Source organism: Zonotrichia leucophrys, chromosome 3, assembly GCF_028769735.1.
Source record: "Zonotrichia leucophrys gambelii isolate GWCS_2022_RI chromosome 3, RI_Zleu_2.0, whole genome shotgun sequence".
NCBI lineage: Eukaryota > Metazoa > Chordata > Aves > Passeriformes > Passerellidae > Zonotrichia > Zonotrichia leucophrys.
In genome coordinates this window covers 6,459,640-7,036,355 of record NC_088172.1, presented here as the reverse complement: position 1 = coordinate 7,036,355, position 576,716 = coordinate 6,459,640, and the positions used below count along the sequence as shown (strand labels likewise).

The window sequence follows — 576,716 nt, the reverse complement described above, 5'->3', positions numbered from 1 at the left end:
TTGCAAAGGGCTCATGTTTCTTTTTTTCCCTCAGTAAACATAATTTTAAAACTCAATTTTCAAACATGTTATGCTAGTACAACATTTCAACAGTTATGTCTGTAAAGAATAATGCAGAAACACTTCTGCATTATATCTATAAAAACAACTGCAAAAGCAGTCTCTGTATTTCAGCACCTTTTAACTGAATTAATGTAGTTCACATAAATTTGCAATCCCAAATGCTACCCATCAAACAAAAGGGCTTTTTTCCCCTTCTATTTTCTCTCAATCCTGAGGCTGTAATTTAGAAATCTTGCAACTTTTTCAGGGGATGTAATCTTGCAATCCTCAAAACAGCTTTGTCTATTTTTTGTGCTTGTGTGAGTGCAGGTTGAGATGATTTAAAGTCATAGAGCACTGTATATTATTTTCTTAGTGAATTACACTATTGTATTGACAGAGGAATGACTTGAGATATAATGATTAAAAAATGCGTAAAAGTGAAATTGTGAATTCTGTGGACAATGGAGCGAGGAGAAAGCTATAATCTAAAAGTCATGATGTGTGTGTTGGTAACTATGCAGCTCCTATGGCTGAATGTGACTCATTCAGCTCTGAGGAATTCTGGGTGCTGCTTTCGATTCTGTGTTCTAAAGGGCACTTAAATATGGGGTATATTTTAACATTTCAGAGCCTCTCCAGAGTAAATATTTGAGATCATCACAAACTGCAATCTATCATTGAAAGAGTCATACTGCATAATTATCAACCAGAAAAGAGCTCTTTTTAGTCTGGTTATGTAAAAAATATAAAAGCATTACCAGGACAACATCAGTCTGGATTTCTGCCTCCAGTGCTATTATCTCAGGCAACATTTTACTTATCTTAGGTGAGTGAAGAATTGTATGTTACTTTAGGTCCTGATGGCATGGAAGCACAGTATTCCATTTATTATCTCCAGGTACCTAATATGCATTCCAATTTCACAACAAATCCTGATTAATCTATAATCTACACACAGTATTACTTATTAATACAACAGATTTCGCTTTCCAATTTTAAAACATAAACAAGATATTTACTAATGAACAGAATTCTATTAGAATCTCAAGAATCTAAGTGAAACACTGTTAGAAATTATAGACATCTTCTTAAAAAATTTAAAATCTTAGGAAAACATATTCAGGCAAATGATATTATGTTTTTCCAAACAACTAAACCACTGATCTATGTGTGTAGGCTGCAAAGGTGAAAGAACATAGATGGAAGAAACAAGACTGAAAGAAGGGAAACCTGAATCTCTCAGATTATGTCTGTTATCTTTCAGATGAGGAAAGGTAAACCATTTGTTTTAAGAGCCTGCAGAAGGCAAGTCATTAGATGAAGAAACTTTTTCAGTAAACAGACTAGTGCAATAATTTTCTTTGGTGAAATAAAACTGATTCAGTATTATGGAACTATCATTAATTGTTCCATACTGTAAGTCTCACTATTAGACACTACTGTGTCTATTTAGAAATACACAATTATTTTTTAAAAAGAGCCTACTTTGTATAGAATTCCAAAACCACTAATTGAAAATGCATTATGAAAAAGAATGCATGGCTGAGGTACTTTATCCAGTCCAGTAACAGATTCAATGACATTTGCAGCAATAGCTGTCTATTATCCACATTGTGTTACTTGGTAAATTTAGCAGAAAGAAGAGGATGGGAAAATATGAACACAAGAAATATGAAAATAATGAAACTTTAATGTAGCACAAAAAATGTGACAGATGTAATACCACAAAGAGTCATTAAATACTTCCCAGTTCATCTCTTTTTATCTCTCACATCCTGCCACTATCAATTATTACTGAAGTTTCTCCATATTCCAGCAAGCCTTAAGGAAGCAAATTTAATTTATGTTTTTTTCTTGTTATCTCTCCATCTAAACTAGCTACTGACACTTCAAGATGCTGAACCATGTGATGCAAAATCTCTTTGAGTGAAGGAAAACAAACATTTTATTACATATGCCATGAGCATATTTAGTATTTGTTTGTTTCTAGTGTTCACATGTTAAAAAAACATGTCTAAACAAAACAATGGTTACAGTTCTTATCTAATCTCCTTATCACATACTTGCTTCTTGTTTTTATGCCCACAACATATTTAAGTAGAACTCATAGTAGTCTTTTTAGCGTGGATCAATGAAGATGAAAGAGTGCCTTGAGCAGAACTCATTTGTCCTTGTCAGCTGTGGATAACCAACTAATACACTTAAAATAAAGTTCTACTGCAATAGCCTGATCTTATTAGGCTTATTTAAATTAATAAGCACTATGAAGTCTTTAAGACCTAATTTAAAGTTGGAATAGTCCAGAGAGGTGTACTGAGTTCACCAGTATTTCATACAGTAAACTAAAGTAATCTAGCATATGGAATGAAATTTTGGTTTTTTCCATAAAAATAAGTTGCTCACTCTGACGACAAAGTAATGCCAAAACCAAATTAAGCATCACTTAATTCTACTTTTTCTTCTCAGCTCAACACTTTTGCAATAAGTATAACCCATGAAAAAATAAACAATAAATAGTAAAATATTAAGAAACCCACTTTCATTTTAGAGGTCCAGGCTATTCCAGACCAATTTATTTAAATATTTAGAGGGATGTACTATTTTTGGGCGTTACATAAGTGCAAGATTAGTCTTAGTCCTATTTCTACTGTACAACAGAACTGTTACTTTCTCTTCTTGACAGGCTCAGTTATGGACATTTGTGCCTAGTTTCTATTTCCATTTAAAATATACTCTTAAAATAGCCATTCAAATGAGATTCAAAAGCACATTACAAAATAATAGGGAACATCTTATTATATAATCTGAAAATCTCATAATAAACAAATTAATATTTTACCATCTGCTTCACATTTTTAATGCACATAGTCTATTTTTAGAATTTTTAATGACTTATATTTGGAATAAATTGAACTGGTTCAATGTGAAATAAATATTAAAATTCTGGGAAATATATAGGGCAAATATAGCACTAATGAATTAAAATTCAAAGTCAGCAAAATACAAAAGCCCTTTGCACCTTATTCAAAGCACAAAGTGTTATACACTCTAAAAAATGTTGCTATGCAGAAGCTGCATGATTTTGAAGAATCAGAAAGATTCATGCAATCTGCTCCATTGGCAAATTTGAGAAATATAGGAAATCAATGTCTGTTGCCTCTTTCATCTAGAGTGATATCCCAGATATTTTCAGTTCACAGGCTGGGATTTCACTATGCAAATCACATTTCTGGTCATGAGAGAGGGAGCAGCGATTTTCAATAGCAATTACACAAGATATTTTAGACTTAGGCAGCAAAAATGGAAACTTCTCAGGTTTCTGCAGTGGAGAACAGGATCAGTTTCAGGAATTCTAGTACTGACTAGACTCCACTGAATAAAACATTTTTATACACAAATACGAGCTTCATTTTAAGCGTCATAACCTTGAATAGAATCAAATTCATTCTATACCACTCTACTGAGCCCCTTTTTGTACTCTGTTAAGTGCCCTGGTCTGACACCCTGTTTGAGGTTACATTTGTTAGCAGACAGGTCTCTTTAGTGGAACTGATGGGCCTCAAGTGTGGAAGCTTGCCCCTCTCTGTAACAACAACGACTTTTCCTTTTTTTTTTCTGATTACTCATTTTCAAATATGGTTTCAACAGGAGGTCATAAATGTTATTCCAAATGTTTAACTGACTTGCCAGCTTTCTGACAACCCAGATTTCCTCAGCATAAAGAATACTTTAAAACTTTCTGTTTTGAGTAATCTGAGAGATTAGATTCCTTACTCATCTGTACCAACTGGAAGTTGATTTCACTGCTGTTTTCATACCCATGAAAAACAAATTATTTCCAAGTGCAATAAAACCATTTACATTAAACATAATTTCTTCAATCTTCATAGAATAGCAGCATGACATGAAAACATGTAGTCCTGTAAGTCCTGCTCTCCACATTACTCCCCTTGCCTGCTTCACTGCCTTCATGACCTCTTCCTTTCTCTTAAGGAGATGATAAGTATTGACATTCTCATGCTGTGTAGGGCTCTGACCTGGGCTAGTTGCCAGGTGCCCACCAGTCCTCTCTATCACTCCTCCTCTAGTAACAATGCAAGGGGATAAAAAAAATACAAAAAGCTCATAGGTCAAGATAAGGACAGGGAAATAACATTTCAGGCAAAACAAACTCAACTTGGGCAAATTTATTTATTGTCAATAATGGAGCAAGAAAACAAGATATAAGAACAGGTTAAAAAATTCTAAAGACCCCCAACGTTCCCCCACCCTTGCTTTCTTGCCCTGTTCAGCTTTGCACTCAGTTTCTCTGCCTCCTCACCTTGAGTGACCCAGCAGCTTGGTGAGCAGGTGTTTCAGTCAGTTCATTCCACATCGTCTCTGCTGCTCTTTCCTCCTCCTGCCCTTTCCTCCTCCTGCGCTTTCCGTGCTCCAGCATGGATTGTCTCCTGAGGAAGACAGTCTTTCACAAACTTCTCCAATGTGAGATCTTCCCACAGGGTGCAGATCTTCCGGAAAGCTTCAGCAGAGGCTCTCTCTATGAGAGACAGTCCTTCAGGAGCACCCTGCTGCAGTGTGGGTCCTGCCTCCATGGGGCCACGGGTCCAGCTGGGGCTGAAACAGAATCTCTGCTCCAGGTGCTGGAGCACCTTCTCCCTTCATCCTCCACTGACCTTGCTGTTTCCAGACTTGTTCCTCTCACACATTCTCACTTCTTTCTAACAACTGCTGCTGTGAAGCTTTTTTTTCCACTTTCTTAAATGTGTTATCACAGAGTTTTCCCAACAGCACTGTCTGGCTCAGCTTTGGCCAGCAGCCGGTCCATCTTGGACTCGACTGGCGCTGGCTCTGTCCAACACAGTCAGCTCCTGTTATCTTCTAACAGAAGGCACACTTGCAGCTCTTTCCCCTCCACTATCAAAAACTTGCCACATAAGCCCAATACACACTGAAATGCAGATCACATACCTGTGGGTCCTCCTGAAGGAAGTGATTTGTATTTTGCCAAGCTGAGAGCAATATTCATCTCAGAGGTCCAGGATGGCCCTTTCTGAAAGGTTTGAGCTATCCCTATCTCTGATGGGGGCTAAAAACCCGTGAGAAAGACAACGCTGTATGGACTTTTTTCTTAGAGCAATATCCTGGAAAACCAGAATGGTTTTTGAATTCAAGACTGAGTTGTATTTTAGAATATGAATTAGCATAGTTCATTCTTAAGTGAAAAATACTCTAAGGAATTGTACCAGGTAAAATATGAACAGCTTCTTCTTTTGTGCCCTACTGCTCTTGGATATTTTAGGCTTGCCCCATGAACCTCTGTTTGGTGACTTTGCTTCAGCTGCCTAACTCACAGAGTGTCTGAGATGCAACAAAATCTGCCCAATCTTCTCTGCTCCATGGGATACTCTTCCCACCCTCCATGACTCCTGAAGCCTGTCTGCCCCCTCCTTCACTTTCCAGTAGCCTGTCAGTGTCTGTTCTAACTGCAAGCACCCATCTCATTGCTGTCCCTCCCAGACTGCCTCTCTTTCTTGTGCCAAGCCTTTCCTGTGACCTTCTCTCCTTGAGCAGCTGCTGTAAGAAAGAGCAAGCATCCCTTCTGAGAATGCCTCTGCCCTATCTAGTCCTGTTCCTTACAGAAATATTACATGAAACTTGAGAACAAGGTATATATGTTTTTGTCAGAGACTTCTAGGATGTTTTTATTCCTTTCTATCTTCTTTACTATTTTCATTTTTTCTGTCAGTGTGGATGTCTCACAGCTTCTAACCTGTGTAGTATGTTTTGAGTCAGTTCTCTCAATCCATCTTAGAAGCCAACAAAGAGTGATGTTTTATGTCCCCTAACAATGAACATTCATCACTGGATGGATGGCATTTTGGTTTTTTAAATAAACTAAGAAATATGAAATGAGATTTTTAGGACTAATTCCAGACAGGTAATTAAAGAACAGAGATGACATACAAATAACTATCTCAAAGTTAAAAATGATCCCTAGATAAAATCAGCAAAATTACATGCTACATTGAAGCAAAAAAAAACTGGTGAACAATTTCTTGAGTGCTATCTACCTGACAGACTACACAGTTAGGGGGTTTCTTCCAGAAATATGAATTTGCAGATAGAAAAATATTTCTAGCCCCTAATGCAAAAAGAGGCATTTAAAACTAAACTATTGATACCATTCATTAAAAAAAAAAAAGGTGTCAGAATATTTAAAATGTTATTATAAATGTGAATAAGTATGAAATCCATTTATGGATATACCAAACATATGGTATATGTCATCTATTTTTTTTGGTGTCATCGATTTTTCTCTTTGAATATGTTAAGAGCTAATGATTAGGTTTAAAATTCAGATTCTAAAAAAATGTGTAAACTTGTCTTCTGTAGGATCCTGAGACAGCATTTGGGATTTGGTTACGGCCTCAGAGAGGAACTATGTTTCTTGGCAGGAGGAGGAGCATTGTCCAAGGGGACAGCACGAGCTGCAGGCTCCCTTGGGTCCGGCGCCAGGGACCATTTCACTGCTGTTTTCACACCCATGAAAAACAAATGTTTTCCAAGTGCAATACATTCTTATGCACCAGAAGCTGAAAAAAAAAAACACCAAACCAAAAATCAACCAACCAAACAAAAAACCCACCAAAAAAACCCCTGAAGGTTTCTAAAAGGGAACGCTCTTAACCAGACTGCAGTTCTTTTCAAGCCAGGTCAATCAATGTTAGACATGCATGGTACCTGGTAATACATAAAGTCAAAGAATGCAAATTCTTGTCTGTAAAATTCCATATGAAAGCATGACTTTCCATTTCCCCACATTATTAAGGAACTCATAAAAGTTGTGTTGTTTCAGAAAGATTTATTTATTGTGGACATTTGCCTTGCTTGACCCCTGGAAATTTCACCTGAGTTGGAAACCTTGTTAAACAAAGTATTTACACAGAACTTTCTCAAGGCAGCAAGAAGAGAGCAGTAGGTTTATCCTTTTTCAAATTTGCCATTTAATAAGAAACATTGAAATTGAAACTTTCAATCAACTCCTAAACATTAAAACTGTCAAGAGATGGATATCAATACCAAAGGGTCATAAGACTTGACAGAGAAATATCTAAGTCCTTCTCTGCTTTGGAAGGGAGCTAAGCATGTGCTTAAATATACACAAAAGGTTTGGTGAAAACAATTCTGCATTTTTTCTTCTATGTGTTCATATTCTGGGCACACTCTAAGTTGATGGCTGTTACCAAAAAATAATGAGGTCTTTATCCTGGTTCCTGTTAATTCAGTGAGTTTGAATTAGTCAGCTGAGAAACTGTGTAGATATCTCCGTACTATCAGACAAACTCAAAGACAAATTATCTTTTCTGGTCTTTTTTTTCTTTTGCTCAATTTTTCACATCAAGTATTTAATCTAAAAGGTCCATTCTTATGAATAGCACTATTGTATAGCAGACTGACTAATGCATAATGCATTTTTATATGAATATTCTATATTCATATCTTTTAATATTCACATTTTTCCCATGGCAACTGCTGTATGGGTACAGTGTCCCATGCTACTAAATTGTGTATCAAACAGTTTAATATAAAAATATATTCTTTATGTGTATCCCAAATACTACTTCAGTGTTACTATTTATCTTGTATTAGTGAACATAATTTTTTAATTAAGGGGATGTGCTGAAAATGTCAGTTTAAGTGTGATCAAAGCCATGATGACCTATGGGTCTTCAAACAATGAACTTTTGGGGAGTGAAGGCATGAGTTGTTGTCCAAATATCTTCTGGCCTCACAAATCTATGACTTGATTGCTTGAGTTTTAAAATATATTTTAATCATTTTCCAGTGTAAGATGTAAGAAAAAAATTACCATTTTTTTTATTTTAAGATCTAGAACTTCAGCTGTGCACAAAACAACAGGAGATGGACTGCTATGTTAGCATAAGACTGAGACACAAAAGCCAAGATCTTAAAAATGCTTTGGCACTATGGGGTAAATATGTTTTCCCTAATTTATAGGTGTTTTGTGAGGCAGTCTCTATATTGTAAATTCCTGAATTATCTATGCTTTCAATGAAGAGGAGGATAACCTTTCTGATCATCAGAGCAAGATCTGACTGCTAGTCTCCATTTAAAATTGAGTAATATATTTACCAGCCCTGCAACCCATTGCTAATCCTTGCACAGTTATTTCAGTCCTAGTCTGAGTGATAGTAAAGAATGGGAAGGAAGGGAATACAGAATATTTTTTCATGTTTTAAATGCACCCAACATGAGTAATGCCAGCTAAATAAAAAACCATAAGCATTCTGAGATTTCACAGAGAATCAGTACAAGGAGATCTGCTTTGAAGCAGAGGAGAGCTTGCCTCATGTAATAATGGGACTTATTTGAGCTGAGCAAGAGGAATGAAGTGCAACCCCAGCTCAGATGACATCTGAGCTGTATGTTTCATTCCTACAAGCTCCATAAGCAGGAAAGAATTGGAATTTGGCAATCAGAAAATAGTATCAGAAGGCTTGTTAAAAAAATAGAGAGAAAACTACAGGGGGAACTAACCACACAAGGATTCAAACTGGTTTTGTCCTTAGTGTGTGTCTGTAGGAAGGCTTTGCATGTAGAGCAAATTATTTGACAACCATAAAAAATGAGCTAAGAATCCAGAAACCCGTGTGGTAAATACAAACTGACAGCATCCCTCAGATGATAGGTTTGAAATAACCTTTAGTCCCTTATAAAAATGCACAAGGTTTTTCATGCTGTTCTGAGGCAGAATGTTTACATATCTTAGTTCATCCATCACCAGAGTAAGAGGATAGAGAATAACTCACAGCTGTAATTCAGAAGTACACATCTTGGTCTCTGAACCAGTTTGGTCTTTGCAGCATGGGCTTTCACTGCACTGAACAGGTGGTTGTCAAGCACATTTGCAAGTAACAGGAAGAAACTAATGTGTAAGAAGCCAAGGTATGCACCAATTATTCCATTGCTAACAGTTCCATTTACTTTTGCATTCTCATTACTGCTAACAACTTTTATTACAATCTGTAGGCATAAAATTTTGCACTTTGTTTCTGCACTGACTTCTGCTGAAAAGGGTAGAGGTTTTTTGGCACTTCTACCTATATACTATAGTGGGGGGAAATTGATGACACAGCTGAAAATCTCAACCAGACAGCTGAAGATACTTTAAAACTTCAGAAACCATAAAACTCTTTTAGTCTTCTGCTATATGTAAGTCTATCATTCACTAGAGCTGTAGGATCTGCTCTGACTGAAAAACTCTCAGTTAAACAAATCCCCAACAAATCTAACAAAAGAGTCCAAGAGGATCTGGTCTGGATCCCATGCAAATGGCCTCAGGATTCCCTGCCCTAGTGCAGCTTATCAAATCCACACCTTGTGGTGACATGCTTGGTGTGGGGTGTGGTCTCCAGTGCTAATACAATGCTGTCTGTGACTGGGGCAAGTGCAACAGTGCAGGTGGCTCAAGACCAGAGAATGTGACAAATCCCTTTGGCCAGGACAAGTGCACAGGCTAAAGGAAGAAGAAAGAGTAAAGAGGTAATGTTGCTTGTATTCATTTATTCATGAGAGTATGTGAGCCTGAACTAGTCTATCCAGGAAACAGAAATAAGAACAGCTGAGGATCTTCTGCCTATCTTAGAACAAATGTTTGTTCTTTCTTTAGTCTACAGGAAGACACGGACATGTGGTAAGACTGCAAGATCTGTCTTGCAACAAACAGCCTCACTTAATTTCTCTACTTCTGGTTAGCCCAGACACCTTGATCAGAATTTACAGGAGAGTAATGCCAAGCAGCTGGAATTCTGAGGATACCTCACCTCAGTAGCTGCCTGTGGAAATACTTGGTGGGGAAGCTGACATCTATCAACACTGATAATTACCTGAGAAAGAATCTATTGGATCAATGGCATTTTTTAGAATTATTTGGGCCAGTAAAAAGCTTTTGAAAAGCAAGATTTTTGATAGGAAGGAAACTCCCTATTCTAGTCACTTCTGATGAGGTGTCCCTCTTCCAATGCAAACAGCAAGCACTGAGGAGAAAAAAGCCTGAACTCACGACTCACTAGTATGTATCTTTTCTCAGAATACAAGAATCAAATATATATTCAATATTCTTCGGCATCTAACTCTGATTTATAAAGAATATTTAATTTAGCTTATATTTTAAAATTAGTTTAATTTCTCTTAGTAGTTAAATAAATACATGAACAGGTATATTATGTTAAATTTTAAAAAAAGACATGTCCACAAAAAGTGCTGTGAAAAGCAACGTTAAATAGATGCTTTTTCTCCACTATATTTTGTAGTATTGTTTGCTGTCATACTTTATTCACTGGCAAGTTTTAGGTGTCTTATCCTCTGCAGCACTTCAGAAACAACTTTGTAGAATATAAATATGACAAATCTTCCATTCTGTCACATTTGAATAAATTCCAAACACCTTTGAAGTTTTCATGACCTCCTTTTGCAAACTCTTTGAGAGCCATAGATGAAAAGTAGTCATGATACTAGATAGATATTATAATCTCTTTTTTTTTAATGCACTTAGGGACAACTGCCATTTATTTTTCACCTATTTGTCACATCAAACAACATTTAAATTCCAGATTTGCTAAATGTTCAAAAATGGTTTCCACCTGCATCTTTGAAAGTCACTTTTTGTCTTGGGGCAACATGAAGGACAAATTCAGGAATCATGTGGTGAAAAGGACAGTTTCAACATCTAATTTTGTTTTATATTGTTTGTCTATAGTTTCTTTGTATACAAATATTTATAGAATGATAATTTTGGCAAACTAATTCATGCTTCAACAGCAATTTTTTTTTTTCAGTTACTTGCCTGTAATACTCTCCCAACAATATTCACTGTCCTGAAATAGCACAGACTGTCCAAAGACCAAGGACTTGATAGAGTAGGGTCCATAGAGTACCACAAGCATGTTCTGCCTACACAGCAAACAACAAATTGCAGGTAGACTCCAATATGCAACGCCAGGTGTGGGTGTATTGTCTTTGACTCAGTACAGCACTAATTTCTAACTAAAGCCATACTTCTCTTGGTTCAAACATGCTAATATTCTACTATTTTTGCAAATGAACAAAACAAATTTGTGATTATTGTGTTCAATAATTCTTGTAGATGTAACATAAGCATTATTTTTTTAATGAACATGAAAGAACAAGGAACTAATTTCCCTAACTGCAAGACAGAATATATGAAAGAGGGAAATTTATTGTCATCTCTTATTCTTTAACTATTATTTAGGAGTACCAGCTAACACCTAATTTGTTAGTAATTGGCTAACCAGAACATAATTTGCCACATGAACTATTAGTAGGCCACTCTTAGTTCTTTTACCCCAAAATAAAGAAATAACCTCTAAGCTCTGCGCAGGGACACACCAAACATGGGAGTAAGCTGCATCATTTTGCCTAACTAAAAAAAGAAAGGTCCCTTACTGTCATTAACTGTGTCTTCTGCTGTATTTGCAATTATACTTTTGCAGGGTTCAATCTCTGTTATTAAAGAGAAGTTGTTATCTTAAGCCTTCACTGACTGACATGGAAGTGTCATTGCTAAATAAGAAAATATGCTGCCTTTATTTTGCATATAGTATACTGCATTTCCAAAAGGGAGGCTCTGAGATCACTTATAATTTTCTTATAAAAATAATGTAACCTTTAATGAACCCTAAATGTAAGGTCCTCTGGTCTTTTTGCCCACGAAATCTTCAGATGTTGTGGCACTGTCCTAAAATCTGTTGGGAAACAAAAGCAAGTAACAAGTTCTTCTGGGTATTACTGAGTAGAGAGAGGAAATGAAATCCATTTGTAGGAAATTAGGCTACAATTCAGAAGATAAAATCAGATATGCCAATTCAACTGCCTATGGTCTAGAAAAGATACAATAAATTTATACAACTACTGACAAATTTGTTTAAGCACTATCAACACCATATTATACCTTGCAACCCAGGTATAATATCTGCTTTACTATCCCCATTCCATCCCAGAATTTCAACTTCGAGGTGATCTAAATTTTATTCATCTGGACACCAAATGACAAGAAATAATTTTTTGTAAACGGTATCATCTTTTGTGCCAAAAGATTTTTGAAATTTCTTTCATGACATGTTTTAAGATTTCAGGTGCTTCCATATCATGACTTATACCAAGGACACATGTCAGGAAGGAACAAAAGTAAGCTGAAAGGCAGACTATGTGCAACTCCAAAGAGAGGCAAGCTACTGGTAAATAAATCTTAAATAGAAAAACAAATTAAATCAGTAACTGAGGAAATTCTTCTCCTTTGTTCACACAAGTAACAGGTGAATGTACAGTTCAATCTGCTTAGAAAACAAAATATAAGACCCTGTGGAAATGGGCTTTAAAATTATAGCAGGCAGTAAATATCAGGAGAGGAACAGGGAACTATATGAGCTAACAAATACTGCAGGCCTGTGAGCAAATAACATGAAATTCTCTCTTCTTTCATCTAAATATCTTTCATCTAAATATTTTAGTCGGTCTGATAGGGAAGTTCTGAGGCAGTCTTCCTCTTGGAGCAGAAAGAACACAAACCAATTTTATATTAGTTATCAGATTGATAAATTTATGAAAGGAAATGCACACATACTTGTCTGTGATTGCTTTGAGATCTCCTTAGTGAATGAAAGACCCATCTACTATTCTCTGTCCTGTGTATGTTTCCAGCTTCTAAAATGACACCAAATTACATGAGATATTTTTCTTCAGTAGGAATTTCAGTCTAAAACTAACCTACATTAGAGAGCATAAATTAGGGTGGGAGAATGCAATGGCTGTGGTGCACAATGTGTGAGTAAGAAACTGAGGCAGGGAGTGAGACCTACTGCCTGACAAGAATTTAGAAATGTCATCCTGGGTCTACCAAGCACAGTGGGACTCCAGAGAGCAGTATCACAAGAAGCAAAACCAGAGTGCAGGAAGACACAACTTCTCTGCTAGGCAGCAGAAGCTGCACACCACCAGCAGGGACTCACCCCTCATGTCTCTAATGGAATGATACCTTATGGATTGCATCCACACAACTGGACTGACTTACCCTCCAGAACATGGGAGCCTTTCCAGACTGCCCACTGAGAATGCTCCCTTGCCCATGCCAGAGCATGGTTTGGGGTTTTGTCTGGAAGAGTGCTATTGAAGTGGAGGGAGACGACCCATCTTCCTTGATCAGCATCTGACTCTGTTTATTGACTCAATCAGTCACTTTTTATAACCATGTTAATTAAGTTCATGCATATTGCAAAATCCGAGCTCACAATAGGTCAGAGATAACACACCAACCCCTCCTTTTGTTTCTAATACCAAGATTTGTGTTCTCAAAACTTACTTTTACTTTCCTAAAACAGCCAAAGATAGAATATCTACTTGTTATGAGAAAGCTGCCTGAGAACTCTGGTATGCAAGGTTCTCAAGGCCTTCATGTTTGTCACTTTTACTTGTAATTAAAAACAACCTGAGAACTTCTACTGTTTACAGAAACAGGCTGTGAGAATTTGCTCCTCACAGCTGCCTTCTAAGCCATTTCTGAAAAAATCTCCAACAGAGTGCAAAGCTGGGTACATGCACCCTGTCATACTGCCTAACTCCTCACAATTTAATATTACAGATGCAGCCACTGGGACCAGATAAACTGCCCACTGTGCTGCATTGATAGATCTTCCCTATGAAGTTCCTATAAATTAAGTAAAACTTCATAAATCTTACCATTTTTACAGGATTTCTGAAAATATTAATTGTATTTAGAAACCATACTTTCAGAGCATAAAACACTTTTCCTACTCAGCAGTTGAGGGGTTTTCATAATGAAATAAGCCCAAAATTTTGATTTCTTTGATTATTACCTTAGAGTTTATTTTCAATATCTTTACATCTTAACATGTAAAGAAAATAAATATTAAGTAGAGGAAAGCAGTTGTAGTTTTAGTTGTTAGAATCTATTTGACAGAAGCATTCACTGCTTCGTTACTGGATCGCAGATATCCCAAAATTAAATCTGTAGAGTTATAGCATGAAAGCCTCTGGGAGACTGCAAGAGTCTTCATGGAATGTCTGCTCTGTTATGAAAGGGTCTGAAGGTTGATAGATTTCAGATACTCTCCATCTGAACCATATTTAAACACATGTTGTGGATACTTTTCTGACTTTGCCTCCTGGCCTACAGTGGATACAGAGGCCTCAATATTAATAAAAATGTTTCTCCTGTGTAGTGAGAGCTTGCTAGATAACCAAAGTAAACCCAGCTTGTGTAGAAGCAGCCTGTATTTGCTTTGAACCACTATAGCCATCCCAGTGGCTGCAACTCCTGTTATGTAAAGCCTGACTGCAAAGTAGAGTCAGTCTGTTGTTTTCCTGTGCTTTATTTCAGTGACTGAAGTTACTTTATAACATTGGTTTTTCTAAGACTCATGAAATTCTGGCACTTTTGTTTGCTTGCCACAGCCTCTCACCCGATTAAGATGTCTCTGTAAGGAATATGTTACTGTAGTCTTACTTTGGAAAAGCCAGAGATCAACAAAAGAGCCCCGACAATATTAAAAAAAATATATCATTTAGATGCAAATATTTGTGTTTAAATTAGATCCTTTAGTATTTGAGTACTGAGATAAGATTTTTCAGCTGATACAATCAGAAACCAAATAATGATGCATTTGTTGAATTTTGATTGACAAAGCAGAATAGAAACAGTTTATTGTTTCAGTAAGTTGCTCTATCTCTAAATTTCATAATAGCTAATCCTGTTCTAGAAATACAGATATTTAATTATTTCTATTTTATCTCCCTGAGATTATTGCAGAATTTTACTTTTCCTATACTGATAACCATGTTGAATGTATACATAAAAAGATATATAATACATTTTTATACTAATTGAAAATAGCCCATTTTGACTAAGAATGAGGCTGGAAGATTGTTGCTTCATGATTTTATCATTTTAATAAAAATGTGCTTATCTTTAACTTTCATTAAAATTAGGCAAGTTTTAAGAAGATGGATTTTAAATTATTTATGTTTTCTCTCTTCTAACTTAACAAAAGTATTTTTACCTCTGCTGATAAAGTGAAGAATGAATTTTCATCACTTCACAATTCATAGGCACCAGAAAATGTGCAGCACTGAATTACAATGACATACAGGCTCCTCTGAGACATTATATGGTAGATCATCAAATGTCACACAGTAACTCCTTTTTGCTTCGGGGGATCATTGTTCATCCTGATAATTAAGAGGACCAGTAAAGTTGGTGTTTCTGAACTGGAATGGGAAAAGTTAAACTTATTCATGATAAGCAACTCTTTTAGTGGAAACTGGGTTTCAGTATAACCATACAGCCCTTAGTCCATTTGCAAAAGAAATATGAAAGTATTACCTAGATGCTTAAATATACTTGTGTTTACTAGGGGCAAAATTTGGGGTAGAAAACAAAACAACTTTCTTATGAATTGGTGTATTTTGTGTAATAAACTTTAGCAAACTCAGCACAGCAGATCTGGTGCAATGGGCTTTTCAGTTCACATATAAAACAGGCAAATGCCTTGCTCCATGAAGTTCATGCTGGCCTTTGTTTCCCTTAAGGACTGGCAGCCTTGCATAATGCACAGATTCTATAGGAATTTAGGTTTAGGCAGTGTATGTTGACTGTGAGGACAAATACAAATAAGAAATTGTAGGTTCATAAGAGGTTCTGGTAACCTGGAGCCATTAATGAAAATGCCAATTAACACAGCACCACAAGTGGAAGAGCTGCAGATGACACAGTGTGCTAGCGAGCTGCCTTGTGTTCCACCAGAACCCCAGCACGCATATTGCCATCACCTATGAACTACTGGGGACCCCAGAGAGAACTGACACACCAAATGAGATGCTGCTGAGTGGCACCCACCTGAAAAAAGAACTGGAAATGAGTCTAATGAGATGATACTAGATGGATAAATTCAGTCTGAATCCACAGTAAATGTTTTGGCTGTCTGTCCATGGTCTGGACTGCTGGCAAAAATATTAATCTTTTAAGTCTTGCAAATGTCAACAAATCTATATTTCCTAGATTGCTTCTCTTCCTCTATTTCTCTTTGTGTCTGGCTCTTTTGTTACAGGAAGATAACAGCGGAAGTTAAAGGTGAGTTAAACATCCTCTATTAAGAGCTGTACAACAAATCAGAAAACTCCAGTGGAAATGTCTCAGACTAACACGTTTTCCTTTCCAATAAGCAGGGAACTGAAAGCAAGCATTTTACATTGGGATTTTCCATTCAAGCTTCAATTTCTTGAGAGTGATACACTAATACTGCTAAATTTAAAAGCAAGAAAGCACTTCAATTTCACTTGCAGGAAAGAGCAGGCAATATTACTGTTATGTGTTGGAAAGAGCTCAAGGTATTCTCAACCTTTCAGTCTTCCTCTTACTTCCCCCAGTTTTAAGCACAGTCTTGCTTGTGAAACTCTCCAGCTACCCCAGACATGGAATAACTTTTTCCTGGCTTGCCCTTCTTCTAAGTTAGGTCAAGTTTCTCCCTTTTACTCTAATTTGGTGTATTTCATTTCTTTGCTTCTGGGGATTTTTTAGAAACTGGAAAACAGTTTCTCCAGTTAGTAGAGCAACAGGATTGATTCAGTGTCTTTTTTCTATTTCCCTTCTGGACTGAAGAGAATTGAGGCACGGGAAATCTATTGCTTACCATTCTCATACCTTTGTTATGTCTCCTAAATGCTTTACTTGATTTCTAGATTATTACTGCAGTCTACCCACTGATATTTTTGTCATCTACTTAGCCTGGAATCTCCTCCTAGCAGAGCTATCTTTTAGACTATTTAAATAACTTTCTATTGGAGAAGCTTTGAAGAAACCCAGAGATATGATAACAGTAAATATCAGTATGCAGAATTACACCTTACACTACCACCATTTGCACATGGTGCTGATACTCATAGCTACAATTTCTATTAACAATTAGACTCTAGTATCACCCTTCTCTGAGCCTTCTTGAATTTACCAAATGTTACTTTCATCTAAAAATATGTGACTTTGAGATGGTTGACTAACTTTTTTTCCACTGCCTGTTTTATTTTAAAAATTCTTTATGCTGATTTGGGGTAGTTTCATCTGTAAACAGCCATCATATCAGGTAAATGAGTAAATAACTAACAACATAAAATCTTTACAGGACAAAATAGGAAAAATATAGTATCAAGATTGCTCAGCTAGGAGAGTGATAGTGACAGAGAGAGGGTGAAGGTGATTAGGAGCTAAGGAGAAAAGCCTGGTTATGAGACCCCATCTACTATGATATAGACTGGATAGAAATAACTTTTCAAGTGTGAAATCAAGACTGCGTTTCAGCCAAAATGACAGCTTTGCAGACCTGATTTAAAAATTACTTTCAAAAACCCTGATGAATAAATATCAATTATCTATTGTAGAAATAAAAAAAAATATATACAGGCTCTCTAGCACCACTTAATTTCAAAAAGAATTACTTTAAAATGAGAAAAACTTCCAGAGAGAAAAAAACTCCAAACGAACAAAACCAAAACTGCAAAACATCAGCAGATAACACATTAGAAATTTGAAACAAATGTACATCATTTGCCAAAATGCTTGTGGAAACATCACAAAAAAAAAAAAAAGTTAAAATGGTTTAGGTACAGCATATCAAAAAGCATAAAAACATTTACTAAAACCTTGTTAAAATGTGTTTATGGTTAGGGAATCCTGTCCAGGGATGCCTTTGAAGAGATGGCCAAGGTATAAAACCACAGAGAATATAGGACCACAACAAACACATTACATTATTCTTTCCATCCAAGTTTACCAGCAAGCAAGGTAAAGCTTAGAGAGATATCTGAGCAACAACACTTAAAAAAATAGAGGATTTATCTAAAACTTGACTGAGAGCAGAAGGTATGGGCAGTCTTAAAAATGTTTGGGGTTTTTTCTTCTTTTTTCTGAACACCCACATTCCACTGACATTACCTCAATTGAAGTTTCCCAAGTTTGGAGGTGCAAGATTAACTGCTTATTTCTGACAGATTTTTGAGAATTTAATATCTGAAAAAAGACAATTTTTGTATTTTTTAGAGATACTTTTCAAGCTATTTCTCCTTAAACGGTGTGGTGGTTATCTATATAACTGTTTGAGAATAAAATGAGATTGTCATGTCTATAAATGAAAAAATGTTCCACTTACAAACGTTAAAGATCTTTACAGACTTATTTATCAGAAATACTTAGATAAACCAATATTTCTTTAAAGCAAAGGACTGTCCCAAAATAAAAAATGCATTTAAAGCAAATGGTGGGGGTGGGGGAAATGGAACCAACAGCTTATTGAATATGTTTGTTTAGAATTTTTATGTAGGTGATTGAAATATTTTCACAGAAGTTTTAACGTAAGGAAGAAATTCAGGAAGAAAGTGTAATAGAGTGTAATGTTCTTTGCCTACTTATATAATGTGCATGTTGTGATAAAGAGATGCATCTTAATATCTTAGCAACAAGTAATATAAAAAGTAAAGAACTGCCTTCATCCTGTGGATATTATTCAAAAGTTATTCCCTGGACTATTAAAGACTGACTGTTTTGCTTCTGTGAAGGAGAGGACATATATCTGAAAAAGCTCTAGTAGTATTTGAGATTCATTTCAAAAATTGGTAAAACTGATTACACTTTTATTTTATGGTTCCATTAAAACAGTGGGCAGCTAGAACTATTCTTTCTGTGGAGGAGAAATAATGCTTTCCCCTTAATTAAATTTTCCTGTGTGTACCCATGCCTTTTTCTTGCAGTAAGATTGTCTTCAAATAAAAACTGATTTTCTCAGTGATATCAACAGGGCCAAGGCTTTCCCCCAGGCTAAGGTTAGCAATGTAGGAATCCTTGAGCCTGAGATCTTGAACGAGCTGGAAGAACAGGAACACTCTTGTTGTTCTCCCCTTTTGTCAGAGCCAACACCAGTAAACGGGTTATTTGAAAGACTTATCAGAAAGATGACTTAACCTTTTTTTAAATATGTCACAAAAGCCTATTAAAAAGCATGACAGAAGGGATAAAAAGGAATAAATAAACACATGTAAGTCATGTATTATGATTAAATTAATGTCACTGTGCTTGCATTCAGAAATAATGTGAATAAGAACCTTGCAAAGACAAGATTCAATTACAAGAATACCACTCCCACAAATGTGTAAATAACATTGCTATTTTCACACCTTTTAAGCAATCAGTTCTACTTTCACACAGCAGGCTCAAGTGGACCTCAATTCCTTAATGCCATAAATCAGTTTTTAAAAGTCTAAAAATAGAATACCCTAGGACTAGACAAGTGACATTACATTTGTGATTACATCAGTTCTACAATATAGCAATGAAGACTTTGCAACTCTCTTTTGCTGGAAGATGTGGCAATTAGGAGGTGAGAGCCCATAAATCAAATAAAATCCTCCTCTTAACTTTGCTTGCATTTAAAAGAACTGACTGAACAACTCTCCATCTTACAGTACAGAGTAAATATGTCCAGCCAAAACCTGTTACTGTTTGTAAACAAGATGCTTCTGAAGGAAATCTGATTTCACAGTAGCTGTGACTTGTCTGAAGGAGACAGATTTCCTGGAAAGGCAGACAAGGGGATGATGGCCAGTTTTCTCTCCAGAATTTCCAGGGATTCACCTTTAGGTACAACACAAGCTTGTAGTGGGCACAAATGAGAAACAAGCACAGTATAGCAGAGGGGAGAGTAACCTAACTGGTATGTTTAATAACTATTCAGGTGTTACTAGTACTTTATAAAAAGATCTGGCACTAAAAGATCCTTTCTCACTTTACCTAAACCAGTATTGACATCTTAAATCTTGGCAAAACTTTCTAAAAGTAAGACTAATCAAGAATTGATATAATTTGTCATTTTAGCAGGGACTTTTCAAAACAGGAATTTTAGGAGATAGTGGGTTGTCCAGTTCAGCATTTTCAAAAACAGATAAAATATAAGTCTGTCAGGAATTGCTTAAAAACAGTTGGTTCAGCTGTGGCCTATGAGAAGGATTTGCCATTTTCCTTTCAACCCTCTTTCCTACATGAAATTAATTCCAGAAATAGTTTTGCTTCATATTGAGCAGTTATATAAGGACAGGAATAGAGAAATGTGGTTCTTTGGCAAATTATAATTGTAAATATTTTTTCCATTGGTGACGAGATGTGAAATGGATCTCTGTTGCAAAGATGGTTTAAGTAATCTAATTATTAGACTCTACCACACATATTTGTATTCAAAGTCAGAAAATGGAGAGCTGTGGTGGCTTGTAGTCAAGAACACTTGTTTCACCTCCTTGCTATTATTATATATCTCTTTTCTATTTTGTTATTTGCATTTAATTTCCAGTTTGATTTAGCAAAAATGCAATGCTACAATATTGGCTGCAGGTTATTCAAGAGCCTTTTAAAAGTAGTACATGCTTTAAGGAAATGCCCTGAATTTAGATGCATGTGTTATTAAATAAGATTATGTAATACTTCGATTGCATTTGAAATTAATCTTCCTTTGTAAATAAAATCTAGTAGACATATATGCTGCTTAGTGAAAAAAGGGACATGTAGCCCCTTTAAAGCACAGATTTACAGATCTTCTGAACAGATAAGATATTGATCCAAACACTTTGTTATTAGTATTTTTTCTACTGAGTGGCAAAGATACCTCATTTCACCAAACAAAAACATGGCTGTAGATGCACAGCAACACAGAAAAGAAGGTGGGGATTTTGATTTATGAAAGAAAAAGAGTACAAAACACAAATAAATAGAAGATTACCAAAATAAAGAAATAAAAACCTAATGGGTAGCAGGTGGAGTTGACCACAGAACACAAGCCGAAAACAATTGGGTTTTGTTATACTTTGTTATGAATGGGGACAGGAGCTCAGACAAGCCCTGCTGTGGACTCAGATTTCTGGCAGTAGCTCTCTTTGAGGCAGCCAGCACCCAACTGTGTCTTGATTACAAGTTCTTAATAATGACTGATCAGGTCTGTTACAACATGAATTATTTCTTGAATAGACACAAGGAAAACAGACCTAAGGCTTTAATGGCTTCTTACCACACAAGATAAGCAAAAGAAACACTATTAGTAGGTCCATAAGACAGTGCAGGGTAATAAAGGTACCTATATCTCAGCTAGAAAAGAAACAGGATAGATTAGGAGCCAGTGTAATTTATCAGGGAATGACAGTGATGTACAGAAGTCTCCCTTTACTCAACTTCCAGAAGAGTAACCCAGGACCTACATCTCCAAGGACACCTCCCCACACACTCCGAGACTGAATTAGAGATTTCTGATTTTATGAAAATTATAGTGACTTTTTATATTTTATAGAAGTGCTGTGTCTATCAGTCATGAATTCTTGCTTATCCTTTCCCATGCATTCGGGGAAGGATGTTTATTGCTGGCTAAGGATGTTTTTCAGCTGAGAAAAATTCACCACAAGGCAAGCTATTCCAGCTTAACTAAGCCATGAAGGGAAAAAAAGAAGCTTTTTCAGTATGAGGGCTGAAAAGTCCTGTCACACACTTGAAAGAAAAGAAGCAGCCTCAGCCAATTCAACTGCCTCTCTTACTACAGAGTACTGGGCACATAGCTTTAAAACTAAATACCGTGGAAAATGTCCAAGGAGGACTGGGGAAAATTGCCCCAATCAACAGGGTTTTATTGTTTTCTTTAGCCCAGTTGCACTAAAAATGCTTATCAAGACAGACAAAAAAAAATTTGAGAGCCAACTAGATACTTAGGAAAGAATGTCAAGGGAGAACATTGAACAGCAGGGATCTTACTGCTTTTCTGGTCTTCTGTACTATTCTTAAACAACTTCCTCAATTCTTCCTTTTCTTTTCTTTCTTTCTCTTTTCTTTTCTTTTCTTTTCTTTTCTTTTCTTTTCTTTTCTTTTCTTTTCTTTTCTTTTCTTTTCTTTTCTTTTCTTTTCTTTTCTTTCCTTCCTTTCCTTCTTTCTCTCTTTCCTTCTTTCCTTCTTTCTCATGGTTAATTTTTCAATTTGAACAGCTATTGGTATAAAGCATGCCTCATTAGTTCGTGGGAGGTAGTAGTTTCCATTAATTCAGTTCTCACTTCATTTGCTTTGCATATAGTTATAATTAGCTTCAGCATAACTCTGGTAACTTCAGGAGATTTATAGCTTCAGTTTTATTCTGCATTTGGTTTTTCCCTCTTGTTTCAATGTGTTGTATGAGTTTTAAAAAATCAAAACCAACAGTGATTGTTTTAGGGAGTAATTTAATGTTGCACTTTTAGAGCAACAGTCTGTTTACACCCCTCTGTCTGTTGAGCTACATAAACAGTTAAAACACTAAGTTTTACATAATCTCCAATCAAGTTTTCTTACAAATAGGCAGAAATTCACACTGTCTGATGTGCATTCTCTGAAGAAACAATCCTATGCCATGTTTGCCAATCCCCACCAGAGTGGATGTGGCAGCACAGTAACACACCCCACTCCTCACACTATTCTGAGCTAAGGAAGAAATCATGTCAGTATTTTAGTGACATCCTATAGTCAAAAGAGGATTTGGTCTATTCCTTGGGGCCATACTCCTGTAGTAGGGATACACAAGCAGCACTACACAATTCAAACTTGTTTATGTAGGCTGCCAGGGCAGCAATGCTATTTTAAGAAGGGCAAAGTGCTAAAGACAATAGAGACACAGCATCTTCTGACACTTTTGTAAGGTTGATACCACAGAACTACAGAATTGTTAGGGTTGGAAAGGAACTTTGGAAATCATCTAGTCCAACCCCTCTTCATATTCACATAGAAACTGTGTCAGTGTACTTAGTACATCAGCTCACCCCTGGCCAAGTTGATGATTGATTTCTTCTTATGACAAAAGCAAAGTGTTTTATGCCACTATATTGGGCCATATGGAGTGAGAGCGGGGAAATTAAAGCCTTCAGAAAAGTTCCAGAGCTTTATATAAATTACCATTTTCTTGGCACATGCCAAGGTACCACCACCAAGATTGATGCAAACACTTCCAGAAAGAAGCGACAGCCTCTATTAGAGATACTCCTAAGGAATATCTGGTGGTGTAAAAAAGTTTAAGTGAAAAACACATATGGCAAAAATAAGGTGTCTAGTCCTCCACAGACACCATTTGAGAACTGAGTGGGTCAGCACAGGACAAGAGAGGGGGTTATAAGTACAATGTTAACAGCAATGATGCAAAGACTCTTTTCCTGGCTTAAATACAAGTCAGTCACAAAGCTCTGGAATCTGCATCCACAGTGTGCTTAGCCAGCCTAAACTGTCTGCAAAGCCCACTGAGAACTCCAGTACTTCCCAAAGGAAATCAGAAACCTATGGGTTAATACTCTGTAACTATTATACTTCTCCCTTATTTCAAAAGCCAACAAGCAGACACCATCTAAAGCAAAACCAGGCTGTGAGGAAGTTCTACCAAGAAGTTACCAGCTGTTCAGTTTATGGTAAGCAAGAAGTAAAGTGATGCTGTAAATGTTGGTAACCTGCCAAAATCCTGTTAACTTCTTTGCATGGACTACTAAGTTGTGCCTTCTTGTAGCAGTCCATATGCTGACTTAGATGTTGGAGAACTCTCCCCCATGGTTAGCCAGCAAGGGATCTTTCCAGTGAGCCAGAATGATGGTGTTCCTGACTCTCTCCACATGTTCCTAAGAAGAAATGTTTTATTTGCTCTTCAGTACCATCTTCATTACAGGTCAAAAGTCAGACTCTCGGGGATGTGATCAGTCACATCACTGCCACCAGATGAGCACCTGGCAAGCCCAACCCAACACTCAAGTAGTGTCCTTACATCTGCCATAAAACCCATAGGCAATTTCACCCTGCATGCTCACAGAAATGATTACATGACATGCCTTCAACAGCAGACCACCTTGCAGAACAAATTGTTGATGGAAATCCAAACATGCAGAAAATTGAGTTGACTTAGTACTTATAAGACTCCTGGCTGAGCCTCATGAGCAGAAAGTGTGTTTGAGCAACTTGTGCTGGTCAGACTTCAGACAGGTCCTGGCATCTGGAAGGATACAAGAACAGTCTATTTTCCATACACCCTGGGTCATCTGTCCCAGATAGTTGATTTTGTGATATCATTCCTCCCATACAAGAGTCCTCCCTGAGACAACCAGTTAAAGAATTTTGTATCATATTGGACTTGCTTCATTGTGAGAACAAAAGAGTGTCAAGGTATGTGATTAAGGAGATGGTTATGAAATCATTTGTGATCAGTTTTGACGCAGAAATCTCAAGAGTTGCTCAAATGTGTGCACAAATGCAAGAGATTTTCATCCTGCCAGCACTATTTTTCTTTTATCTCATTTGTCAGATAAAGTCTCCAGCCTGGAGACATTCCAGAGAAAGATGATCCAAGGACTGGATAGGCTGTCATATGAGAAAAGTATGAGAGAACTGGGTTTGGTCAACATTGAGAAGAGAAAGGGAGACCTTATCACCATGTTCCAGTATCTAAAGAATGGCTTAAAAGTCTTTTTAGGAGTCACATGGAAAAGAGATGGGGCAATGGATGAAATTTACTCATGGGATGATTACAGTTGCACACAGGAAGAATACTTTTCACAATAAAAACAACATCTATTGGAGTTATCTTCCCAGGGAAGTGTTGGATTCCCCAGTGTTGGATACTTTAAAGACATGGCTGGATAAGTACTTGGTCATGTCTAGACTGTGCTTCTGTCAGAGAAGGTTGGATCATATGATCCTAGAGGTTCCTTCCAATGTGGTATTCTATGATTGTATATTTAAAGAGATGCTCTAAAAAAGTAGAAAAATGCATAAGACTGTAGATGAGAGTAAATCTTACGTCCCTTCAAATGCTGGGTATCTCTCCATGGTTGTGTTCTGTGGTACACTATGGGAAAATCTATTTGGTGTTCATTTGATGCTTTATGAAATCAAGATGACATCCAGAGAGAGCCCTGTGTCATCTCTCCCCACAAGTCCTTTTCCACCCCCCAAGCAGGACACGTATCTAGACAACAGTTCCCACAGCACATCTGCAGCACGTGGAAGTTGTGCCCTCCTGTAATGATTTCCCTGTGCAGGAAGACCATTCTCAGTGACATGTTTGGCACACAGCCAGAGGCTGCTGTTTGCAGCAGAACAGAAAGGCCTGAAACCAATTTGGGACACTTTATTTCCTGGGCCTGCAGGAGCTGGAACAGCCCTGTGTCAGTTTTCAGAGTGGTGATCTTGTTTTTGTTATCCCAATTATCCATCACACAAATAGGGAGGTCTTAGGTGAAGTATCTAAGGTTACCCATGGCTCGGTCTGTTGCAGAACCTTTCTTCTATAAACAATAAAATAGATCATGGCAGACCTAAGAGGATATGGGGACTAATTGCTGAAGGAATCCGTATTTTTAGCTGGAGGAAGCTTCACAGGATTTTTATTAATATTTGAGAAATACTATTTCTCCCTTCTTAATGCATCAGTACTGGCTCTCTTCATGTTTTCTAGTTAGAGCAAAGTAGTGAGATGCACAAAGCCACAAGTAAATGTTTTTAGCTGAATTTTCTCCACCTGTCCTAATTACTTTTCATTTAAGAATTCAGTCAAACGACTTTAAAAGTTGGCTATAATAAGGTGAAGGCTGCAGCAGTAATAGACTGTCCCTGAGCTTTTTGAGAGATGCAACAAATTGCTTTCAAAAAAAAAATAAAATTGCAAGCAATGTTGTGAAAGAGCCAACATCTGTAAAAGGATTTGTGTTGCTAGCTACCATGAATAGTCTCTAATTAGACAGATAGTCTTAATCCCAAGAAACAGAGGTTTTCAGCACAGGACGGTGGGCTGCAATCAAAGGCACACAGTGAATTCCAGTTCCAAGAAGTTAAAGATGCATTGAAAAGTCATAATGAAGGTACAATTGGAAACATTTATCAGTGATTCTGTTCCAGCATGAGCCAAGAAATTGTCTGAAATCACTGGAAGCTGGTCTGTTGGCTATTCAAAATCTAGACTGAAGAGCTGATTGAGCTTGCATATAATTTTTTAACAACTTAAGCTTTCTGACTTCAAACCAATGGGAGTGCATGCTGCATGATTGAGAGGAACTTTGATTAAGTACATACAAATTCTGCCATTATATCCTCACATAGTCCAGATTTTGAACAGTTCAAGTTTAATTTCCCATGCTGAGCAGACAACAGCAACACAAGTGGAGGGCCTGGGGTCAATCTACTTGTGCTTTTTCGTGATTTAACATGAAGCAGAAAAATGAGGCACGAAATTTGGACCCAGGTCCCCATGGCCTCCCAAAGCTTTTGTAGTTGGGCTTTGTCAGCAGAAAGACTCCAGCCACATTGTCCCCCACGTGTTTTCCAAAAGTGCCATCAGGAGGCTGAAAAAATTACATTGCTTTTTGCTACCTGAACATACAATTCCTCTATCATCTTATTCACTTCATGTTTTCTTTTCTTGTTGTTACACGGTCTGTTACATGATGAATAAGTGCAATACTATTGCAATTCTTCTGTCAATTGAAGGCATCAATCTGAACACAGTTCCTTCATAAAAAAATCACCTTCTAAGATTAAAAAGTGGTCTCTTGTCATTAATAAAGAAACTTTCATGTAAGAGAAAGATGGAGATAATATTTGGGACGCCATCAACTGAGTGCATTTTTTAACTGAGAAAAATCCAGAAATTTTTTACCTGAATACCAAAAACAATGGATATCCTATCCCCCTGTCTAGATGCAGCTGAGCCCATCTTCTGGCAGTGCTGGGCTAAGGTCCTGACAGAGGGGCTCTCAGCATGTAGGGCCCAGTTCAGTACCAAAGTCACCAAGTGCTCCTTCTCCTAGAAGGGCAGGCACAACACAGCCTTTATAAAAGCACCATGAAAGCCAAATGATAAATCGAGGTGCTTTCAGTCTGAAATTAAAACCTATGTCAATTGTAATGGCAGAAATATATGTTTTAAATTGGACTCGAATTGCTTTCAGCAAAAAGACATTGGAAAGCATCATGAGCAGATTGAAGTTTCCAAAAACATAGCAGCTGCCAACATCAGAAATCCCTGGAGTGCAGTAGAGAACAAAAGAGCCTCCTCCATTGAATTTTGCCTGCAGAAAGCCACTGCAGCCTGGAGCGTCTGGATGTGTGGAAAGAATATATTTTTAAATGTGCATTAGTACCAGACTAGGTCAAAATACAAACATGAAAGAAGGTTTGATATTTCAAAGACTATGGAAGTGTACCATTCATTTTACAATTGAATGCAGCCTAAATTACAAAGCTGCAGATTTTTCCACTGCCAGGGTTCAGCTCTACAAGTGCTTAATCAGTCACCCTAACAATAGGACAAGGCTGAGAACTGCTTTCCTTTCTTGAGGGATTATGTTGTTGGCATTATCCTGTAATGACACAACAAATTCTATAGACAAATTTTGCTGCAAAAGCAATTTCTCTCATTTTCACCTTAAGAAAACCTGCACAGTAATTAACTTCACAGCAGTTTCATTCAACAAAGTAATACAGTACTTAAAATAAAATATTCATTAATAATAGATTATGAAAACTGTAGTTAAACTATGATCAGCTAATGTAATAGCTAACAGCTATAACAATATATAGGGCTATAAGAATATAGGGCATGGTTCTTCACAAAAACAAAATATTTCAGTATAACAGTGTTTGAGGGATTTTGGAAAGAATAACTCTAGTAAAATTGCAAAGGACCCTCTACAAAATGGATTACAAGGAGTGCAGTGAGCACTTTGTACAAAATTTTGACCCCTACTACTGAACACTTCCAAGAATTAAATCATTGATAATTTCTCCAAAAGGCAGCAATATATTTCTCCTAAAGATTTCAAGGACCAGTCAATGGTTTCTTCTCAGTGATGACTCAAACTGCAAGGAAACAGAACTGCATTACAAATAAAACCTGATGATGTATGGTGGAATAGAGAAGGAAATCACTGGTAAGTGTGCTGAATATAGCCTTTTGTTTTCATGTTAAAGCTTTACTCTTTTACAACCCCCTTAATTTCAATTGTTAATGATTAATGGGAAACAAACAGAAGTCTGTGACATGGTGCATTTTTTCCCTCTTGCTTCTTTCTTTACAGTATCAAAATTTGCTAACTAATTTCTGCCAAAAAGACAACTTGAAGCTTAATGGACCTCTGCTCTAATGCTTCAGCTTTCATATGTTAAGCACCTGCAAAACCTTTTAGTCAGGAAAGAAAACAAAGGCAATGGAAATATTTAGTCCCAAGCTGGTTTTTTTTAATACTGTGTAGCTCACCTTTCATAATTATTCTACCCATGCAGCCTGAATAGTGCTGGAAAATAAACCAGAGGCAGTGAATTGACATGTCCTTTCTGAAAAGAAATGTTAGAAACAAGCATATAGGAACTCCAGAAAGCAGAAATACATTTTTATAAGGATAAAAACCTACTTTAAAGAATATTATCTCTTTCTTCCCAAGGGATCAGATTTTCCAAGGCTGAATATGAAGTCATGCTTTCTTTGGACCAGGGATAAAACCAATACAATCTAAAATGCCAACAGGGATACTGAGCTTAGCAGCCACAAAGGCATCAATATAGATGCCCATGCCAACAGATCCTTCCACCCATGTCCAAAACCTGCACAGACTGGCAATATTATACAAGACAGGCATTTAAATGGTAATCTATATAATATAGATCTATTAGAGACCCATGAGTATAGGTGGTAGCACTTTTGGATGAGGTGAAAAACTCTCCAGCCTCCCTTGGCTGGGAGCAGGATCTAGCTACCACCACCACAGTGTGTCCAAGGTGCCACAGGACACCCCAGACACTTCCACAGGACATGATGTAGGGCTCAAAAGGGATCTTTTCTCTCTGGACAGGCTGCTCCAGCCCACGCAGCAAATCTCAGACAATTAGATAGCACAGTTGCTGTTACAAGGCAGCTGAATCCCTCACTAGAATCTTCATGCAGGAGTTTGGGCAAGTGGACTCAGGAGGTTTTGTTTTGAATTAAATCTCAACACAGAGGTCTGCATGGGAGCTCTACTTCCTCAAGTTTCAAACAAGCTCAAAGGGTTCTAATTCACACTATAAATTTGTCACCAGAGTCCCCAATAAGTAACCAAAATGTTCATAATGAATAAATTTAAGCCTCAGTTCCCAAACTTCTCTCTTGCATTCATGCCAACTGTGTATCCTATCAGAGAGAATCATCTCTGTCCCCATGTGTGCATCTAGTGTTTCTCAGCTAGTGATGTATGGAGCCTTCTCCTTTTATTTTTACCATGAAAAAGGCATTGATGTTAATTTCATTAGAACCAAACACATCCTTTTCTTTTTTGTTTCGAAACTTCTGGTTGCAAAATGAGAAAAAATAATCTCTACAATCATACAATAAAAATAGATTTTGCTTACTGACACCAGAAGTTTTGTAAGTGGTATTGAAAGGACAAAGTCTATTCAAATCCTTCTTCAGACAGCAATTCCAGCTGCAAGGGCAGAGGGTACTGTCTGCAGGCATTTAAAACAGTTGCATGTGATCACTGTAATTGTATCACTTTTTAGATCCTGTAAATTAAGGAAAACAAATTGAAAAAATTCACTGAAGGGAACATAAATATGCATTTATTCTTTGGGGTTTCTAGGAACACACATAATCACCTTTCATCCCATACATGCTTCAGTTACATTTTCAAACATAAAATAAAAAGCTTTAGAAGTGCCTGTTGTCTAGGTAAGAGACACTTCTAAAGCAGAAGAACAGATGAGCTTTAATAGTACATAAAATATACAACTGTTTTGGGTAGTGAGAGCTAAATTTCCCATTGGGAACATGGGATGGATGTGGATTACCTGTTTCATCCTTATATTGACTATTAACTAGAATCCTTATTATCAGAAACTACCTACAGTCTTTTTTAAGCCTAGAAGTACCTGAGACATCTATCATTTTCAAAAGAAAATTAAAGTTTAAAAAAAAGCAGACTAGAGGCATCATTTACAGATGTAATAGCCTATCACCTTTCCTTAATTATCATCAGAATACCACCCCATGAGGGAAAAAATCCCTTTTTTAAAAGCAAATAGTTAAAGTATATTAAAATCACCTGCAACTAGTCAGCCAGCTGTATCTTGATGCTTTTACAGCTCACTACCAAGAGGAAGTTGCTGCTACACCAGTAAAGGATTCCCAGAGATATTCAACTGAACCTTCTAACATCACCTAAACCCACTATAACAGTACAAATCAATAGCAAAGCAGAGGAGAGTCTAGACAATGGGAAGTATTAGGTTTCTAAGTCTTAACCAACACTTGAATTTCATCCAGTTAAAGGTAGAACTGCACAGAAGTGCAGTTCTACTCCACTCCAAGGGCAAGTAGCATCATTTTTCCCTAGAAAAGAAAAGCAGAATGTATTTACTCCAAAGAGAGATAATCTCAACAGTTCTGCCCATGATAGCTAACAGGAGAATTAGTGCAAGCCCTCTAGCCAGGAGGCACAGACAGTGTTGACTCTGGCAACTCTGCTAAAAATTAGCAACTGGACATCAAAGGGGAATTTCTATTTGCTGAGAGCAGATCATAATTCACACTTAGTTTTAACCAGGATACTCTGCAGTCTTTTCTAATGAAATAAACAAAAAAGCAAACAAACTAGACTGAGATTTATTCCTTTATCAATATATTGCCTGACCCTCTTCTTGGCTGGATTCTTCTTCTTCATCCCCAAAATCCTGCTAATTGCATTAAAAGCAAAAGATATAATAGATTATTAATGAAAAGAGAACACGAGGCCATTGCATAGGCTTAACATTGCGAGGCCATTGCAAGACAGGCAACATGTTGAGCAGCAAGAGGGAATTCTACTAAGTGCAAAGATAACATTTATTCAGTCTTACCTAAAGAGACCTTTCATTTATTTCAAACTCCCAAAATTTTTAAAGTCTCCTTTACATTAACAAGAGAGACTTCTATCCCTAAGTAAACTAAAGAAAGACTATCTTAAAAGTAATAAACTTACTAGAAATTTTAGGGTTTTTTTCTTTACATTATCAGTAAGAAAAAAAAAGTTATAAGTAAAAAAATATATTCTAAAGAGTTTATTTTAATTCCTACTTTTTGTTACTGTTAATAAAATTTTCTTTATACCCTTTTAAAGGTTTGAGCCTGCTTTACCTTTCTCCTAATCTTATCTCACAGCAGGAAGTGAGTACACTAGTCATTAACCAGCACTGAAACCCACCACACTCATCAACACATTAGTTAAAAAAATCTCAAAATTAGAAAAATCTTAAATTAGCAAACCAAAACCACTACATTAAATTGATGTTTCCGCCCGGTTTCAAACTGAAACCACCTCATCTTTATTAAGAGTTTTGCTTTCTTTCCTGTTGCCTGAAGAAGCTGGGTGTGCATCCAACAGATATCATATTTCATGTCCATGTGTCCTCAGAAGGACACATAAATTATCTGCTGATTAGGCACTTACAGACCTTGTCTGCCCATTCCAGGGATGAGACTGCCTGCACTAACAGTGTTAAAACTATAAAGACAACATTCTAAAACAGTTTGGGAGAAAACAAATGAGTAGAATGTCACCAAAAAATACCTCTCTGGCACTCTCAGTTTTTACTCTCCAGTAGTGACTCTAATGTAATTTTATTCTTCCATGTGTCTATATATCCTCTATGTGAATCTGGGGAGAATTTAGACTGAGTAAGTCAGTGATGCCATAGTGAGGTGCATCTGTTGATGAGAGACCACTGAACTTTTCACCTCTCTGTGGCTGCCTAAGAAGAGTTTCTTTTCTTAGCCATGCTTCAGGAGCCCTTATGGAACATGAGGTTGTATTCAGAAATCCTAGCACTAAAAATATTTTTTATTCCACCTCAGAAGCCAGCAAACATGAGAAGACCAATTGAAAGATGTTGAGATTTCAAACTCTCATACCATTCCATGTTGTCAGCAAAGTTAAGCTAAACATTAATTTTCTAAGACCCTTACCCCAGTTAAAACAGCACAGAAGACAGCACATGACCCAATACATCTGATAATAGAAGCACAATATACTGAAGTAAAATAACTGTTATGTAGGATGAATTTGTCCATCACTGTTCTTTTAATAAGTTTTGATTCGCTTTCCTGGCTGTAAATTGGACTTATTACTCCTCTGCTATGCAAAATTTTGTATTTTGGAGGATAATATATTGCGAACCTCAGTTTCTCTGTGTTCTTTGAAGACATCCCAAGCAAACTGAAGATTTTCATTTCAGACTCTCATTTCACTCTGCACTTTCATAGCTATGAGGTCTTTGTAATGATCACAAAATGCTTACCCAAGAAAAATAAAACTAAAAGTTATCTAAGGTACCCAGAAGTCTACTACACTATCATTGAAAATGTATGTTATTCTTTTCAATATTTTGTTGGCTTAATGAAATGTGACTGTGTAACCTTTTATTTTTCTTTCATACAAAGAAAATTCACATACATTAACAACACAAAAATTACATATTTTCAGGTGCAGAAGCAAGATATTTCTCTTTTTATAACTAAACAAAGTCAGCTTCATGTCCATTTTTAAGCCAAAATCTGTAGCAAAATTTGTCATGTGCTTCATTTTATACACGTGCCATTTGTATTTCATTGCAACATTGAAATTAGTTTACAAATTCTAATTTTTACTTTATTACCAAATGCTGATTCCTGATTTCCTAATATTTTTGAGCAAAAGTTGCCTTTTAAATGTTCACATTTTTACCAGGCTTTTTAAAATTCAAATCCTTCAATAAATTTGTTTTCTGCCTTCATATTTAAGTGTGGTTTGAGTTTTTTTTAATTTAAATATTTTAAAATATTGTCTCTTATGCATTCCAATTAAAGGGCACCATTATATATTTCTAAACTCTGAAGCAGTGTGTTTTCTTATGGTGACAATTTCATATCAGGAATAAATCACACAAAACTGCTTAAACCTTTGATATACAAATTAGGTCATAAAAATAATGACAGAGAAGCAATCTAATTCCCACATGGACAAAATTACTCCAAATATAACCTACCATCCTCTGAACCTTTAAACAGACCTGTTAACAGGGAGGTTAATGACTGTGAGTTATCCAGATATGCACTGTGTCCAGGTTTGTTATTATACAGCAATAGCCACAATTCATAGACAGGCAATACCTGAGATGTTATTACAGCTGTTAAACTTAATTGCTTCCAATCCTTGTCAAAGGCAGTTCAACACATGCTCAACACAAAAATAGTCATTGGACACTAATATTGTTTTAAAAATAGGTTCCTTGCCCAGATAAATGATTTGTGAGCATGCTACAAAATCTGGGTTTGTGAGTGTTACCTCAGTGTAGAAAAGCTATATTAAGCCTTTAAATATTTCACATTAAATGTTTATGAAAACAAAAGTGACAAAAGAAAAGGTCACAACTTCAGTGTCTAAGCTATTTTTTCACAAAGATGTCTAAACCCACATGAAGAATAACTTTCTTATATGATATCTGTGAATATTTCTTTCAAAAAGAAATTTATCTGTACTCTTTTTAGAGTTAATAACTATGGGGAAAAAAATTTAAAGTTGAAAAATAATATAAGAAGGGTAATAAAAGGGACTTACTAACATGTATATGGCAGAGAGGTGCTGAAGTGAAGAGTGAACAAGAAAGGAGACAGCAGCAAGTAAACATTCTGAGCAAACCAGCCATTAAAATCACTACTGAAAATGCTGTTATTTTGCTTTCCCTCCAGCAGAAAATTTCACTCCTGAAATATGCTGTCTTCTAGGTAGTACGATTTCTAAAACCTATAATAATTTGCTTGGCAGTCACAATTTAGTGATCCATTAAAGACTTATCTTTAGGCTCCAGTTCTCTGAACCCATCAGTCAGAGCTGAAGCAATAAAAGCTTGCTGAGGGCAGAATATTTGGGGCTCATTTTGAGAGCAGCTAAGCACCCTCAACTGTCAAAGTCATAGGTACAGGTCCCCAGCACAATAAAAAATACCCACGTCTCACATTCTGTTATGCTGGTTTCCTTTACCTACACTGTCACTGAGCAGAGAAAATCTGCTTTTGTGTAATTCAGCTCTCATATTTCCACAAGTTACATGCATGCCAGTGTGTGAGGATCAGAATCAGTCATTCAACAGTGGTATCATATTTTGCTTGGTCACAGTAAAGAACTGCCTGAAACTACAGTAGGCAAGGAAAGAGCAAGGAGGAGACAATAACTTGTACTATCATGACAAGGAGCATTAAGGAGAAGCTTGTCACTTTCTCTTGCCAATGAACCAACATCCTTCTATGGGGAGTAGCTGCCAATGATCCATGAAGAAACTCTCTCCAACAGAGTTGAAACTGTGTGGGTTTACTGCAGGGTCTGAATTTTCATTAGGGAGAGTTAGAATGACAGTATTTTCATTTGCATTTCAAATATGTCTTTCTCTTTCCCATGGATTTAGATCTGTTTATACCAAAGATATTGACTTAAACCTGTTTGGACATATGAACTGAAATTCAGATCCAAATTTCATACCTGAAATTCAGATCCAGAGCTAAGAACTGCTGTTCAGAGTTCGAAAATGTCCAAACTCAGCAATTTTACTCAGTACATGCATAGTTCTGCACCATCCCAGGCAGGAACTGACCAAGCTGAGTGTGTTTCACCAAGCCACCAGGTGCTGCACTGAGGCTGAAGATCTATTCTGGTCAACTAGCAAACTTCTCTGAACAAGCAGCTGGGATGTGATTGCCAAGGCTCCTAAGGTGCACACAGGATAATAGTGTTGCCAGCTCCCCCATGGTTGGTATTTATCTCCTGATAATAGTATTTTTCTTCAAGTCCCAGTTCCTGAAACGAATGCCTCAGTTTTCATTTACAAAAAACAAAACAAAACAAAACAAAACACAAAAAAACCCCAAAAAACAAAACAAAAAAAAAAAAAAAAAAAAAAAAAAAAGGAGAAAAAAACCCAAACACCAAACCCTACAGATTTCTAGGTCTTTCTGTTGCAAGGAAAAATTGGAAAATGAGAGTTCAAAAGACCTGAACATTTTAGAAAACCTCAAAACAAATACTATTACTTACAGGTGTTTCATTTGGATTAAATAAATTTACTAAAAATTAATCTGGGGAATCTGATTCCTTTGTTGTTAATGCACAAGAATGGTAATGATGAGAAATACATCGAGGATCCCTAATGCAGGTCATGAGACACCAAGAGAGATACAGGAGATATTTTGGTCTTTTCTCTGCAAGAATAGCTCTAAACTAGTCAATAAAAATTGCCAGTGGGAAGAGAGTTGCTGTGACTTGCCTTCTTTATGTTTTATTTTCCTTTCAGAGCAGAAAAAGAGCATGCATGGAAGGCCTGTGTGAACTGTAGGGCTTGCATCATGAGTAAGCAGTGTAGCCCTAGCTGGAGACCAACAGGAACACATCTGGAGAGGGCTGCAAAGAGACATAAAGTCACTATCAATTTATTGCCAACCAGCAGAACTATAAAGACACCAAACTCAAAGACAAGAAATTGTTTGGTCTCTTGGATACCAAATGACAGGGTAACAAGAAGAGCAAAATGGAAATTCCCATGGATAAGGGGAAATGTGATTTAATCAGCAATACTGAAATTAAAAAAGATTAATTCTTATTATTGGAATGGAAAAATCATTGGGATAGGATAAAAAAAGGTGTCAGTGAGTGATATGTGTCCTTCATGAAAGAGAAAGCATTTATTGTGGAGTAAAGGAGGACACTGAGCAGCAGATTTTGCATGTATTGATTTATCTAAGTGTTAAGGAAGGCCAAGACAGTCTAATAACAGGGTGTGCAACAGACCACTAAAACAGCCTGGTTAAGAGGATAAGTCAATCCTCCAAAATGAGAAAAAAACAAAGCTGTATACAGAGGAGTTTGGGTTGGACAGGAGACCACAAGCAGCCAGTGGCCAGCAGGATTAGAGCTGCTTACAGGTACAGAGGATAATGGCCCAGCACAAACTCCAACAGAGAACTTACACAACTTGTTTGAGCTGATTTGGTGAACTAAAGGCATGAACTTTGGTATGTGGTAGGAGCTGTTGCCTATTACTAGCTGTCAAACTACTTAGGGCACCACTGTCTCTTCATTAGAAGTTCCTCCAGATGAACCCTGAAATTTTTACAGATCACCAATTGGTTTCACCAGCAATCAAGAGTACAAGTCTAGCTTTTGGCGAAATGAAAGCATTTGTTTATTTTTATTTTTTTTATCTTAACTTACTGTGCCAAAATATGGCTGCCCTTCTGGAACAGTCCTTAAAGAAGAACAGCCTCTTTAAGCCTGTGCTATGTTCCCCACTGTCAGTTGTGCCTTTGTAAAACCTTTTCAGTATCACATGGAGCAGGCTGGCAGTGTGCATGACCCCACAGAAAACACTGGAAGACAGAAATAGAGCTATCTCCATTTTGAAAATGTGGCTGCTTAAAATCAAACCAGAGGGGACAAAAAAATGAGGCAGAGTGCAAAACTCTCAGCATCAGATAACGCCTAGGGATCTAGGGATGCTCCTGGGACAAATACCTTGATCTGACATGCCCCAAAATCTGTATATGACATCTGCTGATGTCAATGTGAGGTGAACAGGGCTTGATTCTCACTCCATCGACCCTATTTGCTCCTTTCTGATACCAGCAGGGGAGCCTGAGAGAGGCAGATGGGGCATGGTTCTGTGTCATGAGACAAGGAGAACCTTTTCCAGCCCTGTCAAAGGGTATCCTGAATCTGTGTTGCAGTAAAGAGGCTCTTTTACTAACCTGGAAAGCCCACAGCACTGCACATTCACATACTATCACTAGAGTAGTATTCTGTTGGGGTGGTCTCATGAATTTCCCAGCCTTGGTTTATGCAGAGTTAAAAGTTTCATTCTTAAGCAGCATTTTTAAGAGATAATTACATGAACTCAGTTTTTTCTGGGTATATATAGTTCTAAAATAGGTGGACATGGCATTCCTTTTTTCTTCTTCTTCTAGAAGATTCTTCTTTCAGATTCCAAAAGAAAATGGCTATGGAAACTGTGCAAGCCATAAACCCCCTTATCCTAAGCCATTTGGGATTTTATTTTGCCAATTCGTATTTTTAAGTACCACCTCCAGGCAGAAATTTGAGAAGGATGCTTTGTGTTTCGTTTATTTTGTAACAAGGTAGATATGGATTGAGTTTTTTAAACATACCTATCTTATTTCCATAATACCTTTCCCTTTAATGTGCCCAAACTGGAGTTGCCCCATAAAACCAAAAGTATGAAAGTTAAAATCCATCAGTAACAGGAAGAGACAGTGGAAAAAAAAATTATCTGCCAGTTACAGGGTTCTGGGGAATGCTGGAGAATTCACACAGCAATTCACAGTCATTAACTCCTTCCTCTGCCATAAATGCATTTGATGGAGCTCCAAGAAGTATGTCAAGGTCACGTTTACCCAATTCTAATGAAGCAAAGCAAAAGTCACAATTTGTTAGCTATCCACTGAGAATAAAAGTGCAATTTTTTTTTAACAGCTAAGTAATTAAAAAGGCAAATGTGTTCCATATTGCAAGAGTGTTGCTATATTAGATAAGGGAATGGTTCATGACCATATGACACTGTTAATATGACCAAAAATTATCTGGTCTCCTAAATTACTGTATTTCCCTTAGCAGAATGGTAATTTCAGGTTAGTAATTTTAATTGCCCTAGTATCTGACTGCTTAAAATTTCATTTCTTGTCTTTTTTAAGTTGCTCCTCTTTGAATTTTTTTCCTCCTACTCAGGGTTCTGTTTATTTAAATTGGAAGTTACTTATGCCAGATTGTGTACTGACTCCCCATGATTTTTTTAAACAAGCAATTTTTTTCAAACACATCATACTGTGGAAAGAATCACTATAAATAACAGAAATAATTTAAAATCCAGTCTCCCTTGAATGAAGGATCTCTCTCTTCAAGATGCAACATCACCTAATAGTTTCATGGCACTACGTGTTTTTGCTTGATTCTATCACCCTTCTTCATGCTGATTAAAAATGTCTTTTGTAAGCAGTGCCACTGAAATCAGTGTAAGAGGAAAATAATCATTTTACTCAGTCATCTGTTTTCCACAATGGTGGAACCATAACATGGCTACTTTATCCAGTGTGGAAATACAATAGGATACAGTAGTTGCATAGCTTCTCCTTTTCTATTAGTTTTGCTGTGAAAATTACAAAATAACTTTACTTCTTTCCCATTAAATACAATATTTGCACAATCATTTTTTCTTTACCAAAAGTTTGTTTCCTTGGTAACTAAAAACTTTGCCACAAACTCCAAAGAATGACCAGCCAAGCAACTAAATAGTTAACAAAGATGATTAAACCAGGAGCACTTACCATGAGCAGCCATACAATGGTACCTAAGAGTTTTGTTAATCAAGTGTAGGTTGTGTTCAAGTAGAAAATGGAGAGAAGGCAGGGGACAAAGAGAGAGAACTGACAGAGAATTGTAATTAGTGATGAAGGGGGAAAATATGGTACCAATTTTTCTAAGACAAAATGTTTCCGGAATTCCTAGGAAAGCTGAACTGAAAAATATGCAGGAGGTTTTGCTGAAGATTTTTACTGATGTCTTATTTATTATTGTTAGTGAGGCACTTATTTGGTACCCACTGGGTGCATACACACATGCAGGGCACAGCAGAGGTGACAGCAATGTGTCTTTCTAGCTGGTGATGTGACCTGCCATTTTGCACTCTTACCCTTTTGACATCTCAGTGAACTGAGTATATTCCTCAGTAAAACAGACACCTGAGGGGTTGGCACCCCCTGTCACCACCTCTGGCCTTGCTGTAGCACTCTTCAGTGCAACACTGAGCAAACTGCTCCAGGAATCACATGAAGGTGCTATGATGCCCCTCTTTAACCATGCCAGCATATTCTGGCAGAGATTTTCCTAAAATAAAATATCACACATGAGTAAAGATGAATTAAAATCACTAAAGAGAGAAGTATCTAGATAAATGGTCATAAATTAATCTTGTATGTTTTAACAGGATCAGTAATGACTGGAATGCTGTGTATGGTGTCTTTGTTACTCAATCTCCATTTCCATAAGCACAAAAAGGGAGAATTAGATTAAAATGTACAAAAAATTATTCTTTCCCAGAATGTAGATGACTCTTCATTGTGCCCGAATCCTCATGCAAGGAACAAAGAGGGTTTTTTTAACATTTTCTATAAAGTGTATTTGCATTTGGAGTTGTTTTCAAGACAAAATAAATAAGAACTATCTAAATAATATCAGTTAAACCCACAAAATGGCACTGATATTCTTTGGTATTTGATTCTAATTCATAAAGGAAACTGATGAATTCACAGATTTTGTTGAAACTTAGCATGTGTTTAAATACTATAAGCACTGAATTGCTTGTGTACTTCAAGATAATTATATGAGTCATTCTGATACCAGCAACAGAAATAACTAATGACAATCACAACATACCATCTACCAGACATTGCAGCAGACAGATGTTCCTTAAGAGTCAAGGAAAAGGTATAGGTGTTGCTTTTTCATCAGGGTATTAGATATACAGGTAGTGTTTCCAGTTAAATCATAGTCTCAGTGATTTGTCTTGCTGTAGCATTTCTAAAAAAAGGTATAAATGAAAGGTTTTTCTGGCACAGAAGAGAAGAGATAAAAATGCATACTGATTTTAAAACTTCAAAGGTACAGGTGAAATCAATTCACCTCATGAATGGGAGAATCTGCAAGAGCAGCTTTGGTTACTGTTTTGAGTGGTGGCAATAATTGCAAGATTTGGCTAACTGTAAAAGAGATAAAATAACTCCATAATTATTAATACCATTATTAAATACCCATTGAAGAAGTAAACACATTTTTCTCTTTAAGAACAAGTTGAAATTGGATACACTACAGATGTCACAGTATTTGGAATTCTTAATTGACAAATGGAGGATTAAACTTATCCATAAAACATTATTTTGATTAATTCAGATGCACTTAATGCATCTTGGTCCTCTGATTTTATTTGAAGAAACTGAATAGCAGAAACTTGTCACTAGATCATGTGAATGTCACATAGTCCAGGGAAACTAGAATAATGTACAGACCTGCAGAACAAACTACTCCACACAACTTCTACAAAGAATATGAGCAAGAATAAATTTGCTTTGCAACCCTATATCTGAGTAAGCTACAATACCTCATCTACTAGCTACCTACATTTTCCTATTTCAGTAGAAAGGAAAGATCTGATATTATTGCAAGGTCATGATTGTGAGAACTTTTTTGTTTGTTTTTAGTTTTAACTACTGTAAAAAAGCATAGCTGAACCAGTAGACAAAAAATGTCATTGAATGATGAGACCCGAAGCTTCTACAAAGTATATTCATTATTAAATTTGCTACTTATTGCAATGGATGGGGAACTGATGCTGAAACCCTTCACAGCCTTTGAACCTCAGAAAGTCTGAAACTTTTGAAGAGGCACAGCTCCATTTTCTATTTTCACCTTGCTTATTTGTTGCAAGGTAAATGTTAGAACCCTAAAGGAAGTATCTGTGGTATTTTGTGTACACAAAATGATATGCAGCTCTTGATTGTGTGCTTTCAGAGGCCCCTGAGAAGACAGTTAATCTTTATTAAAGTTCTTGATCATTAGTGGCTAATGGAGGCTTGTGAGTATTGTAGAGTAGTTATTAACCTCATTGGGGTCCAGTAACAAGGTTTTCACAGTATCTGGTTCTTATAGTGAATCCTTCTCCAAGAAAATACATTATTAATAGGCAAAACTCTACAAAGTGCCATAGCATTTGAAGGCAGGAGAGTGTGCAGGCATCATCCACTCCTCATGACAGACAGGGAGAATTCCAACACCATATGCTTTCAGCTGCAAAACGCCTACTTCTGAGTAAAAGTGTCCCATAAAATTAAAATTATCTTCCTGCAGAACTCAAAGTCATTTGCAAGTCTGCTACTTTTAAACAAGCTCAGAAGTAAGATTAATGGAGTAATGAAATTAACTCTGCTCCAAACCAGCTTTATATTCTGACTCTTCCAGCAGGTTCTGAATTTCTGTGACTTCTATGCAAACATATATTCACAGGACTCAAGTCAAAACTGTTTATCATCTTCCGCATAGCAAACACTAGTTCTCTCTTCCAGCATTGTTCTTTTTGTGACATCTGGAGATTAGACAAAATCAAGCATCATTTAAAAAACAACAATTCAATCCTTAACATCACTCTTTTTTCACTGTTTCTTCAATTACTTCATGTCACTTACCCTGAAAAATTAAAACATATCCTAAAAAATACCTCAGAAAAGTGATGCTTTCATGATGTATCACAAGATTTTGCTATTACCCTTATTCTTGTTCTAATTACCAAAAGTACACCTTGCAGAGAGACTGAGATCCTCCACAATGTCCAGAGGTGATTCTACAGAGAAGCAAAACTCCCTTGTACAGTGCACTTTATTGTGCAGTGATGCCTTCTACAGTGCTCTATTATAATTCCTTTGGTAATGAAGAATCAGTGGTAAATCAATTAAAAGTGATAAAGTTATTGGCAGACTTAAAAATAAATACTGACAAATGTGGCAAATGGAGAAACGCTTTTTTGGTATAAACAAGAGGGATGGTTTAAGGGAGGTCTAACCAAGGGTTGAAAACTACTGCAGAGATAGCCAAGGGCAAAGTCATTCCATGAGTGCAGCCCACAGGGATGTTAATTCTCACTCTTTTAAGAAACCAGTAAGAGATGTATACCAAAAATGTGCTGCAATGTTTAACAGAGAAATGAACAATACAAATGCAGACTTCTGAAATGTGACCTATTTACATTTTTATATATATGTTTCTTGCTGTATTTTTATTGCAGGGATGGTAGGATAACAAAAACATAGATATATATATATTTTTTTTAATACTGGGTTTGCATGAGAAACTCACAATACCTGAAAAAAGCTATGAAAACCTATCATTCAAGCTGTATTATCCAGGACATTTTGTAGCTTTCCAAAGTGGTCTAAACAGGGCAATACAGGCCCAGGGATGGATTATTTCTTTTCTCTGACTGACACAAAGGGTTTGCAGTGGGAAGGAAATTGTGTTGTGAATCACACACCATCAAATGACTGTGGCATACAATAGGCTCCATATATCACCAGCAATATTTAAAACAAACAGATTTCATAGCATTGTCAGCCCATCAGGAAGTGATTCACCTCCAGAAAGTCTTAATTTTCATTTTCAAAACCCTGCCAAAAGGGCTTTGTCTTTCCCTTCCATTGCAGCAAGCAGACTCAGCTGCCTACAATGGATTACACAACGGTTTCACTTGAACCCAGCAACTGAGCTTTGTTATCACAGCTATATTCAGAAACACTACTTCAGCCTAAAATTGAATGAAAATCTATTTTCACCTGTTATACTGAGTGCATTTGCTTCTTCACTGGGGTAAGACTATCAGAGGCACACACAGCTTAAACGTATTATTGATTTTTAGAAATTAAAGCCAGTTTCACATAGCTCAGGGCTTCAATGAGTCATAAAACTCCATCAACAGTTAGTTCAGACTTTTTTTGTTCCTGGAAGATATGGATGGGTTCATGTGAACTGACAGGTGGAAATGTATTCAGTGTGAAAACTTCTGAAGGAATTTTTGAAGTACGACTTAGCAGAGAGAGGTTGATTTTAACTAACCTACGACCAGCTGAGTACAGAGACCAATTTGTAGAGAAATGAGGTCATTGCATTAGGGAACTCTGAGATTCAACCTGCAGATGTTCACGCTGAATGCTTAACTGAACCTCTGGAGTCCTCAAAGCTGTGCTTTAAAAATGTATTTTTGGGGGTTTTTTATGACATATCCATCTCATAGTAATGCAGAAAATGCTCAGACCACAGTGTCCAGTTCAATAATTTTTTATCTTTCTTGTTTCAGGATAGTTAAAGATGCTAAGGTGAAAACCTGATTTTAAAATGAAAAAAAAACCAGCTTACAGAAATAAAATAAAACCATACATTTCTTAAGAAAAAGTATCTTGAATTTGTTAATGGTGTTTTTATCACGACCCAATGCTTTCCTTTAGCAGATATTCCATTACATACAGCTATCTAAAAAAAGCCATTCATTTTCTCACAAAAAAAATATGTATCAGATCATGCTCAAACTCAAACATGTTCAGATATGGAAAATATCTGTTCCCTAATATATCAGTAGAAGTAGAAGCTATAAATACTACCACAAAAATAGTTATTACCCAGACAGAGGCCACAGAGTCTCAGTGTCCCACTCTATATCAGGAAATTATCAGGTATTCTGAAAACAGTGAAATGCATAAAGCTATCTGTTGCGGTGTGTTTTAAACTTCCGGGTCCCTTCCCCAGGTGTGCCAATACTCCTCTTCCCCTCCCCCCCTCGCCCCCTGCTGGGCTGTCAATCAGTTTTAACATTCCAGCAAGGCGTCGCGTGGTTCGTCACTTTCAAAGGATGCCCCTCAGGCCCAGAGGTCATTGGTCTGTCTAGGTGTCATCCTCTCCTGAGACCCCGCCCCTCCCACGTGGTTGATGGCTCACCTGTCCCCTCCCCTCCCCCTGCCCCGGGAGGCCATGCAGTCGCCATTCTGTTGGAGCTGTTACTGACATTCAGACCTCTGTGACCATGGAATAAAACTCTGGATATTAAACCCTCCAGCAGAATCCATCTCCTTTGTCTTCACCTTCGCCTGAAGCCTTCCCTACTGAGGTAAACGGAGTTCCTACCAAGCCTGGACTTGTTTAGTGCCCAGCTGCAACCACCAGCAAGCTAAAGGTGTCTTTGGGGAGATACACCACAGCTGCCGCCTTTGGCCCAGCAGCAAGGGTCAGACTGGCCCAGGCACAATCTCCCTGGTAATATTGGGATTCATATTCCAATAGCTATCCAGCAAAGAGCAAAGAAGAACCCCTAAATTTACTTTTTTCTAGAATTCTTTGTAGATGCTTGCTTCCCATCACCAACAGTGCACCCACCCAAGTCGTGAGCAGCAATGAGTTCCTCTAGGAGAATGCTCTGGGAGATAGTGTTCAAGGCTTTACTAAAGTCCAGGTAAGCAACATCCATAGCCTTTCCCTCCTCCACTAAGCAGGTCATCTTGTCATAGAAGGAAATCAAATAAAGAAGGATCTGTCTCTCATGAATTCATGCTGGCTGTCCCTGATCCCCTGGTTGTCCTGTCCACGCCACATGATGGCACTCAGAATGGCCTGCTCATGATGGCACTCAGCACCAAGGTCAGGCTGACAGGTCTGTATTTCCTTGGTTCTTCCAGCTCACCTTATGGATGGGTGTCACACTGCCACAAATCACTTTGGACTCCCCAGTTACCCAGGATTGCTTTTGAAGGATGGAAAGTGGCTGAGAACTTCTATCAGCTTGCTCAGTACCTTTAGGTGGATGCCATCCAGTCCCACAGACTTCTGTGTGTTCTGCGTGTTTACGTGGTGTAGCAGGTCACTGGCCATTTCCACTTGGATCATGGGGGCTTCCTTCTGCTCCCCATCCCTGTCTTCCAGCTCAGAGGCCTGGTATCCAGCTCTTGCTATAAAGACTGAGGCAAAGAAGGCATTGAGTATCCCAGTCTTTTTCTCATCCTTCATCACTGTGTTTCCCCCCACATTCAATCAAAGACAGGAGCACTCCTTAGTGCTCCTTCTGTTGCTGATGTATTTATTATTGATTAATAAGACATTATTTATTGTCTTTTACAGCAGCGGCCAGATTAAGTTCTAGTTGGGCTTTGATCCTTCTGGTTTTCTTCCCGCATAACCTCATGAGAACCTTGTAGCCCTCCTGAGTTTTCTGCCTCTTCTTCCAAAGGTCACAAACTCTCTTTTTGTCCCTGAGTTCCATCCAAAGCTCTCTGTTCAGCATGTTTTCTACCCAACCCTAATGTTTAATCCTTCCACCCTTCAGATAGAGACCATCCACAAGACCTAAAAAATTGAGTTTTCCCTTTCCCTTATTATACTTTAACAATTGGTATAATGAAGGGATCTAAGATCATCTATAAAATGGCACTCATGGGACAGCAGGTCCAGGTTACACACACTGTTTTCAAAAACTCTCCACTCATATGAACAATTTGCACACCAGTGTAAATCATTGCTTTCTCAGCAAGCACATTCCTGTAAACTAATATTAATGTCAAGTTTATACTCATGAATGCATGCAGACTGAAAAGAGAAGTGACAGGCATTGATTTAATTTCTTGTCATGCATATATTTGCATAGTGTTTACAGATTAATAAATGAGACATACCTTGTGTAAATCAATAGCTACCCTGCCTCTTTAGTGTAAACTTCATTATTCAGGGTCTTATACTATGTTGAATGAAACATTAAAGATACAAGTAAAACTACTATGGATTGCTATGGAGGACATAAGGAAGGTCATTGACTTAGAAAGAACAAACAGGGATGTACATGATATCACAAATTTCACTCTCTGACCTTTCCTCGGTTCTTTCACAGTTTTTTATCTATTTCCCACTCCGTCAAACACAGATGAAAGCATCTCAAAGGGTCATCATGAGAGGTTACCAGTTAATGCTTGCAAATGTCTGAGAAAAAGAATAATATTTTGCAGGCATGGGTGCCTTCTTGTTTACAGCATCATTAGGCTATTCCCTAACCTTGTAAGTCCATATGAAGTGATTACTTCATTTCAAAGAAAGGAAGCTAAATGATAAATAGAGGACAACATTTGCAACCTATCTCCCCATAGCATTTTATCACCATACATTGATATAGTGATTAATTTGTGATTACTGTTATAGATTATGACAACATAATTTCAGCCTCTTTCTGTTCCCTTTACAGAAACAAGACTCTGTGGAAAGTGCTCCATGTATGTGGAAAGATCTAGAAGTCCCTAAATTCATTTCTGCAAAGCACATTGGGTACAAATAGAGTGAGGAGACAGGGAGAAGAAGACTTCTGATACACTCCATAAAACAGAACAACAGCTTTGTCCCAGGGGAGCACTGCCAACAACAAGAAGTTTGGGCAATCTGGTGGTCATGCTGGAACGACTGCTCCTGGAGAGCTGTGTAACATAATGGACATTGGACTAAGGTTTTCCCAGCTAACACTCAGGACAGAAATAGCAGCATTCACTGTGACAACACTTAGCTCCTAGCCTGCTTGACAAGGCAGAAAAAATAAGTGTTTGGGACTGGAATAAGTTCTATGACAAGAAAAACAGGAGATTTGTAGTCTAAGGCAAATCAATCCTCACAGCCACCAGAAGCCACTGGCTCCCATGGACGAGGAAGCAGAAATCCCTCAAATCATGAAGATGATTTGATCCAATAAACTCAAGGATCTCCCCCGTATAAAAAGGATGAATGAGCTCCTCCCTCACCAGCACATCAAATATTTCCAGAACCCAGATTCTAACTGAAAAATACCAAGTCATTCCAGTCTGTTCTTACCATACCATGAGCATCTGGTGCATTTTCTTCCTTTCTTCTTCCATAACTGATATCTTTGTGTTATCTTTATAACACAGATGGACTGAGCTGAGATTAGGAATTGTATTGGGTTTGTGTGGCCTGGTTTTGGTACCAGGAGGGTTACAGGGGTGTTTTCTGTGAGAAGCTGCCAGAAGTTTCCTTCATGTGCAGCAGAGTCAATCCCAGTCTGTTCCAAGATGGAAACACCACTGGCCAAGGCTGGGCCAATCAGAAATGGTGAACACACCTCTGCAATAAGATATTTAAGATGAAGGAAAAAAGTTTTTGCTAAGACATAATTGTGGCCTGAGAAGAACAGACTGAAAACATGTGAAAGGAAGAGTTCTGCAGACACCAAGGCCAAATGCAGAGGGAGGGGCAGGAGGTGCTACAGGTGCCAGAGCTGAGATTCCCCTGCAGCCCCTGGTGCAGCCCCTGGTGAGGCAGCTGTGCCCCTGCAGCCCATGCAGGACAGGGGGATGCAGAGATCCACCTGCAGCCCAGGGAGGAGATCCACACTGGAGCAGGTGGGTGCCTGAGAGGAGGCTGTGACCCCATGGGAGACCTGTGCTGGAGCAGGCTCCTGGCTGGGACCTGTGGACCCATGGAGAGAGGAGCCCATGCTGGAGCAGGTTTCCTGTTAGGGCTTGTGACCCCAAGGATACCCACATTGGAGCAGCCTGTCCTTGAAGGGCTGCACCCCATGGAAGAGTGACCCACTCTAGAGCAGTTTGTGGAGAACTGTCTCCTGTGGGACAGACTCACATTGCAGAAGTTCATGGAGAACTGTCTCCCACAGGAGGCACCCCACAATGGAGCACAGGAAAGATTCCTCTCCCTGAGCAGCAGCAGAAACAACCGGTGATGAACTGGGGTTGTAACCCCCTATTCCCTGTCTCCCTGCACCACTAGTGGAGGATATAGAGCCAGGAAGGAGGGAGAGGTGGGGGTAAATTTTTTTTAGATCTGTTTTTACTTCTCATTATCTGGCTCTGATTTTGTTAGTAACACATTCAATTAATATCTGTAGTCTGCTTTGCTCATGAAGGTATTTAGTGAGTGATATCTCTGTCCTTATCCCAGCACATGAATCCTCCATTATATTTTCACTCTCCAGTCCTGGCATACAGTGGGTTGACCCACTACAGGAATATCATCATGCCATAACACACACTGTACCACTGATCTACTGACACACTTTTTGTGCCCAGATTCTATACATGTTATGTTTGAACTTTTCTGGTCTTCAAATCTTCAGCAAAACCAGTAGAAGCCAGTCTACTGTATCAGGACAAGTTCCTTTAACATGGTATTGATCAAACTTGCATTATTTCCAAGCAGTGAAATGTTATCACATTGAACCTGGAATCAATTTTGATTTTCCATAACTGGAAAAAAAACCAAAGTAGATGAATCATTGGTGTTGAATTCCAGTAAGGAAAAGACAATCAGTAGAGATCACAGAGTTTTTCAGGAATTTGTCTTTGATCTGAAATTGTGAGCTGGGAAGCAGAGGAAGGGTACTGAAGGGGTAAACTGTTCTTCTGCTGGAGACAATGAAATGGAAACTGTGAGCCCTCATTGCTCAAACCAAGCACAGAAAGCTGATGCTATGAATTTACAAAGATCAAATGCAACCAGAAAAATCCTTACCATGGCCTGCCTGATCCTATAAAACTTGGCCCATTGCACCACAAGATCTAATCTTATATAGTTGACAGCACTATTGGTCTTTCATAACATTAAAGAAAATAAATCCTCAAAGAAAAAAAATAAAGCTCACATAAAAGCATGGTTTAAATTTTGGGTTACTTCTCAAACACCTTTTGCTCACCTTGACTGGTCTTAGCCTGATCAAATGGAAAACAAATCTCCACAGAAATAACACAGCTGTCTCACTGGGCTCTCAGATTCTTTGGAGGGGTGGAGAGGGCGCTCAATCTTTAAAGTGTTGTTTTCTGGTTCTCTTTTACCTCCTTCTCAATATTAAAAAAATTTTTTTAAAGAGCATAGAAAAGGGAGTGAAGCCCTTAAAACTTGGAAGAGAAAAAGTTCCAACTTTCTTAGCAAAATGAAGAAGTTAAAAGAAGGCTAAAGACTACTAGATGTAACAGATGCAGGAAAATTCAAACACAGTTGTTTCTAAAATGGCTTAAATAAAAACTTACAAGCATGTCCAGTCTTAACATTTAGACCTCAGACAGGATTCTGAGGACATGAGAGGGGGAGTAAATGCAATAAGAGGGATCAGAGGTTTTCTGCCTTCATTTATCCAGAAGATAAACAAGGATGAAATGGATGAAGGGATGAACAGAGCTAGATGCAGGCTGTCTGGTAGTCCTATCCATCTAAAGCTGTCAAATGTAGGAGGTTGAGGAAGGGATGGGGAAACAGAATGACAAGACTTCACCCATTGGATCCTACCACATTTTTCACATGGAGTGAATGAAAATAGTGAAAGAAAATGGAAAATATCTCCATTGGGAGTAATACTAGACTGTACATTGACTAAACCAAATAAAGAAACTTGAAAATTAATTGCTAAAAAATAAGGGGCTGAGAAGACAACAATCAGGATTTCAGGCGCCAAACTAAAAGTCAGAACCTAGACACCTGTAGGAATAAAAAACTTTTTTTGTTTTTCTAAAGCCTACACACATGCACTGACAACTTTACAGGAGCCCACCACTGCTAAAATAAAACACAGTTGCAGCAGAGAGACAACTTGTTGAGTACACAGCCAGGCTGATCCTTTCCCAGGTTTCATAAGTCAGAGGGGACAAAAAACAAGTTTTCTTTTTATTCCATGATCCTAATGGCTATTTTTGTTATTGTTCTTCAGCAACAACAACAAAACCACTGGAAAACTGTACTGAACAGCAAACTAAAACATGCCTACAGCAAGAAGCAGCTTTTTAAACTTCCATCTCACTAGTGCTTGTCTATAGTAATAATGTCACCATGTCACTGCTTTTCCTGCATTTTGTTACAGAATATTCTTCCCCCAGTTTTATTATGCTATTCTACTTCAATTTGATGAATTACCTGTATTATATTTTTTGAGAAGTATTCCCTCTAGGGATGCACATAGTTAGTTTAGAAAGTTTTCAGCAGAAAGAAAAGGGGAAGAAAAAGAGAAATTTCCACAACTCCACCTTTTTTAAGCTACTCCTGGGACTAGGACATAATTATCTACATTCTGCAATTGCCAGCCAACTCTTAGCTGAATGATGAAAGTCAGTGGTACTAAGAAGTGATGTTTGGGCAAGTCAAGGCAGAAGGAAAAAGGAGTCTGTTAGCAAAGAGCAAGAATGGGAAGCTGAAATCACGAGGTGGGGGCCCAGTCAAATAGTTTCTCTGGCACTGAGTTTGTTTTTCTACTCCTTTCTCCATGGTTCCAAAACCACTTAAGCATTCAGCCAAACATAATAGGCTCAACAAACTTCTCTTTGAAAGCAGCACAAAATAAGAAAATAGTTATTCCCACAACAACATTTAGCAGGAGAGTAGGTGGGTATGTTCTGACTTGTATATTAAAACAGATTTCATGTCTGATATAAACCGATTCAGGGTTAAAATGTGTGACTCTATGAATTTAGTTTTCACTTTTTCCTCATCTCCAACATGAGAATTAAAAGGAAATAAAATATGCGAAGTCACCTTCTCTTTTTAGGTATAGTTATGAATGGATGTTATTATAATACTTCATTTCAACAGATTTTAACAAGCATTGCTAATAAGATATCTTCTCCTTTCTGCAATGCTAAGGACCCCACGGGCCAAGCATGCATTGTTTGGCTTTTCTGCTGCACTTACAGTGTTCTATACTTCCACGTGAATATAACAACTCATTCCCATGGCATCAGCCTAGAATAGAAATTCAATGCTGACCGTGTAATCTGTTCAGTTGGGTTGATACAGATACGCTTTCATGCTCAGAGATCTGTTTTGTCACCAAAGTAATTTTGGACAAGGAGGCCCTAAAGACCCCTATATAACCCTTTTTTTAATTATTATTAAAACCAAAGCAACAACAAAAAAAAGTCATTTGCAAACATAAATTTCATCAGCTGAGTTAAGTTTCTAGTAAGCTTGTAACTAATAATATGTGTTCTGCTACTGTGAAAATCTTTATAGGACTAAACAGTCCATGAGGAACTGTAAGTCAGCATTGCCATGTAGGAAAACAGTAGTACAAAACCTCCTACTTACCCTTTCTTCATACTTGGCTGCTTTATTTCTGTTGACTACTAATTGTTTTTTAAGAATTGGAAATTCCTAAAATTCAAAAATGCTTATTTGTTTAGAATTAGGAAATATCTTCCTGTGCATTCAGTTAGAATGTAAAACGTTTTGCAAAAATCTTCACAATTAAGCATATACCACCAAAACTTTGCTTGCTTAGTGATGTGTTCTTTTTTTCCTTTTTGAAGATCTGGCTCATTGCTGTTTTGTTATGTAAAGGAAATAATCCACCTAGAGAGCCTGGTAAGCTTTCCATTGCTAAGCAAGCGTCCAAGGCTTAAATTGCACACTACAACAACAGTTCTTACTGAAGACACATGATGGCAAGTTCTAGACATACAGTCCAGCTATAATTTTGTCTCATCAGTTGTTTTAGGACATTTCCCTCGTGGAAGAATTTCATGGTTCTGGTTCACCATGGATTTGGGACTTATGGGTGTGTTTCTGAAGTGGCTATATGTTCTTGTTTCCCAGCTGGTACTCGGCTACGATAAAAAGAAGAAAGACACCAGTTCTCTAGTGATTTTTCCTTAAAAAAAAGGAGAGAGCAGGGAGGTTCACTACTGCCTCATTGAGAAAAGTTGCTTACATACCCAGGGCATGTATAGTGCTTCTTTCAGCTTGTAGGTCAGGTCAGTTGTATGACATTACAATGGATGCAAAGAGGTTGACAGTGGGGGAAAACGCTTCCTCTTCAGGAGGCATGTCTTCAATTTTCATTGCCCAGCACATGCAAAGGCAGTTAAACAAAAAGAGAAAGCAGTCAGACAAATTTTAAAAAGCATGTTTATGACAAGGATTACATCTGTTGCCTGAACATGTAATACTCACTAACTTCTTTGCATAGAGGGGAGGAGGTTATACATTTTGGAAAAGGTTCATACATCAAAATCAGAATCCATTATCACATTTCCATGAGTTTTCACATACATTCTCTTGGGATGAAAAATTATGACACCATTTAATGTGCTTAGCCTTTGTTGCATTAAAAGTATTATCCTATTTTTAGCTGAGAGTTTCATTACATATAATCTTGACACTTCTCATCTAAGTTTCACAGCGGGGAAAAAAGAAAGTCTGAAGGTGTCTTGCAAATAGTTTTGTTTCTTTTTTTTCCCAGTTGGATGTCTTGTTATGGATAAGAAATCAAATTTTGGTTTACCTATGATTGGAATGCATTTGTTCTCAGGCTATTCAGGCAACTCACTTCTGTACTGACAATCTTTATATTTACACTATTCCCCTCAAAAGGAAAGACGTTTAGTCTTGCAACTACTTGGAAAGAATCTGTAACATCACTACACACAAAGTCATTACTTTAACTGCAAGAAGCCAAAAAGAAAAACAGTGGTGGTGGAATAGCCTAGAGGTAGAGTATTTAGCTAGATTGTCAGGCACCCAAAAGAATTGGCAACTGTAGCTTCCTCAAGGAAACTGTCTGTTCTCTAAGACCACCTTTACTCACTTGGATGTAGTAGGGGAAATCAGACTGGAGCTTTAGAGATTGAAAGTAAAGGAGGAGGATCCAGCCCATTCTCAGGGGAGGCTCCACACTTTTAAAATTCATACTTTCCTTGTACCTTGAAATAGCCTGGTTCTGATGGCCTCCAGATTACATTGCATAACATTATTTTTTTCAGAACTTTGTACAAAGTAGAATGGGTAAGACTAAAAATGTTCAAAGGAATGATTTTTCAGCAGGAGTGACTTTCAGTTTTGCATTTATGAGAAGCAGTATATTATGTCAAAAGCAAAAGTTCTGTTTTCAAATAAATGTTTTCTGTTTCAAAAATCTAAATAAATACATAAATTCAGGCAATATAATGAACTGCTGTTTTCAAAATAAATATACAGTGTTAAAGTTATGTATATATTTCAAGTAAGGACCATCTCATTAAAATCTGAATAATGGTCAGGTAATGACTATTTTAAAATACTGCATTTAAAGAGCAGAAATTGAAAAACTCAAAAATTGTATTTACAGATTCTTAAAAGATATTTTTTTAAGTCTTATCATCTTAGCCACACATGTCACAAAAAAGAGGATGCAAAAATAAATAGCTTTATATACAGGGCACTTTTTGATAGTCTGATTTCTCAACAGTTTCTTAGCCAAAAGAAAACTACAGGCACCAACTTTATGAATTTCATGAGAACCATTAAAAGGTAGTTCCAATTAATAAAGGTGGTAGGCCAAGATAATTTAGACTCTTTCTATCTTGTAGAGGTCCCTGAATAACGTTCAAGAATGTGGCGCAATTTTAAAGTAGCCAAGGTATTACTGCCTTGCATAACCAAATCTGTCCCTCCCGACCATACATTCAGCAGCAACATCTGTTCTCTTCTGACCCATGATAAGGTAATAATCTCAGGGTGGCCTGTGCTGGGTGAAATGATGCCAGTTTTGTAAAAAACTAATTTTTCTCCAGAAACAATGCTGCACACTCAAAACACACAGAGCATATAAACCAAAGTTAATTGGGCACATAATGACTCTTGAGTCATAAGGTTAAGTGTTAAAAAACAAGGAGATAAACAAATCCCATACAGCAGACCATGGAGCAAGCCAAGTTGTAGCTGAGGTAATGCACTGCTCAGCTTTCCTTCAGAGAGAAATAAGTTTTAGAGAGTGAAGCAAAGCAAATCATGCAATACCTTAATTGAAACAATAGTCATTGTATTAATTTTAAAGAAATGCTGTATCAGAGAAGTCCTTCTAATCTTGTAAAAAATTATTTTAGGACTATTTCACAGCTAAAAAAAAAACACAGAGGTTATTTCTGTCTCTAGCTATATTTCCAGAACCAGATATTCTGATTATTGGGTCACAGCTTAGTGCTAGTAAGTCACAGCCTCACAGTTCTGTCTGCCAATAGATGTTTACCTGCAATATTTAAATCTTCATACACTACCCAAACAGTTAAACAAGTCCTATCTATTTTATTAGATTTACTTATTTTTCCAAGATGTTTCTATTTTCCCTTTCTTTTGCTGCAGCTATTATTTTGATTTGAAACTTAAAGCTGTTCTTTAAATACAGAAAACTTCTGCTGCTTCCTAATAATATAAATTTAGATTCCCGTTCATTTTATTTAGGAAGTATTGTTGGTGTGCATTTTTTAAACATTCAGAATTCTAAAATCTCCTCTCAGAGATTAAGACAAGTGATCAAAGATATCTCATTTTGCCTATCTTTCATCTAGGATTGAATTCTCTTGTTCAGTTTGAAACAGAAAACTATGCTACTAATGAATTTTCTTGTCAAATAAAGCAATACAGTAATTGTCATAAATTCAACTACTAGAATAATGAACATTCCTTCATAACAATCAAACCCAAGAATTTTGTAGTAGGGAGACAAAATAATAGCTTGAATCATTCTGGGATTAAAATAATTATTTTATTACACACATGCAAATGATGCTTATGAAAAGCTCATTAACCTTGAAAATTTCAGCAAGAATCCTTTCTAGACCCCTAAGATAAAATTTTGAGGGCTATAAACTGTTACATATTTCAATAATAAAAACTGCTTGTATCTGCCACTTTCCCTTCTCTGCAGAGTATATTTATGCAACTTGACACAGGGTGATATCAGTACTGTATTCTAGAAATGTGGGTATGTGTGCTACTACCTAAATGGGAAAAAGAGTCCAAACAGCCCTTGCCTTGCAGATGTAAGCAGGCATTTCACATGACATGGCAGGAGATGCTGTCTTTGCTGCAAAGTACAGAAAATAAATGAAAAATAAATCAGTAAAGTTGTCATCCAAAATAGCATTTATATGCCTGAAATGCCATAAATCCTCAAATTTTCTGACTAGAATCTTGCACAAAGATGCCCATGTCTTTTACTGCTTAGAAACTCTGTCAATGTGGTGGAACAGGCTATTAAATGAAACCTACCTTTTGCAGGGGTGGAATTTCTTCAAAAGTGAATATCCTTGAATCAAAGCCCAAAAGAGGCTTGATCTAACAAGTACCCAGGAATTTTATCCTCGATTTGGCTGCAGAAAGGCTTTTAAAACAGCCAAACAATGAAAGAAAAGGAGCGGTGCCTTCCCTTCCTCTTGCTGCAGCTCCATAACTGGAATATCCCCCAAAAGCAGAGAGAAAAGACATCCCCTGAGAGCTGCCAGTCTCAAGGGGTAATGATCATTGCTCCTCTCCTTTCCAGAGAAGCTGCATGTGCCTCTATAAGAGAAGAAAATACCTACACAAAACTAAAGGCATTTTTCATGTCTCATTTGCAGCAAAACACAAAGAACTGGGAAACAATATGGAGAGCAAAAAAGGGGAATTCTGATTCTGGAGGACACATGGGGAACATGATTCTGATTCCAACCCCTGCTCACAGAACTACTCTTCCTGGGATGAAAAAATAGGAATAATCCAGCTGGAGATGACTGAAGTTGTCTTTCTCAAAATGAACTTGGGCTCTACAGAGCTTATCCAATGCTAAATGGTCAGTCTTGCAATGATAGGTTTAATGAGACCCTTTGGCATATTATTAAGAATATCATATCCTCCTTTTAAACTTACAGACTGTAACTACATATAGTAGAGATAGTAAAAAATCATAAGAATGAAGGGCTGGAAAGTGACTGAGCCTGGTGAGATATTTTGAAGTATTCCTAGGCCATCCCTAGCATTTGTTTCAGCTCTTCTTCAAAATCTCTGATGTCACCAGATCCTTAAAGCAGCCTCTTCTGGATTTTCACAATTTTAACAATGAGAAAGACTTTTTATATAAACTTTCCAGCCATCTTTTCTTCAAATTAAATAACTTATTTTTTCTTTGGCCCACTGACTATGTGGAATAGTTGACCACATGAATCATTACAAAACCCTTTAGCATCTCAGAAAATTCTCGAGTCCCTCCTTTGTCTTTCAGACTTTCAAAATAGCAGGCACAGTTCTTTCAACCTTTTTTTTCTTTTTTTGGTTTTGCTTGGGCTTCAAAAATTTCTCATAGGTACCAATGGGATTTTTTTCTGGATGCTATCCAATTTGTTTGCATCTTTTCTGAGGTTCAGTATAAAACACTGGACATGGTTCTCCAGATAACCTCACTGGCATGGAGTGGGGTTCAGTAATTACCTTTCCTGTCTGACACAATCTCTTCCTTATAATAACAATTCTGGAATGACAGTAGTTCCTGGCAACAACAATTTCTAAGCCTGATTTATATGCCTCTTGCATTATAATCCCTGCCTTTATCAGAAGTGCTGTTGTCTACTTATTTCCACCTTTCCATGTTTGTTTTTGATACTTCCCTTTGGAGAACTGAGTGTTGTGCTCAGGCTCATTTCATATTGCAGATATCAGAGCACTTCCTCAAACCATAAACTCGAATGAAAGATTATGGAGCTACTGTTTTAATCTGTTTTCCTTGTAATAATTTGAGTGAAGATTACATGCGTTTCTGTGATTTCCTGTATCTTCTTGTCATTGTCAAGATTTAATCATAACTAATCTATTTTCTTACTCCCCTTGCACTTCTCACCCAGCCAGCCACATTTTCCTTCCCTCAATTTTCCCCTATTTTTTCTTAATTCTTATTCTCTTTTACTTGGAAAAAATTGAAGAAAGACTAATATTTTTTCTTTCCTTGTGGTATAAACATCATTCTTGATAACATTAAAGTATTACAAAATGTATACCTGCACTAAGAAAGAAAATAAACATGTGCACCAAAAATTGAAAGATAGTCAAATATGGGTTCAAGCCTGATCAAAAGATTGTTTAGATCTTTTAACTAAAATGAGAGACTTTGTGGGTTAATTCATGTCATAGGATTACTTAATATAATGTAGACATTACCTTGTCATCAGGGAAGATGTCAAGGAGCACATGTTACCTCTCTAGGTCACCAACAAAACTAACTGAGCTCTTGGAAAGTGTTTTTCATAGGCAAAAAGGCTACAGATATTGTAACAGTGGAGCTTTTCACACAGAACCAAACCAGCAGAAAATTTATTTTGAAAATAAACATTTTGGTTATTCTTTAGACAACTGTTTTGAAATTGAATAGCACAAAAAACCATCAGGAGTTTCTAATGAGCAGGGGGAAAGTTATTGCAATACCAAGAGGGAAAAAAGCAAGAGTGAAATGACATGTTTAGAAAAAAGTAGAATGGGGAAATTTAAAAAAAGACAGTATTTAGGAGACAAGATTCCAACACATTGAAAAAAAATTCAAGATTTAATCTCCTCTTCCAAAGAGGAAACCTCTTAAAGAGACTGAGTTCCTCAAAGAAACTCTTATTGGTTAATACACAAACTATTCTACCACAGACAAAAGAAAAGAAGTACAGCCAACAGACTGATATGATTAAACCATGGGAACTCTGTAGATTTCAAATGCAAGGAGGATGCATGCAGATATGAAGGTGAGAAGCACAGCTTAGACAAGACAAAAATCAAAATTTTAGCATGACAAGAAGAGAGAAAAAATAAGGGGCAAACTGGAAAGAAACTGGCAAAGAACATGGAGAATTTTCCACACCTGGAAGTTTTCCATACCTTTCTTACTCTCCCTTGCTGCATTTTTGTGTGCTTTTCCTGTATTCTCATCCCAACAAGAAGAACAGGGGTTTGCATCAGTCTGTCACACATCTAAAAACTTTCACCCTGGTCTCCTTTTATCTTCTCTTCTAATCTTAATTACATTCTCTTTTTGCATTTTCTCCATGGGATCACAACTTCATTCAGTACAGCAGTTGTGATTCAGTATTTTGTTTCAACCTTCTTGTTCAGCTTGCAATTCAGATTTTTTCTTCTCCTTTTTTTAGTAAACATATGTACAAAGGTTTTGCCCAGATCTTAAAATTGTTTGTTTCCTTCTAGTTTTTTCTTTGAGATGTACTGCATTTGAACACTTCAGAAGCATAATTTGTTTCTCTCCATAATGCAATTGTTGTGAGATGGATGCTAAGCTCTTTTAACTGAACAGCTGGGACCTGAGGCACAGAAAATGAAGTTAGAATTGCTAAAAGAATTCATTATTCACTGATCACCAAGTTTAGTCAAATAGGAGTGTGATCCTTCAGATTTTATACAAGTTCAATACCCAGCAAAGATGTTAAAAATCCACCTCAGCAGGTTGGTCCCTCAGTGTAACACACCAGAAACATGTGTACATGTATAATAAAATATGTTTTAAAATATGTGCATGTGTATTGAAAAAAATATTATAGCTCCAAAAAACAGATAACAGCTTGAATTTTTTTTTAACTTAAGACACTATACTTAAGTATTGATGGTAATGAGGAATCTGTTATTAACAACAGAATAAATCCTCAAACTCCCCACACAGTTATCTCTTATTGTGTCCAGACAAGGTAAGATTGTGTCAGATTTTTCTTGATGTAAAATTTCCATGCTGTTCATACACCTTAGTTCCAAGCAGAGTTGAACTAGGAATAGAAGCAGTGTCTCACTGGAAACAGATTCCTGGCTTTGGAGTGAGAAATGTAATTTGCTCGTAGCTATGGAAGGACACATTTCTTCCTACCAGTAAATTTTATCAGTCATTCAGATTCACAAAACCAGCTCATCCCACATGGTTCACAGCCCTGCCATCAGGGGAGCTGGGCAGTCCCTCTGCCTGCTTGTCTCTCCCACAGTGTCCTAAATGGGAAAAATCAAAACCTAATGGGTACAGCATACCCCTCCTGACCTGTTCAGCACAAGAGAGGAGGAGCCTGCAGGGGGCTGCATATGGCTGTGGGGGACACTCTGCTTTCCCCTCTCCTGGCTGTTCCCCCTGAGGGCAGCACAAGGATGTGGGGCACAGCCTGCGGTCCCCTCTCCCGGCTTGTTCCCCCTGAGGGCAGCACAAGGCTGTGGGGGACACTCTGCAGTCCCCTCTCCTGGCTGTTCCCCCTGAGGGCAGGTGCAGCCCAGGGCTCTCAGCAGCCCAGGAGTCAGCACAGGACAGGTCCAGGAAAGGGAACCATGGAAGACCTGGCCAAAGCTCAGGAAATCAGGGTTTTTCTCCTGTAGGCAAAGGTGCTGTGCAAAGGGAACAGGCAGGAGCAAGGGTCTCTAGGCAGGTCAGGACTCATAGCCAAAATAAAGTGAGCTTTGAAGCTAGAATGGAAGCAAGGCTTAGAAGGTCATTTCAAGCCAGTTGGTCTCTAGTGACAGAGGGCTCAATGTCTTGAAGACATTTAGTATTTAATTTAGTGTAGGCACAGCCTGGGTGTCTGTAAGCTGCTATGATGTAAAACTGCAGGAAGCTGTGCTTACATGGATTTGTTCAGTGGCCAGAATAGAGAAGCAATAAAACTAATATAACATCATTTTAAATGTAAGCTTTTCCTCACTATAAAGATTAAACCAAATTAAAGAGTGGCAAAATTGAATGTTTCTGTATTTTTGTGCTGTAGCTGCTGGTAAAGTAACTGGAAAAGAAACAAATACAGAAATTATCAGATTACCTTGGGTAAAGTAAATTAACTGCATCTTCCTTTCCAGCTTGATCATATCCACATAAAGATTTGAAAAATAACAATTTATTTTCCTTCTTAATTATTCAGTCCTTCCCATGATTCTAATTTAAGCCAGCAGTAACTGAAAATAGCAGAAATCCAAGATGTCTTATTTTTAAGTTATGTATGTAGACCATAAAAACAATGAATATAGAAAGCTTTGCAGGTTTTCCAGACTGTTTCTATTTCAATCCTTCTTGGCATACTACTGAAAAATAAAATCTCCTGTCATAACAAAATAAGTGTGCAGATCTACCATCCTCATTTAGATTCTTTTTACAAATGCCAGGGGAAAATTAGACACACTGTCTGTTTTCACCAGCATTGTTCTATGTCAAGTGTTTGCAATCTGAAAATCCTTAAAAAAAATTCAGAAAAATGTGGAGACCCTCATAGAGCAAATTTAAGCCTATTCTAACTTGGATTTTGAGACATTTTCAGATACTCTTAGACAAAAACAATTGACCATCACATTTTAAGTTTCGAGTCAGTGTTCAATTCAAAGCAAAAATATGTTACCTTTCTATTTCACCATTAAAAACAAATGTTCAGGAAAATTACAGCTGCCAGGACAGCAGTGAGTTTTGTCTCCATGTGATCCAATCTGTTCACTGCTTCACGATGCCTTTGCATGACCAAAGGCTTGAGATGTTCACACAGCATATTACAGATTCAGATCAATGAGGAGCCACAGGCAGGCACAGACATGCAGATGACTCCTGCCCACCACAGTAGAACCTTAGGGTTACCCAGCAGAGCTGAAAAGGAACCATTAGTATTGACCTTAAGTCCTGTGCTGTTTCAGCTTTATGAATCAGAAACTGATATTTCTACCATGCAATTTGTATAAGACATCACTGTTTCATATTACATCCAATCCTATAACCAGTTTCTACATTAAAATGTGAATTCCCCCTCCATTCATCCATCTTTTCTCTAGAGAAATTATGGTTCTCTCAATGGTCTATAATTTTCTGCATGTTTTTCTTCACAACAGAAAACTTACTATGCCTTTCTCTGTTTATATATGGGTTCTTATATACTCCTACCCAAAATCAAGGGAATTTATTTCAAAGAGACACAGAAAGGTTCCTGAAAAGCTGCTTGATCTTCTCCAGGTCCACGCCTTGGAATTTCATTCAGTTCAGACCATTTCTGTCACTTCTGGCATGTATCCTCCAGTCCCTCCTTGATTCAGTGAAACACGACCTCCCCTACAAGTATGGTGAATTCCTGCCATCCCTTCTCTGGGCCAGCAATTCTCTGCATGATCATGCTCCCCACCAACCCAACCCCACTCTGTGTCACCCCCTGGCAGCCAGACACTGTAGGGGGATAGAATATAAGAAAATATAGTGCAAAAAGTAATCTTACCCCTAAGGAGTTGCAGCTGGGCCAATTATCGAAGATTAGGAACAGGCCTGACTTTAACAGGCCACAGCTGTAACCAATGAGAAGAAGATGCTATAAAAGAGTGAGTGGCTGGTTGAAAAGGGAACTGGAGTCAGGTGGCTGCTTTGTGAAGAAGAACGAGGCAGTGCTCTGGGGAGCTGTCCCTGAGAAACACCAAGGTATGAAACTTCTGTGAGAAGGAGACAGCAGTATGGAACCCCTGCAATAAGATGACAACAAGACATGGTTGCACCTGGTCCTGCACCTTTTCCCTGCCTGTTTCTTTCTGCCCCTTGTATCTTTATACTGAGTAACCCTGACATCATCTTCCTCAACCAGACTGTTCACCTCCTCACATGTTATGAACTTCCAAAGTTCTTCATAAATACAACCCAAAATTTGAAAAAAAGTTCACAGCACATTTACTGCAATATACAATTTGCAAGGAGAGACACAATAAGTGCATTGTTTAAATATAAAACCTGATTTTCTTCTCATGGAAAATTCCTTAATCCTGCCAAACAACAGGCAGCACTGCAGGAAATAATGTAGCAATATTTTTGCAGCCACATGGGAAATCACAATGATGGACCATACAGGATGGTTTTATTTTTAAACAAAACCAGTTTTAGTTGTTGATACTCATCTTCTCCTATCTACACATTCACAACTCTAAAATGTGTGAGCCCTAGTCATTTGTCCAGCATCCAGACAATAATGTACATGCAGGTGCTGTATCTAGGAGTCCTTGCAATGGCATTGGGAAGAAGAACTCCAGCTGTCAAGTGGTTCTTTCATCTTCTGTGCTCTTATGTTGGTGACCATGTACTGGCTTTAGATAAACCTTTTTATATGTGTTAGGAGCTGTCAATTTCTCCATCCCCAGCTTCATTAGGGTTTGCTCACTGCCCTTTGTCTCCCAGTCCTGGTGGGAGCTGCAGGTAGATGTGTGCTGAGATCCTGCTGACCACCAGCACACACCATTCTCATAGCCCTTCTCCTGACTTCCCCTCAGTGCTTCCACACCCAGGCATCCCCAGGTTTAAGATTTCTATAATACTTACTCTGACACCATCTACATGAGAAAGTTCTCAGTGCTGCAGGTTGCAGGATGTATTTGGAAGAAGGCTGGGAGTTCAATAATAGTTACTTCTTCAGAAGACAGTGCCTAGAATGATTTTTGGGCATGTAAGACAGTTGGAGCTTGAACCCAAAGACTGCATTATTTGCAACTCTGTTCTGTGAGTTGGATGTGCACCAGTGGATGTTGCACCAGCGCAAACAGCCCACTGTGAGTAGTGGGGTATCACAGAAATACAGACTGAGTTTTTCACTTGCTGCTCTCAAGGTCCATTTCTATATCTCAGAGCCTGTGTAAAATCCCATTTAAGGAAATGCATTACTTTTAAGTAAATGGAGTGTTAGGAAATATCCAGGAATAATCATTTTTACTTTAGTACTAACTAAGACAGAAACATTCCTATAAAACATTCTCAAACAATCCTTTCCGCAGAAGATCACACACGTCAACAAAAACCAAACAACCCTGAAACTAAGATAAACAAACAAAATCTACTGATAGAAAACTGCTAGACATATAGGTTTTCTATGTTCTCACAACATTCAACCTAACATATAGAAATTGTGAAGAGAATAGGAAATAATATTATTTATTAACCATAAAAAAATCTAGAAACAAATGTTAACAAAAATAGATTACTCACCTGATGTATTTGCAGCTTGTTCCCGAGCCCATGTATTTCCCTGTTCTCACCACTCAATATCTGAACATTAGGCCCCCTGATACTGCCCAGGCACTACCATGGACTGCATTCCCCTCAGCAGCTCCTGCCTCAACCCCAAACTCTCACTTCCAAGTATCAGCAATAGTACTGCTATAAATTTGAACTTTACTGGGCATTACTCCACCCATATTGCTCATCTCACACCGTGCTTTTTAGAAGAAAAGGTCACAGACCACAACATGCCCCTTAAGAAGCTCACAGAACTGAAGATGTTGCATCTCCAGCACTTGAAAAACCAATGACTTTCCTCTGACAGAGTAGTTAAAGATCAGCCTTCTTATAAGTCCAAGCTGCATGTCCTTTCAGCTGGATATATATATATATATATATATATATATATATATATATATATATATATATATATATATTAGAACAGTATGTGGGTAATATTTACTTTATTCTATTCTGTTCTGTCCTATTCCTTTTGTTTTGTCTGTGTAATGTTTTTTCTTCCAGCTACCAAAAAACAATTCTTTTTCTCTTTTTCTTTGTTATTTCACTTGTCCAGCATTCAAGGCTGTTTGACTGCAGCTTGTTCACCACCAGGAGAACAATTATATTGACAGAAAAGTGTCTCTCACAAAAAAGTATCAATGCCTCCGAAAGAATAGCACTAAGTGCATTGGTATATACCTCAGGCTTCTTTGGGGCTAATAATAATAACAATAATGACAGAGAGATGTGTGATGCTCCCATGATGAGAGCTCTGGGCTCTAAGAGCAACTCATTTGTTCAGCTGCTTTTCTGACCTCCCTGCTTTGTCATCCCAAAACAGTAGCCCAGCAGTGAGCTGCCATGGCAATACACAACATTTTCTGGAAGTAAGTGAAAGACAGTGCTACATCCCTGAAAGAAAAAAAAAGGCTTAATCTAAACATGTCAGCAGCTCCATGCATGGCCAGAGGGTGGCCTGCATTTAACCTTCAACATGAATTTTGTCTTGAGAATTGGTAAAGGGAGTGGTTCTTAGCATCGTATTTCAGAAAGCCAAGGTCAGTTTCGGGCTTGAAAGTGGCCTGGTTTCATGTTTTTACAAACTAACAAACAAGAAAGAATTCTGAAGAACTTTTATTTTTAAAAAAAGCATAACCACACAGTGGGATCCCTAGAAATTCCTATTTGAAGCAGACATTCTGCTAATATAATGCTTCAAGTATAAACTGAATTGGCCTGCAAAAAATTTGTACAATTTCATTAAAATTTATCCTATATAATACAGAGATTATAATACATAACAGAAAAAGATATCTAATTGGTGTCAAATTTATAACATCAATACTTTCTTTACAATAAAATTCTAAATATGCATGGCTTTTAACATAACAGCATAATTACACTACTTCCAAACATGAAATTTCATAGCTGCATATGCATATTTTAAAATATTTTTTATTTTTAATCTGCATATAGTTGCACTTATGTATGATGCACTTGAGGTTAGTGCAGTGGAACACATTTTACCCAAAAGGATTTGTGTCAGCTAATCTCCTATATTTAATGACAGCAGATCTGCTGAAGAAGTTATGTCTCCAGATTACAGATAACCTGTTCCATTGAAGTGGTTGTGATTAAGGATTTGCTCAGTGTCACAGCAGTGGCAGCCAACAATATGTTCCAGTTCAGCTATGCAAAACCAAAAGCCTGTGCACACTGGAAGAAGCAGTCCTACAATCCTCTTATGAATAAATAACTTAAATTATTGTGCAGCTAATCATACATCACCTTGCAAGAGGAAAACATCTGTAATGTTCACTTTTTATACACTGTCCACATGGGGTTTTCATCTGCTTGGTTAGTTCATGCTCTATTTCAGACATTTCATAGTATTGCAGCCAACAGGAATTAAGACTTTTTTGTTTCTGCATAAATCAGGACTGCAGAGCAAGATTACCTCTGCCAGAAAGGGTGTGTGTCTGCCTCCATGCAATGCACTGACAAACAAAACCCACCCTGATGTGGTCTGTACAGGTGTGAGGGGTGCTGCTTTTATCACAGCACTCTGATTTATCTCACTGCTGTGAAAAAAAGCTGCAAACAAGAAGGCAATGTAAGGGTAACCTCTCTTCTGCAAGCACAGAGAAACACACACTATTCCAGCTGGGAACAGCAAGTGAAATTTCTGCACATGGCCATGCTGCTCCCATGCTTTTCTAGGGCGTGATCCCACCCTCCCTGCCCACATCCCACCCACTGAAACAGAGGTGAGGAAGAGCCTGAAGGAAAGATTTTACTCTTTGCAGACATAGATGAACATGTCATTTTTATATCCTGTATATAAAATTATCATGAAGCCTGAGTAGTTGTGTTACATGTGCACAAACAATAATAGATATTTGTATGGACCTGAGGATGAGTCCTTTTAAAGAAAAGTGTTACTATGAAGAGAATCCTACTTAAGGATTCTTAATATTAATAACATCATTCTTAGGGAGAAAAAGATTATAGAGTTGCCATTACTATGTGGGTGGGCCAGAAAAAGTGTTTCAGGGATGAAAAATTCTCTTGTATTATTTAGTGAGGCAATAAAAGTGACAGCATCGAACATCACCCTTTTTGCTGTGCATTTCTGGATGAGCTTTTTCAGAACACACGATCAGAAAGCTATAACAATTTAGCATTGCAAAGGAAAAAAAGCACAATGGATCTGCACACATTACATTGCTTGAAACGAAATGGCAGTAACTATAAGAATTAAAATTCAGGAACACTTAAGATATATCTTACATAGCAATAACTGCAGGATTTTCCCTTTTACCTCTGAACTGGGCATCAAAGGTGCTCAGCACCCTGAGGAGCAAATCCTTTCTTTCCTCTGCTTGCTGTGCATGTCTGCCTTGTAGATATTCTCTGCTGCCTCTATGGCTTCTCTCTGCCACCCGTTAATCCTCTATTTTGATACTCCAGTGTGTGTCACAGGCAGCCGTGCTCACACCTTAACTGCTGGTTTTCTTTGCAACCCATGTACACGTCACATTTTCTGTTGATTTTGTCTGCAAATGCTCCCGGTTCAAGCACTTACACGCACGTACCCTTTCCTGCAATCCCCCTCAGCTGCTGGAGCAAAACCACAGCTGCATTGGTGGGGACAGAGAGCTCCAAACACTCACTGCTGTTCACACCAAAGGCCAGGCAATAAGCACATCTCCAGGGGGAAGCATGTGCAGGATGATTGCCCTGCTCTGTGCCAATCTTTGTCAGCAATTTAGATGAGATGATTAACTATCTCACATTGCACAATGGACAGGCCTACTTTTACCCTAGATTTTGGGTTATATGTCAAGATACATATAATGTTTCTTTTAGGGTCTGAATAAAAACTATGGAAAGAAATCCAGATTTCCATGTCTTAACCTAGCACATTTTTGTCAACCTTCACATTACCAGAGAAATGTCATTAAAATGTGCAATGACATAAAGTTCGCAGTGCCAAGAATCACGCAAGCAGAAACCATTTACCCCAGATCTTCCACCTTGCATAATGGCAGCAAAGTCTCTTAAAGCAATTTGCAGCAGAATTATTTTATGTCCTGAGTAGGACCAACTATATGTCCTCTAAACTAGTAGGACAAAAACAATCCCTGTGGCACTGGAAACAGGGGAGTGAGTGGTGGAGTCAATGCAGGGCTGGCAGTGAGCAGCAGGGGAGTCCTGAGCTGTAACTAACCCACAGAAGCAATTGATTTATTATGTAGCCTTAGGCAAATCCCTTCATTCCTCTGCTTTCATTTAGGCACCTGTAAAGTCAGAAGAGCAGCATGCACTTTGCAGGGATGCTGTGGCCATGGGCTGCAGTTGTGTCAGTGACTCCCAGCCACTCTTTCCAAGGAAACTTTAGCCCACCCATGCAGAAAGCAAAGCCAGTTCATTCCCACGGCTCAGGCTCAGCAGAACAAAGCCAGAACAATGTGGAGGAAATTACCAAATTAGAAAGTAGAGAAAAAAAGCCTGAAAAACAGAGGCTAAAAAGGCATTGCATTTAAAAAGTCACCAGCTTCTCTGGGATTTACTTAGCTCCTGGTGGATCATAAATATTCCTACCTCTGTTTGAAAGTTTTGGGGTCCATGAGGTGAATATTTTACCCAAGGTAGAACACAAAAGCCATTTGATGTGGCTGTGATTCTGACAAAAGTCAAAAGGGAACTTTTTATGCCGACATTTGAGCCGACATTATCAATCCGTAAACAATATCCATTTTCTGTGTGTCATGATTCACTTCTGACTACTTCTCACTATAAGCAAAGAGCGTTCATTTTTTACTGAGTACTGCAAAATACAACAGGTATTATCAAGAAAAGGAAAAAAACAAGTGACACAGTCTATCAAATCTTGTCATGTTTTAACTGAGTCAACCACAGTAAACAACAAAATGTGCCAATGACAGCACTAAAGGAAGATGCACTTACAAGATAAAGTTCAGGTTTCATGATGAAGCACCCACTTGAGGAGTAAAGGGTGCACATGATCACTGCTTGGAGCATGTGTCTGGCAAGAAGGTGTTCTTAGAGCCATAGAATTGGGCAATAATTAGACATCTCTGTCCCATTCTCCATCCCTATGCAACAGAACACCCGTGATATGTCTTCTGACTGCCCTTCTCTGCCAAGCCAATTCTCTCATTAGTTTAGATAAACACCTTTCTTTGACAAAAAGTAATTGTGAAACACAGCAGCATCAGTGTGTTACAGTCCCCTCTTGTTACAAAGCCAGCTACAAGTACCACAGACCTAAGAGCAAGGTGCACAGCCTGAATGAACATTGCCATCTATTTCAGCCATTTCCTCGTGCTTGTAGCTTCATCTTATAATTAAAAAGGAACAGGCCTCCTATTCTTCTTCTGGTTGTTGGAGGGAATGCTAAAATCATTGGAGTAAATTATTCCAAACAGCTAATCCACTGTTTATACAGCCTCAGCATTTATTCAAAGAAGGAAGAAAGATTTTCAGAAAAATGTTTCACATACAATTATTTGCATGTAATTGTTCAGAAGCTGTTCTTTGATACAATTCATTTTTCTCCTTTTTGGAAGCTTCTTTACAGGCTACTTGAATCCTTTTCAATGGCTTATGAATGATCTTCTGTACTTAGCTGCCATGTAGTGTCATGACTCAAGTGATTCCCATACAATTATGATAATTACACCCATTAATCTGCCAATACCCCTACAGCTCATGTTCCCACCTTCAGTGTCATTCATCCTATCTGTTTACCTGTCACCACCTGGTTTTCCCCATCACTGAGTCACCAGTCCAGTGACACTCCAGGTCTCCTTGACTCTCCTTCTGATGCTGACTCTGTACCTGTTATATGAATTTCGAGAGGAGATCTGTTGAGACTGTCTTGGGGTATATTTATAGAAAACCCTCTCTTTCTTCTTTCAACTAGCATTGATTTACTGGGAAAGTAAGGTGGAGGACATGCTGCTCACATGCCTGGCTAGGGCATTTACACAGAATAAACCTTCTTGGGAATCTACCAAATCAAAATTACTTTATTGCGGTAGCAAGTGACAGAGCAAGTGTCCCAAATCACACAGCTATCAGACTGGAATTTCAGCTGCTTAACAACATTTGAAGACAATTACTATTCAAAGCAGGGAAATACAATCTGACAGCATGAAGGTTTAACCAAAGATAAAACTATCCACGTTACAAGCAATCACCCTGCATCACACACTGTGATGTTTGTGTACACAGACCCCTTTCTAAGTTAAATAGCCCTTCTGCTATAATTTTGTCTGCAGTGGGAACTCCATGCTAGATTGTGACAGGAATAAGAGAGACTGAGGGAAAGAGTAGCTATTTTCATTCTGTTTTACTCGATGCATTAAGTGTAGTTTCTATTGTACTTTGGTTCAATAATTTATAGTAATTGTATGCAGCGCCTTCAAGATCCATTTGCAGGATGTTAGGTCTGAGATCATTCCCTTTCAATTGCACAGCAAATCCTCCTCAGAGTCCTCAACCCTGCCTCTTTCCTCCCTACACAGAGGGCTAAGGATAAGCCAGCTGGTCACAGGACATCAGGAGGACCAGAGGGATTTGGGAGTACCACAGAGTAGAATGAGACTGAATCATCAGAGGCCTTTGTGCACAACCATTCGAAACCCAGCAGGCTCAAACACAGCAAGAGCTCCTTCACCTGCCACTGGGGTATGAGGCAAGTCACTGCAGCACATGAGGCTTTCCTAAAAGGGTAAACAATTTATTTTTCATGCTTACAAAGGTCCATGGGCCTTGAGAATATTTTCCATCTCCCTCATCAGTTATAGCCTGCTACACATTAAAGTACATAACACACAGTTAAAGCCATTGCCAGGCTGGCTCACAGCTCTCTGCCTGCGTTTCCAATTTCAAAACATTAACCATCTTTGAAAAATGTGCAAAAGATGTATTTGACATATATTCAAAAATAAACAGCTGAAGGGATAAAGGGGTGATTGTGCAGGGACTTCTCATTATAGTTCCTGATATAAAAAGCCTGGAAAACAAGATTAAGTCATTGAGCAATTGTTTCAAACCTAAGATGCAAAAGGAGGTGAAGACATTGGTGCTTTAATTAAAACTGCATGTAGTAGCAGCTATTGTGAGTGCATTAACCACAATCCCATGTACAGCAACAAGTGATGCCTTGGTTTTGTCACAGGACAAAGTGCTGCTGTACCATCATGGATACTGGGGGATGGATGCAGTGGTTCAGGAGGCTGTTGATCCTTCCTAGATGCCAGAAGAAAGAGGTCCACTGCTGTAGTGTATTTATGCTAAATTATGACACCCATGTTGACCTGTGGAAGAGCAGTGGGATTCTACCCATTCTTCCTCCCTTGTCCATTTGCTCCCAAATGATGGAAACAAGAAATATTTCCCCATTTATCCCAGCCTGACCAACAAATTTATTAACAAGAGGCAGGTAGGCCACAGTCACAAGACCCAGAGGTTTCTAGTGCCTGGGTTGTCTAATGCTGCTCTGAAAGAAAAGTCTTGCAACTCAGGCATGATGCTGATGAAATATTACCATCATTCCTCCTGGAAGTCAATTGGTTTATCACAACGTTGTTGGCTTTTATTGTTGGCTTTTATTCCATAAATTCCAGATACAAAGTGAAAAATATCATGGTGCAAAATACTTTGCCATAATACATTAATATACTTACTGGTTTAATACTATCTATAAACTTTTTTTAAGAGAAAACTGGAATTCTTCTAATATTGTGATATTCCTGTCAGTTGATTGAAATACAAAATTAAACAAAAGAACGTCCTTTAATTTCACAGACTGTGAGTCTTGCACAAAATTTCTAAAGATCAATTATGTCCCATCACTGCAGAAGCCAGGCTGAACTAAGTGATTTATGCATAAACAGCTTTATACAGTCAGCTACTATAGAATGAGCAACTCATCTGTTCAATATGCATGCAAAGTATTGTTATTTTTGTACATATTTTACCATTACATTAATCTTTCTGATGCTTCATATTTTTTGTCATGCAGGCATCTTGTACATGTAGCTCTGTGTGACTTTCATAAAATGTGTGTAGTTGAACAAAGCAGAAATTGGAATACAAGAGCAATTGTTTATGGATGGGCCTGTACAACATCCCAAACGCAAAATTAAAACAGCAAATTAATGCTCTTCAAAATCACCCTCAAAAATTTTCTTTCCATTGCTGTGGAATATAGAGGAGGAATTCTCCTTCCAGTAGAATGGCTGGGTGTGGCTTTTGAAGAAATGACATTGCAATAACTTGTTAGGCCTTTTTACATTAAGCTGATGGCTTCCCTAAAAACTGAAGGCACTCTTCCTCATCTGGAGCAGAGCTAGCGATACTCAGGCAAAACTTTGAAAACTCATTCTCCAGACCAGAGAGGCTGGAAATAATAAATAGCCAATATATTGTGATAGAGCTTGTGTGCTCTGGTGAGAACTGAAGAAATTTTTTCTGCTTTATTTTTAGTCCAACAGTCCTAGCAGTCAGTGATTTTATCACCAAGTCCATCTCCATGCTGGTGTGAGACAGCAGCAGTACTGTGGGCAGTACCCACAGCTAATGGGGAGTGGGGAGGAGCAGGGAGCCCTCCTGGATCTGTCATTCCCCTCCTGCCGCAGGGAAGCTGCCAAGCTCCCTGCAAAGATAAGGTCAGGAGAGGAGATGAGGGGCAGGCTGTGTCCCAGTGGGTGGCACAGCAGAGCTCTGTCACAGTAAAACAAGAGACTGTTTGTTGTTTACTCAGAGAAGCCAAAAACTATCATAGCAGGATGCTGGTATTCACTGGAGCCTTAGTGAATCTGAGAAATGGTCTACTAAGTCACAATCTGACATGAGAGCTACAGAAGTATTTTGGGCTCCCTGATGAAATATACCTGCACAGCAGTGAAAAATGCAGATTCATTAACAATTTCATTTCACTTTTTTAACTGAAGAATTAGAATCATATTCATGATGGATCAGTAATCAGGCAGAAATGCCATTTTATTTTGCTTTTGAAGAGTCCTGAAAATCTAAACTCAAAACAATACACAATGTAAATATTAAAGTAACAAAGAAATCCTATGACAGAAAAGAAAGGAGAAATATCTATTTGGGCAATGTCTAACAGAGCAAAGAATCAACATTCAGAAATCCTTTGTGTAGTCTTATGTCTTTGATCATCCAGTGGAGTAAATGAGTCGAGGTGCACCTTTAAAACCCACCTGCAAAGGCTGAAGCTGACTGACGCAATACAAAGCTTATCACACAGCTAAATCTATTATGTACAAGGAGCAGTTACAGCACTGTCATACCCAACAAAACCTCCCCTGAAAACCAGCAAAGAACAGGCTTTTCTGCCAGCTTTAAGATGGGCATCTGGAAAATACCTTTCTCTTTGGGCCTGAGGTATTGTTATTTATCCAACAACAGCGTGGCTGAGCCCCTGAGCCCTGTGGTCTCTCTAGACCCTACAGGGGTTTTGTGCCCCATCAGTGGATGTGGGACCATTCTGTGCTCAGTCTGACTCAGCTCCTCTCTCTTTCATAGCTATACTCTGGCTAGGGAGAGCAGAATGTCACTATCTCAGTGTGTTACAAGACATTATAACCAAAACTGGAGTAGAAATAACCATACAGGCTTAAGAGCCCTGTATCCAGCAGTCACCAGTCCCTAGAGGAATAATGAGGGACCAGGAAAAAAATTCATCAGAAAACTCTCATCTAAGAACACAGCCTTTTACCAGAAGTACTTCCTCTGCTATGTCCTTGCACTCTCTGGGCACAAGGTACTTAAGGATTTTCATGTTTTATTGATCATCCCATATTTAAATTCAGCTAATGGATGGTACCAATTAATCAACAAGTTGGTCAAGGAAAGATTTTAAGTCATGCTGAAACACAGATGACTTGCAAATCCATACTCTGCAGATTTTATGCAAGTGCTAGAGCATCACTGGTTACACTTCAAACTCAGAAAATATTTTGAAAAACAAAGAACTGTCTGATTCCTCAGCACTCTACAACATACAACCTTTTATGTATGTACAACACATAATGCAGCCAAACAACAGCAATATTTTTCATCCATTTCCCAGTGACATCAGTGAGGTACCTAACCAGGCAGACCGTTTAGGAGCACATGCAACTCTCAACACATAAGCAATGCAATGCTACTCTCACCTTCCCAGCAGGGTAGACAGAGTTTCTGCTTTGGTAGATTTGGCCATAAATGAGAGAAGACAAAGGAAAACACAGTATAATCTATTCTATAAGATCTATTAGACCAAGAAGTTTCCCACTCCTAATCAAATGCAAGAGAATTGAGTAGCCAGTGCTATCCCCTGACAAGACACACGCACACACAGATCTGAGGGCAGAGATGGCAGGAAAGAGTAGTAACCGCCTTATTTTCTGAAAGGGCTGAGGTAGAATCATGTGTGAGATGGTGTAACACCCCTAGGGTAAAGAAAGGTGAAGTCTTCATGATTTTTGTATTACTTGTGTTACTATATACTAATGAGATAGGCAGCTTCTTTTGCCCCTATTTCTCTGCTATGCTGATCTTCCTGGAACACTCCTTGCACAATGTTTTGGGTTTTGCTGAAGTTTTGCCTTTGTGAAGCAGAAGAGCACCAACATCTCCTGTGACTTAGAGAGAACTGTAAAACCCTGATTTGAAAGGACCTCTGGGTCTGCTGCCTGCATGCTTCAGGCAGCAAAGGATTCACATGCTATTCAGTTATGGTCTTCTGGGGCTGAAGGGAGCAGCAAGGGAATGCCACTCTTACTGGCTGGTAGCACAGCTGCTGAAGCATCTTTTTTACAGATTTTAAACATCAGGTCTCCCTTCTATAGTAGCAGTGTTGCATTAAACAGCACATGCTGTGCCTTGGCTTTCAACCTTCCAGCTGCTGAGAACAACTTAGCCTGATGTCTAGGGAGATTGCATGATTATCTGTGTGTATGACACCATTCTGTAATGCAGTGGTTATACTCTTTTAAAGTAATCACATGTTATATAAGGTAAACATATTTGCATGATAAATCCCAATACATATACCTCTAAAGTCCTGTGGAATCATCCATCAATACAAAGCAACATCAGATACTGTAGAACAGAGATAATTTTTGTATTATTTGTAGCTTTTTGTTTTAAAATTATATATACACAGTCTTTACAAAATGATTCACTTATGCACCGAATCCATAAACATACACCTAAAAGATCACAAATGCTGTACATATCAATTTACACATGTTTTTATAGACATAGATGATAGATACAGATATGCATTCTCTGTAACATGAAGGTATTAGTGTATGAAAAGGGAACATAACAGCTTGTTTCCAGTGAAATTACAGCTAAGGCCCTTAAGAACATCTCCACAGTGCCCACATGAAGAACATTGGTGGTGGGGAGATGGGGGAATAAGACTCTGGTATGATCTCACACTTGCATGCAAGACAAGTTTACAAGGTTATGAGGAAGGCAAGGTTACACTTTTTTCTCCAGCTACCAATGACTGCTGAGCTCACTGTGACCCAGGAGGGATCTCCTCTCATAGAGACAAGATATAACTGAGCTGTTAGTGGCTCCCATCTTGCTCCTCAGCAAAGCCTCCCATCAAACTGAAGATGTAGCAGTGTTTTAAAGGCAGCAATATTTCAAAAGCAGCAGTACCATGCAAGTAATTCTACTTTCCTCCTTCTTTGCAACCTTACATACCACACACTCATACACAAAGCAAATATCTACCCCTATGTGTGTGAATGCATTTCTCTAATGCATGTGTACATACACACCGACACAGAGTGGTTGTATAGGAGCTCAGAACAAATGGGTTTTAAAGCACTTAAGTACATACCCACTCCTACATGTGCAGACTATCTCGGACTGTTACCTATAAACAGAACAAATGCAGATGAATGGAGAAAACTGCATAAAGCTGTGTTTGTCACCTATTTTATTTCTTTATAACATTTATAGAGGATTTTGCCAAGCTAATTCTCAATCGTTACTTGCCATTTTGCAAACATGTTTAACATCTGCTGCATCAGGTAAATGTGTAGCTATTCACCCTTCTGTGGAGATGGTGCTGATTACATAAAGGAGCAGGTGTATTTCTTCAGTAATGCAGCTGAAACAGAAATATTTTGTCCCAGGGGAAACCAGCCATGATGTATGAAATGTGCTGAGGATACAGGATGCAGTGCTTACTAGGAAAGTCTCAACCAATTCCCTTGCAAGTTGTGTACATCATGAGCATTACCAAGTGGTACCTGAATGTGCTGTAATGAAACTATTGCACCAACAATTGCAGACTCTGTGCTTTCAACTGAGAGGCCAACAGTATTGTTTTATCAGCAAAAAAGATTAACTAAACCATTTTTTCTCTCTTTGTCTCACACAAACACAAAACCTTTGCACAGAACAGCCCTTTATATGCTGGTTTTTCCTTTGGCAAGCACAGATATCCTAACTCCATGAGTGAATGCAGCAGGTCAGGAACCATCTGTGCAATTTTGTTACTGCAAAGATCATGGACCATGTCAAAATCTACCACTATCTGCTTCTGCGCCAGTACCATCATCTGCTGTAGGTGCTCTTTAACCTCAGACCCAATGTTGTCTTATACATTAAGAGTTCTATCATCATTATAGTGCAAGGATTCCATATTGCCAGAGTTTCATACCTCCTCAATATTTCTTGTAGGTTGCTCCTCTAAGCACTGACTGTTCCTGGACCTTGCAGCAGTCATCTGATTTCAGTTTTTACCAATCTACTCTTTTATAACGCTCTTCTTATTGGCTACAGGTGTGGCCTGTTACCATCAGGCCTGCTCCTAATCTCTAGTAATTGGTTCTGCTACAACTCTTTAGGGGATAAGATTACATTCTATACTACCTTCATTTACCCATACTGTATCCCCCTATAACCCAATCCACACCCAGCACTCTCTGCCCTCATGTTCTTGGTTGATTGGCATTCAGGTCCCAGGTCACACTCACTGCTACCACTGCATCTTCTTCATTTCAGCTTAGCTTGGCTTTCCTTTCATCCAGAGAAAATATAGCACCTTCAAGCCATATCACACATAGGCAGCCTGGCTTTGGATGAAGTTACCTCGCAGTTTTTACTACATAATTTGCTAGCTAACTCCTTAATGGGCTCTACTCTGGCTGCAGGCAGATCTAGCCAAAGTATGTTAATTAGCAAGCAGTCAGACCTATGAAATATTGGCCTTGTAATTATCCATTGAAAATTTTCATCTTACTGAACTACTTTTGAGCCCATCTAAATTGTTTCCCATCAGCCCAGTGGGGTTGCTTGAGAGGTAGGGACTGCTACAGTACAAAGAGGGTGAACCTCACTAATGAAACTCTCCCTTAGAGTAGTATGCAAATGAGATTTGTTTCATCCTTTTTAGTCAGCAACTCTAAATGCTGTGTGGCTGCCCCACTCATTAGAGCAAAGGCATCTTGCTGGATAAATACATTGCCCTCCATCCCTGTTGCTTCATTTCTCAGTAAAATTCACACTCTGGAAGAACTGAGCAGTCAATATTATTCACTAGCAATGCAGCACAGAGGAACAAGGCTCTTGCAGAGAATATAGAGACATACTGCAGCCTTCTCACTTCTGAAAGTCAAAGTGGTTTCCAGATGTTGTGCTTGCAAACTCTGCTCACAATCTGGAAATTCTTAAAAAGGTTTAGAATTGCACAGAAAGGGCAATGGAATACTGCCCTGCTGGCAGTTCCAAGTTAGGTGCTGCTCTGACTTAATAAATTGTGAGAGACCACAGGCTCCTGCCGGATGGAGATCCCCCTTGGTGGGTTTTTAACAGCTCTTTGATCTGAGGCTTCACAGTGTGGTGCAAAGATTGACTGAAAGACACAGTGATGTTACTGAAGTTTGAATGTTGTTTGATTGCTGCTGAATTGTACTACCTCCCCTTGTCTCCTGTGTCACCTAATTTGATCTTTCTTGCTCTTCCTCTCTGACATTTCTAATCACATAGCACACTTTTGTAAAGGCCAGGGCTGTGGAGGGGAATGCAGGACATGGGATTGTTTTCAGCCTTTTGCAGATCCAGTGACCTACCAGGGTATTTCTTTTGCAGTGGTGCTTTCTTGGAGTTTTCCTCCATTCTTCCACTGCATTTGTACAAGTACATTCAGAGATGAGAATTCAGAAAAAAATATAAAAGCACAGACCTTGCAGGAGGTGAGTTTCTCATTATTCTCTTTAATGGCATTGATTTCCTTTTCATTTTCACTGCTGAAGAGAAAGGAAGAACTGTAAATAAGAGAATAATGCTACTGTCACTCTGACATACTGTAATGAACAGCACAATACACCTTGAATGAAAAACACAGGAAAGCAGTTCTGAAAAACTACCATTTCCAGGGTCATAGGTAATATATTTATGTAGGTTTCATTTTTTTCTGGCTTATCATGTAATGTAACTCTAGAAATGTAGAACAAGAAGGTGCCCAAGGGGTGCTGTAGGACAGCTCCCAGTGAGATATTTAATGTCCTTCTCTGAGGATAGGGGAGTTTGGCATCCCCTTCACCTCTCCTGGCATGTAAGGATCAAGGCTCAGGTGCAGACATCCCAGTTTATCAAAGCACAGGATGAGCTGCACCCACCCAGCTTGTTCCTTCTGTCTCTACAGCAGCCCTGGACCCATGTGGTGAGGGCAAGCTGAGAGGATTTGGCCCAGAACAGACCACTACTGCACCAAAATGGTACTTCCTAATTAATGAACTTTTGGGCAAGCCAGAGGCAGACACCAGGCTGAAAACTTCTGATCTGTCCTAGCCCTCCTTGTACCACACACAGCCCCCCATCTCTGGACCCCCACACATCCAATTATCTTGCATGAGCCCAACAAAAGACACTCCATGACTATGCATGCTGCATTTACTCTAGAGAGAAACCTTTTCCTGATACCAAAACTAAATATTCTCCTAATATAAATTAGACTAATTTATTCTGGTCTCTCAGCAGAAAGTAAACCATAGTATAAATTATTTGTTCCAGAAAGATCCTTCTCCATCTTCCTGTCATACTTCAAGATAAAGCCTGAACCTGAGAAATCTGAGGCATATTTTTGACATAGGACTGTCACAACATAATCCAGCAAGAGGTTAAGGATAGAAAAATTTGCCATTTCTTAGTGAGAAAGCTGCTTGGAAATACCTCTTCTTGGGGTGATGCTGAGCTACAGAACAGTAACTCACAGCAGTCTTACGTGGTAGGATTAGAGACAACCTGACGAGATGACTTGAAAAACTTGATCTGGTGATGAACTGTGCCAAGAAAAAGTAAGCCTGCTTTAATTGAAATATTTCCTGAAATAACTGTTTAGAGATATCCAAGTTCATCAGCGAGTCAGACACAAAAGGAATGAAGCTATTTGCACTTACTCAACCAAATACCATTAAAAAAACCCATCTCTGTTGCAATGGGAGAAATGGGGATTGGGGAAGGGCAGGGGAATAACCACCTGCTTAGGTTAAGCTAGCTAATAGTGTTTTAAAAAAATTTAACATTTTTTAAATGAAAAAAAATCCAAAAGACTCCAAATGCTCAAATGCATTTCTTTGCATTGAAGTAGAAGCCCAGAGGATATTGTAAATTCTTCTTGATTTCAGCAGACCATCAGTCATAGTGAATTTGTCCCTCTACTATTTAACAATCAAATGCTCACATTTTACTCAATCCTGGATGCAGTTCTTTAATCCTTCTTGTAAAGATCTTACTGAAACAGATTGTTGTACACCCAGGTTATTGGTATTTCCATTGCTGTATTTATCTCTCCATAGATTTCTGAATGAAAATAATCATAGCATCAGCTTCTTTCTGTCTGCACAGAAACAGGAAAGGTTATGAGTTTCACTGCTGAAGACTGCCTCAGAGTCCAGTATTTTAAATGAGGCCATTTGAAAGAGAACCAAACCTCTGAAAATGCCATAAACTTCCTTGAAGAGTATGAATTCTTCTACAAGTTAAACTTACTTGCAAGGCTGAATTTGCAGTTAACTTTACTATAGACTTGCAACAGAGGGAGGGAGTAAATGTCATGATGCCATGCTGAGAAAGGCTTTTATGTGAAAGAAAAAAATACATATGTGAAATTCTGAAGTACTTGAAAAGCAGTGAATCTGAGCATTAGTGTCCAGAGAGGGAATTTATGTGACACGCAGATTTATCTGCCCTTATGAGGTCAAGTCTTTTATACTGGTGGCTTAACAGTAGGAGTTCAGTTTTCGTGCTCACAGGAGTTTTATGACACTGGCTTTCTGAATATCTCTTTGCCTATCAAGCACTCACAGACAGGAAAAAAGATCAATGTATTTTTAACTTACTTACATGGTACATTTGTTACAGATTATGCCATTTTGAATACAGACAAGAAGCTTCAGAGTAGGACTATGAAACAGACCTTCAGCCAAAAGATCAGTTCTGCCTATAGGAAAAGATTCACAAGAAAGCTGAAATGAAGAATTGCTGTATGTCAGACAATAAAAACACAGAGGGAAAACCACAGGGAGAAACAAGTTAACTGTACACCAAGAAATGCAAGCTGGGTCTAGTCAAAGACTGTCTGAGGAGAACCTAAAGAGCTGATACACCAGACACTCACTAGCTCTTCCCCTCTGCTTGTGCCGCACAGTGTGACTGGGGCCACTGCCCAGGCCTCTGCAGAATAAGCTCTACAAGTAGATGGAAATTGTTACAAATTTGTTAGCCATCAAAGGGCAGAAAAGAGGAGAGCAACCACTGAGCAGGATGGATAGCCCAGGTCCAGGGTAGAAAGGCAAGCAGGAGGTGGTGGGAGCTACAGGGATAGGTGCTCTGGGCCACACTGAGTGTGCAGAACACAAACAAGAAGAGCTTCAAAACCTGATCCTCACACACAAGTCCAAGGTAAGGCAGATAATGTCTGAAGTCACAGCAGCAGCCTAAGAAGATGTGACAGACTATCTGTGCCTGAGGCAGCAGCCCAGCAAGGGCCAAGGAGGTGTGAGACTGACATAGAGGAGATGGGCTCTAACTCTGGGAGGTCAAGGCTGTCACAGGGATTTGTTTGGATGATTGTGGGTGAGGAAAAGATCATTCTGACCCTGGTTTTGACTTGAAACACTGTCTGCTTCAGCAGATGAAGTGAACTGCACAGAATTTCCAGGTCCAGAGGGAATACACCAACACAGGGAGGTACCAAGGAAACATCACCATCTTTCCCATGCACTGCAACTCCAACTTGGGTACATAACTCTGAACCAGTTGCACTCAGAACAGAAGTTACTCACCCTTGCAGTTCATATCTATTGGTTGCTTAATCTTTAGTGCTTCTCTTAGGGAGTTTCTAGCTATCAAGACTGGTGCCCTGCTCACGAGGAACCTGGTACCTGGAAGGTGGTGCAATGTTTTAGAAGCAGAAGACGAGCAGTCCAGCTCCTGCTCACAGCCGAGTCAATACAGCAGCACAATATTAGCAGGTAGCTTCAGTGACATGAAATTTAACTGATGTAAAAATGTACCCAAACACTGGAACCGAATAGCTTGAAGGTATCTGCCAAAATCAAACTTTGTGCTCAGAGACATCACAGGCTCCTAAACAAGAGGAGTGCGTCAGCACCACCTCCTGGCAGCTGGAAATGCCAGAGATTTAAGAAACAAAACAGAAAGTGAGAGAAAAAAAAAATTTCTTTGTGGGAAAAACAGCAAAACCATGCTGTCCAAGCAGTTATGATAATATTTCCAATTCCTTTAATGGTCTTTTGGTACCAAGAAATGTACCTGCTGTTTGGGAGCAGTGGTCTAGTCAATGCCTTGAATGAATACAGGGCACCATGGTAGGAAGAAGGGTAGGACATAAACACACCAAGACATATCTTTGACACATAACCACAAGGTTGAAGTAACCCCAAAAACTCTCCTCACATCACATGTTGTCATCTGAAAACCAAAGCACTCTGAAACCTTAGTGGAATGGCCTGAAAGAGGATTTGAAATGTGAATAATCAGTCTTTGCAGTGTCTGAGTACATTCATGCTTTACTTACTCCTCACAGCAGCTGAGACTGTGATCTCCTTAAAAAAAAGTTAGAAAGGCAATGTCAGCATTTGTCTTGAGCAGAGGAAAAGCAATTCAAAGTCAAGTGCTGGCAGCTTTCTTCAGAAGGTGTTGGATGCTGTACTTGAACATGATGGCCTCACAAAGGGCAGCATGTTGATTACCAGCACTATAAAAGGACCAAACAGCTCTCTAGCTCCTTCTTTGCACACTTGACAGTGCAAAATTATGATGTAGGAGGGTAACCAGTAAGCATAAAATGCTCCCTGACTCTGAAAAACCACGTGGAAGAAAAAAGGAAGAAACAATTGCAATTCTAAATGAAATTAGATTACTCTTATGCCAGTTCTTCAAGCTGTGAGATTACTCAAGCAGAACTGCTGGTAATCAGGAGGGCCAACTGGCAAATTGAAACCTGTTTATATCTGTGGGGAAGAAAAAGGTCCTAAAACAGATGGGAAATAGACCTTATCATTTTTAACTAAAACTGAAAAAGATGGTTCTGGGAGAAACCGTGACTTTAATGTCTCAGAAAGAAGCTGCAAACATCAGCATTTCATGAAAGGTAAACAGCAAACTCTGAGGATCTACACAGAGGGCTTCTAATTTGGAGGTTAGACAATTAATTTTCTCACTCCTGAGAAAGGCTCTCAGAAGCCCTCTTCTTTTCTTGGTTTATATAGCTCCCTTCATTTTCTTGTGGCCAAATGCAACTTCTACTTTACATCAATAGAAAAGCTATTTGCAGGCATTAGCAAGGTCTAGCACCCTTTTTTTTCCCTGACACAGAAACAAGACCTTTATTTTAATAGTGGATTAATCTATTTGTAATTTTTAAAGGTTTTTGAAGGATGAATTCTGCTCATTCACTAAAAAGAGTGTTACAGGTGAATTTGTTTTATTGGGGAGTACAGAATGGCATTCCAAGGATAGACTTGATCCCTCTGCACTTCAGCTTTTGAAGAGTCACCTGAGTAAATCCTACTGCACATCTGCTGTAGGCTATTGTGTTATGTTCTATTAAACCTGGCAAGAGGAATGTTCAAAGCTAAATCTCACAGATCCACTTCCAAAAGTTAGCCTGTTCAAAGAAAATTCAATATCTACATTCTCTTGGAATCAGGAGGAGAGAATATTAGTAAGTGAGATAAGTCACAAATTCTGTGTCTCACCTACCACTTCCCAAGCATACCAAATACAAGGTACACCATCTTTATCCAAAATTTAACTGAATGAGTCTGTTTTACTAGCTAGAAAGAACCAGAGGAGATGGATACACAGTACACATATCCCAAAAAAGCCAGGTCAGCTTTTGCTGAAGTACAGTACTTTTTGTATTAAGCCTTCTGTTAAGGCTTAATATCTCAAAACAATATCAAGTTGATTTCTTGACTGGACATCCAGCCCCTGTTCCAAGTTTCAGAACTTCCTCCGTTTTTGATACTGAACCTTAAAATTAAGGAGGAGGAGACTGATCATTCCCAGAGCTGTCCAAGTCTTCATCTCAGCTGGGCACTTGTTGGGAGTGAGAACCATAAGACAGAAAGCACTTACAGTGAAACTTCCTCTGAAATTGTTCAATGTTTCCAAAAGTTGGGAATGCAGTTTTTCTTGGTTCAGTGCAAGGTCTTGAGCAAACCAGAGTTTTTTCGGGACAGAGCTGAGACAACCTTTGCTCAAACCAAACAATCATCCAGAGAGGACTTCTCGTTGCAGCAGATTCTTCTTTGCTATGTGTGCTTTAAGGATGATAATGTATAGCATGTGTTTGAAGAAGGACAATAAGCATTCATGCTCCCAAGCTAAGGGAAAGTTATTCAAGTCTGTTATAAAAAGCAGTGTGCAAGAATTAGTATTATTCATCAGTCCTACAAAGAATAATAACTATCATTGTTAAAAGGCCTAGACAGATGGAATTTAATTAGAGGAAATTCTGGCGAACAGACCCCAAAAGCACAGACCCCAAATGTTTTGCTTGCACTAATAAAAATTAATAAAAAATTTCCTAATGACAAAGAGACAGCTATAAACATAATGGTTATTTTCTCTTAAATTGTGTATAAAGATCAACTGAGAAGTTTGGCTTAATAACACATGCTCAGCTTTTTGCAATCAAATTATATAATTCAAGTTGAAAACTTTTAATTAAAAATGGTTTATAAATTGCATTCATTATGTATATTTGCAGTGATATATTTCTTTGCCCTCTGGAGCAATCAGTTTTCCTAGTTTTATTTTTTTCCCCTTAATAAATTATCCTCATTTACACAAAATGTTAACACCAAACTCTTTATTAATAGGATAAATATGGACTTCAGTAACAACAAATTATGTGGTGTCACTATTAAAAGATCTTTCCCAGCCTAAGTTCACTGTTCAACACCAAACCTGAAAATGGTTTGACAGCTGCTTTTTTCAGCACAGCACAAGAAAAACTTAAAGCAAAGATTTCAGGAGTTACTCTTTTGGGATGGTCTAGCACAATTTCAGGTTTCCTGTGCCTTATTTTGAAATAGGACAGTGAATTTTTTCTGCACTGGCTTTCTTCCCACAGTGCTGCAGCAGATTAGGATGCACTGGAAAGCAAGTGGCAGGACAAACTGGCTCTGTTTCTTAGCTGACATGAGCAGTTTGACGTTTAAACAAATTTAGGTCATGAGCCCCCAAATACATTGTGTGTCTCACAGTTTTTGGCTGCTCTATCAGATATCCCATCCTTATGGAGACCACACAGACATGACATGACAGACACAGACAGGGCAAATACTGCTTCCATGGTAGGATTGCAAGTGGCAGGACAAATCCAGGGATAGCAGTGTCATGTTTTTCTTATAAAACCTTACTGAATTTTTTTCACAAGAGCAAAATTTCAGGACATGTTCTTGAACATTCCCAACTCTGGCACCCAGGCAGCAAGGAGCAGAGTGCAACCTAATGAGGAACCAGGGACAATAAGGACACAGCTGAAGGACTAGGTTAGGACAAGTAATGGCTAAAGATCCAGGAGAAGCCTGAGATTAGCTAAGAAAGAGGACTGACTTTGGAGGACTGATGAAAATATCATTATAGAGGTAGCAAAGAAGGATCTCTAACCACCAAAGGACCTTTCCCTTTAAGATGCAGAACATAGTTCTAATTTCCCAATTTTGGTAACAGCCATGGGCTATAAAGCAGCTTGGAAAGGGCAGTTTTCTTTCTCCATACTGCTGGTAAACACGTGATGACAATCTGGTACTGCTATCAGCTGTTCTGCTGCTGAAGTGACAAATCTCTGGGATAGAAGGCTCTGATTCTGTCAATAGATAATTTCTCATGAGAAAATTTCTGTTATTTTTGTCTGCCTTCTAAAAACTCAAGACTACACAGACATTTCTCCTGAAGAATCAGTCAGGTTGCAAAGTCAAAGATTTAAAAGTTAATGAATAGTAGGATTAAGGATTTATAGACAGCATCACTTCGTGCAAATTTGCTATGACACAGTAAATGACTACAGGGTCAGAAGAGCCAAGGTGCAAACGTCAACACTTGGAAAAATCCCTTATTTACAGACATGTATTTTCCAGAGTCTGGATGCTCATCTAAGCATGTTTTTTAATACTTTCAGTGGCAGTTTTTGGGTGTTCAGCAGCTTTGAGCATTTGACTTAAACATATTCAGTCAAATACAAAAACATGAGATTTTCCAGACAATGGCCATGTGAGAAAAGTGAGTGGACAAGCAGGAGTTTTGTGCCAGAGACCAGGAGACTCTGTCCCTCCAGGGCAGTAGCATTCCCTCACCCAAGTATTTTTCCTTATTTACAGTTCTCCCTACTTCCTTTACAACATTTTCTGTTTCTGGGTGATTTTGCAGTTCCGTGACCCTTATGATGGTGGCCATGCTTGGGGATAACAAAGGTATGAGAGGGAAGAGGAAGCTGCTTCACTGCTGTTGCATGTGAAGGCACTCCTGGTATGAAGGGCTTGAAGCCCTCTGCAGCCAGATTTTGGGGGTTGTCATCACACTGGTGTGCTTTATTTGCTCTACAGAGGCCATGGGTGGTTTAGAGCCATCTCACAGCTCTTTACTATCTTCACCCTTATGGAGGAAAAGCAGGTTGGAGAGTGATGAAATTGTAGCCTGAGAGACAGACAAGGTTGTAAAGACCTGCACAAAATCACATGCTTAGCTTCCTTAAGGAATAGGGCACTCCATCTCCTGGCAGGACTGTTTCTGTCTGTCCCTGGCCTGACCTCACAGAGAAAAACCCACAATTTTTCCCCTCTTTACAGACATTGATTTTAATAAGATATTGTGGTGGGTTGACCTGGCTGGGTGCTGGGTACCCTGCAAAGCCACTCTGTCACACCCCTCCCCAGCTGGACAGGGGAGACAAAACACAATGAAACACTCATGGGTGGAAAAAAGGACAGGGAGAAATCACCCTCCAGTTACCAATTAGTAAATATGGCAAATGGACTTCCTTGAGATAAAAACTGAATGTAACCACAAAGATAATGGGTATTGTCACTTTGTGTTTGTTCACACTTCCTCATGACATTTTTGACATGATGTTTAGCCTGGAATGGAAGATATATAAATATGTATTACATTTGGCAGCCTGACCTAGATAAGCAGTGTATCACTTTCATGGATACAGGATTTACAAATGTCTCTGGAGACTAGAAACTTGCTGGCCTTTTGTGTTCGTATCACTTTGGTCTCTCATATGTTAAATTATTCACCCATCTATTTTTTGATAGCAAAGAGCTAGGCTTGACTCACGTTTTCTTCAGCAACAGGGGCCTGCAGAGCAAAGAAATGGTAGCAGCAGGCTCCTGTGTGGTAAATCACTTTTGCGACAGCATTTTGTCCTTGCTGTGAGCATGTGCTACACTAGCAATTATTTATATTTTATTCTATAAGTAAAGTGCGAACTCCAAAAATAAAACCAAAAATATTTCCTTTATGGGGAAAAATAGTGATTCTCAAATACATATACTTATTTTTGAGGATTTGACTGAATCAACAGCATGTCTAAACTTTACTAGGGAATGGTATCTGTGTTATTCACAAATATTTTTTCTTCTCGTCTAATAAGTTAGAGGATGGATGGGCAGGTATCCCTTCCTTGCACAAGAGCTTGATGCAACACAAAAAGTATTGAACCACTAAACATGGATTCATTACTATTTTCCCAGCAGAAGCAGTATGCTGTATTCTTCCACTATGTTTTATATTTTGTGTGCATTAACCCCCATCAAACAAAGTGCTTCTCATAAACACATAGGAGGGTCATTTTAGTTCCACCTCAAGTAGAAGTTTGACTTGAAAGTATTTGGTGGTGACACTCTGTCAGTACTAACCACACTTTCAAGATTTATCTGGTTAGTCTTCCAAACCCATATGAGCTGCTCTAGAGCAGATCTGCAGAAAATGCAGCTGGAAGAAACCCTGAGAGATCCCTGAGCCTGTGCTACAAGGGAGGTTGTCTGGCCCTCCCAGGGCAGGCCTTGCTGTACTGAATTCCCTGAGCACAACCCTGTGCTCACCAAGGAGAGCAGAGGGGCCACCATGCTGGACGTGCTGGGAGCAGCCAGGGTGCTGTGTCCCCTTCCTGCTGCTTTGTGCCACCCTGAGCACTGTGCCACCGCTTCCTGACAGCTGCCCGTGTTTCCCAAGGACCCACTCATGTCTGCACACCCTGCTGGAATTTCACACTGCAAACCAGCACCAGGGTCTGTGTACACTGGAGTTCAGAACAAAGAAGCAATTAACATGTTTGGCCTAATAAATACTTCGTAGCACTACAAACTAAGAAAAATTCTTGATGCTGCTCCCACATTTCTAGGTAGCCTTGAATGCTGACATAAGTAAGTTACCCTTCATTTTTTCAAATGGTGGCTATTCTAAATATACAACATAAAAAAGCACAATAGAAAGGGGTATTTTTAATATTTTCATAAGGTGGTGGAATTTTTTTGCTAGGATGTGTATGCTTAAGATTTAGATGACAATACTTGTACATAATATATTATATTTGTATACAATATATATTACAGTGTTCAAGGGGCAGGTTCAGCTTGTGGTTTCACAAAAGCCCTGCTTGGAGTCATACTCAGGGTTATCTGCCTTTGACAGCTTTATGCCCATGTTATTAGCATGTTTATCTTCTTTTGGAGTTTTAGCATTCTGAATGTCTATGGTATGGTGTCCTCAAATCAAAATAATGAGACACAAGCATCTTATATAAGTCATTGTCAGTAATTGACAGGGACTGCTTACGTGCAGACCCTCATGGCCATAACCCCAGCAAAGAGCTTAAACTCTATATTGAACTATAACTCTAAATTTAGAACCATTATAGTCCTTCATTAATAATAGCAATACTCAGCAGTTGAGCATAACAGTGCCTTTTATAGGAGAACCTTGAATGTGCAATGAAAGCACTAAACAAGTCACAAAACACCCTTAGGTAGTTCAGAATTATATTACTCCCTCATTTTAAAAAGGAATTTCAAGAGGTCCTTTTATTTTTTTTTCCAATACCTTCATCTAAATGTTTGAAAGGAAAACCAGGTCTGCTTAGCTTAGTTGTTAGTAGGTTTTGTGAACCATTCTGCTTCTACTCATAAATTTTAAGGCCATGTGGAATAACTATGATCTGGCTTCATGGATAATAAAAGATTGCTTTCTGCCCAGAAGATGGACATTTCCTGGTTCTATAGAGCAATATTATATCCATGTCCTTAATACACCCATTATTCACTCTATACATATATGCCACGTGCAGTCTAAGTAAATCAGCCCTGGTAGAATGAAATCAGAGTTTCTGGGACCTTTCTCTTACAAATTCACTTTACAGTGGATCTTTCTCAGCTGAGTATGTTACTGCCATCACCCACACCAGAGCACGGTGCTTTATGGACTGGGCTCTATTCATGCACCTCCATGGCTGAGACACTGCAGAGGTTTGCTGCAATTAGTGTGGCATTCAGCTTGGTGTCTTATTGCCCAGAGTGAATTACATCCTTACTGTGAGCAGAATATTGAGTGTTCAACAATAAAAGATGATGGATGTCTGCAAGGAATATTTGTTAACAATTACCCCGTGCCACGTGTTCCCCATTAGCATAGCAATGAACTCCTCTCTTCTGAAATAATGGGAAGGAAAAGCCTGCCACAGAGGTTTTCTCTTTCCTTTTATGTTTAGCTCGTTTCAAACATACCTGATGTGAGAACAAAACAGACTAAGCCATTATGACAACATATGAGGATATGCATAAATTCGCTGGAAAACAATAGAATGAGGGGGGAAAGTCCAAAATAAACAGCAAAGGTACAACCATGCTAAAAGGATGCACACATAGAGCAAACTGAAACTGCTCTTTTTGCTGCTTTGCCTAATGCTATAGAGGAGTAATTATATCCCCTTCAAGGGAGACAAGTAATGTGTAAATCACTGGGCACTGTATTTTTAGTATTCAAAAGTGTTTTCTATCAGGACAGGATTTTTCCTATTAAAAAACCTTTTCCTGGGAGCCTTTCTGTCTATTGTTGAAACAGTGGCTGATGACATATCAATGAAAAGACCCTCTTTGGACTGCAGACTGTGCTTCTAAATATATCTCTTTTTCATCACAACCTGGTGGGATTTAAAAGTAGCAGCGTACCAATAATATTCCAGGTATGTGGAGAACATTCTTGTCAAACTGTTTGCAAATAAAATCCAGGAAATGAAAAGAGAAGATATGAAGGAATGAGGGGGGAAATGCTTTCTACTCAGAGCATCTTGCCAACATATAGAAATGCATGAGGAAGGTTATTTTATTCAGATATATAAGTAGAATATATCTTGGTAACATTCTTTTGTTCTGTTGAGCTAAACAGAGTGGCTGTTGTTTATGTGTCCTATCAGGGTCTCATATATGAAGAACAGAAAAAAATGTATGTATCAGCTACCAGTCTGCCTTCCAATAAACCCTGAACAAGAAAAGCAGCATGACAAGGCATGTGTTAAATCAATACTTTCAATGTCCAGCAGAAAGGAAAGACATTAAATATTTTGTTGTTGAACCAGACATAATTATGATAACAAAGAAAGGAATGGAACAGGGAAAACACAGCACCTAATTTAAGGCACATTGAAACTAGTGACTTAAAAATAATTTAGAAAAAAAGAAAGAAACTGTCAGGCTCATGAGGCATCTGCATTACAGCAGCAGCTTGAATACAAGGCATACATGCAAGGAGACTCACACAAACAGAGCTGCTTCCACAGCAGAATCTCCTGTGGTTACTGAATCCTTCCTGCCCACTGTGTGGAAAGGTTTGTTTTGCTGGGAATACTCCAGTATCCCCTCTCAGCCAATGCTGCTAGGTGCAGACCTCCCCTGCCCCAAGACTGCAAGCTTTTACAGGATCTCTGACAGTAGCTGGTGCTCAGCATGCTTTAACCACCCCAGCTGCCACCTGAGGAGTCATGGGTTAAAAAAATGTGTTTAACAGTTGTGGGCAGAAGGGCTCAGGTAATAGGTCTTGCCAAATGAAAAGCTAAAAGCACAAATTATTCACTCTGTGAAGCCTTGACAGTTATTTGTAAAGGCTGCTGAGTGTCTTTTCTGACAGGTCTCTTAGGAGAGACTGGTCTGGAGAGTAATGGAGGTTGCACTGACTTTTAAGGAAGGCAGGAGTACAAGAATAGTAGGGGCTTCTACACAGACAGCTCTGCACTGAAATTTACATAAGTGAGCAAAAGCAAGGGGGAATATCAATTACATGAAAAAATGTGGACTTCAATGCTTCAGTCTCTGCTTTTCCACATAGAAATATTTCCACATAGGGGAAGGCATGGGGGATTGGTTTCATTTGCATTTTAAATGCCACTGCTGCTCTTTTCAGGTAGAGAAGACATTGGTTTTCATACACTTTAGAATATATTTACCCAAAAAGCAAATAATCTGTAATACAAGACACGTGTTATTACCTCCAACACACATGCACACAGTTCTTACTCTTATACATCGAAGACCCTGTCATTGATTTTTTTTTACTGAGAGCTCCCATGAGGTCAATGAAGGCTGGGAAAATGGGCCCATATGTTTCAGTCTTGCCCTTGGTTGGGTAGTTACCGACACCTTCTTTATCCAACATTAAAGCTTCTTCATCACATTTTATGTTTCAAAGGTATAAGTTATTTTAAAGTAATTGACTGAGATAGTGATCTCTGGAATTAAGATAGGTGTAATTTGCATACACATCTGCTTTGCTATAAATTGCTGGCAAGGAAATGCAGTATCTAAACTTAAGCTGCTTCAATTATCCCCGTTGTATTTAATATGTTTGCAGCTAAAAATCTGTGGGAAAGGAAAAGGAAAAATTGTTCAACCTCTAAATAAAAGCAGAATGACACTACCAAAACTTATACAAAGACCCTTATTTAATTTTTATCTTTTGGATGATAACAACAGTGTGGTTACAGCTGAGTCTCCAGCCTTATAAGGATATTTTTAAGATATAATTTTTGGTTTTAGTTAGGTGTTGCTCAGATAGAAGATAAACCAAAGAAGAAAAAGAACCCTTCACATACAGAATCCTAGTACCATAAAATCACTTTGGTGGGAGAAGACCTTTAAGATTGAGTCCAGCCATTAACCCAGCACTGTCAAGCCCACCACTAAGCCATGTCCCCAAATGCCACATCTACACATCATTTAAATACCTCCAGGGATGGTGACTATTGTTTTGCACTTTTAGCTTAGCCAAAATACATGGTCTGATGTGCATGGTATGAATTCTTTAAGTGTTGCTTGTATAAGACTTACTCAAAGTGAATTAAATCCAGCACTGAAAAAATTTCAGGCAGGTTCTACTTGTATCAATGAAATTAAAGCTGGGATTACCCTGTACCCTGTCCATTTTTAGAGTTTTCTATTGTAAATGAAGTTAAACATAAAACACTAGTGTATTATACTGGGTAAAACACTCTAAATTGCTATCCTGCATCAAGCAAAATTAGAATACACCCTTTACTTCCCCGCCCCCCTAAAAACAACTCTATTCTTTTTCAGTAAGTTTTCAGATAGTTTGACTTTTTTGTATTCAAAAGCAAAAACCTCCTCATTATTCTATTTTTAGTATCATTAGAGAAAGGTCTGTAGCATGTCTGTTGGCATCTACGTGCCAACAAATTTAAATCCTTATTAGCAGGCACTGCAAAAAATCTGAGTGTCTGCTTTAAGAATCATAAACTTAGTGAAATAACAGGCAGCCACACAAAACAAGCATGTTGGAAACCAAAAAGAGAGGGGGCACAATGAGAGGTTAGGACACTCAAAATAGATATTTTGAATAATGACATAATAAGAAAGCCAGTATCTAACCTGAAAGGATCCTTGAGAGCCAATATAATCCATTTCTTCACCATAAACAGGGTCAACTGTGCCTACACTGCTCCTGGCAGACCTAACCTAGTCTTAACAATGCACCCTCAAAACTCTCTAAACAACCTATTTCTATTAATATGTACCCCTTTAACACTAGGAAGACTTGGGGATTTTTTTTTAATGTTTTACTGTCTCATCTAAACTTGCCTTCTACACTGAAACCCCATTTATTTTTGTCCTATCCAGAGAGAACAAAAATTAATATTGGAGATACTTGTTTTTCTCTTTTCCAGAATAAAGACTAAAAACCATCTATTCCTAATAAGATAAAAATAGTTACCCAGTTCTCATTCTTCCAGAATTTAATTTACCCTCCACAAACACCCAAAGATTAATAATGACTTGTGATTGATTCAGCCAGTTTTTACAATATCCTGGCGCAGGTGTTATGATCCAGATAATTTGTTAAACTGCTTTAAGTGTTCTCCCATCTGTCTTTCAACTGCTCTAACTTGAGCTTTCATCCAGTTATTGCCTGTCTAAATAGCAGTTTGTCAAGTGATAATCTGAGAAACGAAGCTAAGAAAGATTTAAATATTTCCATATTTTATTTTTCATCAGTCCACAAGTTTCCCTCTTCACTGAGTGGAATAGGTTTTTTCCCTATTGTTGTACTTATATGATATGTATTTTATACTGCATGGTCTTGCTTTGTTTATCTTCATACGCCTTAATTTTTCTGGACTTTTACTTTTCTTCCTATTTAATTGTTTACAATTCACTCTCAGTAACTTGACCAAATCCCCACATCTTCTCTTATTACACTTGGAATTTGTTTTTAGCTAACCTTTTTCTTATAGCACTTCATATTCTTTCTCTTCATTGAAAATTATTAATATCTGAAGATTTAATATAGCTTCTCAGAGAACTGCCAACAATTCTTAACTCCTTTTTCCATCTCAGAGTTGTCTCCTGTGATTAGCAATACCACTGAAGCCATAAATCTGAAACCACATGCAGAAACCTAACACAACCTTTGCACATCGCAGGGAATGAATTCCAGAAGTGAGAAATGACTCACAGAACAAATATGAACTCCTCCTATAAATATGAACTGGGCAAAGTCTCCTTTCAGATGGTACATGAATTTGACAGTTTTTGAAATGCATAATGATGGGTTAATGTTACTGCACTTAATCGCAGTAGTCAATGGTGAAGAAAGCATACTTTCATCAAATATATTTCTATGGTGCAGAAAGCTGCATGGAGAATTAGATGCCATTTAAAAGCTTAAGAGAGCTTTTCAGAAGGGCAAGAGTCAGCCACTCTGAATAGCCAGATCTAACTTTATTAAAGGTTCTGTTGTTGGGACATCATATTCACCAGATGTCAGAGCGACACACTTTAAATAATAAATTTTAACATTAAGTTACTTAATAAGATAACAGACAAAGGTATGGCTGACTTACATATTTCATATAAAGGTTTGGGTGTTCCCATAGAGACAGAAATGAGGCTCACTGAAGTCAGTGCAAAGCCTCAGATTTACCTCAGTGGTCTCTAAATCCACCTTTAATGTGTATGAAAAGATAATATGAAGAGAAAAGTTTGACAATAAATATAATCAAAACATGACTGAAGAGTTCTGCAGTCACACAGACTTGTTAACCAAGTAGAGTACATGGCATTGCTGCTCAGATATAGGGAAATAAATAAAGTCTATCCCATAAGTCAGGTCTGAGAAAAGAATAAATAGGTGGTGATGTAGGAAGATCTATGGACCTGTTTGTCCTGTTAGTGTTGAGCCAAGCTGTAACTTGGAGAACATATTGGAGAACATATAATTCAAGTGACTTTTATACTGCTGTATAACACACTGATTAAATAGGCTTATAAAACATTTAAGAATATAGGAAAACTATAACAGATTAACAAAAATGGGAAAGGGAAAAAAGATCTGAAAATATATAGAGGACTCTACAGCAGACATAGAGGAAGTTCCACTTAAGTCACTGACACCCTCAATACTTTTAAGTAAATAGACTTAGAGGTCTGTATATACTGGTGGCTTGAAAAGAAATTAAAATCCAGAAAGGCAAGCTAAAATTTGTCAAGAATATTCATTTAAAAATGGAGGTTTGCATGTTAGGATGTGAAATGCTTTTTTGAAAATTAAATGGTAATATCTTTTCTACTTGAACATTAAAAGCGTGATATTTAGATCACATCTTGTCTTCTGAACATCAACAGAGTTCCAGACAGCAACAGATTTCAAGTTCCATAGAATTTCAGAATTGTTAAGGTTGGAAAATAGCTCAAAAATCACCAAGCTCAATCTTTGACCAAAGGCCACCTTGTCTACTAAACCATAGCACTGAGTGCCATGTCCAATCATTTATTGAACACTTCCAGGGATGGTGACTCCACCACTTCCCTGGGCAGGCCATCCAGTTCTTGACAAATTTTTCCTTTAATAATTTCTGCCTTATATCGAACCCACCATGGCACAGCTGGAAGCCATTTCACAGCACAATATCTATTATCAGATAATGCAAATTAGTCAACTACCCATCCCAAATGAACAAGGAGTTTAGTGTCATTAGCAAATAACTTAATGCAAACCAAAAAGTAAATAACAACAAAAGACAACACTGCTCTGGGAGAATAGAAAACACATTGCTCTATCCAACAGTGGCTCAGCATTCCCCCATTTGTGTAACTGCCCAAATGAATTATTCTTCTCTTGAAAGACAACATATTGCAACGTGCTATACTGAACCAGACAACTGAGGCACAAACAGCTTTCCCTTCTGCAAAAAGTTACATAAACTGCTGTCCCTAGGGGAGCACTAGATTATTCTAAACTTGAAGAGAGCACAATGCTAGGAAATGGTAAGAAACAAATAAGTATTTCTTGCTATTATTTTGATCCACAAATTTTGTCCTAAGGTAGTCAGAAATATCTGACTCAACACTAAAGATATTGAAAAAGGACTTGAGTTTTAGAGAAGTTCAGGACATAAAGGTACTTCAGGGGGAAACACCAAAAGAGTAAAGATAGCTAAAAACATTTCCTTTTTTTTCTTTTAATGTCAGCTAAAAACATTTCCTTTTCTTTTTTAATGTCCAGAGCTTTTTATCTTCTTGGCAAAAACAAATAATTTTAAGGCCATTTCGGTGGCACCAGATGGTTGCAGTGTGAGGCTTGCACCCAGCAGCTACAGGGGTTTCCTTCCATCCTGTGGCAGGATGAAGGCCAAGCTCCTGTTACTCGCATAAAGTCTGAACTTAGCATCTAACAACATTAACAGCAGTTTCTAAACATATACAAAGCACCTACATTGGCTTTGCTTTAAGCTGTGCTAGAGATACTTCCTGAACAGAAAGATGATCTTTTAAGTTACTTGCTGTCCTTACAAGAGTCAGACAGATAAAAAATGTGGCCCAATAGTGTAAGAAAAATGGAAGGACTGAAATGTTTTTTTCCTTTTCAAGAGCATTATCTATTATCCAGTCTGTCCACTCAAGAGTCATGGTCTACTTTTTACACTTCTTTTAAATCTATTTCTTCCAAAATAAACACATTTGAATTTAGCTGTTCAAAATGCTTGTGTTCAGTAAGTAACAATGTAAGTTCCAATATTACCAGATTCATGACCCCAGAGCTTTGTCATATATTACTGGAAGTATTTACAGTACAAAGAGTTGTGGTGCAGATTTGGAAAGATGAGATAATCTAACAGTATGGTAGTATTTGCAGAGCCAGTTGTTTATGAAAAAATTAGAAAAAGGTCATGCCTCCCATGGGGATGACTAAAGAGGAGCTCAGGGTACTCTCAGAGCACAAAAAGCTGCAGGTTACCTCTTCCCAGCCGACATTTGGCAGCAGAGAACATGCACTTCCAGGCATTTGCATTGCAAAATGAACAACAGGCATATAAATCACCTAAAATCTCAGCTGTTCACCTGACAATGCAACAAAGAGTAGATGATTAACAGCACTTAGCTGTGACTAAGCAAGAAGTGACATGAGATTTACTTCATGTTTTACAGTCAATAGTTCACTTTGGTTTTCATCTCTGCTTTGCTTTGCATTATACTTTGTTAATTGCTTCAGGAAATGGTTAGAGCCTACAGGCTGCCTGGAAATTGGGATGTTTTAAGAGAATGTACTGAAGTGCATTGATCTGAGTGATATGGAATCTATTCTTCCCCAATGGTACAGAGCAACTGACCTTACCTGATTACACCAGTCAACCACTCTTGCATTAATAGTTTACAGCTGGTGGTTCCAGTTTTCATCTGGTTTATATATATCATAAATCTTTTAAGAAGCAGCTAGCCAAAATGCAGGAGTCTGTAATACACTGAAACACCTCTGTTATTTGAAACTGTGGTTAGCTCCTAGGCATGGGTTTTATTCTAGTCAGAAAAGTGCTTTCTGCTGGCATATGCTGTTAGAAAAAGCAGCGACATGTAGACTTCTTAATTATGGAAAAATACATCCAACAACACCTTTAGGCAAGTAATTATGAATATATGAACACAAGCACCTACTAGTAATCTCTATTGAGCACAGGTCATCCCTCTAAATACAGTGCTGGTACAGGACACTAGCGGCACCTATTTTAGCAATTATTAAATTACATTATATCACAATCTGTTGCTTCATAGATATATAAAAAGTTGGAACTAAGCTTGAAGATCATCTGTTGTGACGGTGTTCCCAGGGGTCGTAGGATGAGGGAAGAGACGTAGATCTGACTCCATGTTTCAGAAGGCCTGACTTATTATTTTATGATATATATTACATGAAAACTGTACTAAAAGAATAGAAGAAAAGGTTTCATCAGAAGGCTAGCTAAGCTAAGAATAGAATCAGAAAAAATGATAACAAAAGCTTGTGGCTCAGACAGAGAGACTGAGCCAGCTGGGCTGTGATTGGCCATTAATTCCAAACAATTGGTCTATGAGACCAATCACAGATGCACCTATTGCATTCCACAGCAGCAGATAACCATTGTTTACATTTTGCTCCTGAGGCCTCTCAGCTTCTCAGGAGGAAAAATCCTAAGGAAAGAATTTTCATAAAAAGATGTCTGCGACAATCTATTTCCAACTCAAGCCAAAGACAGGTGTGCCAGCCACTAGACCAGTTTTCCCAGAGCCCAGCCCAGCCCAACCCAACCCAGTCTTCAGCACTTCCAGGGATGGGGCATTCACAGCTTCCCTGGGCAACCTGTGCCAGTGTTCACCACCCTCACAGTAAAGAATTTTTTCCTGATAGCCAATCCAACTCTGCCCTGTTTCAGTCTGAAGCCATTCTCCTTCACCTTATCACCTCAAGCCCTTTTAAAAAGCCCCCTCTAGGTGCTGGAAAGCTGCTGTAAGGTCTCCCCAGAGCCTTCTCTTCTCCAGACAGAGCAACCCCAACTCGCTCACTTGTCTCCATAGGAGAGGTTCTCTAACCCTTTGTGGTTCTCCTCTGGACTCATTCCAGCAGCTCCACACCCTGTTTATGCTTGGAACCCCAGAGCTGGATGCAGCTCTGCAGTGGGGTCCCAGCAGAGCAGGGCAGAGGAGCAGAATCCCCCCTTCACCCTGCTGGTCATGCTGCTTTTGGTGCAGCCCAGGACACATTTGGCTTTCTGGGCTGCAAGTGCACAGTGCTGAGACATGTCCAGCTTCTTGTCAACCAAGTCTTTCTCCTCAGAGCTGCTCTTAATCCATTCAGCACCCAGCCTTGTTTGGTTTGGCCTTGCTAGTTTGCACAGACCCACGTCTCAAACCTGACAAGGCCCCTCTGGATGTCCCCCCTTCCCTCCAGCCTGTCAACCACACCACACAGGCTGGTGCAGTTGGCAAACTTGCTGAGGGTCCGCTTAATTCCATTGTTCACGTTGCCAGGGCAGTTACATTTTTTCCTCTGGTCTCACATCCCCCCACAACTCAGTGCCTGACAAAACACCCCCAGGCATTCTTTGCAATCAGACATGAAACAGAGACACAAACTAATTGTCCTTTAGCATTGCAGTTTTATCTGAGACACAGATATTTAATGATTTGGTGGGGTTTCATCTGTCATATCCATTATTTCTGTGCCATTATATCTACAAAGCACTTTCAGATGATCCAATAAACTAAGTAGCAGAAGTTCTGTTAATTACTTGATGCAACCACTGTCCACAGAAGAGGGCAATTTTTGTCCTTGCCATTTCAATCATTTGAAATAGATATGGAAAATTTGAGATTTTAGCTTCTCATTTTCTTTCTGAAGCAGCAAAGTATCAGCCACCATTAACTATGTGCAATGTACCTGAATACAAATGAGAAAGGAAATTTCAAGTGAATCTTATCTATATTGGTGCCACCAGAGACTGCAGTAATTCAGTACCCATGTGGACAAGAGCAGCCAGAACAGAGGCTACCACTGCTTTTCAACAAGGTAAACTCCATGTAGTTTAATCTTATCTTGAAAAAAAAAAAAAATCTACTCAAGTTGTAGTGGCAAGTTGTAACCACTTTGTAGCTAATAGAGATCAATATACATTTATCTACTTCAGTTCTCCATAGATGAAAATTGATGAGAGAACAGTCATTATTAAAAGAGAAATGGATTAGGATTGCAATTTTCAAAGGGCTTTCTGTTTACTTCAGAAAACTTGTGCCTGCAGATGTTTATGAGGCTGTGTGTTTTGCACACAAGTTTGAGAAGTTTAAAGTGGGATTGGCAGGGCAGGGAAAATTGAGCTGTGAACTGTTTTTCTCTTCGTAAGAAACAGTTATGATAATTTCAGCATGTCCTGCTAGGAATACAGGTATCAATACACAGACCAAACTGCGCCATGCCCCCTGGCAGGAGGATAAGTGGTGCCTGCAGTCCTGCTGGGGCAGCCCCAAATCCCAGCCTGACGGACAAGAGAGGCACAGAATCTTCTCCCGCCTTCCCTCATCTCTCATTTCCATTTTTAGTTATTAAAGCTTCAATTTGCTAGGAGATCAGCCTGCAGTTTCTCCATAGGTTGCTCTTCCCTCTCTCCAGCTTGTCCAGAATGGGTTGGAACAGAACCAGGGAGGAACAGCGTTCCTGGGCTGCAGCTGGCACCTGAGCAAAACCACAACTGCTCAGCTGGATTCATGAGCCCTGCATCCCTCAGGGGAAAATGTTCATTGCCAGAGCAATCCAAGGGTCTGAGAAATCAGAGTTTTCCCCAGGCACAGGAGTCTACTACAAGTAAATCAGTTTTCTAATAGCAACCTTTTTCATAACTTTCAAAAATAAATTTCTCAGTCAAAAACACAAGAGTTTTGCTCTTCTCATAAATATTTTGAAAATGTGCATGTAAGTCTGGAGAAGTTTAAAAACTCCCATTTTTGAGTTCCAATACCTGTGACTTGATATGATTTTGTGTATGAGTTTAAACAACTTTTTGTATTTTTTAAGGGAGCCTTAAAAATGCCTGAATATACACTCCCCTGGCTAACAAAACCCGTGATTGTTGCTATTTTGCATATCTGATTTCTGATGCTGTGCCACAAACCATTTGTATGCTTTGGGAAATAGACATAACAAAATTTTCTAGTAAGACTGTGCTGTTCAAAAACCAAAAATAAACCAGAACTCCAGAAGTTTACACAGATTTATTTTCCCTGCATATCACCAAATTTTGAAGATCAAAGTCCTACTTTACGGTGACAGTGCTGCTTGACAGTTTCATTGCTTTGTAAGAGACTGACTCTAGAGAAATAGAGGCTCTTCTTTACTCACTGGAATAATGGAATTATGCTGGCATGGATTATATTAAATTATATTAAACCTTATCAATAAAAATGTTTTAATGTATAGAGTGAAATAATCACTGTTCTTGCCTTCATGCCTCCTACCCTGAGACTATGGACACATGCCCATGAGAAAGGGGAAATGCACTGCTCCATATTGCTCTGTCTTATGCACATAATTCATAACACAGCCAGAAGACATCTAAAACTGACCATAACTTCTACAACAAAAGTGCACCTTGCAGAGGAACTGGTCTCACATTTAGAAGTGTCCTTCATTGTTGTATTCATATTTCTAAAGTCCCATACCTTCTCAGTGATATTTCTTGGGGGCAGTTCTGCACAGACTTCTTCTTCTGCTTGTTGCTGCTTCTTAGTCAGGGCTCCTTCCAGGCTCTCCCTGACTGGCCAAGCCCAGCCCCTTTTATCCCAGTTATCTTCATTAGCTACAGCTGCAGCCCGAATAAGGACATCGCAGCTGCAGCCCATCAAAAACAACCAGGGCTTATCAGGGCAAGGCCTATATACAGATATTCAAATACAATACAGATCTTTTACTAGGACTCCTACTATATTTCCCCCTTTTCTTTTTCTTACAGCAACAGGTTTTATATATTCTACTTACAATTATACAACACATATATTTTCCCAGCTCTTGACTGTACAATACAGTACAACTAGGACTCCTACTATACTTCATCTGCCTGAAAGTTTTATTCACTTCAGGATGGGGTTCCAGCATGTCTCTAACAAAATCTTGTTTCAAAAACAACTCAGCTTCACAGACCAGTTCTGCATGAGCAGCATCAAAGGGTTTGTTGTGTCTTTATAATTTACATGAGATTGCCATTTCACAAATGAGAAGATGGGTGTTTCTGACTCCAGCTAACCCAGAGCTCTCTCTGAGTTAATCCAGAGTCATACACACCTTCCATCACTGAAGTTTCCACAGGCTACATCACAGGCTACATCCTTTCTCTGTATCTTTAATGTTATTCCACAGATGTAAGGAGGGGCTCAACTTGGCACCACAATCCAGACCTTATTTAATGATTCTTTTGTGTTGGGAAAGTCAGAAAAAACATCCACTTCAGTCCTCTCCAGGTGCATCTCCAGGGCAAAAGAAGAAAATATGCAGCGAAAAAATAGGAAATTCATCTGCAATAGGCAAATCTAAATCCAAATCTGTATACACACAGGAAATGAAACTGCTCTATAAGAATTTACCACTTTTTTATATATTAGCTCTTCAGAGATAAACTGCCCTTTAAAACATGAATTCTGGGTATCACGGTTAACAATGAGAGAATGAAATTCCAATTATTCGCCTTGGGCACTAGAAGAAAAACTCAGAAAATAAACACACACCACTTCTACTGTTCCTAGCAGCCCTACTTATACACAAGGGGCAGAGGGAATTTGTGATAGAGGGGATTCCTCTCAAGGTCATGTCACCATAAGGTTTTGCATTTTTGTTTTCCTTTATCTTGAGGCTATTCCACTTCCAGTCACTGCAAAACAGGGCATGTTGCTACTTAAAAGCAACAAGTAACCTAATACAGCTTTATTACCATGCTCTGGGAACCTGGGAAACAGATAAACAATGACTCAAGGTAAAAAAAGCTTTTATCTACTTAATGTAGCAAGTGAGCATATGAGCAGAGGCCAGCAGGAGTCTCGGATGGAAAGCAACCAGCTCTGAACTTTGGTCCAATGCAATGGTCACAAGAGACTTTCATGGGGACTGCAGCATGTTGAAAAACAAATTTAAAAGAGGACATTACATGGAAGAGAAGCATACAGGAAGTATATTTTGCTGTTTGATAGAAATGCAATAATTGAGGGAAAAAAGGAGTTCAGTTTCTCAAGATGTAAAGAGAGGACATTATAAAAACTCCCAGAGAAATTGTTAAACTGTAAAAAATCTTACCAGAAAACAATGTTTATGCTTAACTAGGCTAGATGTTACTTTACATTTTTAGCCAACCTTTGTCTTATGTCACACATTAACACACTCACCTGGGAGGAGTGTGTGTTTGTCTGCTTACAGTCCTTCCATGGATCAGCCCCTGGACACTTCCCACTGCCAGAAAGGTCCCCTCTGGCTGGAGAGCCACTGGTGCCTGGGTCACTCCACCCAGCATCACCGGTGACACTGGGAGGAAAAGGCCATCCCCTCTTTCCATTACTCCTCCTCCATCCAGGCAGCACAGCCACCCACAGAACTGTCCTAGGAAATGGATTACAGGAATAATCTGGGCTGAATTAACCCTCTCAGATGAGGTAGGAGAAGCAATGTATCATGAACTTTGCTTCTGATTATCTGTTGAAAACTTTTTTTTCCCCATTTTTCCCCACAGCAGAGCTGTAACAAATGTGTGAGCAGACTACAGTTTGAAAACTAACTTTGCAGATATTATGTTTATTATGTGGCTTTGCACACACCTGCTGGGAATTCTGCTGTGGCTATTCTGAGCTGAGTCCATAGCAGAAAAGACTATAAAAGAGTGTCTGAAGGAACAAGCTAGAGAAATATGTGACATGGAGAAGTCTTCTTACCTTTCAATACAAAAGGTAAAACTGCATTGTGTTATCTTCCAGTTAGTAACACTTGCTGAATAATTATATTTTACTGTACCTCATTCTTTTAGTACAACTTTTCTAGAGAAATGAGGAGAATATGTGATTGTAGGCAGTTGACCTCATCTGCTCCAGTATATTCCATGAAGTAGCATAATTTATAATCACTGTTTATTATTAACCAGATTAGTTTCTGGACAGTAAGAGCAGAACTCATCTGTTTTTATTCTCCATGGCAGAGGATGAGGCAAAGAGGACTGGCAGGGGTTGGAGCATCATCTCTGAATGACCCATCCCCATCTGCATTGCACAAGGGAAGCTCCAGAGCTGCCTTGCAGAGTCTAAAGTCCAACATCAGAGCTCTTCCAAAATATGTTTGGCATTTTACCTGTAAACACACAATGTTTTTGAACAGTGGAGAGCAGGAAAGGGGCAAGGAGGAGATTTCTGCTTGGCATGAGAAGAAGCTTCCCCAGGGGCCACCATGCCAGGCCCAGTCAGAAGAGGAAAACTCCAGAGCTGACAGAAATAATTTACAGCTCTCATTCACTTCTTTCCTTCTCTCATAAATGAGATAACAGGCACATCAGTGCTGCTATCCTATTTATCCCATCCTACTTAAAACATCCTATCCTACTTAAAACTGCTGGCATCTCATAGCTAAAGACAGGAATCACATGATGAAATGGATCATTAAATAAAGCAGATGCTTTTATTGTAGCACATTAACTTCTCTGTTATTCTGGAAAAAACGCTTATGCTTAGGCTGAGTACATGCTCTATTCCTTCAAAGTCAGCCTGAGCTTAAACCATTTGTCAAGCATTAAAGGAGTCAGATACACAGTATCAGAGGTCACTGACTGCCTCACACCTTCATTCGCTATAATTTTCTTTTTTTTAAGCAACCAAGTCACTTTTTACAGCAACCTGCGCTTGTTACCTGACTCCTGTCTCTGTAAGGTCATCTAGCATTTATGGCATCTGTAGCTGCTCCCGGGATAATCAAGGAATAGTGGTCCTGGTCAAGGAACAACTTAGGTTTGGGGACTTTGGATTTTAGGTTTAAAGTAAACATACTGTACTTGTATCTGTCATCCCAGCTGATTTTTCAGCACACAGAGAAACATCCTGTGGGATTCCCAGAGCAGGAGGTGCAGAGGGGGGGTCTGGGTAATGGGACTGGTGCTCTTATTTTCCAGAAAAGACACAGAAAACATCTTAAGAAGGACAAGAGGTTGCAACACAGAAAATATAAAGGGAGATAAGGCATGCTCACATGTTTACACAGCATGCTCAGTGGTAAAATCAAATCCTTTTAGTTTCTAATCAGGTGGATGCTTGGAGCTTACCTCTTTGTTCTGCTTAAGGAGACTCTCTAATGCTCAGGTGAATGTTCTTTCACTTTATATGTGCTTTCAGTTTCTGGAAATACAACCTTTAGCAATTCAACTGCTCATATCAAAAGTCATTTTGATGTCAGATTGCCATTGCTCAGCACTGTTTCATTGGAAGGGTTGTTTTTCCCCAGCACTGAGATAAATTTTTCATACCAAAGGGAAAAAAATAATGCAGCAAAGGTAGAAAGAAAGTAACTCCACAGAATGGCTGTGCAGTGGATTCTTCAGACTGACCTTATTAAAAGAATGTTGCATTGGAATGTCCACCCTCTTATTTTTCAGGTTTTTTGGAATGTGCTTTTAGATTTTGGCATTGCAATGGGTCAGACATCCATTGCAGCCCAGGAGCAAGTCACAGATGTGCCACAGTCCAAGGAAGAGACTTAGAAATAAAGGTGCAGCAGCTTCATTCACTACAGCAATGCCCTGTAGCCTAGGGGACCCTCATCAGGTGTTGCCAGGGCCACGTGCACATCTCCCTCTCCCTTGGCATGGACACTACAGAGGAAGTTGGAGAAGCCACTGCCAGGTGAGAACACAACTCCCCCATCACCCTCTTTGCACCAGCGAGGTGTGGATAGCAAGGGAAAGATCTCCTTGTGAAAGGGAAGAAGATCAACACAGAAAAATAACTGCAGAAGCCAGAGGTCTGGCTTCTTTTAAGCATCAGTAAGGCAGGATCAGGTTTCCCTCCCCGTTACAGTAATTTGGGTTTCACTCTGCCTGCCAGACCCATCTCCTCAGTGCAGCATTGCCTCCCACAGCTGCCCAGGCAGGGGACAGGGTGGAATGCCCTGTGCCACCCGTGCTGCGAGCACATGGCAGAACTTTCCACCAAAAAGGTGGGGAATTTCCTGCTCTGTCTTCTCTTGCAACAACCTCAGAATAAAACACATTGTTTTAAGGTTGCCCAAGCCATCAAGTGTGGAGCTGCCTCTCAGTGACACAGGCAACCCAGTTCTATGGGAGACAGGAGTAGCTGGGGCCAGGGCAGGATGGGAAGCATCAGGAGCAGCCTGGGAGAGCTTCATGTGGTCTCAGCACAGACAGAGCACAAGGGAGCTGCAGGAAAAGAAAGGGGTGCCAGGGCTGCCCCTCTCACCCACAGCCCAGGGCTCAATGCAGCAGCTCTCCAGGCTCTGCCAGGGACAGAGTTTGGAAACAAGGTCATTCTCATAGCTCTGATGAGGCACACACCTCCTTTACCTGTGCATCAAACTACACTTCCTGACCCTTTCTGCCCCCTTTTATTTTGTCTCCAGTAAGTTAATAAGTCACACACAGTGGGGTACAGGAGGGGTGGATGAACTGCATGCTCCTCCTCAGCTCCCAGGCTGAGCAACATTAGGTTAGACAAGCCTGATTCCTCTGTGCACTGCTCAGCTGAGGTGCAAGTAACTAAAAACTGTGGGTTGGTACTTTTTAAGCCCTTCTAACAGAGGGACAGAGTTCCTGCACTCATACCCTCCCACAGCAAAAAGTAATTATACCTTAATCCTCCCAGTTAAATGCCTATTTCAACCCAACATCAAAAACTTTAGTGACTAACCAGAACCTTAAGCTTACTCCAACTAGGAGATTTAGTAACTGCTACTTTGGACTGTTGAAATGTAAATTAAAATCTCTTAGGGCACTTCTCTACCAGTTTAATTTCAGGCTGTGGAGGAATGCCAGGAAAAAATCTCCTTCTCCTTGCAGAAAAAAATATATTAAAATATGGAAGCTGGTTTGCAGTCTATTGTGCTGTCATTCACTACGTGCTACCTGTGCCAAGTAAAGGGCTGGGAATCAGGCAGTCAACAGCAAGTTGAGTTCTGCTCCCAAAGAGACAGGAGGAAAGAAGGGGCTCAGAAACATCAATGAACCTTACATGCAATCTTCATGCTTTGTACTGGCACCAGAAACACTTGACTGCATGAGTCCTCAGAGATGGGGCAGAGGAGAACCAGTGCTTTGCCCCTGTGGGACACCAGCCTGGAGTAAAATGGGTAAGGTTTGCTGCAGAAAGGTTATGTGGGTAGGAAGAGAAAATATTTTGTCTAGAGCTGCTGAGATTTTCTAATGCAGGGGCTTGGATTCACTTTATTTCAAGTCTGTCTTAATTTCCTTTTGGGTCCCAAAGGCCCAAAAAAGGCACTTGGGACGAAAGCTCCAGAGTCAGGCATGCAGCCTATTGCTTTACACAGTGCAAAGGATGCAGCCATGCAAGGCGAGCCTCAGTCCTTACCTGAAACACCAAGGGCCTGGCAGTCCTTGTCCAGCAGAGACTCTGTGGCTCCTGCAGACATCAGGGTTCAGCCCGTGCCCTGCAGCATGCTGGCCAAATGGCTTCTCCTGCAACAGCTGGGAGAAACTTCAGCGAATCTTGAAAGCAAGATCCTTAGATGTGCATTTCACCATGGCCACCTTCAGCAGCAAAAATAAGCCTATAATCACAATAAGTTTGTCTTACTGTGGCACAAATTGAATATGCTGGAAGTACAGGGCAAAACAAGTAATCTGATTTATCACAACAGACACCAGTCCCCATTTATAAAAACCTGAATTTGTGCTGTACAGTTGTTGTACAAAAAGCCTCAGTAAGTCATTCTCTATCCAATAGCTACATTGAGTTATCACAGGAGCCCCATTACTCACAGTGACAGTCCCAGCACAACAAGCCCCTGCTGAGAGCAGGAGTTTCTGCCCACATGAAGCAGATGAAGCAATGGAAATCCATCTGCCTGGCTGAGCCCAGCCCCAAGCCTGGCTGTGCACAGGGGGACAAATCCACCACAAGTGCATCTCTCCAAAGGCAGCTCCTCTCTGCAGGAGAAAACTGACATGCTGCTGCTTTTCTTTAGACAAGCCTGGATTTTGTTGATTTGGGGGTGGGGGGTGTTTCTTTGTTTGTTTTTGTTGGGTGAGTGAGAAGTAAAAATAACTCCCATTTAACAGTCACCAGGCACACCAGGCAACACATGAGGGACAGGAGGTAGGGAGTAACCTTTCAAAAGTGATAGGGGCAAGCTTGGCTTTGATGTTCTCCATCAGACCTGATCTGCCTGGAGCACTGAGGCCCAAAGATAACCAAAGGCCTGGCTGTGAAGCCTTCTTTTGGGAAGAAAGGGGCTGTGCAGATTAGATCAGTCTTGGGGGCTATTCTAATACAAATCTACACTCTTATTTAAATTAGTCCCTAGACCCTCCTATATTACCAAACATCTTGAAAGGTAAGTTTTCTAAAGCTGCTATCTGAGAGAGATCAGAATTTCTTCTATTGCTATGTCTCTTGATTAGATATTTCCTAGCTGCAGGCAGACATTGCTGGATTTGAGGATTTGAGCTGATTCCAAAGTATTTTTGTTAAAAACCTATCACCAAGCCTTACAATGAAAAGAGATTATTTATTCTCTAACCAAGAATAGTAAAGGAGAAGCAAAATGTACACCAGTTATTTTCCTACTCTCAGAGTTGCTTTGTTGTAATTTTATAACTATTTCTTCTTTCTCCTAAAAAAAGTAATGGAATTCAGTGTCTGAAAACAGAATATTCATCTTCTGATTTTTTTCACTCCAGTTTCAGGATTTTATATCTTCACTGCATATTAGGAGGAAGAAAACCCCAGTAAGTAGCTAGTGAGATTGATTCTAGAAATGTCATTTAATCTCAGGGGGTTTTGCAGCTCGTAATACAACACAGCCAGTGGGGAACAGCCACATTTTGTGTTCATTCATCTGAGTAAGGAGAAAAAGTCAGTTCCTCGTGCCATGCATTTAGGATTGGATGAATTCCTAGAGTCTGAGCCATCAGGGCCACACCTGTGCTCCATCAGCCCCTGCACACCTGCAGGCAGGGAGCTGCATGGCACAGTCCTGCACCCCTGCACCCTGCACCCCAGTGTCTGCAGTGCCACCACCCCAGAGCAGCCTCCAGCCATGGCCAGCTGCCTCCACGGGTGTGCTCCAATCCCATGGAGAGTTCTGCTCCCAGAGAGACAGGAGGAAAGAAGGGGCTCAGAAAGTCCTCCTTGCTACAAGCACCAATGCTTGACAAACATTGCTACTGACAACAAGGAGGAAAATTATGCCCACCTGGACTCTTTTGTTTGAAGCTTTGTTTAAAAGGAGCAGGAGGCAGATGGGGACAGAATAAATCTGCACTAAGAAATGGAGTGCAATAACAAATAAGATGACAACACTGAATTGTGCTCTTCAGGGAGCACAGCTACATTCTTTCCTAACAGCATGTCCCTTTAATGATAATATACTGGAAACAGTTCAAAATCCCATTAATATAAAAAATAAGTTCTTGCCTTCAGTTTAAATGACAAAGCTCTCTATTAATGTGAAATCCTTACTATCTCCTTCCCTGGATGAGGATGTCTAATTTGCAACTCCATTATCTTGGGGGTTTAAGCTATAAACGACCCCACCTGATGCTGCAGTACTTTTACCCCCAGAGGGGTGGGAGGGTGAGAAGCAGGTTCTCTTCTGAACCATTGCCAAACACCACAGCACAGCAACTTCAGTACCTGATCAGGCAAAACCTCTTTTAAAAGGCAATAGTTATTTACACAGACAGCAAAGTGCTGAAAACAGAGGTCTGTTGAGTGGCACAGCCACAAGAAATTACACTGTGTCTCTTTGCCCAAAGATGAAGAACAGCACTTACAGAAACCACAGCAAAACTGGTCAAGTCATCCTCTATCCATCACATCTGCAGCTACCTTTGCAAGGCAGCCAAGATGATGATAAATATGGTGCAAGGGCATTAAAGTGTGTCTTTTTCCTGAACCACAAATAAAGCTGCCTGCAGGTTCTGCCTTCCCAGAAATAAATGTCAAGGAGAAATCCAGGGAAAACAAAGGGAGCTGGTTAATTGAGTGATGCCCACATCACACACCAGACATGATCCTACAGAATGGAGCATGCAGTTCCAATCTGGCACTGTTTACAAACACGATGCAACTGGCATCATTTCAATGTTGTTGTAACAGGTGAGAACACATACAGCCTGGGGAGGAAATAGCATTTTTATTGACTGACAGATTGTGGGACTACATTACATTGAACATCCTTATGAAAAGAAGAGTGAGCCCTGCCTAAAATATGGCACTGCACTGTGCAGAGGTCAGCAGTGCAGTGGTCACTTTATCAAGTGGAACAGCTGTGAACAGCTGTGCTGGTTATGAATGTTAAATAAATAAGTAAATACAAACCATATCTCAAAGCTTAGTTCTGCTAACCCCTGGAGCAGGTACAGACATGCTTTTATCAGATCAGCTGGGCTGCTGGAGGAAGCAGTGTAACAAAAGCAGAATCTCCCTGTGTGTCTGTGCTGCAGGGCTCAGCAAACACCTGGTGCCAGCACAGCTGCTGCTCCCACCATCAGCAGCCCCAGGACAAGCTGCCTGCACCTGTGTACCCACACACACACAATGTGTCTGCAGGCACATTCCCTGACCCTCAAGTGTGGTTACAGCCCTGCCCCTCACGTGTTTCTGGAGCACACACAGCCCCCACTGCCCCTTCCCTTCAGGCTGCACCTCTGGCCTGCCTAAAACCAGATCAGGGAAGTTCAAAGCAAATAAAAAGTTCTGAGGCACAAATTTGACACTTCAGATTTTTCAGAGGTCTGAATAGCATCTCTGCTAATTACACATCTAGTTTTTCTTACTCTGACAGCTTCGTGACTGACATTTCTTCATCTCAGATTTCTGCACTGATCTTCCACCCCTATAGCAGCCAGTGCTCAAGTATTGATTGAGAATCATTACTCATCAAATACCATTGAGAGTAAATGTATAAATCCTGTAGACTGGCCAAATAAGTCTGGATGGAATGACTTTCTGGTCTTGCAAGATTTCAAAGGTCTCAGGTTTGGCTTTTTTTCATGCACCCGGATGAAAAGTGATTTGGAAAAAAACTAGAGATCACATATTTCTCAGAAATTACTACTGTACCAGTCAGATAGTGTATCCCAGATTAGAAAGATGCAAACTAAATCCTCATTTTGCTTCTTTCAGAATAGGAATTTCCTTCTAAAACCATTCCATCTGAGAAAGTTATTTCACAAATAATTTTATAAAAATAAATTTGGAAGTTTCTTGTATTTCTGACAAAAAATTTTGCTCTAGACTATCAAAAAAGAAGGAAAATGATAGCAACTCTCATTTGGCTTAGAAACTTCTATATTTAGACTAATCTTTCACTGAAAGAAGAGTCACGCTGAGGGCAGAGCTGACCATTTCATCACCTGCCTGTGCTCATGTATATGTGAAGGTGGATGGCTTAAAACTTGTCCATTCCTGTCCCTGAAACAGCAGCACAAGAGTGAAGCTCTTAAAATTCTCAACCTCCCCTCCCATGCCACTTGTGCCTTCCCTGAATCCAAAATCTCTCTGTGCCTCCCCTGAATGACAAAGCTGATCTCAGCTTCTACTGCTGAGCAGCTCAGAGCCAGCCCTGGCTCCTAACTGGCCAGGAATTTGGCTGAAACAATAATGAATGAAAAATTGGAGATATATCTTATGTCTGCAGCACGTATGTGGGCCTTGCATATGCTAAGGAGCAACAAGGAAACATCATCAGAGTATTCACAAATCTGTCACTCCACCTCTTCACACACTGCCAGCCACTGGTACAGCAGAAGCTTCTCAGTCTCTCCTGGGTTCATAAACCTGAGGGCCTTTATAACTCCCAGTATCCCTTAAACTCTGCCTCACATTTACACAGACCCAGCAGAGCATTTCTTTCATGAAATGCAGATTACACAGAGCCATAAGTAAGGCTCCTTGGATGAAGCACAGCTGGAATGTATTCTGGGCAATGATACCACTGCTCAGGAGCAAGGAACATCAATGTTTAGACAACTAAAAAAACAATATTTACTACACATGGACACCCTTGCTCAGTTATAGCTAGTAACTTCTCCTGAGCTTGGGGCTCTGATAGCAAATGGATGAGTGGAGAGTGGGATCTGAAAATAAATCACTGTCTGGGAAGCTGCTCTCTTAAGCAGTATACACTGATATTTCTTACAGGAGAGAGAAATGCTTTCTTGGCTTCCCCTTTGACACAGGTAAGCCTGGTGGGAGCAAACAGCAGAAGGAAAATCCTGCCCCAGGTGTCATGCTGTGCATGCAGCTCACACTCCATCCAGGGTCATCACTGCTCTTGGTTTTCAGAAGCCTGCACATTCTTGAAAAAACAGTCTGTTTCATTTATAAAATCCCTACAGTGTTGAAAAGATGGAAGGCATGAAAGTGTGCATGGAAAAGTAGGGGGGAGGACTACCAAAAGTGTTTTTCAGTCTTTAATTTCTTCCATAGTCTGAAGAAAAGCTAACCCATATTATCTCTGCAGTTGCTTCAGCCAGTTCTTGTTCTTAAAATTCATGGAAAAAATAATTTTCAAAACTGCATTTAAAGGCCAGACAGGATTCCAAGCCTTTTTTTAATCATGAGACAAAAAAAAAAAAAAAATCAGCAGATCACAGGAAATAAAGCTAGAAAGAGCCAAAACTCACTGAAGTTTTAAGGTATCTCCAGTAGATCCAGAAGGATTTGGTCCAGAGTTTGCCTTGTAGTCTAATCATCCTAAAGGCTGCTGGCAATAACAGAATACAATTTCTCTTTTTTTCATAGTGAGAGCCACATAAATTGATAAATGCTGCCTCATTTGAAAGCTGGGTGCTTAGTCCCTGGCTCTAACAACACTCTGCAGACTTAGGAGTGATTAATTGACAGGCATTTGGGATACCTAGGGATAAATATCAACAACAAAGAGAAATGTCAGCAAGTGAGTGAAATATATTGCAAGGCTTGTGTGGATTATGAGAAGCTGTATTATCAAACAAGAGAATGAAGTCAAGGGATAAGCAAGTGTAGAATCAGAGCATGCAGCAGGATAGTGATAATTAAGTCCAGGGAGATAATTTTGTAAATGTAGATTTAACAGCTTTAGTCAGATGCTCATCTCTTCTTGTATAACCAGCAGGTTTATTCAAAGATCATGTTGGTAATCAACTCAAGTACAAGTGGCAACGTGAGGAGAAAAGGGGTCTCACAGTGGAAGGGTTAGGTTGAAGAAAAGCAGAATTACAGTCTCCCTGCTGCCTGCTAATGACTTAACAACCTCAAATGTGATCCATAGTGGGCTGCAAAAGAAGCTGTTTTTTGAAATTCAGGAAATTTCACATCTGTTATGCTCATTTCCAGACATAATTGTCACCAAATTAATATATAAAAAAAAATATTTTGTCTGTCACTTTGGGTTCGAGATACAACCCTTTTCAGTAAATATATATATACATATATACTATATATATATATACATACACAAGCAAGTAAGCCATAATGTCCCTTAGGTTAGAATTGTGACCTCAGTGTCACCCAGAAAACCAGCTGTGTTAATTGCCCAGCTGCACTGCCATGAAAATAAACACATCTATTTGTGAGAACTGCCTGTTTGTACATACCTGTTACTGGGTGCCCCAGAGGCAGCATCTTACTTTGATAATGAGTCTGGCCAGAAAAGAAAGCAAAACAAAATGAAATGTTTTATATTTCATCACAGAGTTTTGCCTACTGTAAGCACGAGCTGGACCAACCATGCATGGCTTTGGGAGAGGACAGGAGAAAAGCAATAATAAGATAATAAGATGATTGCTGTGAATATCCAGTGTTAAACCACCATTCCTCAAGGTGCCTGATTTCCCAGCAGCTCCTCAGGCACAATACTATGTGATCATTGCTCCACACTGCATGCACAAATGAAAGGATGGGCTTCCAGTCTGCAGCCTCCAAACCCATAAGGAGTCCATGGAGTGATTTTAAGATGTTCAAGAAAGGGGATTACAAAAGCAACCTCCTATACTCTTCGTATAGGTTGGAAAGGGAGGTTTTTGGCCCACAATTGCTAGAAATTGAAATTCTCTGAGTAAACTCTTTAAACAGCCTATGGGAGTGATAACCACAAGCACAAGGCATGACCTGCACATAAGACCTGCACAATGCCTATGCCATCAGAGGACCCCTCATCCTTTCTGCTGCAAACACCAAGCCAGAACCTGAGAAGCCTTTGCAGCAGACATCTTGCTAAAAGGTGTGCCCAATACTTGCAATTCCAACAGATGATAGTTTCCCTACATCCATAACTTGTAAATAATAATAATAATAATAATAATAATAATAATAATAATAATAATAATAATAATAATAATAATAATAATAATAATACAGAGGCATAAACAGTTTGCACTAAGCGCTTCTGTCTTTGGCTTTCATAAACTTAGAATCAACTGGAAAACTGGAAACAAACTTCAGGGTAGTGAGAGATTACAACCAGAATTATCATAAATTACAATGAGAATAAATGGGTATGTATTTTAAAAATGGTAAAGTCTGATTTCACATTTAAGCTATTGTTTCATTATGATGAATTTTAAATACCTATAATTACATGTTAGTTACTATTGTTCAGACCATTTTCTAAGAACACATAGGGAAAATGCTCAGAAATAAATCCTGAGCACTGATTATTTTTAATAGTGTAATCCTTCTTCTATGGTAATTACTGGGGTACAATACTCATTAACCTACTCAGCATTCCTAGAGGAATTTAAGTCAAAAGCAATCTGATTAAGGTAAGGGCTTCCCATCTCTGCTTTCTCTCCCCCTTCTCTGCTCAAATAAATATAAATGTGTGTTAGCTATGCAGAGAATCAATGAAATTATATTCAATTTGCAATTCAGCCAAGTGTCTGCAAATTCAACTAATTATTTATATTTTGAGTCTTGTTGATGCTGCAGTTATTTTAAAGCTCAACAGTCCATCTCTTTATTGTAACCAGGACTTGAAGCTTTTACATGTCCATTTCATTAAATTTGAAACATTTTGTGACCTAGTTAAGTGCCACAGGCAGTTTTCTAATTGTTTACCAGAAATTGTGAAAAATGGTTTCATCTCCTGAAATGCATTTTACAAAGTAGCATATTTTCAATATGTGCCAATAGCTTAGTACACACGCTTTATAAAAATATTTGGATGTTTGGAAAATCATTACTGACTGAGTTTACTTCCCATAGGACTTCTGTGAAAAGCTTGGGTGGTGGCTGGAGAGCAGCAGGTGCTTTCAGACTCCACACAGCAGGCCTTGCTCCAGGAAACTGTGAAATACCCAAAAAAATGCCCCCATCATTCTCCCTGTTCCAACTGTAAGAAAGCAATTAGCTTGATGTTAGCAGATCCTGACAGGGACAAGGAAAGCCTGCCCAAAGACACTGGGCAGCCCTTTTCAATCTATAATATGACAAACATTGGTGCAAATAATTCAAACTTGATTTGAATCCACAAGGAATAGTTCACTGCAAAGACCTCCTGTCCATGGCTGCTGAACACCCTGCAACATTCATCAGAGGAGTAACAATCTCCCTTTTCCTTGGCAGACATCCTGCCTCCCTGAACTCAGCTTTAAAAATGTCAGTGGATTCCCATTTCCAGCTTAAAAGTGTGCATTATTAGTAAAAATGACATTTTGGTAGAGAGAGAAACTATTTCAGTGTAATCTACAAAATTATTTGCAGGGATTTTAGCAAAGCAATTAGGGGGATTTCTGGACTACAAACACTGCAGTGTGTAATGTGAGATTTCATCTTGACTGATAGACCTGTTAGGATTTCCATCCAAAAATACAGCTGTGTTCCCCTCCTTGCCACACCACCCTTTAATGAATTGTATGTGAAATTTGTTTCTTTCCTGTATTTTTTATTAGCACCTTACCCAACTTTAATCCGTTTCAATCCTCCTGTTGTCCCACTGAGCAGAACAGATGTCCAGCAGGAGTGCAGGAAGAGGGAGAAACTGATACCTACAGGGCCCAGGAGCCACCAAAGAGAAATGCAAATCAAATTAAACCTCTAAAACTAACCAAGTGCTCATTGGGCAGGGGGAAGCAAGGGGAGCAAATCTTAAATTCATAAACAATCATAGAATGGCCTGGGTTGGAAGGGTCCTTAAAGATCTGGTTCCAACACCTTTGGCTGCACTGGGACACTTTTCACTGGACCAGGTTGCTCAGAGTTTAATCCAGCCCAGCCTTGAACATTCCCAGGCATGGGCATCCACAAGTTCTCTGGGAAACCTGTTCCTCACCACCCTCACAGCAAAGAATTTCTCCCTAATGTCTAATCTAAACTATCCTCTTTCATTTAAACAGTTCCCCATTGTCCTGTTACTATGTGTCCTTTAAAAAGTCTCTCTCCATCTTTTCTGTAGGCCCCCTTCAGATACAAAGGCCACAACTGGGCGACCCCAAAGCCTTCTCTTTTCCAGGCTGAACAAATCTGATTTGCCTTTGCTCACAGGAGAGGTGCTCCAGCCCTCTGATCAGCTTGGTGGCCTCCTCTGGCCTCTCTCCAAGGAGCTCCATGTCCTGCCAGTTCTGGGGCCCCCAGAGTGGGATGCAGGGCTCCAGTTCCTCCTGCCTGCATGGATGAGGCTGCTCCTGGTGTGAGCTCAGCCTTCTGTTCTGCTGTAACAGCCAGCTCAGACACAGCCATGCCAGCTGCACTGGGAGGGAACACAAGCACAGATAAACAGAGCATTCAGAATAATTAGATACCCACAACACTGCAAATAATTTAAATAGGGGTTTTCACGCTCTGAAGAGTGGGATGGAGCTGTTCATGGAACATTTTTAGTGGCTGCATCTGAACCTACTATTAAAGCAAACAGCAGAACAGAAGAGTGAACTCAAAGCAGGAGCAGCCTGCACCATCCATGCAGTCAGAAGGAAGATTTCCTTTCCTGCCTTATTTATCCCATGCTGCAGCCCTTACACACAGACCATGCCCAGCCCTATGGCTGAAGAAGAGGTTATGTTGTGACAGAGGAGTAGGAACAGTTCCAGGTGCACTGCTGGAAGCACAAAGATTTGAAGGTAGTATCAAATGGCAGATTGGAAATCCAGAACATGACAGAATCAGGAACTAGGAGTGTCCCAAACACCCAGAACTTTTAGCATCAGGATGCTAGAGGAGACTACCTGAAATATTTGTTCCCATTAAAATCCAAAGTTATTGTTCAGGTAAAACACCCTTTTACACATCATATGCCTGAAAAGAGAATTTTCATCATTGCTCATTGTCGTTGCAGGCAGATGAGACACACTTCTCCAGATGTTACACAGGAGGAGAAACAATACCTGTGGTACACACTGATGCAAATGGGCCAGAACTGGGGTAAGGAGGAACGGTTCCCTCCCCCTTGCAGGTGAGACAGGTAGACAATCTGCCACACATCACCAGGGAAATTCAGGGCCACACCTCAAATTGAACTTAAGCATTCACTGTTGTCCCAACATATAAGGGTATCCCCATAAAAAAGTGTCTCTGCCCACTGCTGGCATGTGACAGAGAGATTAAGAGATTAATGAAGCAGAAAAAGATGGTGTCAACAGCAAAATCTGTTACTGCAGCTGTAACCCTCCAGAGCATTAAACTGCAATTTGGGTATTTGCCCCCTTCCCCACAATTTCCCTGGGAGACCACACTAAGAATACAATGAGCAAAGTCCAGATAGAGGCTCAGTCCTGCCAAAACTTCACTTAATGAAGAGACAAGAGAGGGATTTGTAATCAGCTTGTAAATCTGGAAATATTTGGCCTTAGGCTTATATCTGGCATTAAAATGTGGTAGTTTCTGATAAGCAGGCAGGACTATTTTTCTCATCATAACTTACTGGTCCTCCCATCATCTTCCAGTTCACTGAGTCAAAACCCTATTCTACCTACATCTGACAGCATTTTAACCTTCTCTTTCTGGCAGGATTGCCAACTAGTCCCTATTTACCATCCTTCTTAGTGCAAGCTGGATACTGCACCTGCTTGCACATCCTGAACATGTGACTCTGCAGTTTTTCATTACTGCCTCTGAAAACCATCCTACATCGTTTTGTGATGCAGCTAGATAAAACTGTTTTCTCCCTCAAGGCCCTATAATATTTTAAGTTTTCATATCTTTAGTAAAGCCACTTAAAAATCATATTAAGTGTCTCTTTTTACTGCTATTCATACCTAAGACATGCCATTTTGTGGTGCATTCAGAAGAACTATGTATGCCAGAACAAAGAATTACTAAGCTTCACCCACAGCGCATTGTGACAATGCATTTATTTCTGGCTGTATTCAGCCACCACCAGTGGCTCACAGAGCACCCTGACAGCTGCCACTGGTGTGTGACCTCCTGAGCAGTCCTCATTAGCACAGTTTCTCAGCCTATCATTTCACAAAAAAGAAATTACTATGGAACAGCTCCCAAATGAGCACCTCTCCCTGCAACTCAAATTCAAGGGATGAGACAAGAGACAGAACATCTGCCAGAGAAGAGGATATTTTGTATGTTGATCAGCAGTGGAGAGCAAATAAAGCATCTTCTGAAAATAGAAAATTGACTTCCTCCAAATCAGGAGAGCATCTATGCTTACTCTGAAAAGGAAAAGCAAGTGACTGACTCTGCATAAAGGAGCACCCATAATCAAAGGCAAGGTAGCTCTCCAGCCTTGGTACTGTTCAGCAGGCAGAGGAAATGCTCCCTTTCCCACAAAGGCTGAGGTTTCTGGGTGATGGAAACACTAGCCCTTCAGCACAGGCATTACTTTAGGAGAAAAATAAAAAAAATTAAAATAAAAAATTTGCCTTTCTGACTTTTTTTGGTTGGTACCTTTTAGACTCTTGGATGCTCTGTCCTTGGAACTAAAAGCTCAAATGCGACTGCAGAAAAAGAATTTTTTTTCTTCTTCAGCCTTTTATCAGGAACAAAAGCATTTGCTTACTGATCTACCTGCAGAGAAACAAAGCACTACTTCAAATACCCATTCCAAATCAGAAACAAAAGAGAAAAGCCAAATAAGTGGGCACCTGCTCAGGGTTCATAAATTTCTTTAATTGACATTATTTCTACAACAAGCTTCTTTTCCTGAAAATACTATTTAAACCTGGAAAAAAATTCTCTACTGTAAAGCAATTATGGAATGGCAGAAAATAATTAAGTGGCCAGAATACTGTTTTGAACATGTTTCAATGCTCATCATGAAGGTTTTTGAATGTATTTGACTGGAAGCTCTGGAAATAAAAACTAGGGCGAGAAAGAGCAGAGCAGGTAAGAGAACATGTTGGTTGTTTCACCCCAGACACATCTCTTAAATCAAACACATTAGGGGAACATATCTAGAGTGTGGAAGAGAGCTCTGTCATCATGTCAAAGAGGAATAAATAATCAAATAATAAATCAAATTAAATAAAAGAAATTAAATTAAATCAAATAATAAAATAATTATTAAATAAGAAAAGGGATGAATTATCATTACATTCTGGATATTCAAGTATTGAAAAACTGTTGCTAATTATTAGGCCACATGTAAAAAGATAAATTAACAGAAAAAAGAGTTCTCTTATTCCTTAGTCAACCAAATCTGTCAAGCAAAAGATATTTTCATTTATTTTTTTGGCTGGGTAGTATTTTTGTATATTATAAAATGTTAACAGTTAATTATTATTATAAAATAATTACTAAAATATGAGATCCATTTTCTGGCATCAGTCCAAAATCATTTGCTACAGCACATAAGCTAGTATGTGAAATTTGCTGAAGCCAGGGTTTCACTCCAGCTACAAAATCACAAGACTAGAATACAAAACAGACCATTCAAATCCAAAGACATTTATGAACATTAACTACCTGTATTTAGAGAATGAGACCAGCAACACTCAGAACAGGAGGAAATGTTTACAAAGTACACACAATCCTATTCTTTGGTCAATCTGTAATAACAAAAATAGTTTATTTTTGGGGCATTTCATCCAATCTTCAAGATCTCTTAGAGAGGAGTACAATGATAAAACATGGGGCTGACTTTGGCTTTCACAACACTGAAATCAATCAAGTACCTGTATGCAGTCCAGAGGAATGATAAATCGTGTTTGTCACACCTAAAACCAATTTTCTGGGAAGAAAAAAAAAATCTAACAATTTAGAGGAGCCTAGATGCCCTATATTTATTCTTTCCCTGAAAGCCAGAAGTGAAGACAGAACACATCTCTCATATACATATATATATAGATGTATATATATATATATATATATACATACACATATATAAACATCTTTTTAAATAGAGGCTTTCTTTTTAGAGCTAGACTTCTTACTACAGCTGAAGCTTGTGCTTAAGGCAGAAGCTATTTGAAATGTTTGAAACAGCACTCTGGGCTCCATGTAGTGGCCTAGGCTATACTTCATAAAATGAAGTTATATTAATCTCAGCACTCATCAGGAACCATGGAAGAGGTTAAAATGCCTTGGATTTTTTATTAAAAATAATATAATGAAAAATCCTTTCTATTATATCTGTTTAATTTACTACCTCCTTCTACATATATATTCTAGTTACAAGACATGTTTGTTTTCTTTATTGGTAAATATTAGGACAATATGAGATTTTAGATTAGAAAATATGTGCTGTTGTGAGCTCTTAGTTACAGAATTACTTGTTTCCAGTAGATCTCCTGGATACATCACTGATCTATATAACCCTAATAAATATTCGAGCAGGTCAGTCTCAAACACAGTTGCTGACCAGGCAGATGATGTTTCTGGAGCTAAGAAAACACAGGAGAGTAATTTTCTCTGCAGCCTGTCCAGCCTCCTTTGGCTATCCCCAGGCAGAACTACCAGGTACACAGGAGTGTTCCTGCACCTGGATATGAGAGGTGATCTTGGCCCTGAGCCCAAGGTGTGCAGGGAGGCTCATCAGCTGCACTGCAACCGTGACCAGACAAGTCCCTGGAGCACTGGGACTGGAAACACAGCCTGCAGCCCAGGATGGAAATAAACCACAGACAAAAAAGGCACAAGAAGAACAACTGTGAGAGACAGAAGAACATCAGTGTGCAGATATATCAAACACAGTAAGACTCTTCTGTTTACAAAAAGCAGGACAGCTAGAACCTGCTATTTTGAGAAGGTGAAAATTACATTTAATATAATACAAAATCATGCATCATGGTAATACAAGAATGCCAAGATTAAAAGTGTAAGTAACTTCATTAATCTGCTTTAAAATTCATGGACTACCCAGAGAAGGATCACTGCCTACTTGTTTCCTTCCTCTCCTAAGCTTCCAATGAGTTGCAGCTGCCAGGAATGAGGTATGGACTAGAAAGATCTAGGACTCACTCAGCTTCATCAGGTAGCAAAAATTCATTTCAATTCAAATGCTGAGGGAGTACAAAGCAGCAGCAATAGCAATGAAAATTTAAGATTTCCCTATCAGAATGAACAATATACAGAATAGGCAATAAGAATTTATCAAGCCTGTTATTGCCATTCTATGCTATGAGAATTAGAGCTGGGAATGAGACATGGCAAGTAGCTCCAGTAATCATCACCTGAGTTACAGAGCTACTTTCTAACCAAAGGTCTTTAAAAACAGAAGGTATCATGACTAGTTTGTGTGCACAATATTTACTTATTTTTATTTTGACTGAAACAAGCAAAGAAATCCAGCTTTTAGTTGCCCTTGTAAACACTCATAAATGCAACTGAGTGCACCAAACCCCAATATATTAAAATAATCTTTACAAATAATTATGAGCTGACACCTAAGAGCTAACATGGCTAAAATGACAAATTGTCATCTCATGATGTGGATTAGCCTAGTGTCACTCAAAGCCAATGTATTTTAACCCATATCAAATTAGAATTGCCAGCTACTGTGGATTTCTCTTTCCTTGAACAAGGTACAGGTGAAAGGCCTGCCAAGAGAAACCCACATTTCTTTTGGAGCAATCTACAAACCACCTGCATGTGCCACTAATGCTGGACATGGGAGCAGAGCTGCTGCATGTCAAAATGCTTCTGTGGAGGAAGCACTGCTTTGGAAAACAAACCAGGCTAACAAAAATGTGTTTTATAAGCTGAAAAAAATATTACAAAGCTAAAGGAAAGAGACTTGGACAACATCAGAAACAAGATGTGGACTGCTCTGTCTCCAGAAGTCCCAGGCAAATAAATAAAGCTTTCAGAACACTGAGAACAGCATGATTAAAGACCTTGTCAGACATAAAAGCATCATCTCATAGACATACATGAGAAACAGGCACATTGCTGTGCCCTTTGTTGTCATTGCAATGCCACATCAATAATCCAGAATTAGGAGTCAGAAAGTGAAAGCTCATGTTGATACAAGAACATCTGCATTATCAAAGATCCTGCAAAAGTTTGTGGACAGCAAGAGAACACAGAGTAAGAGAGGTACAAACTTCATCTCAGAGTTATTTTGTATATTCTTTGTATTCATTGATTTAAAATGCTTCCTCAGTACCCAATTGCTCATACTGGATGGGCAAGTGGCCAGCGAAGACTTTGGACGTAATTTACATCTATTTTAATAACCCAACTCAAACCTTCAACAATATATAAATGTGAAAATATCACTGGTCACAGCCCTTGCCATTTTATATTTTAATCATCTGCCCCTCATATTTGTTACATTCACTCATTACCTCATCTCATAATTTAAACTGTAAACTGGGGACAAAAAATATTCTGTCTTCAATATTCTTGTGCAATGATACCACAATGAGACCTTACCACAATAGCTCTGAAGCCCTAAAGCAGATAGCTTTCCAGAAGTAATGGGTTAAAACATGGAATGAGAGGCATGTAAAGAAGGGCCTAGCACTAGAACACACGGAGAAAGCACAGCACTAGGAAAACAGAGCAATAAATTAGATAAAAGGTAGAGCATCATGACAGGGGAAGAGATAGGTATAGGAGAAACTAATAAGCTAAGCAGGTTTAGAGCCAGCAATGTCAAAACGACCCTAAGGGTTTTGCCAAGCCACGGGATCTAAGCCAAATACACCGGGAATTGACCAAATTAGGAAAAGAGTTCAAAAGTTTAAAGAGGAAGACTCATCGGAAAGACCCCGTCTATGGTGAAGGCAACAAGAACGACCACCTGAAAATTCCCCAAAAGAGATGTCTCCACCTACGCTCCGCCCACGCTCCGCCTACACCACGCCCCATATGAATATGCATGATTATGTATCTGATCTGATGTAATCCTATACCCAAAATTGTATATAAGGCTTGCTTTTGCTATGTGAACTCAGAAATCCATTTTGTGATTTCTCCGACGCGTCGCTAATAAAAATACCTCCTGCTTAATTGACTTAAGCTGAGTCTGATTAGGCAGTCACTCTGCCTGTTTGGGGCAAAATTTGGCATCATTTTCTGGCGAGCCAGCCAGGAGATATGGCACCAGACAGGAGATCCAAGCCTTAAGGGTCCTCTCCCGAGCCGGGTCTGGGGTCGGGGTCTTCTGGGCGCCTCTGACGGCTTTTCGTCGGGAGAAGCTCCTTCCCTGGACCGGTGCTCTCGGATGGACGCTGGCTGCATCTCCTGCTCAATTAAGAAGTATTTTAATTGCCTATTGGCTTTAAGAGGTATTTGAATTGTTTGTTGGTTTTGGGATAAAGCGCTTTGTTTGGAAAACGAGGGTCAGACGTGACCGCTCGCAGGGTAAGCCGGAGGGACGCCTCGGTAAAAATCCCTGATTTTACGGGTTAAAGTCCCGTAAATACGGTACGGGTTAAAGTCCCGTAAATACGGGTTAAAGTCCCGTAAATACGGTACGGGTTAAAGTCCCGTAAATACGGGTTAAAGTCCCGTAAAAAGAGTACAAAAGGAAACGACTAGGTTATGGTAGAGAAGAGTTGAACTTGGTATCTTTGGTTTGTTTTGCTGTATGGGAGATTGCCTACTGTTCTTTGAGAACGAGAGAAAGATGTGTTAATTGGTAGTTTTATGTGTTTGTTTTATGTGTCCGTTGTAAAATCTTATAGGGGACGCTTTTATTACTTTCTATGTAAACAGATTGAAAATGTATGTGCATGAACTTGGGAACCCGGTATTTCACGGTCTATCGGCGACCAAGGCCATAAGGTAGGAACCTTTCACTGTACGAGTGTGTGTGGAGTAAGTGAGACGCAGCATCGCTGCGAAACGAGAGCGGAGTCCCGATCCACATTTCCTGGACGAAGCGAATGGAAATTGTGTGAATGAAGTGTTAAGGTATATTGGCATATAGTACTTGTGGAAAAGAGCACGAATACAGAGAATAGCCATGGGAAGCCAACAGAGTAAAGATATAAATATGAAAACCCCTTTAGGATGTATCCTAAAACACTGGAAGGACCTGAGAGGGATTCCAGGGAGAAACATAAGTAAAAAAACACTTCTTAAGTATTGCACACAATGGTGGCCCCTGTACCGTCTTGATGACGGAGAAAAATGGCCACCAGAGGGGACAACTAACTATAATACCATTTTACAACTTATGCTCTTCCTCCGGCGGCTCAATAAATAGGATGAGGTAATATACGCAGACATGTTTTTCACCCTAAGGAATAAACCTGAGTGGCAAAAGGAATGTAGAATTAATGTAGCCCCTCAGGACCCCCTAGTATTAGCTTTGGAAAGAGATAAGAAAGGTCCGAAGTCAAAGGACCGTTGCTGTGATGCATGCAGTATTGGACAGCAGTGTCTCAAGTTAACAAAGAGGGATAGTGGAAAAGAGAGCGAAATAAGCTTGTGAGAATACCATCCATTCGCTCCAGGGCGGGAAGGACCCCTTCCCAGACCAAAAGAGGAACAAGGGGATCCTAGCCCATTAAAAGAATTGGAGCAGTGGTGGAAATCTAAGTTTGGATGCAGTCCTCAGAAGCTAGACAACGGCTAGGAGGAGGGTAGCCCATCAAAATCAGGGATTAGCGAGAGAAAGGGCAGCCCTCAGGAACTAGGTAGCCCACAGGGGTCGGGGAGCTATGTTGACAGCCCACCCAGACTGGAACTCGAAAGGGAAGAAGGCAGTCCGTCGGGAGTAGAGAGCCGGGGGGAGACACGCAGCCCGCCCGAGCTTAGTCCATACGGGGATAGTAACACATCCAGAAATGGAGGTGACTGTAGAATGGAAACTAGCACACCAAGGACTGGTGTTTGCAGAATGGAAACCAGTTGGTACCTAAAAGTGATGAATTTGTACAAGTTGTGGGAGCAACAGGCCAACCAGAAAAAGCTTACTTTTTGAAACCCATTAAATACAAAATTGGGAAACAAATGGGAATACATCAGTTCCTGTATGTACCAAATTCGCCAAAGCCCTTATTAAGAAGAGACCTATTAGAAAACCTGGGAGCCATAATAAAGTTCAACAAGGACAAATTGGAATTTCAAGTAAACGATGAACAACTGATTACAGCCCTAAGCCTAACAATCAGTTGTGTAGAACCCAAACCTGAGAACCACAATTTCGAGCGAATCCTGAGCAAGACTTATCCATTGGTATGGGCTACGGATATACCTGGAAAATCAAAACGAGCGACACCGATTGTTGTCGAACTTAAGGTCGGGGCAAGACCAGTGGTAAGAAAACAATACCCTCTGAGGATAGAAGACAGAAAGGGAATTGAGCCCATAATCAAAAGGTTTTTAGAACTGAGGTTATTGGTAGAATGTGAATCGGATTTTAATACACCGATCTTGCCAGTAAAGAAACCTAATGGAACGTATAGGCTCGTTCAGGATCTGAGGGCAGTAAACGAAATAACCAAGACATTACACCCGGTGGTTGCTAATCCATATACGCTTTTAACTAGGCTAAAGGATAGCCTGGCCTGGTTCACCGTATTAAATTTGAAAGACGCATTCTTCTGCCTTCCCTTAGCCCCCGAGAGTCAAAGGATTTTTGCCTTTGAGTGGGAATCAGTAGATAGGGGGAGAAAGACCCAACTTACCTGGACACGGTTGCCCCAAGGCTGGTCTAACTCGCCCACGATCTTTGAGAATCAGTTAGCCAAAGAATTAGAACAATGGGAAGGGCCGCCGGGAGATGGCGCTCTCCTGCAGTACGTAGACGACCTCCTAATAGCGACAGTGACGGAGGAAGAATGCATTGAATGGACTATTTCCTTGTTAAATTTCCTGAGTTTAAGTGGATATCGAGTCTCTCAACAGAAAGCACAACTGGTGCAAAAAGAAGTGGTGTACCTGGGATACGAAATCTCCAGAGGACAGCGATCCCTGGGAGCAGCCAGGAAAGAGGCCATCTGCCAGATGCCCAAACCAGAGACGGTGAGAGACCTGCGCGCCTTTCTGGGGATGACAGGTTGGTGTCGGCTATGGATCTACCAGTATGAGATACTCGCTAAACCATTGTATGATTTGCTAAAAGAAACCAAGAATGTCCTAGTTTGGACTCCCGAGGCAGAAGGGGCCTTTAAGAGGCTGAAGCGGGAGCTGATGAGAGCACCAGCCTTAAGTCTCCCAGATGTGTCAAAACCATTCTGGCTATTTTCCCATGAGCGGCAAGGGATGGCCCTAGGAGTACTAGCACAGCAGTTGAGACCACACAAGAGAGCTGTGGCCTACTTCTCCAAGCGATTAGATGAAGTAAGTAAAAGATGGCCAGGCTGTCTGAGGGCAGTGGCCGCAGTGATAATTAACATAGAAGAGGCCAGGAAGTTTACGCTGGGCCAAAAGGTGACTGTGTTAGTATCCCACACTGTGTCAGCTGTGCTGGAACAGAAAGGCAACCATTGGTTGTCGCCTTCCAGATTTTTAAAGTACCAGGCCATCCTGGCTGAATCAGATGATGTAACCATTCAGGTAACTAATATTGTGAACCCAGCTTCATTCTTAGAAGGAAGAGCTCCAGCAGAACCCATCGAACATGACTGCCTGGAAACAATTGAAGCCGTCTACTCCAGTCGCCCAGATCTCAAAGAAGAGCCGTTCGAAGACGCGGACAACTAGTTTTCAGATAGCAGCAGCTTCGTGAGGCAAGGAGTAAGAATGGCTGGCTATGCAGTCACCACTACAGAGAGGGTAATTGAGTCAAACCCCCTGCCTGCAGGGACTTCATCTCAAAAAGCAGAGCTGATAGCCCTGACCCGAGCCCTGGAATTAGCAGAGAACATGCAAATTAATATATGGACAGACTCTAAATATGCCTTTTCTGTCGTACATGCTCATGGAGCCATCTGGAAAGAAAGAAGACTGTTGACTACACAAGGAAAAACAGTCAAACATGCAGAAGAGGTTCTGCGACTGCTGGAGGCGGTCCAACTCCCAACACAAGTGGCCATAATGCATTGCAAAGGGCACTTGAAAGGCAATACTATTCCAGAAATAGAGAACAAGAAGGCAAATACAGAAGCTAAATTGGCGGCCATAAGAAATAGGAAAGCGGAAATAGCGGCCCTAATACCAGGGGAGCTGGATATCAATATCCAGCCAGATTACCAAGAATCAGATCATAAGTGGATTCAAAGGAATAAGGGCAAAATACTAGAAAGTAGTTGGGGTCGATTAGAAACAGGACAGTTAGTGATACCAGGAAACGTGATGTGGCAGTTTGTGAAGGCAGAACATGAGAAGGCCCATTGGGGCCTAGGTTCGCTTTACCAATATTTGCAGACCAGAATAGCAGGACCAAAATTATTTACTACTATAAAACACGTTACGTCCCAGTGTGAACGGTGTCTGAAGAACAACCCAAACACAGGAACCAAAGTACACCTAGGAGCTATAAACCGAGGTAAATTCCCAGGTGAGATATGGCAAATTGATTTTTCTGAACTCCCAAGAAAAGGGGGGTTTCGGTACCTGTTGGTATTAACTGACACATTTTCTGGGTGGCCTGAAGCATTCCCCTGTAGGACAAATAAAGAAAGAGAGGTAACTAGAGTACTGTTGAATGAAATTATTCCACGGTTTGGAGTACCGAAGAGCATTTCTTCAGATAGAGGTACACATTTCTGTGCAAAAGTAGTGAAAGCAATAAGCAAAGCATTACAAATCAATTGGCAATTGCACACGCCCTACCGTCCACAGGCCAGTGGGCAAGTGGAAAAGATGAATCATCTTATCAAACAGCAAATTGCTAAAATATGCCAAGAGACTAATTTGCAGTAGTATCAAGCTTTGCCTATTGCTCTGCTGAGACTGAGAGTCAAGCCAAGATCGAAAGAAAAGTTAAGTCCTTTTGAAATTCTATATGGTAGACCTTATGCTATGCAAGCTGTAAATGGAGATGTCATAGACCAGATTGGTAATCAATACATTTACGATTATGTAATTGCGGTAGGGAAACAGTTTGATAAGAATGCTGCTGTGATGATGGAGCACCAACCTAAGCAACCGGACTGCAAATTGCATCCGTTTAACCCCGGTGATTGAGTGTATGTTAAGAATCTTTTAGGAAAACCCCTACAAGAAAAGTGGGAGGGACCTTTCCAAGTGCTGCTGACTACCTTCACCGCGGTTCGGATCAAGGAACGACCTACGTGGATCCACTATTCACGGGTCAAGAGAGCTCCGGAAAACAAACAAGAAGAGATTAAACCTGCCCTAGATGTACAGACTTCTGAGTCAGCTGTCTCCGCAGGATCACGTGAGAATCCAACATAAACTAACATTGACTTTGCCAAAACCTTTATCTCTCATAGCAGAATTTAATGCCGAAGCTAGAGCTGCATTGCGTAGCACGCCAATACAGTGGACAGGGTGGGTTGAAACATACAGTCAACAAAGACCTGACCCACAAGACCCTATTCACGATCAGCCGTGTTTTGGGTGTGGAGAAAGAAATTGTGTGAGACTAATTGGATTTCTTTGTGGAGGTTGCAATAGAAAATTTTGGAACGTACAAAGTTGTTTACTAGACCTCCAATGTTATGAGTGTAGCTGCAAAGAAGCAAGGGAAAATGACGACTATTTAGCCTTAGAGAAATTCGCCAACAGACCCATTTTAGAGGCTAGGGAATTGTTTGAAGCTCCCGAACAAATTGTATTAGGGTGGTGCCATTGGAAAGTACACCGCTGGCTACAATATTGTTTGAAACTTAGTCGTTCTAAGGTTTTATCGACCCGTTGCTATTCTTCTGTCCCACGACATCCACTAACAAGTGACCAAATTGGACCCTTTAAAAAACAAAGAGATTTAGACACTGAACTAGAAAAGGCTATTTTACGAGTAGAACAAATTCACATCAAGCAACGAGAACGCCAAAAGAAACAAAATTGACAACCAGACATTATGACCCCGACTCCACCCCAAACCTTTACAACTCTGATCATTGGACTCTCGATAAGTATAGCTCTTCCCCAAGACTCTTCCCCAATAGACCCATGGTCTCATGCACATCAGTGTATCCACCCGGAATTAGGAATGAGCGGACCCTATTTCGAGGTTTATGCCTTACGTAACAATCAGCCATCTTAGATGCTGAAAATAGTGTATGTACCTTAGAAATGCTTCCGCATGATAGAACACAATCACAAGTTTACTATATAGGAAATGGGTGTGCTTGCGTAAGGACAGCTTGTGACAACGTCACTATAGATAATTGCCTAGAAGAGACTAACAATACTAACTTTTGTGTATGCAACTTTACCAAGATCATGAACCTAACAGCTAATTAACGCAAATTTCAACCTATATCAAGAGATACCGAAATTACAAATAGGGATGGACGTCAAAATTCTCAAAGCAATGCTTGCACACCCTGAAGTAAAGAAATTGGTGCAAAAGGTGAATCAAACAACTAAACGAATGGTATGGCAGATAGAACACAATAAAGAATGTCCTGACCGAAGTAGAACAAGTAGGCCAGCATCACTGGTGAGACATCTTTACAGGATACTCCCCAACAGCTACACAAGTCTTCCATTACCTGGTGCACCCAATGCTAGTAGTAATTGTAGCTTTGTTATTACTAACTCTTACAAACATTTGTTTGTGGTGGAGACTAAGGGGCATAATGAAGAGGACCCAAATGATTTGGGCAATAGTACGAGCCTATCAGCGTCCTGTGGGACCAGAACTTGACGAAAGAATTCGTAAGTTACAAGAAAAAGGGGGGAAATGAAGCCCTAAAGCAGATAGCTTTCCAGAAGTAATGGGTTAAAACATGGAATGAGAGGCATGTAAAGAAGGGCCTAGCACTAGAACACACGGAGAAAGCACAGCACTAGGAAAACAGAGCAATAAATTAGATAAAAGGTAGAGCATCATGACAGGGGAAGAGATAGGTATAGGAGAAACTAATAAGCTAAGCAGGTTTAGAGCCAGCAATGTCAAAACGACCCTAAGGGTTTTGCCAAGCCACGGGATCTAAGCCAAATACACCGGGAATTGACCAAATTAGGAAAAGAGTTCAAAAGTTTAAAGAGGAAGACTCATCGGAAAGACCCCGTCTATGGTGAAGGCAACAAGAACGACCACCTGAAAATTCCCCAAAAGAGATGTCTCCACCTACGCTCCGCCCACGCTCCGCCTACACCACGCCCCATATGAATATGCATGATTATGTATCTGATCTGATGTAATCCTATACCCAAAATTGTATATAAGGCTTGCTTTTGCTATGTGAACTCAGAAATCCATTTTGTGATTTCTCCGACGCGTCGCTAATAAAAATACCTCCTGCTTAATTGACTTAAGCTGAGTCTGATTAGGCAGTCACTCTGCCTGTTTGGGGCAAAATTTGGCATCAGCTCCTTTGGAAATTAATACATGTAACAATATTGTTATATCCTTCCAACCTTTTCTTTATCATTTTGAAATTTTTTGCTTTATTTTTTAATGTTTTTTGCTTTATTTCTTTAGGAGCAGCAATGGAAGCTGCTGTCTGGTTTGCACCTTTTTGCATTTTGCACAATGTGCCTTTTACAGCACACATCTTCCATGGGAAAAGTGTGATGTAGGAGCAGCAGGGTAAATGAATTTAACAGGGTTTGTCCTTCAGGGGAGGATGCCTTGGTTTTGTCACACTCCATGTTTTTGTGGTGCTCCAAAGTCACAGGACAGCAACAGAAGCCTTCTTTACACTGGGAAGTTTTGCCAGTCACTTACAAACATCCAACTGAGACTAGTTCAGGAGTATATCTTTAATTATTAGAGTTCAGTCTTCCACCTGGCAGAACAAACATGCAAAGTAACCCATGGCTTTAATAATTTACCCTCTGCAACCACAACTTGGTCATACAGCTAATTCATGCTGTAGATTCTGCTCAGTGAAGCACCACAAATTATCCACACAGGCAAAAAAAACCCCAAAAAAACCCAAAAAACCACACTTTCAGGGAGTAGATTTAGGTTAAGCAACATTCAAGGATTTGCATGCAAGACTCACCACAGTGAAACATGAAGACATTAACACCATGACACATTAGATACACCAAATGCATTTATTTATTTAGGGCACAGAAAGAGCCAACTCTTGGTTCCCAAAACAGTCATTCAGCAACTGTTAAAAACTAAGACTCTTCTAAAGTACCCAGGAATAGCATGTGTTGGTGTTGTTTGTTTGGTTTTAATTGAAATATTTAGACATTTGGATTTTAAAGGAATGCCAGCAACCTTCAACTTACTGGTTGAAATAAGTCCAAACCAAGTTGCTTCTCTCCTTATGCAGCTACAAACTGAGCATTCAACTTGTGAATGAATTCTCACATGAATTCAGCATGTGAGATCTGAGTTTTCTAAGCAGTTGGTCAATGCACACAGTACAGCTCACCTGCCTGTCAGACCCAAATTCCAGTCCTCACATGAAAACAGTCATGAAGAACAGGTCATGACAGTAGGAATTTCAGCTCTGTTGAGACATGAGTTAATACCAATTGCAGAATAAACCTTGCTCAGTAAAAGGGGTCTATTCACTTCTTTATAATGCCAATTTAACAGCTGTTAAAAGTGGTCCTTATTAAAGCTTTAAGTGCCCTTATTTAGACAATTCTTCCAGATTCATGGACAGCATCAGCTCTTAGGAATTAAATGTTCGCTATAGTTATGATGATTAAGAAGAGGACAACTGGAAGAATAACACTGTAATTCAGTGTTATTCAGAAAGTAGAATAGCACTACTTTCTGTTCAAACTTTGTTGTTTCAAGCTACAGAAAGCTCCTCAGGTGATTTTTTAATTTTTTTTAAGAGAAAATTATTGCAGTCACTCTCATTGAAGAAGACTCAGGCAGGTTTAGGTCTACTAACATGAAGGGTAAAAAAAGTAACTTATTAGGAACAAACATCTGGCAATAAGCTCCACTGAATTAAAAACTTCTGTCACAGACTGTAATTAAGAAATGTAGCAATTTTTTTCAGTTTAAATGTATTAAAAACTTTTTTTAACAATTATTTCTTGTTAAGATTACCACAAAATACTGAATCACTACAGCTGAAGTGTGCAAGTGAAATTTTTGAAACAGCATTAAATTCTATTTAGGAAAAAAACATTTCTAGAGTTTGCTACTTGGTGAAAAATAAGATCAACACCCCTAGAGAAACTGAATCTAAACTGTGAACTGAGTGCTGGTGGCTGACATTACTGCAGAGAACTGGGTTTAGTGCTCTAAATCTGCACAGTAGACAATTTAATAAATACTGAACTTATAAAGTTGTGAAATAATCATGTGCTAAGAACACTTCTTGCAAAAATATGACAAGGCTGTTACAGTACAGCTGTTGTTATTCAGACATAAAACCCATTTAGAGAAAGCACTTTAGCAGAACCAGTTATACAGCTGGGTGGCATACACAGAGATAGGATTTTTCCCTCCCAGATAAGCATTTAAGCACCTTAAGTAAGTGTCACACAGGCAAACTGGCTTAAATAAGTTCCAGCTACCTACAGGAGACAAGTGGCTCTCCTCTGCCATCTAATTTGATACATGCTGGGAGCACACACTGCAGTTAAAAAGAGTGAATATCCCATCAAACTTGCTTGACAGCCAATTTAGATATTCCAGCTTGATGGCAGTGCTTCAGATAATTTTGGCCTTCAGGCTGGAAGCAGTTCAGCAGGCTGAATATTCTACTATTTTCATTTCTGATAAGGATAGCGAGGTTGGTTTGGTTTTCCCTCACAAATGAAGTCCCATTTACATATGCTCCAAAACAATTCAGAAACCAAAAGAAAAGCTTTGCCTCAAGAACAGGCATAAATATGTCATAAGGCCTCCTCCGTGTGATTACACCCCCCTGTTTAGAAGAAAATTTACTTAATTTCTTTACTTATAATTTCTTTTGATGGAAACTTTAGAAGACCAAAGGGAGTAGTTTATTTCATTTGGCCTATGAAGGTCTTCAAAATTTTCACTGTGTAGGGACTTTTTTCCTAGGTGATGCATAAAAAAAATTAAATTAAGTCAGATTCTTTAATCCAAAACTACAAAATCCTGATAATTCAAGGTAAGGCCTCACATAGCTCATAAGAGGGAACTTAAGGCAAAGCATAGAGGCAAGAGACAGGAAATCTGTAAATATCAGTGATGAATTCAAAAAGGACATTCCAATGTAGTTTTTCCACTGCATAACAAATTTGAAATTTTTACAAAACAAAATTATAATGATCTTTAAATGAATGGTAAAAAAGGGAGAAATATACTTTTTAAGGCTCATTTGCAAACACACCAAGTAGAAATAACCTGGGAAAGCACTTCTTTCACATATGCTTGCACTCACCAGATTACTGTGACTGCACTACCAACATATTTGACTATTGTAACTCTGATTACACACCCTACAACTGACATGACAAGTATATTTAAATGGTTGTTTTTATTTTTCTTATTATTTGTATGTTCATTCAGATATTTGTACTTGTTATTCTTGATGTACTAAAGTATTGATGAAACTGAGAAGAAGATCATAGGTAAATACCTAAATTCAAGTGAAAAGTTTCCCCAACTGTAAAAAATTGTATTTCTATTAATGCCAGGTTCTGGAAAAGGAAGTTTTCCAACCACTCCTTAGGATATCATAATAGAGAGAAAAACTGGATCACTGTAGATAAAACCACTCTTTAACAGTGCCTCCAGATTTAACCAAGAGACAATGTAACAAAACTTTCATCTCCTTCCTGAGCCACAGTTGACAAGGATTCTCCTTGTCTCCCATTCAAAGTCATACAGTAACTGCAATTATTACTGGTTTTCACCTACAGCATGTTAAGAACTTCACATATTTTTAATTATGCTCCAATACCAAAGATCAGCTCAGAATCAAAGTAATTTAGCAGGTTCCCTGGTATTTTTCTACAGCCAACAATTTCTCTCTGAAAACTGTAGCTGGCCAAACCACTGAGAGTTCCAAGACCCGAACATTGAGTGGGTGAATCTCACATCTCTGACTCTTCCATCTCTCTTAGATTGCCTCTACATCCCACCCAAAAGCACTACAGAAGCTGCCTGAAGCAGGGACACTTTCAGCTTGGAGATTAAATTTGTATTAAGCATAAAAATAAATCCACATGTCACAGACTTTAATGCCAAAAGGGCCAGCCAGGCCATCCACTTTGAACAGTGCAACAGAGACCATGACACTTCATCCAGTGCATCCACTTGACTGGTTCACTTTGAGCAAAGACACTTCTGATCTAAATTATTTTTACTGAAGTTCACTTTATGAGTCTGGCCATTGAGCATGGCAGAGATTTTCTGTTTGCATAACATCTCCCATGATACAGCTCTGATCTGAGTAGAATGCAATATTCTTCTGAAAAAATAAACATTGCACCATATCATCTTCCACTATACGGATTTCATTATCCCATTTTCACAAACCATCTTAATTAAAGCTTATGATTATATGACAAACATCCTCAACTTGGCTGAAAACTTTCAGCTAGAAACACAGCTTCTCATGATGCTTCCATTGTGGTTGTAATTTTTATTCTAAGAGAAATTGAGAGTTCATACATCTTCCTTGTTTTTGCAGCCTAAACACCAAGTCCTGCTCTCCCCCAACAGATACACACTGATACCACCTTCAAGTCTCCAGCCATTGATCTACTTTTCACCCACCCTAACCCTCTTCTAAAGTCTTGCAGGGCTTCCTCTGCTAACAAGTTAGCATTTAGGTATCTATTTCACAGCTATAATTCATTCTTGACATTATCCCAACCATTTTTATACTTGTTTTTCAACCAATTTACCTATATAAACATTTCAGGTTCCTTGTGGGATTGAATTATACCCATTGATCATAACCTTTGTCCAATTCAAATACCATAAATCCTTCAGCATTTGAGGGACTTAGACAAATAAGTCTAAGCACATAAGTATGTTAAGGGGTGAAAGTCTTTATTTTTCTTTCTGTCAACTAGATACCACAGGTAGAAGTTTCAATGTTGAGATAATGCCATTACCAAGAGTAGCTCATGAGTACAAGAAGAAAAAAAGTGATTCTTCTGTGGGCTTTTAAAGGACTCCAAATAGATATATATTTTAGAATATGCTATATATGCTTTAAAAAAATAACAACTGAAGTATCATGATGTGAAATACACCCAAAATAACCACTTAAATATGGAGACCTTGAATACACACTTCCATCTGTAATTCATTGGATTTTCCTGATGTGTACTTGGGGAAAACAAGGAAGGCATCTCTAATCAGTAAGCTTACCTGAAAGCTCACAAAGACCACAAACTCCTGGAAGGGGATGAGGGGAAGGGATGAGAATCAAAGTAAAAAAAAGCAAAACAAAACAAAACAAAACAAAACAAAAAAAAAAAAACAAAAAAAAAACAAAAAAAACCCCCAAAAACAAACAAACAAACAAAAAAAAACCCCTCATGGGTAGAGATAAGAACTGCTTAATAACTGAAACAAAAACTTAAAGTATTATTATAATAATAGTAATGGACATAGAGGAATAAAACCCAAGAGGAAGCAGTGATATACAATACAACTGCTCACCACACACTGACTGGGAATTGGTGACTCCCCTCAGTTTACACACTGACCATGACATTCTGCAGTATGGAATATCCCTTTGGCCAGTTTGGGTCAGCTGTCCTAACTGTGCTTCCTCCCAGCTCCTTGTGCAGCTGCTCCCTGGCAGAGCACAGAACACTGAAAAGTCCTTGATTTAGAGTACACCCTGCTCAGCAACATCTCAAACATCGGTGTGTCATCAACCTTATTCTGAGTCCAAAACACAGCACAGTAACAGCTACAGGAAGAAAATTGACTCTATTCCAGCCAAAACCAGGATAAATTACATGGATTTAGGACTGTCTGAAATGTTCACCATTTTCAAGGCAATCTCTCAAGTCACCTCCATTTGCTGTGCATTGGCTCACGCTGCCAATCAGGCTGCATGCATGCAAACTGGGTCCCTTCTGGAAGCAGTTCACACAAAAGGCACATTCTGCACATTCCTGCACCTGCTACTGACCACTCCAGCTACAGTGTAAAGACAAAAACTAGCACAAAGTAAACCTCCCAAAACATGCAGAGAAGGGATGCAGCGTGCTCAGCATCCAGTGCACGGCCACGTGGATCAGCTCCGACGCTGGGTGCTGTGACAGTGGTGGCAGCTGCTGTCATTGCCCTTGCCAGGGCAGCACTCCTCACCTCAGCACAGCACTTAAAGCCCCACTCAGTCTGGGAGCTCCTCAGCCTCCTTCTGCTGAACACCCAACAGTGACATCCTCTTCATCATTAGATCCTGAAACGCTTTGAGATGTTTTATTGTCTTGGATGCTTGCACTTCACAAGCTGGGGGCCAGCATTCCTTCTGAAATACTCAACTCCAAACTGAATTGGGGTACCTTTGAGATTACAGGCTGGATGGAAAGAAAACCACTTCCTACATCAGCATGACTGCTGCACAGAAATATGTGCTAATAAGCTTTTAGCTTCCTCATAATGAGTCAGTTGCTAGAGTATATTTTTTTTTATTACTTTCTTACATACAGGTGTCTAAACTCTGATTAGGTTCTCTTCCAACTATCAAAACCAGCTCTCTAAATTTAGAGCCAAGGTACAAATTAGGAAGCTGATTTCCCTCAGCTTCTCATACAGAAGAGCCAGACAGACTCCTCCAGAGGGCAATTTTGATCATAAGAACACCTACTTAATTACCATCCCAGTATAGTTAAAAAAATAACACAAAAAACTTTTGGCTTGCAATTTTTTTATTACGATGATACACAGAAAAGTGATCACAAAAGGGGATGAAAATAGTTGAAAATTTTGAAGAAAATAAAAAAAGGTAAATCCGGCAAAAATTACCTAATAATTGTGAAGAAAGTTTCATTTCCCATCCTTAAACACACCCTATAAAACAGCTTCCTAAAGCAGTAAGAATAAATACTGGATGCAATTACAGCTTCAATATATATCTTTCATTTTTTCAGCCTTCTCAAAGCACTAAATGCTTCTGTCTTCCAGGTGGTGAAGTGCATATTCCTCAGTACAGGGACAAATCCAGCTAGAGAAGGGAAATAATAAAACAAAGCAAAAATAACCCAAATAACACAGCTGCTTAGTCTTCAGTGAAGTATGCTTCCAGTCCTTCCAGTTCAGTATCAGCTTTTTCATTTGAAGAGGCAGGAGTGGAACCTGAATTTATGCTTTCCTGACTATTATTTTTTTGTTGAAAGTTTCCCGAGTTATTGAATTCCTTCTTCGGTTCTCTACCACCATTTAACAGCTTCTGACTCTCTGTGAAGTACTGATTAGGATGATTCAAAGAAAACCCAATGTCATCAATCTGCACATAAAAGGAAAGGAACACCAAGTTATTACACTTACTTCTAAAAGTTCTCATCTTCATATTCAAGAACAGATTAATTAACAATTTAATAAGTTCCAATTTTGTTGAAGAAAAAGGCATTGGTTTGTAAATAATGCTTCAGTAAATGTTAGCATAACACAAATCTAGTTTCATCAGAAATTTTCTTCCTTCATTGCAGAAATAAAATAACTTTGGCATATTCAAACATTATTTCACACTGTCTTTACTATAGTAAAAAAAATAACATCACAAAGCATCTAAAAACACACAAGTAAAATGGCATCTCTTTAGAGATGTAGGACCATTGAACCTACACCTTAAAATGGACTTTCACCATCCAAAAGAGGGAGTGGGAGAGGCTCAGAGTGCAAATGAAAGTGAAAAACACTGCTAGAAGTTGCAGCAATTGCACAGTATAAATCCAGATCTTAAGTATAAGAGTGAAACTGCAAATGGAAAAGAGGAGCTTCATGTCTTTCCCTGGTTTCCCAAGAAGGCACAAATGCAATATTTACAAGGGAGTGAGCTAACACAGAAGCCCCAGAGATCAAACTTGTCCTTGCTCCATCAGTGCCACCATCAGCACCTGACTCTAGATGCACAACCAGTACCACAGAACATTTAGTCTTCAGTGCTAAAAATACAGAAAACTAGCAGCAGAGATGTACTACTACTTTTTACTTCAGCAGATGCATTCTTTCAACTCTGGAATTATTTGAAAAATGAACATTCACTTGATGCTCTTCAAATAAAGAAAGCTTTCAGCTTTAATAGGAAGCTATTTTATGTAATGACCAAGAAGCAGAGTTATAACTTTTGTATTTCTTTTGGGAGGCTCAGAAGTTGGAAATGCTTACTTTAAAAGGTGCTTTCACCTCCTATTCAAGGCAACCTGCACCTTTCATCTGCCTGTGAGTTCATGTGAATTGTAGGAACATTTTAAAAAAAACACTGCTCTTAAAATACATTGGAAGACTTACCAAACATGGGGTACAACACACCATGGAACACTCAGAGTCGTATACCTGTTAATTTCTGCTCCCACTGCATTCCTTTTTTCCCAGAAGGGAGTGGCCAATTCAGGCATAATAAGCAACTCTGCACACACACTGAGTCTCCTGAGGACATACTGTGACTAATTTAATATGCCAAACCCCACCAATTTAAATTTCAGCTGCTTGTGAATAATCATAAAGCAGAGGATCAGTGTGTGCTCTAAATGGAACCCTGATTAAATGCATTACCACTGCCTAGCTAAGCTCCATTAGAAAATGGTGACATGGATAACAAAATCTTATTCAGACATGAATTAGCAACTGTAGTCAGTGACCTTGCTTGAAAAATCTTAAAAGTAACAGTCCTAGCACTCTAATTTGGTATTCCAAGGCATAATGAAAAAAAAAACCCAAAAAACCTAACCCAAAGTCATCACTGAATTTGATTTTAGTTTTATCTGGATGAGTTTCATCCAGCCAGCTTTCATCCAGGCTCCAATTTTCATTACATGGGAACTAAATTACTTCTTTACATGAAAATAGCTTAAAAAGAAGTGATATAGTGAAAAAGTGGCTTTCCCTTAGAAGTTGTTAATGAGCTCTGGTTGTTTTAACCTTAAAATCTCAGTTCTCATCAGACCAATTTAAGAGTTATTTTGTAACTCTTAATTTTATTCTAACTCTTCTCTCCCCAACAGTCTGGAACAAGCTGTAGAAGCAGCTCATTGTATGAATGGAGCCTACAACCATGTCTTCAGAGGTGATTGATGGTATTTGTGGGTTTTAATTTGTGTGTTTTTAAAAGTTGTCTATGGGTTGTTAGTTAAAATTGTTGATTTGATTATTCCATGAACCATTTTTTCCTTTTCAAACTTGAATGCTACTTAAATAAAACTCTATCAGATGAAGCGCAGACAACAATTAATTAAAAGAGTTTCAAATCATCAAGTTTTTCTGAGAGCTTTAAAAGAGAAGGGGGAAGATTTTTTCATTATCTTCATTTGTAATATAGTGATATAAAAAGAATTCTGTTCTCTGTAATTTTCAATAAGGTTCAGTAAGCATTTCTTTGAATAAAAATTTTCTGCTCTGCCTGGAAATTCACAAGAAATTTGAATACAGAAATGGAAGTATTTTTTTACATTAGACTGCCCATACAACTTTATGCAAGTTTTACAATGTTTTTAAGTAATATAGATCAAAGCATGTTAATTTTAAAAGCCTCATCATTAACTTAGTTTGTAAGATAGCTGAGACTTACTACAAGAAATAGAGAAAGCAGATTTCTCTAACAGCTTTGCCAATTCACACTGGTAAATCTATCTGGAATCCACCATAGCCAAAGTAAAATGTATGTTCTGTGCAGCCAAAACTTTAAGCTTTTAACATGCAAAAGTTTTAAAACTTTAAGCTTTTAACCAAGCAAAAAGACCTGGCACTTCAGACACAACTGTGTAATCCATCTAAGTAGGTGATACTAACACAAGACTTTGGATTTGGCACATTTTGCACATACTGGCTCTCACACAAACTCCACTTTAATATTGCTGCTATAGCAAATACTGTTTTGAAAATCCTGAAATAATCATTTTGAAACTGTAACATCTTTGGGTTTTAACCAAGAACTTTTAAAATGACAGCTGATAATGCTACAGCTAATATTAGAGAAAAACCACGTGGAGCAATCATGGTGCTAGAGCTTTCCTTTTGCACCCTTACTGAAGAGTTAACAAATTGCCTACATGTATTAAGATACATGGAGGCTCCTGCCAGTCCATGCACTGGGCCATACAAATGATGTTTGCTTTTGTTCTGTGGTTGTGAAAAAGTGCAACCAAAGCTCAGGAGAGGTGTAGCACTGAAGTTAACAAGCCCAGGTTACACAGAATACCCAGAGCAGCAGCTTTTGTTAGCCCATGCTGCTCGAACACAGCACTGAAGTGCAAGGACACAACCCCCATCACCACCCCCCAAAAATCTATCTCAGCATTCTCACTCTAGTCCAGCTGCCTGTGTTAGCACAGCCTTGGTGCCAAGCACTAGACTACTGAAGCTGACCCTGTGAACTTAGAGAAATAAAATCTTTAACAAGTGTCCATTACAAAGTCATTCGTAGTTAATCTTACCGACATACACCTTAACTTTCAAGAATTGCAGGCAACACCAACAGCTCTTCCCAACACATATCCAACACTTTCTTTGTAAAATTTTTGCATAATTTAAATTAAATTTCTCCATGTGAGCAAGTCCATTAACTTCCATGAAAATTTTACTTAAGATTGTTCCCTGCTCAAAGAAACAAAGTTATGCTACTTCATTCTTGTGAACTTTCCTTCAATGGAAAACTCTGCTAGTGATATACAGGAAAGGAAAGGCTTGATTGCAAGTAAAGGTCACCAGCTTCAGAGACACATCTTTTACCTCCCCATAGAAAAAAAAATTAAAAATTAATAAAGCATAGAGTTGTAGAACAGAAAAATCAGTCCAAGCAGGCTGGTAACAAGTTAACCAGCTAAATTCTGTAAAAAATTGCCATCATAAGCATGTGCCATTCAAACTACAGTGTGTGTGAGTGTGTGAGTGTGTGTGTGTGTGTGTGTATTTTGCTTTCTCTTACTGAAATGATATCAAGGGCAAAGCAGAAAGATGATTGTGAGTGCAAGCAGCAAAGACAGATATTTATATTACCACAAAATTGATAAAAATAATGCTTTTCTGGAATTTCCTATGGAAGAATGGAAAGACAGCTTTCCTAAAATGCATGGTACTGATTTATCTTTTGATGAATGTTGACCTTGGGGTCCACAGTCATCTTGAGAAATTATTATTTCTACTGACATGCGCTTACACAGAGCAAGTATTACCTAAATTTAAAACTGGATATTATTTTGAATTTCCTTCCAGATTAGTAGACTTTTTCTCACATTTTCCAAGACCATAAGACAAAGTGCTCCTCTCAAAATACAGCCAAAACAACAGTGGACACAGGCTCAGGCTACACCTTTGCTATACATTCATACATATGACATCTGGAAATATGTGAAGACAAACATTTCCACTTAAATCAATTGTGAAAATCAGTTAAGAACAAAAAAGTCAGTGGTAAATGCCTCTGGGTGGGTCATCTAATCCTCATCCATATTCTTAGTAAGGCTGTTCCATAGTCTGCTGTTTGAAAGGAATGCTTCCATTTTTGGTTTGTGAAGAGAACAAAGCTGTAAGAAGAGCTGTGCTTCACTGGGGTTTTCTGATGACAAGGAATCTTGAACCAGTGAAAACGCTGGTTCTTTGAATCAAGAAATCACACAGGAGATGGAGTGTGACCATTTATTATGTTAAAATTTTTTGGAGAAAATTTTAAGATAACTTTGCTTGCAATTAAACAAATGGGAAAGCTCTGAGAATGCCCATCTTGATTTAAAAAAATAATCACACACGACTACATATGTGAATAAACACCAAATAAAAATTAACAAAAGGTACATGAAAATGCTGGGAGATTTAATTAAGAGGTTTTAGATACTTTCCCTTCATTTTTCTAAGGTTTTTATGTGTTCTATCTAAACACATCAAACTTGCTCAATGTATGAAAGCCTACAAATTTGATTAAAAGCAGGATCTTGAAAAAGCTAAATGGCTCGAAATAGGTAAGATTCAATCATACTGACTTTTTCAGAAAGACAGCATAGTATTTTACAACACCTTGTAATATTGAGGGTATTAATAACATCAATATATAAATACAGAAAATTACAAAGGAATATTTGAAATTACTGAAAGGATAACTAACAAGGCAAAACAGCTAATGATGCATGGGCAAACTGAAAACAGCCTCTGGGCTTCATTCATGATTTCCAAGGCCTTCCTCAAGACTAGGTGGGTGAACAAAGAGGAGCAGCTACTCACATCATGGGTCAGCTCGAAGTACTTCTGGCAGGCCAGCTGGTAATGCATGCCCTTCACCAGCTCCAGCACCTGCACGGGAGAGACACGAGACACTCACAAACAGCACACGTAAAACTTACTGGTACCTGCAACAACAGGGTGCTCCAGGACAGCCCTGTGCAACAGCTCACGGACATCTGCAGCACACCACACCTGAGAATCCTACAAATAGCTGACAGCATTTTAAAAATGCCCTGGCTACGTTAAAAACAAGATAAAACCACAGGAAGGTACGCCCGACCCTTAAAATGCAATTTCAATACTCTTAACTTCAAGAATAAGTTGAATCTATATTTTGGTAATATCATTGTGACAGTTATTGTCAAACTATCATATTGCAACATCTCTTCTATAATTGCAGACATAAATCTAGCAATTCAAGTGGTTGAAGCATGAAGCAATCAAGGACATGATTTGTATTTTTATTTTCCCCATTACCAGTTCATGCAGATGCACAGCAAAATACTACTGTGCTCCCATCAAGAAAATTTAATGCAAATCCTTTAGACAAGTATCTCTGAGAGGGGAATGCTTTTACCTTCAATCAGATTTGTCCTTTTAGAAATGAAGCTATTTCTAGTCAAGCTCAGCAGAATATGTGAGTGAATAGGCTGTTTTGAACACGCATTAGGAAAATCATGCCATCTTTTGTAAATACAATTTGCTTTCCAATTCTACTTCAGGTAATCTCTTCTGTGCTGCATGAAGTCCCATTCTTATCACCAGAATGCAATGCTGGTTGAATATTTTAAAGTTTCATTACCTCCTCCCTCCTTTATATAATCAAAATGTATGCTCTCTCTGCTTATCAAACAGAGAAAATTGCTGGAATTAAGAGATAGCCTCAGTGGAAGGAAAAATAGTTTTCAAGAAATGTTAATTTCAAGCCATTTCCCAAGGTTGACCTTTGTGTCAAACACAGCAATATACAGCTTAAATCCCTGCTGTACTCATTATTGGATGGTGCCTTGTATTTATTGACAGCTATATAAATAAATTACATTTGCTGAATGGATAAAAACAGCAACACACTGCCAGGAAAGTACTTAGCCCCATTATTTCTCTGTAATAGCCCAGCTGATTACATTTCTATCTCTCTTGCCACCTCCTGCTAAACCTTCTGTAAAACACAAAGGCCAAGGCCAGCTAGGCAATGAAGTCTGAAATCTGCCACTATCTGTGTACATAAATATATCTCTATTTTTCTCCTCTCTCCTTGAAATTGACGGAAAAAATTAGTAAAGGATTGAAAAAACTCATCTATTCTTAACACCTCAATTTCATATTGCCCAACATTTGCTTGTTTGTTCTTTACAATATAATCCATGCCATACAAAAGAGCCATCTCTATTTTAAAGAAAATGCTAACCATGTTATATGTATATACTTTCTTAAAAAGTGGTTTTCACATAATATGAAGTGATTATCAGAAGACCTATTTGTCTGTTGGTTAGATAAAAGAAACATTCATGATATTCTGTAGCATTCAGACCTGTCTAACCTGAATTTCCCAGTTGAAATAAGTCAACTAATTCAATCTAGTTCATAAGTATTCACAATTTCCCCCAAATTCCTCTTATTTAATCAAGATTACATGTAATAAAATGATATAAATAAAAAGTTTTCTAAATTTAGGTGTAAACATTTTAAATCTCAGAACCTTAATTGAGCAAACAAACTCAGGTATGCACTGATTCTTAGTGTAAACCCTAAAAGAGATTAAAAAAGTTAGTATATATATCTAAGTTTCAACTGTACACATCATGGAGGACCAGGTTCCATTTTGCACATATGAAAGGGAGGGGGAATAAGGGGCACATTTAACATATTTGAAGAAGAATAGCTTTAGTAGATTAACTTGCTTTATCAGGGAAGAAGTTGCTAAGAGGAAACAAAAAAGATTAAACCCTGCAACAGAATGAAGCCCAGCTAGAAAGGAGTCTTCTGTATAGAAAAACTATTAAAATAAAACAGATTTACCATCCCTAATAAATATTATCTTTTCTGCTACATTTCTGTCCTTAATGAAAGCAAGCTTGCAGCTGTTTTTCCCTAGTATTTCCCAGAAACAGACCTGCACTCAAAGCTTCATTCACAGCAATCTTTTGCCTCTACATACATTAAGCCATTTACACTGCATTGCTTTATTTTGTAAGCAGAGGTACACACTCAAGGACTTTTCCTGTTATGTGCCTTTTTCTTCACTGCCATCTGCAACTTGCTTTTCTGATGTTGCTCTTCTGACTGCTAATGAGGCTGAGATGATGTTTGGCAGATGTATGCAGCCACCTGCTTTTACAGATCCTCAGCACTCAAAGTGAAGATGTTGCAGAGCAGGACAGTTGGGGCTCTATAATTATCCACTGTTATTTTCAACTTACTCAAAGTGAGTTTGGGTTGGGGTTTTTTTTACATTGCAGAATTAACTTATCATGAAAATCTTTCTACCATAGACTCAGTTGTGTGTGATTAATTTCTAACTTTTCCTGGAAACTTTCTTTAGCTGCAAGGGAAAATATTTTTACAGACAGCAATAACCTAAAACTTCTACAATATTAGATCAACAGGGAGAATGTTAAGTTTTTTTCCACTGTGGTGGTCTTGTGGTGGGTTTTTTTGCAGGTTTGGCAGTTCTTTTCTTTGGTGTTTTGATGGAATTTTTTTCATTCATAGAAACATACAGCTGTATCAGAGGCCTAGGCACAGACTGGTTTATTTATTTCCATCTCTGTGAAGAATCTCCAACCCACCAAAGCCTTAAATCTGTTGAAGAATATTACACAAAGTTCAGTGAGTAACTTAATCAAAACCTTTAATTTAACCCAATTATAGGGGGAAAAAAGATTTTTAAATTAAGAGAAAAATTCTACTAGAAAGAACAAGCCTTCTTCTGAAGTTATCTGCTGTTCACCGACATAAGTATTTTTCCATAAAATGCTTTTATTCCTTGTAGAAAAGCAAAAAGAACTAGTCTAGACTCTCTGTTTCTCCTGTTTGTAAACCAAGAAATTTTTACTACTTTTTGCTTTTGCTATTGGTATTGACATGATTTGGGAAGAAGGTAATTTCTGCAAGAAAACATTCTGAAACAAGTAATAGATATTTTGAAACAACTAATTCAAAGCCTATCATTTCTATCTCTCTATATGTAAGATGTGCAGGCAACAAATTACAGTGCATTTAGTACAGCATCAGAACAGATGCATTAATCACAGAATCAAAGAATGGTTTGAGTTGGAAGGGACCTTAAAGATCATCTAGTTCAGACCCACCTGCCATGGATGGAGACACCTTTCACTAGACCAGATTGCTCAGTGTCCCATCCAACCCGGCCTTAAACACTTCCTGGGATGGGACATCCACAAATTCTCTGGACAACCTGTCCCAGTGACTCATCATCCTCACAGTAAAGAATTTCTTCCTTTTATCTAATCTAAACCTCCCTTTCTTTCAGTCTGAAGTCCTTCCTCCTTGCCCTGTCACTACATGCACTTGTTCAATGTCTCATATGTAAAAACATATTTTAACATATTCTTTAATCTTTATATTCTTCAAATTGATTAGCTGTTATCAAACCTGATTTCATGAGGATTTTACCTAATTAGCAGTATACCAGAGACAGAAATGAAAAATTATACACTATAAATTCAAATGCCATGCACTTACACATCCACATATCAGATGCTCAGCCAATGCTTCTTGTCCAAGAAGCATTAAAAAAAAAAAAAAGCTACTATCACAAATATAGACTAATGTAAGGAAAATGTGAAAATACAAGTTAAATAATTCAGTTCTTGGAATAAACATCAGGATTAGCTCTCTGCTTCAAGCACTTAGATAACTAGACAAGACCTATAAGTCATCTGCTGCATTACTTTGAGATGATTTCTTCAGCAGATACAATCCTAGACAAGATATAGCCTCAGAAAATCTAGACTGGAACAACAGGTCAGATCCAAATACTTAATAGTGAGGAGAGTCACATATTCAAATGCTTTGATCCCTTTTTTCATTACTGACAACACTACAAAACGAATGTAATGAAAGCAGTCTAATGCTCAGACTGACTACTGAAGTCATGTGAGATCTGGCAGCATTTGCTCTTTACCATCATCACATCATCTTTCCCTTTTCAGACCCAGTCTTGTGAAAAAGCCCTTTAGGATGGGGTTTGTTCCTGCCATGCAGCAATCAAATGCTTCATCTGAATTGGAAAAACTCAGACACTCTTATGAACCCTAAAGGAAAGGGTGCATGTCAAGAGTATGGACAGCCCCAGAAACAGAAGGCTGAGACCAACCCTAGAAAACTGAGCACCCTGGGTAAAAGCATAACCATTAGGGCTAGACACTATCCCCACTGTGGCTCACATAACAGCCATGAGGAACAAGCTTCAAAGACAAGGAAGGGCCTTGTTTGTGGGTTTGGAGGGCAGACATGGAGCACTCTAACCAAAAGATGAAAATCACATCGGGAGACCAATTCCCCAGTGCATGGCTAAATCCAAAATAGATATTTTAAAAATTTTGCATCATTCCCAGAATTTTGGAACAGAACAAGGAATGAGCATAAGAGGTCCTGAGCCCCAGAAAAAAACATACTTTTTATTGAAATACAAAGCTGAAAGGTCAAGCTCCAAACCATTAATTAAAAATAAGTATCTACCAGTTTGTAAGGGAGCTCTCATTGGACCTGGAGTTAACAGGCAGCCTAAGAGTCAGAGGGTATGGTTTGAGTGAATGCCAGTCTAGTTACATGAGACCATTGAAAGACTGGTAAACCATCCACTCCTAATGTCTATTCACAGAGCTAAAGGAAAAAAACATTTCTGATACTCAGCAACCATCATCAACATCAGAGAAGACTCCTAAAAGCCCTGTCTGGACTGAAGGATCCTGACCTGTTCTTAGTCACACAAACATTACTGGACCATGAAAACAGAGCAAAAAGGAGAGGCAGCAATAATGACAACTTGGAGACTGATGGCAAATATTTTTCTTCTTCTTCTCCTACTGGATATCTCAAAGACTGTCTGATGTAAAAGATTAATTTCTCAGAAGCCAGGCACAGCCAACATTTTTTATTTTACATTATTTTATTTTATTTTTATTAGGTTTTGCATGGAGGGTGTATAATTTGCTGGGGGTTTTTTTGTTTAAAACTAGGAGTGGACACTGAAGAGCCCTTTACCCTAATTGCACTTAAACACCACAAAAGTCATGGAAAGGACAATATCCATTTCTGGGCAGAAAGATGTTGATGGAGACAGTTTTTCTTAGTCACTTTTGATAAAAAAATATAAGACTGCTAGTGAATTCAAATTCTACTTTACAAGAAAAAACCAAACAAAAAGCCCTAAACACATACACACACAAAAATAAAATCACAATTCACATTAAATAAGGAACTACATTAAATATGAAGATACTGTCTTACTGTGCAAATTCACTGAAGAAATAACCTCTACTAAATCTGACCCACACATACAGCAAGGGATCTAAGCCTGTAAATCCTCACCAATCTTTCCAATTATTAGCAGGATAAAAAGTCCTAGACCAGCATCAATTCTTTATAAATATATATATATATGTGGAAAAAAACCAAAGAAAATTATCTCTAGGGCCAGTCAGATATATAGATGCTTATTGATATGAACCAGAAGAAAACATGGAAAAAAGAGAAAAAGGTAAAAATACTCCTACAAAAAATGTGAGTATTTCAGGAATTTGTCATTAATTACTATAGTGAACAATAAACTCTTTAAAACTATTCTCTTTTAATTTGTATCTTAATTAGTCCTTCCAAGAGGGACTGCTTTAAGTGGAACTTTCACATTCTTTTCCATCTGGTACAACAGTCTGTTGATGCCTGACCAACAATGGTGACATTCCATATGAACTAAACACAACAACTTTAAGCAGGTTTCTCCTAAGGATCTAAAGCAGGTTCCAGCCAGTAAATACACAGAACTGTTTGGTCTCAGCTTAAATCTCACCAGTACCTCTTCTTTCAATGAAAATGATGACACCCTCTTACTGCCTTAAGATCTTGCTAGAGAATGCAGTGGGAGACACAGTTCTTCAGGACACATCTCAAAGTTCCAATTCCTACATTTTATTCTATCTACAAGATAGATTTTTCAATTTAAGTTCACGTTTTTTAAAAGCTGATAAAAACTTCTGCTTAATTTCATTAGGTGTTTTATATGCTTTTGTTGTTCAGAGGAAGTCAGCACAACTGATAATGAGAAATGTATGGATTTTAGAAGTTTATTATAGAAAAGAATTACATTTGTGTACTGGCTACATAGTAGTCATCCACAAGTCACTGCAAGAATAAAAATAAATTCTCTGAAACACTGCCATAATTATTTAAACTTCTTTTCTAATCACAGTGCAGTAAAACAAAGTATAAAAAAATTCTGGATTGTATCCACTATTGGAATAAACCTCCTCACAATATTAAACAATAAAAGGTAGTGACAATAATCATCACATCAGTGGGAGCATTGCAGCCAGAAAGTTAAAATTCGGGTATAAAACCTTTATAAGAAGAAATATTTCACAATACACAGTGACAAACTGCATATGGCATTCCTACACAAATTGAAAGTAAAATTGAAAAGCAGAGCCTTATTAATGAAAGTGTCAAGCAAAACATGTCTTACCTGAGCTATTCCACTGGGAGGGATCTTGTAAGACTGCAGCTTTTGCTTCAGCAGCTCGGGATCGCTGTGGCGGAATGGGCACCCTGACAGTAAAAAATAAGCAAGCTCACAAACAAGGCTGTTTACTCAGGAGTTAGTGCAGTAAGGCACTCAAGAGACCAGCTAAGCTGCTCCTAATTGTCTAACAGCTTATTAATAGGAAAGTTAATTACCCGTGTGTACAATTGCCTTTTTTTTTCTTTAAATAATTACTTTACTGCAGAGTTATCAGGGCACCACAGGCTCAAGAGTCACATAAAATATCCCACCATAAAGAGGCCACAATTCTTATTCACTGACAGGAAAAGAGTTTAAATTAGTTCCTTACTAACAGTGGCAGTGTTGGTACATTTAATAGCTGTGGAAAAAACCCAAGAAAATAACAGTAATGAGGGTCAACTGGTCTTTAAAAGCATAGTCCATTGTAAAAATATCACCTTATCAGTAACTTAGAAAGTTCCACCACCTGAGTGGAGGAAAAAACTCCTAGAGTGAGTTTCGAGACACGACTGAATGCCAACTCAGTTTTAGCATAACAACAGTGAAGCAAGTGTAGGTTTCCCAGGTCTAGTCACACAGTTGTATGAGTTCTTAAAATATTCTAGCAAACTTCAGACTTCCTGTATGACTGAATTCATGTCTCAGAACACCTCCAATTGGTAATTTCTTAAAGTATCTGCACATCTAAAGTCTCCTTGAGCTGCATGACACAATGTAGGTAAAAACAGCAGTTATCAAGTCTGATCTAAAGAGATTAGTTCAAGACCACTATGGTCTGGAAATTCAATATACAATTTAAAAGACTACAGGAGGGAGCAACTTCTCTAGCCAAGAGATTCTGTTGTTTGTAAATGCTTGGGGTTTTCCCCCTCAAGGAACTCACCATGATAATCCCCTTGGCTTGGTGGATTGGACATGATAATCTTCATGCAGCTGTATGGGGTATAATCAGTTCTCTTTCCTTCTTTCCCATAGCTGTGGCGAATGCTGTAAGCATATCCTTTGTCAAACTGAATAAAAACAGAAGAAAAAATTCTTATATATTGGGTCAGGAATTCTACCTTCTCTGCAAATAGAAATATTGAATAACAAAATCATTTTTCCAAACATACTCAAACTAAGGAAAATAAAAACCTAGTTGCTTGCTGCTAGCTTTGAGTTTTACATTACACGAACACACATTTGTACATAAATGTGCTTTACAAACACAGCTCAAAAGAAGTGTGTAACTTCATTGATTTAAGGTCTTTTCAGCTGATTCTGTAATGGCTTGAAAGATAAGATGACATAAGAATCAAAGTTTTGGACCCCACAGTATTAGTAAATGGAGACAACATGGTAATTTGAAATATTTCACAAATGTCCATCAATTGACTGCCTGATCAGGAAAAAAAAAAACAAACAGAATTCAGATTTCTTTACTCAGGTTTATGTTCTTGTTCTCCCAAAGTATAATGCTGCACCTAGACTTTGCTTCAGCACTGAAGTTCAATTTTTCAGATTCTAAAATGAAGTATACTTTGCTTGTATAAAAAAGATTTTCTCTTATGTCTACCAACAGACTACCAACTCCTCCAAAAAAATGAAATCTTCTAAAGTATACAGATGTAATCAAACATTTATCTTTACAGCTGAGCACAAAGTTATCAGTATATCATTTTAGATAAGTCCTGTGGAAGCCATTCAATTACATGAGCTCATGTCATTTTTTACGTGGTAATTGGTGACATAAAATCTGTAGAGGAATTAGATTACTTAATATACAGATTCCATTAAATTGCATTAGCTACTGTAAGGCATCAAGGAACATTTGTTCAAATAACATACTTCAAGTTCTAAAACCACAAATATGATAATGTCGTGGTTTGACCAGGAAGGAGTGGGAATTCTGGGAAGCTGTGGTCAAACCAATGAAGGTTTTGGGTTTGAGACTGGCGTCCGGTGTGGCCAGTGGGGTTTGGACACACCTCCGAGAATACACAGGGGTTAAAAGCAAGGCACTGCCCTTGGCACTCTCTCTTGGGACGTCGCTTCGAAGAGGTCAGATCTCTTCCCCCGTCCAGCCATGCGGTAGGCCCGGGGCCTGGACAGAGAGGGGGGTTGAGGGGGCTTTCAAGGATGGAAGGGTGGAGGAGCCCCAAGAGACATCGAGCCCTCGGGCAGCCAGCCCCCCCCCCCCCCCCCCCCCCCCCCCCCCCCCCCCCCCCCCACCCCCCACCCCCGGAGAGAGAGAGAGAGAGAGAGAGAGCCGGCGGCACCGAATGTGATGGCAGCCAGCCAGGAGGAGAAGGGGGAGGGAGAGTGCCCGGCCGGCCGCAGCAGCAGCACGTGTGGGAGTATCATCTCGTCCCAGGACAGACAGAGACTGAAAACTTTTAACCCTTTCTTGCATGATTGGGGCCTTGCAAAAATGCTAATCCTCCTCGAAGCTGAATAAGAAGGGAGATAAGAGATGAGATAAGATAAAGACCTGGCCCGAAGAATGTGGAGATGATTGGATGGGGAGAGATGATTTGGAGTGGCCTTTTGGCTGGACTTTTCTCGTGGCTATGGACTCAGTTGTTCCTGTGACACAGACTGCATTTAGGGGGAGGCAGTGCCTCAAAACCAGGAAGGTTCTTCGTGAGGACCCCCCGGCCCCAGGGGGTTGGAAAAATATGGGGGGGACAGATGTCCCAAAAGCAGAGACTGTGCCTTTTTGGAGTGAGACAAGGCATCCTTGAAAGACAACCCTAAAAGCAGCTCTGGCCATGTCTCGGTGGTGAGAGCACTGAGCATGGAAGGAAGATGTCACAAGCGGCAAAAGGACTTTCCGGGCGGTGCCGAAGTGACAAGGAAGCACACGAGGTTTCAGTGTGTTTCCACGAGAAGCCTATGGAACGAGAAAGACTCCTTTCCTCTTCATGAACTGAAGTTTGAGTATACTAAAGTGTCGTGCCAGGGCTGGGCAGTTGGTGTTTTTTGGGAGAATGTATCGGATTGGGAAAGTCAGGGAGTGGGGAGGAGGAAAGTTTTTTTTGTAAGGTTTTCAATTTCTTTTTTTTTCTTTCCCTATTTTCCTGTAGTTTAAGTAATAAAGTGTTCTTTATGTTTAAGTTAGAGCCTGTTTTGCTTATTCCTGGTCACATCTCACAGCAGACACCAGGGTGAGGCATTTTCATGGGGGCACTGGCTCTGTGCCAGGCTCAAACCATGACAGATAAATTAATGAAGCATCATATTTAGAATTACACCTTTTCAGTATCTCTTTGCCTTAAAAAAGAACCATGACAATACATAAAAGGAACAACTCTGCTTTTGCTCAAGTCAAAATTATAGCATTAAACTCAAATTCCCCATCTAAATATAGACAATACCTATAAGAATTTAAGTTTTCTTCTCAAAAAACATTTTAAATTAATTTTTTTACTCTAACTCTGGTATTTTATTGATAGAAGACAATGTAATATACTGAGAAAAATCATTCAAACATACCACTGCTAACACTACTACTGCAAGGATATTCTCATTTCTACTGATAAAAGTAGTTCCCTATTTGGCCTGTGGATGTCCAAAGAGTACTTCAGAATATTCATATACCTATGAAATCTCTTGACTGGTCTAAAGATGACAAAAACAAAATAGAAACATAAATGTATTTGTTTCATATAAAACACTTCAATGATTTTGAAAATATAGCTACTTAAAACTCTATAACATAATATGCAAATACACATGATAAATGTGTATAAAATATACACAAACTTTGAGAATAAAATCCTAAATTGCACCTGACTCAAAGAGTAAAAAAGAAACTTTTCCATCAAGATGCTGCTCATAATCAAGTCAATACAAACAGACTAAAATTCAGCACTCATCCCTAGTAAGGCTTAAGACATCCAAAGCTCTGAACAAATATTGACTAATTAATCTATACTGTGCATTTGACAAAGTGACTTTACTTCAAAAGACTTTTTAAAAAGCAGGAAGGGGAAGAAAAGAGAGAAAATAGCATTTTGTTTTCTAGCATAGCCACAGGCAGGATCAAGCAGGTGGGAATACTCCTTCCTATCTAGTGAACCTTTTTGCTCAGGAGATAAAAGAACTGGATGGTTTAATAGCAAACGAACATCACTTTTTCTAGCAACAGAGTCGGGCTCACCAACTCATCATTGGAAAGATTCCCTGGGTGTGTGCTCTCACTTGGAAGGGAACAGCTCCCCACCCCTTCACAGGACACAGCAGATGCTGGCCAAGCCCTGCTGCTGCTCCTCTTGGAGCTGCACATGCTCTGGTTACTCCTGAAAAGCAGCAAAGATCAGATACAAAGATGTCTGCATTTTAATTTCCAATCTCTGCATGAACCTGTTAAACTGAAGATGGAATCTGTGATCCTGCAGCCACCTGTTCTTCTACCCAGAAGCTCTGGAATATTTCCTCCTTTACAAAAGATGAATTAATGCACATTTCATCTTCTTAACAAAGGATATTTGAGCAAGCAATTAAGTTAGACTAATTTTTTTTTCCCCAAAGGTAAAGCAAATCATGAATGCTTCAGGATGTACTGCTTAGTTTCCTAGAAAATTAACACCCCTCTTTAACAGCTCTGTACACTAAAATCTTGAGCTGTACTTTTCACATCACTTGCCTTAATGCCCACTGAAATTACTTTTAGTACCTAACTCATTACTTTATGCTGAGAAGCAGCTCTTGCAGTAAATAGAAACAACAGCTACATAATAACACAACACAGCCTTGGGACAGGTTGGATATTTTCTTGCTGCTTTCTTGTAATCCTGTTTGTTTCTCTCTTTTTGCAGTGGCAGGTGGCAGAGAACAACACAGCTCCGTGGTGCAAGTTGGCACATGTGCAGTTACACACATCACTGAGAGCTCTCTCATCCCTGTGATTCAGCTCTTCTCGTCTTTGATCAAGGAAGCAGGATTTTAGCAGGGCCAGTATCTGACAGGCTGTGTAGTCATTCTCAGAGGGAAGAAGCCATGAATTGGGACATTTCATTACAGAAAACCATCCTGCAGAACAGCCTTCTTGTACACTGGGGAGTGAACTCCATGGTCAGCCTCATTCTTTCCTAATACCATTACTCTAGGATGTGCATAAAGAAAAAAAAAAAAAAACCAACATAAGGAGCAACCTGTTTTGCTAGAAAAAGTACCAAGGTAAAATTAGACATGTTTCAAATCTGCAGAAACAAGAAGGCAGAGGGATCTGTTCCTTCCTGTTTATTCTAATGATCCAAATTGAAGTGGTTCAATTAGAGTTCATTGAACAAAATAAGTTATAGACAGTACATATCATGCAGGTAGATGCTTGCAGGATCATTCTAATAGTTTTAAACTATTTTAGAGAAAGAGCTTAAAAACCCGCAAAAATACTATTACCATCCATTCCAACTGCAATCTATTAAAAGGGCATTATGACAACAACCTGTAAAAGGTCAGACTCAAATTAAGTGATTTGAAAAATCACCAAAAATTTTTGGTGATTTTTGTAAGAACTTTTGAGGGTCTTATGAATCCGGATATGAACTTGCTCAAGAGTAATGATGCTGCAGGAGCAAGTACATTTTCCTTTTACTGTGCTTGACGGTTCCCACAAAACAAAAAAATTATTCACAGAAAAGCTGGGTATCATCTATACATTCCACCAAAGTTGTTCTAAATATCAACAGAAATTGCAAAGTTATTATGAAACAGTAATACTGAAGCAGCATCATGACACTACTGAGATGACCTACCACTGGTCACACTTGACAGTAAGGATTCTCTCCAATTTTTTAACTGTATGGCACACATCAGGACTATCTCACTTTGCCTCTATTCAGCTCTCTGAGCTTTCTAAAATCTGCAACATTTATAATTTATGTGTGGGGTGAACGGGCCATGGCTTTGGCAAGGGAGAAAGAGATCCAGAAATGTATCTTGTTTAAGCAATGAACTGATTCACACTAAGGCAAAAAAGTTGAGACAAAGGCAGCCCTACCAAAAATTGTGACTTGGATCTTGGAACGTGCAAGTCTAGGCATTAGTAGCAGTGTGAATTTTTGTTTTAAAAAAAAACCTGCAAGTCAACTCTCCAAGCTTTAACTTGATCACTAAAGACAGAGTTTTTTAGGGACCTCTCTTTCCTTCAGGCATGGCTGCAGGATGCAGGTGATGTCACTTCAGACCAGACAAGTGGGTATTTCTGAGGTTTCATGCACCAGTGTCTGCTGTAATGAACTGGCACGTCCATTGCATGATACTGAATGTGCTAATGGTGATACTGGGCATCCTGGTGACACTGAGGCTTTCTTAGACAACTCCTCCCTATGAGAAACAGAACTCTGGGTAATGAGAAGTGGGACAAAAACAACGGTCCAAAGCCAGAACCAAGGAGGCTTAGGAGACAGATCACTTGGTATAGATGAGTGTACTGTAGCAAGGAACTTATCTTCTGCTTTTATGTGGTGCATTCACATGAGTATCTGGGTAATACAGATTAATTTGTCTAATAAATGTTAGTTAAGACACACGTACTGTACTAGATAGCCTTCACTAGAAGATATAAAAAGTTATAAATTATAGTAGAAATAAAAAGGGACAGATATAAATACAGACATCTAAAAGCTATAAATTTGCAACTGGTACAGCCTAATACTAGATTCCCATATTCCAGACAGGAAAAGATCCAGATAGGCAAAGCTTTTTTCTACAAGTTCTGATCACATAAATGCACACAGAATCTTTAGCTATGGAATGAGGATGGACCTCAAAAGGACCATTTGGCAGGTGTATGCTCGCCCTTGAAGGAAAGCTTTCAACAGACAGAGCAGGAAAGCATGGATCATGTGTGCCCCATAATTATCAGTTTGCTGTAAGAGAATATACACTTTCAAAGCTACAAGAAATGACATTCCCCAGCCACTCCAGTCACTGAACAATGGGCATCATGTCAGCACTGACAGCGACCTTCCTTATACCCCTTGCCATATCTGCAGATTAGTATCTGTACATATAACTAGGAGCCCCATTAAATTTGTTATCAAATCTGATATTCAGCATGCATATTAGGATGGAAAATAATTTGCTAAAAGGTCTTGCAAGCCCTGTATGCTCAGGTTCACACTTCCACAAAACTTTCATATTTGAGTTAAAACTATTTTTATATATTCTTGTAAGATTTTATGCATCTATTCTTTTCAGGGAAAGGAATAGATGCATAATTTATTTATTTAAAGTCTATTATGTAAGCTAAATGGTGCACTAACTTTGTCTAGCTTCTTGACTGACCACCTGATTAGTTCCAAGTCTGCAAAATTCAAAGAAGTAATGGCTTAACACCTTTTTTTTGAAACAGTCATTGGGTAATTTCCTGTCTAAAATTGTTGAGCCTGTGTAGATAACAGCTTCAGATTCATAAATTTATCACACACAGTCACGTATCTGCTGAAATAATTGGTTCTCTCTTCTTCATTCATTTCCTAGGCAGTCACTCAAATCATTACTGTTGACACTGCTTAGTTGGCATATCTTTATCCAAGCAACTTTTTTTAAGCTCATTCTTAAAATAACCTCAACTTGAGATTATCTTTTTGCAAGCATAGTTGTATTTAGGAGCACAAATAAATACTTCTCTATCTGCCAACAACAAAAATTTGTCCTAAATTACCACCCTGTAGCCCAATTTCTACCTCAAAGGTACAGATCAGAGACATCACCTAAAACGGAGCTGGAAAACGATTACATTGTGCAGCAGTCAGCACAGACCAATCCACAGCAGTATAAAAAACCTTTTCCTCTCCAGTTCCAGGATTACCAAACTACATGAGGCAACAATCACTTAGTGCTGGAGAAGGTTTTATCTACTCTAAGAAAATCAGAAATTTTTTTTATCAGTCAAACACCTTGTATGCTAACTACCCATATGAGCATAAAGTGTGGGGCTGAGGAACTAAAATCTGACACTGTAGGATTTTAATTTCAGCAGTCAAAGCTTGCCTTCATATAATTTAGCTAAATACACAATTTATGTACACAGTTTTTCACACATTTACATGCACCAAGACTTGGAAAAGGAAAACATAAACCACAGCAGGCCGTCTTCTGCCTCAAGACAGTGCATCAAATTATCAGCACAGCACATCTTAAAGCCTTCTCTATAACAACTTAATTTTTCTTAGGCACATGCTTGGTCACCTACAAAAGATTTTATTAGCTACTTCAAAACACTGCAATATTTCTTTCTGTATCTAAATTATTCTGATGGTTTCGGTTGGGATAAAGTTAATTTTCTTTCCAGTAGCTGGTACAGTGTTGTGTTTTGAATTTAGTATGAGAATGATGCTGTTAACACATTGATTAGGGCTTACTCTGAGTCAAGGACTTCTCAGTTTCCCATGCTGTGCCAGTGAGGAGGTGCACCAGAACTAAAGTTAGCCAAGGGATATTCCAGACCACAGAAATCATGCTCGGTACACAAACTGCTCTAAGCTGTGTGGGTGCTGCTGGTCACTGCTTAGGGACTGGGGGGCATTGCTCAGCACATTTACTATGGATCACCTGTGGCTTGTTGGGGGGTGGGGATAGAGGGAGGGGGTCCTCTCTCTATTTTTATTAACTAAGAAAGTTCAACAGAAGTAGAATAGTAACTAACTGCATCTGCAGAAATAAGATTCCAGTCCGAACATCTAAATCCAGACATCTCTCATTATCATCAATGGTGGTCAATGCAACCAGAGGAGTCTGGGGAGCAATTCCATTTGCTCTGGAGGCTCATAAAATAAATCATTCTCTGGGCACTATTGACTGTACAGGCTAGATTTCTATTGGTCATAATGGCAGTTTATAATCCAAGTGTAAAGAGAATGTATACCAAGGAGAAGTTTAGTTTGTCTGTATCAAAACTGAGAGAAATCCATACTTACATGTACACCACAGCACCGTGTGTTACAGATTTACAGAGAACAGGGATGAAGACTGGCCAGGGACCCAAAGTCCAAAGCTAATTTCCTGCTGCTAGTGCAAGCCCTATCAATTCCCTAAACAAGAATGCTCTCATATGATGTTCAACAATTTTATTTGAATTTTACCCTAAGCCTCAGACTTTCAAACATGGCAGCATCACTCAAAGCGACTCAGTGACTGAAAAATGAAAAACATCCCTTCAACCAAAGTGACACAGTTATCAAAATTTGATACAACTGTGACAAAAACCCCTGGCTTTTACCGAGACATGGTTTAACCTTTTGGATCAGGGACAGAACAAAAGGATATTAAGCCCCAATCACATGTTTCAAGATGTCAGCAAATCCTCAGTATAAGTGCAAATTAAAAAAAAAATTACTTATTTTCTAGATTAATTGATCATTGGGGAAACAAATCAAGTAATTCTTAAAATAAAATTACAAAGAGACTGAGTAATGAATAAATTTCCTCAGGCTGATAAGTATGTTCCTTATGTCTACTCTAGAAACATACACTCAGCTTTTTTGAGGCAGTCATAAAAGAATGACAAAAGCAAGGCAATGAAAGACAAAACAGTACATGGATAGTTGATGTTTATTAACCCTCTTGAACACAGTAAACCAGATATTGGTGCTCTCCTAACAGCATAGTTTGGCTCAAGATCACTAGCATTCTCTCTCTAAAAACTCTGCTGTAAAACCAGATTTTTTTATTCATTAACAAGACAATAAAAGACAAAAATCACATTTTAAGATAATGATCAAACAGAAGTACAGAAAACCAGGTATCAGCCCTTGCTGTCATAATGAAGAGAACTGCTTACATACAAAGAGCATTTTATATTTTATCTATGCAAAGTGCACTATAATCAAGACATATTTCAACTCTAGACTGCAATTACAACAAGAGCCTTTCTGCTCCCAACAAAAGAATGCTTGTTTCAAAAAACCACAAGACTATTTTCCTATCCTTTTAGGTTTTTTCTGACTAAAAGATTACCTGACTGGAGAGAAAATGGGAACAGAAGAATAAAGAAGCTCCACTACCAGACTGCTCTGAACTGTTTCAGAAGAAGTAACACACATCTCACTTTCAGTGCCTGCTGTAAACTTCTAAAAACAGGGAAATAACTGTGGTAACAAAGTACAAAAAGAAGCCCAACTATTGTAATTGATTTTTTTTTAAGTTTGTTAGAAATCATGATCCAAATTCAAATCCATTAAGTACATGAAAAAAAACCAAAATAAATTGGAATTTAAACAGCAAAACTTGCCATAAAGACCATGTTTCCACTCCTACGTGTATAGCAGGTGACCAAAAGAAAAACAGGGAAACAGAAAACAAACGAACAAACAAAAAACCCAAAACCACAAAAACTCCACAAAAAACCCTATATTTAAGGACATTTTGTTTTTCTTCTTTGTAAGCAGACTTAAGAGGGAATGCAAGATGTAAAAGCCTAGCCTATAGAATTCAGTTTCACAACTAAATAGCATTATACATTTCATACAAAATTAGAATCCAACCTTTTCTCAAGAAGTAGTAACACCTCTAACGTTGAAATACTTGAGCCCTATCATCATTTCCCTTTCCTAAATCTTAATATATTAAATTTCCAAAACATAAATTGCACACAGAACAAATAATGTATGAAGAGCTGTTCTGTCTTTATTCATGAGATCCAACAGATTTCAAAAGACATGAGGCAGAATTTTAAATCAATTCTGAAAGCAAAAGTACCTTTTTATTTACATCGTGCCTATTGTGATATATCAGCAGTGTGCACATTTGATACAATATGCTGCTTGTCTGGATGACTGAATATGAAACAGTCATGATTTATTGGCTGAGTATAGACTGAACATGACAGCTTTATGATGTTACAGCAATTACATGGACATGATCAAAAAAAGTATTCAGAATCCTGGGTTTTGTTTTTGTAAACAGTTTATACAATTCCAGGATACCTGAATTTTTGATAAAATTATTTTAAAGCATTGTTTCAACGAAGAGCACAGGAACAAAACTGGAAGACATCTGCTGTGTCATTCAGCTTGTCCTGGTAGGTAGCAAAAAGATGTGGATGAAAAGATTTGCATCTCAAAAACCACTAACCCCTGTGTCAGAACTTGGGGTAAATAGCCAAAGAGCTTAAATACATTACCAGTGGTGTGTGCAGCAACGTGCAGCAGGCATTTTTCAGCAGATGGTTAGAGCTGTATGGTTAAGAACATATTCAAAAGAGGCTGTTGAAAGCTCTACATTTAGTGACACTCAGATACTTCTAAACTTAGAAATTTTTCAGCCACATAGCCATATCCATCTATTACTTTTCTTAAAATGTCACGGAATGACTTTCTTGCTGCTGCTGCAAGGGCCAATAAAACAGAAAGCTATTCTGACAAGTACAGTCCATCTACACTGAAGATGAAGTGCAAGGACTGACAAGTGATTCAAAACTACAAAAGGAATCTTAGAAAATTAAAGGTCGGGCTCCACCATTCATTTTTATACATGCAGTTCTAACAAGACACTACATCAAGCAATATCTACAGCAATGTGTGTTGCTGAGAATAAAACCAGTCATAAGAGAGCAGATTCTGATCTAAATTAGTTTTAGTACAGGAAAGATAATTATTGCTTTCACTCTCTTCACTGCAAGAACCTTATCACCAACTAGTTCATACAGTAGATGATTATATGCAGATTTCTGTGTCTAATATGTAACAACAAAAAGTGATCCTCTTTCTTTTTATGGTAGCTAGCACATCACTAAAACTATGCCAGTACTGTTAATGTCCTGGAAGACAGATTATAGTCAGAGCTCTCCTCTACCCCTAAGACAAGCCACAATCTGAAAGATTGCCCAAAATCTTCCCTTTTAACATAATTCAGAAGATGAAACCTGAAAATCATACATTTTTAACAGGTTAAAAAAATACTGAACAAATTAAAGCACATTAAAGTGCATCATCATTGCCAAATGTCAGCACAACTTCAGTGTTGCAACAAAGACTGCAGAGCTCCAGTTTCGACTAGAATAATTGGGAAAATTGAAAAGGGAATTGAGTTTGAAGTGAAAGAGTACACATTTTTAGTATCATTTACTACTGTGTTTCCCCAAATATTTATGTGCACACTATAGCCTTCATGTATATTACAGTCTAATACTCTTCAATGAGGCACTTTTCTAGTGCCTCATCTTCAGTTGGGATTCATTGGAATACCACCAATGAAACAAAAATATGGTGAAAAATAATGGGTCTATATCAGATCCAGTTCATTTAAGAAATACTGCTTTAAGACTTTTAATCTATTATGCAAAATGTAGTGGTTTTTTAATTAGAAGTTTCTGTAACAAAAATACTTTCTTATGAAAAACAGTTACAAAATATTCTTAAACCTCGATAGCTGTAAGACACTGATATGCTGGTTTTTGGCTTAAAAAAGGAAAGTTTCAGAGGAAAATACACAGAGATATTATTGAGTCTAATCTGCATCTACATTAGCTACAGGGCATAATTAAAACATAATTATGTCCCAAAGACATTTCCTCCTTAGCATCCTTAACTTCATTGATAGACCTGTAAGCACCCTGGGTTTAAGAGGTCAGGCAATGCCGTTTAAAATAAATTCTTACAAGGAAAAGGTAAAAGAGGTTTTGCTTTGTTTTTATTCCTTCTAGTGCTCAGAACTTCCAGTGTGTCAGTCAAAACACAAATTATATGCAAACTGAAAGAAAATAGTATCAAGTGAAGTTACAGATTATTCCCCTGACAAAAGGAACTGGTGCAGCATCTACCCTTGGAAGGGGTGTGCATGTGTATTTATGTATACATAAAGTTGTAAGTTAACAGTACCTTTACAGTGTTGATTAAGCATACAGCATATGGGCAGAAATAGTGAAAAAAAAATTACTTCCATTTTTCCTGAAATAGGTGGAACACGTACTCTTATATTCACATCTAATTTTTCATCATCTGACTTCTTATGTGTCAACTGAAATTATGATGTGCTCTAATTTGGAATCAAAATTAAAACAAACTATAAGAGAAAGCCACATAACAAGTCTGTATTATTTTGTTTAGTAAAGAAGTTAAAGCAGCAATACCTACAAACATATTTGTGTGAGAACTGTGAACAATGTAGATGATACTGGTAAATCTCTTTGCAGCAAAGTCACATTTTTTTATCCATCAGGAAAGCAGAAATGATTATCAACTTCTTTGAAAAACTTGTATTATTAATCACATCAGGCAGCAACATCCACAAATGCAACATGGCATGTTATTTTAATGACAGCAATTCCATACTATTATTTATATCTAAGTCCTAATAAAAATCATTATCTGATGCAAACAACTTTAAACAATTTTGATTTGATCTCACGATGCTTAATTAAACAGGAAAAAAGCAGCTATCTCTAGCTCTGATTAGATGAGCTAATTTTCTGCAGTCTTTCCAGAATCACTGTGTGCACAAGACTAAACACAAGTAACACTGACAACCCTATCAGGGACTTCCTCTAGGCACAGTTATATCTTTACAGGCATTGCTAATCATCTCTTCTTCTGATACTGCAAGGCAGGAATCTTGTCCCAGTTCCTTCCTATGATCTGGCAGAATTTAACAGGACTCTGCAAGAAATTGTTGACGTATGCTCACAAAAACATAGAATCATTTATGTTAGAAAAGACCATCAAGATTGAGTCCAACCATAAATTATACACTGCCAAATCCAACACTAAGCCATGTCCCTAGGCACTCTCCTCCTTGGAATGCAATCAAATGCAACCCCTGTGAGCCTGCTTTCTCAGTCCTCTCACTTCCAGAATCCATTACAGATCTCCTTCCTGCTGCTGTAGTCAATAGGCACACACAACAAACTGACAAAATCAAACCCTGCAGACCAGTGTGGCAGTAATCCACCAACAGGACTGCAACGAGCTTTCAAAATTCTGAAGCACTCCACAAGAAAGGGAAACAGAATGCTAGCAAGCATAAGCAAATGTGCCTAGGATACACAGGACATGAAGGAAACACAGGACAAACTCCCACCTATAAAACACAGCTTCAGATAATAATATATGACAGCAAGAATCTTGCACAGACTTAACATACATACTGTAATAGTTACAATGCCAAAAATAACACCATTTTAATGGCAATTGAAGCTTATTTTCATTCAGCTAAGGAAGGATATTATGATTTTATGATCCTATGATTCTAAACTCGGTGGCCAGATGACAGAGGTTTTTCAAGAAAATCCTACTTGTCAGGCTCAGCTCCAACTATTCATGTGGAGCCAAATGGTGAAGAACAATAGCTGCCCACAACATAAGTCCTCAGGATTTTCAGTTATTTTAGTCTTACTCCTCACTCCTAATTAGCAAATTAACATAGCCAAATGAAAATAAAACAAAATCTTTTTCCAAATACAACCAACAATAATACTACTAATTCAGCTTGACTTAAATGTAACACCAGTAATCCATGTATTTATAGCTTGAAGTCATGCTTTTAATTCTCATGCCTGGTTGTATGAATTTTTACTATAAAACAAATTCACTCAAAACACCTCTTCTGCACATTGCTTATTAAAATACAAAAGGGACTCCAGCCTATTCTCTTCAGCCAGGATCAAGGCAGCTCATCAAACTCAGCAGCCATCTGTCTTCATGTGAATTTCACCTACAAAAACAGTTACGTCCCATTTGAACAACACACCTCTTCTCCTCCAGGCTGCAATTTGTATGCAAAAAAACACCACTCAGGAATTATATGAAAGGAGTAGATCTCCTGGTGTTTTACTCACTGATATTAAGCTGATTTCTGGTAATCAACATGAATAATTTTTTAACATACTAAGCTGATTTCTGGAAACCAACATGAATCATTTTTTAACTTGGTGTTCAGTGTTTCACTGTCTCAGAGGCTGTTCAATTCCTAACAAACATCTCAAAATGTAACTCAATATCTTGGTCGAATCACTTTGCAGTTATGCATAAATATTCTGATTTCATAGACTCGGCTTTCTTTTCTTTTCTTTATCTAGCTCTTTTCTTTACCCTTTGGGGTTAAAATTCAAACTAAATATTAATTTTTAGTCAAGCCTACATGCCTAGTATGCAAGCTTTGGATGATCTACTTATTGTCTTGAGACCCCTGACAACTGCACATTACTGTATTTTTCTATGAACTTGCATTGAAAGAAAAGATTTAATGTAAACTAAACAGTATGTTTGCGAAAAAAAATGAGTCATGCAAATGAAAAATGCATTTTCATGTTTCTTCTGACAATTAAATCACTTAAAGCCTGTTATTAAAGAAATTTCAAGAGCTAACTTTGTAGAATACAAAACGCATTTTGAAACATACTGTTTGAAACATAGAGTTATACTACATAAGCATTGCCATTCAACATATAATAATGTTATGAATGGAATGCAATTTTGCCAAAACATAATAAAAATTATTTCACTCAAAATCTATAAAATTAACTTGTTCTATTTCACTTCAACTAGAGTATGAAATCGTAAATTCCAAATTTACAAAGACAAATACATAAGTGGTTCTACTGAAGCTAATTTTACAGTCATTGGTGAAGGAAAAATACTTTGTGATTTTATGGTAAGTTTAACACAAATCCACAATTTAAAAAATAATGTGAATATCTAGGCCCCTGATAACCAATGAAAGCAACAACAACACTCTTTACTAATACTTGTTACCATGACATAGTCCTTCACTGCAGAATTCAGGAAATAAGATCTTACTGCCAATACATGCTGCACTTTTATTACAATTTTGTTTTATATGTCATAGAAGAGAAAACAAAACCTTCTTCAAGTTCTATTTCAGTCTTTATACATCTCAGGAGTATTCAAGCCTGGCCACCTATTTACATTACAGTACTATCGATGTACAATTTTTTTTAAATGAGATTTTAATCCATATAGAGGCATTTCAATTTTACCTTTATCTCTTAAATGTTAAATATTGTGGCTTGCTGTCCAAAATGTCATTCTAGCCTGCAGATTTGTACAGTTTAAACAATTAAAGAATAAAAATAGCAGATAACATTCAATTAGAGAATTATAATTAAAAATATGAGATAATAAAGATCCTTTTCTGATTTACGAATCAAAACTTTCCAAAAATAGTAGCCAGCAATACCCAATATAAAGGGGGCAAGTAAGAAAAAAAAACCTAAGAGCAAAACAACCCAGAAATCTCTAAGAAATGAGAGAGTAAAATATCAAACTCAAACATAACCAACTGACTGATAGAAAAAACATTCCTGAGGATTTGAGCTGGTGCAGGTTGTTTTAAAGAACCCCCATACCATCCAAGCATTATAAATTGCACTGGGGATAGTTGTATGTGCTGAAAAGCACTGACCCAAAGATTGCCAAGTGCCTACTTCTACTTGCATTTAAATACAAAGGGCTTTTTAAATAATTGTATAGACTTACACACATTAGAGCAAGAACACTTCTAATTTACATCTATACATTATATTTGTTTATTCCATGCTATCTTGTCTCCCTCTAGTGGCTGACTCTCACAAACACGGGCTTCTACCCAGCTTCAGCCCTGCTGCAGAATCTCAGGGCAATTCAGGCAGGACAGGACCTCATGAGGCCCCTAGTCCAGGCTCCCCTCAAGGAATTTCTGGTTGGCCTTGGCAGAAACCATAATCACCCAAAGTAAAAACTCACTCTTGAATTCAGACTCAAGAACCTCCGAAGATCATTTGGAAAAGAAATCATAGAGCCAGGAAAATAAAGTCACTGGAACTATCACTTGGGACGTATCATCATCCCAAAGTTTCACTGTTTTTTAACAGAGCAGGAGACATAGGTCTTTGCATATTGATGCAGTATATGGCTGTCACATTATCTGCCCTCAGCTTCATACATGACCACCAAGTGTGGAAGAATCATGTAGAACATATCAATGACCAACTCAAGTTCAAAAGCTTCACTGTGAAGGGTTTGCTTTTTTACCAATAACAGACCCTGAGCAAGGTTGAATTTGAGTGAACTCCCCTCTCTCTTCTTCCAGCAAAACATCTGTCATGAGGACCTTCACTGGCAAGAAGGGATGAGGAGGCTTACCTCAGACAACTAGAAAACAACCTGCTCCTTGCCATTTGCAATCAACTGCAATGGAAAACAACATAATAGAAACAACATAATAACTTACTGTAATAGAAACTACAGTAAGTTAATCTGGAAGGCTGAGTCAGGATGAATAAGAGGCTTTGCCAGCCTGAGTGCCACCACATCTCTAAAGAGTCCTAAAACACAGAAGCTAAAGAGCCATAAGAAGTCACAACAGACTAGAAAGCTGTTCTATCACAAGGATAATTTTGTAAATATAGTAATACTTCAGTTTTGCAGATTTATTGAATAAATAAACCCCCATGCTCTTGCACAATTTTAAGATGTCCTTCAGTAGCTTATGCAACAAGAATTAAAACTAGTGCAATGTCAAACTGCAGCACCAAAGGAATTACTTTTCAACATGGAGTGTACAACCAGCAACTGTTACTTCTGCACAAAGAGGTAAAAAATCAGAGTACTAGAAGAGGGCATTTTGTACCACCATACACCAATAACTGCTGAGAAAAAAGAACATGTATCACAAGTATATGTAGCAGTGGGAAGCAAAAAGTGAGGAGCTGCCTTAAAGCCTTCCACCTATATAAAAATCTCAGATCCAGGCTGTTAACTAAAGAAGTAACTGAATAACACCTTAAAGAAACTGATTCTGCATTCCTTCTTTCCTTTGTTTGAAATACTGCATTAACTTTCATCTCCTCCTTTTCACATTCACAGGTTAATCATACAAAAATATCTGAAAACAGAAACAAATTCCACTACAATGATATCTGTTAGAGGACTTATTTTCAACTATGAAAGCATTTTTACATCTGCACTCTAATTATTTAATTTGTCTTGTCATCTTACTACCTTTGTGTATTTTTAAATCACACTGGAGTTACATCCCCCCACCATTTTTTGGGGGTCTTTTTTTGGATGAGGTTGGGAGTTGCTTTTTAAGCAAGAATAATGAAAGAATCTATGAGAACCAATATTTTTAGAGTAAGATTTCAATTTATAGAAAAAAAACCCAGTCTTAAAATAACACTGAAGTTATGGAGCCAACTGGCCCAACCATTCATTCAGAAGTAACACATCTACTCCTATCTGGCAGTTAATCCTTTCATCTGAAAAACAACAATTTACCATTCAGGCACTCTTAACCTAGCAATTTGCAGAGTAATTTTAATTGCAGTGCCTAAATTAGAAAATGTTTTATTTTGCATTCTGCTTTTATCCCTGTTGTGAACATGCCAATACATGACCATTCCCTCCCCCGCTCCACCAACAGAGCATCTCCACCTTCCTTCTTTGCAGGTGTTACTTGATTTTTTTTCCCCACTGACTACATGATTTCACACTTCATTCATACTTCATGTATTCCTCTCTAAAGGTAAAATATAATTTCTTAAAAGCTTTTCTACAGTGTTTTGATCAATGAGGCCTCAGGTATGCCTGAATCAGTTATTCAGAGCACAGGAAGAGTTCTTTTTGGTGCAAATTGTCCATATGCCTATGCTCAGCCTGCAGACCATGCTTAGCCAGTTGGTTGCTAATGTGCTCATGGTAACTTCCTTCCTGCTGAAGACTGAAGGTGTGTGCCAAGAATTCATAGGATTGAAAATTGCCATAGATGTTGCAGCTATTAAAGACAAAAAATAACAAACAATTTTGAAATCATAACCATTTCCAGCAAATTGAACACTCCCTCTCTGCAATATAAGAGTCAATAGGTAATACAACATTAACCTTAATCTTTATAAAGTATCATGCATATGTCTTCACAATGCTCCAGTAAAATGAAACAGTGTAATTAATTATCTCCACTCTACAAGAAAGGAACAATGGCACGAATGCCAGAAAATAAAAATGTCAAAAGAAGAAAATAGCAATAAGAATTGCATTAATCTTCCTTTTTACAGGACATTAAACACTGTATGACACTACTGTGAAAAATCACAGGCCACCAACCTCCGTTAGAGACATGAAAAATTAGTTTTCTCTTTTATTCAAGATTGAAGCTGGTTATCTAGAACTTGAAAAGGACCAAAATTACATGGATGTAGCAGCTTGCTTGTGAAAAATGTAGTAAGCAAACTACTTGTTTGATTCACAATGTGCTTTCTAACTCTTGAAGCTAAACACAGGATCATAAAACTTCATTTATTTCTAGGGCCTATCAACAGAGATGCTATAATAGAAAGTCATAACTCTGTGATTGAAAACAGGATCCAAGGTACATACAGGTCTTCATACATGTGCATGTATATATTTGGCCAAAGCACAAGTAGGTGGAATCAGATGTGTTCTCCCAATATTTTTTGAAAATAGAAATAACTAATGTGATGCTGTTTTATCGTTTCTAATAATTTGTTTTAATTCTTTCAGTTCTTTTAGACACAGGATATGTCAATTGAAAATTCTGGATTTTCCTGAATTCAGGTAGTGCTGTGGGTTGATCCTGGCTGGATGTCAGGTGCCCACTCCCCTCCTCAGGCGGACAGGGGAGACAAAATACAACGAAGGACTCAAGCACACATTGGGATCACTCATCGGTTACTGTTACAGCAAAACAGACTTCATGTGGGAAAAGTAATTTATTACCAATCAAATCAGAAGAGGGAAATGAGAAATAAAAACAAATCTTACAACACCTTCCCCTCATCCAGGTTTGACTTTACTCCTGATTTTTCTCCCTCCTCCCACAGGTGGTGCAGGCTGACAGGAAATGGGAGGTCACCACACATTTCTGCCACTCCTTCCTTCTCAGGGGAGGACTCTTTTCACTCTTCCCCTGCTCCAGAGTGGGGTCCCTTGTTGGGAATTTAGCTGCTAAGGACTGGAAAAGTACAAAATCGTGGCTAATTCCAAGTCCTGCACCTGCACAGATAGCAGTGTCCTTGGGCCTAGCTGTGGTAGGATAACAAACAGTGAAAGAGACATGAGAAAAGAGAGATGTAACCCCTAAGGAATCAGGAAGAGTTGATGGTATAGTTTAACCAATAGATTGCTTGGCTTACAGAATATTCATAAGCTTATTATTTGCTGTATAAGTGTTTGATACTTTCTTCAATAAACTGGACCAGAAGGACCTGAGGGACCGGACCGGAGGGGCCTGTGATGAACCAACTGGTGTCCTGGTCCCCTTCCTTTGACAGTCCCTCCCACAGGAAACAATGAACTTCCCCAACGTTGAATCTTCCCACATGCTGCAGTACTTACAAACTGCTCCAGCACATCCTTTCCATGGTGTGCAGTCCTTCAGGAGCAGCCTGCTCCAGTGTGAGTCCCTGTGGGGTCCCAAACCCTGCAGCAAACCTGCTCCAGAGTGGGCTCCTCTCTCCAAGGGGCCACAGGTCCTGCCAGGAGCCTGCTCCAGCATGGGCTTCCTACTGGGCCACAGCCTGCTCCAGACATCCCTCTGCTCATGCATGAGGCCCTCCCTGGGCTGCAGGTGGATCTCTGTATCCCCATGGCCCTCCATGGGCTGCAGGGCACAGCTACCCCACCAGGGGCTGCACCAGGGGCTGCAGGGGAACCTCAGCTCTGGCACCTGGAGCACCTCCTCCTCCTTCTTCTGTTGCGCTGACCTTGGTGTCTGCAGAGCTGTTCCTCTCTCATATTCCCACTCTCCTCTCACTGGCTGAAGCTGTTATTGTGAAGGGGATTTTTACCCCCTTTTCTCAAATAAGTTATCCCAGAGGTACTACCCACCACTGCTGATGGGCTCAGCCCTGGCCACAGGGCTCCCTCCCTCTTGGAGCCAGTTGGCTTCAGCTCTGTTGGACAATAGGGGAAGCTTCTGGCAACTTCTTACATAACCTAACCCTGCAGCCACATACACTACCAAAACCTGCACATAAACCCAACACAACTAGTAATTAATTGGCATTCCACTGCCACTCTTCTGAGGTGTTCTTGAGACTTTTGTAAAAAATGCTTTCTGAAATCTTTTTCAACAAACTACCTATCTCCTTTTGAATTGAGTTATATTTGAGGAACTGGATAAACAGAGGTTCAGATACTCATTCAAATCATACCTTTAAATCCCTTTCTCCTTTCCAAAAAATTTACAGAAAAGTTGATCTATCTTCTGGGTCTTGAAAGAGGCATATGCACCATAATTCATTTTAGCCAATCTTATTTTTTTTCCCTGTATCTTCTATAAATAGCAATGGCCCAGACAACATAAGGTAAGGAAAGATTGTCTACCAAGCACTCCAAAAATACTTCAAGGTACTCTGGAAAGCTGAGATCTCACAATATTAAATACTAAGTACACTCCACACAAAACAGATAAAGTCTGAAACTCTGCTCTAACACATACCACAGGCCAGGCAGAGAAGGATGAGGGAGGAAGCCTGCTTCATAGTGCCTAATATGTTCAAGATAAGGAGCAGTCCACAATCCTCCAAAAATTAGACACTACATCTTCCTCACCCACAATACTCCCAAAAATGTTGGCAAGAGTGAGGCCAATGACTAATATGTCAGTAATACCTCCCATTGCACTGAATAGTATATTCTCACTATTTCCTTGAACACATTCTTCTGTCTTCTGACCCCAGTTTCTTCTTTCATTCTTCAATTGTAAATTTGCTAAGGCAAATTTACTTCACACAGAGCTGTCCAACTAATATATTTTTTTAATAAACAACAAAAAAGTTTAACCTTGTCTTTCAGACAGTACTGAGTTTGGTCACTGATCTGCTTGGTGAATTAATTTAGTCACACAGAACCTGTATTTCATAAGGGACACTGGTTTCCTAGAAATTTACTGGTAAGGTTTTTCTAGTCCACACTTATAAAAGCCTCTTTATGGTTTGCCTTTTTTCCCCATGGTTCAGGTCAATACCCAACAAAATGACTAAAACTATAAGCAAGAGACCAAAAAAAACCCCTCCTATCTTTAAAAAGGTGTACATTTTGCCCAATTTTCTACTTCAAAAAGCATCTATTCAAATCACCAGCACAACATACACATGAACTACAATCCCACGTTTACATTTTGTTCAATTACCTTATCAGCATCCACTTTTCCTCTGATAAATTCTTTCTTCCAGAACTCCAGGGCCTGCTCCAGCGTGAGGCCGATGCCCTTGAGGAAGAGCCCGTACTGCATGCGGCCGCCATGGCGCAGGTGGTGGCTCTCCCGGAGGGCTCTGTGCAGCTGCCGCATGCACAGGGGGAACGACTTCACTGAGAGCTGACAGGAAAAGAATTTCTGTTTAAGGCACACTGATCATTTCATTCGCAGCTTATGTGTGTACTGCGATTAATTAGCTCCATTTGAAAATGCCAATGGCTGGAAGAAAAGATAGGCCTGTACAGAGAGCCTTGGGACTGAATTCATAACACAACTATCCAATTCAACAACCATCTCAAGAACAAAATCCAGAGGACAGAGTAATATAGCTGGTACTATCAGACTGTCTCCAGCTACAAAGTTACACAGGTTTAATTGCTGTCAGGAAAAATATACCCACATTTGCATTACAGTATTTCTTGACTCTGTTTTTTTTCTTTTTGCATCTGGAATGGCCAAATGACCTTTTATAGAGCTTTGGGGGTGGGGAAGGGGAGGGGATTTTAATTCACTGCCAGAGAAACACTATCATGGTTAAGATGGATGCTGAAAACACACATTTCCTAAAATTCAGACGAAGGAGCTGTAATATGTTTTGAATGGACTCTGTACAATTTATCCATGGTGTTTTACATCCCATGCTTTACTTCCATTTTATTTACTTCCTTGTTTTCAAAACCCTGCCTGTAAGTCAAAAATCAAAAACCAGCATTGGAAAGACTAATACTACAACACAGTAATCATAAACTTCATGGTTTACAAGATTGTTAAATAAGAAAATTTTGTTGTATTCTGCTTATAATTAAGTATTTGTAAAAGTACACAAAATCAAACAGCAAATTAAGCATTTCACTGCAACTGCACTCTGAGTTTGAATCCTGATTAGATGCACTTTCAGCTAATTCTGCTCCATCTTGAACTTCAACGCAATTTCCTTCAACAGTTACAAAGCAAACACAAATAAAAAGATAAAGGCTTTATATTTAGTTTGTACATAGAGTACTTGAATTTAAACAGTTATACTTCAACATCGTATATGACTCCAGAAACACAACTTACAGCATCAATTTGATCTAGAGAAATTTTTCCAGTGTTCTTTTGGATGCTGTAATCTGGGCCAACATAGGAATGGCTGAAAAAGAAAGCAAACGGTATGGCATCACTTAAAGCAGTTCCAAAATATTTTAAAGTTTAAAAATTCTGAAAGAAAAAATTTATCAATTATAGGCTGCAAATATTTCATATCAGGCAAAAACTAGAAACCACGTAATTAGGACTCATAAAGCATGAGTCATAAAATAATGTCATAAAGCATTAGAGCAAACATAGCAAAGAAACCGTCTTTGCCTTCATCTGAAAGGAGAGGTGAGGGATCATACAGGGTTTAGATCAGAGACCCCTGAAGATCATCTACTCCGACCCCTGCTCAAAATGATGTTTGCTCAGGACCTCATAAAGCTTGCAGGTTGCTTAGGATCTCATAAAGCTGGGTTTTGACCATATCCAAGGACAGAGAATCATAACTTTCTGAGCAATCTTTTCCAAGGTTCAACCACTCTGTCAAAAAAAAAGTGCTTTCTTATGTGTAGGCAGAATTTCCTGTGTATCAGTCTCTGCCCATTGCTTCCTGGCCTATCACTGGATACCACTGAGAAAACTCTCACTCTTTTTTTACACCTCCTTATCAGACACCTATTTACATGCACTGATGAAATGCACACACACACTTCCTGACATTTATCTCCTCCAGGCTGAACAACCTCAGTTTTCTCAGTCTCTTCTCGTACGCACTGGGGAGCCCAGGATTGGTCACAGCCCTGCAGATGTGGTCTCACCAGGGCTGAGCAGAGTGGAAGGATCATCTCCCCTGAGCTGCTGCAAGTGCCCTTGCTAGTGCCATGCAAGAGGACTGTCAGCTGCCTTTGCTTCACAGGCGCTCTGGTGGCTCACAGCTTGCTGTCCAGCAGGAGCCAAGAGCCTCTTCTGCACTCACAGCCATTCAGCTTACACTGCCACGTGGGGTGATCCTCCCCAGCTGCCAGCCTTGCTCTTTCCCTTTGCTGAACTTCACAGGGTTCCTGGCAGCTCATTTCTCCCTCCTGCCCACGTCCATCTCAAAGGCAGAGCACTCATCTGGTGCAAACCATTCTCCCCACTTTTATATCATGTGAGTCTTGCTGAGTACACACTCATTTCCATCACCCAAGGCAGTAAAGTAGAGGCTAAAGAAGACAGGACCCTAGGTACTCTACTAGGAATTACTGTACTTAATAGATTTCTTTTTCATCACACAAAAAGGATAAATAATTTCAAGTATTTAAACCATGTGTGCCTATTATTACTAATTTTACTATAGAAGCATCTAAATTCTCTTTGGTCACCTGTCTGTTCACTGCCAGAAGTTGCTTTTCAAGTTGCAAGATCTATTTTGTTAAGGAACTTTCCAAGGGGCAACTTGGAAGCATTTGTATCATTTTTTTGGCTGGTGACAAAATAAACTGAAAACAGTCCCTCCATTTTCAAAAAAGCAAAATGGAAGTGATTTACCAGCTGTACAACATACATACTCAAGGTAACATAAGAATGTACAAAAATACCAGTTGGCATAAATGTGGGGCATAGCATCCCTGTTGAAGTACCTTCTTTTGGAAGCTTTCCTTTTTCCATATTAAAAAAGAAAAGAAGCACAGACAGGACTGAGGGTGATACTGAAGGACTGTTCCACTTACATAGAACAGAGCATACATCAAAAGAAATTTTCAATTTCTCAGTAATTACTCCTAGAGAGCACAGTTTATAAAAACCTAACTTAATTGCTCTTGATCTTCAAATTAAGAAAGGAATACCACTGAGGCATATTTTTACAACCCCAGTAAGATATAGGGTACTAAAATCATGGAAGGTTATTGGCATTCAGAAGTACCCCCAGCTATGTAACAGTAACAATAACATTGCAACCCTTGTTTTCTTTCATTGCTCTTGAACAAAGTTCAAGCATATGTAAATAAGCAGAGATATGAAAGCTATTTTTCCTGCTCTGATTTACACTAAAAACAACAAAACATAAAACTCTTCTGATATAATAAAAATTATGAGACTTTTAAAAATCAAAATAAAATGTCAGGGTTTGGGAACAGATAGCTCAAGCAGTAGAGCACTGTAGAAAATACGGAGCAGGATCCAGCAAACTAGATCTGCATCCCAATTCCCCATGCAATGGTGCCATGATGGAGCCTCAACACTTCCATTTCTAATACATCCAACATAATTTCAATAATCTTAATGCTAAGGTATATGTGTTCAGAAACTGCTTTCATTGCTGACATCCCATATTTAAGTAAATTTCTATTCTTAGACACATAAAAATTCTACAAAAAGAAACGCCTGATCTAACCAGATCTGCATTGAACACGGGCTTGATAAAATCATCTCCAGAAGTTCACTTCAAGCTAAATTATTCCATGATTCTAAACCAGCTCCCTCTAATTGTATGGACCTTGTCCTCCTGCATATGACCACAGTAAGAAAAGTCTCCCATATAAAGTTGTGAAAAGCAATCATATATATACATATATATATATATATATATATAAGAAAGAGACCAGAGTTCTTTACCTACCAATAAAGCAGAAAGCTTATATACATATACATATATATATATATATGCACAACTAAGAGGGAGGCAAACTATTTACTCTAATGGCTCGCACTTTCAGCAATCTACATAAATCCATTAAAATAACAAATTAGTACTCCATTCATCAGTGACAGCAAAATCTTCCAAAAAGAGCAGGAAGCATAGAATATTAGCAACAAGGAAGGCTCATGCTCTGAGCACTGTAATTTGGAATCTGTTTTTGTTCAAAAAGGAGCTTAACAACATTGCATTTGCTATTAAAAAAAAAAAAACACCAACCATTATAAAATCAACAACTATTTTTTGTTACTTAGAAGCAACACTAGTTCTATAAACTATGTTCCATGTAATTTATAAAGCTTTTGTTAAGTTGAAGAATTACTTTTGGGTTTTTTTTCAAAGCCAATCACACAGATGAGGTCTGTAAAAAACTTGTACCTAAGGCATTCTACCAAAACAATTACTTTAATCTGTACGAAGGAATACAATCATGCTTTCACTTTATACTACCTGAGATGATTAAGCAGAGGTTGAAGTCTCTCATCGGACTGTATGGAAGGTAGTGATCGTGCTGTCAGCTGGAACAAAAAATGAGCACAACTTAAAATATTAGCTTAAAAAATCTGATAGCACCAGGCAGGAATTATGTTGGAAGTCACACTGCATTGTTACAACTTTATAACCCATTGGGTAAGATGTAATTTCTCCTATTAAAAATAACTAAGCATAGCCTTCCAGAATCTGAAGCTAGCAGAACAAGTTAACAAACAGTGAAAAATCATTTGTCAAAAATTAAAATGCTATTAGAATTAAATAGCAAGACATCATTGAAAGTGGTATATGTTTTTCCAAACATATTTGAACTAAAAGTGATGTTGTGCCTAGACAGACTTCTACCAATGCAAATATAAATCATGAAGTGATATTATATATAATTTACATTTGTATAAAAGCAATTTTACATAGTATTTAGTCACTGTGTGACTTTTATATAAACATGCCTCTGTGTACACTGTTTTCTTTTAAATGGGCATAACATGTTATACAATTTGATTGTTCTAAAACATTTATTTTTCTTCTAACTCATATGACTAATTATAAAATTCAGCTTTTTATGCAAAAATAAACCCAGTAATCTGTATGTCCCACTAGTGTAGAATATTAGTTGACTGGTGCATTAACTAAAATAACTGGAAAAATGCATGCATTAAATTTGCTAAGTATCTGTATATAAGGTGGCTACCTTCACCTATAAAAGCTACAAGCATAGCTCTTCGGATAATTCTGACATACATCTAACTCAAAATACTGAACATGAACATGCATTTCAGGGTTCTGTGGCTGCCATGATTCTTAGGCTGTATTTTGAAAACTACCTCTGAACAAAGCAGAAATTTCAAGATATTTCATATTGTATAAATAAACATCAAGGTCTTAAGTATTTTACAGGTAACTCAAAAATAGCATGCAGTATTAATTACCTGAATTATTATGCATACTAATTAGAAATATCTAACTCCTGAAATACCACCCATTTGTTACACCCATTTCACAACTTTTGCTGCTGGCTGAAGTCAGACTGGGATCAAATTTGAAACATGCACCCAAGCTCACAGCACCATCCACCAAGTGAATGAGAGGGGGTTGGAAGCAGCCAAGGGGAGGCTGAAGCCACTGAACCCAGGGACAGCAGGGAGGGAGGAAGGGGCCATTCCTGCTGCTGAGGGAGCCCTGGACTGCAGCAGTCACGGTCACATCACGGCTCTTCTCAGCCCCAGGTGTGCCAGATGCACTCATCCGACCTGACTGCTGCAGGAAACATTAGCCTGTCACTCTCAGCAGCCCATTCACCCTCCTCTTAAAGAGGGCAGCTGTCTTGGCCAATACAGCATGATCCACATTCCCTTATTTTATGGAACTAGACTGAGATGCATATGATACACTAAAGCTTTGGTAAACTCTGCATTTATTCAGAAGTTTCTTTTAATTAAAAAAAAAAAACAAAAACAAAAAAACCAACTCATTTTCCTACTATGGAATATTAAAGGTCAATATAAGTATTCTATATTCACATCTCTTGTAAAGTAACTCTCTAACTTTGTTTAAAACACAATCAGAAATTATTTCTGAAAAGAACTTGGAAACCTTCTAAACACCAACCAAAGTTATCAGAACAAAGGCAAAACTGCCTGAAATACAATACGTTTCTTTCTCCATTATTAACTTAAGAGATACAGAAAACAGTATTTGTTTGCACACTCACAGAACCACTAGGTTGGAAGAGACCTTCAAGATCACAGAGTCCAAACCATGCCCTAACACCTCAACTAAACCATGGCACCAAGGGCCACATCCAGTCTTTTTTAAACACATCCAGGGATGGTGACTCCATCACCTCGCCGGGAGGACAATTCCAGCACTTGATCACTCTTTGCATGAAAAACTTTCTCCTAATATCCAACCTACATTTCTCGTGAAAATTTTCCACACAAACACATAGGTATAATTTTACATAAGACAAGCATACTGTATTTTCTTCTATGCAGTACTTGAAATATTGCATTTCATCAGAAAAAAAGCATGTATTTATGACAGGATGTTTATGCAAGTCTGACTGGACAATGATGTAAGCAGCAAAAAAAAGTAACATTCAAAACCTGAAAAAGTATCAACATCACTTATTGTTTATTGTATATCCAAGTTGTATATACAATAAACTACATTTCTGTGTAAGCACCATCAATTAACAAAAACACTGGTTTAAAACTAATTTAGGAAACTTGCAGTAATTGAAGCAGAACCAAGACCAAGTGATCTTTAACCAAGATTTTTCTTGAGATTTCAATGAAAGAATATGGAAGAGGTGGCCTATGCTTGGCAGTTTCAGAATCTGCCTTTAAAGGGCAAAAACAATCCTTTGAAGTCAAAGGAGAATCCACATGGTCAATATTTTTCTGAATCTGCAAATCTTAGATGCAAAATGACTCCCCATTTTCTTCTATTATGGTGCCTGGACAAGGTAATGTTTTCTACAGACCATCCTATTTTCACATTATCAGTGAAAATAAGATCTAACACTTTTCAAATCTTAGAACAAACACTTAGTCCGGTTCAAATGTTTAATTTCAGGCAGATGTGGGATTCTCATGACATTGCTTTTTTCTATCTACCACTAAGGACAGCTTTCCTTAAACATACCTGAGGAGACCTCATCAAAATATTTGAACAACTTTAATTGAGAGAGCACATTTTCCTTCAACTTGCCTGGATTATATAAAAAAATATATATTTTCAAGTATAAAGTTTCTTCTTATAACCATATATTTTTATTAGCAGAGCCACATTGTAAATAAAAGCAGCTTTGACAAAAGTCATGGAAAATAACTGCTGGTGTTTTAAACCGCTAAGAATTTTATGAGCTTTTTCAATAGCAGTTTTCTAGAAGATGATCCCTATTACACATTCCAAACTGAGATTTTGAAGACTTTTTCCAATGACTCTGAAATGAAATTTAGACAAATTCCTGCAAGCATGGCCTTGCTTCTACCTCTATATGATACTCAACATAAAGATAGTCATACCAGAGGAAGAAAAGCAAAAACATGACATTTGACATTTTAAATACATGAAAGACATGAAAATGTTGTCAAGTAAAGAGCATAGCTCCATGATCCAACTGTGATCATGTTGAAGCAGTTTAATTTATAGAGAATATAAAACACTGCTGCCTTAACACAATTCAAGTCCCAAGGCCTGGATGATCAGACAAGGGGGCAGAGTGAGCTGCAGACAGACACCTCAGAGCTAAGCTGAGCTGGTGACCTCATAACCTCACATTCAGCAATAAGATTGAGGGGTAGTTTTTCCAAAGTTGCCATTGCTCAAGACCTGGCTGGGCATCAGTCTGTGGCTGGCAAGCATTGCTTGTGGGGTGTTTTGGTTTCCTTTTTCATTTAATGAACTGTTTTTACCTCAATCCAGTCATGTCACTGGTCACAAGACTGAAGAGATCAGCGTCTGCGCCTCCACTTACCCTTATGAGGATGCTGAAGACTGCAGTGAGGTCTTGCTCAGTCTCCTCCAGGCTGAACAGACCAAGAGACCTCAGCTGCTCCTCACGCAGCTTCCCCTCAAGGCCCTTCACCATCCTTGTGGCCTCCTTTGGACTCTAACAGCTTAATGTGTTTCTAGAGGTGTTTCTTACATTGTGGCACCCAAAACTGCCCCCAGCACTGGAGGTGAGGCCGCCCCAGCCCAGAGCAGAGAGGGACAACGCCCTCCCTTGCCTGGCTGACAATGCTGGGTCTGATGTCCCCAGGACAGTGTTGGCCCTTGTGGCTGCCAGGGCACTGCTGGCTCAGATCTGACCTTCCATCACCCAGGACTCCAAGTCCCATTCCACAGAGCTGCTCTCCAGCCTCTCATCCCCAGCCTACGCAACAACCAGGGCTGCCACATCCCAGGTGCAGAACCTGGCCCTTTCCCTTGTTAAATTTCATGGTTGGTGACCACCCAACCCTCTAATTTGTCAAGGTCTGTCTGCAGGGCCTGTGCCCAACTTACTGCCTGACCTATGTGTGCCCAACAAAGGCACTATGGGCTATTTGTTCCCATTAAATGTATCACCCAGCTGAGTATGGGCCTGCACAGTAGCAAAGTGAAACAGAAAAAGAAAGTAGAAGCTTCTTTCCATAAAAATGGAAACTAAGACATGAGTAAAATATGACATCACAGTAGTACCTGCAGCAGTAACTCATCTAAAGGAATGGTATACAATTAGAAGTTATCTTTAGTGGAATGAAATAAAATTACTTTTGCTCTACTAATGCAGCACTACTTTACCTATTCAGGTCCTCCTCTTGAACTTTTTGAAACAGAGACTGCCTTTAGCCACAGCTATTTAACATTAACAGGCACTAACTACACTTGTTCCAACTAACTCATCAGTACTAGATAAACTTTATTCAAAGATCTGTTTGGCCAGCATTTAAAGATGTTTTCTAAAGGTAATCAATCTAACACAATATCTAATTTTATGTAAGCAAACAACTTATGGGGTTTTTTAATGAGTATACTGTAGCCATGCCATATCTGAAAGTCAGAATTACAGATCCCAGCTTTCCCCCTTCACTGGGAGTAACTGAGAAACAAAAGAAGGCAGTGAGATGCTTTCTGTGAAAGTTTTTACCTTAATTACAGATTTTTGTCCTTAACCCTAGTTTATCTAGATTAGCTATCCTTCTGAAGTATACATTTGATGAAAAGAAAAAACAATCTTCAGGAGATGCTACAAATGCCTAGGGAAGCTTTCCTCTCCTCATTCCCATTTTAAGATACGGAACAGGTTAAAAATAATGCTGTAAAAGCATTTTAGTTCTACTCACTTAAAGACTGTGTCATAATATTCACTACATTGTTTTAGATACACTACACACATCTCAGAGTACTCTTTACATATTTATGGGATCAACACAGAATCACAGGAATTTTGGGCTGGAAGGGGTCTTAAAGCTCATCTAGCTCCAAACTCCCTGTCATGGGCAGTGACAGCTTTCACTAGACAGAGCCCCATCCAACCTGGTCTTGAACATGAATTCTGCAAATATCCAGCAAGATTATAATAAATAACTGGCCTTTAAGTATCAGTTCCACTTACACAGAGTCCATGAGTCCATATATAAGGCCATGCCTTTTACAAAAATGGAAATTCTACCATACAATGACATTTGAAACATAAATCATTCATGTAAAATCTCCTTCCCACTGCAATCTGCCTTCAGCAGCAATATAGTTTTCATGTACATTTTATTCTAGAATTCAGCCTAAATAATCCGGAAGTAATAGTCGCAAAAGACTTAATCATTTCTCTCTCATAGAAGCACTGTTGATGAATAGAAACTCTAAAATTTTAAAACAAAATCTGAATTTTAGCTGGCTATTCTCTAAAATGCAGTATTAAAGGATATGAATTCTCCAGTAAGGCATTTTAATGCACCAGGCACCAAAATACTTGCTTTAGATTAAATTTCAGACTCAATGTCTAGAAAGGTTTTGTACTTCTGAGAAAACCTTAATATTACTTTGGTTTGCCTTTATTTATTTTTTTAAAAGACATTTCAGAATTATATTACCTGGTTTGTATGATTTTGCAGTAAAAGTCATGAGATGCAGATATTGCCAGAACCCAAGAATTCAAGTTAATTATGCTCCAGAGAAACACCTTCAACATCCAACTAAGGGGCAGGCTGTCTCATACCAACAGAAACTGATTGATTTTGAAACATCAGCTATGGTGCTAATGTTGTTAGAAAATGTCACAATGCAAATGCTATGCAGCTGGGGAACCTGGAATGAGAGAGCAGTGTTTGCATGCCAGTAAGCTGCTGTACCTAGACAGTTGACATTTTAACACTGATCAATTTTCTTTTGAAAAAAGTTGAGGTTTAACCTTTCACAGCATCTTACAAATCTCAAGCACTGTACAAAATTAATAAGTAATTTTTGGCAAGGCTTCTTCAGCTATTAAAAGTTATTTCAGCAGCACTTACACTGAAATATGCTCAATAAAAACTACACCAAACAATTCATGTTATATCTATTCCACAACACACAACCTATTTAACAGCAAATAACATTCTTCAAAACTAACAAAACTATGCAAAAATGCTTTCAATATTATGAAACTTTTCTTTTTAATTGGCCAATATAATTTAATACATAAAGCATTTAGATTATTTCCATCTAGTACCACCCAATTTATGAAAGGAAGGAAATAATATAAACTAGCATTACTTGGCTTCTAGTACAAATGTAACAATTCTGACATTTCTAAAGAACAGGAAAAAATTTCCCTCTTGAATCCCTAGTGGATGATATGAGTGTCAGTATAAAGCTGAAATTGGTTTGGTGGGTTTGCTTTTGTTTTGTTATTTGATTACATAAAACTCCCCACCAACTCCTCACACACACACCCCTGCTCACAGTAACACAAGCTAGCCAAAAGAAAACAACACACAATGCTAAGTGGCCTTCTATGCTTCAGGAAAGCAAAACAAAGACAATAACTAACTTTTTTAAAAAACAAACAAACAAAAGAATTAAAGTTATATTCTTAGCACTCTCATTTTCTTTTTGGACTCTAAAAGGCAGGGCACAGTTGTTATCAATGTTGCTTAGATGCTGTATCTAAACATTTAAAACCTATATACAAGTATATAAAATATAAATTATGTTGTAAAATATACATTCTAAATTATAAATATTATATATGTCTTCTTTTCATTTTGCCAGTTAATTCAAGCTGTCAAATGAAAAATTTTCCATAAGAGAAGAAACGAATTAAGAGTTCTGAAAAATGTCCTTGCTAGCATGTCCTAGATATTCACCTAATGCTTTAAGAACTCTGAAGAGACTGAAGTCCACTAATTTCAGCTCAGCATTTGTCAAATGCACTCAGAATAATAATTAATGTTTTCCTGAGGCACTTGCTTCTGAAAGTAATTGATTTCTTTTTCCCATTTGCAAATGTCTAGGCTTTCATATTTACACTGAGGTATAAATAACACCTGGATTAGAGTCTCATATTTAGTCTTTAAAGCAAAATTTTTCAATCATTAAACCTTAATTGCCAAATGAGCTGTTGCTGGGTTTTGCAGCATTATTACTTCTGCATATAACCATTTCACTTGCATTTGAGGGTGACAGCATGTAAATGAACTCATCTCTTATACTTTTTTGCATACTAAAATAAAGCTGAAGTTGACAGTTATGAAGATGCTCATTAGATATTTTCCCCCCAAAATAAGTTATTGATTCCACCTTTCTTACAATAGTGCGTAGTGTGTTTCAGGCTTTAATTATATGTAGATTGAAGAAGACATTTAAGAATCTACCTTGTCAGCAAACTCCAAATCTTCTGTTAAATAATGCTGCTTTCCACAGTTGTGAACGTTCTTCAGTGATTTTATCAACTGTTTCACCACTGACTCAGCCTTTACAGAGAGCTTTCTCAACTTTTAATTTAGTCCTGAGTCCTTTTTTAGCATCAACTTCCAGATACCTAGTTATTTTCAAACCAAATAAAGAGTGTCCTGGAACACTCGCCTTCACAGCAAGCATGGAAAATGAGATTGTTTCTTTTATTATTTCATTTTATTTCACCATGAACTTCTGATTCATGCAAACAGTTCTTCATCTCTTCATTACTGCTTACTATTCTTTGGCTGCATGCAGATTTTTTGTTTCTTCTTCTGGCATAATTTATGAACAGTTTGTTGCTTTGCCAGTCCTTCTCCCAGATTCACAGACTAAATGGTGATATCAATACTCTAAAGTAACCTGGAATGTATTCCTCAGCTGAACTATACAATGATGCTTTAATTAACTTGCATCCATGGAGCATTACTGATGTGGGAGAAGGTAACTCAGACAGCAGTGATTTCCCCAGGGTCTTAATGTTATGATTTTCAAGTTTCACACATACACCCTGCCCCTTGCACTTCATTTATGAGAAGGAAATAAGGAAAGCCAAAATCATCATAAAATCTCTTCTTGGTAGAAGCTACTAGCCAATATCACATAAGAAGCAATTGGTTAGAACATATGAAAGATTGTCAAAGTCACTGTCACAAACCATGGTAGGTGTTTCCCATCACAGACCTCATCAGTCCAGCACTGTGCTCCAAAACTGCCATAAGAACAACCATACTAGCAAAAGCTCTCTGGTGCTGAAGACTCTATTGTCAAAAAGAGAAGAAAGAACTCTCTACATACCCACCCAAAATACTTGATTAAAAGCTCATTTTCCATAGTCATCATTACTACTACAGGGCTTCATCAATGTAGGCCTTCATAAAAACCTTCAGTTAAAAACTCTTAAATGTTTTATCTTTACAAACCCCATCACTAAAGCCCCGTGCACTACAGGAAATAAATGTCTGCTACTACATAAAAATCAGATACTATAAATCAGTTTTATTACAGAGCTTCAGAAGAGATATTTAGATTTTATTAGCAATAGGATTTTACTACTGGGAATCAATTATGTGTCCAAGTTCTAGGCTCCCCTCTAACAGAGACGGACATAGCAGAGAAAGACCAGCACAGGGCCACACAGATGGAGGGACTGGAGCATCTGCTGTGAGCAAAGGCTGGGAGAGTTGGAACTGTTCAGCATGGAGGAAAGAAGGCTCTGGAGGAGTCCACCAATGCATATAAATACCTGAATGGAGGGTGCAAAAGAGCCAGGCTTTTCCCATGGGTTACCAGTGACAGGACCAGTTGAAATGTGGACAACAAACTGAAACACAGGAGATCCCATGTGAAGACCAAAAAAGACTGTCTGTATTATGTATTGTGCATTTGGTTTTCACCAGCTGGGATTCACAACGTGGCTGAGGTTTGAATGCACCTCTGAAAGCATCTGGTCCCAGCCCTCAGACTGAGCAGGGCATCTAGAGCTGTTTGACCACGACTGTCCAGGCAGGGTTTGGTTATCTCCAAGGATGCGGACTCTGGGTAATCTGCTGAAACTCAAATCTCCCTGGGTAACCTGCTGAAACTCAAATACATAACACAGCCATAATACAGTACCAAGTATTTCTGAACTCCTAAGCCTTCCTGTTTTGCATGTAAGGGCTTCCATTCTCTAAGCAGCCTCCAAAGTCCACATTTTCATCTACATTGTAGGGAAATTGTAAAAATTACTCATGATTTTCCTAACAAATTCTAACAAGATTGTCAAGTCTTTTTTCAGGAGGATGAAATAAAGGGATTTTTTTTGGAAACAAGATCATTTTACTCTTGGATTTCCTTAAAGGAAAAATTATTAACAAAAAGATCTTAAAAATCACTTGTTCTTTAAGACCAGGAGTACTTCCTGAAGTTGACTCTTAAGGCTGTGCTCTTAATTCAGTCCTTAAACAATAAGATAGAGACACTAAAATCTAGGGAAAAAGGATACTATTGTAAAACATTTTTCTGTGTTTAATGAGCTTCTCAAATCTCCATAAATATTTACTTTTTTCCCTTGACAAATTTACAATACAATTTCAAATAAGTTTAAATAATCGTTAGGAATTCCATACCTGATCTTTAGAAACAAACAACATAGGAAAGATTTTATTACAACAGCCTGCATAACACCAATCTCTTACTTTCAAAACTCAGAGGGAAGCATTTGAATTTCAACTGTTTCATTCTCTCAATATGTGGTACTGCTTGAAAATTAATTGTTGCTAAAACTTGGGAAAATATCCATCCTTTAAAAGTAAAAAGGTATTTGGAACGCTTTTGCTCATTTGTGCATATTTTAAAATATTGATTATCTGTTATTAAGAAGCAAAATCAAATCTTGCCAGCCTTTGACAGAGTTTTAAGCCCCAGTTTCCCATATGTTCAAGTACCAGTGATTACATTCTTATCTTCAGTGAGTAGAGCTAAAAACATGACAGGCACTCAAATTTCAAATGGCTAAAACCCAGCATTAATCTGAGCCTACTTATCATCATTTTCCAACATTTTACTTCATCTCAACTCTCAATTGCCAGTAACAACTCCTCAGACATGAGTAAGAGCTAATATTTAAGTCTTTTCTTTCAAAAACAGAAAAAGACACTTGTATCAAGGAAAACTACTAGCAACTCCAATGATATGCAATCTCTAATTTATTTAACGGTTATTTGCATTTGCAATTATTACAATATTCTGAATAAACAAATACACTCTGACACAAGAACACTTCCCCCAGAACTAAATTTCACGAAGCAGAAAACCAAGCCTTCAAAACAGCTACTTATTTATAAAACAGAAATATTGCTGCCTTAGAACTTAACTATGGAAGTGGGACCTGCGTTTGACCCTCACGAAGGCCTGTGGCTCGGTGCCTTTCAGAGCAGAAGGGCACACAGAAAGCTGCTGAAGTGAAGCTGAAGCTGATGGCTTCAAGCCCCAGGGATGTTCTCCTTCCCAGCCCCTGACCCCAGCTGTCCGGTTTTCTCGGCTGTTTGGAGGGCCTGGAAAGGCCCGAGGTGGCCTTGGGGCAGCCCGCGTATCAAAGGACGAGAAGAGGCTTCAGTTCTTCTTTCGGTCTCTATGTTTATTAATTGTTTATCTAAAAGATTTTCTTTCGGCCCGACAGAGGTCTGCTCAGCAGCCAGCCATGAGCACACTGTCCTGTCCTCCGGACAGTCACCTATCTTTATACCCATAGTTACGTGTACAATATTTATCATTTTTCCCCAATCCTTTTTATTCTTATTGTCCAGTGCACTTTCAGTAATGACCAATCCCAAAGTGCCACCATCACCACAGAAGATGGAGGAGAAGAAGAAGAAGAAGAAGGACAGGACACGCCCAAATTCCTCCATCTTACTTCTCTAAACCCCCCTGTACAGCAATCTTAAACCCTGTGTCTCACCCTCTAATTAACTAATCCCTTCACCATTCACCCCGGTGAAGTCCTCCTATCCTCATACAGGTGTCGTCTCCTGTGTAGGATCAAAGTCCAGCCACCAGACACTTCTGGCAACATTCCAGGACTCCCGAGCCCCCCAAGGGTGGTCTCGGTGGCTCGGCACCTCAGGACTGAGGTGCTGAGATCCCACATCCAGCCAGGCTGGCCATGTACTCCTCATACACACACACTGTGCAGGCACTGCTGGCCACCTCAACAACTCCACACACACAAAAACAGGCACCAAAGACTGTGGAATCCAGCAATCAAAAGTACAGGATTGAAAGACATAAATTGTTTGAAAGCAGATGAATGTGCAAAGGAAAACCAACCCAAACAAATACTACATCAGGTACTGTAAGTGCATGCCAGAAGGTAAGGTAAGCTACTTTACAGTAATGCCTTCAAATACAGGAAGTACTAAAAAAAGCTTTCATGAAGAATGTACTCTCCAAACATTACTCTTTGAACATATCTGGTATCCATTTTCTGAAGCAAGAACATATTGTTAAGCAAAGCCTGTTACCAAATATCCTTTGTATTCTTGTATCACTCTAACATTGTTCAAACCACAGTTTATGATCCATTGGGAGCCATGAAAATATACAATGGTATTGGCCAAGTGTCTGGCAACAGACTGCAGAAGTTTGGCTTCTCCTGAGTCACACCAGTTCAGCACCCTCAGGGTGGAGAAATAGAGGATGTAATTACTACTGGCAGAGGATCAGAGGCTGTAATCAGTAGTTCAAGTATTTATATTAGCCAAGGAACTCTTGCTGCTAGCATCAAATCTGTTTCACCATGGCTGCTGAGTAATTATAAAGCCCTAAAGGATCTCTAAGCTGCTCACAATTATTTGCAGCACGCTCCTGTAACAGAAAATAACCCATGTAGAGAGAGCACACATAAAATAGATAAAAAGCTACTTTCTTAGTAGCAAAGCCACATAGTTCAGCAAAGCCATTGTTAAATATAGTATAAAACAAGTAAGGTCTATACACAATTAAAAGTTAGAAGTTACTAGATCCAAATACATATCATACCAGTCATGTTCTGGGTAATTTACCAACATAGCTACAGCAAATAAAAATTAAAACATCACTTACCAATGAGAGTCAGCTTACTAATTTTTTTCCAGATTGGTTTGGCATAACCCTTGGACACCAAAATGGCTCCAAAGCTCTCACTAAACTGGGATCAGGTGAAGTGAGTGACACTTTTTTATATATACCCATTAGCTATTTTCTTATTTCTAGAAACAGTGTTCACAAGTCCTGAGCATACTTCCTACAGCACTCACCATATTGCATCATGACCATAAAAACACAGATTCCAAACCTGTGCACTTCTTTAATTTTGCTTTTTACAACACTTTCTCTAATGGCTACTGAAAATGATGTGAAAGCCCACTGTCCATTTTGCATAAGAAAATTAGCTTCTTTTCATACAACTTGTGACTTTACCATGACTAAGCCTGTACAGAATACTCAAGCAAGAGCAAAATTATCTGGGACAATAAGGTTATGAAGGTTGGGAAAGTCACACTGTTTTCATTTATGTGCAAGAGATAATGGAAGAGGTTAGGAAAAACCAGAAAACAATTCTCACAAAATGCCAGAGCAATCACACTCACTCCTCAGCCTATATAAAATATTGTTTTAGAAAGCAAAGTTAAATGAGAAATTATCTAAAATATTATCTCTTTTCTTTAGGTCAATTCACTAAGTGAAAATAGAAGAACACATGCAACAAAACACCCTTAATTTCCTTTATTCAAACCTTCTGTTCCTAATGCCTTCAAGAAGTGACAGAAACAACTGTGTACTGTCCAAGTGTGTTTGGAGGCATCACTCAGAAGACAGGAATTTGGCTACATTTGTCCAGCTCTACTTCTTTAGATGATACCAGACAGATGTGGCTGGTGTAAGCTTGCCCAAAGAACAACATCTACCTCATTCTAATAGTTTAGGTCAGGGTGGGACAAGAAGAAGAAGAATGGATGAACTCAAAAGAGCTTTGCATTCTTACACTTGGACCACAATGCAAACCAGTGACAGCACTACAGGTAACATCAGCAGATGGGATTTAGACATAGACAAGCCCAAAGAGACAACATCACCAAGGAGGCCACTGACAGCTCATGCCAAGTGCCTAAAATAGAATGCAACAAATAAATAAAAAATAATAACCCTGAATAGCAAGCAGGAGGTGACTCACCCATGAACAGTGAGCACTGCAAAAGGCTAAGCCCCAGAAGGAATCACTATGCACAGAAGCCAAGGCACCAGCCAAGACCTGACCTTGCTGGGAGTGCCCTGCTCAGAGTCCATGGTACCAGCCACAGCTTGACAAGAGGAGGTTTGTTTGATGTAACTCTCTTTTCTTCAAAGAATGTGAGAGCTGGTCATAGAATCATTTGGTGGGTAGACCTTGGCTAAGCACCAAACTCCCACCCAGCCATTCACACACTTCCCCTGCTCAACAGGAAGGTGGAAGAAAACACATCTGTAAGTCCATGGATTACTTATCCATTGCCATTATAGGCAAAACAGATTCAACCTGGGGAAATACTCATGCATTGATATCTATAAAAATAGATTTGGCTGGTGGAAACAATGACCAAAATCCAAAACGCAACCTTGGTGTCAACCTCCTCTTCTTCCCAAGCTCAGTTTCACTCCTGCATTCCCAATTTCATTACCCAGCCCTACCAAGTGGTATAGGGTGAAAAGAAAATGAAGAGAGTAAATCAAAACCAGAGTGCAGTGTTTTAAGAGATTGCAATGTTCTTAACTGTCATGCAGATTTTCCAATTCTATTTTTTTGGTTTTAATTAGCCAATAATTTATCTTTTGCTATATTTTTCAATGACATAATCTATACATGAGCAAAAAGTACAGAAAATTTACTACCAGTGAAGCAGTATTAAAGATGACTCTTGGCTCTTCTGTAATACCTGGCAAGAAGCTGTTTTCTGCCAAGTAAGGCCAAATACCTCTTATTTTCAGAAAGAGCCACTTCAGCTCTGTCTCTGACATCTCCTGCCACTTCAGTTGTTCTTCACTGAATGTTATATCTATAAAGTACTCCAGATGAAGAAGGCAATGAGTATATGAACTATGTAATTTTGTATGCCTGAGACAGTCTGAAACTTAGATAAAGATCACAATTTTCACCAAACTAGGCCCCTTTATCTACAGCACAAAGTGATATTGTGTGGGAGCATTTGCCTTGCTCTTGAGCTGACCATTGCTAAAGCACTTTTCAACAGTGTGAAGCCACCATGGGCCAGATCAATATTTTTCAAGAATATTACCACTATGGAAATACAACTGGATAGCAAGATGTGCCAGCCTTGCACCAAACAAGCATCAAAGAGACCAAAAGAGATCAGAGATCAAAAGCAACAGACAAGGAAATTCCATCAAGGCTTCTGGGTAGAAACGGGTGATAGAACACAAGTTATACCAGGTTGAACAGTCAAGTCTAGATGCCGCAAAATTTAAAATAAAAACCAAGAAAATCTCCATAAAACATCATTGCTTAATTCAAATACTACATTTCAAATCCTATAAACATCAAGTATTTTTTGAATCAAAACACAGCAAAGATGTTTAAAATCGCATGCTTAATTTTTTGCATATCACCAAACAATCAGAAACAAGATTCTGTCAAGATTATGTGTTTTTAATAAAAATGCAACTATATTTTTCATACAGTCCTAATGGTTAACCAAGTACACTTAAACACACCCACCAGAAAACCAACCAAACAAAAACCCCTCCACTCAAAAAAAAGAAAAAAAGAGCTTTACATAACAGTCTATTATGCACAAAAAAACCACCCAGGAATCCCTATCAAAATCCCATAAACTTCAAGTTCACAGAATGAACTAGGTTGGAATGGTTGCTTGAAATAGTCTGTTTGGATTTCATCTTCCTTATGTGTTAAGAATTTTTAATGACTTAGTTGATATAACAAAGAATGAGTAAATCCTCACCTTTTCTGAGAAAAATACTCAGGACCAATGGGTAACATGAAAAGGTAAAACAAGCCAACAAAAACATAAACCCTTCTCACAATTCACCTTGGTTCATTAATGAGGCAAATCTTGCTTAAGGAATGACACTTCCAGAACTTCAATACTGAAACACTAAGTGAATATGTCTTCTCCATAATGACTGTCTGACCACAGCAGTTACACATATCTTCTATTTTAATTAACAGTGTACTAAATTCAGTGACAAAACTGATAGGTCTGTTTTATTTTCCTAAAATTACATTATTACATATTGTTTTGATTCAAGTTTTAAATAATAAAACACAAGAATAAAAATATTATATTTGTATATATATATATATATGCATATATATTAAAAACTCTGTTTGTTAGTCATTACAAGCATTTAAGTGCACTGCAAGATACACCAACAAATAGCAATTTTTTTTTTTTGTAAGAAAAATATAATTTACTAGGACTAGGTTGAGAAACTTAGAATACCTGTTTTAACTCATAGTGTAGTTTTAAGGTTGGTTTAGAATCACTTCATATACCAAAGACCTTTTACTTCATCTTGCAGATAAATAAAATCTTTTTAAAAAGAAAAGCAAGTAAGTAAGTATACCTGACACTGTTCTTCATTACAGGCCTGCAGTTTCATGGGTCCCTGGTCAGCAAGAGGCATGAAAAAATCTTTACAAGTGCTCAAAGTATCTTCAGCTGTCTGTGTTTTTTAAACAGATGCCTGTTTCTAAAGACTTGTGGGGCCTATTAATTTAATGCTGCACAACCAGATCAGAAGAGTTGATTAAACTCGTCTTAAAAATTTAAATTCAACACAGTACACAAGTGTATACAGCACTGCTACTCTGACTGAAACTTCACAAACACGGCTTAAAATGGCAAGTCCAGGAAAACACAGAAAACACTTTTTTATTGTGAAGGTATCACTAACAGGGTTAGGATTTATAAAGTCAGATCTCTACTACTCAGGAAGTACTATGCCTCTTATTAGTTTTATCTTTCTCTATTTTGAGAAAGACATTGCCAACTGCAGGAGGAAATGTTGTTACAGGAGGAAAACAGCAAAACTGAGCTATATAGGAATCATTGCTTACAGACAAATTATGTCAGAAAATGTGTCAAATATTTCTCAAAGCTATTTTATTGCTTTATCTTGCTGCAAGAGCAGACAACTGCAGAAGCATTCCAAACTGATATATTTTTTACTCAAGCCTCTATTTCTTCATTGGTTTACCAGCTAGAACATAGACAGTAACAGGGTTTCAGCTTGTTCCTGATGTGTGAGACAACCTAAATTTATATTGCCATTTAAATCAGGTAGACATGAGCTGAAGTAGAAGCAAATCTGAACCATATTTGTGCTATATTAAAGTTCACATGCAGAAAAGTTGTATTATGTAGAATGATTTTCAGAAAGTACATGCCTCCACATGTGCTGAACACACAGAGCTTTTACTAGAAATACCACCACAAGTGCTAAGGATAAAATCATCATGTTAGCATGGTACTATGTTGTTACTTTCATCTACTTCTCAGTCATAGCTTGGCATAACACAGATATGCTGTGCAAGGTAATAGAGCCACATGTCACTAATTCTGTTACCTCTGCAGTAAGCTGCACAGTTGCCACCTAGCATTACCATTTTTTAAGGCTGTGGCTCTACAAAGAATAAGTAACATGGCTTGTTTATTTACTTTTATTGCAGCCTATAGTAGAATTGTGGGTTGGTTTTTTTAAGCTTTCTGAAGAATTAAATTTGTTGCCAGGCAGGGAACACACAACTCAACATCAGCTAGATTTGACAATGAAGAGAATTCAATGAGAATACAAGTCTGGGAGAAATAAGATTGTAAGATGCTACATCCTCTCCTTGAAAAGTTTTAGACATAAGCTTAAGATATTAGCTAAAACCTGGGATATGTCTTTTCTACAAGGAACCTGACACACAATTTCATAGCTGACAAGAACAAAAATCTGTGACTGAACCCCTGTGCCACTGTGGCTCAGAGCGCCAGAATCAGACTGTGCCCTTCTTACAATACTGAATGCAGGACAATGCTCTAAATATCCAGCTGGTAAAATGACATCTGTGGAGATCCAATACACAATATTTGCAAGAAAAGATCAAACACAGATCTTAAACTAGAATACTAGTCATATTAAGGTTAGGTGTGCTGAATATAACCACACTGAGGTGAAAAACAATGCTCTGAACAGAGGATGACTCTTACAGCCAGCTGTCCTCTGATGATTATACATCTACAGTATTTCAGGTTATAGAGGACTTGAGGGAAAATGCTCAAGCAATGACCTCAGAAAGCTGAAAAGACAGGCAAACAGAAGCAGTTTTTGAAACAAATGAGTAGCCAGTTCAGTAGTAAGAGTTTTCTGCTTTTTTGGTAATTCCATTGGTAAATGGTAAATCCAAAATAGCATTATTTTTCAGGATCAACACTAGTTGGTAAAAAAATATTCAGAGAGAAAGAACCACTCATTGTTTAAAGATGACAAAAAGCTTTTAACATAGATTATTAATAAAGGAACATATGTCCATTTAGTAAAAAAACTATGACATCAGGAAGAAAATTAACTAAAACAAAAGAAAATAAGAACAAGGGAAAGAAAATAAGAACAACGAATTGACCATAGAAATCAATGGCAAGCAGTCTCAACAATAACCAACAAGAAAAATATAATTGCTCATTTATGGCTAGATATTTGGTTTAGCTGATGCTACGTCTTACGAAATGAAGTCCAGTGACTGCAAGATTAACCTGTATAGTCCTAACATCACGGACAAAACGAAACATTACCTAGGACACTGCAAACTTTGAACGCCCCAGATGTAAGAGATGGAGCTACCGGTGACGAATGCTCCGAGGCCAGGGGAGCGCCGCCCCCAGCGCGCCCTCTGCCGGCCGCGCCCGGCACCTGCAGCCGCGGCCGAGCCCCGCGGCGCTTCCCTGTCCTGCGGGGAAAACGCGGGGAAAACGCCCGGGCAGGCTCTGCCGCAGCCACAGCAGGCTCACAGGCAGAGGCTCCCAGACCGCAGCGCATCCATCACCCGTGTGTTGACCAGAACTAAAGCTGCCGCCGAGGCTTATAAAGAGTCAGCTCACAAAACATGCAACTGAGGAAGCCACTCCAAACTCCACACTCGGTGGGTAAAAATGTCCAATTGGAAAACATGATCTAAGTTGTGGAACTAAAGCAGTCTGGAGACAAAATTCATACAAAGAATTTGATTTTTAGTATTTTGCCTGAGCTTGCTTTTCTGAAAGTTTCCGTAAATTCCAGCCCAACACAGAAAACAGTACATTCACAGAGCTCACTTTAACAAGCTGAATAAAGACTTCAGAAGGCAAAACAATCTAACTTGAAAACAGACAGAATCATCCAAAAAGTCTTTTGAAATTCCCATGCTCTGGCTTTTGAATCCTGCAAATACAGGAGACTTTTGAGTCGAATTATGCAGTCACTGAAATTTAATTGCTATAGCATTTCCATGTAATATTTAAAGTGCATAGTTTAATTATGTTTGCTAAGTGACAGGACATAGTAAACAATAAAAAGGAGTATTGCATATTGACTTTCCAAATTTCCAAAAGTGAACAGAAATCAATTAGATCTTAAGTATTTTAGCATCTAAGAGTAATGCCACAAATTAGAGACAAATGCAAGTTGAAAGCAATTCTAACCTTCACATTTTTCACTTATCTTTACTGATAAATTTCCAGACATTTACACCTTATAAAGATTATTTAAGGAAGCAAAGAACTACCAAGCAGTCAAAAAGGATTCAGTAAGTGATCTACCAAGAAATGTCCTCTAATGGCAAGTCTGTGAAACCTGACAGGATGTACCTGGGGGTACTGAGAGCTGAAGTTATGAACTCTCCACCTTTGCTGGAAGGCTTCTCTCATTAGGAGAGGCTCCCAATGACTTAAGGGCAAGTCCTCTGTCCCTCTTCTGATGGAGCAGTAAGGATGAGTGGGGAACAACAGGCCAGGCAAACTCACTCTAGACCCTGGGAAAGTCACAGAGCTTAGAATTCTTGAAATGCACTTATAAGGAATTTGTTTATAACCAACATGGTTGCCTTCTGTCACAAAAACAAGTACACCTGTGAGTAAGGAACAGCGGATCTCGTTTCCCTTGGCTTTGACAAGACTTTTGATAATGGATCCCTGTATTTAAGCTGCAACTTTATAGTCCAGGTTAAATTAGATGGCTGAAAAGCAGTTGGAAGGCTGGAGTGATGCTAACCAGCTCACTGTAAAATGCAAGCAGCTAGGGATTCTACTTACAGTAAACCTGAGTAAGCCAAGCCTGGACTGTTCTGCACTGCATGTGTTGCGTGGGCTTGTGTTGTGCCAACCATATTCCTTGGCTGCAGGAGAAATTCAGGTGAATAATTGTGATTGAAATTCACCAAGCACAACTGAGAAGTCCCCTACACAGGATGATGGCCAACTCACTGGAGAACAGCTCTTCCAGAAAAGAGCTGAAAATCTGGTAAGCAGGAGGTTCAACTTTGGCAGTAAAGACAGGTGGAAAACACAGAGGGTAGAATTTTACAAAACTTGCCCCAGTTTATCAACATCTTGTACTGCAAGCCCCCAATCTACACATAATATTCTAGCTGTGGTCTATTAAGTGTAAGGGAAAGGGGGAATCAGCTTTCTCTACCTACCTGCCACACTTCTGTCGATACAGCCCAAGGCACTGCTGACCTTCTCTGCTGCCTTCTGCTGGCATACACTGAAACTGTCTGCTTAATGTGAGCTACACTCAATCCAAACTGCAACACTTGTACTAAAAGTTTAAGCCACAGCATAACATAATCCCACTGTGGTTGCTTTTGCTATGCTATTTAAGAGGCTGAAGGAACACACATCAGTGACCAGTGAAAATCTTGGTGACACTGACTTAGATTTCAATAGTGCTACCCAACTTCAGAAAATAAAAAACATAAGGAAAAGAGTTGAAGAACTAATCCTGAGCTCAGAGTAATCACTTGTCAGATGAGAGTATGTTACCATTTGCTATACAAAGTATTATGTTTCTGAGGTGAGCCACATCTTAGAAATAAAAAAAAAACCAACACACAAAACCAAGAGCTGCTTATTTCCCTGAGACATTCTCTATGGCTTCTAGACACTGTCACAAAGGCAAAGGATGTTATGAAAGAAAATAGAATGTATTTCTTTTTTCAAATATCTCATATCCTTCTCCTGCTTGTAACAGCATTCATGCCTGGGGAAAGGTTGCCCACCTGAAGAAGGGCTCACAATGACCCTCACAGGCACAGATCTGCCAGCAGTGCTGGCCAAGCACCCTGCACCGAGCAGGACAGGAGCTTTCATCCTCCACTACTCCCCATCTACTGCTGAACCCCTCAGCAGCAGAGCACAGGTTTATGCCCACACCCTGTATGATGTATTCTCCCTTGCACCAACTGAATTCAAGTATCCCATATCTGTGCCTGAAAAAATCCAACTCTCTTAAGAGCCGAGCACCAAGTTGTGGACTTCATTTCATAAGAATTACCCATTGTCTTGGAGCCATTATAAATTCCCAAAGCCACAGACCTAAACATGGTGCTGGTTTGAAAAACATGTAGCTGGAAGAATTGTTTATTATTGCCTCTCTAATTATTAGTTCAATCATCTCTGTTCTTACTGCAGGCTCTAACAGCAATTATCCTATAACATAAAAAAATACATAGATTAATGGAAGTGTCTAATAGTTTTCCACTAGAAAGGGCACTAATGACAAAAACCAGGGATTATTCCCCAGCCCAAATTTTGGCAAAAGCATATCATCAGATGAACCACTACACTCTCCTCTTCATTCCTCCTGAAATAACTTAAGATCAAAAGTCCAACTGGATTTGCTATTTAAAACTAGTTAGTCTAAAACTGGCTAGTTGTACTACGGGTGAGGAAAGCACTGACAGGGAAGAAAGAAAAGGTAACTATGGGCATCAGGATGCCTGCTCTCCAAATCCTTTTGCTTCTTATCATACCAAATTTAAAAGCAGATTCACCCCAAGATATTTGTTCAGTAGCAACCTCTAGAGAAAGAATTTCAGTGAAGTTTAGAATCGTGTTTCAAAAGAAATAGTGTAATTTGCATTTGAAATCACACATTAAAGTGTCTAACACAGCAAAATGTATTGTTTGTGACAAATAAGAGACTGATTTTATATTTAAATATATGCTAAATTAATTCATAGCTTTTATTTTTTCCTATTACATTTCTTTTATTTACTTGCTCATGCAATATGAGCTATCATCAACTTTTATTTAAAAACAAGTATTTGCTTTCTGTCAACAAGGGGTGTCACATGCCTAGCATTCTACAATACTGCCTGGGAGACTCAACTCCTCCAAAAATTACTTTAAAAGCCTGTCATCTTGAGTAAAAAGTGATTAATAGCTTTATTCATTTACTCTGACAACTGGTGGCATTCTTCTCACTTTGAAAAAAAGTAATTCTACATTTCCACCATCCCCAAAGAAGATTCTACTGATTCACACTTCAGTTTTAAAGAGAGAAGGTGGGGGGCAGTGTGTTGGGATTTCCACATTTTGAAATTTTATTTTTACTGTCAATAAATCAAAAGGATGGAGTAAAAAGAAACATAAATAATGTTTGGGATTAAGAAATATGGTAACAGAACAACCTTCACCTCACTTTGCCATCATAGCTACAAAAAAACAGGGAAAATGCATTGGTTTTTCTGTTACTTAAAGCTCTAAGCAGTACATCCAAATTTAATCGGTTTTTTTAATGTGTACATACATAACAAAGGCTGCAATCATTAATAAACCAAGTCATTTTGCTTAACTTGCAACAGATGGTAATAAAAAGACCTTTGCTTTCTGATATTTGTTCATGAATACAGATTATTTAAATTAAACATCAATCCTTACAAACAGAGAAATACTAGTATTTACATGAAAAGGAATTTGTTTACATAAATACAGAAAAAAATTACAGCCAAAATGATCTTTCACAAGCTACATGTAAATTGGAACTGAGTATCTTCATTGGACTGGTTTTCCCTGATACTTCACCTTATTTTCTACATTCCTACAATCAGACACTGGACAGCTAATTCAGTGTCCCTCAAAAACCTACAGACCACATGCAAGATTTTACAAATTTTCACAAATAGAACTGGAGACTTTTAAATACATCATCACCTTCCAAAATCCATTTTTACAACAAAATAGCTATATTATAGTACTTTGCTGTCTCCTCCCTCAGACAGATATCATCAGACCATTTAGATGACAGAAAACATTTATGTTTGTTGACACTACCAAATGTACATAACTCATGTAGGATCTATGGAATAATCCAAAGGGAAATCCACTCAAAAGAAGCCCCAAATCAATGATTACCCTACTCTAAAACATCCCTGCAGTCCAAACACACAGGGATACAGCAGGACACCCCTGAGGCAGGTGAGGAAATGATGATCCAAGAGGAGCCTGGCAGCAGAGCACAGGCAGTGCAGAGGCACTGTAGTAGTGTGTTTGTTAAGTTTATTGTATAGCTCCCCCATTTTGTGTTGTTCCCCCCTATGTTTGCAAATGGTTCTGCCCTCCCCAGTTTTCCCGCCATTGGCATAAATTCTAAGTTAAGTTATATAATTCTTCCTCCCCCTTTATTTCCTTAAATGTAGACTTTCTCCCCTCCCTGGGCCCAGTCAATCACCCCCCACTGCTCCCAACTTTCCAGAGTCGTCTTCTCTCTGGGGGTTGTGGTTGGCTGTGGTCCCAGGGCCCCTCCTCTACTTGGTATTCATTGGATTCCCCTTTATGTCAGTTATGTTAGGTTCATCCCTCCGCCCTTCCTGATTGGCTTGTTGTAAACCCCTCCTTTGTACACCCACCCCCTTTATAACCTTGTTTCACCCCCATTTCTTGGTCTCTCCTTGGGGTTTTTCCTTGGGATCCTTCCTTGGATGTCATCTTGGATCGTTCATTAAACCGGACTTAACCCCATCGCGAGTCCAGCTCCTTATTTCCAGTCACGTTGGCGGCGAGATCGGTTTGCAGGCGAGCACAGCCCGAGGCCCTCAGACGCCGAGGGGTGCTCGCACAGGATTGCAGCGGGGTGTCGGCCTGCCCTCTGCTAGCCAGACACTGACCATGCAGGCCAGATACACCCTCGCCGCAGGTTGGCGCCCAACGTGGGGCTCGAACCCACGACCCTGAGATTAAGAGTCTCATGCTCTACCGACTGAGCTAGCCAGGCACTGACCATCAAGGCATTATCCAGGCAGGGACCTGCTGCTTTTCAGGCCAGAGTGCAAAATGAAGCCACAGCTGGGAAGGGAGGGGGGCAGGATTCCAATGCCACTAGAGCCAAGTTTAACTACTCTAACTCATATTTGCAGCCTAATTTAATCATGTTTCAGGAATATTTTCTGTTGTAAAAATTCTATTCAAATATACAGCCTCTGAAACATTCCCTACTTTCCCACTATTAGGAAAAAGTTACTCTGAAAAATAATCTTCATTTATAAAAAGTATAAAAAAGTCCACTTCCTCTATAGCACAGGTATGTAAATTAGCAATTAACTGAAGAAGCAATTCATTAACAGATAAAATATCCTTTGGGAAACTGCAGTAAAATGGACAGTCATACAATGAGGCCACCTAGAAATCAGCTGCAATAACAATGACAATGACAAGCATTTCTAAAAATACTCACTTCATCTATATTTAATGTCTGAAAATAAATATTCAGTAAGTTCAAAAATCATATTGCTACTTTTTTCTTAAAAGAGTTCAAAACACTTGAGTTGTGTAATCAGTAAAATTAGTGGGGCTTTTTAAAATTAGTTTACAGTAGAATTTCTTTTAAACACATCTTGGTAAAGGCATTGCTGAGATAAAACTTGTGCATACTTTACTCTGACACTCTGCTTTAAGGAGTGCTCCAACCTCTAAAAAGACTCTCTAATCTTAATCTGCCAAGACCTGAGATGACTACCAGGTGCTCAATTTATTTCAAGTCTGATTTTGATCTACTGACAGTCATTTCCAATTTTTCCTTCAGACTGAAAAAATTATTTAAAATTTAGCCCTTCCCCAAAGGTCAGCCAACCTTTATCATTAGTAGGAATGGCAATGAACATGTAAATGTCACATGTGCAATGTACATGGACATCATGTGTATTAGTACAGCCTAACACTTTACTAAGGAGAACAGCCATTCTCCATATTTTATTGCAAAATATGTGAAAAAAAATCATGTAATTGGAGAGGTAGTCATCACAATTTTTAGTGATTCAACCCATTTCTTTTTGCCTGCTCCATAAACTTGCTAAGCCAGAGCACAGTGGATGAAATTAACTCCAGATAAATACTGCTACAGTTATCACATAGCCAATGGCTGTGGGTCACAGGCCACCACAAGAAAATAATCAGGAAAAATGCAAATTTGTAGTACAGTGTCAACCTGAGATACAGACTTTTCTTTACTCACCAACTGCATGTGCCATTGCAGTTCCTTCTCACTGACTAAAGTGCATCATTCACAAATTACTGTTACCAGCATACTAATAAATGACATTTAATAGTGCCACATTCACTGATGGGTTTTCAGGCTATCATACTACCACACAACATAGAAATAAAATTGCACTTGCAACTAATATATTCAATTCCAAATTTTTTCTGAAATTTGGGAAACAACTTACTTAGTTAGGCAAGCCTTCCACATGCTTCAAATACTGCAAATCTTGTTTTGTTAGCTTGACTATCATGAAATATCGATGTGGATTTGAAGATTGAAGCATTTTCATACACATCAAACCAGACAGGACTATGTAGAGACCACAGAAATTGTTTATGCTGCAAATTTTGTACTTAACAAACTCTTATATTCTGTATGAAAGATGCAAGAAGAAAAAAGAAGAAATAGAAAAAATACTGAATACAGTCAAATTTAATTTAGCCTCCTAACATTATTTATAATTACTTTATGATAGCAATCTATGTGGTCTCTAGAAGCAACACATGTACTTCAATAAGTAGAGGAGATAAAACATTGAAGGATGCATTTCAAAAAATAGCAATGGGACAACAGCCAAAAAGAAAGCCACAAAGGGAAGTCCACTAACAAGTCCTCATACAAGCTTCAGTCTTCTCTTGACACACACTCACTCTCTAAATAATATCCCTGAAGATCACTTCTCCCACTCCAAATATCACCATTTTATTCAGCTGACCTGTGCCTTAGACAATGACCTTGTAATACTCAGAAACCAAGGGCAGCTGCTTCTCTGCAAAATTCTCACTGCAAACTTTGCCTGAAAGATTCAGAGGACAAAGTCACTGTAATCACGTTTTACCTTACACTGCCTAAGTTATTACTTTACTAACCTTGTATGTGCATATTATAAAAATCATCCATTTATGTTACAGTGAATTACTTTAAGTTAACACTGGGAACACAACACCTGAAATGAATTTCAAGTGACAAGACCATCATCAATCATACTTTCTCAACATTAATGCCACTACATAAAGCCTTCTGCTCCACTGCTTAAAAATATAGGTGTTTCAGGAAGAAAAGGTTTCACAGATGGTTCTACGTACACTAATACTTCTCTGAATTGGGAGGTTTTTTGTAACTATAGCATAAGTCAACCAAAATAGAATATTAAAATTACTAATATTGCATTTTAAAAGACAAATCATTGCAAATATTAGTAATGCAACTTATTTGATTCCCATCTCTAACGGTTTAAAAGATTACATGCCAAATCAGGAACAGAATCAAGAAAAAATGTACAAAATTAGAAAACACTAGTGAGGTTTTCCTTTTGCAGCAAGTCCTCAAAACCCAGCAATTTTATTTGTAGACATTTTTTCAGATTACAAAAGACAGTAATTCAAAGTAAAAAAGTGCTGGTATTAAATTAATAAGAAAAACGCTCTATCAGGATTGTGTGTATTAATATTGGAATCAATTTCTTATGGCACCAATTAGTGCTATTTCTAGGTTCTATTTTAATTTGCAAACAGTAAGATGTTATATGATGTTCTGACAAAGAGTATTCACAAAAGCAACTTTTCTGCAGTAATTTAGAGACCAGCCAAGTTATTACTGCAATTGCTAGGCAAAAAAGGGGCAGTATTTAAAAACAAGTATGATAAATCTATGGCTCAGATGTGCACAGATAATTACAAGTCTTTGTAAAATAAACTCTTCAACACAGCATAAAAGCACTCACACAGCAGGAAGATTTACACATTCTCAAGCATCAACTTACAGCTTTAAAATATGTTGTTCAAAAACCACTAAAACTTTAGGACAAATCATTTTCTGAATTAAGGTAAAACGACAAAGATTCCATCAATTTGATTCAAACACTACTGGGAGGCATCCCAGTCAGAGTCGGGTTTTTCAGTACCTAGGATCCTCACATTTTGAATTTATCAGGGAGCTGTTCCAGAGAAGGGGCCCAGGAAACACAGAAGCTAACATGGCTGTGTGAGCTGGAACCAGAGTGCTGAGCCTCCTTTCCTCCAGTATCCAACCCCAGCAGAACTACAAACATCACCACAAAATACCTGAACAGCCACAGATAACCCAACCCAACCTAAGGGCCAAATTCCCACACAGATAAAGACAGGGAGATTGATAAACAATTCTTACTGCAAGTGAAACACTCAAAGTGAGGGAAATAAATGTAATTTACTGTCAATTAGACTCAGGTGGTGAGGAGCAGAGACAACCAAGGCCGTTGCTTCCCTCTCTCCTCAGCTGCACTGTGCCCCTTCACCCCACACCTCCCCCAGGGCAGCAGGGGCAGCTGTGACAGGTCCAGAACAGCTCCTCTCCACAGCTCCTGCCTGCTCAGGATCCCCCTGCCCTGGCATGGCTTTCTCCCATGGGATGCAGCCCTTCAGGAAAACAAAAATGGTTAAAAGCATGGGTTGTCCACAGGCTGTGGTTCCTTCAGGACTCTCCACCTGCTTCTGTGAGGGTTCCTCCTCCCATCCTGTGTCTGTGTGTCGGCTGCTTCTTCCATCCTCTCCCCCTTTTGTCTCACTTCTGATTTCTCTGGAGCAATCCTCGTTTATGCAGTACTGAGTCCAATACAGCTCTGATATAGGTCTGTGATTAGTGTCTGAGCCATGACACTAAGCTGAACCTTCTGATTTTTTTTAAATCAAAATGTAAAACTACTTTCCTCAAATATGAGATGCATAATTCTGTATGTTAGTGTAAACGCAGTGAAACCCTCATGAATAAAACATTAAGCAAACTTCTATGAATTTAAATTGTGTTACATTATAAAACAATCGTTGAGCTAACATTACAGCTCACATGTTACAGAAAATGTTTCTACAGTTTAATCATCATTAATGGCACAAGGAAATTACTTACTATCAAATGGGTCAGAGAATACATAAAGAAGGCCTTTGCAGTATTGATTTCACACATAAAATTAACATCTTCAGTTGTACTTGGAACTGCCAAGAAGGCTTGACTAATATCAACTCCTCTTATTATAAAGCCTCAAGAAATAGCCACAGTTGGGATGTCAAACTTGTTTTTAAATGATGAAAGAGAACATCTGAATGCTTCATGGGCTTGACTAGTAAGTGATTAAAGTGTAACTGACTGAACTGAATTTCTGCCAGTGTCAACATAAAACTTTTTTAAAAAGTCAGTGCTATGAATTATTTACTGTTCTTTCAAAGCTCAGTGTCAACACATCAATTCACTCTCATTCTATTCCTCCCTTACAACCCCAAGTAGAATCACTCTAGTATGCAGGATGGTGACACATCTGCAATGTAGTGAGCAATGTAACAAGGCTAGGCAAGCACCCAAATTATTCAATCCTTTGGAGACCTAAGAAGAGCATCTTTAGCACCAGCACATTCCCATAAGGTGTTCAATTGCAGAACACCTTGGAAAAGACACAGCAGGGCATCATAATATGATTTCTGCATAGGCATAACTCCTTCCCAAAAACCTGTGCATGTGACTACTTAGAGTACCACCAAATCAGCTCCACAAAGTAAAACATGGATCAAGTACCAATAATCAATAATAGTGCACAAACAACCCATACTGGAAAACTATGGTGCTTTAACATTGAAAAATTGTGCCACTAATGAGAGCTGTAAGAAACCACATGCTTGAAAAACCATCTCCCCAATACCTGTAACCAGGATATTCTGTCCATTAGAAGTATACAGCAGACTGTCAAAACCAGGAGTATTGCCCAAAGTCACAGAATCACAGAATCAATTACACTACAAAAGACCTGTGAGATGATCAAGTCTAACCCATGACCAAACACCACCCCACCAAACAGACCATGGCATCAAGTGCCATGTTCAGTCTTTCCTCAAACACCTCCAGGGACAGACTCCACAACCTCCCTGGGTAGCCCACTCCAGAATCTAATCACCCCCTCAGTAAAGAAATTCCTCCTGCCATCCAACCTGAACCTCCCCTGGTGCAGCTTGAGGCTAGGTCTTTTTGTCCTGTCACAATCACCTGGAAGCAGAGGTCAACCTTGCTACAACCTCCTTTCAGGCAGTTCAAGAGAACAATAAGGTTTCCCCTGAGCTTCCATTTCTTCAGGTTAAACAATCCCAGCTCCTTCAGCCATTCCTCATGGGACTTGTGCTGCAGACTCTTCACCAGCTCTGTTGCCCTTCTCTGGACACACCTCAATGTCTTTCCTTGAATTGAGGGGCCAGAACTGGGCACAGGACTCGAGGAGTGACCCAACAGTGCTGAGTACAGGCAGTATTCTAATTTTCTGATTTGATAAAGGAATGCATTTTTGCTTCCCACTGTTTGTTTACTACATGTTTGTGGTCAACCTTGGCATTAATGTAACATAACAATACAAGGTTTTGAAAACATGTTTGAAAAGCAATCCAATCTGTCATGTTATTCAATGCTGCATTTTCTATGACTAAAATTTTGTGTATTAGATATGATCACCCCTTTTTAAACTCTTTGAAGAGTCTCAGAAATATTGTAGAACAAGCAATTCCTGAACTGATCACCAAATTACTAACAGAAGAAAATTCACATACAGTGTTTACCACAGACATTCTAAGTAGATATGGTAACTCAAATGTTCATGCAACAAAAACTCTACCTCTGCCTGACATATTCTGGCTTATCCTCATTTGAGTTCATAGAAAATTCAGTGTTAAAAGGGACCCAACAAGGACCTCAAAGCCCAACTCTTAGGTGTGTGACCTGTAAAGGGACTGAATGCATGACCATGGCATTACTAGCACCATGCTCCAACCAAGTGAGCTAACAGAACACAGAGTAAAAATCCACAACTATTTCACTTGTTCCAACAAAAAGCTGTTGGAAAATGTTTTGGGGGAAAAGATAGATACTAGCAGAAAAAAAACAGTTGTGTGCATAAAGCTAACATGAATGAAAGGGCATGTTACTATCTCTGTGCAAAACAATTGATAAAATCCTCTAGCACAAATTTCTTTAGAATGCACATTATATGCTAAATATCATTTGAAATTAATGACACAGCTCACAACAAATGTTTTTTAGTGCTACCAGTACTTGTAGTAAGGTTTCTGGTATTCTCCAGATGAAAGCATATACATTTTAAACCCAAAAAGGCTATTGTCCAGGAGTGTCACCAAATAATACCACAAGAGTTGTGAAAATCAGACTTCATCTGACTTACCGCCAGTGCTTTAGACAACTTTGTTCTATAGTTATTCAAAACAATCACATCAATCTCCTTAAATGGCACAAAGGCAAAGCCATCTTTAATATATACTCTTCTGGCTCTAAATAAATCCACAGCATCTGCAAGTCCAACCTGAGAAGGAAGAAAAAGCCACATTGTGGAATAGCAAAATAACACAGTAACAATGTTTACAGCCCTAGGATTCAAGATGGGCCAGTAAAGCTTTAAGTCATTTTCTGTCTTTTAACATTGTCTCCAGGCAAAATTCAAAAGTCTGTGAAATTAAATCTTAAACTAGGAATAGCTAATCATTATTTTGGTGGGAAAATGTTGCTTGCTTACAGAAAGTCATGCAACTAGGCAAAATAAGGTACTTCAAAGTTTGTGTCTACAAGTATTGATCAAATTATGTAGCTTTGCATCACTTACTGATTTGATATTTGAAAATGGATTTCTGTTTCTAACATCTGGAAATATTTGATTCATGTAAGCTACGTACAAAAGGTTTTGCAAGCCCATCTGAAACCCAACCAGCTTCACTCCAAAGAATCAGTGGGCCTCATTACAAACTTTTTCCTCTCCCATTGCTCTCTTGCAAAACCAATTTCTGACTAATACAATCAGACCAAACCTAACTTCAGCAATGGATATTTGACAATGTCTTCATCCTGAACAATCTGACAGCCAGGTAAATTAAGTCATTTGTCTGGGAACATTAAAACTTAAGATCATTTTTGTGGCAAAAGTAAGAGATGGCAGAAGAGGACAGCAGACATTATTAGTAGTTTGAAGATTCCTTCATTTTCCTAGTCCCTCCCTCCACCCTTATACTCACATGAAGTAGAGGAACTCTCATTAGTCTTTTAGATACTTGGATTTACTGTGGCTATTAGGTAAACTTAAAATTAGTATCTTTGCATTTAATTGAGAGAAAATGAATGCAGATCTGTGGGACTCAGCAATTTTTTACTTACCTTATAGAACATCTGTTCTTTTACTTTAAGCGGAGTGAAGCCAGGAGTTGACGCAATCAGCTCATTAGCCAATTGATTTTTCAGGTCTTCACCAATCTAAAATTAAGAATTTGTTTTAAAACTGTTAAAATACTTTAGGAAAAAGGCTTCTTTATGTTATTAGCATTATCTAAAATATTACTTAACTTGCAATATTATCAGTTTAGTTGAAAAAAGAGCTACATATTCAGTAAGTGATCACTAATAACTAATTAAGCAGAAACCAGCAAAACATTAGCGGTCAATAATGTTAAGCAACCTTACCTCCAAAGTAGAAGGGCCGATTTTAAACTATAATAATTTTAGGCATTAACAAGAACTGTAAAATACACTTTTTAGAAGTCAACTTCTCTAAAATAAAACTTGTGACAATCTTTGCTTGTCTCAGGATATGCATTAAAACAAAGCACAATGAATAAATGGGACTTAGTAAGGGCTTCATGAGATTTTAACAGAAAGAACAGTTTCAGCTTATTTTTAAATACAGATTTAACAAAACTATATCTAATCCTATATTCAGGAATTTAACTTTCCTTTTTCTAAGGAGTGAGAACAATGGTATCTTTATTGTCCTTTAAGTGTTAGTGCTTTTGCAGTTCTTGAAATGAGTAAAGCAGCAATGCTTTAATTTAACAACTTGAAGTACTTGAAAAACACCATGTTACATTTCCTAAAAAAAATACTTAAATAGTGCATATACATATATACACATCATAGAATCACAGAATATGCTGAGTTGGAAGGGATCCATCACAATCATGAAGTTCACTTCCTGGCCCTGCACAGGACACCCCAAGAGTCACCCCATGTACCCAAGAGCATTCTCCAAACACTTCCTGAACCCTGTCAGGCTGTGCTGTGACCACTGCCCTGGGGAGCTGTCCCAGTGCCCAGCCACCCTCTGGGTGAAGAATCTTTGCGTGATATCAAACCTAAACCTCCTAAACAGCTTCAGGCCATTCCCTTGGGTCCTGTCACTGTCACCACAGAGAAGAGATCAGTGCCTGCCCCTCCTCTTCCCCTCAGGAGGAAGCTGCAGACCCCAATGAGGTCTCCCCTCAGCCTCCTTCAGGCTGTGGAGGAACAGACCAAGTGACCTCAGCCACTCCTCATACAGCTTCACCTCCAGACCTTTCACCATCCTTGTGGCCCTCCTTCAGACACTCCCTAATAACTTTATATCTTATATTGTAGCACCCAAATCCACACACATTTGCATAACATGCTTTTGATGAAGTATAATGGGAGTAGTCCCTGAGTGCAAGCATTTGAAATGTTAAGGAAGGCAGAATACCTTCTCAAAACACAGACAGACAGAAGTGTCACCAAAGCATCACACACTGTGTGACACTGCTCTGCACAAGCTGGATGTGTGCTCCAGCACCTACAGAGAGCTGATACAAGGCTGCAGTCAGGGCAGTTTTTAGAGACTGGTCAGGAACCAAGCCCAGGTCACCACATGCAATAGATGTGCAGACTCCAAATATAAGATAAAGTCAACAACGTCTTTCCTCTCCACGGGAGGGGATGTGCTTAAGCAGTTTTATTCTCTGAATGGAGCAGAAAAATTTGTTGGCCAACACTGATAACATGGTTAAATGGGCATTTCAACAAAACTTTTTTCCTTCTCAGTTGAAAAACCCAACCAAAAAAAAAAAAAAAAACCCCAAAAAAAAACCCACTTCTCTTGGAAGTCACAGGAAGGACCATTTCATTTCAAACTTGGACAAGTAGCTTAGTGAAAAACAGTGATTTGATATATGCATATGAAATAGCCAAGGCAGCAATGTTGAAAAGGCTTATGGTTACCCTGTCTGCATCTTGATGCAATCTGCAGTACTCTCCCAGGAAAACCAGCTTTAAAAAATAACAAAGATGCCAGCAAGGCAGAAGAATGTAGCTGAAGAGAAAGGAAATACACAACAGCATTATATTCCTGCATGTAAAAATGTAAAGCTCAGCAGCCTGTAAAGAAAGTATTATTCTTTAATGAAGTAGCTGTATCAAAACAATTAAATGTGCTTCTGTAAATGAAACAAGAAAATACTTTCTACAAAATACTCTCATTAACAACCTTATTCTTGTTAGACTTTGAAAAATTCCTGCTTTTCATGACACATTGAAACTATATACAAATTTCACACAGTGGTACCAAAACTCCATTATTCCTTCCAGATGATCTATTTCTTGTCTAAGTAAGTATAAATCTAAGTCACTGCATCAGCCTGCAGCCTGTCTTTCACCTACCAGAAACGTAAGTTTTCATTTTAATTCCAAAATAATGGTTTACATTTTCAAATATAAGAGTTTCATGCATTCTTATTAGAAATCCCTTAGGAGAGCCTGTCCACCATGTCATTCCAAACCCTCACTGACCATGTACATACACTGACCAAATAAAAACAGTATAACACGTTGTATAGCAATGGTGGTTACAATTCCACTATTTCTTCTAGGATATCTTACTAAAAATAACTCCATCAAACAAACTACGCCAAGGACAAAGCAGAGTTTTTTTCCAGAGAGCATTAAAGGAGTCCAGAAACTGTTTTACAGATAGGCCAGCAATATTGAAGGGAGAACAAGAAGAGGGAAAGGCAAGGATTCCTTCTTTATTTGTTCTTCCAAAAAAAATCAGCTTAATTTCATCAACAAAACCGCTATTTTCTAGTATTACATTTTATTTCAAAGGGGATTTATTGCAAACTTCACAAGCTGTCTACATCCTTCTTTATCAGTAATTTGACCATATAAGTTTTGTATAGATGTAGTGACAATCTACAGTGACAATCATTTTAGATTTTCTTGCACGTCACTAGCAAATAATTTAACATTGTTGGGGTAAAAGTAATCCTGGTGAACCCTCACAGAAAACAGGTTAATTGGCCATGACTAAATATTTAGATAAGACTGTGGACAGTGTAACCAAAAATACAGAGTTTTTGGAGCTTTACGAGCTTTATCCGAAATTTTGTTTTTTAAACTAATGCAAATATTGTTGCAAAGTTCTATTTATTATATACATAAATGATACACATAAAGCTGTTAAATAATTTACTTCTTAAAGGCTCAAGTATCTTATAGGTTAGGCAAACATTCAGCAGCCCCACAACCACCCTGCTCCTTGCCTTTTCACCAAATTCACACTGCCTTGGTGTTTTCAGCTAATAATGAGAAAGAGGAAGAAGAAACAAGGATAGACCTAGCCCCTACCTAAAGCTGGAAAATTACTCCAGAATGCATTCAAAAATAAGACTGACTTCCCTAAAGACTGAAGCATGAAAAATAACCTTCCATTTGCATTAATGATTTCACCATTTTCACATCAGATTGACTGAGGTGCAGTGCAAAGCAATACACTACCTATAGTCTAAAATCAGACTCAAGCTTTCAGTGCAGCCTGTATTGCTGCATCCAGAGCACCATGAAACATGTATTCCAATTTTTCTTGGTTCAGAGAAGCCAGAAAAGCTTCTTTTTTACTGTTGCTTTTGGGGTTTTTAATCATTTAAATAAGAGTACTACAGTTTGCATATTTAATAATTTTATCCTAAAATGGCACCTGCAAATGCACATTCCAGTAATCACTAAAAAATTATATATAATTAAATACAGCTTTTAGGATTCTAATCAAGATTAGAAAGATAAACAAGCTGCTTAACTTCTGACAGAACTTGGTGATCTTCACCAGATAAAACACTGTTGCTCAAAATATTAAAAAATAAAATAGAGTCCTTCTGAGGGTCTCACCAGGTCATCATCTGACCTTCCACAAGGAACTGATTAAACTCACCTCACAGAAAAGGATTCACTAGTTTTGCCTTGTTCATCTGTAGCCAGTTTAGTAAGCTGCTTATCACTGTGTCAGGCTCTGCTTTCACAAGCAAAGAGCACCAGGAAAAGGATCTTCCCTTTTCAGTGACATGGGTCAGGTATCATAGCTTGAAACAATTCAACAATTCATTGCAAATTCCTGAGACTTAGGAAAAATAAAGACAGAAAAGAGAGGAAGAAAAAGAAGCAAGCACCCAGGACAAGTTCCATTATTTCTAGTTTTCTTGCTTTCTACATGCAGTTTATTCATTGACTTTTAATCACAGAACTGTCCTGGAAACACAAAGACACATAAATTTAGATTAAAATATGAATAATTTAATATGCAGGGCTTGGTTAAACAAACACAGTGAGGTAGTCCAAAAACTTCAAAATAAATTTGATATCACTACTCTGTTTTAATGAACAGATAAAGATACATGCACACATTATACTGCTATATATGTGCAACACTTACTTTTACTAAGTCTCCCAGTAAGGAACAAGAACTCCATGCACAAAGTCCTTTCCTTTTCCAAGACTCAGCTTCAGGTATTTATGTGCACATGGCACCAGTGTCCTTAGAAAGTGAAGTTCCTAAAATTTGCTTTTAGTTACAAAGTACCTGATACTCAAGTGGCACAACACCATTCCCAAAAACAAGTGTTGTCAATCTGTACTTTGCTGAATTGCAACTCTAGGCATGAAGCAGAAAAAAAAAAAAAATTTCCTAATCAATCTTCTCCATTGCCACACATTACACTACAAACTAAGTTAGCACTAGAATACCAAATTATGAACCTAGATACCATTAAATTTGAGAATATAAAGTGTAATCAGCCAGTTAATGAATTGCATGATTAGCAAAGGACAGTATTCCCACCTCTCCTACCAATTAAAAGAATGAAGAGCCTTAAAGAAAACATTCCAGAGGCTTGTAAATCTGTCATTCACAAACCTGATGATTTTCAATTTCATTTTGGCCAATCACAAATTAAGAAGAAAATTTTATCTTCCAAAATACTAAAACTTTATATCTTAGCTAAAGTTCAGCTTGCTGGCATACCTAAAAATATAAAGGGCAGTGCTTGGAATTATCTATTCTTACCCATCAACTGAAACGTTGTTTGGGCTTTTTTTTAGTCAAGAGTGGGCACAGAAAGAACATTTTATGATCTGCCTCACTATGCAGCTCATTCATGGTTACCACAATGACAGAGAAACTCAGTGATACAGGTTCAGTCTCCTACATTCCTGACAAACATTTCCCATTTAAAGGAAAGCTGAACAAAACAATTACTACAGAATTACCTTGAAACACTGTCACATACAAGCTGGAGTCACACATGGCTGTAGAGCTAACAGAAGACTCTTCTAATAAAAACAGCAACAAGTCTTCTTTCATTTAAAAATCCGGATAGTAACATCAGATGCAATTTTAAAGAAACTTGTTAACAAATGTTTCTCTAGATTCAATCACAGGATTAGCCAGGAAGAGTGTTTCCAAGTTGGCAGACCATTTTCTGAAGCCTATCCCAAGCAGCAGCTAGTAAATTCTACTTCCAGAGTAATTACATCCTGCACAAACCATCCTATCAGCTTTTATGCTGCTGTATTAAGGAACAATATAAACATCTCCAGAGCTACTGCATTCACTGCTATGTAAAAACTAAATTCATTTTTCAAACATTATGAACTTCAACCACTACGAAAGAACTTAACACTTTGATTATTCAAAAAAAATTTTCTTCTTGTACAACAGATGGGTATAATTTTTAAAAAATACAGTACTGATTTCCCAATTTTGTCTTTTCTCATTCCCCAAAACAATCTCTAAAATATTTATAAAAAAAAAGAGAAGACACTTGATGACACCTTTCTGCTAGTCTATACTAAGTTTCTTCCAAGAATCCAAAATTACCAACTGCTAAGAACTAAAAATCTGCAAGGATGAGGTTAGGATTTACTTTTTTTTCACCATTTCCAAGCCTTTAGATAAATGGCAGTCAAGTGTGATCTGCTCAACTACTGAGTGCTAGAGCACATAATCCCACAAGTAGCGTGGTTCCACTTCTCCTACCTTTAAACTCAAGAGCCTGGTGTACAAGATCCTATTTTCCACTACATTTTTGGCACAGCTGCCATTTCAATTTTACTTTAGAAATCCAGAGTTACAGCAGAACTTCTGCCTCAGGATTCAGACTGTATTCCAAATGTTGTCTAGCTGCTTTCAGCTAGATTAAGAGGAAGAATGTTTTTTTCATCCTATCTTTACTGCAGCCTTTTCTGCAACTTTGAATTAAAAGCACATAACTTTGTCAAAGCAGTTAAGAGATGCACTTCATCCAGAAAGAACATATATACTATCTAGGGCAGAAGGATTCAGCCTTACAGTGGACTGTAAAGTTCCTATTTAACTCAAATGATGAATTACACAAAGCTATTTAGTGAGAATCATAATGCCCCAGTGCTCTAAGGGGGCCCAAGTAACTGCACATTTTGTGGTGCAGTTTGACTTTACTTCCACAAGTCAATTTTAAGCAATAAGGAAGACCTTCTAAGGGTCCATTTAGATTTCTGCAGATAATCAGCATCTGCTTCTAATCAAACTGAGATGATTAACAAATTAAAATTTTAATTAGCATTCTGCATCATTTACAAACTGTTGTTCATTAAGTTTATGAAGGTGAAAAAGGACATCCCCAGTAGCTATATATTCTTTAATCACATCTATTACTCAATTCTTCAATTTCATAGAGTATCACCAACATCATATGTGCAAATAAACTCATGCAACTAGAATTACTGCAGCAAAATGCACCAGTTTTCTCCATAACTAATAATAAAGTAATGCTTACAGCTCAAGGATCCATTAGAGAAGAGCAAAGCCCCCATACATCCTGCCTGTGCATCAAAAAAAAAATTATTTTTTAAATCAAGCTTTATTTTAAAAGTCTGTGAGAGAGTATTACCACTTATTTTAAGCTTAAATATTTTAATAAAAACTCATCCCATCTACCCATCACTCAAAATGTTAGGTCGCTATAATACCCAGGCTGCTTGGCAATCAACCCAATTACTTTTAGATGAGAATAACTCCCTATGTTTGTTAAAGCACTAATAGTATATGTTTCACAGTCTTATTTAACAAACTCTAGCACTTAAAATCCACTCTACTCCTAAGCCTTTCCACATACAATTTTGTTTCTGTTATGACTCTGAGCATGAAGTTAAATGACAGAATACATACTTTTGGCAGTAAGGCACATTTCCCACTTAGGCATGCATCTCTTATGACTTTTGCTGTCAACTGTAAGATAAGCATCACTGGTTTTCAAGCAAAGGGACAAACACAAGATTTAAGTAGTGGAAAAGCAAGATACAATTCAGAACTATTTCCTAAGCAAATGTAAACCATAGCCTGCTTGCATAGTTATTGTCTTATCTTGGCATAAGTTTCCCCACAGCAGTACAGACTCCAGACAGTTTCTACTTTTCCCCTTCCTGTTTGGGAAAGGAAGAAATATTATTTGATGCCCCTGAAATGAAAAGCCATAAACCCTATCAGAAGAACATCCTGGATTAAACACCTGTTCCAAAATGGATATAGTCACCTTTAATGGTTAGACATAATACTGAGTGAATTCTCTCAAATGTATCTGTCCTTAATAGGGACACAAAGTAGTCCCCATTCTCATTAATCCACATCTGACTTTAGGATATTCTGTACCAAATAAAGGCAGTCAGAAAACGTTTTCTCAAGAAGCTGAACTACGAATATTTATACAACTGCCCTACTACCAAGATAAATATTTTTGAAGAAAGCATAACAGTGATATAAGAAAGTCTCTCACAGGACTACTCTGATCATAAAAATGGAAATTAAAGAAGTTTAATTTCTACTGCTTAAAGCAGCTAAAAAAGCACTTCAACTGCATCAAAGAGCTACTGTAGAAAAAAAAATCCATCGCTAATGCATTTTGCTCTTTCCATTTCATTTTGCAGTTCTTATTCCTTCCTCTCAAATGCCTGCAGATGCACTGAAGACCTTTAGCTCCCCCAGCTGACTATTCCCATCTGCCATTCCTTCCCCATTACTATAATCCAAAGCATTTCTTAAATTTAAAGCATCTAAAAATTAGGACATCTGATTCTGCAATAACTGGCTGTTACTCAAAATATAAATAACTTCTAGTTTAGATGCCTTAAAAGGTCATAATATTTTTTAAATTTCAAGAGGCTATTCAGAAGTAGGAAAGTTCAATTTAAACATGATTTTTTTTCTGTTCTGTTGAGTGAAAACAGCAACGCAGATGTATCCAAGATGAAATATACTACACTTAGAAGTTTTTTTATTTTGCACAATGCAGAAAGATAACAGTGAACAGAGGCATTGCAGGAAATATAAATCTAATTATACAACATCCTTACACCACAGATTAAGACATGATAATGCCTATTAATTTTCATTTCTTCTGGAAGCAACAAAGAGGTACTAACAGTCTGAAGATAAAGAAACCTGAACACTCAATAACACCAAAAAATAAATTCAAAATTAAATTTTGCATTCTACTTCACTCCATATTCCAGTATGTAAGTTAAATTCCTGGAAAGGTGTAGCAACAAATCAAAGCATCCGATAATACTTAGGAAAAAACATGAGACAAGCAGCAACGCATCTGTGTCAAAAAATTCCAACTGTGTTAAGCTGATTTATCACAGCCTTTATCACAGCACACAGACCTCAGGGGCATTAAAGAAAGCAGGTGTCATATTGTGTCAACACCCTTGAAGTCACCAGAACACACTTTCACATGCACATGACCAAACAGTTTCAAACAGTTCCAGTGCACCTTCTGTACCTGGGTTCAAAACCCATTGGAAAAGACATGTGTAGAATTTAACTCAAAAGAGAAAAAGAATGTCTTAAGCCAAGTTCCACAACCTAAGTAAAATTTAATACTTCAATTTCCTAACCTGTATATTAAAACAGGAGATCACATACCAAAATGCCATGAGGCTGGGGGCACTGCAAGAGCTATAGAGAACAGGAGCAGAGAAGAAAACTCTGCTCTAAAATTGAAGGCTGTAAAAATGGCAAAGGACACTCACAGAAATGACAAAACATCACACAAAGAAAGGCTTAAAGAAGAAACAAGAAAGAACAATGATAGATAGAAGGCAAATGAGAAGGAAAAAACCAAACAAACTAGCAGGAAAAAAAAGCCCTACCCTTCTCAACTAGTGGAGAGAACAAGAAGAAATATGTTAGGTTTGACATTATTTTTAAAAAGTTAAAAGGAAACTAAAGCAGCAGAATGATGACCACCACTGTGAGACCTGAATTTACAGACACAGGGAACTTTGCAAGAAAAGCTGTGACATTTTCATGGACACGGCAAACGGAACTACTGTCATTTTCAAAATGCTGTTGAAAGTGTTGAAGGAAAAAAAAAACCAAACCAAACAAACCCCCCACCCCAACACAGCACTTTGAAAGTAACCACTGAAGATTTTGTACACCTGAACAGAAGAGACGCTAAGACCCCGAGAGAGAAAGTGTGACTGCTGAACCTGAACAGGTTTTGTGGCAAGTTTTCACAAGAACCAAGTGGAATGGACCCAGAAGTTCATTAGATGCTCCAAATCAGCACAAGATGTATCACAAACCTACACCTGCAGATGCTAAAAGGACAAATCTTCCATTTGATGTCTAAGAAGTAGTGGCAGGTCTTGGAAACTTAAAATTATGTGAGGCAAAGCAGACAAAAGGCTGAAACTCTGAGGGCTTCAAAGGAGATATTTATTACCATGTCAAAATCAGCTTTGTAGCTAAAGTCCAAGTATCAGTTACCTGTAAAACTATTTATTTTATATAATTCCTTCATATCCTGAACAACTTACTTGGAGATTAAAATATTTTCTTCAATGACTATATTATTTTAAATATTCACAAATTTCCCTTTAAATATCTTTAAATCTGTTAGTGCCTTTTACTGCCAGAAACTGTCAGGCATCATTGATGTAATTACTCATTTTTAGTAAGATTTTAATACTTTAATCTCCTAAATTGATGTAAATCTCAACTGCACACCTGTGTTTGCATATTCTCTTTGATGTGTTCTGTCACCTGAAATGTCAGCATTTACTCCTCTTGAGTCCTGCTTAAGGATTTCTGATGCTCCCTGCGTGACTGACTTTGCACACAGAGTATTTAATATGCCTTGAGTGCTGAAAATTACATTCCATACATAAAAAGCTTCCGTATTTATCTGGACGATGAGAGTACTGTCCCTTAAACACCTTTTTCTTTCCTTTTGTTTTTATTATTTAAAGCATAGAACAGACTGAAACACCTTCAGAACCATTCCATTATTCTCCTTTTACTGTGATAGAAAACCAATCAGCGTATCAGGGGAAAATACTCAAAGCACAGATTTGTTCTTGCTTTCCTTTTACCCTTATCCTTTCTCGACATTTTATTCAATACCGTGCACTCTACCTCTTGCTCATGCTGGCATACATTGGTAGGTACAAACAATAATATTTCAGAGTACAGTAAAATTCTGAGCACCCAAGCAATGTTCCACTAGGCTGGGCAGCACCAGTCCAGGCATCTTCCACACTTGCCAGAGAACAGGCTGGCCAAAGCTGTTCCTACAAGTGATTAAAATGCAATCTACATGTTACTAGCTCAAAAAAGTATCTCAACTACAAACTCAAATCAAGCTTCATTTTTTTCCCCAAGAAATCCAGGTCCCAGAAGCTTCTTACAGAATACTAAAGATGGACTAAATCCAGTGCCAGCTTTGTAAAAACTTTCCAAGGAAGAACTTACATAACCTTCAAATTTCCATGATTTATATTAAATGCAGAGAGGCTTATTTTCACAAATATTGTAAAAATTTTGAAATGTAATAATCCTATGCATGTTCACACATATTCATCATACTGAAGTCATCATGTTTAGCTTGTTTATCACAAAGCTTACAGCCTTCCTTTTTCAAGTGAAGGGCATCTTTATAATCAGGTAAAACTTCCCAGAGCAGGCATTTACTAACTGTAATAAACACTGTGGCATATATTTTGCTCCATCAGCAATACAAATGTCAGCCACTAGACAAAAGAAATCCTATTAAAAAATTAAAACATTCGTTTTCCTTACATTCCATTTCTATTTTTAATCACAGAAAGCTCTTGCTCTTTGATTAAAAACTTCTTTAACAATGAGATGAGAACTATTATCATACCAAACTCTCTACAGCTAACTATCATATAAAAAAGCTTTGGAAATCTGGTATTTTTTTTCCTAGTTGTTAACAATTTCAGTCTTCCAAAATTTGCTGAATAAGACCTTTTTGTTAAGTATTCAAAGACCCTAAATACGGAAAGATCTTAACAACTTAAGTTGTTGCTCTTAAGTATTATCCATAAGTGGGATTGGAGATTACTTGATTCTATAAAGCAATAATTCTCAATCCACAGTTCAAAAAATCTCAAATTAGTCTGCAAAACATATATGCAAGCATCACTTTCACATGCATGTAAGCAAATAAGAAAAGGTGACAGATGACAGTTATTGAATTCTCAATTTTAGGTTCATTTTGTTCGTACTGTAAAAGATGACAATGGTGACAAAACTGTACAAGACAATCAATTTATTCCTTCTCCCCATAAAAGAGTTGATTCTTTTAATAAATAGTGAGAATCACTTCTTAGAATTGGTAACATTGCTATCTATGCCAGACTACACCAAGGGCAAGCTTTAGCAGCTGTGACCTTTCTCAGATTACAGTTCTGAAACCAGAACCAGTATCTAGAAAATGCAAGGCACCTCTCTTCTGGTTAAAGAAATTTAACTACAAGTTTCTTAGTGCATCATAAGCAATTGAAAAATAGAAATATAATTTCTATCCATTTACCCATATAGAAAAGAGATTGTAACATCAAAACTTACTTCCTTTTTTCCTAACAGGTAGAGCACAAAGTTTGATTTCCGTCTTGTTTTATGCATCATAAGGCATGAAAACCTTCTAACTTCTAACAGGGAAGCATGAGGAGAATAGTTCATCCTAATTCCCTTTTCAAAGGAAGTGTGTCCTTTTACAAATAGAACATTGAGAAAAATAATACTGCTTTTAGAGTGGCCTTACTTTTGTAGTGGTCTCTACATAGCTCCATAGCATTTAGACCTGTTTCAAATACATATGGAACTCATTCGTAATATCCAAATGTTTATACATGATAGTGCAAGGAAGGATTAGCTTTGCCTAAATTTCCATGAGAATTGGTAGCAGAGGGTGAAAGCAGAAGCAGGGAAGTAGATTTTCAATGAAATGATGCTTTTTTTGCCTCAACAGGAGTAAGGAAATAACACCTTCCTAATCATTTTGACATATTGAAGGCACATTCAGTAGCATGGAATCAAGCCATACTCCCAGCTATTTCCAGCAACCTGCAAACATTTATTTATTCTTACAAGCCCAAATGCCAAAACTGTGACAGGAGAATATGAGGCTGGAGAATAAGCAACAAAAATACAGCTCCACAAAGACACCTTTCACTGAAGGGCCTGTTGAAGCAGAGAATGGCATTGCTAATAGTCTCTCAAAGACACAGGAAAGTCTGTGTTACTCTTAACACTCCACAAATCCCATTTTACCAACATGCACTGACACCAGATATTTCAGTCCAGAAACACATCAGCCACATATCTCAGAATATTTAAGTCATTCTAATAAGCAGTATTTTAAGAGAAAGGCTTTCTCAGTGGAGTGATGATTGCACGATAATTTTTATTCACTCAAGTTTACAAGGAGAGCTACAGACAAGGCTGGAGTTTCCCAACAAAACAGTTCATAGTTGAAGTGCAAAATACTATTAAAATCATTAACGAAGACACTGCAATAGACATTTTCCTTTAATCAACTCAGACAAACAAAACAGCATATAACAGCAGGAACTCTTTTGTAATATCCCTAAAATACCAACAACAGTTGTTTGTCTAAACAGATTTTGCATTTTCAAAGTTTTTTATCAAAAGAAATAGAATGAGTTTAAGTCAAAAGGGAAGAAGTTTTGAATCTAAGTTATAATGATAAAACAACAGTGGAATGAGAGCATTCACAGAATTTTGGACAACTTATATTCTGCATTCTCCATAGCACATACTTAATGAGCAAAAATCAAATTGTCTATTAAAAGAAAATAGGATAATTCACATGTATATGCATGCATAAAGTCTAAGTTACAATGAAACTTATATAATTGTACATAATTTCTTTTAAAATTATAATTAATAAATAATCCTTATATAAATATAAATAATCCTTAACCACAATTTGTAACAACTGTATTTAACACCAGCCTCTAATTTTGTGTAATTTAAGCTAACTCATGGTCTTGGTTATACATCCACAGCTCCAGAAACTCCATAATATGCACAAACAAGAAGAGTCAAAATGGTTTTTTAGCATGCACAAACATTGCGCGTCCCCATGGTGCCAGTAACACAGAAAGCTCCATTTCTGAGCAATCCATACAAGATTTTCATACTTGGATTATTAAAATTTAACTATATCCTCAACAGCTATCATAAGTATTCACTGAATGCACTTATTTTTCTCTTCCACATAGTTTTCCAGAAGTCAGTGTTCAGAAAAGGAACAATGCACAAAGTCCCCAGGTCACTGTAGTGTGCTGTGGTTTCTACAGCAAGAAGCCACATCTTAACAGTCAGAAGATTGTAAAGGTTGTAGAGCAAAGTTCATGAAAAAAAACATGTTTTGACCACAATTGTTTTTCAACCGAAGTCAATAATGTAATGAGAACAGACTGCACATTCAATTCAAGTAAGAATCAAATGCAGTCACTGCTTTTCTTATTACTGAAACATTTAGGGTGAATTATCACACAATTCACCAAGAAAACAAGGTATTATTAACATCAGTGTTATTTGGTCCAGATAAGGCAAATAAGACCTTATCTGAAGAACACAAACTAGGGACCTGATAAGATGCATCCCAGAGTCCTGAGAGACTTGGATGATGTAGCTGTCAAGCCACTCCCTGTGATATTTGAAAAGTCATGGCAGACAGAAGTCCCAGGTGAAAGGCAAAAGGCCAACATTGTACCCATCTATAAAAACCTTAGAGAAAACCCTGTCAACTACCACCCAGTCTGCCTCACCTCTGTGCCTGGAAAGATCATGGAACAGATCCTCCTAGAAGCTGTGCTAAGGCACATGGATAACAGGAGTGATTTGGGACAGCCAGCATGGCTTCACCAAGGGCAAGTCCTGCCTGACCAAACGAGCGTCCTTCTATGATGGAGTGACTACATCAGCAGACAAGAAAGGGGCTACAGATTATATTTACCTGCATTTCTGTAAAGCTTTGACACACGCCCCCACAACACTCACCTCTCCACACTGGAGAGAAATGGATGCAATGGGAGAACCACTCGATGGATAAGGAATTGGCTGGACATCTACATTCAAAGGGTAGCAGTCAGTGGTCAACTAAAATGTAGGAAGTTTCTACATGAGGAAGAACTTAATGCTGAGGGCTGCAGACCACTGGAACAGGCTGCCCAGAATGGTTGTGGACTCTCCCTCTCTGGAGACATTCAAAACTCCCCTGGTTCCTGTGTAACCTGCTCTAGGTGACTCTGCCTTGGCAGGGTGATTGGACTGGACCACCTGCAGAGGTCCCTTCCAACCCCAGCAGTCCTGTGATCCTGCCCCTCTGCTCCACTCTGCTGAGACCCCACCTGCAGGGCTGCATCCAGCTCTGGGGTCCTGAGCACAGGAAGGACATGGATTTGTTGGAATGAGTCCAGAGGAGGGCCACAAAGATGACAGAGAGATAGGACACCTCTTATGTTAGGAAAGGCTGGGAGAATTGGAATTGTTCAGCCTGGAAAACAGAAGGCTTTGGGGTGACCTAATTGTGGCCTCCAGTACTTAAGGAAGCCTAAAGGAATGAGAGGGGCTTTTCACAAGGGCCATGTGGTCACAGGACAAGGGGGAATGGATTCAAACTGAAGGAGAGTAGGTTTAGATTAGAAGTAAGTTTAGGGGAGGAAAAAATTCTTGACTGTGAGGGCAGTGATGTCCTAGAATAGGCTGCCCAGAGGAGCCACGGATGTCCCATTGCTGGAAGTGTTCAGAGCAAGGTTGGATGGGACTCTGAGCAAACTGGTCTACTGGAAAGTGTCCCTGCCCACAGATGGGAGTTGGAACTAGATGATATTTAAGGTCCCTTCCAACCCAAACCATTCTACGATATACGATCTAATCCACCCAAAATTTTGATTCAAAAATACTTAACAGCTTTAGTAAACCTTGTTAACTTACCTGTGTAATCACACATTTTTTCAGCTGTGTTTGCAGACTGAAGCAGACTGAGCTTCTGTTGTTGTAGCACAAAATTACGTCACTTAATCCTCACACACACTATTCCCCAAGTTTGGAAGTTCTGTGTGGTTAGGATTTTTAAAACTATAACTGCACTTTCTATTTTTAAAATGTGATTGCTAAAACTATCTTAATGAGAATTTTAAAAGACAACAGACATGTGCAACATAAATACAGAAAGTAAAACACTTACAGCTTCAAATGATAAGTTCACATGTTCCAGAAATTTCTGCATTAAATTTTCAGTTAGTTCATTGAAGCGATATCGGAAGAGATCCATTTCTTGTTGAAGAAACCAACGCCTGAGATCCTCACTGCAAAAAAATAATTTAAAAAAATTCTGAATATACTTTTTTTTTCTTGAAAACTAGACTACAAACCTAGTGAACACAACAGTAATGCTGACTTTGGCATGTGACCCATACACACCGAGAAGCTTGGAAGTAAAGGCAGGAAACCTTCAGTAATGCACACTCAATCAGAAGAGACTTGAGGAGAGACAACACTTTTTACTTGTTTTGGATAAAAATAATTGTAGGTAACATTCTCCCTTGGTAAAGGACAGGTTTTTTCTACAACATGGCACAACACTTCATTGTACAACTAACATCACAATTAATGTGATGAGGAAAATATATTTTGAAGGCTGCTTCTTTTAATTCTCATTTTTGCTGTATTTCCAGCTGAAGAAATATGCATACATCTCAGTAAATGACAAGAGTGCATTCTATTCTAGGCAACAAATAGCCTGGAAACAGGCAAAAGGAAAATACACGGCAATGGAGTTGGGTGAGGAACACAAATATAACATCTAACTCCTGACAGAAGAGAAAAAGGGGTTTAGCAAGTGCAGGTGAACAAGTAGAAGAACAAACAGGAACACAGGGACAGGAGTCAGAAGACAAAACAACACTGAAGCCATTCCAAGTATTTTAAGTACTCATGGAACTCTTCACATCCTAGTGCTCAGATTCCCAGGCATCAGCACGTTACTCAAGGCTACAGCAAGTAGGTACCAGTAAAAAAAGCAACCTGATATGTGCAAGCACAGAATGCAGATGGTGCTGTATCTCACCACCACAGGGCACTCTCTAACACTGTCCTCTGAGAGCTACCCTGTGGGCCACTGCCCGTGGAAGTCACAGAGCACAGAAATACTACAGTCTTATATATGGTCTCTTTACAATATTTAAGCATCTTTTCCCATGGGGAATATGCAAATCACAACAGAGATTTTTGTGGTTTTGGGGACAAAACCTCTGCTTGAAATATGGCTTGAAGAAAAGTAATTATTACATAGAACAGCCAAACAGAAAGGCTGTTAACGTGCTTTGTAAAATGCAATCCTGTGGACAGTCTCAGTGCTTGGGATGTAATAATAATCAGTGCAACCTGAAATGGAAGTTAATGCTTTAATGACTGATCTGTTGCAGTTCTTCTGTGGCCATCTTGGACTGCAGTTAAATCCTGGCATATGACATTTTTTTCCATTTTCCTTGATTTACAGCACATTTGTTTTCCTGTTGGGGGAACCAAACAAAACAACACCACCACACATACACACACATTAAAAACAAACAAACCACAAACATGATCATATGCAAATTCTTTGGAGACCAGCCAGTCTGTTGTTCCTTTCCTTCAGGAAAGCAGATCAAACGCTGTAATCCCACCTATCCACTTAAGTCACCATAACAAGAAAATACTATTTTATCTTTTATACACACACCTACGTGGATTCTTCCTACAGCTGACAAAAGAGCTGACAAGCTGACCTCACACTTCTGTATATGTCCAGCAAATACTTTTAGACTGACTTTCCTAGGATCATCATCATTAGGGCATTATGCACCACTTCTAAAGCCAAACCATATTTTATACTCATTATTTACATGAAAAAAATTTTACACTCTCATCTCAAATTCATACTAAGGAATAATACTTATTATCAAAATCCCACACTTAACTGAAAAGCAATGTCACTGTCATTAGCTTCAGCAGCAGCTTGGTTAGTTAAGGGAGTAGCAGGTCACTAAAGTATAGACATAAGGAATATCTCCTCATTTTTTCCACTTAAATTTCTGGTGTGCAGATTACTTAGCAGTTTAAACCAGTTCATAGTTTCCCAACTTTAAAAATAATAAAAGAAAACAGTCTCTCTCATACAGGGAAAAGCACTTGAGGGGCTGGGGTTGGAATAGAAATACTCTTCTCCCCAAGGAGGGGTAGGAAAAATCAGCATAATTGGTAGGAAGCATGAACATAGAAGTACTTTAGGGAAGGTATGCAAATGCTGGTAAATCTGGAATTTAAGACTAGTAGCTCCCATTCCACAATTAATACAAGAGCTCCAACAACTTAACAGTGATTTATGAAAACTCTGGGCATGGGCCAGATCACTGCTTTACTAGGCAATCAACACCAATACATTACTCAGAATTTAAGTTTTAAAGACTAGACAGCAAGGAGAACATGGACACAGATAACACACAAAAGGAAATGCTATTCAGCATAAAGAGGGAGCTATTTTAGCAGAGAAGTCTAATTTATCATTTAGAAAAAAAATGTCAGGGAGCAGTGAACAGGCCTTGCTAAGTCTAAAATAGAATTTATGTCCTTGTTATGAGACACAGACACAAATCAAACAAAAAAAGATACTTTAAAAAGGTACAAAAGCATGTTTGAAAGTTTCCTGGATAAAAAAGTTTTGCTGTCAGAGCCGAGGTAAAATTTATTTCTTCCATCTTAAGAAAGTAAAGTGAAAATTATGCTCCTGTGACTTTCAAGGTTCTTCATAGCTGATCTGCTGAAGTGATGAGAGCTGCAGTAGAGAAAAGCAAAAACGCACATTCCCATCCACATGCAAATAAAATTATCTTTACATCTGCATCTGCCATGAAAGCAAATTAAACAAGACTATTCTATTTCCTGGTCTTGACAGATGTAAGTGACATTAGAAGAGTTGTGAAAGAAGGGTCTGATGAGACTGTAAATACCCTGTCACATTGAAATGAGCTTTAAAGTCTTGGATTTCAGAAAGCAGAAGAAAAGTCAAGAGATGATGACTACCTTACAAATTTTACTGACCAGAACGGTGGAGCTGGTTACTTCAGATCATGTGAAAACCAAAATCAAAATAATCCAATTTACAAGTGAGGACTAATAGAGACTAGAAAAGCAAAATCAATATAAACTTTTACCCCTGGATGGCACTGTTGGCCAACTGAAAAAGCACTATCACAGGAAAATGTAAGCACATGTACACACAGCTGCCTCAGGAACTGAATTCAACCTAGTTTGCAGTTATGTCTATTTAAGTGCACTTTTTCAATCACTCCTACTTTCTTCTTCAACAACTTTCTTCTTCAACTTTCTTCCATTAACCTAATGATTTGTGCCAAGCTTATTTTTCTGACCTAGTATGATAAAAACTTGAAGGACAGCATATTCTATCTGCCTCCCAATTTTATCTTCTGGGAACTTGCCAGTTGTAGACAATAGAAATACTCCCACAGTAGCTGCTTTTCAAGAGAGAATAGAGAACCCTGGGCTACAGGCTCACCTCACAGTTCTTAGAATGCTATTTTCCATGTTATGAGTAAGCACTAAATCCAGCTTTTCAAAGTACAAGTAAAAAGCCAAAAAGTTGACCAAAAGCTGCTTTATCAAAATGCAGCAAGTACATATACATGGGAACACAAAATGGCAACTGCAAGTTGTCTAAACTGTGTCCTAGAGCTCTGTTCAAAACCCCTCCTCTAAAGATGTCCTTCCCCCCAGATTACAAAGCCAGGCTCTCTCCTGTGGCCCAGAATAGCTTGTACTCATTTCTGCACAGCAGCTCACCTTCATCACCTTCAGTTCACCTTCAGCTGCCCATTTCTGCCCTGCCTACAGTCTAATCTTTAAGATTCTTCCCTGAAACACAGGGTTTGAACAGAATCTGCAATTTATTTACTAAGGAAGATCTTCAATCAAATTCTCACCTTCCACAAGAGCAGAATTTTCATCAACTACCAAGACCCTTAAAGCATCTCACCTCCCACAAAAATAAAGCAATGGTCTAAATAATAAAATATTCAAAGTAAAGTTTTGGCTTCGTAATTAAGTCAAATTGATTCTTCAAAATGCCACTAATACAAACCACTATGTTTTCAGGGGCCTTTTAGACCCCAGACTACTTGAGGATACTACCTTTCAGGGGGCTTGGTAAACTTACAATACATGTAAAGAAAGATATTCTTAAAATCAGCAGGATTAGTATGATTAAGGGAGTTTATAAAAATATAACAAACAGGGGCATTAGAAAGAAGGCAATATTACACTTATCCACAATCACAAATTATACATGTAGAATACAAAAGTATTTCAGTTGCAATTCTGTTATTCAGTCTGCTCCCTTCTTTCAGGATTTTGAGTTACACTATCAGAGACACTGGAGTGAAGGCTGGTATTGATCTCCCCACCCACAACATGTTCCTCATGGTACATGCATCGTGGATCTAGCAGGCTCATGGATCACACGTATTGACAAACTGCCTTCAGCACAGCCCGGATGCCTTTTGAAAGGACAACACGATGGGACGTGAATGATCTGGAAGATTTCAGGGTGTTCAAAAGTCACCCAGGGCCTGTCATGATGAGGTTTCATCCATCTGGAGGGAAGTTTTTGAGACCTTTGCTACTTCCCACTCTGATCAGATGTTCTGCAGCAGGCAGCCAAAGCCATTTCAAAGAAAAGCCCTGTCCATTCCAGCTCCATATCCCTGCTTGGACAGTATTCCAAGCTATCTCTCCTACTCAGCTTTCCTGCCTGTTTTTACTTACAAATCTGTATCCACAGCAGCACTTCAGTCATGTCAGCTATCACAGCATCATAACATGCACTCTATCACAGTCACTTAACTTAAATGAACTGTACTGCAGCCTTAAGTGCAATTGAATCAACAATTCAACACACTTCATATCTGCCAGTTTTAATTCTTAAAAGACCACAGCAATAAGAAGTAAAGAGTTCACACAAATATATAACAAAACTACTTGCAGACATGAAGCACTGGCAACCTCTAATTTCATCCAAAAACTACAGGGGAAACAAAAGAACGTCCTTTACAAAATTGATATTTTGCGTGAAATTTCACATAATGTGAAACCAGCCACAGCAATGGCTATGGACAAGAAACAGAGGCAGTAGATGAAACCTCAAACTCAGATGATATTTTTAGTCAGTCAGAAACAGTGCTCTCTATACAGTAATAGTAGTAGTAATACAATAAAGCCTATTTAAACAATCAGGTCTTTAGTCAGTTATCAACAGTTAGTATATAGAGAAGTTAAACCATGCTATCAATCACTGCAAATGCAAGACAAACAGTTAATAATGTGCATTCATTTAGAAAAAAAACTATCAAGAGACTCAAACCAATTGCATGTGTTTAAAAGCCAAAAGTTTGTAAATTTATTAGTTAGCACAAAATCCAGATCTTAATTGATTACACATATCCTTTTTCATCACAGTTGACAAAAGATTCACAGCAAAAAATCCTCTTTGAGCCTCTCTCTTTAGCAGCCATGTAACTCTACAGCATCTGCAATGTCTATAATAAAGCACTGCAGTACACATTGTACTGCATACATTTAAAATTAATAACAAGAGTACAGCATAATCCACAAAGTACTTACGACTGGCAGTAGGCAAGGCGGAGTATGAAATGAGAGATGTGATCTTTTCTTCTTGCCTCATAATCATCCTCAGCCAAAGCCTGTAGAACATATGCTTATTATTTCTGAGAAATAATCTCTCCCAGATTAAAAAATTCACAATCACTTTACTGCTGTTTTCAACAGTGTATTAACAGTCATCTTGTAGACAATAAATGCCAACTCATTGAGGAAGGTGGTTACCCTAAAGGAAGAAAAACTTCAAAGAAAACCCTTCAAAGAAAACCTACACCTCTGACAAAATGACAGAACAGCATTTCATCACCTCTACTTTTATTTGTTGTTCTTGAATGATATAAAGAAAATAAAGCGCAAGAGAATTCTGTGTCTTGATTTTTACTTACTCTGTAGGGAAACTTCAGTTTCCGGAGCTCAGCCTCCAACTTACTTTTGTATGCATCAGAATTTCTTACATAGCTCACACCAAGATTTTCAACTACTTTAAGCACTGGGCAAAAAAAGAAAATGTCCATATTAGAGACAACATGCTGAAATCAAACTAAATGTATGACAGCTTGGGAAAGGCACAAACTGGGCTAAGGCCACAGGAATCACTTTTAGTGCCATGAGGAGCACAAGGGTGAGAAATAGGGAGGATAAAGTGTGACCCATGAGTCCTGAACAGCTGGCCCAATTCTGGGATCCATACTGCCAACAAGGAAAGGGAGACAGCTAACTCTGACAGACCAGTCTCAGAACATCGGTTTCAACCCTAATGGAAATCTGGATAACCACTTTTCAGGACTTCGGAGGAACCCTTGGCTGCCAGCGACAATGACCTGAAATGCAACACTGAGACATCAAATATGTCACAACATCTACAGAATGTGAAACGCGCTCATAAACCTCCCCGTGTAAACCAGAACTACACAGTCCCGAGAGCTACACTAAACGCTCATTGTGAAAGCGGTCTCAGCTCTCCGAAACGCCCAAAGCAGCGCGTGTGCCTTTAACAGGGGGGAGCTGGCGGCAGCAGGGGCAGCCAGCCCAGCTCCCGTTCCTGTCAGGCGAACAGAGCTCCCAGGCCTGCCAGGAATACACACAGCCTTCCCGGGAAGGATTCACAGCATCGAGGGAGGGAAGGGACGCGAGGAAGGAGAGGGGAAAGGGGAGAAGGAAGGAGGGAGAGACACGCTACTCACGCCTCAGGCGGTCGACCGCAAAGCTCTCAAACTCCACCAGGGAGATGCTTTCCGTGGGGGGCTCCAGGTAAAACTGCAGGCTGTGAGGGTACTGCTCCCTCCGGTCTCCGGCCAGCCGCGCATGCCTCTGCCTCCCTCGACTGGAGAACTCCATCTCCCTCGCTCCAGGGCTGCCTCCGCCCCCGTCCCCACGGCCCGAGCCCCGCTATCCCCGCTCCGCCCGACGCGATCTGCCAGGACCCGGACCTGAGCGCGCCCGGTCCCGCGCCCCGGCTTCCCGCGCTCCGCAGGCCCCGCCCACTTCCGCACAGGGCCGCGCCTCCTGGGCGCCTATTGGCTGCTGCAGCGATGCCGGGGCGGTGCTGGCAGTGCCCACACCCGGCATGGCGGCTCGGGCACGGGAAGTGCCCACACCCAGCATGGCGGCTCGGGCACGGGAAGTGCCCACACCCGGCATGGCGGCCCCGGCACGAGCTGGGAGATCCTGGCAGGTGTCCACACCTGGCACGGCCGCTTCCAGAACTGGCACATTGTCCACTGTTCTACAGTTTTATCATTTTGTCACTTTTCCAAGAGAACTGCAGGATTTTCTGGTTTTGCCGCTTTGTTGGCAGTTTTGCCGCAGCTGAGGGTATGTTGCTTTATGCCCCTGCCACAAAATGCAATTTACCAATTTTTCCGTACAAGTTGTTTAATGATCTTGCAGGAAGTTCGGAGCGTAAGAGCGGGAAATCAGAACTGGCATAGATTTTGTGCCAACAAAGTGAGGAAAATCAGTAGTTTAGGTGCCAAGTTCTTAAGAACAGCGAAACGATGATGGATCGGGACACGGACTAGTCCCGTGTTCGGGGGCCACTCCCGGGCGATCTGACAGAGCGCGGCTTTAGCAAACCCTGCCCTGGGAGATCTGACAGAGCGCGGCTTTAGCAAACCCTGCCCTGGGAGATCTCACAGAGCGCGGCTTTAGCAAACCCTGCCCTGGGAGATCTCACAGAGCGCGGCTTTAACAAATCCTGTCTCTGCACCAACAGATCAAACGTGGTGCTGAGCTCGGCTGAGAGGGATAATCCACTCCACCTTCAAAGCAGGTGGCCACATCCACACTGCCCACAGTGCGTACTGCTGTGCTCCTGCTGATTCTCTGGCGTCTCCTCTTTGGTCTGGGCCAAACCACTGCCACGGCAGTATCGGAACGTTTTAGCGGGACAGAAAGTCAAGTTTCATTGTCCAAGATTGCTCTGTAATTTCCCAGAACAAAATATACTATTGATATATTTTTATGTATTATGTATTTTTTGTAATATTTAGTATTTAACCGGAAGCAAATTCTTATCTTTATATATATGTATTTATAGATGAACTTCAACCTGAAGCAACGTTTTCTCAAATAGCCACTGCTCATCCCACACAGTTTCTTCCCTTCACCACCTGGCTGCAGCCTGAGTTGCTTAGGAGTAAAGAGTACATCTGCCAAAATCCTCCTAATTTTTGCAAGAAGATGGAGCTTTTGCCTTTGACCAGTGTGTTAATACCCAAGAGATCTTACAGAGACTGGCAAGGCACCGTCCAGAGCAGGTCAAGGAGTTCCGTCAGTTCCCACAGTGGCCCAGAGGGGGAGAAGTACGACAATGCTGAGGAGCACAGCAGAAACCAGAAATGCTTTTCATTTTAATTTAATTTAATTTCTACTCATGGTTTAGGGTTTGACACATAAGCAGCGCCACACCTTTGCAAACCATGGTTTGCAGTTTGCTGTCCATCGCTAATTCTACTGAGCCACGTGCTGCTGATTTTTGACAGGTCAGCAGCTATGTCTACATATGTTGTTTTCTTCTGTTTATTTCACTTCTAGGGATTTTTTTTCCTTTCTTGCTGAATACTAATCCCCAAATTGCCTGCAAGTAGGTGAAGATCTACCTTATTTATTTAGTTTTTTTAAATTTTAGTTAACTGCTGGCACTAACAGCATTGCAAAAAGATTACTCCAGCGTAAATTAAGAATCAAAATTAACATCTATATTACTAGACTTAATTACTATTTTACTACACTTAAATAAAACTTACAACTCAAGACCTTAACCCTTTCACACAAAAATAGTTTTCTTGGGAAAAGAAAATAGACAAGGGAAAATTTTTCACCGTGGGGCAAACTCCCCCCCCGCCTCCCATTTCAAACTTTCTTACTGATGCATCTATTGAAACCTACAGATGGTAATATTTTGCACTATGTTTTGGTTACATTTTTCTAAATGTATTTTCATGACTCCCACAGTAACACTACTGCTGGGGGCTGAATTTGAAGTAGTTTTTAAGGGAATTATTGATCTTGTAATGACCCACCTCACAAATGTTCTACAACAACATCCATATGCTCAGCTGTCAAGCTGCCCCCATCATCCCATGCAAACATAGTCCAAATCAGCATACCCCAAACTGTTCTGCTGCTAAATTAATGCACTGTTGGGAGTTAAAAGTGGAAGAATGGCAATGAGGAGGAGGATGAGGATGGTAGATTCACTCAAGTGACCTTGCAGCTGGGAATGTCAAAGCCTGGAGAATAAGTGAGGGGAGGCCTGTATATTATGTCTACTGTTTATACTCTTTTTTGAGAAGCTTTTCTGTGCAGAGATAATATGAGTGTTTTGAGAGACTTGGAGGCACTCTCACAGACATGCTTAGGCTCCCTGGTTTTGGGAGAGAGAAGGTCAAAGCTCAGAGATCATAAAAAAAGCCCAGAGGAGATCACAGCATGTTGGTAAACTACTCATGCAGGACCCTTGATAAATTGGTGCAAACAGCTGACCTGCCTTTCACTCAGATGGACTGAGCCTAACAGTGCCTGCCTTCCTGCTTGTGTGTCTCTGCCAGGGTGCTGCCTTGGGTTCTTCCAGTTAGCATGGTAATGCAATAAATTTACTCTTTGCATTTTAACTCTCTTTTTGTGCTTGTTCCAGCTGCCTGCCTGTGTCAACGCAGACACACAAACAAGCAAACACACTCACACAATCCTTATTTGCATTAAATATGTGTCATTGCACAGTTGGTACTCCCACTTTTGTTATATTAGCTAGCAGAGTGCCTAATGCTAATCTGCCAGAGCCCAGTTGTTCTCTATTTGTTTAACTACATCTGCTAATAAAAGGGTAAATATGGTGATGCTGATATGTGGTCTGTATTTCAAACCCCATTCATCCCTCATGTCTGGGATGTTTGGATCTCTGTGGATGGCAGTGATCAGCACAAAAGGTCCCTTTCCTCCTTCCAGCTCTCATTCAGCTCATATTTTTAATTGACAATCTTACTGCATGCATCTTCAGCCTGACTGAATTCTCATGTAATTCTGTCTTCAAATATATTGTATTAATATCTTGGACTTTTGGTCTTTTCACCTCTTAAAATGTTCTTCTCAAAAGGTTTTTTAACTTTTGTTTGTTCAAAATACTTACTTACATATTTTCGCCTTGTCTAACTCTATTCCTTCACTGAGCTGACCTTTTCAGAAATCTTTTCTTGTAGTCTCTTGGTGTAATTCCTAGCCCAATTCCTATTTCTTCTATTCTATTTTGCAGTTCTCCTTGTTTTTTATTACTTTTTTAAAAGTTTGATATCCAGGTTATACCAGGATTTTACTTCTGACTAAAATATACAGATACCTCTATATTTACTATAAATACCAGGGTAAATGTTCTGAGCTGGCCTTTAAATTTCTGCAGGCTCTGAAGTGAATAAATGATAAATCATGCAGGCAAGAGAGGTTCAAAGGGCTGCTTTAGCTGGAATATGGTCTCAATGTTAATTTATTCAAGTGGGGAGTAACAATGGTCACATTCCCATGTGACATTCTAAATCTCTTTGGCTCCACTTACAGGGCTTACAAATCCTAGATTTATTCCCCAAATCTCCTCTCCAAGACTCTAGTGCAGAGGCAGAGAAAATCTAGATATAACCCTAGGCAGTAAAAGCAGCCTTGGGCTAAGGCTGGTTCCAAGGAAAAATTATGGAACTTCAAATGGCCTTCCATTCCAGTCATTTTGGGAAGGAAAACGACATCTTGCAAAAGAGAAGAAAAGGGCTTACAAACACTCTGGAAAGGAGATATGATCAAGTGAAATGCAATTTAAAAAACCAAAAAAAAACCCCAGAAAATTGGGAGATTTCGTGACTACAAGAAGGTGAGAGAAAATGAGGTGCAGTGCAGAGGACCAAAAGATGCCAAAATTACCCTGACAGATGTTGTACAGTCAGGGAAAAAATCAAGGAGGAAGACACAACTTTGAAGGGAAGATAGAAGGGACATTGCATGGATAGTTAAAAAAAAAAAAAAGAAAAAAAATCAAAAATCAATCTTTCCCAAACTTAAATCCATCAAAATGCATGGCATACCTTCAAGTGCAGGGACACGGACAAAAGCCTGCAAAAATGATCAATTAATTTCCCAGAAAGAGAGAAGAAGGTCTTACAAACACTCTGGAAAGAAGATAGGATCAAATGAAGTACAATCCAAGGAAAATTAAAAAGGAATATGGGGAGATGTAGTGACTACAAGAAATTGGTCTGCAAGAAAATGAGGTGTAGTGCAAAGGACAAAAACATGAAAAAAATAACCTGACAGATGTTGCCAAAGCAGGGGAAAAAATAAAGCAGGAAGACAAAACTTTACAGAGAAGGTATGAGGGACATGGCATGGATACTTGCAAGAAAAAAAAAAAAGAAAAGGATCTTGGACAAACTGAAAGCCATCAAAAGACATGGCTTGTCATCCACTGCAGGGACACAGACCAAAGTCTGCCCAATTAATCCCCTTGAACACACAAGATTTACCTTCCCTCGCAGAAAGAAAATAAAATTTACTTTCAAGAAGGGAAACGAAGTCTAGCGAAATACAGAAGGAAGACACACACCTAAGGTTGTGGTTAGACTCACAAAAAACACAGAGCCCAGAGCTCCAGGCATGCAGCAGCTGTGAAAGGCATCCCAAGGGGATTGCAAAAGTGCCACAACATGGCTGCATCCTCAGGTTTTTCCTGGGGAAAACGCTAACCCTAGGCTGATTTACCTGCCTAGGGTTCAGATTAAGTTTATGATTAGTTTAGGGTTATGGTTATGCCTAGGGTTACTGTCTCAGAAACCACAAAGCCCTGAGCTGGAAGCAAACTGGAGCTGCAAAAAGCATCCCAAGGGAAGCGCAAAAGTGCCACAATAAAGCTGCCTCCACAGCTTTTTCCTAGGGACCATCCCTAACCCTAGCCTGATGTACCAGCCTAGAGTTAGGGTAAGAACTAGGGTTAGGGTTTTTCGAATAAGGAAGCTCTGAGCTCCCGGCACACTGGAGCAGCAAAAGGCATCCCAAGGGGAGGGCAGAAGTGCCACAACATGACTGCCTCCACGGCTTTTTCCTTGAGACCAGTCTTAGCCCAAGGCTGCTGTTACTGCATAGGGTTAGGGTTACAGTCAGGGTTACACCTAGGTTTAGGGTCTCAGAAACCACAGACCTCAGAGTGTGACAGTGTTCACTGGGGTTTTCAAATCAGGGAAGAGACAAGAATGTTGACTCCATATTTCAGAAGGCTCAATTTATTATTTTATGATATTTGTTGCATTAAAACTATACTAAAAGAATAGAAGAAAAAGTTCTCATCAGAAGGCTCGTCTAACAATAGAAATGAATTAATACAAAGGTAGCTGTCCCAGACTCTCTGTCCAAGCCACCCATGCTGTGATTGGCCATTAATTACAAACAAGCACGAGACCAATCACAGATGCACCTATAGCATTCCACAGCAGCAGATAATCATTGTTTACATTTGTTCCTGAGGCCTCTCAGCTTCTCAGGAAGAAGAAATCCTAAGGAAAAGATTTTCATAAAAAGATGTCTGCGACACATTATCAATTGGGTGTATATGTACAAATCACAAAGAGGACGGGACTGCTAGGGACATGCTTTGAACTCTTTTAGTTTTCAGCATCCATCTCATTACATTGTTATGACAATGGGAAGATGCCATTTTACTTTTTTTTCTTAGAGACTACAAGAAAGTGGTCTGGGAGGAAATGAGGTGCATTGCAAAGGACCAAAGCATGCAAAAACTAACCTCACCAATGTTGCCAAAGCAGGGGAAAATATCAAGGCAGAAGACACATCTTTGAGGGGAAGATATGAGGGACATGGCATGGATACTTACAAAAAACAAACAAACAAACAAACAAACCAAAAAAAACCACTACTTCCCCTAAGGGAAAGCCATAAAAAGGCATGGCATGCCATCAAGTGCAGGGACATGGACCAAAGCTTGCCAAAGTTGATCCATTAAAATCCTGGGAAAAGAAAAGAAGGAGTTACAAAGACTCTGGAATGGAGATCCCAGCAAAGGAAATGCAATTGAAAAAAAACCAAAACAGGAGGAAGACACAGCTTTGAGGGAAGGATGTGAAGGACATGGCATGGATACTTCAAAAAAAAGAAAATGACAACTCAAAAATCAATCTTTTACAAAGTGAAAGCCATCAAAAGGCATGGCATGCCATCATATGCAGGGTGCCAGACATGCCAACAGAGTGCCAGATACTGAAAATGAAGGTGTGCAGTATCAGGCTTGTAACATGTTAGGTGAGCTGTGCTACAGAAGAAGTCAACTGTTTTATTTTTTAACGTTTTCGACATGATTTCACCACGGTTTCTTCTTTCCCCCTTCCTAACCAGGTCAATGCCAATTATATGAATCCCTGCGTGTACCACTAATGCCATCATGTGTGGTGGCCATTGAAAAGAGTTCACTGAAGTATATGAGCAAGCACAAGGCACATCACCAGGAGGACTGAGGCACAAAAAAATCTATCAGAAAAGTTTCAGCAGCTCACTGAGGTGGAATAGATGGAAGAGGCAGTACTTACATGGTTTTATTTTCAGATAAAATAGAAAAAAATGGATGCACACTTTGTTGCAAGCACATTATCAGATGGCAGACTTTAAAAAGTATTAGATAGACTATAGAAGAGGAAAGCCTTGTCAAAAACACAAACATAATTAATACAGTGCTTGCTACGACCATTTTGGTTTCTCACATCTCTGATTTCTGCACATATTTCTTCTTCCACACATTTATCCTCTTTAGCCTCTCACAGCCAGCGCATTCCCTAGTTCAACCTCTTGCTCTCATTCTGTGGCACCTCCAAGCTAGAGTAAGCAAAAGTGAACAAGCAGCAGCAGCAGGACAGCATGGCCCTGAGCAGCTGCCTGTCCCCAGGACTTGTGTCCCCATCAGAACTGCCCCACTTCTGCCACCAGTGCCATTTGCTTGTGTCCCACCTGGGGACTGACCTCAGGGATGAGGCAGGATGGGGGTAGGCCTTACACCCAACACTGCACAGACAGATTAAATCCTGGAATGGCAGTCAGGGGAACAGAATCACCTGCAATTTTTCTTTCCATTAGAGCACAGAGACATGGAGGTTAAGGAAAAGAAAGAAGAAAATCTTGGTGTCATTCACTCTATTTTTTCATGTGTTTTTCCATCTGGAATACCAACTTGGCATTCTTTCTTTGCCACAGCCTCAAACACTGCAATAGGAAGCTACACCTCTCACCAAGAGTAGGTCTCTGCCTCTTGGAGCACAACACAGGCAGTGGGACGGGCAGGGACACAGGAAGTGGTGAGGACAGGGTGACAGTCAGGCAGTGGTGCTGAGTTCTGGAGGCAGCAGCACAACACCAGGCAGTGGCAGGGCAGGCAGGCTCCCATCTGCTGGCCACGAGCAGTTCCACAGCCGCTTGTCCGAGCTGCCCGGTGCTACCCTGTTACCATATATAGTGCAAGAGTTCTAGTGTCATTACATTGCAAGGGTTCCATATTGCTAGAGTTTCATACCTCCCTGGTGTTTCTTGTAGGCAGCACCTCTAGGCACTGACACATCCTTGTCCTCACAGCAGCCAATTGACTCCAGTTCCCACCAATCCACTCTTTTATAACACTCTTCTTATGGGCTGCAGGTGTGGCCTGTTAACAGCAGGCCTGCTCCTAATCTTTAGTAATTGGTTCAGCTGCAACTCTTTAGGGGATAAGATTACATTCTATACCACCTTCATTTACCCATACTGTATCCCCCTACACCACCCCAGCAGATGAGGACCTCACACAAGTGACCACACTGTGAAGCCCTGGGGCCAGGGTGGGTCAGTAGGGAGGTCTGTGTCTTGCAGTTTAGTGTATCAGGGGAGTTTATCCCAGCATGAAAGAGACTATAAACAGATGTGTATTTGTATCTGGAAGGAAATGATATCTTCCTGACAGCCTCTGAGGCTAGGGAAAAGGATGCTCACTGCCCAGGGTGGGGGAAGTGTGAAATAAGATCCAGATTTCCACAGCCCACACTCGCTCCAATGTGTGGGTAACTGGAGGCTTCAGGAGAGTAGCTAGGGGATTCCCATGGGTGGTAAAACTCACCCAAAAATGCATAAAAACCCCAAAATAAAATACATCTATCCCTCCTTCCTCACTCCCTTTTCAAAAGGCATCATTCTCTAGCTGTGGAAAGCTGCCTAGCATTAATGGCTTTGGTTTAAATGGCAGTTTTTCTTTCCTCCATTGAACTCTCAGGCACCAGAAAATGGGCTCTGATTTCTTAGGCTAAATCCTTCCTACTCCCTCTCTGGCAACTGTGAATTTGTTATCAGAGGTTTGATACTAGTAGTATTTTAATGGTTTATGTTTAAAGGAAAATAATGTCATTATTTCAGAGAGAAATCCAGAGCTAATAGAAGGGGGGATAGTGGTTTGAGATGCTCTGGGCAAGGACCCAAAAAGCAGACTATTAGCATGGGTAGTAGCAAGTTTATGGCTTTGCAGCACAGCATGCTGATGTCAGTCCAGAAACAGTCCAGGAAGATCAGGAATCTTCTCCAGAAATTCAGTCTGTGGTATGTAGGAGAACAATGGATGATGTTTGTGCTGAACATATAAAGCATAACATGTATGGGAACATATCGTGCCCTTTCCATGACAAACATCATAGGCCAGCAGGGTGTCCTATGCTACCACCCAGAGCTGAGCTCTGAGAATGCTATTTCTCCAACATAAAAAAAATAAAAAAGAGAAACAATCTTCCCCTCTACAATAAAATATTTCTTTTCATTGAAAGCTTTTCAAACCTTTTCCTTCTGTTGACTTTCTTCATTTCTCCAGCTTCTGAGCAAAGGCTGGGCAAAGAAACTAAATAAAAGCAAAAAAATATAGAGCAGACATATCTAAAGCAGCATGTTTCAAGACAGAATATGTTGGTGAACTTTTCTTTAAGACTTCTTTCTTTTAAAATTGCAAAACTCAAGAGTATGTTGAGATTTCTAAAAAAGGTTGTCTGGAGTTTTCTTGTGTTTTTCTAGTGCTGGATGTTGTTATTAATCTGTACATGCTTTTTGTACATGTTTTCTGTAGCTCCTTATGAGAGCTTATCTCTCCATTTGACATTAAAGACATTGTCCAGTGTGCCAGAGCCAAAAGAGCAATTAACTATCTTCAGACTGGCATCCCTTTAACAGTAACCTCTTTCATAGCCCAGACAAAGTACTAGAAAACATTCAGCATTTTTGAGGGATGATTAAGATGATCTAATGGGGCTGTTTCATCTCTGATGTCAATAATTTGATGTTTTCATCTCGTTGCTCACTTTGTATTGGTGTCACAAATTTTCTCTTGGTTATAAATGTGGCCTGTAATTTCCATTATAGCGTATGCAGAGTTGTCCATGAGTAAAACACAGTCGGATTTTGCTTTGTGCTGAGAAGCATAAAGTTGCTCAGGGACTTAACTGGTAAAAAAGGCTCAGAGAGGGGCAGTTGACCATTTTATCTGCTCACATTAGTACCCAACCCACATTGCTCGCATGGCAGCCTGCTGGGAAGCTTCCTTTGCGCACCCAGGTACTGTCAGCTGACAGACCTTTGGTTGTTAGGGGCTTCTGGCCATGTATTCCCTGGGCAGCAGCCCCGTGGGGCCTTTTTCCACCCCTCTCATGGGCCACAGTGTGTAGTTTAGGCTGCAGAGCAGTTTGGGGGTGCTGCTGTCTGGGCTGTTGTGTTGGAAGTACAGCTGGTGGTGCCCTGTCCTCCCATTCTCAGGAGCTGGGGAGATGGCCTCAGGGCACCATCATCCTCCCAGACATGAGAACAGGGCTCTTCCTTAACACCAGTGTACATAAATGGCAAAATCTTTAAGGAGCCTTTTAAATAGAAATCTGCAGCGTTCAGCCTCACTCTGTACCTCGCTCTGGCCACGCTGCTCAGCTGCAAATTCCATCACCTGCTGTGCCTCTTTTGAAGTCTCTGCCTATGACAGTATCTCTGCCACCAGCCTTTCTCCCTGTTTGAAGTCCTTTGCCTGCACAGAGCTTACTTTGTTCTCGCACTTCTTACAGATTTAATCTGCTTTCTGCAGCTTGGCATCACTGCAGAAACACAAAGTGAAACAGAAAAGAGATGAAAGAAAGCTCCAGAATCTGAGATCCCATTTTACCTGCTGAGCATCCCTGCTGCTCAGGAGATATGAGTCTCCTTTGCCTTCTCCTGTTCATGTGTCACAAGCTGTGGAGCTTCTCCTGTTTTATGCACGTTTATTTTGTGTAAGTCAGTGTTCCATAAAAGATAAGATGCTGAAGTAAAATGGAATAATTCTTGCTTTAAGACATTATTTTAAAATACCTCAGATCATCAGTAAATTAGTAGGAAGATTCTAATCAGATAATTAATAAAACTAGATGTAGTAGAAAAACAGACCTCACAATTACTGCATGTGAAACAGCTTTATTGTATCTATGCCCTTAGGTCACAGGGTAAACAACAGTGATTTTGCTTTTTAACTGGTAATTACTGACACTATTTATTGGTTTTCCAGGGGATTTAGCTTTTCAGTGAGTTTAGCTTTTGGTCCCACGACTTTGGCAGAATATCTCAGACCCTCTGCTGGGGTGGATGTAAGCACCTCTGCAAGCTCCCTCTGCGAGGGTGACACTGGCACAGCCTGGAGAGAAGGTGACGCCTGTGGCGTAGCCCAGGAGCCAGCAGCTAAGGCATCATCTCAGGGAATGCCTCAAGGGAGGGAGAGGAAAATCCATGAGTCAGTGGAATGCCTTGCAAGTGGAATAAAGGTCCCGGGAGCCTCCTGACGGCTGCGAGGGTGAAAGTCTCTGTGTGTGCATCCACCGCAGCTGCTCTGTCCCCTGCCAAAACCCCTGCTGCTTAAGCTGCCTTTGACCTCCTGCTTATCACAGCCCATCTCGCAGCCCAGTTTAGCTGCACTCCTGCTCCTTGCACCTTTCTCCTTTGACACAAACACCCCAAACCCCCGTGGCTGAGGTCAGGGGGTCGGCACCATCCCTCCAGCTGTGAGAGCCTTGGTGTGTCCCTACACATCTTCTGCATCCCTGGGGCACAAGGTCCACACAGAGCCCTGCTCCTGCCTCACACCGCCTCCTCTGCCACATCTGCACCACCAGGCCATGGTGTAACATATTGTACTCTTTAGGAAACAAGCTCAGCGCTCCTGGAATTAGAATCTGAGTGATGCTGGCTGAATCATAACTTTTAAAAAAAGCAGGGTTTGGGTTTTTTTGTCTATTTTTCCCACAGAGAAACAAAGCCGGATTTAAAGGTCTGCTGTGGGTGGATGATTGCAACCCTTGATCCCCAGCCAGAAGCATTACATTACATAAAGAGTTTTTTAGTTCATTAAGAATTAATCTGTGCTAACCAACTGTCAGCTGCTGGTAAAGACCCTTTATTAACATGCTGCCCTTTCTGGACTAGGGGCATTTAACTGACTTATTACATTAGATGTAATATGAAAATGCACTTATCCGTATCCCAGGCATTCACGTGGCCCAGCTTTCCTCCTGTCTGCCCACGCCTGTGCTGGTGCAGGGGAGCCAGGGCAGCCAGGCAGGGCAGGGCAGAGCCTCACCATCCTCCTGCCTCCTGCTGCATGGCTGCAGGGTGAAACCTCAGCCCACCAGCAGTCCAGCTGATGAAAGAGACCTGTCTGTAAAAGGTCCTGCTTTGGATTATACTTGGGAGCGTTAGTTGCCTCCATGTCAGGAATCAAAGTTTGTAGCAATGCTGTAGGCATGGAAAAGCCCTTCTATGCATTTATGGAATGCATGAGTTCATTGATGGTCAGGTCATTGGTTTATTCTGCCTGGTGGGAGTTTTTTAGATGTGCAAAATGAGTCCCTTCTGGGCTAACAGATAATCTTAACAGGTGTTACGGAAAAGCTGGGACTGCTGTTCATGAAAGAGTTACCACCTCTCCGCAGTATAATTAAACGTTTCATGAAATAGATGAAAAACATATATGCAAAAAAAACCCCAAGCAAACCAAAAGAAAACCAACCAAGAAAAAAAAATGAAATTCCTATCTTAAATCATACCACTTCTGGAGAAGGAAATGGTGGATGCAAGCAGGGCTTGTGTAACTTGATAGCATTAGGACAAGGGGAAACAGTTTAAACAGAGAGATGGTAGGTTTAGATTAGACATTAGGAAGAAATTCTTTACTGTGAGGGTGGTGAGGCACAGGAGCAGGTTGCCCAGAGAAATTGTGGATGCCCCAACCCTGTAGATGTTCAAGGCCAGGTTGGATGGGGCTTTGAGTGACCTGATCTAGTGGAAGGTGTCCCTGCTCATGGCAAGGGAGTTGGAACAAGATGGTCTTTAAGGTCCCTTCCAACACAAACCATTCTGTGATTGAAGTAAGGCTGTTGTGAGATTCTCCTGTGAAAAAAACTGAGGAACTCTGAGGAGGATCTCAGACAAAGTGGAGGCCACTTAGTCCAGGGAAGTGAAGAGCAGGAGAAACATGAGATGTATCTGCACAAATTTAGGTACATAAAATGTGCATAAACTTTAATTCATACCCACAGGGCTTAACAGACCCAGCAAGGGGGATTCAAGCTGGGTTGTTGGTGAAAACTTCCTAATTTTACGGCTGGTTAACCCCTGGTAGAAGCTCCCTGGGGAGGCTGTGGCATTGCAGGTTTTTAAGAGCTGTCTGCATGTGCCCCTGCCAGAAATGGTTTAAATGGTCAATGATGCCTTCAGGCACAGGAGCCTCAGCTGCCTGGTTCCTCCCAGCCCTGTTTGGCCTGAGTGTTGTGGCAGCACGTGGCAAGGCAGCCTTGTCCTGGTGGTGGGGACATGCCCCAGGACCATCAGTCCTTGGCCAAAAAGGTGGAGCTGTGCTGAGCCTCTCTGTGCCGTGCCTGAGACCTGGCTGAGCCCTAGTGCCAAGTGTGTGTGCTCCACCCAAGCACTGGGAACCCAGCTCAGCAGCCTCACTCCCTTTATTCTTCCTGATCATTGACAAGCATTTCTCAGCCTCTTTCTCTCTTCAGCTTGTTTCTGGGTGACTCCTGATCTCCTGTCACAGCCTCATGGGGAGCAGAAACAAGGATCAGGGTAGACACCAGGAGACAGTTGTAGGGGTGTCTGCTTGGCAGCAAGTGCACGTGAAGCCTTTGACTCCATGAGCTGCTCTACTGACAGCAGAAGGTGGGGAGGCTGCAGTGGGAGATGGATGAGCTGCTTGAGGTGTTGAGAGACGTCCAGGTTCAAGGAGGCAGCTGGGAAGTGACGCTGGGGCAGTTTAACACCACAGTGTCTGGATAGGCAGCTGAGCCCAGAGGCTCATGAGATACTAACGTTGAGGCATTCTGCTCCATACGGGCTGAACCAGGGCCCAGAGACTGGAGTCCAAGTCCAAGTCCATGCCTTGGACCGGCCATGAAGTTTTGGGGCAGCCTCCATCCTGGAAATGGATGTGCCTGGAAGCAACAGTGAGCATTTTATAGTTTAGGTGGCAGCTTAGCAGCATGGGATAGAGTGACTGAGGAATGAAACTCTGGGTCTAAGGTTCATCCTGGGTGGCTGCTCCCATGCTGGGTGCACTGATGGATGGTCCTCCTGTGGGCTGCCTCCTGAACCTACACCAACCATCTGGCCAGGCCATGACTCCTCTCACCGTTGTGTGTTGTGCATCCACACAGCCTTGATTGAGACCTGAAGTGAAAGTAAAAGTAGGACTTCTTTCTGAGTCTGCCTCCTCCTCTGTGAAATCAGAAATTTTTAATTAAAATTTAAAATTTTAATTTTTTTTTATTTTTACAAGGCTGTTTTATCTCTTCCCAATTAAATTGCTTCAACTAATTGGATTCACATAGTAAGAAAACCTTACAGAGTTTGTATTTGTGAATCAGCCTCAATGGTCCCATCCCTTGGCAGAGCACCAGCCCAAAGGTTTTGCACTGGAGCTGTTAGTCACTTTTTTTGTCTTTTGTCACCAGCTGAGACGTGGGAAGAGTACTGACGTTCTGTAATATTTACGTCAGCTGCCACAGAACTGAGGAGGAGAAAGCATTAACGTTACAGCTGTGATTAAAGAAAAGCTGGAGAACCAAGGAGCAGCTAATGGCTTGGCAAAATACTGCCTTTGACACAGCCACAAAAATACTTTCATTTGTGAGGGAGGACTTTTTTCCTCTTCTTGCCTCTTTCCCTACTTTTTCTTCTTTTTGAAAGGAAGCCATGTTCTGCTAAGCACAGCTGCATCTGCAGGAGGGCAGGTAAGAGGAGGGGAGAGCCCTTCCATGGCAGACTGAACATGGGGAAGGGGAAGCTGATGGACAGCATTGTTCCTGGGCAGCATCACTGCTGGGTCACCACCAGCTCCAGGCATTCCAGTACAGGTTAATGAGGTACAGAACCACACACAGAGCTCCTGCCCAACCTTTCTCTGTGTGAGCAGCAGTGAAGGTTCATGGCAGCTCAGGAAGTGCCATTTCCATTTAGCAGCTCAGCTCAAAATTGAATTGCATCTTCTCTGTCATTTAGGGCACACAGTGCCCAAGAGCCTGGGACAGATCATTGGACACCAAGTAATCAGCAGGGCCTCCCATTTTAGTCCTTTAATTTGATTTCTGCTCATACACCAGCCCTTCTCCAAAACAAAGGAACTCTTCAAAGCAAGAGCTCCTCCTCATCTTCCTCTCCTAGGTCACCACTGATGAAAGGAAGGTCTGATGCAGCAGGAATCTGACAGGAAGAAACAGACACCACCTTTTCAGACTGAGCACCAGCCTCCCTCATGGATGGAACACACAGAGAGAGCCCCTCCTCAGCCTCAGCATAAGAGAAACTTCTATCAGTGCACCACCCTGGGAGCACCTCAGAGACCTTTGGGGCAAGGGGACACTGACCCCATAAAGAAAGTATCTCACTGAGGCACAGAACTTGGACCAAGCCCTGAGGAAACGTCCTTTCTCACCTTCCCCAGGGTGGCAGTTGGCATCCATGGTGCCATCATGGATGGGGGCTGTGGTTAGGGTGATGACCCCCGCGGTGTTTAGTGCCTCCAGGTCTGGCCAAGCAGGAGTTTCCTTTTCTTTGCTCTTCAGAGAGTCTTACAATATCTTACAGCACCAGTCTTACAGCACCACCCCTGCCATACGTGTTAAATGTCAAGGCCTCTCTCTGGTGCAAATGATAGGGTCTTTCTCCTGTGCAGCTCCTTGGAGGGCATCTTGTGCCCCTGCCCAACAGGTGAATAACTCTGCCTTTCCTCTTTTGTGAAACAGCAGCTCTCCTGAAACTCTAGATGCAAAATGAGCAGTATTTTTACTTGGAAGAGCAGTATTTTTACTTGGAGGCTGCTGAAATTACAATCTGTGCAGAGCACTGAAAGTCTCCTCCCATCTGTATCAATAAAAATGTGGTCATTATGCACCTTAATAAGAAAGGTTTAAAATTTCATGGTTGAAATTAATTTGGACCCTATTAAAAATCCAGATAAAATAGAAAGAGCCAGGAGGCTAGAGAGTTTTACAGCTCTAATGTTCTGTCCCGTTTCTCAAAATATATTTGTTCAAGTAATTCAAACTGTCATTACAATTAACTTGTCCTTTCATTTCCTGCTCTGAATTCCCTCTAAGCTAAACACACAATTTTCTTCTATAAATCTGCATGACAAGTAGAGCAGTAAAATCTTTCCTTCTTTTTTTCCACATCATTTATATGCATTTTGCACGGGTTGAGTTGCCAGGCATTTCTTCTAAGCTGATTTCTATGGTTGCAAGTGCACATATACACAGTCAGGGACCCCTAAAACACTTGTGGAAGAAGTCCAGTTTGGACAACTGGCCAAAAGGACTGTTCAGTGTTTTCTCAAAGGCAGGAAATATTAAAAATCAGGTGTCAAATTATCTTTTAAGGGCTTTGCTGCTTGCTGTGGGGGAGTGGGCAGTGCAGGACTGTCCTGATCCTTGGCTGCCTTACAAAGGGAGGGCTGGGGCACACATTCCATGCCATGCAGTCCCCATCTCTTCAGTGCTGCAGGGGCACACCTGGGAGTTGGGCATGTCTCTCTGTCTGGTATGGAGGGGACTTTGCCTGGGGCTCCTGTGTGAAACCCTGGCCAAGGACCAGCTGCTGACACACCTGGCCAGAACTGAGCCCAAACCTCTGGCCAGAATGGCTGCACCGCCTGCACTGCCCCACCTCTCACGGCTGCCTTGAGGCTGCTGGGGATCCCACCCCTTCTGGCAGAGGATAACCTATTTGTGCCCAAATCAAGGAGTGCCACATGTGATGTGTGATTCCCAGGCACTTGGGAAAGTTGGTTGCCCTCACCCTTGCCTCCACAGCAGGCCCTGCTCCCCTGGTGGTTGCTCCTGCCCTTCCACAAGAGCGGCACCTTTTCCGTGCTTGTGCGCAATTTCCCTTCTCTCTCATCTGAAATGATAATTCCTCTGACCAGGAAAGTAATGACCCTGATACATTATTTCAAATGTCATTTGTGCAAAGTAATTAATCAGCTTAATGTGAGACTGGATTACATTTTAATTTTAATAGTGCTAAATTCTTGCTGTTTTTAAAATGAATTTTCCTGCTCTTTTACATTTCAGCAGGGCAGTATCTCGCTTAGTTAGGCTGTACCTTGCTGTAATCTCTCCACTGTGGAAATATGACAGACAATAACCATTATTCAGTGGTTCAGGCATCAGCCTCACCCATGCACATCTATTTTAGTTCCCTAAGTCTGTATTAGGGATAATAGCTGAGATGTGGCAACTGGGACCTCGGAGCAGTTTTATCTTCCACTGGGAAGTGTGGAGACAATGTTTTCAAAGGCACAAAGTTCTCATTTGTAGTCAGATGGAGATTGAGATACATACCTGCCACTTGCTCTTTTGAAAATGTGCCATTAACTGTAAAGCAATTATTAAACTTTCTTCAGTTGTGGTTTGCGGTTTTCACAAAAGGTCTTCATAGTTTATAACTGTGATTAACAGCTCCATTTCTCAAAGAGCTTTGCATACTTCAAAGTACTCACATGCTTCCACTACAGTTCTTCCACCTTTTAAAATGGCTTTTTACTTGAAATCAATTACAAATGAGGTGTTTATTCAAATCCTTTGCCCCTGGGTATCAGCTTATAGGTAACAGATTTCCAGACAGAATTAAAATCACATTTTAAAGTTCACACCATGAAACTGACTCTTTTCCACTCTTTCCATCTGTTATTTTATTACCAGGTTTGATTACAGCAATCAGCACAGTGGATTGTACCCACTGCACAAGTTTAGCATCCACATTGCTTGTATCCTTCTCAATACCTCCTTTTTCAGAAAAATAATGTAAGAGAACCCATATTTTTGCCAATAGCTCATCTCTTGGCCGCTGACTGACAATAAGAGCCTTTTTTCCATTCAACATAGTAAGTTTTCTGGGCATAATAAATGATAATTTATATACAATATGTTACAATTTCACATATGGACACTATTGAACATAGGTGCACATCCCAGTGTCTTCCTTGGCTATACATTATGCTTGCACACACATTATACATATGTGCACATATCTATACAGTTGCTTTTTCTCAAAGACATTATTTGTTTAGAAGTAAAATTACAATGGAGCCAACCTAGAATGAGCAGGGCTGACATTTTCTCTCTTTGCAATTGGACCAAGTCGTCCAGAGAAGGCATTTTCATCAGTAACCTCAATTTGCCCAAATCTCCTGTGCACTTGTGAAAATCCTCTCCTTCAGTGGGTTCATTGTCCATCTGCTCAGTGCTTCAGAGAACTGGGTTGTATCCATCAAAGAGCATTCAAGCCCAGCTTCAGGCACTCTCTCAAAACACTGGTTTTGGGATCTGGCAACTGGAAGTTAGACAATGCTCATGGAGTCCCTTGTAATCCAGGGGAAATCAAAGATGAAATACATTGTCAATACCACACTTCAAATATCTGCTCTAACTTCATGCCTAGCCACTCTCCTCTGAATAAACAGAAAAATACAATTCATAATGCTGACTGAGGGAGAAGACTTGGCTTTATTTGCATCTATACTTTTAATTTGCTGCTTCAATTAACAATGAGCTTAAGTAATGCCTAAGATAGAGGAGGGATTTTTTTTTTTTTTGCTTTAGTGGAAAAACACCCTCTTGATGGTTTTACAGGCTGACAAAAGCAGACATCAATTTCTATCAGTTATGTACACATGCAAATAAAATAACAGTAAGGGATCCTCTCCAAAAGATGCCTATTGGACATTAAAACTACTGGGAATGCTAGTACAAAGATGATAGGACCTAAAGGACATCTTTGCCATCACATAACTTCTAAGGGAACAGGAGGTGTAAGAAAAAGAAATGGCAAAGTAAAGCACTAGGGCTTCCTGGGTTTTGCATGTCAAGAGTCATTATTCAATGACAGCACTCACTTTTGGGCTGTTTGTCTACACTTATCCCTGGTTTAATATCATTGGAATGCAGGGGAGCTGTAACAGCATCATAAGGCAGGAGAGATACCTGCTTTCTTCCAGCTGGGCTGGTTCAGAGCATGCATTTGAAGAACTCACTGGTAACTAACACAAAACTGGATTCCCACTGGGGGGCCTGCTCAGAAATCATAGGCATGCCCCACACACGTGCTATCTAAGCCTGCTGAGCCCATTATGAGGTAGGCAAATCCTAGTGCTCCTCACTTCCCAGATGGAGGAGCCGAGGCACTGCGAGGTTAAATGGCATGTGCTGTGGGTAATGCCCAAAGACTGGCAAAACAGGGGCACAGGAACCAAGCTTCTCACTCCCTCAACTCTCTGGTGGCTTCATGCTGTAGTTGGGCTGCCTTTCCCTTTGCTGCAGCTGTCCTGCTGCCAGCTGGGACATCAGCTCCTGTTTTACACTCAAAACTGCTAATGCTGAAGAATGCACTAATGCTTTAACCTAATGCTGAAGTTATGCCCAGGGTTTAACCGTTTAACCTCTCAAAAGATGAGTGGTCTATTTCTTTAATATTTTTTGTGTCTTTCTGGTAGTGACCTCCACCTGTCAACGTGAGGAGTATCCAGGTTTCAGCTCCATGAGCAATGAGTGGTGAATGCACTCTCCTGGTGGCTCAGGAGACAAGAGGCAGGCTCGGCCATCCTGCCCCTCAGACACTGTCCTTCCTCTTCTTGCCAGCAACTTCAGGGCTGTGGTTTCTTACTTTTATGACCAGACAGAACTCCATTCATGTCAGTTATTAACATGGCTGATTAAAGAGGAGCATAGTTGTTAATTTTAACTTCTCTCATCAAATTTTGTTTCCTCTAAATCAGCTTGACTTAGGCAGTAATATTTGAGGCACAAGGGAAAACCTGGGTATGGCTGACAGCCAAGAGTTGACAATTCTCTGCTACTTTCTGCATCCCCTGAGATTTAGGATGTAAGAATTCCTGCTATGTAAGCAGAAAATTTCATGTGTTGACAAATAATTATGGTTACAGCAGTATTTTTGTTTGCTTTTTCTTTATTCTAACCTCAGTCCTGGCTCTTCACATGTCAAGCTCTGCCCCCACTGCGCAGCTTCAGCTTGGTAAACAAGTGTTTTGATATACATAATCTCCACGACAGCCAAAAAGTCATGGTGTTTTCTTAAAATAAGGAGCACACAGACCTGAGCATTGCTGTTGTGTTGCTATCATGTTTCTGCATTTGGGTTTTGCTGTCAGTGTTGTTAGCAAAGGAAAAGGAAATATCACAGGATAGGAAAAGAACTGCCAAGCACATAAGCGTGTTACAATGCTGTGCAGCAGCTTCAAAGGACTTACATCAACCTTAGACCCACAGTGTTATCCCTGGCCATTTAATCTCTGACATGCCTCTGTTTCTGCAGAGAGGTTCTGGCAAACATGCATCCCTTTTGATCCCAAATACTTGAACAGAAGGGCATTGTGTTGACTGGGAGAGGCACATTGGGATTTACAGTTTGTCTGTGGGCTGCACTTTGTAATCTAGAAAAAAACCCTGACTCAAACATCCCACCTGTGCTCTGTAACCAGCCCAGCTGATCCTGGCTGGCAAGCTGTCCTAGTGGTACTGATGAAGGTTCTGTCCAGACAGAAAGCAAAATCTGTACCCTAAAAGGAGGTGTTCTTCACAAAACAATGGGAAAAAGTTATGTTTATATGCCAAAGAAAAAACAAAGTAATTTTCTCAAAAGTAAAGGAAAGTACTCAGTCTCCTTACTGGAGAAGCACTGTCCAGACCTCCCCACACAAGTTGCATTTATTTAATTCTTTAGAGCTCACATGAGCCTTGTCTTTGGTTGTCCATTGCACAGCAGGCACCACCAGTGTGGCCAGCCCCAAATGAGCATCCAGCACTTTTGGCTGTATGGTGGACACGTATTTTCAAGTATGAGAAATGTCATGTGTCATAAAGCACACAGGATCAGGGGGTGGGCTGGAAACCAACCAGCACAGAGAGTTCCTCCATGAGGCCTGCACATGCAATTGCCTCCTGGGGGATGTGTCCTCCCATTTACACTTCAAAGAAGCAATACAATAATCAGGTTTCTAGTTTTGTGTCCAGATTAGACCAAAAAAAAAAGTACCAACAAAACAGTGTTTTCTAGACATCTTCTGATTCAGAAGTGCCAGCATGCTTAGCTAAAGACAGACCAATATATCAAATTAAAAAATATATAGGTGCCTGGGAATATTAACCTTGAATATTTATCAATTGCATGAGTGTTCTGGATGATGCGCAAGCCCACTTGGCCCTTCAGGCCTCTCTTCCTTGATGAATTAGATTCATTGCTCATGGCTAGATGCACAACCATCTTTTCTGGTTTTTCCTCTTCTGCTGCCATCTGGTTTCTTGTGTACCCTGCCAGGCTGTTGGCATCAGATTCACTGTAGTTTCCATCCAGCATCATAGTTTTCGAGTGAGGTATTCCACACGAACACGAAAACTGGAGACATAAACAAGAAATATAGCTGAATATTGGAAAAACATGTAAGCAAACAAAATGATGCCTTTCTATTAACAGACAGCTTGTAAACAGTTGAGTTCAAAATTTTGATTGAGATATTTTCTCTTTGAACAAAAAAGTCTTTTTTTTTTTTTTGCTTGTTTTCAAAAGGAAGAAACAGGGTTTATCTCCACTGTTTGGACAAAACAGCTTCAGAAAAGATTAGAAAAATGCTTTAGCAGACATATAGTCTAAGCAAAAGGTCTTAGGTAGCTGTTGTTTAGCCTTACTGTCTTAAAACTACTTATTATTCATTCTTTGTGTTTATAAATATTCATGGATAAGATGCAGTTTAATCTGTGGAAATGGCTTATCCAGTACATGTTACAGGAAGAAAAGGGCCAAGTTCTGGTTTTACAGATACACATGCTTTTTTCATAAATCTGATTTTAAACCAAGCAGAGGACCAGCTAAAAGCATAATGTCAAATCCCAGTTGGAGCTAATAGCAAAACTTGTATTGACTTCAGAAGCACCCACAAGACTAAAAAATTCCAATGCATACAGATAGAATTTTGAATAGGAAATGCAGTCTTCAACAATTCAAAACCTTCAGTTTTCCTGTCCCAGAATATGGATTATGTATTTGCATGCAAGGAAAATGGACTCCAAAATATCCTTGCTGTTAGGAGTTCCTGTCTCTGATTTCCCACAGACCAATTTCTTTATCCAATACTCCACCAACTTTGATGTGTGGGTTTTCCAAGAACTTGTTTTCAAGGATATGTTCAGCTAAAACAAATGTACATATCTGAATACATCTATATATATAAATGTATATAAAATCAGTATGTAATATTCAGGATGCCATTGGAAACCCTGCAGTCAAGGTTTTCCTTCAAATTATTTAAACAACAGATCACATTGCTTATTGAAAACCTTAATATCAACTTAAGGATTTGGCATAACCAAAAGATTTGGTATCAGCAGGTCATGTTCAGAAAAGCACGTCAAGTTAGTAACCGTCTTACTTTAATTTTTTTGATCACTCCATGAGTACAGCTGAAGATCAGCTGGGTTTTAAGACACATTTTATTCTAAGCAGGCACACTTTGAAAACTCCACCCCCAAAACTAACAAAACCAAACCAAAACAGAACAAAACCAGAGTGCAGCTCCCCAAAAAAGGACTGCTGTGATTTAACCCCAGCTGACAAATAAGCATCATGCAGTCGCTCACTCAACCCACCTTCCGCCCTGAACTTCAGAAGGTTGTGGAGAAGAATCAAATGTAAAACTTGTAGATCAAGATAAGAATAGTTTAATAATTGAAATGTGTTCTATGGTGTGGGATATCCCTTTGGCTCATTTGGGTCACCTGTCCTGGTCATGTTCCCTCCCAGCTTTTTTAGTTTACCTTCTTACTGGCAGAACATGAGACACAAAAACGTCCTTGACTCAGGATAAACACAATTTAGCAACAACATTAGTGTGTTACAACATTATTCTCACACTGAATTCAAAACACAGCACTGTACCAGCTACTGAAAAGAAACTAACTCTATGCCAGCCCAAACCAGAATAACAGCAAACAACACAAAAACCACAGGGGAGAATTACACATCAGGCTCTCTATCAGGAACTGACAGGTCCAGGAGATGGTGGCTGCCTGTGAGGGACAGCAGCTACAATAACAATCCAATTGCTGCAGGACTCAGCAGACAAAGCAACTCTGCAGATTTACTGTCAGCCCCCAGGTCAAATTAGAGTTCCCATGGCTTCATGCACGTGTGATGACAGCCACCTCTATGGACAAGGGAGCCTGGCATGCTAGAAACCCACCTCCACAGAACCTAAAATTGCACTGATCCTCACATAGGCACATACACACAGAGGTGCACTACGTAATTCCATCCTGCTGGACTTTTATCCTATGTCTACAATAATAATTCAAGGACTGCCAAAGAGCCTCCTTGGACATGGGAATGCAGCTGACAGCACTATTAAAGTGCCAGAAAGGTCTCTGGCCTCTCTCAGCCCAGCAAGCATCGAAAAGTTCCCAGGGATGGGCTGGGAATAAGCATGGGGCCACAGACCCTTTGCCACAGGCATTTCACAGCTGCTCCTGTGATCTTCAGGGAGAGAAGGTTTAGTTTTGGATACTGCCTGTCTTTGTCCCTGGCAATTTCTTAATGTAGACATAACATAGAGCTCTCTTCTGGGAGGCCTTACATGTTCATACCAGAACTTTTGGGGTCTTTCATAGGGGAGCAGCTCTGGCTGACAAGATCTACATCTACTGTGAGAAATGTCTCTTCTGCTTCTTCAAGAGCTTCTTCCTCAAATAATGCTATTTATTATCTCGGTTCCTGTTTCCCTACTGAAGAATAATATTGTCACACGTTGAAGACTGAGTACAATATTTTCTCTTGTGCAGTAAAAAGGTGTTTGCTGAATATAGAATTCAAGGGCAGATTTATTATATAAATAACAAGCTGTACCATCACTGGATGTGGCAAAACATTCCAGAAAACTTAGCAGAAAATTAACAAACCCTCTGAAGTTCATTTCATCCCTCTAGTACAGTTCAAAATAAAGGAGAAGAGCTTTCATCTTAAAAAAATAGGTTTGTTCTAGGCTAGTCAAACTTAGCAAGGATATTTCTTGTTACTTCCCATGACCTGCTAAGACATCATATTCTTTGGACATGGGATGCCTGAGCAGGGCTGGCTAAAATGTCATAGACCACTGCTCACATGCAGCAAGTCAGACACCTCCTTGCGCAGAGCATCTCTGCCTTGGGTTGTAGAGAACTGCTGGGCCCCAGGTGGGGGCTTGCAGGGACATGGACAAATTAAGATACTCAGAAGCTGTTCAAGCAGCTTTCCAGAATCATAATGCTGCTGAGATGGCCTTGAAGAGAGGTAAAATTTCACCACAGGAGTCTGGTAAATTTATCTAACTGTTTTTTAAATGTATCTAATTACATTTTTTATGGTATGCCAACTAGGAAAGGTGCTGGGCTGTTATGGGGCTTGTGCTGTTCTTCAAGAAAGTCATGGGGAGAAAAGGAAGGGAAAGAGAAGGACATGCAAATCTAAAAGGGTAGTTCATAGAGGGAGATAGCATGCTTAAATTGTATGAAAGATGATGTCTGCATTGGCATTTCCAACAAGGTTATACAAATTTCTCCAGGAGTCATAGACAGTAGGTTACCAGTAGACTAACATGGTGAGTTCCTACCAGGAAGAAAGCAATCATAAAACATGGTGATGTCCTGGGTGTATGGAAAAAACTGAGCACAAAAAAATGAAAAAAACTGAAAAATTTGACTGAAAAAAACAGTGACTGAAAAAAGTTTGGCTCCAAGCCTTAGTGTTCAAAAGGCAATGGTGCTTTGTTTAACCACAAAGAAGAGCCTAGAGCTCTGTAAGATACCTCAAGCTGGAAAGGACTTGAGGGCATCTCTAGTACTATGTCCTGCTCATAGCAGGGCCAAGATGGTCAGGATGTATCAAGTCTTGAAACACTCCAGGGATGCAGGATAAGACCTTTTATAGCACATTAAGTACAAGCATAAACTTGGCTGACTGTTGTTTGTGCTTGGTGATGGGAAACACCTCCACTATTACATCCATTAAATCCAGTTTCCAGAATAATGTTACCTGTAGAGGAAGGAAACTAATTTGCACCAAATAAGACCTTTAGCTTACTAAACAAGAATTGTGGCAGCTGCAGCAAAGCATCAGATTTTATACTTTCCCCTCTTGCCGATCAAATCCTGTTTTTCTGTGTCAGCAATTCAGCCTGAGGTGGAGTGGTCTAAACAGACCCAATTACACACATGGTTGTCAATTATTTCCCATTAACAGACAGTCAATATAAAGACCAGATCAGCTGTAAGGGGGAAAAAAAAAATAAGTGGATGACAAAAGTGTTCCTCACCCTCTCCCGCAGTTTCCTCTCCTTCCGCTCTTGCACTGTTGTCAGGTAATTCACAGCTGCGTATTCCAGCACCGAGAGGAAAACAAACACAAAACTGACCCACAGGTAAATGTCCACTGCTTTGATGTAGGAAACACGAGGCATGGAGGCATTCACCCCAGTGATGATTGTGGACATGGTCAGCACAGTGGTTATCCCTGGAGAGAATCAAGAGAAAGAAATGTTATTGACTGATACAATCCATGAGGGGTTTTGTCTCTAGAGAAACAGAAATTATGGCCTACATGATGCTCTGAAAGATGTTCAGTATAAGACGAATATGTGTAAAGTAGCTCTTCAGCTAATGCAGAATTGTTGTCCTGCCTACATTTTTGTGCTTATGATGGGCTGAGTTTTGAGGAGCAATGGAGCAGTCAACATTTTGCATTTAACAAACAGCATTTAACTCCCTCCTTAAACTCCAGGGTTTAAACACAATGCTGTTAAAACGTATTTTTACACACCTAATCCTAAGATCAGGTCTGCTCAGACCAGTGGTGACAAGGATGCCTGTTTCCTAGCTGTACCATTCTGTGTTACAGCTTCATTTTTAAGACCACACCACTTTCTGTCCTGAGCTACATATAGGTGAGGAAGACTGCTAAATGATGAAGGACTCAAGACAAGGTGCAAGTTATCCATTGTATTAATCATCAGTTAAAACTAGAATTGCTTGCACAATATCTTCAACCATCAAAAGGAACAGTTCCCTTTCCTGCCACAAAGCTTTTCACACAGCCACGGCTTGTTGCAGTTGTTCTCACCCAAAGAGACTCTGGCAGGAACTGCTCGTCGGTCGATCCAGAAGGACACCCAGGACAGCATGACCATGAGAGTGGCAGGGAAGTAGGTTTGGAGCAGGAAGAAGAAGATGTGTCGGCGTAAGGTGAAGTTTATATAGAGGCGATTGTACCAACCTTGGAGAGAGGAGGAGAGCCAGAATCAGTGAGACCAGCCTGGACAGCAGGTACAGAGAGACAAGACCTTTCTTTGGTTCTTTTCTTTCTAAAACTTGTAAAACAAGAAACTGAGTTTTCAAACAGACTGTGGAGCCTACACTTCAGTGACATAATCCCAAGAGCCCCCTCAAAAGAAGTTAATACAGTAGTAGGTTAAGCAATAGTATCTCATCAGAAAAGGCCAATACCTGTGCTACTGTAGAAAGCCAGTCTTGATGTGGTGTGGAACTTTTGTATCAAAAACTGAGACAAAGAAATTTTTTCATCAGTTTTCAGAGATTCATTCCCATTTTTCCAATACAGCATCAGATCTTCATCAGTGTAAGCATCTAAGGGAAAGAAGAAATCCAATGTGATGTGACTTTAGCTTAGAGGTCCAACAAAAGTTAATACATCCAGTCTTTGCCATGAACTAATGCCACAGGTAAATTTGCCAACAACTAAGGGTTCAAAAGATCTTGTCATATAATATACTGTGACAACAACAAAAATCTGAATTCAAGATTCAAGAAAACAAATCCTTTTTTTACTTCACATTGAAATGACATTTAGAATGGTACTCTTCTGAACATCACAGACTAAAAACAGATAATAGCTCAGGAAATAATAATGGGTAAAACACCTTAATTTAGAGGAAGGAGGAAGCGTGGACACTTCAAACAGTCTTAGAATGATAAAAGCGAAAGGGACAGGTGAGAAGCAAAATAAATATGTTAAAACTATAAATGAAGAACATAGAGGATTTGTTCACTAAGTAACAGGATTGGGAAATGAGAAGAGGGTTATTAAGGTCATCACAGACAGGAGGACATGACTTAGGGACAAGAGGCTGGGGGAACTTGTTCAGCTGGGAGAAGAGCAGTCTGTGGAGGGAGAAGAGCAGTCTGTGGTGGGAGAAGAGCAGTCTGTGGTGGGGTCCAGCTGCTGCCCTGCTGACCCTCATGGAGCGGGTGGCAGCAGCCTTTTCCCAATGCTTTGACAAAATGGAGAACGAAAGGACAAGAGGCAAAGGCTGCAAGCCTCAGCAAAGGATTGTTCCCAAGAAGATAAAAGGAAATATTTTCAGGATCAGGGCTATCAAATATTTGAGCATGTTGCAGAGAAAAGTTGTGGAGCCTGAATTACCTTGCTCAAAACCCAGCTGGACACAGCTCCAAGCAACCCATAATGAAAAACTCCCTGCTCTCAGCAGGGTATTGGAGCAGCTGACCTCAAGGTCAGTGAAAATTATCCTCTGATTCTGATTCTGATTTTTGCAGAGAAGCATTCAGTTAAATAGCTGGGGGGATCTCAAAACAACCAGATATTAGTCTTGCCATACACTGGAGAAAGTCTACAAAAAAATCCTAGTGTTCACATTGCTTTCTCCACCAAAGAAGCTGAGCCCAGACCACAGTGTTTGCAGGATCAGGATTATGTCATAGGATGTTTTCCTTGCAAATTCTGGTCTTGCAGCACAAGGACTAGATCATAATACTGCTGAGCCAACAGGACTCCTAGTAACTGTGATGAGCTATTATTTCAAGCTCTAAAATAGACAGCATTCTGAAACATGTCCAGTGAAATGTTTGTGCAGCCAGTCATGGAGAACATCTATCTAGAAACACGGATACAACTTACAGCTTTCCAGCTCCAGAGAACATGTCTGAGAGTCCAAGGGGAAATGGCTGAAGTCCATGTTGCACATTGCTGTCACTGTGACCCTAGAAATCAAAAACGAGAAAAGCTGGTCTCTATGATAAGCAATCAAGAGAGAATGTTATCACAGATAATTATTCTGCAGCTTTTAAGCCAGAAACATTGCATGATGTTTGCAAAAAATCCACAGGAAAATGCCTACCAATTCTCCATGTTCAAGCTAGATGGATTATACATAGAAGCTCAAAAAATGTAATTTCAATATCAAGGAATTAAAGCACTATCTTGGATGTTACTGTTATACTAATGTCAGTATAGATATTTCTACTGTGTTTTACATCCAACTATTTGCCTACAAGACTACAATGTAAAGTAACTTCACCATTTACTTTTGAATATTCCCTTGTGTGCAGTTTAATTAAGGTTTCCACATTTTCCTCTCGGCTCAGTTCCCTCCATAGTCACCCCAGAATGACCCAAGCCTGAGGAATATGACCATCCTTACTGCAAGCCCCAAAATTCCTTCAGTACATATATTATTAAGGTAAAGGCAGTTTCTTACAGCTCTCAATAAACCCTTTTAATCTGAGGGGTGTTTTTCTGGGGCAGGGGTTGTAAAATGGGTGCAGCTGGTTTTCAGTGAGTGAGATTTGCTTCTGTTAAGTTTTTGTCTTAGCTAAAAAGCTGCAGCAATCACAGCTCCAGTTTTTAAAGTAGTCCAGTTGTGCACAACGTTACATAAGAAGTTTTCCAGTGGGTCAGTGAACTTTCCCTGCAGACGGATTTGCAGTGGAGCTCCCGATTTACGAGGGGCAAATCAGCTGTGACTCATCGTTTCAGAGGCCAACTTACGTTGGTTGTGACCATTTTCTAGATGCATTCCAGATGTTGATAAAGGACTTTTCCTCTGTTCCAGGGATTGTGATCCAAATCCTACCCTGACCTACACACTCATCACCCCTGAAAGGCACATGCTGTTCATTTTGACTATAAACTACAGCAAAATTTTGCCATTTGAGAAAAATTTAAAGAATGTTTTTGGGGATATGGTCCAGAAGGTGTCCTGCAGTGATGGCCTCCCCTAACTGTATGCAGCATTTAAGCATTGCATAACTCAGTCTCATTAAAGTGTGTTATTTTCTTTCTCTGGCATCACCTGGACTGTGGCACAACCTGTGGTCAATAACAATTTGTTAGTCAGGGGCAGAACAGAAACTCGGCTCATCAGTATGATATTCCTCAATTAGAGTGCAGTGTCTAGGTGGCTTTGAAGGCCCAAGGCCCAAAACAGGAATGAAATGTTCCCCAGCCCACTGCCAATCCCATGCAGACATCTCAAGATACCTGAGGGCATTCCCAGCACTGCTGGACACCCATCACCCATCCACCTTTTTCAGCTGGATACTGTTCTGAGTGTTCTAAACACCAGCAGCCCCAAATGCCATGGAGATTTTCTTTCTCCTTGGATTTTACGTATCAAATTATCATTTTAACAATTGTGCAATCGGCTGTGATGAACTCACAGACTTTTCTCTCGTGGGTAACATTAAAAAGTCACATCACCTCCCCAACAGACCACAGAAGCAAACTTAATAGAAAACTTTTCCAAGTTTTTGAAAATCATTTTACCATGGATGAAATGAATAAGTTCCAGAAAGATCCTAGAACAGAAATCCTTGGCTACAAAATATTAAAAGGTCACTGAACACTCAGAGCATATTTTCTGTCCTGGGGAAATATCCATTTATTTGGGCTCTTGAGCTTTTCTCCTCTGGCAGTGTATTTTTCTCTGCTTCTCTTTTTTCATTCTTCTGAAGGAAATTAAATCTGCAGGGATGCTGATGTGAGCAGTCATAAAGGTGGGCTGGTTAGAGGGGGAAACTACTGAGCAAAAAATGTCTGATGAAAAATATGGACAGAGAAAGGGAACAAGACGAATCCCTGAGAAGATCAGCTGGCCTCTTTGACATGCAGATAGGGTACCTAGAAACTGGAGACATCCTGAAATACCATCAATAACTGCCAAAAAAGAGTGCTTTAACAGGCACTTTATTGTAAGAAAAGGTAGGAGATTATCTTGAAATAAAAGAGTCTGGGAGAACAGAAAACATCATTAACTATTGGCTGTTACAGGTGAAAAATAAAAATTACCAGCATCTATTGTCTATTCAAATTGGTGGCATCCTACACCCTCTTATCTCTCTGGATATAAGGAGGCCTTAATTTTTATCCAAAATGTAGCCTTTCTCTGAGACCTTTCCATGCTCCACACACTTTTCTGCTCCTTAGAGGGTTGAATTTGGTGCATGAACTTTCTACCAGCTCAAGACTCCTGGCTGACTCCATGCCCTGTGACTCAGAGCATCTCTGAAATGAGACACTGCTGTCTCACTGTCCCCTCTGAGCCCACTTTCATCCCTTCCTTCCATCCCTTGGATGATTTTCATCACTTCATGGTGGTATCACTGATACCAGTGCTGTGCACCTGCACAAGCAACCTGTCCTAAGGGTACCTGAGGGTATATTGTGGATGAAATGTAAATTCATGTAATGTAACAGGAAATACCCTGATTAGTAATTGGCTATTGCCACATGACTGACAGATTCCAAATTATTGATTGCTGACAGCAATTTGCAATAGAGTGATATGGATATGCAGTCACTTTATTAATCATGGGTGTAGTTGCCAGTGGTGATTTTGTGGTAGTTTGCTTGCTAGTGGTGATTTTTGTGGTATTTTTGATAATCTGTATAAAGGTAGAGAAGTTCAGAGGATTAAGCCTCCATGTCCTTGTGTGTTACAGAATCCTGCAAACCCACAGTCAGGATCCGTGTACACCCGCAGGATGGATAACCCTCCAGGTCATGACAGGCATCCCTCGGGATTCCTCCAGCCAATAAATCTACTAGAAAACCAGGATGTCTTGAATATTGCCATTTCAGCTTCAATAAACCTAAACATTTACATCAACAGGAAAGCAGAACAACTGAAAAAAAAATCTAGACAAACAAGAAGGAAAATAGGATAATTATAGCGGTCACCATCTGGTATATCAGCAGCTTCCAGTTTAATCACACACTGACCCTGGGATGAACATTCCTGCTTGACTAAGCCCTCCACTGACTGCAAAGAGTTGGGGGCATGCTTCCCCCAGGAGGAGATTACCCTGTTACTGCCCACAGCATGGGCTCAGAGTTTCATGCACAGCATTTTGTGCTGGACATCCTGGCAACAGGGCTCTGCATCAGCAGCAGGAGCAGCAGGATTGGCAGTAGCAGTCCTGGTGATCACCAAAGTCAAGCCTGGAGCCAAACTGGCAGCAAAGCCCCAGGGGATGCCCAGGGGAGGCAGGGATGCTCTGTACCTCATGCTGTAGAGGACGTGCCCATCGGGGAACACTCGCAGCATGATGTTGTCCGTGGTGGTGTCATGGATGAAGGACCTCTTGGAATGCACAAAGAAGACATCAGGGACCCAGATCTTCTTCACCAACCTGCCATCAAAGGTCATGCTCTTGTTGTTGGTGCTGGGAAACGAGAGACGCTCGTCCTTCCAGTAGTGCCTTAAGTACAAGGTCATGGTGAAATCCTTCAAAAAAGCAAAGAGAACCAATAAAGGAAGAGAGCTCTGTCAGTGCTGCACTCTAAACTAGGGCACACCAGAAAGAAAACTCACTCCCACCAGAGAGATGAGATCTTCTTCACTCTCAACTCCTGATTCTTTCCTCTGTCAATGCTCTCTGTCAGTAGATTTTCCTGACAAAATAATTTAAGCCAAAACAATGCATAGCCAACTATGGAATTTATTACAGTACCCAGTAATGTTCAGATCCAAACAGGATATAAATATGCCCCAAGAGAAGCAATGCCCTGAATAAATGATTCTTCAGTTCTGGCAAAATGATCTTAGAGGACTATGGTAGCAATAGGATGATCAAGAGGAAAAACTGAAAGTTAGCTTAACGGTCATGCTAAACACTAAGCAATTTATCCCCAAAAGGACTAAATTGTTGCAAACAGCAACCAGGTGAGGGAACTGTGTTTCCTAACATATAAGTGTGTAAATACAATTCCCTTTTAGGCTTGTTGATGGGGCAGGAGCTTCAGTGACATAAAGGAAAACATCTATTTGTTGATCCCAACCTGGCAGTTGCTGCTTTTAGAGCTGAATCTACTCTCATGCTGAGAGATCAAATACACTTATTTCCTTTATATTCCCAATTAAGCAAGTGGTTATGGGAGCTGCAGCTGCTTAGTCTGAGCAGGCAGCAACACAGGCCAGGGTTTCTCCCTAACCCACTTTCTCAAACCACAGCCAATCAGTTTGGTGACAGTGACAATCAGTTCCCCTGACTCTCTGCTTCAAAGGGCTGTCTCACAATGGCCATGCATTGCCAGTAGGTTTTTCATTAATTTGTCAGAGCAGGCTCTGGTGCCAGTCCTCCCCTTGATGCCTGGCACAGCACAGAGCTGGCCAGACCTCTCTGACCATGGCAGAGAATGGCCAGGGGGACACTTCTGCTCCCCCACCTGCAGGTCCCCACCTTATCACACAGGCTCCTTCACTGCTCATCCCAGGGATGCTGCCAGCTCCTGCTCCCTACTGGACACTGGCCACCTTCCCCTTACATCCGCAGTCCCAAAGAAACACTTCCAGCAGCTCCTGCCAATGCAGAGCTTAGGTTACAACCCAGCTAGAAGAGTCAGCCTCAGGGACCAGACATCAAACTCATCAGTTTGAGTAGAGCTGGGGAAAAGGGAACCAAGGAAGAGGCACAATTGCTGCTTTCTTAGGGCAGCAGCAATTAGGGGTCAGAGCAGGTTATATTAAAACTCAAAAAAGGAGTACAGAACAGGCTGGCAATTCAGGGTTGCCAGTTGCCTGGCCATGACATGAGGCAGAGGGACATGGGGCTGCAGGAGAGGAGCACCATTCTCATGGTTTAACTCCAGCCAGCAGCTCAGTACAGCACAGAAACTTGCTCACTCCTCTCTCCCATCACCTCCAGCCAATCTAATGGGGAGTAGACTTAGAAGAAGTTGGGTTGAGATAAAAAACAATTTAATAATTGAAATAAATAATAATAAGAAGAGTAACAAAAAGGAAGATGAAAAGAGAGGGGCAAAACTCCAGAAAAACAGGTGATGCACAATACAGTTGCTGACAGATGCAAATCGCCCAGCAGTGATCAGCCCCTCTCAGCCACCTCGCCCCAGTTTATACACTGGGCATGATGTTCTGTAGTGTGGAATATCTGGAATATCCCTTTGGCCACCTCAGGTCAGCTGTCCTGGCCATGCTCCCCTCCTCACTGGCAGAGCACAGGACACTGAAAAGTCCTTGACTCAGGGTAAGCACTGCTGAGCCACAAATAAAACACTGTGTTATCAGTATCGTTCTCATACTAAATCCAAAACCAGCACTGTACCAGCTGCTAAGAAGAAAATTAGCTCTATCCCAGCCAGAATCAGGACAGCCAGGCAGCCTGAGGCTGTGGCTGCAAAATGCCTCTGGGCAGCTCCATCATCAGAGCCTGGGGGAGTGGGGACCATCAGCCAGGCAGCCTCAGCACTGCTTACAGCCACTCCAGAGGAGGGGGCAGAGGCTGTCACAAGGCACAGGAGGGAACTCACTTTCCTGCTTTCCAGGCCACCCCTCTCCCTGTCCTACCCAACTGGAGCTTCTCATCTCTCACCTTCAGCCCTTCCTCTCTCCAAACAGGCAGCACAGTGGCCTCTGCAGTGGCCAACTCTCCTCTGCCTCCAATGGCCAGCCTGGTGCACCCAATGCTGCCAACACAGAGACAAAGTGACAGCTGACAACAGCTTCTAAGTATAAAATCCAACTTAAGAGGCTTTTTCATGGCATGGTTCAAAAGAGGCAGTGTGCTGACCGCTCGTTCCTTTCTGACCAGCACACACACTATTTACAAGCAAGAAAAGGGGTTTATTTCAGCACCCACAAACAGGAAAGTCCCTTGGAAAAAAGGTTTTACAACAAATTGGGAGAATGATAGTACCTGCCAGAGGCACTGCCAATGAGTCTACACAAGTACCTGAATTTTGGCAGCCTATTTCATGTTTGTTCCAAGCTCCAGGCAGAGTGTGTCCTGCCACTGCACAGAGCATCAGCCCATCCACATCAACCAGCCAGACACTGGTTTTACACCCACCTGCTTTAAACAGCCCCTGGCTGCTCTCCCTGCCATGCACAGTCCTGCAGACACAGTGGGTTGGGGCTGGTGATGCCTCAGCCTGGTCCTTCTTTGGGGCACCAGGAGCCTGCTCAAGCAGTGACAGCTGAGGCCTGCCCAGCCCAGGGTAGCTGATTTTCAGGGCCACTTCAGAGCAGTTTGAAACAAGCCCTGCCTGCAGTGAGAGACAAGGAGGGCTCCCTGCTGCAGGCACAGCCAGCCCTGTCCCCTGGCCAGGCAGGGAGCTTGCTGCCCACTCTCCTCCTGCAAACACCCGTGCTGGACAGTCTGTTGGAACACAACTCAGACTGATCTGGGAGAGCATTTTTCCACCCCAATATATGTCAGCAACTGCTATAGAAAGTACTTGTCATGAGCTGGGAAAATAGGAACTGTCGACAGCCAAGGGAGAGAACTGACCTCCAAGGCTTCTGACAGGCAAGGTTTTCATTGAATCCTGACAGAAAGCACTGGGAGTTTTTTACTTGCACTAATTAGGCCTCTTTGCTGCTCTGACAGTATCTTGATGCATTAGAGCCCCAGTTCTCCTCCTGGCAGCCATTCCCTGTGCTCCCCTCCCACACACCTCACTGCATACATACCCCCAAACCCTCTCTTTCAATATCCAGGCAGGCAAGCTGCCTGATTTTAATCACAGAACATAGAATATTTTGGGTTGGAAAGGACCTTTAAAGGTCATCTAAACCAACCCCTCCAAAATGGCATGAAGATGTAATTGCACCATATTAAAAAAAAAATCAACCTAAAGCTCTTCCTTTGTCTTTATGTTTTGTCTAGACCACAAAAGGTGCACAAGAACAGGGAGGAAAAGGCAGAAAGAGGAAGGAGCCCAGAAGCTTCCTCTATTCCTCTATGTTCCTTTTTCCACTTCTCTTTCAAGTGTTTTTATTCCATTTCCTACAATTAAAAATAAAAAAATCCCCATGAAACAACCCCAAACCGCACAGTAAAATGTATGTGACACTCATGTGAATTCAATGGTTCCCTAAGGAAGAAAACTCCTGCAGCAAACACAGCTTATGTGAATTTCACCATATAGCTTCAAACCTTCATATGCAGCTGCTTATATTTCAGCTGTGATAGATCTTTCACAGCACTGATTACTCTCCCATTCAAGGTCCCTTTTCTCTTCATGCTTTTAATCTTTTTCCTCTGGAGGTGGAGAGGTAAGACTTTGATCATCTGGTTTTATCAAGTCTTTGGTTCTGATTATCAGCCTCTTTGGATTTTGGAGATGCTGCTATTTCTTTCATCTGACCAATGATTACAAGCCCATGGGTTTCAAGTCAGGAGGTCTTTTTATGATGAGAATTAACTGAGGCTTAGAAGAGCATTACGTACCATGTCAACCTCAGAAATACTGTCCAAGCTTTCAACTTGCACATCCACCCCAACAGGAATGGCAGGGCCTGAAAGAGAATGAGATTTAGATATGTAAATAAATGTTCTTTCACATCATCTGCATTTAATTAGCACTTCTAAGGTGACATGCAAACATTTCTGAGCTTATGTTGTGCATTTCTGTCAATGGTTCTTCAGGAAGGGGCTGGGAATGAGTTAGTGAATAACCATGTAAGGGCCCTTCTGAAACATTGAATTATCTTCCCCTTGGCATATGCTGCAATGTTGACACTTTGCCAGTTAGTCCAGAGCTTGGATGAAACATTTACCTATGTTTTTAAAACTGGGCCATCCCATCTTAAATTTTAGGTCTTTATAAATAAATTTAGCCCCAAGGATGGGGACTGAGATGAAGACAAGGCAAGCAACAAGCTCTTCCTTGGAGGTTTCTCATTTTTTATCAAGGCAAGCCACATTAATCTCTCAAGAGCTCGTCACCATCTTGATTCATATTATTCACTGATGATATTGCTAGTTTTCCACAGTAATTTTCAAATTAGCAATCAGAGAGCTCACAAAGAGCAAATAAGCAGAAAACATCCCATAATAAATGGACACTCCTCTATTACTAGCAACCCTGTATGAAACCTCACTGCAGACTGCTGCTCACTAATGACCAGGACCTGCTCAAGATCCCCACAGTGTTCCCTCACGCAGATTTTCCCAAATTCTGGTGATCAGGGCCTACTGAGAGAGACCAGCACAGCAAGCAGGGCCCAGCAGGAGGAGCAGCCCAGGGGGATCCAGGGCTGCCGGTGCTCCCAGGGGTGCTGTGGCAGTGGGACCCACAGGGCTCACACTGGTGATGTCCTGGGCGTGCCTCAGCCTGGGCACTGCCAGTGAGACACACCATGCCAAAGGAAGCAGGAGCTCTCCAGACATGTCTGAGACTTGTCCAGCAGAAATTAATCTTCCAAGGACCACAGTGGCCACCATGAAGATTTCCAAAGACTTTTATCTCCTAGATTTTGAACCTGATTAGCAGTCAGATAACACATAAGGTGCACCACAATCCCTTTGTGGACTCAGACCCATATTTGCAGTGCCACAAACAGCAGGGCCTGCTGCATGCATACATTTAGCAGGAATAGCATCTTTCTGGAAACCACATCAAAGCTCTGAACACACTACAAGTCCAACCAGAGAGCAGAAATGTGGCTGAGAGAGCAGCACATTTTTCAAGCTGCTATCCATCATGCTCCTGTACCTGCAGCAGCATGTACACACTCCCACACATCTGCAGGGCTTTTGAGCACAGCCTTGTGTTTGCCTCTGCTGGAGGAGAAAGAGGCACCAGCTCAGCCTCAGGAGGGAAAGGCCGATCCCCAAGCCCATGAGCCAGGCTGTGACCAGCCCCAGTGCAGGTTTGCAGGGCTTTGGCAAGCCAGCCCCACTCATTACAGCAGAGCACACTGCTGGTGGCACTGTCCCCTTCCCACATGCACAGCTCCAGCTCGTTTTGCCCAGGGTGTCTGTCAGCAGCAGTGCTGGGAGCACCTTGAACAGGCCCTGTGGAGCAGGACCAGGCTCCCCAGAACCACCAATTCCAGTTTGAGTGGCTGAAGCCCCAGCAGGGAAGCTCAAACATGGCTAACCCAGCACTTTGAGGTGACTCCCAGATGCTCACAAACACCTTCATGTCACATTCAGACACACAGCTGTGCACTGCACACTTTAAAAAAATGGCCAGCAATCATTTGCAACCGAGAGAAAGAATTTTTCTGTGACATTTCTCTTGCTCAGTAGAACATTTTTTGGTTTGTTGGGTACCTAACAAGGTAGCAGAAAGCACTGTGTCTGTGGTGACAAGAGGCACTTTGATGTGCAGTACAATCAACAGAGAAACAGCACAAGCTGAGGGCTGTGTGCCCAACACATGCTGGGCAGCCCCCCACGACTTCCAGACTGCAAGAGAGACTCTCTGTGTGTGAATCCTTAATTTAGCCTTGATTCAGGAAATCAACACCCACACAAAGTCTATTTACTGTGATTTCTATGCTTCTCTGAACACTAATCACAGATTTAAAAAACCCCAAAAAAACAACAAACAACTAAAACCCAAACCCATAAACATAAGAACTGCCAAGTTGATATCTGTCCTGGTCTCCTATTCCTTCCCCATCTGCCCTTGACAATAAAACACCATGTTCTTTTCTTTGTTCATGTTCCTGCATCAAACACTCACTAATCAGCAGTTATCTCACTGTAAAGACAAAGCCTAAGGTTCAGTCTGGAACTGACACAAAGCTTTATTAAATCCAAAATAAAGGGTGTTCCACATTAAGCTGGATGGTCTGGGAAGTTCTTGAGAGAAGTCCAAGGCTGGATTGTTATTCACAAATTTGGGGAATGATAAAACAGTAATTGTAATAGAAAGAGGAAGAAATTATTTGAACATTGGACTCAAATGTTTAGTGTTTAATACAGAAACGTAAAGATGAATCTGTAAAACCAATTAATCAGCAGAAATATCTACTCTGCCTTTTTTGGGGCAAAATGCTACTACAATCAGCAGGAGTAATCACTGCTTTTTCCTTCTCCCTGCTCCTCACTCAGCACCTGGGGCTGAGGCAATGAGAGAGCACACAAATGTGAATGAGGATATGATGAGACACAAAGACACTCTGGAGGAGGTTTAGACAAGAAGCTGGACTGAGCAGGGCAGGGTGAGTGAAGGGCCAGTGCCAATGCTGCTGCTTGTGAGGCAGCATCAGGAATCAAAGGATCACCATGTGCTGCTCTTGGCAATGAGCATAAGTGATAAAGGTAATTGTGTATTCACTCTGCCCATCATTCTACAAAACATCAAGATGCACTTTTGTAGAGGTACTTGATGCAAACAACATTGAAAGTGCATGCAGCTTCTGAAGCAAAGCAGAAGCCCTGTCTAGAAATTACCTCTTTAAACCTCTTTAAACCACAGAAACAAACCCTGGGTTTCCTTAAAGGTCATGTTTGCTACAGCACATACCATTGAATTAAATGGCTGTTGATCACCCAGAGAGAAATGTCAGGAGATCTTTGATCTCTCTAACCCATGGAGTCAATTAGGAGCTGCTAGCTTTTTAATCCTGTCCCTCTGGCAACTGAACAGTTGAACCATGGAGGTTCAGGGTGTTTTGCCAAATTCCTCATCAAATGCCACTAGGGATGAGCAAAAGGAAAAAATCCCTCTGTATTGAGAGGGAGCAGAGTATGAGGAGGGTGTGAATGTGAAGGAACAAGAACAGCTCAGATGGTATATGACAAACTGAACTGGTAGACAGAACAATTAAATTTGATTACAGCATTAGATGCAAAAAAGCCCTCATCAACCAGGCTTTCTTTGTCATAAACAACATTTTATTAATATTCACATTTTCTTCAGAAAGAGAAAATATAGAATCATCAATATAGAAAATCTAGAATCATCCTAGAGAATTGTAAGCAACAAAAGACTTGACCACATTAGGACTGGAGAGACCTCAAAGCTTGGGCTCCTCTCCAGGATGTTCACTGCTGGACAGGAAGGTAAATGGATCCATGTGAAAGCTAAATGGATACACAGGAAGCTGAATGGATCCATGTGAAAGGTGTGGATATGGCTGGTAAAAGGAAGCAGTGCTGCTGTGCTCAAAGCCTGCAATCCAGCAGAGGTTTTTCAGATCACACTTTAGAGTCTCTGAAAAGTATCAGCCAAATTAATGGAATTTTGGGTTGGTTCTGACAAAAAGAAGACTTTGTGGCTTGTTTCATATTGCAAAAACTCCACCTTGAGTATCAAACTCTGCCCCAGATTGAATGGGATGTGTGGCCTTGGACTAACCTCTCCAGGGAACCCAGGAGGTTTCCACAAGTCCTGTGCAGGAATGACTTGAGAAGGAGTCCAACATTGAAGCCTATTACATCCCACTGTGTCTCCACACCAAAACCATCAACCAGTGAGCAGCATGAAAGCCTCTGAGTGTGAGTCAGTTCCCAAGCAGAATTGGGACAAACGTGGTTTTTATTTCTGAGCACTGGGGCAGACTTTGGAAGAGAGGGAAGAGCGTGCTGCCATGGAGATGCCTGAAGTCAGTTTTCCACTCCACCTCTGAGACTAAAGCTTTGTGACACCTCTTTAATTTTTCTCTTTGGCAGTGCTCTCAAAGGCTGCTGTTTCTCTCTGAGACAGTGTCCACTCATCTATCTTTGAAGGAGGGAGGCAGATGAAGGCCCCGAGATAAAAACATGTCCATGAGAAACGAGTGGGTTTGAGGTTTCCTTACTGACAGGTATCTCATGCACACACACAGAGACTGCCAACCACTGTGGGACCTCTTAGGAGTGGGCAGCTCCCAGGAGGAGCACCAGGACATGCTCATCACCCTCCTCATGGCTGCAGGGCTCTGTCCCTCCACGCCTCACAGACGGCTGCTCATCAGCAGGGGAGCATGTCCTATTCCAGCCCTTGTCACTAAAACCACTCAGTGAACTGCTCATGCTTTATTCATCCCACTGTTCATCCATCCTGGCAAAAGCACTGCCCAGAAAGGGCAGCAAGGACCAGCTGACGTTAGGCTACTCGGCTATGAGCAAATATAATAAAAGTGAAGCATTAGGCTGGTCCTCAATAAAGAAGATACAGCTATTTTAAGTATCAACTAAAGCTGCTTACTCACAGGCTCCCTGTAAAATACGAGATGTCATAAATGAAATGCTTAAAATGGGTGTTTAAGGAAGGCAGCACAACAAACATTTACATAATCTTTAAATATTAATAATAGTAAATAATACCTGAACATCTGCTACCTAGAACAAGGTCACTGACATGGAGATAACTCCCTAAGGGTCAAAAACCCTGCAGTCTCTTTTAGCTTATGAATGCTCTTTGACCATCATCAAAGCAAAAAACTTTGTCATTGCCTCTGTACCCAATTGCCTGTCTCTAATGGGCTGCGGGCAGGCAAGACAGCCATGCTTATTGGGCTGTTAATAACACAACTTACACAACATTTGTTTGCTCACTTGCTCTTTACAAAGATACTTTTTCTTGAAAACCCCTTCACCTTTCTCTAACACTGAGGTTTTTTCATTCCACCTTGCATAACCCCAGCCTGCTCTGCCCAGTGGGCACAGCTGTGTTGGGCTGGCAGCTTGCTGGCTGCCCTCTGCAGACCAGCAAGTGTCACCTGGCCACCATAAAACAGCTCATACCCCGTCCCCTTTTTAGCTAAAGGTGGAACTGCAGGCCCACCAAACTTGGGAACCATCAACAGTATTGACTTTCTTTTAGTCTTAATGCCACTCACCATTTGCTTATGGTATTATTTTAATTTTCCAGAACTGAGGTGCCTTTCCCTCCTGCAAGGCAACACCACAGGCCCAGTGCAATGCCATAGAGCTGGAATCTCAGTTAGACCAGAGGGGGTCTTAGGGCAGTGACCAGTTACAGTCATGTGTACCCCACAGGCTGCTCTTCTCCACTTTGGCAGTACAAAAGCCTTTTCATCCTCCCCAGGTCGGACCACATCAGTCTGACCGACAGTGCCACAGCCTGGCTGGAAGGACTCATGGTGCACAGCAAATCACTGTGACTGCCTGAGGAATAACATTGGAGACAAAACTATGAGCATCACCTCTTGCCAGACTTTTGTTCCCTTTCCTTTATGGTTTTTTCCACTAGGCTTATCATCTGCCACTAAAAACACACCATGCAATTCTGCAGCTGAGCAAGAACCTGCAGCACCTGCTATCTCTGTGTGTCTGTGTCAGGATTTCCAAGGCTGGAGCCTCAACAAAGCTGTTTCCATGCTTTGCTCTTCATCCCATGCAATTTCAGTACAACTTTGCTAATGCCATACCTTTGTCCCAAAAATCTTTTCAAGTTAAGGAGGTTTTAAACAAAAATTTTTTAAACCCATCATGTTTTTCCTTTATAAAAAAAAAGGAACCTTCTCAGCAAAGGCTCTTAGGGTATTTCTCAGTTTTATAAATGTTATTCCAAACTTTGGCTCTAGAAGAATCATGATGGGAGGTAGCATGGGAAAACAAGGCAAAAGAGAGATTAAAATGCAGTTTCATTAACACTAGAAGAGTGTCTATGTAATTATGTGTGTCTGTTTGGTGAGACCTGTGCTGAAATGTGTTCTTCAAGGACCCTGTGACACTGATGAAAACAGTAAAATTCAGATGTTTCCAGAAATACAGTGCAGTGGTGCCACTGGGTGCCAAACCATCAGCACAACAGAACAAAACCCTGCAGCTTCCCCCAAAACAGGCAGGATGCCCTGACATACACCCTGTTAGGGGGGCAAAGTTCAAAAACCACCATGGCTCCCCAGCTGCCTCCAGCTGAGGCAAGGCAGGGAGTCCAAATTTCCTCCCAGAGAAGCCTTATCATCCCACCCATCAGACCAGCAGGTCTTTTGTCCTGGACAGATCAGCTGCAGAGAGGACAGATCAGCACCTTCAGTTTGTCCATATCAGGCACTCAGAAATCAATAGCCAAGCTACAAAAATTGAGGTTGGCTAAAAAAAAAAAAAAATTAAAAAAAAGTCAGAAAACCAAAGATAGCATCCTCTGACCTCATAGCACAGGAGGGCATACCTGGGATTTAGGGAGCAATGTGCACTTTGGTGAATTCGCACTTTTACAGCCAATTCAAAAAGAAACCCAGTGCCTCCAGAGCCAGCTCCCAGACCTCATCCTTGAGCCTCAGCTGCACCCAGGGTTCTGTGTGGTCCCACCAGCCCCAGGGAGATCTGCCCATGCTCCACCCAGAGGGCAATTTAGGGCAAACTCTTCAACCACAGAAGCAGCAGACCAAGGTAACACTGATTAAAAAAAGTTGACTACAGTGTTTAGGCTGGACTGCAACTTGCTGATAAATAACAGCTGCAGGGGCAGGAAACCCTGGTTATGAAAGGTTTTGAATTCTGGAGTTTAAAAATATATATAAAAATTGTGAGCAGGGGTCAGCATTGTGCTCTCAGAATGGCACATCTGCACTGAGGGCAAGAAATGTTTTTTCAGCCACACCAGGAATGGGCAGTTCTGAAGCTCTGTTCTATGGACCAGGTGCAAAGGGCACAACACTCTGTGTCCCACTGGGCAGGGAGAGGTAGCCCTTCATCCTGGATGGCAACTGACAGAGGATGCAGCATTAGTCCTTCAGTGAAAACTACAGAAAACTTTGCCCTTAGCTCTGGAGGGATTTGTTATTGATGAAATCAGAAGAGGGATTGCCATACTGGTGTTCCAGCAGGTTTTTTTTCAGGTACCCTCTTCTCTCTGCAGTAGTGAGTCTAGAAAGGCCAGGCAAGCACATCCTGTAACTGGGTGTGACCAGAGGCAGAAGTGAAGTGGGCAGAGGTCTCCCCTCCCACTCTTTGATTTGCTTATGAGAGTTTGAGACAAGATTTTTAGAATATTTTTCGGGATTTTTGGATTTGTTTTCTCCTGGTAATGGCAGGCTGTGATCCACCTAATGAGTTCCTTTACTTTGCAATTTAATCACATCAGCTGAAAGGCTCGTTGCAACTTCTCAGTCATAGGTGAATATTAAAACCTGCAGCTTCTCCCTCTTCTCAACAGACTGAAACACTTACTGGGAGGGTCCATCCTGAACTCTGGGAAATGCCAGCCAAAATCAGAGCCAACTGCAGCAACAGGAGGGAATGTAGGAAATGTACAGAGCACAGAGGGCAAGGAGGATGAGCATGAGGCCTCTCTGAATTGGCACCAAGCCTTTTCCCTTCACACATGCATCTGGACAGAGGTTTGTTTGCTTGGTTTTTAATTAGATTGTTAATTGGGTAATTAGATTAATCTTAATTAGATTAGCACAGAATCAAGAGAACCATTTGATGCTCACCTCCAAAGGCCGGCCGCATGGTGAAGTCGTGTTCGTCCACTCTGAGAAGCTGCTCCGTCTTTCCTCTCCAGGCCTTGGTCAAGTCCCGATTCCTCTTAAAGATGTGGCTGCAAAACACAGCAACAGCATTGCTCTGATGTCCCTGTGCCACAACTGCAAAACACAGCAACAGCATTGCTCCGATGTCTCTGTGCCCAAGTGCCACAACTGCCAGCCGAATTTCGGAGCCACAGGAGCAGCAGCTTTGCAGGCACAATCCCAGGGATTGTGGGGAGACTGCCAGCACCAAACACAGACACAGAGCTGCCTTTCCACAGCATCAGCTCAGGCCTTTGTGCCCACAGGCAGCCCTGCTCCCTCTGCCCCAGACGCCCCAGCTGCAGGGAGGCACAAGGCACAGAGCACAGCATCTCACAGGGGAGCTGCGTGCAGGGAATGCCTTTGCAGCTGAGAGCAGGCACCAGGGGAAGCAGCTGGGTGCCCCACGTTACCTGGCCAGGATTTGGCCAGGTACCAAGGCAGCATTGTCATGAAAAAGCTCTTTGCAATGCTGGTCACGCAATGCCATACACCACTTGGAAACTGCCCCACCAACTTCACCAGTTCAGTGCCGTCAGTTTGTGTGGACAGAGGGTATTCTGGCTTTCAGCAGCAGCAAAACCACCCATTCCTCCCCACAACAGCAGGAAGAGAGGAGTTTTATCTAACGAAGGCTTCAGTCCCTCACTTTTCTGAACATTAAGGTAGGAAAAATTCTAACTTTTTATTTGAGATATTGTATGATATCAGTGGAACAAGGATGACAACAAACCCCCAAGAAAAGTGCAAGATAGTCACTAAAATCCCACAAGGGGATAACTAACCAGCAGATAAACAAATTACATGCACTTCTGGAAGAAAATCCAGTTCAGCATCCCTGACTGTTCTGCAGTGCTGTGAGGGGAAGACTTGGAACACGAAGGTTCCTCAATCCCTTTGCTCTGGACATAAGAGCTGACAACGTTGTAAGTACTGGTGCAATTAGCTGTTTCCAGTAACTTACTGAAAATAATTATGATAAATAGAAAGAACTTTGTACAAAAGGTTCAGGTTCCTTTTCCCATGTGGAAAAGATATGACTGAAAATAAAGAACAAAAAAATCTTGCAGGAAAAATAAAGAGACTACTTAGACTTAAAGTCTTGATCAAGAATTCAGAATACAAGAACTCAATACAAAACAATCACCCCACTCATAAATGTGGGTATAGTAAGGGATGTTCTTAGCTTCATTAAAATATTAAGCACTATAATTATGAGCCAAAGGGAGCATAAATCACAAATCAGAAGAAAAGTTTCCCCTCAGAGCACTAAGTCCAAGAAAGAAATTATGAAACCTAAAGGGTGTTGATAGCTGCAGCTAACATCAAAAACCCATTTCCTTACAATAAGGAGATGGAAAGGAAGCAACAGAATTTAAAAATACTTGTATCAAATAGATGTTTTGAAGGACTATAACCCCTTGTAGCCTAGGGCACATGCTACATAGGAAGGGTTGGATCTTCCTCAGGTTATTTTGGGCTCCTATTTCACTTGGGATGCCAGAGCTTCTCTCCCTGCTGGCTGTGAGAAAGAGCCAGCCAGAACAAGCACCCTCCGACAGGGCTGCATTATGGTCACCTAAAAGCAGGGGTGTAAAACCAAGCACAGCCATTAATGGGAATGCTTGGAGGCAAAAGCTTGGCTTTTAACTGCTTGCTGCAGGGGGAAGCTTTGTTTTGCTGCAGAGTGAGGGCAGCTGCCAAAGCGCTCACTTCACCCTGTGCTGCTCGGCCTCTGTGCCCGAAAGGCTGCAAGTCAGGAAAGGGATCTTGCTGTGTCCGCTCGACTTTAATTATCAGGGAAAAGCCAAAGTAACAGAGAATGTTCAATCAAGTCTCTCTCCTCAAAGAAGGGGGTGAAAAAGTCAAATTAAAAATCCAATAAAAATTGGAATGCATTGTACAAGGAATTAGTATGGAAAACCCTGGCAGTGTTGTCTTGCAAATCAATGGCTCAGCCTCACTGAAATGTTACATTTTGATCAATTATTTAAAAATCATCTAACAGCAAAGAGCACACAGGAGAGCTGCTGAAAGCAGTCTGTGGCTGCAGAGGTTTAGAGGGCTGGCTGGGGACGTGGATACTGTCTTAGGAAGAAGAGAGGTTTTCAGGCACGTCCTGAGCCAGGGGTTGCATTTAATAACCATCATTTAATCATCAGTTTGTGCCCAATCCTTCAGGTATTATGACGGCCAATTCAGATTTTACAGAAAGAGCTCTGACAGTCCCTTTTTAATCAATTTAATCCATTTACAATGTTTTTGTATTGAAATATTTTTAATGACAGGAAGTCTACATAGCCTTTAAAATTTATTACTACTTTTGTCTATTTAATCCAATTCAAGGCCAAGTTTGCTTGAAAAAAAATTTCTTCATAACAGCATTTGATATCAGCTGTGCTGTGTCTTCTGCCCCTCCCTGGCAGTACCCCATGCCAGCCCCTCTGCTGTTTGGCATAGGGAGCATCTCATCACCTGCAGCAGGGGTGACACCAGCTGCCAGTGCTCTTGTGGAGCTGAAGGGTGCTCTGAACACTGCTGCCCACGGGGTGTCTTTACTGACAATCTGATCACCAGTATCTCATAAATCCTCCCTGATGTACTTATGGTCTTTAGCATTTCTGATTATAGATTTGTCAGGGTTTCTTTCGGCTTTATGCATTCTCCGCAGTTCGCTACAATTCGTTTAAATCCACCCATCCCCTTTTGTCTTTTTTCCCAATTTTTACTATATCATTTTATTGCTCTTTATATTTCATTCAATGGGCATAAATTTGATAAATCTGACTTCTGTGAAGAATTGTTTCTGTTCAAAGAGGAGAGAAGGTGACTGATAACTCATTGAGCTTCTGTAAAGACTTCTGTATTATTGCCTTAATTTTTTAAAATATATTTTTCTTTCCACTTTTACTCAGAATTGTCTCAATTGCATAAAATAGATACTTTTTCTATCAAAGATAATTAATTCTTGATGGCATGAGAAATTACAGATAATAGTTCAGCAAAAAATAGCAGGTGTCTATGCAGACATTCAGACCTTTCCAGAGCAAGGTGAAGAATTTTCAGACTGGAAACAGTCCTTGTGCTGTAGGGCACGAGGCAATGGCTCGTGTGGTGAGCCTGAAAGGAAACGTGGTCTCCATCCTGAACATGGCACAGCTGTTGGCAGCCAGAGTCTGGCAGGTTTCTGCACCTTCCCCTGGAGAATTCAGGATGGATTTTGGTCACAAGATGGTAATGATGGTAATCATGGCCATGGGACCTTGGCTCTAGTTACATATTGGGATGCAGGGAAGTAATTCTACAGTTTCAATGAAAATCTTAAAGCTCTTCAGCATATTCTCGGGGAGAAAAAAAAATCCCAAAATGCATTAGGTGAAGGCATCATTTACTTTGTGTAGCAGCCACAGCAAGCTGGAGGAGATGTGTAAACCCAGCACCAAGGAAGGTACAAGGCCTCCTGTTTATCTAACCACCAAAGGATGTGACTGCTGCAACACAAAGCCCTAGAAGCTGAACTAAAAAGAGAAGGTACAGGAACAGTTTATGACTGTCATAATGATTAGCTCACTCCTAGCTGAGAATTCCAAATTTATTTTCACTGCTGTGTTATGAGTCCATCTTTAATCTTAATATGCATGGATCATATGGGATCAGATATGGTTGACAATTTTCTGACAAACTGGGAACATCAAGATCCTCAATTTTGGTGAAGTCTCTTTCCAGTGCCTGTCAGGGCCACCAGTTCAAGTGCTTTAGGAGCCCCAGCTGCCCAGGAAGGCCTGGCATCTCCACAAGATAGGTCTGTCTTGAGCTGGGTGGCCACACCAGTCTCTATTGCTTCCAGAATCTCAGGAAAGGGGGACTCTGCTGCCCTACCTCTGGATGTAACATGCTTCACACTTACTCATCTGTGGGTCTATGCTGGGAGCAGGAAGGGAAGGAAAATTACTTCCTTGCCAGATTTGTGGAAAAACTAAATCTGACTCTGGAAAAAGGATGGACACAAACTCAAAGGGTGTGCACTGCTATCATACACATTCTCTCCCTGCTTTTGTTTCACATTGTTCTTTGGCCCTGGCTGATGCTGCAGTGTTGGGAAAAAAGCTTCAGAAGACATCAAACCCTGCACCAGAGGTTCAGCAGTGCCCTGGATTGAGTCCCAGGCTAGCCACACACCTGTAAAAAATGGCTATCCCATTTCAATCACTGCAGCGCTAACAAACTCCAAATTTTTCAGAAACCGCCAATAGAGCAAAGAGGATCTGTGAGGGCTGGGAGGTAGCACAGGCTGGAGGATATGTCTGCAGTATCCATTGAAAAACGGGGAAAAATGCAGCTCCATAAGGCAGCAGAGGGAAGTTGCTGCTGGCAGCAGCAGTTTCAGCAGGGATCAGCAGACTGCTTGCTCCAGTGGAATGATGTTTGGAAAAGGTTTGTGTGCTGAGCCTTGTGCTGCCGTGTCCTGGTGATTGCCTTCTGCTTCTGGGCCCCAGCCTAAGGCTGGCATGTAGCATGCCCTGAAAATGGCATCTCTAATGAGATTCTCCAAAGGACTGACCACTTCCAAAAACCTTGGCAGGAAGTCTTTAGCTAAGAACAGGCCAAAGCCACTTCTGTATCAAAGGCAGTTTTGCTGCTGTTGAAGCACGAGGCTTCACACGGCTGGTAGGAGAGGAACAGGCAGACTCAGAGTAGGGTGGGCACAGGTCACTGGAAACATGGCATTCACTGGCACAACAGAGATGGTAAATGTCTCCTGAGTTCTCAATTTATGCAGAGCAAAACATTACCAGAAGCATTACCAGCAATTTTATAGAGCAGTAAATATTAACAAAACCACTAATTTTCAGAGTTTCTTTTTGTCTTTTGGAAATTCTGTCCAGCTGGATAATCTAGCAGGATTGCCAGCATTTGTTTACCATTTCTTAGAGGCAGCCACTGCTGAGCTACTGTAGAGTACCCAAAACCATTTAAAAAACTCAGTGCTGGACATTCCAGCAGCACTTGCTTGTCACCTGGGGTAAGGTCGATGCTCTGAGGAAGATGCAGGCACAGCTACATACACTGTACAGCCAGTTCTACCCTCAGCAAGTCTGACCTGCCCTGGCAGCATGAGCTCAGACTGTGTACACAGCTCTCTGGAAAATCCCACATTTCAACCTGGCAACACAGACCGTCTGACACACACACCTGCAGCTTTCCATATTTACACTGTTTCCTTCAGCACCAGCCTGTTCTTCCTCTGTGTAAATTTATTCTTTGGTGTGCAAGTAAGGCTGGGGCAAACAACAATGCCCTGCCCAGCAGTCACCCAGATGACTCCAACAAAATGTTTTACTTCATAATTCATTTATCACTTGAATTCTCCAAACAAAAGGAAATGCAAAATTTTTTAACCAACAATGCTGTTACAGTTCTAGAGCCCTTGGTTTCATGCACCATTCGTACATCTTGCACATCAGCAAGAACACACTCAGCTTCAAAGTATCACTGATGTCCTTCAGTTTCTCAACCTAAGTGGCAGGGACTGTACACCATGGAAAATGTGAAAAACTACCATCAAAGTAGGAAGGCAGGAGCTGCTACTCGATGAGCACACCTCAATTTGCTACGCAAAGCCTGGGCTCTCCAAAGCATAAAGTGAGGCAGTCTCGGGCAACAGTCAGGGCGGTGATGCACACAGGCAGTTGTTTCTTTATGTTATATCTCAATCTGTAGGAGCAGGGATGTGTTATCAGTGAGGGGGGGATGCAGGAGTAAGAGAAAATTAAAGGCAGGGCAGTTTCTAATCAAGCAAGGATTATCCATTCAGTGTGCTGAGGCTCTGCACATGGAAAAAAATAATGTGTTACAAGCTATTAACACAAACAACCAGGAGTAATTAAGGATCCACAGGCAACTTAACCTGGCAATTCTTAATTTGGCTTCCTAACCTGACTTTCTGTTCCTTCCTCACTTAGGCATAGGCTCAACAACTTTTCCACAGCATGGTGGCAGAGAGCAGTCCCAGAACTCTCAGGACCAGCCAACCCCAGCGCCCAGAGCGCCGAGGGAAGGAGCTCTGCACCCCGGGAACCCCTGGGCAGTGTCTGAGCAAGAAACTGCAGCGCTGAAGGAGCTCTGCACCTGCACACCCCCAGCGATATTCTTGAAGTCCATATAAAGATCTTTAGGTCAGGCTGATTTATCACCTTAGTGGACACAAAATATCAAACTTACCAGCTGGAGACCCCCAAATATAGGAATAAATTTTCTTTAATAAGGAAAGTTTACTGTAAAATTTACTCTATTTCTTATGGTATATCAGCATGAGAAATACAAAGCAGAAAATGTGATGGAATTATTTAAAAGATAATTCTTTCAATTTCTCTTATATGATTAGGAAACCAGCCTAGGAACTAGTTTTAGTTTCCTTTTATAGAATAGTGCACTATTCATCGTTGTTTTAGGGACAACTAAATTTTTTTTCTACATAATGAATATGAAATTTAAATTAGGGACAACTAAATTATTTTTCTACATAATGAATATGAAATTTAAAATAAATACAATTGAATACTGAAATATAAAGACTGAAATATAATTGAATAGGAAAATTAAAATATTAACAACACTGGTCCATACACTTCTTTTTGTTGCAACACTGCATAATTCTCCATATTTAAAATTCCATTCTCATTTGACAATCTCTAAAACCTGATTTTATAAAATTTTTAATAACTACATTGCATAGGAATCGTATGTATGTGTGTATATATATATGGCATATAGTTCCTCAGATCCTACCAAGATGGAAAATTGTTAATTTAAATTATAACACCATAGAATACTAAATAGTATTGTTATTCTTTGTAGTATATTTACAGAAATAATTTTAGCAGTGCATTGACTCTCAGTCCGTTACAACTCATGAAAAAATCGGCACTGTAGAACTTTTCTCCAAGTTCAAATAAAGCACAAAACTTTTAAAGCAGGGAAACTTTTACTTCAGGGCAAATTGATATTTAAAGAAGGATTTACACTATTTTATTACTTTAAAATACGTGATCTTTACTACACAGAAAGGTTTGCAAGGAAGTGCTACTGTTCAATCCCCCACATTCCTCAGAATACAGGCACTGGAGCATTTTCAGAGTTCGATGAAAGATCTAATTCAATAATTAAGATTCTGTAAACTTCAGTGGTAAAACTTCAGCTGACTATAGGATTTCAGGATCAGGCCCTGGCTGTTTCAGCTTTTTAACATTTACGTCACTAAAAGCATATGTCACTGTATTTTTTCAATAAGTAGTGTAAATCTGATAGCATATTATGGTTTTTTTGCTTCTAATTTATCATGTTTCTTTTCAAAACATTCAAGTAACAACACTCTGTATAAAAGTGTTGAGTGATAAACCAAAAAATCCACAAAAATAAATGAAAATTTGGAAGTTTACTGCCATAGTGAAACCATTTAATAAGATGGATTAACCCAATTTTATTTGTGAGCCCTTCAAACAATGAATAGTCTTGTAAGATGTAACTGCCACTGGATGACATAACCACAAAAAAGGATAACATACTTTGGACTGTCTGGCAGGTTTGGAAGATTATCTTTTCTAATGTAAACCTCTAGACAAATCTCAGCAGCGGTAAATCTAATAAACTTTACTAAGACCTTTAACTCCTTCTTGTGCTTTCACTTAACTTTAAAATACATTTTTTTATGCTTCCATGTGTTTATTACAAAAAAAATATAAATTAATTTTACAATCCCTGGTTAACTTCCAAGGTTTAATTTGTTATTAATTACCACTATGTGTGCTAACCAACATCCCCATCTCAAATTGTCAGAGCATAATGGGCAAGTGAATATAAGTAACATGGACATTGCAGCAAGCAGGCAAATAACCTGCCCAGAAACAGTGCTGAAACATTAAACAGTATGCACATTTAGCCATCTCTGTTAACTGCAACTCCTCTGAATTCCCTCAGAAGTTTGTAAATATGGCTAAGAATAATTTTACTACAATCCATGCCGGAGCAGTGAACTTCTCTGCAAAACCTGCCTCACTCAGTTAATCAAGGTTAGCCATAGAATTGTCCACTTACCCACAAAACTGATTATACTACCAGAGACTGTTACAAAAACATTATCTGTAAAGCTGTTTGCACACACAGTATACATGAAGACATTGACAGAGTAGGTTTTTATATGCCTGTAGTAATGTATTTGTAACACTGCAGGAAAAGATACAGACCTGGTTTAGCAACCCTTACCTTGCCCTCTGCACATCCGGATGGGTTGTCCACCTCCTCCTCCTGTGCCTTCTGCTTTCCACGAGAAGAACTAAGCAGAAAATTAATAAAAGGAGTTTTGTGAAATAAGGCATCTTGTTGGAAACGAGAGCCGAGCACTCTGCACTCCAGTGACCTGCTGCAGTACAAGTCCCCCCGGGCTTAAACATTGAATCAACTGCAATTCTGGCGCGCTGCCCCGGTGGGCGAGCGGTGGCAGACACGCTGCGTTCCCGGCGTGATGCATCCCACGGGCTCCCGGCGGCTTCGCACCCGGCGCTTTTCCCTCATCACCGCCCAGTGATTGGCCATTACTCGCCAGGTTTGCCTCGCTGCACATTGCCACCGGGTCCTAAAGGATACTTGCTAAAGCCATTATATAAAAACCCGCAATTCTGCACGCCGGCTTTTTGCTCAATCCCCTAATCTCAGTGCTATCCTCCTGCCAGACTGTAAAGCCATGCTGTCCCTTTTCATTAGGCTTTCTACATTTTTTGATCCTCTATACGGCATCTTTTTCAACTGGTAACTGCCTGTGCCACGTTTCAGACGTGTATCTTATTCTAAAATTATGTATTTTAATGGATTTAAGGCAGTTGAGGCTCTCTCTGAATCCTCATGTTGTTGAAGAGAGAATATGAGCTACTTCCTCTAAAAAAGTTGACTTTATTTACTGTTAACTTAAAAGCAAAATTAAAACAGTAACCCCCAATCTCTGCATGCCATCGCCTTCACATAAACCAAATCACCATTAATGTATTTTTTTTCCAAAAGGCATTTGCATGATCAGCCATTTTAACTTTTATCAAAGGAGATTGAAACTCAAATTAAAATCAGCTATTTCTTTAATCACAGTGACAAGGCTGTTTCCAAAATCCATTCAAGGTTTATTTCCTCCCAGCCCGGACACAGGGCAATGCTGGTTTGGCCTCTGTGTGCAGCAGCGGGCTGTGCTAACAGCAGCCAGTGTGTGGCACAGGGACAGAACTGTGCCTGGCACAGCAGGGACTCTGCAGGACAAGAAAAGCACACTCAGAGCAGAGACTCCAGAGGGACTGAAAACCCAGCAGGACGGTCCTGAGGGTCACACCTCTTCCAGAACTCCCTCTGTCAGCCCACGTTTGCAGTACTTGAACGGGGATTCAAGCACACCAACCAGGAGACACAGGGCTTCTATCTTAGAGGCTACACGAGCTGAACACAGGTTTTTGGTGTGGTTTTTTTTTTTTTTTTTGGGGGGGGGGACATTGGTATTGGTTTTTTGCTTGTTTTTATTGAATTTCTAATAAGACAAATGACATAAAAATATGTTAATATATTGGCATCAAATTGGTCTGCAGCAGAAAGTCTAACTGCTGCACAAATACACACTTTTTTTTGTCTTCTTACAAAAGTTATTTTTTCACCTTTTTTCCCTTATACCAGCAAACAAGATTATCAATACAGAGAAATGCTAAAGAACTCAAATTTTGGGGGTTTTCTAAATTTACACATCTCCCTTAGACACAACGGGTTTTCCTTCTTTTAGAAGTTATTATAGCTACTTTAATGTTGCAGTACAGTAATATATACTACAGTTGGTAAAATTTAGGAAAGCTCTAGCTAGCTTGATAAATACTTGCTGAAAAACAGGATGAGAATCTCACTTAAGTCAGTGCTATTATGTTTGACAGAAACAAAATGAAAGCTTGCTAAACTTCCTTGTCTTTGAAATAAACATGCTGAACAGTTATATGAGCAATAATACAAGAGGAAAATTATCCCACTTTCTTCTACTTCAGTATTTAAGTAGTAAAAGACAAAACTTCTCAAAACTCTAACAACTGTAAGTCTACTGCTTGTACATGCCTTTTCACAGTATTCATGAATATTGCCAGGGACTTATTATAATAAGTAGATCTCTGGATACAAAATATTGATTTTAGACTTAAAAAAAACCAAAACACATTGAACTCCCCCCCCCAAAAAAGAACCCCCCCCAAAAAAAACCAAAACAAAACAATAAAGAAAAAAACCAACCAACCAACGAAAAGAAACCCCCTTACAAAAGCCCAACCAACCAAAAAAACCCTCAGACAAACAAGAAACAAACTGCCATGTGATACCTGAAATATCCAAAGACTGGCTTGAAACTTTATTACCAGCAGGATTGTAATAAATACTTCTGTTAAGCATGTCCATATATATCAGAATTTAAGTAATAAGGCTTAAATTTTCTTTAGCAAATAAAACCACATACGAAACATTCAGTTCAACACATTATGTATATTTCTGATATAATTAAAAGACAACAGCTCTGGGTAAATAATTATATTACATATTTATAACTATTGCAAGAATAGACATGTTTTGCATAATCTTCAAATTTTAAAAACAAGATATACAGTTGAAAGTACTAGAAGAGGACATTCAAATCTTTCAAAAGACTACCCAATCTTTCTTCCAAAAAATAAAAACCAAAATAATGCAAGTTGTTTTCTGGCACCTACTTTGCTCCCACAATCCCATCCCCATTCAACACACACAAACCAGCATCACAACCAAATTGTATGTGTTTCTCCTCTGGAAATGTGTCATGGCAAATAAAAGTGGTTACAAAACTGTATTCCCTCTAAATTAGGAGTTCACCAGACACAAACACATAGCAGTGTTTCATTTAATCATCCCCTCTTCAATGTCAGATCTCATACTAATTTAGACTTATATGAGCATTTATGCCCCATAAAAAATTGAATCAACCGTTTTTTAAAAATTGTCTTTTACTAAATAAATTATTCAAATTTAGTCCCATCCCACATGCCTTAATGTTACTATTCCACTGCACTGTTTCTCCAAGTATCTAGTGGGCACTCAAAACTCATAGCTTACAGGTCCAACTTTGCTTTTCCTACAAGCAACGTATCTGTAGGTACATTAACATTCATAAGGATTTAAGCGTAAATACAAAAAGGAACCTTTGTAAACAGTTCTCATGTCATAGCCAGCACAGAATGTTCAGTGAAGCACTCAAGTCGCTGCTGTTAGGACAAACAACCTTATAACTCAAACACGTACTCGTTGGCCAAACATATTCTGCGGAATATGAGGGCGGCCAGGGCGAAGGTGAGCAGGACGATGAGCACGGTGGAGCCCGCGTGGTTGGCGTTGCCGCGGGGCTGCTGAGCGCGGGTGAGCTCGGCCGAGGCCGGGGCGCGTCTCTGGCTCTGCTGCTGCGCGCGGCGCTGCCGGGGGCTCAGCGAGCTGCTGCTGCTGCTGCTGCTGCCGGGCACGGCTGGGGGGGGCTCCTGCCCGGCTGCTGCGCTGCTGCTCTGGCCTTCGGACTGAAACACAACGGGTGAGAGCTGTCACACAGAACATTTCATCTCTTGTCAGCAACAGATAAAATCATAACGACTAAAACATGCTCTTCAGATAAGTGTTAATACATGTCACTAATAGTTACAGGATTGTTATAGCTGGTTGTTTCTGCCCATACGCTATCCTGAGTAGAAGTATATTTCAAGCTGAAAATCAGCAGTCCTATAGACAAGAGAAGGCTGAAGGAAGTCTGCCAAAGTGTATTTGTGTTAGATATTTCAAATATCTTTGTCAAGGATTTGTTTTAACTCTTTGCTGCTCAAGAAATCCTTTAAGTAGTTATATCTCTGAGGATATGCAATGTCACCTATACTGAAGGGGAAACAAGACAGGGAAGCCAAAAGAAGGATGGAGAGAAGTCCAAGAACTGTAGTTATGCAGTGCTGCAGTGCTTCCTGTGGACATCTGAGTCCAGAAGTCTGCTCTCATCACCACCACCACCACTGAAAAACCAAAATGAAAATCCTGACCACAAATCACCCGATCCCAGCAGGAGTTCTGGAGCACAGCACACGTGCTGACACTTACCTATTGCCCTCTGCTGGGTGAACTCGGTCTGGCATTACAAGTACTAAAAAATACACTTAAGCAAATCATGTTCTGCTCATGAGAATTTTATGCTGAAGAAAACAAGTTTCAATCTTATGGACTAGAAAATATGACATCTGATCTCCCACCAGACTAATCCTGCTTGCAATACTAAAAAGCTCAAACTTCCAAGTTTAATATTAAAAATAATAATACAGTGCAGTCATTAGAAATAAGCATTTTCACAAGGTTCTGTTTTAAAGTGTTTAAAAAAAAAGCTCTGAGAAAAAACTGCAGGTTTTTAAAATTTTTAAGTTTCATTTTCAGTCCTCAGAAAATAAGGTTTTCTGGTATTCCTACTTAAACCAATTTGCAGCTATTTTCCAGAATTAGCTTTCTCCCCCTTTCCTTCTACAAGATTATTGTAACAGCAGGTTAAACTAGAATTCTGGACATTTTAGATTTTTGTCAAAGCCTTTTAATGGACCCAATATCCATAACCTTAAGCACTACTTCAGCCATCTACTATACCTATAAAAGATAACCTTTCCACATGACTTAATGGGAAATGCCCTCAACTGCATATCAGATTTGACAATCCACAAGACGGAGAACAGCACTTGGGCTTGTGACTCTTCTGTGTGCGGATAAAGAATTCAGAATTTCCACCTAGTTAGTGATTTGTCTCACCAAGGGAAGAGGCCTTCCGTTCCTACCTCATCATTCTATTTCCCACTGTTTATCATTTGCAAGGAAGCACTGATGCAATTACTCTCCACATTTGGTAACTTGCTGTTTACACAGGCGTCTAGCCTAAATAAGCAAAGCAGCTTGGGTACCTTCAAAGAAAAATGTTTTTAAAAGATAAATTTTATCAGCAGAGACAGCCAAGAACACCACAAGCAGCCTGTTGTGATTTCCAGTACACTGCAGAAGAAAGTAATTCTGCTTCTCACTTGAAAGCTCCTCATGCCAAGGAAAAGAAAGACTTGGGGAGGCCAAGTCTTTGAGAAATGAAGTTCCTAGAATCATCTACATTCCCATCTTCCAGAAGGTGAGAGGGAGAGAAGTGAATTCAGGACACAAGAACTACCACTACCAATTCAGTAAGCAATGTTTTTCTTCCTCAGACAGTTTTTAAAGATATAAAAAAGTCTAGATATCTTCCTAATCCTTCATCTTACTAACAAAAGTAACTAGCACTGGCTGTCATACACATCTTCTCAATACTGCAAAACTTAAATTTAAAAATAAAACAGAAAGGCCCTGTTCTGAATATAACAAGCTGACATGAACAGATCTGTGATTCAAGAGAAATCTCACTGACAATTTCAAGGCTTTAAGTTATTTTTCTGAGGAAATTATAGATGGATTGGGCCAACAGCAGACCAAAGGCTTCACTCAAAGCTCAGCTAATGCACCACCTTGGGATTCCCAACATAATCAATGGCCAACTATTACCAGATGTGCAGAACAAAGCTAAGAAAGGAGTGATCATCATGACCCGATATAAATTTGGGTCCAGGTGCTACAGTATCTTAAGTAATAGAGATGACAGATAGATAGATAGATAGATAGATAGATAGATAGATAGATAGATAGATAGACAGATAGATAGACAGATAGATTTTTTTGTTTGTTTGAAGACTTAATTGTTAAGAATGCCAAAAAATGGCAGATGGGCTTCACTATTAAAAAAGAAAAATCACAATCATCTTGTCTTCAACTTAATGGCAAGTCTTTAAACTCTTCATAAGCAAGCATTACAAGATTTTTAGACTAACACAACACCTCACATGACACAATTTCCATTGTTTCTGCCAAATAATGGTTTCTGCCAAACCATACTGGAAATGTAGATGAGGGCTTAACAGACTAAAGATAGAAATATTCAATAATACTTACATTATAGCTACCCTTAGCATCTGATCTTTACAGACATTTAAAACACACGTCACATTATTAAATACTATTTATATTGCTACATGTCACATTATTTCTGAAGCTTCCAAAACTGTTAGGACTGATAGAAAACTTTGCTCCAAGGACATCTAAACAATTATTTGATGAATAAGCTATTTCAGTAAAATATACTTCTATGAGAACTAACAAAAACTTGTACCATCTAAAAAAATGCAAGTAATGAAAATTATATCATGTTCAGTCTACTGAAAAATGATAGAATTCATTGCATCCTTTATATCTCCAGTTCATTATTTTAAAAATTTTTATCAGAATACTAGAAGGATATTTAATAATCTTAGAAGGGATGTTTTAAAAATACAGCAAACTCAGGAACTCAGGACCATATAAATCCTGTGGGTTACTGAAGCCTCTTTCACTTATACCAATGGTCTGGGGAGAGATGCAGAAATCAGGATAGGTGCAACATTTGTTTGCCTGTACAACTTCTAACTGAAGAAACACTGAAGTTTGACACAGCATGGCTTAATGTCTAATACGAAAAATGACAGGTTTTTAATCAATCAAAGTTGGGCCAAGTATTCTCAACTGTCAAGACATTTAAAATGGTTGCTGTAGCATTACAGAACTAAGACATCACTTAACAGAGATAAAGGGTAACACTTTTTTGCCAATATATCATTCAGAACTTATAATTATAAGTTAAGGGCTTTATAAATCTCATGCATCAGAACATAGCCTCATTTTCTGACAGAAACTTCCTTCATCAGCTAAAGAGTAGCTGGCTTCAGTTACACTGTTTATCACCTTCATAATGCTTCATCCAGTCACTATCATCAGTGCAAGTCACTACTGTAAGATACTGCTTAATAACAGGTGTACTGAGGCTTAAGGCATTCCCAGGTTATCAGAAAAGCCTACCTACAGTTTTTACCTTGTTACTTAATAAAGCTCCCAAAGCATCGACTTTATTCATTAGCTACAAGCCCCAAGGTGGGACATCATTCCATATCAATGCACCAAATGTATTGCTACAGATTTGGTGGAAGTTTAGACACCCATAATCCACACAGATTTAGTCTGTGCAATCAGGGGTGAGACAGAAATGCAGCCCACCAGCCTCTGCTGCTGAGCAATCTGCACTGCTCTCCAGCCTCCACTAATGAGTCCCACTGTGATCAGTTTTGGTACCAAAATTTAGGTGACCACTGCACCCGAGTCCCACCTGAGTATCTACAATATATTCCTTCTAAAACATTGTTTTGCTCAGATGTGGAAGGATTTCACCTTAATACTACCTCAGTTATTTTTATTAAGCCAGCTTTCAGCAGCAGTACCTTGCTAGCACTTTGAATACTCAAACAAGAATAACACATCATCACTTTGCCCTGAGTAGACATCAACAGCTACTACAAATAAAATAAAGTACTGTCAGAAGTAGTCTAGTCAGAGGTATTTTCTGCATTCAGTTCAGACTCCTCACAAATACTGCATAATACCTTAGGTAGCCTATTGTTTTAGTTTTATTAATGCTAAAGACTGTTCTCTGCAGCTCTGTATCCTTTCAGATGAGTCTCTGTGGCAGCATTTTCCAGAGCAGGGTTGTTCCTTTCCTTGTTCTCATGCTGTTGTACTCGTTGCCTTGCACCTGGCAAACCTCAATGATGTTGTGACAGGTTCTCCTGGGAAGCAGGTCTCACTGGCATGAGAATCAACCCCCTCCCCTCCCTCTTCTTCCTTCAAAAGTCAGCTGTTTAAAGGCTGGATGAATGTTCTCTAATAATCCAGGCACATAAAACTTAACAGCCAATGTGCAACATCTGCACCAGTGCTGCACACTCCAGTCATTACTAACAGGACAGTGACTGGGAACAACCACTGCTGGTCTGGCAAAAAGACAAGAGAAGGTGGGAGGAAGGGAAGTGACCTGGAAGATGTGGTCAGGCAGGGAAAGCCCAAAGTCAAGAGCTCTGAGTGCACCTTCCCCACAGCACAGACAAACACATCCACGCAGCAATTACACAGTAAGTATTTTCAAAGGGCAACAATCTGTGAGGCTGAAGTACTGAGTAACAAAATGACTCAGCCAAAACATAAACAACAGTTTCAAACTGAGTTTTGAAATCTGAAAAACATACAGTTAATGGACATACTGTAAGACTTGGTCCTTCTTTAGTCAGTGAGGCAATAATCCTTTCCCTAGGTGAAAGACGACAGAAGGGAGAGCTAATTAAAAATACTTCTCTTTCTGATGGAATGAAAAATTCTCTCTTCAGGAATAAGGCCCCACGTGGAACAAAGAAATGGACACAAAGTGATGCCATTGCAGAGACCCATTTCAGAGTGCTCCTCACACAAAAATTAAGTTAGCCCTCTCCCAGGAAGGACATTACTGTGATCACAAATATCTTGCCATTAACACACTTTAAAAATCTGGCCTTTCAATCAACTTAAAGGTAAAAAAATCGTGGAACTGATGCTGGAAAGAACAAACTCGACCATGAAGCAGTCCCATAGTAAAACGCAGACTACAGATTCCTTCACCTTCACCTAGAAGTGACCCTTCCCTTAGCACCTATTTACCATTGTGACTTTAATGAAGACTGGTTACAACTGTTCTAGGAGCAGAAGAAAGGTAACACTCTATTTTTTTTGCATGATTACTTTGAGTATTCACCTCTGTATTGCCTAGAAAGACAAAAGGTCCCATGACTTCAGAGTGAGACACATTAATCCACTATATCAACAAGTTAATACAAGGATTCAGCATTGGCCCCATCTCTCCCCTTTTTACTCTCTAAGAGAGAGTAAACCCAGCAAATTCTCCACAACAGCTTTAAATTAGGTACACATTTGTAGAGCAAGTGGCAAACATTTTATCCACAAAGAGAGAATAGTATGTTTTGGTGTTGCCCAAATCTAACACAACTTAATAAGACAGAATTAGGTCTTTACCCAACAAGGACTCAATAAACAGATTTTACACATGCAGGAAACCCAGCTGAGTAGAAAAGATCTGAGGTTTGCATGGGAACTCTCACACTCTAAGCAGATCAAGGCCCAGAGTGCCCTACTTTGAAAATATTTCTATTACCTTTCACATGAATAAGAACACAAAAATAGGAAGCTACACATTTCTTTCTTCCACTGTGTGGCTATTTTCCACTACTGAATGGCTCCAGATAATTCCTACCACTCAAAATGTGACAGTTCAGAAACACAGGTTGATTCAAACTAACACTAACAATCCTGAATATTAGTTCAACTCCCTAAAACATGAACCCTCTTATCATTTACAGCTGATCACATATATTAATATTTTACATACACTTACGTTTATATGTTTAAAGGTCTCAATTCCCATAGGACTGATCTTCTGAAGATTAAATTAATCATTAATTATTAAATCAGTATAACTAGATAAAACTAGTTTTCTTAAAAATGTGATTAATTTTAAAAAGTCTCTCTCCTCAAGAAAATGCCAGCAATGCCTTGGTGCATCAGATCTTTCTACTATATTAGCCAGGATGTGTAATAAGAAGAATATAATAAAATGGTTTATTAAATCCTGAACAATCTGGAATAATTTCTTCCCCCTTACTGTGGGGGGAAGAAAGTTTGCTATTAGCATATTTATATTTCTACATAGCTTTAAAACATGTTGCAAACACACAACAGATGTTATTGGACGTGTTGTAGGTTTTTTAACCAATCTGCAGCCCCATCCTCTCTAAAAAAGGCAGCTTAGCTGGGATTTGCCTGCAGTTTATCAGTGAATTTAGATTGCATTTGCAACAGTCGTTACAGCAGCTGCCTTGGCCCACCACCAGACCTCAGTCACTTCTGAAACCTTTATGTAAGCCCTACACCTAGCAGTATTAAAATATAAATGTCATATTTCAAATGGTAAGAACATTTTAGACTAACTTAAGAGGTTATAAAATCCAAGAAGATAGTATTGATTAATATTTAAAAGCTACAGGTTATCACTGAAACATTTTTTGCCTCTGGCTAAGAATTCTGTAGAGAAAACCTGTGCTACATTACACAGATGGTAAATTGTAGTGCTTCAGACACCATAAAGTTTTAATGAAGACAATGTAATTAAAGGAAACACTGGAAAGAAGAACCGCTAAAAGAACATTATTTCTTGTTTTAAGAGAAGAAAGTGAAAGCAAAGGTTGCTATTTCTAAAAATGATTCAGCATACTATTTGTTAGCAGATTTTATATAAAGGTATGCAGGAGCTCCAGCATAAATATATGAACTACATACTTTAATCAAGACTCCAATCAGCTTAAGAGGACAATTTAATAATCAGACTCTGCCCAATAAAGCTCCAAGATGGACCATACCGTTGCACTTGCTGGATCTGGGAATGCTCTGGCTGCACCATCCTGCTGGGGCTCACGTGAAGCAGCAGAGTGGTTCAGCCCTGATGTGTTTGAGGGTCCAGCATCAGATCTCCTGGATGAATTGACCTCTGCCTACAAGAAGCACACATCACAGACAGGATCAAAATTGCTCCAAAACAATTTGGCTTATTTTGGAACGTGTATTTCTTTGCAGAGAATATGAGGCTTACCAAAATGTAATAATCAGGTGTGCCAGCTGCATTCTGATGACACAGTAATAAGTTTAAGAAATTTTCATTCTTTAAAAATAAGACTGCAAATGTGCAAATAACAGTTTAAAACCCAATTTTGTTTGCGCATATCAAATGTAACATTCAAAAAAAAGCACAGATGTAGAGAGCAAAAAATAAAAGTCTTTAGAAGATCCAGGACATTATGCCAGAATAACACAATTTTTAAAACTTTTGTTTTGCATGTCCTTAAGACAATGTTGGCTTACTGTTGATACAAGTGAAGTAGCACAGCCTGTTCCCCCACAGGACTAAAGAGCCTCTGGTGAGTGCCAGTGTAATCTGGCTGTACTGCTTTCAGTCCAAAGCTGCCTCACAGACAGAGGGGGCATACATGTATGACACTACACTGGGTAGTATTTGCATACCAGTGTCCACTATTTAAATTTCAGCACAGAGTAAAAGAAAAAATTCAAGTCTTTCAATACTGCTTTCATACACATTTACAAAATGTCTACTGCACATTATTTCCCAGAATTTAGGTTTCATTTAGGAAATCTGAGACAAGAGACCAGTAGGGACATATAGAAGAATGCAAACTCCAGAATATTTGCCAGCAATAATCTCTTGGGAATGGAAAAGGATATACCATCATAGTGCTGAACTGGAATACTTCTAAAATTTACACATGTCAAAAAAAAAAGGGAAGTCTTGACCAGATCAATTTTTATCAGTAACCAAGTCACCTCTCAAGTCATGTGTCTAGATCCCAATTTATTACCAAATGACAACTTCAAATCTAGTCTTCAAATGCAGACATGGTGGTAGTGGTGGTAGTAGTAGCAAGAAATACAAACAGTGTATTAGAAAACAACCAGTTACAGTGATAACAAACTGGTAAGATCACAGTATAATAGTCTTTCATGATATTATTTAGTGTGAGGAAATTAGGTTCTCTGTTTCTTTATATGTATTACCTTAAGAGAATCCAAAAAATGCACCAAAACAATCTGGAGATGGATTTAACATTTGAAAACTTAGAATCTGCTAAGAAGACTGCTTTGTCTTTGCACTTAACTATTATGAACTGTAATATTAGACAGGAAAAGTTATGATTCAAATATGGATCATCAACAAAGCAACACAGAATTATGAAACATTTAGACTGGAATGGAACTCCAGATGTTCCTGGTCCAATTCTCTCTAGAGTCATGTGAGACAAGTTTTGAGCATCTCCAAAGCTGGGGGTTCCAGAGTCTCTCTGGGTAGTTCTGCTCCAGCATCTGACAACCCTCAGGGTGAATCTTTCTTTCCTATCCCATCTTAAGTTCCCCAGAACCAGAGGACCAATTTTCTTACTCTTGCTTCTTTCAAGATGAGCTTATTTCATCTTTACTGTTGATCTCTATAAAGCAGCACCAAATGTGCATTTGATTTACTATAGTTTATGAAAGTACTAAGTCTAATATCTAGACTGAAGTGAGACTAACATTCAAAAGATGACCAACATCTTTAAACATATGAGGGTGAGCAGAGAATTTTACTGCAAAATATGCCTTGTGATGGCAACATGAAGGGAAACCATACTGTTTTACAGTGACACATATCCTATTAGTGATTTCTTTTTCTTTTTCCCTGTTTTAAGCAAAGCGGAATTTCTGCTATATAACACCTAAAACACAGGAAACTATTTAGAAGTCAATATAAAACTGATACAAAATACAATTCACTATTAAAACAGACAGGAACAAAGGTGGATGCTCACAGAATCAGGAAAACTGTAATGAGAAGACGTGTTGGGGTCTTTTCCCCCTCCTGAATTTCATATTCCTATCTCAATATGACTTTTTAAAACGTTACCATCTTGTTTAAAGCTGGTAAGAAACACAATAACCCTGGGATCATCTACACATAGTTAGGAAACCTCTTATTAAAGGATGAATGCGGAGGTTGCTAGTATGTTTGCTAGTAGAGAGACTCTCTCAAATTATACACTCAATCAGCAATCTGATGTTAAATACTACCCCATAAATTGATATGAAATGTATCCAAATGATTAAAAACTTCTTTATTTTCTGCTAGTAATTCATACTATTAGTTTATTACAAACGCATCAATTGAACACCTCTGCCTAACAACAAAAGATAAGAAAGTCAAGCAAAGCAGAGAAGCAGGAAGCTTAAAAAATGCCAACCACTAAAATTTGATTTGAGAAGGGAAGAAAAGTGCAACCAGAGGACAGAACTGATTTACCTTATTTAAAAAAAAAAACACAAAATCACAATGGATGGTGAAAGGCTGTAGAAACCTCAGGCTTTCATTCATTTTTTCTCCTGACAAGTGCTTGTTCTTAGGAGGTGGTGTCAAGCACACAGATACATGGAAAGCACCTGTATTCTTTAAAAACTGATATCTCTAAGCCTTTAATTTTAAAACTGAAAAATGTATGAAAACATTGTTTTCATGTAAGTTATGAGTTCTTTCTCACAAAAGAAAAAGCCAAACAAAACCAAACTCTGATATTTCTAGAATTTCTTTGAAGATTAGCAGTTCTGAAGTAAAAAACAAACCTACAACTTTAAACCCTTATATACGGTAAAAAAGCCAGGAAAAGGCAACCCATTGTTTCTCCAAGCAGTTCAGCTTTAAAATTCTGTCCCTTTTTTTTGTATCTTTGTAAAATATTTGGAGATGTTTTTATTCTAAGTGTTATGGCATAGGAATATGCACATCCTGCAAAACTGTCAGGAATGCTCAGAAGACAATCTTTACTTTCCTGGCACACACAAAAGAAGTAAAAAGTAGCCTTTAGGACACTATTAGAAGAACATGGGTGATAAAAGGGGACATATTGGCAGCCCTGACCTTAGTGAGGATGTGTTCTACACCAATGCCACATTCTCATATTGTAACTGTAGCTCCCTGCCCTCATGCACAGTAATCTTCCTTAGTGGCTGATTTAAGAGTTTAGTGGAAAACCCAGTGAAAAACAACACTGTGCATGCAAGACATGCAATTCTCTAAGGAATGTATTTGTCTAAACAAACCTTGCTTTCACTGAAACACAAGCTAGAGAACACATTTCTCGGTCACAGCAACTTCCATACCAGAGTTCAACTTTCAGTATCTTCAGATAGTAGCAGAGTAGTTCAAAAGAATTTGCAACCATTTTTCAGTAGTAATATGTTTTATTCCTTCCATAAGCCAAAAGGAAAAAAAAAATCACAAAGGTAAAAAATTTAGGTTAGCTTTGCCCAAACTTTTGTCACACTTTTATGATAAAACTAATTCTGGAGAATTTAATCAAGTTATTAGTGTTGGAAAATGTGGAAGTAAAAGCAACATAGGCAGTTTTTACCACAGTGGTTACCACTAAAATTAAAACTAATCAATCAGTGCTTGAGATGCACAACTTATTAAGCAGCAAATTTCAAGAAATCCATTCTTATTTTCTCTTTCAGACTATACTGAAATAAACAGGCTTCCACATAGCAATTGATGAAGGTCTTCTGAAATGATGAATGTTTCTGTGATTTCCAAGTTTTTCCCTCAGTATTTTCTTTTCTAATTCTATACAAGAGAGATAAAAGTTTAAACAGTGACTTTACCTTGAAGCTAATTTGCCTGGCAAGCTCTTTAGCCTCCTTGTCTGCCTGGCTTGACACACTTCCAGATGTCAGTGGTAAGAGGGCTGTCTTCATAGATGTGCCACACATTTCACAACAGAAGTCTTGTGACCTGCCCACAAATGACATAGCTCAGAATAGCATGTTCTCAGTGTTCCTGTGTGCTTGTTTAATAAACTATTTGCAGAACAATCCACAGAAAGACAAGTGGTAGCAAGGCCAGTAACTTAGAAATACTTCCCTCTGCCTCAAATCACACTATCTTGAAAAAATATGTTGAGAATTATCTATATTATATTATCTATATATAACACAAATTCTCTTACGTCATTTGGGAAAGTACTGACAACCGACTTAAATATCACTTTTATTTATACTTTATTAATAATTTCTTACAATTAAAATACTTATGTCTGCAGCAAATAAAAACTATAAATTATGAAGATTTAACTGTTATTACAAATGTTATACTGGACCCAGGAGCTTGCACCTCCAATCCAGGAATTTCAGCTTCCTGGAGAACATAACCTTCCCACACCATCTCCCTATAGGGCACACTGCAAGTGGCTCTCCAGGCCAGCGAGGAACCACAGAGACTTGACAGCACAGTACCAAGACCAACCTACCCCACTGACTCACTCCTGTTACTGAATGCCACTGAAAAGAGCCTGGCTCTACCTTTTTTACAACTTCCTTTCAGATAACTGTACATATGGATATGATCCCCTGAACCTTCTCTTCTCCAGGCTGAACACTCCCAGCTCTTTTACTATCTCCATGGCAGAAACATGTTCCAGCCCCTCAATCACCTCTGTGGCACTGCACTGAATTTGCTCCAGGATGTGTTGTCTTTCTTGTACTCTGACCTGGTCACAGCCCCACCTGAGCCCAGCACTCCTGGTGTCTCACCAGTGCTGAGTACTGAGGTAGGATCACTCCCCTTGACCTGCTGGCAATGCTGCTCCTTGTGCAACCCAGGACACCATCAGCCTTCTTGGCTGCAAGGGCACCCTGCTGCCTCCTGATCAGCATGGTGACCACCAGAATCTTCCCTTCCAACTCCCTTCTAGTCAGCTAGTCAGCTGGTGCTATTCCTCTACAGGGGCAGGACTTTTCTCTGATATTCCTCCAGCCAGCTGAGGCTCCTCTGGATGGCAGTACAACCTTCTGGTGTATCAGCCACTCCTCCCATCTTTGTATCACCAGCAAACTTGCTGAGGGTGCACCCTGTCCCATTATCCTGTCCGGTTTTCGGCTGTTTGAAGGGCCTGGAAAGGCCCGGGGTGGCCTTGGGCAGCCCGCGTATCAAAGGACGAGAAGCGGCTTCAGTTCTTTTCTCGGTCTCTGTGTTTATTAATTGTTTATCTAGAAGATTTTCTCTCGGCCCAACAGAGGTCTGCTCAGCAGCCAGCCATGAGCACACTCCCTCGCCCTCCGGGCGGTCACCTATCTTTATACCCAAAGTTACGTATACAATATTTATCATTTTTCCCCAATACCTTTCACCCTTATTGACCAGTGCACTTTTAGTAATGACCAATCCCAAAGTGCCACCATCACCACAGAAGATGGAGGAGAAGAAGAAGAAGGACAGGACACGCCCCAATTCCTCCATCTTACTTCTCTAAACCCCCCTGTACAGAAATCCTAAACCCTGTGTCTCACCCTCTAATTAACTAATCCCTTCACCATTCACCCCGGTGAAACCCTCCTATCCTCATACAAGTGTCGTCTCCTGTGTAGGATCAAAGTCCAGCCACCAGACACTTCTGGAACATTCCAGGACTCCCGAGCCCCCCAAGGGTGGTCTCGGTGACTCGGCACCTCAGTCCTGAGGTGCTGAGATCCCACATTATCCAGGTCATGAATGACACTGAATAGCACTGGCCCCAGCACTGACACCAGGAATACACCGATAGTGACCAGCCTGAAGCTGGATTTTGTGCTGCTTATCACAATCCTTTGAGCCAGGCAGCTCAGCCAGTTCTTAATCTACCTTACTGTCCCCAACCACCTAGGCTGTACTCCATAACTGAGGATAACAGAAAGGACACCAAAAGCCTTGCTGAAGTCCAAAAAACAACACTCACTGCCTTCCCTTTGTCCACTAAGCCAATAATTTCATCATAGTCACAAACCTAATCGTAACTTCCTAAAGATCATTTAGAAAAAGTTGCTTCAGAATTTTGAAGTAATTTTATTATTACTTAAAGACAATTATACATCATTATTTTGGTTGTTTTCTCCCCCCCTTACTATTAATTCCATCATACCCATTTTCTCTCCATGCTGCAATTAGTACTGTATCACAATGTTAATTACAGCTCCAAGACTGAACTTCAGACAAACCTCAAATATGACCACACAATACTGGAAGGAACGAAGTGCTCTCAAAATATTTTGTTTGACTGCAAGTTCCAGGTTTGCACAATACTCTGAGAAAAAAGTGACCGCACATACAAGGCATCAAACTTGTTTTATTTGGAACAGATAAGATAAAGACTGAAGATAAGAGACTAAAATAGCTTATTTTCTACTCAATGCATTACCCTAAAAGTGACTGAATGTAAATGTACCTACAATAACAAACTTAACACTTACTTCTTTGCAAGAGCTCTTCTTTCTTCTGGTGTGTAATCTAGAGATCCTATTGCTCCTTCACCTTTGGTTGGCATAAATCCAATGATGGCTAGTAAAGCTGTTCTTACTAAAATGGGAAAACAGAGATATAAACAAAGTGGCAGAAACAACAGTTATGTAATCGCATTCCAAACTTGGCAAAGTTGAATTTCTGACTGCAAAACTTCATTCTGCCAAGTCTGAATTTCCTACAAGCAGCACTGGTTTGGGGTTTTTTTGGTACACTGCAAGGCTTCCTCAATTCTGTTTTAAGACAAGGTGGTAAACAAAGAAAATGCCAACAGTCAACAGAGAAGAAAAAAATTAATTGTCACAAAAATGTTGCATTAAGGTGAGTGTTCCAGACTTTAAAAACTGTGAAAAAAAGTAAAGCAGAACTAACATATAAAAAGTGGTTCAGGGGAGAAGGGGAGCAGGGGCAGAGGAAAAAGATAAGACGGTTCACAGGGAATTTTTTTTTCTGTTTTCTATTAGACATGAATTCTGCAATTTAGTGCACACATGCTAAGTTTTTCTTTTTTGTAAAGTATTGCAGAATTTGTTCCTTTATGTCATCATAAATAGGGGAAGGAGCTCACTTAAAATATTAATAACTGTTTGTAACAGAACTCATCTGTTCTTCATCTGAAGCATCTCTGATGACAACATCTGTACTTGGACTTTGTTTTACAGATGTAATGAAATTTAAGAATTCAAGACACTTGCCAATACAGTTGGTAAATAAATATCCCATCAAAATAAGTACCACAGAAAAGAGACAGAATATATACAACTACTTAGAAACACAGTATTTTCTACTCTTTAAAAAAACATTGGAGACGTTACAAAAGTTGAAGAGTGGTCTGCTAGAAAACTCCTAAAATCTTACTAACATATTTTAAAAGTGAAACTGATATAGAAATAATTGATATACTGTACTCAGCCAAACTAAAATTACTTGAACATAAGCATATTGCCTTGGATGAACTGTGCCAGCTGTAATAACAGTATTTTTAAAAATAAAGATAAGAGAAAATTCAGTTATTCTGAACTCAGACCACATTATCTTCCTCTTGAGTGCTCAGAACCACATCATTAGAACTGAAAACTCACTTCTATTATTATTCAAGCTGGCTTAGGGATCATGCAAAAACAGGGTAAAGTAACAGGATTTATTTTTGTAAGAAAAATTTTAACCAAAACACACAAAGAATGTTCTAAGTAGTCTGAGAATTCTTAAGGCTTATGTATCCAAGTAAAGAAGAGCTTACCATCACCCCTCAGCTTCTCAGCCCTGGCATTTACTTAAAAAAGAGAAGCCCAAATCATTCAATTTCACTCTTTTATGACATTACATTTGACAAATTCTCCCATAATTTTACACCCTCAAAATCTGTCTCCTCTTGCACTATAAACATTCTTCAGGAGATTTTTTTTTAGTTTAAAGAACAAGTTGTTTAATGGGGGTAACATTTATCAAGGAACTGCTACTTACTACTCCACGAAGGCTGCCATGTTTCAGGATGATGCCCTGAGATGCTTAAACAAATTTTCTTCCCCACTTCAAACCTGCCATTTGCCTTGAAAGGAAGAAGGAGGATACAATAAAGCAGGCCAGCAGTTAACTCTTGAGTTTTTGTAAAAGTTGTAAAAATCATGATTAAAAGAATTCCATACACAAACAATATGTGACAATTATACTACTGCCAACACCATAAAATTTCAACTTGCTTCTTGAAAACAGAACTCTGTCATCTGAGTCTATTAATGCATGAAGAAAACCTTCTACAAAACTATGCACAAAGGAAGGCCTTTGCCTCAAATTACAGGTCTGCCTTCCTACATCTGAGCAATGTGTTCAACAGAAACCAAGCAGGCCCATGGGGAGAACAGAAGGCTAGAGAATCACATCAGCAATGTGACTGCTCCCAGAGGAAAGAACTTCCATTTATTAGGCATAAGGCTTCATGCAATTAAGAGATTACAAAAAAATCTTGGAAGACTTTGGATCTTCAATTATAGTGTATGTGCCACCTTTCTTACAAAAATAACATTATGTTAAATGCCAAGAATCTCCCTATGATAAAACTGATAACAATAAAAATGAAAAATGAGAAAGCATGCTTACTTACCGTGAGCAAAATAATGCTGGGTGGTTTCATGGGATATTCAGGTGGTAGCACTATTCGCCCATGATAAATCCCTCCATCAAAATCTGAATCTGGAGGGCCTCTAACAGTGAAGTGCCATTCAAAAAGATTGTCCTAAAATGCCCCCATCAATGGAAGAAGGCGGAGGGGGAAAAAAAAGAAAAAGTGTTCATCACAGAAATAGGCAAGTTGATGTCATTTTCTTGAACAAGGACAGGCTGAAGAACCAGTACACAGGCAGAAGTTTTAAGAAGCCAACATCAAGTAGAGAGTTAAGAGAACACAGCACTAAGGATAAAGCAATGTAGGGTTCTGGTAATTTTCTTGTGCAAAAATTTGCCAAAACCCTCAAATTCATTATCCAAATTCTTTATGCTAGCTGTATAAATTATTAGAAGAGCTTTACTACCCAACAGATAGAAAACTGAGTCAATTGAGAGTAAGATCCAAAATCTTTAGATCTTTGCCTCAGTGAACAATAATTTCTGGAGAACCAAGGGGAGACCTACACCAAGACAGAACACTAATGACAGCCTTCCCAAAGCTCCTTCCATGCCCTGGTCAACACAGGGATTTGACTCACACCCCACAGAACTATTCTTCCTCCTCCACTAACAATTTTGAAACAGGTACTGTGCCTTACTGCACAACTTTGAAAGATACACATTGAAATCTAGAGTTTTATCATCATTGGACATATAAATAACTTCTCTTTAAACATTATTTTTTGTAGTTTTGAGCTGGGATTTGTGTATTAGAACTTGTGCTGCCAACAACTTCCTAAGTATTTACAAACAGAACAACTCCTGCTGTTAGGACAGGAGCCTAAATGAGGCTTGCTGTCAGTGAATGAGATCCCCCAGCTAATGCTAAACACTGGTATTACAGCACTGGGACTGCCCACATGGTTGCAGTTTTTCAAGTCTAGGAGATAACTGTCAAGGTTTCCAGCATTTCCTTTCATCTGCCAGTGTTCTCTTCCCAGTGAACTACCATTATAATCCAGAAATGAGATCTTCATGTAGGTTACAAATAATAGCAAGAATTAAACCTCTCATTTTACCACAGGAAGGAGAAGCAAGCTACAGATAAAAACCAGTAAACAATAGGGAATAATTTTATAGCACCTAGGAACATGCATTATTATGTGAGCAAGACAAGTGTGTTATGCATTTCTGCAAACAGCTGAAAATCAAACCTCCCAACTGAATACCACAGAACACTGCTTTTTAGATTAACCCAGTGAAGTCAGAAGGGATTTCTGTTTAAGCTTCTAACCACCAGAATTTCATTGTTCTCTCCATCCAAAAACTTAACTAGGTGTTTAGACAAGAAGCTACCCCTTAAGTGAAATCCCACTCTCTTACAATGCATCCAGAATTGTACACATTTGTGTTTTTCACAGGTTTTCTTAAAAGCAAAACAACAATCCTCAGAGATTACCTTAAGTGTTTCAGTGACCAACTCAGCAACTGAGCCAGATGTCAGGTTTGGGTACAAAAAGCTTGATTTACATATCAAGTATTTCCACAGTCTTGGGAAGGCAATGGGGGGAATACATACACCCATGCTACAAAACTACACAGGTGCCATGTAAAACTGTTACTAAGTACTTTCACCAATACCCTGAACTAGAAGACCATTGAAGCTGAATTCTGCTGCTGATTTCCATCATAGGGGAAAAAAAATCGGTTTGCTATCATTTAAATATGTACATTTTAAATATATATGCATTTTAGAGAAGTATATATTAATTAAGAGCATATATTAATAAAGTAGCCTAATTACAAGCTCTTACAACCATATAGAGAAACAAACCTCCAAAGGCTGTGCATGATAATGATCTGTAGGATCCTTCAGTTCTGCAGCCTCTTTCATCAAACGTTTGACAGCTGAAAAAAAAGAAATCATAAGACATGAAAATGAAGAAAATAACTTAATATGCATCACATAGAAAAATACATAAAACATTTCCTGAAGAACTCTTTTCAGCTAACTAATCTTCTCCAGCAGATTCCAGTTTCTTCACAGGAGTTCATAATTCAAGATACTATATAACTACTTATGATGAATAAACCCTAACTGGGTTATACAAGCATAAAGTTATGAAAAATCCGTGCATGGTCACAGAGTTTCTCAACACTGAACACCAGGACTAAAGTAGTTCTATATTGGTAATTGCACCAAGCAGGAGGAAACACATATGTATCATTAACAGAGTTTCAGACTACAAGATTTACAAGGCTAACAACCTCAATATTTTACAATATACGTGCATCTTTAACAACTGCTGAAAAGCTTTATCCTGACACCTCCCATGACAATTACATGAATACTCCTTTAGTTGATCAAAGGGGGGTCACAGTAATACTTGAGAGAAATCAACACATCACCAGGAAGAGGAGATGAAGTTTTATACAAGATTTGAAAACACATATGCCCAGCCTGAAAAATTTACCCAGGGCCTCTGCAGTTGGAACCTGCCACCAAGTGTGAACACCCAGGTATTCTATCATGACTTCAGGATACTCATTAGCAACCTTCTCCAACCTTCCACTTCAGAAATACCAGCATCACCTGTATTTTCTGTATTTCCTTCTTTGCCCTCTTTTGCAAGCTCTGTTACATCACTTATACTTCAAGTGCCCTCATGTGCACCATACATTAATAAAAAACTCGGACCTCCCCACACAGGAATTCTCCTTCCAATCTACTGTGAAAAGTTCTTTACCTCCTTCACACTTTTGGACAGCTGTAAACAACGGCTCAAAGTTAGAGAATTTCACTTCTTACAACCCAAACAGAAAACCAATTACGTGAAAATCTGCTGCTGCCAGTTACCTCAGTCATGCTGCTGCCACAGGGAGGGGTCAATTAAAAACCCTACCGATCCCACAAGGTCATGGCACAGCCAGCAGCATTCAGGCTCTGCTGAGTAACAGTTTGTCTCTTTCATCTTCATTAAGGTTTACCAGTTCATTAGAGAGGAATATAAGAAAACCAGTCTGGACCAGAAAAGGCTTTGGACCCAGCATTGCTTCACAGCCAACAAGGCTGGACACCTGCCTTTAGGAGAAGAATGAGCTAAAAATGAACACCCCATGAAGCAAAACGGTGACTGTGAGAAAACTGAGAATGTATGTAACAATACCTGAAGAGAGCCTACAAGAAAGATGGGAGAGGGATTTTTGTAAGAGCATGTAGCAACAAGATGGGGAATAGCTTCAAACTGAAAGAGAGTAGACTTAGATTGTATATTAGGAAGAATTTCTTCCCTGTGAGGATGGTAAGGTGCCGGAACAAGTTATCCAGTGAAGTTGTGGATGCCCCATCCCTGGAAGTGTTCCAGGCCAGGCTGGACAGAGCTCAGAACAACCTGGTCTAGTGAAAGGTGTCCCTGCTCATGGGGTTGGAAGTAGGAGATCCTTAAGGTGCCTTCCAACCCAAGCCTTTCTGTTATTCCACGATTCTAAGCAGCACATGTGCATGCAGAAAGGCTGAGAGCTGGGCTTGTTCAGCCTGAAGAAAAGGCTCTAGGGAGACTTTACTGTGACCTTTCAATACTTAGAAGATGCTTATAAGGGAATGATTTTGAACTCAAAGAGAGTGTGTTTGGATTGGACATATGGAAGGAATTCTCTACAGTGAGGGCAATGAGACACTGGAGCAAGCTGCCCAGAGAAGCTGGGGAGGCCTCATCCCTGGAAGCCTTGAAGGTCAAGTTGGACAAAGCTTTGAGCTGTGATCTAGCAGAAGGTGTCCCAGCCTGAGGCAGGGAGGCTGAACTACATTACCTTTAAAGATCCCTGCCAACCCAAACCATTTTGTGTTTCTCCTCCCACCTTGCTGAAAAATACCAATTGAGAGGCTGCAAAGAGAAGCCCAGAGAGGTAAAGGCTCATTCTGAGAACGTGTGATCCAGTGAAGAAAGCACAAAATTTGTTTCTTCTTTAAGCACTGCTGCAGTATTCATGAAACAGTTCTTCCTTTGGCTACCAAATACTGCAGTGAAGAAACAAGCATAATTCGCAAAGTCTGCCTGCAAGAAGTCGTGGTATTTCAACCCACTTAAGTCATACTGAGTCACTGAGTAAACACTGGGCAATGGCAATTCTGAAAAATCAGAACGGTTTGGACCCATTTGAAATAAAGAATCACAGACTGTCAATAAAGTCAAAGAGTATCACTAATTCAGCCAAAAAAAAAAGAAAAGTCGAGACACAGAATTTGTCTAAGACAGGTTTTAGAGACAAAAATAAGTTATTTTTTTAATGTGACATGACCATCAGCATGAAAAATAACCACATTTTCAAAGATACACCCAGTAACACTTAATGGTCATCAAAATTAAATCCTGAGGAAATTAAGTTTCTGGACAGGAGATTATAGGAGAGCTCCCACCAAGCAGGAGGTGTGGGAGCTCTCTACTGCTCTGTGGAGGAAAGACAGAACACTACAGGTCAGAGGCTCTGCCTGACAATCAGCCTCTTGTGTTACACTGAACAAAATTTTCTGAAAAGCAAAATATGGATATTAAAAATCTAAGAATCAAGTTGCAAGCCACCAGCTTGCTTTAGGATTGAGTGGTGGTGGAATAACAACTAATGAGCAAAATTTGTACAATAAATGCATATGTGATTCAAAGATTCATTTCTGCCAAAAACCACGTCCATTCAAATTCCACTTTTGTCATCCTTTACTTCAAGCTACCCTCAAACTCCAGTTCACACAACTGCTTCTTTTGAATATATCTGCAGGCCATGTTCAAGTACTCCTGCTGTGTGCCCAACCAGACAAGTCTGTAGCTAGTGGCTGGGGAAACCTTGTGGACACGGAAAATGCAAGTGATCAGTCTTTGTAAACGTCAGTGTGACTGCTTAAAGGGATGACAGGATTTGAACATCGGTGGTGTTTTCTTAGTAAGTCATTATGTCTTTTCTTAAAAAAAAAAAAAGTGGTTGTGCATGACAGTATCTTCCTCAAATGTACAGCAACCTTTTCATTCTGAAATGAATTCTCAAACTTCAGTTTGAAATTTCAGTTCCACTGTTTGAAAAAGAAAGGATATAATGAACAGATAAATAATGGAATCCAGAACAGTTGGCATAAAGCTAGAGATCTCTCAATCTTTCAAGATGACTTATCTAAGCTGGGAAAAGAAGAATAAAACAACCTGACAGCTTTTACTGCTTTGGCAAATGTTTCCTACCTTTTTATTTATGGCTGCTATTATTATTTTTTTTCACTTTAAGCAAGATTTAGAGGTCTATTCAGAAAAAAATACAGAAGAAGTAGTAACTTTTTCCCTATGGCTCTGCTAACCAAAACAGCACAAGTAAAGATGCAATTTATTTACTGAATACAGGTTTTTCAGAAAGTAAAACTACTACAAAACCCTTCATCTCAGAGAAACTTTTATAACTACTCAATCCACTTAAGTGATTAGTAAAACACAAGTCATCTTTGTTATGTGTTTTTCTATTAATGAGGCTACTATCGACAATTAGGAAAAATATTACACAACAATAATAGAAAAAAATTTTAAAAATGAAATCACATAAACAGTTTGAGACAAGCATCAAGTCCTTTCAATTACATGGACGTGTCATGGATGACATTTTGGGAGGGTCTCTTTAAATCCAGCTGGCTTTGTTTTCTTCCGCCCTCCACTCTGTAGCTGACCATGGAGCCAAGAGCGCCTGACCCACAGCTGGTGTAACCACCAAGTGACTTCAGAGGTCACAGTGCAGAGTCACCTGCTGAACCACCAGTCCCCACAGCAGCCCAAAGTACCTGGGAACCCAAACTGCAATGGCATTTAAAAGAAAATCTCATTTAATAAAGGTAATATTTAAATTTCTTGTAAGAGGAAAATAACAGTGAATCACTCTGTCAGTAGCTCCACTCCACATCATTAAAAAAACCCATTAGGATTAAGTTTATGTGTAAAGTACCCAGGATTGCTCATAAAATGACAGCACTTGATGAGCTTTGACATTTTAAGTTTAAAAAAAAATTTCCCATTTTAAGTGATCTGGTCACTGACACACGCAAGAAAACATATTTAAAAGAAAGAGTCACAGTAGCTCTTTGATGTGGAAAATGGTATTTTTTCAATGATATTTTTTGCTGTACTCTCTAGAGAATGGTTTGTTAAATCTAAACATACAGAAACTCTAACAGGTTCACAGCAACTTGCACAGTGTCACTAAGACCTGTATGACATGTTGTGGATGTGATTCTCCCGAACAGCTTAGAACCTATGAATGATGTGTGATCATTTGTGAACTAAAAATAATAGAAATAAATCCAAAACACAGCACTGAACCAGCTACTAGGAAAAAAATTAACTCCACCCAGCCAAGACCAGGACATTCCTCTGGCAGTTCCTTTGACTTCTGCTACAAAACAAATGTAAACACCATTTGCCAAGAAACAGGCCAGCTGTTTTCCATCCTCAGGGTCTCAGATACTTCCCTTCTCAAGACCCATAAGCCTCCTGAATAGCTCTTTTATATCTTCACAGCCTCACGTACATTCTTTCACAGGATCAACAAAGTATTAACAACTATTAAAAAAACACAAAAACTTTTAATTAGTCTTGTCTTGCTTTCCTCTCACCCTCAGAAACAGCCAATCTTTAGTCCTCGTTTCCCTCAGGGCAGCAGGAAGTACAGCACTCTTCTTGTAGTTGCAATCGAAAACAACTGTTCAGTCCAACACAAAGGGAGGTAAAACTTACAAAATCCAAGGTGCTTGTTGAACACACTAACATCAAACAATAAATAAATTTTTAACATCTGTTCAACGTTTTATTTTTAAACAATCTATCCTTATTTCATACACGGAACAGCTACTGGCTATTTCCTATTAGCTCTGTTTAGTTAACAAAGAACTGACGCATGCTTGTTGGCACGGATCACTTACTTGTACAAAATATGCAGTGGAGAAAGAAGTAGAGTTTGTAGGAAAAGCAGCAATCATATTGAAGATGACAGCTAAGAGGATCACAATCTCAGCATTATTATGTTCCCTATGCCTTCAGGCTCCCAAAGCAGTGCCCTGGGCAATAGATGCAGGACAGCATGCCATGCCTCCCTCCACGGGCTCTCCCTACCCCTCCAGTGCCCTCACTAATCAAATTCTCAATGGGTTGATCTGCTGAAAGCAAAACAAACTCTGCTCCCCCAAAAACTAAAAAGCATGGTTGTTAGTGGGCTCTGTGAGGCACTGCCAGTAGGTGTTCATAATTCTTCAAGTGTCTGTGCAAATACCCACTCAGACACCTGGTCACAGCCTAGACAAAAGCGAGACACTGTCACTACAAGAGCAGTGACTACAAGATTTGGTGTCTGATCTTACAGCAGGCCAAGGGTCACAGCTCTTGGGGAAAAAACAGTAAAGAGATTATTCCAAGTAGCTGTCTTATAAATTTCAGAAAATGGGGATGTTCTTGAGGCATGAAGAGGATGAGTCTGTACTTTAGTCAGCTGAGCTTTAATATTGATGGGAGAGGTTTATCAGCCATGTGGTAGCAGGCTGATATAAATCGACTAATCCATTTTGAAATCCTAAGACAGAAAATAGCTTACCCTTTTACAATTGCCAAAAATACACACAAAAATATGAAGCAACAGCTTACAAGGCTTTGCCTTATTGAAGCAATACAAAGAAACCTGAAGTGTGGAGTGTGAAATTTCATCCCTTCCAAAATTAATGGTCTTTTTGGGAAGAAATAAAAAAGAAACTCAAGTTCATAGGCAGTGTGAGAAGACAGCATGAGGAGAATGCCCCCATGGCACCCTGCTCTCACAGAGGGTAAGTGACAGGAGCTGCTGGGCCATCCCAGACCAGCACTGGCCATGGCCTGTACCTGAGGCAAACAGAGACGGGCCAGAGCTGCGCTGCCTCTCAGCGACAGAGACCTGGCGTGCAGGGCAACAACTTGCTCTGTGCTGTGGAGAGTCTTTCTGATATGTTGGGATGAACTAACTGGCTGTAGAAACAGGGATAAGGAAGAAGATGAACACATTGCCTAGGAGCAATCAGGAGCAGGACAAAGATGTGCAGTAATACTGCTCTTTTGTGGTCTGCTTGAGAGCACACAAAGTACAGCAATGGAGAACCTAACTGATCCCCACTCACCAACCTGGTCTAGCACATTCACAGAAGAGGGATCCAGGTATTAACCACAGATGACCATCAGCTCCTTCACAACTCTACAGCAGAATTTGGCTTAAAATAAAAATCAATAAAGGCATGTGCTTTTTTTACCAATATTTTCCTATTTAAAATGTATTTTCATCTACAACATTATATTAAAGCAACTTATACTAAAAGGGTTAGTAGGATTTGTCCTTTAAAAGTCTACTGAGCAGACGAAGTCACCATTTGCAGTTTGCTCAAGTCTAACAGCAGACAGATTTCAACAGTAGAAGCCTCTTGTACAGGTACAAAACGATTACTTTTTCCACTCTGTCTCAAGATAGCGCATTCCAAATCCCTAAAGCTGACCTAAAGGTTAGCTTGGTTCTTCCTCTACTAAAGGCAAAGCAACAACAACAGGCACAAGGTCAGCCACTTGTTCTAAAGCCTTAGAGGGCTCAGTTACCAAGTAATCCCTTCATCCACAGATGACACAACTTGAAATAGAAAATATGGTGCACCTTTTATGTATTTTAGTGCCTTTACATTAACTGAAACTACCTTAATATTGTAATATTGTAGAGTTCATTGTAAGCCTTCAGTCAACTTGCAAGAGTAAGATACCAGCACTAAAGTGCACAGGTAACTGGAGCAAGATAGGAATTTGTAAAACATACACAGAAATATTAAGTAATTGCATATACTCATCTACCTGGTTAGCAAGTAAAGTGCCAGACTAGAAGCAGTGGCTATACACAATTACTGTCAACTCATTTTAATGGACAACTGTGAAAGAAACAATATTTATTTAAAATATTTGTTTATATTTATTCAACACCTTTTTGCATATCTGTTCAGTGAATGATTTCACACATACTGACTTATTGACACCAATGTTCCAAATCATTATAGAAATTTTAAAAGTTATATAAATAATTTACAAACTTTCACCATCTACATGGAAAGAAATAGTTTAATAAATTAATATGTAACCAAACATGCTTAATTTGGAGAAACAATATTAAGCCATTGTATGAATTATTTGTCTTTGCCACATAAAGTTCATTTTGCTATGGAACAGCTGGTTCCACCCGGTTTTCAGCACCAACAGGTGCTGAAAATCAATTCCAGTAAAGGTAATTTTCTCTTGAATACAGGGGAGACAAGTAGCAACAAAGGGGAAGAACATTTCTAAATTAAGCCACAAATATTTGTCCTCTCCACCCAGATCCCAGGTGCTTGTCATACAGCACACCACTACTGTTTCCCATGACGTGGCGAACCACAACCAGGGAGCATGTTTGTGTGGCCTTGGAAATTCACATATGCCACACATCCTGCATATCTCCCTAAAAATAAAGTATTCCTTCCTGATATTTTAAATGACAACAAGTTCATCATTTGCTGAGTGATCCTTCTTATCTTTCAGTTATGCAACTTGGGTGTGAGGCTAAGGGGCATAATTTAACAACAGACACATTATCCGCCTGAGGTGTGTTTGTAAACAAGCGTGTCATGACATTTGTAAGGTACAAGTCATCGTAACATTCAGTTTCTCCTCACCTCTCATGCTGGTAAGAGGACGGTACCATTAAAAAATAAAGCCACTATTCATCACAATAACATGAGGCTGATAATGCCTATTTCTGAACACCCGCTTAGGGGAAAGCAGGGACAGCAACCCACACCGAAACCCTCCCAGCCCTTCCAAGCTGCAGAAGAGGTTTTGTTCCGGCAGTGCCAGCCAGGCCTCCGGCTGTGCAAGCGGCTCCCAGGGGTGAAGCCCTGGCACAGCCGGTCAGAGGCCGCTGCTCCGACACAGGCACGGCCTGTCTGTCCACTGTTTGCCTCCCAGGAATCCAAACCTGCCCTTCTAGCGCTGTTTTCTCCACATCTCTTCATGTATCTCTCTCACTTCAAGGATTCAAAAGAAAGCCCAGGAGTTATAGGCCTGAATTTTAACATGCAAACATGCCAAACCAAACATGGGAGCAAACACAGACACTCAAGTAAATGGAGCCTGTACAGCAACACTTCTGCTAAACGAACTGACGCCACGCAGGCCAAGTCACCCTTGGCAAGCCGTCCCTCACACGCACCTATTCACAGAGAGCAGGCGATGCCCGGGGGAGCAGGGCACGGCCACCCGACTAAACGTTCAAAGGTACGTTTCCACGATCCATTAAAACGCGTGGGCACACAGACCAGGCGGTCAGGGTGTTTTGAACCGAATTACAGCTCGGAGGAAGGTTTCAACGCCATCGCACTGCGAAGGCGAACCGAACCCGGCCGGCCTGCGCCTGAACGCCGCCACCGCCCCGGCGCAGGGAACTCACCGCCACCGCCGCGGCCCCCGGCCCCCCTCCCCGCCGCGGCCCTAGCCCAAGCCCCGGCCCCCGAGCCCTCCGCGACCAGCTCGCCCGCAGCAGCCCTGGCAGCTCGTAGAGGCGCCGCCGCCACCTACCCGGGCTCTTGAGGTTGTACCGGGCCTCCATGGCAGCGGGCACCCCTCGCTTCCTCCGCGGCGGCTCCGGCGGCGAGGGCAGGGGGCGGAGGAGGAAGGCCGGCCCCGGCCCGGCCCAGCCCGCCTCGCCGCGGGACACTCCCCTGACGTGGCAGTGGCGGCGACAGCCCCGCCGTGACCGCGGGGGAGGCACCTGCCGCGCCGGCACCGCCCCGGGCCCGGCCCCGGAACGGCAGCCGGGCGGGGACGGGGTGCTGCGGCCTCCGGGTGCGGGGGCTGCGCGGGCGAGAATGGGCCCTGTCCGCCCGGACCGCAGAGGTGATGGGGCGAGGTGCCCCCGGGCCTCTGCGGGTTTGAAAACTGGGGGCTTGGAAAAGGGGCTTCCAGGAACCCACAGACCCAACACACTCCCCACCCAACAGACTTCACTGTAAGACTGAGTAGCATCTTGTTTGTTGGTTTTCAGGATCATGAAAGACTGAAATGTTGTCATATGTCAATGATTATTATTTTAGGCAAGTATTAACAGCAAGAGCTTGACTTGATTGTCACCTTTTCCATGCCACAGTGACAGAGAGATATTTAGATCTCAACTGCTTCTCTTCCATCTGGTTATTGGTGTAATACACTTGGGATATGACTGGTCTGGCTTTTGTCTCTGCTTGGTCACACGTAGGATGGCTTTGGGACAGCCCGCACTCCTAAGGACGAGTCCGCCCTCTCTAGATTTTCAGTCTTAAGTATTGTTTATTATTTCTTATCTACAAAATTTTTTTCTAGCCTGACAGAAGTCTGAACAGCAAGGCAGCCAAAGGCACTTTGACTTCTTACTAGGCGGTCGTCTATTTTTATACTAAAAACTACGTATATCATATTTACCTTTATTTCTCAATACCTTTCACCTATATTAGAAAGTGCACTTTTACTATGAACTAATCTCAAAGTGCCAACATCACCACAGAAAATGGATGACAAGAAGAAGAAAGGACAAGACATGCCCTGATTTTTCCATCTTGTCTCCATAACCCCCCTGTACCAAAATCTTAAAACCTGTATTTTCACCCTGTGAATACTTAATTCTTACACTATTTATCTTCAAGTGATTCGCTTGTCCTCAAACAGGTGGCACATCCTGTGCAGAGTCAAAATCTAACTACTAAGCACTTCTAGCAACATTCTAAGATTTCTGAGCCCCCCAAAAGTTATCTCAGTAATTCTAGACATCAAGATGATGTGCTGAGTTCCTACAGGGATAGAACTTTTAAGAACATACAGACAATATCTAAATTAAAGGGGTCAGAATCTCAGCAGTCTGTTTCCTTTTGTTTCAGTATAAGCTGTAAATAAGAATCAACCTCTTACGTACTTGTCTTCAGCAAGTTTGAAGCTCATATCTAGCTCATATTGTCCTTAATCTGTGAAATGAATTGTTCTTCATTTCATTTTACTTTTATATTCTTCATAATCCCGGTTTACAAATTTTTTTTTCTTGGTCTCAGTTCTCCTTTTCCCACTTTGATTGAACAGCAATGGCAAACAGTTGTAAATAAAACATTTGAGTGGGTGCATATTTTTCACCCCATCATGTTCTCTCTCAATATTACAAAAAAATCATGTTAGTGTTTCCTTTCCTGTTCTGTTGCACAGTGATGTGGTAACAGCAATAGGTAAAGAAAGCAACTTTACTCCTCCTGAACAACTAGCAAAATTTTCAAAGGGGCAAAGCATTTGTCCTTTTTACAGGACAAAGCACTATGGATACTATAAAGGGTCATTAATGTATAGAGATGGGAAAAGATGGCATCAGACCTTGGGGTTCCCTCTTAAAACAAAGCACCATAGATACATTAAATGGCCAACAACTCCTGATGAAATTTCAGCATTTCTAGCTAAAAATGGTTGATCTGACCACTTGAGATGGTGAGCTGCAGGCACTGACTGTTGGATTCACAAACTATTTTGGTCATAACTATCTTTCCTTGTCTTCCAGAGCCACCTTGCTGTGCAGATGGAGAAGGGCATTGGGACAATCTGTCACTAAATTGTGCCCTTCCCCAAAGTAGGAGAGAGGTATTCTCCATTCAGAAATCTGGATTTTCATGTAAAAATTCTGGAATCTATTTTGGTTGAAGATAATTTTTGAAGTTGTATTATAACATGAATAGTATAAAGTGGTAGTTATTATGAACTACTTAAGCACAATGTGGAGTTCAGCTCTGCCTTCTGGGCTCTGGCCTTTGACCCTTGGATGTGCTTACAATGTCATTTTATATAGTTCAAGGAGGAAACACCTGCAGTTAATGTGAAACTTGGGCTTTCAGCTAAAAAAAGATATATAGTCACTCTAACTGCATGAGAGCTAAGGACTGTTGAAAATGAGCTGAATAAACTGAAAGCAAGAGAAATACCCTGAAAGAAGGTGCATGTTTTCTCCATTTAAGTAAGCTACAAAGCAGCCTGGCTGGGAGCTGGGGAATTGCCATGAGGTATTGTGCAGAGCTGGCAGTACAAGACTGCTTTAATTTTGAGATGTACTGTTAGTCAAAAGGAGGTGAATGCTGCCAGATGAAAATGCTGATTCCTGTAAGGTAGCCAGCATACAGTTAGAGATCTGGGGATTCATTCCCAACCCCACATCTCGGCAGCTGCCTGGGGCACATGAGGAGCTGGCACTGCAGAGCTCTCGCACAGTCAGTGTTGCCAGTCCAGAAGCAGCAGCCTCCCTCCTCTTCCTGCCTCTGGTTAAAAATACCCTTTGGATTTTTCATCTGCCTTTTGTTTAGACTTTTGCAGGAAGAAGCCATTTTGTACTAGAACTTGTGGGGTTTTAAAGCCAAACGCCAAATATAGTAGCAAAATTGCAGTCAAATTCTACATGCTGGCAGCACTTCATGTAGCTTGTGTATCCTGTCATATGATCTAACTTGGTGAAAAAATAAACAAGCTGAAGCACATAGAAACTGAAAGTTTGCCTGAACATTGCTGCAACAAAGATTTTGTTGTTTAATGCCACACTGAATCTGTGCTGAAAGTATTTACTCATGTTTATGTGTACTTTAGTTATCTTTGGATGAAAGCTCTAAAAGATCCACCTAGCTTCAGAGCAAAGTAGCATATAGGCCCTTTTGGTGCAAAAAATATTACAAAATTAATGACAATCATAAGGTTTGAAAAAATGAATAATTTTTCAATTGAAAGTGTTGCCACTGTGAAAGAAAGGCCAGGTCAGAGTAAACATATGGGCAAAATTCTGCTGAACACTTGCAAACTATGGATAGAGATTTCTGAGCTGATTCCTGAGGCTCACTTTATAGCTGATGGAGGGAACTAGGAGCTCTTCTTACCCGGAATAGATGTTAGCTGTACACCAAACAAATCATGCTTTAAAAGTTCCTGCATTTTTTAGTTACCTGCAAAGGAAGATTAAGCTAAGTCCTCTGTGTTCTGGACTACCCTGGTTAGGTATTTTTATATTTATGTATACATAGGTATTTTTATATGTATGTATGTATGTATGAATGTATGTATGTATAGCTGCATCTGATGTACATAGCTCTCTATACCTGAGAGAAATGTATCCAGCATTTCCCCTCAGTTTAGAAGAATTACAAGCATTTCAGTCAATATAGCCTCTTATTTTTAACAGTAAGATCCTTGATGAACTGACTTCAAAGGTCCAAGAAGGGAGCTCTGCCACTAGGAATGGGAATCACAAAGGTCAGCATGCAGAGTTGGGGGGATGCACACTAAGCAGCATCCAGCAGGAGCCCACTAAGAGGGAGTTACTCCCAAAACCTCTTCTTTCTCTGGGAGGCAGAACACCTGTGTGAGACAGGGGTTCAGTTTTTGCACAAAGGTTGGATGCATCAGTGCATGTTCTTACAAATCTCTGGGAATTATGCTAGGTTATGTGACACTGAACTACTATTTATTTATCTGTGCAGGTCATATAATGGTATGAGATGAGTGTATAAATATGTTACGTGATAATCTAAAGTCAGTTCAGAGTGGGGTTTGTATGCTTTGTGGGCTGTCTCATAAATTCAGCTACGAATTATTTATTCTAGAGAAGGTTTGACATCACAGAAGCTTATGATAACGCAATAGTTTTTTGTACAGAGCAATCATGCCCTGCTTTTATGAATTCACAAAATGTAGAAGGGTTTGCCTCATTTATAATGCTAGCCTTTCAATACAGACAGTTGGCTGCAGAATTAAACTCTTAATGGAATTAAGGAATCTAATATTCATATGCCTATATTGTCAGTGGGAACAGATATTACTTGCAAGAAAAATCATCATGGTGTTCATTGTGACTAATACAGTCTCAGCTTTTAAAATCCTCTGTGTTAATTCAGACCTTTTAAATCTGGATTCAACAAGTGCACCTCCTCCTCATCAATAAAAACAAGGGTGGCATTGTGTAACCAGTGCCCTGCAGCAATTGCACAGATGGATGGTGCCTCTCAGGAAAGCAATTACTGTCTGTTCTTCAAGCTTAGTTCTAAGGCAACCATCTCACAAAACAGGGGGCTTTGCCAGCTGACTTTTAATTAGCATTATTTCAGAAATGAAGAAAGATTATAGGGAAAGAAGTTACCAGGTTGCTTTAACTGATGAAGCAAGCAAGTGCCTGGTCTGGACCATTGGTGCAGAGTTAGTGTGAACTAACAAAATGTTTCACAATGTGAAGTCAAAATAAAGGTACAAATGTTTCACCCTTCCTTTACTCCCTGAAGAATGAGCAGAATCATACCAACCAGTTGACTCACAGTCTTGCTGTAATAGCTCAGATGATTTCCTGGTTCAGAAGACATGTGCAAAGACCCAAGTCAAAGCTGAATCTGTGTCCAAGTGACAGCTGTTCACAACTCTGAACATCCCTGATTTAGTTACTCTGTCCTTAGCAGCTACAGATAATGGCAGAAATTTCCTCTGGTGCATATTCCTCACCATGCAAATTGCAGAGCACACTAGATAGCTGGAGGCAGTTGCCAAATACCAAAATTTTAAAACATTTTGCTCCAGTGCCACTGTTTCAGGAGAAAAGCTTGGGCATACCCTTTGACCATGCAGCCTGTTTTCCATGATCTCTTTAGGGCTTCAGGCACCTGATTTTCTTGTCACTTTTTCCATATGTGAGTTCCTCTGCATGCCCCTTCATTTTAACTTACTCCTATAGGCTTTCTTCTGGGAAGGGAGCACCTGTCCTCACAATTACACATCAGGCAGAGGCAAAGCACTCAGGGTTATGTCTGTTGGACTGCCATCAAGTAGTCCTTCCACCCCATCCATTCCAAAACTGTTACTCACCACTTTAATGTGCACTTGCATGTTCCTGCTTGCATACAGCTGCTTACATACAGCTCTGACTGACTCAGCAATAGAAATAAAGGATTGGTGAGCAGGCTGTTTATTTAAAGTTCCTCAAAAAGCATTTACCAAATGGTGTTAGCTTACTGTGTCATTAACCAAGATATATTGAGTTACCAGCTGTCTTCACCAGCCCCTTGTAGATATCTGGGACACACAGGAGTTTCTCAGTAGTGGAAATCTGGAGCTTGGTTCAGTTGCACACAGAAGCATCTGACGCTGTCTGAGGTATCCTAAGGTATGCCAGATATCCATACATAGCAGAAAGGTACGGGATACTGTTGCCATTCTGAACAAAGCAGCAGCACCAGGACAGGTGAAGTGCATAGAGTGCCCTCAATGACATAAGGAATCCATGTGGACACTTGGATTAAAGCCCTAACACAGCAGTTGGGAGAGTCCAGAGAGTGGCTCTGCTGACCAAATATGCCTACCCTCTGGCAAATTGCATTGCTCTCTGGGCTCCAGCTGACTGTACTGACCTCATACCAGGTCACTCTCCTCTCTCCTCTCTCCACTGCCTGATACCAGGTCACTCTCCTCTGCATTTTCAGCTGCTTGGGCTCCACAGCCCAGCCCTGGTCAGGCTCAATTGCAGAACCTTGGTTTGGCACTCTTAGAGAAAACTGCACAGCAGAGCTACATAAGGCAAGACAGACCCCGAGATGGAGGTAGAGCTATTGACAAATGGTCCAGAGAAAAAGCAGCACTGTTAAAAAGGTGTAAAATGCTGGAAGGAAAAGGCAGAGAGTCAAAAGATGGCAGGGTGGTGACACTTGAGCCAGAGAATACTCATTTGTTGTCTTGCATGGGGACATGAGCATGTTAATGCTAAGTCTAGTAGCTTGCTAGTCACAGCTACCTATACTAACCAATAAATTATTACTATCCTCTGGTAAATTGTCTGTATCTGCTTGCAGGCTTTTTTTTTTGCCTTTGCTGAAAGGTGTCTAGCAAGGTGACTCATGAGGATACAGACTCACAGGAGATGCAGGCTGCAGAGGCTACTGTTACTCTGAAAGAGAAATTACAAAAGCTAAAACAATTGTGCAGTCTGGTGTTGTCATAACTATTCAAATTACAGATTTATAGCTTTTAATTAGGACTATTAATTGTAGCAATATAAAAAGGGGAGGGAAGAAGGAAAGAGCTTCTTCCATGCTAAGGAACTTTTATGAATGCATCTATTTCATGGGAGCTGGAAGATTTCATGGAGAGGGTGCACAGAGTAAAGCAGAAAGGCATTTATAATCTGTCAAGACAATACTAAATTTAAAGCCAATAATTAAGTTTCTGCATAACGGACTTCATGAAGAATACAAAATTTGAATGACACCTGCTGCTTTATAGACAGAAAATGTGGAATTGAAATATGAAATTACTGAAGGAACAGAGCTGGAAACACTGCTGAGCAAGGGGAACAGGAACGGTGGTAGTGAATTAATTTGTATGCCTCTGCTGCAAAACTTGCATTCAGCACTTAGGGTAGGAGACCAAGGCAGCATGATGGCACACTGACAGTCCAAAGAAGTTGAATCAGCTGCAAAGGGAGCATTGAAAGAGAAGCAATTTGTGGATCAGACCATTTGGCTCACCAGAAGACAATTCAGTCATTGAAAAGGGCATTGCAGAGAAACAGAGTATGGTTCCACTTCTCAGCACAGGTTTTGGAGACAGAGGTGGTCCCAGGACCTTTAGATCTGGCACTACTGGATTCCCAGAAGGCACATCTGTTCTCTCTGCATACTACCTTGCAAAAGGAGTTGAAACAGGTTACATTTCCCACAGCCCAGAAGCCTCTCATTATCAAAGTAGCCCCAAACCCAGATGTGGATGTGCATAAGCAAAGGGAGAATTCAATCCACAGCTGACTTAACCTCAGAACAAGTTGGAGCTGAATGATGGCCATGGATAGTGGGGCTTTTAGAAACCCCAGAAGTGTTGCTGAAAGGTTTGATTTCTGGGGCATCCACCACCCCATCCCATTATGCAGTTTTATCAGCAGCATTAAGAGGAGCTCCAGCTGCAGAAGAGAGCTTGCAGCACTAGTTGTGAAGGAGTCTGAAAGCACTACTGGCTCCCAATCTGTTGGATGATTGTTTTATCTGGATAACAGAAAGCTGAGGAAGGACTAGGGCAGTGTTTATCTAGGAAGCATGCACTAGGTTTGAGACTTGGGGCTTGTGAGGGAAGGAGTAAGGAGGCAGGCCAGTATTTTGAGGACCAAGGATTTGCAGTGATGCATGGATTGAACTGGCTGAGGGGGCACCTACCTGACACAGAAACACCTAAATGCAAACAAAGGTTCATCTGGGTCAGAAACTTGCAGTGCTGATGAGAAAGTGAGTTAAGACTATAGCATTCCCTGATGCTAGCACGCTCAAGGAATTGACACGTCGTGACTTACACACATTGTCCCTAACAAGGAGCGGTTCCTCTTGGATGTAGTCAGGCTCTTTGCTCTGCCTGTGCTGCTCTCCTGCTTACAGAATTCTTTTTGATTTCCAGCGTGAATGCATTCATAGGGCTTATACTTACATTTGTACTGACACTACACTTCAGTTTAGACAGCTCGGAATGGCTTTTAGTTTGCACTGAATGGAGATAAAAACACAAAAGGGTAAATACTGCTAAAATAGGAAAGGCAGCTTTGATACTGTCCTGTTCTTCCCTGTCAACTACTTGGACCCTTGAGGACCATGTGGTGTAACCGACCTCACCCACACTACCTCCCCGGGGCTGACCCTGTTGTGATATGCCCATTATCTTTCCTTGGTCTACATTTTCATGGAATCACAGAATCAAATCAGTTGGAAAAGACCTCTGGGATCATCAAGTCCAACTTTTGACTACACACCATCAGGTCAATTAGACTATGGCACTAAGTGCTATGTCCAGCCTTTCCTTAAATACCTCCAGGGATGCCAATTCCAATGTTTAATCACCCCATTACCTCCCTGGGCAGCCAATTTCAATGTTTCATCACCCTTTTTGTGAAGAAACTCCTCCAAGTATCCAACCTGAACATTTTGTGTAAGGCAGCTTGAATACACTGAAATGTTCTGGCCTACATGCTGTAACTTTGGCCACTCTGCTTTTTTTTCTTGCCTCTCATGTTTGCACTCATCCATATGTCTATCCAACACTTATCAGTTTAGGCTAGCACATGTTAGTTGTTGGCTTTTTCTTATTTTTGGTTTGGTTCTTTTTAAAGAACGGGCATCAATGGGTTTTTTCTCTTTTTCTTCTGCTGTTCAGCAGTCCTGAAATAAATAATCCCTCTTACTTGTAGCAGGTCCAGGTATTCAGGGGAATATTCAGTAGAGTATCTTCTCTGACTAGTCTCATGAAAATCTTTTACCTTATCAAAAATGTGTTAGCTTAGTTCAAGAAACATTGTGATAAACTGCTGCACTAGGGCATTTTGTCTTGGATATATTTATATATGTTTTTTACATTTTAAAATATGTTCTGGACATGATTAAGAAATGTTTAAAATTTGACTGCGAACAAAACTGTAACTTCAATATCAATACATATTTTATGGCATGCATACAAACCAGGATTACATAAATCTGTCCAGTCTTTTTAGGGATGTTATAGCATGTAATGGATTTCTACAATTTTTTTTGCACTCAGTATTTTTTCAGTAGGTTTTAGCTCAAGACCTAGCTCGTGGCTCATAATGCCTACAAGCCAAAGGGAATAGGCTGGCAGAAACCAAGGAGAGTGAGTATCAGACCTGGTTACAGCAAAATATGAAATTCAGACAGCAAACTGAGAAAGGTAACACAGATACCAGGGAGAAAACAAATTAAAAGCAGCAATCTGCTAGTGTAATTTTTAAATGTAGCTATTTGAAGATATGTGCATGAGCTAATATGCAAATATTAATACAGTGAGAAATCAAGTGGGATGTCAACCATATGCCACCATATAAGAGGAGCCCAAAAGAACTTCCCAATCAAGCTTATTTCTGATTTTCCACACAGCTGAAGTGGGAGAATTTGATGTGTTTATCTGTAATTGAGTAAATTCAGATGCAGTTATTGATAAACATTTAGAATCTGAGGAAATTTTGGTATTAATGTATCTATGCATCTAACAGGACAAAGCTGCAGCACAAAAATCATGTCATGATGTCATGTACATCATCAGTACAAATACAGGAAAACCTCAGTGTTCAATTTAAGAAAAAAATATTCTACAATAATTGTTGCAAATGACAGCACAATAAATATGTCATTAAAGCAAACAGTTGCTACTGTATACAATTATGGGTTATTTTCTTTAATTCCTCCATTTACCCTGATGATGCATATAAAGATGGAGGGAGTTCATAGGTCAACATTTCTTTTAAAAATTGCTACAGTACTTACACAGAATGAGCTCCCTTAGTATCAAATCATCAGGAGTGCAATTTCACATGCAAGAAACCACAGAATTTTTGTTTTAGTGGGAAAAGCAACCCTGTTCTATCATGAAACATGAGAGCTCAAATGATCCATGTGAATTACACTTTATCAGAGTAGTTTGCTCCTGTCAATTACACTTCTATACTAATGCACAGCATGTTGGTAATCACCAGATTTTAGAAACACATTCCAGCTCTGTAACATTTTAAATAGCCATTCCAGTGCATGCTCAAAGATGCATTTGAACTCTTCAGAGAACCCATCACACACTTTGCTGCCTGAGCTGCTGCCTGTTGAATTACTTACAGGCATTTCCTCAACTATAACACGTTCTTGGAAACAATATTTTATAGTTATCTAGCTCCTGACTTTAAAATGTCCACAGGATACTAAATTGGTTTGGGTTTATTGTAAACCAGTGTTTTTAAAAGACATGGCTTGTTCATTAATGGTCCCTACCATCTCTAGTCAACTTCAATGTTAAATAAGAAATGGAGACTTATGGATCAGGTACTTTAAAAATACTGGACTATTTGGGAAGTAATTACTTCTTCCACAATTTCTAATTTTAGAAAAAGTGTATCAACACTGCCTTAAGTGGCTCTTGTAGCACATGGGGTATTTAATTTCTTTTAAATAAAAACCAGAATCTCAATAAAATTTAAAAGAATTTTTTAAAGAAAAAGCAAGTTTTAGAATATATTTGTAAAAAGGACCTTGCATGCCTCACTCAGTGTTTAATCACTTCACCTAGAACATTAGAAAATTATTACTCAAAAGTGAAATATCACCTAACCTGAAAATACAAAAGTTAAACACTAAAACTAATGAATTTTTAACATTCTTTAAATTTTATATTTGAAACATAAGTAACCTGATGAAAATTACATTTACTCTGATGATATTGATTTGGAAGTTTTATGTTGGCTAAAATCACCCTCACTAAATTATGCTAGATAGTCTGTTCCAAATTCTAAATGGGACTACAAGAGGCAACTTCACTGTCTTAAACAAGTTGATAGTCTCTAATAGAAGGTCTACATAGAACTCAGGCCAAATATATGGAAGCTACATTTAGTTATGACTCATATCATAGCCACTATGAAGAGATAATTTACACATAAAAACAACAACAAAAAAATCTGGCCCAGCCTGGTAGGTGTTCTTAGTCCCACATAGCCACCTACACCTGGTGGGGCAAAGGGAGGACAGAGATTGTGACCCAGTGGGGGGATCTCAACAAAATGAAAGACAAACACATGGCCAGAAATTACAGCAGCCCTTCAATGAATGTCCTGTGGACTGGAAAGCTGTCAAAAGGTGTCTCTTACCCATCACTGCATGGTGAGCTCTGAAAACAGCTTTGCATTACTTTAACTGAGGGGCTAGTCAGAAGAATGCCCTCAACTAAGATGATGGGTGGTGACAGTACTAAAAGGAATTTGAACTCTGTTTTTTGAACACTCTGATTTGACTACAGCTACTGTCACTGTTTTTCACACCAGCAGCACCAGGATCAGTGATTTTCACTATTATCAGTATTTCTTACCTTCCTGAGCCCCTAGAACTGCATTACTTATCACACAATTCTTGACAGAGCTATTGTTTCCATCTTCCTGCCTGCCTCCAGAGCTATTCTGGCTGGGGGCAGATTAGCTGTGAATATGGTACATTTCCCCTTACCTGTTTCTGGTGTACAGCAAGCTGCCTCCCATTCTGGTCAAGTTCTTCTCACTCCCAAAAGCTGCCAACAAAACCATTAGACTGCGCATGCAATTGGTAAAAATTAAGAGTTTCCCTTCCATCAAGGAATTATAATTTTGTATCACTAATTAAACAAAACCACTCAATACAGAACATGGAAAGCGTTACTTCTTTTTAGGTTTGAAGAGTCCTCTGCTGTCCTGGCTGATCCTGGGGTAAATCTGCTCATATTCAATATTAAAATAAAAAGTAGTGATGTACGCTGATTATTACAGCAGGTAGATTGTCCAGTCCTCATTTTAATGGTCTCGTCTTGATTTCAATCACAGATGTACCCCTGACAGAGGGAATCAGAACCCAGTGCTCACACCTTTATGACTTATCAGTACATCAGAATGCCAGGGTGGAAATACATACAGATTCTTCATTGCACCAACTGTACACGTGCAGGCTCTCAACACAAACTTAGCAATGTAAATCCAGCTGTACAGATACAACATACTCTTCTGAAGCCTTATAAAAATACCAGTGCAACATAGAGCCATTTTACAAAACAATCATCTTTATAGAAAGGTATTTTAGTGGTATATGCTGAGGTAAATAATAAAACCAGACCCAAGAGAGGGCATGACCAGTGTTAAGGAGAACTCCGGATGAAATTTGGCCAAAAGCCTGTTTTATAAAAGCTAATATTTACCTACCAGTTACGATTCCTGGTAAGGTGCTTATTGCTGTAATACTTCAATATTATTCTTCAGTTTACAAATTGAAAAATATATGAAATTAGATCTGTATGAATGTTAGGTATTAGCTGTCACAAATTTAAAAAGGCATTGTACCAAGTTTTTCTTAATTGTTTACTAACCAATTTGATTGTAGCAGGTATATAAACTACAGCATACATTTTACCTGACACCATGCATCAAAATCACCATAAAAACTAAGTTTATCAAAGTCCAAGTCCACAAGGAAAACATGAAAAAGTGCAAATTATGTACCCAGTATTTCTGTCACAGCTGTTTTTTCTTAATATGGCATGAAAAAGGTTTACAGCATATATTAAGAAAATTCTTACAAGTGCTCACCTCAATGTTTATATATACAACATTTTGCTCAAAGTGCTCACTATATGAAAAAAACTGATTGGATAAAAATATTTCAACAGTGCTTTCTGAACGTTCAGGGAAAATTCATATAATACATCAGTCCCATTTTTTTTCCTCTTCCCTCAGTGCAATGAGATGCAGAAGTCATATCAACTTCATGAAAACTTTGCTTGCCACATTGCCAGAAAACCTCAGTTACAGTGGCATTCTTGGTGTCCCATTGGGAGTGGGTCTTTTATTTTTTTGTAGGTGGCTTTGATGTTTTCGAGATCTTACTACTTTCATTCTTACTTCAAATACTTCTTGTATGGCTTTTCGAAAACAATGGAAATTGTAGTCTATTAATCCTACAGAGACAGAAATGTTTTACATATTAATAAAGACATTCATATAAATAAAGTAATGAAAACATTGCTTATATTCTGTGTTTAGTGAAATACCATACTCTCTGTCTGGAGCTCATTTTCAGTGTCCAGGAATTTTTTCTGTGCTAAGCAAAAGCACATTTGAGACATACAAATAATTCAGGAAGCATTACAGCTTGATACAATGTCTGCTACTATATATAGTGGTATGTTTTAAGAGAAATCAAATAGAAGTTCATTGGCAGATAACAGATCCCTAATTTAATAAAGGGCATTGAAGAAGTGCTCAGTATTCTAGAAGAAAAACTGAAATATTTCATAAAATATGGTGTCACTTTGGAAATCTATTTCACAGAATAACTGTGATAAAAATAAGTACCTTCTATTAATCAAGAAATATTTGGTTTTTGACAATACATAAACTTTGAAATGGATACTTGATAGAACTATTACCAAATCTCACCCAGCTGTATTTCATCTTACACTGTAATTAAAAAGTAACACAATAGACATGCTGTTAGGTTAGAGACTTACATAACAGGCAGATAACATTACTGTGTTAGTGGGCTGAATATAATCCCACAGGAAAGCTGTAAAGCCATATTGGTAGTCAATTGGAAGATTTACTGAGTACTACAATTCTGTAACACCACAATACAATTTTAGAATTTTGGTACTGAGCTCATGACCTCATTTAATATTAATGCCATAAGCTTTCTTAACTGAAATACTGCAGCATTTTCCATTTCAGTTTCCCTAAGAGGAGATGAATATTTTTAAGTGGTTTAAATCGACCATGTTACACTTTGTTTTTTTTTCCAGAAACCGTTTTCTATCTTCCTATAGTTCAGGCAAAATATTCCTTGGAATTCATGAGGCACAAAAAGCTCACCTCCATTATAATACCAGAGCCGTACTGCAGAAGAGTGAAGGCTACCAAGTGTCCCAGCTATGCAGACACAAGTTATGGACAAACCCTAAGGGATGTTTATTCAGCATGGTGTCTTTCTGAAACAGTGCTCTTAGTAAGTATGCAGAAATAACACTTCATATGCTTTCTACAGAAAGCAACTGCATCCAACACTCATATGCAATAAAGGTGGTAGAGGTATGGAAGAGACATTTGACTAGTTTAAATTCTATCAAAAGCTCACCAGGCTGTCAAACAGCCCAGCAGACATGGCACAAGTGCTGTGTTCACAGCACACCAACACTGACAGGTGAAATTACTATCACAAGATGGGGCACACGAGCCCAGATGGCAGCTTGCTCTTCCACTGCTGAGTTTTGTCACAAAGACCAGCAACTCAGTGAACATCATACTGGTGGGCAGAGAGGTCATGAACTAAGGGCTCAGTATTGACTTTGACCAGAAAGATGACAAAGAAATGTTGTGCACTTTAACTGCAAAATTAAAGCACTCCTAAATAAGACTAGGTCCTAAATATGCAATTTTTCAAAAGCCTGCTTTCAGATATAAGAAAAGCAAGAACATTCTATCTGTCAGTTTCAAAATTTTTCCCTTGGTTATGGCAGGCAAGCTGTTCCAAATGTGTATGCTGGTGTCAACAGGTACAAATCAGTGTCAGACAATATAAACTAACACAGTCTACAGTTGCAGGTGGAAGCTTTACTGCATTGGATGTAAACTTTCAAATACTTTCATATCAGAAATTTGTCAAATACGTTTAGGATTTCATCCCATCTTAATGCCTGCACAAGTACTTTCATCCCTTTAAAAATGTTATATAAGCTTTATCAAGCTGTACTTACCTCAATTTATGATGCAGTTAGAAATTTATCAGCTAATGACAACCTCAGTTATTCATTAACTCACTAATATAAGGGAAAAATAATGCAATACTAGAAAAGGGAAAAATACCTTTTCTCTCAAAGCTTTCTTCTCTGACAAAACAAACAAGAGCGAGGAATTTTGTCACCTCTTTTAAATAAAGGACAGTTGTATTATTCAGTTTTATGATTGCCATTGATTCTTTGTCATAAGGGGTTCCAGTGCCATCATCTTTAAGCCTAAAGAGCAGTATTCAAACAAACAAACAAGAAAAGACACCAGATTAGTTAACAAAAGTACTGCTACATTGGTTCTCTCACCAAAGAATCTCAAACTTTATGAAATCTTCCTTTTCATCTTTCAGGCAGACTCTTCTTCAAACTACACACTAGTAAACTAAGAAGACAAAGAGATTAAATTGTTTAACACATCACACACCAAACCTTAGATCTGGGACTAGAAATCAGGTGGTTTGATTGTCAAGTGCCTGAACTGGAACCTTATTTTTTCCTCAGTAAGTTACCACCCATTTACCACAAGGCTGCTTTTTTTTTTAAATCAGTGCTTTATATTATGACTTATCATAAACATATGAAACAGTAGGTCTGTACTGATAACTCCAAACCCAGTAACCTTGCTTGAGTGGTAGCAGCTGACTGGTAGTTTAAGACATCATGAGACTTTCCTCATGAGATGTTTGCTTTTGCAACATCATATTATGAAAAGAGATTTCTCCTTCACAGATGCTGTGTCATGATGATCACTGCATTATGTTTTTGTACATCATTGTAACATTGTAATTTTATCCTCATTCCTGAATGCACACACAGATATTGTTAAATTGATTCTTATCACCAACCTCCCAGAACAATTAGTCTCAGTAACATATTAAAGTGGCAACTTCCACAGATGCTCCAGGAACAGAGGACAAAAAATTAATTGTAATATCATCTTTAGTCTGTAGCTAAAAAATGGCAAGCAGATCTCTGGTGATAAAGGCTAAATGGCTACACAAGCACAGTGGCAGAATGATATTTTGTAAATAAAGAGCCCCACAAATGGTGTTGTACACATAATTATTAAATGCACACTCTTTTGAACTACACAGCAGATTCTTTCTGTTTACAAAAATCAGCATTCTTTATTTTATACCTCTGTAAAACAAGTTCTAACACAGCTACTGAAGTGATGACTCCAAAATCTGAAACATATGGTAGAATATACAAACTTTAGAGATTTTAGGTTAAGTATTCAAGTTTATTGTTCCAGTGCTTATTGCACGTGTGCACCAGGACTCTCCCTTGTACCCCCTTCCAGAAAGCAAGAAGCCTACCAGTGGTACAAATGCAAAGCTAGCCCATTGGCCTCCAAATGTCAGCATCTTAGTGCACTAATTCTTAATGTGCCCCTGCCTTTCCCAGGAGTGGCTGGCACTACACTTGGCCAAGGGCCCAGCCACTGAACACATAACTTGCAAGCAGATGTACATGTTAGCCCAGGAGATTTCCACTTGCTAGTGTACAAAAAGGGGAAATTGAAAAAACCCAGAAAGGTCATAAAGGGAATAGAGGACAAACAGAGAACTGAAGTGAGAGCGAAACAACTCTCTGAGGCTATTAGAGGCCACTGGCTATTAAATAAAACTCAATATGGCCCCACTTCTTTTTAAAACAGGAGGCGTCCCTCTGTTGATTTCATCCCTAGGGAAAAAAATGATGAGGTTTCCTTTTATTTTAGGTTGGTTTCTTCTGACTTCTTCCTCCAAATAAAATTATTAGCATAGAAATAGAAGAGACTGAACAGGGAACAATGCTTGTTTCTGAGAAGGATCAGTCTCTCAGAAGCCAGCCATCTCCTCCCCTGCCAGCAAATTACCCATTCTAATTATTGTTTCATCCACATCACTGGAATTTTGAGGCTATTCAGATTCTCAGTACACAGCTTTATGGAAAACATTCACAATTTACTTACCCATATATACAAGAAATGTCAATCACAACATCTATCATATCACAGCAGAGCTCGTAAGTTTGCATATCCACTGGAGTGCTGTCTGTTGCAATATAGATCTTACTGACTACATCAAATAAAAATGCTTTTTCAATCCCAGAATTCTATTCAAGAGAAGAAAAAAAGAAAAATAAAGTGGAATCCATGTTTTCAAATTAACCCCAAGCTTTTCTGTTCCCTTACTTGCCTGTTATACAAAAAGCCTAGGCTAAAGAAATTAAATTGCAATCAAGCTCATTTTGAAAGAACTGTACATACAGCACTGTTGTATTTGTAGCAAACAATAATGCTCACAAACCTTCCAATACTTTCTGCCTCTGAGCAGACATAATGACATAGTGACACTCCCAAACTGCTCAACCTGGAGAAATTTCTTTTAAGTGGAAAATGAAGGAGGGCAAGGGGGGAGCAGAAAAATCTTCCAAGTTCAAGATTTTGGTGTTTTAATTGTAGCAACAGCCATAAAAGAAAGCTGCAATCTAAAGTTATTCTAAGTGGGCATATGAGAAGATAGAAACAAGAGAAAGAAAACACTGATGGACAAAGAAGACAGTATTGCTCAGGAACTGATTTCCAAGGAAATTAAGAAGTTTTTCCATTGCAGTCTGTAGCTGTTTTAGTGTCTGGTTCTGTAGAACATCTTTTAGGATCACAGGAGAGAGAACAGTGTTGTGATGGTGCCTTCAGGTTTCACACAGCACTGGTAGTTAAAGCCATGTTTAAAATGCTAAGGCTTGCTACAATGATGACAGCTGTGTTCCTGTGATCCTGCCAAGCTGATTAAGACACTCTCCACACTGGAGATGTATCGTATTCACAGCTCTGAGAAGCTAGCCAGGAATGCTAGCTCTTACTCTTTGTGTAGATAAGGTAAACTGCCATAAGCCTCTGCTTCCTGGAAGAAAAAAGTGTACTTCTTAACTGAAAACAGTAGCCTTGCTGGCTGATGTCAAAGGATTACACCTGCACACCTGTCCCAGCATGAAAAAAGGGCAATTTCCCAGAATTGCTAAAGCACAAGCTATGAAATACTCTTCCATCTATATGGGAAGACAAGCAATTTTCTCCATCCAACTGAACTGTCTCCAGAAATTCCCATTTTAACAGGGTTTGGGACTGCTGCCACAGTAGTTCTGTAACCACCAAAAACCACTTTTGTACAGTTACAGAACTTTTCCATTTTTTCTTCCTTCTTTCCTAAGTCAACTGTTTAACACATAGTTAAGTAACTAAAGTGACTCTCCTGCTCTCCATATTTCCTGAAATAGGAAGAAAAATTTCCAACACTAGATATGCTATTGAACAATGGCCAGCAGTATTTTGGGCATTTTCTCCTTAAAGAGGCATCATTCCTCCACCACTGCACACAGAGCTAAGGCTGCAAACATCCATTAGTAATAAAAGAGTATAGGGGTGAATTTCTTGTATTTCATAATAGAAAAACTCTCTGAGTGGCCTATTTCAGTAAGTCAGTAATAAAAAAATATTAAAAACAAAGCACACACTGTGGATACCTTAGGTAAATGGGCTGAAGCACAGAATGTACAAGGAGAGTCTCAAAGAAATGGCTATGTTCAACCTGAAGAAGAGAAGACTTACTGCTATCTACAAATAACTAATGTAAGGGTTCAGAGAAGCCAGAACCAAGCTCTTCTCAGAGCTACAATGCTGAAGGACAGAAGACAAAAGGCACAGGCTGGAATTCTGACTTGATACAAGAAAAAAAAAATTAACAGAAGAGTGGTGAAGGATTGGGAACACGCTGACCTGAGAGTTTGTAGTGTTTCCATCTTTCCAAATGCACAAAGCTGAACTGGACCCAGCAATAACCAACTTGCTGTAACTGGCCTGACTCTGAGCAGCAGCTGATCTCTAAAGGTCTCTTTCAGCCTTCAGGGTTCTATGAGTCTATGTTCTTTGAGCACAAAGAACAAAAATGTATGCATATTTAAGCTGCTTGTTCTGGCCACATATGGGAGTTCTGTAATTTTATTTTTTAAATAGTAATTCTGACAGCACCTCACACAGTTCAACAGATGCTGTCAAATAAGATTAATTACAAGAGTTCTTTTGAAAAATCATGTAAGTACATAGCTATAAGTCATGGCCAAAATTGTATTTGAAAATACAAGTCATTTCAGACAGAAGAAGCTGAAACTTGAGCCCTGCAGTGTCATTCATGAGAAGTCAATTGCCAAGTTTTGTATTACAAAAAGAGAGACATAGCAATGATTTCAGCTGTACAGATAAGATGCACTTTAAATTATTAAGATGCGAGTGACAATATAATAACATTTAACAATGAGAAGTGATTTTTTAATCTCAGAGCTCTAGGTGCTGCAGCCTGCCTGTACTTGCAGTGACAGTTCAGAAAGTTTTCTGAACGTTTGCCAAGAACGTCTTCAGACATTCTGCCATGCCAGCAGTTACACCTGCTGGTTAAGGGCAGAAATTGGTCTCTTAAACTATGCTTGTTTTCAATTGCAACTGATCCATTGTGGTAGGACCTGCTGAGAAACTGCATGTATTTGCTTCTTTAGAACTTGTATGGTAACAGAAACCTCTGTGAAATGCATGGACTGCCAGGAGCAGTAACCACTAAATTCACCCACATGCCTTCCAATATTTCATCTGCCAGGGTTTTTAGTACAACTGTAACCAAAAAGTCAAAGGATTTCCCAGAATTTTTGTGTGGAAACTACTCAACACTCCACCCTCCACCTGCTACCCCTAGCCCACAAAAGAACCCAAACAGAAATTATAGAAACAGTAATAAAAAGTCATTAAAACCAGGAAAAGGTGGATTAAAAGTAATGTTCAAAGAGACATTACATCATTACTGCTTAGGGAAAATTACAATAAGAAATCAACTGTTTCTGTTACTGGAACTGGTGGGTTCCTTAGTGAATGAAAGGCTGGCATTGATTAAATGAGAGCAGAGCCTGAAAAAACACCAGTTCTCCCTGCCACAACCCTACAGTCTGCAGAGAAGATGCAACATGTGCTAAAGTCATTCTGAATTGATGTAAGAATATTCCATGGTTAATCTGAACCAAGAGAGCCATTGTGAAAAATCTGCAATGAATATATGAGATTTTATTTTGGATAGGTAAAAACCATGAGGTACTTGAAATTCAAACCATGTCTCTCAACTATACGGGGTGTGATGATGTAGAAGACATCTAATCCTTAAATAGAATAGGTTCCGTAAAAGTGGTAGTATTCCTCCAATCCTAGGACAGGTAAGCAGGCCTATCTTTTTCTGTCTTTAATGTATGAAAGTAAGCCAGAATTTGGCCCTAAAAAGCAACTCTCAAAAGAACTTAAGAGGATATTGCCAGTCACATCCAGTTAGCAATGAATTTTGGACAATTATTTAAACAGGCATTACATCACACAGCAGATTTCGCGAATTAATTTTTATCACTACATTTGAATTTACAGATTACAAAATTTAAATCATTAAATGATCAAAACTGTATATAATTTTATTTTTACTATAATAATTGTTTGGTTTAATACGTACTTTTTAATATCCCTCAAAACAGACCAAACAACCTCAAATTACAATACACTTTCCTATGTCACACATCTTGATTGGTTAATAAGGTCACAGTAATTAAGAAACAGGCATCCTTCTATATGAAGCTGATGTGTTATCAGATAAGATTAACGTGGATTTTTAGTGCCAGTTATTTAATGACTTACAAGCCCTTACATTAAAGAATGCAGAAGCAGTATTATCACACTGATGGATCCTCAAACATGCTCACACACTGTGGCGTTATAAACTGGGGAAAAAACCTGCTGTGAACTTAAGAGTGATCACAGATCTATTTTTGTAATTGTCAGCTTTTTGTGTTGGAAGTCTCTGTGGCATAAATGAAAGCACTTCCTCGTGAATGCGCTGAAACTGAAAAGTAGAACACGAACACACCCCCGCCCTGATATCCAACACATGGGCTTCCTGAGATAAGGCGTGACAAAAACCATGCCAAAATTTGTTCCTACTAAGTTGCCAAGGTAAAGAGGCACCCCCTAACTAATTGTATGCAGGAGAACGATGCTTACTTAATCTTCCTGTGGTTGCAAATAATCATTCTGAGTCTCTCTCTCTGCAGACAGAAGATACTTGTAAAAACAGCAAGCATACTGAGGACAAAGTGATGCAGCTACACATGGCCCTAGGTCATTTAGAAACTGGAGCAAAGAAAGAGTCTGAGACTTTTCCCATACTGAAGAGGGGAAATAGCACACTTCCCTCACTTTTCTGGACATCCCATTTGTTTGAAATACTTTTTCTTCCTTACAAACTATACCTGATATTGTAGGTGTGATTGGAGCTGGGTGTTCCAGACACATGAGCAATTGTTATCAGTCATTCAGGAAGCTGCCTGTGCTCAGCTCATGTGGAGATTCTGCACAAACCCTTCACCAACTCCAAACAGTGAGGAGACTCCATACAGAGATCTGACTCACAAAGAGTGACTGGAGTGACTCTGGCACAGGGAAGACTATTATTCAGCTAGCTTTCTCTGAAAGACTGTGAGCCAAAACCACTATCTAATTGCTCTAGAATTGTTGTCATCATTTCTTCATTAACTTTCTGCCATGGAGTTTTGAGACTACATGATAATAACTGGTATACAGTCTAGCTGTTTTGGAAGAAACAGGTCTTTGTAGCAAACTATTAATTATGACACTATATAAATGTGCTGTTTAATTAAGGGAATAATTTTGGAATGACCTTCCTCTATTCCTAGCTTTCCCTATCACATCCAACTTTTATCTCTCTCCATTTCCACACTGAGAATCCATGAAGTCTAATTTTATCTTACAAGCTGTTGAATGATATTAAATAATTTCTTATGTCAAAATCACAAGAAGACACAATAAAGTATCTTGCTCGGAAATTGAAGCTTCAGAAATGAGTGCTGGATGCTAAGCACAAAATTAGAATATTATGAGAAAGGGTGCAGTTTTCAGAGCAACTATGACCTGATACAACAACCACTAAAACAGGGAGTTTCCCCTTTTCACAAATTACTCCCTGTGCTCCTCTTCACTCACTGCCCCATGTTTCCATCTCTTACCTTGTGTCAGAACAAGAGCATGTTGGATTCCTCCATCACCTGCTTTTAACTAAATGAAGCAGTGCATAAGTGCATGGTATAGTAACTCCATGAGGGAACAAGTGAGTGTCAGAGCCAGTACGAAGGAAAGGAAGAGATCAGACATACCAGGAAGAGTGGAGCAAACAATTTCTTCCCCAGTGGTAACAAACCACTAGATACACAAAACTCCCTAACTGGCCTTCAAAGTAACTATGGAAGTGGTGAAAGTTGTGGAGGAATCCATGTCTAAAAATTTCATGACATAAGATGATTTTCTTAAGCTCAGTAAACTTTCCAATACAAAATAAAATTAATTCTGGGAACCACTACAGACAGCTCCCCATATGAGGTCAGACTAGATAATGTTCCTTTAAATATTTAGTCATAGAAGGTTTAAGTGCAACTTCAACATATACATGCAGCACAGACTTTTGCAACATTCAGACTGATGCTACAAGCAGAAAAGTGATGGCAGCTAACCCACTTCATGTGACTCAGGAAATACTCTGAGTATCTCAGCAGCTCATCAATGCTGTCTAATAGACATGGAAGTGAGGCCAAGCTGCATGGGGGTGCATTTCAACTAAGTTCTGATCATTTCTCTGAGAGTTCACATTGCTCATGATCTCTTAAGAAGGCAGTGAATAGAGTATCTAAACATGCATGTTGGACACAGCCAGATCTACAGACAAAGGACATAGGAAGTACTTACTGAAATAAAGATGTTAAGCAGGTTTTCCAGTGTTGGGAGCTGTGGAATCAGTTTCTGTACCACTTTGCTAAATGCTTCAAATATAGAATGATCATATATGCTTGTCAGATAAAAGCTGGAAAAAAATGTCACCACATTTTCCTTTTAGCCACATACTGTGAACATGATGTACTTTTCACAATATGAGTGAAATAAAATATTGTCAGACAGTAAGTGCCTACACTAATGCAATTACCCCCTGTGATCAAAAGTCATGATATGATTGAAACACAGGACTTTATCTCTATACTAAAAAAACCCCCAGCCTGAACAGTGAAATCTAGAACTCAATGTAGAACTTTTTAATGCAACTCCCACACTGGTATTCTTACAAAAATATTTATCAAATTTCAGGAGAGGAGTATTCTTACAAAAATATTTATCAAATTTCAGAGGAGTGTTACTGAGTATGCCTATTGTGATCTACTTTTTGAAAGCTGTGGACCCATTTATCAGTGCGGTGATGCAGTCGAGTAGTAGTGATGCAGTAGTGCAGTGATGGAGTAGAGCTCTAAAGAGCTGGCATGTTCATGGATCAGGCCTCTCATTTTAATATATTTGGCTTTAAAGTGCTCAGAAAGCCATGACAACTTGATGTCCTCTGGTTCCCAGCCTGCAAAGTCCTCTACTTGTCACCATTTACTACATTAACCCATTTTACCAGAGGACACAAGGCAAAGCTACAGCACAGGTCTTCCCAAGCGGCTCTGAGCAGGCTGCAGCAGCGAGGATGAGTGAGTGGCACAGGGCTTTCAAAGGAGGCAAAGTGATGTGGTGCCATACACACTCCATGGCCTGGAACTCTACTGGTTGTTGTCACTGTCCAAGTCAACTTATTTCAAGACAGCAACTGCAGCAAAACCTGATAGTATTCTGGCATGTTTGTCATGTGTTATTAAGCAGCTCTCCATCTTTCCCTTCTAAACAGCAATCAGAAATAGGATACTTTGGCTCAGGTCAAATACAGGGTCTCTGATTATCCTTCATATATCAAAAGCATGTTGCCTGCTAGTTCAAGAGGACAGAAAATAGTAACTTGTCAAATAAGCTGCTCTCCTCTTTAGCATTCACTGCACAGCAACTTTTCTCACCTGAGGTGAATCTTCTCCAATCCAGCATCTGCAAGGTCGTCATTTGCCCTCTGGTGAATATCCCTCTGTGTTTCAATCTTATGGTCATCAGATAAACCATCCACTTTATGGATAAAGATTTCAAAGTTGATATCTGGATTCACTTTATAAGCTCTGGTCACAGTAAGATGCAGCCGAGCTAATGCTTCCATATAATCATCCTAATAAAGGAAAAAGAAGAGCTACAACTTGGGAAAGTACTTAAAAATATATATTATACTTAATGATACTTATTTTTAAATAGTACTACAGCTCAACAGCAGCTTGATTTTTTAATGTTTTAAAAGTAGAAGCCTGAGCCTACATCCAGCATGTGCACCAATCTCATGCTGTCAGCACTTACGAATCTGAGCAAGAACCTTGAGATGTTAAAACAAATTAGTTAACTTCCAAACACACTGCAGGGAGAGATTAAAAATAGCCAAGCTGCTCTTCAAGTTTTAATGATTTCTTTTAATGTGTGTTTGTGATGTAGATTATTTATTTGCTTTGAAAAACCCTCCCATTTGTCTATTGCTGAAGGAAGAAAAAAATAGCTTAAAGCCCCTTTTTTTACCTGAGAATCAATAACAAATATCAGTGCTCCAGTGCCTCTGAAAATCATCTCATAATCAAACGTAGGGTCAAAGAAGTCAATTTGCCCAGGAAAATCCCATATCTGAAAGTTGACAAAGGAGCTGTTGGAAACATCCTCTCTGCAGATCTTGTTTGTGCTCTCCAAGAAGAGAGTCTCATTCGGCGACATTTTGTGAAAGACAACTTTCTGAATGGAAGACTTTCCACTTCTTCTCAATCCCATGAGTAGGATTCTTGGCTTAACTTCAGTACTGAAGGGATCATTGAAATCCAAAACTGAATAAAATCACACAAGAAGAAAAGGAATATACTATGGCAATATAATTAGTAACTGCCAGATAACATGCATTTGATATTTATTTTCATGAAATTTTTATATTAATTTATGCAAATGTATCCAATGTTTAGGCTTAGAGAGCAGTGCTACAGGCATTTTGACTTTAATTATTTGCCCCTTAGGGTATACTATCAGAAAATCTACTTCTCACCTCCAAGACAAACTGCAGAAGGTTTGACTGCTCTGTTTGTATGTGAAAAATCTGTTATCACACATAGACATCTTTAAATACCTAATTTTACTCTAATTAACACTATGCCACATATATTCTCCTTTAAAAGAGTATCATCTGATAACAAATACCCTTTCCAGCAGATAGCTACATCACAATGCTGGAAGAACAAGGTAAGACTCTGTTAAGTACCTCTGCATGATCTTTCTACCTGAGGGCTGCCTTTCTCTAAAATCAATCAACCAATAAATAAACTAATAATGAAATCACACATGCAAGGAGCTACAGGAAGAGTTCAACTCAGCAGGCACACAGGGCTTCTATGTTGCTTACTGAGTAAGCAACTGCTTACTGAGCTCATGAGGAGTCCTTTCCTAAGGTGCTTAGGATTTCACTTGCTGCTCAGCAATTCGTGTTACAATCTGTAAAGGTTTGTTATCCAATAAATAAGATTACAGCATATCATCTGCCTATTTGCAAAACAAAGGCCTGGGAACACAGGGGTTTCATTGTGTTACCTACTCCAGTTTGAAACTGGCACTATTTTTTCTGGTGCTGATGCAGTTATATCAGCATCAAGTGGTTCCAACAGTAAACTATGCTGTTATATCTGTAAGGACATGAATGTATAGCTATCCATTCCTGGACACACTTTAGCTTCAGGTTATCTCTAATCAAAACACCCAAAGATGTCTAAATTGCTGCATCTAGCTGGCCTATAACTTTGAAATGTCCTTTGGTGCTGAGGTGAAATGGCACTGCCTTATATGTAAAAAGCTTTGAAACACCTCTGTGACTCTGCAGTGTCAAATACAAGCAGCACAAAAAAAGGAGTTTTCAGTGCTAAACCCACAGAGTACAACTCAGAGTACAGAGAGGTCAGGTTTAAAATACTGATCACACAACAGGCTAAACATACTATCCAGTGGGGTTTGGTAGACCTTCTATCCACTGCACCACAGACTATTCAGATCATACTTTGTAGCACAACATAATTGCATTTCTTTTTTCTGCTGGGATAAGTTTTGAATTGCAAAACTTATCTGGCACACATTTATTCACACGCATCATTCCTGAATATGCCCTGCATATGTGGTCAGCTTTACTCCCAAAATATTAAAATGCAAAACAAGAAATCTCAGTAACAGTTTGAACCTGAAAATTTATTACATTATCAGCCAAAAGAAGATGGAAAGCTTAAAGGAATCCTTTGCCTAGGAGCACGTTTTGCACCTAGGTGGTGACCACATCTTGCATCTTCTTGTGTGCCTGAAGCCTCATTCACAGCTTTCAGAACCAAAGGAGCAGGGTATGTCTGCCAGGAGGGTACAGAACTGTGTCCAGGTCTGTTTGTGCCTCCCAAATTTGAGTGACCGAGAAGCAGGGCTTCTCAAACTGAAGATATTGCAGTGTTAGCATAAAACATCTCCTGGCACCATCTACTGGCTTGTGAGAGGTTGTGCCACTCAGTGCAGGTCCGTGTCACCAGTGACTGAAGAAGTTTTCAACTCATTATCCAAGGGATCCTGTCCATTTCAAATGCAATTGAAAAACCATGGCAGGTATTACCCCTTACTGTGTTCTTGTCATTTATCACACACGAACACTGCAAGGCAGGAACATGTGCACAGGGGAAACACTTTCAGACAGAACAGGGATAGGTAACTCTGTAAGAATCTCATCCAATAAACACAGCAATGGCCGCTTCTGCTGATCTACACACAACAAATTTACGAACTAAGAAACTGAGGTTAACGTGCTCCTCTACTCTTCCCATCATCTTGAACAGAGGTAGCACTCCTGTGGCTGGGAGAAATGTGCCTACAATACTTCACAACTCCAGAAGAATAATAAACATCTGCTCTAAGATGATGTAAAGATATTTTATGTTTTGGGAGTACAGCCTTGTTAATAAACCAAACCAAATATGCAAGAGTCAATGGTGTACACTCCATCTCACTCTGCTTTTTTGCCATGAGAAGAGAAAATAATTTATTCAAAGCTTTGTCAAGACTTTATAAAAACATGTAAAGAACAGGCTTCAAGTTGAGGCTTTATTGCATGCTTCAAAAAAATAAAAAGCCTCCCATTTGCTCTGTATGCAACTGAACTTACAAAGTCTCATCTACCATGGATTTGTACTTTGTGTCCCCTTCCTCTTCCCACCACAAAAACACCAACTTCCTCCTGTATGTCTTATGACATCTCCTCCAAATAATAGATATGACATGCTGTGGCTGATCTGGAGCTCAGCACATTTCAGTTGGCTACACTGTGTGCACCCGTCTGCCAGCTGCTGCCACAGTGAACGCACAAAACTGCTCACTTGTCCTTCTGAGGACACTTCATTTAGCTTTCTCCTCTCTTTGGAATACCAGTTTTCCTCAAACTTGTGGGAACTTAATAACCTTTGAGATGTCTTTTGCTCAGACTTGGTTGAAGGTGGACAGCAGTTTCCAAGATTCTGACCACTGATGAGACAACCAGAGGACAAGCTACATACCTAACTCCCTTTTCTTGAGAAACAACCTAAAACCCCACACATATCTGAAGAAATATTTTAAATCATTTGGGAGTTTTTACGTTGTGGTATTAAATTATTCCAGGCTGTTAGATTTTTACTGATTGTAATGCTTAATAGCAGGAAATTGCTTTCTATTAAAGCCATACTAAAAAAAATACAGTTGCAACTGCAAACAGAATTAGCGATAAGAATGAAGCTCTTCTGCTAGTAGGACTGTTACTTAGCTTTTGAAATCCTGCCAGTTCAAAGACAGGGAAATGTAAGAGTATCATCCAAACCTGACGAGACAGCAAGGCTTCTACAGCACTTCCCTCCCAGAGAGAGTTAAGAGATTACCTTATATGTAAAGGAATTGGACGATGCTTTGCCTGCCCACATTCCTCTGCAGGAGTACATGACAACTCCTTTTTTAATTTGCCACAGAAATGCCAGTAGATGTATCACTGCAACTTCCCAGACTAGGTTACTGAGTGAGATCATAATATGCCCAAGAGAAACACTAAACTCTTCTCTGTTCTATAACGGGAAAGATAATTTTCCCTATTGTGAGATGCCACACATTTCCTGCTTCATTCACTTTTGCAAACAGTAAATGTTTTAAAATGCCAGTCTCTAATGCATATCAACAGTCCTTCATGTTTCAACTAAGCAGCCATAAAGAACAGAAGCCATGCTGGTTAGAGGCCATTCCTTTGAAGTATTCACAAATTTAACTCAACAAACCTAAAAGCACTTTCCCCCAGAAAAGCACTCCATTCCTTACAGAACCTCTGTTAACCACAGCTGTGTCCTTGCCTACGGAGTGTTTTGCATGCATTGCAACATGCAGAAGAGCACAGCTCCCAGGAGTTGAGAACAGCATGCAGCACTCCCAGCCTGTCTCACCAGTCCACAATGAATACTTTAGTATCTCCTTTATGCCATTAGATATACAGAGATAACTAAAGCAGTTTTTGAAGCCTATCCTGAGTAACAGATCAACTGCAATTAATTGTCAAAGCAGGTGACAACCCATGCTTTGTGGGCATATGGGATGGGGATGCCTCGTTCTGTACATCCCACCAGCTTTCAAACATACAAATGAAACATCACAGCTCATCTGCTCAAGTAACATAAAGCCAAAAGGAATTATTTTGCTCATGTTACCAACTGCAAGGTAACAAGCCTCTTAGTCTAGGTTTGAACTAATACAGCTAATGATGATTTTTTTTCCCCACTAATTCAGTTATATTAAGTTTTAACCATTTCTGCGTAAAGGAGAGGTAGCAGTTCAATCCAAACTTTCTGCTCTTACCTTCAAAGCCATTATTCCTGTAGCATTTCCAGTACTGCTGTGACTGTGGTATTTGCAGCACTTTGGACTGCTGTCAAGACAATGCCCTTACAAAACACTGAACATCCTCAACGCTAACAGATGGCCTGAAACTAAAGAGTTAACAGAAAAAGCCTGTATGCTATGAAGAAGGGTGTTCAGCTACTGGGAGCTCATAGACATCGCAGAAACACCTGGTGGAAAGAAATTCTTGTGGCTACAGAAAAAACTCAGAAGTGTCTCTTCCAGAAGATCAGGTCCCACGCTGCCGCAAGTGCAGCACTCTGCAGGGGTACGTCTTAAAGCCACTTCCTTGGGACACTCTGCAGAGAGCTTTCCTGCTTCTAAACACTTTTAAATTGCATCTATAAAAAATATGACTAGGCTTTATGTAAATTCAAGCGTTTTAAGGTCCCTGAATATGACCCTAAGTGTAAACAAAAGACAAGAGCCATGGTTTCAGCCCTGAAGCTGGAGACACTAACCCAGTATAGGGTGAGGGATGACCAATGTGAAGTTTTGAAATCTTCTGCATACTTACAAGAAGAAATTATGCTTTTACTTTTAAGCCTGCCTTCTCTCTTTACTGCCAACAGCCATGCATTGAAACTGTTCTTCTTATATTGCCCTTTTCATTTTTTCTTTGTGGAAAAGTGGAGGCAGTGACACTGAATTTTGGACTACTTGCCATACAGAGCCAGGAAGAAAGGACAAAAAAAAGGGGAAAGCCCCCTGCCCTGTAGCCCAGTGTTATACAAAACACAGACCCAAATCCCAACCCCCTCCAGTTCAGATGCTGTCTGCCTCTTTCTCTGGAGAATTCAAAATGAAACAGAAAACCAGGGAATCTGGACAGTCAAAATGTCCAGATTGTTTTAATCCTGTGTAGAATAGTCTCTGCATGGACTGACTTCTGCTATTCAGATGTAAAGGTTTTTTTCTGTTAAGCACAATATTCTGGTATTACTGTAAAGAAGCAATTGCAATTTTTAGCAGTCTAACAAGTTTCTATTCAAAAATATCCAAATGAATTTGTCTGAAGACAGTATATGGGTTAGTCCTCTACAGAAAACACCAAGTTAGTGTAGCACTAAAGAATCACATTAAAATTTATCCTCTTTGCATCAAAATAAAGGCAATTCTTTAGCAGGTTCAAGTAAGACTTTATTTAATCTCAGTTACAGCCTTTACAGTCCAACATTCCTATAGCTTTAACCATGAAGGCTTATACTCAAAGCACTGACCCTCCTCCACTCCCCAAAATTACATTAGTCAGTGCAGCACCTTCCATGGCAGCCTGGAGGACTGGGCCTTTAAGGAGAAGAGTTCTGCACGCTAATATCGAAATAGACTTAAAGCATGTGGCCTTTTTATTATGCTCTTATAAAAAAGCACTTCTTTTTTTATCCTGTGATACTGAGAGTTCTCCAAGCTCCTTTGTGAAATATGTCTCAGAAGAATGAATTCAGGCTCTGAATGAACGCAACAGGCTCTGAGCTGGCATTTCCTTTTTCTACTGAATGAGACTGCTTTTCCTGGTAAGCCCGTCCTTCTCAGCATCACCATCCCTACTGACACGGACATGCAGTGAGTAAGGCGGCTCCCCACAGGCACAGACAGACGGACATTTAGCAGAGCCTGCCACTGTGGGACTGACACTCGCAGCTGCGGAGCAGCCCCGGACACAGAGCTGCGTGTGGCCGCTGCCTTTTATAGCGTGACACCCAACCCCCCACCCTGGCACACTCGGGGCACATCATCAAGCTGTGGCCTCCAATAACTAATAACTCTCACCCCAGACTGGAAGAATACTGATGAGAAATCACACACACACACACACACACACACTTTGCCTGCACTCCCTTTGCCTCCTCCCTCTTTTCCCAACGTTTCCTGCTACCTGTCAGCCTTGCCCTGCTCCTTCCTCAGAGCTCCCTGCACCCTCTGACCCACCGAGCACCCCGTCCCCGTCCCGGCCCTTCCCACGGCACCTCCGCAGCATCCTCGCTCCGCCTGGCCTCCCAGCGCCCAGCCCCGTCCCCACTTGGGCCTGCCCTCCCTCTGGACGCCTCGTCTTTCCCCGCACCGCTGGCCCCGGCTCCCCTCGTGTCCCAAAACCCGCGGGGCGCCTCGCCTCCTCCCTGACCCACATCCGCGGGCCGCCAAACCTCACCTCCTGGCGGCGGCCCTGCGTCCCCCGCCACCGTCCCGGCCTCACCCCGGCCCCTGCCCCGCCTCACTCCACACCCGCGCTCGCTGCCGGCCGCTCCTCCGCAGCCCCCTCCGAGCCCGGCGCTTTCCCCTCGGCGCTCCGGGAGCAGCCCCAGCCCAAGCCCCATCCGCGGCCCCCGCAGCCCCGCGGCCACCGCCCCGCCGCTCCCGCCGCCCCCGGTGCCGCTGCGGCCGCCGCGAGCGGTACTCACACGCCTCATCGCCGCCGCTCTCCGCGTCGCCGTCCGAGAAGGACTCGGCCCCGTCGGCGTAACCCGCCAAGCCCACGATCTCCTCCTCCTCTTCCTCCTCCTCGTCCCCCTCTTCCTCCTCCGGCAGCTTCCTCGGCACCTGGCTCATGCCGGCCGCGCTCCTGGCGGGGCTCCCGGCCCCTCTGCCTGCGGCAGGCTCGGGGCGCGGGGGGCGCAGGTCCCGCGCTGGCGCCGCGCCCGCCGCCGCTCCCCTCCTTCCCCCCGCACGGCGCTGGCGGAGCGCGGCGCAGCTGCCGGCGGGGCGGGCGGGGAGGCGGCGTGACCCGCGTCACCTGACGCGCCCGGTCACGGGCCGCCGGGGCCGCCGGGGCCTCCGCGCTCGCCCGGGCCCGCTCCCGAGCCCGGCCGTGCCGCTGGCACCCCCGCGCCGGCGGGCATAGCCGGGCGCTGCGGGCTCACCGGCGGGTCTGAGCAGCGTCGCCACCGCTCGCCCCGGCCCTGCTGTCCCGAGAGACGCCCGTGGGAGCCGTGCACCCGCGAGGCGCTGCCCCTGGCTTGCGGGGCGCCGCGGTGGGCGAGTGGAGTGGCCGGGTGTGCCCGGCAGCGGCACCGAGAGGGCACCATTACAAGCATCCCTGCTCAGAATCCTTACAGTCACAGAATCAAATAGGTTGGAAAAGACCTATGGTATCATTGAGCCCAACCTATGACCAAACACCCCCGTGTCAGCTGCACCGTGGCTACTAAGTGCCATGTCCAGTCTTTCCTTAAATACGTCCGGTGACTCCACCACCTCCCTGGACAGTCCATTCTGAATCTAATCACCCTCTCTGTGAAGAATTTCTGCCCAATGTAGAACCTAAATTTCCCCTGAGGCAGCTTAAGTCTATGTGCTCTCCTCCTGTCACTGGTTGCCAGGGAGAAGAGTCCGATCCCTATCTGGCTACAGCCTCCTTTCAGTCAGTTTGAAGAGAGTGGTAAGGTTTCTCCTGAGCCTCTTCTTCTTGGTCAAGTCCTGCAACCTCATCCTGCACAAACTCCAGAGATAGGCGTGGGAGACGTTCCTGCATCATCTGTATACACTTCCAGCAAGTGGGAGGCTCTGGGACATGGGCAGAGCCATGTGTGCTTGGTGCTGCTCAGCTCACCCATCTGCCAAGCACTGCCTGCTGCCCTGCCCCATGCTCCTTCCATGTCATCACACGGGCAAGCCCAAAATGTTAATCTAGGCACTGATGGTGGGAGGTAATGTATTTGCAGTATGGGTTAGAGAGATTATTTTAGAGATAATTCACTTGATTAATAAGGAACACTAGGAGACATAGTAGTGAATTCCCTGAAGAAGTTGAGATTTTGATGTCCCTGACTGATCAAGGTGTCCTCATCTCCCTGCCATTGCTTCCTCCAGGCTTGCTCTGCAAGGACAGACCTCCTGCCTCACACCCAGGCTCCTTCTCAGGAGTTTCAGTGCTGCTCTTCTTATCTTGTACCAGTCTAAGCTCCAGTGTGTGTGTTAGTCCCTGGCTGTCATCCCATGCTGCCCACTGTAGTGACTGGCAGCTGAATTCCTCATTCTCCAACACCAAATTTTCCTCTGTTTCTGTTTCTTCCTTTCTACTTCCTCCTCTCCTGTTCTCCCTCCTTGCATTCAGTTTATTGATTGGACTTCTGTTTGGAGTCTCCACTTTTTTCCTGCAGCTGATTATTTTTCTGACCTCTGTGCTGCATGACAATCTTATCGCTAGGCCTTCCAGTTTGTACTAAACCACTGGAGATAATGGAGGTACACATCTGTTCAGAGGTGGGAGAAATTCCCCTTGCCCATTAATATACAAATTTATTGAAAGGTCTGCCTTTATTCTCAACTTACCAACCTTCTTGAAGTTTTGCTTGAACAGATTAACAATGTACTAAAAGATTATGGAAACCTTTCAAGATTAAATCCTCTAAAAGGAATTAGGACTTTGTTTTTATGCAGGATTTTTTTACCACTTGAGTTTTCAGCATTGTGTCTTGGGACAGCCCTGGCAGGCATTAGCCTGCTGAAAACTGATGGAAAGAGGAAGAGTTTCCAGGTGTGTAATGGAGGAGCATCTGTCTCACACACCAGCTGATCCCTTATGTGCACAAAGGGCTGTTAGCCTTCAAGGCCAGCTTTGGATAGGGAGTCTTGCTCAGAAATGTCTGTATTAGGTTTCTTCTATACAGAGAGCTATGAAACATGACCAATGAGAGAGTGAATAATTTGGATATATTAAAATACAAAATCAGGGTGTAGAAACTCAAAAAAGAGGACTGGTTGCAATGCAGCTCTTCCCACAACTGACATCAGTGACCTGACCACAGCTTCAGGTTCAAAGCCACATAGACTCCAGGCCCATTGCCAGGAAGGTTTTTAGAGTAGGGCTGAAGCATTTCTGCCAATCCCTTGGCAATATAATCTGTTGTGGACTCAGGACTTGCCTCAGGACTTGCTCCTCCTCTGTCCCTTTGCCACCAGATTGTTTTCAGTTCCCTCTGCCTTTCCCTTTTGTCAGGTCATTTGACTTTGAAGCTGGGTGCATACAATGAAACAGTGCCCAGCCCTCAGTCACAGGACTTGCAGCAAGGGCAGAGGTAAATAAGAGGTTGCATCTTTGCATGTATGACATGTACAGTGATAGACGTGACTGGACTTTGTCCATGGAGAGCTGCAGTTCACAGACATGATATTCTTTCTGTGTGATTCACTTCTCTTCCCACTAGGGAAAAAAAATCGAGAAGAATACAAAACCAACTGTCTGCATTAGAAAAAGTTAATTTTACTTAAGCACAGGGAATTGTCCCACTGACATCCACACAATCAGGGAGCCTGTCTGCACCTAGGTTTGCAGAATCACAACAGGGTCTCATCCTGTTCCTGTTAAAGAGAGAAAATTTCCATTACATTTCGCAATGCCACATTGGTGACAGACCTGTGCCAAGAAAGCTTTTTTCCTATAATGTCATAGCATCTTGTTTCTCAGTTGTAATGATCAAACATAAAATAGTTCTGCCAACTTGTACATATATGGAACTTATTTAACGTACAGGTTAATTGCTACACAAATACTTCTATTCCTACATTAGAATTTTGAACAGTATCAAATTAAATAAAATTCACATGAAGTAAGCCTATCCTGAATATGGAAATGAGCAAACAAAATCGTAGTGTGAAGAATCACAGTGTGTTTTTATGTGTTTTAGCAACTACACTTTAACTTAAGTAGTGACACCAAACTTCAGATAAATGCTGTCGTTCTGGCAAAGCCTTGCTGCAATCAGAGAGGCATCAGAACAATAAATCCAGTCAGTCAGTCAGTCAGTCAGTCAGTCAGTCTTTCCTGGGGAGCACCAAGGGTTTTGATGCAAACCTCTGGTACTACTACTGCCACAGAACAACGACTACCATAGTAATTGTTTAGTGAAAAAGGCATAAGTAGAATAATCTAAAAAAACATTCAAAAGAATATATTCATGACATAACTAGGAAGTGCCTGTGATACTTCAATGTTTAGTTTGTTTAGGGCATCAGTTAATTTAGGGCATTTTGAGAATGCCTTCAAGCCAGAGAAACATCCTCTGAAAGTGATGTGCATGTGAGATCAAGCATTGTATGGGGAACAGCTGCTTGTTTTCTGTTTTCTCCTTCTCCCAGTCCCGCTTTTATCATTTTCCTCAGCCTACTCATACAAACTCCTTTCTGCTCTACCGGTGTCTACAGATGGTCCTGTCCAACTTGCTTTCCTACCAGTTTGTGAATTACTGACATTCACCCATAATTGCCCACATGAACCCATGACTCGGGTGAGCAGAAGGTCCCAGTGATATTGTGATAGCTGGAGGGGTGGGTGAGGCACTAAGCAGGCACAGTCACCTTTCAAGGTGTTCCTCTCTGTCCCTCAGTTCAGACTTCAAAGCCCGCTGACTGGCTCCCTGCTGGAGGGAAGGGCATCTGGCCTCCCTAAAGTTTGGGAAATTTTATTGTGTCCAATTCTGAGCTCCTCCATACAAGAGGGACATGTAGCTGCTGTGGGTCCAGTGGAAGGCAGCAAGGGTGACTGGGAGACTGAAGCATCTCTCTTATGAGGAAAGGCGGAGAGAGCTGAGCCTGGTTGCTGAAGATGTGACTGAGGGGAGACCTCATTATTGTGTGTAAATACCAAAAGGGAGGTTTCCAAGACGATGGAGCCAGGCTCTTCTGGGTCTCAACCACTCGGATATGAGGCAACAGGCAGAAACTGATGCATGGGAAGTTCCATCTGAGCATAAGGAAGAACTTATTAACTGTGCAGATGACCATGCACGGGAACAGATTTCCCAGAGAGACTGTGGAAGTTCCCTCACTGGAGGGACAAGAGCTGTCTGGACGCAGTCTTGTTCCACGTGCTTTAGGACGACCCTGGTTAACCAGGGAGGTTGGACCAGGTGACCACTGCGGTCCCACTCTGATTTTGTGGTTTTGTAGGGCTTCTGCTCCCACACAAATTATTGTGAGCTTCCATCATTAAGCTGCAAAGTAGCTTCGCTCCAGGAGAGCGTCCAGCCCTCGCGGAGCCTTGCTGCGGGCCGAGCCCTGTGTTCCTGGCCGGGGCCGGGGCCGGGCTGTGTCCCGCTGGCCGGCCGGAGGGGCGGGAGGCGGTGCGGGTCTCTGGGCGCTGCCCGCCCGCGCTCCGCGGCCGCTCGGTGTCGCCCTCGCAGCGGCCACGGCGGCGGCGGCGCCTCCCCCGGGGCAGCCCCGAGCCCGGCCCGGCGGCGGAGGCGCCGCTGGAGGGGCAGAGCGGAGCGCGGCCCGGCAGGAGCGGCGCCCGGGAGCGGCAGCGCAGGTGAGCCCCGCCGGGCTCCGTGTGCGGCTGCGGGGCCGGGGGGCGCGGGGGGCCCGGCGGGGCGGGGGCGCTGCCGGCCCGGCCGCGCAGGTGATGGCGGAGGTGGTGGCGGGGCCGCAGCTGGGCACGACCGCGGCGAGGGCAGTGCCCCGGAGCGGAGTCGGGAAAGTGTTCCCGTATTCCAGCCCGGAGAGGGACCTCCCCCACGTCGGGCGGGTCGGACCCTCCGGGATGCCGCGCAGGTACAGGAGCCTGTGTCGACGTAGGGGCTCGCTTGCGGGTTTGGGGGTGAAAATCAGGAGAAGTAACGCTCTTGTTCCAACTTTTAAGGCCGCGTCTGATGAGAAATGGAAATCTGGCTCCAAGTCATCCTTCCTGTTGTTGACATCACCTGAAAACTCCGCTGGAAATATTTCCACTAGTTTGCTGCAAACATCGCTTCCCCCCGAGGTCTCAGCACCTTGTGAGTACACACTGGCTGCTTGTTGAGCTCTGATTGTGGAAATCCATGGCTACGGCGTGTCATTGTTCTGCAGTGTTCTTTTATTGCAAGCATTAATAAAGAGCTTATCGTGCCCTGGGGTGTTGTGTGTATTACAGCATAGGCTGTAGGGAGCGCTCTGTTTTTTTAAAAAGGCATAACCAATATCTTCATGTTTTTATAATTATATGTGAAGCGATTATTTGGACTTCTGCTTGGTATTTCTGCAATGCACATGACCAAAAGGACATGTCTGCTACTGATATATTTTGTTCACAGGGAAAACACTGAGAGAGTTAGAAAGTAGCTTGCTGGTAGGTGGATCTTTGCCCCATAAGTTGTTTAAATGAACTTAGAATGTCCTACCAATGTTAAAGGAGTAATTGGGAAGATCAGTAAGTCCACCTCTGTCCAAAGACAGAAAAATGTAACCATGTCTTAACTCTTATGCAGCATTGGTTAGGCATGGATCAGATCCCCTGGTAGGACTGTTTGAGTCTATGGGTTATTCTGAGGAGAATGTTATTTACTTTCTTTCAAGGTGATGTGTCAGGCTGTGCAGCTAGTTTTATAACAACTTATTTTGGCAGGCTCAAGTTTCAAGTATTGTGTAATCTTCATTCTCCAGATAGTTGGAAAACAAAGTGTTTCTGGAGATGTGTGAATACATGTAAGATCTGCAGTTGCATTGCGGACCGCAAGACAAGGTATAATGACTCTCCTTCAGAACTTCATAACAATTTCTGAGCAGAAAATACTCAAAAATAGTTAAATACACTGCGTGTAGCAAAACCTGCAGTCAGATGGCTACATAAAGTACTTACTTGCCTGCTATGTAGATGATGTATGCCTGTTTATCTGCGAGGACCTATCTGCAAGGGTAAATGGGAATTGTGCAGCAGCAGTAGTAATGTCACTGCTTTTCTCCCTGCTTGTTTTTTTTGTTTTGTTTTGGTTTGTTTGTTTTGTTTTGGTTGGGTTTTTTGTTTGAAAATAAAGAAAAAAATTTAAAAAGGAGTTTTATGGTAGTATTCAGCTGGGAAGTTTTCACTCTCCCTTGCTACTTAATATTTACCCAGACAGTGCTACCAACCTCATATGGGAGACTGGCTTTGAACACAAGAAATGAAATAACCAGTAAATGATTGGCAAAAATAAAGTGGAAACCTCCTGATCATGCAGGTGTTTTCCTTCAAGATTTTTTCACAGAGGTCCTTTCTTTTTTGAGGAGCAGGAATTGTGAGAAGTTGTCTGCACTAGTGGGGCCTCCCGTGTTGGCTGATGTGATGTAGTTGCAGCACCAGGCTCAGTATCTTGCCCTGTCACAGGTGGCACGTTCTGGAGTTCAGATTATCAAACATACCATGTTCTTGGACTAGATGAGATGATGAGATGAATGATACCTGAGTAAATCAGGTGCTTGTAGGGTGTGGTGGTTAGCAATTGAGCCTCAAGCTGCATTTCCCCATGTGTCTTTAGCTTCACCTCTGTTTGACTTTGCCTGTGAGTCATGTGATGTAAAAGAAAAAGACCTCACTGTCCTTTACTCACTAAATCTGTGTAACAGGATGAACAATGCTTATTGGTTTGGATAGGTGGTGTACCAGTGAACATTTTTAAAGCACTTTCAGGTTCTTAAATTAATTATACTGACAACTGTATTTATTCTCATTAGTTTCAGATGTGCACTTTCTCTTTTTCCCTCAACAGTTAGGACTTTGGATGAACTGGCAGAGAACTCACAGTTGTATCTTTTTTTAGAGCTGTATCAGTACAACAGGTCCCTGGTGGAAGTATTTTATTTAAAACCACAAATGAGGTGCCATATTTTATTGGCAAGATGGATATAGGGATATATTTGTCAAAGACATAAATTGATTGGAATTGCTTTGGGCAAATAAAAATTTGAAATGAGTATTTTTAGTTCCTTTTGTTTATTCAGGAACTAAATATGTGACTTAAATGATCCAGCCAAAAATACAAGGTGCAGAACTGCACTTCAGAAAGACCTTAATTCATAACAGCAAGGGGCTAATTCTCTTCCCTGCCTCATATCCAGCTATTTTGATCCCAAAAATCTCCAGAATAGCTTCTGAAGTACAATACTAGAAATATTCTTGCATACCATTGCTAACTTGTGAACCCTTTAGGAATAGCTTAGTTATTTCTCACTTGGCTACTCCACTCCCTGTTAGCAGGTGCTGATGGAGAATAGTTTGTTGCAGTTCATTGACAGCAGTTGTGAGAATAGTGAAATCCTAAAATACCCCATGTCTTGCTGTGACCTGTCACTGAATTAATTATGTGTACTGGTCTCTTTCCTTTTGTTTGTATTTGGTTTATCTCATGCTGCCATTCAGAAGACTGTTGGATTTGTGAAGGCAGGTGTTCCAAATTTTGGAAGAGTCAGAATAAATGTGTGGAGTCCTTGCTTATTTTTTGCATAGCTTTCAAACACATGAGTGTTGGGATGTTCCCTGTGCCTGGGATGTTCTCTGTGTGTTGCTTCCTTTGGCAGGTTGTGCATGACACAATGATGCTTTGTATTCAAAGCTGCTGGTTTGGCCAGACATGTATTTTTCTTGTTTTCTAGAAAATACTGAGGTCGAGTTGGAAACGTGAAGGTGTTGAGAGTGAAGCAGGAAGGATACTGTTGGTGTGCAGTAGTTTGATACCAAGGTCAAGAATGCTATCAAAAAAACCAATGATGAAATGAGTGTCAATTTAGGACACATTTTTAGAGGTGTGTGATAAATGAAGCATTAAGGCTGCACAGGATTTTGAGGCTAAAAGCAATCTAGTTTATTACCACTAATAGTTAGTTGGGTGTATCCTGTTGCCGTAAATCAATCCCCATTGGATGGCCTAATGGATACAGTACAACAGCTTGAATTCCTGCATAATCCAGATGTGGAGAGGTTGTCTTGGTAGCCTCAGTGATGTACTTCTGATGGAATACCAAATGCACGGGTAACTAATGGTACAATGCAGGACTGTAGATTGCTGGCTTGCTCTTGCACTGTTTTACTTTTGATCTTTTGGCAGAGATCCTGCTATGTGTGAAATGTAATTAAAGGTTCTTGGAATGAACAGGAAGACGCTTCCTTCCAGCCAGCACTCGTGTCTTCCTGGTGTCTCCTCTGTGGCTCTCTCCTTCCCACTCTCCACACCCACTGCTGCTCCTCCAAGCCATAGGTGCATCTCAGCCAAGCCACAGCCATGGGGGGGAATCTGGCTGTGATTAGGGACAGGATTTGGGCACATCTGTGGCAAGTGGTGGATGGGAGTATCTGGTGTGGCTGCCAGCCAGATGGAGCATACTGGGGCTACGGGGTATCTGGGGTGTGGTGTGCTGAGCACAGGTACCCTAGTGGGATTGCCATAATCCTGAAGAAAAATTGATATACTCCTATGCCAGAAAAGCCTAGGCTTTTTAATCTTATATCATGATCAAAAGCATTTTTGGAGTACTCTTCAAATCATTAAATCATGCCTCCTCCAAATCCTGGATTTAAACAAGCTTCTTCTAACAGCCTGTGCCTTCCTCTCTCTCTCATGATTTGCTACCTTCCCCACCTAAACACCACCCACTTTGAGAAGTGACCACTGAAGATACAGGTTTTGTGTGCATGTCTTGGCATGCTGTTGGACAAAAGCATTTTCATTTGCATTATGGAAAATGCATTTGGAATCGATGGAAGTGAGTTCGTTAAGGGTGTGCATCTTCATTGTGTCTGCATTGCAGTGGGATAATTCCTTTTCCACTTTGACATGCCACTTGCTTTAAGCCAGTCAGGAATATTTTCTGTTGATTTTAACAGCATCTGCAATGTGACATCTTAGGAAGATCTGTTGCTAGGTCTATTTATATTGTGCCAATACATTTCTGAGTTAAAGTTCCCTAAATTGTCTCAGTTGGGTCAGTCACTGAGGAAGAGTGCCAGCCTTATAAAACGAGAAAGTGCCATGAATGTATGGTAATTATATATGAGCTTAATATTTGAGTAACATTTTAATAGTGGTCACAGTGAAACATTTTAGGTATGATTTACTTCTGCTCAGAGTTTGATGTCTGTCTGTGCAACAGATGCAGAAATTGCAGCTGGTTCAGAGTCTTGGGCAGGATGTGATCTTTTCACTGTTATCATTACTGTTGCAAATAATTGCACTAATAACTGCCAGGCAGATCTGTTGCTTAAGTCGGTATTTAGCATTTTGTAAAGCTTACATATGAGTAATTTTCCTTCATTTTCTGTCTGAGCACTTTTGGGATTTGACTTTGTCTGGCTGAAGTGTTTCAAGAGGATTATGGGATGGAGGGAAGGGGGGTGTCTTTCTTCTGGCTGCAAAATTATCTGCCTGACATCTACAGTTTTTCATTGATGTTATTGTTTTGGTTTGAATCCAGATTTTAAAAGTGCAGCATTTTCTTATCAGTTGGTTTTTTCCAGACTTTGCAACAGCTCCTGAATTCTTGCAAATATGTGGTGGTGTTTTTTCACAGCTTCTGGGTAAAATCCAACTATACTCTTTCAATGTGCTCTTTTTTATTATTATTTCTAAGTTTATGGTGATTTTTAATGGTTATTTTTAATGGTGTAAGTATTGCTATGAATGGCAGACTCAGGTGTGGAGAAAGCTTAAACATGAGTTTGAAGTATAGTATTTTCTTAATGAACAGTCTGCTACCAAGTTGGATTCTCTTCTTTCCTTGTAAGACTACACTTAATCAGTTTGGAGAAGACAGGTTTCAAGAAATCCTGACCTGGCATGCACTGGGTGAGGCTGTCATCCATTTCACTTATTCCCTGGTGTCTTGACAGACAAGTGGAGGTGCCCCTGCAGGTGAGCAGCTTCACTGCCAGCATGCCTGATAAAGCAGAACTGGATTTGGGGATGAGTGAGGACAGCTCAGTAAAGAGAGGGTGTTGATCTTGGCTGCCTTAGTTGCTGCTAGCCTCAAAATAAGGAGGATCAAATTTAATTTATTTAAATTCTAGTAATGTAAAGAGTTTTCAAAAACTTACCAAGTGACATAGATGCTTCTGACATAGGTGGAATAACAGAGTGCCTTGCATCAGTAGCTTCTCTGTGTGACCTTTTTTAACAAATCATACTTTGATTGAAGGCAGTGAGAGGTGGATATCTCTTGCTGGCTAGGACAGGACTGTCTGTCTGGGGAGAATTCCTTCAGCTCTTCCATCTCTGTGGCCAGGAGCTGAGCAAGTCCCATGGCTGCAGGAATGATGAGCCTGGTTTGGAGGTGTGGGTGAATGGTGTCATGGTCAGCCTCACCAATTCTCATCTCTAGGTTGGCTGTGTTTCATTTACAGGGAGAGATGACACATATTCTCTTTAATGCCTTTCACTCCTGTAGGGCATCCATATCAGTGACTCTGTCAAACTGAGGAGGGAACATGAGTGAATGGGAAACAGCCTGAGAAAATCATAGAAGGAAGACTACAAATGACAAACATAGCTTGAAAGTTGCTATTTGATAAGAAGAGTTATTTCTTCTCACTTGTTTTTGAGCTTGAAATATGCTGGTTTGACCTGATGTCTTCTAGTATTTCTCCAACCTGATTTTCTTCTACTTAATTATCCTACCTTTGGTTGTCTTATGTTCTCCTTCCTGGAAACTTTTCTAGTTTTGCTAAACCTTTTTAAAGATGAGAAGGCCAGACTGACAACTTCTAAGATGCAATTGAATTTCTTAGATGATTGAATAAAGGTGAGATTGGTTGTACTCTCTGCAGTAATTTTTAGCACCCTTCCTGCTTTTTAACTGTGCTGATGCTTTCAGAAGACCAGTCCACTGTCAATCCAGGATTTCATTCCTGAATCATCCCAAGTTCATCATTATGCATATGAAGTTGAGGGTTTTTTTCCCCAGCCCAAATACCAGACTGTGTTTAAATGCTATTGAAATCTACCAGCCATTTTTACAGTTGTAATCTTTCCCTGTCCCCTTGTGATTCATTAGTGGGTGTAATGAACACAATATATGCTCAATGCAGACGGCTCTGGGGCTGCAGGCTTGGTGTCCTTCTCTTGGGAAGACTGACCTTGTACTGTTTATTTCCTGTCTCACTGGTTCTCTATGTGGACTTTTCCTGTTATCCCATGACTGCCTAGCTTTTATAATACTGGGACTTTTTTGTGTTTGTTTTATTTTTTTTTTCCCCTTTTAAGCAGCCTTCTTTCCTTTGGAGGGAATCTTTGGGGATTGGACATGAGTTATTGGGGAATAACTTCACATCAGTGCAAGTGTGGTAACAGGCTATGTGTATGCTCACCACAAATGTGAAGCAGCTTAATTTAAACATCTGTCTTGTGTCCAAATAATCAACATTCAGCTCCATCTAATCTACAGTGCAGCCACATCCCAGCTTGCTTCATAAAATTTTAAGTTTCAGTATTCTGCTTGGGATTTAGTTTTGGTTAAGGAGAACCCTGTGCGTATTACAGTAACTGACTTCTGCTTCTCATTCTTCCTACTTGTCAGAACAGGTTGACAGTTTCTATATTTAGCTCTGCTTTGTTTATTCATCCTTTCTCAATAAGAATTTTACACTTTGTTTACCTGGAAGCAAGATGGGTGCCAAGGGGAAAGTGAATGGCAGAATTAAAATAGAGGTATGAATACTTGCACTAAGTAGCATGCCATGTCAATAAATCAAAGCAGAATTTGCAGGCATAAGCTCTGGTCCTTGAGGCAGAGTCTCTTAACTGAAAAAAACCTAATATTATAAGAAATTGTTCCCAGATTCATAATCTCCATACAAGAGTATTTTAGTCCAAAAAAAACAAACTCAATTTTTTTTCTGCCTCCTTTCTGTTCCCCTTATCTCTACCCATCAACACGTGGTTGAGAAGTTTAAAAGCAAACTTCTGGGTTCCATGTTCTTTCAGAGAATTTAGCCTTTCATGTCTATAATTGCAGACATACAAATGAGGAGGATGCTGCTGCTTCATTTACTAGAACTGTGCCAGTTTTTCTTCTTTTTGTTTGTAATCCTGAAAGTAGGATACATGTTATGGAAGACAGAAACATATTCAAAGCTTGCAGAACTTGGATACATGCATTTACAGCTTTTAAGAATGTCTTTTTTGAAAAGTTGTAATAATATGAATTAGCTTACATATCATATGTGGGTTTATACATGCAGCAAACGTCTGCATATACTTACATGAGGTGAGCTGGTTCTGGTGAGCAGACACACCAAGAAAACAGGTAAGGGTGTATTCAGGAGAACTGAGCACAGCACTTGAAAGGAAAAAACAAACCAACATTTTAAAGGTTTATTTGTTCTCCTCACAATTTGAAATTAAGACTCTCTCCTTGACTAGGCTGAAATAAGTGTTGAACTACTCAGGAACTGTGGTTTAAAGCTAGTTTTGTCTGGGACCCATTCTCAGCCTTTCCCAGACATGGAATAAAGAGTGTCAGTGAAATTGAGAACTTGCTCTGTGTTTCAGTCCTGTGTAACTCTCGTGAAACACAGGATACTCTGCCTTGGTAGCAAAAGCACTAAATGTGCTTTTCAAGTAAGCTAAGGCAGGGAAGGTTATCAGAGGAGAGTGACACTATGATGGAATTTCTCAGAACATTGGTAAATATGTGCTACAGTGTTTCACACTAAGATGAAGGATTTTTCTGTCTTTCTAGGGAGCTGTATACTTGTCATGTTCCCCAAAGTACTGAGATTTTGGAAAGCATTAACTATATAGGCAGTGTCTTAGTTTGATGGTCATTAATAAAGTCACATTGTAAGTTTTAATACGGCAGCAAGCATGTGTTGTATGTCTGTCCTTTTTGCCTGTAAAAAGCAAACTGACCTTCAGTTGATCTGTTGTCATTATTCAAATTTTGAGAATGAGTATCCACTCTTCTGCTAACAGAAGTTTTTCATGGTTTGTCTATGTTAAGCTTAGCTCAAAATACTTTTGGTATTTCAGGGAAAACAGAGTCAGGCAAAAGTGTAATGCAAAAGTTAGCAGATTTTACCAAGTACCATTTGAAAATCACTTCTCTTATGCTCTGCAAGTGGGATTTTCAGGCCTTGCTTAATTAACGATCAAGAATAAAGTGATACTGAAATAATGACTATTTTAAAAATTCCCATTAATTGTACCAAATAACAGTATGGTTCACAGAGAGGTAATTATCAACAAATTGTGTGTAGCAAAATTATAATTAATTTAGTGTATTACATCTTGGAAGGATAGAACTGAAAAACAAAACCTTCAAGTAGTTTTTGCATTATTAGATAGTTTAAAGATGGATGCTTATTATCCTGTTCTTTTAAAATTTTATGTTGCATTTTGTATCAGTAATGCTGGATAAAAACCTGATTTCCCTGCTTCTGTGGCTGATCTCATTCAGTTCCATGACTGTTTATGTGAATAAGACTCAAAGAATGTGGCTTTGTATGAAAAATATCCTCCCAGAGGGAGTTGTAGTAGGCTCACACTTAATATAAAGGGAAAAAAGACAGAAGTGAATGTTTATGTTTCATTGTCTTGTTGTACAATGATTTTCAGTGAAGTTTCATATTCCGTGAAATTAAATCTGTAGCCAAGATAATATGATATTGGACAATTTTTATAATTCAGCATGCAGGTCTGTGCTGTTGAAACAAAAGGCTGAGTGTTTTTAGGTGCAGATAGCCTGACTAAAAGAACATGTTGCCAAAGAAGTTGCAGTGCATTTTTGATAATGTTGAGCAGAGAGATAATTGTGAACTCTGCATGGTGTGTTACAGTCATGGGAGTAGTTAACAAGATAAAGAAAATCTCAGCTTTCTCTCTGTTTACAAAACTGGCCTTTCTGGAAGGACTGGAAAACAAGAATACAAATATATAATCTGCTTGCATTCTCTTTCTACCCCTCCTTTTTGCCTCCCTGTGTTGAGCCAAAAATGGAAGACAAACTGTAAGAAAACAGCACGAGAGTCACTTGTCCTTTTCCTTAGTTTTCTATCCCTGTTTTATACCTCACTGGGAGCTGGTGGTTGTGTGGCAACTGCAGCTCCCCTGGTTAGGTGTGATTCAGTCCTGTAGTGCCAGGAGAGAGCAGAATTCCTCTGTTAACTCCTCCTTACTCACACTGCAGAACCAGCAAATCCAGAGATGGAGCAGCACAGCTCAGGAGTGAAGTTTGGTCCTGTCTGCCCTGAGACACCAATGTGTGCTTCTAGGTAATGAAGATGTCCTTGACCTTTTTACCATTTAATTTTCCCATTTTCTCTTCCTTCTGTGCCACTTCTAAAAGCTCTGCATTGTTCCCCAATTTCATCTTCCCCCCTCTTTTGTCCTAGTACTTTCGTACCATTGATAACGGAATCATCTGATTTTCTTTGATGTTTCTCATCTCCTGCAAATCTCCTGTTGTTTTGCTAGTTGTGCTCCTAACAGTGGTTAATAAGTGCTGAGTCAACACTTGGAACCCAAAAGAGATGAGAATAGAGCAAAAGGTTTTTTGACAATCTTTTAAGAAAGAATTTGTGAATGGAAAAGGATATGTGTCCCTCTTCCATACCTTTCCAGGCCATCTTTATAGATCAGTTTGATGGTCATGACACATCTTCCAAGGCTATTTAAAGGCTTTATGTTGAGTATTTTCTTCCTCATCCTATCCTCTGGCCTTTATCTGTCTCGATTTGCAATCTTATTTTTTCTGCTTTCACTTCAACTCTAGTATTGTTTTGGGTCTTGGGGCATGTTTTTCCATCTCTGACTGCTTTCAACTCTCTCAGTTCCAATATCAGTAGCTTATGGGCTTTTCTGGTTGTGCTCCTAGCTTTGCTAGGCTTCCAGTCCTTATCAATGTGCTGGTTTTTTGATAACAACTGACCACTGTGTTCCTTGGTAGGAGTGATGGTTAAGGAATGTCTATTTCTATCTTACTGGACAGGAACTGCCACCTTCTTGAGACTTTTATTGTGTTTTTCCTGTATGTTGTACAAGTGAAAATGGAATCTCTTTCAAAAGGGTGTCCTCAAATGTAAGAGGTGCAGGGGTGCTGAGCTTCATAAGGGTAGGGAAGGAGATGGCCATGAGGAAAATCCTGTATGTTTCTGGGAAGATAGTCCAGGAATATGATGTCCCTCTAGCATGATCCTGCTCTTCTCTGTTTCTCTGTCACCAGGTGTGGGATTTTTTTGCTTCTTATTTTCTTTGCTCTTTAGGACCTGGACAGCCTTTGTGGGCAGATAATGTAAAATGTTCTCCATGTCTTAACAATCTTGAACGAGCTGGGCTCTTGTAAAGTATGAAGGAGACTCTCAGATATGCTGAAATTTCAGAATATTCATTAACTGTAAAGCAGATACAGTGACCTGCGTGATCCTTTGCAGTACTCAGAATAGACCAAAGCATCTATTTTGACTGAAGACTTAAGGAGAATGAAATGAGTGCAACAAATAGCATCATCCTCCATGGTTCCTGATAGTGGCTGACCAAGGAGGTGCTTGTAGTAAGGGATCCTGACTTTACCAAGGTGCTGTAGGTAAGCTCATGTAGTAACACATTTCCAGGTTTTCCTTTCTTTCAGGCTGTGGGAAATATCCACAAGCATTAAGAGGCTGAGTGTCTTCAAAGCCAGTTTCAGTTCCCAGAGAGATGGCTTCTATTGCAGGACTGCTCCCTTGGGTTCCTGCAGTGCCTGTGAGCACCCAGGGGAAAGGAGGGGGATCAGGGGGCAGTGTGGGGGAGTGGGGGTCATTTGTGTTCATTTTGCACTCTCTGCTCTCCATACCTGACACAAGTACAAATATTGCTGGATTATGAGCCTGTGACTTCTTGTGTGCAGCCACAAGGGCAGAGTCTTCTCTGGGAGCTGAGGTTCTGTCCTACAGGAGGAGAAGCTTTCAAGAAATGCAGTCTCTGTAGCATAGTTTCTTGAAACACCTAAAATTATATTAGTGGTGATCCTTTGAATCTGTACACAGAGCCTGCTGGTGTGGGAGATTTTTATTTTACCTGGTTGGGTGTTGCATTTCAGTGCAGCAGATGGCATGTGTGTGACAAGTGCCCTTTGGTAAGAGAGTAAACACAGCAAGAAATATGCCCCAAACCCCTGGCATTTTCTTAGGCCTTTTATAACATCAAAGCACCCTTGTGCAATGCTCATTTCAGTCACCTGATGCAAGAGCCAAGGTTTTGTGATAGCTGCTTTCTTCTGTTGTTCCTGTGTTAGTACAGCTGGCAAGATTCTCAAGATACAGGGAAGAGCAATGTGATATTCAAGGTGAGATGTGTTAATTGAGCCATAGCCTGAGCTGAGAGAGATTAACTTCAGTTTCTTGTCCTGGAAGTATTTTGTGTTGATGCATAGGTTTTTAAAATTAGCTGAGATCCTAGTTTGCAATGTAAATAGGATAGGATGGAAGCGTGGTTTTGTTTATTTTGGGCTTGGTGGGGAGGCATTCCTCATGAATCAAATGCTGAGTTGAGACTATTGCTCTGCATGGCCTGCACAGAACAAATGAAGGAGGACATTTGGGAACTGGGCTGTTCAGTTGGGTTGTAACAAGAGCCCTGAGGTAGGGAATCACTTTTGTTATCTGAGATTCCCACCAGTGGGCTTCTGCATGGAGTGGGGAAGAGTCTTCTGCAGAACTTCCAAAGAATTTAGCAATAATGAAGATAACACAGAGGGTGCCCACAACCCACTGAGAAATCCTTCAGCTCCATGTCTGCCAATGGTCCAGGCAAGAGGATCAGAATTTCCATAATTTTGTTTGCATTACTCACAAACATCACCTATACAGATACAACTGTGAAGGGCAACTTGACCTTGTTGTATTACAACTTTATAGGGGAATTTAGATTACTTTTTCAGTTACTGTTTCTTATGGTAGCTTTCCTTCTAGAAGAACTCAATGTGTCTGTGTGGCATCAAACTCTGTCCCTGACTAATGATAATGGTGAGTGCATTAAACATCAAAGTCTTACTTCTGTTGGGAATCAAGTCCCTAGTCTGGTCCCCCAAGTCCAGAACCTGCTTTATTGGTTTGGCATATCCCTTTGGCCAGTTCAGGTCAGCTGTCCTGGCCATGCTCCCTCCTGGCTTCCTGTGCCCCTCCTCACTGGCAGAGCAGGAGACCCTGAAAGGGGCTGGACCCAGGGCAAGCACTGCTGAGCCACAACTGAAACATCCGTGTGTGACCAATGTTGTTCTCACACTAAATCCAAAACACAGCACTGAACCAGCTACTGAGAAAAATAGCTCTATCCCAGCTAAGACCAGGACAAGGAGAAGGTGTAACAAGAGCGGGCAGGGTGTGAAAGGGACTGGTGCAGCTGAAGGCTTTGTGCAGATACTTCTTCAGATCAATATTATTCAAACCAATGCCAAGACTGTCTTCAGACTGCATTTGCATAAACTAAACTTACTCTTGGATTCTCATTTTGTAGTGTCTGAGGCAGCAAATGTGTCCTACTACTGTATTCAGCCCAGTATGTTTTAATGAAACAAAGTCTTGTACCAAAACTGCTGCTGTCATTATTGTGCAGTCTGTCCCAGCTTTTCTCAAGTGTAACTCTCATTCTTCCCCCAAAATCTACAATTGTGAAAGTCTTACTGGCCTGCCACCACATGTCTTCAAAGAACCCAAAGGCATTTTGAATGAGAATTGCTTTAGAATTCCTGGCTTGATTTATGAGGTCAAGAAAAAAATAATCACAGAAACATTATCCTCTAACCTGTTAAAATTTTTTTCTTCAGCTTTATGGTGATAACAGCTTAACTTTTTGCAAATGGAATAACCAAATGTTTACCTGTTTTCCACTTAGAAATATAGACTGTCTTTGCTTAAATGCATGACAGCTTGAGAGAAAGGGAAATGGAATTGTAAAGGACGAGAGGTCTTTGCTCTAAATTGTGGAATAAATAGACATTCAGGGCCTCAGAACTGGATGTTGGCTGAATATTTTTCCCATAACTTGTCTTTGCGAAATAAAACTGAATAATTTTTTTAGCAGTTTACTGTAGTTTTCTAAGGAAGTTTTTGTAACTTGCACAAAGTGAGACAAACATGGCAGCAGGTCTTCACTTTTGATTTCCTCTCATCAGCCCACCAGTGTTAATGTATGCACTTCCTTCTTTCTTTTGATCAAGACTACATGACAGCCACAGAAATAAAGCAAGTACAATCATTCTGCACTATTTATGCATTCATAATCATAATTCATAAGCATGTTCACTGGTATAGAAATCCACTCCAGCCTCTGAAAGGCTGCACTCATTTATGCTGCACTCATTTATGCTGCACTCAGCCACTAGATGTAATTTCTCACTATTCAGTAACACCTCCCTCTCCTTTCCCCCCCTCTAAAAAATAAAAAGCTTGACTCCCAACATTCCTCTCATGTCTTACAAATATATGTGAAAGTCTGTGGCAAGGAGCTGACTCTGTTCCTCCCCACTAGCCAGTCCTCTTCTGCTGCCCTGTATGCTTGTGTCTTCCAGAGCTTATTCCTGTAGCTCAGGTGCTGGAGCAGGCGTGTACTGTGGTTTTAAACACCTTGAGTGCAAGTCCTGTGGAGCATTGGCATGGCAAGTGGTAGGAGAGAGCACAGAGGCAAGGGTACTGCTGGATATTTGGTTTTGGTTTTCCATGGCTTTTATTTAAAAAGGAAATTAAACATGAAAAACCTTAAGAAGAGAATGCTGTGGTGTAAGCCTTAAAGATGTCACTGAGTATTTGCTGCTGTGTGGGAGATGTGGCCTGTGTGGTGCCCAGGACAGGCCGTGGCTGGGCAGGGCTCTGGGGAGGTAAGAGTGCATTTTTGTATGGGAGCCATGACCTGGAACCCCAGAGCAGGCTTGCACCATGGGCAGAAACGCTTGACTAATTCTGGCAGTTCCTGCTCTCTCTGTGATTTGCTTTGCAGCTTTACTGTTCATTAACTCCTCCTTGGTGTTACATTAATCCAGGGCAAGCAAGTTCCTTGGGTTTCTTGTTGTACTCCCAAACAAACACATTCATCAAAACTAGGATAACTTTCTGCACATACCTCACTTTTACTGTGTTCTTTTGCATGCCCTGACACTGCACACAAGTCTGAAAAATATATTTCCGGATTTTTGTTTCCTTGTTTTAATACCTATCTCTGTAAGTACTATACTGAGGGGTTAGATCTCCAGGGAAGTTTATTTACACTGCACTAGCAATGATCAGTTCAAATGAGTTTAAATCCAAGGAATGAAAAATTATTATTATTATTATTATTATTATTATTATTATTATTATTATTATTATTATTATTATTATGTCCCTTGTGTGGTCCAGAGCAGAGCTGTGTCTGAAAATGCAGAGAAGGCATTCTTTGAGAGGAGACTGGCACTCTGTTGCAAAGGTTGCCCAGATGCCAGGTCCAGTACTCGAAAAAGATATTTCTTGCCCATATTGGTTCTGCTGACTTTGTTTAAATCTCTTAATTGGTTTTTATAAGCTTTGAATCAGAGCAAAAAAGAGCAATATTCTTCTCATAAAAATGGTAGTAAAACCTCCTGCCACTTCTGAAGTGAATTTCTGTATATCCTCATCCCAGCAGGTCTGTCAGCAAACTAACATGGAGTCTAGCAAGGGAACTTGTCAAATAGAACTTTTCCTAACCAGATGAAAATACAAATCAGTTGTTCTCAATCTCCAAACCTAGTTTTTATAAAAACTCAGATGCCTTGTATGAGATCAGCTACAAGACTGTTGATGCAAAATTACAAGTATTATACTTGTGTGTAAACAGTTTGTCAACATTACTGGAGGTACCAAAACAGAAAAAGTAAAAATAAAACTGTACTCACCAAGGGGATAGCCCTACTCTGCTGATGCTTCTGACAGAAGTTGTGCTGTGTAGGACAGGAGCAGGATCGATTTCAGGTTCTTCATTTCTTTACCCTCTGCTGCTTCCTGCTGAACTACCCTTTTTTTCCCCCAGTAGCCTGAAACACATTCCAGGAATGTGTGAGGTAGAAGAGTAAGAGTGCCAAGGCTGCTGATGAATAAGAGACTTTGTGATGAATCTTGTAAAATTGGACCTTTTCATTCAGAGAACAGTTCTCAATTACTGAGACTTTTGTTGCCTTCTTTTGAATTGCCCGGAGAGGAGGAGATGGTAAGTGTTGTCCTGCAACACTTCCCTCTAGCATACCTGAATTACCAGAGGGGTGAATTGCTTTGACAGGGAGGGGGGGTGGGTGGTGGAAAATACAGAGGAAGTTGACTCAGTTTGTTAAATCTGGAGATGCAGCAATCATATTACCTCACTTCTGAAACTACACAGTTTTGGGATATTTATATTTACATCAGAAGTTTGATTTTGAACTCGCTGATCCAAGCTGAGAGATGATAATGGAAACTTTCAGCTTTGAAATCACCACTTTTTAAACAAATGATGTTCAGGTCTTACTGACACCCAGTTCCTTGGAATAAATCTGTAAGATTAAATTTTTTTCCTATTCTAAACTGTTTTGCAACAGTGTTATTATACTAAGATTTGGTTTATTTGTTTACTTGTTGATACTTTGTTGGAGCTTCCTCCAAGGAGAATTTGGATTGCATGTATATTTTATCCAGGCTGTGTCAGAATCCCAAGCATACATTTTTTTGTCCTGCACAGGATTTTCCTGCAGTAACAGCTGGAGCACTGTGGTGGTTTCTGTCTTAACAAGGTGGTGTGCAGTGTGTGGTCAGGGCTGCAGCAGCTGTGTCCTGGAGTGCACCTTGGTGAAGTTAACCTTCATGCCTCAAATGGTGGGATCTGATTGCTAACAGGCAATAGTAATATGTAAACTTAGATCTGTGAGCTGTCACTTCAAGAAGGGGCACTTGATGCAATGGAGGAGCTACCTTCTAGTTCTAGAGGAGTCCGTGCTTGTGAAAGCTTGCAGTTGGCAGAATTGAGTCTCACAGACTTGTCTCCAAACCCTTGGTTCTTCATTAGGTCTCTCAGGGTGTCTTACACATCTTTGAAATGAATCCATTATTTGAAATTCCTGTGATGCTTTTTAACTTAAACAGTTTGAGAGAGAGAGAGAGAGTGAGAGAGAGGTGTCTTTAAATAATTCCCTATTTTCCCATATAATTATTGTAGGAGCTCCTGTTGTTTCCATTTGCAATGTTTCCTTCTCTCCCAAGCTGTGGTGGGCAGCTCTGCTGCAGCAAACACTGTAGCATCCTTTCAGCATTGCTGCCAGAGCCATCAGTTCCCACCTTCAAGGGGGCTGCCCTGTCTCCACAGATCCTTCCAGCTTTTTGTGTTGGCTGTGGTGCATTGGCTTGGCAGCCACTCTTGTCTGGGAGAGCTTTTTAGAGACTCCCATGCTTATTTTTGTATGGAAATCTTCTGGACAAAATGTCTAACTCAGGAGGTAGGCAGCTGCTTTCCACACTCCACCACGTTCTGTGTTTCATTTCTTTATTGTGTACAAGGGCTTTGGCTGGGAAGGCTGTGCTCCCTCTCTGTGCTGCTTGTTCTTCTGAGCAGTGGCAGCAGCCAGCATCCCTTCAGATCTCAGGGGAGACCTCGGAATGCAGTGGCAAACACCCAAATCTTCTCAGTGCTGGGGCAATGCCCTGGCAGGGGGCTTGCTGAGGAGCACTGCAAGATAGCTGGATAGGGCTACTTATCTCCATCACCAGGCAGGAAGGGAGAGAAACCAGAAGTGGTTATAGGTTTCCAGAGCAACGAGCCTCTTCTCCCTGTGCCTGTGAAGGAAGCACCCTGATAGCCCATGCCACCTGCTGCACCTGATGCAGGGCTGCACTGGTGGCTCTTCCCTTCTCCCTGCAGTCTGAGATGTCAGATGGCCTCTTTGCTCTCTCCCTGATGGTTTTGTTGTGGCAGGGCACCCCAAGAACACAGCTCTTCAGTCCTTCTGAAGAGCTTCCCACATTTACAGGGATAGAGCAGGCCTGCCAAACTCACACAGCACAGAGGAGTGAGTGGTATATGATGCACTTGCTCCTGATTTCTAATGTGAAACCTTGCTCACGGATGTAGGGGGAAAAGACAAGCACATGCCTCTTTTAAAAATGCTTTCTGTGACCAGTTTTGTCCTCCACCCTGCAAAAAATGGTTTAAGGGCATAAATAATTTTTAAGGGAATGAGTCCTGTCATAAACCAACATTGCTGCTTTTGCCCACCTAAGAAAATTCGCTGTGGAGTCTGTTCTTCTAGCTGGCCTCTTGGGAAGCAGATAGATAGACCCCTGCAGAAAATAGAGCTGTAGACATCTGGTTCCTTGCAAGTGTGCTGAGATACCCTTTTCTCTTGTGCCAGCAGGTGACAGTCTCCCCTCCCAGCAAAGGGACTTTGTCAGTCTTAACTCTTTAACATTACTGTAAAAGTGAGGCTCTATTCTTAAGGCAAGATGGAAAATCTCGTATCCTCAGTTTTCCTTAGGCATTTCCTAGGTTTTTTTATGGACTCATAGAAACTACTGATTTAAGTCAGAAAATACTGAATATTGTGAAAATTGCAATGTGCATTTGCCCAAGAAGATTTTTGGCTGTATGTTGCACTTTCTCCAGAAGGGTGGGGAATTTTCTGTCCATTCTGAAGATTTGGGTGTTTTGTTTTGTAAACCAAAAAAACTGGGTTGTTGCCTAGTGTTGTTGCTACAGATCTCCAGGACCGAACATGTTTTGCAGGATGTTTGCTCTCTCATCGCTGCCCTACTCTCTCTAACCCCAGCTTGCCACTTCCTCCTTCATTTAATGAAGACAGAGGGTTCTTTATTGTATGATAGTCAAAATGTAATATGATAGTGCTGCAGGAGAGCTGGTGGAATGGTACCAGGTGTTTGGTATTTTCTGTTTCAGGGAGATCTGCAGCTGCAAGAATGGCTTCTGTCTTGCTCGGTCCTTATGCAGGAAGGGAAGGCAGGTTGGGAATTCTTTGTGGTGTGGCACCATCTGTGCAGCCACAAGCCTTTCCAGGGGCTGCAAGTTGGTGTGGATGGTATTTCTCAACACATGAGAAAACCTCTGAGTTGGCAAATGAAATAGATGTGAAAATCCATACAGAATCTCTGAAAGATCCAATTTTAGATCACGTTTTTTCCTGAGGGAAGTTAGGGGAGATCTGTTTTTGTATAAAGGCACTGGGATTGTTCTGTCCCTGGCCTCTTCTGGAAGAAGCAGCTGAAGTTTCCTTATAGAATGTGCTTTTAGTTAGCTGGTTCTGATCATCTGCTGTAGATATTCCTGCTGTTTCTGTTTTACCTTCTGTTGTGCTTCAAGTGAGCCAGCACATCCTACAGTATTGTCTTTCCTGATGGGCATACAAATAAAGCAGGACTGATAAATTGTTGTTTCAGAACTGCTTCTTGAAAGACACATCCATCACTTTGTGGACAAATTCAATATCCAGAACATGCTTTCTTCATTTTTGAACATATGTCTCAGGAAACATGTTATCGCATGTGTTATCCCACGAACACATTGTTCTTTGGAAGTACTGTTGACTGTGCTTATTAATGCATAGTGAAAAATCTCTTATAAAGACAACTTGCATAGCCTGTATGGAAAAGTACCTTAATTCTCCTGTCTTTAAAGATTACTTTCATTTTGGAGCTTCTCTCCCAGCAACAGGTTTAAAATAAGACACTTATTTTTAAGTTGTCTTGAACAATTAAGCCATTAAGGCAGTCTCAAAATGAGTTAATAGCAGTAGCAGCCTCCTGTTCTCTCAGAGAAGGATGTGTAACTTTTTCTTCTAGCTAAATTGTATATCAGAATTTAAAAAAGGTTTCTTGTAAATATTCCCTTGCTGAAGGAATGTTCAACCTGCCACTGCATCCAATTATATTCCCATATGAAACCATCCTTTGACCCACTAGTATCTTGCATTTTTTCTGGCAAGTAGAATACATGCAACATAAGCCCTGAAACTGAATTCATACTACAGTCATTGTGCAAATTAATTTATTTTAGAAGAGGCAAAGTCTTTCCATATTCTCCCAGTATATATGCTGATTAATATTTTCTAGTCTCATTCATACCACATAATATTTGGGTTTGGAAGGGATGCCTGGGGAAGCTGCAGACTTTGCATGCTGCAACAGTGCATTCCAACCTGAAGGAAACAAAATCAGGTCCTCATACACCCTGCTTTCTTGATTGAAGATGAAACCACTTTTGGCTCAGTAGCTTTCAATTGTACTGCTGATCTCCCAACAGTAGTACACTGCTATCGATTTCATCCTGAGTAATCATTTCACAGCTGCCCTTACATCATTGCCATGTTTTTGTCCTTCGCCCTTGACTGAGCTTTTGAGCAATGAGCATCTGGTGAAGGTGATGACAATGATGAAAATGTAACCATTCAGAAAAAAAAAAAGCAGCCAAGGACGTTTGCACCAAAAGGTTTGTGTTGGGTATTCGGCTTCATAGGTGAAGCAGTAAAATCTCGTCAGGAGGTCATTCATTTTGAGAGTAATTGGGCTAGTTTTCATCTCGTGTTATGAAGAGTGGTCATGCTGGTGAAAATTTCAAGCTAGTAAAAAGTCATTTCTTTATTTTTCTTTTAAAAAGAGCCAGGTCTGCAGCCTGTCCTGTGTGGTTTTTTTACCTGCTGTATGCTGACATCATTTGGATCTAGCTGCTGCTGAAATAAAAGGCCATTTTACCACCTGTGTTCACCTGCTACCTTAAGCAGAAAGAGAGAAATATTTTGAATCCATCTCTTAGGATGAACTAACTGCCAGATTAGAAGGGCTGTTTGGACCTCTGTGGGCACATGAGACCTGAATAATTGTAATAGTCTAGTTTCCTTTACAGCCCCTCAAGGCAAGTGTTTGTGGTTTGTGATTATTTGCTGTAAGATACAAATCAGAAACAATATGTACATTAAGATTTGGGAACCATTGCATTACTCTAGCGTAAGAGGAGAAAAAAGAGCCTGGGTAAATTTCCTCATGCTAAGGGAATTTCTTGCAATGCCTGTTATCTGCAGCATAGATGTCATGAACTATTTTAAAAGATACCTCTTGAAAGTGAATTGCTGAATTTCTCTATTTAGTTGGTGGATCAGAAAGCCATTACCCTCTTGTACAGCTTTTGCTCCAATATCCTGCATAGTCATTTTGCTGAGCAGCAGAAGGCACAGGAGGAAGGAAGGTCACTGCATGCTATGAAACCTCTTCTGTAACCCTGCATTAATAGATTCCATTTTTCTGGCCTGTGTAATACCTGTCAGCTGGCCCTTGTGCCATGTTTGTACAAGGATCACTCCTGCAGTGTATTTGGCTCCAGTTTGTGCTGTGGCTGAATTAGATCAAGCCAAACCAATATATAACACTTTTTTTCTCCTGCTTAGATTGACCCTGGGAGTAAACCTGTTCTGTGGGGCTATGTCTGGTTTTATATATGTGCTGGGTCAAGGTATTAACTGTTAGTCAAAGTTGCTGTCTTGTTCATGGTTCATTACAAATAAAGCAGACAAGCTAACACTGAATTGACTGCTCCAAAGCTGTGTTAATGTTTTCCTTCCTGACAAAGGTGGGGACCTCAGCTCTTTCCTCTTACTGGTGGGTGTGTATGCAAGAAGCTTAACTTGTCTTTAAAATCTCACTTCTCAGTAAAAACTGTGTTATGAAATATAAAAGCTCATCTCATCAGTGAAGGAAAATACTCTTCTGCCATGTAACACAGTACATAACAGGGCAGTGTGAAAGTGCAATCCCTCTGTCTAACAGAAATATGTAAGTCAACTCTGAAATGCTAACTGATGTAATTTACTGACCTGTAGTGCCCTTCTCGCCTTCTGAGCATGTCCCCTAGGCAGTCTGAGACCTGCCCAGTGCGTTAAGGGACACCTGAGATGCTTTGTGTTTCCAAGCAGTGCAGCTGCTTTTGTGGAAGCAGTGAGAGCTGTACTCCAGTTTTGGAGCTCCTTTTACCCTGTAGATGGGTAAAAGGAGCTCCAAAACTGGTTTTGGTTTGGTGCTGTTTGGTGCTGTTCCTGAGCACCTACAGCTGTGAGATACTTGCAGCCTTGCCCCTTCACTTCTGTTCAGAAGTGGAAGAACCACTGTATCACTCAGGTGGTGGGTTGGGAGGATGCCTTGTGGAGGTTGCAACTGCTCTGTAACTCCTCTACCCAGAGCAGCACAACTCCTTGTGACTGCTGTGCTCTGCTTTTGTCACAGTGGTCCTTGCTGTGCCAGAAAGCATCCAAACGAGACCTTCCACCCTTCTTTGGCTTCCTCAGGGTAGATTAATTGCATCCTTGAGAGTAGTAATAAATGTGAGTTTGAATATTGCTATTTAAATTTAATCTTCCATTCTCAGTGTTTTGATTAAGGCAAATTAAAAATGAATCACATAGCAGCCTATATTCTAAGGTCATGCAAGTTAGCAATTTGAATTCATTGAGTATGATGGGGGCATAAAGATAAAATGAGAGGTTTCAGGGGGTCTTACAATACTAATTCTTTAGGGGTGAGCAAAATAGCAGACTCAGAGGGATCCTGGGATAATCAAACCATCCACAGGTCTGGAATCCTGTACAGTGAGATCCTAGATAAACATCCAGATATGTAGGCTATTAGATAATCCATATTACATTGTCATTTCTTTGTCAGTGCAAAAAATACCCTACTGCCCAAATGGGGACAAAATGTCAGGTACACTTTAATGAGTATGACCGCATCTGCTCCAAGTATCCTGTGCTTATTTTAATTCTGGCTGGAGATTTGTCTCTGGTTTCACCCTCTGCAAGGTGGGATATTGGCATCACCAAATACCTTTTTGAACAGCAAAACTAAATGTTACCTTTTTTGGAAAAAAAAAATAGGCACTCAGTCATCTTAATAATAATGATGATTTATTTTTATAAAATATCTTACGTAATTTTCTAAAATCAAAGCACTGGGGCATAAATAGCTGAGCTTCATTAAGAAGATGAAATGAAAGAAGAGAAGCATCTGGCAGAAGAATGGAGGGCAGTGTAAAAATAGAGGCATATGGTGGTTTGAGTAGTATTAGTAATTTCTGAAATTACATTGCCTATGAACCTCTGCTCCATTCAAAGTAGAAGACTGAGCCAACAGAGCCAATTTTCAGGACTCTCACACAGTGTTCCTTTCTTCCTGAAAATAAGTTTGGGGAAATCAGAGGTGCCTTTTGGCCAGTAGAAATTTTTGCCACATGGACAATTCCATAATGTACCCTAAAAAAGTCTTCAGAAAGCAAATCAGGGTTTTTTTGTTTTTTTTTTTTTTTAATGCTGTTTTCCTAAAACATGTGCCCTGATTCATTGTGATTGGTCAGTATAAGTATTATGGAGAATTTTCCTTGTATAAACACACCCCTTGTTTGTACATATTTATCTGCATAGCCTGTATGAAGAGGCTGACTTGCTTGGTGCTGGGTTGTGGAGGTTTTGCCATAACATGGCCTAACATGCATTTCAGAAACACTGATGATTTTTCAAACTTTTAATCTTGAGTTAAAGAGTCAGTTTCAAACTTCTATTGTAAACTCCTTGTTTCACGGTTTTTGTTTGTTTATTTTGTTGGTTTGTTTGTTTATTTTTGCATTCCTTTGTTTTTTTCTTCTCCTCCCTTACATAATTTTCCCCTACTCTCTACTGTCATAGTTTATGTTCCTGCTAAGAAATTTAGCTGGGTGTAGATGGTAGTGCATTTCTGCAGTACCACTGTAAATCTCAGTAAATCTGGAATCAGTATCTCTAAAGGTTGTAAACCACAAGTGTAGGAAAATGAAATTAATCTTAACAGCACAGAGAAAGCCTCTGTCAGACCTAGGACTGGAATACAGGATTTACATATTCTGGTCACATCACTGGACTGTGCTGCCTCTGTGTCTACTTGCTGTTTTGTCTGTCTGACCTTTTAATCTTTCTCATCTCATTGCTCTCCTAATTTGAGTCTTCTCAAACAGTCCAGGTTGCTTCAGGCCTGGCTGCTCTGGAGCTGCTTTGGTGAAGGTGTGAATCTGGCTCTCCTTAGTGCTTTCCATCATGGTTGTAACGTAGGCAGGACACTGACTGCTCCTTCTGGGATCATAAATATGCTCAGTAATGGTACCATGGGATATGGACATGCTACTTATTAAGAAAGACTTCAGAATGTATAACTGCTGATGTCTATGGAGAATAGGGTCTTCAGGATTATTTCTGATTTATGTAATTGTAGACATCATTATACTTAGAGACTGAATGTTTCCTAAAGTAGAGAAAGATTTTTTGACAGTTTGTGGAAAGCCCTGGTGTCTCTGACTGTACTGTACAAGTGATGTGGTGTAGTCAGTAGGGGATTATGTTAAATGGGAAATGCACATTTTGCTTTAATAGTCAAAGTGCAAGAGCACCTTATTCCACTGTAAGAAGACTGGCAATTGGCAGCTTGCTAAAGGAGGTTTTCATATTTTTGAGATTTTAATAGTGATAAATACAATGATCCTGTATGCAGAATCCTTCTAGTTGTGAAACAGTTTGCCCACATAAAGGTGGTTAAAATTTATTTGTAAAATGGAAAAGCTGTTTAGCTCTGTAGAAAGTGGTGAGACCTGTGCTGGTTTGGAGTTAACACTGGAGAGGTTCAGCACTGGGACTGTTTCATTTCACTCAGTTTCCCATTAATAGCTGCTAGTGCTCAGCTTTTCATGTATATCTTTAAAGCATTTTGGTTAGCAAAAATGGGATGATATACAAGTTACTTCTCTCAGAAAACTCACTGGTGAATTTTACTGTAATTTAGTATTGTCTAATGGCCGCATTCAAAGTGAATTAAGTGAAAAATATACATTCTCAGTGCCTCAGGAGAGAGCTTCTGGCGATGGTAGAGAGAAAGGGAATGGATTCTGCTAGAAGGTAGCCAGATGTTTATTCCAAGAGTACAGAGGTCTGCACTGGGCCACTGCTGCTAACAGAATACCGGCCGCATGGTCTCATTAACTTTATAAGCTCGGGGACAGGGGAAGGGGAGGGGACAGGTGAGTTACCAACCAGGTGAAGGGGGCAGGGTCTCAAGGGAGGATGACACTTAGACAGGCCAATGACCCCCAGGCCTGAGAAGCATCCTTTGAAATCGACGAATCACACGACGCCTTGCTGGTATGTTAGCCTGATTGACAGGGCACACTCAGCAAGGGGGCGAGGGGGCAGGGAGAGAGGCATAGGCACACCTGGGAAGGGACTCGGAAGTTTAAAACAGGACATTGCAACACACCACAACATCTCCCCCTAGTTTTGTTTAAAAAGAAGAGGACTGTGTTTATGGTGCAGAATGATTCTACTGAGGCTTCCAGGTCATCCACTGGAGCACTGAGGGCTTCCAAATGGTAGACCTCAGGAGGGGGAGATGAGCTTGAGATTAACTTGAGAACCATGCGTCTGATTACTCCAAAAACAATGCTAAAAACTACAATAACTACAACTAAAATAAACAGCACTAAAATTACAGTTTTCAGAATAGATCCCAACCAGCCCGAGAGTCCCCAGCCATTGAAAAGTCCATTCAGCTCGTTGTCAGTTTCTCTGTTGATGTCTGAGAACCTTTATCGAGGTAGTCCATATGTGGTTTGGGCTGCAGTACTATGTAGGAGATTGCAGGTGGGATGATCACGAGTAGGACGAGAAGCAGGCTCAGTCTCATGACGTCTCGAGGCTACACACGAACAGTGGGATCTAAACTGGTACAAAAACTTGAGACAAACATATATTACAAACTATTCCAGATAGGAGGCTTAAATGGAATTTCCTCCAGAGAACGCGTGCGGCGTTTTCTTCTCCAGGCAGCATGAGCAACCTGGGGTGCTTCTGCAGATTTCTCTGAGACTTTGGGAACATAGGGCTTTATCCATTTGGAAGGAACCCACCTTAAACCAGAGGGGGTGGACACACAGGCATATCCACGTCCCCAAGTAACCAATTTGTAAGGTCCCACCATTTTCCAAGTCTCAGGATCCTTTACTAAAACTGGAGGTTTTTCTTTCATCAACCTGTAACTGTTCCCCCAAAGTGGCGTAGGATGGGTGGTTCAGGCTGTCAAAAGAACAATTCAGAAAATTGATTGTGAATAGTGCCCTGGATAACCGGATGTGGGGAGGTTCTACCTTCAGAACCTGTTGTTGCTGGTCCAGGACCCTTTTAATATCACGGTGAGTTCTTTCTACAATGGCTTGACCTGTAGGGGAGTAGGGGATGCCAGTTTTGTGCTCTACTCCCCATTGCTGCAGGAAGCTCCCGAATTCCTTGGATTTATAAGCAGGCCCATTATCAGTTTTCAGCTCCTTGGGGATGCCCATGAAAGAAAAAGCCTGTAAGAGGTGCTTAATAGCATCAATAGATGATTCTCCTGTGTGGGCAGAAGCATAGACCGCTCCAGAAAAGGTATCTACACTAACATGAACATATTTCTGCCGTCCAAAAGCTTGTATGTGTGTTACATCTGTTTGCCACAGTTCACAACTGTTCAGTCCCCTTGGGTTTGCTCCCGTACTCACTGTAGGGAGTGCATGTTGTTGGCAATTTGGGCATGTGGTCACAATCGCTTTGGCCTGTTCTCGAGTGATGTTAAACTGGCAAACCAGGCCAGGTGCATTTTGGTGGAAAAGCTGGTGGCTGATTTTTGCCTGTTCAAAAACATTTGGGAGAGTGGCCATCACTGCAGGTGCAGCAAGAGCATCTGCCCTTCTGTTGCCTTCAGCAATAAACCCTGGCAAGTCAGTGTGTGACCTGACATGCATCACATAAAAGGGTTGCTCTCGGTGAGTGACTAACTTTACCAGTTTTGAGAGCAATTCAAAAAGTGCAATGTTAGATACATCTTGCAGTATTGCTTGATCTGCTCTGGATACTACTCCTGCCACGTATGCAGAGTCTGTAATCAGATTAAATGGTTCTGAGAACCTTTCAAAAGCCCTAACAACCGCAGCCAATTCAGCAACCTGAGGTGAACCTTCCACCTCAGCAATGTCCATCTCCCACTGCTGGGTTTGAGGATCTTTCCAAGTCATAACAGACTTGTGTGACCTCCCGGACGCATCTGTAAAGACAGTTAGAGCCCTTTTTAAAGGTCTCCTACTTAGAGCAGTTCTTAATTTTAAAGTAAATTGAACATCTTGTTCAAACAATTTGCGAGCGGGCCGTGCTACCGAAAATTGTCCTGAGTAGGAATCCAGAGCAAACTGCAATACTTCATTTTCTTGAAACAATTGTTCCAGTATTTTCATAGTATTTTGACCTGATTTTAACTCAACTGGGATGTGAATGCACTTAAAATCACATCCTGCTAACTCCCTGATCCGGGTCCTTGCTTTCCGGATCAGTTCTGCTATCAGCTCCTGAGGCTTTGTCAGTCTCTTGGACCTTTTGTGACTGAGGAAAACCCATTCTATGATCAAGAGAGAGTCCCTCTGGTCCCGGTCCTTTTTTGGTGTGTCCTTTGCCTTAGGTGTTTGTTTTTCCTCCCACTGGAAAATAATTCCATGGAGGTGTGGCAACTTACCTAGGATGATAAATTTGAATGGCAGATCAGGCCGGCATCGGTGGGCCTGTCTTGTGGACATTGCAATCTGAACCTTTTCTAGAGCTTTCCGTGCCTCTGGGGTAATAGACCTAGGAGCACCTGGGTCCTCTCCCCCTTTCAATAAATTGAAAAGAGGGGCAAGGTCTTCATTAGTCAGACCAAGCCATGGTCTTACCCAATTCAAAGACCCACACAACTTGTGGACATCCGCAAGGGTCTTGATCCTTGGATTGATTTCTAGTTTTTGAGGAACAATGGTCCTATTTCCAATTTCTAAGCCCAAATACTTCCAAGGTGGCATCTTTTGAATTTTCTGTTCCTGGAGCTCGAACCCTGCAACAATCAATGCATCGATCGTTAGGTCAAGCGCATGTGTTAGTAAATCATCATTGGGGGCACACACAAGGATATCATCCATATAATGATAAATGATGGCCTTCTCTGCGGCTGCACGCACTGGGGAAAGCAGGGAGGAGACATACCACTGGCAGATAGCTGGAGATACCTTCAGGCCCTGAGGAAGAACAGTCCAATGGTACCTTTTCATAGGAGCTTCTGAATTGATAGAAGGGACAGAGAATGCCAAACGCGGTGCATCGTCAGGGTGCAATGGGATTTGAAAAAAACAATCTTTAATATCAATAACAGCTAATTTCCAATCTTGAGGAAGCATTGTTGGGGATGGCATACCAGGCTGGGGAGAACCCATATCTTCAATTACATTATTAATTTGTCTGAGGTCACAGAGAAGTCGCCACCTCTTTTTGTCAGCTTTTTGGATGACAAACACTGGAGAGTTCCATGGGGACATGGTCTCTACAATGTGGCCCTTTCTTAGTTGCTCTTGTACTAGTTCCTCAAGCACCTTTATTTTTTGTTTACTGAGTGGCCACTGTTTCACATCAACTGGTTCGTCTGTTTTCCACTTAAGTTTTTGGGTGGGGCGCTGTTGTTTAATGACTGCTGCACAAAAATGCTGTGGAGAGTCTGGAATATTAATTGTGACACCCCACTGGGCCATTAAATCTCTCCCTAACAAAGGTTCTGAATAATCTAACACAAATGGACGGATATTTGCCAATTGTCCGTTTGGACCCTCGAATTGAATAATGCTTTTGGATTGTCTTGCCAATTGCAGACCTCCTACACCTCGAAGGTGGCCAGCAACATTTTGTAATGGCCAGTGAGCTGGCCAGTCTTGTACTGGAATCACTGTGCAGTCTGCACCTGTGTCTACAAGCATTTCAATGCGTTTAGACTCCCCACCCCCACTGACATTGCACCACAATTTGGGTTTATCTGTCCCAATAACTTGGACCCGGGCGACTGTGGGCCCTTGTTTATCGGCATTTTCAGGTAAAGATGGCACAGGGATAGCTTGAGCAACAATTTGTCCCTTGGGAAGAAACAGGGGTGGGTGGAAACAGTGCAGGCTGAGAACAAATTGCTTGGGATCTGATGTTGTTATTCCCGGAGCAATTTCGATCTCTTGTGGTGTGTTTTTGTCCCCAGTGATGATGTACTTACAACGAATTTGGTTCCAAGTACCTTTCTGTTCAGGATTTACAGAGACAATATGCCAGTCAGTGTCCTTCAGGTGGAGTGACTCTGTCAGCTGCAACCTGTAAGGCTCATTGACAGAAGATGCGGTTAATACAGAATCACTTAAATCATAACAAAGGTTATTTTGTTTCACTTTCAACAGTGGACTAGCAGACTTGGTCTTTGAAGCACCTGCTTCACTTACACAAATGTTAATATTATTGCGCGCTTGATTTATTTTGCTACCCTTATTCTCTTGGCCTGCTCCTTTTATGTCTGCACGCCTGGCAGGCTGGCGCTTTATTCTTCGTTTTTTTGTTGTTGACCCCCAGGGAGGGCTTGCAGTTCTCCTCCTCTGCTATTTTTAAATTCATCAAATTCCTTTTTCAGGGGGCACTGGTTACTCCAGTGTCCTAGCTTATTACAAAGCAGGCATGGTTTAGTGGGCTCAACCATTGCTGGTCTCCGCTGCTGCCCAGGGTGCTGCTGTGCTGAGGGAAAGGATGAAGGGCTGGCAACAGCGACACGCTGAGGTGGTCTTGGCAGCAGCCTTGGTCTGGTGTCTTCAGCTACAGTCATCAGAGGCACTTTCCTGTTACAGACTAAAAGCATATCTTTTAATGTAGGGAAAGGTTCCATAGGAAGGCTCAGGATTGCCGCTCGACACTGTTCATTTGCATTTGTAAATGCTATTTCTTCTAAAATTGCTTCCCTAGCATTTTCCCTTTTAACTTGCATTTCAATAGCTCTAGTTAGCCTTTCTACAAATTTCAAAAAGGGCTCTGATGGTAGCTGTTTAATTTTACTATAGGGCTCAAAAGGCCCCTCAGGTTGGAGGGAAAAGAATGCTTTTTCAGCTGCTTCTTTTACTTTCTCAAGTGTTTCTGCAGGAATTGCAGCAGCTTGGACTGAGGGAGAAGACCATTGACCCTCACCACAGAGGTGATCAATAGTGATAGGGTTACCATTGTTGTCTTTTGCTGTGTTTGGATCAGCCTGTAAGCCTGGGAGAGCATCTTTTAGCAGTTGTTTCAATGCTGATTCCCATAATTTGAATTCCGTGGATGTCATGAGACATGAAAAAATTTGTTTTAAATCATGTGGAACCACAATAGTCCTACTTAATTCAGAATTTAAAAGGCCACGGAAATATGGACTGTGTGGACCATATTCTTTATGAGATTTACAGATCTCTTTAATCAATTGTCGTCCAAAAGAACTCCAATTAGCAGTTGGGGCTGCTCCTGCTTGAGCTGCAGGCTGAAACGTAACAGGAGCTAGTGACAACATGGCACCATGCATTGGGTCTGCTGTCCCCTGCTCTGTATCCCTTGAATCAGAAGCATTGGGATCACAGCTACAGGTTTGGGGACAGGCAGTGGGTGTGTCCCCACCGTGGGAACCCGGGGAGGGGGCGGGGAAAGGGAGCCGGCAAGGGGCGGGGAAACCGTGGGAACAAGGGGCGGGGTCAAGGGGCTGGCAGGGGGCGGGGATACCGTGGGATCAGGGGGTGGGGACACCTGGTGACATCACGTCAGCAGACGCCCCCTGGGAGGAGTAGAGGGGTGGAGCTGAGGGTACTACATGAAAGGCGGGGGGAGGGGGGAAGGTGTCACGAGGAACGGGGGATGGGGCAGGAATTTTGGGATGTTTAAGAGGATTTTGGGAAGAAGAAGACCAGGTTTGGGAAGATGCCACGTGGCACCCACCATCTTGTGCACCCCCTAGGGACTGGGGGCCATTTTGGACATCACTGCTCTCCGAAAAGCTAACACGTGCTCGGGATTTTAGAGGAGGGGATTGGGAAAGACACGCAGCCTGGCCAGGGCTTTGTGAACAAAACAACTCAGGTATTCTTGCACTCTCTGGGAGCTGACTTCCCAATGAGTTTGCTCTCTTTAAAATACCAAGTTTTGGGAAAGAGGTTTAGGGGTTTTAGAGGGAGAGGGAGGAACAGGGAGAGCAGAGGCACATGGCTTTACATTTGGCTTTTTCTCCATTTCCTTTTGTTTGAGCAATGCTGTTCGAATTTGTAAACTCCAGAACACAAATTTAGCTGAGGGTGATTTCCCAGATTGTCCTAAGGTTATCAATTCATTCCCAACTTTATCCCAGAATTGAATATTGTGGATTTCTTCAGGGGAAATGTTTGGGAACTGCAGAAAAAGCCATCTTATAAACTGTTTCAATTTTCCTTTAGAGAATTTCACATTACTCTTGATTAAAATGCTAACAATATCATAATACACTCCCCTTTGTACAATGCTAAGTTTGGAACCCATGATAGATGTAAAATGCAAAGTACTTAATCCCGCCTGACCAAAAGCAAAGCTAAAATCAGCTACCAATTTCTAAAAAAAACCACAGATAGAAAGCGATAACGAGCAGACAAAAGCTTCACAATGCAGCTGTATATACTGCTTTTAAAATTCCCGGGCAGCAGCAGCAGGGCACGCCCTGCCGAGCCGAGGCAGAAACAAAGCTTCCCCCGCGGTGGAATGCAGCACCCCCGCGGAGCAGAGACAGCAGCCACTCCACGTGGCAGCCGAAACCGGGACGCCCCCCCCCCCCCCGCCGCCGCGTGTGCAGAGCACTCCCGACCCCGCAGGTCCCCCGGCCACGTGGAAAGAGAGCCCCCCCCCCTCCCCCGCAAAGAGAAAGAGAAAGAAATCTCCTAACACGTGTCTGAGCACGCTGCTGAGCCGGGGCTGCTCCGGCGCGAATTTTAAAAGACAGTGAAACACACGCAGAAAATAAAGCTAGAACGCTATGAATTCTTGTCTGTGGGGCTGCGCAGCCAAAATGCAAAGGCAAAAAGGAACAGAACTCGCGGCAGAGTCTGTTTTTGAGCTTCTGCTCTACCGAAAGCAGAGATACTCACGTGAAATGGAAGCTGTAGGCTGGGTACAGGCAGGCAGGTCTCCACCGGAAAAGGACCTCTCTCTGGGTGTAAGAGAAGCTACCCTTTTCTTCCTCTGGAAAATCTGCTCACCACAATGAAGCTGGGCTTTCCAGAAGGCACCGAACAGTCCACGAAACTTTTTCTGGGAATATTCCCAAAGTCTCTAGCTGGGAGTCTTGAAGCCAGGCTCCTTTCAGCTGGATGCACGGCTGGCAGAAGCTTCTCTGAGGAACTGCGAGTCCGTTTTCGGGCTGCAGAGTCGAGCCACCCACAGGGACGCCAATATATTGGAATATGTATCCCAATATAACCAGTTAGATGGTGCCCAGGCCAGTTCTGACCTTCGCTGCTGGGCCACAGGCAGCACTGCGGTGTTTTACCCCAGAGATACCTTGGCTGGCGGCAGAGTGCAGCGGGGCACAAGACAGGACTCCGTTCTCCTCAGGAGAGAGCTTCTGGCGATGGTGGAGAGAAAGGGAATGGATTCTGCTAGAAGGTAGCCAGATGTTTATTCCAAGAGTACAGAGGTCTGCACTGGGCCACTGCTGGTAACAGAATACCGGCCGCATGGTCTCATTAACTTTATAAGCTCGGGGACAGGGGAAGGGGAGGGGACAGGTGAGTTACCAACCAGGTGAAGGGGGCAGGGTCTCAAGGGAGGATGACACTTAGACAGGCCAATGACCCCCAGGCCTGAGAAGCATCCTTTGAAATCGACGAATCACACGACGCCTTGCTGGTATGTTAGCCTGATTGACAGGGCACACTCAGCAAGGGGGCGAGGGGGCAGGGAGAGAGGCATAGGCACACCTGGGAAGGGACTCGGAAGTTTAAAACAGGACATTGCAACACACCACAACACTCAGTGTTCATACTCCACTTAGTCCCATTTTTGAGGTGAAGAGATCTGGAGGAACATGAGTAACTGATAAGTAGCCTAAGATTTCTTTATGAAGCTATGCTAAATTAATTAATCACTGGCTGCTTTACAACAACATCACATTATATTTTTGTGTCAGTTTAGTAAAGTCAGTTTTAAATCACAATCTAAGTCACACTGGCATATCTTATTTGCACGAAAGAGCCTGTGCATTTTCCTTCCTTTGCCTACTAGAACCAAGAGTTCTCTAGCCACTACTAACATGTCAAGCCTGAGAGGTGTTTTGTCCTTCAGCACTGTATTCTTTATTTCCATTTAGGTTTTGCTTCACCGTGTCTAACAAGGGTTTCCTCTGGTATTCCTGCTGAGTCAGTTCATTCCTATTTTTGCATTTTTAGAGTTGATTGTGCCTATGTAAATGTGGAACTTTGCCCTTTATTGATTGCATCCTCTCTATTCCAGACCCTTTGTGCAATTTGAAATTACTTTGAAAAGTGACCTCTCTCTAAAGAACTTGAAACTTTACCCACTCTGATGTTAGAAAGAGATTTCACAAGGGTCATGTCAGTTTACTTGATCCCAAGTGGGGCTGTTGAACAAAACTAGAGCCAGCATATACATATATGGGAGCCTATCAGAAATTTCAGGATAGTTTGATAAAGAAACTTTCAGAGATAACTACTGAGCTATCGATTTTCTAAACCACTTGGGCACCCAGCTCACACCCATAGGCTGTAATTTCTTAGCTCATGTGTCAGTGTCAAAAGCCTTACTGAATTCCAGATGCATACACTGCTCTTCTTTTTGCCTACTGAGAGGTTTCCCTGTCAAAGAGGAATATTACATCAGACATAATTTTTGATTTTTTAATCTTACTTTCATTCATGTATTCTACTTTTGGCTGCTTAACCATTTATTTGTGGGTGGTAAGGGCAGGGTGGCAGTTTGGAATTCTTTTAGTTTTTCTTCTTTTCACCTTTTCAATGACAACCTTGACCTTCCTTTGCAGAATTTGTCAATTTTCTCTCTTCTCAGCAAGTTTATAAATACAAACCTAAACAGATGTAGGGACATTGGTGAGCATTTTAATTGATAATATTTTCCAGAATGTCCTGACCTCCCCCTTATTTTCTGTGATGGGCTTTCTTTGGTATAACAAGACAAGGCAGGAAAATGAGCAGCTATATTGTCTTAGCTGGACCAAAAATCTCCTCCTCCTGGCCTCACACAGTGGCCAGAAGTGTAGGGCTAGGGAAGAGAAGGAAGGAAAACTGTCTCTCCTTGACTCCATATGATCCTTCAATATCTACATCATCCTTTTTCTGGATAAGATGGGGTTGGATAACAATGACCTAAGCTTGATTTCCTAAGTTCCATATTGAATGTTTGTGCTAGTTTCTGAAGGTAAAACAGTTATTTTGCTACAATGTAATTGTTGCTGGATATTTAAATAATAAATGCTTATATCTTCATCAGAACTTTCTGGTAATTTTTCCTTAATGTTACCCTGTGGCTGCTGTAGCTGAAGTGTTCTTTTATTCTCAACTGTGGCATGGCTTTGGAAAGGGTTCCTGGCCTTGGGAGTTAAGCCAACTACTTATATATTGTGTGAGAATTGAATGACTGTAACATTATTTTGGGGATATGAACATGACTGATAAAAGATTTATCTAAAATGGTTAGGCAGCATTGTTTATATTTTAAATTAAAACAGTAAGCTGCTTTTAGGGAAGGGAGATGAAAGAAGGATGGCAGACTTTGATGAAAACAATAGGAGAGAAATATAAGGTGCAGGATACATTTGGTGCAGCTGGGTGAACATACTGAAGTCATGGTGCTTGGAGCTGAAGAGCTGTAAATTTGTGTAAGTTTTAGTCCATGAGATGTGAGTGTCAGTGTTACTTGTGTGTTTTATGAGGCTGATGACTGGGCAGATTAGGCTCTGCAAACACCTCACCAGGTCTAGGAATCCAACCCAATGCTTTATTTGCTTGTAGTTCATCTGTGAATGAAAGAAGAAAACAATATGATTCTATTTCAGCGTTGCTCACAGCAAGTCTGAGAGGTTCTGTTGTTACCCTTGGTTGCTTTAGTTTTCGTTAAGAAGTGTTTCAAACACCACTGTCTTCTCTGGATGTGCTGGAAGTCTCCATGGAGAGCCAGCATGGGCAGGATGGGCAATATCCAGCTCTAGGCTGCAGGCTGGTATGATGCAGGAAATGCTTTGCACTTGTACTGAAGTGATGCATCTTCCTGAACATAATCCAAAGCAAAACAAAGTGACAGAAAGGATTTTTTCTTCCTTTGGCACTTTTGCTGTGATGCTTACTCTGACATTACCTTTCCAGTCATTCATGTGGCATCCCAGGAGAGGCAAGACATGAATTTCTAATACAAGCAATAAACAGGAGCTTTCGTTCTCCTCAACTAAATATGTAATTTAGTATTGCAGGGACAGAGGATATTTTTAAGAGGTAATTTTTGAGAGTCTTCTACACAATTTTTATGCCAAAACACTTCACTTAAGTAATTCTGTTACAGAGGGACATTAAGAAGCTCAGGCAAGACAGGCAAGACATCTCCTTGGGTTTGAAACAGCTTGGAAAGTAGGTGAGGGAGGGAGGTTTACAAAGGCTCTTCCAGATTCCATGAGCAGGGAAATGTTTTGCACTAGCAGTGCATTTGGATGGGCACAGCAGAGGCCTGTGCTGCTTCAGCCAAGAGCAGGAACATCCTCTAGGGAAGAGATGAAAGCAAGGGATGTGAAGGGATGTGTGCCATGGAGCTGTGCAGGCTCACAATGCTTTCTGATGCTCTGGCTCTGTCCTGCATGGGCACCACCCGTCATGTGGGCACCAGTGCCAGAACAAAATGTGGCCTCGTCTGAGTTGTGTGCAGATGAGGAATGTGTGTATTGCCCCATCATGTTGTTTATTCTGTTTAAATTTGTTAATGTGTAATAATGTGAGAATTTAGTGAGTTACCCCATTCCTCCCCACTTCCCTCTGCACTGAGGCTGCTGCTTGTATTGTTTCTTTTCTTCTTTTCCTTCTTTCTCTTTTAATGTTCACCAGAAATGTGGAATAAAGAAGTTTTACACTGCTGCAGCAAGTGTAGCACCTGCCATGTGAAATCTCTCCTTTTCCCTTTGAGTGAAAGCCTTAAGCAATACTTCTCCCAGACGGAGATTAAGGCCTTGGAATTCCTGTGTGGGGTGGACATTTGATTAACACAGGGTCCTTTTATTGTCACCCTGCCTTTCTGCTCTTCCTCATTAGAAATCAGTGACTCTTCCCCAATTCATTCATGGCACAGAGAAAAGAATGTCTAATTATACATATAAATAAAGAAAAAATATAGCATGCATTCAGCTAGTAAAATGAGCTATTTTCCCTCATGGGGAGGGGATTAGTCAGGGGGGCATTTGTCTCCTGCAGCTGCTGGTAGAAGCCTCTGACAGATGGCAGTGCAATATATATATATGTATATATATATATATATATATGTATGCACATGCATGTACGTAGACACACAAGTAGGAGAACTAAACACAGTTGCTGTTCATAGGTAATTTTGTGTTATGTTTCTGTTTCAGTGAAGGGATGTGGTGGCCTGGAGTTGTGGAAGGTTTTGCCTTTGAAGGTTGGAAATAGTTTTGCTCCTGCAAGCTGCTGTTTCCGTTAGCACTTGACAGCACCATTGGATGGAGAGGATTTATTTGCTGGGGATTATCCAGGGAGGGGTGTGGGGGTGTGTTTTGGCCACAGCATGGTGCTCTGGGGACATAATCCTTCCCCTAAGCAGTTGCACAATTTACAGAATAGAAATGGATATGGTGATAGTTTGCTGTAACCCTTTTAGCCCTTATCTCCAAGGTTTTCTCCCTTTTTAGTGATGCAGTCCTTCCAGACACAGCCAGGGTGAACATGTGCATCAGTTCACCTGGGGTTAGAGTTCCCCAAGTGCTTTTCAGCTGTCCTCTCCCTGCTGCCTCCCAGCTGAGCAGCTGCAGCTCATGCCAGGGCTGGTATTTGGGGCTGCAGTTCCCTTCAGGCTGGCTGGGAGCATGAGCACAAGGTCTGTGGTGCAAAACCAAAGCAAAACCAAGCTCTCTTGGACTCATGCTTACCCTGTGCCAGGGCAGTGTGGAGGGACTGCTGATGCAGAGAGAGGTGGGAGCTGCCTGGGGGAGACATTTCAGGTCCAGCTGCTCCTGGAGGCGGTTTGATGGGGAGCAGAAGCTTTCTTCTGAAGTGGCAGGATGGTTGTGTGCTGAGTTGGTGGTGAGAGCAGTGTGGCCAGGGCTTGCCTTACCCCTGGAGCTTGGGGGTGCAGGGCTTGGAGCTGGCTGGAGCCTAGCTATAGGGATACATGCCAAAGGTGCCCAGAGCAGGGTTACCAGGCTCAGTGTGATAGGTGGTGGTACAGAACAGAAGGAGGAAGGAAAAATCACCTTAGGTATCTATAAACCATAATGCAGAATATAGAAAGTAATGTGAAAAAAACCATACATATATAAATATATTTCATGTGTATGTAAATGTGTCAAATATATATATGTATCAAATTGGTAAGGAAAGTTTTGCTTTGCTCACCTTCTTGGTCTCCATGCTCAGCCCTGGTGGTCTTTGTAGTTTTGTCATTCAGGTTTCTGACAGAAGTAAGGATCAAAACAAAAGCCCCTCAGCAACTGTGGTTCAAGATGAGTTCAGGTGAAATGAACATGACTGAGGCAGATGTACTTGCACAGGTGCTTTGTGAGTGCTTTCTCAGTGGGAGATGCTTGTCTGTCTACTGCTGTGGAGGTTCTGCCTTCAAAATGTACTGGATCCACTCCAAACCATAAGGTGGCCATGGCCAGACTCTGCCTTCCTTTATATTTCAGTTGGTTTTACTTCTGTTTTTAATGTTTCAGCATAGTAAAGTTTTTATTATCCCCGCACCTCCCTGAAAAGCTTATTCTACTGCTATGTAAATTGACCTGGTTAATAACTCAGTTTCAGTATTAACTTTTTTAATGCATTGTCACATGGCTACCTAAAACTGTCAACTTTCTTTGGTAATGGTGATCAAGAACCCAAAACTAAGACCTCATAGAGAGGGTGTTTCCACAAACACCTGTTCACTTTGTTTGTGGAGGCACAGAACGAGCTTCATTCTTGCAGCTCTGGCAAATGAGCTGTGACACACTCTTACTGCTGCTGCTGCAGGTAATCAGCTAGAGGTTACTTTCCTGAATGAAATACATTTAAATGGCAGGGAAGGAGAAGACTCTGGTTTATTTTGATTGCCTTTCCCCATGATATTTGAATACTGCAGTATGTAATATGAACAGTTATATACTAAGATTTTTTTTCTCCATACAATACCATAAATCAAGAGAGAGTTTTAAAAAACCCAAATTGCTTTTCTTGACTTTGCCTTTTCCCCTGAAGAGCCCAGGAGCTTAGATCTGAATGCTTCAAATGAACATATTGTTCTATTTATGCTGAATAAAACTATAGATTTTTATGTTGGATAATGCATTTCTGAGGCAAATATCATCACCTGAATGTACAAAACATTTAGTCAGCCCTCTTTGTTTATGTTTTCATTCCCAGATCAGTGGTAAAGGAATAGTTATAAAACTGCTCATCAGAGGTTTTGATAAACATTTTTGTATAGCTGCAGAGTGATTAAGATGTAATAACATGTTTGAGATATGTTTGAGGAATTAAGCATTTAGTAACTTAGTACTATACTAGCTGTTACAGAACAGTGTGGGTTTCTTCTCCTTACCAAAGAGGTGATAAATTAGGGTGTTTTACTGTGCCAGTCCATCCTTTTTCTTAGGTTCAGCTTCTTTTAAATTGACAAGAATGGGAAAATAAATATGACAATATAATTGCTTGTATTGGTAATTGGTATAATTGCTCAAAATTTCTTCATTCAGAGTGTATGAATATAAATTGGGGGCACAGGGGTGAATTTGGAAAAACAGAACACAAATTTACACTGTAATCTGTTTGTAACAGGCTCAAATGATACCAGTTTAAAAAGGGGGAGAGCCTTTGAAGGAGCTGAGGCAGCAATGGAAGCACTTGCTCGCTGGCTGGCCTGTGCATGCAGGCGTGTGTGGCTGCTTGTTTTTCAGACAATTGTGCCAGCGCTGTAAGAGCTCTTGTTTGGCACAGCACCACTTGAGTGCCCTGAGACTGGGCTGCTTGTTTCATCCCAGCATCTGGTGAGATTAAGTATTAGTGCTGCTGTTTAATGAACAGTGTGCGGATGTGCATGAGTATTTGGGGTTGTTTTTGTTTCCTCCGGTTCGTAGCCGACAAAGCTGTAGGGATGAACAAAGCCTTCCAGGCTGCCTACTACATAGATTAATTTACAGCTGCCAGTTTATATTAGTTGTTCTATTTATTCTGCTTCGGTGCTTTTTTGAGGAAAGGAGTATTTCTTAGTCAATTGTCTGGCAAAGAGAAAGGAATTCAAGAAATGTGAAGCAAACAAATTCGCAGTAATTAGACAAGCTTTTGGCAGATGAACTGTTTGCTCGCTTTTCTTATGATATTATGTTGTTGCACAGAAGGAGTGAAGTTTGAAAACAGAATTTAAGTTGACGTCTGAACTTTGTCTTTACTCTCCTGTTCTCTGCGTTGGTGATGCTGAGCCTTGATGAATGGCAGCTTTAACCACGTCTCTTGTCTGCCTGTTTAGTGTAGCCCTGCGGGAGGTTTTGACAGGCACAGCAGCTTATGTCTCTTGTCTCTGCAGCTTTTATGATGCTGTAGATTTATCAGGAATGCTTTTTATTTGTGTTTCCCTGTAACTCTCCTTCTCTCTGTCTCTACACCGAGTCCTGCTGCTGTGTGCTGCCCACCTGATGCAGCCAGGACTGCTGACTCTTTCTGCTGCAGATATCCAAAGCTGTGCACAACCCTGCACACCCTGAGAGGCAGCTCTGTGCATTAGGTGGTTATCAGTGAGGGCACAAAGTAAATAGCTGAGAGTTTATCCAAGAGCCTTATGGAAATTTCTGAATATTGATAAGGCAGACTGACTTATCTTGTCGGTCTTCTAAAACAATTGCTTTGAAAAACTCAAGTAGTTCAGAGGGGGATTAGTTGGTTTACTCAGAGCAGGATCAGGCACACTGGGGCATGTGCTCTTCTTCCCCAGCCTCAGTGGAGCCAGTAATTTGTTGCCCAAATTACGGAGCATAAGATCAGACTGGGCTAAATATAATCTGGAATGATCCTGCACAGGTCATTCTCCCTCTTCCCTCTGCTGGGTGGCAGGGTGGGGAAGAATGCATTGGGGGCCTCTTTGGAAATCAAGTGGCAGCTGGGAAGACATGAGACACCCCAGGTGCTGAGAAGAGACCTTCAGGAACAGGAGCTGCTGTCTCAGGACCCCACAGCGTCAGGGGAGCCCGTTCTCCACCGAGGTGTCCCTGATGGACTGTCAGCTCTGAGGGAAGGCAAGGAAGTGAAGTCTCTGTAATTCACTCATAAACCTTGGCAGGTAGCAATTAGAGTATCTTGTGTACTTGGATGAAAGTGTCTAATGAGAGATCTGTCATGCAGAGATAGATACAGAGGCATATGTACATATTTATTTTTTTCTCCTGTTTTTTTTTCTCCTCCTCAGAAGGTGGTTTTGCCTGACTGTTTTGCTCTGTAGTCGGTGATTAGCAGCAGGCATGACACTGGTACTGTGATCTTTGCTTTCTTCTGTCTTGACTGGGCTTTGGAGCTTGCAGGTGCCTCTGACGATGGTGCAGGTGTTTGCTGTGCAATGTGCAGCTTCATTTGAGACATGCTTTCTACTACTCTTTTGATCTTTATCCTTTTGAAGGTCTTTGAACTGATTTGGAAATACCCTTTAATGAATGGGGTTTTTTTAACTGTTTCGTGTCAGATGTTTCAAGTATATGTGTGCTCCATTAACATGAATTTTATTTGTTGACTGTATCAAAAGTTATTTGATATGTCCTATGTGAAAGATTTCAAAACCTTATTAGCTAATCATGTTGGTTTTAAGGTTGTGTAGCAAAGTGGAGCTGGTACCGAATTTCTTCAAAGTATACTTTGACATGCAGTGGGTACTTAGAGTTAAAAATAAAAAAACCCCAAAATCTTCTAAATGCACCAAACCCCAAAACAACCAGTGAATTATCAGAAAGAAAAATATTATATGTGAGGGGTTTTTTTTGTTGTAACCAATCTTTAAAGTTTAATAATTAATAAAACTATTCTAAACCCACTATTTTTCATAATTTTAATGGAAGAATCATTCCCTCTAAAAACAGCTCTGCACAATATTGAGAAGTAGCAGTTGTATTGTATAAAAAATACACCAAACAATTCACTGTTTTCTAATACTTTTCTTTGTTCTGAATACACATATGTGAAAATATAGTACTTTTTGGTTACAAAGTAGAAATGTCAATTTTTAGTTTTATATTTTGTTGCAAGTGATTGTGTCTTTATTACCAGACATGCTAAGCTTTCACATTCTTAATATTACATGTAAAATTAGTTCTTAAAATTAAATCAATTCCTCCCAATGCCTCACTTGCCAGTTAAGTCTGCTGCTCAAAAAAAGCTATTAAGGAATCTTTTTGGACATAAAATCTCAGGGCATGTTGGGTCATTTTCAGAAAGGGTGAAGCTGAGTGAAATGTTTTTTTCTTTTTTCTGTTGCAGTTGTGGGAGATTTTATTCCTGAGTTGAAATGGCAAAACATCAGCCTAGCCACGTGCCCATTTAGCTGCTGGTAGGGATTAGATGTTCAGAGTTATTTGCTCTGTAGATGTTCTCTGATTGGATGTTCAGAGTTATTGCTGGGGTGGGTTTACAAGTGTGCTGCTTGGCTTTGGTCACATCCAGCTCCTCTGCCATGGGCTGCAGCTGGTGGCAGCCTGGGTAGCTGTTGGCTGCTGCTCTTCTCCCTCTTAGTGAGATAAGAGCCCAAACATGGGATACTCTTATGTAATACTTTCAGGCAGTATTTTCCTTCTTGGTTTTGATACAAACAAGATGACCAATCAAATGGTTTTTACCTTAATTTGTGAAAAATATATGGCAAATTAAATTGCTTTGCTGTAGAATCACTGGCTTTTGTTTATGGAGTCACTTTCAGAAATTCTGTACAGTTCTCTTTTGTCAAAGAAATTTTATTTCTTGTTTTTTATCATATGCATTGTTTTATGTTACAGCTGAATAAAGAATCAAATTTCTTCATTACTACATGCCGTACAGCAATCCTGAGTAGATGAGAGAACTAGAGTATATCTCAGTACCTGGCTTCTTCATTCCCTGTAGTTTGTGCTGCTTTGGTGGGCTTCTAAAATCATTGTACTTGTTTTGATTGCTATCAGAAGTCAAAAAGTCTGACAAAACTGCAGAGATACTTGTTTGTTTTACTTTCTCTTTCATTATGCAAAAACATTTATCTGTTTTTTTCTATTACACCACCTAAGTCAACAGAAGCTTCATCCTTGTCTGTGTGTGAAAGGGAAATTGCCTCCTGTGCAGATGAGCAGGGAGCAGGAATCAGACAGTATCTCTGTTAAGCTTCTTTAAACATTTACTAAGAGTTTTAGAGTAAAACCTTTGACAAATGTTGTGGTTAAAGACTTTCACATCAAATGATGATACGGGTTTCCTGGTTTTCTTTCATGTGCACAAATGACTTAACAAAAATAATGGCTGTTGACTGTATTATAGAAATATATTTTCAGAGTGTGCATCATTAATAAGACCTTGAAAATAATTGCTATGTATAAAACTCACAAAATCCCACAGAAAGACTTTAAATTACATATGTTATTTTCTTTTGAACGTTTTCTTTTCAACTCTTGATTTGCCTTCTTTTTTTCTTTTCTTTCCTTCTGCTGTTTTGATTGGAGCTTACTCTTAAGAGCACAAATAAAGCAGAAAGTACTTGGGATATTTTTAGGGTTGTTTTTTTCAGATATCCAGGTTGTAGCTATCCAGTTGTGTTAGCTGATTTTGAACCTTTTGCCCTTTTTATTTGTGCCACAGATGGGAAACAGGCAGTGTGCTGAGCAGGTAGGCAGTCACCAGCACAGCGGGTGTGCCTTCTGACAGACCTGCCTTGCCTGCCCAGATGTGTCTGTGCATCTGTTGGATTCTTATGGAAAGGCTGGAAATGGTCAGGGGAGGCAGTGCAGTGAATCCCATATTTGGGATGTCAGTATCCAAAACTGAAATGGGACTAATCCCTCACAAACATACACGAAAAGTATGATTTTTAGTTTAAATTAGGTGAGGAAAAGTAGTTCCTGTATTTACTGATATATTTTAAACATGATGATTTGGAATGAATGTGAGAAAGTGAACAGGTCACTTTGCCAAGTCTTTCAGGTGTTAGTTGAAACATCAGACTATTCAAATTTGGACATTTGACTCTTAAACCAGCCTGTCTGCCTGAGACTCTCTTTTAGGGAATGGCAAGAGACGTTTTTGTCCAAAGGGATGTTATGAATCTCCAAATAACGCGCCTAGTGTGGACTGCCTTCTGTTTCTTTCTCCATAAGATGCTCTGCAGTCATTGAAGAGAATTGGTCTGGGCTACCTGTGGATGTGTATCCCTAGCTCCTTGTGCTTTCTGAAGGGTGGTGGTGACAGTGTGGCCAGCAGATTCTTCTACAGGAAAAATCTAACAGCCTGTTCATTTGTTTGAATTAATTCCTACATATGGTGATCCTAAAACTCCCCATCTTTAGAGAAAGCTGACATTTCATAGGCTGTCCATTCTGTTATCTAAAGAGCTCTTCTGTTTTCATGTGGAGGCCATCTCATTCCCATTGTCACAGTGCTCCAGAGCCTTGTTCATCTTTGCCTCTCTTTTTACCCCCTTTGGATGGAGGGTCATAAATCTCTTTGAAACACCCAGCTAAAATGTCAGGGTACTTAATGAATCAGTGACACAGCTACTTGTGCTCATCATGAAACTTCTAAACAGAAAACAGATAAACAGCCAGTAAGTTCATAAATATAAAGGTTTGTTTTCCTGCATGAACCATAACAATTCCGTGGTGCCTGTGCCTTGCAGCCTGTCACAGTATCTGGTTTTAATGTGTGTGCCCTGCAGTGTCTTTGCAGGTAGCTGAATTGTCCTTCCTTTGGCATCCCTAACTTTTAATGGAGTAAGTTCTATCTGCCTAATCTTCCCCTCTACTCTTTGTTCCCTTTCTCATTTGATTTTCTTCTGAAAAGCAGTAAAGAAACTAACAAAAGAGAGGGAAGTAAGGTATAATGGAGAAATGCCATAGTTCAGTTGAACCTATGCTTGAATTAAGAACTGCTCCTTTTACAATTCATATTTTGGAGTTGTATTGCAGGGTGAAAATCTCTGTTTGCCTCAAAGAGTCTACATGGATTTTATTAACAAGCATTACACCTAGCAGAAAGAATTCTTCAACATGGTGTGTTATAGATTGAGATCCATGGACTAAATATTCCAAGATCCAAAAAATAGCCTAAAGATTTAAAACTGTTTGTAAATATGAACAATAACAAGCCTTGTAGCTCTCTGGGTATCAGGAGTTGGAGTGAAATAATCAAAGTTAACAGCAAATTCCCTGTGATATAATAGGGTCAAGGATCATACTTATATTCTACTTAAGGTTTTGCATATCTGAGGTTAGAAATAGTGAAGGTGGTACCAGAAATAGCTTTGCTGCTTTAATGACAGCAAAATGAATGGTGATTAAAAGGTGCTGGGAGTCCTGTAACCTCAGATGGGAGCTAAGGGCTATAATAACAGTTCAGAAGACAGTCTAGAAACAATTTTTAGCTCTTTCTTTAAGAAGATGGAGGCCTTGACATAGCAAAATATTTTCTCTAAAGGATGGCCAGGCTGTTGTTGGACATGGGGTTTGTGCAATCTAAGCAGAGGTGTGTGAAAATTAGAGGTGATGTTCCTTTGTGGTCAGAGGAAGAGGCCAGAAAGCAGCTGGGGCACTCCTGTGCCTGCATTACAGTTGTTTGCCTTTCTCCATCCATGGTAGAAGGGAACGTAACCAATGTAAATCAAAACTTTTTCAATATTTAAGTTATCCAGCACAGTGTATCCAGCATGGTGACTACTGCAAAGCTTTGTGAGGGACTTGTGGGCTCCTGTTAAGAGAAAGAAATTGAAAGAATGAGTAATGTATTGCCTGTAAATAGTGTAAAATAATGAGTGGGAGGAGCAGGGAATTGCAGAGAATTGGCTCCAGGGTTTTGTCTTTCCCTTCCCCCTTGCTCCTGCGTGGATCAATAGAAAGGGAGAGCAGTTGTGTAATGGCTTTTTTGCCCATCGCTGTGTGCTGTTGGTTTGACACATGCAATTTACTTGGAAAAGCTTAAGTAGCCTTAATAACAGAAAGTCCCAGCAGAGCTGACACTAATGGTCTCCCCCGTTGTCAGTCTCAACAGAGAGATTAAGAGCTGAATGAACAAAGAGGCCCAATTACTATCTCCCGCTCTGGACGTGGCCCATGAAAGCAGGTGTGAGCTGTGGCCGTGGCTTTGCACAGACTCTGCCATGGCCTGGTGTGAGGGGGCTGTTTCTGTGCTCTCGGGTTACTGCCATCGCTGAGGGCTGCTGCAGCATCACCCGGCCCAGCTTGTTTGCACTAACAGTGAAGCCCAGTCATGCCCTGATAATGCCCATTACAGAGCACTCTTCAGACACTCACCATCCAATACGCTGGGCTAAACCCAGCCCAGCTGAATCTACCATTTTTTCTACTTGGACAAATCATCAAATCATTTCGCAGACAAATCATCTTTTCTTGGCCCAAGCTCTCAGGGAGGTGGCACAGTGCAGCTCTGCAGGGTGTGCAGCCACAGACAGACGTGTCCCCACTGGACTGGACTTGCAGAAAGGTCCCAAAGAATACAGAATATTGTTTCTGCTTTCATCCAGAGCTCGGAGCAACTTGGTTAATAACAAAATATGAGCACCGTCTGTGAATGGCTGCACACTACCCTTTATGAGTGCTGTTCCTCAAATATATTATAAAGCACAGTGCCAGCTCTCTTTTGCCTCCCTTCACTAGGACAGGTTTGTACAATCAATCCAATATTCAGTTTTAAAAAATTGCTGCTGCATGTGCTATAATTTTGTGTCTGTTTTTTATGGCTGATGTGTGGAAGGCTTTAATTGCAGCTCATTTCTCACTAAGACTGGTCTTTTTTCAGGAATTTTTATCTTCTTCTGTTTCTCTAGCTTGGCAGACCAAAGATTTCTCACCATTAGGAAATAAAACAAATGTGTTTCAAGAGGATGGTGATGGTTTAATTTTGAAAAATATGTACCCCACCTTATCCAGTCTCAGTATTGAGGAAAAACATCATCTTTCAGTGAACAGCTGATATTTAAAGATGCTATCCTGTTGACAAACTGTTAAACCAAATCTGTCTCCCTGGGATTTAAAAGATTAAGACCTAAATAATACTTACAGCATCAGTATCAACATTGTCTAGCCTTGCCAGTCTTTGCTTTATAGCTCATTGTATTTTCCAACATCACTTAAAATACCAGGTACACCAGGTGAATGGTGGAGCAAAACATATTTGTATTTCAAAAGTAGTGAAATAGGTGCTTTGCATTTAATTAATTGAATATAAGTATATGAACATTTAATTGATGTATATGAACATATTGATGGTTCTAGAGAGGAACAACTGCTCTTGTTCAATATAATAACTAATATTTATGCTGCTAAAATATACTTAATATGCATGAAAAATAATGGGTTTGGCTAAAACCAGGTTAGTACAGCTTTGTGTGTTTTTCATACAGCATAAAAAGGAGCACTGCACATCAAATGAATGCAATATTTAATCTAAAGTGAAATGCTTAACACTCATAGCAGCAGTTCAAAGATGAGGACAGCTTTATTAGTGTTTTAGAGTCACGCTTTCTTAAAATTGAATTCTTGTCTTACTGTGATAATTAAAGTTTTGCTGTTGATCTCCAGTGATTAAATTGGCTCCCTTATATATCACAGTTACAGTGTTGGTTTTTTAAGTGATTTGCATACATTAGAAATTGCAGGGAGGAGAAAAAAAGTATTAACAATCTTTATTAACAAAGACTTGCATGACTGATGAAAATAGAGGCGTATATAAATTTTCTATTCCCACCAAAACACAATTTGAAATACCTCCTCCTTAATGGACTGGAGTGCATTTTGGGAAATACCTGTGTATTTCTTAAATCATATGCACTAAGCAAATACGACAGTTTATAAAGTAGTAATTTATTATAAATATTTACTCTACAGCCCCAGTGAGGTTTTTGACAGCATGGGCTTGTCCCTGGGAGATTCCCTTTTTTCTTCCTCCAGTTCTCTCTCAGCAATTGTTTTGAAGAGAATACTGGCAAAAGAAGCTTTTTCATTGTTTGTACTCTCTTCTCCTTTCTTAGAAGCCTTTCATTCTTCAGCAAAGGCAGAAGTTCTTTGCCTGCCCTCCTTTGCTAACCCTTCCACTTGCCCTGATGATCATGTACAATCTCAGACCATTTCTTTGCTTTTTCAGCTCTTCTCTTAGTGTCCACCCTCACGTCTCATTCCTCTGGTTTTGCAAGCAGCATCTGAACCTCTTCCACCGTGAAAAAAGACCAGACCATCACCAGTTACATTTGCTCTTCTAGATACCTTCTGCAATTCTCTTCTCCCCTTTATTGCTCAATGTGCTGTCAGTGGTTGTTGGTGGTACAGTGGCTTTTCCAGTCCAGCTTTGCACATTTCATTCTGGGCACAGCCTTTCCTGACCTCTCCCTCCTCAAAGGAGACAGTGTGTGCTTCCTCCTCAGCCTCACATCAGCGGCCATCTCTCTGCAGTCCCTGATGTTCTTGAAATCCTGCCCGTGCTTTTGTTCTCTGATCTCATACAAGATGTTGGGTAGCATGCCTCGGCTCTTAAACTGCTCGTGGCATTGCTGCTGGGTCCCTCCTACTCTGTCTGCCACTCTATCCAATTGCTGCTGCTTGATTTCCTCACAAATACAGAACAGGGATCTATTTCACCTTTTGGACCCTTTTCTTTGAACTGAGTTTCAGATTGTTAGTAGTCTTTAACAAGTAATATGTAAATTAGCAGCATGTTATGTTAATTTCATACTGTAGATGCTATTTGCCAGATAGAATATTTGTATTGCTGTGGAGTTACTTCTGCTAGCCTGCAGTTTTCAAAGAGTATAGATAAGAGATAAGATAACCAAGTGGAATCACACTAGCTGTGTTCCCAATGAACCTGCTGAGGTGAACAGAATGACACACTAATCAAATTATCTTGAATTAGGCTTAATTATGTTTTTGCATGAATGTTTCTGGTTTGTTTATGTTTTTTTGGTTTTGTTTTTTTTTTTTTAAAAAAAGGAACCTTCTGTTTTTCCAGTTTGTACATGAAATTTTAAGAGCACATAACCTAAGGAACTTGTACCACCTCTGAGACATTTTAGGAACCTGTCTTCAGAGTACACCATTTATTCCTAAACTGCAGTAGCATATAAGTTCATCCAAGTTGTAAGAAGGGATGAGCCTGTCCAAGTTCCGTTTCTTGATTTTTACTTTAGGCTATGTCTTTTTGCACATCATCTTGAATGTGACTGTTGATAGTCTACCTGTAGTTTAAATGCAGTTTATTTATTTGGTTCTTTATATTTCAATTGGTATTTCCAATTAAAATGAAACAGCAAGGTGTGTTCACAAGACAGTGACATTGTCATTGACAACTTAGTCAGCAAAACAGTACCAGAAGGTCAAGTCACAGACATAACTAGTGCTTAGTTTTCCAATGCCTTTATGCTTTTGTACTTAAACATATCTGCTGATCTGAATGTATTAGGAAAAAGGATAGCAAAAGCAGCTAAATTATGTGGTAATTTTAATTAGTAGGAAAGAGGGATGGTAAGGTCTTCCAACAGCATTTTCTAATTGAAGTCACTGAACTGGCATTTCAGCAATGATTTCTGCTTCAGAGATCAAGAGAGATTATTTATCCTTAGCAGTTTTCAGCTCTCAAAAGTTCATGCAGGCCAAGTGACTTCCATCATTCATGAACACTGTTGTGAACTTGTCCCTTTCCTGATTTTATTGATTTGTCACGTGATTTCTGGGGAGAAATTAAATTCTCTGTTACATTTTCCTCATCCTTACAAAACAGTGAGGGTTGCACAGTTTTATTTTCAGAGGTCAGATAGTGGGAACCAAACTGGAGAGCTGTGGCTGGAACTTGTTTATAATGGGAAGTGGGTGTATAAACCTCAGGAGGAAAAGCCTGGGTTTGCCCAGGTGTGCAGGCAGCTGAGTGCTGCAGAAAACACTGGTATTAAATTTCTGTGTTCTCACTCTGCTGTGAGTCTCCGTTTATGATGTGTTTCTCCTCACCCAGGAGCAGCGTACAGAGACTTGCTGTTGTTGCCAACACTGGAAAGACTGAAGCTGGCATCCCCATAGTCCTTCTCCAGAGGTTGCCTTGCAAGACACAGCTATAAAATGTTCATCAGAAAAAATTGAACCGTAGATCCTTAAGAGTGAGTAAAAAACAAATGTGACCTTTCCGAATTTTTGTCTAAAATGTATAAAAATAATGCCATGGATTTTGCATTTTAGAAATGCATTCCAGTTCCTGGGTAACTAGGAACTGTGAAGAGCTTGGACTGAACCTATGGCACTGGGTTATGGTATTTACATTGCACTGCTGTGTTCTTTGGGGTGTGTAGTTCCTTGCTTCCTCTGCTGTCCTTGTACGCCTCTGTTGAGCTCCATTTTTGAGGACCAGAGGCTTGAGGAGTGTCAAAGGTTGAAATGGGATTTCCCTGAGCAGAAGGCTAGCTTAGCTAGCTTGAGTTCTTCAAGATAAAGACTGTCCCCCTAGGAAGCCCCATCCTCTGCACAAGGAGGGGTTTCCATGCACTAAAGTGTTCCATTGTTTCTGGAAAACAAGGCACTCTCAGTGCTGGAGGACTAGCTGCTCTTGTGGGATCACTGACTAGGGCTTAGAAAATTAGACCTGAGAGTGTGATGCAATTTCTGAAGTCCATGCAGAAGATAAGTCATTACTCAGATTTGCTGGTACTTTCTGCACTGGTTCAGTTTTGCATTTATTTTCCAATCTGAGTGTTTTCCCATGGTAAGTTAGAGTGCTTGCTCCACATGGTTACTCCTGCTCTTTGGTCCCACTGTCCTCAGCTTCCAGAAAGGACACCTCTGATTGAAGAGGTGAGTTATTTGAGAACTGTTACCTGTCAGTGTCCAAGGTGAGTCTTTTCCCTCAAAAGCATCCCTCATTATCATGCTATCACCAGTGCACCTTCTGGTCTCACCAGAGATTTTTCCATTGAGATAATCCCTGCACAGCTGTCTACTGTCACCTTTGCAAGCTAACATGAAAGCACGATCAGCCATGCCATCAGCATGAAGATGCCTTCAAGTTAATAGCACAATACAGTCAACCAACAAAAAATGTAATCTGATGTGATGCATACAGCCCATAGAATGTGTGCAAAACACCTTATTTTTTTTAGTTTTATTTTTAAAGTTATTTTTATCCCCTAGACTTGTTTTTCTCAAAGATTTGGCTTATTTAGGTACTTTGTATTGTGGGATGCTGCTAATGAAAGTAATTGTTTTATTCCTGAGGGGACTGAGGCATGTTGTAAAATGGGATGTAACAATCCTTTAATACAATATAAAAAGGGTTTCCAGGTAGGTACATTCTCTGTTGCTGCCTGAAATGTTTGTGGGTTTTGGTTCTGCAAGTTATTACTGCTTCTGCCCCTCCTGCTTGTGTAACTGCAGAGAAATGAGTGTTAAAACAGGACCATTGGGCTTGTCACACTCAATTGTGTTCTTGGTGACCCCAGCTTATGAAAAATAGAAACAGCATTTAACCCTCAAATCACTAATGGGGTGGTGGGACAGAAAGAACCTCTAAGCAGTGTGGGAGGGTGGAATAGGGAGGAAATGCAGGAACTTCAAAAGGAGAGGAAATCCATGGGGATTTAGCTCCTCTTGGTCCAAAATCAAGAGGATTAAACTCTGCTCAGAGTTGAGTGCCAAGCACTACATTGTAAGAATGGATCTCTGATTCCTACAAGTCAGAGAATTACTGTTTAAGCTGCAGAAATAAGTCTGAGAATTTGGAGTGTGCTGAGAAGTGAATTTGATCTGTCTGATGCAGTTGCAAGGAAAGGCCAAGCCCAGTTCCAGGGCTCTGGGATGCAGAAGTTGATCTGTAGAGAAGATCATAGTGAATTATTAACTGTGTGGTCATCATGACCTGAAGGGTTAACTGGCCTACAGGAACAAGAAGATTTTGACCATGGGAGTTTCAGGGATCCTGTAGCACAGAAGTGGTCCCAGGGGAAGAGCAGTAAAGCAACAGGCAGAGTCTGGCATCAATGATGAGCCTTATCACAAAGCTGGGGGTCAGCCAGACATCCCTGAGGAGGGTCAAAGAGTTTGTCTAGAAGATCTTGTGGAAAGTTTGTGTGGGGAGCTCAGCCTGTGTAGGAAAACCACAAGCAGTGCAGGAAATAACCAGAGGATTTGGGTAAGAAGTACTTTCTATGGCACAGAGACATTAGAGGGTGTACAACACACTCACCTGAGCATCCAAGAGGTGCTGTTAATTTGTTTTTCAGCTGAGAGAAACAAGTAATGATGATGATGATTTCTCACATCTCAGATCACTGTTTCCTGTTCTTGCAGTTAGAACAGCCAATGGCAGTTGTTGAACCTTCCTTTCTCAGGATGTTTGCCCCTTTTTCCACTTTTCCCACTTCTTTCACCTTTTCAGATGATAAGTTCCTTGGTTTTCTGCTTCTTGATGGTATCTCAGGATGGCTGTGGTTGCTGGACACCCCCAGCTGCCCTTCAGAGATGCTGACTGCTTTTCTCAAGGATGCTGCTGGCTCCAGGCTCACACTGCAGCAGGCATCTCCTCTTTCAGCACACGTACTCTGCTCAGTGTTTCTCTCCTTGCAACCAGGTTACCTTTAGGGCTGCTCACATCAAGAGCCCTCTGCAAATATTCTGTGTAGTTTTGAGTACCAAGCCTCAAAAGAGCTGTGCCAGGGGATGAATAAGCAGAGAGCTGGAGTAAGTTAGCTAGAGGAGAGTGGCAAAAACCTCCAGTGTTTTATCTAGACAAGAAAGCAATGAAGGAAATGAAAGGAGGGAAGGGGACAGGGATCCTCTAGAGTGATCTTCCATACTTCATTATGTTTGTCAATATAGGAGATATATATTAGGTGTCATTTTGATAAACCAGCTTATTTTGTGGGGAATAGAGTATTTTAATTGTCTGGAGTACAGTGCTGACAATATTGAAATCTCTGTTCATTGCCCCAGTTTCTGTGCCTTCACATGGCAGTCCAGTCAATTCGCTGAGACTGCTGACAAATGTATCCTTTGATATGTGTTGGAATCATTTTGTCATTTATGAACAGCTTTGCACTAGAATAGGAGTAGAGACCTTCAGTGGGTGTCATGTAGGACCCTGCACAGCAAGGAAACAGCAGTTTTGGTGGCTGACTTGACCTGGCAACCAAAGCAGAATTGAGCCCACGGTCTCAAGAGGAAAAGCTTTGTCACCTTCAGCTGCTGCTGTGTGACCCAAAACACTGAGCACCACAGGAGGTGCGCAGCATGGAGGCTTTGTGCACTGCATCAGAGAGTCTTTGCTGTCTTTGCCCTAAACTCTGGATAGGATAGGGTAAAGTCCCTGAACTTTTCTCTCCTTGTTAGGATCTCCTCAGAGATGATTTAAAGTTGCTCCCCAGTTCTTCAGGTCTCTTGCAAAGCCTGCTGAGGTCAGAGAGAGCCCTCTGGCAGACTCGGCAAGTTTGGAATCTTTCCTAAAGAGGTTCCCTGTGTGAATCAGATGCAGCTAATTTAGCTCATCAATAATGTTTCTTTCTTGGGAGCTACAGCCAGTTTCTCTACAGCAGCACTGGGAGATCAGTGCATGGGTTTAGGAAATGAGAATTACTGTCCTAGCTGTGCTGACTGGTGGGGTGATTCTATGCAAAAAAATGCGACCTCCATGTCTGCTTCCCTGCTGTGTTCAGTTTCTCTCACTTGCCCATTTTCCAGGGTGTGCCAAATCCCTGGATATTTGTGCTTCCTCTTGCTGTTGCAGTACCCTGTGGTGGGAAGCAAATGGAAAAATCGTGATCTCTTGATGATAATGGTGTGCACCATAACAGGGGCACACACCTCTCTGGGGGTTGCATTGGACATACTCAGCACTTCCACCCATGCTTGTCTGAATACACCTTTCTCCCACCCTGGCCTCTTCATCCCTAAGATTTCATCTACTGACTTTGAGCTTGAGCCTTGTTAAGCTTTTAATTGACACGCTGCCTGCCAGACTCTTGCTGTCATGCCAGAAGCCCAGCAAAACTGAGGAATGTTGTGCCAATATTCGTGTAGTCACGTTGTCTCCATGATTCAGTGCTGAGCTGGGTGGCACTGGTTACCCCACCTGCCAGTGCTCTCCCAAGACATCAGCTGTGAAGGTGCAGGAGGGGCTGCGTCATTGCTGCTGGCAGCTCCTAAGTCGTGTTTTTCTTGAAGAGGAAGAGCATCTCCAGTGCTCTTTTGCCAGCTGAAAAATATTTTGAAGCTGGTAAATGTGTTCTTTTCTTCTCTGCTGTGTCAGCCAGAGCATTTCCTGATCACTGCCTGGGTGCACATCTTTAATAGTGTGTATAAAAGATAGGATCTAGCTCAAATAGGAGTTTGTGCCTTGGTGCTGGTTGGCATTAGATTATTGTAGTGGTGTTTTCTGGCCTTGAAAAAAAAAATCTGTAAGTGTAGCAATTAGTTTTTCTTGAAATTTTCTGTAGTGTCTTTTGCAGTATTAACCTGAGTTACTGTTATGCGCTGTCTGGGAGGGTGTGGGGCTGCTTGTGCTAGCAGGGAAGGGGGTTCAGGTCATACATGGGCAGGAGGAGATCTCTGCACCAGCCCTGTGACATGGCAGCAGCAGGGTCCCCAAACTCAATGACAGATGCTGTCCATGCTAAATATCATGTGAACCCTTGCAGCACAGGACATGCTTTGGAATCAGAAAAGGGAGAACAGCAGAGAAGGACAGGAAGTTGGTTGTGGAAAGGGTTATGGCACTTTCTGCTCACAGTGAGGTCCTGCAGTCATTTTAATAGGCTCCTGCACAGAGGGTGACAATGAGGGACAGTTCTCCCATCCAGAAGCCCCACTGTGTGTGATGGTAACATAAAACCCCACTCTCCCATGAGCACAGCCGTGTGTCTGCTTGGTTCCCAAGGTTAGGCTCTGGCACTTCTGTTAAACAGCAGTCAGCTGGAAAGATCTCCTAACTGGTTTTATGCAAATGGGAGCAGATATGTCGTGCATGTGTGTTTGCACACTGGCACTGTCCCCTATCAAACAATAGATATTGTTTTGTCATGTAAATAGTGCCCAACTGTCACAGAGAAATGATGACCTTTGTCAGGGTCGAGCCATTTGTTGGTGAGGGGAGACTCAGACACTCAATATGAGTGATAAGCAAATTCCGTTTATTGAAGAGAGCATCAGACACTTATACAGCGAGTAATAAGCTTATGAATATTCTGTAAGCTAAGCAATCTATTGCTTAAACTATACTATCAACTCTTCCTCATTCCTTAGGGGTTACTCTCTCTTTTCTCATGTCTCTTTCACTGTTTGTTATCCTACCACAGCTAGGCCCAAGGACACTGCTATCTGTGCAGGTGCAAGACTTGGAATTAGCCATGGTTTTGTACTTTTCCATTTTCTAGCAGCTAAATTCCCAACATCTCCCCTGTTTTTATTTTTAAAAAAAGTTCTATGGGCTAAAGGTGTTATACTCTTTGCAACACAAAACTAGACAATTCTAACAACTAAACAGTATTTTCAGCTAGTAAGGTTTCTCTCTTATAAGGGATCTAAGCTAGGAAAACAAACCAAAAAGCTATCACTAATTACAAGACATGCTATACAACAAATACAAAAAAGAATTCTATGTGTTACAAAGCTCAAACAAAACTTAGGTGTGTTAATGTAACTCACAAAAATAAGCTAAAGAAAGTTTGCTTTCTATTTTTAAACAGCAGATTCTGATTGTCTTTAACTAAAGTTTTTCTAATGTTTATAACAACACTCTACACACAAGTCATAAAACAAATGCCTATCGTAAAAGCATAAATCTATATAACATTACTTAAACTTAACAGCGCCTAGACTTAAAATATTTTAAACCTAAAACATTAAACTTAACAAAATTAAAACCTTAACAGCATTCAACATTTAACAGCACTTAATAGATAATTTAACTCAAGCTACCCAGCAACAAATAAAACTTACTACAGAAAGAAAACATAACATTTAATATAACTTACAGGCCTGATTCTAAAACACTAAGCTAAAACAACCTTTTTTTTTTTTTTTACGTGTTTGCTGCAGCATTTTTATACTTAATGCACTTAATGTACTTAAACATAAAAAGTTTGTTTAAGGTATAGCTGTAAAAAAAATTCTTTTGAATTCAGTGTTTGCTTTTACCTCCACCACATTCAAACAAGGCTTAAAAAACACAAAGAGCATACTTATTACATCTTACTTATACAATCACTTTAACACATTTTTAACTTTTTTTTTTTTTAATTTTTCAGCATCAACTCCGGTTTATTCATCAATCAGGCACCTTTTATAACAGTGTTAATTCACTTAATGCATATTGCAAAATCTGAGCTCACAATAGGTCAGAGATAATATACCAACTCCTCCTTATGTTTCCAATACCAAGATTTGGGTTCTCAAAATTATTTTTGCTTTCCCAAAACAGCCAAAGATAGAATATCTACTTGTTATGAGAAAGCTGCCTGAGAACTCTGATATGCAAGGTTCTCAAGGCCTTCATGTTTGTCACTTTTACTTGTAATTAAAAACAACCTGAGAACCTCTGCTGTTTACAGAAACAGGCTGTGAGAACCTGTCCCCCACAGCTGCCTTCCAAGCCATTTCTGAAAAAATCTCCAACACCCAACTGACAGGGCTTTCTGGGAGTTGAGCTTGCTTGTACTGAGTGGTTTTGACATGTGTGTATGCAGGTGTTGAAGGAGTGGGGAGTAACAAAGCTGTGGAACTTCAATGAAGAAAGTCAAATAAATCCCCCAGATCATGTTATATGGAAAGTGGTAAGTATATAACTTGTGTGTTGCATAAAGGAGATCAGGGCTACATGGCAGAGAAGTAAGTAAGAGGGGAAGAAAAGCAATTGTTTTCATACAAGATTGGTTATGTTCAAGCAATGACTTGAAACTGCCTCTGATCATCATTGCTGGTCTCCCTGTGTCCGTGCCTTTCTCCAGGGGCATCTGCCTGGCAGGTGCAGTTCTGGAAGTTGGTTTTGGTGGCACCAAGGCATTGCCTGAGAGCTGCTAGACAGCTGAGGGTTTCCACTGAGTGCAGCCAGCAGTGGAGGCCAGGCAATGGAGATGGACTGGACAAAGCCGCTGGGGAATTGGCGGTCGCTGTCTCTGTGTCCGTCGCCGAGCGGGACTGGCTGTCTGTCCGGCCACCTGCAGCGGAGCAGTGGCATCAATCAGTCTGCTCTGCTTGTGCTGGGAAGCCTGATGAGCAACTGTCATGCAGATGCTCCCTGGGAGGCTGCTAAATAGTAATTGTTGAAGTAATTACTAGCAACAAGTGGGGGGGAAAAAAAAGCAGCTCAGAAATTGTTTTCAGATGTCTCAGACAGTGGTGATACTTAGGGTGATGAATATGCAACTATCCATATAAAAACTAAATGATTGTACTTGCCACAATAAAATATGTCATGAAAACAGTAAAATCCATCCCCCCAGACTCAAAGTCTATGTAGATGTCCAGTTCAAAATGTTCCTTTGAACCCATAAAACCTAACTCCAAAAATAGTGTTGATGATGTTGTAAAGGAAAGAAGAAAAGTGTGAATCAAAAGCACATTGTTCTCAACCTGGTGGGGGGCTTTACTGTTTTCCAGATGAAGCTTCTGCTGGCTTTCACAATTACACCTTTGACTGATTTTTAACTGTCTTTTGGGGCAGGAAGGGGTGAGAGGCAGTATCCTCCCTTTAGCAAAATATATATTTTTCCTGACTTGTTTCTGCTGGATCCATGATGAAACTAAAGAAAAATCACTGAAAGGGAAGCAGTGCTGCATGTCTCAGACAAACCCTTTTAAAGTCAGCTGAAAGAAATGGCAGATATATCAGCATCCTGCAGTAAATGATAAATGAGTTCCAGGAAACCCACTCTTTCTAATGCAATAATCCACTCTGCTGAATAATGCTGTTATTCTAAAGTGAATACAATCTTAGTGTTTACGTCATATTTTATGTATGACAAACTGCTTTGCAAAGAGGCTGGACAAGAAAAAGAGCATTTTATGGATTTTATACTGTTATGTACTAATAAAAAAAGAAACCCATTTTACTGTGAGAGTCAAGCAAAGAAAAGCAGTATTTAGATGCAGGGAATTTTCTTAGAAAGACTATTATTATGAATTAGTAGCTTTTATCTACTCTCCCATAAAAAAATTGTCTAGTTCCATATTTTAATATTGGAGTGTTCCAAAATAATCTAGACTAATTTTATTCCATTGTATATGTTGAATAAAGTAAAGCTGCAAGATGTTGAGATTTTTTCTTGTACTAGATGCTCCCCAGGGCAGTGGTCACAGCCCCAAGCTTGCCAGAGTTCAAGAAGCATTTGGGCAATGCTCTCAGGCACATGGTGGGATTTCTGGAGCCATCTTGTGCGGAGTCAGGAGTTGGACTCAGTGATCGTTGTGGATCCCTTCCAACTCAGGAAGTTCTGTTATTTTATGATTCTGTGATTCTGTTCAGCATAATTTCTGGTGGTAAACTGAAAAAGAGAATTTGGGATCCCTTGCAGAAAACTGGGGGTCCCTTCTTCTTTTTTTCCCCCTATCATCTTGTACCTCCGCACATATGGAAACTTTGTCTTAGCTATGTAAGCATTCTTTTATTCAAATACTAATTTAACTTAGTGATTGCAGAGAATGATCTGTGCTCTGGCATTTCATCTTTTCCATTTAGCACAGAGAACTTCTTAAAATTGATTAGCTCACAGCTCCTAAATCTTTCATAGTTTTGGCTTTTTTCTCTTCCCTCAGTGAAAAAGCTGCTGGTTTTAACCCTTTGCATGAACTGAGGGGAATCTGTTGCCTAGCCCTTCAGTATTTGTGATGTTTGATGTTTCCTAGACCGTCCTTTGGCTTTTGAAAATCATCATTCCTGTGCTTTTTTTGTCACTGACGTGCAGGCGCTAGGGCCACTGAAGCAGCCTGGCAGCAGTTTGGAGGGGAGGGAGCTGGGGAGGGGAAAGGTGCAGAGAGTGTTTTTGCCAGCTCTGCCAGTTGCATGGGAGAGAGGACAGAGCTGGGAGCTGTACAGCCCTGCCACCGAGCAGCCAGCTGCCCACCCACCCACAGGCTGCTGTGCCACCCCAGACATACAGACAGACAGACATGTCCTGAGTGTCCGTGGGCAATGTGGCTCAGTGAGCTGAGAGCATAATCCGTGGGGATGCAGCCGGACCTCAGCGCCGGGGGACGGTGCCTCGCAGCTGCCGATCGGGAGCACTGATCCACAGTCAGCCTGTCCTTTTCCACACTCCACTGATGGGGTGAGCTCCTTATCCTCGGCAGGGATTGACCCACAGCAAAGCAGCTCAACCTGTGGGCATCACATCTGGCCAGTTTCCTTGGAGAGGCTCGGGAAGTAGGTGTTGCTTTCCCAGCCCGCTCCAGGTAAGTAATCTGATCTTAAACAAAGAAGCACAGAGATGGCTGTTTTTCATTTAAAAATATGCTAAAGCAAAATGATTTTTTTTGTTGTTATTTTGAAGGCGTAAGGTTTGAATATTCTCATGCTCTGTGCCTCCCTTGAGCTTCTGGATCTTGGGAGTGATAATGAGGGATTTAATTCTGGGCAGCAGGTGCTGGCAGCAGGGATGCGATGCAGCGCCCGTAATCGTGTTGTCGGGTTCATTTTGCACCATCTGGGTGTGAAAGGAGCAGTCAAGCTTTTAATTGCAGTCCTTGGGCATCTGGTACCTTCCTCCTGCTGCTGGGGGTGCAGACATGGTCAAGGAAAGACACTCTGTGTGTCTGAGGCACGCAGAGAGTTAAAGCTGGGGGCAGCGACGCCACTGCCAGTGTAGCCACTGTGCTGGGGATGGGTCCCTGGGGAGGGGAATGAGAAGGCTGTTCCCACTTCCACTGTTCACCCATCACCTTTTTTACCAGCTCAGGAGAAAAGGAAAGTTGGTCTTTCAGTTGTCTGGGCTTCCTGTTCTAAATGGACTTGCTTTTCTGAGTTGCAGATAATCCCAGTTGAGGAGATGTAAAGCAGATGTGGTCACAGGGAATGTGACCTGTTGTTTGAGCAGGAGCCAGGCTCGTGCTGTGACTGCCCTCTGGGAACAGGACCAACACCTGCTGGAGACCTGGGCAATGTGGGAGATACCCCTAAAAGACCAACTGCTGAATCAGCTTCTTGCTGTGTTTTTATGTATGATCCAAGTGGTGGAAAAGACAAGAAGGCAAAATCCATGATAGCAGTGACAGGGTCACAGTCCATCACTCCAGTGTGGCAGGGCATGGCAGGAGGAGGCTCATGATCTCAGTGTGCTGCAGGGATGGCAAAACTGTGGGAGAGAGGGAGAACTATTCAACTAGGGAGTATCATTTCCATAATTTACCTTGCATAGGTTATCCAGACTTTTCCAGCCCTACATTGTTGAGGTATTAGAGTCTTTCTAGCAGTGTGGCTAAGATGTGATGAGCATCTGTGGTTTCTGCAGACTTGCTCAGAAATATCAGTGTATCAGAAAAATGTCTCCATTGAGACTGAGATTTTTGTAGCGAATATGCAAATCTGTTAGTGACAATGATATCACTGCATTGTTTTGCTTTTGTTGTTGTTGGTTTTTTTTAATTTAAGAGGTAAGAAAACCAAGCAGGTTCTGACCAGAGATGTGTTAAGATGTCAGTGTACATGCCTCCAGCCAAAGTGTTGGCAGGCATCTTAGGGATAAGGCTGGGGACAAGCAAGTGATGGCACAGTTCACCTGGAAACTATCACTGCCCAGGCAGGGGCTGGCACAGACACGCCCCATCCTCTGCCTGAGGAGCTCCCTGTTGAGAGGTGTGCCCTGCACTGTGTTCTGGTCACGGAGGGGAGCTGTGGGTTGTGCTCCTGGGTTATGGAAGCTCCATTTGGGATGTGATGGGAGACTCAGGGATGTTGGGAGCAGGGGGCTGGGAGCATGGGTGGGAGGTGGGAGGTATGGAGGGAGGGTGGGTGTTCCACTTGCTTTGGAAGCAGAGTCACTGGAAATCAAATACTTGAGGAGGTAAGATTGAAACTGGTGTTGTTTGTTACCGTTCAGATTACTAAGTGTAGGCCATCTGTGTCACTTTTAAAATGGTTTGTACTATAATGTGTACAGCACTCTGCCAGAGGAGCAGGGTATGATGTGCTAGTGAAGGACAGGAGGGTTTTTTCTTCCATCTTCTCTGTTTTCCATTTTACCAGGGTACAAACTGTGTCCATTACACTGAGGGTGTAGGTGAAACAGTCCAGTGGCACAGGGTACAGCACCACCCCTCTGTTGTCCTATGTTATGCTGACTTTGAGGCCCAGAAACTCTTTGTCTGGTTTCTCTAAATAAATGTATAGCTATTTCCACCTTGCTCCAAACATGTTTGCATTTAGAAAGGAAGAGAAAGGTGAGGAAAAGCTAACTTGAATCTTTTAAACGGAAATGGCCTTGCCTAATGCTTATACTTCAAAATCAAGAATCAGCTACCTGGAGCTTTTACTGGCTTTGGCATAACTTTCTATTGACCTCAGAGAAAGCAGTAACTTTTCTGTGCTTTCTAGGGCCTTTTTCTAATATGCATGTCATATTCTCCTGCATATTCCTCACCTCGAAGGGTGTTATAAGAATTAAAGCTCATAAAGCATTCTAAGATTTGCTAATATAAATCACCTTAGGAGTGCAAATTGAATTATGTTGCCTTCTACTACTACAAATTAACCTACACTTTTAGTTATAGCTGTTCTGAGATGGATTTAAAGGATAACATAAGGGTGAAATACATTGTATTCCAGTATTGATCTCCAGGATCATCCAGGACCCTGTACCTATTACTCTTTGACTATGCAGAGTGTTTTGTACTGGTGGCTGTTAAGGGGCAGTGCAGTGATATTTCAAGAGGGGAGGGCAGATAATTTGTAAATACACTGGATATCTTGAAGATGTTTTTCCTGTGCTGAAACAATTACATGCTAAAGTGAGAAAAGCACAAATAAAGCTGAAATCTTCCCAAACTGGGCAGATTCTGGATCCCACAGCTCAAAGTGACCAGTGGAGACATTTTCTGTAATTATATCAGAAAACTCTTTTCAGCACTGATGGCTCATTGGATGGGTCAGTGAAGCTTGGGGAGACAAACATACTCACAGTTTGTATGATGAGTGCTAAATCTGAATTGTTTCTGGAATCAGTGGGGAATGATGTCAGCTTGATGGGGAGAAGATAATTTCTCAGTGACAGCAAAGATGAGTGTTTCCCAATAGCAGGCTGTGATCTTTCCCAGAGGTGTCCTTGGGATGGTTCAGGGGAGGCTGTGAAGCATTTTATACTCGTTAGGGAACAGTCAGCTGCCTTTAATTGCTGACTGCACTCAATCCTTCCAGGGCAGAGGTTTGTATATCTATATCAGCAGCCAGTAACTATGACCTGTTCTTGTTCCTTTGGCCAACAGGAGTTAACCCACCCTTGGCTAATTAAAGACCAGGAAACCTGGTGGGGGGAGAGAGGATGAAAAGGGACCACACAAATAGAAGTTAGGCTGAAAGAGAGTTAAGCTCTCAGAAAGTTTAAGGATTTTTGTCCCAACCAAGGGGAATGAGAGCACATTGAAAATGTGCCTCTGTCTGCATCCCTCCACCTTGCAACAGAAGTGCAATGTCTTCAGGAGGTTCTGAGGAGTTTTTGTGCTCCCCTCCCAAGCCAATGCCAAGATGAACGCTCAGGGAGGAGCTGCTGTAGTGCTCTGTTTCTGAAAGCTGCCTGACAGCAGTGTTGTTTTCTGATCCATAGGTCCAATGGATGGCATAGCAATAGCATCACTGTCCAGGGAGCTGGAATCCTTCCTCGCCTGCCTGCATGCTGCTTGAACTGATCCCAAGCCTTTGTTTTTGGACTGAAGAAACGTGAAAACCTTTCTCTCCTAATTCATGAGCCAGCAGGATGTGGTCGCCGTGCTTTCAGAACGCCTGCTTGTAGCCGCCTACAAAGGCCAAGTGGAGAATGTGGTGCAGCTTATCAACAGGGGTGCCAAGGTAGCAGTTACCAAGGTAACCAGAGAAAAACGCTTTGCAAAACCCTGGGAACTAATGTAACTCTTCTAGACCATTGTCTGTGAAAATGCCCTCCTAGCTTTACCAATCTGAATGTGACTGAAGTTAGCATTCAGATTTCCTTCAAGTTTGCACTTATAGCTCACACAGATTTGCAATATAGTGCACATCTTGTGTTTGTGCCCTTTGCAGTGGGTGCAGCTGTGATCAACACTGAGTCCTTGCAAACACAGTGACACAGACAGAGGGGAGCAACATTTTTCAAAGCGTGCATTGACTTTTGAACAGTATATGACCTGATGAATGGAACGATTCATCACTGTCAAGGGAAGGCGGGTCAGGGCACCCGTCTCCCTGGGTGAGGGGATGGGGAAAAGCCACCTCTTGTGGCAGGGTAAAGGGATGCAGAAACTGCTTCTTGCTGCTGAAGTCTCTTGATGCAGCAGCCTCACTTACACTCAGCCTCTTCAATGGTTTGTTTTGTGTAGTCCCTTAGTCAGTTCCAAACTTGGGGTTTGCAAATTGTGTTCCCTGTACCTTTGACAAAAGTCAGAGTCAAAGGATTTCTGCTTAGATATAAGTGAATTCAAACTGATATTCACCTGTTCCTAATTCTCAACATGTTATATATAATACTCTTAGAAAAGATGAGATGTAATTGCCTGTTGCAGAGAAGGTTTGATCAGCAAAAAACCTTAAAATAGCTAGGTAAGTAAAATCTTTTAACCTGTAACATAAAATTTGGGGCATACTGTTTTGATGAACTGTTGTTTGCCATCCTACCTACTTATATTTGTGTTTCCATATTGGTTTTGAACATTACATATGTATGGAAGCTACTATTTACAGATAGAAAGCACATTTGATAAAAAGAGGAAAAGACAGAATGCTTATCTGTCAGTGACAGTTGTTTTCAGTCCCCTCACAGTGTTTGAGTTGTAGATAATGCTTATTTTGAAAGTTGGAGTGATCCAAGGACAACCTGTGCTTTTAAGTTTTGTTTGCCAAAATAAAACTTGCCGGTGGATATAAAGCCCAGATGTTTTAAGCATGAATACTCCCATGTAGGCAGCTGTTTGCTTCTGTTCTCCAAGCAGCTCTGTAGCTGAAAAACTATTAAAGGTAGTCAGCAATAGACTGGGAAATACTGACTTACACATACCTGAATGGTAGCTCAGGGTTTTGTGGCTGTGTTTTCTTTTGTTTGTTTGTTTTGGGTTTTTTTTTTTAAGATGATGAGCTTTGAGGCTGCTCAGGGACCTCTGCTAATTAGAATAAGAAACAAATAGTGTAGATTTGACTTTGAAACACAAAATCAGGTTAATTTGATATAATGCAGATTTCCTAGATTTGACAAGGTTTTCTTTCCTATATGACATAGGTGGCTCCCTTGCTTTGTTGTTCTGCCCTGTGTGGAAAATTAAAACAAAGCTCATTTGGCAGCAAAATTGTGGCCAGGTGCAAAGATCTGGTGTTTCTGTGGAGACATGTGCTTGCCAACCATGCTGGAGAGCTGTGAGCTCTGATGCTGTGCCTGTAGCTCACCAGCTACTGCAGCACTGCTGCAATTCTTTCCTAGAAGTTGTGGGTCATCCCTGTGGAGCCAGAGAGGGAAGATGACAAAAGCTGTCCCTGTTGTCCTTGTGATGCATCCCAGCACACCAACAGACAGGACAGGTGAGCTGCTTGGGTGGCCTGGTGAGAAGCCCTGCTCAGAAGAGATGAAGGCAGATCTGCAGGAGTGTGGAGGGGTGCACACAGAGCAGCAGCCAGGGCTGTGTCAATGGGGCCTTTTGGAGGCTCACAGACTCTGACTGCTCCCACACCATCAGCCACAGAGAGCTGAGCTCAGTGCCAACCAAGAGGCCTGAGACCAACCTGGTGCCCTCACCAGAGCCCATCCATCCAGGCTCTGATGTCCTGTCCAGATGTGCACAGCTGGAGTTTGCATCTGGCTCCCACCCAGCCTGCCAGGTGCACAGGGAGAGCATGTGCAGATTTGCCTATGAAACATTCCCTGGAATAGCTTGGTTTGCTAATCTGATGACACACACAAAGGCTGGAAGGAGAAAGATCTGTTTAAAGTTAAGGTTGTCACAAGAGTGAGGATGTATAAATTAGACTCAAATATATTGAAACTGGAAATCTGGAGGGGCTTTTTAGCAACAGGTTCTTGTGCAGTTTTCTTACAAGCAGAACAATTAGTAGAATTGTTAGAATAGCAGAACAAGCACAAAATAAGAACAACTTTCAGGATAGAGGTTCTTAATTCTAGAATGGAAATTAGATGGCAGAATTTTTGTAGTGCAGATAAATTGAAACCCAGAACCCAGAACCCTCTTCTCCCCCAAGATAAAACTCATTGCACAATGAAGCATAAAAATAAATTTATCCATGTGCCTGCCTTAGATCTGGTTTACCTGTATGTCTTCTGCTTTCATTAGTAGTTTACAGTTTGTTCTGCCTAATTACAAATTACAGGGGTTTGCTTCCAAAAAAGAAAAAAAATGGATTTGGTCATTGTCAGCCAAACTTCCTGCTGAATTCTCTGGGTTTTATTGGAGGAAGATACATGGAGACAAAGCTTTTTGGAGGGAAAAAGTTCCCCCATCACAGCAGGCTTTAAATGTATTTCTGATCCACATCTGTAAGCACAGACCAATTGTTGTGAATCACACCACAGAGGCACAGATTAAAGTGTTCAGGATCTAGAGATAAATTCCAGAGTTCTTTATTCAAAAAGAATTAATCAAGCATATCTTAAGAAAATTGAAGGATATTTTCTGTAACAAACCATGTAGTAGTAAATCCCTTATAGCTGACTTGTCCAGTTCTGGTTTTGTTCTGTATGTAAGGTCATATGATGTGGTTAATTGTTGCTTCAGTAAGCAACAATTCATCTGCAAAATAGTTTTTCATTTTTGTCACTTCTGGGTAGATGATTTCAGAAGAAAAGAGGAAGAATAGGAGAGAAACAAAATCCAGTGGAGAATGCACACACACATGTCCAGGTGCTGACTTCAGCATTATGGTGAGGATGCACTTATTTCATTTTTACAGCATTACCAGCAAGGCATCTCTGCAGGTGGAATCAGTATGGAAATGTGCACCTCCTCTGACTCCAGTGAGGGAGACTCAGGCTCATTCCAGATTTGGGGCCTTTTAAAATACGCAAAGACACAGGTGACGGCAGTCTGCCATCAGGCAGCCCACAGTGGGAGGGGGCTGGTGGCACTGCGTGGCACAGGCACTGGGCACTCGTGGTGCTGCTGGACCTCTGCCTCCAGCCATGCGGGGCTGAGGCCCAGGGCAGGTGCTCAGCAGAGGCCTTGTGGCTCTGCCTTTCCCAAAGGGCACCTGCTTGCCCAGGGTGCTCTGTCGCTGCTCTGCCTGATGTGACAGAGATAGTTTCCATTTTTACACCTTTTTGTCTTCAAAGGTGTGAAGAAGAAAGCAAGAAAGTTGGTCCCTTCTTTCAGTCTTTTTTTAGAGCTCTCTTTTAGTGAAATTACTGACAGCTGCATCTTTGGCACAACAGCCCTGGGACTTCAGCTGAGCTGATGTGCCTTGTTGTCCTCCCAGGATGCTGTTGTCCTTTTTCTGAGGGTATTGGGTTGGCATGGCCAGGTTTTGGTAGCAGGAAGGGCTACGGGTGTGGTTTCTGTGAGAAGCTGCCAAAAGCTTCCCCAGGTCTGGTAGAGCCCCTGGCAGGTGGCTCCAGGATGGATGTGCTGCTGGTCAAGGCCTGGCCAGTCAGCAATTGTGGTAACTCCTCTGGGATAACGTATTTAAGAAGGAAGAAAAAAATGTTACAGAGAAGATGTAATCATAGCCAGGGAGCAGCAGTGAGAACATGTGAGAGGAACAATGCAGACTCCAAGGTCAGTGGTGGAGGGGGAGGAGGATGCTTCAGATGGTGGAGCTGAGTTTCCCTGCAGCCCATGGAGGCAGACCCATCCCAGAGTAGGTGGATGCCTGAAAGATTCCAGTAAATTCCATGAGAAACTTATGCTGGAGCAGGCTCCTGCATTGATCATAGCTATAAAATTGAATTCTGCAGAGAGCGGATGATTATTCAGAAAAAAAAAATGGAAAAGGTAGTGCTTCTGTTTTGATTCAGTAATTGTTTGATTTAACTTCTGAAATTGTCATGTTATGAACACAACATATGGCAACACTTCTGTAATGCTGGGCTACTTTAAGTCAGCTTCAGAGCATGTTGAGTTCTTTAAAGCATTCTCTCTTTTTCTTCTTTTTTAAGCTAAGACAGAAGCAAAAAAATAAATGTTTTGGTGCTTTCACATTTTTGCACTCCTTCAGTTTGAAAAGCTATTTGTGTCTGTTTTAAACAATAAATAAAGATAAATTAAAAGGAACTAACAAACACTTAGGAACTTGCTGAATGCCTGTTGAGGTCAATGAGAAGCTTTCTGCTGCCTTGAGTGAGCAGGTTATTCATGGAGAACAGTCCAACAAATTATCAGTGTGAACAATGCGACAGGACTTGGATTTTGCTTTCAGGCTTTTCCAATAAAATGTGGACAGGCATGTTTTTCATGAGTGCAGAATGGATGAATAAATAACAGTCCTTGTGCACCACAAGAGTAGGGTGAGATGGAGAACTGGATGTACCTCCAGAAAAGCACCTACACATAGCTAAACACAAGGAAGGATCATGGAGCTTACAGTGCGAAGGCCCCCTGTATGGGTTTGCTTGTGGAGTGCATGCACATTGGCAGCAATGCTGGGAGGATTCTGCCTTTAAGTGCTGTGTATTGACAGCTGCCTGTCTATATCTGGAAGCTGGAGAGCAGATTTAATGCAAACAGAACCCTACCCTTGCATTTTATGCTGAATTTCCCGTGGCTGTTTGCAGTGCTTGGCTGTGACCCATGCACCCCACAGCTACAGCAGCGTGTCACAGTGCCCGGGAGCTGCAGCCTCAGCCCCAGTGGGTCCCATTTATTTTGTCAATAAGTCCGTGACACAGGGCCATTTGTATGATTTGTTGCCTGATGGAGCAATTGTTTACATTTGAATAGAAGTCCAAATTGCTGCTTTTTTTTAACATATGAATGACTGGTTTATTGGTTCATTAATCCCAAGTTGCAGCAGTGTCTCATTTGTATTTGTAATAACCCCCAAAACATTACAGTTTATATTTGGCACAGCTCACAAGCTTCTAAGTCAGTAATCTGCATGTAGAAAGTCCCTGGGTTTGGTGTTATGTCCTTGAAGTGAGCATCTAGGAGACACTCTCGTTTGTATGTTTGCTTTCCCTTATATATATTCAGATAAACTCCCTCTTTGCTGCTGCCTTCAGTGCAAAATGTCTTTATGGAGGAGACACACCGAGGGAGTTTTGTCTGTCTGCCTTCATCTCTCTGCCCCCTATGTATTTTGGGTAGGATAAATTGCTGTGAGAGAAAAACTTGGTGGGCTGGTGGTTTGACTTAAAGATGTGAAGGCAAGAGCAGCCCTGACTTGCTGCTGTGGCATGGACTTGTTCAGTGTTTGTCTCCAAGGATTGCTCTGCTCCGAATTTGTCATCACAGCACAAGTGGCACCCAAATTGCCTTGTATCTTCCTCACATTTTGTTCTGGATTGGTGTGTGCATGTGTATGTACATCCATACCTGTGTCTATGTGTATTTGTGGGGGGGATTTGATGTTTTTCCAAGTGTTTGCATTGCCCACACTGGAACAGTGTTCAGCTGTACCACCCATCTCTGCTCTCAGTTTGGTGTTGCTGGGAAGAATATCTGGCACAGCTGGTTCTTGCAGGGTTGTGATTAATCTTGAGATGATCAGTGCTCTTCCAAAAGCCTGAGCCTCTAATCAGTGTATTATGCTGGAATTGATCTTCCTTCCCAGTCTCCTTTCCTGGTTAGTGTCACAGTTTTTGTTCACAGTGTGCCTGTAAAGCAGCAAGGACTGCATGTGTGCAGAAACTATGGTTACTGAAGGCCTTTCTATAAGGTTTTCCAGTAGGTGAGATGCCTCTCAACTTATAGATAGATTCTAGATAGAGAATCTAAATAAAAATGGATTTAAAATGATCCTGTAGTCTTCCAGCTCAACCATGCCAGCAGGCATCGTTCATGTGGCAATTGCCCAGGAAGGTGTGTTGGGGAGGAAAATATGTCCCTTGTATTCAAATAAACTCCTATTCTGCTTTCATAGCTTGTTTTTAACACAGTACTTTTAACTGCATGTCAGCATTTTTGTGGTGGTTAGAGCTGGTTATCTTATCAGAACGTTGCCCTGCTGGAATATGCATTCATGTTGTTAATGGTTTCCTTTTAAAGCACATGAGCTGGCTTCAAGGTGGGTTTGTTTGGGATTTTTCCTTCTCCATGCACAGATTGCTATAAATTGTTTTCATGGTGTATTAATAACCTTCCAGGAAGTGAGATAGATGCCTGGATTAGGTGATTTACTTATTGTCATTAAGGAATGTAGAAAGTCAGTTCCCGTAAATCTGAATGTGCTGATTCACAGCACATATTCATAATCCAAACATACTATTCATCGTTGGGAATGATTTGTCAATTTGGTATTTTACAAACATTTTATTTTATTCCTTTTTACCCCCTTTCTTTATATCTTTTTATCCCTCTATTGCCTGGGCATTTTATGCCTCCTGCTGTTGAGTTAGCTGGAACAACAACATACCCCTGGCTCTCCTCCAGGGTGATGGAGAAGGAAGTGTGGTCAGTGCAGCTCAGTGCCCTTCAGTAAAGGGACAGGATTTTGGGGACCTGTGGCCAGATAGAGCCAGAGGCACCCAGGCTGGATGGTGCCCAGGGGCAGTGGTGACAACAAAAACGAGCCCTTCCTGCACCTTTAGCAGGGCTAGAATGGAAGTCTGTCACGGGAATGAACTGCTGCTGCCAGCAGGGGACAAAATTCAGCTTTTGAGAGATCCATGTGCCATAGTGTGAGTGAGGATTTTGTCCTCAGATCTGCCCCTTTAAGTCAGTAAGATAGGACAATTGATCAACACTTAGTGTTTCTGAAGCACAGCACAACTAATCAGGAATGGCACAAACCATTGTGTTGATTCCAACAATGTTTTTCTCTGAAAAGGCCAAGTTAACAAGGCTTTACCAGGCATGTGGGTATGGGGTTTGCTGTATGAATATAATCTCTTCTTGAGCTTGGTTTATGACATACTTGAAGTAGTTTTCTTTGTGAAGAAGTTGCTTAAAACCTTGGAGAGCCAATGGATGCTTTCTGTGTACTTCAAGCCAATAGTCAGACAGCTCTTGAAGTGTTTGCCCCTTCTGTGGTTGATGTGTCAGGGCTGTTTATGCTCCTTTGTAGGATAAATCATTGGGTGGAAAAATAGACAACAGCACCAGTAGTGAAGATTTATAATAAATACAGGTGAAGAATCATGTGACTTTTAATGTGACCCTCACAAAATGCCTAGTGGAGAAACCAGCATTCTTTGGGAAGATACTTTGTGAATTTAGCAATTGCTGGAATCCTGTTTCCTTTACGGCCATTAAATAGTCTGCAGTGAACAGTTTTAGTGTTGGTGTTTCACTGATCTTCAGGTGTTTCACTCACTTTGAGATTTTACTGAGAGAGAGATAAAAATAAGTATTGTCTCAAAAAAAACTGGCAGATCTTTTGTGAATTGAAGGTGATTGTCATACACACAAAGTCACTTGGAGTGACTACCTGCCTTCCATTCCTTTTCAGGGGTGCATCTGTCATGTGCAACTGCCAGTGCATCTGTCAGTAATTCTTATCTCTGTTGCAAAGACAGTGCCCTTTACAATACAAGAATTAGCCAGTTATTGCAACTTGGCTGTACAGAGGGAAGGTGAAAGCAGTTGATGGTTCCATGCTCCAGAGGGACAGAAAGGAAAGGGTCATGAATTCTGCTTAGGCATAGACACAGAGCTGGGTCTGAATTTGTAAGGAAGGACCCTTGTGTGAATATAATATCCCTTTTGTAGAGTGTCAACATTTCAGTGTAAATTGAAATGTTGCAGAAGGTGGAGGAGAAGTTTTCAGCTTTCACAAAACCAAGGTAAAGCCTTTGTCATACTAATACATGTCAGTTGCTACAACTGCAGGTTTCAGACAGTGAGGTACAAAGAGAAGAATGATGAAAAGGAGATAAAACTATTCTAAACTACCATGCCAAAAGATTAATCTTAAGGTATTATTATTTTCTTCTCATTCATAGCATGGCCGGACCCCCCTGCATCTTGCTGCCTACAAGGGTCATCTCCACGTTGTCCAGGTTTTGTTGAAGGCAGGTTGTGATCTGGATATTCAGGATGATGTAAGTAGACACAACCTTCTAACCTTGGGGTGGAGGGGAAAAGGTGATTTACAAATAACAGTAGACACTCACTTCTTTGAAGTGGGATTAAATGGAAACAAAATCTGTCTCTATTTTCCAATTCGGAGACGTAACCTCTATTAGAGATGCAAAAGAGCGTGGGAAACAATGTAAAATGTGGTGGTTTTCAGTGAATAGCTCAGTGCTCCTGTTCAAGCTGCAGAGCTTTATAAGAGCTCTGCTTGTGCCAGGCTGTGTGAGAGTCATCATCTGCTGCTTCTGGTAAAAATGCTCTAGGAGTTCATTGTGGGAACCCACTGGAGGACATCAGGTAGGGGACACAACCAGTTTTTGGGTTTGCCTGGAGTGGGAGGTGCTTTTTGAGTGGACACATCCCTCAGCATCCAGAGCAGCTGCTCATGGCACCGTGCTCCATGTGGGAGTGCTCACATCTCTGAGGTGGTGTGTGCTGAGGCATCAGCACAACAGCCAGCTTTGAATTTAGCACATGGTAGTTTGTGTTCATTTGGTAAAACACGTAAGTTGCTGGAATTTCTTGGGTTTCTGTAAGTGTAGTTCTAATCTAGGACTGGGCTTTAAGGCACTTTGGAGTGACATGTAACATGGTTTTAGTTCCCTCACTGCTGAAAAAAGGTATATGCTGAAATGTGCAGTAGCAGTTGAATAACCATGATTTCTTAAAATTAATTGCTGACTTCTGATGGCATGCTGGAAGAAGTTGGTGGTAGGGTTGCTTTTTTCTCCCTGTAATACATAAGGTGGAGAGCCTTCAAAGGCCATAGAGGTCCAAAGGTGTTAGTAGAGCCACCTGTATGACTGGTAGAAGGACACAGGAAATGTCTAGGTGCCTTTTAAAAATGCCTTTGGGCATTTGTTTGCATCTAGAGAGTTAAAAGTCTGTAGCATCTGGAAAACTGGTTTCTTTTTCTGCTGCTGAGTAGCAGATTGCCTGGGAGATGTGAGCAGTCTGCCTGACGAACTTGGGACTGGGGTACTGATGTGGCCAGCTTTCTGCAGGGAAACTTGTTTTTCTAGGAAGAAAATTTGCTCCCTGTGTTCTTTATTCTTTCCCTGTGCCCATCTGTGAAATGGAGCAGATTTGCAAGTGCAATGGGACAATCAGTTTATTCAGATGTATCCTGGGTATGCTTTTTCACTTCTCCCAGCAGAAAGGGTTCATTAGGTATTTAAGACAAAATTGCAGACACTTTAAAAATACAGCCAGTTTTCCTGAGAAAAGAAAACTGTTGCTTTAAGAAAGCAAGAGCTTCCACTGATTTGCTCAAATTGAGTGTCTGTGGAAACTGTTTTTTGAATAAGTCTGGTTCATTTGTTTTAATCATCTAGGAATAAAGTCTGTGCTGTTTATATGTAAATGTGATAGCCATGTTAGAAAAACAGTAAATCAGTGTTTAGCATAATTTCAGTTCAGTGAAGAGTCCTGCACTTGTAGAATTACTCAGCTCATAGAAGACTTACTGTCTTATGAGCTTAGGGGCTTTGTTCCCAATTGGATACTACTTCTACATGTGGTGATTAATATGGGCAGAGTAGATGCATATTGGATTCATAGATACTATTTCTTTAAAATATATTTTGATGTGTACCTCTGTATTCAGGTGTAGTAGTAATTTGGTTGGGATTGAGGAGAGCCTCAGGAGTTTCTGAATTTCAAAGGATGTGTTTGGCTTTGTCTTGTCGAAGGAGGAAGTCTAAAACTCCAAATGAAGATTTTTGCTTGCAATAGGTATTAACTAAAATATTTCTGCTTTCCTTTTAAATAGGTCTTCAAAGAAGGTTCTCTGCTTATGGCTTCTCCTTGTATAACTAATTTTTACAATTTATGCCCCACAGAATGTTTGTAGTGTCTTTTAGTTGCAATCTCTTGATTATGCCTTCAGTCACTTTTACTGTCTGCTTATGTGGCAGTGAAGGCATCTTAGTCTCAAGTTTTGATTAACATCTGTATGTTTCCTTGCTGTTTTCCAGGAATGTGGATTTAGGTTCAGATATGAAAACACCTGTAAGAGTGGGGAGTATTGTATTCAATTGAAATGCGGATTATTTTTTTAATTTTGGTCTATGGCATTGTTGTGATAGCACAAAAAAATCCAAAATTATCACCTAAATTTTATTTTTCAAAGTAACAAGAGAAACATAAATGCTTCATTTTTGAGTTTTGATCAAATTCAAGAACAAGTTTTAATTTGCCAGATGATAAGCAGAAACTTAAAAACTGCTAATTGTTTCAGAGAGATTAAAATGCTCCCTTTCATGTTCTACAGATATATTCCCTAAACACAGTAAGAGCCTTAAGAATTAGTTGAAGAATGACCTCCAGTGGCCTGGAGTGGGATTATTATGAATTTCAGCCGGTGGAGTCCAGCTCTGTAGAATATGCCACTCCAGGAGCTGACTCCTTCCTTCTCCCTGCCAATACTGCCAGCTCCTACTGGGATCCCAGTGCCATCTCTGAGTGGTCAATGAGTGTCCACACAGCACACGCCTCAGGAATAGTACAGGAGAAAATTGTCCCGGTGAAGGAAATCAAGGATGAAAAAAATAAGAGAAACCAGAAGAGAAGGGCTAGGAAGGAACCTAGAAGATCAGAAAGAGAGAAGGAGGTTAGAGCTCTTGTGCATCCCCCCTGCGCTGCGCCTGCCCGGTCGCGGTGCATGCTGCAAGCCCCGGTGCAGGCCGAGCTCCCTCTGCGCTGCATGGCTGCATGGCTGCTTGGTGCTCTGTGCTCTGCATCCTCTCCTGCCCTGCCTGCACCCCTGAGAATAGCTGGGAAAGCAAGATCAGTTAAAACAAAGGGCAAAGGTCCCGAAACTTCCCTTCTGGAAGCTCCAGTTTAAGAAGCAGAAAATTAGTTTCAAATGGAACAATAGCCCAGGGTTCATAATAATTTCTAGCTGAATGGAAATGTGCAAAGTGGCTTATTCCTGTGGTCCCATTTCATTTAGGCTGTAATTTGTTTTGTTCATGATTATTTTTCATGCCTTGATCACTTCTGCTGGTCATGCATCATCATTTATTGTGCAAGAATGAAATTGTTCTTAACTGCGTATCACGACTGCCTCTCTGTAGCAAAAGAGGAGACCAGCACAGAGACACTGAGAAACCTGAGAGCATATTCAGTTCCCTTTGTGTACAGCTGCTTCAGGATATCCACATATGCTTGTAGGCTCCTGCGAGTATTTAACACTTGGTTGTATTTTAACTTTAGAATATTTTGATTCTTCTACTGTGAATGTAGTGACTTGATTTTATATTATATGACCTTACAAGTGCTGTTCAGCACTTTGTATCAGGGATTGAAGCCATGAGTTTTTTCTGGTTGTTTTGGTTGTTTATTTTTTGGTTGGCCAAAGTTGTGGATGCTCTATCCCTGGAAGTGTGCAAGGCCAGGCTGGATGGGGCAACCTGGTCTAGAGGAAGGTGTATCTGCTTATGGGAAGGGAGTTGGATATTTAGGGTCCCTTCCAACCCAAACCATTCTATGTTTCTGTGATTTTGGTGCAATTCTCCAGCAGCAAGATAGTCTGTTGATTTCTGCAAACATAGAAGTGAGGAGGCAAAGTGTCACATGGGAGAAGGGCTTTAAAGGAGATTGTACAACTGTTGGATGCTCTGGAGAACAGGAATGGGCAGGAAAAAATGTGGTTATAGTTCGGGTTTTTTTAAATCAGAGAAAGGAAAAATTAACATTTACTCAAACTAATGTAAACCAAATCTCACTCATTTGGGTCTGTAGAGTCTGTAAGAGAGACTCCAGTAATTCAGGAGAGCTGTCAGAAGTCTACCTGAGACTGTATTGGAAGTCACTTTGTTGTTTCGTTCCCTTGGGGTAAACTTCAGATGTAAATAGATACCTGCCCTATTTCCAAGTGCCTGGTCCCAGTGGTTACATCCACTGTTTTAGGATAGCACATGAGGAAGCTCAGGGAAATAGTTGCAAACATCAGGACACTGAGCAAATGCCAACAGCCATGCCAACAGAACAGTGCTAAAGAAAGGTAATGCCAGAGTCCATGAGGAAAAATCAAGATTTAGGTGTCTGCCTTTCTTCAGGACTCGCAGCCTGTAAGCCTCTCCTGAAAGCAGGTGTTTAAGCCCTCTGTAAAGAGCCTGGTTCCCCTCTCTTGAAATGTACCTGCTGCTGTGCAGGAGCCCTGTTGCAGGTAGAGCTCTCAGATGTGCAGTTCTGCATCCTCTGCATCAGTGCATGCAGATTTCTATCCCAGTCTCCAAGTGTCAGCCTCTTACTATCCCAATGAATACCAAGATTTTTTCCTAAAACTGGAGAACTTTCAACACTGCAGTGCTGCCAGGGCAAGACAAAGTGAGTGAGCACTGCTATCTCTGGGCTACTGTGGAAAAACCAGTGGCCACTTCCTTCTCTGGCTTTATTTTGGAGAGTGGTGTCTGTACCTGCAACATGCCTGGATCTGCTTCCATCAGGTGTGTGGCAAGAGCACTCACAGGGCCAGAGAGAGCAGGGGAGCTGCCTGCACTGGGGCTGTGCAGGGCCAGGGTGTGCTGTGCCACCCTGATGCAGTGCCCTGTACCTGCCTTGCAAGCTGACATGTCCAGGGCATGGACATCTTGGAGTGGAATTCCCTGAGTTTGGGCTGCCTTCAGGGCTAGGCAGAGTCTGAGGAAGGGGGTTTAAGATTCACCAGTGTAGACCTTAGTGCCTTACTTCTGACGAGCCTCACTTAAGGCTTTTTGGCTTTGGGCCCACATCTGCATTTGAGCAGACTGTTGTTTCTGTCAAGGTCATGTTTCTGTGACACGGCTCTGGAATTGTCTCTCTTCATTGCTACTGATCTGCAGTCTGTTCCTAAGGCATAAATCTCTTGGAAACAGAATCATAAATTGTGCCCAACATAATAGTCTGGACGGTTAATACGCATTTACCGATGTAATTGCTCTCTGAGCCTCTGGAACAGACCCCTAATGCTTTGCTAAAGACAGAATTGTAGTGAGTGCTTCCAGAGACATTTATTTCAGTAATTAATAAAAGGTACACAAGTCTGTGATTACACTGCCTGAAAATTCATGCTGTGAAAAAACCACAACTCATCCGTTTCCTTGGACTCTGTGAAAGGCAAGGCAGGGATTTGCTCCACTGCTGATGGGAAGGGAAGGCAGGTTAGAGTGCAGTGGTGCAGGCACTGTTATTTATAGGATGGCTGTGCTCTCCATGGCTGGGTTGCTCAGTGGCTGTCACACAGAAGCCATCACAACCTGGTGGTTCAGCTTCCACAGCACTTTAAGGTGACTGTTTGTGCTGAGGTGTAAGGGAACAGTGGACCAGGTGCTGCCCAGTCCTGCTGGCTGAGGGGTCTGGTGCTGGCAGGGACAGACCCTCACCAGGACAATGATGCGTGCTCTCTCTTCACTGGGAGGTGCCTCAGTTGGTGAAACAAGATTTGAGCTATCCTTTGACACTCCCTGTTACATGGATGAGGTGCTCATTTTGTCCAGTCAGGGTGTGGGTTGGACCTTACTCTTGGCTGGTCGTGTAGGGAAGGTGTCATAACCAAAGCTCATACCTTGGGCAGGAGGCACTTGAGCCTGCCATTTGCAGAACTTGTGTCCCTTCACCTACGTCTATTTTAGGGACCAGAATGTATTTTGGGACAAAGCTTAGGCATGGCTGGAGCTGTCCCAGTGCTGCTCTGCATCCCCAGTGTATGGCCCCAGTATACAGGTTGGAGTTACCAAGACCTGGTCTTGCAGCAGTGAGGTGTAAAGCCCACTTTCCAAACAGAGAAATGTTTGTATAAAATTTAAATGAATTAATTTAAATGAGATGCTGTTAGAAATAGCTGTCATATCAACAAAGCCCCAAAAGCTGAATATTCTTTGACCTCACTGCACTTACTGTGATGTGGGGACAGGAACAGCCTTGATTTAAACTGTCCCAGTAGGAAGATCCTTAATTACAAACCAAATCCTGTACAATCCATTTCTGCCCCCAATTTGCCTTCTCCACAGTAATTTTCCCAAATGGAAAGCAGCAGGAACCAATCATTTACTGTTCAGATTCCATCCACTGCAATGGCAGTTGCCATTTTGTTTTAGTCTGTTTTATAATATCTTCTGTGGATTTGCTGGTACATCAATACCACTTGGCAGGGGTGGGTTGGCAGATTACTTTCCACCTCATGATAGTCAGATAAAATGATTTTTGCACTGTCCCACATGACTCACTACTGCAGTAACAGTAGCTGTGCCATTATCAAAAATCAGATATAAAATTCTTCCTTAGTTTGCTGGTGAGCAAATTTCCATGTAGTCATAGTAACCAGTAACTATTTGACATTTGTTCTTGTGAGATGGTATAATTTGGACATTTTCCATAACATTTTGGTTGTCTTTGAATTTGGAACAAATACATAAGTTCAGAGCACTTGCCATGCTGTCAATTTTCCAATTCTTTTTGTTTCCACTTCCTGGAAGCTTTACTGCCTTTGCTGAAATCTGAAATATATTTCCAGTCACAAGAACAAAAGTAAAAATACCTAACCTCTAGAAACAACAACAAAAAATAGATAGGAGGCTTTTAAAAAGCACCTTCAACACTATTTTTTAAAATCAACTTCATTATTATAAGCCAATTTAATGATTTATTGGTAGGGATTACTGAAAGGTTGTGGTTGGCAATGCTCATTTTTTTATAGATTAATAACTATTTTGGTGTCTTTAGCACAAAAGAACCCCACCAAGACCAATTTTTAAGTCAGCTGCTAATTGCCTTTGAGAACAAATTGTTCAAATAAGCCAGTTATCTAAAGACTTGGACACTCTAGAATAAAAAATAAAGAAATTCCTCTGATTTCAGTATTTAATATAATATGCTATTATCTGATGAAGAATTTTACCAGAGAAATTTTGTGTCTATTTAGGACTTGATTTCCTGCAAGCTTTTTTAGGACACATGGCATATCTCTGCGCTGCGTGTGTTTGTGGTGACCATCACCTAGATAAGCAGAAATGGATTGGATTCCAAATCTGTTTATTAATCCCAAACAAGTCTGTGTGCAGCTTTGAAGCCTGTCTCTGTTCCTGGATTAAGGCTGTGCTTTGGCATTCCTGGTTCAAAGCAACTTCAAAGGAAAGCCAAGACCAGTTGTTGTGGCAGCAGTGGAGCTACCTCATTTTCCCACTGATCCCTGTTTTACATCCCTACACATCGCTTCACAAATCCTTCTCTTGCCTCTCTTTTATCAGGTTCTACCAACATGCACATAAAAACATAGATAATCCCTGATGGGCAGGGACAATGGTTTAAGTTTCCTGAGTCTTCAGTTTCTGGAAGGATTCTGGAAACTGACCTTGGGCTCTCTAGCTCAGCAAATGGGTTCAGCAGTTGTTAGAGAGGAGATAGATGGGCAGTCAGACCAGATGACCACATCAGGACAGTTTATTTTGGAAACCTTAAAGGAAATAAACTGATGTAGGAGACTTCCTTGCTGCTGTTACATGGCAAGTCAAAGAGAAAGGAAAGTCATTTGGACCTCAAGATGGCTCAGTTGCTCGAGTGGAACAAGTGGATGGTCCTGCAGTTGTGGCTCTCATGGTAAAGTTGCCTCCACTCTTAGCAGTAATTGGTAAATTCATCAGAGGTGCTGAAGAGACCAATCTCATCTCGTGCTCCTTATCCTAAGCAGGGCTGATGGAGCAATCAGAGCCAGAGCAGGAGAGCCTTATCCAGTTAGTGTAAGTCCTGGAGGATCATGATGATGAATTACGACAGCCTGTAATTCCCTTTAGTTCCCTACAGACACTGATGACTGTTAGACACGTAGAGCCAAATGTATCCAATTCACTGCCTTCTGACACTGCCATGTTTTTGGAATGCTTCAGCACTGTATATGGGATTGTGATGACTTGCAAACTTCTGTAAATGGTTTGTAGCTCTGATACTTGCAATAACTTTATTAATCTTGGAAACTTCTATGGTAGTTGTTTAGGGGACTGTTTTCAAAGCAGCTTGGATTTAATCAGTATGTGTGTCAAAGATGCAGCCCCTGTGTGTGTTGTCTGCATTTGCATTAAGTCAAAATGAGGTGGGAATTGTACCAATTACAAATGTGCTTCTTTTTGCAGGGTGACCAGACAGCACTGCACCGGGCTGCTGTTGTAGGGAACACTGATATAATAGCAACTCTCATTCAAGAGGGCTGTGCTTTGGACAGACAAGACAAGGTAACAAACAAAACAAAAGCCCTGTGGAATGGCAGCTTGGGCAGTCAGTAATGTTAAGGTCTCAGAGAGAAAGTTTATACTTCTTAGTAAGTGTCTGATGCTTCAGGAGTAATTGGAACAATTACATTGGAAAAAAAAACTGTACCATCTCTTTAATACAAATTACTGGTTTAGTTATGCTTCTATATTAGGCTGATAGTTTTTGGTCTAAGAGTCTGTTCTCAGCTCATTAAGGGATGAATTAAAGGAATGTACAGCCATATTACACCCTACGCAAAAGGCTGCACAGTTCCCATGATTATCCCAGAAACTTGAGAATCCCAGACTGTAAGTTTAATTTAGGAGTAAATAGAACTAATTTCAAGTTCCAGACAAATAGCAATGTTTTTACCCTCTTATAAGAATAAGATAGAAAATAAGCTAGTAGGAAATGAAAATACTTTTAAGAGAGTACGTTGGTTATACAGCCCCTAACATTCTGCTCTTGTGTGTGTGCTCCTCAGGATGGGAACACTGCTCTTCATGAGGCTTGTTGGCATGGATTCAGTCAGTCTGCCAAAGTGCTTGTTAAAGCAGGAGCCAACGTTCTTGCCAAGAACAAGGTGAGACCCATGCAGGAGGAGCTTTCAGTTCTGGTCTAAGGTGGCTGATTCTCAGAACTGGGGATTTCTGGCCATGCCATTTCTCAGCAGGTGGGGGGCCAGCTCTTAGTGGGACTTTTTTCTTCTTTTTCTTTTCATTTATCATGCCTGGATGGTTCATCCACAGGCATTAGGAAATTCATATTTTGACAGCTGACGCAGGAGAAACTCAATAACGCGTTGAATGATACATTAATTACAGCTGAGGAACAGTGCCATTCCTGTGGAAATCTCCATGGTGCTCTAATTTATACTGAGGAGATTCATTGTGATTGGTGTGATTTAAAATGGAAATAAATTGTTCTAATAAGAAAAAGGTACTGAAAATCTGGTTTTTTTCCAGAAATTAAACAGCCAAAGGAATGTAAGCCACAGGGGGAAACAAAAAAAAAAAGTGTCTTTTGTTACTAAGTTTTTCCTAATATATTAGCATAGTCTCTTTCCAGAATTTTGTAATGAACCTGGATTATCTTCCTTTTGATATTTATAATACCTTGAGAGCCATTTAGAGGAAAGAATAACAAAGTAAAGGGTTTTAGTTCCACTCTAATTGTTATAACTGAGGGGCACTTCAATTCAGTAATTCAGAAGTTAATGGAATAGTCCAGGAAATGGTGGTAGCAGCCCATGGTGTGAGCAGAGTCAGGGCTTGGACAGCTGTGCTGCTGGGTTGGTGAGATCACAGTGCCCTGCATGACAGGGAGAGGGCTTTGGGAGTGCTTTAGGGGATCTCTGAGCATTTTTGGTACATGTGTCTCTAAAACAACAACTGAAACAGGGCTGGGAAAGAAAGGAGACAGCTGGTCAAAGCCTAAGGTTTAGAGTAAAAAGGCATGATGCTTGGGCACAGTGTTTCTGTATGTGCATGAGTGTATAGGCACTATAGAAGCATATATTTGCACAGTTGGGGTGACTGTGGTCTGCAATTCCATCGTCTTCATCGATATTGTTTTATGTGTATTCCTTCTTTTGTATTACTTCAACTACCAATTTTTATTTACTGTAATTACTTTTGCTGTAATGTCCACCTAGATTTGTATCAAGGATATTTTAGAAAACTTCTCTCATGCTTGACTGTAAGCTTGTGAACCATTTTGCTGCTGTCCCTGGATACGCCTGTCTGTGTATACCCATACACTTCTGTACAAAGGTGTGGGCTTGAGATGCAAGTCTGATTATCCTGCATGCTTGGGTGCCTCAGAGAATTAGAAGATTTAACTTACAATCCAGTTTATGTCAGCTGGAGGCAGCCTCTCTGGGAAAGTATGTGCACAAAACAGCTCAGCAGGGTTGATGGCTGAAATATGACTGGCAAACTTAAATACTGCCTGAGCAGCTCCTGTGCTAGTCTTTGATGTCTTGCCCTTTGCATTTTACTCTTTGGGTGGTTTTTAATGGACAAGATATATTGTCTGGAGCTGCTGAAAAATGTGGGAATCATGCATGCTTGCACCTGCTTTTACCTTTGTTTTCAGGAAAAATTAAGAGCTTAAGTCCACTTAATCCCAAAATGGTTTCTGTTCTGTCAGCTTTTTGTGTTACTGATGACAAGGCATTATCATTCTGTCAGCTTTTCTGGCAGCCAGGGTTGAGTGCCATGGGCAGGAGCATCCCACAGGCTGTTCACTTACACCTGGGTATTGTGTGGTTTTGGATGGATGGGACAGATATGGGCTGCTAGATTTGCCAAACCTGTGAAGCACCAGAAGATGGGAAGAATTTGACACTGTGTTTTGGGTAGCTGTATTTCTCCTGCACCGTAGTCACCCTGGAGAAGCAGTTTATTTTCATTTACGTTGGCTTAATAAAACCTTTTCTGCTTTGACAGATCATCCAGTGAGATCAGTCGTAGATCCTTATTTTTAGATTCTTCATCAGTCTGTACATTTCAGTGAAGATTCCCAGACTGGTACAGCTTGGAGCTTCTCTCCCTCTCAGAAGTTGGTGAGAGATTTGTCACCCCACGGGAGATGAGGCAGATGAGCCACTCTGAGCTCTGACCTTGGCAATGCCATTCTCCCAGAACTGAAGTCCTCACCTGCTGCACAGGATCTCTGCCTTCCCACCAGGGCCAACCTGCCAAACACCAAATGATAAAGGCATTGCAGAGGCTTTTCAGAGATAAACCTGTGAGGGGAAAAATTGACACTTAAACACAATTTAGCTGAGAAGAGAAATGTTCGTGTCTGCCACAGCTTAGAGGCTGACACACATATTCAGGTCTATAATATGGAAGTGAAGACCTAAGACCACATCTAAGAGTTGGCTTTTGTAATTCAAACCCTGCAGCTTTGATCTGTGTCTTGAAAGTAAGGCGGGCAAATCAAAGGACAAAATCGAGGTGAACAGACAGCGTAGTAAGCCTGGTAAACCTTTTTACGTGAGCTGATTTAATTTCTAGCTCCCAAGAGCCAAAAACCCTGAATGTTTTCAGACCAACAAAAACCAAATGATGCCAGAAAAACTTGTCAGACCAATAAAATAATTCACTGTGTTCGAAAGATAATACAGAAGCCAGCACTTCTTTGATTTCTGTCCACTTCTGCACATTTTCTTCTTTGAGGAACCATAGCATGTGATTCTCTGCAGCTTGGGTGGCTTTTTGCCCTCGCTTCCCATCTTGGCTGGAGACTGGTGTGCCTTCTGAACAAAGCTTCTTGGTAGCCTAAAATCTGTATCCTGCCCAGTGAGAGCACCTGCAGACCCAGCCAGAGTTCAAGCTGGTTTGCATTACAATTGTAAGGAGACAGGAGTTGTGACAGGAGTCTGCTCAATACCCTGCAACATTTGTGGCTGGGATCAAAGATCCCATACCATGGCAATTTGGTTTTTTGTGTCTGTGCATGGGGGAAACCCAAACCACAAGAATTACAGTTCTTTAAATTAAGTATTGAATACTGCTGTTTGAGACTAATAAACGAGACAGTTTCTAGAGTTCTTTCTTCTTGTAAACAGATTTGACCAATGCAGATATCATTATACTGTCCTATTTGTGCCTTTATTATATCCCAGGTAAGCCATTGAAGCAGAGATTTCAGTCTCTGGGTTCCTTCATCTCATATCTTTGGGAAAACAACAGCTTCCCACCCTTGGTTGGATCTTCTTTAGCAAAGATCTGTGAGGGTTTATATTTTAATGCTTATGTCCAATATCTAAATATGGCTTTTATATTTTCCTGTATTTCTCTAAGGCAGGTAACACACCTCTTCACCTGGCTTGCCAGAATAGCCATTCCCAGAGTACTCGTGTTTTGTTACTTGGAGGATCTCGAGCAGACCTCAAAAATAATGTGAGTTTTGGAAATAACATTTTTGTGTGACTTTGTTTTAGGTATATTGCTTTAACTTGTAGAAATACTCAGAAAGGCTTTAAGCAATGATTTTTATTATAAATTATATTGAAAAAGCCCCACTACTCAACCATTGTATACACCATGCACAGGAATGCTTTTGGTAGGATTGAGCGTTGCACTACTTGTACCCATCTCTTGAGCAAGGAGAGAAGGAACCAAATGGGGTTTTGCTGTTGCACAGACAATGGTGAAAGGCTTCAGATCTGCAGATCTTATATACCATGTGTCTATCTCTCAAATTACTAGATTCAAGGTGGCTTCAGTTTCAGACAGCTTTCCTCCTATTTTATAATGATTCTGCCATGATGAAGAAAAAAAACAATCTACAAAAGGAAGCCAGATATTTTTGCCCAGCTTGATAACTTGGTAACAAAGCAGGCAGAGAAATGGAAACCTGTGGGATTTTGTCAGCTCCTGGGCTCAGCTGCACAAGTGCCACCCTTCATGGGAATGCTGCTCTGGCTGCCACTCATGTTTTCTACATTATGTGGAATCCTAAGTTGAGATTCCAAATTGCACTGGGTTGTGGTTCAGAAGAACAGATTTAATGGGAAAATACAACTAACTCTGGGTTTGTAGTACCAGTAAAATAGCATTTTATTTTTTCAGTATTTCCCATCAGTGGTTAAAGAATTCATGCTCTCATCTCTCCTGACCCCAGCTCTTGCTAAACTTTCCCACCCATGATAGCAGATTTTGTACTGCAGAGAAGACAGCATTGCTGTTCTGTGGAGGTGTGTGGTGTTTACTGCTCTTTCTGATTTAATAGGATTATTTCATCCCTGAACATCATGATGAGTACAGGCTTTCTCACAGTGATTACATGCTCAGAGCTTTGTTTCTGTTTGCAGGCAGGAGATACCTGTCTGCATGTGGCTGCTCGTTATAATCACTTGCCCATCATTAGGGTGCTGCTCAGTGCTTTCTGTTCTGTCCATGAAAAGAACCAGGTCAGTGCATGAACCTCATTGTGACTCTGTGCCCTTTGCATATGGCCAGTTGTTGGGAAGAGGAATTCCTGCCCAAGCAATCCTGCTTCACTCTGTGTGTTCCACTGTACCACCAAATGCCTAAGCTTTTAAGAATAGCCTTAAAGTAATGGCATATCAGTGGTTTATTATTTTGCCATCACATTTGCATTATTTCTTTAAAGCATTGCTTATTTATGAGGTGATTTAATGATCTTATAGCCATTACAGAGACATTGTGAAGCACAACTCACTGACATTTAGATGCTACTAAAGTGCAAATTCTTCTGGAATACTTTGCTGCATTTTGCAGTAGGGGGAATTAAGGGGACATAAAAGTGAAGACAAAGCATGCTCTAAATTCAAAGTAATGATCAGTCCAGCCTAGGATTAATCATCCATAGTTGTTTTATAGGGAAGTAACTGATTGCTGTACCTACAGCATAGCATAATTGGGTAGTAGAAGGGAATGAAATTGGTACATTAAAACGTTTTAAATCTGCTACATAAACATATTATGTGGTGCTTAACCATGTTTTCTCATGTTCCTGGGAAATCTTACATGTGTAATTGAGGATCATAAAGATGTTTTCTGAACCGTACATTTAATGTTCTTTTTTCATTATGAGATATTACAGCAAACAAAATAGGTTTCAGCATGTGAAATTTACTATGTAATTTTATTTGGAAATGAGTTTTTTAACTTGCAAAATGAGCTACTGAATATTAAGATGGACTGGTGTGAACCTAGCCTAGAGAGACATCCCTTTCCCTCATTCCCCAGCACTACCTGAAGTTATTCCATATTTGCCCATAGAATGATTTGATTTAGGAGTACACCTCATCTAAGTCAGCAACAGGCACTAGTCCTGAGGAAGTCTAATTTTATGAAGGCCACATGCAAGACCAGGGGTACAGGAAGGCATTGTACACACGTGTCCAGTCCCACTTGAACAGTTGCTGGCTCTGTTACCAGTGCCCAAATCTGATCCCGGCTGTCTTCACCTCACTGCACCAGGACAAGGGCAGGGCAGTGTGTTAGTGCTGGACCCAGACTGCCTCCTGGCTCTGATCCAAAGCCTGTTCTTCCTGAGGAAACCTGTGAGGAGCATGCCAACCACCTCACTGCCAGTACTTACCTGAGTATTCCTGAGTAATGTGATACATCACCACCTGCACACCAAATAATCAAACCTGAGGGGAAAAAAAGGAAGAGAAGGTTGTTGTAGGAAAACTTGTTCTACCCTCAGATGTCGTATCCATTTACTGGAGGTAGAGCTGGGCTGTCTCCAAGCTGCGTCATGTGTCACTTGGTTTAGATAAATCAGATCACCAGCGCCCCAGCTGCATTTCTCAAACCCAGGCTGAGGTAGCTCTTTGCCCCCTCCTGTCATCCTCCTCCCCAGTCAGTCATTTTTTATTGACCAGGCCTTATTTAAGCTTAGTTGTTGCATCAGCAAGTGTAGGTTATTTTCCATCTCTGAGCATCTTTTAGGAAGGTGTGAATTCTGTAGGATGAGACCCAAGGACTAGTGTCACAAGTTTGTTTTCTGCTTTCTGACTTGCAGGCAGGGGATACTGCACTCCATGTAGCTGCTGCTCTAAATCACAAGAAGGTGGTGAAGCTCTTGCTGGAGGCAGGGGCTGATGCATCCGTTGTCAACAATGTAAGCAGGACACAGAGTTTCTCTGGTATTTTATGTTGATGTAGAGTCTCTTCAACATTCCTCATTGGTTGTGAAGTGTTGAATTATATCTGGGTAAATTAATGCAATTAGTCACTTTACTCTTGTGCACAGAGTATATACTGAACTTGGTTGGAGAAATTTCATGTTTCCAGTAGCTTGTTTTGAATGAAATGCTGTTTTCTTTTTTCTCTCAGGCAGGCCAGACCCCTCTAGAGGTTGCCAGACAGCACAATAACCCCGAGGTAGCACTCCTGCTCACTAAAGCGTCGCAGGTACATTACACATCTCTCCCCAACACACACATACACGTGGAGCTGAGGCCACTTAATCTTGGGAGGCTGCATCCCCTGCTCCTTGCCTTCTGCTGTGAAATGTTCCTACATTTCTGCTGGCATTGTGGGCTGGGCTCAGGTCTATTGACATAGAGCCTTTCACTCCCCAAAGTGAGCAAGGTGTGCAGATGAAGCTAGCATGAAGTGCTGTCAGATGTCGCTGTGTCCTGACTGGCAAGGGGTGGCACTTTTTCAGAGGCACTTGTTCCCTGCAGTGGCCCAGGGGTTAGAAAGTTGCCCTGTACCCTGAAGCCCCTGAGTTGTGTCTCTGCTGCCTGCCTCTGACATATCCCATCCCCAGAAGGGTGGTTGGCACTGGAGGATGCTTTGCAACAGGGACAAAATGTTTATGGCTTGTTTATACTTTGCAGCTGTGTGTGAAATGCTGCAATGCTCTTCAGGCCAGAAGGCAGGAGGGCATGAGACCAGGCACAATCCTTGCCCTCCTCCTTGCCACCTCTGCACGAAAAGGGCTGGGCTTGGCTTGGGAACGAGCCCAAGGACATCAGAGGAGGTGCTTAACCTTCTAGGGGACAGCAGAGTGCCCCAAGAGACTGAGCTCAGTGCTGGTGTGTTTTCACAGCCATGAACACCCACCCACGTTGCTTGGCTCATCAGTGTCCATCTGGCAGTGCACTCTCCTTTATCTGTTGCCTTTCAGAAAAGGAAAAGGTCTGCTCTGTTACTTGTCTTCTGTAGTAGGAAAGAGCATGACATCACTGAGTAACAGTGTGGTCTGTCTTCAGGTCTCGCGTTTTAACCGTGGGAGAAGCCTGAGGAAGAAGAGAGAGAGACTGAAGGAGGAAAGGAGGGCTCAGTCGGTGCCACGGGATGAAGTGGTGCAGAGCAAGGTACAGCCTGGCATTACCAGCTGGATCTGCTGTAAGGGGGGACTGTCACCAACACCCATTAAGGACACAGTCTGTGGAGCCATCGCTGTGCATGGCTCCAGCAGCTGCCCCAGGCAGTTTGTTATGCTCTGCTGCTAAAGCATTTCCCACTCACATGTGCAGAGCAGCTTAAAGCTGGGCAGTCGAAGAAGAGGCTCCTTTTCCCCATCTCTTCAACTGCTCTGAACTCCCTGTCTTTGCTTCAAGCAGGGCAGTGTCTCAGCTGCTGATGACACACCAAGCAGCGACCAGCCCCCAGAAAGGAAGAACAATCTGAAGGATAAACCCCGGTCAGCCTCACCAGATCCCAAAGGGAAGAAGAGCAAAAAGAAAAAGCCAAAGGAAAAGGTAAAAGTAGATTTAAAACAACTGAGAGAAAGAAGGGATAGCTGTTCAGAAGTGGTGTGGGTCCCTTTGGTGTGTTGGGGCAGCAGCCCCACCATGCTCCTGGGGCAGAGATAATCTTCAGATAAAAGTAATTTTTGCTGTAATTGTCACAGTAAATTTGTCCCATTCCCACCAGGAATAGTTTACCAAGGGGCTCATATAGGCAAAACACTGTGTGTATGTTATGCAGGTTTCAGCACTCTCAGACCCCATCTCCCCAGCTGACCAGCAGGCAGTCCCTCAGCCCCAGAAGAACGCGCCCAAGCGCAGGAGCAAACACCACTGCCCCTCTCCACCCCCTCCCCACGAGGTGCGAGCCTACCAGCTCTACACGCTGTACCGAGGCAAGGACGGCAAGGTGATGCAGGTGAGCCACTGCCCTCACACAGGGACACACTGCAGGGAGCCTGGGCAGCTGGGACACAGGTAATGGGCAGAAAATATGCTCCACTAACTGCACTCTCAGGGGCAGGAAATCATGCCTTGGGATTGGTTTTCCTTGCTTAGGCTTCCAGCTGCATTTTGGCCTGAAGTCTGGTAAACAATAAGCTGGTTTTGTGCCTGTTAAAGAAGACATACTTAAGTAGTTTTGATCTGCAAAGATAAGGGGTGATTGGAAATGACATGAGAACTTTCATTATATACTTTGGAACATTAAGAGCTCTGACAGGAGAAAGAAAATTTCCAAGGAAAAGCAGTGTGTGAGAATCCAAAGCTTACTGCTTATTACTCAGCCAAGAGGCTGAGTAATCTCAATAGATTTTGTTCCAGTTCTTTTTGGGTTTTGCAACATGTCTTCGGGTATTCTATATTTACTGGGGGCAGGACTTCTGTAGAAACTGGAAAACAAATAAACCTGGAGCTAACAGGCCACGTGCATTTATTCCAGTTTGGAGAATACTATTTTAGTCACTTTATTATGCAATAAATTACCAGTAGACATTTATAAGAAAGCATAAGAACAGTCATTAAATTATCCTGTAGACACTGTACTCCTGGAAGGTCTATCCTTTCATTTCCTTAGCTTCTCACATCCATCCATCAGCTCTTGTAAATCCCTTCCTGTAGTTCAGAATTTCAGCAGATTCTGAAGACCATTGAAGTCAGACTTCTAAGGTTTTACTGGCTGTTTACTGCTTTCCAACCTCTCCATGTAATGTTTGAGAAATTTTCAGACAGGAGCACTATGGAATTATCCTATAGCAGACATCAGGAGGGCTGGGGGACCTTTCATACCTTAAAGGCATAAAAGGGCAGAGAGGTGCAGAAGGACTTGGGGAGTAGAGAGGTGCAGAAAGCAGACAGGACTTGTACACAAATCTCATCTGTTCACAAAGATTAGTTTAATAGCGCTAGACTCCCATGCAGTATTTCCTGAAATACATGATGCTCCTCTCTCCTTTCCTTTTTTGCTTGTCTGTCTTCTTTGATGCCCTGAGGCCATGAATAGCAAACATACTTTCTGAAGTACATGTACTTCTGAAGCTTTCATTAGTACTCGGCAAACCACCCACCTTTCCCTGCCAAGGGAATAACCCCCAGTTTATGAAACATTGCTGTGGGGCTAAAGAAGAGAGGGAGGCTCCTCTGCAGACAGAGTTCAGAGCAGCTGCTTTGGGCTACTGGCAGAGCCCCTGAAGGAGCCACTTTCTGCCTTTGGGCTGCAGAGGAAGCTGATGAGGTTTAGCTGTCCTTGCTTAAGGGAGCCTTTTGTGACCATCTCCCAGAGAGATTTAGATGTGGTCAGTGCAGCTGCCCTTGCAGAGGGGCCATGGGATGGTGTCACACGAGTCAAAGGCAGGCACAGGAGTGCCCAGCAGGCAAGGGGCAGCTGAATGCCAGGGGAGTGAGGGCAGACAGAAGCAGAGAGGCCTTGCCATCCAGCACAGAAAAAGGACAGAGCACATGACTGGCATAACGTTTAAAAGCAAATGCTCACAATGCACATGCATCCACAGAATCGGATTTTTTTTTTACAATTGAGAATTACAGAATTGAGACACAGGGTATAGGCCTGTGGTGATATTCCCTCAGCCAGCACAGAGGCTCTGAGCTCAGTGCTGCTTGTAGCCCCAGTGAAATCAACACTGCTGTGTTAGGGTGTGTCCATACACACCAGATCTATCCCTGTGCAGGCTGTGCTTTTTCAGCTCACGGCCCATCTGCTGAGCTGCTGTAAGGTAGTCAGGAGGGTGAGATATAGTACATGGGATAGAAGAACCCAGGACTGACTGAAGGAGGCTGTGATAATGTTCCAAGTGTGCTAAGAGGGTGGTGGGGTGTAGCAAGTAAATGTATCCTCATCATTTTGATCTGCAAAGCTAAGGGGTGTAGAAAGTAAATGTATCATCATCACTCCTTTCAGGCACCCATAAATGGATGTCGTTGTGAGCCCCTGATAAATAAACTGGAAAATCAGCTGGATGCAACAGTGGAAGAGATAAAAGCTGAGCTTGGGACAGTACAAGATAAAATGAATATTAAGCTGGGCCAGATGGAAAGCAAAACTCAACATCAAGTAAGAACATGACCCGAAGTTCTGCTTGCCTATATGATTCAGAAACATACCCTAAACTTCATTAATATTTTCATTGTAATGATTAATTTTTTTGCTTCTTGTGTTGTAAAAGCAAACCTGCACTCTAATACTCAAGTCCAGGGAACTGTGACATTCCACTGGGAACTGATGTTGCAAACTAGGGTCTTGAGAAAAAACCATTTAATGTGTTAAGCAGCTTCTGGTGCTTCTTTAGACAACAAATCTTAAGGGCTTGAGCCATTAAGAGAGAAAGAAGGCAGTCCTATGACTAGTCCATTCATAATTGTCAAAATCCTCTTGCTGAATTATGTATGCATTGAGATTCAAGATCCTCTAAAATACTTTTTATTTTTAATTTAATAGTTATTCATTGGTAATTTTGTGATTGAGCCTCTTTGCAAGCTACATCTAGTTGTAGCTGGCAGCATTCTAGAAACCAAGACTGAACGACAGGCTGTAGTTTGATTTGCGGGGTTCAGGGGCGGGAGTTTGGTGTGTCACACGATGATCTCAGCTGCACAGTGCTGTTTCCCCGCAGCTCCGAGTTCTGGACAAGCTGATGGCCGAGCGGCTGTCGGCAGAGAGGACAGAGTGCCTGCACCGCCTGCAGCAGCACACGGAGCTGGAGAAGAGTGAGGGGGAGAAGCGGCAGGTAGGGCTTGAAGCAGCCACTCCCTCTTGGTCCATCCCCTGGCAGGTCAGCTCAGGAGTTTCATTCCAGCAGGCAGAAAATATCAGAGATGTGTCACATCTGTTAAAACAGGTAAAAGAGCTTCAAAAACCAATTTATTCCTACCCACCATCTTAGTCACTAAACCAAATTTATGATGTTTTTGCAATAGAAATGAGGAATGTGAAATCCAGTCCCACTGCTGTAATTTAATTTGGCGCATCTCTAGTGTGGGATCTACAACAAAATACTGTTTTTCTAACATAGTGATTTGCAAAAATTTCCAGCACTAAATTTTTCACAGTTGTGCTTTCAGCTTTTGCTTCATTAGAGGACATATGCAGGAACATATCCAAATAGTAAAAAAGACAAAGATCTGTGTTGTTCCTTTTCCTTCTCATCCATTTGGTTGTGGGCCCTGGGAATCTCTCCCTTCTTCTCTATCTGATCTTTTTCCCTCCCATGTATTAAAAGGCTGAAGTTCTTTCCTCTGATGTTAGCAACACAGCACCATCTCAAGCTGTGTATTACTGCCAATAGGAAAGTCCTTTTTGGTATGCTTGTTCAACCAGCAGGACAAGAACAACTGCTGCCATTGAGATCCAGCTCCTGCAAAAACTCACCATTTAAAACCTACTGAGAAATTTGTGTTTCTCCACTCAAACATGAATTTAAAAAACTGTTCCTTTTCTCATTATTGGTATTCTTACAAGAACTGAGAAGTACACTTTGTGCTAGGAAAATATCATGAGTGTTTGTAAGACCATTCCAAATCCATGTAAAAAGACTGATAGCTGTGATAATTCTGGCATAGTATACTGATTAAGATACTTGGGTCTAATGTCCACCAAACACTCTTCTCCAAAGAAAAGTACTTGCCAAACTAAGGCAGCTTTGATTTTTATTTTGTAAGAGACTTAAGTCTTGTATTGGCTTCTGAACATCTAAGCTTGTGCTCCATCTCCTTGTAATCTTCATTTAAGACACAAGATGCTGGAGTGATACATCACTGAACTGAGTTAAGTGATGTCAGCTGTTTCTGCTCAATTAGGTTTAATTGAAACACCTGAAAAACAGAATTGGGCTTTACTAAACACACTGACTAAATATCCTTGTGCCTAGGAGGGCCTGACCTAAATTTGTGATGTCACATGAACAATAAGGTGAGAAGAGCTACTCCTGTTCTAAATTATTTAAATGAATCTGCAGCTGACACTTACTAAGCATCTGTGTAATTTGAAAGCTGTTACTGATTTATCATTTAGTGGGGGACTCACCTTTATGACTGAATGAACAGAGAAGCAGAGGTTGGTAATTGTATAAAGTCTCCCAGAGTGTCTAATTTGAATTTCACTCTTAAAAAATGACCACGTGGTGTTCCTTGCACTTACAAAATACCATTGACTGTATGATTAGACAAGTCATCCCTGATAGAGTACTGAGAGTTGAATTGGAAGTAGCATATTCATATCTAAGAGGTGGTAGCTTGGACTAAAGAGACTGCCTTTCATAAGCTCGTGCATAGTTCTCCACCTTTTTTGATCTGGAGTCCTTTAAATATTCCCAGTGGCAGCGTGCCCATCTGAACAGGGAGTCTAAGCCCATAGATACCCAGCTTGCTTCTCTGTGTCCCTGCCACATGCCCTCAGCAGCCCAGAAACCACAGGATGTCATAATAGGATTATGTAATTTACAGTCTCTTTCTGATAGATTTCCTTGGTTGATGAGCTGAAGACCTGGTGCTTGTTGAAGATTCAGAATCTGGAGCTCAAGCTTTCTGGAGATTCCAGGTCATCAAGACCAAAATCAACTTTGTCCACTTGTGAGTCTCTCACTGAGACCCTGGATACTGACAACAACCCCAACAGTGCCAAGGACTGTAAAGCCAACCAGCCTGTGCTGCAGTCAGAGGGCTCCCACCAGCATTCCTACATCACACTTCCAAACAGCCTCTTGGAAGATGGGGGAAGGAGCAGAGTCCAGATGCCAGAACAAAGCTTTGGGCAACACTTTTGCATTAAACAAGATGGAGCATTGGGTACAACCACATCAGGTACTTAGCTGTCATATCCCTTCAAGGGCGAGCTCAGTAACTGAGGGGCACTTGTATTATTTATAATAACTCTGGTGGTGTGCTTTCCCCCCTCCATATGCTGGGATTGGATGGCTTGGGATTTGAATGCCCTTCAAGGCAGCCACTGGGAATATTTTAAGAGGTGGCTGGGTGGAATTCCACTGATTGTTCCTGATGCTTCTACTTTTGCTTCTTTGAAGCAAAAGTCCTTTGGTGCTTTGAATAACTCTTGGCCCTGCAAGCTTTTGAAGAAAAAAAAAAAAAATGTGCAGAACAGCCAGGTGTCCACAGCAAAGCAGAATGCTACCTGAGCCCTGGCTTCCCTAAGATACAATCTATATGTCCCCTAAACACTCAGCAAAGTGAACAGGCATGGATGCCCCATCAAATAGAAAGGCATATAAGAGATCTTGTGGTGCTTGAGTGTGAGCTATTCTGCATTGAAACAGTTCAAAAGCATAGAAATGTGTGACCTTTCCAAAATTACTGGGACTGCAAACTTTGTAGAAACGGAGTTCATAAATATCAACAGACACAACCTACTTTGGAAATCTAGACTGATAGTTGTTAAATGTCCTTCTGATGAAGTCACAGAAGGGTTTGGATTGGAAGGGGCCCTAAAGATCATCTAGTTCTAACCCCCCTGCCATGGGTAGGGACACCTTCCACTGTATCAGGTTGCTCAGAGCTACATCCAGCCTGGCCTTGCACACTTCTGAGGATGGGGCAACCACAACTTCTCTGGGTAATCTGTGCCAGTGCCTCACAGTGAAGAATTTTTGGCTAGTATTTATGTCCTTTGCCTGTTGTCCATCCTATAATGACTTTCTTTTACATCACCTGACTGTGAAGATGTGATAAACTAATATAAGCCTGTACAAGGTACACACAAAACCCCATCATTCATCAAACAACGAGGTCTTCTGAGTGCTAAAATAAATGCCCAGAGCTTTTCTTAATATATTGTCTATAATTTGTTCTATAGGTACAGAGCAACAGGTGGCTGGTGGACCAGTTTCTTCTTCTGCCCCTGCTCAAGATGTCAGGCCAAAGGACAAAGCTGTGAGTGCCAGCACGTTCCACAGGTTCCAGCAGGAGCTGCCCTCCTCCGAGCTTTCGGGCTCCAAATTAAGACACGTTAAAGTTCAAGCTGCCTTGCAGCCAGTGACTGAACCTGCAAAGACTGAACCACAGAGCGGCTACTTCCTTGACAAAGGAACTCAGACAAAAAAGTCCAGCAAAAGTGGGCAGTCGAGGCACAAAGCTGTGCACCACGGCGGGGCACAGCAGGGCCAGGAGCAGCAGCCCTCGGGCCCGCCTGCCCCTCCGCTCAGAGACACCTCCCAGGCCCTGGAGATAACCCAGTACTTCTTCGAGGCTGTCTCCACGCAGATGGAGAAGTGGTACGAGCGGAAGATAGAAGAGGCCCGGTGCCAAGCCAACCAGAGAGCGCAGCAGGACAAAGCTGCGCTCAAGGAGCACATCAAATGCTTGGAAGAGGAGCTGAGCAAATTAAGGACTAAGGTGCAGAAAGAGAGCTAGCACCTGCCAGGCAGCTAATCAAACAACGGGACTCATTTTGGAACCTGCTGTATGGGAACTGGGCATATTGATAGATATTTGTAGTGCCTGTTAACATCCAAACACAACACTCTATTTCAGGAGTAGAAATAACTTTGGAAACTCCAGAACTGAGGAGAGTTCATATGCAAACTATATTGATAACAAAGAGATGCTGCAGATTAGATCCTTTCTTTGTTATTTTCAAGAGTCTGTCAATATTGCACTCTGAGTTTCCAGATGCTGCTTGAAACCAAACTGCATTAGTAACCAAAACTGCTTTCTGAAAAAGGAATTCCCTTACTTCCACACAGGACACAGACTAGAGGGTTCTGCTGTATGCTACATGTAAACACGTTGTGTTACCAGTGCTGAAATAAATCCAAGATGTTTGAAAGTTTTTGACAGAATTACTTAGTGATGAAGGGCTATTGATCCTATTTTAGATACTCCCAGGGCCTCTCTCTAGTCAGGAGAGAAGCCAAAGAACCCACTCCAGGTACAAGCCCAGGTAGCTGACAGATGCAGGCTTCCAGCTGGGAGAGGGCAGGCAACCGTGGAGGGAGATGATAGGGCAAATCATCCCAATAGGTACAGAAGCTTCAGCAGAAGCTTCACTTTGCTTTTTCTCTTGGTTTTCCATTATTAAAACAAGTACTAAATCTGATTTGTCTTTTTTTTTTATGGTGTCCTGCTTGCAGAGCTCCTTGTGATTACACTATTGTTGAGGCTCTACTCCAGTAATCTGACTAAGAATTTTGTTTAGGGCATGGATGACAAATATTTTACTGTAACCATGGTCTGCTTTTTAGGTTGAATGTTTTATATAAATCTTTTTTCCTTCAAGCAGGAAATGGCTAAATTGTCTACTACTGAAGAAGCTTGAAAAAGTCCTTTATCTAAGGAAGTGAAAGCTTGGCTTCCTGAATTCAAATTTTATTTTTCTGCAGTCAGGATTTTTTCTCAGGCACCTTGCCCAGACTGTCTACCTTTTTTCCTCTGAATGATTCCTCCTGGTTTTTTCCCTTCTGTCTCTAAAAAGGAGACCAGGCCCTGATGAGTCTACAGGTTTTAGGACAAACAGTCCCACAAAACAGCACTCAACATTTAAAGTTTTATAATTGTGTTTTGTTATCAAATCAGAACTTTCATTGACCAATGTTGTCCATGCTGACAGACTCCAGATAACTTCAAGGCACTGTAACTACTGCATCTGCATCCCTTTAGGGTTTCCTCCTTACACATCTGAGAAGGCTCCATCAGATCCTGCTAGAAATATAAGTTTATTTACCAGATCATGATAGAACAACTGTTCAAAAACAGTTCTAACACAGGATGGTACTGTTATGCCAAGGAGAAAAAGATTTTCTGTTCTAAGGAGCTCCAAAATCAATACAAAATACTTTACAGTGTTGAAGAAGGCCATTCACTAATTAGCAATTAAGCCTTTGTCTTCTTAGCGGATGTATAAAGCAAAAAAAGTCCTATTATATAACAATATTTTTAAAGTTCCTATTAATGCACTATCATGACAGGAGAAGTGTATCTGCAGCTATGGAAATACTAGATTTCTTGCTCTGACTTCTGTAGTCTAACACAGACACTTTGGTATGTTTACAGTTTTGTTTGAGCTACAGTAGGAATGCAGAAGCATGCTATTGAAGTTTTGTATCACCTGGATGAAGTTCATGTCTTGCCAAGCAATTAAAGTAAGTGTTGCTCAGAAATGTGTGGTGTAACATTTTCTAGCCACAGAAAACTGACAGTCCTCACTTGACTCTGAACAGGGAGCAGAAGATTGGACTTCCAACTTGTAAGCTTTTTGTTTGTGGAACCAACACAGACGTGGAATCTGCCATCTGTGCAGAGGGAGGCTGCAGTGGCTGGTGCAGGTGCCCCTTTCACAGGGCTGAGTTGTGCACAGATCACACACACTCCTGAGCTTGCCCAAGCTCAAGGGAGAGGCTGTGCCTTTAGCTCTACTTCCCATACAGACCACACTGGACCACACTCATAGGTCCAAGTAATTTAAGTAAACCCAAATAATTACCAAGTAATCTAAGACAGTAACCAGGCTGCAGGTTACTGATTTTAGAGGTTCTCTGAGGCCAATGAGTGTATGATAAAAGAAAGAGAAGCATTTTCTGCTAATTCCTTTCTATACCCTTCCCTTCAAAACTGTGAAAGACTTTATAAAACAGGTGTGACCTACCTACATGTCTCTTCAGGTAAATTTACTTACCCTCACAAGCTGTACTTGGACTCTTTAAGGCTTCTGGCTGGCAGTTTTATACCTGGCAAGCCCACAGAGCAGTGGAGATGAAAGGCAGCAGCAGTTAAGAGGTCAGTGTCTGTCCAGGGCCCTGTCTGTCAGTCCTAGCTCTGGATTACATGCCCACAACCTGGAAATGTACAAACTGAGAGTCCAAGGGGTAATGCAGGCTCCGGGCTCTGAAAGGGAAGCACCATGGTGAGGCAGCAGGGTACAGCCTCCTGATTAGGGAACAGAAATCCAAGCACTGGCTGAAGGGGAATGGAAGGCTACTGTGATAACTGCCAACATTGGTTGTGGCTGATTGGTCAAAATACCTTTGTGAGCAGAACTTTCTCTTAAGGTGAAAAATAAAACCCCAATACAAAAATGTTCTCAGTCTGTTCTACCAGAAAATGTTAATAAAATGTAAATTTTAAATGAAGCATTTTTAGGTATGTATTTTTCACTGACTGTCTGAAGCTCAGAGGCTTCAGTCTATACAGATCTGAACCACAGCTCCTGCTCTCAACTGGGGTCATTCCTCCTGTGGCCTGGAATTCTGTCCTGTCCCTTCCCTGATGCCAGTGGTGATCCCTATTTACCAGGTTTGCTGCCAGTTTGTGCAGCTCAGGAATTCTGCAGAAAACCACCTTTGAAACAGGGGTTCTCCTCAAGGGAACTACAATAACAGAGTGGAAGAGGGAAGAGATCCTGCATGTCTTGGAATCACAACCTAAAATGGTAAGGTATCAATCTGCTGCTGCCTGTCTAGTCATGTGGAGAAAATCCCCTGCTCATCCAGGCATTTTTAAATTAAATGGAAAAAAAAGATACACCACAGCTCAAGGAAAGTGAGAACAGTTGCAAGCTAACAATTAGAAGTAAAGTAGTATAACATTTGAATACACAAATCATAACTTTTGCAGTTAGTATTTTTTACCTGTAATTTTTCTTTATATATTGACTTTCAAATACTAGTTTGAAGGTATCTGGTAATAAACATCTCTGGGGCTAAAATCTCCCATTATCATAAATAAAGACCTCTCCTTTTAAGTTTTATTCAGCTACTACTGAAAATCAACATCTACACACAAAACATTTTTTAATGTTTGTTTGTTCTGGGTCAAATATCCCAAATTATATCCCAAATTCTTTTTTTAATCACAAATTTTGGTGAAAATCCTTGGTACAGTACATGAACAGCTGTCACTGTGAATATTACCAATTACAGCTACCACAGTAAAAAGCAGACAAAATAATCTGGCATATATTTATTTTTCTTAGCACTGGCATTAACACAGCGGTTTTAACTGTAGTTTTTGGTGCTTTCTGCTTTTCCTGCACCACATGGTATATCATCCATGCAGTTCTTTAATGTCCTTTGTGTCCAAGTGATTTCCACTTCTGAGGGTAGCAAAACTGAGAAATGGATTGGGGAAGGGGGAAAACCAGAACCCTCACTGTGGTAAATTTCCCCTTCAAACATCACCAGGTTGCCAGCAAAGGCCAGCATTGTAACCACATTCTGGAAAAAACCACTGTGCCTATTTGCAATAAATAAAAATTAAACTGTCAACAAAATGAAGATCAGGATTTAGCCAGCTTAAGTGTTCTCTGAAGTTCCTGAAGTTGCATATTGCCCTGAGTAATCATCATCCTGATGGCATCCTGTAAAAGAGAATGGAATCTAGTGAGCTGTATGTCTGTACACAGCATGGGTTTTACACAAGCACAAAGACTTTTAATGCATTAAAATACGTTCAATAACATACAACTCTTACTGGGACTACTGTCATTTACTTGTGTGACATAACACAGATGGTTCAAAACCAGGTAAATAAATGGATTAATTTTCTCCAGTTCCTTAATGTACTTGGTAGTAGCTTTGCTTTCAAACTCAGTTTAAAAGAGGATTCAAACCCCTAACAATGGTTTCTTTATGCCTGTGTGTGTATTGCCTTTGCAAGCCACTAGCAAGACCAGCACATGAGCATTATGGAGAGGGTTTTACACAGCAGGTGCTGGTTTCTCTCAACATTATCTAAGGGTCTAAGGCTTTGTCTGCATAGTTCAGCCACCAATTCCTTGGGCACTGGCTAGAACAGGGACTGAACGAGGAAGCAGAGGACAGGATATGTACAAGAAATGTGAAGGTTTCTGCATTTCAAACTTGCTTCATTATCCTTAACCATCCCATCTGATTGTAGTCTGCTTAAATATAGGTTAAATTTAAGCTAAAAAAAAAAAGCTATAAAAAGCTTAACTGTTACTAAGTCTGTGTTAGTTACCATATACATACAAGTTTTCCTGATCTGTGATTTGAGTAAGTACAGCATTTGTTGTTTAGGTTTTTAATTCCAGATTATTCTCTAAAAATCTGAGAAACTGTACTACTGCTAAGAGGGGGGGGATAATATTTAGAGATACTGGGTTATTTCTTCACATAAATGAGGGAATAGTAACAGGGGACTTTTCACCAGTCCGGAAGCGACACCTACAAGACAAACCCCAAGACACACGACAGGACAGGGCAGTGACCATGCCCGAGGCCAGGCGATCAGAGTGGCGGGTTCCTAATCCTCACCTCTTCTGTAGCATCCTTATTTCTCTTGAATTCCTCCCTGGCCCAGTCCCTTAAGTAGCGGCGATCCTGCTCAGCAGGGACCTCCCGGATAGCCCGCAGGATCTTGCGGTACAACTGAAGGACCTGCTGCCGCCTCAGGAACTGCCAAGGAGAGAGGGAAGTCTGCCCGCCGCCCCAGGGCACTGCTGCACGCTGCGCCCTCGGCGCTTTGTTTTGAGGGGTATTTAAACAACCACAGAGTTCCCCATCGTTTGTAAAGGACGCAGTTTGCCCGAGCCCCCGGGTCCCGTACCTGCTTGAGGGTGAGCGCGGCCGGCGGGAGCCGCCCGGCGGCCATGATGCGGCTCCGCCCCTGCCCCGCCACGGGGCCGCCGAGCCCGCCCCGCGCGAGCGGGGCCGCGGCCGCCATTTCCTGCGTCACCGCAGCGCTCACGGCCGGGCCGGGTTGTTTCAGATTTGATCAATTCAAGGCGCAGACGTCGTAATTACAAAGAGTGGTACCTCTCTTTATTAGTATAGACGATACAAGATGCATAGCCTTTGCAATGAAAAATCACGTCCGTGATTTATGTAACATCCCCAACGCCTGCCTCGGTCGGGGCAAACTTCACAGTGTAAAGTGGTAACGCAGGGATCAGCGTATGGCGTGATTCAGAAAACTCCCTGCTGCTATCGTCAGGCAAAAATCGGCAATAATTAAAAAGGATGTGTTAAAACCGCAGAATAGTTTCAAGTATTCAAGTACTTTTTTTTTTTTTGGTTGATTAAAAACATGTGCCTCTCCTGCTCCCCCACTCCCCCACTCCTTCCTTCCCTGAGGCACCTCCACATGGGTCATGCTGGAAAGGCTTTATTTGTGAGACACTTCAACTTCCAATGCAGAAATGCCTTCCTAGGAACAAGACTGGTTTTACTTATGGCAGGGAAGGAGCAGCAAGAATAATATTACCTCTATTATTATTACAAATGCTTTTTTTTAAAGGTAATAAATTATTACAAGAGAATTTGAGACAAGTTTTACATTTCTTGTGGGAATAGCAGGAGACAGTATCACCATTGCATAATTGTCCTCTGACACCTTGGGAGCATGCCCCCAAACCATTCTGTTCTTACACAGTCTCTGCCCCAGGGCAGCTCCCACGGGATAATCCCAGTCAGGAAGAGCTTCATGAGCCCTCCCATGAAATGCAGTTTCTTGTATTTCAGCAGTTCAGCAGCAGCAATCGGGTCCTGACCTTGTCTACAAAGCCTAAAGAGTGTCAGAGGCAGTCACCAGCTCAAACCACTGCCTGAGGGCATCGCTCAGAGTCTCTGGGAGCGCGTTCACGTCTCTAAGGATCATGTAGAACGGGAATGGGAATTCTTCCATGTAAGACCTGATTTCAGGCAATTCTCCAGGTCCTTTGAATATGGGTACTTTAATGTCCAAAATAGAATCCTGTAAAAAAAAGTGCTGATGTTACTACTAAGTGACACACATATTCTCTGATCACTAATAGAATTTACCCTATTTTTTAAGTACTTATAATTCTCCCCTCTTAGATTAAAAGTTAATAAAATACTTTTAAGATTAAAAGCTCTAAGTGTTCAGTGGTAAATCAGATCAGAAACTGAACATTAATCAGTTAAATTCTTTTGCCCTTTTAGATAAAAGTGTACTAATCCATGAATTATAGGCTAGAAGGGACTAAGCTTAAGCTTCTGCAATACCAAATTCTGTCTTTTCTTAGCATATTACAATTTGAGTTTACTTTAGTTTCATTAATTTGATGCCTTCCCAAGAGTCTGTAAGCTCTTTAGTGCTGAGTTCAACTCATATTTGTGCAGTGCTCTAACAGAAGATTCTTTAGCAACTTGAAAGTATTTCAGAAAATAATACGGAGACAAAAATCAGATTAAACTCCAGCTGTGTTTCTTGTAAAGTAACTTCTCAGTTGCTCAGTGTAGCAGCTCAGAAATTAATAAAGGTTATGGAAAACACCTTTTTTTCCCACAGAAAAAAAGACACCCAGAATTTTCACTTGATACTACAGCCAGGTTTCATCAGAACCTTTCAGCTGTTTGTCAGCAGGAGAACAGCTGAAAGGTTCTCCAGTTTTTCAACATTAAATACAGCAGATGAGTTTTCTGTATGCAAAAATAAAGATACAGGAAGAAAACAAACCACAAAATTTAAGAGTCTTTACCACATAATTCTCTATCAGGCTTGTTTGCTCACTTACTGCCTTACAGAGCCTTCCTGAAACACGCCCAGATATTTCAGCCTCCCAACCAAGGATATCTCAAGTTTTCTTCCCTCATTACCGGATGCAGGACTCGGCTTTCCCAACTGAGGCACTAAATAACTCTCACACACTCCCTTCTGTCTAATGTTTAATCTCATACTGGCTCCAGCTGTCATGTCAATTGGGGACTGCTGTCAGAAATTATCAAGCTGAATCAGAGCTGAGATGGAACAAAGCATCTCTCAAACTCCAAATCTGTCAAGCTGCCAGCTGCTTCCCTGGTGGCCAAGAGCCACAAGCATTCCGTTTGAAGACGGGAGCTCTTGGCCTTTCTGTGGCATGGAAGCAGAGAGGGCTTTTTTTAAAATACAAAAGATAAAAAGCACAGTAGGAAGAAATGGTAGATCTGACAGACGTGGAAATCTGCACTTGGGCTCAGTATCTCTGACCTCTACAAAAGATAAGGTAACTGTATGGCACTATAAAAGACAGGAAAAGGATTTGTATCAGTTTCTCATTCACTGCAGTTGAATACTTCTCCCTTGTTCACTTACCCGGGAATTAGGGTTGTCCAACACTACAAAAATAACAAAGATATTGGCACTCCGAGCTGCTTGAACTGCTGCTGTCACCCGCTCCTTGCCTTCCAAGAAAAGGCCTCTTCCATCAGACACAATCAAAAGCAGCTGCGCTGTTTCTGAGCACAAAGAACATTTCAAACTCCAGTAAGTTCAGAGTAAAACATTTAAAAGGCAAAAATCCCTATTTTGCTGTTTGGCCTGTGGGTATAATGGAAAAAGGAGTATTCCTAAGGATATTAACTCCTCAAATAGAATTCTGTCAAGTCAGTCCAATCAGTCTGAAGTAATCCTCCTGAAACATCAAGCATCACACTCATGCCGGGTTGCTCAGCACCAACCATTTCTGGAGATATGTTACTTGACCCAAGTTGTCCCTAGAGTCAGATACATCCCTCTAGAGGTACATTTTAAGTTATGTATTCAATTACACATAAAATCACAGTGATTACAGTCAGGAATGCAAGCCCTAATTGTTACAGGGGGATGCAGAACACACTTCTGCACACAGGCCCCAGATGTGACAGGGCTTTTTCTCTTGCCAGCTCCCTAATCCTAAGGAGCTGATTGCTGCTCTATCCCCACCTAGTTTACACAGAACTGGATGCTGCTCCCCCTCAAAATATTGTGACACCCTGGCCACCCTGTGGCAAAGCAGCTGTGGATTATAAATCCCAGACTGTCCAGTTACTGGAGTACTTCAACAACAAGAACTTATAAAAAATACAGGTGCCACCATGACAAGCATTTAACTATCACAGAGCAATCTTTTAGACTAACTGTGGGGCAGACATGAGGCAAGCAGTCTTCCAGCTTTTCTTGGAAAGAAAAGCAGCTCGTGACCTAAAGTTGCAGGACAGTGAAAGGCAGGTAGGAGGCAAATTCCCTCCTCAGAGCAATGGGCTTCTGGATACTCAGAGAACTCAAGCTCTCAAGCAGGAGCAGAAGTGTCTAGAGAGTCAGGGTCCTTAGGAAGCTGAGCAATGCTCCCAGCTGGCACTGTCTACACCTTAACACAGTCTGCAATCAGGAGGTAAAGGGAGACAGGTAAGGTGTGCCTTTTTAAAAAGTCTTACATAAAATTTTAGTGAATTATTGACAAATATGAAGTAGGTATCACCTGGGTTTTGAGCTGAATTTCAACCAAACATTGCTTTTGACAAAGCAAAACCCCAATGCAAGTGATGTTTCAGTCCTAGGAGTCTTCCTGGCAGGATCCTACAACGGGACTGTAGTGAGCATTCCGCTGCCATGGCAACAAGCACAGTAACACAAAAACACTCACCCGGATTAATATTTTGAGACAACTGCTGTGCTGCAGCAAACATGTTTGCTGATGATTCTAGAAACTGCAGAGGAAATACGTAAGAAAATCAAGTTATCTCATCTTAAAAATAATAAACTTAAAAATGAAAACATTTCTAAAGAACAGCTTTCTCTCTTAAATGCTAAGACAGTCTGAACATGTAACACAGATACAGGTCTTAGCATTCTCCTGTATTAACTCCTTCTTTAAATTTATTAAGTACTTTTGAACTAAAGAATCTTCAGAGAGCCTTCAAACAGAATTTATTTTCCCCCCAATACTAGACTAGCAAAGCCATCAACACAGTACACTGCTAATGAGATTAATGGCTTCATTGAAAATATACATCCTGTTTCTAGGTTGAACTTCTTTGGCTTCAGCTTGAAAGGAAGTATCTAGTCTAATACTCTCCATTAAGATTAAGAACATCAACAGTACCCAAAATACATTTTAAGACTCAATACAGAGGAAGGTGAATGCTTAAAAGTGGTATACATTAGAACTAAAAGTGAGAAAACACTCTTCCTGTTACAAAATTACGACCATTTTATTTCTTTGTTATCTTACCTGCTATCAGACTCTCAAATACAAAAAAACTAGTAAGTGCTACAAAGCGATCATGAAGCTGCTGGTATCTTGTCTGGAAAAGATTGGTAAACCTGTTGCCCTAGAGGCATTTTTGTGTACCTGGGCTATTTTTGTTTTCTTCTGCTGAAACTTGCAAAGACGCAGTATCCGTGTCCCTGACTGGTCACTGAACTGCTCGTGGAACGGGTGCAGCAGCTGAACTGTCTCTCCAAAGCTTAAGAAAACAGGACAAAATTAGAGCATGAAACTGGTATTTACATTCTGCTCTGAAGTACTGAAGAAAAGTCAAGATTTCAAACAAACTTACCTACACACAGCAATTTGTCCCACTTCTAGAAGAGTCAGAGCATTTCCAATAACTGCCAGGGATTCATATGCAAGCTATTAAAGAAAAAAGTTGCATCAAAAATAGCATAGTCAATGTTTTACTCAAAGCCCAGTATTAAATATGAGGAATGTTACTGAAATTATTTTTCATCATCTAGAAAGATAATTGAAGAGACTGCTTATCCTTTTTGCATATCCTATGTAAGACAGTCAGTGCAATAAACATACACTAGTTCTGCTTGAGGGCTTCAGCTGATTGATTTAGAGACACCACTTTACGTAGGCTAATGAAATACATAAGTAACTGTTCAGAAGGAAACACACCATTTTAATTAATAAAAATCCTACAAGTGGTCTATGATGAATGGATATTTAGTGCTCTAATGAACTGCCAGATAAGGAAGTTTCACACTTTTGTAGGTCACAAAAAGTAGTTTTACAGTGGATATGTACACCTCTAACAGAATTAACAGCTCATCCTTTCAGCTAGTTTTCACTGATCTTATGTTAATAATTCTTTCAGGCATGAAGTGACAAGAGTTCAAGCACATGGACTGGAGAAATAGGTGCTTTTGAATTATCAGACTTTCCAGCAGCCACCAGCCCCGTATGAAACAAGCCAGCAACTACACATCAATGACAGGTGGTTTCTCCATGCTCCTCCCAAGGTTTATTTCACCTGTTTAGAGTGATTGTCAATCATACTAGAGGAATCATCAATAGCCAGGCAGATCTGGTACTGCCGTTTGCTGGGCTTGGTCCTGCGTAGCCAGATCTTGTCCTTTCGGAACTGACTGGCGATGTACGGGATCACTTTGCGCATGTTCAGCCTCTTCCCAGTTCTGTAGTCTCCCCTGAAAGTTGGGAAAAAAGACACAGTGACAGGGGTTCTCAGCAGGTATCTCATTCTGGAAATCCATGGCCTATGCAGCATAGCCATGAAATAATTTTCTTTTAAATACAACAAATATTAGTAGTTTTAATACTGGTATTTCGTTATAGATAAAAATATCCCCACATTTTCAATGTAAGATGGATATTCAGTGTTTTAAAAGAAGTTTATTTCTAGGTACCTAAAATGGAACACACACCTTAAATTTACATTCCACCAGTTTGAAACAAGTCTATATTTCTTTAAAAAATAATCATTTAATGTTATAAACAACATAAAACATTTTGACATTTTTACATAATCTTTGACTTAACTTCAAATGGTGAAGTTCATTAATCACCTGTTGCTCAGGAGAAAAAAAAAAAGTAGAAGGCAATATCCTCAGGGTGGGTGCCAACTACTATATCATGTTTGCATTTCATAAAATAACCTAATGTTCCCGTACAAGGAAATTGAAGGCATTTGCAAACAGGAATAATTTCTCTAATGCAAGAATGACATAATGCTGCAGTTTTACAGAGGTTAAGGCATCCCAAACCCACGATTTTTGAAGAAATCAGAAGCCTCAGAAAGACCCAACTTACTTCAACTTGGCCGCCTGAGTGGGTTCCAGGATGAGTCGCAGCTGTTCACAAAGCTGCTGTGATAGAGGAGCTGTCAGTACTAAATACTTCTGCCACAGCTGTGCTGCTTCCTTCTCCTACAACATCACACAAAGAAATTAAAGTGAATTATGAAAGAACAAAACAAGAGGGGAAGCACTGTCTGAAGAAAGAAACCGAACCACAGTGCACCAAGGGGAAGGCAGTAATCAGCTAAAACTGAGGGTGCCTCACATGACAATCTGCATTCACATTCAAAACAAGATCTGAAACAGCATCCTGCTTCAAGAATAATGTAGTATGTTTTTTAAAGTAAGGTAAGTGTAACAACAAAAATCATATCTATATAATGTGATTTTGAGTATTTAAATTCCAGCCAGCTTGGATTCCTCAATGTTTTAGCAATAAAAGAAGATGAAATAATGCAATGAAGAATTCTTATGACAGTTTTATATTCAAATGAGGTCACGAACCTCCTCTGGAGTTCCAGGCTGTTGTGTCTGCCAAGCTTCCAATTGCCTTTCAAGTTCCTTTCTTAGCTCTTCAGGATCTCTAATGATGTGCTAGAAGTGGAGTTACAAATTTTATGAGACAGAAAATTAAGTTTACACATCTGGTGATTCCCAAAGTATAGCAAAGAAATGTACTTTCTATAAAGAAAGTAAAATGCATTGTCCTCATTCTTATAAACAAAAAAAACCTCGAATACCTCAATGAAAATTCTAAATCTCCATGGTTTTTTAAGAGCTTCTATGTACATGAAGGATAAACACCTCCCCACAAGTATCTCCATATACGATTTAATCAATATAGAAACAAAGCTAGGAACATCTATGATAATGACACTAAATACAATAAAATATAGAATTTCAAGATAAATCAATGAAATTATCTTGACAAACACCAGATTTATCAACAGCATAATGGAGACCAAACTATTGAACAATACACCTAAACTAGTATCTTTGGAAACAAGAGTACACTTCACTTAGTTATATTTTTATACAAGCTTCATTGAAACCACTTGAAGATTGAATATCATCATCCTTGTTACCTGGCACCAAATATTATTTGATAAGCCATTCTACTGAAGGACACCCAATAGTGACAGCCTCTGTTTTCAATGACAGCCTCTGTCCCTGACTTAGAAACCCCCAGTTTGGCCAAACAGCAATCCATGGTCTGTATAACCTGCAGGTTTACAGACTAAGGAAAATAAGCCCATGACTCCAAGCTCAATACTCCCAGTAACTTCTCATTCCTCAAGAAGCAGCAGCTATTCCACTGGCCACCTGCTGCACATTCAAGGAAGGGAGAAAGTACAGAAATGGAGCAGATTTCTCTCTTCTTCCTTCTGCTGAAAGGTGAGAAGCTGCACTTTTCCCCCAGCTGCCTCTTTCCCTTCCCCTTTGTATGGCGCTGCAAGAGCTCCCTCTCCTGTTCCACATTTTGCATGCCAGTTGGAAAAAACCTACAAAGTTCAAAGCCACAATTATTCTGACAACATGACAACACTTGCACTCAGCAGCCTTTTTCCAAAAAGCTGCAATACTTGGCATTAGGGTAGAAATACCCAGTGCAGCTGGCACACAATCCTTTCTGTGTTATGCATAGAAACAGTAAAATAGCATGCTCTAAGTATGGACTTAGGACACCATACTGTAAGAATGAAAGGTCAATCCTAAAAAAAAAACACACTGAAAATATTTATATTTTATCAACTGCTTATCCACCACCAACTGCTTCTATGCCATAGGTCTTTATGATAAAATGTGCTTTTTCACAGAAGTTTGCACAGGAAAACTATGTTACAGCAAGCTCTAGGATCTTCTAGGCCATGGTATTTTTGAATTGAGACATTAATAAAAAGCTCAAAAAGATTCTACAATACCTACAATCAGCTGTTATAAAGAAGTATTATATTAATGTATAATGACTGAATTGGCTGGAAAAAAGTAATTCTAGTCTTTTGCATTCACAGAGTTTCATTAACACAGGTCAAGCAAAACCATGGCTTTCTCCTGCTGTAGCTGAAAGAAGACAGACTGGGTATCCTACCTGGGGAATGTCCATCAGGAACTGGTGGGCTGTGTGTATGGTCGAGTCCTTGCTTCTCTCTGGCTTCTCTTCAGCCACCTTAAGTAGTTTTTCTGGTGCAGAGTCATTGACATCCTCTGAGTCAAAAGTCTGGAGCTCTGGCTCCACGTCACCTGGTCCTACAATCACAGAATGAATTACTGACTTCATGGGTCACACATAATACAAGAAACAATATTGTATCTAGCTCTTTCACAGAGCATCTCATATGCTTTGTACTGCAGCTGGTATTTCCTTCTAAAAGAAGTGCCAAATTTTAAGACATTTAATTCTAGGAATGGGATGAATACATCTTGCAACTCACTGGAACAGAAAACCATGCATTTCCTAATGCAAATTGTTTTTCTGTCTTGTAAACTTCCTGCCAAACAAAGTAATAGTTAACAGATATTTGACACCTGACAGTTCCAATGGTGAAGTAAATTTACTGACTCTCATAGCCTCTATGACAGAATGATAGGAGGTATAAAGTCATATGAGGAGTCAGAAAACCATTATTAAAAATCTTTGCTGATCTTTTACTCTCTGATTTTTTTTATAGAACAGCTTTCTATAAATCAAAAACCAATTTACAAATAAAGGAATGGACTAGAGAGTTTGTTTTATTACTGTTTCTACTGTACTATGATATTTAACAACTAATTTCTTAAGAATTATTCTAAAGGAGAAAAAGAATGATGTTGTAGGACATGTTTCAAAGACCAGTTTTGCAGAACATAGTCAGAGAATCATGTGGAAAAACAAGTAGACTGATTACATGCACACCTGTACCATAAATAGAGTCTAGCAAGAGATCTAAGTGATTAAAGCACAAGGGAGTGGGAGGCAAGAATGTAAGCTTGTAAAACTTGTCTCCCCTCTCCAGCCATGCTTTATGTTGTTCAAGAAGAAATCTGTTCAAAATTCCAATCTATGATGTAATTTACCTAGACTCATCAAAATTACAATTTCTATTGCAATTGGCAAGAGATACTTCTACCTAGGGTTTTTTTTGAGGGGGGGGTGTGTGGCTGACAAGTCAGACCGACCTTGTCTACCAACTACTGCTGTTAGCTGCTCAGTTTTGTTACCACTTAAGAAAGAAGGCAGTGAGAGTTTGGTGCTGCCTCACCAGATGTTGTTCAGACCAGCTCCTCAACTTCTTGCTGGTTTGTTTTTTTGGTTTTTTTTGCCAGAAGGTATACATAAAACAGCTGAGTTATGTGGTGCTGATGGTGGTGACACTGGAATGCATTGTTAAATGCCAATTAATTAAGTGAATTGGCACTGTGTTGAACAGCAGGGAAGTGTTTGCTTTTTATTTCTTCAAAGTGGTGGATAAAGATTAGAGACCATTAACTTGAAAGAAAGCAGTAAACCTCTCTGTCAATCAGTTTAGCAAAGGCTAATGCTGGTTACTGGGCAGAAGTAAGAATACTGCTGCAGAGGAATCAATTTAGAGCAGGCATTCAGCCTTATGAAACATATCTACTACATGCAAATCTGAATACCTACATATACATCTAAAGATCCATATCAGCATGCATTTAGAATGCTTTACAAGTTAATGTACCAGAAGGTTTAGTGGCATTAGACTTCTTTTTTTCTGGCTTCAGCTCTTCAGTGTCTACTGCTCTGAGATCCTCATCCTCCATTTCTGTTTCCATTGCTGCATCTTCAAAGTCTCCTTCTTCCTTTTCTTCAGGAGGCATAAAAGGTTTCTCTTGCTCCTTGCTAGCTACATCTGCACAAAGACAAAAATACTTGTGAACAGGAAAGTGGAAGGAAAAGGAGTCAAGGTAAAAAAAATGTTGCATTCTGAGGCCACTGTGTATCAATTTCAATGAACTCAGAAGAGATCTGAGGCTCAAACCCCTGTTTTATCTTTCACTCTGCTGTGCCGTGTCATGTCAGTAAGCTGTTGCCTTGATTAGCTGAAGTAAGATTTGAAGAGAATAGATTGTAAAGATATTAAGATAAAATTTATTTTTAAAGTCAAAATCAGTATTTTCAGAAGTGTTACTGTTGGTTGGAGTCTGACTGCCAAAGAGTAGCATTTATTGTAGTGAAATGGTGTGGCACCTTTAACCAAAGCAAGATAACTTAAGAAAGCAAACAGGGGAAACTACAGCAAATATGAGTGTTTAAAGATTTGATTCTGCAATGACAACTCTTTATCCCCAGAAATCCCACTGTACCATATGTCTGTGCATCATAGTGTTCAGAGCTTTGTTTAATATGTTCAAATGCATCAGCCTCCTCCACGTTTTGTTTGGGCTGAGCTGCATCCTGCTTTGCTTCACTGCTGGATTCCATGGTTCTCAGTCGCTTGTGGATGTGTTCATTGTGATCTCCCATCGAGCGCTCGTTGTCTGCCTGGCCAGGTTTCCTCTTGAAACTCTGAAAAGGAACAAATTAACACCCTGAACTTCAAGAGAGGTGTAACCCACCACTAATGAGAACTGTGCTCTGACAAGGAGAAACTGAGTCCTGACTATTTGCTCATCAATACTAAGACATTTAAACAAAAATTTTAAAAAAGAGACCAACCTGCGTATTTTTTATGCTTTGCTTCTGAGAAGCCATGCGGGCCATGCGTGTGGATTCATGGCCTTCTGACTGATTTGCACTTGAAGCTCCAGTTCCACTTTCCTGAAAGAAAAAAAAAATAAATTTCAAGTGTAACCAAAAATAGAAAAACCACTGTAAACAAACTCCAGATGTTAAACTGCAGTGCTTTGCAACATTCTGTTCTGAATGACCAATGGCTCATAACTGCAAGTATAATTCTTATGGAGAGCAGACAAGCCACTTCTACAGTTCCACAAACTATCAGTATCCTAAACTTATCTTTACAGCAGTGAAAGTGCTGGGTATCTACATGGTCTTTAAGGTTTTTTTCAGTGAATTTACAACTGGTATAAACTAAGGTCTTATATACAGTTCTTAAAAACTATGGCAGCAGTTCCCTGATTTCAACTTGACAACACAATTTATCATTGTGAAAACACAATTAACAAATTTAGCATTTTTAACTCAGACACTTCCACATAATTTACCTCTTTAGACTGGTCTCTTTCTGAAGCCTCTCCAGCCAGCTCAACAGCACTGTCACTCTGCAGATTTTCTTGCCCAGTCTGCCCTTGTGTTTCATGCTCCATTCTTTCCTCAGCCTCAGGGATCTCTTCATCCATCTCTGAATTACCTTTATCCTCCTCTTCCTGAAATAACATCAGATTATTTTAACATTCTAAAAAACACTGAGAACTTTGTGTTACTGAAAGGCACTTAAAGACAAATACAGTTATAAGACACAGTCAGGATGGCCTAACAAAGGGAAAGGCCTGTTTAACTGGATAGCCCTTCTGTCATGAGGTCACCAGCTTAGCACATGAAGAGAAGGCAGTGGATGCAGTTTTTCTGGATTTTTAGTAAGGCTTTTGATAGTGTCCCTCACAGCATCCTTTTGGACACGTTGTCCAGCTGTGGGATGAGTGGATTCACAGTGTGCTGGGTGGATTCTAAGGCTAAAATAGTTGTAGTGAATGAGATTTCATCTCATGACAGTCACCAGTTCCTTGGGTTTCAGCTCCAGGACTAGTCCTGTTTAATGTATTTATCAATGATCTAGATACAGGAGTTGAATGCTCCATTAGCAAGCTTGCTGATACAAACTGGGAGGTGCTTTTATCCTCTCTTGGAGGATAAAAGGCCCCTTTGCAAAGGAATTTAGATTGACTGGGGCACTGGACTATGATTAACGGGATGAAATTGAACAGGTCCAAATGCTGGATTCTGCACCTAGGATGGAATAACACTGGGCTCAAGCATAGAGGGAAGAGGAGTTGTTGGGGAAGCCCTGCAAAGGGATCTGGAGATGCTGGCCCACAGCAGGCCCTGTGTGAGTGAGCACTGAGCCCTGGCAGCCCAGAGGGCAATCAATCCCCATCCTGGGGTGCATCAAACACAGCAACACCAGCTGGTCAAAAGAGGTGCTGAATCCACTGTATTCAGCATTGGTGCAGCCTCATCTGAGTGCTGTGTGCAGTTCTGGGCCCCACAAGTTAAGAAGGATGTGAAGGTCCTTAAATGTGGCCAGAGGAGAGTAACAAAGGTGGTGCAAGGGCTGGAAGTCATGTCCTATATAAAGAGTGGCTAAGGACTTTGGGCTTGTCTAGTTTGGAGAGAAGGAGGCTGAAGGGTGGCCCCATTGCTCTCTACAACTTCCTGAGGAAGGGACATAGAGAGAGAGGTGCTGATCCCTTCACCCTGGTACCCAGTGATAGGATGCATGGGAATGGTCATTAGGAGTTTAGTATCACTTCTTTACTGACAGGGTGGTCAAGCACTGGAAACGGCTTCCTAGAGAGGTGGCCAGTGCCCCAGAGCTGTCAGTGTTTAAGAGGCATTTGGACAATGTGCTTAATAAATATGCTTAAACTTCTGGTCAGCCCTGAAGTGGTCAGGCAGCTGGAATAGATGATCACTGTAGGTCCCTCACGACTGAAAAAGTCTGTTCCACTCTAACACAAGGCCAAGGAGGCAGCAGGAACACAGACAGCAGAAGCACATGATTAATAGGCAGTTCTTATTATCTTGATGAAGACTCTCATTGTGTCTATTCAATGGCAAATTTGTTTCAGAGTATCACACAGCACATCCATTTCTTAAATCTTGTATAAGGCAATTAAAAAAAAAAAAAGAAAATCGCACTTTTTATTTATTACACTCTACCTGAGGTTGAAGGCCTTGGTCTTCATTAGGGATTCCCTTATCTTCAGCAGATTCATTTTTTTTCTCATCAGGTGGTTGTGACTCTTCCTCTTCTTCTTGTGCATCCTCAGTGTTCTCTGCCTTTTCTTCTTGATCATGATCTTCTTTATCTCCTTCATCTTCCTTCTCCTCTTTATCTTCAGAAATGCCTTCTTCAGCTGCTTTTGCATCTTGATCATCTCCTCCTGTCTCACCAGTATCCTCTGCATTCTGTTCTTCTGTCTTCTCTGCCTCATTTAAATCCATAGGTTTCTCATCTATTTCAAAATCATTCTCTTCTTCTGGATAAAAATCAGAAAGGTATATAAAACTTTCAGTGAAGTATAGAGACAGTGAATATTACAGGTATTTGGAATAAAACTGCCCAGCCTATCAAAAACCCATAAAATGCTCAGTTCTATACACAGAATCTGTGTTTTCTATAGCCAGATAATTCCTTTAAGTCACAGCTGATTTCTAGCTAGCAGTACAACAGGATGAATTCCTAGTAACTTCCTTTAACCTAATATTCCTGAAAGCAAATTGACTTTTGAGAGTACAAATACTTAGAAGTATAATAGAAGAAAAATGAAACCACAAAAGCAACTGGACAATTGAGATTCCAGCCTGAGTTAGGCTGTATCACTTGGGTAACATGAAAAGCATGCTCCACAGTGTGCATGAAAGGGAGGTAAAGGAAAATGTTGTCATGCTGACTTCTTGTCTGGCCTGCATTTGGTATGTTCGTATTTGGATGCACAAATGAATTTGTAGCTTATTGGTGGTTACACTGAATCCTACCACCATCTCTCTCCTTTCTGTAGACAAGAAGGGCTCATGATCTAATTGTCCCCCACCCTGCTTATATGTGGCTTTCATCTAGGAATCTGTAGGGATTTTCAGCTGTACCTTCCTCCTCCTCATCATCACTCTTCTCATTACTCTCCAGATTCAAATTATCAGGCAGGTCCAAAGGTTCAATTTCAGGCTCCTTTTCTTGCTGGCCATGATAAGGATCTACTTCATTGTCATCATACTCACGCTGTCAGCAAAAGAATGAGGGAAAAAATAACAGGCACGGACTAAGTGTGAGGATAAGCTAAGATTAGAAACAAGATCCTACTGTACTCACTAGGACAAAGAAATACTGGATACAATATTACATTTTGATCAGTTAAAAGTGGATTTCCAGTGGTACACATAATCATGCATAAGGAGCAGAAAGATTAATTTCAGCAAATACATTTACATAAATTGGTGGTACTTACAATCACCATGTTTTGTGTTGTAAAGTCAATTTTCCTAGCTGAAACATTCTAAACAGAATATGCACTCTTGGAGATGCTAAATGTACTCTTGCATACTAAGGTGTTTCTTTTGCTAAACACAATAGAATTAGAGTTTTGAAGCTTTGTCCATCAAAACATCAATTCAATGTAAAGCCTGTTTTGGCAGCTATTACAAGTTCAGCTATTACATATTCCAGAAATCCTTTCTGGAATATGAATCAGAAAATAAATGTGTAATATAATGGATACAGCATGGTTTACTTTTAGCTCTGAAATGAACTTTTTTCAGGGTGCTTCACTATTAAAAAAAAGCATTTCAAATTCTCAGAAACATCGTATGAGCAACAGAGTGTGGTTTAACAGCAAGATACTCCATTTAGTCCAAATAATTTTTACCTCATCAATTTGTTCATGGATTTTCTCTTTATTTACACTGTCCTCTTCCTGTTGCTCTTTTTCCTCATTCTTGGGAGGCTTTTTTTTATTATCCTTGTTTCCTGTCCCCAAGTTGTCATCTTTTGCAACGAGCTCTGAATCCTCCTATTAATAAATCCAAAAGAAGCTCAGTTAACTTTATCCACTTTTCAAAGTCTTAGTGACATCATCTCCTACTAAAAACAAAAAAGACAATACTCAACAGAACATATTCCCTGAAATTATCCCCTTCTAAGGCAAAAAGCTACGAGAGCAATTCCCATCTAGGTCACATTAAATTAGCAGAGTTCAACTCCTTTGATACTTCCCCCCCCATCCTGTTCCTTATTACCTCATCCATTCCTGGTCCAGTTTCTTCTGTTTTACTACTAGCATCTTCATCATCATCATCATCTTCATCATCCCCCCAGAGCCTTTCATCTAGTTTATCATCAGCTTCAGCATTATCAAGATTGCCCATCTGCTTATCCAGTTCTTCTTCTTCATCTGAATTTTCCTCATCTTCTGTGTACAGTTCAGAATGTGTTTCAGTACAGAAGAGAGAAAGATAATGTTTTTGTTTTAGAAGCAAATAAGCAATCTTTAGAAGCAAATAAGCAATCATACTTTGAACCTAAATTTTACCACCCCATTCAGTTTAATTGATATAAGCTGCAAAGGACACACATGCACATGTTATAGGAAAGCATCAACCATTACTAAACTGATCTATAACTTTTCTTATAAGTTTGCCATTGTGAAAGAACCAAACCTTTTTTCTCCAATTCTCCATCATGCATCTTTCCTTCAAAGTCTTCAGACATTTCAATTGCATTGTCTTCTCCTTCAATGTCTGGTTTAGAATCTTGATCCTCTTTCTCCTTCTCTTTCCCTTTTTGATAACTGTCTTCTATCTAAATCAGTGGTAAAGCAAAAAATTACAATTAATCTTGCCTATATATTAAAAGCTTCACAAGCATATTAAAACACACAAAAACATATTGTGATATTAAAAGTATCACGAGATTTATAAGCTGATAGGCAAAGATAAAAGCCAACATAAATGGGAGATTGAAGATAACTTTGTGTTTCTTTTTACCTAACACATCCACATCACGGATTTCAAGAGCTTTTTCAGTTTCACTTCAATTAAACAAGATCAACCCCAAATACTTGCCTGATCTTCACTTTCTATTTTGTCACTCACATCCTTCTTGCCTTCCCCTTCTCCAATACCACCATCCTCATAGTCATGGAACTCTGTTGCTCCCTCTCCTGCTTCATCTTCAAGTAACTCTTTTGGCAAACAAAATCCCTGCAAAGGTGAACAGAAACTCAACATCTTCCTCAGTAGTAAGTACATTTTTCAGCTTAGTTTCTACTCAAGACTTTTACACATTAACTATATGCTTGCCATAAAGCCACTGTTACCTCTAATAACTTACCTTCAGAGCAAGCTCTGTAAAAATGCTGGTTAGAACAGAAAGCAGCTTTCCAGTACTCCTGTGGGATGCCAGTGAAATGGTGAGGTAGAACAGGATGAGGTCTGAATATTTGCAGAGCATGGGCTTTAGGCGCACCAGCAAATAGCAGGACTGGTTGAAGAACTACAATTAAAACAAAAAATCAGCTATCAGTCATTACTTGTACTTACTGACATGCACCTCAGAGAGCCTCATGACAGTGACTGAAAACATGCTCAAAGAAATATCAGTAGGTGAGTTTAAGTACTAATTCTAACGTTTCTGGAGCTTTTCCTAGATTTTTCACAAAAACTTTGTCTTCTTACTACAGGAATGTTTAGCTGTTTAGCTTTTGCCAGACACTACAGAAGACTACTTTTATTTGTCCCCAGTTTCTCACATGCTTCTAGTTCTAAGGCACTGGGCAAGAAGAAGCACTGCACATTTAACCCCCAAGCAGTTACAATGCCAAATGTCTCAAGACTCCTAAGCTGAAAAACTCATGAAAAGAAAAAATTTACCTTATGTTTATATGAAGTGCAGTCTTCCCTGTAAGATTTCAGGATCTCCAGGAGTTCTGAAACACCTAAAATTGCCTTCTGCACATGTAAAGCCTCCAAATCAGCAGACAGATCTTGATCCAAAAGTTTAGTTATATGTCCAGCTTTAATCACATCAAGTAAGGCTGCATCCTCTTTGTTTGAAGCACATTAAAAAAATGGAGATCAAGTCAGATATTCTAAAAATGTTGTAACAAGTAATCTAGAAATAGCCACCCTATGTGTCTGAATACACAGCTTCTATTAAAATAGTAATTTCCTTGTGTATTGGTACCTCTGACATACACTGTTTAAAAGATTAAGATTTGCATGGTTTAAACTCTTCTGCTCCCCACTCAAGTATACTGACAAACTTACCATTTTCCTCTGAAGATTTTTCTTCCTCTTTTCCACCTTCCTGTTTTCTCTCTACCAAACACTGAACAGCATACAGAACAGCATGGATAACAGTTTCCACTTTTGTTGAGAATTGCTCCACAAACTCTTCATCCGACTGTTGATTTCCTTTTGAACATAACACAGGCACTTTTACATGCTTGTAAACATCAGATTACAGGTTCCTATGTTTCCTTTATGCAAGGACAATGACAGCACTATGCAACTTTTACTATACAGTTCTACCAAAATCTTGCTAATTGCGACCTGTAATTATGGTGCAGGATCCATCACTAATAGAGATGGTAAAAAAAATTCCACTGCACAAATAAAGTCTGGACTAAATTTTGCAAGTTTTAATTTTATGAAGTTTTTGGATATCAAAAGGAACACAGGGCCACCTTCAGCAATACCCAAACTAATAAATTCTTGTGTCTTTACCAACATTATAAATCAAGTAGAGAAAAATTATCCTCACCAGCGCAATTTGACACGGGAGCAAGAAGCTGTGTTCTCCAGGCTGTGAAGTGTGAAGATGTGTTATTAACTTCTTCTTGTATATACTTCAGGCTCTTGATTAGGGCAATCTGATTTGCAGCTTCCATGTCTTGTCCTTTTGGAAGAAACAGGGACTCTATGCTTTGTAACTGGGCTGATACTTCCAGCAAACAACTCACAACTGACGTGCAAACTTCAAAGTCTTTCCTGCAACAGAAATACCATAATACTGAAACAAGAACAAACAGTCCAACTTCAGATTAAGCCTTTTCTTGGTCATGGATAAGGGAGAGGCAGCATATCTCCATCCTGAATTTATTAAGTAAAAGATTTGACAAAAAGCTTATAGTCACAGTTTCAAGCAGAGAGAAAATTAGAAGATTGTTATTAAATAGGCTACAAACGTATTTTAAAATGAAAAATCTCTTCATTAACTTTATATTTGAAATTCACCTCATTAGCTAAGGATCTATGGGGATAAAATCCTGAGAGACCAAAGACAAGGTGGGAAGCTGAGTCAGAAATTTTTTTCACTTGTCAAGGGAATGGGAGAAGACATACATTTCTTAAAGAGTCAGGCACTGCATTTTGCAAAAAAATGAATGGAAAAATGTTTGACGAGCACCTAAACCCACTTTTCAATACATGCATAGGTGAAAATTTTCAAAATTGCTTCACACCTACTATGTGAACATAAAGAAGAGATGTTCATGTGTAGGACTCACCAGGAATAAAAGGAGGTCTCTCGTGACTGTTGTCTTACTCTGTCCACCTCTGCTTTCATGGCCTTCACATTTGCTATCATTGCAGTCAATTGTGTAGCTACCTGCAGCCACAAGTGATCCTTATTCCTCATCCTGCACCCAGGAGGCAACTGCTCAGCTGATACTGGAGACAAGTGCTTTAGATCTGAGGGAATCAGGTCAGGTATTCCTGCAAGAACATCTCCCATTTCAGGGACTGAACTCTGAGCAATGTTGGGTTTCACATCCGTCCTTTCACTGTCACTGCTCCCAGCTGACTCTTCTTTTGGGCAGCACTGGAGAAACCAAGACAGCTCCTCGAGAGCCATCACACACTGCATGCAGAGCTGCTGCAGTCTGTCTGTCCAGCACTGAATACTGTCTTGAGGAGGAAATGCTGCATTGTAGTCTCTGTCAGCAGTCAGCCTAGAATCTATCTCTTGTATACAACTCAGGAGGTTCCTAGTAAAGATGAAAGAGAAGGTAAAATCACTGAGTCTTAAGTTGTACTTCATTTTTAAAAGATATATCTTTAACTAAAATATTTTTAAAAATCTAGCTAATAACTGCTCCTGGACTAAAACAATAGTTTGTTGGGTTTTTTTTAAACGTTGGTTAATTAGTGATTTTTTTCCCTCCTTGCATTATGAAATACTACAAAGCCCTGGAAATTTGATTTCCTATGAAAGTCATAGTAATGCAGATAAATGTCCTGAAAGATTTACTATTTCTGTGATTGTAAAGCTAAGAAGTTTGTTTAGTTGGGGTTTTCTGTTTATTCATTTTTTTTCAAGTTTCCTGGCCTTAGAATAAATTTTGCAGCAGTAATCTCCAGTCCAGAATTCCTTCTCTGTACAAAGGGGCTAGCTCCTAACCTGACTTCTAGAAGTTTTATGGACTACAGAGTGCTAAGCACAAATATGCTCAACAAAGGTGGCATTTGCAATGACTGTGATGACTTGAGCAATGAAATGAAAGATCACATAGAATAAGAAAGATTCTTACACTTTTCCTTTTACAGTTTTGACACAACATCCAGTATGTCCCACCTTTCTAGAATTTTTCTTTGTAAGCTGTTGATGCTTTATTTATTGTGGCTCAAAATACCATCTAGATAATTTATTTGCCCCAGGTCAAGCCAACAACTTGAATGCAAACAAAATTAACTTAGGCCAATACCAAATGAGAGAGATATGACAATCTCTAAGTTTAATGTTTTAACTGTGTAATAAACTACAGTAATCAGTTCACATATATGCCTTACTTGTTCTACAAAATTATTTTGATTCCAAAATACTGGCGGCAGTGATAGGATAAACTTAGATCTTTCCTATCTAGGCTTAATTGAGAGAGGAAATATTGGGAAGCAGAGGAAAAAGCTGTTACTTTCTTCTGCCTTATTTTCCATCTTTCTTGAACTGATCTGCTTACTGTTAAAACTTCTTGCCAACAATTAAACATTGGAAGATGGAGAATACCTGAGTAAGATCCACTGTTCTGTCAGTGCAGTAAGAGATCTCCTCTGTCTCACAAGCATCTGCATGAGGTGTGCAGTGAACCCTTTGCAGCGTTCAATGCTGCCCAGTCCAATATCCTAAACAAAACAGAGACAGAAGAAGTGGGAGGGAAGAGTTATATGAAGAACGAGACAACAGCAGTCTGTGTGCCTCCATTTCACTGAGCAGGCTGAAGGATTATGGTTTAATTGAACAAGTCTTACAAAATTTGCATACAAATTTGTCTTTCAAGCAACTTCTGTAACAGTCACCCACATTAGATTTCACTCCACTGCAGCAATTCTTATCAGGAATTCAGTTCCAGTATTAAATCTACCTTATATAAATAATGATTAAAATCTGAAGAAGTACCAGTCTAAATGCTTTACATTCATGACCAATGCAACAACCATTCCTTTTACCACATAGAACAATTACTTCCACTCCTTTGATTAGAAGTGGAGACATCTTAAAGCTCAGAACACAACACAGAGCATAACTGATCACAGCCATGTTCTCTATTTGTATCCATTATCAGGTGTGACCTTGATAAGATAATGTTGTAAAACAAGAGGTAAAGCATAGTGAGAGGAAGAACATCTGGAAGAGATGCTTTTTTACTGAAATTTTGGAAAAGTTGTTCTGGTATGGCAGAGCTCATTTGTCTGTTCTAGACCCATCTTTGGTCTAAAAGTGTCTCTTAAAGAGACACAGACTCCTCTTGCACCCAATTATAAATATCAACTGATTTCTTCAAGAACATTGGACAACATTGGGATTATTTTCCTTACAAGTTTGGATTCAGCGTTTCATGAGTTTCTTCATGCACAAAAATGAGGCAATTAGGCATCTGCTGGGATGAAAGATAATGTACACTGAACAGATCATTAACTTCTTTCCCTGAACCAATTTTGTCCTGACAGAAAACAGCAGGTTTCAACATGCTGCATTTAATGAGAGCTACAAAAGTGTCGTATTTAGTATCATATTACACAACACAGTGTTATCTCCCACCACTTTTTTACCACAAGGAAATTTCAGTCCAAGCTGGTAAAATGAAGTTAACAGAACTAAGATTCAGGTTTTTCTTTGCTGGTTTTACCTTGGCAGGTGCTAACAAGGCTGTCTGGAGCCGAGAGTGACGTGCAAGTGACCGATAGAAGTACTTCTGGCACCCATCCCAGGCAGAAGAAATCTCTGTCAGCAACCTGGCAGAGCACAAAGAAGGATGGTATTAAAAAAGTACCTCAGCATGCTGGAGCCACCACATCAGCTCTTCAACCCAACAGCTTTGCTTGAAATCTGTTGTTTGGAAAATGCATCGATCTTCTACTTCTGCATTTTATCTAAAAATATTCTAGTCTTAAGAAAACATTTGATTTTAAAAATAAATTCTAAGAAAACCCTAAGCAACCGCAGAAAGATCTCTATCTTTGAATACCATTTAATGCTTTCATAGTGATATTGTTTTTCTAGCCCCCCATACAGCTACATCCAGCTTCATACAGAAGCCTTTCCTTTCACCCTGATACATAAACTAAATGCTTACATCCCAGGACAATAACCAGCATGTCTCAATGACAAAAAAGCCCTTGTTGACAGAAAAACAGTTAAAAAAATCTGAAAAAACATCTTTCCCCTAAGAAAGCTTTTCCAGTAATGCCCAATTTGAAGTATATGTGTTTTCTCCTGAAACATCCCATTATTTAATGAAGACAAAACAATGAAGAAATCCCTGAAAATCACAGTTCACCTTCAATAAAATCATTAGCAGTTTATGCTCTAATATACTGCTAGCAAAGCATCCCAGGCAAGGCTGGACAGTGGAGGGCCAACTGAAATCTAATTCATGGAAAGAATAAAACTGAGGGTACAGTTGGTAAAGTGCAAATATAGAAAAAAAATGAAATTAAAAAACCCCAAATCCTTGCTCAGTTGTACATACCAAACTGAGATGTAATGGGAGGATGGGAATATGCAAAATCCTAAATGAATTACTGTTGAGAAATCCCAGTCTAAATCAACATGCCATAAATTCCATATATTCCAGCTGCAATTCACCCAGTTTGGGGGTGAGAAGTCCTGGGTACATACGTGGTGTCCAGCTCATGTGTGCAATCCACGGCAGCCAAGGCACTGCGCAAGTCCAGCGGTCGGAGGTACAGAACTTCCTGGCAGTTTTCTGAGCGGGACCAAGACAGACCTTTCCGGTATGACAAACCTGCAATGGCATTTCAGCACACACCCTTTGATATCCTCGTGTTTTGTATGAAAAATGTCACTCACACAGTTGGTAGCAAGACATCAAATGTTCTTATTTTGACAAGTCTTTGAACATGCTGCAAGTTTTGAAATGTAAGAACACGTTGTAGCTGAGCTATTTTGAGCTGAACACTGCTGAAATCAGACTAACACAGACCTGTGTACATTAAAGACTTTTCGCTGCCCCGTGTCCTTTAAGAAAGCTGAGTTAGGGATCATTTTTAAGACATGAAAAGGCTGATGAATGAGGAGGGTAAAGGTGTTACCTTACATCGTATTATAGTGGGTTTAGATATATTGGCAAAGATAGTAAAATGCTCAAGAACTCTGTACTTTTAAACCAAGCCCATTTTTAGTGGAAGCTCACCTGTTTTAGCAAGGCTTTTAAAGAGATCTGACAAAGCCCGTTGCTTCTGCATCTGAATATGCTTTGCTTCTGATTTCTGCTTCTCCTTAGTTGCTGTCTGATCAAATGTTAAATTTTGCAGTTCAGCTACAGAAACAATAATACCACCTGTATAGAAGACAACAGACAAAGGTACGAGATTTAAATTTTCATGTACGCAAAGCATTCTCTAGGAAGATATATCTGCACTTTTTCCTGATTTGTTCCTTTTATGGTAGAGAAGTCAATTGTGGCATGGACATCACAAGAAAACCTAACCTGTGAACTGGTCGAGATTTTCCACCAGGTTTAAGAATGAATTATTTTCTGTAACTGCTGTACACATTTTCTTCATTTTCTTCGTCAGCTTAGACAGACGATACTGAAGAGAATCTGTATGAAACGTGATGACACTCTGACATTCTGGGAGTGCCTTCTGAAAAAAAAAAAAGGAAGAAAATTACACACAAATGCTCACAGCTCTTGTTCGATCCTAGGAGGAAATTGCTTTAAAAAAGGGCTCAATTCTGCATTTATCTGAAACCCCAAAACATGTTCATGTGACTCTTTCATCAGTTCAGCACCAACACTTGAGAAAAATCATAACACATGTATGTCAGGCAGGCATTATTTTTGAACAGTCAAGTGATCTTACTGTCTTAGATGTTTGTCATTACCTCTATGAAAAAAGTAGTCATTGCTTCAGGTCAGCTTCCTCTGCCTTCCAAGCTTAAAGGTATTAACCTAAATCACTAATGCCCCCAGGGTGTCAGGTAAGAACACCCTCACTCACTTTCCACTAGACAACAAAAACAGTGTGCAAGTAGAAATTATTAAATAACAGAATTAATTCCTCAGCATATCCAAAGCTTTTCAATTTTTTTTTTGGTTCAATTTTTTTTGTTCAATTTCAATTGTTTGCATGCATCTTCTTTAAGGAATGAAGACAACATGGAGCTGCAAAAAGTGAAACCAATAACCCTGTTAACTAACAGTAACAGGCTTACAAATCACCCACTAACAAACAAAACCCTCAATCAATCAAATACATTTGCATTAAATTTCTCCCTCCCTGCTCTACCCTCCTGTACAGGACTCGAGCAAGTACAGCCCTGCTCCTGGTCTGAAAAAACAGAACAAAGCTGAAGGTAACTCAGCATTTCCCACTTACCACCAAATTCTGATGAGATATGATTGTCTCCTTGCATCTTGTTAATAAAAACTAATGATATGAATAGGAATCTCTTTCAGGAAGAAAATTAGCTGACTTCCTCTCTGAGTTGGGCAAATTATTTAGAGACATACTAAAGTGAGACTCTGTGGAACAGGATTTACCATGCATCAGCTTGTCCAAGGCAAATGTTCACAGTCCACAAACTGTCAGTCAACAGCAAACATGTGACAATATAGTGCATTCCCTTATCAGTATCCAAGCCAAAAGTGATTTAATATTTAATCACACCCCATATGCACACAAATCCTACAGCTACATCATTATTTGTTTGGGTCCTTGTTTAGAAAAAAAAAGGGTAAGAACAATTTCAACTCCCAGACTATTTTACTTCTGCTAGTAGAGGAGCAACAAATTGCTGCAAACACTATGTAAGCAAATGGGAGATGAGATGTGTAACAGCCTCGTCTCTGTGTATCAGACACAGATATAGTGCCAGATCAGCACACACCATGCTTGTCATCCCATGCTGCATTCCCACCCATCTGCAGTGTTGCATAACACTGAACACAAGTAAGACCAAAAGAGTTTATGATATATTCAACAGATCTGACACTTACATAAGATTCTCCTGCATTAATCAGTGAAAAGCAATGTATAGATAAGAACAGAGAAACTGTTCTTCCCACACTTAGAATAACTAATTCAGTCACCTTGGTAACATCTGTTCTAGCAGACAGAACCTTTCTCAATGTGTTGTTTAGCCTCTGAATTTTGGTTTCTTTGTCCTCAGACTCTTCTTGCTTTTGCATGCAGTCCAGCTGCTCTTCCTTACCAATCTCCACCAAGGCAGGCTGACATGGCTCATCCAGAACAACTTCAAACTTCTTCATGAATTTAAAGAGAGTTCTAATTACCAAATGAAAGCAAAAAATTACTGGGTTTTGTAATCCTGGAAATCTCTCAGTTGCTGGAAATAAATGTTTTCACTGTGTTATGAGCAGAAGAAACATTTCTGCATTCAAATGTAACATCATAGGGAAATAATCTAGACAGAAGGTTTCAAAAAGGGGAGCTTTATTTTAAGTTCTGACTTACCTGCGTATTTTTTCAACTGATTGCTTTATAGCCCAGAAGCTGACATCATTCCACCTGGAAATCTTCACAAATTCCTATTAGGAAAATAAATAATCAATGAGATTACTTATGTAAATGAAATGAACTATTTTCACATCAAAGATGATCTTTAAATCTTATCAGCTATGATGACCTGGTAGCCTTAAAATGCCAAACATTTTAGTAAGTAAGCGAATTATTGCACAGGCATCTTATTAACATATTTGCACTGCATAAAAACTGCTGCATGGCCAGATGTTGTGAAATGAACAGGGGCTTCAACCCTGGGTAGAAACCTTCATGGATAAATGGGACTGATCAAGCATTAAACTTTTAATCAAACCCTCCCCCACCTCAAGAATTAATTCTTGCCAAAGAAGATGCTTAGTAGGGATTTCAGTGGCCAACAGAACTATTATAGACAAATTCAGATAGTATCTGCTCCACTGTTCCTTTGGTTAGACTGATACATTGTCTGAGCCAAATCTCCTTTTACCTTAAGTTCCTTTTCTATGGGCTGACGAAGTTCAGTGATTTTGGCCTCAACACACTCTGAAAACTGCTTATAGTAATTGTACAGATTCCACAGGATGCTACACAGAACATCTAGAAGGGAGAAGGGACAGACAATAACAATAATAATCATCATCATCCTTCTTTTACAAGAGGGCATTTTTCAGTAATTACAATAAATACACCCCAGTTCCTTTTGGAAGCTTAGCAACACTGAAAGATGGGGTAAATTGACCAGCAGGAAAACAGTAAAACAGCTCTATTGGCTTGTGTTCTATGTATGAGCTCAGTGACCTGTCTGGAAAGTCTGGAGCACCTGATGGCTGAATACTGGGATGCTGCATAGGTAACTCATCAGAGGTGATGCTAACAACTTACCCCTTTCTGCTCCTTGAGGCATCAGCAAGACATGGCAGTGGAAAACCAGTAGTGTTTGGAGCCGTGCCTGAAACTCTCCCAGAGTAGAGCCTTCAATGAAAGCCTGCAATGTGCTGACCAGAGTTTTCAGATCCATTTGCTCAGTTCCTGAACATTGCACCGAAAATTCAGAAAGAGAGAGAAAACAAAAAAAAAACCTTAAAATATCTACTTGAAAATTGTTGTCTGGTCTTTATAACTTTCAATTGAATATTGACTCTCAATTAGGAAAAGTTCAAAACAAAACAGGAAATGGGCAGAGAGGGGAAGAATTCTGATTTAATAAGTAAAACTAACAGATGAGACGCTGGAAGAAAGAAAAGGGAGCAAGAAGCAGCATTAAGATAGTGACTGAGCAGGTCACTTATATGTTGAATTTCAGAATCCATTGAGTATTTACAGCATACTTGCTATTCCCTATGAATGAATGGCTTTTTCAGTCAAGATAAGCAACAGCACAAATAAGTCACTGCCAGTTCCTTAATTCCTCAAAGCCATGAGGACAGAAATAGAGCAGAAGAATGTGGTAGAGAATACAGTGTCTTTAGGGTATTATCTGTGGAAGAAGACATGTTGTCCTCTTAGAGATGTAATAAAACTGAAGGATCTGAAGCTCATCAAGTGCATTAAGTAGTCATGAGATTGGAAACTTGGCCTCAAACCAGGATACTCCTTTCATCTTTACAATTCCATTAAATTTGGGGGAGGCAAGGTGCTGCCCCTCATTCCCCTATTTTATGTAACATGAACACGCGCAGACAGATTTGCTAAGAACAGTATGTACCAAAATCTACTTTAAGAATTCTTTAGGATTTATACAGAATGTATAAAGGTGCCTTTTCCAGTTGCAGATGGAGGCCTCCTACCCTCCAAATCTGTTTGAAATGTTTGTATATGCATGATATACAGCTATCACATTTGTACTTTCTTTTAGATGCTTTTTACAGACATCTTTTCTTTACATCACAACACAGGCCCTATGAGCCACAAGTACTTTCACAAATATATACAAAGTTCTCTCCAACCCTACACAGTCATGGAATTTACTGTAGGGCAAAGAACTACACCTGAAAGTGTCAAATTCTGGCATTTAGGATCTTAATCATACATCCTTAGTAATTACTAGAATAAATTACATTTGTTTTAAGGCCAGCACTTACCTTCTATGTTTGCCTCTGTCTGTTCTTGAACATACTTCTCAATCATCTGATAGATTGAGAACCAGCGCTTTGTGGATTTCTCCACATGCTGCTTCATAATATTGTCCAAACTTACAGACCAGCAACTAGAAACAATAAGAGAGAGATAAATCAAAACTATAATGGATACTTTGGGTTCAAAACAACAAAAATTTGTTTCCTGTTTCTATTAAACTAATGGAAAAATATGCAGGATGAAAGAACCTGTACAATAAGCCTAATATACACAATCAACTTCTCAGGATCATTGCTTTGGTACCAGTATTAAATATGAGAGAAGAAAAAAAGAGAGGGTAAAGCAAAATCCATCAGAGGCAGGTTTAATAGTTTATTTTCTCAGAAACTGAGGTAGACTTGTGGAATCCCTGGTTGTGACACACTGTGGCTATAAAAATTTCACGTGGTCTTAAACGGGAGACTGGACAATAATTTTTAAGGACAATTTAATGATGGTTATTAAACAGACAAAACCCTGCAGGCTCAGGAAACATTTGGATGAAAACAGGAGAGCACTGGTAAAATATTGTTTCTACTTCTCCTGAGGCAAATATGTAGAGTCACCACAGCCTGGACACTCATTCTGATCCACTGCAGCTCCTCATTGGTGGTCTCTTTCCCTCACATATTTTCACCACAGCAGACACACAGAAGCATGTTCCAAAATTAAGGCAATTCTGCATTAATGTGCCTCCTTGTGGAGATGAAAGCTTGCAGATGGAAGTATCTAAGGAAAAGCAGCATGGAAGGACAATCCTTACTTCAACTCCAGCCTGCGCCACTGAATGATCAGCTGTGTGACCAGATCCAGGTGCTTCCGCAGGGACAAGGCCCGACTGGCGTTCTCCTCCCAGTCCTAGAAAAGAAAAGTTCACCTTCACACAAAGGCAGAAATGAGTCACTGCCTGGCAAAACTCATTGCATTATTCTGGATTACTGGGTTCTTGCTCTTTAAACTTTCAGCATGGAGCAAGTTCACTTCCTCAGATCCTGACAAGCAGACAGCTTTCATGTACTGTGTTTGTCACATGGTACCAAATATAGGTAAGGAAACATAAAATAAAAAAATTAACTTTATCTTAGACTTTTTCTTACCTGTGCCTTTGCAAGAAGAATTTCCAAGCCATTCAGAAACTTTGAGAGAGGACTAGAAAGTGGAAAACTCCGGATTCTGTCCATCACAACTAACAGCTGCAGAACAAAACCAAAAACATTCAGTAGCTGCACTTCAACAGAAGAAGCCATGAAATTCAGTTAATTTCTATGAGCATAACTGACCCTCACAAGGGGTAAGAATTTTTTTTCTTTTATACACATTTTTAAACTGTTTTCTCAATTTAGTATAAGATCACTAGGAGTTCAGTAAGGCCAATGCACTTGGGGAAGGCAGCACAAATTACCTAAGGCAAAGAGCTCATCTGGAATCTGAGTTTCTACATTACCCCACAAAATGTAACCTGAAGACAACATAGATGCTGTAAGAGGGACTAAAAATAATTATTCTAAAGCATTATGAAGAAAGAGAAGAAAACTGAGTAGAAGCAGCAAGACCTCAGGGATCTTTGAGCTATGGCAGACTGAAGACTGTTTAAAACTCTAAGTTCAGACTTGGCAGAATTCCACTTAACATTTCATGATTAAAATATAACAATTATAATACATACAGCAATACCTATACCTCTTATGAATAAACAGGTATGACTTCAAAACATCTGCATGAGCATTACAACATCTGTGCAAGCATATCAATGTGCATGCACATGTCTATGCATATCTATACACATATTCACACATTAATGCAATCCTAAAATGTTCCGGTTTCCCCCAAGTATTTGTTGAGGTGTTTTTACCTGCACAAGTACAGGATGCTCTGGCCATTCCTGCAGTAGCCCATTTATTTCTTTAGCAAAATTGTCAAGTACAGGTTGGCACTGTCGGACTTGCTGAATATTGGGATGCTGATAGAAGTCATAAGGGCCATCTTGCTGCAGCACAAGATCCGAAGTCCCTTCCTCAAAAAAGGTATTGTGGAGAAGAGTGCTCAGCAGAAGTTGGCTTCCCAAAAGACTGTCATTCATTTCAGCACCTAGGAAGCAAGTAAGGAAGACATCACACATGCTACTGGTTCTTTTCTCAGTTGAACAGATAAAGTTAGGGTTTTTTTCCCCCTGTAACCCAAGCCTTAGCATGTAATCTTTTACAAGGATATAAGACTATACCACTGGAACAATGAGATGGAGTATGGAACACGAGACATACTTAGAGTTTATATTCTCTATTCTATCAGACTTTTCTATTAAAGTACAAGGAGTGTTATAAAGGCAGGCTGTAATCCTGTCAGAAGAACAGATTGTCTGTATATAAATTAACATCAAGGAGATACTACTATAAAGCAAGGCTCAGTGGAAAAGTAATCCAACACAAAAAAGTAATCCCACATACATTATGGCTCAGGTGCAAACACAAACATAAGGTACTGTAGAAACAACAGCCCTTATCTGCTTCACCTTAATTGCACACACACCTAGATCAGAACTGAAATACATAGCTGTGCTTTAACAAGTGATGATTCTGAGTTCTCACACATTGTTTAAAAAATTTATACATCAAGTTTTTGCAAATTCAGGGTGGAAAAAACCCTATGATACCTTTTTTCTTTTTACTTTATATACATAAGCTAAATTTAAAACAATTATTTAATGAACTTCACTGCAAAATTTACTTCTGAAAAATTTCTACAAGTGCTTTATCTTCCACAGGACTATGCAGATCCTAAGATCAAAATTTCACTCAGTAGTCAATACATTTTTAAACTCTGTTGGTCTTCTATATTACCAAATGGAATTAAAAAATGCATAGAAGAATAAAAAAAAAAATCAAAGTATGCCATTCTGAACATGAGACAAATTCTCTGGAAAAAGAATTTTCTGTTTTTTGCATTTTCCCCATAATAGGTGTATTTTGTGACCTGTAATGTGATTATTTTGAAACAGATCTTTACAAATCTAAACCAGCCTATATGAAATACTACTAGCAGTCTTACCTATTAAAGGATAGAATTGTGACACCAAGCATGCACCAGTCTGATAGCAGGAAATAAATGTACTGAAATAATGCTTGGCTTGATGAGAAGGCAGACTCTGTTGATACCACAGGGATCGAGCAAAGTTTAAGCACAACTGCTGATGAACCTTCATTACTGTTTGCATGGAGCTCTTGGACAAAAGGGCTCTGTCAACTTCCAGCTGATCTTCCACTGGATCCTCAGTTTCCATTTTTTCTTCTAGGCTTGGCTGAGCTGTGATATCTTCAAAGTCCTGCAAATTACATGATAATCAAAAGTAAATTTTGATTTCTTCTTTTAACACGTCCTCTCCCTACCTCCTCTTTTGCCTTTTTTGGCATTGCAGTGACATGCTAATGATTTGCAGCTGGCACCATACAGACAGACTGCCGGTCTGAAACTGTACACAGGTGTACAGAACATTTCAGGGTGTAACTACAGCAGGCAGGAGTGCAGTGCAGTGAACCCTGGGCTGCTGCCAACTAAACCTCTTTGCAGAAAAAGCAGCAGCAGCTGTGTCTGCTGATAAACCACCTCAACACTGCGTGGTTGCTTGAGGAACTGAACCATTCTGTCCCAGATGCTTTATTTAATCAAGGAGATCAGCCTTCTCCATACATAACAGAACCTCAGATGACCTTACTTGCTAAACAAACAAAATTCCAGCTTTTTACAAGTAACTGTATTATCCTTCAGTTATATAATTTGGGATTTTTCATCCAAACCACAGTACAGTTCAAGCCTGGAAATTAATCCCAAAAACATTTTTCAACCAGAAGGTGAAATACACCACAAGTACATAACTGAATACCTATCAAAATCTACCCCAATTTGGCTTTTGGTTAAAGGAAAAACTGGTTCATTCCCCATGTCATTTACAGCACTTATTTTCAGGAGCAACTTCTGATGTAATTTTTGTGTTTCTTAACAGAGTTACAGCTATTACCTTTTCATGAAAAGGAAATCTCCTCCTGAACTCTTCTTCTTCCTCTTCCTCCTCGCTCCGTCCCTTCCCGTGGCTTTTACTCCTGTACCTGTACAGGCTGTGTTCCATTGCCTCCTGCTCCTGGGCACGGCGCTCCTGCTCGTCCCACTCGTTCACAATTGCCTAAGGAAACACAAAGCGAGATGCTTCTACACGAGTTAACATTTAACATCATCCCTTACTCCATCAATGGGACAGCATCTATTTTGCTGGGTTCTTCCCTCCTCTGTGGTCTACAAAAAATCAAAGAAATCAAAGCCATCTAACATTTGTGAGTTACCCTCTTAACAAGCAAATGAGGAAAATGTAAAGACAATACACAACAGAGTACTTGACCAAGTTCTGATCTCCTTTCTTAAACATTTAATAAAGAAACTCTCCACAAAGTTACCACTGGGGTGCATTTTTTTGTGTGTGTCCACCTTTGGGTTTTGTTGCTTGGGGCTTTTCTTACATAAATAAAATCTTTACTAATTATTACAGGCTATTGTTTTATGCCTTGATAAATTCAAACAAGTTAATCTAGTATACTAGATTATCTTTTACAATTAATTGGGAAAATATTAGAAGATTTTAAAGAACATCATACTAATAATTATCAAGATATGGACTTCTAAAGATCATCTAATCCAACCCCTCTGCCATGGGCAGGGACATCCTCCACTAGACCAGGTTGCTCAAAGTCTCATCCAATCACTTACAAACACTTTCAGGGTTTGTAAGTGATTCAACTTCTATGGACAACCAGTTCCTGTGTCTCACCATGCACATTTCAAAACAATTATTTTCATAACCGATCTAGATTTACTTTCTTTCAGTTTAAAACTCTTATGCCCTGTTCTACAAGCCTTGGTAAAAAGTTTCCTTCCCTCCTTTTTATAAACTGAAAAGCCACAACAAGGTCTCCTCAGAGACACGTCTTCCCCCAGTGGAACAACCCCAGCTTTGTCAGCCTTTCTTCACAGGAGGGGTGCTCCAGTCCCCTGATGATTCCTGTGGCCCTCCTCTGGAGCTGTTTTTGCAGATCCATGTCTTGCACAGGGGACAAGTTCAGAGCAAGACTCCCAGCCATGGGCATCCAGAGCTTACCCGACACAAATGTCTGAAGAGCTGCAGAGATTTCGGGTCCATCTCTCCTCTGGACAGTACATGGCATCGAAGGTGCAACAAAGCATTCACCAGGAGCTGCTCCAGAGTTGGGGAAGGCTGCTCAGCTCCCTCAGATCCTCCCTCAGAGTGCTTCAGAGAGAACTTTTTAAGCCCATTCAGTACCCCAACTGAATTCACTGAGCATACAATTTCTGCCCGAGCAAAGTAAGTGGGGAAGGCCCGGCCAACAGAAGGAAATGCCAGCAGAGAAGTGAGGAGGTTGCTGAGATCAGCCGGGCACACCAAGCTCTGCAGCGCTGCGCTCGCTTCAGAAGCCACCAAGCGCATGCCGTGCTGCAGCTGCACGATGGCAGCCTGCAGGGGAACGATGGCATCAGGGAACGCTGCATACTCCTCCGCCAGGCGTTTCCTGAACTGATGGTGGGACTGCTGCCACGATGCCTCTTCATTTAACAGGTTCTGCACAGCCTGCAGTGATTTAGGTCTCTCTCCGCGGAGGAACTGCAGGAGGCGGGCGAGAAGGTCTTGGACCGAGGAAACGCGTGCTATGCTGCTAATGTACTGGTGAGCCTCCTGGTACAAGCAATCATACAGAGGAGCTGCAGGCCTGAAGGCCTTCCTCCTAGAGAGACTGCTTATTTGTTCCTTCAACCTTTGCATTCTTTCATGCAACAGCCTGTTGTTAAAAAATAACATTGACCAGTTTACACATGGGAATATTTTTCATACGAACTTGTTTAAATAGATCTAACATAGCAGTTAGACACGGGAAAAGAATATTCAGAAAAAACTCTGCTATTTTGTGTGAAACAACAAATGAGGAAAAAAAAAGGTACAGCCATTTAGCCCACACATGCAGATTTCTTCTCTCCTTGCCACTTCAACAAACTTTAAGTACTTTTTTCTTGCTACCTGACAGCTCTGTGAGCATTAAAAAAAAAAATTACCACAAGCAATTGGTAAAACTCAGCCATTCAGAACCTGCTTTCAATTATTATCATCTCTTTAAGCAGTAGTATGGAACTACCAGAGCATCTATATGTATAATAATGAAATAAAAAAATTCCTATTGAAAGTGGAAAATAAGGAATAATAGACAGTTTTTATCTTCATGTACACAGAACACTTCTGGAAGGCTGCAGAAAGGAGAAAGCTCTCTTGGCTTAAAATTTCCTCAAGTTCCTCTGATAAAAAAGAACTACAAAAAGCCCCAAACAAAATAACAGTGGCTACAGATTCTAATATCAACAGTGTATTCTACTCTGCGTGGTAAGAAATTTAATTCATCCACTGCAACACAGGCAAAGGCTATTGCTAAAATACACATATGTAGATTTTTTCCCCAGTAATATCAGCTGAAGAACTTTGCAAAATAGCACTGGCACATATAATGGCCTTGAGAAATTACAGTGATAGATAATTCATCTCCCTTCAACTGATTGACAATATTGTCACATTTTAAGGAAAGTACTGTAATTTAAATGTATGGCACTGTTTTTATTTCTGGGCATGGTTTCAACTCATCAATATATGATGGCTACTGCTTTAATTGTTCTATTCTCAGCAGTACAAAGTGTACAGACAATTCCTTACTGCAAGTAAGGAGCACAGCTGCTTCTTCTCTACCACCTCAACAAGTACATTGATACTTTAAAACCAGCAACTCTAGTTTCTACAGAAGGAAAGAAAAATTGTAAAGCTTCAGAGCCTGAGCACACAAAGATGACACGACCACTCTCAAAGAGAGGTTCAGTGCCTGGGTATTACCTGATATGGGGATGAACATAGTTGCTGACTGTTTCATCTTCAATACTTTTTCCTGTATGCAGCTGACATGAAAAATCATGTGTTTTCCATTCACACTCCAGCTGGTATAACTACAAAGGAAAGAATAAGCCTTTCACAGCTGTTCTTATTTTAGTAACCAAGGAGGTACATCAACTTCTTGGACATTAGAAGTTCTAACTGTACAGTTTAAAAATCATGACCAAGCCAAACTCCTCTGCATTGATTTTATGCATAACAAAGGTAAAAGCCAACTTGGCTTCATACTCACCTCTTCTTTTGAGTACTTGAGCTTGTATTCTCTTTTAACAGCTGGATCAAACCTGGTCTGTGGAATCCACATCTGGATCTGCACCAAGCCAATGTTCACCCAGAGGCTTCCTCGCCAAGCTGTCTCTGGTAACTCCTGAAGCCCTTCCCCATAGAACTGATGCAAGCAAGTGAGCAGAAGGAACAGGAATTCTTTAGGAAGTAATTCCTGATCAGTGATGCTTTCAAGTATCTTGAGAAGGTACTCATATGCAACAGGATCCTTGAGGTAGAGCTTCTCACAGCACTCCAAAAATTCTTCTTGCAGATCCACTGGAATCAGATCTACCAGGGCAGAGAGCAGTCTGCCTAGCATTATTCCTTGCAGTCTAGCATCTGTGTGTCTGGAGAAAAAGGAATGAGAAAACATTTACACACAGTAAGCAACCTTCTGTAACAGGCTTGATTTAAACAACAGATACGTGGAAGAGAGGTCTTAATACCTAAAATCTGCTATTGAAGAGACAGCCAGGTTGGTCCACAGCGCTGTGCTGACTTTGTGAAGCTGCTGTGCTCTCTCCATCCATTCTCCCAGTGTTACATGGGATGATGACAAGACAGGAAGCCCACTCACATCCCACTGGCTTGTCTTGCTGCTGCTAGTTAGAATTTCAAAGAAGCACTTTGAGAAAACAGCTCGGGTCAAAATGCCTGGGCCCTGAATCAAGAGATTAAGAGTTAGATCATTCAGGTTCAACTTGCTCTGACTGTGCTACAACTTACAATATTGCTTTAGAAAACTTGAATTAGTCAACAAGAGCATTCAGCCTAGAATTTGATTAGGTCAGAAGAGACAAACCTTCATAGAATGGTTCACATGGGATTTAGAGAAGTTGTTTTCCTCTGCCGCAGGCAGTGGCCTCCAAGTCAACCAGTAATCTGGGTCTGTGGTGAAAGTACTGCTCCAAAAGGATGCTAACACAGCATTAACTAGCTGAGATGACAGAAGAGACATTTCTTCAGGGGAGATCTAAGGAGAAACAAAAACCTAAAGGTGAGAATAATGTACAGGGAGCAGAAGAGAATTAAGCACACACATACAAAGAAAGTATGATTCTGTTTTTCAGCAGGGATAGCACAAGATACTCTCCAAGATCCTTTCAAATTCACATAGCATTTGCTTGCATCTCCTCAATGAAGAGTAAACTTCCTGAGGTCAGCCCTGCCTCCTGTCTGTGAAATATGCAGCCTGTTCACAGAGTAAGTTGTTAGAATACAGCCTGTAGTCCATGACTGTGCAACCTTTTGTTACAATACACAAGGATGCAGAGGCATGAAACAGGTAAAGCCATCCAATACTCTGCTCTGAAGCATTTAAGGTGAACTTGTGTTTTACTGTGCTTTGTGGGAACACAACCACTGTATCATAAATATTAAGCAGAGTTATTAAATGTTCTACAGAAAAATGTATAAAGTAGCTTTATCAGTCTGTTTGATTTGCAACAGAACTAAAAAATTTTAGAGGCATGAGAATAGAGGAAATCATTTTTCGGCATAGAATTACTTTGAATATATAGATACAACCAGGCTGGCCCCTGACATCCAAACAATTTCCCATTAGGTCACAGATGGATGTATGGAACAATATTACCAAACAAAATAATACAAAACTATTTTATTTTAGATTTTGTTGTATTTTATCTTTCAAAATTGTGTTTTAATTGCATTTTCTCAATGCTTGCAGTTAATAATCTTTCTCGTTAAAAGAAGGAACAGCTTTTGTGAGGCAGACAGAAAAAGTGCATGTCAAAAATCTCAGTTATATACATGTTTTGAAGAACCTTTGAAAATTTCAGGAAGATTAATTAAACTAAAGATCTGATTAAATTAAAATAAAATTTGTTCTTACTTCATTCAGGTGTAACAAGTGCCACAGTCCAGAGAGCTGGTGAGAAGCAGCTGGTGTCAGCTTCAGAGAAAAAGCTATGAACTGAGCTACATCTGAACAGATGCTAAAGTCTTGACTGCAGTTCTTCCTGTAGCAGGTAAAAAAAAATATAACCTAAGCAGTGCTTAAGCAAGGCACATGAAAGCAATCACTTGGATGTTGGAATACAAACCATCAGAGTTCCAACACTAGGATAGTAAAACAAATTAAGAATGGCAAGCAAAGTCACCAAAAGGTTAAAATGACAGAGTTCCAAATGTTAGAGAAGAACAAGCACTCAAATAATACTCAAAACACTTAAATACTTCTAACAAAATCTAAACACAAGAAAAAGGGAGGAAAATGTAATCTCTAGCTAGAAGCTCCATGTTGAGCAAAACATACAAAATGTTTGGGGACAATGGTTTGGGGACAAACCATTTTCTAGCTTTACAGCTTTTGTGAAAAGTCAGAACTTTGCTGAATTCAAGAGTGAACCCGTGGTTCTAGGAGTCTCATTACATAAAAAATTACTTTCACTGAAATCCATAAATGAATAGCTTTTTTTTCAGGAATGGTAAACCAGACTAAAAATAAATACACTTGGCCCCTTAAAACAACACTAACACTTCTTAAATGAATAATGTTAATTCAAACTATGATTCTATGTGTGTATAGTCTACACAAAAGGAAGCATGCATGTTAGTCTACTTCCTTCATCTGCAGGTCTAATTCAGTTTTTCTGCAGTAGTCCCCAGCAGTACAGTATAAACACCTTCTGTTGATTCCTGATACACATATATTTGTGTGCTGCATAGATATATATGCACATACACACAGATGTATATCAATTACAAACACACAGGTTTATATGCACATGTAAAGCACCAAAGTTACAGCTTCTAGCTAGGGATTTGGAATATCATGAAAGGAATACAGGAGAGTTCTTTCTCCAAACTTTTTCTTACCTTCTTGCACAAGCCTTGGCCACATAATCTGCTGTTAGTTTGTACTGCCAGAGCATCCCCATGTATTCCATTGCAGGCCACAGCTGAACCTGACTGCAGAGCTGGCCTAGCAGGGCAGGGTCTAACTGGTTGGAAATGGCGTCTTCAGGAAGCCTTTCTTCTGAATAACTGTATTTGACTCCTTCTGCTTTCAGCTGTGAATGCACAGCTTTCAAAAACAGCTGTAGCTGACCTGTTTGACAGAATAAAAGAGGCACATAAATGTGCATACTATGTTTCTTGTCAGTGAACGTTTAATATCCTTTCCATCAGTGTACAAAAGAATGGAGATGGCAGAAATCATCCTGCTGGGCTCTTCACAAGTGTTACCTACCCAGACTAACATCTTCTAAATGATTGGCTCTTATTATCAGGCCATCAGCTTGCAGCAATGCTTTCTTCATCTTCACTCCTGTGGTAGCAATTTTCACACAGCACATTTTTTCCTGCCATCTACTGTCTCCACACGCCAATCTTAGCTCCAGGATGTTCAGTGGTTTGCTGAGAGCTTTTAACTGAGAAAAGCATTCCATGCCCAGTTTATCCTGGAAACACAAGAAGGACAATTTGTTTCAGCAGTGCTAACAAAGCAACAAACAAGATTTGTAACTGCAGACAAAAATAAGATTTCAAATTCACATGCACACAACTAAAGTCTAAGTATACATAAACAGCCTGCAACAACAGCCTAAAAATCATCTTTTAGTAGCCTGACTCAATACAGCAAGAAGATAGAAATTGAAACAGGTGGCTACAATTCCTCCTTGTCAAGTTAGGGCTTTTTCCCCTTCATGAAGAACCTACATAGATAATGCAGACAAATAGTACTTCAACTGGGCAATTTACCTAAATCAAGGGCAATAAATACACAAAATACTAAAAAAATACCAGGAATTACAGTCACTTACAAGAAATTATAGTTTACACCTGCAATTTAAGTACATTTGGAGGCTTAGATATATTAGATACATTTGGATCTTTCCAAATCCTTAGTAAGCACTGAATGTTTTTCAGTCTCATAAAGTAACTATGTGCATTTTTTGATAGCTCAGTATTCTTAAGAGAAAAGGTCATAAAAACCCAGGTCTAAGCACTAGTGACCAACACAACTGCACATGACTACTTGTACACTCCTTTTAAACAGGGACTTGTATTCTTTAGAAAAATTATTGCAATTTTTTTTTTAATTGAATTACAACAAATTCTGAAATATATGAAGAGCAAACTCCAAAACTGTCAAATTGAAGAAGCCTTGTTTTGGGAAGTCATAAGGCAGCCCCATCCTGTGCTGTATAAAAGGAAGTGCACAGGCTGTTCTAAATACACCTATGTTCACTAAATCAGCAAGTGGCATATTGTTATTCACAAGCCTCCAAAACACAGCAAAGAGTAATATTTTTATGCTTAGGTACCTCTTTCTATTAAGTAAATATTTTCTATACACAGCATAATAGCAGAAATGCTGTATCTGGATAACTGATATATTTCTCAGAAGATATATACATTAACATGTGCTGAAATTTTCTTTTTAATCAATATTAAAAATAGGAAAGAATTGTGTTTTCTCTGTCCTGAAAAGCAAGTTCTGTATTGCTGGAACTACAAATCCTTTGCAAACATAATATTGATACCTTAAAAGGAAGGGGTCTTCCTAGAGACTTCTGTAGTATCTTCATATTGGCTGAATTACCAGCAGGATTGACCAAGCAGTTCTGAATCTGCTGTGAAATGGATTGAATTTCCCTGGAAATCCTTGTAGAGGGAAAAATAAAGGGAGAGACAGATGGGAGGAAAAAAAGTCCACAGTTAACAGAAATTTGAGAAACAGGCAAAAGGATGTATAAGGATGTATAAGTATTCTTTTACTAACGGGGTAAAAATTCTAGATGATCATTTGAGCAAGCAGAAGCACAGTGCTAGGAAACACAGATTTTAAAAACAAACAATGTCATTTGCATCACTAATGGAACATAACTTGGGACACTAATCTAAACAATGCTTAGCAGCTATAACACTACAGAAAAGAGTAATTATACAGCTATTTAACAGAAATCAAAAGCCACCAAACAAAGCCACTCACTTGTTCTGGTCTGACCCAATAAGCATCTGAGGAATCCTGTCAATGAGGTGTTTCATGACCCAGTGCCAGTGCAGAGCCAGGAGTGACAACCCTGGCGCATCCACGGTGACAGAGTCGGAGACGGCCCAGAGCCGGTCCCGCCACAGCGAGCAGCACAACACCTGGAACCAGCCAAGGGGGCACAGAGTTACCCCTGCCACAGCTCACACAACACTGCTCACTTCAAAGCAGGAGAAAAAGCAACACCACCTTCACTTGTGTTAACTTCACAGTCCCACAGCGTTTTGTATTTAGTGCTACACAACCAGGACTCAACTACAGGCTCTCTAAAAACACCATACCAGCAAGGGGAACTACAGCAGCCAAAACCAACCAATCCCTGCACCAAGTCCACAATGTCAAGATTTCAGCAAAATTAAAGGGAAAGGGAGAAGTGAACCACCCCTGTGACCTGCATGTCAGCTGTCTAGGTTCACACATTCTTATCACAGATAGAAATGGTTACTCTGTTTATCATCAGTGGACAGAAATAGGTACTTCTACAGCACACTTCATGCCATCCTAAGTATTAGAGGGCACAAATACAGCCACTGAAAAAACCATGATTTTTTGCCTACTGTTAGGTATATTCTGAATACAAACAGAAGCACTGCACTTAATTTCATGGCCCCTGAAACTAAAATAGCGTTCTGCACACAATCTCATTTCACCTAATTCCCATAAATGTACTGTGCAAAGTCTACTCACATCACGTGTGTCATCATCACTTAAGGCCACCTGAGTAGACTTCACCCAGTGAAGTACAAATGCATCCCAAAGTTCAAAGAAAGCAGCAAGGTTGACCACGACTACATGAGGAAGACAGTTGTAACTCCCTGGATCTGAGGTTTGGGGAAGAGGAAAAGAAAGGCAGAGACTGAATCTTCCAGCTACATCACCTGACACATGTGGATCAATTTCTGATCACTAGAACCTCTCTAAGATTGAGAAATAAACCACAACCTGAAAAGATCCAAGAAATGAAGCAATAAAAGTAGCCCTTCATTATTTTCACAATTCTGTTACCTCTATGCATTTTATACATATATTAAAAAACCCATCATGAGGGATTCCTTGATCAATTGCTTCTATGCAGCACACTACATCACTAAATTTTACCCTTTGTTTTAGAAGTAAAACTACCTACGTACATAAAACAAAAACACATCTGAAGAATTTGGTTATTCTTGTTAGCTAAAGACAGAAGACTATTCCAGTTTCTCTCCACTGTTATTCTTAAGTTCGGTTAATTAAGAGAAAAATCATACTACTGATTACCTCATAGAGGCAGGACATAAATAGATATCTTAGGTATATCTAATTTAGGAATAATGTGTTACATACCACACTAGTCCTCATTTGACTGCTTTACATTCACATATTCTTTTTTTGCACACCATGTTTTAAAGTACACATTTCATAACAATGCAAATGAACCATATTTCAAATTGACTACAGAACCAAAAGGAACAGCAAAAATCAACCCACTTTTGTGGAAATCTAGAGACATTCTTAAGGCACTGTTTCTTGGCTTCTTGCTGGCAATCAAACTCTTCTCAAGGTAACTTCTCTTTTCTCGGTCAAGAAACAACACTGCCCTGAAGTAAAAATAAAGCTGTTATCAATCCAAGTGTTTTAAACCTTGGCCTTATGAGAATGGTGAATTACAACATGGCATTTGAACTGCAAAGTGACATAATATAGTCAGTGTATTATGGAAGAAGCATGAGGTGTAACACAACTAATTGCTTGAATATTGTTTCTGTAGAAGCAAGTTTCACAAGGAGCAGATTCCTGACTTCACCAGGAAGGAAAAACCAGTGAGCTGCTAAACAGATGCAACACCACATCCTGTAGGATATGTGAGCAGCTGCTTTCTTACACTTTAACTTCAAAATCTGTGCACTTTTTAATGTTATTAGGAAAAACTTTTTAATGTTATTAGGAAAACAAAAGCAGGATAATTAAGTTTTGTCAGAGATCTCACACACTACTGCTTCTGTCCCTTTAACGCTTTATCCCACAGTTCTGATTTTTCCTTGAAATACTGCAGCCTGTATGGAATGCTGGGAGCTCTGCTCCTATTTTAAGTGATTGTGTTTAGCATCTACAGAAAACAGAAGCAAAGAATTTAAATACCTGTACAAAAACCTCTGCTTGATATTTTAGACCACGTCTATCAAAACCTAAAATCACACTTGGCAGACATCTCAAGTGTTTACTCAGCACTGGTTACAGGCACTGGGCACTCTTTACAAGGTTTTTTTGTAACCCACCGATTTGCTGCAGACTTCAATAGCGTAAGAAGCTGATCTGTGCGTTCCATTTCTGTATCAAAGTTCATCGAATTTCTAATGATCTCCAAAAACTGCATATTCCATCTTGGATCCAGAGGCATCACATGTTCATCTGGAAAGGCAGACAAGACAGGACAGCAGTGAAACATCACTCAGTTCTCTTCTTGGTCCCCCTGCCTATGCAAGAACATTATGGAAAGAAAGAAGCAGCCTAGGAGGAAGGCAGTCAAACTCTCCCACTCCAGATATCCAAACAGAAAAGCACTAAAGCTGACTGCAGGTTCTGTAAAACAGAACAGTGACAATAAATTAAACAGGGATTAGAGTTTAGAAACTCAAGTCTGGCTCACAGTCCAGGCAAGACACCCAGGACCATCCCTAAAAGGCCCAGTGTCACTGGATGCAGCTTTCATGCACCTAACAAGCTCAGAAAAGAAGCCACAGGTCTGAGCTCCCCACAAAACACCAAGGGAAAATTACAGGCCAAGCCATGGGTTTCAGATGGGCTAACACAAATCCTGAGGAGAAAAAGAACAGGGTGCCTAATCTATCAAGTCAGAAATGCAGTGAATATTTGAATCACACTTCAGAACATCACTCTGAGCTGTAGGAATACATCTGAGTCACAGATACACAGCCAGGACTCATGGGCAGAGCACTCATCTCTAACTTGAATAGAGTATGGATGCATTTAATGCCGTATTTGCTGTTCTAGACAGCAAGAATGCTTGTGTTTGTTGTAATTTCTTTTTTTGTTTGTTTGTTTTCTTTGTTGTACTTTCTTTAATGACGAAGGCAACATGTGTTTGGAATTGAGCCTTTGCTTTGCTACATACACTTCCTAAGAAGGTTGCAGTGTGTTCACAGAATAAATAAAGGAAGCAATGTCTTACATCCATCTTTTTCAATACCTGTCATAGTTGGCTGTAGCAACTTGATCATGTTACTGACTCCAGATGAGAGGGGACTGGCATAAAAACAACCAAGGGCTACAGCACCTGCTTCCAGCTGAATCCTCACTGAATCTGCAGGTGAAGAGGGGAGAACATGGGGATAAAAGAGTGTTTAGTACAAATAAAAAAATAACTTCAACTGAGCCAGCACAAGCAGACTGAAACAAATCTGTGCATCCACTTTGGATATGCTGGTTGGTCATATTTTGTATTGGCTCCAAAGGATTTAAATTTAAAAGCACCAGATTTAAAAGCACCAGAATGTCACAGCTGAAGACATAAATCTTATAAGGAGTTCTAGCTGAACTAGTGATACTACATGTATGCTAGTAAAATATGGTTTGTGAAAATCCATGAATTTCTACCTTCAAATCTTTCTCTCAATACTTCTACTGTTTTTTTTTTTTTTGAGGGGGGTGTGTGTATTTTCTTTACAATAGGAAAAAAAGCACATTTTTCATTAATTTTTTACATATTTTTCTACTTTATAGACCTACTTGCCTGAAAAAATGGCAAAATAAAGAGGAAGCAATTAATATAGGGACAGCATATCTGAGATTTCAGACTACAGAAGAAAGCTGAATGTGTGAATTATTTGGACTAATGGCTACCTAAATGCTCCATGAGTTTAATGTGATTAATTCTGTAATTAAGTGAATAGATTATCTCAGCTATTATCCTGAATGCTCTTCAGGAAATCTCAGTTCTGCAGTTTCCTGGCTTTCCAAGCATTTGTATTTTAACACCAGAACACAGAAGGCATTAGCCTGCTTTCACTATCACTAAAAGAAATCGTGAAAAGGCATATTTGCTTACACAGATGAAAAACCTATCCAAAAGTAACTAATTCAGAAGTGGCACAAGTTAAACACATGGCTGAATAATAAAGAATAATGCTTAGCTCAAATCTCCTTACTTCCCTAACATGCACAACCTGTTTCTGTCCCTCCCTGGAGCCTCCATGCCCTTGAATTGGTGTGGATAGTTGAGAGTATTCATAACCCATAAATTGGAAAGGTCTGAATTTTTCCATAGTATACCTAACAACTCAGCCCTCAGACAAAGCAGAGTTAAATGATTACATACCAAGCACCTGTGGCAGATTTTTGGCTAAGGAGTTAAGCCATTTAACTCTTAACTTCCAGTCTTGATTGGTTGCCTTTTCTGTGAACAATTTCACTGAAGCCTGGAGAACTTCCATTTCGTCCATCCAGTTTGCATCTATCTCAACAGCATTGAACTTGAGATTCTCAGGATTAGTGGAATGCAGAACTTTCTCAAGATCTTGCAGAGTCACTGGTAATGTCCTGAAACACAAACAAGTCCAGCAATCAAGGGCTTGAACTGCCAGATCCAAGAAAAAATATATTTTGCAGGTCAAGCTATGCAACCATCTTTAGGCATCAGTGTAGCAATGCAATGATCTTTCCTCCATCATTTAGCTTTAAAACCAGTTTCCAACTTCAAATCAGTTGGCAATTTCTACTATTAGGAGCTCACTGCTGCCAAAAATTCATCCACTATCTCAAGAGAATATGCACAGAATTTCACGGAGAAATTCTAATTGATTTGTGCACCAGAATGTTATGCAAAGTTAAATTTAAAAAGACAGATAGGAAAAAAAGTGTCATTGAGTAAAAAATAAACAACAAAACCGAACAAAAATAGCAAACAACATAGCATATTGCTAAGAGTTTACAATTCCAACTTTTTATCTTACTACAAGCTTCCACACTTGTTTCACTGGAAGCAACCCATAGTACCTACCTGTATACCTATAGTCCAGAGGAGGTTATTAAGCAAAGAAGGCAGAAACAAAGTTCTTGCACCAGTGTTGTAGAAACTAACAGCTATATTGCACAAGAAATCATTAGAAAATTCTTTTATATACCTCCTGCATGGGGGCCTCTGCTTCTTTCAGACAGCTCTGTCTGAAGAAGGAAATTTGTGGTTTTACCTGAAGCTACTGGACCTAAAATTACTGATGAGCAATCAATTACATGAAAACTGGAAATCCAGAGAATCATTAGTGTACTTTAAACTAGTTCAATGCTCAGGTTTTTGAAAGCTTCGAAGGAAACTGAAGGGAGAAATTTTGGGGCTCTTATTATCTACTAAACCCAGTGTTTGCATTCACATTTTCTGCTAAACAACTCTCAAAATGAGTCAAAAGCACTTACTGAAGATTAAAAAGTCAAGTATTTTGAATGTATCTGGAAGACTTAAGAATAAAGCAGTAAGTAACTGAACTTTCATTTGCAGTGGTTGTATGCAAGGTTAAGGTAACAGGAACACAGAGTATGACTATCACAATCTCTACCTGAACAACATCATGAAGATAGGATTTTGCAATAAACAATGACATGCCATCAATAGTTCACATATATTGTTTCTCTTTTACCAGACCAAAAAAAAAGTTTCCTGCCTACCTGCAGTTTCTGAGGTTTAGTCTATGCAGACAATACATGAGGACCTGGCCATCACTCTGGACTGTGGAAAGGAGTGAGTCCTCAGCTGCAAACAGACCCGAAGGCAGGGAGTCTGGCCACAATCCCACTGCCAGCAAGGACTCACCCCACGTGTCAGGGGAAGCCAGAGAGGAAGCATGCCTCGTAACCAATTCTAACACAAGCTACAACAAACAACCAAAAAGCAGTTTAGAGTCACATTCAAACATGTAGCATGTATTCAAGCACCAAACCTCAGGAAACTCTTTAATTACATGTATGTATTATGAAATTACTAGACACCAAATCTTCTACAAATGCTATATAGTGTACACAATGAAAGTACCAACACATTCCTACCAGAAGTGAAATAACACACTGTGCAGTTCCAAAGAGGAAGTGAATGTGTCTACAGATGAGTGTGCACGGTGTTACAGGTTACAGATGCATCAGTGTGAATATCACAAAGTCTCAGCTGAAGCTGTCACTAACTACAAGCCTCAGAGTCCAAACAGGATACTGTTTGGGTCATCTCTCCAAGAGCACCACCTTCATCAGTCTCTGTCTCAGGCATTTAAGAAACAGAGGATCTCAAACACTAGCCTCATGAAGTTACATTTTTCATCTATCTAGATGATCTAAGAAAAGCTTTCAAATACAGGATTTTTACCTTTTGGTTAATCTGCAGTTGTTGTGAGCGGCCATAAACTTCCCAACAGGCTCTGTAAAAAGACTTTGCTAATCCAAAGCCTCTCTGTATTTGTTGCACAATTAATACAGCAGCCTGAAGCAAAGGTGACAAAGACGACACAGAACCTGAAAGATACACAGCAATTAGAGTGATTCAAATGTTCAGCAACTGTCAGCCCTTTAATGTGACAAACACCACTTCAGGTGTCATGATACAAAACAAGTATATCCTATTGACCTGAAAGCTGAATGGATTCTTCCCAAGGCTGATAAGAAAATATGACAAGACTGTAAATAACAGACAACCAGCTCAAAAGAAGACATCAGACAGGAAGTTCAGCTGCAAAATGCAACTTGTGCAAACCCTCTATTTTGCTCATTTTCACTTTGAATACACTGGCTTCCCAATAGCAAGGGACAATGTGCCAGTGTCTGAGGTCTCTTTACAAAGCACAGTAGCTGCCACGTTTCCATGACTTGGGCCTCTTCCTGGGAATGCAAAAAAACCAATCCAAAAGTACCTGATTATAGTTTTATGCACTTACTTATATCAGCACATAACACCACAAAATAACCAGGGTTTAATACTAAAGACTTCATCCAGATATACATAATGAGCCCATGTTGCTAAAGAATAGTGAACAGACTTTTTTTACCTGCTATTGCTTCCTTGGTTTCTGAATGCACAGCCAGAAGTGCATCACAGACACTGTCTCCAACTAAACCCAAACCATGCAGGAGTAACTTCAAATCCAGACTGTCCAATATATTTCCATCATTCTCCCCAGGAATGTAAATTTCAATCCCACGATTCCGCATGGCTCTGGATATTTCCCCATGCACTGGATCCATAGAAAGGAAGAGCCTGTTGGATATTAGAAAAGAATAACTCAAGTTGGAAGCAGCCTACAACAATCATCCATTTCAACTGCCTTAAATTCTTAAGATGTAACTTAGGTCCTTAAACTATCATTCTGGAACTACCAAATCTGCTTCTCCATAAAGTAAATTCACCTTCATAAAAATGGGAACACGGTATCTAGAAACCAGGGACAGCTACTGAATTTAAATGAGAAATCTGTATGAAGAGTTATACTTTACAATTAGACATAGATATTCTGCATGACTTCTAACTTATTATCTGAATTATGTCTGTTTTATCATTTGTCCACTTACAAAGAAAAATTAGACTGTGCCTCCGAGCTATGAAGATTTTTAAAAGGCTTAGCAACAGCTTCAAATAAATCTGTGCTATTTAAAAACCAAAGTATCCAACATTCAAGTAGTTATTACTATCAATAGACACCTCTTAAAAGCAAGGAGGAAAAAGTACTTCTGAGATACAATGTAGTGGAAACAGGTTTCTGAAAAGTCAAGAATGTTTCCAAGTCAGAGGAACCAGAGGGTATCAGTCCCAATATCCTTGTCATGAATTTGTAATAGGTAGGAACGATATAGAATCCTGTTACATTCTCCTTCCATCTTCCCCAGAGATTACTTCAGATCTGAGAGAACAGACTGTCTATTTGGGTGGTTTGTTGGGTTTTTTCTAAGTCCTGTCACTGCAGGAAACTCAAATTTATATATGGGATGGAAAAGGCTGGGAAGAAAATTATTATGCCCATATACCAGCTTTCAAAACCAGCATATCTCAAGACTTCACCATCCTCAAATGCATCCTCAATTTCATCACAGTGAAACAGAGAAGTGCCGGAGTCCTAAACTAGAAATGCAAAATCAAGGCAGAGGCACACTGCTATGAATTTTCTTGTGTAATAGTTCATGTTGCTACAGGGGTATAAAGCAAAGCCTCTTAAGCTTTTATATGCTCACCACAGTGCAGTTTTCTTCTCTGCTGGAGAGTGTCACTGCACTGCCTGGCAAGCTGAACAGCATTCAAAATATCAGAAGACTGGCTCACTAACAACATTTCTATGCTAAACCTGCTATTTGATAAAGAGAAATAAAAAAAGGAGAAACACAAAGCAGAAATAAGTACCTGAAGTTTGGATGAGGAGCTATTGTAGGAATTGTGCCATCTATGACACCTCTCTCACTCATGGTCAGAACACCTCCTGGCTCAAGCAAAGCATTCAAGCGGTCCAGCACAGAAGGGCTACATTCAAAACAAATTCAAGTCGTCATTAAAAGGTACCAATTTGATCCCTTTCTGATCTGAAATCAAAATGGTACCAATCTTAAGCAAAACCCAAGCAGTTCATTACTCTACAAGGTAAAAGAAAAACTGTCAAGCACTAAGCTGTCTGAGAAGGAAGATACTCCTCCAGAAAAATCTAAGTTATTGCTTCTTTGTATTATCAAATGCACAATATTCAGTCGTGAACCACTCAGTAAGAGGCAAAGTCAATCAGGGAAGTCAAAGGCTTGAATGAAACAAGGCCAGTAAAATCTCTTACTTGCAGAAATTAACGTTGTCCATTAGGAGCCAGTCTCCAGATTGCAGGGCCTGAACCAACATCCCATCTACCCACTCAAAAGTGCCATGGCTGTTGCAGTCAGCAGCCTGAGCCTGCTGCAGCTTGAAACGCCGGAACTCTTCTACCAGGTGAGCAAACTCTGAAAGGAAATACATCTTACACTGAGACTTACATTAATGAAGTAGCTTCCAGCACCATTCAGGAAAACTAGTAGTTATTTTGTTAATAAACATATATGCTTCCTACTTTTTAGGGGAACATAAGACCAGAGGCTCCAGCTCTTCAGAAGCTTCCCATAGGCAAAAGCCATGTGAACAGAAAAGGTTTGCAAGCACAAAGAAATAAAAAAGAGATTGTACTCCCTAAACAGGTACTTTTATGCATCCCTTCTCCCTCATTAGATGAAATTTGATGAGTATTGATGCCTTATTTTACACAATGATTAAAAAAAAGAAACAAGAAGGAAAGCCAATATACATACCTGCCTTTGTGTAAGAATTTATTTTGTTGTTTAGTCGCTGGATAAGTACAAGTATTCCCTCCAGTTTGCTCACTAATTCAGCTGTAACACTTCCACCTCCTTCCCCCAGAGATTTGGGTTTGTAATTCAGGATGAAATTGCTCCAAGCACGCAGCACGAGTTCAGCATCATCTGCACAGAGCTCTGCCAGGAGCAGACTGTCCCGTACGAGTGTGCTCACAGCACCCTCCACCTTCGCCAAGAGGCGCTGCCACGGCCTGTTGATATCAACCTGCACACAGGCCAGTAGGGAGTCAGCTCATGCAGAACACCGTGCTGCCAGGGCTCCATTTACAAACAGTAAGCTCACAGCAGACTGGCAGGAAGGAGAAATTCTGCCACATTACCAGAATGGTATTTACCTGCTCAAATCCACCCAGGAGCTCAGTTGTATCCATCGCGCTGTTCATCGCCATGATCTTCAGCCGATGGCCAGTGAGATGGGCCAACAGCTCCACCAGACTGGTTTTGCCAACAGCTGCTGGGCCCACCAGGATCACCATCCAGCTCATGTGCACACACTTCATTATAGACTCCAGGGACTGCAGTGAATGATGCAGGAGTGAGAGAGTTCTGCCAGAATGAGGAATGTAGTTGCCACGAGAAAGAACTGAATAACCGATCTGAAAGGGACGACAGACAGGCAAATGGAGTTTAGCTCAGCAAGTTGTTTCCTTCCCTATCCCATCACAAAATCCCTTGTCAACAGTTTACCTGAACATTATATGGATTGATGTGAAACTCCCTGGTTCCTGTATACACACTGGCCTCCTGGCCAAAAATGTCTCTGTACACAGAAATAACCTAGAAAAGTTAAAACAGCAGAAAGAGACTTATGAGTTCAAGTTATCCACTGTTCCAAAGATTCACTTCTAAAGGTTTACACCTGAAGTATCTTTTCCTCTCAGCTCCACAACTGTATGACAGTAACTTAACACTGTAAATTACAAGCTCATTTAACTCAAAGTGCAGCAAGCAATGTGAGTGTGAGCTGCCCACAGCAACCCTTTCATTAATCATGGTTTCCTGAGACTTGAAATACTGTAAGCAATGTTTCTCTTTAACAAAGTAGTGGGATAGAATTTACTTCATAAATAAGTTCTTTCTTTGGTAACACAGAAAAATATGACAATGTTACAGGCAGGGGACAGTAAAGCCATGACAAAATAGCCAGTCACATACAACCAGTAACTTCAGTTTCACAATCTGACTTTCCAGTTTAATACCATTTCAATGGTGTGAAATGAAACAAAAGCACAGGATTTCTAAGCAAGAGAGGAATAAGTAGGTAGCAAACATTATTTAATACAGAATCACACAAGAATATGATGTGTTTTAATTTAAGTCCTTTGTTATTCTGCTTGCCTTTATTTACATCAGCTATCTGCTTTTATACTAATTAAATTGATATTTCAAATGGCAAGGGGAGAAAGTATCTGTGGCAAACCCCAAAACTCCAAACAAACCTATTTTTAATTTTAAGAGATAAGTGTCCATGAATGAATTGCAAGGAATCTTCAAAGTGGAGACTGAAACTTGGATTTCTATAAACATATCCTGAGCATCTGAAGAGAAAGGAAGGAGAACAATGGCCCACCTTTTCTTTGTCTTCTCTGGTTCTCATTCTTTCTCCATATACTAAAAACACATGCTGGCCTGGATCATAACATCCTGGTGACTGGTCAACAAGCATAAGCTGGCACCAGCGGAAAAGATCACGTAAGTTGAACTCCCAGGGTCCTCCTTTCTGTCCCCACTTTTTTTCAGCCATTACTTCTTTTTCAATCTGAAAAAAATTGGTAGTAATTGAAAAAAAAATCATTTATTCCATCCACAAGCTGGTCTTCAAATATTTTTCTTAATGTTGATTGAACTTCTGCCTTTGGCACTGCTGACAAGACAAAGACAACTGAAAGAGCAGGCTGAATTTACTTTGATGAAGATATGCTAGGAACTAAAGCTTGATTTAGCTTGTCTCTTACTGTTTCTCTTAACACACAGCCCAATTTTGCAGTTTACTGTTGCACTCTTAAATGAATATGCAGTAAGATGCTGACAGAAGAGATTTTACCTAAGGTCACAGAATATTATTTTCTCCTGTGTATGAATGTTTTATCTTCTGTGAAAAAACAGTGCCTCATCAAATATCAACAAGGCATCTGATTGTCATGGTACAAGAAATCAGATTTAGTGGTGTTCTTTACTTTCCTCTGCATATATTTCCATCCCTCTTTTTTTACCCACAAACTTCTCTATAAAAATGCTTGGAAATAAAACATTATACTTAATTTTTTTCTACTTACTGCATTCTGCCTACTTCTACAGAAAAGAAATTAAAATATGTTTACCTTGTTATTGAAAGCAACCATTTTAGCAATAATGGTTTTATCAATAGCAGGAAACAATGTATTCCCAATAAATTTCATATCTTCTGCTGACAGTGGATCAACATACACCTGTAAAATCAAGAGAATTCAGAGTGTTTTTATCAGAAACCTGTAAGACAGGATCATGATGTACTTGAAACCAAACAAATAAGCTTGCCTGTGTAAATCTATTAAGAAAGGACTTGGGGAGACCCTTCCTTCCACCTCCTTGTCTGTACGGATTCTGGCATCCAAAAATCTTTGTCGTCTTGTGCTGTACATGAAAATTCATTCCCAGTTCTGGAACATAAATCTCAGCTCTGTGGTCAAAGCATGCATTAAGCCCCTCTAACACAGACTGAGAAGCCAGATTCAACTGAGGAAAGAAAGAAGGATACAATATTAATGCTCCACAAAACATTTTTGCATAATCTCTAGTCTAATAGTCTGGGATATATAGAAGGCAAAATTCCATTTCATTGCTGTTCTAGAACTAACACAAGTTATTACCACCAGCTAGACTGTTACTATACTGGAGCAACTAACAGTTCCTTACGTTCACTTGTTATTTGTACTGTGTTTTTTTCACTGTGATAACAAAACAATTCTCCACTGTAAAACCTGCATTTTCAAGACATTTTTTTTCTGAATTTATGTTCATACATTTGTGGCACTCAGAGCATTTTGTTTGCTTATTTAAATTCAGACAGTCTCTAGTGGTTGTTTGAAGTGACATTCTTCTCAATAGGGGGGAAAAAAGAAGGTTCACAAGGGGCTAAAGAACTGAAGATTTTGCACTCTGCAGTAATTAGAATGCATATTGCCAAGAAGGCAGATCTGTGCACACACATGCCTGAAAACACTTGCCACAGGGTACATGAACAATCCTGCAGTGGCAGGAAAGCTTATGCTGGCAAGATGGAACTCTTCCCCATCTCAATTAAATCCATAACCAACACAGTATATTAGTCCCCAAAAAAACACCTTCGATTTCAGTGAAACTGCATCCACAAAGAACACTTGTACTGAAACTTCTGTTGACATATTTTTCTCCAAAACCTTTCAAATGCAAATCAAACCTATCCTTGGTCTTCTGCAATAGTTTAAGCTGGGATTCAATTTCTGTTCTCTTGTCTCAAAGAAGTCTAGTCATCACCTGCCTTCATGAAGGGAGGTCATCAGCACTCAAAGGTATTTATTCCACAAGGCAAATCACCAAATTTGCTCTTCTAGAACATTACATTTTATTTGTCCCCAAACCTGAATTTACCTCATCTAAGACAATCCAGTGTCCAGCCTTTAATGCTGCTAAGAGTGGTCCATCACGCCAGGCAAATTCTCCTCCCTTGCCACCTTCAACTGGCAAGTCTGTCCCAAATAAGTCTGTCACATCCTTTGGGAGTAAAGAACAGAATGGGGGAGTTGATGAATTACAAAATTTAACAGAAGTTCTTAAACATCACTTGTTAACTTTACTTAACATTTTCTCCCTTTCCTTTTAATACCTACACTTTCAGATCTAATTAAAAATTTTCAGCAATTGCAAAATGCTGAAAGCTTTTCCATTATAGGACTCCAGTGACAAGATACAATATTTAACAACAAAAATTTAAATTGCAACAGAAAAGCTAAAAAGCCTTAAAGCTAGTTTTGAGTAATGTTGCAGAAGCCAAGAAAAACACAGTAGACAAACATAAGCATGGCTTCACCTGAAAAGAACAGAAATATCTAGGAACTGGCATTCACTCACAGAGCCTTGCTGCTCTGCCTCCTTCCCCCTCCCATTCAGTTTTGAGACCACTGAGACCAAGAAGGAAAAACTGACATTTCAGACACAGTGCCAAAGCTAAAGAGAACTGCACTTTAAAAGTTATACAAAGCTTCTACCCTGCCATAAACACCAAGTAATGAAGGTAATATTTTACTCTACCGTTTGCTCAGACAGGTTGATTCGAACAAGACAGTTCCCTGAGGCTTTTGCCAGGGCAGCCACCAGGCTGGTCTTGCCCACTCCTGGTGAACCCTCCAACAGAATAGGTTTGTTAAGCTGCAGGGCTCTTAACAGCCTCTGTGCATTCACTGCTGTAGTCCCAGCATTTAAAGCATAATCTGTCATGTTGTTCCTCTGGAGAATAGGGCCTAAAGTAAAGGAAAGATAAACCAGAAAACAATTAAACAATTAAAGAATGTTTATGCTGGAGGTGCTGACAGTGTGCCTCTGAATGAGCTCACTTTGACTGTAAATTGATCTCAGCGCAGCAAGCAATGGAGACCCAGCTTGTATGCCATTCTTGGAGTTGTGGCACATAGATTTTGTTTGACCCACAGCTGCATCTCAGCCCATCTCCACATATTTAAAGTGAATTTTGCAAAACAAAAGCATATGGACATAAGATTTATTTTGCCATGAAACCTAAATATCTCCTGATTCATGACTTAAAGTGGAGATCTATCCCTGAACAAACATAAATGTGTTCCTGCACTTCAGTCATGTGGATCTAAAACTCAGAAGCAGCTCTTGAAAAATTGACACTAAGGGATACAATCCAGTCATGCTCCAGAACAACATATTAATCTGTTCCATACACTGCTTCTCCTTTACTGTAATTATGGCATACAGTGGGGAGAGAGCACAGAGCTTGTCTGTCAAATTCCAGCCAGTACAGCTCCTTGGACATCACTGCCCCAAACGTGTGATACAGCATTTCTCATGTATACAAGATATTAATCACCAGTGCATCCTACACAAACTGATACCTGTTTAGTAGGAAAGGGATCCAAAGAGATTCCTTTTGTGAACTAATCAGCAAAGGGGAGCTAAGCAATTTACAAAAAAGCTTTGCTTTGTACAATTTTAAGCATGAGTAACACAATCCATGAATGCCAGAAAGTCCAAATGTGAACAATTAATACAGCATTAGGAACACACAGGTCCATGTAATAAAAAATAACCAGCTGAGTTAGAAAGCTCAGAGCCATCACTTTTTAGTCCTGTTGTGGTATTTTAAGGGTAAGCAGCAGTGTTTTGTTAGTTCCATTTGCATTTTTTTGTCCCATGAGGAACTGAAATGCAGAGATTTAATGATTTTGCCAAAATTGCAGCAAATCTTTGAGAGGCTAGAGCAAGGCATGGCATTAACCTCCATTCTGTTTAGTTTTGTCCTGGTTTCCACGCTTGGCACAAGGGCCAGGATGAGCTGCAGCTTTAGTTAGTGGAAGTTAACAGGCCTTTTGAGCATGCAAAAGTGACAGAAAATCACAACTGAAAATTTTAAAAAAGCTTTGTTGCACCAGAAAAGTCCATGAAAATTAGGCCATTAAGAAGTAATGAAAAAAGAGAATGAACAGATGTGTTTGACTTGACTTGTAATCTACACACTTGGAGGCAGAAAAGGGATTTTTCTAAAGCTTAAGAACTAATAAATTGTTCTATGATGGTTCAGGTATCCTACCTAGATCTAGTGAATAACAAAACTACTGAAAGTAAATCACAGAATAAATGTCCACCCACTCCCACAGTCTCTTGCCTCTTGGAATAAAAAATGGGTGAATTCCCATAAAGTTGTCCATCCATACAAACTCTTTTTCCTTTGTTCTGTCATAAATCTTCAGTTCATTCTTCTGACAATCAGTCAGCTCAAAGAATTGACTCATTTTCTCATGTAAGAATGTCAGGCATTTCTCACGAGCTAATAAAGCTGTATCAGCTGAGCAGGATGTTGTACCTGTAATTAGGAAAGTAAAGTGTGCTTCAAAACATTAACTAGCCACATTCATGTCATGATAAGAAACTCATCCCTTCCTGTGCATGCAGGTTTATATTTTGTTTTAATGTTTTCAGTGCTTCCAGTACTATTTACCATGGACAGATGGTTCTGTGAGCCCAGAACTAAGGATACCATATTTCCAACCCCCTTTCTTCTACTGTCACAATCACCCTGAGAGCTTGCCATAGGCCCCCCCAGGCTTTCTTTTCTGGCATTTCTTGTGCCTTCCACTTTTCCTCCTCTCCCTTATCTACTATTTATCAGCTGGGCCAGCAGCCAGCCAAACACAAAGATGCATTCTCAGCTCTGTGCATGGTACAGGCCAGCACATACAAATGCTGACTTGTGCAGTGGGGGGAGAGCATGAGAGCATAATATGTGCTCAAGTACTGTATCAGCTCAGTAAAACCACATCAACACAATAAAAACCACAGGTTTGCTTAATTTGTGTGCTAGCCTTTGTAATATTATTAATCCCTCTAATTTACTTCAGCTTGCTCGATTACTGTGCTACTGAAATACAGAAAAGGCACATGAAGTACAAATGGAAGTGAAAACATCTCCTAGAAGAGTCCCATGCTGCCCCATTCTGCTTGCATTGGACTAAAAATATTAATACAGAGTTTCATATTTTCTGCTACTAATTTAGCACTGAAGACTTACCTGACCCTATTCCATCAATATACACCAAACATGCAGCATGGATAAAAGACATCCATGGGGAAATGTTACGGTGGCTGCATCCCTTGGCAGAACTTGACTCATCCTCTGCCATGACATTCATAAAATTAACCCAGGCCAAGATGTCTCTCACACTGAGGATACACTGGCGACCAAACTCTTGATTAGTCAGCCATTCAACAAAGTCCATCATGAGTTCTGCTATGTCTGCCCCTAAAAAAAAATTAAAAACAAATAAACCACCAAATAAATTTGAGTTACCATTTTTTGGTCACATCTGCTACACTGTTTTAAAAACATCTTTAAGGCAGGTACAGCTGCATGAGCAATGTAGATGGGTACTCTTTATCCTAGAAACAGAATAAGAGAAGAGAAAGCTCCTGCCTGAGCTCTTTTTACAGATCCTTTTATATTCAGGTGACAAGGCAGCATCACATGACTAACACTAACAGTGAAGCTGCTGGCAGAAAGTGAAGTACCAGCTCTTTCAACACTCTATATTAAAACCAAGCTGGGACACTGAAGGGCTGGGGATAGTTCAGCTATCTGGATGGTGAAGTAAACACAGCCCTGATTTACTTCTGGCTAGACATATACCATACACAGTGAAGGAAGAACAAAGTCCAGAATACAGCATACTGTCCTCAGGGAGAAATGTAGCAGAAAAAGGGTGACAGTGGCGTACATCCTAAGGAAAGGCTGTCAGCCTCCAAACTCCTTACTTTCTTAGCAATATTTGAGTATCAACACACAGAAATACTTACCCTTGTGCTTTACTGCACCCAGAGACAATCCGGGATGAAGATTGTGTTTTACAATCTGTATCAAATCATCACGGCCATTGCTCTGCGGACACCAAATTTCTGTAAATCTGTTGCGCAGCGCAGGGGAAAGCTGCAAAGAAGCAGAGTGACAGAGCAATTAAATTAAAGATTCATTACAAAATCTTCCCCAAAGGTCAGTTAACAACAGCCTTGCAGTCACTGTAATTGTCAACAATAAACAAAATGAACAAAATAGATATTTCCTTCTAATTTTGACAGAGACACTTTGTAAGAAAATCTTTGAAAGAAGAAGGATTTTTAAGACTTCTAGTAGTTGCATCAATGCAGGAAATGGGTGATATAGAAAGTTCAAAAGAATATGGGAAGAAACTGAGCTGGTTTGCAATCACCAAAGCTCCGTTTCATTGTAGGGCACCATGTATCAAACAATGGCTCTGTAATCTCCCTTTGCTTACAGAGGCAAACCACAACATGGAGATTTGCCTTCAATTACAGCTTGTTTCTTTAATTCCTCTCTTCTTTGGCTGAATTTGTCAAACAAAAATTAGTAGCAAAAATGCAATCCAGAAATAAATCCTATTTAAACACATGGCTTCAATGAGTGGTTCTCTACTTCAGAAACCACTTTAAATGGAGTACCCATCTTTTTTTTGAGTAAAAGAGCTTCTGATTCTTTTTTATAAACCTAGCTTCCAACACCGCTTAAAAGTTGTAGGGTTTTGTTGTCTTATGGGTTTTGTTTTTTTAAACATGTTTTAAATTACTTAATTCTCAACTTCAGAAAGAATTTTTTTCATTTAATGAAAAAGCTCTTTTGGGATGTTCATTATTCACTAAGAAACACAAGATGACCATCACTTTCTGAACAGCATTAAGGAGAAAAATCTGATATGCAACTCTGTACTACCTCAAGACTCCTGGATTTACTTGCTTCACAAGTCACAGTTCTTGTACTTGAATATTCTATGTATCAAGCCTAACTCGAGTATTTAGAGGCCTGAAGCTTCCTTTGACATTCTGCTGAGTATTCATTTATAACGCCACAGTGACAGCCCACAGAAGTGGCAGAAACCAGATTCACCCCAATCCTCCTTTAGAGCGATGAAGCAATGCCAACTAGAAAGCACTGGATGCCAAAATTGCCATGATGCATTTTTGTATTGTACCTCCAACCAGCTAATGGTCAGTAATGACCAGAAGATGCATGCTGTACTTCCAGATGTTTTGGCATTTACCTCTTTTTTCCCAAAGTCACCTCCTGGGTTCATGGTCGCAAGGATACGGAATTTCTTTCCCGCAACTAATAGTTCTACTTCATTCTCCTCATCATCTTGGCCACCTTTTTCAGCAAGTACCAATGTCTTTTCAGCTTCAAGAACACTAGAGAGAAGGTTAAAAAAATTGCTTAAATTTTGCTCCACACTTCAAAAGATCACTTAAAAATGAAACTCATATTAATTGGCCTGGATAAACTTTCCTTTATTCAATATAATGGGTAACAGAAAAGACTAAAATGAGGGATACTACAGCAAATAGATAATGAAGTTGAATTTATATTTTAGTTGTTCTGGGGGTTTTCTTTACACACACACAAAAGAGGGGGAAAACCAGATTTTGTCCTGGGATTTGACAAGATATACTTAATTTCAAAAGCTCTCTGGCTTGCTCTCATACTGCAAATGGTAAACCAGAGATTTTACTTTCAAGTTTTGTTTGTACCATTGTCCTTTTCAGCAAGAGAGCAGGTCACCTAAGCCAGGAAACAAAAGTGCCTAAAAGAAGTCAGATTTACCCCACTCATGTTTGGATAATGAACACTGAGGATGCTTAGTACTACCACATTTCAGACATACCTGTTAAGCCGCTCTAGTACAGAATCATCAGCTAAAGAAATCTCATCAAGGAGGAAAAAACCCTCCTCCTTCATGGCTAAAACAAGAGGCCCATCACACCACTCAAAGAGTCTAGAACCATCAGATTCCTCCTAAGAAACGGAAAAGAAAGTGAGAAGTGGTAACTGCTCCTTTTTACTTCCATGGGGACACCATCCAAGGTACTACAAACCTGCTCCTTGGCCCTCTGCCGGACTGGTCGCAGCCCTCCCAGGAAGTCTGAGGTCTCCATGTGCAGGTGGCAGTTCACTGAGTACAGCTTCTGATCTGCTAATGCTGCAAAGATCTGACAAATGGTGGTTTTACCACACCTGCAACCAAGTAATTTGATTAAAAAGGATGAATTAAAAAAGAAGCAAAACCAAGCAATTAGCTCACTTTGGACAGGATTCATACTTTCATTGAAGAGCTATGAGGCAAATGCCCAGCATGCAAATTTTCTTCTGCTCCCTTTCATTGAAAGAAATGTATGCAAAGTGAAGCCATTTCTGGCACAACTGTTGCTGGTTTGCACAAGAGACCTTTTAAAATTAAATTAAACTAAAATCAATTAAATTTAAATCAATAGCTGTATTGATGGATTTCTGCATGTTCAAAGTCAAATTTATTTCAGCTTGCCCTTCCAGATACTCAACCAGTCTATCATTTCACTGAACTGGAAATGCTACATGTCTAGACCAAGCCTAAGTCTGATGGAATAAACTGCTGAGCATCTAGTTTTCATTTACTACCCAAGTACATTTTCCTTCTCTCTTTTCTTGCATTTTTCTTTCCTTCTCTTCCATAAAATTTTACTCTACAAATTTATAACCAGGACAAGAGTAGACAGCATCTACTTCCACGACCTCCACTACAACATATGAGGTGGAGAAGAGGTAGCAAGACTATATTCAAGTTCTTAAAACATGTAAATTGAATGTGCTCTCAAAGAGAAAAATGTCACAATACCCCAAAAGCAGCCCCTCCTGTGAGGCACAGTGAGATTCTACAGGGCATCTTGTAAACTGGGGGCAGAAGTCAGTTCACTTTCATCTTCCTACTTTTATGTAACTTCTATGTAGTTACAAAATGCAGATGAACCCATTAAAGACACAGGTTAAATGAGATGCTTCCCCTCAGAAAGGAATTGTGAAAAATAGCAGCTGCAAGTCTGCCATGAGGCAGGCTCAAATTAAAAGATCCCAGATGAAAGCAGCACTGAAGCCCACACAATCATTTTGTCTCAGCTCAGCAGCTGGTACAAAACAAAAAAAAGCATAAAAAGCAAGATTACCCAGTGTCTCCCACTAGCAGTACTGGTTCACCAAACTCCAGGGCTCGTCCCACCAAAATGGCAAGTCTCCTCATCCCTTGAGTCCAGACAACATGGCTGAAATCTCTGTCCATCACGGACATCCATGTGGAAGACTTAGCTGCACAACACAAAGCAATCCATCAGCTTCAGTCCATCTAGAGATCATCTACCAGTGGGGCCCCTTGAGGAAACTCACCCAGCAGCTTTTTGACACTTTCCCCTGAGAAGAGAGACTCGGGATATATTTTTTTCTTGAAGTGTTTTTCAATGACATTTTGAATGACATCCACCTCCTCCTGTTTCCTGACTCTGCCTGCCAGAAGCATAAAACCTATAAAACAGAGGAAGAGAGAAAGCAATTACTACCTGGGTAATCAGCAACAAAAATTTACACTTCAGAAGCGGGGACTGGAAAGCAATTCTACAGACACTAAAAGCTGGGGCAGCAGAGCTCACCATCATTTGCTAAGTGCTGCAGCCAGTCATACTCCTCCTGCAGCTGCTCTGCCAGCCGGTACCTCTCAGCCCAGCGGAACAGATCCCGCAGGGTAATGAAGCCGTGCTTCCCAGCAAACACCGTGGAACCTCTGCGGTAAGACTGCCACAAGAACAAACTGTGAGGTATTTTCTCATCAACCTGTCCAAATACTTCTAGCAAAGCTAATCATCCCTCTCTGCAGTGACACTGCAACAAGAAAATTCCATGAATAACTACGAGAAAAAGTTCAGAAAAGTCACAATGTCTAAACACTAACTCCTTTTAGGCAGGTATTTGATGAGCATCAGGAACTAAATAATTTAGACAATGACAATTTTAAGAAAAAACGATGCTACCTGGAATAAAACTAAATCCAGCTTGTGCTGCAATAATTGATTTTAAATACAAGGTAGTTTTAGTTACATACGAAGTGTCAAACGTCTGTTGAATACAGGAGAATCTAAACATATCCAAAATTGCTGCTTAAAAACAATACCAAATTTCACATGACCCAAAGATCCCTACAAATCCAATACTGTGCTGTTGGAGATTTTTTCAGAGATGGCCTAGAAGGCAGCTGTGAGGAGCAGGTTCTCACAGCCTGCTTCTGTAAACAGCAGAGGTTCTCAGGTTATTTTTAATTACAAGTAAAGGTGACAAACATGAAGGCCTTGAGAGCCTTGCACATCAGAGTTCTCAGACAGCTTTCTCATAACAAGTGGATGTTCTATCTTTGGCTGTTTTGGGAAAGCAAGAATAATTTTGAGAACCCAAATCTAGGTATTGGAAACATAAGGAGGAGTTGGTGTGTAATCTCTGGCCTATTGTGAGCTCAGATTTTGCAATATGCATGAACTTGATTAACACTGTTATAAAAGGTGATTGATTGATTAATAAATCGGAGTCGATGCTGACCAACGCAAGGTGGGTCGTCTCCCTCCAACTTCAATACTGTGCTTTGGCTCCAGAGCAAGGGATAATTCTACACATTAAATCCCAAGGTGTCTGTTTTGTTGGTGGTTTGTTTGTTTGTTTTTTTTGCTCCTAGCTTTCTCTCAAATCTGACATCACCTTGCCTAGCCTTAGTCTTAACCACTGAAAATTAGTACCTTGGTGGGTTCTCTCTGTGATTTAGGATTTTAAATATCCTTCAGCTAACAATACCTCCCCCGTGAAGGAATTTCTGTTTCTTATATTAAAAGAAAAAATACTCTCATACTTGCAGGTCTAACATGACTTTGACAAGCTTGCTGCAGTAAGAAGGTGGCAAACTGCATCGCTTGTGCAGGATGGTTTCCAGCTCAGCACTTGGCAGTTCATCAAAATGCAGCTCCACAAAACGATTTCTGAAGGCTCTTGACAAAACCTAAAATATGAGACCACACCAGTGTTTGAACCTTTTTCCTTTGATATTGCTCATAGATGCTCCCCTACACATCCAAAGGAAATAAGGATAGTGTTATAGCATACAAATTAACACACACACATCTACACTGAAAGAAAGCATAATAGAGAGATTGGATGATGAGAAAGCTTTCAAATGGACTGGGTATTTTAAGGGTATAGGCAGCTAAGCATTACAAAGCCACAAGCTTACTCTCCTTACAATGGGAGTTTTGGAAGGGTAAAAGTGATAAAACTTTTTAGGCTGAGACAGTTTCATAGGTAAAGCAAAAGGTGCATGTGCAAGCAAAGCAAAATTAGCAATTCATTCATCACTTCACATCAATAGGCAGGTATTCAGCCATCTCCAGGAAAAAAGGGGTTCATCACACACCAGTGTTACTTAGGGAAACCAACACTGAACTCCCCTTCTTCCTCCTCCTCCTCCCCCCAGTTCTGACTGCTGAGCACAGTGCCATATGGCATGGAACATCTTTGGGCAGTTGGGGTCTGCTGTCCCAGCTGTGTCCCCTCACAGCACCTCATGCACCCCCCACAAGTACATGGGGCAGTGTGAGAAGCACAAAGGCCTTGAATCAGTCCAAGCTTTGCAATCATTAAGACATCAACACTGTTTTGATCACAAATCCAAGCACAGCACCATACCAGTCACCATGAAGAAAATTACCTATTCCAGACAAGAAACAGTACAAAATGGACTTCTACAGCTCAAGTAGAATCTCTTTCCCAGAGCTCTTGGACAAGAAATGCTGATTCAAGTATAACATACGTGAAGTCTGGTTCACTAAATCACTTAAATCTTAACTACCTAAAATTAATTAGAAATTCTGTATCCATGAAACAAGTAACTCACCTAAACAGAGCCCAGCTGTACTGACAGTCCACAGCCACCTAAACTCTCTCCCTCTTGAGATTCATGCTGCTACACATCATAACATTTTCATATCACACTCTATGTGTGAGAGAGATTAACTCCCTGAAGTCTGGGCTACCCAAAAGGAACGGATCATACAGACCTTTCTGCCACCATAGAGACCTGGAGGGTTCTGAGTGGCAAAGAGCATGAAGCGAGGGTGAGCTTTGACAACCTCCTGGGTCTCAGTAATGAACAGCTCCCTGTTATCATCCAACAAGCGGTTGAGAGCCTCCAGAACATCAGTGGGAGCCAAATTCAACTCATCTAGAACAATCCAGTAGCCCTTCCTCATTGCATCTATGAGAATGCCTTGGGGAGAACAGAAAAATGCCTAGTTAAAAATCTGATAAAGCAAATCTAACAGAAGCATGCACTCAGATACACCCAGCAACCCATTTCATTCAGGATGAACACTAATCCAGAGACAGAAGCAACAGTATTGTTTAAATTGTTGGCTTAGCATCTTTAGGTCCCATGGGAGCATGATGAGACAGACATGAGCTTCTCAGAATTCAATTAAATTTACACAAGTGATTGTCATTAAAGTGCAACTACTAATTTTATGACAGGTCATCTCTCCATTGTAATAAACCAGACAAGTAATCAGAAAAGGAAATAAAAAAAAACAGCCACTGAAATGAGACAGGAATTTGGAGTACATAGAACATGCTCACTTACCTTCCTTAAATACCAGCTTTCCAGAGGCATCTGATGTGTAACAGCCAATATATTCTTGGATATCAGTATGCTCATGGTTGTTGATCCTTACACAATGATTCCCAGTGGCAGCAGCCAACCAGCGAATTAAACTGGTTTTACCAACAGAGGTCTCTCCTTGAATCAGTACTGGGTGAGTCCTAAAAGCCATGACCAAAATAGCGGGTTAGAAGCATGAGCCATGACTTTCTCACACACAAGATGTCAACATTGTTAAATCACACTATCAAAACACCACCACTTAACTCATTTGGGGTATCCAAGATCATACACTGACAGGGAAATATAAATATCTTTACTCCCAAGTGCTAACAGCTACCCATGAAGCTTTTCATGGCAGTGTGAGATAAGCAGGTTATTCTAACTGCAAATTTCTAGATCAGAATTTAAATAAAACTAGGTATGGCAGTAAGATGGTTTAAGGAAACAAAAAACACATGTATAAATTTCAAGTCACTCTATAATAAAAAGTTAACTGTAAAGTAGAAGGAAAATAGACATTATTAATCCAAACAATAAAGATTAGAGGGACACCAACAACTCAAGGCCTAAACAAACATAATTACATTATTTTTTTAAAGTAAGAAGTTAAAACACTTACCCTGCAGAAACAACCCTGACAATGTCCTTCAGATTAAGCTTAACTGAAGGGGTGAGCACGTAACTCTCATCTACTGTAGGTTCTTTGTCCCCAGCTGAAATCCAGTACCCTTCTATAAGTATGAAACTCCCTCCTTTAGGTTTTGGTATTTGCTAAGGAGACATGACAGAAATAACAGATTATACAGATGGGTTTCAATTTGCTAATGAAAACAACTACTGTCACACCACTGCTACATATTCCCTAAAGAAATTTTTAATTAATCCCTGAGCACTCCTGCAGTAACCACTGTCCCCTTGCCACAGAATGCAAATTACAGGAAAAACCGGACAAGATTATTTCAGGGTCATGAAGCAGAAATCTTTGCCAGTGGCATGAAGATGAAATTGTCTCAAGAGTCTTAGCACTGAATTTTGAAGGGCATTTACAAGCAGGAGCTTTGCTTTAATCTTTTTTATGTATTTATACACATTTTCCAGCATGAAAGGGTTTATTTTGAAACAAATACCCATCTCTTTAACTGGCTTCCCCATCCCCCATGCAAACTCATGCTGGGTTCCCAGCACTACTGACATTCTTCCTTTCCCATAAGAGACAAAGCACAGATGCTTCTTCATATCCATATGTTCTGCATTCAGTCTAAAAATATAAAGCCTGAGAAAGCTTGTCCAAAGTCTGTGAGAGCTTTACAGTTGGAACCACTGCATTAAACTGCCCACACTCCACAGTGCTTCAGTTATTCAGGCTTCCATATTTTTTCAAATGAATAAATAAAACCAGCTAACACATCAACATTCAAGCAAAGTAAAAAACTAGAAAAGAATGGCATTAATTTTTTCCATTTCTTAACTTTGTAAAATGAAAAACAGAACTGCAAGAATGAAATGTAGAGGAAAAACGAGGGAACTCAACTCAAAATAAATTCTACGTTAAATATTAGACAGCTCTTCATAATCTTAGTTGCTTACCTGCTTGAGCAGGCTTTTGATGTTGCCAGAGACTATATGCTGGCATATCAGCTTTTGAACCACTGGGTGAGAACCTCTGTCAAGCTGTGTCAGGAAACTCAAACAGAAGCCCTAAGAAGAAGAATTATTTTCAGTGATAAACAAGAAAAATAAGGAAAAAACACACAGATTAAAGAACCATTTCTGTTCAATACTGAACTTAGAGAAGATTATCCTTTACCCAAACAACCTCTGCAGTGAATACACACTGAGCACATGCCAGCCCAAGTAATCACCTCATACAGGGAGCGTGCTATGCTGCCACAGGGATTGGATGCTGCGAATCTCAGGGCCCTGCACAGGGTACGGAGACTGTAGTGAGGTCTGTGGCCAGTTCCATCCACCAGCTTGGTTTCTGCTTCCTTTCTCACAGACAAATAGAAGCTGCAAAAATACAGTTACATAGAGCTGTTACTGATCAGACCACTGCTCCAAGCAATCAAAGCCCAAGTATGAACACTTCAGTTTATCTCCAACTGTTACTTTTCTCAAAAGCTCCAGGTTAGGAAAGCCATGCCAAGCTCTGCCATCTGTACAGTCAGTGAAGCACAGCAACAGAGTATTTTTAGAGCCATATTTCTGACAGAGCTTGATATACAGAGAGTGACTATAAACTCCAAATATTCTAAACATGAGATAGTTCACCTTACACTAGGGGAAAGAAAGGTTACTCTAGACAAACACACAAGACTTTCTTCAGAATTATCTACAGAAGCAAACCATTGTAGTCTCCCAGACATGAAAGAGGACTGAAACAACAATGCTATATAACTGGTGCCACCAAGAAAACAATTCTGAGTTTCAAAAAATTAAAATCTCCTTCCCACAAATACAGAAACCCGCAGAATTAAAGAGATGGATGTCTATACTCTTCTGTTTCCTACAGCTATGCCAACTGCTGCATGGAGAGCATTACAGTGTTTCCCAAAGCAGGCTAACCACAGACTATCACCACATACTTATTTTTTGTGACTTATTTCATCAAGAATTTAAAAAGATTACAGTCAACTTACTTCACAATTCCTTGTACTGTATTTCTGCTCACATTCAAGCTTCTCAGATAATCCATTATAAGAATTTGCAAGTCTCCTTCATTTCTCAATTCTTCTACATAAAGTTCAGTAAACCTGCAAGAATCAAATCAATCCGTAACACTTAAGACACCTGACCATATGGAAAAATCATGTTGTATATAAATCTCATGGCACATAACATTTTAAATTAAAAACAGTTAAAGCTGCAGACTTATAGACTGTCCAACCTACAGACAGACTCAAGAAGCAGAGCAGTTGAAAGATAAGGTATTACTAATATTTTCAAGTAATTTATCTGAATTAGTTTAACATCTTAGACTGATAGTGAACAGTGTGATTTAAATTACAAATTTAAACAATTTGCAATAGATACTCAAATGTTACGGCCTAAACAACAAAGTACTGACACAGCAGTAGCTATTTTTGACAAATAGTAGTAGGTATTTTTGACAAATAGAAATATAAATTCATTTAAACTTAGTAAATTATGCTGATGCTGAAATCTCTTTTCTTCTGCATTACACTCATTTTCTTTCCTTTCACTAGTCTGCAAGAGAGCCAAGAGCAATAAAACCTTGCTTTGCCACTAATAACTACAAATTACTAGTTAAACATAGCTAGTGCATCTCTAGAGTCTTGCCCAGTGTTTATGAATCTAGGAAGGGACTACATATGCAACTTTTGGCAGTCATGAGTGAACTGCATCAAGGAGGAGATGTGTGCATACAGGAACAGGTAATGGTACTGAAGAATGGATTTGTCTCAATTCCGATTGCCTTGCCACAGTTTAAATGCCTTGAGACCACATATCAAATATTTGGTGCCACCAGGCAAATCACCTTCATTTTGAGTAAACAAGACTGGATATGCAGCTTTTTGCAAGGATCATCAACACTTCTAAGTTAAGGGAAAGGCTGCTAAGCAGACACCAAGCACTTACCTGTCTTTTTCACTCCCATCAGGAACATAATGCTTTTAGCATTATCCTGCAGTACCTGGAAATGCTGCAGTAGCATTCCCAGGTGCTGACAGCTTCAATGTGAGGAATAATAATTTCCTGTTCCCAATGATAACACTCTACACTATTGCTAGACCATTTGCTCACGGCTCAGCTGCTTCCAAGTATTTTGCTGACTCTATTTCATGAGAAACCTTCACTATACATCTCTCACATGTAGTAAATGAGTTCATACTTGCATCCTCAGGCTTCAGATAAAGCATTCTTCACTGGGCAATTCCTGAAACTAATTAAACTCTGAAAAAGACAGTGACTATTTTGTCCCAGAATCATTATTTCCTACCTGTTTCTTATTCCTAGAGGAAGATTTCTCTTTCCCACATCTGTAGCTGGATTCATGCAGGCAAACAAGCGAAAATCAGGGTGACGGACAAGAGGCTCTAAAGCAAAACAGAAATAAAAGGCAAAGTTCATGATAAACACAGGATATTTATATGTTAAATATGGTGTATTTGATCTAAGGCAACTTTCTATTGCTGCACTACTACATTTCCTTAAAAATCACGAATTTTCAGAGAATAATCCCATGTGATTTTATCAGAAGTACCTGCATCTTCACAACAGCCACAGGCAAGTGAAACACTGACTTTTTTGTGTGTAGCAAGATGTTGTATCAACACACAATGTTTCAAAAATTATGTCAGCCCTAAACCTGGAACTCCTTTTGCCTCTTTCAGAACAATAGCCAGTGCTTCCCTCAGCCAGAAGAAAATAAAGCCTGGGATGCTTACACAACATCTGCCTCTCTCTGTAGCTTTCGAGAGCAGCATTCAGCAACTGTAGTTTTTTATCTTTACATCTCTAAAGGGAGTTAACTTTCTACACAGCAGTGCTCACACTGCTGTTGAGAACAGACTACTTGCAAAGATGTATGAAATCTACAAAGAGCACATTGCTCTCTTGTGCACACATTCATTTTAATGGTAAATGATCTCAACTCATTTTGAGCTACATAGGATAGGGAACTCAGCTGAGCTCCAAGATAAGGCATAAGCAAGCACAGAAATAGAACCTGTGTCTCCTCTGTCCAGTAACACCAGTGACCCAGATGATCCTTCCAATAAACCACTCAGGCACTCCAAAGTCTCTGCTGCAGCCAAGTTAATCTCATCCAATAAAATCCACTCTCCTTTTTTTACTGCTTGTGCCAAAGTACCCTAAAAGCAAGATGAATTTGTTAATCATGTTGTCAGGAATGAAATGTCAACTGAAGCACTCAGATACTGGGATTACTTGGTGTGCAAACTATGGCTTGATTAAACAAATGGCAATTCCAGACCTTTTACAGGAATAGCAGTTTTACTGCTCTCTCTCAATAACAGCAATCATTTTGCCAGTCACTGAAGTCACATAGTTATCATACCATTGTACCAGTTACCAGTTAGATTGGCTCAAATACAGCAGATTTAGGATCCCTTTCTTGTGCAATCTAGCACTGTGGTGCATAGGTGCAATAACACATGGCAATAAAGTTAATCCAAAGAAAGCCAAGGACACAAGCAGTATTATGCTCCTAAGGAATCTGTACCCTACTAATTAACACTATATTAAGTCAGAGGTTCTCCAACTACTCACAAATACATTTTTCTATAGAGGACTGGTCAGCATTTCACACACTTCACATGAAATTTGAGAGAATATATTCAGATTATTGGGCTGACAATACACAAGCATAAATAAACCTCATGGTTTTTCCTAATCACACATAATGTCTTCAAAACATATTACAGGTCTGAAACATTTAGAAACATCACTTCTAGATAAACAGCACAGATTCTTAATATTAAATCCTTCACAAGAATTCCTAGCCAGAAGCAAGACTTACAGGAGACTGATCAAGAAGTTTTTTCTAATCTCCTAGAATTAAAAAGAAGATATGACATACTGATATTTTTGTCATACCAGTCCTAATTCCTGTTATACAGCACTGAATTCATGTGCTAGCACAAACCAGTCTCCACTGCCCATCTCACCACTGCTTCCTTGAATGTGCACGCTTGATTTCATGGAGTTATCATGGCACACATTTTACCTCACAGCAAGGTTCTTGCCAGGAAGCTACTTATATAATACTGATTGCAAAGTCTTTTAAATACTTCTCCTTATTCCTCTAGCATCAAAATGCAAATATCTAAATACCTCAACAAATGCAAAGAGAAGGGCATTTTCTGTCATTTTCATCTGTTGATGAGCATGATTCAGTTTAAGACCAAATGCCTCCCACTTTTCCTTCAGTGGTAAGCCTGCAAGAAAAACAAATTTTAAGTTTGTATCATCAGAACAGTAGCACAAAAAATGTTTCACAACAGTTTTTTTTATCAAGTTGTTTCAGGCAGAGAGATACAACAGTAAGCTCAAGTAACAAAAAAAGTTAAGTCCTTCAGATGACAAACCACAAATTAAAAAAATAATTTAATCTTGTTGATTTGGTTTCCTGCATGCGTGGTTTTTTGTTTTGTAAATTTAACTATGCCCATATGTGAATAGTGCTCAGATAATTTGCTATTTATTCCCAGATGAGGAACAAATACCTATATTGCACATTGTTCCAGCATGACTGTTACTACTGTCTAATTTTCAAAGACAGAAAGAGACATGCCAAAAAAAAATCCAAATTTTTAACCCTTATGACAAAACAGATTAATAATGAACACTTCAGTATCAATAATTAACACACTATTGCTTATCAGATAAACAAAATTTACTATAGCACTGATTTCAGTTATTTGTTAAAATCCCTACCTGAGCTACATACAACATCAAAATTCCTTAACAAACGCTGCAAGATTTCAGCTTGTCTTTATTTTAGGATTGTCAATTCCTGCAATAAGTGCAAGAATTTTTTTAACTCTTTGGTTTTTTTTAAACATTTGGGGGCACTTATTTTAATCTCTGCATATTCAGAAGAACCAGTTAAAAGAAGAGTGGAGATAAAGTTTGTAATTACTTTTATTTAGCCCAAATGGAAAGAAAGCTACCATTTCACTTGTTCTGCTGGTCTAGAACCAGAAACAACTCCAAGCAAGGCAAAGCATCAACATCGCCTCAGCCCCAAAATGGGTTGTGAAGTATAAAACAAGAAAAACTTATTTGGAGATAAAACCACTCTGGAACAAAATAAAGCACTGGAACAAAATAAAGTCAGCATCACTAACAGAGGAAGCAAGGCAAAAGAAAGATCTTAAAAATAATTTCTACCCTACAACAGTTATTACTTTGGGTTTGGTTCTGTTATTGTTGTTTTGCTTTGTTCCTTAAAAAGGACATTTGTGAGACACAGGCAGGTTCCAGGGCTGAAAGTGGGAATGCATTCACATAGAAGAGTGACACACAAACAAGCAGGACTGCTCCCCAGCACAGCAAACAAGTACTGAGTGGAGACCAGATATCAAGGGTACCACAGGGCAGACATCTCCACACTCAGACATAGCTAACAGCAGAGATGAGTTAGAAAAAGGAAAACCGAAACAAAATAAAACAAAACCCAACCACTGTTCTAACAGTGTTCTGAATGTCTGTTTCAATGTTGACATTGCACTTCCCGAAACCAGAAAAAAAAAGATGTAATACAGGGGAAGGAAAAAAACCCTAAACTTCAAAGAAACCCAAATGAAAAAAACAAAATTCAACAGTATTTATCTACCCTCTGCATGGTTTAGCATTAATGTGTGTTTGATCCATCTGAAGTCTTACCAGATGCATTTTCTTTTACTTCTTTATTAATAGCAGATTTATGAATATGTTGCATTAGTTTTAGCAGATCATGCCAACGTTTCTGTCTGTAGCAAGTCTGAATGTGTCCCAAGAATGTTTGATTTTTCTTCCTAGAGAATGTCTGATAGAAGAGTTCTTCAAAAGATTCTCGCAGAGGGAGCCAGATCAGCTTGTTATCCACAGGCTTGTAACTGAAGAGAAGCAAAAGAGTAATTATTTATGTGAGACACAGTCACCTGTGAACTTAAAAAAGAAAACAAGTCCAAAACCAGTTACTGGAAACAACAATAAGCTGCATGGATGAACCTTTGTTTCTAAAGTTTTTTACTCAACTAATGAACTAATAGAATCGCACATATTTTAATGCACCAGGAGATGATTTTTGTAAAGACAGGAACACCCTGATAAGTAAAATATTTGTAGTGCTACCAAACAATCTGTCCAGTGAATATTACATCAGGTTTATATTGAACAGCTTAGGCATTTTTAAAGCCATTGGGCCGTGTTTTTGAATGACTTCATCACACACAGCTCTGCACACAATTCAGTGTAACTGCTCTGCTCTTCAGCAATGACAAGAAGGTTTCTGCATGCAAACATGTTTATTAAGACATTTATCCTACTAGGTAACAGATACTGCCCATTTGTTCTGCAGAACAGACAAAACAGCGGTCAGAGACTCACCCCCCTAAGAGATCTGCTGTGTCACTTTGTTGGTTCATGTTGACAACCCTCAAACGGTGGCCTTGAAACAGAGATGAAAAAGCACCATCAACTTGTGGGCTTGTTTGTTTGTTGTTTTTCACATTATCTTCATGTAAGTTACAATTTTCACACATTATTTACCTGTAATATGAGCTAGGTACTGGACTGCTGAGGTTTTGCCAGTTCCTGTTTCACCAACCAGGAGCACAGGCTCCCCTTTGACAACACACACTGCAAGCTGTTCAATCAGTACTGCAGATGGCCGTGTGGCAGCAAAGGTATGTTTTGCCCTGAAAAAACAATGCAAGTTACTCAAACTAAGATTTATCAAGAAGCTCATTTCAATTTTGCCTTTATTAATTTTTTTTTGTGGAGTGGTTTGATTTAGGACTTTTTTAATATAGGTCAGAAAATAAATAGTTCTAAGATACTCTTCTAAGATACTCATTTTTCTCAAGATACAACCTAAAAATTCAGAGTTTCCAAATAACTTCCTGGCCAATGAATTTACCAACGCATACAAAAATCTCCCTCAACCAAGGCAGAGCCACCACAATCTTTTTATAACAGCTGTGGATCCACACTCTTTTGAAGATGCTCTAGTTCAGAGAAGCTGAAAATCTCCATGCTTTGGCTGCCAGAAGCATGATGCAGACACTCTTAAAAATACACAAGGTAAAACTTGGATTGCAAGGGAAAGAGCTCTCACATTCCTTTCATTAGAATGAGAATACCCAATTCGAATTTTCCTTAAACCCTGTGACCTGAAGACTATTTTATTTCAACTCACATGGAAAGTACAGGATACTCTACCTTTGAACAGTGAGAGCCTGGTTCTGCTTCTTCACAAGATTCACTCTTCCGACAGAGACATCTTGCTCCCGTATTGAAATTTCTGGTTTATAGAGTTCACAGAAGAACTCCACCTGTGAAAATAGCATCAGCATTTCCCATACTAATGTTGCTTCCACCACAGTAACCACACAACACCCATGCCATGCTACCAGTATTATTTTGCAGCAAGTTAATTTTTAATAGCATAATTCTGTATTTTGGAGGTTTTACATAATCATCACCTAAAATAGTGAAGGACTTAGAAGTGTTTTTATCTATACAAAAAACTTTCAACTTAATAACTTGGTAATAGTCTTTGCCACTGTATTTCTACTTCACCTACTTCCATGGTAGTTCAACAACACAAACTTGAACAATTATTTTAACAATAAACAATCTCCCTTAAAAAAAAATCCTTTGTGTAAACAAGGATATTTTGCCACTTGCAGGGAATAATACATTCCTGTAATGAAATAACACAAAGAAGGACAAAGAGAAAAACCCACAGAAGAGTCAGGGATCCATCTGTCAACTTAAAGTAACAACTGTCAATTTAAAGTAACAACAGAGAGAATTTGCTTTGCAGACTTCTTTCTACAGTCAGAAATAGTTGACAAAGAAGTGATTTAGTTTAATTTTGTCATTTATACAGCTCCAGAGAGGCAGCTGATTTTGTAATCGTGAGTACAGAACAAGTAGTAGTAAAGATCATGTTTCTCTCTGATCTCTCTGTTTAAGAGTTTAATATTCACTGTAAACCATCTAAGTAAAACACATTCTTTGCTACCCTGTGCATATAGTGGTATCATGTGCTTAGGCAGCTATGCTGCTCCAGCTGTGAAATCCTTCTTTTACATCCTGAGGCCATTTGCTCTAAAACAGGTTGTGGGGAACTTTCAGAGAAAAAACAAACACAGCTGAACATAAAATAGGAGAAAAACAGATCCTGGGATGGAACAGAAAGCAAAAAAACCTGTTTGGGATGGAAAAGTGAGCATAATTTAAATAAGAAATAGTGTAATGTATTTCAATTAATCATAGAAAAATTGCAAGCTATAGAATACTACCAATAAAGATCATGTTAATTGTAGCTCACCATACCTTTTTTTTTGAAATGTTTAGGTAACTTCCAATAACTTTTGCCATTTTCTGTCTGCTCCCTTGATTGGACAACATGGCTGTGAAACAGTCCAGTGCCTGTCAAGAGGAAAACCAACTTCTTGAAAACTAATTTTGTATGATTTTATCTGACAAAGCACCATCTTAATCTAAACGAACCCAAATCCAAGTCAACCATTGCAAATAAAACTATTTCACTGTCCTATGATGGAGTCAAACAACAGAGTTCAAAAAGATGCAATAAGAACTTCTAAACTCTGTAACGTAGTGGGTTTACACCAAAAATAAAAACTTTTCAATGCTCAACCACAAAAGCTGTTTTTAGACTAATGGACCAAAATGGAGATGGAAGTAACATTGTAAGATCTCACATCTCAAAACTGCCTCTGACAGATGCACACCCAAAAAGTCCTCAACCTATACTGTAACCTGATGAGTAGGTAAGAAGAAAAGCAGCCCCATATTACAAGAAAAAGAAAGGTTTCTGCCACACGCAATCCCAGCTTGTATCAGTTACAATTATTTCCCACCATGCGGTTTGTACGACAGCACAAATTTCTTTTAGCATCTTACTGCAAACAACTTTCCTAGTAGCAACAAAAGGTTCTGATCAGAGAGATCACAAACATTCCAACTACAGTCCAATTGCTTCAAAACAAAACCAAACAAATTCCCATCTCACATTCCCAAAGAGAGGATTTTGTGAGACATCAACAGAATTTGGGATCAATTTCCGCATCAAGTCTTACCGCACCTCCTGAAAAATATTCACTGCTGTGGTTGAAGAATTACTGTCAAAGTTGCAAGCAATCCTGCTGCACCAATTCAGTAGGTCTCTAAAAAGAAAAACCAAAAAGATTGGGTACAAATATGCCAAAATAGACAGCATCTTCTTTCATGTTCAGCTTAGGTCATGACATCATCTTGTGGCACTTGCACGTGTAGTTGTTGTGCAAGTTGTACACGGGAAGACACAAAGGACAATAATTCTGAGAAGCAGCTGAGCACAGACCAACATTGCTTATAAACAGATCATACATACTCCCATTAAATCATAACTTTAACTGTAAAAGTCAAAGGTATTAAAGAATCCAGAAAGGTCCAACCCCCCTATTTTTTCAAGATACAGATTCCTTACCAACAACAAGATCCTCCAAAAGGCAAGAAAAGGAAACTTTGTTCTAGAAAAAACTGACATTCTTTTGCTCTACACAAATATCAGGTACTACCCACACCTAGCATTTACTAACTAATTTACAAAGCACTACTGGTTACAGAAATTCCAGATGAGTAGAACTGACATTTGGTAGGAGAGGAAGAAATAATTCAGCATCAAACTACATTTCATCACAGACTTTCTGAAATTAACAGTACATTACAGATACAGTTATTCTCAGTCACCTTAAGTTATAATGCTGAGTGTTCAGCATGAAATAATCAAGATAATATACTCAGTTACTGAAAATGTTATTTTCTAGCTACTGAGATAACATCATAAGCATCTTCCAGTTCTTAACTAGTACCAATATCTTGTGTTAACAATAATTAAGAATAAATTCAAATGGCCTGATGCCAACAAAGCACTGCATATGACAGAACCCACACATTCCCCCATGCCACCCAAAAAGTAAGTTAGCAAAGAAGTTTAAATAATCCAGAATGAGTTTAGCTTCTTTAAATGATATATTAATCATTATTTAAAACAAAAAATCTATTTCCCAGTTTTTCACATTTAATTATTAAGCTATTACCATTCTTTCTAAAAAGTTAAAAAAAATAACAAAAATAAACCCTTCTATCTCTGTAGCTAGCTGGCTTCCAAAAAACATATAAGAAAAGACAACCTTAGAGATAGTTCTCGTCCTTCCAGACTTGGTTTTTTATGTTCTGATCTCGAATCTGATGCTGCTTCTGGCACATGACTGGAGCCAGCAGCACTGTTTTCTGGTGCCTGATACTTGTCTCCTGCAAGGTCAATGAAAATGTCTAGCAAGTGATCTGTCACAAGAGCAAGGTTGGGGTATCTCCTTTGGAGGATCTGAAACCAGAAACAAAAAAAAAGAAAAAAAATGAAATAAAACAAGAAAACAACAAACCCATCCATACTGGAAAGAAACCAACAGCACCCCAGTTTTTACTGGGAGATGCTTCAATAGATATAGCTAGCAAGCAATATGAAACTGCTGTCCTGAAATCTCTCACCTGAAGAAATCAGAAATTATAACTACTATGATACTGATTTTGATGTCAAAAACAAACTTTTCCAGCTCAGCTCTGCTCCAGATCATTTAATACATTTGCACAAATAGCAACAGGAAGAAAAAAAAAGTACATTCAATCTTATCTGAACCCAAATCATGACCAGTTTACAACTGGTAACAGAAGTCCTTACCTCCCATCCTTTTACTGACTAAATTCATATTGCATTCAAATTGCATTCAAATTATCTACTCACTGTGCTGACAAAGGCATGTTAAGGGGATAATTTTTCTTTTGTAATTTCCTTTCAGCTTTGTTCTCCCCACTAAAGCTTGCCAACCAAAATATTGTTTTTCAAAATTACTTTTCACAGATACAGGCCAGGAAAACTGATCCTACCCTGCCAGAGAGACTTTTAAGATTAACAACATGAGACTTTTTTCAAGGCAAGCAAGTGGGTATACTATTGGGGCATCTTAATGCTTAGTTTATACATTTTTGTGACTTAAGCTACAAAGTTGCAGGAAAAGAATAAAAAGAACCTGGTGCTAAGAGACACAGCTAACACTCAAGTTCTGTTTTTTCATAAGGTTTTTGTAGTTGTTCTTGCCCCACTCCTACCAATTAGCTGACAAATGACAAGAAAGGAAAAAAACCTCACAGATGTTTAAGGCCACCTATAATTGTGCTGGCTGCTGAATGAGATCAAAGGAGTGAATGAATTCTACTGAAAAAACTGTCTTCTCCATTCTAGAAAATTCAGAACTTTCTCCCCAACTCTTCTGCTAGAGACTCTTCACTACGTTTTCCCTCAGCCAAGGTTCTTCTAGAATCAGATCCGGTTTTGAGCTCTGTATCACAAGGAGAATCTCCAGAGAATTGAATTTTCATAGGAGCCCTAGGCTGTTTTAATCTTCTGAAGAATTACACAGAGCAAACACCTCCTAGAGATGCTAACAAAAGAAAGATGTTAACAGAAGCAGTTATTTTACCTGACAACTGACCAACTATTTTTCAGCTTAAAGCTTAGAACACCAAATTAAACTCAATTTTCTTTTTTGCTATTTCTCTCTGCTTTCAAGTCCCTGTGGGCTAATAAGCAGCAAAGTAACTTGATTCTTAGACCCACACAAAGCACAATTGTGTCTGTCAAGGCAAGTTCCAGGAATCTTGGTTCAATTCACTTCAAATTTTCCTGACAAACTGCCTGTTTACTTCAAAATTGGCAGCACAAAGCTGAAATTGTAAGGGTCTATTGTAGAACTTGAAGATAAATAAGGATTCAATTAACTACTGAAAACCATTTATTACCCTAAGATGAAACAATTATTCACATGCCACAATGCAGCAACACACCCCCATACCTCCTTGAGCTCTCCTTTGCTCATGTTATCCAGATGAATTTTGGTCCAGTATTTGTCCAGAAGAGCAGCATGGCTGCTTTGCTGCCTGTACCAACCTCCACCACAGCTGAATATCCTAAATCAAAACAACAATGAAGAAACACAGCATGTTGAGTGTGGCTGAAGAATTCAGCCTTTTCAGTGCATTTCTGTGCATCAAAGAACATGGCACATACAGCTGCTACAGCACAATGCAACAGGCATAAATGACACTGTTTGTCACTGTACTGTCATGTACTCCACCTTGCCTATCCATGCTTTCCAAATTAATTGTTAGCACAGCGTTTTTTCTTCCTAGATGCCAAAACATCCATGAGGTACTTTCAGAAAGACTCAACTTACTGTCAGTTGTCTGTCAGAAGCAATATACAAGATCTTTTGTAAAGGGAGAAACCTGACACAAGTGGCCTGTGAAGAACCTTAAAGGATCTGTGATCTTATTGCAGAGGTGCAGAAAAAGCATCTTCAGCACTGTCCCCTCCACAGTGTTTCACAATTCTTCTTCCTTGTCCTCCAGACTCAGCTCTTTCCATCATCTATTTCATTCTCTTTGTTCTTTTACTACAGAAATAACTATGCAGCATGTAAGAAGTAGCCTTGCACATGCAAAGCATTAGATTTGGGGTTGTGGTTTGGCTTTTGTTTTCTGGTGGGTTTTCATTAAATTTTTTCTTCTTTGTTGTATTGTGTTTTGTTTCAATTGTTAAATACTATTTCCCAGCTGTAAACTGCAACAGATTTACAGAATCTACCCTAACAAGCCTAATGAAAATTATAATTTGCTGCTATACAAACTGTTGACTGATGTGCTGGTTTTGGCTGGGACAGAGTTAAATTTCTCCATAGTAGCTGGTGTGGGGCTGTGTTTTACATTTGTGACCCAAGCAGTGCTGATAATGCAGGGGTGTCTAAGTTACCCCTGAGCAGGGCTTCCAGAGAGGCAAGGCTTTTCCTGCTCCTCAGGAAAGCACCAGCACCACCCAGCAGAGGGGGGTGAGGGAACACAGGGAGCTGGGATGGGACATGGCCAGGAGAGCTGATCCCAACTGAATATCCCACCAGGATATTCCATACCGGATTCCCAAATGACCTCAAGGCTATCCCATATTCCATATCAGCAGTGCCCAGCATACACAGCTGTGGGAAGAAGGAGGAAGGGTGGGGATGCTCAGAGTGACTGGGTCTGTCTCTTTGTTTGTGTGGAAAGCTTTTGCTTTATCTAAACTCTATCTCAATCCATGACTTTTCCCACTTTTCCTCTTCCAACTCCCTCCCCCATCCTGCTGCAGGGGAGTGAGCCAGTGCCTGTTTGGTGCTTAGTTGCTGACCAAGGTTAAACCACGACAACCATGCAAAAGAAATTAAAATTCTTATGAAATGAGGCAACCAAAGGAGTGGAATACAGAAGACTCAATTCCAGAAAAAATTGATCAGAAAAACAAATTTATGGAAGTAAGAAAAAATCAGGGAAATTTGTTAAAGGCTTTGAAATAAACTACAAAACATTTGAAAACCATGTAACTGTCATTCCCCATACAGACCTCCTAGTCTTTAACCTTGATACAAATATTACATTTTCCTATATAAAAAGTCATTTTGACATCCAAGGCAGGAGCCACTACTACAGTGAAACAATCAGGCAGAGCATATTGTATCTTTCTCTGGTTAGAAAACATCACAAACACCTATACTGACACACAACTTTGATAACTATCAATAATAAACCTGTTTCACACATTCCTAGGAGTGGTATTTTGTCTTGGTGATGGGTTGGTTTTGTAGGGTTCCTCCTAGCAAGGTTCATTTCTTCAGCCTTGCTGAAGCTATTTTTCTGTACAAAGATTGGGATTCACCCCAAGGCTGCCTTCAAGTGGAAAAAAAAAATTCACAGTTTCTATGATTTATATTGCTTGTTAACTGGAAATTGCTAGAATACTCCTATAAAGGTACCCTGTAAAAATCACCATGGACTTAAAAATAGGATTCCCATGGGATACCTGTAGGATCTCATTTAAGTTTACAAACCTACCTCCTGGTTGCAAAAAATTGGAATCCTGGTGCTACTTTTAAACAGTCACCACGACCAGGTATCAGTAACTCTCTTTTCTCCAAAAGTGGAATCAGCACAGAGATCTGGAGAGAAAAAGAAAAATTATAAAACTTTTTTTTTTTTTGGTGACACTAACAGACAGCACAACCATCCACACTTATTTCACACTCGAGATGCTGGAGCAATGCCAGTGAGCACCATTACATTGCCAGCAACTGCTATTTCCAGAGATACACTTCCAAGTGATGCTACCAGGAATTGCAGAGTTCCCAGCAATTTTAACCAGCAGCGGAAGCCAAAGGTGTAACGTTTACTTACCTTTTTTTCTCCTGTATTCAAATTTAATGGTAAGACAATGGAAATGGCAGCCAGTAAACTTCAAGTCCAAATCAAAACTATTAATTGTTAAATTATCAAATTATTTATTGGACACATTCAAATCAGAAGCTTTATTTTGTTTATCTGCCTGAACAAAAATAACCTGCGCCTCAAGGATGTCATTCTTAACCATAATCCTTTTTCAGTGTATACACTGCTACCCCAGGAGAGTTTGGTACCTATTCATAATACCTACCCTTCCCTGGGGAGGGACAGTAATGGTGGTGGAAAGAAAGGAGGGAGGTATGACCACACCAACCCCTCAGCACACAGGGAGCACACAGAAATCCTTTGATATGGAGAAAGCAGACAGGATGCCTGCAGGGAGGACTGAAGAAAGGGATTTGGTGAATGCAGGATAATACTCAGGGTATGCTCATCATGAGTGCACTGAGATAAATCCACAGAAGCAAATAAGTGCACAACCTCCTAGCAGTGAACTGTCTATTCATACAAGCTCCATTTGCTTTCTTATAAATTTTCTATTTCTATACCAGAAAGCCTAGAACATAATAAACAAACTGACAGGTTATTCAGTCATATAAAGGATGCTTTATGGAACAGATATGAAAGGAAACAACCAGCAGAATGCCCAAGAGGCCTATGCAGCAAAGCATCTCTATCACACCATGCTTGCAAATGACTTGTTTTCAGTAGCCATTACTTCAAGAGGCAAGGATGACTGACTAACTAGTTGTTCTGGAGCTAAAAAAACAGGAAATCTGTTAAAGCTTATAATGCTTAGTGCAACAGCACGTTTTTAATATGGAAGAAATGTGTAAGGAAAAATATGTGGAAGGGAAAAAAGGGCACACAAACAAAAAAAGTCCTAAGCCTCATATATTGACAATATTCTGTGGTGTTTAGGGCCACATTTGGTTTCAAACACCAAAACACTATTAAATAGACACGTTATCAGACACATTATCAGTGTCAACTCCAGTTTTCAGAGTGAAATCTGTGATCAGTGTCAGGGTCATGACTACTCTGCAACAAAGACAAAAACTAATGAGGTGTGCAAACACATGAACCAAGACAGGTGAATTCTTTCTAAGCCCTTCTAAAGCAGCAGCATTTTCAGCGTGCTGCTCCAGACCCCTGGAGGTGATCAGACTCCCAAAACTGCCATCATGGGCAGTAAGAGCAGTACCTTAAAGCAAACACAGAGCTACATACCACATCCAGAGGAGCATAATCAATATCCTCCAGGAGTATCCAGTGACCTTTGGTGACAGCTTGTGTCAAGGTGCCAGGCTGCCACACAAACTCCCCGGGTACATCTGTGCACCGATACATCCCCAGCAGCGTCTGTGACAGAAACAGGCACATAGAAACCTGGGCACGGCCTCCCCAGGGGAAAGGATGGCAAAAATGACCAAAGTTGGGACAGAAGTGACACTTTAACTCTACCTCACTAAACAATCTGGCTATCTGTGCCCAGCAGTGCACTTTTTTTAAATAAGAAGAAAAGTTTCCCGCCTCCGGTGGCAATTTTACTGAAACTTAATTATTAAAACAAACCAGGTATTGGAAGTTGGAAGTGAATTTATGAGCTGTGCCACCCTAATTTGTAAGCAATCTAAAGTAACACAGAAAACTGTCTAGGGTCACACCAAGCTTTAGTTTATGTTTTTGAAAAGTCTGTGACTAAGGTAGCAAACAGAACTATAAGGCAAGTTATTTCAAGGTCAAATCCAGTCAAAGTTCTTCTTTTCTCTCAAACTGTAACTTCAGTGTAAGCACTGCTTTAAAAATTGAGTTTGTGATTTTACTGCTACATATTTTATACCTTGAACCTCACCACTTTTTCTTAAATATGGTGGCCTTACTCTTGTATATGAGAAGATACATTCTGTGAGATGGTGAAACCAGGTGCTCCATGCAAGCATAGAAAGGTGCTTATGGATGCTAATAAAAACCTTCTGATAACTTCTGGTAGATACTAACTACTTTCAAAAACTAAAAATAAATTGTGCCAAACAACATAACTCAAGCTCCAAAATTCTGTATGAAAAACAAGAAGTACATAAAATTATCTACAGGTAGAGCTTAATCATTAATATGTAACTGCAAATCACCTCAACATCCCAGTATCTTACTGTATCTCACTTTTATATCACAAAAAAAGGCATCAGATTAAACTAACATTTGCTCACTTAAACTGAAATAAGTGTTCACACAACCTTTGGCACCAGAATCCTGCTTTTTCCAATACAAATAATTTTTTTTAAATTAAAAAAAATCAATAGTGCTCTTCCACATAGAAAAACCCTGATAAAACATAATTTGAATGATTCAGGTTTAGCAAAATTATGCAAAGAATTTAAAACCTACTGGAAAAAATCAGTTATTTTTCCTGTTTATTTATTCATTCTCACCAATATTAAGACAAGTACCAAAGAGCTGGGCACTGCGGTCCTTGGGTGAAAACATTTTATTATTAGAAAATTAAGTACATGCTTTAAGTAAAAGTTATGTCACATGATTCAAACACCAAACAAATCCATCAGTTACCTTACTATCAGTTTGATCTCCAAGCTGAACTTTCAAAATATGAGGAGGTTTTGCTCTTCCTGTAACAGCTGCTAAATATTCAATTAAAGAAGTTTTGCCACATCCTATCGGTCCTTCTAATAAAACAGGAGTCTGATATGATACAGCAATAGCAAGGTTTTGAAGATTTGTGAAGGCAGATTCAACCAAAACAAAATTGCTGGTGTTATTTTCCTGTTCAAACATAAAATTTTGGGTTACTACACTTGAAGTTTCTTTTATTACAGTTGTACCACACAGAACAATTAGGAAAGTGAGTCTAAAACAAGAAAAATTTTGGCCTGCAGATCTGCATATAAAATAAAATAAAGGAGTCTAAAGTTGTATCTATTAACAGATACCAAAACAGATTTCATCCAAAAGCTATTACAGGTGAAACACTTAATAAAAAGTATACATACAACCAGATGCCAAGGGGAATTCACACTAAGTTGTCAGCACAGGCACAGTAACTATTCAGTCATAACTCATGTCAATCAAATACAATTTGCAATATGAGTGAAATTAGGTCATTGGAATGGATCCAAATCACAGGATAAATCAAACAGCAGCTGCATTCAAATGATGCAAATATGAATATTAAATGGATAAATGTGAGTATTTACTTCTTTCCGTAGAGGCCAAAGCATAAGATCATTAAACTCAGTGAATGAAAAAAAGTTATATTCAATAACATTTTCATTTTATTCAAAATGAAATGAATTCAGTTTATGGAATGGTAATTAATCAATGCCACGGATAGTCTCCAAATATTCTGGCTCTAGTCACCTATCTATATATGGCACAAAAATTAGTGCTTTGTGCCAAAAAGCTCAGAGGAAGGAAATCAGAGCATAGAAACAAGTGTCTTGTATTTAAGTCTGACCTTTTTCCAGATACAGCTTGATGTACTTCTCTGGAAACAAGAGAAACTGCTTCCCCTCACTGTTTGCTCCTATGCCTTCATCAGACCTCCTAAGCTGTCACTGGAACCTCCCTATTGTAACTGGAACCACACTGTAGACCAGATCAGTGGAATACCTGTGGCTATTAAAAAATAAAAGCATTCCTTTCAGGGAAGTTCTCCCCTCCCTCAGAGATAAAAGAGTATTCCTCCAGTAGTCCAGTTTATAGCATGGCCTGGCTTCAGCAGAGCTGCAGCAGCTGTGATGCTGCCATGGGAGTAAGAATCTCCTTAAAGAGCTCTACAGCTTCCCCTGCTACAGTGAACTCCAAACCACTCTCTCACAAGCCTATAGAAAATCCCTCAAGGCCAGAAAACACTGAATTGAAAAACAGAAGCGGGGAGAAAAACAGCATGGGGAAAAGAGGAATTTGGAGGGAAAATCCTCTTTCCTTGCTTCAGCCACTCAAATAATTCTGGACACTGGTACTCTTCATTAATTTCTTTCTCTCTGTTGTAGATCATTGTTACAGAATTAAACAAAAGAACTCAGCTAAGAGCTAAAACTGATACCTAAAGGAGAAAAACAGCCAGGAATACTGGCTGTAGCTACAAAGAGGGATCTGACCAGCTCAAGTTAAATAGCAATTTAGAAGAAAAAAGGTCAAATACTGTTTGTTTAAAAACGTTTATGCCTCCGATGGGCTTCCATAAGGCACTATAGTCTACATTACACTTTCTCAAGTGATGACAGTAAATTCTTGCTCACTTCCTTTCCCCTTTCTCTGACTTACAGAAGAATTTAAACAGCAGCCTTGTTTTCTTCTTTTCATAGAAGAACTGAGCATATGTCTGGAGAAAGGCTGCATACAAGATGCCTGTAGAGCACAAAACCCCCAACATCAATGCGGGTAAACGCAATTGTTCCAGATCCTGCTTTAGTCAGCTATGGATTGCCACCCCAAGTGAGACTGAAGTTACTATGTTAGGCTGAATATTCTTTTGTAGTATGTTTGTACAAACTGCTACATGAAGGTAAAATGAACAGCACTATTGTTCCTTCACTGCTTCACTCCACGGCAGAGTTTCTGTGTGGCACCAGAATTATGCAACACTAGTTTAAAGCACACACTGAGAAAGATAAAGATACTCACAGCATCTCAATACCATCCAATCAGGAAATAAAGTCAGTTCACTGTACTTAGAAATTCCTAAAACAAAACTGTACAGATTGAACTGTAGATTACATACCTGCTCTTCAGAAACATGCTGTAGTCTGGGCAGCACAATGCCACAGACAGCTACTACACGTGCAGAGAGGTCGCCCGACACAACGTGTCCCTGTGTATGGCGTGGTTCTTTCTCCTTTTGCCAAAATGAGGAGTCTGGATTAGCCAAAACTAAGGCTTGTTCCACATTCTGCAGCTGAGATTCTTCTAGCAACCTGTGAAACCCATGTTTATTAACTCAGCAGAAAGCCATAAAGAAAAACAAATAATGTTCAAGATTTTTGAAGTCCTTACTTCAGTCTGAAATGTATCAGCTCCTCAGGATTGAATATCTTCTTCAGGAAAGATAATTTATGCTCATCGCTCATGCATGTAACCAGAGCAAGACAGTTGGAAGTATACCTAAAAATTACATTTAGAACAAAATATGCCAAAACAGTTTTAAGGAATGTAGTTTGACAACTGTCAGTCGCATAACAAAACATCAAGTTTGGAAAAACGTGCAGAAAACTTTATTCATAGAAATTATTTTAGCACTATGCTTAACATTCTTTCAGATTAGACAAATATCTCAGAACTGAGGAAAGCAATTCTGTCATGGCACAGTTGTAATTTATTCCCCAATTAGCTAACATTTCTCTGAAGAACCGAATTATCAGCAGAAATATAATAACGGAATGCACTTTCCTAAATAAATGAAGGCTAACATATGAGATAAGGAAAATGAAGTCATCTCTGCCCATTTTTTTTCCTCCTACTATTTCCCTTCCAAAACTGCACTTTATGCTATTTCTAAGGTAAACTTAATGCAATGAAATCAATTCTAAATGCCTAGAGAAGCCAACAACTCCCAAGTCGTGACTTGATAAAGCTGTCTTGCAACAAAGGAACATTTAATATAAATCATAAACCAGTCCTCGTTCATTATAATACTGTTTTTAACTTCCAATAACTAAGTTTTCAAGGAGCATGATCAGGGGAAGGAAGAGATGGGGGAAAGGCAGAAGATTGTTTCAGGATAAATGTTTAAGAGTCAGCTCATTCACTTACTTAAGACTATTGGTTGAACACCAGATAAACCAATTCTACTCAATGAATTGCAAGTGCTCTCATTTTCTGACACTATGTCATTTTGAAGAGCTTCATAAATGACTGATAGATTTGACAACAGTCTTGGTTCTGCCCTTCCTAAATTATACACCTTACTGAAATTATGAATTCAGAATTTATGTTTTAAAAAGTGAAGACTATTAAACATCTTTTTAAAAATAAAAAACACTAACAATACTAAATAAGGTTGAGCATGTGATTAGGCTGAAGGCCTGCAGGCAGACACCTAACATGAAACATCTGACCAAAATCCCACACAAAACCTGTAACAAGGCCAATACAAGGTGCAGCTTAAACAAGCTACATTTTACAGCTGCTGAGAAATCAACACACAAAAACTGAAAAAAGAACCATCTTGGGTAAACTGAAATAATTGGGAAGATTCTCTAGACCACAGCTTTAAGCACTACTAAGTGCTAGTCAGAAATTCACCTTGTGATAGATCACTACAGCTTTCAAAAGGTCAGTTAAGAAGTACAAACACAGATACCACTGGTATGGATTGCTGGTATTACTTGAAAACACTTTCTACTGCATGTGAACATTTTTAATTACAATTCAAGACGCAGATACATCTATTCAATGAAGAAGATTTGGAGGTTTTAACTCACCACCGGACTAAAGTGTCATGGCTCCTCAGGAGCGGAACACACACGCTCCAGTCCCACAGCTCCCGGAAAACCGAGGGCTCCTTCTGTAAAAACCTGTAGGCAGCCTCCATAAGGTCCCGCAGCTTCATTCGCCTGCGCCCATACCGGACTGTGCTTGCATCTGAGCTCTGCAGGAAAAGCCGCTGGAAAACTGGCGATGTAGTTTTAAAGTATCTTAAAGCAAATCTTTAGAAGAGAGTGAGAGAGAAAGACAACACAAACATGTAAGTCAGAAGAAAGAAAACCAGACACTAATAAAGACGTCAGGGCACAGGTCCTAAAACAGTAATTGACAGTACTAAGAACTAAGCCTGTAATTAACTTCATCCACACATGGGAAAGACAACCACTTCAGCAATCAGCTGACAACACACACATCGCCTTATTAGAAATCATCACTTAATTAACAAGGGGAAACAGTACTGCCTTTGGTGAAAACTCTCTGACTGCTCTTGTTTACTGAAAAAGTAATACAGATTCCTACTTAGGCAACTTTATATTCTACCAGCCTAGACATCTGATATTAAACTCAGAGATTTTGGTTGTGAACTATTGTCAAGCTATTTTGCTTTTCTGTGGATCACAGGTGAAAGTCAAATTGCATTTCACAACATGATTTAATTAAAACAAACTGTATTTGAGACTTGTATTTACTTAATTATTTCCGTGTTACTGTGGGAGACAATTCAAATCCTGACACTACCTCTCTTCACCAGGGAACAGTAACAAGCACGTACTGCCTGGATGAAATGTGAACTGCAATGTTAATGGTTAATGATGACTCAAACAATTGCCCATTTGCAAAAGCATCAGTGCTTTGCTGAGGATGTGCAGGGTCACAGCCCAGGGGAGAGGGGCTGAGCACCCATCACCCACGGCTACAAGCAGGGGTTTGGGCCACATCCGGAAGAGACCAGTAAGAAGCAAATCCTGCAAGGTTGGATAATGCTTTTTATCATGACAATGTCCTCCCTTACAGGAGTGGCTCAGGTGTGAAAGCTCCCCTCGGGGAAAATACCAGGACATTCACACTGAAGGCTCTCATCCCTTCTGATGGGGCATAACTGGCTCAGCTACCTTAGAGGCAGCAGCCATGTCTTGGGAGGAGTCATGAATCAAAGACCCCTAAGTGCCCCCAGGTTCACTTTTAGGAACTTCCATCAGAGAACTGGTCACGATCCACAGCAGCTAAAACTCTCCCCCACCAGGGGAGGTACCTGGGCCTTCCCACCTGAACCTGTTTGTTTGTTAACCCAACAAATTTTGTATTCCATGGGCTTCTCCCACCTCATGATGGATCAACACTTCCACCATCACTTGGACCAATGGACACCGAAACTGCAACAAGCAAGTCTCACCACTGGCACCATGGGTAGTGACATCTTTCTGTTCTTATCCTCTTTCTTTTGTTTCCCTTATTCATTTCCTTAAATGTTATTTTTTATGCTTATATATTGTTGTATTTCTACAAGTAATAACCAAAACGGCTACATATCTCCTCTCCATTGCAACCAAATGTTTCTAAAATAAACAGAACACCAGTAATAAACACCAGCTCTAAAATATAAAAACACCAGTCAGTCAGTGTCCTTCTCTCTAACCCATCCCAATTCATCTATTAACAAAAACCTGGTTTACCCTACCTCCAGAGGCAGGCTGTAACACTTCCTAAGTTCAAACATTGACATCCCAATACTCACGGCATAACATCAGGGTGGTCAGCAAGCAGCTTGCTCATTGCTACACAGAGCCTTTCATGCCGATCGTGGTTGATTTGGCCTCCAGCTTTGATAGCTTCTGCATTCCTCTCCAACAAATCGAGCAGGATGGGCCGAAGCTGGCGGCCGATCAATAGGGTACATTCTTTATCCAGCAACAGCTGCGCGAAAGTATTGAGGATGCACTGACGATCCTGCTGAGTCCAAACCTAAAGGAATGCAAAGTTTAAACAGGTTAAATGGAAAATTATTTTGACTTTTAACTTCAGAACTATTTATGCAGGAGTCAGGGTGAATTTTACAGGAACAAATAGTTCAAAACCAGAAGGGAGTCCAAAATCCCAAAGCAAGTACTCAATTGACACACTTCTCAGTATTCAAAAAAAAAAAAAAAATTACAATACAGAAGGAGTAAGATGCAGAATGATACACTAAACATGAATTACAAAGTAGTCCCAAAACCCTAAATTATATTTCACAGCTGAAAGATAAAGCAAAATGGAATTTTTTTCAAGAAAAAGATTGCGGAAATGTTGAAACAATTAATACATCTTCCTAGAATTTCCACTGATCTCAATAGCTTGGTCTCATGAGAGCCACAAAACACTTACGACACTAAACTTAACACATTAAACTTAACATTTAAATTTGCTTCATGTTCACTATCTCTTTACAAAAGAGAAGGATTCAATCAGTCATGATCACAGCCTTATTTTTATAGTTCTGACAAGAATTACAGCAAGCAATGCTCTTAACAAGAAACATCTTGCAACTGCAGTTTTGAAGTTGAAATCCTTTTTCTTTTTATACTGTTATACAAAAATTGTCATTTGGTTCTTTAAAATACAAGGAAAACATATTGACATCTGCTGGAAGAAAGAAAAACTCCCAAACCAACACACCTTAACCTCACATCTCCCCTGCCTAATGCTCCCAGCCCTCCTAACTTTGTTACTGATGAACAACCCATTTCTTGGGTCTTACCCTCAAATATCTCTCTTTGAGGTCATGTTCCTACCCAAGCATCTCTCCACTTCCATGATGTTTAACACATAGTGCAGTATGAGTAAGTTTGAAAATCAGGATTATAAATTTGCACTGGTGGTTTTGCTCTCAACTCGGATGCTCCATGCTCCCCTCCCTTCCTGAGTGAACCCTTATCCTGTTCAAGACAGAAATATTCTGTAAAATATTCTGTAATATTCAGGTAGTCTTTTGTTTCAGCACCACATGCAGCCAATTCCTGCTTCTCCTAGGCTTTAGTTACTCTGGTAAGACCTGTTCCTGGTCTCACCATCTCGGGGATGGTTTCATTTTTACAAGAGTGCAGCTGTCCTTTGAATACACCAACACACACCCTTCTAGAACACAGGCAAACCTGTTCAAGTTCCTTGGTCTCCTGAATTTGAAGACATTAATCCCCATACAGCATCAGGAATACCAGTGAGGTATATATACTACAAATATCAAGCGCATCACATTAATTGCAACCTGTTTCTTACAGGCCTCATGTTTGCTTTTACAGCACATAAGTTTATCTCCCTCTCATCTATCACAGCAGCATCAGAAATAACTTTAAAAATGGAGCAAGGCCCTGCTCATTACAGGGAATCAGATTTTGAGTGGCAAAATGACTAATAAGCTGTTTAAAGGCAGAATGGCTCCAAAGAACCAGAAATAAACTCAATTGGAAAAAAAACCAAAAAGTACCTCAAATTTTCAAATCAATTACATCTTTGGCTACCCAAACAAGGCACAACAGGGTGCCTAATTTATTAACCAGAGCTTTGAATATCAAATAAAGCCAGATAACAATAAAATAATAAATAATGTGACTGATTCAGTAAAATTTTGTATTTACAAGTCTACTGTCCAACAAATTCATGCTACTTGGCAATTTTGTGAGAGGAAGCAGTTTTTTAATCATTGTGTGCAGTACCCTTAGGACTTATAAAACTGTTCAAAAATCACAGTGGCAACATTCTCATTCTAAAAAGAGACCGTTTACCTGAGCCGAAATGAAAAATGTTCTGGGACACTCAAATCTGCACATGGGGTACCAAAGAGGTGCTTTAAGAAAGCATCATGAAAGGCTGTGCCTCCAAGCACACAACATACACAGTCTGTAATTGAAGAGACACCTGAAGCAGACACACAGCTAGGACAGACACCTGGAGTCAGACACAATCCCAGTCGCTGCTCCAGCAGCAGGATGCACATCTCCTTCCCAGCTTGCAGAGTTCTGTGCTCATGTTGGAACCCAGGAAATTCCTCTGGCTGCCCTGGAGGGCTAGAGCCCCTGCCCAGGGGGCTCAGAGACCTTGGCACAGAGCCCCAGACCCCTGTAACTTTGATTGAGCCCTTGGAAAAAACAATTACCAACCTTATATGAAGAATTACAAGCCACGACAGTTTAAGTAGAATGATAGTGAATTTATCACAGGGTGAAAAACAGATGTTTTTGGGGTTTTTGGAATGGGGGTTCAGGGGACAAGATGGAGAAATTGGGGTGTACTCAGCCTTTCTCCTTCTTCTTGGCCTCCATCTTCTGCTGTGATATTGGCACTTTTAGATTGGTTTAGAGTAGAAGCTCACTGTCTAACATAGGTGACAGGTATTGGAAACAATTGTAAATATTGTGCACGTAGGTTTTAGTATAAAAAGATAAGACTGCCCCGGGGGCAGGCAGAGTGCCTCTGACTGTGCTGCTCAGTGGACCTTGGCTGGACAAGAGAAAGAATTTTATAGATAAGACCTTGAAACCGAGAAATGAAGAGCTGTGACTCCTTCTTTGACCGCCAGGCTGGGAAAAGAGACTTTCTGACATATCTCAGGGTCACTGACCAGCTAGAGATCCCAAGATGCTCAGAGCGCACAAAGTACAGAAACCTTTAATAATACCTAGATTAATCCAAACTCTAAATTCATACAAGGATCACAGCAATCAGCAAGATGGTATATGCAATCTACATTTCTGCTCATGACACACAGGTTACACCAGACACAGATTTAACACTGGGACACTCCTAAAGAGTTGGGAGGGCATGAGGGCCACACATGGAAATCTTTCTTCCCCTCCATCCCAGGAACTTATGTTCTCTCTGTTCTCTCACACAACAGCTGTGTGATTGTGCAGCAACTTAGCAAGATGATCCAAATTAATCCTTCTTACAAAGTCTTACACTGGATGGGAAAGTTGAATGGATTTTCCAAATCAGCACTCGTTCTGGGATCAAGGTAAGAGAAACAATGCAAAGGTGTGGTTTGGCCTTGGGAAGAGGCTAAAAGGAAACAGAGCAGCATCACTCTTTGGCAGCTGTTCAGTTCAGCAAGATAAACCAAAACACGAGCTCACACTTTTCCTACAACCCACACAGTTCAAGGGAAATAAAAAAAAAAAACCAGGGGTGATATGCAGTCTCACAAGCTGGAACTTCCTGAACCTCCTCCAACACATCTTTGACAGAGTTGGACCTCCCCCTCAAAGAGAGGATTCAAGCAAGAAGTTTCTCGTTGACTTTGCATCATTGACATAAGGTGTGCCAAAAATCACAGCTCTTCAAAACCCAGCAAAAGATCACAATACAGCCCAAGATGGAAGCCAAAGTGCAACATACCTTCCCTTATTTTCTAATACATTATTAGTCTAACTAATAAATAAAAGTTTAAGTAATAAATAAAGTCAATTAGTCTAACTAATAAATAAAGTCTAACTAATCTTTCAAATACAATGCTGAAGTTACATTTTAGAATGAAAAAACCTCTGCCTTCGTTGTCAGAGCATCAGGACATTTTTCTGACAGACAATGGGTAACTGTGTGAATTTGAGACCACTAGGTCATCTCCTTTTTCCTAAATTTATTAATATAAAGGAATAAAGGCATTTCATCAAATGCTAAGACTGAAGGCCACTAAATAAGAGCTTGGAATTATTATTAAAACAACTTTCACTGCTACATAGGAAAATGAAATGCAAAATGAAGGATGCCAATATAAACCATCAACAAATTAAAAAAGAAAAATCAAGAATGGTGTGCTCAAGAGCTCCTGTCCAGTTAGGATGGTTGCACAGGCTAAATAGAAGAAATATCCCAAGGGGTCAGATTCTTGGATACATATATTTAAATATAAGCACTGTGGTAGATGCAAAGGACAGAAACCAGTAAGGGTGGTTTTGCATTTAAGTTCCATTCCTAGGAGTGTTTTAACCTTTTCAGTGATCAACTTCTCTGCTGAAATTACATGATCACAGGCATCCAAAATACATACATTTGCACAAAATTCACATTTGGAATTCTATGCAGAAAGACTTTCTGGCAGACCTTTGGTAACTCAGAGCCAAAAGCACATTCCAGCAGTTTGTGGAGACCTTTTGCTTCTACAGTTTGCTTAAATTATTCAAAAATGTAAACGTGGGGAACAAAGGCTGGTTCAGAGAGCTTTTCATCCCATCCTCCTCATTAAGAGTAAATACAGATATTTGCTGTATCTTTGCAGAGTTCATGGTATATAAAAATACTCTACAGAAAAGGCTCTAATTCTATCCCACACCCAGGCACAAGGAACAAAACTTTCCATGACCACATGGACTGTGCCACACTATGAACCTCAAAAGACTGCTCCTTACTTAGCAGTCGTGGGCAAGCTTCATTCCTTTATGGAATACTGTTGAAGAAATATGCTGCCAGAAAGACATAACAAAGCTGTAGAGTAAAGAGTTCCACATTTCCAGAATGCAAGCTTCCTAAGTTATACACAAAGCAGGAAATCAGGTATGATGTTTAGAGCTGGAGTTTGTTTACTGGCAAGACAAGGTTAAAATAATCCTAGAGCTGTAGCTTCCAAGCCTGGAAACAGCAATTCAGTTTTCAAAAGGATGTGCCAATGTTAAATCCTGTGCAGTTCCAGGCTCCCTCTATACAATCACTCTTTAGGAATTTCCAGCTAGCAAGGCTTTTAAACCCAAAGCATCTCTCCGACAGCCACCGGGAGGGAAAGGGCTCAGTGTCTTTCTGGATCTCGGTGACTCACTTCTGGCTCGCTGCTCCATCTGGCTGCTGCAGCTCGTACTCACATCATCCCCCTTCCTATTTCGCAGCAGCTTCTCTCTCTGGAAAAGCGACTTCTCGTCACTGCTTCCCACCAATTAGCTTCCACTCAGGACTGTATAGTCGTGTCAATTTTACTTTGATCCTGTCTTTGCAGCGACAGAAGAAAAAGCCATCTGTCTACCAACAAAGAACCTCGAGTACCAGTATGAAAGCCCTCCCCAAGCATAACTGCGACAGCAACTCAGGCTGAAAGCCAATATTCTGAAGAAATATGATACTTCAGACTTTTCATCTTCAAACAACTGGGATATTTCCTACACACTCAAAGAGAAACAGAGACTTTGAGCCCCAAAATGTGTACATATCTGAGAGGCTTCAAAAGCTCTATCACGAAGAGCATTAATAAAACAATATCTGATGTGCTGATATGCCGTTACATGTCCTCAAGCATTTCAGAGCAAGAAAGGAGATCGGTCTGAACTCTCCTAGAAGGCAGATGCGCCTCTCAGAGCTAAGGCAGCCTAAGCATGAAAGTGACTATTAGGACCACGTTTTCAGCATCACTACAACCCGGAGACTGTGATTTTAAAAAAACCCTCAAAGCAAAGTTTAGAAAATCCATGCCTTTTTTAACCCACATGCTGTTTTAAGGTAGGTAATTAAAGAAGACACGCAAAACAGCAACAGGGTAGGAACTAGTCACTGTCTCAGTGCTTGATAACAAAACACCACCTCTCGCTGTCACGCCTCCGGAGTCACCTTAGGCGGCACGGAATGGATTGGAGATTTTAACTGCGGGGCGAAACGCAATAGGAAGGGTACCAGGATACAGAAGCGGACCTGCCTCGTGGGCTGCACCCGCGCACCCCGAACAGGGGCGAGGGCGGAGAGAACCAGCACCAGGGAGAGAGGGAGGGAGCGGGATCAGCTCCCGCCGCCTGCCCGAGGGCCGGGGGCGGCCGGGGGGGTCGGGCCCACGCAGAGCGGCAGGGAGGAGATGGCGGTACGGGGCAGGCACAGGGGTGCGCTCCCTTCGCTCCACAGCGGCCCCTACGAGCCCCTCCCTGACGGAGGGAGTACGGACACCCGGGGGCTGCCACCGAGCGCCGCACCGCCCGCTCCTCACCTGCTTGGCCACGAATCTGCTCAGCTCCACGCCGCTCTTCTCGTTCCTGCGCGCCACCAGCTGCAGGGGCTCGGCCAGGCGGAGCCGCAGCTCGGCCGCCATCCCGCTGCCGCTCTGCCCGCGCCGGGAGGGGCACGGCACAGCGCCGGGGGGGGAGCGCGGAGCGCAGCACGTGCGGCGCGCGGCGGACGCGGCACCACCGACTTCCGCTCTGCCGCCGTCACGGGAAGCGCGGCCGCCGCACCGCCCCCCGGCCGGCCGGACTACAGCTCCCGGCGTGCACGGCGCCGCCCCGCCCCTCCCGCCGCGGGCGCCGTCCGGGAGCGGAGCGAGGCTCCCCCGCTGGCTCAGAGCGCCGGAACGCCGCGCGTGGGGGGCTGCGCTTGCCCTGCCCTCGGCTTCCCCCGCTCTCTGCTCCCCGGAGAGCCATCTGCCGCTGCTGCCGCAGGACTCGCCTGCCCGCGAGCCCTTTAAATCTGGGTCGGGCAGGCGGCCGAGGGCGGGCGGTGACGGACGCGGCAGCGGGTGGCCCCGGCTCGGGCGGCAGGAGCGTTACGCCCCCGGTGGCGGCCGCTCGCGGAGGCCGAGCGCGGCTGTCGGGCGGTAACGATGTCCCTGCAGGGGTTTGGCAGCGAGATCGCCGACAGCAGCAGCCACCGGGATTAAACCTTGGGCTTCCCGGGAGCGCCGCCGCAGCAGCGCGGAACGACACCAGGTAAGCTCGTGTGTGCCGTACGGCACAGCCCCGGGCAGCTTCCAGCGGCCGCGGCCCAGGCCTGCGTGACCAGTGATTGCCGTGAGCTGCGGGCCGGAGCAGGCGGGAGGGTCCCGGCTCATCCCGCCGGGAACAGCGCGCGATTTCCCGCGCTCGGGGCCGGGCCGGGATGGGGCCCGCGGCCGGGAAGGGGCGAGGGGGCGGGGCCACGGCCGAGGGGGTGGGGCGCGGTCGCCCCGCGCGCCTCACTTTGGCGCCAACTGCTCGGGGCTGGGGGCGTGGTTTGGTGACGTCACGGCGGCGGATGCGCCGTGCGGCTGCGGCCGTTGGCTGGCGCGGCGCTGGCCCCGCCCCCCGCGCCCGGCCTGCGGCACCGCGGCGGCGGCCGGTGAGCGCTCCTGGCCCTGCGCGCGCACCCCCGCACCGCACCCGCGGGCACAGCCTGCTCGGCTCGGCTCCCCCCGGCTCCCCCGGGCACAGCCTGCCCGCCCCGCGGGAGCCGCGACCGGGGCTGCTCCTGCTCTAACCCCCGAGAGGTCCCGAGCTCTTCCGCCGCGGCAGGAACTGGGGCGGGCGGGAGCCCCTTCCTTCCCGCGTGTGCGGGGAGGGCGAGGCGAAGACGCTGCCTCTGAATGGGCTGGGGGCTGCTCAGCGCTGCTGGGCGCCTCTGCCTTCCCCCCTGCCAGCGCCTTACTGGTCTGACTGGTGGTATCAGACAACGGGGATTTGCTTTTAAATGGTCAGTAGGGAAGAAATCGGAAATATCAAATCAGTTTATTTTAACTGGGTAAGCTGCACGTTGGGATAAGCTGTTCATATAATGCCGTGCTGATTTTCATATCGAAATTTCTTTGTCGGATCAATAAGTGATAGTTAAACATCTTCAGGATGCTCATTCAAGTAACAGATAATTTCTTACATTTCTTGTTGCCTTGATCCAAGAGTTTTCCTACTCTAGTGCTAGATTTTATTGAAGAGCAAGGGCTACATGTAGCACAGGTGTAATTTATGTACATCAAGATGGTGCTGCTTTATGTTACTGTTCTGAAATTGTCGATTAATTGGTTCCCTTTGCTGTGATGTTTTGCTCCTAGATGGGGAAGCCATAGGGAGTTTGTACCATGGCAGCGGATGAGGATGGACTGGGACTGTACGATATCCGCTACAGTGGTGAGAAGTGTTAGATTACTTTCTGGTTCCTGGGGAATTAATGAAAGCAGTTTTATGCAAATAAATAGGTCCAGAAATAACTTTAAAAACAAATTCGAAGTTGTGACAAATACTGATGAGCTTCAAATGCAATTAAATGGTTGTGGCACAATATCATGCAAGCCCTATCCCGTTAGTAAGTTTGTATGTGAAACCATACCTGTGTACTTAGGATTTCTGGAATGTTTTGAAGGTGTCTGGAGCGGGTCTCGCCCGTGTCTTTCACAGCATCTAATTTAATCTTCAGCTGTATCTTCAGGAAGCTTGCATTTGAACAGTGTGGGGCACTTCTCCCTTGTTTGCTGTTTGTAAGAGCCAATGTGCTCCCAGCTGCCACAGTACCCCTAAGTATGGCTGAGGTTTGCCATTACCTTTACCCAGGGGAATCACAGAAACTGCCACAGTACCCATAATCAAGGTACTCTTTATTTCCAGCTCCACAGCTGGTTGGTTTAACACATATTTAGGAGATTCCCAGCCTCAGAAGGACTGTGGATATTGATGCTTTTCTTTATAGTAATAATATTTGTTGCAGAAATGGAGAGGTTTACATAGAGGACATGAGAGTGATAAGAGGCACTGCAAAAAGACATGAAGCGAAACTAAGATGATTTAGATTAAAATCCATTTACAGAATCAGTTAGTGTGTTAGTAGATGGCAATACTAGAGACTAAAATTGGTGGTATTATGATATAGACTGCTACAATGCTTTCTCTTTAGCAAGAAATATTTTTTTTAACAGTAGTGGTTTTATCATACTGAATCTTTTATTTTTGTTTTTGGGTTCTATAAGTTTTGTATTTAGTGTATTCTAGAAAAGAGTTTCAAAGTTAGATCAATTTTACTTAATTTGTCATTTTAAAATCTATTTGCCATATAGTTGGCTTTATGCACAGTTCTTGTAGTATTTACAAGCTGATCTTACAATTTACTCCCTGGTGGCTGATCTTTTCTCCACAGTAGCAGTAGTTTCCTGGATAAAATTCCCCTTTTACTGGTCTGTACTATTACCTCTACTATTTTCTACTCGTATAGAATCACAGCTGTGCTTACTTTATGGGAAAGGTACAGTTTGCAGTTTACTAAATGACTACTTTAGCTTTTTATTTTCCTATTGCTTTAGCTGAAACTTCCCCCTTCAGGGAAGGAGATGAGAGCTCCGTGGATATTTATGATGGCTTGGACAGCAGTTTGTCGGTTTCTGGTAGGTTAATGGTATCTCACTGCTCTGCTTGGCACATTACAGAGTCTCTGCTTCTTGAGCTGATTTCAAGTAAAACATATTTAGTTTTAAGTTTACATTTAGCTGGTGCAACCTATGCTTCAGCAAGCAACTTGTTTAAATTCAAGACATATATCTTAGGCTGTATAAATGCAGCAGAGAATACTTAAATCTGTTTGCTGAATGAAAGACAGTTTTCCTAATATTGGCTATTTGAAGGTACTTGAGCATGTATAGGGGTGCTGAAAACCTTAGCTATTTTATCTGTGCCTTGATAGTAGGGCATTTTACCTTGGAAAAAATACCCTTATTTTGTGTTTTTTTAAGCTTCAGTATCAGATCCAGCAGTCACTGATCACTAAATCCCCAGTGAGAGATCCAAAACATGCTTTCAGTGTGATACAGTAAATTCAGGGTATCCTTTAAACCTTTTGTTACTGTCCAAATAATTTGACATGCTGTTGCAGCACACACTGAAGTTCAGAGAGCCAGGATACACAAAGTGTCACAATACAATTTCAGAAGGCTTTAAGCATTTTCCCATACAGAGTAACACCACAGCACATCAGAAGGCTTCAGCCATCTGCCCATACAGAATAACCTCATATCACATAGAAGGTTTCAGGCATCTGCCCTTCTTGTTCTTTAGCCCAACCTTTTACACCCCTCCTGTTGATGCACTACACCTGAGTGCCCTCTGTTCCCTTTGGTGGTGGATCTGTGCCCCTGGGCACTCCCTGGCTCTTTGCTGTCAATGTGCTCACCTGCTGCTCACAGCTGTGCCCACTGGGGGTGAGGCTGGACACAGCCCCACTCCCAGCTACCACAAACTCTGTGCCTACAACATGCTAATGTAAATTAATTTCCTCTTTTAACCTCTTTGAAAGTGAGAAATAAATGAATTCAGCACTTTTTTGTGAGCCTTAGTGTACTGTTTAGTGAAATGCTGTTTCTAGTACTTAAGCAATTGTTTCTCTCCTGATATTACTGCTGTAAGACCATTGAATTTTTATGAAGAACTGTACTATATCTTACAGACATAAAGCATCTACACATCTTTTTCTCGTTTTGCATTTTGTATTTCTTAAGTTTATATATCTTATATAGAGATGCGTTGTTTAGTAAACATTAAAGACACAAGGAGAAATAGCAATGCAGTAAAAATGTTTTATATAGTCCGGTTTTGAGTGACCATGGTTTTTCAAATTTGCAGAGAGGGCTGGTAAGATCTTGCTCTATACAGATAAGATGTTATTTATACATCCACTTGCATTATGGTATTGTCCATAGGATGGAAGCACAGCTTTGATAGCTGACTTCATTTATTTGTCTGCAAATGCATCTGTATTTCAGGGATGTCATAAGCCAGGTCCTGTCAGTGAAGTGTATTTGGTGAACAGGACACCCAGGCTGATTTGAGGAAAAAACACTATAATTAAATAATTTGGGTGTTGGCTTGTCAGTTGGTTTTGATTGTTTGGGGTTTTGGGTTTTTTTTGTTTCACTTTCATTTCACTTACAGATGGCTATTTCAAGATATCTCTGTGCCTTATTGCAACATGATATGATGTGGGCACGTAATAATTACTTTCTGTGTTGTTGCCTTGTAAATAAAAGAAGTAAAACCAAAATGCACAGACAGTATAGAACTGTGTACAAAATGCAAGATGGTTAGAAAAATACCTTTTTTCTCATGTAATTGCTTTTCTTTATATAGACAATTTTGCTCCAAATACTACACCATCTAGAAGCAGCTTAAATTTATTTGATGAGATATTAATTGAAGAAGGGACTGCAAAGAAAGCATCCTATGATGAGGTATGTATTAATATGGGGGAAAAAAACTTCTGATGTTTTGGGGGGGATTTTGTTCCTAATTTCCTTGTGTGAGAAGTAAAGTACAGAAAATGTTGTCAGCATGCTCACATTGTAGGAAAAATAGGCTCTTTTTAAGTAAGTAAAAACAGGAGTGTGCTAATAACCTCTTAGAACAACAAGTTCAAGTGACTGTCACTCTGTGACATGATCTGTTCCCATTTCTCATCCTTTGCATGCTGTTCATTTATCAGCTGTGTTATGGGAAAATGTATTGGAATTTCCCTGTAGTCAGTGATCTGGTCAGACATCTGATACAAACCTAAAATCTTGACATTTCTCCCAACAAGTTTTACCAGAGTAAAGCAGATAAATCTGTGATCTATTTTATATGTTGTTAAATTCTGTCCTTGAGACTGAAGGTGGCCATGCAGCAGGTAACTGCTTCTAGCAAATCAAGACAATGCTCATTAAGTAGCATCACCAGTCCTGGCCTGTAAGACACATTTAAATGGAATGAAAGGAACAGGCATTAACAAATGTTACAGAATAAGTAGGAGTGAAACCTCCAGGACTCTGCTGAGTGGTGAAAATATCACTTTGCAAGTTTGAAAGTTGTTGACTGTGTGTTTGAATGGAAGTTGTCCACTCTCCTGTGAAAACTTTGTCACTATCTACCTCTAAAGAAGAGCTCATGCTAAATTTATTTTACTTTAACTTTGTGGTCTCAGCAGGATCATGTCCTTTGCAGTCTATTATGGCAGTCCAAGTTTGTTGTAGTAACTTTTTGTTGTGTTTTTCCTTATTTGTTTTATCTTACATGAGATCTGTCAAGAGATTCCCCATCCATTTGGCTCTCAGAACTCCTGCTCCTTGGCAGTTGTGTCTTTTATTTCATAATAATATGGCTTCCTGTTATTCTTAACCTATTACTGTGAGGCAGGCACACCTAGATTTCCTCTTAGCTGAGTGTTTGTGTTGTTTTAGAGATCTGCATACCAATTGGAGCGTATTGGAGCCTTTTGTTTCAATATGGCTTTCATATGTTCCTTTGGGGGAAAAACAGAGGTTTGTAGTATACATTAATGTGTTAACTGACTATAGATCTTGAGAAGTAACTCTTCTGTATAATTAAGTCCATTTCTGTGCTCTGAATTCTTCTCTCTTTGACAGTTGCAGGCAGAATATGGAAAATGTCAGCAGCAAATTAGAGAGTTGATGAAGAAATTTAAAGAAATACAGGCACAGGTATTGTAGTCCAAAGGGAAATACTGTCAAGATCATGCAAAGTAAATTGAATATTGCTTTGAGAAAGCAGTTTCATATTCTTTCTAGACTTGATCCATTGCATGGATGGTTTGTAAAGCATCCCTGTGGATGTTAGGACCTTGGTCTGCCTAGGATGGTTGGAGGGGTAGCCTACTGACAAGATCAGTAGGTAAATTAATGTTTCACAGTGTTGTGTGCAGTAAGACTTTATTTGGTTAAAAGCTATCTTCTGTCTTCCTGATTAGAAAGTAAATGTGTCAAATGAATAGTTATCAGAAAGGTATCCAGTACTCTTGTTTTTTTAATGCACCATGGACAGGGCTGTAAAGCACCTGAGCTGTCATCAGCACTGGAAGCAGATGTCTGTGTTGCTTTGAGCATTGTGCCATTCTGATTAGTCTGAGCTGCTCTTCAGCTGCAGCTGGTGTTCCCTTGCTGTGCCACTCTGCAGAGAGGATTATTTGGGGCAGTTCTGCAGTGTGCTCTGCTGCATATTGCACATAACTCCCAAAGGTTCTGAGTCTGCAGTGCTAAGCAGCTGCTGCCCTGTGACACTTCTGTATTGTTTTCTGCAAAACTTGTCTGCCTTTCTGAGCAGGCTTTGCTGAGGACAATTATCAAGAGAAGGGACTATTTCTAGGGTTGGCAGGGTTCTAGAATATCATCCCTAGAAGTGTTAAAATGATCAAGTGCCCAAAGTTGGTTTTGATACTTTAAAAGAAATACAGTTACCCACTTTCTCTGAAAGTACTTGAGAGGTACGTCTCTCATTTGATGCAATGACTAAGAAAGAAATAAATGTGTAAAAGAATGAAGCAAAGAGGTGGATTGTCATTTTTTAGCTCACTTGTTTTATGGCATATTTCAATTTTACTAAATTGTATGCTTGAAACTGTACGCATTTCAAGCATATTTCTTGTTAATAAATAATTGCCAAGACCACAAACAGAAGCATAAATGTGAGTAAAATTAAAAAAAAAAAAAAAACAAGCCTCATACTGTTTTGGATCTGAGTAATTCTGATTTCTTTGAAAGATTTTACATATGTTTTACTGTCACTTTGCCAACGATGGGACATTTTCCTAGTGATTGTCTTGCACTGTTTTTCATTACATGGTTGTAATGAAAAACAGTGTTTCATTACAAGCTAATTCTTGTTTTTTTTCTCTCCCTCTCTCTCTTGCTGACTCTTTTATATATATTTAAAATAGAATATCATTCTACAGAATGAGAACCAGGCTCTCAAAAAGAATATTTCAGCCCTTATCAAAACAGCAAGAGTGGAAATTAACCGTAAGGATGAAGAAATCAGTCATCTGCATCAGAGGTACAAATAGGCAGTAGAACTGAAAGCATGCTTGTGGTCTGATCATGTTTATATACTTGTTAGGAATTTTTGTGTGCATTTTAAGAAAAATTAATGAAAAAATTAGTAAATTATTGTGTGGTTTAGAACCAGTACAGTCAGAGGAAATACAGCTCTCCTTTGCCTGATGAGGTCTTGGGTTTCTACTTAAGAAAAGAAGGAATCCACATGGTCACCATTTGCATGAATTTTTGTTTGCAACCCCCTATTCCTTGTGGGTTATCTAACCATCTTACATGTTTGAAAGCATTATCTTACTAGTTTTGAAGCTGAATTGTGTCTGGTTTATGGCCTCAGACATGAATTCCATGGAACTTCTCAGACAACAACTGAGAAGAAATAGATTATATTGTGTTTTCCTGGCAAGATATGAAATCCTGTCTCCAGTGGTGAGGGATAACAAGAGAATTATTTCTGTGTACCACTGATGTTACTGGCAGGAGCTGAAACAGTGAAGTGTGGATGGGAGAGCAGCTGACAGTAAGGTTTCTGAACCATGTAAAGCCAGAGCAGGGATTTGGGATTCAGGATGCCAACGTGTCTGAAGGTTACCTCCTTGTCACTTGGGTCACACATCATTGGTTTGTTTGTATTTTGGTTTGACCATTTGATATTTTCCTGCACCGAAACATTTTGTGAAGGAGATTCCTTTGAGGTCCCCGTGCTAAAGGCTATTTGCATATAAACTATGCAGGTTTCTTTGCGAAATACAGAGAATTACTGGGCACAGTGTGATGGAGATCTGGAGGTTTTGACATGTGTAATTCTTTCAGCTCATCGGCTTTCACACAGCAGCTGTCATTTTCACACCTTTGAGGGCAGTGAATTTAAAATTAAATTCTTTGAAAAACAAGAATTTTGTTTTGAATATTTGACCACTTTATATACTTTACAAACTCCATTTCAATATCATCTGATGGTGCTGAAAGTTTGTGAACAAGGTATTTCATCTAGATATTTTGGAAGCATCCATCATGAAAAAATTGCGGGAAAATCGTGGCCTTGAGAGCTTAGAAACATGCCTTGTCTGCTGCATGGTTTATAGTAAATTAGCTTTTCTTAAGCAATACATCTATGTGTAAAGATTATTTCAAAGTTAGTATATCTCAAGTAATTGTTAGTATTTAGCTCAAAAAAACCGCCTCAACTATAAAACCACAAAACCAAAAAACCACAGCTAGATACAATTACATTAATCACACATGTATACCCTTTCTAATTTGATTTTTTTAAGTTATTTTTAATATGATGACGTCTCAGCAGTAGCATGTGGCCTTGATGAGGCTTGGTTATCTATGGTTATCTATCTATAATGTGTACTTGTTTTCTAGAGCTTGCAAAAACTCCCACATGTAGTTTATTTCCTTATTGATGGTTTTTAAATTATTATTATTATTATTTTAAATCACTACTGCTGCAAAGAACAACTTTTTCTTTTTTTTTTCTGCTGGGGGAGAGCTCTTTTTATTGCTGGACAGTGAAATACTAATTTGAATTGAGATTGTTAACTAGACTCAATTCAGTATTTTTTCATAATCTTGATTTCTCTTTAGATGGGTTTCTTTTGGAAAATATATATATCAATTACATTCTTTTGTTCTGTGCTGATGGGAATTATTAAATGTCTTTTTATATCACCCTTTTTTTTCAGCTTAAAATTGAAAGTGTTAACAATTTTTACAGAAACATGGATTCATTGCAGTTCAGCTTTAGTTATGTTTCAGTAAATTTAAAAATTTAAAATTCAAAATCTTAAAAATAAGATAACTTTTTTTGTTTTATAAACAGGCTGTCAGAATTTCCCAACCATCGAAGCGTTTTCACCAGAACATACCTTCCAGGAGCAACTAAAACAAAAGATTCCAAATTCAGACCTTCTGATTTTGGTGACAACATGAAGCTGGAGCACAGAATGAAGAATGACTGTTCAAAAGATGCATACCACAGTTACTCGTCTCACAGCACGGACAGTGGGAAGTGTGGCTCTGAGAAAAGGAACGCTCCACTTTTGCCAAGGTACCCTCCTGAGGAGCTCTGCAATGATGGTACCCACACGTGTGCACTGAGCTATGACCATACCTCCACCAAGGAGAACAGAAAGGAAAGGAAAGAAACCAAAAGCAATGAACAGCACGGCAGGGGAAGTGGCAGCAAATACAAAAGAGAAGTACATCAGAGCACTGGAAATGATGGGGACAGCGAGGAGGGGAATGTGGATCCTCAACAGAAGCTGAAAACCCCCTCAGAGAAGGCTAGCAAAAATGAATTGCAGCAAAAAAGTCAGAGCACAAAACTCAAATGCAGTCCAAGTGTGGAAAGAAGAGTAGAAAGGGGTGTTTCTTCCTGGGAGAAGCAGACAGCTGGTAAAGACAGATTTCAAGCAAGAGGTGAATTGTATGCTGATGAGAGATCACAAAATGTATTAAAAAAGGACAATAAAACACATGACAAAGGTGAAAAACATGCTGGCCAAAAAAATAAACTGAATGAGAAGCTGCAAGAACAAGCAAGGAGGCCTAGCAGGGGAAGCAGTCCACACTCCAAGAATGACCATTCAAAGAGTCTTCATGAATCACATAAATGTCGTGCAGAAGAGTCTAGAAAAGTAAAGCACACTGACTGCAAGAGAGACAGGGGCACAGATGATCATGGCTCTCGAGAAGGAAGGACTTCACCTTCTAATTCCAGCAGCAGAGAGCATAAATATGCACGCTTGAAGGAAAGCAGCAGTAGACATGAATGGGAAACAGCACATTCCAAATCAGAAAGACACAGAACTGAGGAAAAAAGGAAAAGGGAAAGAGAGGATCAGGATGAAAATAGACATTTTAGAAATGAAAAAAAAGTTGCAAAAGAATTTTCTCACCAATCTGTAAAAGACTCTAAGAAAGGTACCCATGGTACAAAAAGTGAGAGAAACAAATCCTCTAAGCTGGAAGAAACATCCAGAGTAGCAGGCACCTTAAAAGATAAGGTACCCAAAACAAAAGGTAATCACACTGGGCAAAAAAACAAAGACTTAAAACTTAGCTTTATGGAAAAGCTAAATTTAACTCTTTCTCCTAATAAGAAGCAATGTCTCTCTGCAATGGATGGACTTAAAACACCTTCCCAAAAGGCCACTGATGAGGGAGGTGCAGAGCTCACACTGCAAGCAGAGCTCTTAGACTCTGCCCACCCTGTCGACTGTGGTCCCACAGGGCACAGTCATTCAGCACTACAGGTTCTGGACACTGCAGCTCGGAGCAGCATGGAACCAGCACTGCCTGTTGCTGCCACTTCTGGAAATGGAGCCTCGAAAGCAGCAGCAGATCCAGCACGGGCTGAAGCAGTGCCTGCAGTCACAGCTGATGAACCAAGCTCAGAAACCTTACCAGAAGAAGAAGAAGGGGCTCAGGTACAGCCCCAAGCCTTGCCAGCAGCAGCAAAGGTGCTGGTTCCTGATGAGATGGACTCTGAAACACCTTCAGAAGCAGCAGAGACTTGTGATCCAGCTGAATTGGGAGGCTCAGTAAAAACAGCAGCAATGACAGGTCTGAAGCACCCTGAATGTTTGCCCCTGGAGGTGACAGGGAGTGTGGCAGAGTGTGAAGAGCTGCCTGTGACAGAGCGTGAGATGCAGGATGATTATGTACCAGCAGCACAAGTGGCAAGACCTGAACCTGCAAGTGCAAGTATGGGAGACCTTCTAGAGTCAGCAGAGAAGAAAGAGGAAGATAAAATATGGCTGGCTGCTGACACAGAAAGCTCTGCAGATCAAAGTGGCTCTCAAAATGCTGGCTTAGATGACTCAGAAGCCAGAAGTTCTGGTGACCTGGAGTCCTCTGACATTGCAGATGATAGCAGTGAAACAAAACCAGACTCTTTAATGGAAGTAGTGAGGGATGATGATCACCTGGCTGCAGAAAATGTTGGCTATCCCATTGAGGAAAAGAGTATCTGTGAAGTTAACACAAGTACATCTCATTCATTGGACAGAACTAGGATAAATGATAAGGATGAACCACTAGTTGACCAGAATACTTGTGACCTGGGGCCAGACCTAGCTGATAACAGTACTGCAACAGCATCTTCTCTCAGTGGTGAGATGTGCCCTGTAACTAAAGAGAGAGTATTAATTACCCCAATTTCTGTTGATGATGACAGCTCAATCCTGAGCATTGATCTCAATCACTTAAGGTATATTCCAAAGGCAATCAGCCCACTGAACAGTCCAATGCGTCCCCTGGCTAGAGCACTGAGGATGGAAAGTCCCTGCAAAGGCCTTGTGAAGACTTACAACAAAGGTATTTGCATGTATATTCTAATTTGTTTTCTATGCAAAACTTGAAAGATCCTGTCATGGAAAGCAGAAATTACTTCTAACTACTTTCTGAAAAATACAAATTGTGTTTTCTTAAGCTGTGTATGTCCCAGTGGTCCTTTTTGTTAGTGGTGGCAGCATTTAATGTTGCAGCCCGGATTCTATCCATTTAAATATTAGTGCTCTAAAATTGGAGTTGGTCACTATTGACAGAAGACTGCTCGAAATCAGAGTTTTGTATTAACTTAATAAAAACAATACATATGCATTTCTTAATTGTGACTAGTGTTACGTAGATCTCTTTAGGTTCCATTATTGGGTCATTTATTCTCAGCTTGTTTTAGTCTTGAAATTGTTAAAAGAAAAGCCAACTATTGTATGTAAATATTAGTTCATGTGAGAGTTATAATTTACCTGGTGCAGTAATCAGAAAACTTGTTAAAGTAAATGGAAAGAAATTTAAAACCGATGAAAACTGCTACATTTTTATCTTTCCTTTATCTTTATCTTACACAAATTGATGTATTTGTGAGATAGTTCACATATTTTTGGTGAAATGTTGAGGCCCCTTAAAGCTCAAAATTTGCTCAAAATAAAATTTCATTTGCCCTTTAAAGCTCAAAGAAATATATTAAACTGGCAGCTACTGAAGCAAACCACCCAAACTCATTATAGCTCAGGCTTCATGAGCTCAAACAGTTCTGAACAATCAGTCTACAGAAGAGAATCTTGTTTTTCTGAAAATATCTGTTTAAAATTGCATTCTTTGTGGTGATTAGCAAACGGTTTTCTTTTTATAGATTTAATGCCTGAAAGTACTGTTGTCATCTGTCCCTCAAAGAACTTGTCAAAGGAAGTAAACAAAGAAAATCAAAAGCCCGTGAGCATGTCTGATGAACACTTAGAGATGGAGTCTCGGCTGAGTATCTCTTCTGATGAAATAGAAGAAGGTGAAATCATAAGTAGTGATGAAGATAAAGAAAGATCTAAACCAGAGAGAGGCTCTGAAAATACAAAAAAGTCAAGACCAAAAGCTTCTTCTGAGACACGAAATTTGACCAGCAGCCCACAGATTCAAAACAGCAAAACTGTGCACTGCAATGAAGATAATGGAAAATTTGTTTCTGTGCAAGTAAGCACACAGAAGAACAGAGAGAGGCATAAAAATCAGACCTTCAGATCTTCAAAGAATATGAAGAAAAACAAAACTGTGAGCATTGCTTGTCTTGAAAAAATAGTTCATGTTATTGTTGAACCTTCAAATATACAAGAAATTATGCAGATGCTCAGAGCTATACGAAAACAGATGAGGAAAAGTTATATGAAGTTCAAAGTACACTTCCCAGTTCAGCATTTTCACAGAATTATAGAATCTGGGATCATAAATTTTACAGCATTAATAAGATACTTGAACTTTTCCAAGATGTGTGCATTAGGTGATACGTTAAAATTGAATATCTGTGATATTATAGAGTCAAAACTTAAACAAGTTAAAAAGAATGCAATAGTGGACCGTCTTTTTGACCAGCAAGTATCAGATATGAAAAAACAGTTGTGGAAATTTGTAGATGAACAGCTTGATTACTTATTTGAAAAGATAAGGAGAATTATAATAAAGTTGTGTGATGTGGAAAGTGAGAGGGAGGAAGGGAAGTTTGAAAGAGCTGGAAAGCAAAACCACAAGATCAGTCATAAAAATGATGTGGAGAGATCTCGAAAAAAGTCCCCAAAAGAGGGTTCTCAAAAGCCTGAAGAATATAGTTCAAAACAATCTGTGGATTATGAACAATCTAACTGCCACCATGAGAAAAATAAGCCAGGTGCACCAAAAACTGCCCTTACAAAATGTCTTAATTCCATTGATAACACAAGAAATTCCCAAACAAAAGTACATCTCTCTAAAGAGAATAATTTACAAAATACTCTTACTCCACTGAAGGGTGTTAAATATGAGAAGGAAGGTCTCCAGCTGTCCAGAGATGCTAACAAGTCTGATCTTAGTTATGAGCTTCTCACAGAACAACAAGCCTCCAGTCTTACATTTAATCTAGTAAGTGATGCTCAAATGGGTGAAATTTTCAAAAGCTTATTACAGGGTTCTGATCTGTTGGAAAAAAATGGTGGCAATATCAACAGAAATGACTGTGAATTCAGGACTCCAGAAAAACAGTTTTTAGACAGTCATAAGTACAGGGATAATACTGCTGAACTAGAGCAAGACATCAGTGCAAAGGAGGCATGCATGGATTGTAAACTGGATGAGGATATCAGTTGGACTATTGTTTCACCTGTAAGAGCTCCCTCACTGGCATCTAGGTCTCAGATGCCTGTTGATCCAGATGTGCTGGATGAGAGCTGTATGTTTGAGGTCTCCACAAACTCAGCGTCGTGCAAAGAAGATGAATGCAATTTACAGAAAAATAAATCTTGTATTTCTTCTATCCTCCTTGAAGATTTGGCTGTTTCCTTAACCATTCCATCACCTTTAAAATCCGATGCTCACCTCAGCTTCCTAAAACCTGAGAATAATTCCAGCTCAGCTCCAGAGGGTGTTGTTAGTGCACATTATAGCGAAGATGCACTTCTTGGAGAGGAGGATGCCACTGAACAAGACATTCATTTGGCTTTAGAGTCTGATAACTCAAGCAGTAAATCAAGTTGTTCCTCATCGTGGACAAGTCGGCCTGTTGCTCCCGGTTTCCAGTGTCGCCCCAGCCTCCCGATGCAAGCAGTGATCATGGAGAAATCCAATGATCATTTCATTGTGAAGATCCGAAGGGCAGTGCCATCTGCCTCACCAGCCTCTGAGCAGATGGCTCCTGTGAAGGAGGCACAGGCATCCTCAGCCAAGACTGGAAAAGAAGAAATGAGAACGGGGGGAAAAGAAAAGGACAGCCAGAGTGCCACCGTGAAAGAAACTGTCAAACCAGATCTGGTTAAGATGGATCACTTGCCTCATGTCAGCACTGAACAAGAACAGAATCCTGCCTTAGCTCAGCCTCTGAAGGAGTCACACAGTAGTGTTGGAAAGGAAGAAACTACTGGCTTGCTTGTAACCTCTAGAAAATGTTCAGACAAAGAGAGCCATGACACTGAAAGCCCAGATAAAGGCTCTGGGCAATCTGAGGCACAGAAATTGCAAGTATCTGAAAACATAAATGAAATGCATGTTAGATCTCAGGATTCTTTTCCTGCTGGCTGCAGTAAGAAGTCATGCATAACAGATGGTATTATTGGTGGAGCTTCATGTCATACAGTGGAATCCAGAGCAGATATCAGGACTCAGGAAACTTCAACAGGAAACTCAGAAGTCAGTGATAAAAAGGAAGAACTGGAAGAGTGCTTGGATTCATCTGCAGACCTAACAGAAGAGCTTTCTAATGAGACTGTAGCAGGTGAATGTGATCTTGAAACAAAACCCAGTTCAAAGACTAGTGGAGGGTGTCAGATAAGTATAGATGATAAAACTAATAAGAAGAGGAAAAAAGAGACTATCAAAGAGAATTCCAATTCAAAAAGGCAACGAAAAGGAACTGGATCAGCAGGTGAGGGGAGTGATGAAGGTAATGTCAGGATTGAAGATAAAAATTCATCACCCAAGCAATGTTCCAGTAAGAAGAATGACCAGCAGAATAAAGACTCTTCTCCCTTGGCTTCATCTCCATCCTCACCTAGCCTCTATGCCAAAAACATCATTAAAAAGAAGGGAGAAGTAGTAGTTTCCTGGACAAGGTAATTTCTGATTTGATCTGCTTGATTACTTTAGGGTTTTTTAAAACTATGTGAAACACTGAAAAGAAGGAAGAAAAGGGGTTTTAGCTAATGACCAAAGTTATTTGGTAGCTCTACCCTCTTCTCTAAAAAGGGGAAAGGGAGCCTCCTTTTATCAATACAGGATTGCTGTAGGAGATTGATGTCCATCTCTTATCCACATCTCCCAAAGCAGGAGTCCTTTTGCTTTTTGTTTGGAAAGCTTATGTGCTGAGGTAACAAGACCTACTGTAATCCACTCTATGTTATTATTATTTCCCCTGCCCGGTTTATTTTTTCTGTCCAAAAATTCCAGCCAGGCTTGGTAGGGGATGAAGTTCCTTGATGTTCCTATGAGGCATTGGTGACTGATGAGGAGCAGCTAAAGATTTCCCCCTCTGAGGGGAAGGCATGAGAGCAAGCAGTTTTCTGGTTTTGGGCCTGAGCTGCTCAATCTGTGGAAATGTAGCAGTCTACCATTCAACTCAGTATATTCTCATTTGCAGGATGTGGGTGACAAATGGAATGGTTGTCTGTGTCAATAATACATGCAAAATTATTGTGGTGTATTCTTGTTTTTAAGAAACTATAGTTGGCAGGTTTTGCTGTTCTTGCTATATAACTTGACACAATGAACACTTTATAAAGGGGCTTCTAAAATTTTCAGGATAGACTTTTCTAAACTATAGTTCAGATATAGTGAGTTTCTAGGTAGCATTTTAAAAGAGAACCAGTTCCTTCACAGAAAAAAGACAGCAAAAGCTAATGTGATTTTTTTTTTAATGTTCAAATCAACAAGGTAGAAAGAGACTTAAAATTTTCTGTGTGAATATGACCAGGTTTTCAGTTTTGCAGGTTTTGTTTATCTTTGAACTTCTATCTTTTTTTAAAAAAGACATTTATTTAAACAACTAGTCATTACATTTTTCTTTGAAATTGAAGAAAAAATATACAATTTGTTGACATATGATAGGTTTCAGCCAAATAAGATTGCTATCTATGCAATTTGCCTAAATTCATTGATGAGACAGGAAATTGGTGACGCACTTCAGAATAGACTCCTGGATTTTTATTTTCATGTGAGCAGTAGATGTGCTCTGAGTATGTTTGCTACATTAAGCCCCTTAGAGAAGTCAAACATCCGTAGGTGAAAGCTGCTGTTCAGCCATGCAGACTGAGGCTGGAACTGCTGACTTCTGTTGAATTTGAGTTCCTTTCAGTTCAAGTTTAAATATCTGGTTTAGAAGCTTAAAACTCCTTGGCTTTGGTTTGGGACTAGCTCTGTTCTAACAATCCTGCCCTCCCTAGTAGGGGAACATAATCTCCTCTACCTCTTGTTCTTATTGACTTTCTCACTCTGCTGGTGGAAGAAAGGATCCTCCACAAATTTGTTGCTGCTGTTTGAAGTCATGTTCTGTAGTTTGGAAATACTCTGAATTTTATATATACCTGTATGTATTATTTTGTTTGTATACATTTACACAACTATATGTATTGATGTTTTGAAAATGCATTTTTGCTGTAGAAATGATGACCGAGAAATTTTACTGGAATGTCAGAGAAAAGGACCATCAAGCAAAACCTTTCTTGCCTTGGCCGCTAGGCTGAACAAAAGCCCAAGTCAGGTAGGTGATGATCATTCTTGTATATACTACCAGCAGTATTCCTACATTTGCAATTACAGTGAAACGAAAATCTTTGGAGATCTTCTGCAAATCTGTTGCTTTCTTTTCCTCATGTCTTTTTTGGGAGATTCCTGAAAAAAAGCATCTTAGATTCTGCCAGTTGTTACTTCTCAAAAATACACATAGGGATATTATGGGGATTCTTAAGTACCTGTTTGGTTGCTACATTGGAACTGCTCCACTCATAATCCAGATACAACAGGATGGTTCTGTTGTTGGATCTGCACTTAGATATAGAGAGGCAATTTTGAGAGGCCTTTAATAAATTAGAAAAGAGATTCAATTTAGAGCTGAGAAAAGGTATCGTGATTGTGCAGAAAGGTCATTTTTAATGAAGGCATTTCTTTTTTTCCTTTCACTTTTAATGTAAAAGTTTCAAAGGACGCAGATACCAGGTTTGCATCTAACTTTATACTTCAGTTGAATTGTTCTCTTAATATGTATCCTGCAAATCTAGAAAGGGAGAAACACATTTGACTCCATTAGGAAATCCTGCATGATTGGGATTTGGATTTTAGGATATTGTGTTGTATAGTTGTAGAGTTTTTGTGGGGTTTAGAAGCTGTTGGGGTGGCTGGTTAGATAAAATAATGTTATCTGTGCATTTATGCCTCTCTTGCCAGTTAGTTTGGTGGATCATCAATATGCTATAGCAATATGTATACAGTAATAAAATGTAGTACCTTAGAGCTGAGTGAGATTACTACTTCATCTGTAGCTATGTTCAGCAAAAAGGCCTTTTACTCTGATCCACAGACCAGTTTTGTAAAATCCCTGTCAGGCAGATTATTCCATGATGAGCAAAAAATACCTGAAGCAACAATTGTACAAGAGGGTAGGAAATAGCCAATAAATGGTGCTTTTTGTGGAGTACAAAATAAGCTTTTGTCTTTACATTTGCATTTTACTCACAATTATGTGTGCCAAATTCAAGGCTAATTGGCTTTGAAGCCTTCATTTTTCCTCCTCCTTGTAGGGAAACCTGTGTTGGCTCTAGCTGTCTTTGATTTAACCTGGAAGCTCTTTCAAATGGGAAAGGTACAGGAAGACTTCCTAGATCCAGTTAATTTGTTAATGGTGCTCCTAAAATTCTACTAAAATTTCTTCAAAGTAAATAGTGGTGGTCTTAAAAAAAACTTGATGTCAGATCAGTCTGTTGTGTTAGATGTGGAGGTCAGGGGCTTTAATGATATGTCTTTTTTTTTTGTCCTCTCTTAGGTTTCAGAAAGATTCAAGCAGTTAATGAAGCTGTTCAAGAAATCCAAGTGCAAGTAGACTCAAACCAAGTTTCGTCATGGTTACAGGCTCAGGTGTTACCTGCAGGGATGGACTGGAGCCACTGCATTCATATGCTGGGATTATGGGGAGCTATCTGAGTCAGAATACTGAGTTTGGCAAATCCTGTGCACTGTTAGTATTTACTTGTCTGAGTTTCCTCTGAACTCCTTTAACAGAGTAACACAGAGGGAGCTTCACAAGCCAAGTGGCCAGGAAAGAAAGGGCTTTGACACTGCACATGGGGCAGTATCATTTCAAGGGGGTTATCTCTTATTAGTTAAAGGTGTTCTGTGCGTGCAGACAGCGGCAAGAGTGGGAGGGATGGCTCTTGCTGCACTTGTTGGAAGTTCTGTGTGTGCTGATGTCAAACTGTGATCTTAAAAAGTAAGAGTGCTTTGGAATCCAGTTGATAGATAATCCTGGAAAATGACAGGTAGGTCATCTTGGTGACTGTGGAACATATTTTAAGAAGTGAGGTCTTTTTCTTTTAAAATAAGGCAGGGCAATGATAGCAATGATTCCAAAAGTTGCTTGTCTAGTAATTGAATTCTGTTGCTCAGGAAGAGGTGGATCTTGCAGCTTGTTCTTAACAACCATTTGTGACAATTGTTTACTTACTAGAAATGTAAATCTAACAGGATCTATTTTCAGAGCAGTCAGTGTGCAGGGTGGCATAAATGTTACTTTACATGAATGCTCCTCCACAAAGGCCATTATGTTTCTCTGTTCCAAATTACATCTGGAAAAGGTACTTTGTTTAGGTCTTCAACATAATAAACATTCTGTTTTGTTTAAAAAAACTAAATATCGAGGAGTGATTTTCTTTTAAAAATTGTTTTCTTTTAGAAATTCAGAAACAGACCTTTATAGTTTCATAAAATGTGGCTTTGTAGTTAATAACCAGAAGCAAAACTTTTCCATAAAAACAGGCCGTTTTCAAAAGCTTGTCAACTTGGCATGTTTTGACAGCAATTGCATCTATATTTACACATTGTTTAGTGCATTAGAAATTCATTATGTTCTATTTAAAAAAAATCTGTTATAACTGTTTCCAGTTTTACTAGAACATACCTAAAGTGTGTGTGTGTGTGTATATTTATGCACACATCTCATACACACTGCTGTTTATCCCAAATTTCTACAAATGTTTTGTTTTTTCTTCTCTCTGAGAAACATTCCTGGAGGTTGCAGGGGTTTTTGTTTAATGAATTCATTAATTTTCGAGGTTTTATTTTCTACAGAGGATTGGAATTGCTGTAGTCTTTATTCAGTCAGAGCATCTGCTGAGTACAGTTAGACTTCATTTAATAGCCCTCACCTAAGTGCATTGCCTTTCAACTTGGATTGAATTGGCTCTTTTTCAGAGTCCAGTAACCATTTCTTCAATGTCAGCATGTTTTTTGTTCCCTCTCCAGCTAATGGGACAGACTTCTCTTTCTAATAAACCATCAGATAATTTGTCAGTGATGTTGTCACTGACCCCTTTGGAGTATGGTACATGTGACCTATGGAATGGATTGTTGTGCTGCCAAACAGTGCATTGTCCTTGTTTTAGGCAGTGCTCTGGAAACTGTTACAAGGAACAACTTGAGTGGGTGATGATGTCAGTTCTGGCAGTCTTCCATCTTTTGTGCTTGTTTCTGAGCATTGCTTTCAATGATCAAATCTCACCTTCCGTGCTTTGCTGTCAGTCAGTGCCTGGTAATTTCAATGGGGGATCAGTGCACCAGCCCATGCTTGTTCTTAACAAATGTTTGTGACAATTGTTAATTTGTTGGAGATTTAAATCTAACTGAAACTGGTTTCAGAGTAGTCAGTTTGCAGAGAACTGTTTAAGTGTGTGGAAAAATCAGACTCGCCTAAGAGTGTTGTTTTAACCATATCCGTATAAATCAGCATGTGCGCAGTACTGAAGGCACTGAGGGAAGTCACTTCTCTCCACTTAAGTGCTTCCTCTCTGCATCAAAAAAGGCAAGCAGTATTTTATTACAAAGTTGTTTATTCCTTACGTGTGTTTACTTACTTTCATATCTGTATAGGTGATAGGGGCAGAGTTTGACAAACTCTGGTTTTGAATCTGACTTGGATTCCTTTTTTGTAAAGTGTGAAATTTGGTTGATGTTCTCTCTATTGTATCTATGTGTACAGGTTCCTATGTGGTAATGTAAAATATCTGATGTTTGTATATATATAAATATATGTATAAAAATAGAGCTTTGTTTTAGCCAAAGATGATTTTTTTAAGTATATAAAACTACAGGTTTATTTTGTATAAACTGAATAGTTTGCTTACTGTAAGAGCAATACAAAAAATAAAACTCTAAAACTCACACACATGTTCTTGTTGAACAAAGCTTGGCTTGGAGTGGTTTTGTAACATTGTTTGTAATTTATTTCTCCAACAAGAATTTTGATACATATATGCCAAATGTCCTGTATGTAATTCTACAGTCTACTTTGTGAAACCTCAGGTAAATCAAAATATTTTCTAGAACTGTTGGTTAATGGCTTGACAGCTACCCATGCTGTGAAGCAGCATTAAAATTTACTTCTCCTAGTTTGTATAAGTGAGTAGGTATGTTGATGTTCTGGCCAATAAACATGGAAGTTGTCGGCTGCTGCTCTTCTCTAATTACTGCTCTGAGTACATACTGCTTATTTCTTAGTGAATGTGACTGGAAATTGGAGAATTTCACAAACCACATAAAACCCTTAAGCCACTTATGAAACAGGACCTACAACTTCAGTATTTTTTCTGGAAACCTGGGGTTATTGTTGAGTGGAATATTACAAAGGAGAAAGACCATTTCGTGTCCCAAGACCTTTCACTGGAAGAGTGTAGCTGGTGGCCCTGCAAGATTCTTACTCCAACTTGCTACTGAAGGATAGGTCTACTTCTGTCCAACACACATATTTTTACAGGATTCTGTTTAATGGATGTGAGTATTCAAAAATTTTCCAGAGTTTAAATTAAGAGAGTGGAGATGTGCATGATAGTGAAATGATGGGGCATTGGCCATTGAATTTTGAGGGATTCTCTCTAAGGCAAAGTCTGTTGGCAGCTAAAGGTGTACATACAACAGTTGTCATAACTCAGAACACTTCCTTAGATGTCAATCCAGCAACACATAGCTATTCCCATTAAGGCTTTCCTCTCATTGTATTCACTCTAAAACCAGATGCAGAATAATCTTCAGCAATTTGTCTTCATGAAGGGAAGCAGCAGTCATAAAGCATGCTGAGGAGCAGTCTTAATGATTTCTTAGAAGAATCTATGAAATCAGTTGAGGCATTTCAGGAGCAGAATTGGCTTTGCTAGGACAGATGGATAGAGCTTCAGGGGTGGCTGTTTGGTTCCTGTGAGAGGTAACTTGCTCAGAAGGAGCGAGTTAGTACCAGTAGGAACAGTAATGTTTGTCTAGTAAAATGGAAAGAAGTTCAAGTGAACTGACTTTTTCAATAAGCCAAGGAATTTCTCACTCTAGATAGTGAGAGTACAATGTATCAGTTTAGTGATTTAGTCTAAAGCTAAAATTCTGTAGTCTCATCTTTGCATGTCATTATGCCCATACCTGAATTGCTTTGGCTGCAGCCTGTTGTCCAGCTCACTGTCCACATCCAATTTGTGATGGGTTTGGTGAGACAGCAGAAAGCATGAGCACTTTGGAGTGGTTTTGATCATGTACTGTTAGCTTTGTTGTGATGTCAGAATTGTGAAGTATTAGTACAAGGAAATGCTGCTGTCTGTGTTATAAGAAAATTACTATTAGTTCCCATATATATCTTTTTCTGTTTTTCAAATGTGTGAGTGCCTGACAAGAATGTCAAAAGCTGCAATGCTATAAAAAGTGTATTTGGATCTAACAGTAGAAGAACTTATTTTTTACTAGCTGGGAGTTCTAACTTAGAATCAAAAAATATTGTGAGTTGGAAGAAACCTACAAGGGTCCAGCTCCTGGCCCTGCACAGGACAGCCCCAGCAATGCCACCATCTGCTGAGAGTGTTGTCCAAATGCTTCTTGAACTCTCAGGCTTGGTGGCTATGAGCACTTCTCTGGGGAGGCTGTTCCAGTGCTCAGCCACCTTCTGAACAAAGAACCTTTTTCTAATACCCAAACCTAAACCTTCCCTGACTCAGCTTCAGGCCATTTCCTTGCATCCTATCACTGGGCACCACAGTGAAGAGATCAGCATCTGCCCCTCATCTTCACCTCACAAAGTTGTAGATTGCAATGGGGTCTCCAGGTTGAACAGACCAAGTGACCTCAGCCAGCTCCCCCTCAAGGCCGTTCACCATCATTGTTGCCCTCCTTTGGATGCTCTCTCCTATAACTGAATGTCTTCCTCACACTGTGGCATCCAGAGCTGTCCCCAGCGCTCGACATGAGGCTGCCCCAGTGCAGAACAGAGCGGGACAATGCCCTCCCTTGTCCAGCTGTGGCTGATGCACCCCAGGACAGGGCTGGCCCTCCTGGCTGCCAGGGCACTGCTGGCTCATGTTGAACTTGCCATGGACCAGGACCCTTTCTGTGGCTCTGTTTCCAGCCTCTCATGCCCCAGTCTGCACCTACATCCAGGGTCACCCCATCCCAGGTGCAGAATCCTGCTGTCACACCCAGGACAGAGTAAATGCCCCATACTGGATTTGGATACTGGGAGTTGGTGAATAACCACCAGGACCAGACCTTTCACCTTCCTTAGCTGCAATCTGCTCCTGCCCCAGCACTATCTTCCATGGGTCTCTGCTTCCCAGCAGGGAGCTCACTCCTGCTCAGGAAGGTGAGGCATGAGGATGTGCTGGTTCCCACTGTGCTGCTTCTCACAGCTGCCTGTTCAGTCACCACTGGCCAAGGTCCCATCTCTGATCTGCAGGATATATTCCCTCCCACCAATCCACACACATCCTGCTGTCAATTCACACTGTGAATCAAGCTGGTTCTGCCTGTGGCAGGAACTTACAGCAAGGGGGTGTCCTGAGGCACCACAGATTCTTGCAAATGCAAACACCACCATCCCTGTGCCCTCACCCTGCTTCCCTTTCATGCACAATTAATTATATGGACCAGTAACAAGCTTGTATGAGCAGTCCTTTAACAACATTAATTATTCTGCTACAGCAGAAATGCAAAAAATTGTCCCTGAACAGCCCTCTGCCACCTGCCCTGTCCCCCGAGAAAACCAAAACCTTAAACCAGGGTGCCCTGAGGGCAGAGTGAAGTAGGCACTGTGGTTCTGGACCTGCCAAGGGACAGGTGGGATGGGACAGAAATGTGCTGGGCCCAGAATGAGCTGCTTCTGCAGTGAACAGCTCTGACAGGATGGACACATCATAGGTGCTGCAGCTCTTGCTCTTTTCTCAAGCTTTCACAGCCAGCAGAGGTGAAGAGGGGGCTCCTGAGAAACACCTGGGACTGTGGAAGCTGCTGGAGATGTCAGGTCAAGAGCATCTGATGAGGCAGCACACGGGACCAGGCCTGAGTCAATGCTCTGAGCTGAAGCAGCAAGGAAAAGATTTAGGGACTTGGTGACCAGATTTGGAAAGAAGAGACATGAAAATAAAATGGCAATGACAGGTATGTGACAGTATACGGATGAGAAAGGCATGGGGAGGTCTGGATGAATATTAATGCACATCTCAGGGGTGAAAATTGTATTCCTACTGCCTGTAAGGCATTTGATTGTAATGTGTGCATAAGCCATACATCTGCTGTGTTAGGCTGAGGCTAGAGGAGAGCTGCTGCTGCCACCTCAGCTGCTGCAGGGCTCTCAAGGCACATTCAAACAGAACTTCCAGGAGACATATACAGCTTGTGCAGGAGAGAAGGATGCAATGGTGCATAAATCAGAGATCATTCCAAAGAAGAGGTGAGGCTACTCTCATTTGAGAACTGGCCACTGGTTTGTAGGAGTATCTTCAGGGAGAGGAGTCTGAAATAGAAATATGTGCCTTATAAAATGGAAGAAAAGGGCCAGAAGTTCCATAACGAGAGGAAAAACTGAGTATTTTGTATTTCCATAAAATGTAGGCCAGGGCATGGGCAGGAGTAGGCAGTAGAAGGTCTTAGTATCATCAACTAAGTTCTGGTGGCTCCAGTTTCTCACAAAATACCATTTTGACAACTTGCCTTCCTTTTTTAAACCTTGTCTCTCACAGATTCCAGTTCTGAAGATATCAGTTCTGAGCATGAGGGCAGCTATTCAACCCAGCTGGTGAAGGGTTACTGTGCTGAATGCCTGTTTCTAACTTAAGACTCGAGTCTCAGTTCCTGTGGCCTCCATTTTGAAAGGCTCAGTCTAACACATCCTAAATTAACTCACCAGGCAGCAGAGTATGAAATCGGACATGACCGATCGATCCTCGAGCATTGATCCAAAGCTAAACTAATGGAATGTAAAGAAAATGTAAGACTCTATTGTACTGTAAAGGCTGCCTGTTTAGCCATTTTACAAAATAAAACTCCATTTGGGAGCTGGATGGAAGTGTAAAGTTCAAAGAACTGACTAAAACAAGGCATAGGGACTTCACAAACTGCTGCTGTACAGATTAAGCCTTGGGGGAATGGCTTTATTAGATGCCACTGACTACAATAATTGCATGATAATTTTGGCTAGAGGCACCATCCTATCATCCATCCTATCATCCATCCTATCATCTGATGATTTTTAAACTGTGCATGAATAGTTTAGACAGAGTGATCTTGGCACCCAGCTGCACAGAACTGAGAAGCCTGTTCCATGTACCACGTCTATGCTTGGGCTCTTGGGGAAAAGGAAAAAAAGGAAAAAAAAGATGTCCTAGGACTCCCTAAGAGAGATCTCTGAGAAATAACAACAAGCAGTTCTGCATGCTCCTTCTGCAATGCTCTAAGAGATTAACCAGGGGCATTCTCCTAAGGTAAGTGGCAGAAAAATAATTCTTTCTAGGGCTGTATGGAGCAGGCAGGTGCCTGTCAGTCTTGAAGTAATGCAAATTAAAACCATGAGTATTTGCGTCTTAACATTTAACTTCTGACAAGAAATTAAAAGTTTAATGCTGCTATTTCATACCTCAACTGATGCAAACATGGTATGAATGTCACATAGAAGTGATTAGAATAGTAGCAAATTACAAGATGATTTTTAAAGTAGCGAAATCAAAAAATAAAGGAACTTCCTCCAAGAGAAATTATGGATTTCCATCTGGTTCTAACTGATTACATAATGAATTTTTATTGTTTGAAATAACCATACAAAAATACTTGGGCAGACACAAAGCTAGATGGTATAATGAGAAATGTCTCAGGTATGTACTTTCTATACTGAAAATGATATATTTCTATTCTACAGTGCTAGTGGTATAGAAGAGGCTGTACTACTAGAATTTCTAGTCTACTAGTAAACTGGAAGTAATGATATAATTGATATTTAAGATTGCTGTCTTACAGTAAACTGAAATTACTCTGTTAGAACTCAATTAAGACCAGGGAAGGGGACAGAAATGGAAAAATTAGAAGCGTGTTGCTATGACAAGGTTGTGAAGTAGTTTGTGCTGATTTCTTAGAAATGCTGGCTTTTGTGGCTCTAAACTAACTTCTTTATTTTATACTCAGTATTCACTGTGTCATTATTTTTTCTGAAAGTTCTATCAGTGTCCTAGTATCAAGGGCTCATTTAAAGAGTGAATTTATACCATTCCTACCATTTAATTTCTTCTGTTGGCTTTTATAATGCAAAGGTAAGGATAGTTATTTAAACGATGGTGGAAACAACTCAAGAAACAAAACTCTGTCGAGCCAGAGTGATATGTTTAGACAGCTTCCTTGCCCTGAATAGTTACATCCACTTTCTGTTCCAGACATAAACTTTCTGTTCCAGTTTCTGCTGCTAGAGAATTTCATCTTTGGGATTAAAACATATTTATCCCTGAATTTACGTTGTAGCATCACACATAGGGTTTTGTTGTTTGGCTGGGGTTTTTTGCTGAGTCAATCAATTTCAGTGAGGGATCAGCCCCTTGCAAGGCAGTGAATATGCCTGAAGCTCCTTTGCTTAACTGCTGCATTGGACTACAATAATTATTGCTGACTTTCTGTTTTCCTCCTGTTCTCATTGCAATGATATGCGTGGGAGGAAAGGAATGGGGAAACAAGATATTCTGGGTGCATAACAGCACCTAAGAGATTGCTTGACTAGATGTGTTTACTCAGCCAGTTCTATGTGTGAAAATTCAAATTTGCAGACCAAAAACAGTCCCAGAAACATAATAATAAAGTCTGTAGGATGCCTATGCTGAGAATGACTTCATTGCCAGTTACAACTGAATTTTTTTACTTGCGGTGTGGATAAATATAGCCTTGAAGCAAAACTGAACTTCCTGGGATCATGTCATGAGCCAAGCCGTATTAATAATGGTGATATCACCCAGCTATGCTATCATTTAAATATATACAAGATTTTGGGTGCATCAACCAGCCAGATCTTTGAAAAACATCTTAGAAATTGTACTTTACTAAAGATTGTGGTTTAGTGGAATTTGGGATGTTTTGAAAGTATTGTAGCATAAAAGAAATTCAAGTGTGAACCCCAAGGTAGATATGATCCCAGTTGCTTCAATAATTTATTGTCATATTAGCAGAAAAAGGTCCAGGGGCACAACACCAAACATGCAGGTGATTCACAAATAAACAGTCAAATATCTTGCATTTCAATTCCCCACATTACCTGAAGCTCCAAAAGAAAAAAGCTTCAAAAGAAGCAGCTTGTAGATCAAGTAGAACATAGACCAATTTGCTTATGAATCAGTTTCTGGGACAGAGACAGTTAAAAAGATTTTCACACACGCACTGTTAAAAACCTCCGCATCACTCTGATTCAATTATCTCATATGTTACAATTTATAATTAAGATGCAGCAAAACTTGATGCATAAAAATAAAGGTATTAACCCTAGGAGCACTCAGTTTATTGTTATTATCCTAGAACTGAGACTGCAAATGTACAGCTATGTGTAAATCAGCTATGTATTTGTAGTTTCAGAGAGAAACTTGTGAATTGTTACCTGGGTAGATGGGAAAGTGTTGGATGGGTGACACTAAAATTGCTACTACCTTAGGCTAAAAAAAGAAACTGTTTTTAAGTCACAGTTATAGGACACTTCTCAAAACTTTATCAAAAAAATTAAAACCAAGAACATAATTTATTGTGGCAAAACTATGACAAATCCATAGTCAATATGGAGTGGAGTGGGTGTGGAATTAAGCTGTAGTTGGCAAATAATTTTCCAGGTGGGAAAAAAGTCATCTTCACTTGTAGTGGGAAGAAAAGTATATAAAGCTATGGGCAGTTATGGAGTACTGTGGTTTATAACTGAAATAATATCTCTTAAACTTAAAATAATCTCACATGTACATCTTTGACCAGTAACCATGAAGTTTGAATTAATCTAAAGGCTCAGTAAGCAGAAAGTAATGACGAACATCTAAGAGCTCTCCAGCTACCAGAAGAATGTATGTGAAACACAAATATTGAAATTAACAAAAATACCCAAAAACAAACAACAAAAACTAAAAATGGCCATTTCCAAAAGAAATCCACCACTGCATGAGAATAACTTTTTTTCCCCCCCAGATATGAACTTCTGACCATGGGGGACTGGAACTTGTTGGGCAGCATCCTTGAAGAAGTGCACATCCACTCCACCATAGTTGGCAAAATCTGGCTCACAATCCTGTTCATATTCCGGATGCTGGTGCTGGGAGTGGCTGCTGAAGATGTCTGGGATGATGAGCAGTCCGAGTTCATCTGCAACACGGAGCAACCTGGCTGCAACAATATCTGCTACGACAAAGCCTTCCCCATCTCTTTGATCAGATACTGGGTATTGCAGATCATATTTGTCTCCTCCCCTTCCTTAGTGTACATGGGCCACGCACTCTACAGGTTAAGGGCCCTGGAGAAAGAGCGGCAGAACAGGAAAGCCCACCTGCGGGCTCAGCTCGAGGACCTGGAGCCCATGCTCGAGGAACACAGGAGGGTGGAGAGAGAACTGCGTAAGCTGGAGGAACAGAAGAAAGTGAATAAGGCACCCTTGAGAGGGTCCCTGCTGCGCACCTATGTCCTACATATCCTGACCCGGTCGGTGGTCGAGGTGGGCTTTATGATAGGTCAGTATCTTTTATACGGGTTTCACATGTCTCCCCTTTACAAATGCACTCGGCCCCCCTGCCCTAACACGGTGGATTGTTTTGTGTCCCGACCCACAGAGAAAACCATTTTTATGGTTTTCATGAACAGCATCGCCGCCGTCTCCCTCTTCCTCAACATCCTCGAAATCGCCCACCTGGGCATCAAGAAGATCCGGAAGAGCCTGTGCGGGCAGCCGCTGTGGCCGGCGGGCCCTTCCGAGGAGGATCCCAGCGCGTACAACTCCAAGAAGAGCTCGGTGGTGCCCCCGCCGCCCTGCCTGGCCAGCAACGCGGCCCCGCCGCGCCCCGCGCCCGCGCCGCTCCCGCCGCCCGCGCCCGCCGCCCCCGCGCCGCCCCCGGCCCGGCAGCACCGCGGGCAGCTCCGGGCCACGCCGCCGCCGCGCCGCCGGCACCACGGACAGCACCAGCCGCCCTCGTCCAGCAGCGAGGAGGCGCCGCGGGCCGCCCCGGCGGGCGGAGGGGCAGGAGCGGCGGGGGCGGCCGCAGCCGCTCGCCGGGCGCCCCGCAGGCAGAGCCGGGTGAGCGCCTGCCGCGACCTGGATGAGGAGCGCGGCGACTCCCCGGACAGCGGGCACTGCCCCGGCACCCGCAAGTCCAGCTTCCTGTCCCGCGTGCTCACCGGGAGCCGGGCGGGCAGCGACAGCGAGAGCACCGCCTCCCGCCGCGGCTCCGGCCCCGGCCCCGGCCCCGGCCCCGGCCCCGGCTCCGGCTCCGGCTCCGGCTCGGAGGGGCAGCGCCGCGAGGAGGGCGCGCCCAGCCCGCCGGCCGCCGCCTCGGGACGCCGCCTGTCCATGGCAAGTAGCGCCCGGGACAGCCCGCGGGAGGGGGGCGGCGGGGGGCCGCGGCAGCCCGGGCCGACCCTGGGGAGGAGGGGGCGAGCCGGGGGAAAGAACGGCTCGGGCAGGACTTCCAGCACAGCCCCAGCCCCTCGCGGCCCCCCGGACAAAGCCAAGCTCCCAAACGCTCGGCCCCCTTCTGCCGTGACAGCAGGAATACCAGGGAATTGCTGAGTCCCGAGGAGCTCTAAGTCACCGAATCCCAGCTTCTTTATATACTCATTCCATCATCCCAATCCACTCGACGAGGATTGTCCCAAAGAAAACTTCTTCAGCTCCAGCCAGTGTAAGAAAGAGAAGCCAAGAATGCATTGAGTTCAATGACACAACTTCTCTCGGTTTCAGGTTTGTCTCAGAGGTGGTCGCCAAGTCCAGTAATTGTTCAATGAATGAATCAAAAGATCTACATGTAAAAACCTCCACCAAATAATTGTAATGCCAGAGCCAATGACTACAGAGATGCCTTTTCAGCATCTCCTCCTTTTCTTTGGCCACGTGCTCTAGGCTTTCTTACAGTCATAATGTTGGCAAGTCATAGTGCTCGCATTCAAGAGTCAACAAGGCTTTCTTAAAAGAGGTTTGAATTCTGGTGGTCTCAGATCACAGGTTTGGTTCTTTGAGAGCATAGAGGCTCCTTTACAATCGCTTGCAGTAGCAAGCCCATAAATACCTTTTTATAGGGCATGTAATAAACAAGATTACTTCACACAATGCTCAAAGTCATAGATTCTGTCCAATTCTTTTTCCTCACTCTTCCTAAACAGCCTCCTCCACCCCCCCCCTCACTATTTCTTTTCCTATATGCAAAACAAACAAAGCCAACAAACTTCAAATCTTTTCTGGTAAGAAACACAAGGCTCCGTTACACTGCTCATCCAAAAATTGCTTGTGAGTTCCAGTTTCCATGGGGTTGCAGTTCCTACAGTAAGCCAGTCAGCATAAGCCGTGTTAAATTGTCACTCAGGTGCAATTTAACCACTTTCCACTTCAATCTTTCTAATACAGAGAGAGGGCCTAGAGCCTTATCTGTTGATCTGCTGGCTTTAGATACTCAGATAGAAGGTTCTTTTAAAAGGTGAATGCAAAAAGTTATTCAAAGCAAGATAGAATTTCAGTAGCACTCTCTTGAGAACTCACAGAAGTTGCCTGGCAGCTTTTCCTATGTAATGACAATGATTCCACTTTCCAGGGGAGACCTTCAGAGACATATAGTCAGTTTGCAAAACAATGTCATTATTCTTGAAAGCAACAGTCTCCCAGCATGCTGTCTTTGGAGATCATTATGTATAGGACTTGTGCTAGCAATTTAAAATGTGACTGATGTAGGTATGCTGCCTGGTGCTTCCTGCTTACAGCATTCAATATTTAAAAGTACAGGTACTTCTTAATTCCACTGAGGCAAGGTTTTGGCAAATGCACTTTATTCTGGAACTGCTGCAGCATTTTTAGGAATCCTGATTTCAGTACACAAATATCCTGGTGCATCATAAGTATGTTGAACCTGAATACTGAATAATGAATACTCTTCCAGTCTGTATTCCTCAGTTCCTACATTAACTATTTAATTTGGTCAAAGGCCCTCAGCAATGGTTGGATTTGTTTTAATATTGGTTTCCAGAAGATGATAAACATGTATTAATGATAGAATCACAGAATTATTTGAGTTGGAAGGGATCTTAAAGATCATCTAGTTCCAACCCTCACCCTGTCAAGGGACACCTTCCACTAGACCAGGTTGCCCCAAGTCCCATTAAGTCTGGCCTTGAACACTTCCAGGGATGGAGCATCCACAACTTCTCTGGGCAACCAGTTCCATCACCTTGCCACCCCCACAGTCCCTCTCCAGCTCACTTGTCAGCTCCCTTTTACTTACTGGAAGGCCACTATTAGATCACCTTGGAGTCTTCTCCAGGATGAACAATCCCAACTTTCTCAGCCTTTCCTCATAGGAGAGGTAATGTTTAGATAAACGAAAAATGTGTATGATTATATTAAAATCGATTGATAATATTTTTTAGTAAGTACTTAAAGTAGCTAATATTAAAAAAAAAATTCAAATGAAGCATACAAAAACATTGCCTACTGCCATCCCTGATTAACAGTGACTTGCAACACTAATGCAAAAAAAGTCAAAGTACAGACACTTAACATAACAGTGAATCCACATGAACAAACATACTTTAAACAGACAAAATATAGTCTGTTCTAACCGGGATTTTACAAAACTAAGCTGGATAGCCTAAGAGCAGAATTGACACTGTTCTTCGGTTTTCTTTGATAAATTTCCCAAATTATCATCTTTAGTTCCATACTGTTTCAAATTTCTATCTTTTTCCCCCTCATCCACACCATTCTGCCAGAATTTGTCTGTAGCATTCTTTGTATTAGGTTCAAAGAGAGAGGAGTATCAACTCAACATTGAAAAGATCACTTTCTACACCTCAATAACCATTCCAGCAGCCTCCAACCAAAAACATACCCATGTTCTGTGCTAGGACAGCAGGGCAGATGCAGCTGCCCACAAACACCATAGTTTTCTTCCTAGCTGAAAGAAACCCTCAAAGTTACACAAAATCCATCCACCTGATAGTCCAAGAGTCTTCAGACAAGTCAACTGCCCTCTGTGAGTTGTGGCACTGAAAGCACCAAGCAAGTCTAAGGGTACAATTTATGGATGCTTGACCTTCAACCAGTGATGAGCTTTTTTTCTGATCTGTATTACCAATGCCATTTCCACACCAAAACTGAATCTCTAACAGGCAAATAATAATCATTAGGGACAAATAAATGTGTTATAAGTTACTTCTCATTATGTATTGGACCCTGTGGATCAAACTATGAAGACCAGGTGATTGGCTGGATCATATAACGAGATTTTTTTCACAAGTACAGAACTGCATCTCTCAAAGAGAACAGGAAGTTTGCCTTTGGCCTTCCTCTTTGGAGAAAAGGTTATTTTGGACCCTTAGGAGAGAATGCATTTAATTCTTCACTGAAAGCCCCTATGAAACAGTGCAGTAGGATATTGATTACAAAATGCATGTTTGGCTATCAGGATTCCACAACTTTTCCAGACTTCAGTTCAAACCAGACCAGCTCTAGATCTAAAAAAGAAGAAATGCCCTTCCCATTGGTAGGATTTACAGACCAACCATGTTTGGCCACAACCTAGAAGGATATTTAAAACTTCCTTACCTGGAATTTGTGGAGATGAAGAGCCATTTTGTCGTTTCACATCCAACTGCAGCATAAACCCCTGACAAAATATTTACATTGCAACTGTTTAGTTTTACACACAAACCACTCACTCTTCATGTTCTGTTTCATTTCTTTCGCGTGGCATTATCCAAAGTTAATAATTATTCAGACCAGGAAGCCAAAGTCAGAGAGACAGAAAATCTAAAAACTTATTTGATTTGTTGGGAAAAAAGAAGACCTTTTTTTGAGCCTCTGCTGGTCAAGCTTTAGGTTTGTTAGATTCTGAAGACAGACCACCAAAACTGGAACTTCAAGCATATAGCAAAGCAAAGGTGGAGAATCAATGCATGACATGAGGGTTATTTCCAACTGATTTTGTTCCACCTAAACACAATGACAAGAGCATTGCTGACTATACAGATGATCTAATCTCAATAGAATGTTACAAAACTCTACACTGACAGGGGAATCCAGCAACTGTGAACAGCTGAAGTCAGACTATCTGCATGTCTCCAAAACCTTGATCCTGTGGACCACAGTCAGCATGCTTTGAAGTGACAGAAAACATTTTGTTCATTGATAACCGTCTCTAAGCTAATAATTTTCAAGGCTCACTTAGAGGATACATCTTAAAGAATAAACAGTATTTTATCTTCTCAGAGATATTGTGGGTACACACATAGTTCTGCCCTAAGGTTTGCATCTCTCACCACATTTTAACTTTAATTTCAGGGGAGATAGAGCTATGGAGCAAAAGGGCATCTTCTGCATGGTGCCAGGCTGCCAGACTCTGTTAGGTGAAGCAGGCCTTAAATGGCAGATTTTCACACACAACTGAGTGGAAAAAGCTTCGCTGAATTTAGTATATCCATAATCATAGCTGACAGACAGGAGGTGGATCCACGAAGGTGTGTAGGAATTATGCTGCTGTCCATAGGACTCTGCACATGAATTATATTCTGAGAAAAAGACCTCATAATTTGCACCAGTCAGGGTCTTGAGTGGTGGATAATACATGCTTAAGCCTGATAAGATTAATAGACTGATGCAGTCTAAGTTCAGTTTACAACAAGTACAGATACAACTTGTGCTCTCTTGAAAATAGGCAGGGCCAGGAATTACAGCCCAGAATAGGCACCTGGCTCTTGGAGCATTGCACTGAGGGGTACTGTCTCCCAGCATCCACATGCAAGACTGTGTCAAGCCATTAGGACCACTGAATAACTCTTATCTCTGGAGGCATGAAAAGCAGACCTGAGCACTCCAAATGAACAATTAGAGAAAATTGCAGCTTTACTTCCAAAGGCACTGTTCGACAGAATCAAGCAGTCTGTCTTCCTCCTCACCCATTGTCTGCAAACCAGGGAGTGATTGCAGAATGATCAGACTGCTCAGCTGAGGTGACCACAGCCTGACTTTCCATCTTCAGAGGGTTGCAGTGTCTTCCCAACTCAATAGCTGAATGTAATCACTTCTACAAAAGCTGGAGGCTGTCTGGTATTTCATTGCTAGCTGCATTGGAAGTCTTTGCTAGCTGTGTTTCCTGCCCTTCTAAAGCAGAGGATTCCAGTTCCATGCTACCTGAGCAGGATGTCCAGCATCAGTTCTTTTTGGTCTTTACCTATGTGATAGCTTTCTAAAGAATTCTATGCTGTTCTCTAAAACCTAGGAGTTTTAATTTGATTAACTGGGATTGTGAATATTTACACCAGATTGACATCTCTCTTCACAAAGGCACCAACTTTCAGGTGTCTTGGAACAAATTATATTTGCAACCCATGCCTGAGCCTGTATTAAGAGGTTATGTGCTGTACTGTGCTCGTGCTCTTTCTAGAGTACCCAAGGGTGTTCCAAGAAGATGGGGGTTTGACATTATCTAATGTTTGTGTTTCTTGATGAAGCCATGATAAGTTCCTATATCAAGAAACAAAAGTGGAAATCATTAGAAGATGTATAATGATCTTAACAACAAAAATTACTAGACCAAGACTTCCATAAAGAAATCTTGGGCATTTTAGGCGCTCTAGACTTTTGTTTTTCAAAAAGTGCTTCATCTTCCTCATCCTCTCCTCCACAGTGTCCTGTGCTTTCACAGTGTCATTTTAATAAGTCTGTATTTTTGGCTACAAAGTAACAAATGCATCTTTAAAACAAAACTCCCTTCTTATGATGAATGAAGGGAATAAAATTAACAATGAAGCAGATGGTGACACTGATACTCTCAGATTGCAGAATTAGTGTGAGATAGGGCTGCTGATTTTATTCTTTTGCAGAGGAGAAAGTCTTTAGGGCTGAAATCCTGGTTCTGTCAAAGTTGTGAAAATTTTACAATTCACTAGGTTTGGTTTCCCTCATTGCACTGCTCTTTTATTCCTCCATGCTGTTCAATTTTTTCCTGCTTCTCAATTCTCCATTCAGCTTTGAGCCTCTTACCCACTGGGAGAACTCTCCATAGTGAGCAGGATAGGGAAGAGAAAGCTGCTGTTCAGCATGAGTGCTTGCCATCTTCTTCAGAACAGGGCATGTTTACTCAACCTTTCAGCATCGTGCAAGGAATAAATACTCACTCATTTAACTAGCTCACCTGCTCTTGCTTCTGGGGCTGCAACAGCTTGATAAGAGTGAATGTACGTTGAAATAACAAACCTGATAACCATGGAGGAGTTATTTATACAGCTGAGCTCCACCAGGAAAATCTGCAGGTGGGGTAAGGGACTGGCAAAGCCCTGTGTTCCTCTAGGATTTCTGAGAATCCTCAAAGGTATTCACATTTACACCTGCTGTGACTACTGCTGGTTTTGTACAGTTTTTCAGTGTAAACACCTCTTTAAAAAAGAAATAAATCCCACAGTACTTGTATTTTATTCTGCCCTGGAGCACTCAGAAGAAACTTGTGGTGATGACAGCAAATATACCAATTTTCCTGCAAAAGCCACTTGGCCACCCAAAGGTATCCATTCACCACTTGCACAAACATAGATAAACTTTGGGTATCAGCAGCAGTTGAGCACTAATGAACCTCTCTGAGGATCTGTGCAACAAAAAACAAATAAGCTGGGTTTTAGAAAGCAGAACTTGTTTAATTTAGTCCATCTTTGTAAGGTTTTAAAGAATTTAAAAAAGATACAAACCTCCTTACCAGGTACAGGAAGAGCTACTAGGGTGGATTCACTGATTTCAGACAAATTACTAAATCACATAATTAAAGAATCAGAATGATTTGGCTTTAAAAGGACCTTAAAGATCATCTAGTTCCAACCCCCACACCCATGGGCAGGGCTGGGTGCCCATCCCTCCCACCAAACCACGTTGCTCAAAGCCACATCCAATCTGGCCTTGAACACTTGCAGGGATGGTGCATCCACAGTATCTCTTTTCCAATGCCTCATCACCCTCACAGTAAAGAATTTCTTCCCAATGCCTAATCTAAACCTACTCTCAGTTTAAAGCCATTTCCCTTTGTCCCATCACACACCCTTGCTAACCGTCCCTCTAGAGCTTTGCTGTAAGCCCCCTTTAGGCACTGGAAGGTGCTGTAAGGTCTCCCTGAAGCCTCCTCTTCTCCAGGCTGAGCAACCCTAACTCAGCCTGTCTTCATAGGGCAGGTGTCCCAGCCCCTCTGGCCATCCTCCTCTGGGCTTGCTCCAGCAGGTCCATGACATTCTTATACTGGGGTCTCAGAGTTGGATGCAACACTCCAGGTGAGGTCTCAGAGGAGCTGAGTAGAGAGGGAGAATCACGTCCCTCAACCTGCTGGTCACACCAATGCATTAATGTATTTATTTTGGTTCAAAATCAAGGTGTTTCCCCTCTTCCCACCCCCCATTAGCATTGAACAAAGCCCTACAAAGTAAGTATGTTGTCAGCTAAACACCAGATTCCCTTAACGAGGTACGTGCTGGGGTTAATTACTATGATAGCATTTCTTTTTCTCCTTTAAACCAATTCAGTTTTGCGCTTTCTTTCTCTTGTTATCTTTCAGAGCATGCTCCTAGAACTATCATCCATCATGAAAAAGTAAGGACATTCTAAGGAGAAGAAATAAACTAAGGGACTGAGTACAAACTGCCTTCAGCAGAGAGATGAAAAGCAGATTTTCTGTCGTTATGTTCCCCTGTCCCACTGCTGTAATGCTAAATTGATAACACAGTTTGAAAAAGCAAACACTTTATTCCTCCATCTCATGCCAATCCCAGCTGTGCTGTACTCTGACTGCTGGTGTTACTGGGTAGCTCACTCCACAACTCAAGATTTCTCTCACGTAGATTGAGCTGGATCTTGCCAGTGTGTGCTGCCACTGCAAAAACAGCCTTGTGTCTTTGGGGAGCGTTTTGGGATGCACAGCTTGTTGTGCATGCTAGTGGTGCTCATATCAGAAACCAGCCTGATCCACAGAACTTCAAGGTAGCCTAAGACCCAAGGCACTGACAAGAAAGGAATAGTTTGATTTGAAAGTAACCTGGAAGGCTATGTGGCCTCTATCTCTCCAGACTTCAGCAGCTGATGAATAAAAAAACAGAAGAAACACTCATGGAATGTGAAAGGACAGAAAATTAAAGAGAGAAAAAACCAGCTGAAGAATATCTGCAGCTTTTCTGCCTGTGCTAATGCAATCCTCAAACTCTGATAGAGCCTTTCCATGCTATCGTGGCCTCCTCATAGCTAATGCTTTTGTATTCAAAATTGAAACTAAGTGATATCAGACAATTTACTTTAAGTGCAAAACATCTATGCTTTCCAGTTTGCTGTTTGAGAACATCACATTGTGGTCACAAAAATCTTATTTTTTTCACAGCCTCATTAACTCATACAGAAGAACTAAAAGAGAAGTAAAGCCAAAAAGAGCTCATTTCAGTTTGCTAGTACAGCCAACTCCAGAGGGTTGGCTTTCTGGGTTCTATGCAGCCCAAGGAAAAGCAGCTCTTCCACTGGTGTACTTGGAAAATAAAGCACCTTCTTCTGACTGTCCCTGATCCTGTTTCTGGCCACATACCTAAAGCTGCTTTTATTTGTCACAGTTCACATTTCACAGTTCACATTTGCTATCATCTCAGGAGGGAATGATGCTTGGAACAAGTTTGTTTGCTATGCAGCTTTCCCTATGCATAAAAATCCTCCATGACTTGACAATTCTAAGGCAAGGCTAGCAGAAAGCGGGACTGCAGGAAAATAACTCAAGCATAAAGATTGCAGTGTTTTGTTTTTTTTTTTCAAGAGCACATGATTTACATTCATATTCTGTGACAGTGGTCACAGGGGTTTTCAGGTGAGGAAAGAGATGAGAATGTTGACTCTGTGTTCAGAAGGCTTGATTTATTATTTTATGATATATACTACATTAAGACTATACTAAAAAGAATAGAAGAAAAAGTTTCATCTCAGAAGGCTAGCTAAGCTAATAATAGAATAGAAAGGAATGAAAACAAAGGTCTGTGGCTCGGACAGAGAGAGAGAGAGCCAGCTCTGCTGTGACTGGTCACTAAATCCAAACATCCACACGAGACCCATCACAGATCCACCAGTTGCATTCCACAGCAGCAGATAACCATTGTTTACATTTTGTTTCTAAGGCCTCTCAGCTTCTCAGAAGGAAAAATCCTAAGAAAAGGATTTTCATAAAAAGATGTCTGTGACAATATTCTGCCTCACTAGAAACTCATTGACAATTTGCCTGTGCATGTGTTCAGAATTTTAAGGGAAATACTTGAAATGGAGGCCATTAAATGCCAGCAACAACTGAGGGATGAAGAAACATCTTTGCTAATGTACTCTGTCTGCTGCCAGGCTGCGTAGATGTGGTGGATACAGCCTCTGACAGATTTGATGGGGTGAGAAGCCTTCTTCATATATGCTCAACAAGAAGACGTTGAGGTTGGTGGCCAAGGGAACACAATTGATGGTCTTCTGTCTGGTGATAAAAAAGCCTGGGAACCTCCCTCCAGCAGCCTGACCTCCTCCTCATGCCACAGAGTGTCATCCCAAGTGTGTGGGCCTGGGCAGGACAACTGGTCACACCATTCCCCCTCCCTGGGTCTGCTCCTGCCAAGCTGCTGAGCAGGCTCCCAGCTTGCATCCATCACAAGAGAGAGGTGGCAGATGTGGGACCCCCACAGCACAAACACCTCCTTACTGGACCCCATGTCCTGCTTGTGGTAAATAGCATCTAAAACTGTTGTAATTTCTTCTTCCCTTTCTGGCTTTCCTGCTAATGGTCCATGGCACAAGTTTCCTCTTTCAGGGAGGAATACTACAGAGATTTTTTAGCTATGTTTTGTTTCTACACAAACCTCTCTCAGTTTCTCTCAGGTTTTCCTTAAAGGGGAAACAAACCTCAGCCTCTTCCCTTACTTTCCAACAAGTACACTGGCATTTTAGAGGACCAAAACAAAGACTGAACAGAATTGCCTTAAGTCATGTACTAGGGGAATGAGTATAGATACAGCTTATTTGATCTTCCAAAAAAACTTATTTCATGTTTGCAACGGAACACCCTGGGCTGTTCCTGCAGATCAAAGGTAGCTTGGATCCCTGGATCAAAGACTGCTAGTGAATTAGCAGTGGGACCATGTGAGTAGAAGCCTCTTCATTAGTCCAGAGATTCACCTGGCAGTAACAACTGTTTCCAACCCACCCTGCTGCATTTCACTACAACCCGCGTGTTAACCGAGCCCCGCAACGTCGATTTCAGAGTCACGATGAGACAATTTACAATACATAATGATATGTCTTTATTTCATCAACAGAAATGGTGTCTAGACAAAATTCAGTTAACACTAGCAATTCAAATGAATGAAAAGGGTCGGGTGGTTTTTTTTCATTTTTGTTTTTTTGCACAATACTGTATTTACAATGAGTAAATGACATTTTAAATTCATTAGTTCATAGCAATGCTTTCTTCCAAAAAGGTAAAAATTCTTAGTAACAGAGAGTAAGCATCAACAGCCACCTCATTTATTTATACAATAAAAATCACAAGAAACCACAGTCACCTAGAAAAAAAAATAAAGACAAGCTTAAGAACTAGTACAATAAAATGATGCATTGAATTAAGTTACATTAATCGCATAGAATTTGTGTAAAAAGTATGTAGAAAAAACACCTGATGTAACCTGTTACAGTCATTGACCAGTTATGAGAGGTACAGAGGGTTATACAGGTAGATATGTGTGAAAACTGTCCATACTGTTTGACCTGGGGAGGAAGAGAAGAGGGGTTGCACCCCCTTGCATACACTGATAAAACCCTGTTTTGAATATGGCCTCTGAAGTTTGTAAGGCATATATAAGAGGTGCACTTGTAACCAACTGGTTCTGGAACAAACTCTTAGGGCATCCTCACCCTTGAAATCAAAGGTGATGCTTGCAACTTTGAGTAAACAACCACGCATTGAGTATCACCAAAGTGTTTAGTATCATTCCTGCTGGTCTGAGGGATCCAGAGAGCTTCAGGCAGAGCAAGCGCAGCAGTGAGAACAGGACTGAAACCATGCACGTTCCTCTCGGGCGCATCACAGCCGCAGGGTACCACCGGCCTGGGCAGGGGTGCCAGCCACAACCCCAGCACGGGGCAGCTGCTCCCTCCTGTGCCCACATTCCCGAGCACGGGCTCCTCTGGCTGCAGGGATGAGCCCACTGCCCACTGCAGCCCCCGCCTGCCTGCCTCCAAAGCGGGGGGAGTCGTTTGGGCTCCTAGCCTGGGACCATCTCTGCTTCTAAGCAATCAATGAAATCAAACACTGCCAGTTCCCATTGCTATTTTGGGATGTTAGTTTCTTTCTGCATGCCCTTAATTAGCCAAAAGGGACCACAGTGGCACTGCATGAACCACACAGTGACTGTCAGTTATGGCAAGGGTTCTGCCCACAGTCACTTAAGTTTGCACAAGAACAGGAGTCATCTAACTGGCTTTTTAGCAGTCGCTTGGTTGGGGTAATAAGCTTATAAAAAAGGTATTTTTAGCATTCCTTCCTGCCAAAAAGTGATTTTGTTTGCAAAAATGGCAATATTATTAATGTAATACCTTAAAATGCTCATCAATAATTGACTTCGATATAAATAATACCTATCTTGGTGGAGTGTAGGAAAATACTGTACACTTAATCTTTGCAAGTAATGCCATTAAAATTTTAGGAGTAAAGGGAATAATTATTCTACAGACCACCAACAATAGATCTTTTAAATATACACACAGTATTTGAACATATGCATATACACATATATTGTATTCTACAGCATCAGACCTGATGCCTGAGTCATAAAATACTCCAGAGAGTATTATAAATATACATATATGTATTATAAACAGGAAAATACACAAACACACACTCTGACTAGAATTATAGATGTATGTATACATACATACATACATGTATTCTATATATGGATGCAAAATTAACATGGACTGTGTTGGCAGAGACAAAACTGAAATGAAGTCAAAATCTGTCGAGAAAAATTTTAACAGGAAAGAGAGCAGAAATTCTTTATGTTAATAGTTTGAGTTTCACCTCACTTCTGATAAAAATAAAACTGCTCCATACTTAGCAGATCCCCTCCTTATGCAAAGCCGTTGCTCATACTGAGTTAAAACTTCTCAAGGCAGCCCTAAAATAGAGACTTTTAAAATTCTGTAGCCATGGGCTACAACATTCACCCAGAGGCACCTTCAAAAGCATCTCAGATCAGGGAAAAGAAAAGGTGGAAGCAGCACTCCTTGTTGCAATGGTAGAGGATGTCAAGTGGAGCAAAATGTGAGCCTGTGGAAACCTGGCAAACATGCACTCTGTCTCACTGCAAAATACACTATGGGTCTCCTATTCTGTGAACGCACCCCTTGCTCTCTCCTCACCGCCACTGCAGTGGATTAGAAGACACAGATGAGGATGTGGTGTTAATTCTGGAATTGCAAAACTTCACCATGCTTTCTCCTAGTGGATCAGTTTTCATTTTATTACAGGATTATAGTGATTCCAGCATGCAGATTTTTTTTTGTTTTATTTACTAGGCAGTCATGAAGTCACATATTAAAAAAATTAACTATATATCTAGGCATTTTAACTTCTATTTAAGCACTCTTTAGGATACAGACATGATGAAGTGTCACACTCCAGATTAACAACCACAGTATCAGCATTAATCATTTCTCTGGCAGGAGTTAATCCACTTAGCAAAGTTACATATCTCGTTCCCACTCTGCTTTTTAAAGAGAAGTAGCAGTTAGCATACTAATCACTGTGGCTTGCTTTTGCAGCACATTTTACTTCCTTGGGAAAAAAAATAATACAGGGATTAGATCCAAAAATATAGTGCATCTTAAAAGCAGCATATACCCTTAGAAAGACATTTAATAAATTACTTGTACAATATATAAAATAATAGTTTTATACTGCAGCATCAAACTCTTGACGCCTGAGTCATCACGTTAGGAAGTCAGTGATATAAATACTGGGATCTCCTGATAATACAGCCAACGTTTTTGCTTTTGTTTTGTTTGTT

The 576,716-nt window shown here is 40.3% G+C and overlaps 9 protein-coding genes and 1 non-coding gene across 23 annotated transcripts; 3 read left to right on the top strand and 7 right to left on the bottom strand.

The window, feature by feature from the left end:
- Positions 1-134,281: 134,281 nt before the first annotated feature.
- On the bottom strand, positions 134,282-225,986 carry PRIM2 (DNA primase subunit 2). Its single transcript, XM_064710090.1, has 13 exons — positions 225,634-225,986; positions 224,836-224,939; positions 224,453-224,532; positions 218,964-219,084; positions 203,503-203,598; positions 202,523-202,660; positions 172,831-172,898; positions 169,743-169,815; positions 168,618-168,803; positions 147,427-147,553; positions 146,505-146,587; positions 139,799-139,867; positions 134,282-134,873 (listed from the first exon to the last, which is right to left on the bottom strand). Exons 1-13 carry the CDS (start codon positions 225,785-225,787, stop codon positions 134,646-134,648), a joined length of 1,527 nt encoding a protein of 508 aa, XP_064566160.1. The 5' UTR covers positions 225,788-225,986; the 3' UTR covers positions 134,282-134,645.
- TRNAK-CUU (transfer RNA lysine (anticodon CUU)) lies at positions 195,996-196,068 on the bottom strand. The gene has a single exon. It is a non-coding gene; the product is annotated as a tRNA-Lys (tRNA).
- A 20,618-nt stretch (positions 225,987-246,604) lies between the features above and the next one.
- Positions 246,605-277,411, bottom strand: LOC135446317 (gamma-aminobutyric acid receptor subunit rho-2). The gene is made up of 9 exons (XM_064710089.1): positions 277,284-277,411; positions 268,944-269,050; positions 261,049-261,116; positions 256,858-257,081; positions 253,475-253,557; positions 252,043-252,183; positions 251,660-251,812; positions 250,857-251,053; positions 246,605-246,913 (listed from the first exon to the last, which is right to left on the bottom strand). Exons 1-9 carry the CDS (start codon positions 277,394-277,396, stop codon positions 246,605-246,607), a joined length of 1,395 nt encoding a protein of 464 aa, XP_064566159.1. The 5' UTR covers positions 277,397-277,411.
- Positions 277,412-279,546: 2,135 nt separating this feature from the next.
- UBE2J1 (ubiquitin conjugating enzyme E2 J1) lies at positions 279,547-318,191 on the bottom strand. Of its 3 annotated transcripts, none has more exons than XM_064707307.1 (8): positions 318,170-318,191; positions 297,908-297,981; positions 296,072-296,203; positions 295,435-295,519; positions 293,922-294,027; positions 291,303-291,432; positions 287,465-287,596; positions 279,547-280,621 (listed from the first exon to the last, which is right to left on the bottom strand). In XM_064707307.1, exons 2-8 carry the CDS (start codon positions 297,965-297,967, stop codon positions 280,337-280,339), a joined length of 930 nt encoding a protein of 309 aa, XP_064563377.1. In that variant the 5' UTR covers positions 297,968-297,981; positions 318,170-318,191; the 3' UTR covers positions 279,547-280,336. The 3 variants fall into 3 exon arrangements, with proteins under 3 accessions (XP_064563377.1, XP_064563379.1, XP_064563378.1); XM_064707309.1 differs by lacking the exon at positions 318,170-318,191 and adding an exon at positions 306,699-306,886; XM_064707308.1 differs by lacking the exons at positions 287,465-287,596; positions 318,170-318,191 and adding an exon at positions 306,699-306,869.
- A 265-nt stretch (positions 318,192-318,456) lies between these two features.
- RRAGD (Ras related GTP binding D) lies at positions 318,457-338,080 on the bottom strand. Its single transcript, XM_064707306.1, has 7 exons — positions 337,803-338,080; positions 331,015-331,310; positions 330,420-330,619; positions 329,290-329,404; positions 323,425-323,567; positions 321,544-321,692; positions 318,457-319,643 (listed from the first exon to the last, which is right to left on the bottom strand). Exons 1-7 carry the CDS (start codon positions 337,948-337,950, stop codon positions 319,492-319,494), a joined length of 1,203 nt encoding a protein of 400 aa, XP_064563376.1. The 5' UTR covers positions 337,951-338,080; the 3' UTR covers positions 318,457-319,491.
- Positions 338,081-342,535: 4,455 nt separating this feature from the next.
- On the top strand, positions 342,536-437,767 carry ANKRD6 (ankyrin repeat domain 6). Of its 10 annotated transcripts, XM_064707299.1 has the most exons (19): positions 342,536-342,646; positions 342,977-343,109; positions 391,362-391,503; positions 398,071-398,157; positions 404,137-404,393; positions 412,600-412,698; positions 420,841-420,939; positions 421,443-421,541; positions 424,771-424,869; positions 425,784-425,882; positions 427,469-427,567; positions 427,783-427,860; positions 428,667-428,771; positions 429,018-429,158; positions 429,388-429,564; positions 431,563-431,715; positions 432,275-432,388; positions 434,117-434,459; positions 435,466-437,767. In XM_064707299.1, the coding sequence occupies exons 5-19, from the start codon at positions 404,274-404,276 to the stop codon at positions 436,020-436,022; spliced, it is 2,382 nt and encodes a 793-aa protein (XP_064563369.1). In that variant the 5' UTR covers positions 342,536-342,646; positions 342,977-343,109; positions 391,362-391,503; positions 398,071-398,157; positions 404,137-404,273; the 3' UTR covers positions 436,023-437,767. The 10 variants fall into 10 exon arrangements, with proteins under 10 accessions (XP_064563369.1, XP_064563373.1, XP_064563367.1 ...); XM_064707303.1 differs by lacking the exon at positions 398,071-398,157 and having other exon boundaries at positions 429,021-429,158; XM_064707297.1 differs by lacking the exon at positions 398,071-398,157.
- A 1,783-nt stretch (positions 437,768-439,550) lies between these two features.
- Positions 439,551-441,266, bottom strand: LYRM2 (LYR motif containing 2). The gene is made up of 3 exons (XM_064707305.1): positions 441,171-441,266; positions 440,879-441,019; positions 439,551-439,962 (listed from the first exon to the last, which is right to left on the bottom strand). The coding sequence occupies exons 1-3, from the start codon at positions 441,213-441,215 to the stop codon at positions 439,882-439,884; spliced, it is 267 nt and encodes an 88-aa protein (XP_064563375.1). The 5' UTR covers positions 441,216-441,266; the 3' UTR covers positions 439,551-439,881.
- A 97-nt stretch (positions 441,267-441,363) lies between these two features.
- On the bottom strand, positions 441,364-534,584 carry MDN1 (midasin AAA ATPase 1). 2 transcript variants are annotated; one of them, XM_064707293.1, is made up of 102 exons: positions 534,396-534,584; positions 528,201-528,427; positions 526,462-526,686; positions 525,035-525,142; positions 524,763-524,955; positions 522,590-522,802; positions 521,252-521,383; positions 519,677-519,780; positions 517,609-517,723; positions 515,890-516,083; positions 514,800-514,881; positions 514,028-514,123; positions 512,906-513,018; positions 512,234-512,382; positions 512,072-512,132; positions 511,367-511,578; positions 509,813-509,916; positions 508,686-508,830; positions 507,957-508,053; positions 506,635-506,748; positions 505,858-506,005; positions 505,583-505,693; positions 504,615-504,766; positions 503,975-504,153; positions 503,397-503,605; positions 502,196-502,342; positions 500,955-501,096; positions 500,695-500,829; positions 500,478-500,616; positions 499,377-499,515; positions 499,166-499,296; positions 498,548-498,692; positions 497,292-497,421; positions 496,510-496,740; positions 495,607-495,804; positions 494,010-494,218; positions 493,350-493,472; positions 492,258-492,455; positions 492,062-492,169; positions 491,311-491,499; positions 490,428-490,517; positions 490,076-490,336; positions 489,675-489,945; positions 489,173-489,332; positions 488,755-488,871; positions 487,412-487,620; positions 486,736-486,881; positions 486,048-486,250; positions 484,705-484,925; positions 483,577-483,690; positions 482,645-482,777; positions 481,857-481,966; positions 481,077-481,210; positions 480,330-480,490; positions 479,881-480,001; positions 478,584-478,794; positions 478,211-478,442; positions 477,225-477,351; positions 476,175-476,345; positions 475,819-476,033; positions 475,338-475,719; positions 475,049-475,158; positions 473,261-473,957; positions 472,133-472,294; positions 471,166-471,439; positions 469,973-470,208; positions 469,218-469,313; positions 468,884-468,978; positions 468,087-468,211; positions 466,888-467,034; positions 466,493-466,602; positions 465,979-466,052; positions 465,594-465,789; positions 463,989-464,145; positions 463,692-463,838; positions 463,157-463,283; positions 462,165-462,270; positions 461,045-461,160; positions 459,549-460,028; positions 458,804-459,030; positions 458,308-458,454; positions 457,912-458,084; positions 457,373-457,534; positions 457,105-457,242; positions 456,700-456,841; positions 456,280-456,452; positions 455,910-456,053; positions 455,134-455,266; positions 454,207-454,526; positions 452,532-452,693; positions 452,023-452,124; positions 451,671-451,872; positions 451,046-451,216; positions 449,455-449,612; positions 447,870-447,959; positions 447,379-447,494; positions 446,582-446,756; positions 445,883-445,956; positions 445,675-445,789; positions 444,967-445,030; positions 443,658-443,800; positions 441,364-442,316 (listed from the first exon to the last, which is right to left on the bottom strand). In XM_064707293.1, exons 1-102 carry the CDS (start codon positions 534,495-534,497, stop codon positions 442,128-442,130), a joined length of 16,713 nt encoding a protein of 5,570 aa, XP_064563363.1. In that variant the 5' UTR covers positions 534,498-534,584; the 3' UTR covers positions 441,364-442,127. The 2 variants fall into 2 exon arrangements, with proteins under 2 accessions (XP_064563363.1, XP_064563364.1); XM_064707294.1 differs by having other exon boundaries at positions 454,207-454,523.
- A 122-nt stretch (positions 534,585-534,706) lies between these two features.
- On the top strand, positions 534,707-555,618 carry CASP8AP2 (caspase 8 associated protein 2). Of its 2 annotated transcripts, none has more exons than XM_064707291.1 (10): positions 534,707-535,110; positions 536,205-536,280; positions 537,444-537,524; positions 539,260-539,360; positions 540,531-540,605; positions 541,838-541,953; positions 543,781-546,278; positions 547,096-550,027; positions 551,571-551,670; positions 552,949-555,618. In XM_064707291.1, exons 2-10 carry the CDS (start codon positions 536,232-536,234, stop codon positions 553,003-553,005), a joined length of 6,009 nt encoding a protein of 2,002 aa, XP_064563361.1. In that variant the 5' UTR covers positions 534,707-535,110; positions 536,205-536,231; the 3' UTR covers positions 553,006-555,618. The 2 variants fall into 2 exon arrangements, with proteins under 2 accessions (XP_064563361.1, XP_064563362.1); XM_064707292.1 differs by lacking the exon at positions 534,707-535,110 and adding an exon at positions 535,634-535,897.
- A 7,011-nt stretch (positions 555,619-562,629) lies between these two features.
- GJA10 (gap junction protein alpha 10) lies at positions 562,630-564,201 on the top strand. The gene has a single exon (XM_064710131.1). It carries the CDS (start codon positions 562,630-562,632, stop codon positions 564,199-564,201), a length of 1,572 nt encoding a protein of 523 aa, XP_064566201.1.
- The last annotated feature ends 12,515 nt before the right edge of the window (positions 564,202-576,716 follow it).

What these genes read in the sequence shown, in the direction of transcription:
- LYRM2 (XM_064707305.1), bottom strand. Translation starts at nt 441,215, where the DNA reads ATGGCCGCCGGGCGGCTCCCGCCGGCCGCGCTCACCCTCAAGCAG. An exon ending in CCGCGCTCACCCTCAAGCAG is followed by an intron (nt 441,020 to 441,170) that starts GTACGGGACCCG and finishes TCTCCTTGGCAG; the next exon opens with TTCCTGAGGCGGCAGCAGGT. An exon ending in ATAAGGATGCTACAGAAGAG is followed by an intron (nt 439,963 to 440,878) that starts GTGAGGATTAGG and finishes TCTCTTTTACAG; the next exon opens with GATGCCATCAGGATGATGAT.
- GJA10 (XM_064710131.1), top strand. Translation starts at nt 562,630, where the DNA reads ATGGGGGACTGGAACTTGTTGGGCAGCATCCTTGAAGAAGTGCACATC.
- UBE2J1 (XM_064707309.1), bottom strand. Translation starts at nt 306,729, where the DNA reads ATGGAGGCCCGGTACAACCTCAAGAGCCCGG. An exon ending in GTACAACCTCAAGAGCCCGG is followed by an intron (nt 297,982 to 306,698) that starts GTAGGTGGCGGC and finishes CTTTTTTTTCAG; the next exon opens with CTGTCAAACGTTTGATGAAA. An exon ending in CAGATCCAGCAAGTGCAACG is followed by an intron (nt 280,622 to 287,464) that starts GTATGGTCCATC and finishes GTTGTGTTTCAG; the next exon opens with TCCGAAGGCCAGAGCAGCAG.
- MDN1 (XM_064707293.1), bottom strand. Translation starts at nt 534,497, where the DNA reads ATGGCGGCCGAGCTGCGGCTCCGCCTGGCCGAGCCCCTGCAGCTGGTG. An exon ending in GTGACTTTGGGAAAAAAGAG is followed by an intron (nt 497,422 to 498,547) that starts GTAAATGCCAAA and finishes GCTTCTTTGCAG; the next exon opens with CTTTCCCCTGCGCTGCGCAA. An exon ending in TTCTTAATAGATTTACACAG is followed by an intron (nt 492,170 to 492,257) that starts GCAAGCTTATTT and finishes TTGATTTTACAG; the next exon opens with GTGTATGTTGATCCACTGTC.
- LOC135446317 (XM_064710089.1), bottom strand. Translation starts at nt 277,396, where the DNA reads ATGCCTTATTTCACAAAACTCCTTTTATTAATTTTCTGCTTAGTTCTT. An exon ending in CATGCGGCCGGCCTTTGGAG is followed by an intron (nt 261,117 to 268,943) that starts GTGAGCATCAAA and finishes ATTCTCTTTCAG; the next exon opens with GCCCTGCCATTCCTGTTGGG. An exon ending in TCCTGCCAGAGTCTCTTTGG is followed by an intron (nt 251,054 to 251,659) that starts GTGAGAACAACT and finishes GATTCTCTCCAG; the next exon opens with GGATAACCACTGTGCTGACC.
- CASP8AP2 (XM_064707291.1), top strand. Translation starts at nt 536,232, where the DNA reads ATGGCAGCGGATGAGGATGGACTGGGACTGTACGATATCCGCTACAGT. An exon ending in CAGCAGTTTGTCGGTTTCTG is followed by an intron (nt 537,525 to 539,259) that starts GTAGGTTAATGG and finishes TTCTTTATATAG; the next exon opens with ACAATTTTGCTCCAAATACT. An exon ending in AGAAAGCATCCTATGATGAG is followed by an intron (nt 539,361 to 540,530) that starts GTATGTATTAAT and finishes TCTCTTTGACAG; the next exon opens with TTGCAGGCAGAATATGGAAA.
- PRIM2 (XM_064710090.1), bottom strand. Translation starts at nt 225,787, where the DNA reads ATGGAGTTCTCCAGTCGAGGGAGGCAGAGGCATGCGCGGCTGGCCGGA. An exon ending in AACTGAAGTTTCCCTACAGA is followed by an intron (nt 224,533 to 224,835) that starts GTAAGTAAAAAT and finishes TATGTTCTACAG; the next exon opens with GCTTTGGCTGAGGATGATTA. An exon ending in CTCTAGATCAAATTGATGCT is followed by an intron (nt 168,804 to 169,742) that starts GTAAGTTGTGTT and finishes TTTTCCTGTCAG; the next exon opens with CTCTCAGTGAAGTCGTTCCC.
- ANKRD6 (XM_064707295.1), top strand. Translation starts at nt 415,050, where the DNA reads ATGACCTCCAGTGGCCTGGAGTGGGATTATTATGAATTTCAGCCGGTG. An exon ending in ATGAAGTGGTGCAGAGCAAG is followed by an intron (nt 428,772 to 429,017) that starts GTACAGCCTGGC and finishes CTTTGCTTCAAG; the next exon opens with CAGGGCAGTGTCTCAGCTGC. An exon ending in AGAAAAAGCCAAAGGAAAAG is followed by an intron (nt 429,159 to 429,387) that starts GTAAAAGTAGAT and finishes TATGTTATGCAG; the next exon opens with GTTTCAGCACTCTCAGACCC.
- RRAGD (XM_064707306.1), bottom strand. Translation starts at nt 337,950, where the DNA reads ATGAGCCAGGTGCCGAGGAAGCTGCCGGAGGAGGAAGAGGGGGACGAG. An exon ending in TGCTTAACATCTTTATTTCA is followed by an intron (nt 323,568 to 329,289) that starts GTAAGTACTTCC and finishes TCTCTTGAATAG; the next exon opens with AATTCTGGGATTGAAAAAGC. An exon ending in GACATTTCTTGTATATATGG is followed by an intron (nt 321,693 to 323,424) that starts GTAAGTAAATTG and finishes ACTGCTCTTTAG; the next exon opens with GCTTAAAGATGATGGCACTG.